The sequence below is a fragment of the Ambystoma mexicanum genome, chromosome 5p, assembly GCF_040938575.1.
Source record: "Ambystoma mexicanum isolate Mex_15411 chromosome 5p, UKY_AmexF1_1, whole genome shotgun sequence".
In the NCBI taxonomy this organism is placed as follows: Eukaryota; Metazoa; Chordata; class Amphibia; order Caudata; family Ambystomatidae; genus Ambystoma; species Ambystoma mexicanum.
Window position 1 is genome coordinate 662037988 of NC_090930.1, and position 576716 is coordinate 662614703.

The 576716-nt window shown below is 47.2% G+C and overlaps 1 protein-coding gene across 2 annotated transcripts; it reads right to left on the minus strand.

The window, feature by feature from the left end:
* Window positions 1-83023: 83023 nt before the first annotated feature.
* Window positions 83024-385364, minus strand: GLA (galactosidase alpha). Of its 2 annotated transcripts, none has more exons than XM_069613036.1 (7): window positions 385112-385364; window positions 241743-241917; window positions 199391-199568; window positions 167846-167937; window positions 122915-123076; window positions 102880-103077; window positions 83024-85615 (listed from the first exon to the last, which is right to left on the minus strand). In XM_069613036.1, the coding sequence occupies exons 1-7, from the start codon at window positions 385282-385284 to the stop codon at window positions 85310-85312; spliced, it is 1284 nt and encodes a 427-aa protein (XP_069469137.1). In that variant the 5' UTR covers window positions 385285-385364; the 3' UTR covers window positions 83024-85309. The 2 variants fall into 2 exon arrangements, with proteins under 2 accessions (XP_069469137.1, XP_069469138.1); XM_069613037.1 differs by lacking the exon at window positions 385112-385364 and adding an exon at window positions 279764-279881 and having other exon boundaries at window positions 85177-85615.
* Between the last annotated feature and the right edge of the window lie 191352 nt (window positions 385365-576716).

Below are 576716 nucleotides of genomic sequence, written 5' to 3' on the forward strand. Positions count from 1 at the left end.
GATTATCGTTTTCCATTATAATCGCACAAGATGGCAGTGGAACACCACTTACAGGGTTTGACAGTTTCCTCCACGTGGAAAACACTGCTACATGCTGTAAGGACAATGTTCCAACAAGGTAAATGGAGTCAAATAGCAATAGTGAGTTGAAGTCTGAAATCAAGAACCTGGGGATATTATTAATGGACGGACGCTGAAATCCCAAATCAATGCAATATTCCAAAAGTGCTTCTAGCAACTGTGCTGCGACAGATCCTTTGAACACATCGGGCTTGCCATCATCTCTCCAATTCTTTCAAGAATCGACTATGCAAACAGTATTTAGCTAGGTATGCCATACTACATCACAAAAAACATGAAAGGATCCAAAACACATCAGCGAGACTCAAAAGCAGGGCAAACCGAACACCTTCTCACAGACCACTCCACTAGATACAAATCCAAACGAGAATACAGTTGAAGGTCCTATGTATAGACTGCTTGAATGTGGAGAAGAATTCCTCTGAAACAAAATCTCATTTTACCAACCAACCAGAGACTTCAAGTTCAAGAAATGACAGACGATTAGAAACCAGAGGATTTTGCACAAAAAGACAGCGAGGCTCTGCTTTTTTTTTAATATGAAGGCCAAACACTGAAAAGCGCTACCAAGGGAAATATGTAATCTACAGGACCACCTGAAATTCAGATAAGTGTAAAACTATGGCTCTTCGATGCTGAACAGAAAGTTTAACCTACACCCATCAAGCAGCAGAAACTATACTCCCCAATAGTTCGACTTTCACGCACAGACAATACCTATGGGAACGCTATACCGGTTCCCGACTGTCTGCCTAGAAAACAACGCATGACACTAGGGAACCAATCACGACTAGAAGACATCACATCCATGCACCGCCAAAACCGTAGATAACGCCCCGCACCTCCCAAATTATCTAAACCTCAACATAGGACATCTTCTAGCATCAAACACTAAAAAAAAACATGCACATCTCACCAGAATGCAACTGACAAGAGTAATAATTTGAAAGCACTACAGAAACCCCAAGAACACGCCCTACCTTTTCACTAATCCTCAATTTCTCTCCACCTTACGCAAAACACACAAACCAGCCACATGCACACAGCTTTTAAGAAAAAGAAAAAAAAACTCAGACTTTGAACATCACAAACACTTACACCTAAAATAAAGTCAAAACTCCTTTGAAATACAAGGAGAATGTGTGTGTGTATATAACTAACAAACGTCTTCAGCCAAAACAGTGCTCTACCTAAAAGCTTATAGCTGGTGCTTCAGGGTAAGAATTGGCTAAATTCTGTGAATATATGAAAAACACATACACCTTCCAGGTTGTAGTACTGCAAAAAAAACTTTACAATGGTAGCAAGGCCTTGAGTGCTTGGGCTTTCTTGTTACATGCATCCTAAAGAACAAGTAGTTTTTATTTCATAATAAACGTGCCACACACAACATATAAGATGAGGATGAATAACATGCTCACCCACATGACCGTCAAGTCAATAAAAAAAACACTCACCCAACAGGGTGGAAGACGACACGTGTTCCGCTCTAACGAGCTTCCTCAGGCCGATGGTATTCATGTTTGCAGATAACACCATTAAGTTTAAAGAAGCCGGCATAAGCGGCATGCTCCTCCTATAGGTCCCATGTATTGTGATCACATGATCACTCAATAGTGAGAAAAACTGCCACCGTATTGGAATGGCTATATCTTACTTGATGCAAGGTTAGATTCCCCACAGTGCTACAATGATGTATAGTTGCACAATTTGCAATATTAACAGGATGATTGGGGATGAGCATGTCTCATCACAACCTCGCAAAACACCAATATTGTTGTAACTTTTTAAAACTTTACAAAAAGCCTTGGATAAACTAGCTGGGATAGAAGCCAAAGGCTGGCCAGAGATTCATAGCATAATTGTGCACCATTGTAGGAGGATCAAAGAAAGAGATAGCACAGAGAAGGTTGGCAGATGAAGCAAAGTTCGTACAGAACAAATTAGTGAAGGTCGCGGTGATGAATGCAACAACATCTACAGACGGTCACGGGGAAGGAGAGGAGGGGATAGGAAGCACATCAGCAAGGATGGCCGCAACTTGGTCGGCAAATGGACAAGAGCAATGGGATGGGGAGGAGCAGTACTGAGGTCCCGAATGGCAGGGCAGACCCGCAAGAGGACGAGATGAGTACCGAGGACACAGAGGGGGGATTTGGAGGAATGGGAAATAGAAGATTTGGAGGGCAAGGGATGAGAGGGGGGACCACAAGGGTCATGTTGGAACTGCGGGAGGTGGGGGCATTTTTTGAGAGAGTGCAGAATGCAACCAGTGGGTGATTACCAAGGGCAACACCCCACAGTAAACGAACAGCAGTATGGCCACCCACATCCAGGCAGTCCCTATGGGTTACCAGTAGGAGGGAGTGGGCAGAACGAACAATGCTTTAATGAACCACAACAGAGAGCCACAAATGCAACAAAGACAGCAACCACAACAGAGAGGTATGCAGCAACAAATGGCAAGGCAGAACACTATGGGAAACGCAAACACTAATATTTTTGCAACTTCTGCAAATGGCGCGCCAGCAGCCTTTCGCGGCATAGATGTAGTGGGGGGACAATGTATTTTCTGTTTCAGGAACGGAGACATATGCAGATTAGGACGCCCACAGAAAGCACTTGCGTGCCCAGTTCTATCCACTGCCCTACGTGCAGAAGAGGAACCACTAGTGGGGCGGAGATAGGCCACAAACAGTTCATCATTATGGTGGAATTGGGAGCTGAAAAATCGTGTCTCATGAAGGCCGGTTTCCGCTCTCGGGTAAAAATTTGGAAACGCAAGGGTTCTCTGGGGCTATTTTAAAAGTTATTACACAAAAGATCTTGACATAACGGTGGGGGGGAAGAAAAACAGTGCAAGCCCTTCTACTATATCATGAAGCCTTGCCAATAAATTTGTTGGGAAGAGATCTCCTGAAATATGACCATCTCGTTTACTGAGCGAGGAATAGTGTGCTCCACTCCAGGGGTGTGCCTAGTAAGAGCAATGATAAGCACCATGACAAACAAAATTGCTGTAAGGGGGGGTGCCCATAGACAGACATGGAAATGGTTGGATTGGCCCCTCGGCCTTTCAGCCCGTTGCCGGGCCGAAATCGTACCTGGTGAGTGGGGGGCTGGTTTCTGGTCACGCCTGGGCTGGTTTAGAAAAAAAAATAAGAAAAAAAATATATTTTCATTTTTCAATTATAATTTTTTTTCAAAAAGACTTTCATCCTTCTTAGGTCAATCAGTACCAACACAGGTTGGGTGATATTGTATGCATAGTTGTTATATAAAAAAGAGCTTAACAGTAAGTGCTATACAATAACATATTATCATTTGGCCTTGGGCGTCTGCTTGGATTCACAGTAATTTGACAATATGGATCTATACATGCAGTTATTGATGATACATATGGTGATCCATTCTTGTATGAAATGTTGATCACATTAGTGAAATCATAACCATATTTTTCGTAGTGTAATTAGGAACAATACTATTTGATGCCACTTCCTGTTTTGTCAAGTGGTGAAAGGTTGCGTCTCATCGCTTTCCAGGATGTCACTTTGGGGTGGGGTCAAACGACATTACTTCCAATGATGTTATCAGAGGTCAAGGGTCATGAGGCGACGGATGGGCCACTTTTTAGTGGCGAAGGGTGGGCCACTTTTTTTTGGGTGAACAGGTCTATTTCTTGTCCCAGTCCGACCCTGGACATGGAGATGTTCATTTATGGGATCAGGGTGCTTGCCAGGGTGGTACCGGAAATAACCAGAAAAGAATGGAAGGTGCCTTCTGATTTTGTCTTTTGCCCAATTGTAAATGCAGATGTTGTGCCCGGCACGATTTTGTCTATTGATCTGGAAGGGGTACAGGTCTCAAGCAAACGTATTGCAGTAACAGGACTGGATATGCATGGTTGCGAATGGAGAACAGTGGTGTGCATAGACCCAAACATAACTTTGCGCGAGTTAACTGATGAAGAATTGTTTACTGACAATGATACTGATGGGGAAATAATACTGGAAATAAGTGTACCTTGTGACATCATGATCCAACACAGAGAAATACACAATCCTCTCATGGCTAGTGTTAATGTGCCACCCACTATATTTGAGGAAGATATGGAAAAGGTACTGCCAGAATTATGGACCACAGGCCCCCATGACGTAGGACTGTTGCAAGAGGTCACGCCCATAAAAATAAAATTGAAACCAGGTGCAATACCGCCTAGAGTAAAACAGTACCAATTATCAAGAGAAGCAGAGTAAGGGCTACGAGAAACAATAAATGCATTATTGCAACAAGGGATAATAGTGCCATCCAATTCACCATGCAACACTGCAATTTTGCTGATCAAAAAAGCAAGGGCGGGGCTTGGAGGATGATCCAGGACCTACGCCCACTTAATGACATCATACAGAAAGAATTTCCACTAGTGCCTAACCCGCATCAATTTTATGCAGCATACCTAAAGATGCTACTTACTTTACAGTAGTGGATTTGAAGAATGCCTCCTTCTCAATACCACTCGACCAGAGTTGCCAGTACCTCGCAGTATTCACATGGGGGGGCAGCAGATATGAGCATTGCAGATTACCACAAGGATACTGTGAGAGCTCCAGTATCATCAACAGAATATTGCATGAATATCTTGGTAACAAATGTAGAGAGCATGATAATTCAGTACGTAGATGACCTGCTGATATGCAGCAAGAGTGACGAACAGTGCCGGGCTGATTCGATATCATTGCTAAATTTATTAGCTACAAAAGGATACTAGGTGGACAAGGGTAAGTTGCAATATTGCCTAGCAGAGGTACTCTACTTAGGACAACTGATTTCAAAGGATGGCAAAAGATTAATACCAGACAGAGCAGCAGCAATACGCCACCTAATGATGCCAAAAACAGTAAAAGACATGCAACAATTCCTTGGAATTTGCAATTACTGTCACACATGGATACTTGACTATGCAGCATACACAAACCCACTACTACAGGCTTTGAAAGAAGCACAGAAAGACAACGTTCCCTTAAAATGGACACAAGAGATAACAGCATTTCAAATTAAAAGGATCTCATTGCGCATGCACCAGTTTTAGCGAACCCCGGCTATGATCGGGTGTGTTTTCACACTGCAATGGCATTTTAATGACAGTTAAACACAAATGGCATCATTAGGCCACAAGCCATTGGCCTACTACAGTGGTACTCTAGATTCAGTAATGCAAGGCCAATTTGCGTGCAAACAAGCTCTCGCCACAGCGGCCTTCGCGATAGAAAAAAGCACCACCATCATGATGGGTTGTTCAGTGAAACTATACGCAGAACACTCACTATTTGCCATTTTAGAAAGGTCCAAAATCACGCTCACCACACAAAGGGCAACAGCATATGAAATAATTTCAAGCCCGAATGTTCACATCGTAAGATGCAAGACTGTGAACCCAGCCATATTCATTGCTGAATCATGCACAGTGGAAGACATACAGGAACAGAATTGCGCGACATATGAGGGAGAAGAAGATGACATTCCAAAAGCGAGTGAAAATACACTACAGGAAGGTGAAATATACTTTGTCTATGGGTCAGCATCAATAGACAGTGAGACAGGAGAAAAGCATGTAGGGGCTGCAGTAGTAAGAATGGAAGATGAAGGGTCTGAAGTTATTGTACAGAGGCGCCTCACCTCACATTATTCAGCACAGGCAGCAGAACTGATAGCACTGATTGAATGACTGCATGCAGCAAAAGGATGTGCTGTGACAATATACTATGACACAGCATACGCAACAACAACCGTGCACTTGGGTTTGTCACGATGGCGACAAAGAGGGTTTCAAAGGGCAGATGGGTCGCCAGTACAACATGTAGCACTATTAAATGATCTAATAGAAGCACTGGCAGAACCGTCGGTGGTAGCATTGGTAAAGTGCCAAGCACATACCAATAACACGGACGCGATCTCATTGGGAAACACGGCAGCGGATACTGCCGCAAAAGAAGCAGCATATTTCAATATCCCGCAAGCAGTAAAGTGCATTGTAAAAACGCCCAGTTCAGATACAGCAGAGGAAGGGATACAGTCCTACACCAATTTCCCAAACAATTGAGCTCCAAAAATGTGCACCTGTGGCGGAACAGGAATTGTGAGGAAAAAGAGGATCTAAACAGTCATCAACAGACTTGATATGGCGACAGGACCTAACAGGCAAGGTAGTGATGCCAGTGGAATTGTTAGAAATAGCATTTCAACAACTGCACTTCCCAACGCATGTGACTGAACAACACATTCCAGCTGAAATACAAGAACACTGGTTTGTTCCGAATTAGCAGGAACATTTGTCAAAATTCACAGTAGAATGCACAACTTGCCAAACGTACAGCTCAGCGATGACTCTTAGAACACTGCGAGGGACACTACTGCATCCTGTGGGTCCGTTCAGAGAGCTCCACATTGACTACGCGGATATGGGGGAGAGATGCAATGGAGCAAGATATCGGATTGTTGTAGTTTGTCCATTCTCAAGGTGGGTGGAAGCTGGACCCCGTCCTCACCCAGATGCGAAGCGCGCTGCAAAATGTTTAGAACGAGAGGTTTTCTTAAGGTGGGGAACATGTGACCTCATACGGTCAGATAATGGCACGCATTTTGTAAATGATCTTTTCAAGGAAGTAACTACATAATTGGGTGTAAAGCACAAATTATGTTCGATTTACCACCTGCAGGGGAACAGGGTGGTAGAAAAAAAATCAACGGCCTGCTCAAAAGTAAACTGTCAAAATTGTGTAACACCTTCAAGAAAAATTGGGTGTATTGCTTGCCCATAGCACTGTTCCAACTACGAACTCAACCAAGTAAGGACCACCATTTGAGCCCGCACGAAATAGTGACGGGATTGCGCATTCACACGCCACTCTTCCCAGTAAGAAGAGCATCAGATGCTCACAGAGCTGCCACGGTGCTGGGGGATGAATTTACGGAATACATTACCCAACTAACACGCGCAGTGCATAGCATAGCAAGACAGATTGCACCACCATTCACGCAGAACACTGAGACAAATACAATTAATGCCAGGTGAAAAAAAAATCTCTCTCTCTCTCTCTCTGTAATTACTTAGGTTTTGAGTGCAGATTGCGAACATGTTTATTTTCTTGCATGAAGAACATTAATAGAATAAAAGAAAGTTTTAAAAATATAAAGAGTGAATAGCTGAAAATATAAAATGATCGAAACAAGTTATGTAAAGAAGTATGAAAAGTATTTTTTGCAACGTACTTAACAAATGTGTATCGCCCCATCAGGTGGAAAAATGGCAGAAAGGAGGGCCCTCACTAACAACAACACAAATGTAGATAGTGGTAGAGTAAATATGTGGTATAGTTTTGAATGTGGACTTAAGTTTGCAGCAATATTGTTTCTGTGATGTTGCTTTTTGCTGCCTGGTACTGGACTTTCACTTTCATAACGGGATATGAAAGAGGGGGGGGGAGTGGGATAAACCTGATACGGGAAGGCTCAACCCTCATATGGGCTGGAGTCACAACCATGTGGAAACATAATGGTTCTGTAAACAACAATCTTACCTAGTTGCATAAAAACAGAACTGCCAAAACTCTTTTTTCACTTGCTGTTATTGAATTACGCAAAGATAACGAGACCAATCAGTATGATGGGGACTACTCCTGGGTTAATGAGCCAGATCTGACTGATACTGATGTGTATACAACCATAGGACCTACCTCACAAGGCACTGTAATGCACTTTAATCCTGATACTGCAATTACAAAAGACACCCCAGAACCACAATCCTGGCAAGCTGCTAGTGAATACAGTGACGCAACATGGGCAGATGCCTTTCCCATAAATTACAGGAGAGTGAAAATTATAAATAACAGGGAAGGGGAGGGGGGGCAGGGGGGAGGAGATGGAAAAGGGGGGCGGGAGGGAAAAGGTATGTTTACCATGGCCTGGGACTAGATGAAATTGAAGACCCCGTCACCCAGATCAAACAAGCGGTACTCGGACAGCAAAACAAGCCACAAATGAGAGCTGCTAGTCTGCTCTCTCATTCCAAATGCTTCAGGTACACCTAAAATACTTATACCTCAAGAAGTGACCTTGTCGGATGCCCAATGTTTGATTCATCTCACATTGTGTAGGATTCGGAGTACCTTTCAGTCACATACAGTTACAATAGAAATGTTGCAGAACGCGAAAACCTGCACGAGCAAACCGCAAGGAGTGATTTCCATCAAAGAACCATTTTTTGTTATTAAAGGGACAAGATTCACAGAAAACAAGTGGCAGGACGAAATAATCGCATGTAAAGCAGATGCATTGCAAGGCTTAACTGAACAGAACTTCCAATGGGTTAATGAAACGTGTACTGCTGTCTGCTCCCAACACATTGCAAAGCTCACGTGGCTTACTGCACTTGAGAAACCCATAAAAACACAGAAGGAAATCCCGCACAAACTTTGTTTCGATGGAAAAGGGAAGGTACAAATGGGCTCCAATAAGAAATGCAACAAAACAATCATCATCCCCGATATGAAAAAAGTCACAGCAGCACTCATGGGCATGTACTGGGTGTGTGGCAAACAAACAAACCTGCATCTACCGGCATCATGGAAGGGGTACCTGCGCCCTGGCCACCCTGCACTCAGCGCTAATGGTAATTCCAGAAAGCCATATTCAAGGGGGAGAGATTCGGCTGGCATATCGGCAGCAGGAGATTCGGCTGGCATGTCGGCAGCACTCCAACCAGCAACCACAGAGCCTGTCCCATACGACATTCTGTCTGAAAATGAGCTACGAGAAAGAGTGTCCTGCAAAAAGAGGTCATCAAACTATATCTCCAGTGAATCATCCAACCTCCTCGCTGAGATTCCTGATAAATATAAATTGTTCAATTCGGCTGACACGTTCTTTGCCTCCCTCTTGGTGCCAGGACGTCAGGTGTGAGCAAACGCCAAATGGCTGCAAATCGCCTGCTGGGAACTGATCCAACTGGCCAACAACACTGAAGAGGGATTCAATGTGATCAAGGTGGAACTCTGCGCCTTGCGCCTAATGACAATGCAGAACCAGTACGTCCTAGACCACCTCACAGCAGTGGACGACAGCGTTTGCAGGAGCGCGTGCTGTACATTCGTACCTTCTGAAGATGCAGATAATGGGACCCTCTCCCACGTCATCTCGGCAGTGCACAGCCTGGGGGAGAGAATGCAGAAGGACGGAGGAATTGAGCTGGAGCTGAGCAACTGGTTCGACAACATGTTCAACTGGATACCCTCATGGTTCAGCATTATGATGAAAATTTCTGTTCCAGTAGTCGTTTTTATTTTGCTATTCTTCTGTGTGTGCCAGTTGTTTTGCAAAGTCTATACCTAATTCAACAATGATGATGGTAACAATGGGCAAGCCGACAATGGGATCAACCATGATAGATGCACAAATACAAACTGGGGAGTCAAACCCACCAAAGTATCACCTGACAGCTGTTCATCACCAGCATGGGGACAGGGTAGACAACCTATACCACACCACGATTAAAGAGCCACGGGAGTTGCAATGGTACAGGGAGGTATGGGTGGATCTAGATGGGGAGGGGGGTATATACATGACATGCACACCTGATGAATACGCCAGGAGAGGGCAAAGCCTAAGAGGTGTCTGTAGGACTTGGATGCCAATAAAAAGGTACATCAGCATGAGATGAGGCAGTGCAAGAAGCTGATTATTATTATCAGAGGGAGAATAATAAAAAGGATTAGTTTGTTACTTTAGATATAACGAAAGAGGGGAAATGTGTGGGAGCGAGGGGTCGTTTAGGCCCCCCTCACTCATTCAGCACAACGTGGACCACTTGCTCACACAATAGTGGGGGGACGCGTCCATTGCCTGCGGGCTAACAGTAGCATAAGCGGGGTTGTTGTGGGGGACACTTGGCTTCCATTTTGTGTGCCCTCAACTCCATCTTTGGACTAGGCCTCACTGCGAGAATATGAAAAGGCTTCTCTCCCCTCTGTAGCGCCGCGCACACTGCACTTGTTGCCCCCACCTTTTCTCACTCTGGCTGAAGGCTTCATAGCTCCATTTCTCACGGATGCGCCGGGGACAATTGAAACAAATATGCAATGTAACATCTCTCTTCCTCTGAGGTCACTGTCCTGTGTGTGAACCGTCTCGAACCATGCCTTGTAGCTCATCCATCTCCACAAACCTGCCTGTGTCCTCATACACGTGCTGTTGGAAAATTACTGCCACTATAACCCTGTGCCCCCCAAGGTATTCCCTTGATGTACAAGAAGTGTGACCCTGCTGTGAAGACCACCCCAGTGTGCCCCCTATTAAAACTACTCTGTCACAGTACATTGCACCATAGAACTAACAAATGTCATTGTGCCCCATAGTTGCTTTGATGCACACAAGCCCACCGTATGATCAATGTTATCACACTGACCAAGACCCCTAAGCCTGGTACTCAAGTCCTAGTGAGTGATGTTCTTATTATATGCATGCAATTTATAGGTTCAAAAGGATTTACTTAAGGATTTACTAATGATCATGGTTTATTACATGTCTAATGGTAGTTTCTCATGCTAGCTTAGTTAGTGTCTGCCCTACCTCACCAAGACCTGGCCCTCACCCCTCCTGGACACTGGCAGCTTGACCACATGCCGCTCACCCTCCTGCCAACAGAGCAACCAATCCGGATGAAGCAGCGCCCACAGTCCATATGTATCATTGTTATTTGTCCAATCCCAAGCAAATGTAGTCCCATATAGAGTGATGTCATTGATGACGCTTTGTCTCTTGATAAGTTCATGACTTTGTAATCTTTGCCAGAGCGCTCTCGAGGCAGCAGAGTTCTCTGGATGCCAACTTTATATAAACAGAACTTAACTCTTGCAACCTGTTCTCTTAGTCTCATTCTCCATTGGGGTGTCTCATATTTTTTGGTTTTGCATGTGTGAGTCGGGGAGTGAGCCTTTACATTCTCCAGTAAGGAAATTATACGATGTATCAGTATTTGTTACTACCATGCTTGGTGACAGCATGTGTTTTAAGGTTGCAGCTTTCTGATAGGTTACACTAGGTGTTTCATCAAGCACTTTATTAAGAGCAGGATCTGTAAGTAGCACTTTCCAATGCTTATTCATTATTGATTTTATTTCTTTTGCTTGGCGATTATAGCTGGTAATCTAATTGTTATTCTTTTTTCATTTTTAGTTATGAATAAGTCTTGTCTAGTGATATTTTCGGCTTTACCAAAGCACTGCCACCGTATCCTTGGTATATCCTCTCCAGGTAAATCTCTGACCAATGTGTCTAGCTTCTATCCGATAATTGGAGCTCTCACTGCACGCCCGTTTGGCTCTTAAAAGTTCTCCTTAAGGAAATTTTACCAAACATAGTTGTATGGTATCGTTTCATAGATGATTTATTCATTATTTGGGACCGATCAGAAATAGAACTAAATGATTGAGACTATTTTGAATAACAATGTATTGAATTTGGAATTAACATCTGTCGACAGCCAGTATGAGCTGGTCTTTCTAGATGTAAAATGTATAGTTGAAAATAACTTACTGACATCTAAACTATACAAGAAAGCGACCAGTTCTAATTCGACTCTCCATGCAAAAAGTCACCATCCCAAAGCTCTGAAAAAATCCATTCCTTATGGAGAATTTTTAAGAGCCAAATGGGCTTGCAGTGAGAACTCCGATTATCAGATAGAAGCTAGACACATTGGTCAGAGATTTATCAGGAGAGGCTATACCAAGGGTACGGTGGCAAAGTGCTTTGGTTAAACCGAAAATAAATACAAAAATAAATCACTAGACACGACATATTCATTACAAAAAATGAAAAAAAGAATGGCAAAATTAGATTCCTTACCGGCTTTAATCACCAAGCGAAAGAAATAAAATCAATAATGAATAAGCATTGGAAAGTGCTACTTACAGATCCTGATCTTAATAAAGTGCTTAATGAAACACTTAGTGTAACCTATCAGAAAGCTGCAACCTTAAAAACCATGCCGTCAGCAAGCATGGTAGTAACAAATACTGATACATTGTATAATTTCCTTACTGGAGAACAACAGGTTGGTTTCCTAAAGTGTGCTAGTTGTAAAATCTGTGATTTTATATCTAAAAAAACATTTGTGAGCTCGAATGGTTTGAAGTGGAGGTATAAACATAAAATCACCTGTTTGACAATATGTGTTGTATATAATTACCTGCTCATGTGGTCTGCATAACATTGGTTCCCCTATAGGACCTCTAAAATTGCGCATATTGCAACATTATAGCGCAATTAAGAATAGGGATGTAACATACCCCCTAACCGGTCATTTCATACAAAAGCACAATGGAAACATTAAAAAGAGACGTAATTTTTGGGCCTAGCCCATGTACCGCAACATAAAAGGCTAGGTAATAGAGAACTTAAATTGCGGCAACTAGAAGATTCTCTAATTTGCAAATTTGACACCTTAAGACCTCAGGGTCTTAATATGCACTCTGAAATGTTTGTGTTCTTACAATGAAAGAAGGTGCAGAGTACTATAGGCTTGATATGAGCATATAACATGGAACATAGAGGTGTTGTGAATCTTAAACATATCTATCTAATCATGCCACTATGTTATATTGGCCGTCTGACTATGTCATCATGGAAATATCTAGAACAATTTAGCTCCTACAATTGGAGTTCATACAGACTATATATGTGCCTATATTGGTAATGCACTTTAAAAATTGAGATTTAAATGCAGTTAATGGAAATGCACTAGCACTTTGGAATTCTGATTGTCTAATGCATTGGCGTTATAGAAACATGACAACAAAATGGTACATAATCTTTTGAAAGTCTAATATTTACATAGATATGGGTGGGCTAATATGTTTGTTGTTAATTCTGGTTGGCATATTAGACACACACTGATGTTACTTTATGCCAAATAGTAGTAATACACTTACACCTTAAGGAAAATGAGCACTTATTGTCTTAAAAAGCAGACATTTTCTGCAGCTGCAATAAGCGGCTAATTGAAAATGAACATGCACTTGCACTTTATAAAGATGCTCATGATATATTTTGCTGTTACAATATGCTAATTGAAAATGACTACATTTGCACTCTTATATGAACTTTAATGCTGTGTTTAGGTTGTATCTGCAATGACTCTATGGCATTGCTATTTAGCTGCGATGACGAATTCAACTGTCGTACACCTGATTGGAAACACTGCTATTGCGATATGGGTGTAACTGAAAGAGTCGATCGAATTTGCATATTACATGCAGATATATCCAGGAACGAGATGCCATTTTGCCACTCGTCATATGCTTTTTAAATGCTCCCCTCAGGGGTGTTTTGACTTCTGTGATATGGATTTAATAGCGCATTGGCGCACCAAAACTCCAATATTTTTTTAACTTTTTAAAAATGTTCAACAGGTTTGCGATGAGAGACATGCTCATCCCCAATCATCCCGTTAATATTGCACATTTTGTAATGATACATCATTGTAGCACTGTGAGGAATTTAACCTTGCATCTAGTAAGATATACACATTCCAATATGGAGCAGCTTTTCTTATTGCATTAGCTCACTATTGAGTGATCATGTGATCACAATACACAGGACCTGTAGCAGGAGCATGCCGCTCATGGCGGCTTCTTTAAACTTGATGGTGTTATCCACAAACATGGACACTATTAGCCTGAGGAAGCTTGTTAGATCGAGCTGAACGCGTGGCGTCTTCCACCCTGTTGGGTGAGTGTTTTTTAGTGACTTGACGGTCATGTGTGCGAGCATATCATCCATGCTCATCTTATTTGTTGTGTATGGCACGTTTATTATGAAATAAAAACAACTTGTTTTTTTTACAATGGTAGCAAGGTATTGAGTGCTTGGTTTTTCTTTTTACGCACATCCTAAAGGTTTTTTGCAGTACTACAACCTGGGAGGTGTGTTTTTCATAATATATATATATATTTCAGTGACATTTGTGATGTCATCTTTGATGTCCTGGGTGTTAGTCTTAGCAGTGCACGGTGGTGGCGCGAGTTATGGTTGCTTAGCTTAGCTTACCATAACTGGCGAATTTCAAGGGTTTTTCGGTTTTACTTGGAACCATAACGTCCCTTTGACAACGTTTTTTCACTGAATTTCATAGGTTTTTAGTAGCGCAACTTAACCATAACGTCCCTTTAACAAAGTTTTTTTCACTGAATTTCATAGGTTTTTAGTAGCGCAACTTAACAATAATGACTTTCACTTTATATACATATCATATGGAACTGACTGAATCTCTTCTACTGTACTTGATCTCCGCGAACTCATTTAATGTTCGCGGACATGTTCGAAGAACAGTACCACTACCTAAAAAACTCTGGGGGGGTATGTTTGATTATTATAACATAGGAACATTTAACACATTTTAAAAAAAGCACACAAACACATTATATGTACTAATACATAAGAAATGTAACCCATAAATACAACACCCAACCATTCATTTAAATGCACTATGTTCTAAAATGGAATATACCACAAGAAAATAAATTGGCTTCCAACATAATTACCTCACAAACAAAACACAACAGAACTGAGAACAGGAGCAGACCCACTGAGTACATAGGACATATCTTACCTGAAATAGTAAGTGTACTTAATTGTATTCATAGATTTATAAACTTTCTGTATTAGATAAAAAAAATATATTATCTTTTTTTTTCTCTCACAGAAATGTCTAGTACTCTGGAATGGCTAGAGGAACATTTCCCACATGAAGAAATATCACAAGATAGTGAAACTAATGGTAAACACTTTATAATATAAACCATTTAATTATTATTATTTTGTATACATTTAACATATATATATATATATATTTGTACAGAGCATAACAAAATAGAAACTACCTCTGAAGAAGCTGTTATGGAAAACACGCTTGACAGCATAAAAGAAAAAAATTGATTTATTGTTGACCAATTTTAATAATTTGAAAACTTTTTTTGAAGATCATTTTAAAACAAAAACGTCATACCATTGCCCCACATGTACTTGTCCCCCTTCACCATTTCCCAGTCAATTATCCCCAAACCCTCTCCATAACCCAAAACGTTTTGATGAGACTTCCATCCCTTCCTCAACTAATAACAATCATGATGAAACCCCTAATTCTCCTGTTTTTGTTTTGTTTCTGCCTCACCTTCTCTGTCATAAATTATTAATATATGTTAAATAAAGTTTAATTTTTTTATTGTGTTGTAAATAGTTTGGTTTTTTAAAAAAAAAAACAATGTAGGTGTCCGCGGACAGTGCAGGTGTTCTAAAATATTCATAAATAAACGAAAATGGAGGTGTCCTGAAGAACACTATACCGGTTCGTACTGTTCGCTAGCAAGATGAAACTATTCTAAAAACACACGCGGTGTCCTGAAATGTTCGTAAAAATAAAAAGTTTAAGTGTCCTAAAGAACACTATATCTGCCAGTAGTGTTCGCTAACAAGTTCAAACTGTTCTAAGAACACACGCGGTGTCCTGAATTGTTCGTAATTAAACGAAAATGGAGGTGTCTTAAAGAACACTATACCTGTCCGTACTGTTCGCTAGCAACTTGAAAATGTTTTAAGAACCCAATTGGTGTCCTGAAATGTTCGTACATAAACGAAATTGAACGTGTCCTGAAGGACAGTATATCTGTCCTTACTGTTCGCTAGCAAATTTAAACTGTTCTAAGAACACACGCAGTGTCCTGAAATGTTTGTTTCACGTGTGACGCAATTTTAATTAGTTCAGGACCCGAACAGTGTCCGTAGAACATCAACGCGCATGCGCTAGCCAATCTCCGTGCATTTGGTGTCCTGCGAACATGTGCTTCCTTCGCGGACTTGTTCGCAAACGGATCATATGACCGCGGCCACGCTGATCGCGTGTTCTGAATGAGGACACTGTTCGGCTCCCCGAACAAATTAAAAGTACATTTTCAATTAATCCATAATATTTTTCAATAAAATCTCACCATGGCACAAGTCTCACATAGTAATCCTGAGTTTCTACATACCTTTTGAAACTTTTCAAACTTTTTTTTGTGCTCGATCTGTCCGCGGACAGCGCGCATGTCCGCGCACAAGCACCCCTATAAAAGACCACGCCCTAGAGCTTATTCGCATTGTGTTTCTGGCTATTCTTCAGAGCACAGCTATTTCTCCAGCAACTTGCTGATTACACCATCGAGATGGTATCCCTGGCTGCAGAACTGCCACCTGGTGCTGCACCTGCTTCAGCACCACCCCCACCCCCTCCACCACCACCACCTCCACCTCCACCTCCCCCTCCCCAAGGGCCTGAAGAGGGGAACAGGAGTGAGGATGCGGAGGAGGAAGAAGAGGATGATGAGAATGAGGTAGAGGAAAACCCTACTACCCGCACTAGGCGTGAGTCTTGGGTGTGGCGGTTATTTACCATTCATGGTAATGTTCCTAAGGCGCGTGCGAACCGTGTTACCTGTATTGAGTGCAAAATGATATCAGTCATAGGAAGCACGGTAAGTACAGCTTTGGGATCACTACTATGAAGCGACACCTGAGGTCATTCCACTCTGGGGCTATTTGCAGGGTTGTACCTTGCGAAGAACGTAGCAGGTTGATTTCCTCTACTTCATCCTCTGTTTCCGATCCTGTCACCACAAGAACCACCACCTCTGTGGGACAGCGTCTTCCTCAAGCTGCCTCACAGGCCATACAGAATGCTGATGACCCTTACCTTTCGAGGGTCACAGTTGTATGTATGTACTGTGACACAGTACTCTGCAGGGGGGAGCGACTTCGTAGTGCTTTTGAGACTATCGTCTCAGAGCACGAGAAGATCTGCTCACTACCCAAATAGAACCCACTCTACATCTTCCTCTCTCAGCTCGTCCTTTCTTATCCCTGCGGTTGGTGTCCCCCCTTTACCTTCCTTTCCCCTCCTCTCCTAGTGTGTCGTGTATACAAAACCAAAAAAAATACAAAATAACAAAAAAAAATGAGGCTCTTTTCAGAGCCGCCTTTCACAGTTAGAAAATAGAAGTGAAAATAAATGAAGCAGGGCCCTTTGTATTTTTTAGAAGTCTGCGGACAGTTCGCGAACATTTAAAAAATTGGGTTGCTACCCCATCACAAACATTGCAATTTTCTCTGGGAAGAAGTTGTGGCTCTGAAAAGAGCCTTTGGGTGGTGTTTGTAAGTCAAAAATTATAAATGCTTAACACCTACTTCAAAATGGTTGTTGTAATTCCAAAAAAGGTTGCAATGCATTTTGTACATTTCTCAGAAAAATCTGATTGCCAGCATAAGATGGACTCCATCTCTGCGTAAAATGTATGTACTACGAAACATAATATTTTCATTGTGAAAAGAGGACATGCCAAAATCTCTTAGAAAGGCACAAACAGCCTTATTAACATTGCACCTTGCTTTTTCCATTTGTGGACCAAATGAAGAAGAACAAAGCCACATTTGTCTCTGCGCAATCCGTGAAAATATCACTTGAGAATTAGGAAACATGTCCATAACCTTCCCAAGTCCTCCTTTCATAGCAAATTGCAAAAACAATTCCAGTCACATGTCCTTAACTGTTCCCTCCACAATGAATTACAATTATGTCTGGATGTTGCTCTGTCTCCAAAGTAGCACAGAGAGGTAGCAAGTCCAACCACTTCATTCCACGTACTCCATGCCAGTGTACTTCCACATGTGGGAATCCAAGATCTACAGCTACTCCACAGCTTTCTGCATGCACCTTCAACCAATGTATCCACGAATCTCCCAAAATCCAAACAATCTGTTTTCTGAAACACACAGCCATAGCCATCTTCTGTTCTCACAGCAAAAAGAGTATCTGAGAAACTCTCTCCTGGCACAACACACCCACTAAACTTTCCTGACCAATCCCTTTCAGTACTCATTCTCATTTGCATGACTTCTGAACCCAAAAATCCCCAGATGTAACTCCCGATGTCCGCGAACTACCGCCATGTCCGCGGACATATCGTAACATGAACAGCCCTTCTACCATTTCCACTTCACTCTCTCTGCCATTCCCTCATTGGATGTAGCTAAAAAAAAATCACATGACCATGCACCAATCACATTCAAGACCTCTAGATCTAACTGCATCATCATAGATCAGCACTGCAAATGTACTGTGAATCTCTCTGAGTACAAGTGTCATATCGTTTGCAAGCACCATCTACCAGAAATACTGTACAAGTCTCCAAGATTTCTACTTGTAGCTCCATGCATATCCATATGCATGAACACAAACTTCAGGTATGCATATTTTCTGTACAGTAGATGAACACATTTTCAAACAGACTTTTAGCTTGTGTAATCTGTAAAATGAATTTACTGTATTTTTTTCAATATCATAACATCAACGATCACTTATAAACCTTTATACTATTTACTTTCTTTATACACACACTCAAATCATGTTAAACTAACATTTTTTAAATGAAATATATAGACTACATATATTCAAACAAAATTGCATGTAAGCACAATCTATGTTTAAATCACTTATACAATTTCATATTTTTTGTTTTTATTTATTTATTTACTTAATTACTTTAATTTAGACATGACATTGAGGTGCTATTACCTAGAACAGCTTACTTACAGAAATAGTGGTATTCACTGGTATATTATAAATTTCACAAGACAAAGATTTTTTTTAGCTACAGTTAGTCATTCAATACAATTTATTCATTAAGAACATATATGTACTGAACTGATGCAATGTATCTTATGTAAATAAATTAGTTTAATGGTTTTAAAGAAGGCACTGAGGATTTCAATTTAAAAAAATCAATATCTAAATTAAAAACAGCGCTATATACAAACAAAGTTACTAATTTAAAGCTTTTACAATTGCAGTGAAGACCAGTCTACTGAAAAGAAGCAGCCGAATTCGAAGAACAAAGAAGAACTAATAAGTTAACTGTTAATTTAAGAAAAAAAGTAAGTAGAATATCACCATAATATTTGTATTATTAATCAAACATACTATAACATTAGTACAAGCTATTTTGGTGCCTAAAAATAGAGATTGTGTACCATTTTGTCCAAAAATCTCCATGTCTTAAACAGCGATTTACAGCCAGAATGGCCCACAAATTCCTATTTTTGGACACACAAATTACCCAACTGAACCGCTACAATTTTCATATTATAGAACAAACAACTGTTTTAATTGTATACATTAGATTTACTATTTGTACTTTTCCAAACCACTAGCTTACTTTTTTTTGTCATCTGAACCCCAGTTTAGCAACACATAAATTCAAGAATACCTATCCCTACTAGTTGTAGTTCCCAATGCACAATCACACACCATTACATACATCTTTATCATCTTACTCAAACACTCATGCACACAGCACACATAGATTCCAGAACACCCCAACCCATATCCTCTTTATTTTTTTCAACAGACCCTAAAGAATGCCTACCAAAAGTCAAGTCCGTAGGAAGCAACGCAAAAGTAGAGCAAATGAAAATAAGTGTCCAACATAAACATCCATCTCTAGCAGAATTTGTAAAAAAAAAGTTTAAACAAAACAGCTAATACAGTCATTTAGTGAAACACAAGAAGTTTCAAGTACAAAAACGTTGCCTCCTCTATCAAAATGTAAAACTAACCAAAAAACAATTAACAGAAAATCAGCTATCACTACAGATAAAACTACTTCTTCAAATTTTAATAAAGTGCAAAGTAAGCATACCAAGAAAAGTATTTTAGCCAAAATGTACCGTCACAAAGTCCTTAAAAATCTTATAAAAACAGGAGAGAAATCAGGTTCAATGCTTAAAACCTATCGTAGGAAATTAATCTTAGAAGCGTTGATGGACAGTGCAATTCTTCTCAAAAGAAAGTTATTTATTTTACTGTTGAACAAAATGAAACCACTAACAAAACTAATAACTAAATTACAAAAAAGACTTCTCAATAAGCGAAATGTCAACAGAAAGAACTTCTTAAGTATCTGCGGAGGTGAATGGAATCACACTACGAGCACAGAACCATATTTTAATGAAGAAGCGTACAAACAAAAGCAAACAAATACAATTGCCATACATAGCAGTGGTCGAGGTTATGAATAAGTGAATAATACCATAATGGAACAAGAAGTACTCCTTACAAAAATATGCCCTGGAAACTTAGAATTACCCCTCCATTCAACTGAATCAGAACGTCTAGTGTACAAATGGCCATGCACGTCAATGTGTAACATTCCCAAACAATGTTTCAAATCTTTACACCAATTCCTCAATAAATATGTAAAAAGCAAAGAAAATCAAAATTAAATTACTGCAAAATATGGATACCTGTCCAGTGCGCAAGTACGCAGGACTACAAGGACATTCATTGGCCTGCATTACAGGACCTACTTGTAAAACCACTTTCCATGATATCAAAAGGATATCAACACATCAACTATAAGAAATCTAGTCTATAAACTGTACTATGCTAAAAGTCCTGCTTTAGCACTAGCAAAGTTAAATAACATCCTTCTACATGGTACAGCAAAAGACCTACTTGAAGAAATTCACTATATCCAGAAAAAATATTTTGGAAGTGAAAGCCATTTACAGAATGAAATAGCTTTAAACCAATTAAGCAACAATTCTACACATGGCAACTTTTTGCTAAACACATACAAAAAAGAAATACTAAAATTTAAAAGTACATCAGCTGAAGTACCAAACCATGTATGTGTATGTTGCCGTAGAACTTCTTATAAAAGTAACACAAAAACTGCAGAACTATCATACAAAATAGAAGACAATGAAGATTCTAAGGGGGTAATTCATAGAATTCATAGAATAGACTGGAGAGGACTGGGCGCGTTTCATGACGCACCCTGTAACATCACAGAGAGAGGCGGGGAATATGAATGCTTTGAATGCTTTGATAATATCAGGCTTAGGGGCGGGAGATATGATTTAGGGGGTAATTCATAGAATTCAGTGCACAAGTGGCGCACGCGGCTGGCGCACAGTGTGCGCGTGCGAATCCCTGCGCCAGCCGCGTGCGCCAAAACCCATTTCCGCGCACAGTGTATTCATGGATTCCAGCTACCAAAACCAGCTGTGTTGCAGCGACCCTGCCGCAGCGCCAGTTACGCCCCCAAGAACGCCTCTTGCGCAGGGAAAAGCCATCAATATACCCAATCCAGCGCAAAGGGCTGCGCTAACCCTGTACCAACACGGCAAGCGGGCTACGTGTATCACTGGAGTGCGCGGGAAGTACCTCACGCGATTGGCCCCGTGCGAGCAGGGTACCCGTATTTCAGGGGTGCGCGGGAAGTTCCACACGCGATTTCCGCAGGGTACGTGTATTTCAGGGGTGTGCGTGAAGTTCCACACGCGATTTCAGCAGGGTACGTGTATTTCAGGGTGCGGGGGAAGTTCCACACGCGATTTCCGCAGGGTACGTGTATTTCAGGGGTGTGCGTGAAGTTCCACACGCGATTTCAGCAGGGTACGTGTATTTCAGGGTGCGGGGCAAGTTTCACACGCGATTTCAGCAGGGTATGTGTATTTCAGGGGTGCGCGGGAATTTCCGCACGCGATTGGGCCCATGCGAGCAGGGTACGCATATCTCAGGGGTGCGCGGGAAGTGCCACACGCGATTTCAGCAGGGTACGTGTATTTCAGGGGTGCGTGGGAAATTCCACACGCGATTGGGCCCGTGCGAGCAGGGTACGCGTATCTCAGGGGTGCGCGGGAAGTGCCACACGCGATTTCAGCAGGGTACGTGTATTTCAGGGGTGCGCGGGAATTTCCACACGCGATTTCATCATGGTACGTGTATTTCAGGGTGCGGGGGAAGTTTCATACGCGAAATCAGCAGGGTACGTGTATTCCAGAGGTGCGCGGGAAGTTCCACACGCGATCAGGGTACGTGTATTTCAGGGGTGCGTGGGAAGTTCCACACGCGATTGGCCCCGTGCGAGCAGGGTACGCGTATTTCAGGGGTGCGCGGGAAGTTCCACATGCGATTCCATCAGGGTACGTGTATTACAGGGGTGCACGGGGAGCACCACATGTGAATTGCACGTGTGGGTCCTCCCAGGTGTTCCCTCTACACCCTCCACGGCCCCTGCAGGTGGCTCACACCACAGGGGCCTACCCTGCACATGTCCTGCAGGCACCCCATCCACCATGGCCATGCCCCCCAGCCAACCCACATGTCAACTTGCACTACTGCCCACCAACGCATGTCCCCCTGCACCCCCAGCCACCAGGGGAACCCTCCACAGGCCCCCACCCATGTCTCCCACCACCCCCCCAGCAGTGCAGGGGCACCCTCCACCAGGCCCCCACCCATGACTCCCAGCACCCCCACCCCCCCAGCCACCTGGGGCAGCCTCCACCAGGCCCCCACCCATGTCTCCCAGCACTCCCACCCCCAGCAGTGCAGGGGCACCCTCCACCTGGCCCCCACCCATGTCTCCCACCACTCCCACCCCCCAGCCACCAGGGGCAGCCTCCACCAGGCCCCCACCCATGTCTCCCACCACCCCCACCACTGTGGGGCACCTGCCAGCAGGCCCCCACCCATGTCCAACTCATGTTCCTCACCCCCCAGCACTGTGGGGCACCTGCCAGCAGGCCCCCACCCATGTCCAACTCATGTCTCCCAGCAGCCCCACCCCCCCAGCCACCAGGGGCAGCCTCCACCAGGCCCCCACCCATGTCTCCCACCACCCCCAGCAGTGTAGGGGCACCCTCCACCAGGCCCCCACCCATGTCTCCCACCCCCCAGCACTGTGGGGCACCTGCCAGCAGGCCCCCACCCATGTCTCCCACCACCCCCACCCCCCAGCAGTGCAGGGGCACCCACCACCAGGCCCCCACCCATGTCTCCCAGCACCCCCACCCCCCAGCCACCAGGGGCAGCCTCCACCAGGCCCCCACCCATGTCTCCCACCACCCCCACCCCCCAGCCACCAGGGGCAGCCTCCACCAGGCCCCCACCCATGTCTCCCAGCACCCCCACCCCCCAGCCACCAGGGGCAGCCTCCACCAGGCCCCCAACCATGTCTCCCAGCACCCCCACCCCCGAGCAGTAGAGTGCACCCTCCACCTGGCCACCACCCATGTCTCCCACCACCCCCACCCCCCAGCCACCAGGGGCACCCTCCACCAGGCCCCCACCCATGTCTCCCACCACCCCCACCCCCAGCACTGTGGGGCACCTGCCAGCAGGCCCCCACCCATGTCCAACTCATGTTCCCCACCCCCTCACCCCTCAGCACTGTGGGGCACCTGCCAGCAGGCCCCCACCCATGTCTCCCACCACCCCCACCCCCCAGCAGTGCAGGGCCACCGACCACCAGGCCCCCACCCATGTCTCCCAGCACCCCCACCCCCCAGCCTCCAGGGGCAGCCTCCACCAGGCCTCCACCCATGTCTCCCACCACCCCCACCCCCAAGCCGTGCAGGGGCACCCACCACCAGGCCCCCACCCATGTCTCCCAGCACCCCCACCCCCCAGCCACCAGGGGCAGCCTCCACTAGGCCCCCACCCCCCAGCAGTGCAGGGGCACCCTCCAGCAGGCCCCCACCCATGTCTCCCAGCACCCCCACCCCCCAGCCACCAGGGGCAGCCTCCACCAGGCCTCCACCCATGTCTCCCACCACCCCCACCCCCCAGCACTGTGGGGCACCTGCCAGCAGGCCCCCACTCATGTCCAACTCATGTACCCCTCCACCCCCCCAGCACTGTGGGGCACCTTCCAGCAGGCCCCCACCCATGTCCAACTCATGTCTCCCACCACCCCCACCCCCCAGCAGTGCGGGTCACCCTCCACCAGGCCCCCACCCATGTCTCCCACCACCCCCAACCCCCAGCAGTGTAGGGGCACCCTCCACCAGGCCCCCACCCATGTCTCCCACCACCCCCACCCCCCAGCAGTGCAGGGGCACCGACCACCAGGCCCCCACCCATGTCTCCCAGCACCCCCACCCCCCAGCCACCAGGGGCAGCCTCCACCAGGCCCCCACCCATGTCTCCCACCACCCCCACCCCCCGGCAGTGCAGGGGCAGCCTCCACCAGGCCCCCACCCATGTCTCCCAGCACCCCCACCCCCCAGCCACCAGGGGCAGCCTCCACCAGGCCCCCACCCATGTCTCTCAGCACCCCCACCCCTCAGCAGTAGAGGGGCACCCTCCACCTGGCCCCCACCCATGTCTCCCACCACCCCCACCCCCCAGCCACCAGGGGCAGCCTCCACCACCCCCACCCCCAAGCACTGTGGGGCACCTGCCAGCAGGCCCCCACCCATGTCCAACTCATGTTCCCCACCCCCCCTCACCCCCAGCACTGTGGGGCACCTGCCACCAGGCCCCCACTCATGTCCAACTCATGTACCCCTACACCCCCACCCCCCAGCACTGTGGGGCACCTGCCAGCAGGCCCCCACCCATGTCCAACTCATGTTCCCCACCCCGCCTCACCCCACAGCACTGTGGGGCACCTGCCAGCAGGTCCCCACCCATGTCTCCCACCACCCCCACCCCCCAGCAGTGCAGGGGCACCCACCACCAGGCCCCCACCCATGTCTCCCAGCACCCCCAGCCACCAGGGGCAGCCTCCACCAGGCCCCCACCCATGTCTCCCACCACCCCCACCCCCCAGCAGTGCAGGGGGACCCTCCACCAGGCCCCCACCCATGTCTCCCACCCCCACCCCCCAGCAGTGCAGGGGCACCCACCACCAGGCCCCCACCCATGTCTCCCAGCACCCCCAGCCACCAGGGACAGCCTCCACCCGGCCCCCACCCATGTCTCCCACCACCCCCACCCCCAGCAGTGCAGGGGCACACTCCACCAGGCCCGCACCCATGTCTCCCACCACCCCCACCCCCCAGCAGTGCAGGGGCACCCTCCACCAGGCCCCCACCCATGTCTCCCACCCCCCCAGCAGTGCAGGGGCACCCACCACCAGGCCCACCCCCAGCAGTGCAGGGGCACCCACCACCAGGCCCCGACCCATGTCTCCCAGCACCCCCACCCCCCAGCAGTGCAGGGGCACCCACCACCAGGCCCCCACCCATGTCTCCCAGCACCCCCACCCCCAGCCACCAGGGGCAGCCTCCACCAGGCCCCCACCCATGTCTCACACCACCCAGCAGTGCAGGGGCACCCTCCACCAGGCCCCCATCCATGTCCAACTCATGTCTCCCACCACCCCCACCCCCCAGGGGCAGCCTCCACCAGGCCCCCACCCATGTCTCCCACCACCCCACCCCCCCAGCACTGTGGGGCACCTGCCAGCAGGCCCCCACTCATGTACAACTCATGTACCCCTGCACCCCCACCCCCCAGCACTATGGGGCACCTGCCAGCAGGCCCCCACCCATGTCCAACTCATGTCTCCCACCACCCCCACCCCCCAGCAGTGCGGGTCACCCTCCACCAGGCCCCCACCCATGTCTCACACCACCCCCACCCCCCAGCAGTGCAGGGGCACCCTCCACCATGCCCCCACCCATGTCTCCCACCACCCCCACCCACCAGCAGTGCAGGGGCACCCACCACCAGGCCCCCACCCATGTCTCCCAGCACCCCCAGCAGTGCAGGGGCACCCACCACCAGGCCCCCACCCATGTCTCCCAGCACCCCCAGCCACCAGGGGCAGCCTCCACCAGGCCCCCACCCATGTCTCCCACCACCCCCACCCCCCAGCAGTGCAGGGGCACCCTCCACCAGGCCCCCACCCATGTCTCCCACCCCCACCACCGCCCAGCACTGTGGGGCACCTGCCAGCAGGCCCCCACCCATGTCCAACTCATGTCTCCCACCACCCCCACCCCCCAGCAGTGCGGGTCACCCTCCACCAGGCCCCCACCCATGTCTCACACCACCCCCACCCCCCAGCAGTGCAGGGGCACCCTCCACCATGCCCCCACCCATGTCTCCCACCACCCCCACCCCCCAGCAGTGCAGGGGCACCCACCACCAGGCCCCCACCCATGTCTCCCAGCACCCCCACCAGTGCAGGGGCACCCACCACCAGGCCCCCACCCATGTCTCCCAGCACCCCCACCCCCCAGCCACCAGGGGCAGCCTCCACCAGGCCCCCACACATGTCTCCCAGCACCCCCACCCCCCAGCAGTGCAGGGGCACCCACCACCAGGCCCCCACCCATGTCTCCCAGCACCCCCACCTCCCCAGCCACCAGGGGCAGCCTCCACCAGGCCCCCACCCATGTCTCACACCACCCCCACCCCCCAGCAGTGCAGGGGCACCCTCCACCAGGCCCCCACCCATGTCTCACACCACCCCCACCCCCCAGCAGTGCAGGGGCACCCTCCACCAGGCCCCCACCCATGTCTCCCACCCCTCCCACCCCTCAGCACTGTGGGGCACCTGCCAGCAGGCCCCCACCCATGTCCAACTCATGTTCCCCACCACCCCCACCCCCCAGCACTGTGGGGCACCTGCCAGCAGGCCCCCACCCATGTCCAACTCAAGTTCCCCAGCCAACATGTCATCACAATCTAGATCCCTGGTCCCTATGGTCAGCCTCCAAATGCGAAACACTCACCCGAGTATTGCATCCACCCACTCATAATTGGCAATTACATGACAGAACACCAATTGCAAGTTCCGAAACAAACACATTTCCCTCACATACACCCAATGGGTGTCAGTGAATCTCAAAATCCATATCATGAAATGCATGAAACCAATGAGATGATACTACACATTGAAGTATGATAAAACAAATGTATTAAAGCAAACATAAATAGAATCAAAAATTAAGAAACATAAATGTGAATGTACAAAAATCAAAAGAAGCATGTCCGTGAAAAAAAGCAAAACCAAAAATCATATCCCAAAGTAATGGTGTCCAAAGTCACTGTCCACAAAACAAAATCCAATGGGAAATAAAAAAGAAAGCCATTGCTCCATGGTTAAAATGTGAAAGAAAAATACAATCCAACAGTGAACTATGTACATGGGAACAAGCCAGGTTCCATTATCCCAACAAAAGAAAGGAAACCTATCTAACTACACTAACTAATAAAATAAACTATATACAAAAATGTGGCCAATGTCCGAAAGGTCCAAATAAAATCCCAAAAAAAATGAAACCTAACACTACCTACATAACTATGTACAAGGCAGCGGGCTAGTTTGACGGCTCACTTGTGGATGTCCTCCTCCATGGCCCGAGGGTCTGCAGGGCTGTCGATGTGTCCACCACCAAACCCCTGCGGATTGCCTCGAGGCACTTGGCCCGCCTCAGGGCCCTCCGCATGGAGTTCTCCGCCCTGACCATTGTGAGCCGTGCCTCTTCCGCCCACTGCCGCTCCACATCTATGGCGTGGCCCAACCGCTGCCACACGGAAGACACTCTCTGTCCTGGGTCCTCCTGCCCTCCGGCCGATGCCTGCCCCTCCGATGTTGAAGGCCCAGAGCCTTCATGGCTCCCACCACGTTGCTGCTGCTGCTGTGCCTCTGCCCGTGCACTGCCTCCTGCTGCCTGCACATCCTCCGCCGGCTGGGGTGCAGTCGTTGATGTGGCCACCCCTGCTGGACGTCCGACTCCCGACTGTGGCAGGGATGCCTCCTCCACCAGCCTGGCCGCACCGTCAGAGGCAGCTCCACAGGGCGCCCAGGTGACTGATGGGTGGGAAGATGGCACAGAGGACGACTGGCGCGTAGGGGGTCCAGTTGAGGAGGGGGGTCGTAGCAAGCCCCATCATATGGAGGAATCCGGCCTGGGTGACCTGTCCCAGCAGGCTGACGTGGTCAACGAGCCATTCGAGATGACGTGCAGTCTCCTCATGAAAAGACTGCAGGTCACCTCGCATAGCCCGTTGACGCAATGCCACACCACTCAGAACAGGCTCGACACGGATAGCCACGTCCGCAGGCAGAGGAAGGCCAGTTGATGTGAGCTCATCCCCTGCCTGAAAACGGGTCTGGACGTAGGCATCCCTGCTGGTGCAAGATGATGCAGGGACAGGATTGCACACAGGCACCTCCGCGGCGGCCTGTGCTGCCTCCTGTCCCTGGTCCTGCACTGCACCACTAGCTCCAGTGGGATCCCCACCTCCAGACCCCGTCTCTGTTGCTTGCACGGCCTCCTCCTCCATCAAACCCCCCACCAACCTGGATGACTCTGTGGCATCTTCCCCTGTTGGGCCCTGTGGGGTCCCAGCTGCCCCTTCTGCTGCCGAGGAGTCCAACTCCAACCTCCGCCTCTTGGACCTCCCCCCGGCAGCTGCGGCCTGGGACGCGGCACCGGACTCCTCACTCCCCGATGAGATCACAATATGGGAGGGGAGCCAGGCCTTGCGTCTCCGGCTGGCGCTGGGATCCCCGCCGCTGTGCTCTACAGCACCTTCTCCGCCCTCTTCATCAGTTGACGCTGCAGACAGGGAGAAATAAAACACAGGCATCAGGGCACTGTACAATGGACACATACACACATGACAGTTGTACATGAGTGGCATTGGCAAACCTCAGACATGTCATCACAATCCCCAACACACATGTCATTTCAACTCGCACACATGAGCCATACCACAACTGCCAGCACCATCCATACACATACAACAGCATGAGCAGGCAAAGGTGAGCCAGACATCACATGCAACACAGGAAGTGCACCACACATGTACACACACCACCACACTTGCATGCATGTGTACACCTCTGCCAAGTGTCGCAGTGTTCAGACGGGCATCCATGTCACATCTGCCGATCAGGCTTCCACATGCCGCTGTCACATGCATCCATGTTGCATCACTGTTGCACCCTTGTCAAATACACACACATGCACATGTACACAGTGCTGATACATGCAGATGAAAACAACATACATGCGTGACATCACGGACATGTCTACTTACATACACATTCATCCAAACATGTGTGCCCACACAACTGCATTTGGCATGCAAGCCTACACACACAAGCACCATCCATGTCTCACACATTCCAGCCCTCGCATGTGTAAGCCCCATGGCCCTGTACACCCCCACCCATACTCGACCCCATACAAACAGATGTGCAACCTGCACACTACTGAAAAATCACCACACGCACTGCTCACCATCAGGATGCATGTACACTTACCGCTCGACTCCAGACGGGTCTGCCTCTCAAGGACCTGGACGTGGAGCGCTGGGGATATGCGTTCCAGGACCCTCATCTGTTCTTCCGACAAGTGGCCCCGGTGCCCCTTGGCATCCGCTGCCTTCAAGAGGCGCCGGGCCTTGTTCAGGGTCCTGGACCTGAAGTCCTCCCAGCGCTTCTTGACATGTTGTAAGTCGTGGACTGCCACCCCCTCCACGTTGATGGCAGTCACGATGTCTGTCCAGATCCGAGTCCGTCCTTCCTTGTCGGCGCGGGAACTTCCGAAGAGGGCATTATACTGCCCCAGGACTTGCTCCACCAGGACACCAAGTTCGGTGGCACTGAAGCTGGTGCCCCTCTACCTCTCTGGCCGGGGGTTGTCAGTGGTCTCAGATGGTGTTTGCCCCGACATGACAACCCCAGAGGCAGGAGTGGGTGGGCAACTGGGTCCTGGGGCTGGGCTGTGGAGCGATGGAATCCCAGTCGGGAGTCTTCGGTTCCAGCAGGGGTGGTCACAGCAACAGCACCCCTGGCTGATGTACAGGCAGCAAATGGCAGGGCACGTGGGCAGCAGGCAGTCAGGCAGCAGCAGATGGCAGGTGGGAGCGTGCTCGGGGCTCTGGGGGGCAGTAGTTCGGCCTTCTGGGCAGGAGCGTAGTCTTCCGTGTGCTTACGCGTGGCCAGCTTGATACGGAGTGATTTGGCACGTGAAAAATCTGCACGTCAGCGTGTAATTCGAGGAAAGGCCCTTAGCGCTATGTGCGTCTGCACGCATACACATTTTCATTGGACAGAAGGCCCCTCAAGCGCAAGCGCCCCTGTGACGTGACGCGTACAGGCGTGCATGGGCATTTCAGCGCGCGTGAAAAACTGCACGTCCGCGTGTAATACGAGGAAAGGGCCCATGCGCGTAAGTGACGTGACGTGCGCGTGCGTTTCCCTCAGCACGGGTTAAAGGTGAGCTGGCCCAGCAGTTCGCTGTACGTGCCTTTCGTGGAGACCGACGTGTGTTGCTGCTTCCTGTTTCGTGCGCCATCACAACTTCACAGCTATCAAGGACGTATCTCTTCTTTTGGCGGGGGTATTGGCTATGCGTGTTTTTCTGCATCGCGCTAGTCAGACGGTGAGTCGCACATGCTCTTTTTCCCACTGCGGGTGCCCCTGTGTATCGCACCCATTTTCGATGTCATAGTAGCCTGCGTGTCCCACGCGTACGCGTTATTCGTGTCACTGGGTGCCAACGCGTACTGCGGGAGGTTGAATCCACGCACGTAGGCTGCAGGGTTGCGTGCATGGTTTTACTGCAGTTTTGGGGTGCCTGAGCATTGCGTGACCCGTCACCACATCACCGGGGTCACATACAGCCTTGCAGGTGCAGGGGGGCTGTTAACATCTTGCTTCCCACCCCCTTCGCCCCAATTGCCCAGGTCAATTGTGGTGTACACCTCCCATTGGCACCACTCCATCTGTGCCAGCACTACTACATCTGTGCCATGGTTGGGAGGGCACCAAAGGTGAGGGGCGCCTCAGCTGGGCGTTCTCCTCGTGGCGGGCGTGGTCGGGGACGTGGCCGTGGTGACCAGGGAGTAGGGGGACTCCAGGGTGTCCAGGGCAGCCACAGAGGGGGAAGAGGCAGGGGTGCGCCACTGGAGCACAATGTTGTGCCATGTGTCTGTGCAGCCATGCCACCACCCCCTGTGGTTCCGGGGGATGCAGCTCCTGCATCTGGCACTGGCACCCGTACGACCCGGCAGTCCATTCCATCGACTGCCACGGGCCCAAGGGTAGTGGTAGCTGCAGGTGCAGCTGTGGACACCGCCACCCAGGCTCAGGGTCTGCCAGCGCAGGCTGCGTTGGCACTTGAAGAGCCCTTGGTAGATCTCCAACAGGCCAGGGGGGAAACCATAGGGGCACGCCGGGCTGCTCAGACCAAGACACGTGTCCCTGGGGCAGTCATGTCATCTGCTGCCCGAACAGCCGGGTGTTGGCAAGTGCAGGGGCAGATGCACCCAACAGCACCCCGGTTGTGAGGCTGCCAACAAGGACCGTTGCGGTCAATGACCCTGCCACAGCTAATGTTGCTGCGCAGGGTCCATTAGTGGGCACCCAGCTGCCACTGACACAAGTCAGGCCTTTGGTCATCCCTCCACCTGCCACTCCCTTGGCTCAATCCACCGAACCCACTGGCCATACTGGTCAGGGCGGCATTAGCCAGCCAGGGTTTGCGCCACAGTCCAAGAGGAGGAAGGTTGCACCTGCAGCACAGGCTGGGACCCCACACACAGCCACAACCTCCTGCACGTCGAGGAAGAAGCCTTTCTGTAAGCAGGAACTGGACTTCCTCGTGGACTACGTGCGGGGCCACAGCCGTGACATGCTAGTGGGTGCCAATAGTCAGACTACGGCTGCCCAACGTGACACCCACTGGAAGCATGTTGCGGAACATGTCAGTTCATTCGGCCATGAGGTGCGCACGGCGCAGGAGTGCAAAAAGCGTTGGAATGACATCAAGCGCAGCACTAAGGCTAAGCGTGCCTCTAATTACAACTTGACTCTGGTGACTGGCGGTGGGCCTGCACCAGAGGAGGAAGAACTCACTCCGCATGAGGCTCTCGCTGCGGAGTTCATACCACCTGAATTGATTGAAGGAGTGGGAGAGATGCTGGACTTTGATGCCCAGTCCAGTGAGTGTTGATGCGTGTTTGTTGAGGACGTGTGTGTTTCACTTGTGGGATGTGTTGTGCATGATTGCTGCTACATGTGACGTGTACATGGTTCTGATGTGTAAGTAATGCAATGCTTCCGTCATGCATGTCTCCTCTGCCTGCATGCGGGACTCCATGTGGGCATGCTCCCTTGCCCCTCCTCCGCCACTCTGCACCCCAGTTCCACCTTTGCACTGGTCTGCTTCAATCTTGCTAATGTGTACTTTCTTGTTCATGTGTCCTGTGTAGATGCTAACTTCTAGCGTAGAATCTGCCAGACATATGCCGTGTGGTACAGCCTTAGTACTCGATGCAGGGTATCTCACTTGTACTGTGCATGGGTCATGAGTGCCCATTCATGCTCCATGTGCATTGCACGCATGCCCCTATGTGTCCTTGACTGGATGATCACTGTAATATGAGTCCTTGGTTACATACATTGCCTGCCATCTCATCAGCCTTCCCATGTCAACTGTGGCTCAGTCCTGCGTTGCACACATGTTTAGGCTCTGACAATCTGTGTGGCTCACAGGCCTCAGCCTGTTCAATGGCCAATGACTCTGTCCAACTCTTGTTGTGTCTTCTTCACACGTGGGCGGCCTCCGGTGTTTTCATCATGTGTCCTGCCTACTGTCCCAGCATCATTTGCAGTGTTGTAATTTGAATCACATTAAGATGTTGATGCCAGTCAACACTGCCTGTCAATACACAGGTGTATGGTCAGCCTTTTGATACCATGCTAGGCATCCCTGCTTTGGTACTGGGGTGGAGGGGTGCTTGGCTTCTAGATATGGTACACATTGAATGCACAATGCACGTGATGTGTGAATTTGACATTGCACTGCCTTCACATTTCCTGGCACACACCATGGAGTGCTTGTACATGTAGGTAGTGAGTGGCGTACACATTTTCTGCACTGCATAGACCCACTTCCATGAAAACTGCCACCTTTCAACAGGTCTGATCACAGAAGCTATTCAAAGTAGACCCAGCATGCATGCCAGGTCATATGTTGTGTGTCACATGTCTGCCGGATGCCTTTGCTGTCGGTGTGTGTGTGTGTGTCGTGTGCTTCTGACATGTGTAGTGACCTTTTTTCTCTCTATTTTTCAGGTGATGACGCAATGGAGGCGGAGGATGGTGTTGTCATGCCAGACACAGGGTTGGTAACACCACATCAACCCGGCACTAGTGGGGGTCGTGGGGTGGTAGGCCACGAAAACCCCCAAGTGCTGCAGTCCATCTTGTCTCTGGCTGCCTATGAGTCCAGCCTTGATGACGACTCTGTTGAGTTGGATGAGCATCAAGTCCATGTGTCAGGGACGAGTGATTCTGATGTGGACACTCCTCTGTCTGCGACACCTGCACTGAGAGATCAGACAGTATTGGTTCCTCTGCCCGTGGTGGATCGGGGCGCAGGGTCACCTGTTACGCAGCTGTTGGTCGTGCATAGTATGGGCCATCCCTCTGTTCCCAAGTATCAGACTGACAATCACGGTAATACCGCCAGAGTGATGCTTAGGGCCAAAGAAGGTAGTCCGTAGAGCCAGGACTCAGGAACAACCGGAAGAACCCCTGGAGCGCTGCAAAGGAAGGTATAAGGTTATGTAACTGTACAGTATGTAGTAATCTTAGTGAAAACAACCAGGGCACTAAATACCTGTGAGTACTGGAGCGTTGTCTCAGAGAATCGAAAGTAGGCGTTAGCCAGTTGTTCAGAAAGGGGCAGCGGGTCCGGGCAGGCGTGGCAGCAGAGATGGGCAGGTAACCACCTAAGACAGGACCGGAGTCCTGTTGTAACACATGAAACGTGGAGAGTACCAGAGCAGTCCGAGGGGCTAAACACAAGGCAGTCCGTAGGGCAAAGCGTAGGTCGGCATCAGTGGATCCAAATTCCAAGGCAGTAAAGGGGCAAGACACAAGCAATCCGTTGGGCAAAAATAGTTCGTCAACCAATAGTCCAAAGTTCCAAAGCAGACAAGAGTTAGGCACTGAGCGATCCGTAGAACAAAGCAGAGGTCAGATGAAGTAAGGAGTCTTGAAACGAAGCGTAAGCAACACGTGATCCAGAGAGAACAGCTGTGAAGCAACGCTTTCCGTAACTGGACTCCTTTTATCCATGGAAAGGAAACACGTGACCACTATCACGTGACACGTATACCCAAGCATTGAGAATTGCTAGGCAACGAGTCACGTGTTCCGAGCCGCGCTAGGTCGCGCAGTCCTCCGTGCGTTTCTGTGATGAAGCCTCCAGTTCGCTTGCCACAAACATGAAGGGCGATAAACCCCAGCCCTGCCGAGCATGCCACGCCGTGCCCCATAGCGTGACACCTGATAAGGTGATAAGGTACCCCTGTCGGGACGTGTGTGTTTGGGTGCTGGTTGAGGAGAGGCTGTGGACGTGGAGGGGCGTGTCTTTGTAGGACGAGTCGTAGCTCATGCGGGGAGCGGTGTGACAGAATCCCCCCGCAACGGCCCACGACCCCGTGGGCTAGCCGGGTTATCCCTATGGAACTGTGACACCAGAAGAGGGGCCTGGACGTCATGGGAGGGAACCCAGGATCGGTCCTCAGGACCATAACCTAGCCAGTCTACTAGGTACTGTAGGTGGCCCCTATGGAAGCGGGACCCGAGGATGGCACTGACCTCAAAAACGTCCTGGGAAGACACAGAGACTGGGGCGGGAGGAACAAGGATGCGAGTGGAAGCAAGGAATGGCTTAAGGAGGGAGACATGGAAAACCGGGTGGATCCGCCAAGCATGCGGAACAGACAGACGCAGGGCCACAGGATTAAGTATTCTGACGATCCGATAGGGGCCCACAAAGCGGGGCAACAGCTTGCGACAACCAGGGATTCGCAAGTGTCTGGTCGACAACCACACCCGATCGCCCACATGATACACCGGTGCCTCGGCCCGCTTACGGTCTGCTTTGACCTTCATCACCGACTGAGCCTCGTGGAGGTGGACCAGAGTTTGTGCATGGACACCCGCTAGATCACGCACGCAGGCGTTAGCGGCAGGAGTGACAGAGGAGAAATCAGGGAGCGGTAGGGCGCGAGGATGTTGTCCATACAGAGAGTAGAAAGGGGAGAACCCAGTGGCCGAATGACGTGAATTATTGTATGCAAACTCAGCCAGATGGAGCAGCTTGAACCAGGAGTCCTGGTACTGAAGGGACAGACAGCGCAGGTACTGCTCTAGGGCTTGGTTAACCCTCTCCGTCTGCCCATCGCTTTCAGGGTGGTATGCCGAAGAGAAGCGAGCATCGATCTTCAGGAGTCCGGTAAGAGCACGCCAGAAGCAGGACGTGAACTGGGATCCCCGGTCTGATATAATGACATGTGGTAAACCGAAAAGACAGAAAACCGTCTTGAAGAACAGGCGAGCCAGTGTTGGGGCCGACGGGATGCCTGTGCAGGGAATGAAACGGGCCATTTTGGTATATGAGTCGACGATAACCCATATGGTATCGTAACCCTGTCTGCGAGGTAGATCAGTGATGAGGTCCATAGAGATGGTGTGCCACGGCCTGGGAGGTATGGGTAATGGCAGGAGTAACCCCAATGGCCGTCCTCTACGTGTTTTGCATTGTGCGCATATAGAACATGTGTTTACATAGTTTTCTATGTCCTTTCTCATGGATGGCCACCAGCACCAGCGTTGTAACAATTCAAGGGTGCGTTGTTGCCCGGGATGGCCATTTATGGCCGCATCATGCGACCATGCCAGCGCCTGGTTGCGTGCATCGCATGTAGGAAGGAATAGTTTGCCCTGAATGAAAGGTAGCCCGTCCTGGAGAGTAATGTCCCATTCCGTGAGTGTATGAGGATGTTGAGAAACCCATTCTCTAATGGCAGTGAGCATGACTGGCGAGGGTGTACACAAGCAAACAACATGGCTTTTCCCTAATAATGTGTCTGGAAATGTAACCAAGGATTCACCACCGGGAGATCGGGACAAAGCGTCAGCCTTGCCATTGATGAGGCCTGGTCTATGTTTTACAACAAAATCGAAGGCAGCAAAAAACAAGTGCCAGCGTACCTGCCGGCTGTTTACGCACTTCAGGGAGGCCAGGTCTTTCAGGTTTTTGTGGTCTGTATAAACCACCGTTTGGTGCTTTGCCCCCATGAGATGATGTCGCCATGTCTGGAGGGCGTCCTTGATGGCCAGCAGCTCTTTCTCAGTTACCGTGTAGTGAGTTTCGGCTGTTGAGAACTTCCGAGAATGATAGGCCACCGGATGTAACTGACCCGTGGCTGGACATGGCTGGGACAACACCGCACCTAGTGCAAACGAAGAGGCGTCTGCTTCCAGGACGTAGGGGAGGTCGGGATCGGGGTGTTGTAGGACCGGGGCAGAAGTAAACCTAGACTTGAGTGCCTTGAATGCCCTTTGCTGCGTAGGGGTCCAAGAGTACGGGACAAGAGGACTGGTCAAAGCGGTCAATGGAGAAACGATGGAAGAGAAGCCGGCGATGAACCGTCGGTAGAAATTAGCGAAACCAAGAAAGGACTGAAGTTGTTTAATGTTAGTCGGAGTCGGCCATTCCATGACAGCACGAACCTTGGACTGGTTCATGGACAGGCCTCCAGGGGAGATGTGGAAACCTAGGAACTCCACTTCCTTTGAATGGAAAGTGCATTTCTCCGGCTTGGCGAACAGGGCGTTCGCCTTAAGGCGAGAGAGGACCTCTCTGACATGACCAATGTGTTCCTCTAACGAGGGTGAAAAAACCAATATATCGTCCAGGTATACTACTACGTACGTATCCAAGATGTCAGAGAATACGTCATTGATAAACCGCTGGAAAGTTGCGGGAGCGTTACAAAGCCCAAAGGGCATTACGGTGTACTCAAATAACCCCTGTCGAGAGCAGAAGGCCGTCTTCCACTCATCCCCAAGTCGCATACGGATCAGGTTGTATGCCCCTCTTAAGTCCAACTTGGTGAAAACGGTAGCCCTTGTTAATCTGTCCAACAGTGTGGAGATGAGGGGGAGAGGGTACCTGTTTTTTATGGTAACGGCATTCAACTTCCTGTAGTCCACACATGGACGCAAATCGCCTTCCTTTTTTGGCACAAAAAATATCGGGCTGGCAGCAGGGGAACATGATGGACGGATGTGACCCAATTGCAACGCCTGATGGATGTATTCATTGAGGGCCTGCTCCTCTGATTGGGACAATGAGTAGATCCTCCCCCTGGGTATAGGTGCATCCGGAACCAAATCAATCGGACAGTCGTATGGTCTATGTGGGGGTAGACCCTCTGCCTTGGCTTTATCAAATACCATGTGGAATTCGTGGTATTCGATGGGGATATTAGCCAGGATGGCCCCCACAGTATGTGAAGGCCCAGTCTCTGAGGTTACGTCAGTAATGCGAGTAGAGGCCATGGCGCCCAGGATAGTGGCAGGAGAGGAGAGCGTATCACCATCCACAAGACAAAACTGCTGACACACCTCTGACTCGAACGTAACATGTCCTGTCCCCCAGTTAATCAACGGGTTGTGTTGCCGTAACCAGGGTATTCCCAAAATGACACCGAATTGTGGTGTGGTGATAAGGTCAAACGACATGATTTCCCTGTGGGTGCTCTGAATCAATACTTCCAAGGGCGCGGTCTGAAACTGAATGGGGCCGGATGACAAGGACTTGCCGTCAACAGAATGTACGGGTTCCGGGTGTTCTTTTCTGACCAGGGGTAGGTTGAGACGATGGGCCAAGGCTATATCAATAAAACAACCTGTGGCCCCAGAGTCAATTACAATTTGGACCACATGTGCGACCTCCCTGGTGGGTTTCATAAGGGCCTGGACTATCACTGGTCTGACAGGGCCAAAGGCGGGTTCAGAGGGGTTTGAAGACAGGCTCGCCGGTGCCCCCTGTATCATGGGCGAGCCCTCTGAAAACCCGGGGTTTTGTTCTTAGGGCGTCGGGGGCATTCCCTTACATAGTGCCCGTTTAACCCGCAATAAAAGCAGGCGTTATCCGCCCTCCGGCGTTCACGCTCGTACGTGTTATCGGGCTTCGGCTACCACCTATTTGCATGGGTTCGGAAGGGGTGGTAGAAGAGGCCTGACCGGACTGGCTAGTGAACATTGTTTCTGTCCTTCTCTCGGATCTCCTTGCATCTATCTGTAAAGCGAGATCCACCAGATCCGAAAACACAGAGGGAAGGGCAGGAACTACTGAAAGCGCATCTTTCATGGTGTTACATAAGCCACGGTAGAACACAATCGCCTTTTTCTCCTCCGGCCAGGAAGTCTCGGCGGCGAGCTGGTTATATCGAGCAATGTATTCTATCAACGATAGTTTACCCTGTGTTAGGTCCAGGAGTTCCTGGTCCCTCGATTGAGCTTTATGGTGTGTATTAAAGACCTTGGCCATTTCCGTTGTGAGAAGGTCAAAATCATACAGAGCGGGATGATCGTTTTCCAACATTGGATTTGCCCAGGTGGCCGCCACCCCAGATAAATGTGACAGAAGAAATGCGGCCTTTGTGACTGAATCGGGGCAAGCCAAGGGTCTGCACAAGAAGTGGAGTTTATATTGATTAATGTAAGGTACTGTATTTCCGAGGGTCCCCCTGGTAGCGTTCTGGGGCAGCAAGAGGAACGGGTGTCGGAAACAACATAGGAGTGGGTGCAGAGGCCGGGATAGGTGCTGGCTGATCCGAGGGATCGGAGTCCCCGAATTCGGTGTCTGGGGGTAATGGGTAACGTGTGCTCTGTAAGGCGTCAAGACGGTCATGTATGGCTGTTGTGGCGGCGGCCATGTCGGTCCTGAGGGCCGCTACTGCTTGCATCAAAGCGGTCACTGGGTCCCCGGTGGAGGGATTCATACTCTGGATGACCAAGAAGGCTTCACAGCCTGTTACGCAGCTGTTGGTCGTGCATAGTATGGGCCATCCCTCTGTTCCCAAGTATCAGACTGACAATCACGGTAATACCGCCAGAGTGATGCTTAGGGCCAAAGAAGGTAGTCCGTAGAGCCAGGACTCAGGAACAACCGGAAGAACCCCTGGAGCCCTGCAAAGGAAGGTATAAGGTTATGTAACTGTACAGTATGTAGTAATCTTAGTGAAAACAACCAGGGCACTAAATACCTGTGAGTACTGGAGCGTTGTCTCAGAGAATCGAAAGTAGGCGTTAGCCAGTTGTTCAGAAAGGGGCAGCGGGTCCGGGCAGGCGTGGCAGCAGAGATGGGCAGGTAACCACCTAAGACAGGACCGGAGTCCTGTTGTAACACATGAAACGTGGAGAGTACCAGAGCAGTCCGAGGGGCTAAACACAAGGCAGTCCGTAGGGCAAAGCGTAGGTCGGCATCAGTGGATCCAAATTCCAAGGCAGTAAAGGGGCAAGACACAAGCAATCCGTTGGGCAAAAATAGTTCGTCAACCAATAGTCCAAAGTTCCAAAGCAGACAAGAGTTAGGCACGGAGCGATCCGTAGAACAAAGCCGAGGTCAGATGAAGTAAGGAGTCTTGAAACGAAGCGTAAGCAACACGTGATCCAGAGAGAACAGCTGTGAAGCAACGCTTTCCGTAACCGGACTCCTTTTATCCATGGAAAGGAAACACGTGACCACTATCACGTGACACGTATACCCAAGCATTGAGAATTGCTAGGCAACGAGTCACGTGTTCCGAGCCGCGCTGGGTCGCGCAGTCCTCCGTGCGTTTCTGTGATGAAGCCTCCAGTTCGCTTGCCACAAACATGAAGGGCGATAAACCCCAGCCCTGCCGAGCATGCCACGCCGTGCCCCATAGCGTGACACCTGATAAGGTGATAAGGTACCCCTGTCGGGACGTGTGTGTTTGGGTGCTGGTTGAGGAGAGGCTGTGGACGTGGAGGGGCGTGTCTTTGTAGGACGAGTCGTAGCTCGTGCGGGGAGCGGTGTGACATCACCCTCCACACCAGTCACTGATGTGCCTGGGACATCACGTCGACGGGGGCATGTAGTCGTGCAGCCGCAGGCGGTGCCAACACAGCGAAGACCCCCGGTCCTTGGGTCCCGCAGGGGTCAAGCCCGAAAAAGCAGTCGCCGCGCGCAACCGCTGTATACTGAGTGGGAGCAAGACATGACTGCCAATTCCGAACGGCAGGGGGGCAGCAATGGAGAACATCGCTGAGAGCATGGATCGTGTGGCCCGATCTGTGCTCCCCCCTGCTAGGCAGGTGCTTCTCCAGCAGCAGGCGGCACGGTCCACGGCCCGCTCGCTCAGGCTGGGCATGGTGGCCTCAGACAGGGCACGCCAGGCTGAAATGTCGTCTCTGCGTCAAGCAATTGCTGCTCACGCAGAGGCGCACATGGATGCCCTGAGGGAGGAGTATGCTTCCCTCAGATCCACTCTGGGTGTCCTTATGATGTCCCAGAGGCAGCAGGCAGAGGAGAGGTTTGCACAGCTTGAGTGTACCATCTCGGCTGAGCTACAGGCTTGCCGGGAGGTGCAGCGGTTGTCCAGCCAGGCCTTGCAGGAGGAACTCCGTGTTATACGTGCTACCTTGCAAGAGGAAGCACGTGTATCACGTGAGGTTCTGCATGCAGACCTATGTCACATTGCCACACAGAACCAGGCGCACCCGTCCGGCAGACTTGCTGCCGACGAGGGGCAAGCTGCGGCTAGGCGTGGCCAGGCTACTGTGCCACGTCCTCCTTTACAGGATGAGCCAGACTCGGACGACCATCTATCTCCCACATAGGTAGGGCTGTGCAGGCGTTGAGCCCATGGAGGTTTTTTTTTTGGCTCAGCATCATCGCATGTGGATGTTGAGCAGCACCCTGTACCTCCCCCCTCCTGGGTGCCTCCCCTCCCCCCGGGTCGTATGTGGCCATTTTTGATTTTTCTTTTAGTTTAGTTAGTTAAGTTTCTGTTTGATATTCTATATCACTATTCTAACTACTAAATGTGTTACAAAATATGCTAAAATGCTATTTCATATGTTATATTTTGTGTTTTGTTTTATTACATGTTACGCTTGCATTCAGCCCGGATTTGAAAAAGGCGCCAATGAAATGCCAAAACACGTGTCATCCATATGGGCAGAACATATATCAAATAAATTAAGAAAATATACTTGAAGAAACTTGACTACGTACTTTTATTCATTTACATCAGAAATTTGGCGCAAAGAGGTGTAGGCACAAACAAACTACTGCTTACTTTACAAACGGAGCTGAGGGACTCTATGTCTCCGTGTTGACCTACATCCTTGCGACACAAGAATAAAATAATAAAATAAGAAAACTATTGCCAACCTTAATAGCACTAACATACGGGTCGCGAGAGTACACCTTATGAGATCCCCACTCGAGAAGTTCCTCACTCAGTAGATTGTTACTAGGGGATACAGTACCATGCAGACCAATTTGGGAAAACGAATTCAAAAAATGGCAGAATACATGGAGAATAGAGAAGAAGAAGCAAACAAACTTTTCTCTGCCAAAGGGAATAACACCCATGCTTTCACTTCAAGTTTTCCGAAAAGAGAGGACCTCAGATATAAATTTGTAAAACTAGAGAGGGCCTCTCGCAAAGAAATTGATAAGTATTGGGAAATAATCTCTCTGAAAAACTATGTATCAAAGGACCAGATCCCAAGAGGACTTTGCATTTTGATCTTTCCAGATTTCAGTAAAGACGATGATAAAGATTTGGCTAACAATTGGGAAACAAACCTCAATCAATGTTCAAAACACATGTTAGAAATGCTAATTGAGCATGCACAGAGAGAACACAGACGAATAACTGATCAAATTGAAAATATAAAAAAGGAAATTAAAGAGGCAAAAGCCTTAGAAGTGACTAAAGAAAAGAACTTTTTGAAAATGCATGAAATTCTCAAAGAATATCAAGACGAGATAAAATTGAGAAAATTGAGAAAATTCTATCGTGATGACAGAGACTACCAAGAGGATAGAGTATACACTTTCCAAGAGAAATATAATAAAATCAAACCAACATCAAGAGAGACTACTCCCAACACTTCACCGTCCAGTTCAGAGGCAGAAGAAGAACCCGAAAATGAGAATGACGTGGAAACAGTATTAGGAACTGCAAAACCGAAGGGACAAGGATTTCTAAATCAAATCAAAAGATACAAACAAGGAAACAAACATTCAGACGAAACAAGTCCGTTTTCAGATCAGCAAAGCACCAGACACCTCACAGAAACGAGTCGGAGAAGAGGTAAGAGGATCAGGAGGACCCAGAAAATCCAGACGGCTCAGACGCCTATCGACGATTAACACGGGCGTCGTCGAAAAGCTGCCAAAAAACAATAGAAATAAATAACTTGGTGATGAACATATCGAACCAAATACTAACTGAAGATGAAATTAATGTATTGAATAAAGGCCTATCATTCGCCCCGACAACTGAGTTTGAACCCATAGAAATACATGTGGATCTTTTCAAATTTGTTCGGAAATTAAAACTTAAAAAATGTTTTGCGACTCAAGTTGAAAAAAGGAAAAAAACATCTGAAACCATAACTAGAAGTGATATAACCATAGAAGAACTAAGCGGTATTCACCTATTACGATCCCTACAAGAACCAGGAGACTATCCAATACATCAAACCATTCATGATTTAGAAATACAGCCAACTCCTTTTTCCATGAAAGAATTGAAACCCAAATCCAGGTTCACACCCCAGCTAACATGGTGGACGCATTTTACAGAGCCGTCACACAAGATTTATACTACTTAAGAAAAAGACCACAAATAAAAAACAAGACTAATCTCAAAAATCTTACAGCAAATTAAATTCTTGCCATAAGAAAATTACAATCAAATCATCAATTGGTTATCAAGGAAGCGGACAAAGGTGGCAACATTATAATAATGAATAGAGTGGATTACATAAAGATGGCTATGAACCACTTGGAAAATCCAGAATGTTATGAGAAATTAATAGGAAATCCAATACCGAAAATAACACAAGATTTGACAAGCCTTATTAATGCCTGGCACCAGCAAGGACTAATAACTGATGAAGAGCAGACACACCTACGGGTAAATAAACCTACAATTCCAACCATATACTTTCTTCCGAAAGTTCACAAGAAATATGACACTATCCCAGAAGGAAGGCCTATTGTAAGTGGCATAGGTTGGGCGACAGAACCTATAGCGGAATATATTGACAATATGATAAGACCTGAAGTACCTAAAATACAGGCATATCTGAAAGACACAACAGATGCCATTAAAATTGTAGAAGAAATTCAGTGGCAAGATACATACTTATTAGCAACATGGGACGTCAAGGCTCTATATACATCTATTAAATACGAATTGGCCCTGGAGGCAATGGACTATACTTTCAAAAATAGATCTGCGTCATTTTTCAACTCTGCATGCATGCTTAAAGAAATGCTCATGACAACTTTAGAGAATAATGTTTTCATTTTCAATAATCAGTTTTTTCGACAAATACGTGGAGTCGCAATGGGCGTTAAATATGCCCCAGCCCTTGCCAACATTGTAATGGGAATGTTTGAAGACCTACACATATACCAAATACCTGAGTTCAAGAACAAAATAATAAAATGGCTAAGGTACATCGATGATGTACTAATTATTTGGAAAGGTACACCGGAAGAACTGGAGTCTTTACTAAACCAAGCAAATAACAATGAATTTGGCCTAGAATTTATTGGGCAAAGCAGCAAAACGGAAATTAACTTTTTGGATCTAACCATCTTTGTATCCACAGGACAATTACACACAAAAACATTCAGAAAAGAGACGGAAGTCAATTCAACATTGTATGCAACTAGCTGCCACCATAAACCGGTTATCTACAACATTCCGAAAGGAGAGTTCATTAGAGCACGACGTAATTGCACAGAATTATCAGATTTTGAGAGTGAATGTCAACTGTTATCAGACAGATTTAAGGCCAGAGGATACTCACAAAAATCAATTAAAACTGCAAAAATGAAAGCCAAAAACATGACCAGACAATCAACATTATCTCAAAGCAGCAAAAGTACACAACCAGATGATACTATTCATTTTATTACGGCATATTGTGCAAACAACAAAGAAATTAAAAAAGTCCTAAAAAAGAACTGGTATCTATTAAAACTAGACCCACATATCGAGAAACACATACAAGATTATCCAACAATAATTTATAGGAAAGCCAGAACTCTGAAAAACATGTTGAGTCCTTCTATGATGTCCGAAGAGGAGGAAGAAGAAACAAGATAACAAACATGGTTACGACTACCACAGTCAGGTTTCAGGAAATGTGGCTTCTGTTCGATGTGCCACTATGCACTACAAGAAACAGTTACTTTTACGAACCAAGAAGGTGTCAAAACAAAGATTAGGGAACAAATTAATTGTAGATCCAAACATGTGGTCTACGCAGTGATATGTGTCTGTAATCTGCTCTACATTGGGAGCACCATTCGGGAGTTAAGAACTAGAATTAGAGAACATATTTCAACCATAGGAAGTCAAGACAAAAACCTCCCGTTATCTGTTCATTGGCAAAACCAACACCAAATGCAAAATAAAAAAGACATTAGATTTATTGGACTGAAAAGAATCAAAATGGGCAAACGAGGAGGAAATCAAGAACTTTGCTTAAGGCAGGAAGAAGCCAGATTAATCTGTCATTTTCAAACATTGGAACATGGATTAAATTCAGACAATGAAATTATTCACTTTTTGTGATGCTGGAGAAGTAGCAGAGAAATAGCAGAAACAAAACCAAAAAAATGATAATATACAGGACTCTTGTTATGAATATTGCAAATATGTTTTTTTTCCTGTTTTCTATTGTGTTCAACTATAATTTGTTGCTTAGAAAAATATTATTGAATACTTTAATGTTAAAACATATGCTTCAGATATACACATGGGGAGATCCTATATATGGGCGAAACCGCTAATCAGATGAAAGTTAAACAGATGAGAGAGGCGAAATTAACATCAAACCACAGGTACCACAATGCACCATTCTGACATTGTGAAAAGAATGCTAATAAAATATAGTGAGAAAATAATGGTCAATGAAGAAAACTAAAGTTACCATAATGCACCATTCCCAACAGGAAACTGTCTTAGGTATACATAATATAAAGAGATTGCGGGGGGGGGGGGGGAGGAAAAAAATACTAATAAACATAGTGAAAAATTAGTTACTCCTCTAACTTTAATTTTTGTAAATTTTGACATAATAATAAGTAACAGATCAGCCGCGCAAGATAAATACGGAAGTTTAAATTCAAATCAATGTTACACTAAACACAAATGCAACAGATCATTTTAAACATCAAAAAGGAAAAAAGGACTTACGTACTAAAACTCAGCCCAAAGTATGGCCGCCGAATTTTGTAAATGAACAAAAGGAAAGAGGGACTAGCAATCTGTAACTCTTTATGAACAAGGATTTGCCAGAACCAAAACAGGACCCCCGATGCTTGAGGCATGAGCAAGAGAATTTTGTAGGTAAGCGCTTTTAAGGGGTGGAAAGACCACCGCTACAAGCATGCTCAATGTAGAATTCAGCACGCTTGATGCCAAGTGGCATAAACAAAATATATTTTGGTTGGGATTTCAAACTCACGCGAAAGGGTGTTTTGGTAAACACAAATGGGGAGCAAATCGGTTACCAGTCATTGTAACTGAAAAAGTAATTCCTAGTGACCGCTAGAGTAACAGAATGCATGAGACCAAGGATATGTAATGCGATTGGAGGATTGCAAATATGAATAGCACTTTTTACATAAATGCAATGAGAAAGATGTTACTAGTCATGCTTACTAGAGTTTAAAATGTGTCTAAATATATGCCAGGGAATCATGCATAAAGAATCAATCCGATAGAAGGTTAAAAGGCTAATGTTAGCATAATAGAACAACCAAATTTGTTCTAGGTGGGATTTAACCCTGGAACTACCGTGATACACTTCAACTAAAAACGAATTCCCGGAAATAAGGAAAGGGAGATTCGCATTACATTCAATAAGGGTAAGAAAACAAATTTACATGCTTTTCTGACAGCCAAAAATTGTTAGGTCCATGCCATCCCATAATTCTTTTTCGGATTGCACAAATTTAATTTTTAAAAACTAACAGTCACTGTAATGGATTTATTTTTAACCATTTGAGGTAACTAAGAGGTGTTGCACTTTTAGGTGTTCATGCAATTTGAGAATGCTAAAAGGATATACTACACAGCCTAAGTCACTATTCTAACTACTAAATGTGTTACAAAATATGCTAAAATGCTATTTCATATGTTATATTTTGTGTTTTGTTTTATTACATGTTACGCTTGCATTCAGCCCGGATTTGAAAAAGGCGCCAATGAAACGCCGAAACACGTGTCATCCATATGGGCAGAACATATATCAAATAAATGAAGAAAATATACTTGAAGAAACTTGACTACGTACTTTTATTCATTTACATCAGAAATTTGGCGCAAAGAGGTGTAGGCACAAACAAACTACTGCTCTGTTTGATAGTTTAAATAGGTAATGTAGGTTTTCCATTGTTAGTGTTCAAGGTGTGCATCACACACAATGGCTGTTCACTGTGCTGTGCGCTGAGCAGTGTGTTGCAGGAGTAGGACACTGCACACATGAGCTGCAGTGTTGATTTTGCAATGCATAATGTACATGTAGACAGGCATTCATTGTTATGTTACGTCTACGACTCTTGTAATGCATTTGGAAATGACTTATTTTGGGTGGGAGATTTTGTTGGTCTGTCATTTCATCTGATTCCGGGTCAGGCATCATTGTCTGATGCCACTGTACATTTAGGACATGGCAATGTGTACCTTATCGTTACTGTGTTGGTGTATGGGTATTGCTTGCCATGTCATGTCATGTCGTGGTTTGTGAGGGTTTGAGTGACATGACAGTGATGGCCATGGCCTGTTTTGCAGGTGTGTGTGATGCACACCTTGCATGTCAGGGTCATCCGCTTCTCAGAGCAACTAGCTGGGGGTAGATTTCTCTCCGCGGCAGGGCCCTCCCCCTGGAACAGACTTCCTGCCTGACTTGAACTTGAGGGGAACCATCTCCAGTTCTGGAAGCACCTCAAGACCTTCCTCTTTGCTTCTGCTTACTCTCTGCCTCTCCCTTGCAGAATTCTTCACTGGAACTGCACTGGAGCTGCAACTGGGCCACTCTCACTGACCTCGGTCCCTGGCTCAGCCACTCTCCACTTGCACTGCCTCCCTGGCAACCCCTGCACTGCAGTACTGTCTCTCTATCCCTACAGACCACCCTTCCCAGCACTTGTCTGCACTTACCTTTGCAGTTGCCACCAGCCGACCTATGTATTACTTTTTGGGCTACTTCCCCTGTACTGGACTCCCCCCACCCTTCCCCTTTTCCCTTCCCCCTACCCCTGCACTTGCACGATCTCAATGACACCTGGCCTAGTAGTACCATTGTCTGTCTTCCCTTGTTACCCCCTCCCTGCCTCATCGCGCCTTGAAATACTTGTGTATGGGCCATATCATGTCATAGGTGTGCCTTTTGGTCACACAGGATAGCTTGTGTTTAAGTAGCTAGGGATTCAGACGATGTGGCACTTCCATGGCAACTATCTCAGGGTGGTAGGGTTGTGACAGTTGGCTGTCTCTGTCATCATCGATTGTCACCTGTTATGTGCCGGGCCTGTGTGCAGTCCGCAGGGGTGGGAGTTTAGGTGAAAAATGTGGCCACAAGCTGGGTCCGGGCTTCCTCGCCACGTGCCCTGTCACCTCCCATGGGCAGCGCCTGTGCCTGTGGTAGGGGATGTGGGGGCACCACCATGTCCACCGGGACGCCCTGTCGTGTTGCAACATTGTGCAGGACACATGCTGCCACAATGATCCTGCACACTACTGGTGGTGCATAGAGTAGTTGCCCACCAGAGCGATCAAGGGAGCAGAAACGTGACTTGAGCACTCCGAATGTGCGCTCCACTATGCCCCTGGTTGCAATATGGGCGGCGTTGTATCTTACCTGGGGTGGTGTGGTGGGTAACATGAGTTGGACATGGGTGGGGGCCTGCTGGCAGGTGCCCCACAGTGCTGGGGGGTGGGGGGGGGTGATGACATGAGTTGGACATGGGTGGGGGCCTGCTGGCAGGTGCCCCACAGTGCTGGGGGGTGGGAGACATGGGTGGGGGCCTGGTGGAGGGTGCCCCTGCACTGCTGGGGGGTGGGGGTGTTGGGAGACATGGGTGGGGGCCTGGTGAAGGGTGCCCCTGCACTGCTGGGGGGTGGGGGTGGTGGGAGACATGGGTGGGGGCCTGGTGGTGGGTGCCCCTGCACTGCTGGGGGGTGGGGGTGGTGGAGACATGGGTGGGGGCCTGCTGGCAGGTGCCCCACAGTGCTGGGGGGCGGGGGGGTGGCAGATATGGGTGGGGGCCTGGTGGAGGGTGCCCCTGCACTGCTGGGGGGTGGGGGTGGTGGGAGACATGGGTGGGGGCCTGGTGGAGGCTGCCCCTGGTGGCTGGGGGGTGGGGGTGCTGGGAGACATGGGTGAGGGCCTGGTGGTGGGTGCCCCTGCACTGCTGGGGGGTGGGGGTGGTGGGAGACATGGGTGGGGGCCTGGTGGAGGCTGCCCCTGGTGGCTGGGGGGTGGGGGGTGCTGGGAGACATGGGTGGGGGCCTGGTGGAGGCTGCCCCTGGTGGCTGGGGGGGTGGGGGTGCTGGGAAACATGGGTGGGGGGCTGGTGGTCGGTGCCCCTGCACTGCTTGGGGGTGGTGGGAGACATGGGTGGGGGCCTGGTGGAGGCTGCCCCTGGTGGCTGGGGGGTGGGGGTGCTGGGAGACATGGGTGGGGGCCTGGTAGTGGGTGCCTCTGCACTGCTGGGGGGTGGGGGTGCTGGGAGACCTGGGTGGGGGCCTGGTGGAGGCTGTCCCTGGTGGCTGGGGGGTGGGGGTGCTGGGAGACATGGGTGGGGGCCTGGTGGTGGGTGCCCCACAGTTCTGGGGGGTGGGGGGGTGGGAGACATGGGTGGGGGCCTGGTGGAGGGTGCCCCTGCACTGCTGGGGGGTGGGGGGTGGTGGGAGACATGGGTGGGGGCCTGGTGGAGGCTGCCCCTGGTGGCTGGGGGGTGGGGGTGCTGGGAAACATGGTTGGGGGCCTGGTGATGGGTGCCCCTGCACTGCTTGGGGGTGGGGGTGGTGGGAGACATGGGTGGGGGCCTGGTGGAGGCTGCCCCTGGTGGCTGGGGGGTGGTGGGAGACATGGGTGGGGGCCTGGTGGAGGCTGCCCCTGGTGGCTGGGGGGTGGGGGTGCTGGGAGACATGGGTGGGGGCATGGTAGTGGGTGCCTCTGCACTGCTGTGGGGTGGGGGTGCTGGGAGACATGGGTGGGGGCCTGGTGGAGGCTGCCCCTGGTGGCTGGGGGGGTGGCGGTGCTGGGAGACATGGGTGGTGGCCTGTTGGTGGGTGCCCCTGCACTGCTGGGGTGTGGGGGTGGTGGGAGATATGGGTGGGGGCCTGCTGGCAGGTGCCCCACGGTGCTGGGGGGTGGGGGTGGTGGGAGACATGGGTGGGGGCCATGGGTGGGGGCCTGGTGGAGGCTGCCCCTGCACTGCTGGGGGGTGGGGGTGCTGGGAGACATGGGTGGGGGCCTGGTGGAGGCTGCCCCTGGGGGCTGGGGGTGGTGGGAGACATGGGTGGGGGCCTGGTGGAGGGTGCCCCTGCACTGCTGGGGGGTGGGGGTGGTGGGAGACATGTGTGGGGGCCAGGTGGAGTGTGACCCGCACTGCTGGGGGGTGGGGGTGGTGGGAGACATGAGTTGCACATGGGTGGGGGCCTGCTGGCAGGTGCCCCACAGTGCTGGGGGGTGGGGGTGGTGGGGAACATGAGTTGGACATGGGTGGGGGCCTGCTGGCAGGTGCCCCACAGTGCTGGGGGGTGGGGGGGTGATGACATGAGTTGGACATGGGTGGGGGCCTGCTGGCAGGTGCCCCACAGTGATGGGTGGTGGGGGGGTGGGGAACATGAGTTGCACATGGGTGGGGGCCTGCTGGCCGGTGCTCCACAGTGCTGGGGGGTGGGAGACATGGGTGGGGGCCTGGTGGAGGGTGCCCCTGTACTGCTGGGGGGTGGGGGTGGTGGGAGACATGGGTGGGGGCCTGGTGGAGGGTGCCCCTGCACTGCTGGGGGGTGGGGGTGGTGGGAGACATGGGTGGGGGCCTGGTGGAGGCTGCCCCTGGTGGCTGGGGGGTGGTGGGAGACATGGGTGGGGGCCAGATGGAGGGTGCCCCTGCACCGCTGGGGGGTGGGGGTGCTGGGAGACATGGGTGAGGGCCTGGTGGAGGCTGCCCCTGGTGGCTGGTGGTGGAGGGTGCCCCTGCACTGCTGGGGGCTGGTGGGAGACATGGGTGGGGGCCTGGTGGAGGGTACCCCTGCACTGCTGGGGGGTGGGGTGGTGTGAGACATGGGTGGGGGCCTGGTGGAGGGTGCCCCTGGACTGCTGGGGGGTGGGGGTGGTGGGAGACATGGGTGGGGGCCTGGTGGAGGCTGCCCCTGGTGGCTGGGGGTGCTGGGAGACATGGGTGGGGGCCTGGTGGTGGGTGCCCCTGCACTGCTGGGGGGGGTGGGGGACATGGGTGGGGGCCTGGTGGAGGGTGCCCCTGGTGGCTGGGGGTGCAGGGGGACATGCGTTGGTGGGCAGTAGTGCAAGTTGACATGTGGGTTGGCTGGGGGGCATGGCCATTGTGGATGGGGTGCCTGCAGGACATGTGCAGGGTAGGCCCCTGTGGTGTGAGCCACCTGCAGGGGCTGTGGAGGGTGTAGAGGGAACACCTAGGAGGACCCACACGTGCAATTCACGTGTGGTGCTCCCCGCGCACCCCTGTAATACACGTACCCTGATGAGATCACGTGTGGAACTTCCCGCGCACCCCTGTAATACACGTACCCTGATGGAATTGCGTGTGGAACTTCCCGTGCACCCCTGGAATACACGTACCCTGCTGATGTTGCGTGTGATACTTCCCCCGCACCCTGAAATACACGTACCCTGATGAGATCGCGTGTTAACTTCCCGCGCACCCCCGAACTACACGTACCCCGCTCAATCGCGCGTGTAACTTCCCGCGCACCCCCGAAATACACGTACCCCGCTCAATCGCATGTGTAACTTCCTGCGCACCCCCGAAATACACGTGCCCCGCTCGCACAGGCCCAATTGCTGTATGTTGCCACTTTTGTAATGCGCAGGGACTGTACCGCCTGCCTTCATGTAGCGGACGTGTTTCGGCTTGTGCGTGTCTTTGGCTGTGCGTACCTTTGCCCTATTCGATTCCATGAATACGTGTGGTTCGAGTGCGTGTGGGCGTTCCATCTGCTTCCCTGCAGTACATCCCCAGCTATGCCCTTATTTTCGCGCGTTGTTCCCCCATTCCGCGCGTTATGCCCCGTGTCCCGCCCACTTTCTGGTGTATGCGCCGAGGTTGTGCGCTTTCACTGTGCGCGTCGCGCACGCCTTTCGGGATGTTGCAGTGACTTGTGCGCTATGCACGGGTTTGGTGCACATCCAGAGGTAAACACGCGCAGGGACTTCCATGAATCGCACGCGCCTGTTTTTTTGCGCCCGCTTGCGCCAAGATTTTCGGCGCACGTTTGTTCCATGAATCGGCCCCTAAATGATTTGAATTAGCTCTCTACCTTGTAGCAGAAAACAAATACGAAATAACTGAGCCCTTAATACTTTGCAGTTACTGCACTACAAAACTTGACAACAACCAAACTCCTTCATGTGCTATCACAAATAATTTGGAATTATACCCAGTACCAAAACCCCTACAACAACTTAATTTATATGAGAGCATCATAATTCAAACAGTACACCCATTTCAAGCAATAGTACGCCTTCAACCAAAAACAGCAAAATTACCTCCCTCTGAATTGGTAAAAGGCATTCGTGGAAAAGTAGTTTATTTACCATTGGATCTAAAAGAAAATGTGCATACTCTAGGAGTGCAACGTCCAATGCAGCAATCTTTAATTATCTTAGTAAATGGAGTACCTACAAAAGAAAAAAATATGGCAACAGCTGATAGATTTATATAAAAAGACAAGCCTTCCAATATCTTAAAGACAATAATGAATATTACAAAGAAATTAATATTAAAGAAAACTTGAAAGATACAACTGAAATAATTCAAGAAACACAAGAAGCTGGTCAATTTGAGCTACTAGATCCTGCTACAATATCAAATACTTTAGACCATTATACAATTCATCCTTTGCACTGTAATGACACCGTAGAAGATGTACTGGAAACTTACCAAATGCGTCAAACAAAAGGATCGCCAATCAGCATATGGGAAAAAAGTATAGAAGCACGTGCTTTTCCTCTACTCTTTCCTACTGGCAAAGGAGGAAGGTATGATGAATAGACCTATTCAAATATCAGCTTCAGAATACCGCTCATTACTGATGTATTCTGAAGATCCCAGATTTAGACAAAATGTGGAATACATATTCCACCTACTCTTTGAAAGTGAACTAGCAACTTTATGTTACGGAGTTGCACACATTAAAATCAGGATCACACTTTCAAAATATGACAGCTACACAATTATTAGAACAAGTGCAACAAAAAGATGAGGTTTTACAATCAAATATTACAAATCTATTAGCAAATATGCGTGGTACTAAAGAGTACTGGTTTCGACGTCATGGAGATGTACGTTGTATGATCAGAAACCTTGGCCCACTCACTTGGTTTGTTACATTAAGTTGTGAAAAATATGTATGGGAAGATTTACCCGATTTCCTACGCATATCAAATAAAAACAAAACAAACATAGATATACTAACACCTGTAGAACTTTGTTCTTTGGATCCTGTTAATGTTTCAAGATATTTTCACCATCGCTTCATTGCTATGCTACATTTTATTTGTAATAAAACTGTTCCTCCCCTTGGAGAAGTGCAACACTTCTTTTGGAGAAAAGAATACCAAGCCAGAGGAGCACCACATATCCACATGCTTTTATGGATTAAAGATGCTCCTAAATTTGGTCAAGACAGTGATGCCACTGTTTTACAGTTTCTTGAAAAATATGTCACTTGTGAAATTCCATCAGAAGCCACAAATAGTGATCTTGATGCACAAATTTTACAATTTCAAAGACACAAATGTGGAAAATATTGTTGTCGCAAATACAAAAACAAAGGGAAATACTACACCAAATGCCGATTTGGTTTCCCTAGACCAGTTACAAATGCAGGTCATGTGAACAACCTCATGTCTTCAGTTAGACATAGTGTTAAAGGTAAGTCACCTAAAAATACATATTACATAAAAAGAAAAGAAGACAAATATATCAATGATTATAATGCAATCACTGCCCACTTATGGAATGCAAACATAGATGTGCAGTACATTGCAGCCAATTCTACTGCAGTTGCACGATATGTCACAGCATACTTAACTAAAGCAGAAAAGACAGAGCTCCAAGACCTCTGGAATGACCCGTCATCAGATAAAACAGTATCTCAGAAATTATACAGCTTGGGCATAAAAATGCTCACCCATAGAGAATGTGGATAATATGAAGCAGCTAATCGTTTAACTGGTACTGCATTGTATGGTAAATCTGAAAATATAGAATGGCGAAGTCTTGGTCCAGCTAAATCTAGAAAAAGAGTTCTAAAATCATATGAAGATATAGAAACAATAGCCAAACATGATCCCAACAGCCAAGACATTTTAAAAAACAATTTACTGGACACATACTACCCAAACAGAAGTAATACTTTGGAAAACATGTGTCTATACCACATAGCCCAAAACTACACATACAAAAATAATATGAAAGCTGATGAAAAAAAAGGTAAATATAGAGTAACAAACTGTGAAGGCAGCTTAGTTAAACTCACTAAACCAAATTTAATTAATCATATCAAATTGTCATTAAAGACTCCTCAACATAAAGTATATTACATGTCCCTGCTACAACTCTTCAAACCATGGAGAAAAGAAGAACAATTACTAGATAACTATGACTCATATGAGGATGCTTTCAAAGCAAATGAAAGCACTATAACTGATTTAAACTTTAGACAGTACAAAACAATGTTGCACAATGAACAGCAACACGAAGAAGAACTCAAAGCCCAACTAGATAAGGACACTCCTGACAGTAGTCAACCTTCTGTAAAAGGAAGCCAAGAACCACTGGGAGAACCACTAATAATAAATGAGGCAGAATTAGCTATGATAGAAGTAGAAAACACCATGTGTCAGTATGAAGATAAGGAAGACTTAACTATACTACAATCAAAACTAAACAATGAGCAAAGTAGCATTTTTCAAGAAGTAACCAAACAAATTGCACATGGTGTAAAACATGAAAATAAAGAATGTTCCTGCCATAATTCTAAACCTATACTACTGTACGTCAGTGGTGAAGCTGGTTCTGGCAAAACATTCCTAATCAAAATCATTAGTAAATTCCTTCAACAATTGACAAACAACAAACTGTCAGCTGTTGTCAGTGCCCCCACAAGTTTAGCTGCTTACAACATAGGTGGTGTTACATTACACCGATTACTACTATTACCAGTAGAACACCAGAACAAATTAGACTATTAAAAACTTTCTGCAGAAGCTGCAATGGAAATACGCAGAGTATTGAAACAAATGAAAATGCTACTAATAGATGAAGTGAGCATGGTCTCCAACCTGATGTTAGCTTTGATTCACCTCAGATTACAAGACGTACTCAAAACAGTCTATGAAGAGCTCTTTGCAGGAAAACACATTATTGTTTTTGGAGATCTGCTTCAATTAACACCAGTAAAAGGTGAGCCTATTTTTAAAACATTAGGACACAAACTCTGCCGTAAAACTGTTGGCAGCATTGGAAATGTCAACCTTTGGCAACATTTCCAATACAGAGAATTAACAGAAAACATGCGGCAATCTGCAGATCTCACTTATGCCAACATTTTAAAAAGTATCAGAGTTGGTATACTTTCTAAAGAAGCAGAAGCAATATTGAAAACCCGGCACATTAATGCACTTCATGGCGATAATGCATCTGCTACAGATGTTATGGAACAATTATCCCACAAAAATGTCAATTGTATGGCCTTAATGCCAACTCTTGCAAGCGGTTTCAAATTCAATGAAATCATGCTAAGTAAAGAAATGCAACCAATCATGGAAATTAGCGCCACAGACAAACTAGGTGTACATGGTATGACACTACCCATGTCTGACAAAGCCACAACAAGACTAAATAGTTTAGAAAAATCAATCTCAAACACAGCAGGCTTAGAAAAGATATTAAAATTATCCTTAAATTGTAGAGTAATGCTTAAACGTAACCTTGACGTGGACCAAGGACTAGTTAATGGAGCACTGGGTACAGTTGTTGGCTTTCAAACATACCCACGCGACAACAAAATTCAGTCTGTCAATATACTCTTTGACAAACTTTCAGAAGTAAAAAAGGATAGGACGCTCAACAGCTAGATTCCTTCTCTTCAAAGATATGTATGTACGCAGAGAACAATTTTCTCTAACTCTTGCATACGCAGTCACAATTCATAAATCACAAGGTCTTACCCTAGACAAAGCAATGATAGATATTGGTAACACAGACTTTAAAGAAGGCATGAGCTATGTAGCACTATCACGCTTACGTACACTTGACGGTCTATTTCTAATCAACTTTGATGCAAGTAAAATAAACGCTGATATTCCTTGCATTTTAGAATACAATAGACTTTGCTCACTATACACCCCCCACCTAAACACATATTCTGTTCCACAAAAAGTAAAACGTTATAAAAGAAAAATAAATCAAACAGAAATGCAACAGGATGTCACTGCAAATCCTCCAAAGAGAGTAAAAGAAACTAATACTTCATCAAGTACCACAAGCAAAAAAGAATCAATTAGGGAAAGTAAACCAAGTACTTCTTTAAAGAAGGCAGACAAACTCCAAAAAAAAACAGTTAGATACAGAACTACCTGGACCATTTAAATTCTCAAATATAGTTGGTGTAAATTGCTACGCAAATGTAGCAATGAATATTCTATTTCAATTACCACCAATTGTTGACATTTACTTACACAGTACAGACCCATTGTGTTTGCAAATGTTAGTACTTCACAGAAATGCAGCAAATAATCCTGACAACACGTATAGTGTTTTTGGAATCAGACAACAATTGGACTACTGTGCTGGAATGGTGAAATTCACTATAAATTCACAGGAAGATCCACAAGAATTTCTAATGTACTTATTACAAGTACTGGAAAACAAAAGAAATCTTTCAGATTTTATACATGTGGAAACATACATGCCCTCTCTGCAACAATGTGACACAAGAAGTAATCCCCAATGAACGCTTCATATATATATCAATACCAAATTGTGAATCCATTCCATTTCAGCGACTTGTACAAAATGCAAACCATGGTAGATTATGCTCTACCTGCAATTCAGATAATCGTTCCACATTAGTAATACAAACACATAGTAAATCCATAATACTAATGCTTCTACGTTACAATGCAGATGGTACCAAAAACAACTGCAAGCTGACTGGATTCACACATGGTCAAATATCACTTGGTAAGAAAACCTTCACAACAATAGGTATAATCACCACGCAGGAGCCACAACCAATTCAGGGCACTACACTGCATATATAAAAAAGAAATGTGGATGGTTTGAATCTAATGATAGTACCATTACTCTAAAGCAGAGATTACCAGGAAATCTTACAAACGCTTATTTGATGTTCTTAAAACCAAAATTTGATAACTAAACTGTATTTAAACCCTAAGTAAACTTGTGTTAAAAAAATATAAACTGTTAGAATACTCCAAAAGCTATCTAACTGCTCAAAGATTCTACAACAACTAATCAGATAAACGAATACCACTAAATTAGACCAAAAAATACAGTTAGAATACGCCAATTGGTATCTAACTGTCCAAAAATTTAACAATATCCAAATAGATTAATCAATACCACTAAAATATATCAATAAAATAGACAGTTAGAATACGCCAAACTGCTCCTAAATGTTATATCAAAACAAATAAAATGTTACTGCTCAAAAAAATACAACACGCCAAAGTATAAAGCATTAGCCAGAAACAACAAGTGAACACTGAAAACAAACAAATATACTGTAGCATAACAGAAAAAGGGTTTTTTTTAATCCAACATGGATTTTCTTTTCTCCCACAGACCCAATGATTTTAGCAACAAATACAGAAACTGAGCAAATTGCACAGTACTCTGATTTGTAATCTACTAAATATGAGGGTCCAAAAAAAAAAAAAAGTATATTGATTATACAATGTAATAAGTCATTACAAAATACTAATACTATCATGCTATTTTCTTTTATCACAGAAATTAACAAGAAAAACATGGACTCCCTTTACTAGACCAAACAGTAAGTATACAATAATAAGGAGAACCATAGCAGCATATCACATCCATAGTATCTAATACCTTTGTTCCTTATACATTCGTTTTTCACCCAAAGTTATAAGCAAATATGAATGTGATATGCTGCGGTGGTTGTTGCCAGGGCATAGAGCCTTGGGTGCATGGCCAAATGGCCATGCACCCAAGGCTCTATGCCCTGGCAACAACCACCGCAGCATATCACCTCCATAGAGTCAAACATTTCAACTATGGTATATGGAAACTTTTAATGTCCGCGGACATTATGAGTGTTCTTAGAACACTTTCAACTTGCCAGCGAACAATACGGACAGCGTTTTCAGGACACCCCCTACGAACATTTCAGAACAACGCGATAGTTCTTAGAACACTTTCAACTTGACAAACAAACAATACGGACAGTGTCCTCAGGACACCCCCATTTTGTTTATTTGCGAACATTTCAGGACACTGCGAGGGTTCTTAGAACACATTCAACTTGCCAGTGAACAATACGGACTACGCCTTCAGGACACCCCCTACGAACATTCCAGGACACTGCGAGTGTTCTTAGAACACATTCAACTTGACAACGAACAATACGGACAGTGTCCTCAGAACACCATTTTGTTTATTTGCAAACATTTCAGGACACCGCGAGTGTTCTTAGAACACATTCAACTTGACAACGAACAATACGGACAGTGTCCTCAGAACACCACCATTTTGTTTATTTGCAAACATTTCAGGACACCGGGAGTGTTCTTAGAACACATTCAACTTGACAACGAACAATACGGACAGTGTCCTCAGAACACCACCATTTTGTTTATTTGCGAACATTTCAGGACACCGCGAGTGTTCTTAGATCACATTCTACTTGACAGAGAACAATACGGACAGTGTCCTCAGAACAACACCATTTTGTTTATTTGCAAACATTTCAGGACACCGCGAGTGTTCTTAGAACACATTCAACTTGTCAGCCACAACCCCATTCTTTTTTTTTTTTTTTTTTTTTTTATTGTATATGGTTTACAAAAAACCTTTACAAATAGAACAAACTTTATAATTAAAAAAAACAAAATAGTAAAAAAAGAAAGAGATAAACATTCATTGCTTTGCATTTGCATTTGAAAAAAGAAGAAAAAGAAAATACCCGCTAAAGAAATACGAAATAACAGATTTACATAAGTTGCAAGAGTTAGCAAATTTTACAGAAAAGGGACAGACAATAGATAATCAACCGGTTTCAGATTTGAAATTTGATTGTCTAAGATTAGTCAAGTCAATATAAAGTACTAGTTACAGAGAATAACAGATAGAATAAATACAAGGTATAAAATATGAAATACATTGCTCATATTAAAAAACACTGTGCTCCTATAGTAAAAAAATTCATAGTTCCAAGAATAGGAGCAAAAATCAGACCAAAGGGGCATATAGGTCAAGGGCTCTGATAAAGCCCGCCACAGCCAGACCAACCTTGATGTTCGAGATTGAGAGACATTGTGACCAAATCCAATTGTCTACCCCAAGTCGCCCCATAACATTAAAAATGCCTAGATATTTGTCCCTTAAAGAGGTCAAAGCCTTGCAATCAAGAATGAGATGCCGAGAAGTTTCAGTGACCCCCAAAAGTTTGCAAAAACGACAGGTGGGATCCAAATCAGAAAACTTCTTCCTTTTACGTAGGACTTCCCGAGTGGGAAGAAGGTTCCATCTGAGTTTTATAAGAAGAGAGCGGTAGTGTCTATTAGGAAATTGGAACAAAATAAAGGACATCACACCTCTCTTCTTATGATCAAATTGAAGATCACTCAGTGAGGAATAACCATGAAGTTTTTCGATAGTGTTACTCCAATCATGGCTGAACAGAGACTCCTTTACCTTGTTAGGGTTTGTAAGTAATGTGTCCCTGTCGGAGGATATATCCATCAGGGTCTTATCGCAGAGAGTGGAGAAAAGATGGAGATATATGTTGTGGCCCGAGTGTGTCTGGGAAAAAATCATGTGGCCCACATCAGCATATAAAGTATCGGGTCTGGGGGAAAGCAAGGCTGAGAACAATGAGAGAACCTTCCAAAGAATCCTAGCTCGTAGAGAAACCAGACCCAACTCATATCTAATGGCAACAGTAGGAATTGAATTGGGCAGTTTTAAAACTTTCCTCCAGTAAATACCTTCAAGAGAGTCCCAGAAGGGCAGAAGTGTAAGGTAATGGAGTTCCATACCATACAATAACTTTGGAGTCACCTTACCCTTGAAAAAGTCTACCACAGGTTTAAGGGAAAACGTACAATATTTATTCTCCAAAGTACGTGATTGGGAGATGAGAGGGAGCAGTTTCTGTCTAAGAAATCGTCTCAGTTCTATCACCGATGGTTGGGCCAAGATCAAAAAGCCCAAATAGACGATTTTGTTAACTCGAGAAATGTTTGTTCCCCCCATTTTCCATACTTTGTTGTTTCGGGTTCTCCCCTTTGAGAATTCCATGATACGTGTTTTACCAGGATTGATCTTCAGCCCATTTAGCAGTGCATACTGTTCAAATTTACACAGGAGCCTCTGCAGGCCCACTTTGGTCTGGTCGAACAAGAGAAAGTCATCGGCATATGCCAACCATGAGAATCTCAGGTCCCCAAGTTTAGCACTCACCATGCCTGCATTTTTCAGGAAGTTATCCACATCCGCCAAATAGAGGATAAATAGACAGGGAGCTAACGAGCAACCCTGTCTCACCCCGATACGCGTCCTAATCCTCCTAGAGAGAGTACCAGCCAAATCGAGCCTGATGTGTACCCCCGAGTTTTCATAGAGGGCCATAATGAGAGAAAGGAGGCCCGCCGGGATGCCCCATTTAGTTAATTTTTCCCATAATCTGGATCTAATGACCAGATCAAATGCATTGGATAAATCAATTGAGGCGACATACAAAGGACCATCAGATTTTCCCCAGGAAGAGGTCTGAAGGGCAGTTATAATAAGACCATTGAGATTGGTAGAGTGGCCGGCCCTGAAGCCAGTTTGGTATTTGGGGAGAATATGATTGTCCCTAATCCATATGTTAAGATGGGAGAGGAGCAGAGAAGCAAAAAGCTTACAGTCCGCGTCTATAAGAGAGATCGGTCTATAATTCTTTACCTCAGAGCGTAAGCCTCTCTTAAAGATTGGGACAATATGGGCCGTATGCCAACTCATAGGGACCTTCCCGGAATTTACTACGTCCTGAAAAAGCAGGAAGAGTAGATTGGCCCAAATCTCGGGCTCGGCTTTGAATGTATTGTTCGTAAGGCCATTTGGGCCTGGCGCCCTAGATTTCTTAGCCTTAGAAATAAGACAGAACACTGTCTCCAGATCAAAAACTGGTTTCCATGCGTCATTCGATGGGTAAATCATCAATGCATCCGAAGCCAAGTCTTCCTCCCCAATATCAAAAAGTTTAGAGTAATAGTCAAACCATTTGGCCTCTGGGATTGCATTAAGCTGATCAGCCATCAATGTGTTATCAAGGCTGGAAACCGAAGCCCAAAAAGCCCTCACATCTCGTTTTATTAGTACTGCAAGCATATACTGTGCGTCATTTTGAATCATAGTAATTTTTCTATGCTTACAGTAGTTTTTGTATTTTTGACGAATGGTTTTAATTTTTGTTGTTTTATCTGCCCAATCCATATCTAGGGCTTGAACATCCCTAATAAGTTTCTTAGTAAGGGCCTTAACATTGGCCAATTGTTGGTCGAAACTATGGTTGTGAGATTTTTTGAAGACCCCTTTCCTTAGCTGGCCATAAATACTACTCTGTAAGACATTGAGAAAACTATCAAAAGAAGAAGTGTTAAAGACTGCTATTTTCCAGCAGAGCGAGGTGTGGTTAAGGGAAGAGATCAGTTTATTATTAAGAACACTGATGTTAAAAGGAGACCACCTTATCCCTGTCCCTTGCCTAACAGTATAAAGCTGAGTGGGTCCACCCTCCGGCAGAAGCTTGGTGAAAAAGGGGCATAGAAATTGAACCCGGAGAATACCATGATCGCTCCATGAATTAAAGGACACCTCGACATTAGAAGAAAATGGAATCAGGGAATGGTCGACAAAGACGTAGTCTAAGGTGGAAAATGAGGACGATCTACGCCAGGTTGGGCAGGAAGGATTAGTAGCATCATAATGGCTGTTAAGACAAGTTAGGCCAATTGAATCCAAAGCCAGATTCCAAGATCGGCCCCATGTAAGTTTTAGTCCTATACGTGGGTCGTCTTCCATAACCAAACCCAGGTCATCATAATTGGATTCCAGACAAAGAGTGCAGTCTGAATTTAGATCGCCCGCCAAAATGAGTTTGCCCATGGGGTGCAGATATCTCCAGGCAAGGATTGTATCAGTTAACTTCTCCAGAAACAATTCGAGAGGAGAGATTCCCGTATGCCAGTAAACATTGACCAAAAGAAAGTAACAATTAGAATCCGGAAAAAACACCTCTAAGGCCATAAAGCCAAAAGGTGTATCCGAAAGCTCCTTAGCAACAGAGCCGAAGGAGGTTCTTACCCCTATAATGAGTCCCCCCGATGCGCGGCCTCCCAGGCTAGGTTTGACACATTGAGAGAAAATATCGAATCCATCAAGAACTGGAGTTGAAAGTAGCCAAGTTTCTTGGAGAAAAAAACAATGCGAAGCCTTAATCACGGCAACCGTTTCTAGGTTCGTGAACAGATGGGAATTACCTCTAGAGTTCCAAGAAAAGAAACTGAAGCTATTTAGATGGCGGGCCTTCGAAGAGGATTCTGATTTAGCGGGAATTAAGTCATTTCCATAAGCCTGCGGTGACATGTGCCCAGCTCGCGGAGTCTCCATTAGATTTGGGCAAAAAATGCCTCCGTTGGGGTGGGGGAGTTCTTTCTGGATGGTAGACCATTGTAAGATTACCTCTATATTCAGCCCCCTCTCCGTTATTTTTGGCAAATTGAGAAGAGTCCACTATTTTTGCTTCAAATCCTAGTTGCTTCAACCCTTCCATATGCCCCATGATCAAGTTTAAAACTACCTTCGATCTAAGAATAATATTACTAACATCTACCCGATCATGGAAAGGGAATAAAATGCAATCTATGTCATAGCTAGAGATAAGCGAAAGCGAAGGAAGTTGGTGAAAGATTTTAAGTATGTTACCACGATTTAAACAGATTGGCATATCTTCGCCCCAAAGACTGGAAAGCTGTATAACATCACCAGAACCTTTTGTTGTAGCAGAGACAGGTAAGGACTCAGTAATTTTTTTGGTAAAGTGAACAAGGGGGTCAGCCGCCAGATCACAACCCCTTGCCCCTCTTAGTATAGTCCTATTGTGGTTGACATTTGGCCCCAGTGGAAATCTTTCCCAAGATTTGGAAACGTTCTTATTATGGGCAAAGTCAAACCCAGAGGGGACCGCTTCTCGAGCCGCAGACATACGCATATTTGAGATGCTAAGAGAAGCAAGGTTAAAAGGGGGGAGAGTCGATAAGACATTGTCTGATCGATCTGTCATATCTCCATCCCTCTTAATGCAGTCCATATTAACATGGGGCTCCTCAGGAGCAGACAAGAATGCCGGGTCAGAAGGAGAGAGCCGAGTAGTAGGAACCTCGTCCTGTGACAAGCTTACGTTGGAATTAGACACTGTCACCTTGCTGATCTTGGGAACAAGTAGTGACTGAAATAAATGTTTAACCATATCAATGTTAACCATATTAACAGTCGGCGTAGTTAGAGAAGTGTCCGGATAATTCAGGCTTTTTCCAGAAGTAGACTCCAGAGAAGTAGAGGGGAGAATTGCTTCTGGGGCAGAGTCCATAGCCTCCGCTGCAACAATATCAGTAGGCAGTGCTACAGGGTTGGTACTAGTGGATGCTGGTACGGTAAGAGGTGTTATCCGAATGCTAGAAACTGCAATTTCACCAGTACCCACAGTCCTTGGCCCCGCATCTATAGAAGCAGAGGTATTAATCAACATACCCACCGCATCCGTTAAAACAGATGCAGGTGGTAAAATAGGTGGAGCATTGGTGGTAACTGGAGTGGTCACATGAATGGAAGGGGGGATTGGTTCAACAGAGTTATCAGTCCCCTGTGGAACTGCAACAGTGGTTGAAGGGACTAAAGAGTTTGCCATAAAGAGGTTTTTGAAAAATTGATTAGTATACGAAGTAATCTTTTTGACATTCTTCTGATTTTTAGTTTTCTTCATTTGTTGGCTCATTTTCCTTTTCTTTCCTAGACAGGGGGGGACTTTTGGACAGGAATTTTCCTCTGGGGGCTCAGAGGAAATTGCTGCGATTTCTGGAGTTAGGCTAATCATGTTTTCTCCTAAGGATGCGATATGGTCACCTTTAGAACGGACGGCCGACTCTGCAGTCCCACCTGCACATGAACGATCTTGTATAGAGGGTTTGAGGGATACCCTTGGCAGATCCTCCTGTACTTTGTCCTCTCCTCTTTCCGTAGAGAATACAGTCGGGACACTGGGAAGTATATCTGTAGGGTCGTCATCCTCTCGCAAACCGTCAGAGGCAGCTCGGGGAGTCATAGAGGAAGGGCCCCGGGAATCAGGATCTAGTGGTTGGAGAACCAGAAGACCCGGGGCCGCATTGGGGTCCACCCCTAAAGTAGTTGCCGTAGTCCCCGTAGGCCCCTGATGTAAATCGTGTATAGGGGCCAAAGGTGGATTGATGGAGGTAGGGTCAAGACCTTGAGTGTTCAAAAATTGATTTTCTTCTTTTATAATTTTTACTAAATCTTCAAATCTATCTAGGCCCTCCAGCCTAGAATATATTTCAGAAAGTATACGTGAATGGGATGTAACCTCTGACCAGATGTTATCATAGAGACTCACAAAGGAACTCAGAACCATATTCAACGCAGAGATAGTTGGATGAGAGAGTTTAATTCTATCATCAACATCTTTAAGGGTATGATGTAGAATAGACTCACTGGGCGGATCAGTTTTGAAGTCCGGAAGAAGACCTCTTTCTTTTAACCAGTTTTGTTTTTCAGTATACTCGTCAATAAAGTTAGTGAGATCTGAAGGGGAACCTGCCCATGATTCATCACAAATTTGTTGTGTTACATTATTTGTTTTGTTAAGATGGGAGTCCAAGTGGCTATCAGCAATAGCCTTATCTGCACATTCTATGATACTGATATCGTCAATATCCTGGACTGAGAGATCTTCAATATCCAGTTTCTTAGCTACGTTAATTAAGTTAGTGTGGGCCGGGGTATGTACTGGAGGAAGAGGGTAAGGAGATTTAGCCAGAGTGCTAGAAACAGATTTCTTACCAAAAAAATGTGTGATGTTTTTCCCCTGGATTGGATTCCCCTGAGTACCTAGATTAATTTTTATTTTTGATATTGAGTTACGGGGTTTGTTGAGAGGGGTTTTGAACGGCAAAGGGATCCCATTAGGGGAGAAGGGAATTCCCACCACACTAGTAGAAAGGTTAACGTGAGAAGAGGATGTGTGCTTAATATCACTAAGTAATACTTTGGATCCTAAAGAGGGTTGAATGTGAGAGATAACAACGCTCCCACTGTCCTTCTTCTCTAATAGTTGTGGTACAGTAACTTCTGATTCATCCACCAAGACTGGGGGTATGGGCATACTAGGATTCAGTGAGGCAGTCATTGGAAGAGGGATATTAGGCAAAGGGTTGTTGTCATATGCCATATTGCTTTTTGTCTTTGAGAAACTGACCCCGACCAAAAGATTGGAGGCAAGAGTAGCAGCTAGACGTTCTTCCTGAGTATCTATAGAAATGTCATGTATTCCATTGAAAATACAGTTATTATGAGCTGTGTTACGTAAAGTGATACCCATAGCATTGCAAACCTCAGGCCTCTCTCTCACATGAATTTGGGCCTGGGCTATGTCCCTTAAAAGGAGAGGGTTATAATGGGCCTGAAGTGGAGCATCATCAGAACTCCCCATAGCAATAGGAATGGGGGTTTCTGGCACAATAACTGTAGATGGCATGGAGGGTATACTGACAATGGGCGGAGGGGACAAAGGAGGTGAGACCTCCATAGCAGTCTGACTTCTAAGTCCCTTACGTGTCATTCAGATAAAACCTCAACCTGACAGTAGGCAGAATGAGAAAGAAAATAAAAGTTATGTCAGAGAAGGTACCCAGAAATACACTAGAAATAAGCCTAGATGTCAGGGGAAGTTAGACATAGAGACACACAGTAAAAAAATACTAGGCAATTTTTAAATTTTAAAAATGCAAGTGTTAGAGTATGGCACAAATAGCGAAAATCAAACTCTGAAAGACCAGTATATTGTCTAAAAACCCTATGAAGTATATATGTACCCTAGCATTAAGAGCGAATTAAAATAAAAAGCAATGTTACACACAATTAAATAAAAGTTTTAGTAAATGAGTTGTGTCAGCGTAATAGTCATTTTCTGGGAAGGGAACGCCCGACGGCTTGTGGAGCTGCCAGAGTCCGACTCTCCACCCCAAACCCTCGTAGTAAGAATACAACTTCAATTGGGTTGGCTTGGGAAGGCCCGGAACAGTGTACTCACAGATCACAGCCAAACAGCAAAACAGTATCTCCAGCCCTTACAGTCTCCAGGGCTTAACGCCGCAAGGGCGGCTGAGCCGGCAACTTGTGCAGGCTGGCAGTCACGTGCTGTGTCACGTGTTCAGGAAGGGGTCCGCCCCCTCCAGGAAGCAGAATGGGCTGCAAGAGCTCTGCTCGCAGTGCAGCTGTGAGGGATGGACCTTGCAAGCACGAGCGTTCGAAGGAGAATGAAACGCTCCTTCCAATCAGCAGGAAATACGCCGCAAGGGCGGCTGAGCCGGCAACTTGTGCAGGCTGGCAGTCACGTGCTGTGTCACGTGTTCAGGAAGGGGTCCGCCCCCTCCAGGAAGCAGAATGGGCTGCAAGAGCTCTGCTCGCAGTGCAGCTGTGAGGGATGGACCTTGCAAGCACGAGCGTTCGAAGGAGAATGAAACGCTCCTTCCAATCAGCAGGAAATACGCCGCAAGGGCGGCTGAGCCGGCAACTTGTGCAGGCTGGCAGTCACGTGCTGTGTCACGTGTTCAGGAAGGGGTCCGCCCCCTCCAGGAAGCAGAATGGGCTGCAAGAGCTCTGCTCGCAGTGCAGCTGTGAGGGATGGACCTTGCAAGCACGAGCGTTCGAAGGAGAATGAAACGCTCCTTCCAATCAGCAGGAAATACGCCGCAAGGGCGGCTGAGCCGGCAACTTGTGCAGGCTGGCAGTCACGTGCTGTGTCACGTGTTCAGGAAGGGGTCCGCCCCCTCCAGGAAGCAGAATGGGCTGCAAGAGCTCTGCTCGCAGTGCAGCTGTGAGGGATGGACCTTGCAAGCACAAGCGTTCGAAGGAGAATGAAACGCTCCTTCCAATCAGCAGGAAATACAACCCCATTCATATTTGCGAACATTTCAGGACACAGCGAGTGTTCGACAACGTCTTCAGAACACCCCCATTTTGTGTATTTGCGAACAATTCAGGACACTGCAAGTGTTCTTAGAACATATTCAACTTGACAACGAACAATACGGACAGTGTCCTCAGAACACCCCCATTTTGTTTATTTCCAAACATTTCAGGACACCGGGAGTGTTCTTAGAACACATTCTACTTGACAGAGAACAATACGGACAGTGTCCTCAGAACACCACCATTTTGTTTATTTGCGAACATTTCAGGACACCACGAGTGTTCTTAGAACACATTCAACTTGTCAGCCACAACCCCATTCATATTTGCGAACATTTCAGGACACTGCGAGTGTTCTTAGAACACATTCAACTTGTCAGCCACAACCCCATTCATATTTGCGAACATTTCAGGACACTGCGAGTGTTCGACAACGTCTTCAGAACACCTCCATTTTGTGTATTTGCGAACATTTCAGGACACTGCGAGTGTTCTTAGAACAGTTTCAGTTTGCTTGCGAACAAAACGGACACATATTGAGTCCTCAGAACACCCCCCCATTCAGTTTATTTGGAACATTTCAGAGCACCCGTGATGTCCGCAGACAAATCGAACACAAAAAACGTCTAACACATAAAAAACATAACTTTCATCCTATCTCATACACTCCCACCCTCCCCAAACACTCCTACACACCAACACACTCTACTAAATACAAATTCTGAACAAAGTTTCACCGCGCTGTCCGCGGACGACCGCGAATCCAAGATGGCGGGCGCTACCGAAAATCTGACGCGCTCCACGCCGTCCAATCAGCGAACACGTTGCATGTCCGCGAATATCACGCAAACCGATTGGCCAATCAGGACACTGTCCGCAGAGCGAACAGGGAAGTGTGTCCGCGGACCGAACACAGATATTACTAATATTTTTTTACCTACTTTTTGGTCATTTTAAAAAAAAACTACTGGACGGATTTTCACCAAATTTGCAAAAGCACGCTTTCGGGATCAAGCCGCTGCTCCTGGTCCAAATTTGGTGAAAATCCGTCCAGCGGTTTGGGCTGTAGACGCGAGCAAAATGTTTTTCCCATTCAGTCCATGGGGAAAAAAAAAAGTTTTGGGACCCTCCCTATAACTTTGCCCCCCCTGGACGAATCCTCACCAAACAAAATTCAGAGTGACCCAAATACTTTTTTTTGCAAAGTTTGGTGAGGATCCGTCCAGGGAGAGCGAAGTTATAAGCCGCCCAAAAAGTGCTCTTCCTATGGAAACAGCAACTTAACCATAACTACATGGCCACTACTGTGGCCATGTAATATATCTGCTTAGATTCACATGCTATGCATATGCCAACATCTAGTGGAAGCTGCAGAGTATTACGGTTGCTGTTTTCGAAACTCAAAAAAGGACCTCGACAGGGCGTGCCAGTAATACTATCCCTAGTGTGAGTCCCATTGTACCAATTGGCATGCACGCGTCAAGGTCCCTCAGATTGTTTTGTTTCTGACATGAGGTTGCATGAAGTCTAGCAGGAGTACAGGTGTATCAAAGCAGGTATGTATCAGATAAGCTCATATAAACATCCATGCACCTCCTCTCCAAGGGGAGGAAGGGTAGGCGCATGTGAATCTAAGAAGATACAAGCATCAGAAATACGATTACGGTGGGTAATGTATCCCTTCTGAGGCTTGTGGAATCTGCTTAGATCACATGTTCTGCATAGATTAGTGAGCAGTGTTAGGAGAAGGTGGTGGGTTGTGAGAAGGTCCAGCAGCAAATAGATGTTTTAGAACCGCTTGTCCCACCTGTGCATCTGCTTTGGAATGAGTGTCAATGCAGTAGTGCTGAGTGAAAGTATGTACTGAGCTTCATGTAGCTGCTTTACAAATGGTGTCTAGCGGGACATTTGCGATAAAGGCCAAAGTAGCTCCAGTACCCCTTGTGGAGCGAGCTCTTGGTGTGAAAGTCAGAGTTTCGCTTGATAATGAGTAACAGAGCTGTAGGCATCCGACTATCCACCTGGAGATGGCATTTTTGGAAATGTGGTCTTCTTCTCTGCCTGGTGCTACAGGGACAAACAGTTGGTCTGTTTTTCTAAGCGGTCTGGTCTTGTTTATATAGTAAAGGACTGCCGTCCTTACATCTAGTGTATGGAGTTTCTTCTCAGCTGGGCTTGTTGGATTCTGGAAGAAGGCCGGTAACTCAATGGATTTGTTCACATGAAATTTGGAAATTAATTTAGGTGAAAACCTAGGGTGTGTATGTAAAACCAATGTGTCCTTGTGTATGAAAAAGAATGGGTCCTGCACTGACAATGCTTGCAGTTCACTAACTCTTCTTATCGAAGTAATAGCCACTAAGAAGGCAGTCTTGTATGTCAGGTGTTTAAGACTTGACTTATGCATAGTCTCAAAGGGGGGGGTCCCATGAGCTTTACGAGCTACATTGAGATCCTAGCCTGGCGGTGGATTTGAAATTGGAGCGGGTTGTCTTTTTACTCCTTCCATGAACATCTTAATGACTGGAACTTTCCACCACAATACTTTACTCTGAGAGGTGTTATAAGCTGATAAAGCTGCCAGTTGAATACTAACCTTGAGTCTAACAAGTGGAGCATATAGTTAAGAATGTGAGATGGAGTACATTGTATGGGGTTTATTGGTTTAGACTGGCACCAAATTACAAATCTCATCCACTTGTTGAAATAACAGTGGCTGGTGTTTGATTAACGTGCCTCTTTGAGGATATCCATACACCGTTGTGGTCGATTTAGATGTCCAAATTCTATGATCTCAGGAGCCATGCTGCCAAGTTCATTGAGTGAGGTTGAGGATGTACTGTTATCCCCCCATGTTGGGGTCAGTAAGTTGGTCTGGCACGGGAGTTTGATGGGAGCGCACATTGACAGTTTGCACAGATGTGGATACCACGGTTGTCTTGCCCACATGGGAGCAACTAGGATGAGCGTCATCTGCTCTGTGTGATTCTTGTTCACCACCCTGCTCAGAGGAGTTGGGGGGAAAAGCGTAAGCCAATTTCCCTGAACAGCTCATCCATAGGACATTCCCCTTGGAATGCAGTTGTGGAAACCTGGACGCGAAGTTTGAGCATTGCTTGTTTTCTTTTGTCTAGGGTGGGGTAACTCCATTGTGAAAAGATTATGGTCTACGACATTTGAGTCTAGTTGCCAGTGGTGTTCTTCTAGTAGGGGATCTCTGCTCAGTGAGTCTGCTAGAGTGTTGAGTAACCCCTGGAACGTGTTAGGAAGATAGGAACATCCCTCAACTGAGTGCCCATGTCCATATTTTCTGTGCTAGTTTGAACTGATTTGGATGTGTGCCTCCCGTTTGTTGATGTAAAACATTGCAGTGGTGCTGTCGGTGAGGATCTGTACCGACTGATTTGTCAGCTGTGCTTCGAATGCTTGAAGCGCTTTGAATACTACCAGAACTTCTAGAAGGTTGATGTGGGTCTGTGCTGTGATGCGAGTCCACAGAACATGCGCTGTGTGATGAAGGCGATGAGCCCCACACCCAGAGCGTGATGAGCCTGTTGTAACTACCGCTTGCACCGCTGGATCGTGGAAGGGTTTCCCCTTCAACAGATTCTCCTTTGTCCACAGGCTAAGGTTTTCTACCAGTGTTGGCGAAACGACCACTAGATCGTCCCACTGAACGCTTGCCCGAGACCATTGTTTCGCCACCACTCCTGCATGGGGCGCATGCTCAAACGTGTGTGTGGGACCAGGTAAATGCAAGATGCCATCATGCCGAGCAAACACATTGTTTTGCGTACGCTTATCCGGTGACTGGCTTGATACGGAGGTATTTGCAGTAGCATATTCTGAACTCTTTCCTTTGATGGAAAGACTAATCCTTCTTCCATGTTCATGACAGCTCCTTGGCACAAGGCTTGATTTTTTTTCTTGTGTATTGAGAAGCATAATTGGAAGAGAAGGTTTATGGTTCTTTGAGTGTTTTGCCTGCAAAGTTGGGGTGACTCCCCTGTAATCAACCAGTCGTCCGGGTAGGGGTACACTGGGATTGCTTCCCTGTGTATGTGCATGGCCACCACTGCCACTACCTTGGTGAATACCCTTGGAGCAGATGCTATTCCGAAGGGTAGCACCTTGAAGTGGTATTGCTGGTTTGCTATCTTGAAACGCAAGAATCTTCTGTGCGCTGGGAATATTGAAATATGAAAATAGGCATCTTTCATATCCAATGTTGCCATGTAGTCCCCCCGCTTTAGCATAGGGATTACTTCTTGTAGCAAAGTCATGCAGAACTTTTGTGGCTTGACATAGGTGTTTCCAGGGCGTAGGTCTAATACTGGGCACATTGTTAGATCTTCCTTTGGCACAAGGAAGTATGTTGAATAGATACCCTTGTTTACCTGTCGCTGGAACTATTTTGATTGCGACCTCCTCGAGATTGATGCATTGTTCTTCCTTCGTGGTTGTCTTTTGACGCAGGGGGATGGTTCGAGGGTCGCTGAAGAAGCTGCATGCAATAACCGCACGCTACGGTCGATAGCACCCACTTGTCCAAGGTGATTCCCTCTCACGCATAGGTGAAGTGTGTAATGCGCCCTCCTACTGGAGAGGCATGGGAGGGTACCTGAATTGGGTGATCATTGTTCTGGAGGTGTGGCTCAACTCTGGAAGTGGAGGACCTCCCCCGGCCACGATAACAATGTTGGCCTCTCTGGAAACCTTGAGAGGCTTGACCCTGATTATTTCCCTCTGAATGAGCCCTGACTTTGGTTATAACCTGAACCCCTTTGTGAGATTTGCCCTCGAAATCGACGAAAATTACTTCTGCCTTTTTTGCCTGGTGGCTTATTAGTTAGCTGGCCTAGAGATTTCAGAGTGCCGTACTTTTCTTTGGCAGATTTTAGTGTGGCTTCCACAACCTTCCCAAACAGGACATTGGGTTCTACCGGCATGTTGAGGAGTGTTGCCTGTGTTTTAAGTTTGAAACCAGACTGGCGAAGCCATGCATGGCATTTAATGATGGTTCCTTCGGCAATGATCCTGCATGCATTATCTGCGGCATCTAAGTTGCTTTTTAAGATGCTTCTGGATACCGCCTTGCCATCTGCTACTGCTAGGGACAGTTGAGATTTGAGTGGTTCTGGAGCTGAAGCAATTAGGGTTGCAACCTCATCCCACTTGTGGCAGTAGTAGCTTGCCAACCAAGTGGTACTATTTGCAATCCTTGTTTGAAATGCCGCCGAGGTGGTGACCTTTCTCCCCAGAGTGGACAGTTTTTATTTTTCCTTATTGGTATGCGTTTCCGATGAGGCTAGCAGTGTTCCTGCCCTTTTTCGAGTTGTGGTGACGACAAGAGAATCTGGTTTTAACTGCCCCCTGATATACAGTGGGTCTGTGGGTGCAGGGCGGAGCAGCTTTTCAATACATGGGTTGACTGCCCACAACTGGTTAAGGGTCTCCGGAGAAGGTTGTATCCTTCTTTGAATGGACTGAAGGATTGGTATAAACTTGGGAGACTGCTTTCCTGTTCACGCCCCCCCCGCCCTCAAAATATCTTCCACAAAATCTTTATCTAGCCGAGTTTCTTGGGTCTGAATTTGAAAGTGCCCATTTGCCTTCATGAGCATATCGTTATATAGGGGTTAATTGTCCAATGGTGAATCTGCCACTGGTGGGTCAAGGTTAACGGGAGAGGGCAAGTTGTACACATCCTTGTCATATTAGTATTGGTCTGCCTCTTGCATTGTATCATTGTCCTCATTGTCTGTATTTGGATCATATAGCTCAATACGGACTGGGTCCTTTCAGGGTGAAATAAGACGGGTGTTAGGATGTGACCTCTTTGGTGGGGGCTGAGAGGATGAGGCAGCAGTAGTTGGTGGAGTGGTTTGTAAACTTGGGAAAGCTTGTTTTTTTTTCCCCCGCAAAGATGTCTGCCATGAATGATTCTTCTCATAACCCTATCAACGTCCTCTGAGGTCCATTGAGAGGAACTTGGAATGGACACAAGGTTCTGAGGTGTAGCTTGACCCTGAGGTGTAAGCTCACCCTTGTTCTTCAAGTCTGCAGTTAAAGAATCCTCCCCTGGGAACCCTTTGAGGTTTGGTAGACTTCTCCTTGTGAGAGTGATGGCTCTTTGAGGAGTGTATTTGATTTGTTGGCCTTAAGTAAGCTTTCAGGGACATGTTTTTGCACCAAATGGGTTACACTTGAGCTTTTGGCCGGTTTCAACGTTTGGGTAGATTATCGAACTTCGGCGGTTGTGAGAGGCAAAGCTGCGTCTTCCTACGTTCGGCTGATGGTTTAGACACAGCGTGTGTATTGTCTCTCGACTTTGGGGGCCTGCCGTATGGCAATCGAAACCTTGAGTGCCCGGAGGACAGGGAACTGGTGGACCTTCCCCTCAATGCTGTGTGCAGGCAGGCGTGCGCAGCCGTCGAGTCTCGGCCCCTGGGTAGGTCTTTAGTGTGGGCTGTAGAGTAAGTGCAGCTGCCGCTAAATGTCGTCTCTGTAGTGGAGCCACGGGCCTGTCTATTGGGATCAGGGGCTTGCACTTGGGAATCAATAGGTTCCCCTACGTCATCTGAAAAGACGGTGATGCTGCTGTCGCTGGAGGAACCCTCCACGTCTATGTCGGCCTCGGCCTGCATGGCGTGATGAGCCCAGCGCTTGATTTTTTGGGCCTTAGTGTTTTCGGCTTGAAGAACTTATAGGCTCGACAAAGGCCCTCGTCATGGTCCTGTGCTAGACAAAGGTGCTTGTCTACCACGGGGAACTTTTTATTACAAACAGGGCAGAATTTAAATGGAGTGTTTATTGTTAGTAGAAATGGCAGCGAGGCGAGAATGGAGAGGGTAAATGGCAAAGAGCATGCTCTTCGATCCCTAAGAAATGTCCAGCCCCCACTCTCCCTACTGTGTGGGCCGAGGCCCGCTGCGGCCTTCCAAGGCAAAAGGGGTCCGTCGAATCAAGGTCTTTGTCCGACATTCGTCCTTTTCACCGCCGTCGAAGATGTTGTCGAAAGATGGTGATCAAAAGGATAGAAAGAGTAACTAACTCTAATTAAATATAATCAAATGGCATTAGCCGAAATAGGAACTCTGCGGTTAAGCCTCCGACTATGATGGCAGAAAAAAACTATGTGAGGGACCTCAACGCGTGAAAGACCATGGCTACAATGGACGTCACACTAGGGATAATATTACTGCCATGCCCGGCCGACGTCCCTTTTTGAGTTTCGAAAACAACAACTGTAATACTCTGCAGCTCCCACTAGATGTCGGCCTATGCACGTCATGTGATCTAAGCAGATTCCACAAGCCTCAGAAATAAATATATATATAATATATATCAAATTAAAAAAAGTGACGCATGCACATCTTGCTAGTGCACTCCTTCGACTCGTAGCAATAAATTGCAGAAAAACAGTTGCAAATGCAAAATTACAAAGTGATTTAACAGCAGATATTCCCCATGTCCAGGTAGATAAAAACAGCAGAAAAATTACACGTTTTGCCACACACTTGTAGCTTGCTCACACACATTCATCTCTGTGGCACCATGTAGAGTTATGGCCATCACCACAGTCCATTCATTCCTCCACACCAACTCAAATCATATTACAAAGTGCAGAGAAATGCGTGGACAATCTTACCATATTAATATGCTGTACTAAAATATAATTTATTTGAATGTTTAAAGTTTGATATTGCATGTGTTTGGTGTATACATGGTATACATTACTTACCGTAATCATATTTCTGATGCGTGCATCCGTTTAGATTCACATGCATTCCATAGGCTGACATCTAGTGGTAGTTGCAGAGTATTGCATTGGAAGTTTTCGAAGTTCAAAAAGAGACTTCGACTGTGCATGTTTAATTTTATCCCTAGTGTGATATCAACTGTACCCAAGATATTACTGTTAAAGAGGCCATTTTAAATTCAAGTTGCAAGTGTTCAAACATACTAGTTTGAATTCCATTTCTATCACTAATTATAACACAAAGAACTTGCTTCTTCAGGACCTGGGTTCATAATTAAATCATTACTAGGGCAAGAATGGAGCAGACAACAGACAAATAAAGGCAGAGAGAAAAGTTAAGAAGAACAAGTTACTTCTTACCTTGTAACGTTCTTTCGATGGGATGTTCCTCCGACGTATTCCTTATCTTTGATAATTCGTCTCCAGCTTGCTGGCCTCGGAAATTTTTTCAGTAGAGGGCGCCGCACGTCGACGTCCGCCGAGTCGATGTCCCTCGACGGCCACCGTATCGGCGCCGATGTCACCATGCCCATAAATAGCCGCACGCGGCGTCCGTTGCTCAGTTCCGTTTTGTAGTATAAGAAAAGTCATGCCTGAATTGGCTATTGACCTTGAAGGAGCGTAAGCTGCAACCGCAAGGGAAGTATTACTGCGGGGATGGATGGGAGGGGCGATAAGGAATACGTCAGAGGAACATCCCATCGAAAGAACGTTACAAGGTAAGAAGTAACTTGTTCTTCGAAGGGATTGTGTCATCCGACGTATTCCTTATTTTTGATAGACTCCCATAGCAGTGGCATGTAATTGGAGGTGGGAGTAAGAATGTCATGCACCCCTTAGGGATGGACCGAATGTAATATGGCTTTGCCAAATCTGGTCTCTTGACTAGTGGAGGAATCCAGGTTGTACAATTTTGTGAATGTATGTGCGGACGACCATGTGGCAGCTGCACATATGTCTCTGACCGGTACCCCTCTTTGGAGGGCCGAAGAGGCTGCGATACCCCTGGTTGAATGAGCCCTAAGATTTTGGGGTGGCTCTTTCCCTGTCAGTTTGTAACATTCCAGAATGGCCAAGATAATCCACCTGGAAATGGTTTGTTTTGTTATGTGTAATCCCAACTTGTAACCTGAGTATCCTACAAACAGTTGGTCTGCTTGCCTGATCCTAGCCATTCTGCTGATATAAAAGCTTGGAGCTCGCCTTGGGTCCAGCCTACGTAGTCTTTCTTCCTCTTTCCCCAGATGGGGAAAGAGGGTAGAACGAAGGCAAGGTAATTTCTGAGTAATATGAAATTCAGAAACCACCTTTGGGAGGAAGTTAGGCTTCACCTGTAGGACAACTTTGTCCTTGTGGAAAATTGTATGTGGGGGTTTACAGGAGAGAGCTTGTAGCTCGCTCACCCTCCTAGCAGATGTTAGTGCTACCAATAGGACAGTTTTAAGCGTGAGAAATCTCAGCGAACAAGAGTGAAGTGGTTCGAATGGAGTGCCCATTAGGATGTTTAAGACTAAATTTAAGTCCCATAAGGGAACCTGGAATGGTTTTGGAGGATAAACATTAGTCAATCCCTTGAGAAATTGTAACACTAGAGGTAGTTTGAAATAGGATGGTTCCTCTGCAGTGCGCTTGAAGATTGAAAGCGCTGCGAGATAGCCTTTTACAGTGCCAACTTGAAGGCCTGAGTTTGCCAAGTAGAAACGATAACACTGTTGGTGTACCACATGAAAAAGGGTCGATATTCCTTTCTCTACACCAGCTGCAAAATGTGTTCCAACGGCAGCGGTATAAAGACTTTGTTGCTGGCCTTCTGGCCGAAAGCAACACCTCCATGACATCAGGGAGGTCCCAATCTTTGTACCTCACCCTTTCAGAAGCCAAGCTTGAAGGTTGAGGGTTCTGATGTCTGAATGGAGAACCTGACCTCCCTTCTGCGAGAGAAGATTCTCTTTGAGTGGAAGACGGATTGGAGGGAAGATGGACATATCTAGAAGGTCCGGGTACCAAGTTCTCCTGGCCCAGTCCGGGGCAATTAGGATCATGGTTTTCCGGAATCTTCTCAACCTCCTGATCATTTGAGGAATAACAGGGACTGGTGGAAACGGGTAGAGGAGTGGAAACTCCCAGTCCACTACGAACGCGTCCCCTAGAGCTCCTCTCGGGGGAAATTCCCTTGAACAGAACAGATCGCACTTCCTGTTGGTGCTGGTGACAAACAGATCCACCAGAGGGGTTGCCCAAAGGGCGAAGATCTCTTGAAGGACTTCCTGAGCTAGCTCCCACTCGTGGGAGACTGTGCTCTGCCTGCTCAGAGCGTCCGCTGTCAAGTTTTTCTCTCCAGCTTGGTGGACTGCCAATAGAGAGATTCCTTCTTGAATTGCCCAAAACCAGAGCTGCATAGCCTCTCTGCACAGTGGCAGTGACCCTACGCCTCCTCTTTTGTTGAGGTAGTGCATGGCCACCGTGTTGTCCGTCATTATCAGGACATTTCTCCCCTGTACTGATGGCAGGAAAGCTTTCAGCGCTAGTCTGATCGCTCTCAGCTCTAATAGGTTGATGTGTAGTCTGGACTCCGATGGAGACCAACGACCGCTGATGGTCAAGTCGTTGGCATGGGCTCCCCACCCCGTGAGTGAGGCGTCTGTGACTACTGTTATCTCCGGCCATGGTTGCCAAACAGTTCTCCTTTCAAGATGTTCTCTGGATAGGCCCACCATTGAAGGTCGTGGGCTACCTTGTCCGGAATCCGGAGGAGATCTGTCATTCTCCCTGAGAACTGCGACCACTGAGTTCTCAGTGCCCACTGAAGAGATCTTATTCTCAGGTGGGCCTCTGGCACAAGGAAGATGCAGGATGCCATGAGGCCTAGCAACCACAAAAAGTCGAAGCTGGGAGACGTTGGGCATCTTGAAACTTGTTGACCATCTGCAGAATATCTTGAGCCCTCACATCTGGTGGCGAGGCTTTTCCCAGGGAAGTGTCCAGGACCGCTCCAATGAACTGGAGTCTTTGTGATGGTATCATCTGTGACTTCTTTAAATTGAGAGAGAAGCCCAGTTTGTGAAGGAAGTGGCAGACATAATCTAGCTGGATCTGAGCTTGTTCCGAAGATACAGCCCTGATCAGCCAATCGTCCAGGTAGGGGTAGACGTGGATCCCTTCCCTCCTTAGACTCGCAGCCACTACCGACATTAGCTTGGTGAAGACCCTCGGGGCGGAGGTCATCCCAAATGGCAGAACTCGAAATTGATAATGAGAGTCGCCAATTGCGAACCTCAGGTATTTCCTGTGTTTGAGATGGATTGACACATGGAAATAAGCATCCTGAATGTCCAGGGATACCAGCCAGTCCTGGAGCTGGAGGGCCTGAAGGATCTGAGAGAGAGTTACCATCTTGAACTTGTCCTTCCTGAGAAACTTGTTCAATTCTCGTAAGTCCAGGATAGGTCTCAATCCTCTGTCCTTCTTTGGTATGAGAAAGTAGGGGGGTGGGGAGTACCAGCCCTTGTTCCTGTCCGCTACAGGTACCAGTTCTATGGCACCTTTCTCTAGCAGGTCTATAATTTCCTGCAAGAGGAGCGGATCTGGAACTTTTAGAGAGGTGTGCACCGGTGGATGACTCTGAGGGACGTGTAGAAAGGGTAGGCAGTAACCCTGGGCAACTGTCTCCAATGCCCAAGCATCTGACGTTATAGCCTGCCATTCCGTCACATGGTGAGTTAACCTGCCCCCTACAGGTGTCCTGTGTGGAAAGACCTCAGAGTGGTTTGGGGGCAGCTGATGCAGATGCCGAGGGTAAAGAGGCACCTGCTGCTGCTGCGGCTTTAGTACTTTTGACCCGTCCACCTCGGGTGGATCTCCTTTGGCCTCTTTGAGCCGGCTGTCCTCTGCCTTTCCCGAATGCGGAATAATAGCGAAAGGACTTTCCTCTTCCAGAGGTTCCTGAGGGGTGAAAAGGAGTTTGGTGGATTGCAGCTCCTAATGATTTTGCCGCTGCTTTAGATGTTTGCAACTTTTCCAGACTGTCATCCGCCTTCTTTCCGAATAATGAAGAGCCGTCAAAGGGCATATTCAAAAGTCTGGCCTGTACATCTGGAGCAAAGCCAGACTTTCGCAACCACGCATGCCTGCGGATTGTTGTACTTGCTGCCATGGCCCTGCTGATACTGTCAGCGGAATCGATGCCAGTTTTAAGTGACTCGCACATGGCATCTTTGCCATCTTTAATAATGTTAAGGAAGGCTTCCTTTTCCTCTCCTTCGGGTATGCAGTCAGCCGCTGATGAAGCACACTCCCAGTGTGTGACTGAACCTGGCGAGCGTACAGGTGGCGTTGGACTTCAACGCCATACTACAAGCAGAGAAGACTTTCTTCGCCATAGAATCGTACCTCTTGTCATATCTATCCTATGGGACAGTAGGGTAAGCGGTCCTACTGCTAGATGAAGTTGCCGCTTGGGCCACCAGGCTCTCTGGAGTCAGGTGTTTTGATAAGTATTCAGGGTCAGCCGCAGCTACCCTATACTTCGCTGACAATCTTTTATTGACCGCAGGGATAACTTCAGGAGTTTCCCAATTAGATGTAATTTTCCTTTGTAAAGCTGCATGGAAGGGGACCACAGGATCCTCCTGTGGACCTTTGTCTAATATGTCTGTCAGGTCATCCTGTTGAAAAACAGGCGAAGGCGCAGACCCACCCATAAATTCAATAATTCTTGCAATAAGGGTTCTATAGGGTGTTTCAGCATGTTCCCCTGGGTCTGGCTTAACAAATTACACTTCTGGGAAAGTGTCCATCCCACTTGCCTCATGTAGTGACTCCTGTGGGTCCTTCAACCTTCTTTCCTCAGAGGTGAAATCTTCTGAAACAGGCAGTGTGGTCCTCTGCAACCCAAAGGTTTCCTGGTCAGAATCTTCCCCCTCTTCATAAATTGAAGATAGTCCAGGGTATTCTGACCTCTGAAATGCTCTGAAAACGTCGATGTTGTTGACGCCGATGTGACAGGCTTCGAAGGCGCCGAGAACGGCGTCGAGAAAACTGGAAGAGGCCTCGAAGAACTCGAGAAGATCGGGATCCTACTCGAGGATGTCGACGACGGTCTCGGCGTCGTGCCGGAGGCTCTTGGAATCACCGTTGGCTGTGGAGTAGCCTTGGTCTTCTCTTTCATCGGCGTGGACGATGGCGTCGAGTCGATCGACCGATGCGTCGAAGAACCTTTCGAAGATGGCACCGATCCATGCATCGAAGGAATCTTCGACAACGGCGTCGACGATGGTGCCTTCTTACCCGATGGCTCGTGGCGCTCTCGGGTGGAATGTTTCGCCGGGTGCAGCGACTCGCTGCGTTTTGGTTTTTTGGGTTTTTCACCCGGGGTATCACCCTCAGCTGTCTTCAAGGGGGTCGAGGCCGCTTTCTCGAAGACGCTTAACATTTTCTTTCTGAATATCTCCCACTCAGCCTGAGAGCTATGTTTTGTGGGACAGGAGACCCTTTCTGGGGAAACAGAAGACGACGAGGAAGGGGATCTTCGACATCTCTTCTTTGAGAGTCTTGATCTCGACGAATGGTGGGAGCTACTTCGAGATCTAGAATGGTAATGTTTGACGGCGAGGAGACGAATGCCTCGACTCAGCCGAAGAAACTTTCGAGGAGGTTTTGACTGACTAACCTCTCTCGAGCTTCCCCTTGCGCTCGTTCAAGGCTTTCGCCGTCATGGACATGCAGTCCTCACAGTCCGAACAATGGTGCTCGGCTCCCAAGCACCACAAGCAGATCCTGTGTGGATCAGTTATCGTCATTTTTTTACCGCAGTCTCGACATTTCTTGAAGCCGGATCGCGGCGTCGTCGGTTCCGATGAAGATGCCATCGAGAACGAGTTGGTATATTTGAGTAGATATAGAAGGTTATTCTGACTGAACTGAGCAACGACGTTCCGAGGCCCCACGAAGCGCGGAAAAACAGAACTGAGCAACGGACGCCGCGTGCAGCTATTTATGGGCATGGTGACGTCGGTGCCGATACGGTGGTCTTCGAGGGACATCGACTCGGCGGACGTCGACACGGGGCGCCCTCTAAAATTTCTGAGGCCAGCAAGCTGGAGACGAATTATCAAAGATAAGGAATACGTCAGAGGACACAATCCCTTCAAAAGTGTTTTTTTTTTTTCAATAGAGCAAATGAGATCTGCAGTAATTTCAATGTTACATGAGTTACTAAAAAATAAAAGAAATTATATATGGTACAAATAAGGATTTGTATAAAACCTTTCCTCATCTTGTCTTCTGCCAGAATGTCATTGTATCATATTACACGTTGTGTTGATTGCTAATGGTCCTTGTTAATTTCTATAAATCCAAAAAATCAAAAGTAAAGAATTGATCTCTGTAGACAATTGTTCTGTATTGAGGACATCTTATAGACTGGTTGTAATTAATGGTTTATCCCCAAATTATCATACCTCATTTGAAAATGATCTATCCAATTTCTTAGTCAATTGTGCGAATTTCAGTTCTATATCTAGAACAATAGAGTAATTACTTCCAATAGTGTTACAAAAGGTAAGTAGTCACTCGCGTCGGCTTCACTGTTCTGAACAGTGAAGCCGACGCGAGTGACTACTTCCCTTGTCAAATAACAATGGGATTCGACCCAATACATTTTTCGTGAATAAGAAGTCCGTGAGCCCCAGTGTTGTTCAACATATTAGCCCTAATTTGAAAAAGGCCGTCAGTGGCCGAAACACGTGTAATATTATAAGGGCAACTTTTTTGAGAAAAGATAATAAAATACATTTACAATCACCTTAAATAAGGTGCAATGTCCTGGATCTTCTTTTATGCTTTTGCATATTCTCTTTACTATTTTTGACAGATTTCTTTGTGGCTTACCGTCGGTCCAGTGATTTGCAACAGATCATTGAATGTCAATAATAGAGGGGTTATTGATCCCTGTTTACACTTTGGATCTTTTTGCACTTAATTAAGGTCGAAGGAGTCGCCCAACAGACCAGCTGTAACCTTAAGCCCAGCTTTTTTTTGTCTTTATCTAAAAATAAATACTATTCATAATGTCAAATTTAATTTGGAAAGTGCCACTTTAACATTATACATTTTCCACACAGTCAATGTGGATCAGAGTACCTTCTTGTGTTGGTAATGAAAAAGATTTCATTCATTATCTTTTATACATACAGTTATCTGTACTACTGGGCATTTTGGATCCATAAACCCTTGTTTTACTACCTTGCTGCAGTTTGGGCATTAACAAGGTTTTAAGGGCCTTTCGGTGGGGGTCTATAAAGATTAATTTGCACACCTTTTAGTACTTTAGGCTAGGCATCACACAACACAAAACCAGAAATTCTCAGCCTCATTAACCTATAGTTGCTGAGAATTTCTACTTCGCGCAACTGTGGGCAGCAAACATTCCTTTCCTGCCCCACCCAAGATCTCATGTGTGCTGCTTTGCCTCTCACCATCCTTGCACCCACTCTCACACCACCTCCTCTGCTGATGTGGGCAAGCACGCCTGCCACTTTTTGTCCAGAAGTCAGTCGTCTGCTTTCCTGTGTCTGACTGCACATGCTGTCACATATGGCCCCTGTTCCTCCGCAGCACCAGTTTGCCTTGCCAACCCTGCGCTGCAGAATCACACCAGGTGAGCCCTTACATTTTCTGTTTGTTTCGGTGCCAGGAACCAAGGATTTCCTCAGCATTTCTTGCTAAAACTGCCCCCCTGCCATGATTGCTACTAGCCTTACCAGTCTTTGAAGGGGGCGGAGGATCATGACCATTTGGTACCCGAACCCCTCTCCTTAACTGCTCTCACTTTGCCTGGCACCCAATGGTGGCGATTCGAGCACACACTGCAGACGCTGATGCTTTATAGTAAAATTTAATATTTTCTTACCAGGTTTTAAGACATCAAATGTAAAAGCCAAACAACAAACCATGAAATAAACTGATTGCAGTAAATCCTGGCATTGTGCAGTGCAAAATTAGCGGACCTGTGAGGTGAGTCACAATATTATTTTGATTTACTTGTACTGTTGAATTAGAAATTTCACCTTTTCATATAAAAACACAATAGAAGGCTATTTTTATGCTCCTTGCCACATCACTCCCTCAACTGTGCATCTTAATCTAAGAGAAAACCAGGAAAGGTGCGTAAGATACACATGTTCACACTCACTAAGCAGTGGCATGGAAGTTCACTGTGTGGTTCACAGGAAGATATAGTTGACTCATCAGCTATGCACTGGAATGCACACTTGAATACGACTTCCAGAACAGAGTCCAATTTACCAGGACTTACATCCAGGCATTTTAGAGTACTTTTCAGACTGCAAAAGAACACTAACAAATTCTTGCCACGGGTTTCTGTAAAAACAAAGACCAGGTACTCGCATATTTGCACTGGCTTGAGTAAAACATCAGTATTGATTAAATCCACCAAACTCAGTTGAATCAATCTTTATTGCATTAGAATTAGTCTCTCAATGATAGGCATGATTGCATCAATAGTACGTTTCCCTGTTCATTGAAGTCTTGAGTGCCATTTATAAGTAACACAATTATGCTTTGCCTAACAAAAGGTAAACATTACAAAAATATCCCGATCACAGTTTTAATCAAAATGCATAGTACATAGAAAAAATAAAGCACATTTCGTTCCTGAGATTTAATCTACAGCAAGTTTCCCTTTAAAGTGCACTTTGAAAAGTAGGTGGGTTAGGACAACTCACCGAGAAACGCAAAGCAAGGAACAATCTCTAGTAAATAGCATTTAAGTTAAAGGTCTTGTTCGCATCAGCCGTTTACTCAAAGTTCTAAAATATAAAATATATAATTTAAGCAGAGGAGTGCTGCTCACATTCCCAGAGGTTACTGCTTTTTCGATGTTCTTCTAAATGCAAAAGGACGGTAGTACATTAGCAAAATTCTTATTTCTGAAACCTTTTTAGTGAATCCATTTCAAATTAATGTCATTCATACACCTTACATTTCAATGGGACAATTTGGAACACATAGAATACACGAAAAAAACGTTCCAGGTATCCACTTGCAGACAAGTTTAAATCTGCACCTTAGGTGTTTTCTGATCTATAGCTTTTAATATTTCATTTAATATTGAAAAGATCAAAATTGAAAACCGCTTCTATGAAGAGCATGAAAACAGAGGCAGTGCGCAAGAAAATTGCAACTCTTTTTGAGAAGTGACTTTATGGGACATTGTTTAAATCTTCCGATTCACACCTCTGTGCCAAGTGCAGTTATCCTCCTCCTTTCCCACATGTTCTCTTTTGGAAAGGCAGTGGTTCACTCTTTCACTGAGTTTTAATTCTTTGTTTAAAGTGGCATTACATTTTGAGGGGACATAATTACACTGTGCCAGATGGAAAACGCTCCATCTTTCTGCTAAGGGAATGTGCTGTGCCTTCCGATCAGCTTTTTAGTGCAGTGGAACCGATGAATAGGCTCACAGAGTGCTGCTCCACAAGTAGAAACTAATTGGAGTAGATGACCCTGCCCAACTTATAATGTTAGGGTTTGGTTGTGCTTTGGGGGCAGAGGTCATGCCCTTTTTTGAGAGAGACCTCTGGAGACATCTCAGTTTAGGATAAAAACAGGTCTTCTGAGGTTGGTGGAAACCACTGAAAGACTGTCACTTTAGCAAAATTAAACCATTACCGAACAGTCAACATTCACATTGGAAACCTCCAACAGACCTGGAAAGCATAATTGGTCCTATGCAACAGACAACGCTATAGTTTGCATCTCAAACGGACTTTGGAGTGACAGCACGTTACACATAGAGCCTGACCGCAGAGTGGTGCACCCAGAGCAGGGGTGGACTAGCCTACAGGGAACTCGGACAGATCACATAGAAAACGGGTTGGGCTTGCTCAAAATGTGTAATGTGGGGCCACTTTGAACATTTCCAGGGCCTCTTTTGGTTACCACACCACCCCTGACCCGAGGCTGCTTTTAGCTCCCGGTTCTGCATTCATGCAAAATCTTCATTTTGATGCCTGCACTTAAAGGGCTTGGTGCGAGCACCGGATACTTCAAAATCGGCCATTCTTTCATATCCGAACTTTAGATGACAAGTACACTATCTCAATCTGAGTATTACCTTTTATTGGGTAATGCTTCATAAATGCAAGGTCCAGTTTTTGAGGAGGCAAAAATGAGAGTGGATTCTACAGATGCCTTTCTTTTCCCCCCAGTCAGCCAAACATGAAGTCATAGTAAAGCAACTTCTACAGTGCACTGGCACCTTGGGAATGGCTTCCTGGCCCTGATCGAGTTGAACAAACGATCACTGCAAAGAAACCATTTCAGAAAAGGCCAGCTTTTGGGGGCTTTTTGGAAAGGGGGTTGGCCTGAGCTTGCAAGGGAGAACACTGCACAGCCTGGATACTGAATAAGTGCCATCTTGCCCAAAAGGAGGGGATCGGAGCGCACACCACATGGATTACAACCCATGCACCCCTGTCTCCCAACACAAACATAAGGCACATCTGAATGTTGTATTCTCTTTTGCCCAGTAACTGTTCAAAATTCAGTCAAAAAAAAAGCACAGCACGAATTCCAGTCACACCGACTAAATCCAATTCTAACTTCTCTGGAAGAGCTGCTCCACTCGGTCAGAACCCAAATAATGGATGCAGAGTTGCAGAGTCATTGCTGCAGGTCCTGGGAACGCAAGCAGGAACATATTGTTCCTGCGTTCTTAATGATTTATAGTATGCTACTGTACTCTAAAACGTTGTGGGAAAGTTTGCTGCTCGGAAGTAACTTCAGCAGCACCGTCCCGGTTGGGTTTACAGAGAGCGGAATGACTGAGTCTGGCTTCTGCCAACCGAGGTGATTTCTGAATGGAAGGATCTGAGTGACGATGCAGCCCTTTTTGCAAGGTGAACCTCCCCCAATGAAAAATAACTGTAGTCGGAAGGCCCTCGGACTACCAATCTCACGTCTGTTGACCACAGCAGCGGCAAAGGATGCATTTGATAAAGGTCGCTCCCAAAGTTCAAATTCGTCCATCTGAAACAAAACAAAGGATCTTTCAGAAAAACAAAGTACAAATCTAAAATGAAGCATTCAACACGTGTGTGTGTGGGGGGGGGGGCGGAGGAGGCGGGGTTGGGGTAAGGGAGAGGGGGGTATTGCAGATCTGTTAGTATTTGCATAGCTGGAAGAGCAAGGAATTTGAGGTACAGCAGATGGCTGTGAACTCAACTAGCATCAAGAAACCAGACACTTATGATCATTTATTCACCCATATATTCCGAATCCGGAAATCACTTTAAAGCAAGTGATGGTAATGCTGAGAAGGCATCGCCCCAAAAGCAGCTTGATATAAAGGACTTCAACGTCAGCTGCATAGTTCAACATTTACTAAGAAATCTTCACGGTTAATATTGACATCTTTCGGGCAGTAAAAACTGCAACACATTTTTAAACGTTTGATTAGTGCTTAAAAGAAAATGCAATACGTTTTAGTTTTGACTCTGAAGTGGCACCCTGGTGTCACTTGCGCTATAGTGCCACTTAAGACCCAAAACTATTGGCAAAGCCTAATATGTAAAGGAGCACAAATAAAAGATGGGATACGGGTAAGGACAGGGCTTCCAATGCGAGGAAGGTTTTGTTAGATGGTCAAAATGGTAAAAAGCCAATGACACATGGCCATTACCACCCACTACCTGCCTGAACACCCTCTCCTCCCTTGGGATAGTTTGGAGCTAGCTATCGGCTGGTACCAAATTATGGGCCTCATTACGTGTTTGGCGGTAAATCGTCGGATTTACTGTCAAACTAGATTACCATTGCCACTCCGTCCCATGGACAGGGCATTACGAGTGGTGGCACAGTGGCATTAGTCCCCATTTTTGCATTGCATGGGACTAAACGGTAAATCTAACAACAATTCCCATGCGCCGCAATTCCGTGCAGTACATCCGGCACTTTTGGGCAATTGGGTGGATGATTTACCTCCAGCGTTTTGCTGGCGCTAAAATCATCCACCGTACCAGCATAACTCGTAGTACTGCAGTGCTGTAATGTGGCAGAAATGGCATTACTGCATCACCGTACTCACAATTAGGCCCAATGTGCTGCTGCCCAGCTGCCATTGTTATTTTTAAGCGCTCCTATGAAAGGTAATGATTAATTGAAGCTGTAAATCAGCACCTTGATGTATTAGAAAATCTCTAAACCAAGTGCGCCTTCCATTACTTATAAGCAATGTCTTTCTATAGTTTAAAACGATATAGCAAATGCTTTGAGCAGCTGTGAAATTTGAGGTTATCATCAAGCAGATACGTGTTATTTTCCATGGGTCAGCAACATTTGTTCATCAAATCTCTGTGCTATCAAAAGTTTAATTGGCATCCACACTCATTAGTATCAGGAGCTAATGGATACATTCGGGTGATTGCTCCATGTGCGTAGATGTGGCTCTACAATGTTTCAAAGTCGTTCTTTTGAGAGTCTGCAGTTTGGTCGACACGAATGCGACTTTGGCATGGCGGTTCCCCCTCCCTCTATCCCACCTCCCCATGTATATATATATGTATATGCTTTCGGTGGAATCAACACATTCCAGACTTTCAAAAGAAAGTCTATTTAACAATGTCGTACTCCTAGATGTCCAATGTAAGGCTTTGTGCTTAGTAGAGCTGTGACACACCTGTACATTTCACTGTTTCTTTGTCCCATTTTTAGAGTTAGAAATGAGTCGGTAAATCTTATTTGGCACAACAGCAACCACCTAATAGGGGCACATGCACAATTGGCCTATATAGAATCCCAATCTGTGGGGCGAAAAAGTAATGTGCTGGTAGCCTGGATTCGCGTACTTTTTGGGTGCTATAATATTGTCTCTTTTGTGATGAATCTGATGATGTCATCACTCCTTTCCCTGAGGTAGCCTCTGCTCATGTGGCTAGGGGACGGGAGCGGCTACCTGACCCTGTGGCGGCTAGTTGAGGGAGTACCACATGAGGTGAAGCAACCCTCAGGGGGATGACATGACATCATTGGAGGAAGTCACATATCCCCCATTCCCTTTTAGGGATGTTCCCTCCCTTCCTCATGCCGTGGTGATGGCATATTGTAACCATGTCCCTCAACCACTTGCCAAGTCTATTGCCAGTATTCCTCAATATCACAAAGAGTAGTTTGAAAACAACTGAGAAGAGGAAGAGACAAGGAGTAGTGATGATTACTCCTAATGAGAACCAACACCAGGAGAATCAACTTGGCCCGACCCGATTTAAAACCATGCCAGGAAGAGAACCATAGTTCTCCTGCTCGGTGCAGAGGAGGTCCTAGCAGCATTGCAGAAACCCTGGTTCACTGTCCCCGACGCGTGTCGGGCGTCCCGGGGAATAAACAGCCGGCGACGGCAGAGCTGCTGGAGCAATCGTGCTAGCAGCCCTAGGAAAGTGAAAGGAGACTCTGTGCCCGTTCCGGGAAATGGAGAGCAGCAGCATGTGGGCGAGACACCCTGGGCAAGGCAGAACCGCAGCAGAGGCATCCGAAAGCTACCAGAGCCTCGGACAAGACACGGCAAGGTGAAACGTGCAGAAAAGGTGCAGATGCCAACCACACAGAACGCAGAAAGCAAAGGAACCCAAGAGCGGCAAGAGCCTCGGAGAGACGCCCCAATGTCCAGAAGACAAACCAGGGAGAGAGGTACACAGGCAGACAGAAGGGAGCTGCAGACCCTGGGAAGCAAGAGTGTGAAAGGGTTGGACGCCCTGGGAAGGTCAAGCGTGTTTGCCGCTCGTACGTCACTAGATACCATTGGGAAGAGGGTATGGGACCCTGAAAATGAACTGTGTATGAAAGTCCTGGCAGGCGAGCATACCAGGCAAAGTCAAACTTGTGTAATGAACTGCATAGTAAAATCCCAAGGAAGACTTGTGCCCTTAGGATTTTGACTATCTTGAATGTGAAGAGAAATCTGGGGAAAGGAGCCATTTCCCCGGGAGTGGATTGCAACACCAAGAGGAGGGAGTTATCCTCTTGCGCTAGAAGAAACCTGGGTACTCTTTGTTGTGAGCTTGTGGAGGAGAGACACCTGGGGAAGGGAGTCATTCACTGGAAGTGTGAATACTGATCACTTGAAATGTATTTGCGATTTACACCTTTGTGTTGGATTTGAACATTTTGGGCACTTTCAAGGGCTAAGACAATATCCTTTCCACCTTACAGTTACTTTAAGAATGTGAGGGCTAGGATAGGATTTCGGACACAGGATCTTTTTGCTTTGGACATCTTGACAAAGGACAGATCTTTAGTTTTGGTTGAGGTAGGGAAATCTCTCCTAGATTACTGACAGTGAGGCATTTTCCAACCCCTTTATTATTTACTAAAAGTCTATAATCAAAAACCGAGTCCTCCGTGTCCGCGTCTCATTACTGGATCCTCACATATGGTGTCAGCGGTTGGATCGGGCTAAGTTGATACAAACCGGTGAACCCTCAGGTTTAAAAAACTTAGCAACCAAACCTCCAATCCATCAGTAGCTACAGAAAAATCTATCGGATTCGACCTATGCAGTAGCAGGGAAGAATTGGTACAACCCAGAGAGATAGAATGCGAATAACCACTGACCTGGTTCACCTCCCCCACCCACTTACATTATGTTAGGTAACTCTGGCGATATGGCCTAGACGTCTTTGCAGGCATCACAGATCCAGACTATATAGGTGATGTAAAAATACAAAATAGTGGTAAAGAAGCATATCAAGTAAAAGGAGGGAAAGAAAATAGCTCTAGAAATCCTAGAAAGAGGTTTGTTCTCCAAAATGGAGGAAATCGGGGAGGCTGATAAAACTAAGAGGTGGGAAAGGCTTTGTGGAGGCCAATTAAGATTCCCCATTGACATCTGGGGCAGTAAAACCGAAAAATATTGGCGAGAAAGTTGAAATCATTCCTGATTTAGCCTTTGCTCAAAGGAATGACTCTTTGCTAGCAGACGCATTTCTACATGTAGTGTCTGAAGGAGGAAGACTAAAAGGGGAACCCTTCTTTCTAAGGTATGGTCTACTTTAGAGAGGTGATTTCAGCCCAGATGGCACTCCTATATCCCAGATTATGGTGCCTAAAAGTCAAAAGGATGGTGCTGGAGGTTGCGCACCTCCATTTAACACGTGGTCATTTAGGAACAGCTAAAATCCAGTCGCATACATATGGACTAGTGGGGGCCCTCGAGTCATCTAGGTTGGAGAATTCATAACATCTTAGTACCTTAGATTATGCTACTCGATACCCTGAGGCTTTTCCTTTATGCAACAATAAGTCCCACACATTTTGAAACACCTAATCCCCATTTCTTTCACGTGTTTTCCCAAAAGAGATTCTAACGGATCAAGGGACTACTGTCATGAGTCGGTTAATGACAGAAGTGAAGGAGATCCTACATATTAAAACTCTTAGGACCTCTGTCTATCCTCCTCAAATCGACAGATTAGTGGAACGTTTCAGCAAAACCCATAAAAATAGAATTTGGAAATTCTATGGTCGAGGCTGATGGCAAAAATTAGAATATGATACTGTGGACCCTTTTTGCCAAGAAGAAAACACCCCAATCTTCCACAGGGGTTTCACCATTTGAGTTGCTGTAAGATAGCAACCCATGGGATGTCTGACATGTTAAGGGATGCTTGGGAGGACTGAGAGGAAGCACTTCTACCACTCTCACTGACTGCCCAATGGCTGAAGGAACACCATTGCCACTGTGAGAGCGACAGTACAAACCCACCTGACTAAAGCTAAAGAAAATCAAAAGACCTCTAGTATTCAAGCTTAGACATAGCAGCATTATATATGCCTTCTTTGATTACCAGTATTGTACTTAGTCTCCTCTATACACCTTGAAGCATTCCTTATTTTCTTTGCCTCACTTGCATGCCAGTGTACTTTGCATATATCCTACCGGATGCGGTATTGGATTAGCTACTGCTGCAGTGCACCAAGCGTCAACGTGCCCTAAATGTGTCAGATATCCTAAATTTGAATTGCCATAGACGCTACTAGCCCTATACTGCTTTTACACCTTGTGTGATACTTGCCCAGCCTCCATTGAATAGCACTTGGTCTCTACATTTGCCTTGTGTTACACCTATGTTATTATGTATGGACATATTCTATACTCTGCTTGATTCCTTACTAGTTCTCTTTATACAATGTATCTCCCAATGTTTTACACTGTCCTACTAAGAACTCTCCTATACATTACTAGCTTACATGACCACACCATGTTCTTTAATCCACCCCTACCTGCGCCAGCGCAGAATGCCTTCAAACAGGTCGCCATGATTACCATACCCTGCACTGTTTCAGAGCAACCTTAAATTACGTGCTAGACTACCTAGGCTCTATGACCCTCTAACCAAACCAGCGCACAGTAACGCCACTCGCAGCCTGCTCGATTCAAGCCATCACCGGCACCCACTCCAACTCAACAGCAGACTCTTCCGAGAACCTATCCTTCTCCCGAAATGCAAACCTAAAACACAACTAGCTATCCCGAAACCAGTTCAGTCTGGGATGAGAGCTGCCTTATAAATGCACGCTCTATGGTAGCTCATGCTACTGACATAGCTGACCTACTACACAATGAAAACTTAGACCTCTTAGCTGTTACCGAATCTTGGCTCCACCCAGCAGCCGGCCCAGCAATTATGCTAGCCGTGCCAGACGACTACCAAGACTCGACCGTACCACCTCTCGAGGTGCTGGCCTTGCTATCATAGCTAAAACCAACCTATCAGTGAATCTCTCACCATCACACAACATAAGCTCTTATGAATCCCTAACGGCTAAGTTAACTCTATCTAACACGGAGACTGTATCCATTCACCCAATATACAGATCTCCTGGTCCATTAGGATCTTTCGAAGATGACCTAACAAATATATTGCATAATCTCAAGAACTCCTCCCAAAGCATTATATTAGGAGATTTTAACCTTGGTCTTAGCGACCCATTACACACTAATGCTACTATAATTAATAATACCCTAGAGGAACTAGGTTTCACTCAGAAAATCACAGCTCCTACCCATACCAAAAGGTAGAACCTTGGACAGGCTAGCTGGGCATAACTGCCCACTTACAGTCTCATCTATAATTCCACAGCCATGGTCTTATCATTACCTGATCACATTCTCCCTAGAGCCCACACCACAGCTACAACCCAACAGCATAGCTCCAGCTGTCCCGACTAGAAATAAGAGAAACATCACTCCTGAAAACTATGGTAGATCTGTACAATAAAGTAACGCTGTGTTCCCTTGATGCCATAGCACCTCTCAAAGCGAGAAAGAGCAAACCTCGCAAACATGTGAACAATTGGTTCTCTCCTCACCTTAAGGCTATCAGACAGGAGAAACGACGCTATGAAAAAATCTGGAGATTAGATCCTTCTGAAACTAATAAGATAAACCCAAGTAATTTAGCTTCCCAGTAGAAAAAATAAATTATCCTTGCAAAACAAACTTCTTATAACCTTCGAATATCTCAAGCGAAATCTAAGATTAAAGAGCTCTTCTCAATTCTGAGAGAAATAGAAACTTCCATCCAGCCACCCGATTCATGCATCAAGGAAAAAAACTGGTGCACAGATATTCAAAATGCTCTTGCCAATAAAATTACTTCTCTGCAAACTAAAATCAGTAACAAAAAAATATTCCCTTCTCTCCATCTCCAAATTGAGCACCACTAGTTCTATTCCACCTCATCCCACCCAGACGTCACCTCCTGTGCCGACCCCCCTCTTCAATTTTAGTAAAGTCTCTATCAAAGAGGTTAAAAAAGTTATACTTGCACTTAAACCCTCAAACTGCCATGGGGACCTATGCCCTGCAAAACTGATAAAAGATGTAGCTCGAGAACCCTCACCTTTTATTACTAAACTAATAAATGCATCCTTCAAAGCCGGCACCATACCCAACAATCTGAAACAATCCTGGGTCCTCCCACTCCTCAAAACCGACTCTAGATCCTGCTATCCCTACCAACTACTTTCCTATCACTACAGTGCTGTTTCTTCTCAAAATCCTTGATAAAATAGCATACCAACAAATTCAACAATACCTTGAACTCAACCACCTCCTAGGAGTCCGACAGTCAGGCTTCAGACCCCAGCACGGGACCGATACTGCGCTTATCGATCTCAAGGCACAGATAGATGAGCTGAGAGATGAGGGCAAGACAGCACTTCTGTTACTTCTCAACCTCTCAGATGCATTTGATCTGGTCAATCATGAGATCCTCTGCACACACTTACAGTCGGCAGCTCATTTCTCCCAGGAGGGAACTGAATGGATCCAGTCCTTCCTCAACAACGCACTATGCACATTTTTTCCCCCTTCAGCAGCCGCTGACCCTATGCCCATCACTTGTGTTGTGCCACAAGGCTCTTGCGTCTCCCCCACTCTGTACAACATTTTTACGAAGCCCCTTTTCGATGATCTAGATGGCCTGGGTATCACCTACATGAACTATGCTGATGATACCCAGATCCTCATCCCGCTGACGGGGGATTATGACAAGGATTTGGCCTTTGTAAATTGAGTGTACCTCATCATCAAGGCATGGATGGCCTCATGGTATATGCCTGAATGATGACAAGACAGAACTCCTCATCCTAGGCACCGCAGCGAACCTCAATAAATTAGGTCAAAATTACTCCTCTTTTGTCATTGACAAGAATATCCCTGTAGCCAAGGAGGTTAAAACCTTACGATTCTATTTAGACTCAACGCTCACCTTCAAAAAACAAGTCAATACCATGGCTTCCACCACATCTTATACATGCAAACTCATTAGGGCATCCAAACCGTTCCTCTCACCAAACAACTGCATCACTCTAGCCAGAGCATTGATCCTATCCAAGTTGGATTATTGCAACGCACTCTACGTAGGCAGCAACAAATACATTACAAATAAAATTCAAACCTTACAAAACAATGCCTTAAGAGCAGCCCTAAGCCTCCCGAGGAAAGCACATATCTCAGAGACTAGAAGATCGTACAATTGGCTTTCGACAAAAGATAAAATCTTCCTTAAAATCGGTCTCTGTCTCAAATGCCTACACCAAGTGGCTCCTCAATATTTGATAGCGAGATTCATTAGACTGACTTCCTGCCGCCCCTCCAGAAAGGCCAACTCAAACCTCCTCCTTGTCCCAAGATTCAAACGCACTATGTCTGGAGGGAATAGTTTTCCTGTCAAAGCAGCACAATTTTGGAATTCCTTACCACCATCTCTTAGGGAAGACCTCCCCTACCTACAATTCAGATCGAATACCATCCGTTGGATCAAGGAACACGACATCTAATGCTTTGACACCTAATCTCTCCCACTGCGGCGCTTACTGTAAATTGTGTATAAATTGTATATCCTCTCACCTCTATGCCTAGATATACCTACAACTTGCAAATTATGTATATTCACCTATAATTTATACTTTGATGTACTGGCCCAAATGTTTTATGCTTCCAACACTGTAACCAAGTTGGACTCATTTTCTGCGTGCTATGTAACTTAAGTTGTACACTCCTCTTGTTGCTTTGCGCCCTGCTACCCACAGGTTAGGTGCGCGTTACAAATAAATAAACAAACATACATCACGATAAAAAGGCTCTACATAGTTTGTATCCCATAGAAAAAGATATCAAAGTATCAGCAGGAAACAAATGACCTTTGACTTGGTAAGTGACCCCAATTTGTAGGTTTGCAATCCCAGACATCTCCCAGTGACCTTATGAACGCAAATTACTTACGTGTAACTTGCATAAATGTCTTCAGAAGATGGAGATCTTCTAAATAGACTTTCTTTATACTATTATTAAGCTTTATCGGCATAAAAACCTTTAGCATAGATTCAATTTAAGTTATACAAAAAAAACACAATAAATTAGATATACATTTGTTAAAAAGAAGTAAGATTAAAAAAAAGCATGTGTTAAACGGTAGGATAAAACAGGAGAAGCCCTGGAGCGCTAGTGGAGGTGTTGCTGCATCTTCATCCAATATCACTTTTAGGAGGAGAGTACGTCCCAGCCTCTTGGTTGATAACAATTCCCATATATCTCTGCCTTAATAGCCAGGCTCGATGAACATATCGTGCAGATCAAAGAACAGCACACTTCTAGTGCAACTAATAATGGTTTCAAATACACCCTTCTTAAATCCAAAGTGGCAGGACAAATTAGCATATAATGTATAAATGTTTCATTGGCAAGAGCTCACAATGGGCATAGACCAGATCTCAAAGATGACCGTGAGTGGGTCTATCATGCTATTTGCAATATGCCCAGCCTCATTCGCACATACAAAGAACGTTCATAAGGGGGATCAATTGCAACCAAGAGGCTCAGCAAGATACCCATTATTTTACTACGCAGAGACTCTGGTGCATTCTTTAATGAGGCCCATTGTGCTTCCAGCTTTTCCATGGCTTTCCTCCATGCCTTTGCTTTAAGCTCAACTTTTACAGAATGTTTGCAGTTCAGTGGGTTATCCCAGAGAGCTCGCTCATCCCACATATATAATAGATGCTCAACATGGGCCACCCAACCACAGCTCTTTGCCCCCTCCAAAAGTAGAAAATTCTGCACAGCCTCCCAGTAGGTTGACAAACCTGGGTAGGACCACAGTCTGACCCAATAGAGCACCGGTTTAAGGGCAATCTGGTCGGCTATAGGAAAAACACTAAAGAGCGATAGTCAAAGCACTTATAGGCAGCAGAAGCAACTTTTTCAAAAACATTCTCAATACATGACAATGGGATGATTTAGAATGTTCCCACACCTCTGCCTGCTTATCATAATTCCAAAGCCGGCAAAATTGTCCCACTACCATGGCTTGAGAAAAATGAATGTATACCACCGCTATATTTCCCCAGGCTAGCCTTGGCCTTATTGAGTTGGTCAGACCATCGTCCTGACTCATGGGACCCAATTCCCAGATAGTCAAAAAATGTGACTTGCTCCAATTTTATGCCATCTGCCATTATTCTCAAGGGGATATTCTTCATAGAGGGCGGTTTAAAGACCAGAACTTTAGTTTTGGTTACATTCAGTTCCAAACCTAGCTCGCTACACTTGCTCTTGAAAATAGCCAGCAATGCCTCTAGTACCCTAGCACAGAAGTGGGTAGACCATTTCTAGTCCATCTATTCAGCCTTGTATGTAGAGTAGGAAAAGGAAGGGGCGCCAAGGCACATCCCTGGCGCACCCCTCTATTCACTGCAAACAGCCTTGAGTGCTTCTCCCCAGCTCCACAGCGAACTGATGCCTCAGTTTCGTGTATAATAATTCCATAGCATCCACCAGTGGCTTAGGAACATTATGTTTTCTTTAGTACCTGCCAAAGAAGAATTCTTGAGACAGTATCAAAGGCCGATTTTAAGTCAAGGAAAATGGCGTAAAGCCTGGTTTTTAACAGAATTATGTATTTTTGATAAAGTAAAAATAAATAAAAAACAATGATGCACAGTGCCTCTACAGGCACAAAAGCCTGCTTGCGCTCCTGTAATACCCTTGCTACATTCACCCAGGTTTGTAGTCTGAATATTTTTCACACGCAGTTTAATAGAGAGATCGTGCGATAGTTCTCTGGGAGTCCCCTGCCCCCTTTCTTGTATATGGGGGCTATAGTTGCATCTCTCCAAGTCTTCGGGAATCCCGAACAGGTAACAGCATTAAAAACCTTACGCAAAATTGGAGCCCAGATAAAAATGTCATCTTTGTTGTAGTCCAGGGGTATCAGACCAGGGCCAGCTGCTTTTCCAGATTTTTGTGAAATCAGGGCATTTTTGACCTCATCAATCGTGACGGGCCAGGTCTCTGGTGATATCGAATCATTTCTTTTTGCCCAAGCTCATTCTCTACTATTGGGTCTGGCCTAGCATACAGTCTAGCGAAATGGGCCCACCACTCATCCGAGGAGATATGCTATTGAGGACCCTGCTCGAGTTACGACTCCCTTGAGGTTACCAGTCTCCAGAAGCCGGCGCCACCTCCCTGCGCCAGTGCAGAATGCAGGACTGCCCACCTTGTTTTGGCATGCTCATTTGTTTTGTTAGTATTAGGGCTTTGTATTTTACCCTGAGTTCCCGGAGCCAGTTGTTGGGTAAGATTTTCATACAAATGGTAAATCTTCCTGACTTGTGTCAACCCCAGAACATTTGCTTTACTGCTGGGATATTTTCCCTTATACCTCTGAGTGGGAACCGTTTTCCACACTCACAGAATCTTTTACTCTTTTTATGGCTGTACTTTTTTAGACTCTCCATAATGTCTTTTTAAAAAGTTATCATCTTTAACAACTTTTTTGCAAGAAGTGCCTGTTGTTGCTCGGTTGCCATAGGGGCTCCCATTTTAAACTTTCTCTGCCTAAACTTGAGAGAACTACAGTTCCCAAGGGTAGAAAGGACCGTTGGACCCCTTTAACATTTTGTTAGGTGAAACCAGCACACCCCACCTTATGTGGGGCGCTGGGGAGAGACAATGTATCCCCTTTCACACTAAAACAGTAACAATTCTGTTACAGGGACAAGCTTACCTTCAATGGCTGGTGGCAGTAATACCTTTTACTAATTCGGTGCACCTTTACCGTGGCCTGTGTTCACAGCTGCAGTAAAGGCACCCAAGGGTGCTCCTTTTACCAAAATGGCCCGTCTTCTTTTTTCACCATTTTAGTGTTTGTCCTTTCTTGTTCCTTCCCCTGACATCCAGGGTGGGAAATTTATCTTCGGCGGGAGGCCCCTGGACTCCCCGTCCAGGCTCAAGTCTGTCTGTGAGGGCAGGAAGCGAGGGAGGAGTCCAAAACTCTGCAGCTCTTTGTCTTCCTCCTTGGCTGAATGGGGACAAATCACAGTGGGGGACTGGACAACCAGACCGCCCCTTCTTGTAAAATGCAGGGAGAGAATGCAGAAGTTGTGTTGTAATTCCTGCTAAATACTAGGAACCTGGAAGCTGAAGACAAGTCGACCACTGGAACTGAAACCGAAGAGGATGATGAGGGAAAAGCGGCGGAGACAATTTCCAGCGACCTGAAAGCTTTGTGTGTAACCCAAGCCTGCTGTAGCCCTTCCTTCCAATCGACCTAGGGACTCTGACAATGACGAACCTGACCCAGAACCTGTGAGGCCCACTAGACTCAGGAAACCTGCATTTTGAGCCATCCCACTTGTTGCTGCGACCTTGCAGGGCTGAAATACCCAATTTGTGGGGCCTCGAGCCATTGTGCGGTGCACTGTCTTCCGAATCTCGTTGAAACTTCGTGGGCATCCTGGTGTATCTCCAGAGACACGAATAGAGTCTAAAAAGTTGCCTCAACAGAGTGCTCGACCTTTGTAACGATGAGAATACAACCATGATTTTCTGTCTTATTCTATGCTCCTGTAAAAGGTGCCAAATCTGCAGAAACGCATTCAGCCACGAGAAAAACCTTGCCTAGAGCCTTCTCCATTGATCCCTGCTGCAAAGTTCCTTCTGATGTCTTGTTTTCAGTCACCACGACAAGGAATCCACTGACCGGGTATTTGGCTGCAGATCCTGAAGTCCTCCTGATGCAAAATCTTCTTAAATTCTGAGGTACTGTGTTGTATTGGGTATGTACATACCTTGAGTCTCTTAGGGTTTCTGTGTAGCTGTGGGGCGTTTTCTGTGATGGAGAGGCCTCTCATCTAGTCTCACTGCTAGAATCCTGCTAGGGCGTCTTCTGCGAAGTCCCTGGTCACTCTTCTAACTCTAGAAGTAAAGTACGCACCTGTTTGCCTAGTCTTCCTAACGAACTCTGACTTTTGCTACTTAACCTATTCTGACACTGTCTGTTGGTCACTAGATCCTAATGAACCCCCCTTCTGCCACTGAGAACACTCATGCTCCAAGAACCAGGGAAAGACTTTGAAGGGAATGGGCCTTTTGCCTAGAAAAGAAAATAGGTGTTGGTAACTAACTCTTAAGAGTGAACAGTTACAAAAGTTCTTACTTAACTTGGATGTGTGATGCACTATTCTCAAAAGTATGGTAAACATTTTCTTTCCTTAGAAACAATTTGGCCATTCTAAAAGAATGTAGATGTGAGGGTACATTACTCAGCTTTGATTTGGTTCTGCCTCTTCACCAGATTATTCCTATAAGGATTATTGTAGGAGGAGTGTCCCCCAGCTTCCACTGACTTGCAGCTAGCCTGTCCAGAATAGGTCTGCCTTAGGTCTTACCTCCCTAGAATAACCTTGAGTCATTCAGTTAAGTTTAACATTGGGTTTTGCTTTCCCTGTGCTGTTTAGACAGACAAGAAGAGTCTGCGGTTCTAACTTTCCCCCATAAGTCATACATATGTTACTCGTATTGCTGGGAAAGATCTAACCTGGACTCCATTGTGAGATTAAAAAGGTAGATGGGTTTTACTTGCCTTGAGTTCGCGATGTGCCATCCCAAAATTGGAGTTACTGCTTATCTCAATTTGTGTTTCACTGATCTCAAAAGCACCTGTAATTGAATATTACACCCTTAGGCTTTACTCACCCAGTATAACAGTTATCACAAAAGTAGTTACATGGTTTTACTGTGCCTGGAATATGTGTTCCACTATTCACAAAAAGTATATTGTCCAGTTGACTGAATAGGTCATTTGTACGTAGAGTCACTGTACAACTGGTAGGGCCACCTGCCCTTGCATTACTGAATGTAATTGAAGTAACCATTGGTTCTCACTCCCCAAGAATAGGTGTGACCTATACTGAATGTGTATAAAAAGGTTGTGACTTCCCTAGAACTACTGTTAGGTGTTCCAAATAAGGTTTATACTTTGGTATGTGTACCTTCAAGTATAGTGCTTTGTTTTTAGAATTGTGATTACATATAATGTGTGATAGTACTCATTTACCCCTAGATTTATCTGAGCCTACATGTATTTAAATACATTCTTCATTTTTACATGTATAGTATTTCAGTGTTTCTTTGGACCATTTGTATTACAATTTCATGTGTACTGATTCTACAGTCCTCTCTCCCTCCTAAAATAAGTCTGGCTGCACTGGCTACACTACCATGAACTTGGGTGGTACAGCCGTATATTAAGAGTGGAGTCTTGTACTACCTCAGTTGAATTGTTTTACTAGGCCTTTATTTGGACTTTAGAAAACGGTCCTAACACCAGTGCTTTTCTGGTACGGCGCCAGCTCATTTACATAAAACAATGACTTTCTTTGCCCTTGTACAGTCCTCATCCTACCAAGCATTTATCACTGTGGTCTACATACGTTAGAAGTTCATATTCCTGTTAGTTAATATTCTGCAATAATCATTTTGTTAGACAAGTCACTACAGTGGATGTTTCCCAAGATCGCTTTAATGGAATTGTACACTTTTGGCTTTACGTCTCTTTTTATCCATGTAGCCCAATTCATAGTTTTCCTTACAATATCGGGACTGGCCGCAGCTTGGCGCTTGGGCGGGTCAGGCTTCAGCGATGGATTTGGTGCCCTTATACTGAATTGCAGCATGAGAGGGTTGTGGTCACTCTTGATCCTTTTTACTATTTCAAAGCCCAGAACCTTGGAAAAACTAGTGCCTGTAATACAAATGTAATCTATACGTGAAGAGCCATTACAGCCATTGAAAGTTGTATTCGCTGGCTGGTCGCCTGGTATTCAGCCATTACAGGCTCTACGGTTCAGGTTAGAAACAATACACGCTGTTGTCATTGCCCATCTATGGACACTTTTTGGTGGAGCAGTCTCGAGTATTGGGGTAGTCCAAGCTCCATCTTGATCTTCCCAAACCTCTAGTGTTTATTTCAGCGGTTCAATCTGGAAATTCATATCTCCTGCGACTATACTAAATCCTCCCTGGAAAGTCAAGGGGATGCTTGATTCAGCCAGCTCCTGGAGTTTCGACACGACTCCCCTGTCAAAGCCCACTTTGGGCCGGTGGTAGAAATGAACTAGTAGGAATCGATTTGCCTCTTTTGTAGTCACCGCAAGCACCTGCAGATCTGTTGCGTGGGTCTCAGGTTTGCATCAATCCAGAACTGCAGGCATCCCTGATGGCCTACCCCTCGTGCCCCCAGTCACTGCGATAGTGTAGTTCACATAGCCTTGGAAATTCGCAGGGCTTAGTGCCCATGGCTCCTGCAATAGTATCACCTTATATTTTCCAGCAAGACTGCACCAATCAGATATGACTCTTAAGGCCTGCTACATTCCAGGAAATAATCTTCATCGATTGTTTGATCTTTTCGGCATTACCTTGCTGGCTGGCTCAGGAGGTCTTGCTCCAGTTTGCTCACGGCATAGCCCCAGCGCTCATCTGCCTCTCCAGTCTTGCTCGCCCTCCCTTTGTCATCGTGACATACCGTTAGTTTAAATCCCAGCTCGCGTAGTGCTGGTGACAGAGCACAGAATAGAGATGTAGTGGGAGATGAGGCCATTTTGATAAGTACTTAGTTTGTGGGGATGTCCCACTTTTAAATGAAGAAAGCCATGGGAAATCCTTCCATATTGCCAGTACGCTGGGTCAATTTAGGAAGGGGCAAGCAGCAGTTGGGGACTGTTCCTCCAAATTGACCAACTGTCTGAGGGATATCAGTGATCTCGAATCGTGCAGGGGGTTTGAGCAGTGACTTGGGCAGTCTTTATAGGGGTCCATTGGTGCGTGCTTCATAGGTAATGGGACAGGCTGCTGTTGGGGATGGATTTGGTAGCTCTTCGAGTGTTGTTCATAGCGTTGGTTTCGGCTTTATTGCCAGGTCGACAATTCCTTGCATCTGATCCTTTTGGGTCTCGCTCACAGCCTCAGCATTGCTCTTATGGTTTTGACAATGGGACCCCCAAGTTCAGCCTGCCTTGTATTCCCATTGGCAACATTTTTTCAAATTATAGTTGGGTTTAATGAGGCAGATCGTCTGGGCTTCACAGTGCCTTTTGTCTTGTTGGTGAACCCCACTCTTAGCCTACTTTCTTTATACGTTCTTATAGTCAAAGTAATACTGCGTAACCCTGTATCTCGTTCACTCCTCTCTCTCCTAATAGTTGACGTTGACTGCTCAAGCACAGCTTGTGCTAGGTGAACCAAGGAAGCTTAAAGATTGCCCGTTTGTCTCTGTTGAGAGGAGAACCCATGCCCTCAATACAGGGTTTGGAGTTGCATTCCTAGGATCACTTCAGGACAATGGCTGTCTGTGGCATGATGGGTTAATCAGCAAAGCAATGCAGAAGAGATCATGTGGCCACGGGCCGCAGGAAACCTGGCTGTTCAAGTGGGAGCAGCAGTTGGACTATCCACTGCTCTAATATTCTATTCGATCTAATAGTCAAATATGGTAAAATGAGAGCAGAGAAGCGATTACACTGGCTGCCTGAAAGCCCTTTCCTCCCAGGGACTTCTGCTGGTCAAGTGGGCTCAAAGCAAGGACACCACAGTCTGACAAGAGGTTGTATACTAATTGACCTTTTCACAATTGACCTAGGGAGAATTGACCTCAGAAGAATTGACCTAATTTAGAAGGCCAATTAGGACATATATGCGAGGGGAAACCCCCCGCTGCCCCCACCCAATCCAAAACCCCCTGCAACCCTCCACCCAATCCCTTTGTTATTTATAATCCAAAACCAACCCAATACATATATAAATTAACTAAAATAATATAAAGGTCAATTGTGCAGAAGGTCAATTAGGACCACTATAATTAGGTCAATTGTGCAAAAGGTCAATTATAAAAGGTCAATTTGGGTAATACCTGACAAGATACTGCTTGGCCAGTTACAAGTGCAGTCCTGAACATACAAGTAGTAGCTATAGCAGTCTTTTTTGTACTATGTGTATTTGAATTCGCCCCTAGGGCAGTTTTTCAAAAGTGATTGCGAAATACCCACGAGTTTGAGGCTCTGCATTTATGCACCGCCAAGTGCACCATGCTGCTTAAACCTACTGAGGGGTGGGGTGATCCTATGACTCAGTCTATAGAGAGCCATGGATGCCCACCTCAATGCAGGCAAAATTGCCATTGAGAGAAGCAGAAACTGAAAGTGTTTCACAGGCTCTTCATAAAAGACTAGTTGAAAACAGAAACACCTCAAAAGATGCAGGATTGGAATTGCCCATGCTCTTGAGGGTTTGCATGCATTGGAAGCCCAGTTACAAAGAGTCTGTAGAAAAAGATGTATTTAATTTCTCACACTTTACGTTCTACACAATTATTTATTACACTATGCTTGATTATGAAAAACTGATGACTTGAAACCCATTTAAAATCGGATCATGCCCTGGGATTAATTACCTTATACAATCGTTGACCCTGAAAGCCCAGTGGATCTTGGTTGATGGCAATCACCTCTCTGTTCTGCAGCAGGGCCTTCGACTGTGCGTCTATCATTCGCAAGTCATTCGACATCAATAGTGGGGCTGCCATGATGGCCCAAAGTGCCATTTGGGTTATCTGCTGATCCCTGCTCAATCCAAAGTCTCCTATCACCAACTGTGACAAGGAAGTAGAAAAGAAACGAGAGCCAAGATGATGTGAAATGTTTACTTCATTTTTTAACAATGGCGTTGATATGAATTTAAACATATTTGAGATAATGAGTTCTCAACCAAAGGACTATCACAATTGTTTTTTAATGACATCATAACATTTGAATTTCATAACCAAATGTCAAAATATTCAAATCACTTGCAAGGAAGACATGAACATAAAAATCTCAATTGTGACTTGTGGTGACTCATGCTCCATGGGAAAGCAGTGCGCCATTTATCACAGCATGAAACGACACACCCAAAAATAGAAAAAACAGGTACAAAATGGTAAAAGAATAATGGCAATGCTTATTCCTCTCAAGCGCAAGAAACCATTACTTCGATTGGAATTTAAGTGTGCTAAAACCAATTCTGCCATAGTACTGCAGTGAAACAAAGAAGAGATTTGAGGCTAGAAGATACTCAGTAGTTATATCCACCACTAAAGCTTCTGCATGTGTTCTCTTGGCCGAAATCTGATCTGTCATGTCCTCTCAGGGCCACGTATGAGCACATAGCTGCAGGATGACTATCACATTTTCCAGCAGATATTGATCTACTGCCCAAATGTTGCAATCCTTGTGACAGACAAAAGGATCAATAGAAGACTCTAAAAATCAACTTCAAGTTTTCTGCAGAGTTTCTTATCCCAAAAGGGATTTGGTATGTGTTGTTGCTCTTGTTTGCACGTGCTCTCCAAAATAAAGCTACTGATGGATTGAAGTAACAGTGATGGGATTAGAAATGGTACAACAAACAATCAATCTGGCACACAACCAGGGTCTTCACTTTAAGGTGTTAAGAGGTTTGAGCGGGGACCGGTGCAGCCAAAACTGAAGAGAAACTAGTTCACAACACTAATGAAAGGGGCCATGCAACATGAACGGACAGGCGATAACTACAGACCAGCATCAGCGGCAGTGAACAGAAAAGAGAAGGGACTACTATAAAGACGAGAAGATCTCCAGAGGTTCCCACATTGTAAGGGGAAATGCTACCCATCTGAGAAGATTGCTATTACAGTGCCTCACTCTGAATGCTCATGCAAAGGAGCAGCAGGAGCGGCCTTCTGTGTCTGGACCCTAAAGCTTGACCAAGGAATCGATGCTCACAAGACCAAAGCATGTACTGGTCGAGCACAAATGGTACAGTGGCTGCCTCCTGAAATAGGAACCAGCACACTGTTAACAGATAGGGTACAATGGACACTACCGAGGAATGACAGATTTCCGGCTGGGAAACCCAGCAGCAAACTCTGGACAAAGGAATTACACAAGCACAGGTGAGGACAAAAATGATAACACAGCATAACAACATACACAGAAATATCAAGGGAAGCACAGGAATTCATAGTAAGCACATTTCTAGGCAGAGAACAGGAACTAAGAGCATTAGCAAGAGGACTGGAAACTATGAACTGGAATCAAGGAACAAGCAAACTCAGACTAGAAACTCTCAACTAAGATAATAAGGACTGAACTGCATGCTGGGATGAGGAACTAGAAACTAACTCCGGACTGGAGGAATTAACTACAGTCTGAAAACAAGGAAACAGACACACTGCACTGAAATCAAGGAAACTACACACAGATATCAAGGACTGCGGGCAGAACGCAATGAACTGCATGCAAGGATAAAGGGAACTTTGGCCAGAGAGCAAGGGATAGAAGGCACAGGAGTATTGTTAGGAGGGTTTTTCGAAGTCTCTCTTTTTTATAGGACTTGGAAAAGCCAACCTAGGGTTAGCAGGGTTTCTTACAACCACAGTTGAGCAAAGCCACTCACAGTAGTAGCATGACCAAGAAGCAACGCTGGACTAAGGAGGAAGGGGGCACTGTTGTGTAGTACAAGTAACACTTAGGAAAGTTATATAAATAACACTTATTACAACACTACACTGTGTGGATCTTTTACTTACCTGTTCTGCTAAGGCACACTAACCATCATAAGGTAGGAAAATCATTTTCAGCACATATATACAATTCACAGTTGGTCACCCATATGGGTTATACATTACTTTTAAAAAACGTTTGCATACAACAGACAGTTCATGCAAACTTTCAAAATAGGGAACCAGTGACGTTATCTCACAGGTAGGACCAATAGCAAAATAATAAACTTTAGAAGGCCAGCTCTAGTCTACCATAAGTCTCTGAAGATCTTTTAGTGGTCCTAAAAGGTTCTGGAGGCTAGAGGGGGAGTAATCAGGAGGACACACTCAGCTAAGGGAGGTACAGTACAAAGTGTAGTCCATGTAGGCCATAGAAATCAATGGAGGATTGGGACTTCAGAAGAGGAGCAACGCCCACCCCGGAGAGTCTTCAGGAGGACCCACAAAAGCACTGACCCAGACAACACTGTCTTGGTTCAGCCCCTAATTGCGCTAAGGTAAGCAGGACTTTGTGCCCAATGCAAACACTATGAGAGGGGCAGGTCAATAGATAAAAGTAGGCAGGATACTTGGACTTGTTTCTACGAGGAGGGGACCCTTGAGGAGATCTCCATGGATGCACTCCTTGCATTGACCCCGGACAGGGGACACTCAGAAGTCGAACTCCTGTCCTCCTGCAGGCACGTCTCCTGGTGGAGGGTAACACAGCAGATCTCTAGAGGTCAGCAGAGCAGAGCCTTGGATATGTCCACGTCGAGTTCCAGCCGTTTGGGCAGCCGGAAGTCCATTCAACGGAAGCTGGCTAGTTCTGGGCCTTGCAGGACAAATGCAGCGGTGCACGCTCCAGCAGCGAAAAACTGGTGAGCAATCTTGAGCAGGACAGGTAACTGGTTGGTGCCACCAGTCTTAGGGAGACAGGCACCTTGCAGAGGTCCCGGTCAGTCAGAAGATCAAGGTGCACCATGTGGAAGTTTCTACTGGTCCAACATGGATCATGGTGCAGTCCTCTGGCATCCCTCATTTTTTTCGGATCTGTTCTGGTGCAGTGGTCGACTTGTGTTCCTGGGTCCAGGTCATCTCCTTATAGGCAAAAAAGGAGCTGGGGCAACCCCAGCCCTCCAATAGGGACACAAACAAACTTGGAGGTGGCTGTCCAATTGGGGACAGCTAGCCTTCCAGAATCTTCCCCAGCAAAAGACAGTCTCCTGAAGGAATGTGTATGCACCCCTCCCCACTTCCAACACACACAAAGAGGAACCTTTGCAGGCTTTCTGCGAGAACCCTGCGAAGGTGCATGAAATGAAAGGCCCTCCCCAACCTGGGATCGAAGAAGGATGATGGCCAACAAAGGACAGGATATATAAATAGGGGTGCCCAATTGGGTCTTGATCTTACAGGCTCTCATAACATTTCTAAACAGAAAAATGATCAAGACCAATTTGTAGAGATCAGTACATTGAGAGTAACAAATTCAATGTATATTATTTGTTCATTTATTAATTTCAATTCGAAAGGTTCACACTTTACACCATATACAAATATTGACAAAACATATCTATATAAAAACGTTCACCTTAATTAATTCGACTAAATCCATACATGCCTCTCATCCATACGAAGTCAACACAAGCAACATAAGGTATGCACCTCTGTGCCATAATTAACTTGTAATTTATATCATACGATTAAATCATTCTCAAACACTGTTGTACAGACAGGAATTTTTAATAGGTTGTAATGTGTTTTTGTTGTAGACACTCTGAACACTGAAGTTTAGAAAGGAGGGCAGTCCATTTAGAGGCCACTCTTTGTGCTGACGATGGCGGGAGCAGGATTTGGCAGGAATGTTTAGCCAACGAGCCCCGCTTGAAACACGTGTCGACAGCCAAAAAGATACACTATTTGTCAAACAGTTACATTTACGTGATTATTGGCATGTAGAGATATGGATCTAGGTGAAATGAATGTATATGCATGTATGGATTTAGTCGAATGAATTCATTTTCATATAGATATGTTTTGTCAATATTTTTATATGGTGTTGTAAAGTGTGAACCTTTCTAATTGAACTGTAATTAATAAATGAACAAATAATATACATTGAATGTTTTACCCTCCATGTTTCAACAAAGCACAGGACACCTTGAACATGACTTAAAATTACAAGGGGAGCCATTTTGAGTACATTGTCCCATAAAGTGCATTATTGTAGCGGCAGCAGCAGCCTTATCAATACATTCCCAAAATAGAGTAAAAAGTAACAACTGCAGCCAGCCTTTTCAGGGGATGCCTGAAAAGTAACAATATTGTCACTTCCAACAAAGCTACGGGGATACAAAGTGTCCCCACAGCACTCCATTGAAGATGTCTTGTGCTGCAAAGGGTACACAAATCCCAGTCACAAAAAGGAGGTACCGACTACTCCTACACTGGGGAGTCTGGGGGCACCGCAGGGAACCCAAAATGACATTGCCATAGGGGCTTTAGGGGTCCCTGGCAGTATACCACCTATGGTCAGGGTGCTGCCACAGGAAAGCATAAGGAAGAAGTTACTTACCTGTAACTGTTGTTCTCCAGCATGGGTCTGGCATGGATTCACATGCTCATGAATATTCCCCGTCGTCAGGCTGGGAATCCTCGGTAAAGAAAAAAACCAGTATCAGTTTCGTTTCTGATCTGTCTTTCGTAGTAATAACCAATCACTGGTCTCAGCGTCATACTGACCACAGCCAATGACTGCCCTCTACCTAAGCCCCGCCTCTGACAGCCATCTTCAGATTTGGAAGCACGTGAAGTGGCAGTATGACCAAGTGAAGAGCCGCAGAGGGGTAGGCGGGAGGGTTCGCATGTGAATCCATGCCAGACCCATGCTGGAGAACAGTAGTTACAGGTAAGTAACTTGTTCCTTCTCCAGCATGGGGTCTGGCATGGATTCACATGCTCATGAATAAAGAATACATAGCAGTACACACATGCACAACCACGGGAGGTGGCAAAGGCTCAACATTAAGCATTACATCAAACTCAACATTAAGCATCTTACCTCCTCACCAGGCTCACCTCAGGCGAACAGGTTGCGCAGCACTGCTTGGCCGACCCTGGACTCCTCCCTGGAATCCCGATTGACGCAGTAGAATTTCGTGAAGGTGTGCGTCGACCTCCACGTAGCAGCCCTGCATATGTCCAGCAGGGGCACACCAGAAAGGAACGCTGTGGTAGCTGCGATCGCTCTGGTGGAATGGGCTCTCGGACGGCCAGGCAGCGGTCGGTTTGCCAACCGATGACAGTACATGATACAGCCGGAGAGCCATCTGGAAATGGAAGCCTTTGAGAGTGCCTTCCCCTGATTGACAGGTCCAAAATTCACAAAGAGTTGTGACGTCTTCGTGCGGTCCACGTAGAACTTCAGCGCTCTAGCCACATCCAGCGAGTGCAAAGTCCTCTCAGCCGGCGACGAAGGCGACGGGAAGAACACAGGCAACACCAAGGGTTCGTTGAGGTGGAAGTCCGACGGCACCTTGGGCATGAAGGAGGGGTGCGTCCTGAGCACTACCCTCGTGTCGTGAAAAGTCAAGTACGGGGCCTTGCAGGAAAGGGCCTGGATCTCTCCCACTCGTCGTGCGGAGGTGATGGCCACAAGAAACGCTGTTTTCCACGACAGAAACTTCAACGGGGCCGAGTGCAGAGGCTCGAACGGAGGTCCCATGAGCTTGGTCAGCACCACGTTGAGCTCCCACGCCGGGGCCGGAGCCTTCACCGGCGGGAACGATCTGAACAGTCCCTTCATGAACTCTTTCACCAGACGATGAGACCACAAGGACGTCCGCCCCATGGTTCTGGTGTATCGGGAGATCGCAGCCAGATGAATCTTGATGGACGCGTGTGCCAGTCCAGCTTTGGCCAGCGTCAGCAGGTACGGCAGTACTTGGGGAGCCGTAATCCGTAGAGGGTTAATCTTCTGTGCGTGGCACCAGACAGAGAACCTCTTCCATTTGTGTCCGTAGCATTTAAGAGTCGAGGACGCCCTGGCCTTTGCAAGAACCTCTATGCAGTCGGCCGGTATGTCGTATCCTCCAAACTCTAGCCTGCAAGTTCAGCGATTTCGGGTCGTGGTGGAGGATGGCGCCTCCTTCCCTGGAGAGTAGATCCGCGTCCACCGGCAGCTTGATTGACGGGGACGCTGACAAGTCCAGAAGGTCCGGGAACCATATCTGCCTCGGCCACGCAGGTGCGACGAGGATCATCCTGCACCGTGACCTCTTGAGCTGGTTGATGAGCCGGATTAGCAGTGGCAAGGGAGGGAACGTGTAAAGGAACAGGCCCTCCCAGAGGAACGAGAAAGCATCGCCCATGCTCCTCGCCTGGGGAAACCTGCTGGCGAACCTCCGGCACTTGGAGTTCGTCGCCGTCGCGAACAGGTCGATCTGGGGTGTGCCCCACTGTCGGAAGAGGCGATCCACTAGATCCTGCCGTAGTTCCCACTCGTGGTACGAGCGCAGCTCCCTGCTGAGTGAGTCGGCGATGGTGTTTTTTATCCCTGCCAGATGAAACGGCACCAGAAATATCCTTTGGGCGACGGCCCAATGCGACAGGTCCTGCGCCTCCTTGGACAGTGCTGGGGACCTGGTTCCACCCTGTTTCCTGATGTAAAACATGGTGGTGGTGTTGTCGGTGAAGATCCTCACCACCTTGCCCTTGAGGGACTGAAGGAAGGACCTGAGGGCCCAAAACACTGCACGGAGCTCCAGGGCGTTGAGTGATTTCTCCGTCAGGAGCCAAAGGCCCCTTGCGTGCAGATTTTCGGTGTGCGCTCCCGACCCTTCCAGGGAGGCATCCGTGGTCACTGTCTCCTGGTGGGCTGGGGTCTGGAAGTCCATGCCCGCCGTCAGATGCGCGCGGGTGCCCCACCACCGGATCGTTCGTCGGAAACTCTCGTCGAGTGTGATCCTTTCCTCGAAGCTGCCCATCGTTTGGATCCAGCGCGCGTCCAGGAACTCCTGCAACGGGCGCATCCGGAGCCTGCACAGGGGAATGAGGTAGATGCAGGAAGACATCATTCCGAGGAGGGACTTGATGGACCTCACCTTGGCCGCGTCGGCCACCAACATCCGTTGTACCTTGCCCAGGATGGCCCTGGTCCTCTCCTCCGACGGGGAGGCCAGAAGGGACACTGTCGAGCCTCGCTCCCAGAAACAGTGCATCTTGCGTGGGTACCAGGTGGGATTTGGCGTAGTTCACAGAGAATCCCAGGTCCGTGAGAAGCTGGACGGTCCTTGCCGTGTGGTCCACGGCGAGCTCCCTCGTCTTGGCTCGGATGAGCCAGTCGTCCAGGTAGGGGTAGACGTGGATCCCCTCTCGGCGCAGCTGCGCCGCCACCGGTGCAAGGCACTTGGTGAAAACCCTGGGTGCCGACCGTAGTCCGAAGGGGAGGGTTTTGAACTGGTAGTGACGCCCTTGGACCACAAACCTGAGAAATTTTCGGTGCCCCCTTAGGATGGGAATATGGAAGTAGGCATCCTCCAAATCCAACGACGACAGGAAGTCTCCTTCCTCCAGCTGACCCAGGACGTGCTGGAGGGTGACCATCCGAAACTTCTGAGCCTTGATGAACTTGTTCAGACGTCGCAGGTCTAGGATGGGGCGCCATCCTCCCGTCTTCTTCACAAGGAAGTATCTCGAGTAAACTCCGGAGCACCAAAGCCTCTTTGGGGCGAGTTCGATGGCGCCCTTCCTGAGCATCGCCTTTACCTCCAGGAGAAGCTGCGGGACGTGAAGCTCTTTCCTGGCCACGGGGGGGGACGCACGGGCACCTTCTTTGAAACTCGAGCGCGTGGCCCCGGGCTAAGGCGTCCAACACCCAACGGTCGGTGGAGATGGACTCCCACACGCTGACGAAGCTTGCCAGCCGGCCTCCCACCGGGGTGCTTCGATGGGGGCCCGACCCCATGGTCGGTTCAATCCTGTTTCGACGAGGTTTTGCCACCTTGACCTCCTTGGCGACGACGGCGGGGTCCGCCCGATTTGCCTCGTCCCCTATAGGCCTCCTGAGACGACGAGCGGGCCGCTTGACGGTAGGTGGAGAAACCGCCGCCGGAACCTTTGGAGGCGCCCTTGCCTCCGCTGCTCCGAAAGGGCGGCCGTCGTTGTTGCAGAACCCCAAGGGCCCGGGCCGTCTCCATGTCCGCTTTAATGGCCTGAAGGGAATCGTCCACTGTTTTCCCAAACAGGTTGTTCCCATCGAACGGCATGACCAGGACTCTGGTCTGTACGTCTTGACGGAAGTCCGTAGCCTTGAGCCATCCACGCCGCCTAAGGCACACGCCGTTGCTCAACTGGCGAAATCCCGTATCGGCGATGTCCGTCGCAATAGTGATGGCGTGGTCCGACGCCACCTCACCTTCCTGTAGGATCTCCAGGGCATCCGCCCTCTTGTCGTCCGGTAGGAAGTCCAGCAGGGGAGCCAGTTTGTACCATAGCTCCCTGTCGTAGCGGGCCACGATAGCCAAGGCGTTGGCCGCCTTAATCGTCGTCGCTGCAGACGAGATGACCCTGCGTCCCATAGAGTCCAATTTCTTTCCCTCGCCGTCCGGCGGGGAAGTCGATGTGGAGGCCGCACCCCCCCCCGCTTTCTTCCTGGCCGCCGCGGAGACGACAGAGTCCGGGGTAGGCTGCGCCCGGAGGCACCGGGGGGCCGCGTCCGGGACCCGGTACTTCTTTTCGTACCGGTCTCTTCTAGCTGGCGTCGTGGAAGGGTTCTTGAGGAGGGCGAGGCCCTCATCCCAAATGTCGTCCAGTAGAGGCACCGCGAGGACCGTCTTCCTCTTGGCCTCGCGCCGTTGATAAAGGAATCCTTCCTTTTTCTTCTCCTCAGGGCAGAGTTGGAAAAGTTCGGATGCCCTGGCGATCATGGAGTGGAACGATCCTATCTCGTCGGGCGGAGAAGCCCTGGTGGGAGGTGACGACGGAAGATCCTCGTCGTAGACCTCGTCGTCCGTACCCGTCGCGGCCATGTCAGTCCCCGTATCATCCCCTCGAGTCGTGGACGGGGAGGAGGGCTGGACGGGGCGCGACGGCTGAAAAGGAGGTGGAGGGTGAATCCTTCTTATCTTGGGAGGAGGAACGCCAGAAGGTCCCGGTTCTGGGTCCCCCGACGGGAGTGGTTCCTCCGCTGGCAACGGTAGTCTCATCCTTATCTCCGAGCATAAGGACTGTATAGCCAACAAAATGGCCGCCGAGTTGTCTTGCGGCGCTGGCAGAGGGGAATCCGACGGGCGATCAGGGGCCCCGTCGGCGCCCTCGACGATGTCGTCGTCACCCGCGTTGGGATCCATCCCGACGGGCCGGTCTTCTTCCACGCCGAGGCCGTGGCTTAAGACCTCGATCAGCTCTTCCTCCGAGGTTGAAGCCGAGTCTACGACGACACCCTGCCCCCCCTTTTTCTTCTCCGCCGGAGATTTCATGGGGGTCCTATCGATGGGCATAAAAGAGGACTCCCTCCGAGGTGGCAGGGAGACTCTGAGCCCCGATGTCGCCACCACTGGCGTAGCCTCCACAGTCTGAGCCAGGGCCGCCGCAACAGTCTCGATACAGGCCTTGGCCGGATGGATTAAGGCCTTCACCACCTTAGGTGCGCTCACCGCCTTATCCTTGAGGGGGGCGGGGACACTGCCTCGCTCCCCCTCCGATGGGGCCTTCGAGCTCGACCGGGGCCTCTCCAGGAGCTTCGCCGGGTGCTCGGCCTTCCTCTTACCCGACCCAGAGCGTTGGCTCGTGGTTGATGGTACCGGGGAGGGTGCGCCCTGCCTGGCGCCCGTAGAGCCCGACCGTTCGGCGCTCCCGGTGCCAGCGGACTCGCGGTGCTTGGCCTTGTGTTGGACCCCCGTCGCCGGGGCGTCCTCAAAGGTCTTAGAAGACCGCTCGGATTTCTTCCTCTTCTTCTCGCCGGACGGGCTCTTCCCTTCCAGCCAGTTGGCGAGACGTTGATGGCGGTCCTTCATGGTCCGCTCCGACATGTTGCCGCAAAACGCACAGTCCTTCTCCACGTGCGTCTTGTCCTCATGTAAGCAGTAAAGACAAAAGGAGTGTTCGTCCTCCTTAAAGACGTTCTGCAGCTGGCATCCAGGGCAGACCCTGAACTGCTTTCCGGGCGTCGAGCTTCCCTTCTCCTGGGCCATGTCCGGGACGGGCCTGAGAAACTTCTGGAGTCCTCCAAAAGCGTAGCTCGACGAAATCTTCACCCTTGAGGGGCGCAGACGAATCCGACACGGGTCCCCGTTGATCGGATGGAGAGTCGGTGGAGCTTGAGGCTCTTTTGACCGAAAAAACGAAGTTTTTGAGAAAAAACGTGAAAAAAATAGCACTAACGCTCGAGAGCAATAGCACGAGGATCCCAACACATGAACGTGCGGTAAAAATCTGAAGATGGCTGCCAGAGGCGGGGCTTAGGTAGAGGGCAGTCATTGGCTGTGGTCAGTATGACGCAGAGACCAGTGATTGGTTATTACTACGAAAGACAGATCAGAAAAGAAACTGATACTGGTTTTTTCTTTACCGAGGATTCCCAGCCTGACGACGGGGAATATTCATGAGCATGTGAATCCATGCCAGACCCCATGCTGGAGAAGGCTCAAAAAGACTAGAGGGAGAGATCTCCCCATCACTCGGGTCCCTTTAAGAGGGGCCTAGTGTACCCAAGACCAAAGTACATGCAGGAAGTCTTGTCTTATTAACAAATCAATTAATAACTAACGAAAAAAAGTTGTTTTTTTTGGCACGTTCCCTCCCAAACCCCAGTTTCCCCTGGCTAATACCCCACCCTAACCGCTTCCCCACAAGATTGAACCCTTCACCCCACCCCTACATATATTTGTTATTTTTCTTGTTATTTATTTTTCGTTATAAATTCCATTCCTTTTTTATTTTTCGTTATGAAGACTTTACCAGTGTAATGTAGTTCAGATAAACAAAGGAAGTAATAAACCAGTTAAAAGAGGCAAGTAATTCAAAGAGAAAACCACAAAACACAGCCTTGTAAAAATAAGCCCTTCTCTTGCTAAAAGAAATCGGGCCTAATGCCCAAACATTCACAGGTCCTAAAAGCGAACCCCTGCAAGTAAGTATTTTAACAAGGCTGAACAAATGGTGGCTAGCCAACATGTAGATGTAAGTGTCTCAAGCAGTGAAATACAGCGCCTTGATGCCCCCGGGCTGTATGAGCGCTTTAAAAATGCAAATAAAGAACAAAGCAAGATGAACTCTTTAGGTCCTCCCCGAATCCCATCACCTTGGGGGAAGCCCAGGCGGGGATACTTGGCGAGAACTCCCCCGATCACAGCCAGGTAAGGGAGAGGTGGGTTAGGACTTTGAGCCCAATAAACTGAATGAAGGTGGACCTAGGGGTAGAAGCAGGTAAGTAAATTCACCTCTGTACTTCTGCCAGAAGCCACTTCTGCGGCTTCTGTGTCTGCTGGGCCCCATTACTTCTCGCCTTGGTTCCGTTGGAGGGTGTTGAGGGGGGGTCACTGTTACATAGGTCAGCTTTGGGATTTAGTTCTAGCTAGTTGGCAGTTCTGTGCTCTGGTGAGACTTACTGGCACTGGACAGCTGGACGTCCCTGGCCCGATGGAGAAAAACAGACCATGATGCAGATAACCAGGGAGGAGCCCCAGGAAACGATGCAGGCATATAAAGCAATGACCACTGAGATCAGACAGGGGAAGACTACGCTCTTGGCAGAATCTAAGCTGGTCCTGCAAAGCCCCTCTTCATGTTGGAGAGCTGCAACTGTACGGGCTAGGGGAGGAGGAGACCTCTCTTTTCACTAGTCGAGGGTCTGCGCAGTCCCAAGTCACAACTTAGAACAGGGACCGATGTAGAGAGGTAGCCCAAGCAGGTGCTGGCCAGTCCACATGGTAGTCCTGGGACACTTCGGCAGGCTTCCAAGAGCTGGATCGTCAAGCAAGGCTCCAGACTGGTTGTTCTACTGATGCCGGGGATGAAGGCCTTCAGGACATTAGATGAAGGACCAGGGCTTAGCCGGAATGTGGCTCCAACAATGACATGAATAGTTGCACAAGTCCTCCTTTTATCCTAAATTCAAGCTCGAGTCGTCCCCAAGCTCACCAAGGATCAGCACCCTTGAAACGGTCAAGTGCTGTTCAATCATGGACAGCCTCCAGCCACCGCCTCTGCCCAGCACCAGACAGTTAAAATGTGCTGTCAATGTGTGTGCAGCACAAACACCTTTATGTTACTAACCTCACCCATTTAGCACAATTTGCTCTTGTATAGCAAATGACAATGTCAATCTTATTTAGATGTCTGCTTTTATTATGATCTTTTAGAATAAACTTTGTTTTAGCAGTGTTACAAATGTGTTAGTGTGATCATATATGGCTAATGGAAATATCCCTAAGCAGACTATAGGCTGTGCCAACATTACCTTGGGCGTTGAAGGGAGAGGTAGCCTTATTTTTGCAGACTGTCTCAGCCACAACATCTAGACAAAAACACATACCAACACTTGGGCTGGGAAATCTAAATATTTGCTGGTAAAGAGCTTTCTATGTTTAGCATATCCAGCCCTGAGAGGGCAGGAAGAAGGCCAAACTACATGATGGTGAAAGGTCAAAGCGAAATCTCGTGAAATATCAATTTTAAAGTCTATGGTATAAGGTAAACTGCAAAAGGGCACACAAATAAAAGTTAAACACGGTAGAAAAATATAACCGCTGCCACCAGCCCATCATGGATACATCATGCAAAACAAAATTACGAAAAACAAAAAGAAAGGGATCCAAAATACCCACTATAAAAGGTGATTTGTGCGGGGTAAACAGGCGAGGAATGTTGTAATGGGGGACAGAACACCCCTGCACTGATAGTCATAGGGACTAACCAGTGCCCCAAAACAGCTTAGCTAAGCAAGGTAAGTGGTAAGTAAAGCATGAACGCTTTACTTACCTTCAAAAGTTGGGACATGATCCAAACAGCAAAAACTTTAGGGGTGGTTGGATTGCATAGGGGGAAATGAGCAAAAAATGAAACTTCCCCAACAGCGGGAGGGACTGGAAACACACTCAAAGCAAGAACAAAGTGCTCATTCAGGCAGCTGCTTACGTACGGACACACCCTGGGCTAAAGTGGGCTTTTTATCAGCACCTAGAGCAACACACCTGAAGGGAATATTCTTCCTCCCATTCTGAAACTGGGAAAGCGGAAGCAATGGTGGCATGCAGGGCTTCTCTGGAATGCAGCTCTCTTGAACTATCAAAAGTTGCATTATGGGGCATATACTTTGTGCAATACAATAGGAAGTTTTAAAAATTAACTGCAAGCCCTAGATAGTACATGGAAGGCTCCTCCTAATGTTCAGGTGGCAGAACCGTGACATTAGGACCGACGGAGGGATGGATATATATATATCCCAGTGGTTTGAAAGCGTCACTTACGTTCTTTGACACCAACCAGTTTTATTGGCTATGTATCCTTCTTGGCTGGCACAGTGGTGGGGGTGGGTTACAGCTCACACTGGTCTTCCTGGAAAGATGCCAGGTGGTGGTGCCTCGTAGCAGAGTACATTATAGGACTGGGGCGGGCATCAGACACATCATACAAAATAGACCTCAGTACAGTCTTTCTCCTCCGGTTTGGTGTCAAAGCATTCCCACAACTTCAGCATACTTTAAGTCACTCCCACCAAGTTCTGGTATCCAGCTGAACTCTGCCCTTTCATCCAGCCCCGCTCCACCAGATTAAGAGCTTAGCGAGGAGGGCGCCCTAAAGAGCTAGCAGTCCTTTGGCCTTCCCATCTTTCAATTCTTCCTCCTCTTGTCCTTCAAGCCTTCACCTTTCTACAACTATTGGCTGCCCTCCTCTGCTGCAACTCCCCACTTGTTTTTTCCTTCACTCCTCAGAGGTTCCGCCTCCTCCAATCAATACAGAGCTTCCTCCTCCCACTTTATTCTCCCTCTCTCAATATCTCTTCAACCTCCTTTTCTACCTCCATCAGCAATTGTCTCTTCCCCATCTCCTCTTCTTCCATTCTCCTTAGGGGTTCCGCCTACTCCTCGATCCCTACTCGTGTCTTGCCCCTCCTCCTTTTTCCAATCCATCAACCTTTTGATGTCTAGCCTTTAGTTCCTCCAGTTTTTCTCTATATTCTTCATAACAAACGCCACCTCCTCCTCCTCCTCTGCTAGGCTGCCCCTCCCTTCTTCCACTCTGACCTCTCTTCTCCTCGCTCCTCCACTTGTCACTTCACCAGTCTCTCTCCATGCTCCCCAACCATCTACCTCCTGCACTTTCCCTCCGGCTAGTCGGAGATGTGCAGCAACTGTGCATGGTCACAAGTAGGCTTTGTGATGGTTTGGTTTTCCTTTTGTACATAGCTGCAGACTACAATTTCCCTTTTGAATATTTCTCTAACCCTGCAGCTATGTAATGGCCACATGACACTTTGTGGTCAAGCAGTGTTCCTCTTCAGGCCACTAGACTGGGCATCATTGGGGTCCAGCTGCTGAGCAATTCCTCCAGCGATGTGGTCACTTTTCTCCCTTTGACCACAATTTCCCACGGTTCAGTGACGTGTCAGCTACTCACAGACCGGTTTGTCGCTGCAAACTGATCTCGCTAATGACCAACGGTTCATTCACCGCAGTTAGCAGCACCCTTTGAATTGCCCATGCTTCCTTTTTTCAATTAAATTATGTTGGCATTAGTACATGGGTAAGTAGGCGTCAAATACACCAAGGAAATGCTCCATGTCCAACACTAAGTTTAATGATAAAATCGCTCTATTCTTCACAGGGAGGGTTTGACATAAAGTCCTCAAAACTTTACAGGCTCTCACACTGGGATTCCTGTCAGATTTAGCTCTAGAGTCCGCTAGAAACGAGCCACAGTCCTAGTGATTTTCTGGGGACGATTTTAGCTCTGACCGAACACACTATGATGAAAAGGAGTGCGATTGTTTACTTTTTGATCACCAATAAACTTCAAACCCTGCATATCAAAGTTAGGACATCAAGCGCCACGTGGGTGAGTGAGGAAGAGCCCTTTTTGCGTGGAGCTCCCTGTACGATATGTAATGGGTCTCCTGGTGGGATGAAGCCCGACGAAGCTCAACAGGGAGCAGACCAACCAAAAATTGCAATTTTGTAGGCATGGAGCAGTGTGTCCCTTTAACCACAGGCCATCCAGCATCTATCGGTGTTTGATGGAACATCAGTTTGGTTTGTTTGGTGTGCATTAACACCTGCACAAATGTTACATTGGGTTGGTTTCCTTGTGCAGGGTCTAGATGAATAACCCAGTTGTCCTACGTATTGAAGTCAATGATCAGCCCAAATCCTGCTGCATTTTTCCTTCATTTCACATCATTCTTCCTCCTTTTATTTTTAGTAGCAGACCAAATCCTTGGAGACTATAGCCCCTTACATTTTTCTCAAAAGTAAGTTTCCAAAAGGCCACTTTTTGTACCGTGACAAGAAACTTAAGGCATATGCATCCTTTAATGTGAATGAAATAGTAGAATATTTTTTTTAAAAAAAAACACATCAGTTTAATACCTGAAATATATTTTACTCACAAAAACCAATGGAAAAGACTTTTACTCCCCAAAATTATTTTACTCTTAAACATTAAAAGGAAAATAGATGATAAAATAATTCCACATCAAACTGTATCTGGTCCCCTGACTAGAGGACAGGTTTTGTGACCTTGAGAACTCTAACCTGGAGGTGGAGTTTGAAGCATTGCTCAAGGCTCACAATTTCATCAGGGAAATGCAAGTTAAGTGGCTATGTTTGATATACATTTGTTTCACATTTTCCAGAGAAAGCGCTTTATTGTAGCTTGTCAAAGCAGTGGCATTTGGCGATCTAGTTACCCAGAGTACGCTGCAAGTGCTCACCTCAGACTCAGAAGGGACAACTGAGCCCCTTATCCTTCCAAGATCTCAATGGAGTGCTGCTATTAACTAAGAAAACGAGCATAAGGCAGTATAAAAACCCATATAATACTATTTTGATATAAAAGGCTCTTGAAAACAAGAGATGGTGGCAAGTGGGTTTGGGTTTAAAATGGGATGCTCACTTAGCAACTGTGTCCAGTAGATTGGAGCATAGTTACAACTTCTGACACAAGCAGGATAAATTACAGCTCTGTCGTTTGGTTTTAAGTTTAATGTATGTATTAGATGGCACTGCCAGTCATCGACAGGGCACTAGACTAGACTACTACTGAAAGTACCACCCTAGTCCTGTCACAAGGCCAGGGTCAAACCTCCTTTTCCCTACAATAGGGTACCAATTTTTTTCCTGATGACCGAGGTCTTCAAGGAGGCCTGGAGACATGAAAACCATATTTGATTCACGGGGACCATAAGCCCATCAGTGGCGAGCCATACCATATAGCCAATTTACCTCACACAGGTGGGTTTCTGGTATCCAGTGGTTGGTTGCAGATTTTGCACCATTCTAGTAGAGCACATCATGCTGTAACACTGGCGAGATGTCTCAGGTAAGCCGCCTGTAAAAACTAGTATTGAATCCAAAAGCTTGACATTAGGTTGAATGTGGCGACACCCACTGAATGGGAGGTTGTAAGAATGTTTGATGGATGCAACCACGTGATGGGGCCTTGGTTCACTCCCCAGCCACAACTCCCCCACCACACCCAAAACAAGTGAAGGGGGCATCTCTTACCTTGCAACCCAAAGACTGATCCTAAAAAGCCTGAACCAGTAAGGACCATTCCTGATGGCAGAGCTTGGTACCGATGCTGGTTGTACTAGACTTCAAGATCCCAGTCTGTTCCTATGACTCGGATGGACCAACAAATGTACAGCCCTGTGGGAGCGCCTGGCCTCAAAGAAGCCTTGATGTCTACACAGTGTGATATATGATATGAAATGGCATTTATAACATGCCTGTAAACTAGTGTTTCTAGGTGTGACAAGACAAGGAGGGGGACTCGGAGGGAGGACAAAACAACGATCTTACTAGGCCTTGTGTCAGTCAGATCGTGCAAATTCTGGGAGAGGAAAGGGTGAAGTACCGAAGGGTGGAGGGGAGCGTGAAGGTAAGTTCAGAGCGAGGAGATTGTAGGGTTGCAGATACAGACCAAAAGTGCGGGGGGGCCAAGATGCAGTGCAAAGGGCAACTGGACAGGCAGGAGCCTGGGCACAGGTTCAGAGGGTAGCCAGGTGACCAGTGTAGGTGTGACACAGAGACGACAGGACCAGACGGGGAGAACTACAACAACTGACAGTATCTGAGATGGGAGGCTGGCAACAACCCACCCCAAGAACAAAACCTACAAAGAGGTCTTCTTTCATGACCGAAGCAGCAGTGCATTTAACAAATCTGCCTAACTCTCAACTAACTAAAAACAAAACCTTGATTGTGCATTAGATCCTGACACCTCAACAACTTCTAGTCCGAGCTGAGTTAGTAATAACTGAACTATGGAGGAACGCTTCATCCCAAGTCAAACCCTGACCTGCCAAAACCATGAAACACAATACTTCCACTCTCATCATCACCATGCTTCCTATGAGGCCTGCAGTTGACCCCACTTTTCTGCCCAACTATTCTGCAATTGTGAATATGCCACTTGTTAAGGTCCTACTCTGGTGAAGGGTTCCGAGAAGCCAACTTAGGGATTTCAACCAGGTAACACCTGTGTCTTTCACCAAACTCTCAAAGGTAAAATGAATGAACAGTCAAGCATAGACTCGGTAGGTAGGCTTGGTATTAAGTACTGTTAACTATGACAAAGTCTGTTAAGGAACAACATTGGCAAGTACAAAATATGTATTTAGTTACAAAGATTAGCATCCAATTCCACACACTACTAGTAAAGTAAAATCACTCTAAATAAACATGTAGATAGTGTTCGGTAACTCCAAAAAGGGTTACCTATATTATTTCGCACATCTTGATATAGGGGGATGGTAAGTTATCTAGAGTGGAGGTGAAATGGTTAAAGATGGAGCCATTTGCCAAGAAATGGCTAATATACTCCAACACATAAGAAAAATGTTTTATCATAACGCCCCTTTCCAGAGTTCAGTCTGTTAAAGGTAGGTGTCCCCATCAACCCATCGAACAATCATGTTCCCAGTCATTTCTCCAGATACAGAGAGTCTAGACTACCAGTCCCCAGGTGACCATAGAGGGCTCTAGACACGGGCCCCACTGCCTATGGCCCAGAAAGGTAGCTGCTATTTATGTTAGGACTTTATGCAAGTCAATGGCGAAAGGAGCGCTTAAGGGGAAAGCTATTGCGACCACTTGATTCTGACATGCAACACCTTAGAACAATGAATCAGTGGGGACAATAGGGCTCAGCGTACACCTAGCAGCTGAAGACTCAGGTCATGGGTCCAAGACTTCCACCAATGGTTACATCAGGCGCAGTAAGAGACCAAAGGACAGTGTGAAGACTTCTCGATTTTGGTATCAGAAGTACAGGAGGACCCCCTCTGGAGCAGCTAACTGGGACCAGATCAGGAATAGCAAGCCCTAAGGACCAAAAAGTTCAGTTCTAGTGAACCCTTTCTTCCCTGGTATGGTCTGCTTTCACCTCTTGGATGTCCTGCATTTAAGCATGCTTTCCGATGCAAACGCAGTCATCTTCTTTCAAGACTGTTTGTGGGCCCCTTATAATAACAAAGAAGACAAAACACAAAGTGAATGTCAGCAGAGAACATCTCATATTTGAAGTGGCTCAGCTAAGGACGGTCTGCACCTTCAACTCCAGTGGTTGGACAGCTGTACTGCACCCCACCCTCTGCAGGTTTTCTTTTTTCTTCAGCAACAATCATCTGCAATTGCGTCAAAATTGCCTCTGTTGATTGGATAATAATGGACAGCCACACAATTGCTGATGCTGAGAAACTGCCACCACTTATCTCGAACCTCTGCAGGACTAAATTGTTGTCAGGATGCAGTCAAATTGCTAAAGATACCTCATCGCAAGGTTACCACCACTCGGCTTATCTTCTGAAAGATTTAGGAGTGAACCCTAAGCATGGCTCTCTTTTTAGAATTTGGCTTTTAAGATTGGGCTTACACTAAACATTGGGGAGATGCACAGAAACAGGACCAGTATTCCGCTTAGCCACTCAATCAGTCTCCACCAACTTTTACTATGCAAGAGTAATTCAGAACAGGCTCTTTCCAGGTCACGTGGCACTCCAGAACACGTGAAAACTATCAACCCCTGAAGCACTGGTTGTACTTGAATTCTTGGTGGAACCTATCTTACACAAGCTAAAAGGTTAAAGCAGGTGTTTTGTTCTCATACAGAGGATGTGCTACCTTCTCCATTTTTGCTTATGAGATGCCTAAAGATATCCTCGACATCTGGTATAATTTGCAGGCTTTCCTGACTGACATCTCTCATGATACACACTTTCCTAGAACCTGGGGGGGGGGGAGAAAGCAAGTTCGCTGTATTCTACCCTTTCACATACATTTGATAACCTTTACAATCTATGCTATGGCCTGGTTCACTACCTTGCCCCGTAATGCCCGTGGACATTATCATTGAAGGCTGAAAAATGGGTTATGCTTTGGAAGATCAATTTTAATCATACAATTCAGGACCCCTTCTATGGACAAATAAATACAAACACAAAACATTCTGCAACTCTACAAAGGGCAAGGACACTGAAGTTAAAAAAATATATAATACCTCAAAAAGTATTGCCACTAGCAAACTCAAAGGCTGAAATAATAGCCACAAGGATAAAAGAGGTCCGTGGTATAACAAAAGCTGATGTATCATGCACCCTTAGCCATATACCCATCACAAGTGTAGAGATGAAGAGCTAAAGTAAAGATGAAACATTAATTGTGAACAAATTAAAAGCCACCCTGATAAAAGCAGGGTCTGGGTATACCATGTCAGGGTCATTCCAGCCACCTGGCCCAGCTGCAGGTACAATCAAGTCTTGGTGGTCCGCTGTCCAGTCTATGATGCTCTTGATGCTGCTCCAGGAGTCATAAACATCACCATAGTTCCTCCAGTGATTGCAGTACTTTCTGATCTCTGTGTAATTGGGCTGGAACGAAATTCAAGAGTTCATGAAAAAAGGTAATGCAACAGGTATTCTTAAATGGTACATCAAATCCAGTCTAGTTATGTACATAATAAGCACATTTTACAAGAGAACTTTGAAGTTCATAAACTGTGTGGCTTAATGCTGGTGAACATGACAAAGGAAAAGAAAACATATGCCTACTACTACTACTGAACAACTTCGGAGCCTTAGGAAACTCCTCAGAAAAGCCTTGTAGTGTTTTAGGGTCCTAGGCTGTACGGGAATATCTGGGGAGCGCACTGATGATTCATACATCAGAAATGTATTCCTTGTAGCTAAAGTAACTTTCATAAACCAGCCTAATGTGCTAATGGTTGTGCCTTTGCTTGGTAGAGCTATTCATCTTTATAGAAGAAACTTGAAAACACTACAAATTGAAAATGATTTTTTCTTAATTATGAGTTTATGGATTTTATTGTCTAAAATAAATGTGCGTTAATACAATGATTGGCAGGGGCATACATCAAGAGATTCAAGCATTCATTCTACTGTTAATTGAACATCGGTTCAACTCTAGCATATATTTGCTATGCATATTTACATAGGACTACATACTCCATTAAAGTGGTGAAATATCATAAAAGTAAAAGTTGAAACACAAGAAACGGTTACGGAGATTTGTGTACATCTCTTTGCAGAGGACTGTAAAGCAATCCAACTAAGAGGTGGGACAGTACATCCAACCTAACAGTTAATAAAACCCTGCTACAGTAGGTAGCTATGGCAGAGCAGTTAGGCTAGACTCCAGGGAGGGAGAAGTAGGCTGAAACAGATACAATTAGTCTACACAGTTAACCAAAGAAACCACACCGGTTGACTTAAGCAATAAACCCCAATGGGCCAGGTAATGCCCGGGCATGTTAGAAGCACAATCCAGTAAGCGGAGGGGTTTATTGCTATTAGTATCCCAGACCTATTAGTATCCCAGCACGGTGTAGTGGGAGGCTAACAGTTTGTTTTTTCAAGTTTCGAAATGGTGTGCTTACCGTTTCTCAACTTGCCAAAAACTACAATGCAAGATAGCCGCCATAGATCAGGGAGAAAGGAACTACGCCTAATCCCTTCGCCCTTTCCATGGCGACCATTGCTGTGACACAGCTGCGTCAGGAACACAGTGTTCCTGGCACCGTTGAGGGACAAAGTAGCGCAAGGTAAATGGGAAGGGGGTGTGGGATTTGGAAATTGGGGGTCGAGAGGGAAGCAGAGAAAAGGGGGCACAGGGGCACTTACAGGATTCCTGGTGGGAAGATGGCGGACTTGCGCTTCCCAGGAGTCTTGCCGCAGGGGTTTTACCAAGTGGTTAAACCCCCATTCTGAGCCTACCGATTGGCTAGGAGGCCACCACTTCCCCGAACCTCCGCCGTGTACTAATGAAAAATATAGACCTTCATCAAGTTACACAAATCGGTCTTATTTCTAAAGGGTTCTTGAGTAAAGATAAAACAATGAAATATAAAGTGCATCTTTAAATTGTCAATGAAGACACTTCCACCCCTTTACCAATTTGCAAGCCCAAGTGATAGGCAGAAAAAATATAACGAAGGTGGTCTGCGTTGGAGACTTGGCGCAGTCTTTTTTTCTGTTTGCAAGGAGGTGTGTCAGTTGCGAGAGCCAGCACAAGCACAGACTTTAAAATCCACACCCCCCGCACAACGGAAAGTGAGCAGAAGGTGGTCTAGGGTGGAGACTTGGCACAGAGAGTCTTTTCCGTGTTTGCAAGGAGGCGCGTCAATTGCGAGAGCCAGTACAAGCACAGACTTTAAAATCCCAACCCCCCCGCGAAACGCAGCGCGGAAGGTGAGCAGAAGGTGGTCTGCGATGGTCCGCAGATGGAACAGATGAAGGGTAACTAATCACCTTGGCGTGCCATCCCACACACCAACCATAAATCCGGCGCTGGGATAACAGACTCGGAGGCTCACCAGCTTACGAGAGGCAAGCCTGTTGGGGGAGTCGACGTTCCCTAAGAAACTCAGACTAAGAGCGGACAGTAAGCCATGGAGGTGAGAGCGGAGAACTGCCATAAAGCTCTGAAAGTTTCAAATTCAATTCAGCCTCTCTCGTTTTTACCTAGTTCCGTGCCGCAAGCCTTGCACGGCCGGCATTTGGAAGGTGAAGGTGGGAGGGGAGGGGGCAGGTGAGCGATCACACAGGGAGCGTTTCCTCCAGGATATTGTTGAACTTTGATTTATCACAGCAGAGACTGGGGCTCAACCAGAAAGAACGATCCACTGATGAAAGTGAGGCTGTGCTTGCAACTCAAACAAAAGCCTCCCTTGAGTCTTGTCTTGGCTGCTGCTCCCGCTTTAAAGGGCCGGGGGGAGGCGGTATTGCCCATTACATCATGGATGGCCATTCCGGCCTACCAGAACGGACTCTCAATAGCTGGCTCAGCCAAGGGTGACCAGGAAAAGGGGTTAAAAGACAAGAGTGGTGGCATGGCTGAAACAAAAAAAGGAAACGGCAGTCAGAACATGCAGCTTGGGGTAGAGCGGTTCTCGCTGCCAAATCGCCCAGCTACAGCGAAAACCTCCAGCACTCTGGGAGGGGGGACAGCGATTGGTTAAGGCAGAAGCATTTCTTCAGGAAACCTTTGGGTGGAAGGGATGAGGCTGCGCCTAGTGAGATAACCAACAGGGTACTTTTGGAGTCAGTGGAAACCGCTGAACAGGACTTGTACCATGCAGCGGAGCCTAGGAACCCAGAGATGTGTAGCATCATGGCAACGCATTCGTTCTCAAACAAGGTATACCCATTGCCACCCAACTGTGACTTAAGTCGTATTTCTATGGTGAGTGATAATCAAAGGCCTGTAAGCCCAAAAAGGCAAGACCTTGCGATGTAAAATCAGTTGCTAGGAAAGCAGACCCTCTGGGTAGAACTGACTCAAGCTAGTGGCAATGATCGAATGGTTCCTGAGGAGTTTAACCGCCTCATGAGGAAGTTATGAGGCCCTGCGTCCACAGCCATTAATGAGAAGGAGGTCGCAAAGCTGCAACCCTTGGGGAAGGTCACCCGGGAGGCTGGGGGGGTTGTACTTCAGTTGGTGGTGGAAAAGAGGATCCACCAACAGGCCGGACTTCTATATTTCTATTCCCAGATACAGAAAATCCTCACAGAGACGTGTTGGCAGAACCGCCACCTGGCAGAGGGGGTGTCGGGAGGTTCAATAAAAGGAGAGAACTCAAAGTCCAAATCCACCTCGATTAATGTCCTCTTCGTTCACTTCCTCAGAAAGTTCAGGACCTGCAGAAGCCTTTATCATATCGGGGTACGTTGATTGTAACCGAAGAAAAAGGAGGCTCATCTTCAACCAAGGCAAAACAAAGAGGAAACGGGGGCAGGTCACTTGAACCCAGTAATGTCAGCACTGAACATCTCATTGTCTCACTTCCTAAACTTTATGAAGCGTTGAATGACAACTTAAAGGACCACGCAACACTGCTGGCTACGATGCATACTAAGTTAATTTTCTTGGAAGGCTTTGTGATGTTGGCCCAAGTTTCGTATAAAAAAAAGGGTCTGAAGGCCAACGCCAATTCCCTTAAAATCGACCTTGGAATCCCTGATAGAAAAACGCAACGGGAGGAAACCAACAAGGCAGGAGATCGGTATCCGCCCTGAAGCCCAGATCGTAAGGGTTAAGGGAACACAGCTGGATGGGAGGGGGGTCTTAATCCCTTGGAGGGGCACAAAATGACCAACACAGCATTCCTCAATGATGAGGTGGTACCCCTGATAGCAAAGGGCTTGGACGAGGAAACTCAAACCGAGGTCCAAAAAGACGACGGTTCAGACTGCCCTGCCCTGCCCCGTTCCTAGTCGAAGGGTCAGCCTTATGTGTAAGCAGAGAGGTGGAGAGCCTAAATGACTCTGGTGAGGAACAGGAGAACTATTGCCACAAAGAATTCCCTATCTTCGGCGACAGAAAACGTCTAAAAAGCGGATTCTGAGACTCCTGCAATCCCACATACCAAAGAATACCATAAATGAGCCGACAGGTTAAAATAAAAATGTTTAAAAAAAGATCAAATGGAGCACAAAAATTCCAGAGGAATGTGTCTCTCCCTAGCTCTCCAGAGCAAAGTTGGAAGAACATACAGTCGGTGAGGGGCACAGACACTCAAGGAGTGATAGGAAGTTCTACAATGGGCGTTCAACAGGGGGGGGACATTTCGGATGGAGAGGGGTCTTCATCGGCCTCAGTTAAACTCCTGAGTATCTCATACTTTGTGGGAAGATCAAGCACAGGAAGGTGAATTGCCGGAGCAAACTGGATCAATGCAATTGGACCAGACTGAACCAGTCCCATTAACAACAAAAGTTACAAAGGAGAGGGGGGTGCAGAGTGGCAAGTATGGACCGCGCTTCAACACAGAAGGGGGTGAGCAGAGCCACCCCACGAATGAAAACAGTTTGCAAGAACGGAGTAAGTGGACAAAAAGGCTCCTCGATCACCCCGCTGAGTTTCATGGAACTGTTTAGGACGATGGAACAAAAGCGCACCACCTCTCGGGTCGAAATAGTTGGGCTACCAAAGCAGTCTCAAACATTCTTAAGACTGGATGTTCAAGAGGTTGCGCCGTACTCATCACTATGAGAAGACCGCTGGTAGGTCAATAGGAGAACATTAGCACTACCTTCGTAAAAAAGCCATCAGTAGATTGACAGATATCTGAAGAACTTACAACCCATTCAAAAAATGAGGGCCGTTTGACCACAGGTCAAGAGAAAGACTTATACCCTCTATCCAGGTGAGGAGGGGGATGTAGTGGTGTGTGTCCAAACGCCTCGAAAGAACTCAAAAACAGTATTCGTCTGGAACGCTTGTTTACCGTGCCCGGCGGCCTCATCCTGAAGAGACAACATCCTAAGTCTCTTTCACTGTATTTCAAGACTGAGGCCTATTGAAAACTGGGACATTGACCAGATGGTCTTCTCATTTGAAAATTGTGCAGATAAAGTGCATGTATATCTGTCATACAGCAATATAAAGTGTTTGTACAGGCCATCTGATCACCGGAGCAGAGTCAACTGACTTGTGCACCAGAGCCTGCAGCCCCTCCTCTCCTGCTTTAAAGGGAGAGGAGGACCGCCTCCAGACGAAGCCGCCACTCGGCGAAGGCCTGAGGAAAAGGCCTCATACTCTCTCTGCAGCTCACCGCTGCTCGACGGTGCGGATGGCGCCCTTATGCTCATGCCGGCTCACACAAGGTAAGGCCTCCAGCCTCAATGCCCGCTTGCCATACCCCTCACCAAAGGCTGTCCAGGCCACGACCATGCGCACCGCGCCGTGCTGTTATAGGAATGCACGACTACGCTCGCGCACCCACCCCTCTATCCCCAACACCTATACTCCCAACTTGGGATATCGCAATATAAGGGTAGGCATGAGATGCCAGCCATCCTTACACATGCGCTACGCGACCAAGGCCATCATTAACCCCAGGGCTGCCCTGTACACTGTAGCCACCCAACGTCAGATCTTCAGTATTCGCATCACCAATCCAGGTTCCACACCCGCTACAAACGCTAAGCCCAATAATAACATTGACTCTGCACTACCACCCATGCCCAACTCCAGTGTTGTTTCTATGCTCAATGTTCATGATGCTGCCCCCATGACCACAGTTGATACTGCTTTGCCCAATGCTGTTGCTATGCTCATGCTGCTGCCCCCATGACCATTTCTGATTCCATACTAGCTACTATATCTGAGCCACCGACCACACCGACTAGCCCATCCTCCTCTACGCCTCCCACTGCCTACACGCTCAGCTGCGCCTTGCTCAACGCCCGCTCCGTACCCGCCCACGCCCTCGACATCAACGACCTTCTCATTAAGGACAACCTCGACCTCCTTATCCTTACTGAAACCTGGCTCAATGAGAGCTCAGGCCCAGCATCATCTCTGGCTATTCCATCTGGGTACTCCATCTTCAGGAAAGATCGCACCTCTCAGAGAGGTGGAGGCGTGGCCCTCATCGCCAGGGAAACTCTGGCCATCAGAGAAGTTGAAGCACTGCTTGACAACAATAGCGACTACCTCCCACTAAAAATTAATGTCTCCCCTAAAAATTAACTGCACCATAACCATACACATTGTTTACAGATCCCCGGTATCGACTTCCACAACACCCTTATCTTCGCACTGTCCAACAACATCAAAGAGACTTCACAGGTCATACTTCTGGGAGATTTCAACCTAGGGCTCAACGACCCCAAGGATTCCCCTGCCAAATCCCTCAATAATGCGCTATCCAACCTGGGCTTCACACAATCTATATCTGACCCCACTCTTCTTAAAGGGCGCACCCTCAACTGGATCAGTCATCACAACGGTTTCCTACTCATCACCGTCAACACCCCCATCCCTTGGTTCGACCACCACTACATCCAATTCAACCTTGGAACCAAGAAAGGAACCTTCTCACCTCCCCCACCGTGCACGGCCACTTACGCAAGGAGCTCACGCCTACTCAGAGTCGAGAACCTAGCACCGTACATTCTCAACCCTGCATTGCAGGCCCCATCCTCCAATAACCCTGAAACCTTAGCCAACACCTTCAAGGATGTCATCACTTCAGCCGTGGACGCTATCGCTCCACTGACCCTTAAAAAAAGCTAAGAAAGCCAAACACGCTAACTCATGGTTCTCCAAAGAACTTCTTGACCAACGCGCGCAAAAGAGGACTGCCCTCTCCACATGGAAAGCCAACCCTTCTGAAGCCACCAAACAGATGTTCAAAGCCATTTCCAAATCCTACAAAACAAACATTACCATAGCCAAAGCTGCCTCCTTCAACACTAGGATTTATGACACCAAGTTGGGGTCTAAAGAGCTATTTACCATCTTTAGGGAACTGGAAAAACCATCTGCCCCCCCCCCCACAATCAGTCATCAAAGACGACAAGTGGTGTAATAGTATTCAATCTCACAAACAAACAGGAGTGGCAGGGGATACCAGGATTATCTCAGTTCTATGATCTGGCTTGGATAGAACCAATATATTTGTTTCAACATCAAAGATCATATTACTAGTGTTTCTGTGTGGGGCGCTCTGACATAGTTCATATATCTAGATAATCGTCTCATCATAACACAGAAAAATAAAGAGAAAAGATTCCTTATGTAACCAGTCAATGAGATGAAAAGCATTCAATTCAAATCAATGGGCACTGTCAAATAATTCAACATTTTTATTCATATATAGAAAAAACATTATAAAAACTGATCTCATTATTCTAAAAATCATCACGTGTTCAATATCAGTGCATTTATAAACTAGTTCGGAGAATCAATACCTAAACTGATATGGCACAACATTCTCATCTTTTCCCACAACAAACCATACGCCAGACATACCTCATTCATACTCAAACAATTCATTATTTCATTCAATTATGACATCTAAATCACCATCTAAATCACCAATCTAAAACAACGTACTAAAATGCAACAATACAACCCCTGTTCATTACAAATATGAACAGTAAGATTTTCACAACTGAGCCACCGTAAATTATACGGTCTAATACAAAAAACGCTCAATACAATCTTTATCAGTGCTGTCACAAACGGCAGCAAATTCCCCAACCCGACAGGTTTCTTTCTGTGCAACTATTATTCAACAGAAATTCTTCAGGGGCATGTAGGTCCAGCGTTGTCAGGGGAAAGCGAGTGGGAGTAAAGACATCTAGACAACATCAGAGACTCACAGCTCATCTCTTATTCCAGTCCTCACTGGCACGTTAATTCTTCAGGAAGGATGGTAAAGCATTAGCACTTTGATGGTAATGACATGCGGTCTTGGGAGCTGACAAACAGTATGGGACCTGTTTATTCACAAAGACGGTCCCTCCAGAACCTTAACCAAGTATGCATGCCCCATCCGCGGCGGTACGACTAAAGAGACTGCATCTGATTTTGTCTCTTCTCAAGGCATGGGCAGCAATCCAAATCACTGCTGTCCGGTCTGGCTCTTGGGAAATCAGGTTTCTGGATGGGGTCTCCGCTGACTCCAAGTCCTGGAATTCCACGACAGCGGGGGCGGGCAGGGGCTGCAGCACACACCGGCTCTGCTCTTAGTATTCAATATGCCATGCTAGAGGAGCTTAACACTCTCCAAACCAAAATTAGCGGCCACTAAAAAGCCCTATCCAACCTTATAGCTAACTTGCGCGCTGAACCACCCACCAAGACCACCTCCTCTCCACTATTTGACTTCAAAGATAACACTGAGCTAGAGGTAATCGCCCTGCTCAACTCCATCAAACCCTCTAACTGCAAGGCTGATGCCTGCCCAGCTAGCCTCAAAGACTTGGCACCTACCCTAGCCCCCTTCCTAACAGCATTTATGAACTCCTCCTTCCAGTCAGGCCATGTTCCGTCTGGACTCAAGGAAGCTTGGGTACGCCCACTCCTCAAACCCTCGCTCGACCCAACAGTCCCAGGGAACTACAGGCCCATCACCACTGTACCATTCCTGCTCAAAATCTTGGACAAAGCAGCATACCTGCAAGTCCAAAAGTTCCTGGAAGAAAACAGTCTCCTCGGCCTGCGGCAATCTGGCTTCTGCCCACGACACGGCACCGAAACAGCCCTCCTACACTTAAAGAACCAAATGGACGATCTTAGAGACGCAGGCAAACCTGCTCTCCTATTGCTCCTGGATCTATCCGCTGCCTTTGACCTGGTTGACCACAACACCCTGTGCCACCATCTATCCACCCGAGCCAACTTCTCCACCAAAGCCTGTCAACGGATCACCTCCTTTCTCCAAGAAAGGGCCATGAAAGTCTTTTCTGACTCAGCCTCTGCCACTCCCAGCCTCATCATCTGCAGTGTTCCTCAGGGCTCTTGTATCACACCCACACTTTACAACCTCTTCATGAGGCCCCTGTTCAACATCCTTGATTCCCTTGGCATCTCATATACTAATTATGCGGATGATACACAGGTACTTATCCCACTCATGGGCGATTACCTAGCAGATACCAAAACCCTCACCACCATCTACTCCACCATCCAATCATGGATGGCAGAGAACTGGCTCTGCCTCAACAGTGAAAAAACTTAACTCCTCCTCATAGGGTCACCCTTCACACTGGGTAACCTTGGAGATCAGTACGCCTCCTTCACCATTGACAACTTTCCCATCAAGGTCTCTAACCACATGAAGACAGTCTACCTGGACTCCGACTTGTCCATGGACAGACAGGTCAATGCTATCGCCGCCTCCTCAGCCTACTACTCTAAAGTCCTCAATGCCAGCAGGCCCTCCCTGTCCCGCCATAACTGCCTAACCATTGCCAGGACAATTATCGGGTCAAGGCTAGACTACTGCAATGCTCTTCTCTTTGGGACCTCCAACAAAAACATTGCCAAGTTGCAACTAGTCCAAAACAACGCATTGAGGGCTTCCACAGGTACCGCAAGAAGAGACCTTATCTCCGAAATCAGAAGACAGGCACACTGACTCCCTGTCAAAGAGAATGGTCTTCAAAACACTTGCCCTCACCCACAAATGCCTTCATGAACTTGCCCATCCCTATCTGACACATAGAATTACCAAGCACACTGCCACAAGACCCTTAAGAACGTGCTATGCCAACACGACTGTCATGCCCACAACACGAAAGGTGCGCGCTGGTGGCTCCAGCTTCCCCACCCAGGCAGCCACGCACTGGAACGCACTGCCACCTCACTTAAGATTGATCGAGTCACACCAAGCCTTTTGCAAAGCTATCAAAACCAGGCTCTTTCTTTAAATTGCCTCTCGCTTTACTATAAATCTGTATAAGTAATTTCTCGCTTCTGGGCTTGTTTCTGTGTAACCATGAGACCCCTGGTCACTTGTTTTTAAATTAGAAGTCCTTCATCTTCTGTAACAGCGCCTTGATGCCTTATGGGCTGCAAGCGCACTTTAAAAATGCAAATATAAATAAATAAGTCATTGGACAAGGCTGCAGGGCTCCTCTCACTGGGTTTCAACCTTACAAACTTGATTACCCGGGGGAGTGCGGTTGAACCACAGGGGAGGGAGAAAGGTGTCAGAGAGACTCGAGGGAGGGGAGGTATCCGCAAACCAGACTTCATATAGCCCCTACCCACAGGGAGGCGGCCTGGGAGGAGGGCACTGAGGTAATAAATCAGGGCCAGGGTTCAATGCAAAATAATTTTCCTACAATTTCCCCCGAAATGGAGACCCAATTTGGGGATAACATCATAACACGTCATAACAATTGAGGGCCCACAGAAGCAACAGAGAAAGGTGGCCGCTGGAGACAAGCTAAATGGAGGCCTCGAGGATCAGACCTCGTGGACATTACTGTCAGAACCCTTGGTGAGCAAAAAGCCATCAAAGTAGCATAAAACCTTAATTAGGGGCTTGGGAATTAACCCCAATGTCATGGAACATGGAGCACCTTTTTGGCTTAGGAATTCCCCATGCAAGTAAAACCTTGATCAAATGTCTATAGGAAACCTGGCTGATTCTCCTATTATGGAAGGTTACCGTGTCATCTTGAATCCAGCCACAAAGGGGCCCAAAGGAAGGCCATCATCGGGCCTATTGATGGCGGTAGAGTTGGGGGCCTGGAGGGGCAGCCTCTCGGTTTTGGGGTTTGAACATCCAGACCCTTACATACAGATCTGTATGGAAATGGCCTATAAGCAGGCTAAGGATGTTTACATGATATGCAACCTCTGTTGTAAACCAAATGATAAGGATGCAGAGTTATTTGTGGATATTTTCTTCGACACCCTAAACAAATATTTGGAAAAGTATCCTAGTTCCGAGATCATCGTATTAACACAGCGGATATAGAGGCAGGGTTTGGTAAAGGGGTGGCGTTGGATTCCAAGCGGGGGCTGTGGGCACATGAAACGCACATGAAACCATGCACAAACTGAATGGTCAGGTGGAGGGCGACATTCCGGGAAAAACTACATGGAAAGGCCAAGGGAGGCAAAGCACTATTGACTAAGTGTTTGTGACCGAGAAGCTCCTGAAATGTGTTAGTTACTTTGAACTGAGATCCAGAGAGAAGTGATCACAACTTTGTGGTTGCACGATGGGTAGCTAATGCCACCCCTCCCGCCACAAAAGATACCTTTGTCTATGACTTGGAGGCCAATCGGGGCCGCAACTGATTATGTATGTCAACAAGAGAAATTGAGACCTTACACACAACATTATGGGGCAATGGGAGGGGTATATTAGATCCGACGTTGGAGGAGGACATTAATTACCCCAGTTGGATTTCTTTTCTGTTGTGGGTAGGACATCCAAGCAGGAATTTGTCCCCAAACATACATATGATGGGGTTGTTAAAGAAAAGAGGTCCCTTACGGCTGATCTTGGGCATATCTGATTAGCAAAGGGTAATTTAATGGGAGTAAGCCTACAAAAATGTCGGCAACAATATCACAAAATAAATGTAGGACCTATATATAAGAAAAAGAAAACGCCACAATATCACAACCAGAGACCGCCAAATGGTAGTCTAAGGGCACTAGTACTTACACGTCTAGTGGAAAAATAGATACAGTGCCACTTAAAAGGTTATACTGTAATTAGGCATTCTGATTAGCAGAAGTGTGATACAAATAAAAAATAAAAAAACATTAAAATCACTGTTGCAAGATAGAATGGAACAGGAGTGGTGTGGGGGTCAGAACAATGACAATGGTAGCTTCCTAAACCAAAGTGGACAACCAAGGCAATGAAATAAGAAATACTGGGGAAACCTGGCCCAGAGATGTTCCCAGCCATGAAGGCCCAGCCCAGGAGGAGGAGGACGACCAGGGGTAGTAAGAAGGCAGCCCAAGAAGGATGTCTGGCAGCCATAAATCGGAGGCAACTACAAAGAAACAAACCAAGACAGTATTGCCAGCTTTGGCACAGAAAATCAGCAGCAGCTTTTCAGCGCCAAGATTCTTCTGCGCAGGTAAGTAAACCTGCAGCCTTCATAGAAACATCCACAGAGCTAAGAGTAGGAACAGGGTCTCCACTAGACACCCCGCACAGACTTTATTTCCATCGGCGTGAGTGAGGATACTTTTCAGATCGTGTGGCTGAATTTGTCTTTAACTTTGTTGGAGATCTTCTAGAGCATTTTTGTGAACGCTGTGCGCTCTGTTGGATTTTCCCTGCTGCTTGTGTGTGGAACCATCCCAGTTATCCTGCCGCCCTCCCCTTCTATTGGCTAACTGCTTTCAGGTCGTATGGGGACCTTGTCCTGCACTCGTCTCCTCGCCGCCACCATTTTATTTCCATCGGAGTGATGGGAGGACACTTTTCAGATTGTGTGGCTGAATTTGTTTTTAACTTTGTAGGGGAATTTTCCTGTGCATTTCTGTGAGCAATGTGCGCCATCTTGGATTTTCCCTGTTGCTCCCTTGTGTGGCTCCCTCCCCGTTGTCCCTCCTGCTCCCCTGATTGGGGATCTTAGCTACTTGTTTCCCTTAGAGCATCCCCACTGCCCGTTGCAGTCTCCTGCAGCTAAAGGCCCCTAGGCAAAGGGCAGCTCCCACAGAAGCAGCTCCAGATGGTGTCTGCTGGGGGAAGCAAGAAACCCGCTGTGACTACTAAAGTAAGTGCGGTGGGTTGTGGGGGCAGCAATCACTGCACCCCACTAAACTGACCCACCCCTCTAATTACACTATTTGTCTTATCGCAACACTCATAAGCTTCTCAGTGAACTATGTTGCTTTGCCACCTCTCTAGGAAAGTCGATATTCCTTTTTTGCATTGTTTGTGTTGAACCTGGGACTTTTTCCCTCTTTTTACAAAGATCGAATCTGGGTGTTCTTGCAGTGCGCGGTCCCCCCACCCCCTGTCCTCCATCCTCACTGCTCCAGCATTCCCGTGTTGTGTTACCCGCTTGTTGCCTCCTGTGTGCCTCCTGTATGAACCCTCCCACTCTGGTGCTTCCTGCGGTGCTCGGCTGTGGGCTGTGCTTCTCCTCCCACTCTCCCTTCTTGCCTCCTCGCACCCCTTATGGTGTTCTCAGTCTCTCCCATCTTCTGAAACTGCTACTCTATCTCCTATCCTATCCTATCCTATCCCTCTCACTAAGTCTGGAAGGAAAACGTTCCTATCGTGGATAGGCCTCCCTATCGTGGATACGCGCAGCAGCACTTCGTCCAGACAGACTAACCGGCATTCTCTTTGTCGTTCCCTCTCCAGACCTATGAACCCCACATATGGTCTTTTCTCTCTCCTTTCTCCTCCTCTCCCATTAATGGTGACTCAGTAGGAGGTCTTCGTGGCCCCCTTCCAATCCTCCAAGACCATCATCAATGTCTATCTAAATGTTACAGTCATGGTCCAGGGCTCTCCGACCAATCTCCTCCTCCTTGATCGGAGTCTCCTGCATCTCATTTTACTCCCTTCTCCTGCTGCTCCGAACACCTCTCTGGCTCCTCCTACTCCCATCATTTTACTCCCTTCTCCTGTCGCTCCCAACACTCCCCCTACCCCATGCCATCTTTGTGGCCTTCTTCCGCCTCCGCTGGGTGCACCTCACTCCTGCACTCCACCCTGGAAGTCTTTCAAATGTGGCAACCTGCTCCACATAGCTACTCTTGCTCAGCTGTCAAACATTCCTTTGACATCTGCCACCTCCTCGCAGACCTTTACCTGGATGTCCTCACTCTCACTGCGATATGGTACACGGCCAGCTGTGTCACAAGTTTTGACACATAGGGCTACAAGATCCTCTCAAAGCCCAGAACCAACCGGCCCGGAGTTGGAGTAGTGCTGATCTTTCCAGAATGGGTCTGTGCTTCAGTCATTCCCATGCAGGCCTACTCCTCCTTTGAATCAATCTCTATCAATCTCTATCAATCTCTATCAATCTCTATCAATCTCTATCAATCTCTCTCTCTCTCTCTCTCTCTCTCTCTCTCTCTCTCTCTCTCTCTCTCTCTCTCTCCAGCACTGACACATTCATTCGACCCATGAAGCGAGTGTCAGTGGACCCCTTTGTCCCTACTTTCTCTGCTCCTCCTACTCCTGCGGCTGACTTGCACTCTGACACAGCCCTCTGTAACCTGCATCTTTCCATCTCCAACACACTGGACATCCTTGCCCGTCATGAGAATCCATCTGAAGCCTACCTCCAAGTGCTACTCTTGGTATGATTCTGGCCTCGCCGCCCTGAAATACAAGTGCAGGGTGGCTGAGAGGAAGCGGAAGGCTTTGGGCACATCCTCTGACAAACTGGCATGCCGTCTGCTCCAAAGGCAATACAGACTCTCTGTCCTTTCCAAGAAGAGGGTCCATATCCAAGCTCACATCTCTGCTTCCTCTAACACGGCTGAACTCTTTAAAATCTGCAATGAAATGGCCAATCCTACTGCAGTCTCCACCTCTTCTGTGCCCTCCCAGGCACTATGTACGGCCCATGCCCCATTTTAACACTAAAACTCAGGACATCCTGTCCTCGCTTTCTACTTCTACTCTCTCAGGCCCCCTTTGGTCACCTCTCCCTCTCCTATTTTCATCCTTTTCTCTGACAACACCTGCCAATGTCTCTAGACGAGCCCAATCTATGAAAGTGTCCTAACACGTGCTCCCCTGGCTCCTCCAGAACCTTCAAGGACCACATTGCCACCCTCGCTCAAGCCTAGACTGATTTCTGCAATCCCTCGGCTACACTGGATCCTTCACACTTTCCGCTCAAACACTCCCTTGTGCACCACCTCCTAAAAAAGCCTTCTGCCGATCCTATATGTGCGGCAAACTATCCCCCGATTTCTAGCACTCCTTTTCTGGACAAACTCCTGGAAAAGCTGCCCATTTCCCAGCTTACCTTCCACACTGAATTTGTTGGCTGCCTCCATGACCATCAGCCAGAAACACAGAAACTGCTCTCCTGAACAACCGTGAAGATCTGCCCTCTAACATTCCACTCCATCTCTCCCTCCGTGCTCATTCCCCATTACCTTTCCTCTGCCTTCGACACAGTCATTCACGCAACCCTGATCAACAGACTTCATGTGTACCCTGGGCATCATGGACCAGGCCAAGACATGGCTGACCTCCTGGACTGTCCCTCCCAGGTGCAATTTGGGTCCTTTGTGTTGTCCCCCAGGACTCCATCCTCTCACCTGGGCTCTTCAATGTCTATCTGGCCCCTTTGGCCCACCTGATCTCAACCTTCTCTTCTAACTTTCAGTGCTATGCGGAGGACACTCTGCTCTCCTTCAGCCTTCCCTCAGCCTCCTCTCCTCCCTCACTCATTCTGGACTGTCTATCCGCGATTGAGGACTGGTGCGCCTCGAAAATCGAAAATCTTTGCCTTAATGCAAGTAAGACAGAGATCCTTCTGATTGGGACCCCCTGCTACCGTTTTCCCTCTCACTCTAACCACCCTGCTTGGGCCCTCTACCCACGCCAACCTGTAAGACAAAAAGATCAAATAAAAAAAAAAAGAATCAAGGCGTCCTCTTTGGCTCCACTTTCTCCTTCTTATCTCACATCACGGACCTTGCCAAAAAGGCCCACTTCCAGCTGCACCACCTCAGAGGTATTTTACATTTCCTCACTTTCCCCCAGAAGCTCACGGTCTCCAGAGCTCTGGATCTCTCTAGACTGGACTACTGCAACAGCCTCAATCTGCCTTTGGAGTAAAGCGCTTTATAAATCAATGAATACAAATACAAACACTTCTAATCTTCACCCTCTGCAACTAATCCAGACCAGGATGGCAAGACTTGTCCTTGAAGTCAAGCTCAGCGACCTTTTCTCTCCAGCCCTGAAATCTCTCCACTGGCTCCCAGGGGCTGCAAGGATCAACTTCAAGACCCCTCTGCATCGTCCACAAGGCTTTCTGGGGACGGGGACCACACTACATTCAACTCTCTCTACCGAAATAACTTCCTTCTAGAGCCTTTCGCTCAGCTACCTCCAACATCAGAGGGCCAGACGCTTCTTCCGGCAGAGAGTGGGGGGTAGATCTATCTCCTCTGCAGGTGCCTCCCTCTGGAAGGGCCTCCCTGCTCCTCAGACTTTAGCCAGACCACCTGAAGTTTCGTAAGCAGCCTAAGGCCCTCCTTTTTGCCTCTGCCTTCTCTCTCTCACTCCCTTGCTAAATTGCCAGTCTGCTGCACCAGATGGTTGCTTGGTTCCCTCAGAGTCTCACTGGGTACCAGGATCCTCCACGACCAGTCTTCCTTGCACTGCCTCCTAGACTACCGCGCTCTTAGGGACTGTAACTGTAACCTCTACAGCCTCCTGCAATTACCTAGAGCCACGCTGCCCTGGCTGCACTTACGCAGAGCAATGCTGCCCTGTTCGCACTCTTCCCCCCCCGCTTCCTCTCCCTTGCATCCTCCCACTCCTTCTGTCGCACTTGCATGATCCAAATGACACATGGCCTAGTAGGATTGATTGTCTTGTCCTCCCTCTGTTTTCACTCCCTTGTCTTGTGGCGCCTAGAAACACTTGTGTACAGGCACGTTATTAATGCCATATCATATGACATGGAGGGGCTGGCCTAAGCCCACCCACTAATTGCACAAAGGGACTCCTAACGAAAGTCGGCAGCCAGCCAGTCAGGTTGGCCCCAAAACTTGCCAAACATACAGGCTTGCACCCACCGGATGCTATATGGCCAGACCAGGAACTGTTCTAGATCAATTCAGTTCAATATAGAGGATACAGGCCTTGGCTCAAAGTAGCTTAAGTGTGCACAGTGGCCATTTTAGACCTGCCTAGTTTCTCTCAAAACAAAATGGCCAGGAGCAGGACTTAAAAAGCACATTAGTACCCCAATGGCTACGGTTATGGTACATTGGGCTACTAATGTGGCAAATCTGCTTGCACCCTGGTGAAGCCAAAACTAAAATTACAGCTGCCACCAGCATATTCCCCAAATCCAATGTAGGGTGATAAACTCGCTCTAGGGACCATATACTCAAAAACTGTTGTAGTGGCCCGGGCAGGGGCCTTTAGTAGAAGTCAGTCTTGTCACAAAAAAATAGCTCCGAGGTGTAATATGAGTGGCGAAAAAACATTTTTTGAAGGCGTCTCAAGAAAGGACCACCACCACCTCCAAAAGGGAATTCTGTTTTAACAGAAAAATAACACATTATACAAAGATTGGCCAGCAGTTTTCAGTTATACATTTCAGTAAAAGGTCTGTTGAAAGATAATCTAGCAATAAGGTTTAAGTTACTTACCTGTAACTATTCTCCAGCACGGGTCTGGCATGGATTCACGTGCTCATGAATATTCCCCGTCGTCAGGCTGGGAATCCTCGGTAAAAGAAAAAACGGTTTCACTTTCACTTAAAAACTGTATTTCTCCTTTAAACCAATCACTGTCCTCTGGGTCATACTGCCCCTATCCAATGACAGTCCTCTCCCCAAGCCCCTGCTCTGACAGCCATCTTCAGATTTGGTAAGCACATAAAGTGGCAGTATGACCAAGAGGAGCCGCAAAGGGGTCGGAGGGAGGGTTTGCATGTGAATCTATGACAGACCCATGCTGGAGAAGACATGCATTACTCACCGTAATAGCATTTCTGATGGTTGTATCTGCTTAGATTCACATGCTGTGCATATAGTCCGACATCTTGTGGTAATCGCAGAGTATTGCATCTTAGCTACAGGTAAGTAACTTAAACCTTCTCCAGCATAGGGTCTGGCATGGATTCACATGCTCATGTATAACAAATACATAGCAGTAGAATATTATACAACTATGGGAGGTGGCAAGGCTCAACAGAAGCAAAAATGATTCTCTCTGGAACACTCACTTCAAGCAAACAGGTTGCATAGCCCTGCCTGGCTGTTCTGGTTTCCTCCCTGGAGTCCCTGTCGATACAGTAGAACTTTGTGAAGGTGTGGCTGGACCTCCACATCACAGCCGTGCAAATGTCCAGCAGGGGCACACCAGACAGGAACACTGTTGTTGCAGGGATCGCTCCGGTGGAGTGGGCTCTTGGACGGCTGGTTTGCCAACCTATGACAGTGCGTGATTCAGCCGGAGAGCCACCTTGAAATGGAAGCCTTGGGCAAGGCCTTTCCATGGTTCACAGGACCAAAAGTTCACAAACAGTTGTGAAGTCTTACGAAAACTCTTTGTGCATGTCATGTAGAACTTCAGGGCACGATGAACGTCCAGCAAGTGCAAGGACCTTTCAGCTGGTGACTAAAGCTCCAGGAAAAAAAAAACAGTTGACACCAAAGGCTTGTTGAGGTGGAATTCCGACGGAACCTCCAGCATCAAAAAGGGGTGTCTTCGCAGCACCACCCTCAATTTGTGGAAAGTCAAGTATGGTTCGGGCCTGCATCTCATCTACCCTCCTGGCAGAGGTGATGGCCACAAGGAAAGCCGTTTTCCACGAGAGGAACGAGAGGGGCCTGATGCATAGGCTCGAAGTGGCCCCTCCACCCTCCACGAGCCTCGTCAGCACCAAATTGATTCCCACGCCATGGTAGGAGCCTTCACCAGCAGAAAAGATTTTTAAAAAGTCCTTCTGGAGACCTGGTGTGGCAGAAGATAGCCCTTAATAGAGTTGTGCGCCAGTCTGACCTTAGCCAAGGACAGTAAGTATGGAAGGATCTGCGGGGCAGTGACCCTAAGAGGGGTAATCTTCTGAGACCGGCACCATGTAGCGAAGCGTTTTTACTTGTGATCATAGCACTTCAATGTAGATGATGCCGTGGCCTTGGCGAGGACGTCCCTGGAGTCCGCAGGCAACTCATATCCTCCAAACTGTAGGGCTGCAGGAGCCAAGCCCTCCGGGTCAGCGATCCTGGGTCGTGATGAAGGATTGCTCCTCCTTCTACAAAAGCACTGGCAGCTTGACCAGAGGTGACGCTGACAGGCTGAGAAGGTCTGGATACCAAATCTGCCTCAGCCACACGGGGGCAATGAGGATCATCTTGCATGGACACAGAGTGTGTTGACTCGTAGCAGGAGAGGGAACGGGCGGGGGTGGACGAGTACAAGCACAGCCCTTCTTCCCACAGGAAGGAGAACGAGTCCCCCAGGCTCCTCGGCTGGTGGAACCTGCTGGCAAATGTCTGGCACTGGAATTCACTGCTGTCGGAAACAGATCTATCTGGAGTATGCCCCACTTGACAAACAGGCGGTCCACCTGATCCTGATGAAGCTCCCACTTGTGGCAGGAGCGCAGTTACCACCTGAGGTAGTCTGCGATGGTGTTCTTGACTCCCGTCAGGAGTAGAGGGACGAATAACATCCCCTGTCCGAAGGGCCCAGAGCCACAAGTTGGAGAGCGCCCGGGATAGAGTGCCCCCCTGCTTCCTGATGTAAAACATGGCGGTGGTGTTGTCCATGACGATCCTCACCACCTTGCCTTTCAGAGACGGGAGGAACGACTTGAGGGCCCAGAACACTGTCTGTATCTCCAGGATGTTGATATGAAGATCCTTCTCCTTCGGCAACTACAGGCTCCTGGCGTGCAGACGTCCGGTGTGCACTCCCCATCCCACTAGGGAGGCGTTTGTGGTGACTGTCTCCTGTTATGGCAGGCTCTGAAATCCCTTGCCTTGGGTGATGTTGGCACAACGCCCCACTGTACTATCGCCCGACGGAACTCAGTGAGGCATCTTGTCCATGAAGCTTCTGGATGCTGGTATCCAGCGGGCATCCAGGAAATCTTGAAGGGGTCACATCTGCAACCTGCATAGCCGGATGAGGTAGATGCCCAATATGGCTGCTATCCTCTCCTCCAAAAGCGACGCCAGGCAAGACACTTTGAGTCTGGTGCCTAGGAACAGCGCGTTCTGGGATGGCATTAAGCAGGACTTTGGATAGTTGATGCAGAATCCCAGATCCGCAAGTAGCTGGATGGTTGACTGTGTCCTTCGGCCAGCTCCCGCAAGCAGGCACGAATCAGCCAGTCGTCCAGGTACGGGTATACATGTATGCCCTGTAGACTTAGATGGGCCGGCACTTGTGCCAGGCATTTTGTGAACACTCAGGGGGCCGATTTCAAGCCGAACGGTAGGGCCTTGAACTGGTAGTGCTGTCGCTGCTCCATGAAACCTAGAAATGTTCAATGTTTCTTGTGAATGGGGCCGTGGATGTAGGCCGTCCTCTTTACATTTGGCTGAGCATGTGTTGCAACGGGACCATCCTGAATTTTTGGGACTTTAGGTATTTGTTCAGACGTCGTAGGTCTAGGATGAGCCTCCAGCCCAGTCTTCTTTGTGACCAGAAAGTATCTGGAAGAGACTGCGGAGCCCCAGAGTCACTGGGGAATTAGCTCCATCGCCCCTTTTCACAGCATGGCCCTTACCTCCTGGGATGTGCTGCTCCTGTCGGGTAACGGGAGGGATCCACGGACACCAGCGTTGAAACTCCACGGTGTGTCCCTGGCAGAGCGCGTCCTGCACCCATCTGTCGGTGGTGATATTTCTCCACTCGCTGAGAAACTTAATCAGCTGGCCTCCCACCAGGGTGCACGCGTCCCGGCTCATTCATGCTTGCTTCGGTGCCGGCGCCCTGCCCTGCGGGTAACAGACTCGGTTCTCCACTACCGTAGGGCTGGGAACGACCTCTGTAGGCTTCCTGAGTTGTGGATCTGGAGGGCCGATGGTACGATGAGAAGCCCTTTGAAGACCTATTTGACTTTCCCCTGGAGGAGTGAAAAGAAGAGCAGTGGGGCTGGAGGGTGCCCAGCGAACGGGCCGTCTCCGTATCCACTTTGATAGCCTGGTGGGACACGTCGACTTTCCCCGAATAGGTTCTCTCTGTCGAAGAGCATGTCTAGCACCTTGCTGGTGGAAATTCGTGGCCTTCATCCAGCCTTGGCGACAAAGGCAGACCCCTTTCCCGATCTGCCGGAACACTGTTGGCGATGTCCAAACCCAATGTGATGGCGTGATCAGATGCTACCTCCCCTTCCTGGAAGAGTGAGATTGCCTCATTTTCTTATCGTCATGGAGGAACTTCAGAAAAGGCCCCAGCTTGTACCACAACAACCTGTCGTACCTGGCTAGGATCGCCAGTGCGCTGGTTGCTTTGATAGTGTACGCTGCAGTGTAAATCACCTTCTTTGCCATGGCGTCCATCCTCTTTTACTCACTGTCCTGAGGGACCGAGGACAGGTCGGTCAGACCGTTTCCTTTAGGCCGCCAATACCACCGAATCAGAGTTCTTCACGAGGGCTAGGTCCTTTTCCCCAGACGTCATCTATAAAGGGAGAATGGCTGAGCCTTTTTCACATAGTTGGCAGCACCATTAATAAGTAGTCAACACGAGTTGTAATAAACATGTGTTTTTATGCCCTTTGAGAGACACGTGTTTCGGCAATTTCTTTGCCTTTTTCAATCAGGGCTACGAAAATGTATTAGTCATACATTAAAACAACATCATAAATGGAAATAATTGTGCAAAATAAAAACCACAAATTGAAACAAGTTGCATCAGAAAATAAAAATTTAATAAAATAACATTGTACAATTTATTAGTAAATATGTGTTGGCACCACAGAGATTCAGGAGGGGGGGGGGGGGAAACAAAGAGGTGGATGTTTTAGGGAACCAGAGGAGAAAAGCAAAAAAATAGAAACCCCAATTATACATATAAGTCATGAGTAGAAAGTTAATATTTGGTTGTCTTAATTTGTAGTGTGCAGTCAATTAAGGTAGCGGTATATTCCTTACCTAATAGATGTATCTCGTCTGTTAAGTTTGCAATTCAGGTGGTTGCCCTATTAACAGGTTAAATCCCACCTACGGAAAGTATATTTATCAAATAAAATCAGTTGGACAAGTGCACGTTGTTACTGCAGTTCGTTTAGTTAATTAGTAATGTTTACAACCAGCAGATTTGAAACATTCCCTTATTTCAGTCTCCTCCTTCCTAGTTATTCCAGTAACTACTCAGCAACTACTCAGGACAGTTAATAAGTTCCAATATTCACCAATAGCCGTCATAATTAGCTTTATCTGCGTATCGGTAAAAACAAACATCAGTTACGCTGTGAGACACTTTCTCCTGAATTGGTGATTAATTGAAATATGGCTGTTCCAAAGTCAAATGATAAGTGCTCGAAAACAAATGCTTGCGCCGTGTTTTATAAATATACTTGATGCGCACGTATCATTGTTAATGCACTGAGGTGTGCAGATGTCGGCCGCTTATGGCCTAGAGCTTAACTGGAAACTATCTGTAGTGTCTCCAAGTGTCGGCAACGATTCAATGTGAACGTGCTGTGATTTGGTGTTTTGCTACGGTTGCCGCGGCAACCGTAGTCCTTTGTTGTTGCCAGCGGCCGCAACTCCAGACAGGCGCCATGTTTTGGGCCCCAAATACCGTAATGTGGGTTTCAAAAAGCCCTATCTTGCTGTAGATAGCCCAATGCAAATAATGGGTAATCTATACAGAGTAAAGTTTTAATAAGAAACAAGTGATTAAATTGATTAAACACCTTGAAAGATGTTACGTCCTCGTAATGTAATACATCGATGATTGTGATTATCTAGTAATGGATAATGACCGTCAATTATGGATATTATTTGATTCTCTAGTTTTTCGTGGTATTTTATATAAAAAATATGAAAACAATTTATAAATTAGTGTCGGTTGAGCACACACAACTTTTACCATGTATAGCAGCTAAATCTGCTGAGCTGGAAAAACATGGAAGTCTGTTTTTTGTTTCTAAACTAATCCTGCTTGGATATTATTAGGTGTTCTAATTTGGTAGCACAGATAATTGATAGGCTTGGGCAATTTGTGTGAAATTCTACTAAGTTATGTATTAAGGTCAAAGACGGCTGTTAGATGATAACCTGACTCTAGTGGTAAAATGCCTTATATTAGCAGTCTACCTATTTGCTTGCATACATCAAAGTTATGCTGTGGGAATAGTAGAAGGAGATAAAAAACAGTTAACGAAATGTCTTGTGTACATGATGTACATTCCAAACAAGATTCATCACATTGTCTGTGCCAATTTGGTCAGAATCCATATCTAAATATATGTTAACGGCGGGGGTTCATTTACAAAAAGACACCCATCTCGTTATCAGAATTCAGTCAGACCAAGGTAGATCTAAATCTACAAATGATTCGTGCTTCTTGTTGCCTCAAACGCAGTTCTCTATTTCCTCCACGTCTGCCAAGGTAAACTTTTTAGTCCAATGAATTTAATGCCACATTTGTCATCAATTTGGTGATATGTTTGCCAGTGGACCGCTAATGGCGGTGTTCCATCTTGGCTGCCCACTAGGGACAAATGTTCACGTATTCTAATCCTCAGATCACGGATAGTGCTTCCAATGTAGATTTTACGACAATACAAATGATAGCATAAACATATTTAGACTTGCAATTAATGTTGTCTCGAATAGTTATTGTCGTTCCATATCGATATGCATAGTGGCTTCTGGTCTAGAAGCAGTTGTCGGACCACACAGTCCATCCATTACAGGTCACGCAACTACAAGTTCCCCATAGCTGACGTTCAATGGTTTCAATAGTTCAAAAGCACTCTTGAGGTATCTCGTTGGAAACTTTACATGTATGCAGATTGTTGGTTTGGGCCCATGCAGCCACTCTTGCCCAAAGTCAATAAAGGATGCACTGGTTTCACATTGCGGCTTAACAGCCTCGTTTATAAGCCCCCAGGCTCTTCATTACATTCAATGTTCAATTATCCCTTTGCTTAATGCAATACAATGGCTCTATTCAGTTCAGTATTCAATACAGGTTCAATTTTGCATTATTACTCACTATGAGCTCGTCTGCAGCTTCCAGACATTGAAGCTTCCCTCCGACACTCACTGAGCTTGCATTGGTTGCTCCGGTGAGTCCTTGTCATGGTCACAATCTACCATATTTCCAAGGGCGACTATATTCCTGATAAAAATCTGCAAAAATCAAATCACAGCCAACTATCATGATTCCTTGGTGCAAGGACATCCAGGAATAGCAAAGACTCAGGCTAAAATAAAGAAGGCAGAGTCGGACGCAGAGTCTTTTGGTCACTGACAAGGAAGGTTGTTGCTTACCTGCTGCGGATCCTACTGAGACACTTTATCCACTTTGTCCTCTTTCTATTGCCACCATCAAAGCACTCAAAATACCCAGCAACCCGCAGAGCGGGCCGCGGAGTCGGGCGCAGTCTCTTTTGGTCTTTGGGCTCCGCTGCCCCGCTTCCTGCCCAAGAGTCTCCCAAAGAAACCTTTTCCATGTGGACACTATTTAGAACCTGACTGCAGTGCTTCTTTGACCAAGCAGCCTTACCAACTTTAACCTCAGAGGTAAGCTTGCTTGCACCTCCCCTGCTCGCCAGCTGGCAACATTACTACCCATCCCCTGCTGCCAGATCCGACGTCACCCCTGCTCTCCCTCATCGCTTCCCCCCTCCCTCGGGACATCTGCAGCGTCAGTGCAAGCTGCCTCCCCCCACTTTCCACGAGTGCCGACACAAGCTTGAAAAGGAATGAAGCAAACTAGTTCAACCGGCAGCTACTAATAACACGGAAGCCCTCATAAACTGACTAACATTGAGCGATCAAAGCTTCCACACGCCCCTAACATCTTACCTACGACATCACCGTCCTTGTTCAGCACTGTCCCTGATCCAGACGTCTGTGCTGCCACATCAGCCTGTCACACAGACGCAAGTTTACATCAACACACCAAACGGGCCACAGCGGTCCCTCCATAACCCCAAGAATCAACAGCCTCAAAACCACAAGCCCGGGCCCACAAGATTCCAGGGATCGCAGGCGGACGAGACACCGAACGTGCTTCCCTGTTGAATCCCGTCTGCTCCACTACAACCTGCGCAGCTTGCCTGAAGGTGGACAGGAGACCGAAAGGGCTTGACCCTTGGATCCAGCCTGCATCATCACAAACCGAACAGTCTATCGACAGGCTGATGGGAGGCCAACCCTTGGATCCCGCTATGTACACCCCAAACACTTGACAACGTCGTAGAGGTCGCCTGTAACCAAAGGAAACTACAGCCACAAGACCAGGCGCCTGAGCCCAGAGAATAGGAGAAATCTGAAGACTTCATTGAGTGCAGGCACACAAGAGTCTAAAAGGGCCTGCCCGATGGATCCCGCCCGCCCCACTACAACTCGCCCAGCCTGACTGCAGGCGCACGGGTGACCGAAAGGGTCACCCCTGAACCGCGATATCCGCCGCCAAACAAGGCAGAATTAGAATATAGCATGCAACCCGCTTGAGTGAAGATCCTAACCCTCTGTATACCTAACGAACAGAGGCCAAAAAACCATTGACTCATTTGTCCTCAAACTATCAACATGTCTGCGAGTCACCAGAATAGACAATCCAATCCTGGTGGGCCCAAGACTAGACTTCGAGGAAAACTAGGCGCGCTTCCCACAACTCAACCTGTCGAACATTCTTCATCTAACATTGGAACAGTCCTTGCTGAGGCCCAAGACCAAACAAAGTGACCCAGAATCGCCCAAGCTCAAGACTGACCTTAACTTGAACAAACCACAACAGTGCACAGGTTCAACACATCCGCCTTTGAGTCATAGCAAACACCAACCTGTCTCGATCCAAGCAGCCTCTCATGCTCGTAGCTGGCTCCCCACCGACGTGAAAGGACGCACACCACCCAAACGGACATCCAGAATCACATTACTGTGGATCCAATTTGGGGCACCATTGTCCCCCCCTCCACTGATCGACATTCAGACCAGGATATATCCTCCCGCCCTCACCCCCCTGCCCTATGCCTCAAGAGCCTAACCAACCGGAGCCCCAGCAGCTGACTCATGCAGCCCTAGAAAATGTAGCACAGCCGCAAGTCTGCACTTCCACTCCAGAGCATCGCTCAGAATAATTGATAGAACCAACCATTCAATCACCGGAAGAACAACCATAACTTCAGAAAGCCCGCAAAAATCAATAACCTCAAAGAGCAGCTGCCCTCATCCGTCAAACCCCCCATTTTCCATAATGACAAAATGAAAAAGCAAGACTTGCAAAACTAGCTTGGCTACAAACCCACATATCCCAAAAAACTGCATACCAATCTACTCCACAACAACCAACCAGAGAGGCAGCCAAAGTCGCTCGACTTTCTATGGACATTACAGAAATAGAATCAATTATGACAACGCAGAAAGAAGGAAGAAAGTATTCGGCGCTTCTACTCATATGGAACAACCAAACTCCACCTCAAACCCCCTTACGAACCCAACCAACCCACACATCTCTTCAAAATCACATGTTAAAATAGAGCAACAGAAATCAAGACATTCTCCACGACCACCAGATAACTTTTTTACCCATGAATCAGATGAATCCTTCCATACACCACACCTTTCAACTGACAAGCACCAACCACCACCGGCTTTACAGCCCCTAGATGACAAAAACATCAGCCCAACACCGGAACACTCACTGCCTTGATGACCATAACAATCCCAGGATACCTACTACCAGGTTGGATCTACAAAACATGTTGATCTCAATAATCTCACAATCCATGATACCATTTCTAAAACTTCAAGAAAACATGAAAGACAACATCCGCAACCAAGCGACCCTGCTCACCATGATTTACTCAAAGCAAATTTACACAGAAAATGTCATCAATGCCATAGAAACTCACCTGAACGCAGAAGCAGAACAATCCAACCTCTGGCAGCAAAGACTGTTCGAAATTGCTAGAAGCGATCAGAAAGAAAAATCTCAACTAACATCTGAGGTATTGTCTCTGCTAAAAGCTCACCACCAACACCAGGCGTTGACCCCCTCTCCTCAAACAACCCAACTCAGTCCCCCTGATCCCACATCTAGCGCAGGAAGGCTCAATTCCAGAATTACCCATCCCACACCGGTCCTCAAAAGAATCCATTGTCAATTTCGCCATTGTGCAGCCGACAAGCACGAATCCATCAAACAAGATCTCCACAGACTCGTATCAGATCTTTTCTCATGCAAAAAAAGCACCACAAGCCAAAACAGGAACAACAAAAAAAATGTACCAAGAAACAGAACGGATCAAGAGCTTTTTTTACGCAACGTCAGGAACCCAGAAGATCACACACCACTGACACAAAAAGAGTTGGAAAAGGCACCTGATACGCAACCCAGGGAAACTTCCCCTCGTGCACCGGGACTGATCCCAGCAAACAAGACTGTCATTGTCTCACCAGAAGATATCACACCCACCATCGAAGCCCTGCTTAACCTAACCACCCACACAAAACAACAGACTTTATGTAGGTCTACATCGTCACATCAAAAAAATGACTCAAGTCTCATAATTGACGAATACTGTATTAGCATTCCATCTTCGGAGTCATACAGCTATGAAGAAATCTTGGAGGATTCCATGCGAGGTGAAAATCCAACGTCAAACTGCTCCATAACATACGAGCAAATTTCAAACAACGCTCTTGATTACTCAACTGGCAGCCTCATTAACGCCAGCCTCACCCGACCTTTGTTCATCAACCACCTAACCCAAAGAGAAACCTATGCATTATGGATAGAAAACACCATCAGCAGATCAGTCCCAATAATTTTAAACAGGACCAATGTCCTATGACTTTTTCACATGATCCTGCAATTATCCTCAATTTGCACCAGAGATATAAATCTTGTGATGTTCGGAGACGATCTCCAGCTGGACAGAATCTGCAAAGAGCTCCAAGATGCAACCAATTTAGAACTAATTCTATCAATGGGAAATTCACTTTCCAGACTTGGCTTCAACTGTTGGCGCACAAAAGAGAACACTATCCCTCACGCACGAAACCATCAACCCTCTAGACATGAAGTACCACAACAAGAAGACTTTCCGACACCAATCCGAATCGAAAAATCATCATCAACCCAGTACATCATCTCCTCGGCTCGCCTGAACCAATCTCCCAACCAGAGCTGTGCACAATCTACAGAAAGTACCATCCGACATCAGCGACCAATCAGAAGAGACTATGACACCCAACTATCATACACAACAATCTCTTCAATCACCAATTCATAGCCATCAACCGAAACAGAGATCTGGTCGCTCTGCTCATAGAACACAAGAGGCAACTCCCACTTATTTTCCAAGCCTTCACCAGAACTAGATACCCATCATATCATCTGCCTACAAGAAACATGGCTCAATGCAACTCCCTGCTACAATGGATTCCTCACCTATCTAAACCCGGCAATTGTTAAAAACCAGGGAAGACCCGCCTCTGGACTCCTCACCCTGATCAAAAACAATCCCGAATGGAGTGTAATAAAAAAAGAACACATTAACCCTGGGACCCAAATTACGATACTAAAAACCAAAACAACTCCGACCACCGAGCAAGACAAGACTCCACTTCCTGAAATCAGAAGATTAATTGCAATCCTCAACCTTTACTGGAATACAGCAGCCATATCCAATGAAACATTCATTGACAGAGTTTTCCTATCAATCGACAAACTAAATCGCTAAACATCAGACAATCTTAATTCATACTTTGAGGAGATCTAAAAATCCATCTCCACACCTCAGAAGGAACACTCATACACCAGAACAAACTGTCCATCCAGGCCCGAAAGTGGATGAAAGAAATAACCATCCGCAACCTCATCTTAATTGATCACGCCACTGATGAGACAAAAAAAACCTATTCCTACCTGGTCTAATCGACTTCATTTTTCTATCACCACACCTACATATATCAATATCAAAAGTACAAACGTTGCTTTCTAACAAAAGTGACCACAATCGATTAGCCATAGATGGTTGTAGCCTGTTCCGAACACCGCGGAACCAACCTCCAGCACAACTAGACTACGAATATCACAGCAAGCGATGTCTGCCCTGCCGAATGCCTTTCAAAACTCAACCTTGAAATACCCGGATAAGCTCAACCACCAATGGATGCTAATCCTCTTCCAAAAAGAGAGCCATCCACCTGTCCTGAAACAACACTGACACACATACAACGAAGAAAGGGCAGCAAAAAAAAAAAAAAGAAACCACCTACAAAAAACACTTCGCCAACTAAGACAAAAAATGCAGAGAATGCTACAAAAGCAACTACTCGAATTGGAAAAAATCTCATCAACGAATACTTCAGCAGCTCGATGCCGAAGACCTCAAGAAACCATACAGATCTCACAACACGAGAGAGCTGTGGAACCTATTAAACAACAATTCCCAAAATCAACACAAACTTACTGCTAATGTAACGCAAGAAAGATGGATCCACTTTTCTGACATCTATAAAGCTCGCCTTTCTGATCCACCCGCCTCAAACTCTGTGAAAACAAAAAAATGGCAAGTAAAAGCAAACTATGAAGATATAATGCTGATGATTCAAAAGCTAAATGCCTCAAGGGCTCCTGGCCCCGGCAGGACCTCCAATACGATCATCAAGCAAGATCCCCCAACCTGGGCAATAATTATGTGTAACCTTCATCTGATTAACACCTTAAATAAGATCCCGAACTCATGGCGGACTGCCACATAGTTCCCATACACAAACAGGGCCCTCGTGATGTCCCAGCAAACTTCCGTCCCATCGCTCTCTTAGATCCCCTTGGAAAACTATTTGCTTCAATTCTTTTGAAACAACTAACTAATTGGGCAACAGACGCGGGCAGATTCTCTGTCGGGCAAAAAGGATTCACACCAAACGTTGGAACCAACATCAATCTTCTTCTGACCAACCTAATCAAACATGAAGCCATCAAAAAGCATACCACTGGTAGCTTTTATTGATTTACACATGGCATTTGACGCCATATCAAGGAATAAATTATGGACAAAACTGGAGGCATGGAAATGTCCAAAACACATCATAGAACCAATCAAACTTCTCTACTCCAAAACATCGATCACAGTCAGACTATCGAAAGCAGGCGCAACCACATCAGCTATGCACACGTCAAACGGGTTAAAACAAGGCTGCCCACTCGCTGCAACCTTATATAACCTATTCACGGCGGACATCGAAGAACATCTACTTAGCACTGCAATAAACCCCCCCCCCACAAGATCAACTCCATCCCGCTTCCTGTGATCCTATACGCAAAGAACATTATCCTCCTTGACAAGACAATAACAGGACTGCAAACCAGCCTGACTTCTTTAAGCGGATACATGAACCTAAACAAACTGTCCATCAACATTAAAAAAAAAACAAAAAGGTAATGTCATTCGCCAAGATTCCATTAAAAAAAGAAAAGCATCTAACCCTCATGCTTGATGGAACACCACTAGAAACCATTAACACCTTAAAATACCTTGGAATTCCAATAAACCAGTCTAAGGCAGAGACCCAATGCCTCAAAAATTCTTTTTTAAAAAAAAACAAAACAAAAAAAAAACCCCGAACATAAATCCCAAACTTTGGCCAGGCAAGGCTGCGTACTCCATCACAAATATGGAACTTTTTATTTCAAGCCTATCATCGCCTACTACAGACACATATTCATACCTACCATTACCTAGGGAACAGAGGCAAGGATCAACGCAACTTCTGTAAAACTGGACTAAGTACGAGGCAATATTTTGGCGCAAAATCTTACATCTTCCTCCATCATACCCCATGCCAAGAATCGGACACGAGATGGCAACACAATCACTGGATTCATTGTACTCTGGAAGCGACTGGACATATTTCGCAAGATTCTAACCGATCACAAAACCCCAGCCATACAAATTCTGAGGCTCCACCCGAACACATTTGACAATGCTGTTCTTCGAGATTGGAAACTCAAACTCCAACAAGAAATGGCTAACAAAGACATGTCTGAGGAACTCCTAACTTTCCGTCCTCAACACGCTAAAATCAAACTCGTACGTAACGATTGGTTAAAGACGATCCAACAAAAAAAAAAACTACCAACAGAACCTCCATTGTACTAGACATCCGAGCAATTCACAAACTACCTAAACACCCTACAATCTTCCCCGACACCAACATCAGAACAACATTCATGAAAGTACGACTAAACACCATACCAACAAAATCCAATCTGGCCATCGAAAGATTGATACCCTTTACTGAACAGCACTGCCGTTTCTGCAAAGACCAAGGCTCACCTGAAACCTTATATCATGGGTGCAAAACATACGGCCCGCGGGCCAGTTGCGGCCTGTCATGCTGTTTTGTCCAGCCCGCGAGGCACAAAGACTTTCCTAATGGAGGGCAGCCCCCAAGCAGCATCGGCCGCCCTCCATTAGGAAAGTCTTTGTTGTCTTCCGGGCCGGAAACACTGGCCCTCATTGGCTCAGCACACACGCACCACGTCGCTCCTACAAGCCACGTAGTGCGTGTGTGCTGCACCAATGGAGGGCCAGCACTACGGCTGGCGTGGTCCATAAGGCTTGATTCCAGAAGGCATTTCAGCCTTGGACAACGCCAGCCGTAGTACGATTCCAGTTACCTCACCAGCGTTCCAGCTTACCTGCCTTCCAGCACGTCTCCGGTAAGTGGTCTGTTTGTGTGTCGGGTCTGTTTTGCTGTATGTTTGTGTTGTGTATGTTGAGATGCGGGGGTGGGGGAGGTGTCGGATGAGCATGAATGTTTGTTTTGGAATCTAAGTGCGGTGTATGTTGAGATGCAGGGTCTGTATGTGTGCATGCTTACAAGTTTGTATGCCGATTTGGGGAGTGGGGGTTCTGGTCTGTATGGGTGCATGCTTGAGAGTCTGCTGATTTGGGGGGTGGGGGTTCGGAGTTGGGGGGTTTGGGTCTGTATGGCTGCTCGTTTGAGAGAGCCGATTTGGGGAGGGAGGTTCTGGTCTGTATTGGTGCATTCTTGAGAGTGTGTGTGCTGAGTTGGGGGGTGGGGGGTTTGGGTCTGTATGGGTGCATGTTTGAGAGTGTGCTGATTTGGGGGTGGGGGTTCGGAGTTGGGGGGTTCGGGTCTGTAAGGGTGCAGGTCAGAGTGTGCTGAGTTGGGGGGTTCGGGGTTCGGGTCTGTATGGGTGCATGCTTGAGAGTTTGTGTGCTGATTTGGGGTGGGGGTTCGGGACGGTATGGGTGCTTGTTTGAGAGTGTGCTGATTTGGGGGGCGAGGGTTCAGAGTTGGGGGTGGGGGGTTTGGGTCTGTATGGGTGCATGCAATGAGAGAGTGTGTGCTGAGTTGGGGGTTCTGGTCTGTATGGGTGCATGTTTGAGAGTGTGCTGAGTTGGGGGTGGGGGGGTTCGGGTCTGTAGGGTGCTTGTTTGAGAGTGCTGATTTGGGGGGTGGGGGTTCGGGGTGGGGGTTCGGGTCTGTATGGTTGCATGCTTGAGAGTGTGAGTGCTGATTTGGGGGGGTGGGGGTTCGGGTCTGTATGGGTGCATGCTTGAGTGTGTGTGCTGATTTGGGGGGTGGGGGGTTTGGGTCTGTCTGGGTGCATGTTTGAGTGTGTGCTGAGTTGGGGGGTGGGGGGTTCGGGTCTGTCTGGGTGCATGTTTGAGAGTGTGTGCTGAGTTGGGGGTGGGGGTTCGGGTCTGTATGGGTGCATGCTTGAGAGTGTGCTGAGTTGGGGGGTGGGGGGTTCGGGTCTGTATGGGTGCATGTTTGAGAGTGTGCTGATTTGGGGGGTGGGGGTTCGGGTCTGTATGGGTGCTTGTTTGAGAGTGTGCTGATTTGGGCAGTGGGAGTTCGAAGTTGGGGGGTTTGGGTCTGTATGGGTGCATGCTTGAGAGTGTGTGCTGAGTTGGGGGTGGGGGTTCGGGTCTGTATGGGTGCATGCTTGAGAGTGTGTGCTGATTTGGGGTGGGTGGGGGGTTCGGGTCTGTATGGGTGCATGCTTGAGAGTGTGTGCTGATTGGGGGTGGGGGTTCGGGTCTGTATGGGTGCATGCTTGAGAGAGTGTGCTGATTTTGGGGGTGGGGGTTCGGGTCTGTATGGGTGCATGCTTGAGAGAGTGTGCTGATTGGGGGTGGGGGTTCGGGTCTGTATGGGTGCATGCTTGAGAGTGTGTGCTGATTTGGGGTGGGTGGGGGGTTCGGGTCTGTATGGGTGCATGCTTGAGAGAGTGTGCTGATTGGGGGTGGGGGTTCGGGTCTGTATGGGTGCATGCTTGAGAGAGTGTGCTGATTTTGGGGGTGGGGGTTCGGGTCTGTATGGGTACATGCTTGAGAGTGTGAGTGCGGATTTGGGGGTGGGGGTTCGGAGTTGGGGGGTTTGGGTCTGTATGGGTGCTTGTTTGAGAGTGTGCTGATTTGGGGGGTGGGGGTTTGGGTCTGTATGGGTGCATGTTTGAGAGTGTGTGCCGAGTTGGGGGTGGGGCGTTCGTGCCTGTATGGGTGCATGCTTGAGAGTTTGTGTGCTGAGTTGGGGGGTGGGGGAGTTTGGGTCTGTATGGGTGCATGCTTGAGTGTGTGTGCTGAGTTGGGGGTGGGGGTTCGGGTCTGTATGGGTGCATGCTTGAGAGAGTGCTGATTTGGGGGGTGGGGGTTTGGGTCTGTCTGGGTGCATGTTTGAGAGTGAGCTGATTTGGGGGTGGGGGGTTCGGGTCTGTATGGGTGCATGTTTGAGAGTGTGCTGATTTGGGGGGTGGGGGTTCGGGCCTGTATGGGTGCATGCTTGAGAGTTTGTGTGCTGAGTTGGGGGGTGGGGGGGATTCGGGTCTGTATGGGTGCATGTTTGAGAGTGTGCTGAGTTCGGGGGACGGGGGTTCGGGTCTGTATGGGTGCTTGTTTGAGAGAGCTGATTTGGGCGGTGGGAGTTCGAAGTTGGGGGTTCGGGTCTGTATGGGTGCATGTTTGAGAGTGTGCTGAGTTGGGGAGTGGGGGTTCAGAGTTGGGGAGTTTGGGTCTGTCTGGGTGCATGTTTGAGAGTGTGCTGAGTTGGGGGGTGGGGGTTTGGGTCTGTATGGGTGCATGCGTGTGTGTGTGCTGAATTGGGGGTGGGGGTTCGGGTCTGTATGGGTACATGCTTGAGAGTGTGCTGAGTTGGGGAGTGGGGGTTCAGAGTTGGGGAGTTTGGGTCTGTCTGGGTGCATGTTTGAGAGTGTGCTGAGTTGGGGGGTGGGGGTTCGGGTCTGTATGGGTGCATGCGTGTGTGTGCTGAGTTGGGCGTGGGGGTTCGGGTCTGTATGGGTACATGCTTGAGAGTGTGTGCTGATTTGGGGTGGGTGGGGGTTCGGGTCTGTATGGGTGCTTGTTTGAGAGTGTGGTGATTTTGGGGGTGGGGGTTCGGGTCTGTATGGGTGCATGCTTGAGAGAGTGTGCTGACTGGGGGTGGGGGGTTCGGGTCTGTATGGGTGCATGCTTGAGAGTGTGAGTGCTGATTTGGGGGTGGGGGTTCGGAGTTGGGGGGTTTGGGTCTGTATGGGTGCTTGTTTGAGTGTGCTGATTTGGGGGTGGGGGTTCGGGGTGGGGGTTCGGGTCTGTATGGTTGCATGCTTGAGAGTGTGAGTGCCGATTTGGGGGGTGGGGGTTCGGGTCTGTATGGGTGCATGCTTGAGTGTGTGTGCTGATTTGGGGGGATGGAGGGTTTGGGTCTGTCTGGGTGCATGTTTGAGAGTGTGCTGAGTTGGGGGGTGGAGGGTTCGGGTCTGTATGGGTGCATGCTTGAGAGAGTGTGCTGAGTTGGGGGTGGGGGTTCGGGTCTGTATGGGTGCATGCTTGAGTGTGCTGAGTTGGGGGTGGGGGGTTCGGGTCTGTATGGGTGCTTGTTTGAGAGAGCTGATTTGGGGGTGGGAGGTTCAGGTCTGTATGGGTGCATGCTTCAGAGTGTGCTGATTTGGGGGGTGGGGGGTTTGGGTCTGTCTGGGTGCATGTTTGAGAGTGTGCTGAGTTGGGGGTGGGGGGTTTGGGTCTGTATGGGTGCATGCTTGAGAGTGTGTGCTGAGTTGGGGGTGGGGGGTTCGGGTCTGTGTGGGTGCATGCTTCAGAGTGTGCTGATTTTGGGGGTGGGGGTTCTGAGTTGGGGTGGGGGGTTTGGGTCTGTATGGGTGCTTGTTTGAGAGAGCTGATTTGGGGGGTGGGGGTTCGGGTCTGTATGGGTACTTGTTTGAGATTGTGCTGAGTTGGGGGGTGGGGGTTCGGGTCTGTATGGGTGCATGCTTGAGAGTGTGTGCTGAGTTGGGGGTGGGGGGTTTGGGTCTGTATGGGTGCATGCTTGAGAGTGTGTGTGCTGAGTTGGGGGTGGGGGGTTTGGGTCTGTATGGGTGCTTGTTTGAGAGTGAGCTGATTTGGGGGGTGGGGGTTCGGGTCTGTATGGGTGCATTTTTGAGAGTGTGCCGATTTGGGAGGTGGGGGGGGTTCGAGTTTGTGCCTGATTGGGAATGGGCTCCAAAAGTCAAATGGAAGCCAAACATGTCTACCCTGCCTCTCCACATTGCCCCGGTTCCATTGGAATGTTAGCTGGGGAGAAATGATTGCTGTGTGTCTGTCTACAGTTCTAACTCAAACACCCTGTAAACGTCTGATAGTGGCGACTCATTTAGCGATGTTCTTTGGCATTAGCTGCAGTCCCCTAAAGAATTGTCCCTGGACCTAGTATGATAGTAACAAATGTTTGCCCCCCCCACCCCCACTTACTATCCCCTCTCCCTCTCCAGCACTATCTGAAATGTCGTCAGGCCTAGTATGATAATAGCCTGTTTTGTTCCTCTCCCTCCTTTCTCCTCCCCTCTCCCTCACCTTGTGTAATTCTCCGGCTCTACCAGAAATGTTGTCAGGCCTAGGACGGTAGTCGCCTGTCTGTTCCCATTTCCTTCCTATCTGTGTCATAGCACTATCTGAAATGTCGCTAGGCCGAGTACGATAGTTAATGTCACATTCTTGTTGTCCATGGCCTGTAAAAATGTTTTGTATTTTCCCTTGTTCCCTCCCTTGTCGAGAAGCACTTTGAAACACTTTGTGTATAGGCACTATATAAATAAACTATCATAGCATATCATTAGAGATGTTGGGCCAGAGTGTCAAGGGTCAGCAGTGGGTACATTCCTAAAGCTTTTAAAACCGGCTGCAGCCTTTTCTAGTATAGTCCTGGATGATGTCTGCTCCTGTAATTTTCCAACTAAGCCTCGATCAAGCGTTTGAGACCCATTGAGTGTGGGTAATTGTTACCTTTCTACAACCCCATCAAGCATTGTTCAGGGGGATAGATGCACAATGAAATTGATTAGAGAAGTAAATGCTCTTTGAGGGCAAGCTTAACTGTAAAAGGACACTTGCTGCACACTACGAATCATACATTCAAGTGGACAGTTTGAGTTACTTGATCCAGATTTTATGGAAGGAAATGGCTTGCAATATTCAAACTGGTAGAACTCCCAGAAGAACCTATTTCTCTCGTGTGATATGGTAGAGCTCCTGTCAGTCTTGCCCTGGCCAGGAAGAAACTGAGATCAGTTTCTTTGTATGTTCACTAAAGTAATTGGTCATCCTGTGATGATTCCTTTCAAAAGCTCATAATTTGGCAACAGCTTGTGCTTTGAAATGTTTTCTTTTTTAAAGAATGTCCTCAATTTCCACCTTAATCTCAAACATAGCAGTTTGATATGCTATGCAGCCCGCTATTCCTGAAAGTATCCATCAATAAGTGCATAAAAAGTTATGCTGGCAAGGCTATGTTCTTTATCTGATCTTGTTCTTTTGTCGCTTCTAGGATTCTCAAAAAAGTATATAATTTGTATATACTCTAGACTTGGACCGTCGTAGTGGGAGCATAACAGTGGAGTTTGTATCGTTATCCAAAGATGTCCCTGCCAATGTTCAGTGCAGTAAAAAAAAAAAAAAAAAAGGATTGACCAGGAGCACCTTTAAGGATGATTGGACTGAAGTTTTTTTCATCGAGTCCAAACCTAATGTGTACTCGTGTCTCATTTGTCTCGAACGCATAGCAGTCCCTAAGGAATATAATATCCGCCGCCATTGTGAAACAAAACATTCACAATATAAGGATTTGCAGGGGGAAGCGAGAATTAAGAAAGTTGGGGAGCTAAAAACACAGCTGACTAAGCAACAGGTTGTGTTTGCCCAGAAAAAAAAAGAATCTGAATGTGCCACCTTTGCGAGTTATAAGGTTGCACAGCTTGTTGCAAGGTCAGCACGTCCTTTCACAGACGGGGATTTCGTTAAAGACTGCCTGATTTGCGAGGCTGTGTAAAGAAAAAAAAAAGATGCTTTTACAAATGTTTCCCTTTCACATATGAGTATCCAGCGGCGTATTGTAGACATGGCTGACAATTGTTACAGCCAACTGAAAATGCTGTGTAAGGATGTCAAGTTCTTTTCAGCTGCCCTTGAGAGGACAGATGCAAGTAACACAGCCCTACTCTCAATTTTCATTCGGGGGGTCGATAATCAATGCAAAGTATTTCAGGAACTGGCTTCCCTGGTATTTTAGCATGGCAGGACTACTGGTGCTGACATTTTTAGTGCCCTTCACAAAGTCATTGATGATTTAAATTTGCCATGGGATGCTTTGGTAGGCGAGACGACTGGCGCCAGCCATGCTTGGGGAGCAAAATGGGTTTATTGGCTGCTTGAAAAGGCACTTGGGCGAGAAGGCTGTCCATTTCAAAAATTATCACTGCATCATCCACCAGGAGGCATGTGCAAAACATCTGAAATTCACTGAAGTGACAGACTTTGTTGTGAAAACAGTTAATTTTGTCCGTGCACGCTCTTTAAATCACCGATTGTTTCAGGCGTTTTTAGAAGAGGTAAAGGTGGTTTATGGTGATGTCCTATATCACACCGATGTTCGATGGCTTAATCGTGGCAATGTGCTGAAGCGATTCTTTACTTTACGGCACGAAATAAAAGCATTCCTTGATGAAAAGGGAATGGACACTTCTGTCATGCAAGATATTGACTGGGTAGCTGACTTTGCTTTTCTGACTGACCCGACAGGCCATTTCAATGATTTAAATTTAAAGTTGCAAGGAAGCCAAAATCTCATATCGGATCCGTTTGAGGCAGTTTGTGCCTTTGAAATAAAGTTAAGGCTTTTGACAGCCCAACTGGAGAAAGGGATGCTGGTACAGTACCTCGCGTGTGCAGAGGTTTTCCCCCATGACAAGTATGTAGGATGGTATCGGCATGTGAAGGTCCTGAAGGAACTGCAAAATGTTTTTGAGAATCGCTTCTCACAATTCAAATCCCAGCCAGCCTCTTTTAAACTTTTTGCAGACCCTTTCTCAGCTGATGTTGACAGTGTGCAACCTGAACTGCAACTGGAACTGATAGAACTTCAGTGCTGTAGTGCCCTCAAAAATAAGCACAGAGAGATGCCTTTATTAGTCTCCTATCTGTCTCTGGACACTGCTCAATTTCCCAATCTGTCACGGGAAGCATTAAAGATGGTATCTATGTTTGGCAGTACTGACATTTGTGAGCAAGTTGTTTCACAAATGAAACTAGATAAATCCAGCCTAAGGACAAGACTAACTGACCAACATCTCCATGCTATCCTGAGAGTAGGAACAACCTCACTGGAGCCCGAGATCCAGAAACTGACAGCTGAGAAACGCTGCAATGTTTCTCACTGATCAACTATGTCTGGTTCACTGTTTCATCCTGTATGATTTGGGGAAATGTATAGTACAAAATGTAAGTTTTAAATACAAATAAAACGGTACACCTCCAAAAAGGTGTTCTTTTTCCAACTGTCATAGTGTTTGGGTGGGGGTGAGGGGGCCATGGGGCATAGTGTTTGGGTGGGGGTGAGGGGGCCATGGGGCATAGTGGTTGGTTGGGGGTGAGGGTGCCATGGGGCATAGTGTTTGGTTGGGGGTGAGGGTGCCATGGGGCATAGTGTTTGGTTTGGGGTTGAGGGAGCCATGGGGCATAGTGTTTGGTTGGGGGTGAGGGGGCCATGGGGCATAGTGTTTGGTTGGGGGTTGAGGGAGCCATGGGGCATAGTGTTTGGTTGGGGGTTGAGGGAGCTATGGGGCATAGTGTTTGGTTTGGGGTTGAGGGAGCCATGGGGCATAGTGTTTGGTTGGGGGTGGGAGCCATGGGGCATAGTGTTGCACTCCAAGAGTGAACCCAATAATAAAGCTAAAACAGGCACAGTTAAGAGATGTACATCCTTTGCTTTTTGAGGAAACCGTACTCAACGAAGGCCATACTCCTCTTGGGCAACCCAAACAGCAAACTATAGCAGTCCAAAATAACGGAATGTCCAATCAAGGGTCAATAAAATATATATAATTTAATTAAACAGACGATATAATTTATTTCTATTTAGTTATTGTATAACAATGGAAAACGTGTAGTCCAAAATTTAAGTTTGAAATGCAAATAAAAATCGTTACCCCTCAAAAATATTCTTTTTCCATGTGTTTAATACAAATTGGGGGTTGAAAAAGCCTCCTGCCACGCCCCGCCCCGCCCACATTTACTTTTCAGCCCACTATAGCCCTCATGTAAGGTACTTTCGGCCCTCTGTCAAAATCAGTTGTGCACCCCTGCCTTATATCATCTTCTGATGGAATGCATGCTCCTCTCAAGTCAAAGAACGCTTCAGCACTTTTTTCAACCTCTCATCACAACAAATGGAATCCGAAGAAAGATGGACTGTGTTACTGAACGGGCAAAATAACAAATACATCCATACAATTGCCCTTTTCCTCCAAAACATTCTTGAACTTGGAAAACAGTTTCATTGAGAAAGCCAAAAAACTTTCCACTTTTCCCAATTGTATTTCATAAATGAAAGTTTATAAATAAACTACTCCATTTAAAAAAAAAATAATGATAATAATAAAGAAAAGCTACTGGTGGCCAACCTGGAGAAAGGACATTGCCCAATCCATCGCGACCTGTGGTGTCTGCGCTCAACACAAATCTCAAAAGCAAAATCCGGCTGGTCTATTACATCCATTGATGGTACCGCCAGCGCCTTGGCACACTCTGTCCATAGACTTTATCACAGATCTTCCTTCCTGTAACGGATACACCACCATCTGGTTATCGTGGATCTGTTCTCCAAAATGGCTCACTTCATCCCTTTGAAAGGACTCCCTACTGCTTCTGCTCTTGCTACAGTGTTTCTGGAACAGATTGTGCGACTTCATGGGTTCCCATCGGGACTAATATCGGATCGTGGAACTCAATTTGTTTCAGCATTCTGGAGGTGGTGTTGTAAAATTGCCAAGATTGACTTTCGGCTGTCCACAAGTCATCACCCTCAAAACGATGGCCAGACCGAACGCACCAACGAGACATTAGAGCAGTATCTAAGATGTATGTTACAACAATCCAAAGACCCCTGGAAAAACTTCCTTTGGTTAGCGGAGTATGTGTCACGTTCACCTGGTCTCCACGGGGGAGTAGCACGTGGCTGCACGAATGATGTCTGCGCTGGCATGGAGCTGCGTGATTGGTGCTGTTGCTGCGACTTCTCCCTTGTTATCACCCTCCCGAGGCTTTGGTTTGCAAGGTCAAAATAAGGTATTAGCGACTGGGGAGGGAGTTGAGTTGGACCCACCTCCGCCACCACCTGATGCCCTTCTCCGCTTGCTCTCACCTTGAAGTTTTGTAAGGTAGGCTCTCCGTCCTGCAATCTAGCAGGGGCGTGAATAACAGTCTTTCCAGGATCGAGTTACTTCACTGATCCGATGAGCGATTGCCGAGTCTTGGAGAGCTTGGTCAAACAGGTAAGTATCTATGCCAATTACTGCTTGGTATAAAGTGTTTGAGTCTTTATTTTGCCCCAACTCCTTTTAAATCGGTGTCTTTGTCTTTACTTTCAGGCACGACTTAGAATGGATTTTGCATGAGGGTTCAAATGGACTTAGAACGCTGAGCAGATGTCCTACAGGTGAGTGGAAGCGCAAGAATGAAGCGCTGTAAGTCTGAAGTACTGTTTTTCCTTCTTTTGCAGAGGCGGCGCTGGAATGAAGAATGGAGGAACCGCTCCGAAGATGCTCCGGAAGGATGCTGAACCCGAGAGGACTCTTACAGCCAGAACAAAGACCGTCCCCTTCAGCCGGTGCGAAGGCCCGGGAGCGGCTGAAGAAGCAATCGATCGAAGGATGGTGCAGGTAAGGCTTAGCCGTTGTACTGACTTGTTTTTCCTCTGTCTTTTTCCCTTCCAGGTACCGATGGATGAAGTCCTGGACAGGCGTGGCTGTAGAAGTTCAGGAACAGAACAGACAGTGAGCGTTACGCTGCAGGAGTGCAGAATAACGTGAAGCGTGTTCTGTATGCAGGGCGTGGCTTGAATAGCCTTGCAAGTAGTCCCAGGTAAAGTAGTCCCTTTACCACACCCGGTTCTTCGAATAAAAAAATCCCTCAGCCAACCCTGAGGAAACAAAGGCTCAGCCTGGCTAGACTAGGCAAGTAGTTCCACATGATTTATCCCATATTATGAGCCTGGCGCCAACACTAAGTCCAAGAGGCTCTGGGGGCTTGAAAAGCTCTTATGGGAGTTGCTGCCGGGGGGGGGGGGTGCATCAGATCCATGGAGCCTTTAGTGCAAACCATGACAGTATGCTCATAACAAGTCTGTTTTACACTGTGTACGGCCAACATCCACGGACATCTGTTTTCGATCCACTCGACACATTTGAAATGCCAGCAATAGCAAACTTGCACAAAACCATCACCCAGGTTTTTAAAGAAGCAGCCGAGCATCTGACCAGAGCCAAAGAGAAACAAAAAAGGTTTGCAGATCAACACTGAAGAGAAGCTCCCAGTTACCAGGTCAAAGACAAGGTCTGGTTAGTATCTAAACACATCCCACTGAAAGGACCAAGGGCTTTCCGCCCCAGATATTTGGGGCCCTACGCTATCAAAGCCATAATCAATCCTGCCGCCATGAAATTGGAGCCGCCATCCAATATGCAAATCCATCTGGTGTTTCATGTTTCCCTCCTCAAACCAATGAAACCAGGTAAACGGATCAATACTCCACCAGATCCTAAAATAGTGGAAGGAGAACCGGAGTATGAGGTCAAAACTATCTTGTATTTCAAGATGATCCGGTCCAAGTTATATTATCTTATAGATTGAAAAGGCTATGGACCTCAAGACCGAACCTGGGAACCTAGTGAACATGTCCACGCGCCACGACTAATCAAACAGTTCCACTGCAGTAACCCCACCAAACCAAGAGAAGGAGAAGGACCACCCTTGAGAGGGGCCTTGCGGGGGAGTGCTGCCATGGTTACTGGTTAAATGGGCCCAAGGACACAGACATCGTGCCATCAGGGGAAGAGGACAAAGGGTCACAATCACAGGGGGTCCGGGTGGACAGTCCTGGCACCTTTTGCGCCAGGCTCATGAAAGTCAGTAAACAGGAACACTTGATTTTGTGTAAAAATGCTTTTACTCTGGAGTTTCATTTTGCTGAAGCAGCTCCACGTGCACATTGTTCGGGTGTGGCCTCCCTGAGTTACTGTGCACGTGCTAACTCAGGGAGTGGCAAGGTGTGGCAGGCAAGCCAGGCCTGATGGGCGTGGCCTCACAAACTCTGCTATATAAGTCACTCCCATCCAAAGGCCAGCGATTCGCGTTAATCTGCATTCGCATGCAGCGTAACGCTCACCACCGCCTGGGATAAAGCAGACTTACCTTGGGAATCCAGTCTCCTACCTACGCGCTTGCATCCTGGAACCGGCATTCACTTGCATTCTTTACTCGCCGAACCTTTCTTCCATCATCTTCATCCTCCGGAACGCAGGAATCCTGCTCTTGACACTGCAGCGTGACGCATTCTGCATCTCCAAAGGCAGACCCTGCAAAAGGACGAAAGACAAGGTTAGACATAACAAACATTCAGTTTAAGGTCGCGCCTGCACAATTCTTCACGCTCATTCTTAACACCCACTTACCTGCTGCCGCCGGACCACCGCGGGAGCATTCCCATCTCATCCGGCACCGCCTCGTGCTCCGTAGCTCTGCTGGGCCGCAATCACACCTATTTGGAGAAAGCAGAGATGGACATTAAGAACGAGCGGACAACAATACAAATACTTCACGACAAACTAAGGTTAACGAGAAAGGGGAGACAGAAAACTGAAATACACTTACCAGAGAGGCGTGGAATAGTCGCAGCTGGACTGGACAACTGCATGCGAAGGGCAAGTGAAGGAACTCGGTCCTCATCATAAAAGCACCCATGCCAGAAGTAGCAGGACTGAGAGCTCACCATTAAGAATCAGCAGGTGAGCCTTAATGGGTCGATGCATGCTCACGGAAACCATGCTATGGGAAGAAGGGTCTGAGAGGGGAATCAGTCACAGGCTGGCAAACTCACGTCCTCTCATATCTACGCAGGAGCAGTGCTACAATTCACTGCAGCCCACAGCCTATTTGCAGAGGAAGAAGGTAGGCAGAGGGGGATCTACTTCCTGCGAGGGCTGCAACCGTGCTCCAAAGCCCCCCGCAGAGACCAGGTGAGCATAACAGTCCTGCGGCTTCCCCTCTCTCTGGAAGCAGGGACACCCACTGGTGCGAGCTCTGCTCACTCGCTGCACAACTCTCTCTATCCGCACAGCTTCCCCTTCACGAGCCTGCACCTCCAGCGGCGGTGCTCACACGCGGACCGCAACTTCAGGGTTCTGTGTCTCCCAGCGGCTCGAGGGAATAACTCTGCCCCTCCACTTCGGGTCCGACGAGCTCTCCGGGTCTCTTGCTGGCATCTTGGCTTCTCCCCCTCGACGCCCACACGGTTGCCTCCATACAAGGGTCCCCTGCTGTGCCACAGCTCTCAGGTCTTCCTGTTGCTAACAACTGTCTTTCCCACTTCACCTTTCTGAATGTCAAGGGGCTGAAGGTGTTTCGACCCGCTCTCCCCCTTTATATTCATCCAGGACAGCTTCTCGGTTTTCTTCTGGTCTCTTGTTTGACACGCTTCATTGTCTGTGTGTGGTATTGGCAAAGGAAGGGGTCTTCACTCACTCTCCTTCCTATCCACCACCTCTCGCGCTCTGTTCCATCCTGGGATTCTCTTCAGGTTGACAGAGCTACACTGCTACGTCCTCGGCATGCTTCACTTAAGGCACGTCAGTGTTTGGGCTCCTTTCCAGTGCCATTCAACCGTCCCTCCAGGGATCAACAGACTCTGGACAACCTCTTTCCAGTTTGTTCTCCAGGTAGTGCTTCTTCTCGCCTGGTATTTGCTGACACGCAAACTAGCGTTCTACCAGAGTTACCAGCTTGCATCTGCCAGCTGGTTTGAAACTCCTGGGTCTCTCTTCCTGGTTTTCTTGGCCCTCCAGCTTTTCATACGCCACGCTGGGGCTTCCCCAGCTTCTCAAGATAATCCTTCCTTTGTGTTGGAACTGTACTCTTCCATAACTCTTTTAGGTTTCTTCATCTCAGTGATTGACAGACACTCATATGTTCATATTCTTCACAATACCAGGCTCATAGTTTTCTTGGATGTATGTTAATATTACGAAAGCCAAAAACTTGAACTACAAAATGCTGGGGTGCCAATAGCTATAACACCCTCGTTGGGGGGCGGGGGGTGGGGTTCAGAGGGGGGCATTCTTGGCAAATAATGGTGCCAAGACCTTGTTAAAGCCTGAGCAAAACATGGGCCCCAGGCCAATACATGACTTAATGCCACCCCCACATCAGGGGTTATTGCTAAAGCATAAAAGCCTATTAACATGCCCTCTCTCACTAAAGTTTATAGTGTGTTGAACTTAAGCTCACTCAGATATCTTGTGCCGTGTGCCTATACTCCTTTCCCAACTTACAGTCCCAGTGGGCACAAAGCTGTATCCTGGTTACTCCCTTTTTGGGTGAGTGAACTTGGATTTTTGTGGCAAATTGCCCCCATGGCATACTAGCACAAATATAAAGAGAGATGTTTTCCCCATAGGTGTCACCTACCTTCTGAAAATCCTTTTCATACAAGGGCCACTCGCAGGAGTACACAATATGTTTGCCAGTGTTGTTCAGGGCACGAGACATGTTCTTGTAGCCTGCAATGGGTGAAAAACACTAGATTAGGACCTCCGCAAAGATCCATTGATGTATTCTGCAAGAAACTAGTGATACAAAGTCAAGTGGGTGGGGAGGGGTTTTATTATCATTGGAAAGATGTTCTTAAGAACTTTTTCTGTGGGGCAAAATAATTAGAGGTGCAAAAAGAAACAGGTGTATCAGTAGACATTCAACATGCCCTGTGCAGATGCAAGTAGCCCTTCCCATATTGCTCTTTTCTTTGCCTTCTTTTGCCTGCAGTTCTGAAAGTATCATTGGTAAATGCAAATCTACAAGTATCACAATACAGAGACCAAAAGGGTAGGATGTCCCAGTCAGTAAAACTGTTTGTGCATCCCATAAAAGCAAACAAAACAAGAACATATGTTAACAATATTGGTTGCATAATATTCTCAAACACACAAACAATATATACATTGCAGCCAATGCCTTTTTGTAATGTTCAGTGCACAAAAAGCAAATGGTGCCTGCCTGTAAGAAGAGCAATGCAAAAGTTAGCGTCCCTTAAAAATGCATTTAACATTTTCCTATGTTATGACTCTGATCTCACCACTGTGAAATGCAAGTGTAGGGTGGCTGAGAGGAAGTGGAGGGCACCGGATGCTTCCTCTGAAACTGGCATGCCGCCTGCTCCAAAGGCAATACAGACTCTCTGTCCTGACCAAGAAGAGAGCCTACATCCAAGCCCATGTCTCTGCAGCCTCTAATAACACGGACAGACTCTTTAAAATCTGCAACGAGCTGTCCAATCCTTCTGCAACAAGCTGGCCAATCCTTCTGCAGCCAGTCTCTCTCTCTCCCACCAAAATCATAATGAAGCCCCTTGAGTCTGGCTTCATAGAGCCACAGAAACTGCTCTCCTGAAAACCAGTGAAAATCTGCTACCTAATCTTGATTCTAGCATTCCATCTTTCCTCATCCTTCTGGATCTTTCCTCTGCTTTCAACATGGTCAATCATGCCATCCTGATCAATCGTCTCAGTGAGAACCTGGGCATCACGGATCAGGCCCTGGCTTGGTTGACCTTCCTCCTGGACCAACCCTCCCAGGTCCAACTTGGGTACTTTCTCTCCACATGTGGTGTTCCCCATGGCTCTAACTTCTCACCGTGGCTCTTCAATGTCTACTTGGCCCCTTTCGCCCACATTATCTATACCTTCTCCTGAAACATTCAGTGTTATACAGATGAACCTGCTCTCCTTCAGGCTCCCCTCAGCCTCCTCTACTCTCTCGCACGTTCCTGACTGTCTATCCGTGATTCAAGAGTGGTGCGCCTCCAACGATCTCCACCTTAATGCCAGTAAGACTCAGATCCTTTTAATTGGGACCCCTGCTCCCACTTTCCATCTCTCGCTCTGGCCAACCCCCATTGGGCCCCCTTCCTTGACCTTCCTGCAAGGCTAAAAACCTTTGTGTCATCTTCTACTCCACTCTCTCATTCTCTCCTCACATCACAGACCTTGCCAAAAAGGCAAAGCACCTCCTCAGGCAAAGCACCTCCTCAGACGTATTCATCCTTTCCTCACTTTCCTCCAGAAACTCACTGTCTCCAGAGCCCTGGTTCTCTTTAGGCTGGACTACTGCAAGAGCCTCTTTATCAATCTGCCTTCCTCTACTCTCCACCCTCTGCAACTAATCCAGAACAGGACTGCAAGACTTGTCCTTGGCCTCAAGCCCAGGGACTGCATCTCTCCATGCCTGAAATCTCTCCACTGGCTCCCGGTGGCTGCATGGATCAAGTTCAAGGTGCGAGAGACTACGCTTAATAAAGTTTTACACTTCTCACAGTAAATGTTAGGATTTTTCTACAGCCCACGTTTAGGGCTCATGACGACCACGCCACACCTCTGCTGCAAGGTTTCTTCGTACATAGACTGATTCTCCTCTGTGTAAGCATGGATGAACAGTGAAGGCTTTACACCAGAGAGGAGCACGGCTGAAAGGAATGTACAGGGTAGCATACAACAGCACAAAATAAGGGATTTTTCACACACTATACTTGTCACAGGCTTACACCTGGACTCAAGAGTAACACCAAGATCCTATGTCAGAGTTCGCTGTCTTTATTGGTGGATTGCTTACAAGTTTGGACAGCTCAAATGAAAAGGGGAATCGTCTCCAAAAAAAGAAAGCAAAGGTCAATTTAGTTCTCCATCAGTGGAGATAGACCTCTTCATTCTCAGAAACCTCCCCTTACCCAAAGGCTCTTCAAGCTTTGGCTTGGTCATCTCAGAAACCTTTTCCTTTCACTTCTTAGTAATCACTGTTAGCATTAAAAAACACTTTGAAGGAGTTGAGGGGAATATACATACATATTTAAGTCACTTCACCTTATACCATCTGTAAGGATGTCCTTTAGAATCTACTGAGTTAACACAGCATTTGAATTCAGCCAAACTGAAATCCATAATGGGACAAGTGCCAATGGAACTACAAATGAGAGTGGAAGCAAGTTGGTTTAAAGAAGACATTGCAGTGAACGAGGCCCTAAGAAGTCTGCTTCAATTTAAATTCTACTTGGTTTGGAGGTTCAAAATAAGTAGGACAATCGACTCCTGAGGCACAACACACTATGCCTATAGTTTTAGCCTCATGCATTAAGGGCAGGTAAATCAGCATTGCCATCACAATTCACAATTGCCTAAATAATTAAAAACAAGAAACCTGTGATACGAAAATACCATTTGCTGTATTTGATATGCCCTTTCCTCCCCTTACATTAGAATATGAGATTTGAGAAGTTTAATAGACATTTTCCTGCTCTTTAGCCGATCTATGAAGAGTTGCAAGGTTTAAGACTGCATCATCTGCGTACATAAGTAACAGTATGGCTCTAGGATGTAGAAATACGCGTTAACAATCATACCCATGGTACGAGAAACTATTGCTGGGGCATAATGCCCCAATAACTCTATATTGCGTGTGTTAAGCAAGAATTGATGTAGTAGCCATGTGGGAGACTAAACAACCCTTGATCTCTTAGTATTAGCTAACCCACCTATTGGTATAGGCCTGTACTACACAAGTTGGTAGTGTGACTGAGCAGCCATACTTATCTCAAGAGGGGTAAATGTGAGTTGTAGCAATGAAATCCACCAATATAAGTAGCCAAGTAACACTTGTACTCAAGGTTTTTGTTATAAATAATTATTTAACAATAGTTTTTAAATAAGCATTTTTTAAAAAGGGCAATATATCTAGCAATCAAATACACTTTAAAACACTTTCTCAGAATCAACACAAAGTAGATACACTTCCTACACCCTGAGGTGACTTCACTAATTAGGACAGTAATGGCATTTATATATCACTTGTATACTTTGTAAATGCGGAGGTTTGCAGAAAGGAAAGGTTAAAGGAAGAGACTCTGAGCTCTTTTGCTGGACTTTAAGACTTTTTAATTTTAACCCTGGAGTGAGCGAGACCTTTTCCTCACTCTCTCATGTATTTTGACCGGATTTGGATTATGTGTTTTCTCTGTTGTTGGAGTCTGAAAAATTCCACAGGCATCTACTTTTTCTACGTTGACACACAGCACCTTCAGCGCAGTGACAGAGAAATCCTTTAGATTTCTCATAAGGTTTAAGTACCTATTCTTGTGTGAACTACCGTTCCCAAAAATAGTAAAGTGAAATTGACATTACTTACCTTTTCTCTATGTAGGTCCAGCACACTCCATCTTATGTGGAGTGCTGTGGGGGGTTATTTAGTAGCCCCTTATCCTACATTCTCATTTAACTTTTTATGTTACCCTCACTACTTTAAATGGCTGGTGGCAGTGGTTTAATTTTGCTACCCCTGTGCTTTTCTACCGCAGGCTGAATCCTCAGCTGCAGTATAGCACCCATGAGTGACTGTTTTTGTCAAAATAGCCCGTCTTCTTTTTTCACCTTTTTCTGTTTGTGAGGTCTTTCTTGGGTTTTACTCTCTGCGTCGAGGTAGAGTTCAGCCCTTTGTTTTGCCTATGGCGGGCTTCAGCCTTGAAGCCCGCCTCTGGCTCCAGTGTGTCTGGAAAGGCAGGATGTGAGGGAGGTTCCCAAAATGCCCCTGTCCTTTGTCTCTAGGAATGCCTGAATGCAACCAATTCTGATTGGCTGGCAAGCTGTCCTTTCAGGAGCTGTGTGATTGACAGCCTAGGCTGTGCATGAATGGGAGAAACCTGCTTAAAAAGGCAAGGGTTTTGGGACTAGAGGCAGAGTCGACCACTGGGAGAAACGCCGGACGAAGAAACCGTGAACGAAGCTTGCGGCATCCTCCTGGACCTTTGAATTGCCCAGTGAAGCCCTGTTGCCGTCCTGAAACTCCTTTTTCCGATCGACAAGCGAAGCTCCGGAAGGGACAACTTCTTCCCTTGGGTTAGTGGGACCAACTAACCCCGAGACGAAATCCACGGGACCATCTTCCCTGATTGGCTGTACTTCTTTGCCGTTGCAAGAACTGAGTGCCAGGAGTCGAGAGATCTGTAGTCAAGTGTAATGTCTGAAATCCGGCCAGAAGCTCCACGAGTCTCCTAACGACCATCCAGAAGCAGGACGACCAGAGCTTGAGTCCCCTCACCAGAGTGCAGGACCCAAGGAGTGAAGGAAGCTTGACCGGTATCCGAGATCCGCAGTGGTGCGGTTTACTGAGCACTGAAACAGGAAGTGCTGCTGATATGAAAAGGGCCTGTAGCTGCCAATGACCTCCAAATTGCTGCAGCAGGAGCCCTCCAGACGTCCTCCCTCTTGTCCCCACGACTGAGGCTCAGGAACCCAGGGTCTGCATCGCTCCAACAGGACAGACTCCAGCTGGACCACTCTTCTTCAAACCAGAGGTACTCCTTAGACTTGGGGTACTTACCTCAGTGTCTTTGAGCTGTGCTTTTCTCAGTTGAGACCTGCAGTGGCTTACCTTTAGAGTTGATTCCAACTCTGCTTTTCACAGGGTTTACAGCTTGTGACCCTACAAGTGATTTCTACAGAACTCTAACTTTGTGCAAGACTTTTATTATCTAAGAAGTGCCTCCGCTCCATAGACTGTGCTCCAATTGACTTTGGCTGTCCTGGCTTCCTGCAGACTCTTCTAGTCCATAAACTTTGATATTTCTGTCCCTCATAGGTGGTAACTTGTTTTAGAGTGTTGTTGCTGGGAAAGGCTTGTCTAGACTTCATTGGAAGATTTAAGTATACTCCCATACCCCAAGAACCTGTTTAACCTTTTCCTCCCGTTAACCTTTCCTTTCTGCAACCTCTGAATCTGAAAAGTATAACTGGTGATATATAAATGTTATTACTGTCCTTGTGAATGAAGTCACCTCCGGGTGTAAGACTGTGTAAGAAGCATTTCCAGAGTATCCACTAACTTGTGCTGATTCTGAAAAGTATTTTAAAGTATATTTGATTGTAACATATCTTGCCCTTAAAAAACGCTTATTTAAAAATTGATGTTAAATAAATAACTATTTATAACTGAAACCTTGAGTGTAAGTGTTACTTGCATACTTACATTTGCGAATTTCATTATTACAGCTCTACAGCTCACATTTACCCCTTTTTGAGATAGGCCTGGCTGCTCAGTCACACTACCAACTTGTGTAGTACAGACCTATACCAAAAGGTGGGTTACCCAATACCAAGTAGATAAGTGTTGTGTAGTCTCACACAGTTTTAGTACACCAATTCTTACCGAACACTCCCTGCTTAGGGTATATGGTTCACCAGCCTGCCTCCCAGTTCTATGAACTGTCCACGTATCTCCTGTGTTGGGATGTTCTTTGAGAATGGCAGAGTCACATCGAAGGCTTTCTGAGCCGCCTCCTCTGTGTGGCTTGGGCTTCGGTGTCCCCCCCCATGTGGCTGACGAGGGTTAAGTCTAAGCTCCTGCCTGCGCCTCTTCTTTGCGACTCCTGTAGTCGCTTGCTGCAAGCAGACTGGTCAGAGATTTTCCATCTGCAGTCTCTTCAGTTGGGAAAGGTGTTCTGCTGGCATCGATTCTCTAGCGCAGTCCCTCCCGAATGTGAGGCGGGGTCCGCTGACTCCTCCTTGTCCCAGGATGGGTCTGTGTTAGGCAAAATTTGTATGCAGTACCCTTTGGGACCACTACACACAACTAGGACCACAGGTGTAAGCGAAACCAACGTTTGATATAAGTCTGTACTACACAGTTTTGTGGTAGCCTTGCTGAGCAGTCAGGCTTATCTCGAGAGGGAATGTGAGCTGTAAGGATGTTACACAGAGGTCTAGGATCACAAGTATTCAAATAGACTCTTATACTCAAGGTTTATTGGTAAAACACTTATTCATTTATTTCACAGTTGGTTATAAAACATTCACTAGAAGGAGGCAATCTATATCATACAAAAATATACTGCAGTACTTCACAATATCAGGTTCTGAGGCATTTAAACTACTTTGAAGGAGGAGCAAAATGGCATTCAGAGCATTTGAAGTAGGAGCAAAAAGGCGTAAGTTAATAAAACGAATATTAGTTACTCTTAAACAGTGCAAATAGTTTGAGTTCCCCAGAGGAGTTGATTCAATGCAAAAGGTTAGGCCAAAGTCAATGGGCTAAAGTCTTGTATAGGATAAAGCAGTTCTGGGATTAAACGGAAAAGTCGTTGTCAGAAGTAGTTTGTAAAAGAAAGATTCATATGTTGGGTCACAAGCTGACTAGGCCTGCAAGTTGCCAAAGTTTCAAGCACTTTCGCAGTCAGAGGTAAGTTATCTCGGTCGGATTATCACAGTACCTTACAATGATGAACAATATGCAGCTGAAGACGTCTGTTCCTGGCAGTTCTTGCAGATCTCGCTGTTCCCGAGTCTCAGTCGTGTGGACAAGAGGGAGGCTATCGGGGCACTACTGCACTGGGACTGGTCAAAATGCTTGCAAAGGGAAATCTTCAATTTCGGTAGCTGTATTCAAGGACACAAACTGGTGTCCTTCTCCCTGGCTATTTGGTTTCCTGAAGCACTCCGAGGAAAATGCAACCAGCTCTGAGAATGGTATCCAGGTGGCTTAAGAGTTGATTGGTCTCACCAACTCAAAGGGAGAAGTCGTCCTTGAAGGGCTTCTCTGTCGAGATGAACTTGCCGATTCGGACCTGCAGCAGGGCTTCAGCGGGCAAACCAATGGTCCAGGAGTTGCATCAGCCGTCCTCTTCCAGCTCGTCTTCGGTTCTTTCGTTCCAGTGGTTGACTTTGTCTCCCAAGCCAAGAGACTCGCCTTTTAGCCAGTTTCCTCCCATTCATTCCAGCCTAGCTGCCACTCACCCAGCAGGGTGGCTGTCCTTGCCGGACAGTCAGCCAGCCAATCGCGCCAGAGTGTACTTGGGTCTCCTATGAGACTAAACGCAGGGAGTTTCGGGCACCTCCCTCACTTCCTGCCCACCCCAGACACTCTGGCGCCATAGGCGGTCTTCAGTCCTGAAGCCCGCCAAAGGCATAGGAACAAAGGGACCAAACCTGGTTTGGGACGCAGAGAAACTCTAGGAGGACCTTTCCAAAAAGAAATAGCGAAAAAAGAAGACCGGGTCCTGTTTAAACAAAGGGGGCTCATATGCCCTCTTGAAAAACATGGTGTCATGATCTCTGCTTCCAAAAGATCAGGACTTGCCCGACTCCCTTGGAAGCAGACCCATAACCCCGGTTCCGAGTGCCAGCCAGTCCCAATTGGGACCTTTTGGACCCTGTCCTGGCGCCAGTGGCACCAGGCTCATAAAGATGCCCAGTCCAAGCGCTGGAAGCGCCGGGCTCATAATGCTTGGGTGGACTTACCTGCAGCAGACCATGCTGCTTACTTACCTGCCAGTTGAACCCTTGATCCTCTTCTGTTTGGGACTACTTTTCCTGTTGGGTGGGGCAGGAGCCACTCCCTAGGTTCAGAACACTGGAACTCTTCTGGAAAGCAGGAACTCTTTTCTTACCTAGGCGTGGCTGTGGAAGGAGACACCTAAGCACTACAGGAGGCTATTTAAACCACACCCGATGGATGAATCTTGCTTTGCGTTATTCTGCATTCTCTGCAGCAGAACGCTCATTGTGCCTTCTGCTTCTGATCCTGGGCCTAAGGGAACAAAGGCTTACCTTCCTGGAATCCAGTCTTCAGCAGCACCTGTAAAGACAAAGAAAGAACAGGTTAGCACTACGGCCTTCAGTGGCAGCGCATCTCTTACCTGGTCCATCGGCTGTCACCAACGCCTCGCGCTGCACTCCGGCATCTGAAAGACAAAGGCTTACCTACTCTTCGCATGCTCCGGAGGTCTTCGCACTGCATTCCGGCATCTGAAAGACAAAAGCTTACCAGCTCTTCGCACGCTCCGGAGGCCTTCGGCGCTGCATCCCGCATCTGAAAGACAAAAGAAGGTGCGTTTAAAGACATTGGGCAACTTTATTACTCACGTGCCATTACTCCTTCCCACGCCGAATCCAGTGGATATTCCAGCACCCTTCAGCTTCTCTAAAGCTCCGAACTTGTACCTGCAAGATAAAAGGGACAGTTAGTGCGCATCGTGAAGCAGGCTACAAGCGCTTACTTACGTGCTTCCAGGCGCTTCTATTCCTCACGCGGGTTCGATCCTCAACTCTCATCAGCCCGCCATCCGCCATCGCCGGAACCCTGCAAAACAAGAGATATCATTACAAAAGACTTTTAAGACATTTGAAGTGCCCAGAACTTACCGTTCGTGCAGTTAACGACGGACAGCAGTCCTCTGAGGTCAAGAGGCCTGCACCCTTATCCAGTGAAGAAACTGGTTACGGCACCCTGCCCCGAGGCAGATGGAGAGCTCGGCGTTCACTTACCTAAGGTGAGGGTGTTAACCTTTGGGTTTCTACAGGAGAAGAGAAAGGGAAGAGGAGAGAGGCACCCAATAACCCCAGTTCATTAATCCCATATTTTCTATCTGCAGACATATTACTCTTCGAGTCAGACATACAGTGCACAGAGGTCCAGCCCAAAGAGCCAACCGTGTGTTACACATCACCTTTGAAGATACGGCATTCACCCAGTCAAGACCGGCGCCTCTGCGGGAATCAGGTGAGCGTTACAGAACGCAAAGCCTATCGCAAAACTCCCACTCAGGCGCTATGGAAACCTCGGATACCGACCAGCTAGCCCAGTTACTTGGGGAACTAAGAGCAGAAGTGCATGCAGCCCGTCAGGAAACGAATGCTCTAAGAAGGGAACTGATTATTTCCAAGGAGCGAACAGACGATCTCGCTAGACAATTGCTACAGTCACAAGCCGGACAAACTCCGTTACCCGCATCAGGGGCAAATCTTCCTTCAACATCCTCTACGAACCCAGTGCAGATCAACCTACCTGGGAATGTACCTCTGGCTCCGCCCGAACGATTTTCTGGTGACCCAAAGAGGTTTGCAGTATTTATTAATCAGTGCCGGTTGCACTTCTTATGCCGGCCAGCAGCCTTTCCAACTGATCAAGCTAAGGTAGCTTTCGTGCTTTCGTACCTTAGTGGCAATGCGGCAGACTGGTCGATCCCTCTAGTTAATCAAGATGATCCAGTTCTCCATGATTTTCAAGCTTTTCAGCTCAGTATGGAAAAACTGTTTGCAAGACATTCACAGGGGCAGGCCTTGGACAATGAGCTCCTTTCATTGCGACAGGGTAATCAAGACCTTTTGGCTTATATTGCGTCTTTCAACAGACTGATAGTGGAAACTCGATGGCCTGAGGACAAAAGGATTACGCTGTTTTATTGAGGTCTACGTGGAGAGCTCAAAGATGTGTTAGCCCAAGTAGTGAATCCCCCGCAAGACTGTTCGGACTACATTGACTTAGTCGTTCAAATTGACCACAGACTGCAGAACAGGAAGGCCGATCGTTCCAAGTTTGATGCTCGAGTATTTTCCAAACCACCAACTCCTACCAAAGGAGTAGACTCCGGGGAACCCATGCAAATAGGGGGCCTGAAAGGACCACTAACACAAAAGGAGCGGGAAAGGAGAAAACAGCTGCAATTATGCCTCTATTGCGGAAACTCGGGGCACTTTCTTCGAGACTGTCCGGTGAAACCAGCCAAGAAGGCAGTAGGAGCTGCAGTTACCAGGGTCACAAACTCTGAGCAGGGAAACGACCTCGCCCGACAAGAATAGAGGTCCTCTTGCCGAGCGTTAAAACCAGTTCCGTGACCTCGCATTTCGTGATACCTATGGTCCTCATTAGCCCTGAACATCCGGATCGATTACATGCGATTGAAGCTTACGTCGACAGCGGTGCCATCGGCAATTATGTGGATCATGAAATGGTTTTGAGGATGAATCTGACCAAAGGCTGTAAAGGACGTCATTACTACGGTGGATGGTACGGAGATAGCCTCCGGACCAGTAACGCATACCACCCAAGAAGTGACGCTAGTAAGTCAAGATGGACACCATGAGAAGATCGTGTTCGATGTGATCAAGGCCCCTCAGTTACAGATTATTCTAGGAATTCCTTGGTTAGAGAAGCACAATCCTCAGATCGATTGGCGAGCAAGAACGGTTCAGTTTCCAGAATGTGTCTCTACTTGTCACCCTCGACCTGGTGTTGCACTGGCAGCAATTTCCTCGGAGGCTCCCCAGTTACCTCCTGAATACCTAGAATTCCAAGATGTTTTCCGGAAGGAGCAGGCTAACTCTCTACTTCCTCATAGGTCTTATGACTGCCAGATAGACCTGATACCTGGATCTACTCCTCCTTGTAGTAGAATTTATGCCCTCACCGAGCCGGAGAATCTTCACCTCCGACAATACCTGGATCAATACCTAGCGAATGGGTTTATTCGTCCTTCCAAGTCCCCTGCTTCCTCAGCTTTGTTCTTCGTTCCAAAAAAAGAAGGGGACCTTAGAACTTGTATAGATTATCGCGCCCTGAACCAGATCACCGTTAAGAATAGATATCCGTTACCTTTGATCCCTGAACTCCTGGACCAAGTCAGAAAAGCATGCATATATACAAAGCTGGATCTTAGAGGAGCCTACCACTTGGTACGAGTAAAAGAGGGCGATGAATGGAAGACGGCCTTCCGCACCAAGTATGGGCTATTTGAATATCAGGTCATGCCCTTCGGACTTTGCAATGCCCCGGCCGCCTTTCAATATTTTATGAACGATGTCCTCAGAGAGCTCATAGATGTGTGTGTTGTTGTTTACATTGACGACATCCTCGTTTATTCTTCATCGGAAACTGAACATCGGAAACACGTGAAAATGGTCCTCGAGAGATTGCGTCAACACAAACTTTTTGCTAAGTTGGAAAAATGTGTTTTCAACGTGACTGAAGTTGAATTCTTGGGATTCATATTATCACCTAGCGGAGTGCGTATGGATTCAAAGAAGGTCGATGCAATTCTCAAATGGCCATCGCCATCCTCCGTAAAAGGTGTTCAAAGCATGTTAGGCTTCGCTAACTTTTACCGCAGGTTTATCCCCGAATTCTCTCGAATAGTCCAGCCCATCACCGCCTTGTTAAAGAAAAACAAACGTTTTGAATGGTCTACCGAGGCGGAACAAGCTTTCCAGAATTTGATGACTAGATTTATCTCTGCACCGATCTTAAAACATCCTCGCCCAGAACTCCCCTACATCGTTGAAACTGATGCTTCGAGCCTTGCCATGGGGGCAGTTCTATCACAAAAGGACCCAGAAACCAATCAGTTGCATCCCGTGGCATTTTGGTCCCGCAAATTCTCGCCTCCTGAAATCAATTACACTATTACTGATAAGGAACTTCTAGCTATCAAGTCCGCCTTTAAGGCTTGGCGGCATTATCTTCTGGGGGTCCGACACACCGTTACTGTGATTACAGATCACCGAAACCTGCAATATTTGAAAACCGCAAAAGCTCAATCCTCTAGGCAACTCCGTTGGGCACTATTCTTTGCCGAGTTTGACTTCATAATTACCTATCGACCTGGTACAAAAAACGGTAAAGCTGATGCCCTTTCTCGGATGGGAGTGGAAGAACATTTGATCAATCCTAAACCTGTACCTATCATTCCCGAACAAAGAATTCTAGGTGTAATCGCCACACAATCCATAGAGGAAGTTAAGGATAAAGCCAGGCTACTGGTAACTCCAGCAGACATACAGAATTGGCATCTGCAGGGAAAGGACTTTACGGTGAAGGACAACCTATTATATTTCCAAGAACGGTTATACCTGCCCAGCACAGATTTACAGAAAAAGGTAATCTCTTGTTATCACGATTCTTTAATGGAAGGACATCCCGGTATGACCAAGACCTCGGAAAAGATCAAGCGCTACTTCTGGTGGCCGTCTTGGAAAAAAGATATCAGAGACTTTATAATGTCCTGTGGAGTATGCGCCCAAAAAAGAGTCAAAAGGAAAAACAAGCCGGCCTCTTACGCACTATTGACATCCCGCCTCGCCCTTGGCATACGCTTCCTATGGACTTCATCACCGATCTACCTCCATGCTCCAGATACAATACGATCCTAGTAATCGTGGACCTATTCTCCAACATGGCGCATTTCATTCCACTCAAAGGCTTACCAACAGCAGCAACTCTGGCCCGAGAATTTCTCGAAAACATCGTCCGACTGCACGGTTTTCCTTCAGTTCTAATTTCGGATCGAGGTAGTCAATTTATTTCTCATTTTTGGCGAAGTTGCTGTCGGTCGGCTCAAATTGATGTGAGACTTTCGACCAGCCACCACCCTCAAACCGACGGACAAACCGAGAGGACCAATCAAACTCTGGAACAGTATTTGCGCTGCATGCTACAACAAACTGAAAAAACTTGGAAAGATATCCTTTGGATAGCTGAATATGCCTACAATAACTCTGTCCACTCGGGAACTGGGAAGACCCCGTTTTTTCTTTTATACGGTAGTCACCCTCGAACCTCGGAGTTGGATCCACTCCAAGATCTTGGAACACCAGCAGTAGACCACCTGCATTCTACAATCACCCAAGCCTTTAAGGAAGCCGTTTCTCACCTTCAAAGGGCTAAAGAACAATACAAGAAAGGGGCAGACCAACATCGGAAGGAAGCCCCCCAATATCAAGTAGGAGATCAAGTCTGGTTATCCACCAAATATCTACCTCTAAAAGGACCACGCACATTCAACCCAAGATACCTTGGTCCCTATTCCATCACTACCATAGTAAATCCAGTAGCGGTCAAGTTGGACTTGCCCCCTCACATGAAGATACATCCGGTCTTCCACGTCTCTCTATTAAAACCTGTGCAACCTGAAACCTGACTAACTACATCTCCAAAACCTATTCTAGTTGATGGAGAACTCGAGTTTGAAGTCAAAAGCATCCTGGATTCCAAGATCTCCAAATCTAAACTATTTTACCTGATTGACTGGAAAGGCTACGGTCCCCAAGAAAGATCCTGGGAACCTGCAGAATATGTACACGCGCCTCGTCTAATCAAAAGATTTCATCGAACATTTCCTAACAAGCCCAAACCCCCAGAGAAGCCCGGTTTGGGAGGGGCCTTGAGGGGGGGTGCTGTCATGATCTCTGCTTCCAATAGATCAGGACTTGCCCGACTCCCTTGGAAGCAGACCCATAACCCCGGTTCCGAGTGCCAGCCAGTCCCAATTGGGACCTTTTGGACCCTGTCCTGGCGCCAGTGGCACCGGGCTCATAAAGATGCCCAGTCCCAGCGCTGGAAGCGCCGGGCTCATAATGCTTGGGTGGACTTACCTGCAGCAGACCATGCTGCTTACTTGCCTGCCAGTTGAGTCTCTGATCCTCTTCTGTTTGGAACTACTTTTCCTGTTGGGTGGGGCAGGAGCCACTCCCTAGGTTCAGAACACTGGAACTCTTCTGGAAAGCAGGAACTCTTTTCTTACCTAGGCGTGGCTGTGGAAGGAGACACCTAAGCACTACAGGAGGCTATTTAAACCACACCCGATGGATGAATCTTGCTTTGCGTTATTCTGCATTCTCTGCAGCAGAACGCTCATCGTGTCTTCTGCTTCTGATCCTGGGCCTAAGGGAACAAAGGCTTACCATCCTGGAATCCAGTCTTCAGCAGCACCTGTAAAGACAAAGAAAGAACAGGTTAGCACTACGGTCTTCAGTGGCAGCGCATCTCTTACCTGGTCCATCGGCTGTCACCAACGCCTCGCGCTGCATTCCGGCATCTGAAAGACAAAGGCTTACCTACTCTTCGCATGCTCCGGAGGTCTTCGCACTGCATTCCGGCATCTGAAAGACAAAAGCTTACCAGCTCTTCGCACGCTCCGGAGGCCTTCGGCGCTGCATCCCGCATCTGAAAGACAAAAGAAGGTGCGTTTAAAGACATTGGGCAACTTTATTACTCACGTGCCATTACTCCTTCCCACGCCGAATCCAGTGGGTATTCCAGCACCCTTCAGCTTCTCTAAAGCTCCGAACTTGTACCTGCAAGATAAAAGGGACAGTTAGTGCGCATCGTGAAGCAGGCTACAAGCGCTTACTTACGTGCTTCCAGGCGCTTCTATTCCTCACGCGGGTTCGATCCTCAACTCTCATCAGCCCGCCATCCGCCATCGCCGGAACCCTGCAAAACAAGAGATATCATTACAAAAGACTTTTAAGACATTTGAAGTGCCCAGAACTTACCGTTCGTGCAGTTAACGACGGACAGCAGTCCTCTGAGGTCAAGAGGCCTGCACCCTTATCCAGTGAAGAAACTGGTTACGGCACCCTCCCCCGAGGCAGATGGAGAGCTCGGCGTTCACTTACCTAAGGTGAGGGTGTTAACCTTTGGGTTTCTACAGGAGAAGAGAAAGGGAAGAGGAGAGAGGCACCCAATAACCCCAGTTCATTAATCCCATATTTTCTATCTGCAGACATCTTACTCTTCGAGTTAGACATACAGTGCACAGAGGTCCAGCCCAAAGAGCCAACCGTGTGTTACACATCACCTTTGAAGATACGGCATTCACCCAGTCAAGACCGGCGCCTCTGCGGGAATCAGGTGAGCGTTACATTAATGCCACTACCCACGGAAGAACTTGGTGACAACGAATCACCTCCCCATGATTGTTTAATGGTTACGGAGGAAGAAACGAAGGGAAGAGTTGATTTAAGTGACACCCCACAGAAAGAGCCAGATGGAGTTATTTTGTGACGGCTCTCGTTTTAAATTACCTGATGGCACATCAAGTGCCGCCTACGCCATCACTAGTCTAGAGAGCATTGTAGAAAGCAAAAGAGTCCCCTAAAACTCGGCGCAAGCTGCAGAAATAATAGCCTTGACCAGAGCCTGTGAGATTTCTGAGAATTTGAACGTGAACATATATACTGATAGCCAGTACGCCTTTGGTGTGGTTGATAACTTTGGCCGACTCTGGGCTGAGAGGGGTTTCTTGACATCACATGGGGCCAGAATTCAACATGGCCCTTTGATTGTACGATTGCTGTCTGGACTCACGTTTCCAAAGCACCTAGAAATAGTGAAATGCGAGGCGCATAAAAAAGTGACATGTAAAGTGGGAGAGGGAAACGCATTTGCAGACAGGATTGCGAAACAAACTGCCACTGATATAAATACCAAAATGATGACAGTACAGTCTGAGGAAGTGCCTTGCATCATAGAAGATGGGATTGCCACTGTCAAAGAAATGCAGGCCGAAGCTACTGCTGATGAGATACAAGGGTGGGCTGAGGGCTCTGCTGAATTAGATTTGGAGGGTTGTTGGGTGGACAAGGGAACTAAAAACTGGATGTTGCCAAATTCCTATGTAATTGCAATGGTCACAACAGCTCACAGCCCTACCCACATTTGTGCCAAAAAAATAATCTAGCACCTAGCTACGGTGAATGTAAACATAAAAAAGAATGCAGAAAGGTTGGTCCAGAACTGCATTACGAGCTTACAACACAATGTAGGAAAGTGAACAGTGACTCCAACCGGAAGTTTTGGCCCTCCCTCTATGCCTTTTGAGGTAATCCATTTTGATTTCATAGAGATGGAGGGATGCCAAAACCTGAAATATGTTCTAGTGGTAATATGTGCATTCAGCAAATGGGTGGAAGAATATCCTTTAAAAGACTGCACTGCAATGAGCACGGCAAAAGTAACGTTAAAGGAATACTTTTCCGGTTTTGGCCTGCCCCGTGTCATATGGTCAGATAACAGTCCACACTTTGTGGGTGCGGTAATATTAAAGATTTGCGCAGGTCTCCAGATCAATAAGCGATTCCATTGTTCCAGACATCCGATGTTGGCCGGTCTTATTGAACGTCACAACGGAATCTTAAAGTCTAAGATCAGTAAGATATGTGCAGGAAGCAAGTTGAGTTCGGTGGAGCAATTACCATTAGCGCTATTGTGCATGCGCACGTCAGTACAGGCAAGAACTGGGCTCTCCCCGTATGAAATTGTTACGGAGAGACCGGCAAATGTTTGGTGCGCACCTCAGCCTAAGCGGCTTTGCAAAGTTGAGCATCCTGTGCTTAGTACTTATTGTGGCCTTTTAATACAAAAACTACGTTTGATGCATCAGCAGGTGCAGGAGGCTTTACCCGTGAGGTATACTGGCCCGGGGCATGCGTTGGAGCCAGGAGACTGGGTGCTACTTAAGAATTTTGAATGAAAATCATCGTTAGCACCCAGATGGTGTGGCCCCTATCAAGTACTGCTGGCAACACAAACGGCGATTCGAGTGGATGGGGGGGGGAGGCGTGGATTCATGACACGCACGCTAAAAAGATCCCACCGCTGCTCAAAGACTTGCTTGACCAAGACGACCAGAAAGAAACAGCAGCTCCAGAATCGAAACTTACTACAGGATCTGCCTAAACCTGAAGTGAAGCTTGAAGCGAAGCCTGGAAAGATTGCTGTAAAGGAGAAAGGGCAAAGAGCGCCCCAACGTTGGCCAGCTGAACCTGCATCACTGCGGGCCGACACAAAGCATGTACCACTTTGGCGCCCACCAGCATCTGTGATTGTGCCAGAGCCTGAAACAAAATTTGCATCACCACTGCGGCGGTCACAGCCACCCGTCACTGCGCCGCAGGACTCAGAGTTTGAATCTGGGAGTGCACCGGCACTATTCATTGACCATACTGTACCAGGAGCTAAACGGTACAATCTACGGCTTCGGAAGAAGGAGTGATCAAAGCTGCATTTCATTGTTTTTTTTTCCATCATTGCCTCTGGTTCCCATCACGGATGGAGAAGGAACTGGAGGTCTAAAGCAGAGAAGTGTGAGAGTTGTGCAAGTCGGCAAACTCAAGACTCGCGGCTCCTCGGTGCGATCATAAAAATCCATGTGTCCGGAACCCAAACGAACAAGCAGGGCGCACATGGTACAAAGGCAATTGATAACTGCTCTGGAGTCCTTTTGAGCAAACATGCGAATGCATAATGATCTTGCCTAACGAGTAAGCAATCCAGGCTTCTAAGAACTGGCAGAAAGAACTGTTGACATTTATCAAATTCATTGACATTCGGACGAGTGCCACAAGGAGAGATATTCACAACGACCACTGCGGAAGAAGGACTGTGAGAGAGAGAATGCCAGAACCAGCTTTAGCCTCCTCCTGCACCGCTGCTGATAACAAATTAGGTATAAAGACTGAAAAGTTAGAAAAAACACATTGTCGAAAAAACTGTATGCTGATCCTAACGATAGTAATATGTGTCATGAGTATGTTAGCGCCAATAATAACAGCATTGATACTATGGTACGTAGAAGGAACACACCCATTAAATATGCTCTTGCCAGTAATTAACATCTCCACTACTGAAAGCCCGGTTCACGTAATTACTTACACCTTGTCCCCAATGGAAGAGAGGCACAGAGAAGGATATGGGAATAATACCTTATTGCTCATAATGAACATGACACATGCAATTTTAAAGAAAAATAATTGCTGGGTATGCGCCCATATACCGCAGCATGCTGGGAAGGGAATAGGTTGGTATGTGCAGCCATTACCATTAAGTTCTCCATGCAGTGCATCACTAAGTGCACTATTTTATGGGAAATGGAATAAGAGTGATACAGGTCAACTAGATAAAACAAACATGAATTTGAGGAAATAATTATGAGACCCGTAGGTTGTTCTATATTCCATAAAGCACGAATGATAATCCAAAACCCTACGCCAAAACCTGCACAACGAGATAGATTGTCTCCACCATCCAAAACATCAGTAATCACGTTCCGTGTAAGAACAGAAGAAAATAAAGATGCAATGCCCCCTTCCTATACAGTGAATTATAGCCCACGAACTGTCCCTTTTTGCCTGAAGAAGGGCTCCTATTCAGTAGGAACGTTCACTAAATGTATGAATACAGCGGTTCTCAAGTAGAACCAGTGTATGTAGATGATCCTGTTTATTTTATATTCGGAGAAAAGGCGTATCCCTGGTTACCCAGAAACTGGGGAGGCAAATGTTATTTGGGTCTACTGTTCCCTGGAGTGTTCCTCTTAGAGACAGCAGATGTAGCCAGGTTATCCAGATCCAGGCCACGAAGAAGCACAGAAGGTGCTTTAAGACAGAAGACTTAGCAAAATCATTTGTACCATTTCTGGCCCAAGCCATAAATTCCTGTAACATAAGGAAACTATCCCGAGTGTCAGAGAGTACAATAAACATAACTGATATACTATACAACATGACGCTGGAAGAGAAAGGAATAAGATTAACGACGCTGCAAAATAGAATGGCTCTTGATGTAATCCTGGTTGATCATGGGGGAGTTTGCAAAATCGTGGGATCAGCGTGCTGCATATTCGTAAATGACACCTCCCCTACGATCTTTGAAGCGATAAAAAAGTTACATGCCCTGAACTCCGATCTCCATACCATAAATGGGAATTGGGAGGCAAGGTTGTGGTTCTGGGGGATATTATGTGCTTGGGAATGGAAGTTAGTTGCAATACTAGTAATAGTGCTCGGAATGTTTATGACTTGCTGGTGTTGCATACACTGTCAGCCCCTAGTTTGCACTGAGATAAGTGAAGAGTGTATGCATATGGTAACCCAAAAACAAACGTATGGCCAAAATGATAAAGATATGTATGAAATGAAAACGATAAAAGAATTCATGGCCATAAATATTGGTGGGAATGAAGATGCATATAGTAGCATGCAAGATTTAGGTTCAAGTTCAAATTCAGATATATCAGACACTTCATCAGAGGAGGGTGCAATGTATGGATGAGGCGTTTGGCAATCAGCCAAAAGGAGGGTTTGTCAGTCTAGGAAAATAGATACCACACGATTAATGGCAATGTATCATATTGGCCGAAGACCAACCGTCTCATGTACTGAATGTCAGAAATACAGACTCATAAGTTTGACCAATGTGCGCCCATTTTGGATGTAACTAGAATCGCCATTTTGTTCTCTAACGTTTGCTCATTGCTTTTTGTTCAAAACTGCTTAGCCGAAAGCTTATTCTGCTTCACTGATTACTTTGTTGTACAAAGCGAAAGAGCAAGGCCGCGAGGCCGGGAGTTATTCGTTGAAACATAACGTAGGCAGCCCCAGAGAGGAATGCCCAATCCCCTCCCGCATGTAGCCTTGGAAGAGCACCACGGCATTTAATCATTTCACTGATGCCAGCTAGTCTCGTTAATATGGTAGAAATGCTAGAAAGAAACAGCTAAAGGTTTGAATTATGCTTTTCTTACGGCCCCCCTTTCCTAAGCCCAGCAGAGCGTAATGACTCCCAGGACAAGAATAGCAAATAGGAGATAGCAAGGCCTGGAATGCGACTCTTCCCCCGTAAGCAGCTTGCTCGCAGGAACAGAAGCGCTGTGTTCTGTTAAAAAAAGAAATATGTCTCCAGACTCACAATGTTGCATATTGTTGATAAAATAGATGTTCGAAGGTGTCATATTAGTCGAAATTGTCAATCATTAGAGCCAGTTCAAAGAAACTGTACAACGGGCGTAATGAACACTTCATGACTGATTTGTTACGCTCACCTGGCTCCCACAGGGGCGTCGATCCGAACTGGACAGCTGCGGTCTCCACCAATGTGACGTGTAGTGCCGAGATGACAGACTGGACTGGCCCACCCAGCTTGGTTTGCTTGGCCCGTAGGAGTATTCTTCTGTAAATGGAGAAAGGGAATTAACCACCTGTGGAGTTGAGAGTTAAGCCCCACCTCCACCTGCTGTTCTCCCCACTGATCGCCTCTAATGTCCCTTCTTAAAGTCTCACCTGATGGTTTGGAAGGATGAGCTCTCCATCCTGCATCGAGCGCAGGGGCTCGTATAGCCAGTTGCTTCACTGGTTAGAAGGAATTGGTGAGTTTCAGAACATTGTAGTTCGTAAGAGTTCAAATGTCTCACTTTCACTCTTGTCCGATTCCTTGCAGTTTGCAGCTTGACCCCAGCGAAGAGTTCCTCGTGGTAGCTGACGAAGTTCAAGTAAGGATTTGTCTTATCCAACAGTTCAATAAAATAAGGCCAGAATGTAACCTGTTGCTTTCTCCCTTATTCAGGTGCGGAGAGAAAATATGAAGTTCGGGGAATAATGCCTCCAGCGGTAAAATTAGGCAAGTCTATTGTGGTGAGAAGGATTCCCCTTGTTTGTCCCTTTGTCTCACCTTGTTGTCCTTTTGTTCCCCTTAGGGGCCGGGGTACGGCAAGGATGCTATGGAGACTGCGCCGACCTGTGAAGAGGAATAGTACCCCCGGCGGTAAATCAGGTAAGTCGATGGGGGTAGTTACAATTGCCTCTGTTTATTCCCTTGGCTCACCTTTGCTGTTCTTGTGTTCCCCTTAGGTGCCGGAGTGCGGCGGGAACGTGCAGAAGGATGCAGTGGATCGTGAGGATGCTGCGAAGGCCGGTGAGTTCAGCGTGGCGCTGCAGCAGGCGAGGCGGCGCATGCAAGATACTTCTTTCTTCCAGCTCGAAGGCGCGGTGGATCTGGAATTCATGCAAGGATCGAAGGTATCGCTCTTGTTCTAACCTTTTCTCCTTCTGTTTCCTCTTTTTCTAGGAGCTGCAGACTCGAGGCGGGCGTGGCAGAAGACTGGATGCAGGCATGCAGACACGGGGAGCGTTACGCTGCTGGATGCAGAATAACGCGAAGCGTGTGCTGCTCTTCGGGCGTGGTTTAAATAGCCTCCAAAGTAGTCCCAAGTAAGTATTCCTCCCCAGCCCCACCAGAGTAAAAAAAAATAGTCCCTAGGTAAAATAATCCCTTCCAAGCCTCATTTGGCTTGGAGCTCTTGCAGCATGGTCTGCATCAGGTAAGTTTGCAGCATGGTCTGCATCAGGTAAGTTCTACTCTATGAGCCTGGCGCCTTTGGCGCCAGGACTGACTCTCCAAATGAACCTGGCGCCATAGCGCCAGGACCGCACCCAAACAGCCCCTAGCAGGGGTTTTTGGGCTTGCTCAAAATAACTTGATGCCTGCTTCCGGGGTTGCTGGACCTGGTCTGGTTCCCCGGGGGTAGGCATCATGACAGATTGCAGGATGTCCATTTTGTATGTATGTAACTGATGTACGTTATTTGCTCTCTTGCGTCCCTCGAGCTCTGGAGACACACGTCGCTGGGCGTGAGACTGAGTTGGCCAACTGAGACTATTTGCTTTGCAATAAACCCTAGCTTTTGGGAATACAACCTCGTGTCTGGCGTATCAGTTCGTGTGTGGTGATTTGTCTTCTTTCCACTACACGAGGGTCCCCTAGGGGCCCCCTTCACAACTGGCTCAAAGGGCATAAAGGGGCCATGCTACAAATGGATGCAGAACAGATGTTGCAAACCATCCACTCCAAGAGCACAGCCGACATGTGGAGCCTACTAAATTGTGCCATTTTGGATCCAAACCCTTCTCAGATAAACGGGGTGTCAGAGGCTTAAAGCCCTATACTCTACCCCAGCATCTGCTCCTGGAGCAATCCAGCGGTTCCAAAATACCTGGCGCCTGGACTTCGATCGAGATGACCCGATCTATCTGATCAAACGTGCAAGCTCTTCCTGAGCTCCTGGGCCTGATGGTCTTTCAAATGTAGCACTGAAACAAAACCAGGCGGAATGAGCCATCATGCGGGCGCCGATCTTGAAGATCGCGGTTATCTTCTCAAACAATTCCAGCATCTTGGACAACAGCCAATGTAATTCCAATCTTTAAGAGCGGCAACAGACATGACCCCAACTCTCCTCCTGAAGAGATTAACACACTGGATGAGTGAGTTTGACCACAGTGACATTTTCCAGGCTGGGTTCGTCAAGGTCTTGGTTACAGCAGCCCCGATCTACATCCTCTCGGTCTTAAAAAGGACAAAGCTTAAAAGGCAAACGGCAAGCTATGCCTGGCTTTTGTTGATTTTCAGAAAGCATTCAATAGCATAGACAAGGGAACGCTTATGGGTCAAACTGATGGGATGTGGCTGCCCTGAAGATCTGGTAGCCCAAATAAGATGTCTACATTGGAACACCTATCAAAATTCGTCTCAACACAGAAGGCTGGCTAAGTGAAGCTATTCCAACAAATCGAGGTGTAAAGTAAGGCTGCCCTCTGGCCCCATCCATCTTCAATCTCTACATTTCCGACCTGAATCAAAACAAATGGACAAGGTCAGATGCTTTCCACCATCTATAGAGGGGGTAAAGATCCCCCGGCTATTATATGCAAATGATCTTGTCATTCTGGATCCAACTGCCGGTGGACTCCAGTGACAACTAAATGCCCTAATGGCTTATGCCTCTGAAAATAACCTACAAATAAACATACCAAAAACAAAGATCTTGCAGGAAATAAACTGCACCCAAACAAAGCGGAAAGGAGACCGCTGGTTCATTGGAAAAGATGAACTAGAGGCACTGAAATCCTTCAAATACCTGGGGGGTATGTATATCAGCCAGCTCGGTGGAAATACATACTTGGTCATCACTAAAAGGGAAAGCCACAGAACTAGCAAATCAGGCTCTGATAATAAAGCGCCGATTTTCCATCGTGCCTATCGTAGAAATGTACAAGCTCAAGGTGGTCCCAATTCTAACATACGGGGCAGAGGCCTTGCTACGATTCCTGACCAAACACTGGGATGTGCTGGAAGGGATCTTTTGGAAAAGAACATTGGGTCTTTCGAAATCTACCCCTATCCAGCTCATAAGGCGGGAGCTGGGCTTATGCTCTCCAAGCAAATGCAAAATGGAAAAACTTGAATTTTCTGGCAAATGCACCAATCCAGAAGGACCACCAATGATGGCAATCCTTAGAGCTGCTCTTTTTAACCCCTTATCTGCCAGGCTATTATGCAAGTCTATGCAAAAAAGGACAAGCATTCTCATCCTTGGCACTTAAAAATTATGGCAATATTATGATTTCCTGGGGAACGAAGAGCAGAACAAAACTAGCTGCCCTTGGAGCCTCACTTGACGATCTATGGCGTACACCAGCAACAGTCAAGAAGCAGCTTTGGACAGCGGACTGGATTTCATACTGGTGATTAACTAACCACATGTAAACTTTTCTACGATTCAGCTACAGAGCCTAGATGCAGAAGAAACTTGCCGGACTATCTAAGACAGTTTCCGGATCCACTATTCAGATCAGATTTTATGAGAATCCGGCTGAACTGCTTCAAAACCAATGAAGTGATTTGGTCCTGGGCTGCAAGGAGGTTGAAGAGCTCAGATTGCAGATTCTGTAAAATTGTAGGTCAAATAGAAAATCTGCGGCATCTTTTTACAGAATGTTAGGCGCTAAGAATGCACAGAACCAATAACTTTGGCTGATATATGACAGATTTTGTTAGCAGGACAAGAGAGGAATGGTGGCCTCTGCTGAGAAGAGGAAAGAAGATCGGTCTATAATTGGCGGCTGTGAAATTCTTTAGAGAAACCCAAATCGCTCTAGTAATCTGGGAAATGAAGGCTTCGGCCAGTCACTGGCCCTTTCAGATGGATGTTTTGATTTTGCAAAAGTTTTAAATGTAAAATTTAAGAAAATTAAATTAAAAAAAGGGAAATATATCACATTTCAGGACTATATCAGAGATTACAAGTATCTATACTTAAATGAACTCAATGCCATATTTTCAGTGGGTTACAGTTGTGCATTTTACGGGGCTAGGTTCTTCCCTTTACTTATACCAGCCTTTACAGTATAAGTACCACTTCTTGGGTAGAGCAGGGTGGCACATTTTACTACTTAGTTCCTGTGCTTGGTTTTGCCTGGCCATGCCCTGGCTCTGTCGCTTTTTAATTAAATGTTTGCGATACCGGAGGATGGTTCCTTTTCTCATCAGTCCCATTTATTAGCTGACATCACATTAAAATTGTTTGGCGCTACAGCCCTGGGTATGAAAGGTAGCACAGTTGCCTTAATGAATTTTGATTTTCCTCAATACCCTGGGTGCTGTGGTGAAAGTTCTCCGTATCTCCTGGAAAATTCCCCATGTCACTCTCACCGTCATTGGATTACTTCAGACATGGCTTGAAGTACTTAAAGTAAACAGGTTTATGTGAGAGGACGCAGGGTTCAGTTCATTGGAGCCGGAATGAGCATAGGGTTTGGGATGGTATAACTGAAAGCAGTCTGTGGGTGCTGCATGAAAATATTTCCGCCGCTCTGTATGCTCTAGCGGCAGGCCACAGTCTTGCACATAAAGTGTCAGGCCGCTGGTCTCCCGACTGCTGGTGTCTTTTGCAGTCACAGGTCGGGTAAGAGAGTGTGAGTATTGGAAGCTATGGTCGCTGGATGACCGCACACCCATCATGGGGAGCCAATGACCGTTCTGCCACAAAGCATGCGTCTTCGTTTTATTTAAAAGAAAGATTCCCCATTAGCACCTATATAGACCCTCCTCCCTGATGCTGTGGTTTCCCTTGGGTTTCTCTCCAAAGCTGTGAGGTGCTTTACTTGCAAGGTATGGGAATTAGTGGGACAGCTTACTCGAGCTGCCGGAACGGTGGTCTGGATCCATGAGGTGTAGATTCCCAGCTACTCCCATTTCACCACACTGTGATCCTGCGCATATGGTTTCAGGTCGCCCTGCCTCATTTCCAATGGGTGCCAAAACCAGAGAGCGCCTTTCTTAGCATGTAAATGTGTGCATATTGCCTTGAAAAGCTCTGGCTTGGAAACTTGGGCCCTCAAACATTGATCAGCACCAACATTAACTCGGCTAGTGATGGGGCTTGCAAGGTTGTACTAATATGAGCACACAGTGGGAGTATTACCTTTTTTGCTTACCATGCTAATTTCATATTTCAGATACAGAAATAAAAGCACTTGCCTAAAGAGAACCAAGCTTGTGGATAAAAGAGCGACCCTTCTACGCAGGTGTGTTGGAACTTGCCACTTCTGTGCGTTGGTCCCACCACTGACCGCACATTCCGCATGCTGGTCCATCCCCGGTGGGGGAGAGGGTGACGGGGCTCCCAGCTTTCCAGCGGGTTTCGCCGGGGTGGAGCAAAAGGCCCCATCCACGGACCCGTGCCAACACCTGGGTTCAAAGTTTGCTTGCCTAATCGTCCCGCTAGAGACCCGGTGCAGGGCAGCATTGTCTCTGTGGTCATAACACGCATTTTCACAGTCGCTGCCTGCGTTTGCGACTATTCGCCCAGATTAGCGACTATGCGTTATTTGCATAACTATATACTTGTGTCTGAAGAGAACTCTGCCCCAGATTTCAGGGGATCAGCAGCCCGCGACAATCAGGGTTTTAATCAAAATCCAAGACTGGATGGAGATGGGACTTTTTACTTCTCCGAAAAATAAAGGTTGCCCAGCCCCCGAATGGGCACCGGCTTCTCCAGGCACCGTTGTGAGCGTGCTCCGTTTGAAGGCGAGCTAGAGATTAGTTTGTAGCAGCGCCCAGCAGGGGACCCAAGAGCATTTATTCAAAGGCGCTTCACGAGCGGTAGGCCTGACAGGCACCCAGTTGTCCCCATAGCAACTGAAGCCTACTGGCTATGGGGGAGTTACCTGCTGTTTTTTGTTCTTGTGCTGAGGAAAACAGCAGGAGCCACCAGCGGTGTGGTGCAGTGAACAGCAGCTGGGAGATACACGGAGCATCAGTAAAACAAGTGTTTTCCAGAACCCCTCTTCCTCCCCCACCCCTTGCCCCCCCCCCCGCCACCCCAAGGAAGACCAGAACAGCCTCTGGGGTCTTTTACCCGTTTTTTCAGATGTTACTGAATTATTAGGGTCGTAGGGGTTGAGGTTGCTGCTGGAAGGTTACAAGGGGGGAGGGGGAATGCACCGAGTTTGGGACTCATTACATTGCAATGTAATAAACAGTAGTTTCTTACTACTTTCAAAATGATATTGTGTTGGCTTGGTTTATTCCACAGGAGTGAACAATACCCAGGCACCTATTCATAGATCCGGGCAGATCTAGTCCTTGCTGCCAGAGATTCTAACCTCTTAATGGCAGTAAAACCGAGATCCTCCTCATCAGGACACCTTCACCCTCCTTTCCTGTCACTCTCTGGCCGGCCTCCCTCGGCCCTCCTCCTACCCCCACGTGCAAGGCTAATACACCGGGGTCATCTTCGATTCCACACTTTCCTTTTCTGCCCACATCTCTGATGTCTCCAAAAAAAAAATCAAACTTCCAGCTGCACCTCCTCAGAGGTATTCTGCCTTTCCTCTCCTCCCTCTAGAAGCTCACTGTCTTCAGTGCTCTGGTTCTCTCTAGGCCGGACTAACAGCCTTTCTAAATCTACCTGCTTCTGCTCTCTGGCCTCTGCAACTCATCCAGAACAGGACTATGAGACTTGTCCTGGGCCTGAAGCCCTGGGATCGTATCTCTCCAGCCCTGAAATCTCTTCATTGGCTCCCAGTGGCTGCAAGAATTAAATTCAAGACACTTTGCATTGTCCACAAGGCTTTCTGGGGCTTGAGTCCAAAATACCTTAAACCCGCCCTCTGCAAATACCTTCCCTCTCAAGGTCTTTGCTCTTCCGCCTCCAACTCCATCAGGTTAAGTAGTGATTCTCAAAAAAACATTAGGGAGCAGATCACGGTCTTCGACTGGGGCCTCCCTCTGGAACTCCCTGCCACTCTGAAATTTGAGGAGAACTTTTAGGGAGAATTCTCAAAATGTGCCAATTCCCTCCACCTTAGAGACCCCCAGCAACTTTGCTGGATTTTGAGGACTTGATTTTTTTAAACCTGGAGAAGAGTGTGACCCTCCCCCTCTCCCACTCTGTGTGTTTTTAATGTGATTTCTGAACTTTGTTTCTTTTGGTTATGAGCCTGAAAAACTCCATAGGCATCAACTTTTACATTGTGTCACACAGCACCTTCAGTGCAGTGGCACAGGGAAGTCTTCCAGATTTCCCAAAGATTTAAATACCTTCTCTGGGATAAACTACTGTTTCCCAGAGCAGTAAAGTGAAATTGACTTTACTTACATTTGTAACTTTCTAGACCCAGCACACACTATCTTATTGGAGGGGTTACTTAGTATCCCCTTTGTCAGCTTCTCAGGTAATATTGAATGGCTGGAGGCAGTGGTTTACTTTAAACTACCGTGGTGTGCATTTACCGCGGGCTGCATTCGCAGCTGCAGTAAAGTACCCAAGGGTGCCATTTTTGTCAAAATGGCCCTGGTCTTCCTTTTTCACCATTTCTTTGTGGGAAGGTCCTTCTTGAGATTTACTCTGCGTGCCAAACCAGGTTTGGTCCCTTTGTTCGCTTTGCCTTTGGTGGGATTCACGAGTGAAGCCCGCCTCTGGCTCCAGGGTGTCTGGCGGGACAGGAAGTGAGGGAAGTGCCCGAAACTCCCTGTGCTTAGTCTCCCAGGAGACCCAAATGCACTCTGTGGTAATTGGCCTGCTGACAGTCCGGCAAGGACAGCCACCCTGCTGGGTGATTGACAGCTAGGCTAGAATGAATGGGAGAAACCTGAATAAAAGGCAAGGCTTTTGGCTTGGAAGGCAGAGTCGACTACTGGACGAAGGAACCAAAGAAGAACTTGAAGAGGACACCTGCTGCAACTCCTGGACCGTCGGTTTGTCCAGTGAAGCCCTGCTTCTGTGCTGAAACTACAAATTCGTATCGACAGAGAAGCCCCTGCAAGGATGAGTTCTCCCCTCAAGTTGGTGGGGCCAATCAACTCCAAAGTAAGCCACCTGGACATCTTCTCGCGCTGGTGAAATTTCCACAGAGTTGCTGCTGGAAATCAAATAGCCAGGGAGATGAACACCAGATTGTGTACGTTGCTTTTAAGTTGGCCAAGAGCTCAAGGAAGATCCTCTGTGTGTGCGTTGCTTTTAGGTTGGTCAAGAGCGCCAGGAAAATCCTCTGGACTCCCAGGAAGCAGGACTGACCAAGCCTGAGACAACAGAAGCAAGGAAAGTCCATCTCGACGCCAGGAACCGCAGTGTTGCTATTTGTGGTAGTCGCGAGGAGCAGAAACACTGAAGTGCCACTTGTTTGAAGATAGTCGGTTGCGAGCGGCGACTGTCCCCATTGCAGTGCAGGAGTCCCCGGACGTCCTCCCTCTTGTCCCCACAACTGAGGCCCAGGAACAGTGAGAGCTGCACAGGAACATGAGTCATCTGTTGCACTTTTTCTTCATTCTAAAAAGGTACTGTAAAGTCTGAGAGAACTTAACTCTTATTGTACAGTTACTTGCATCTTCTACTACTCACAAGTCTAAACATTTACATTTATTCTTCTTTTCTTCATAGACTTTTAAAACAGTGTGCAAAGATCTTTCTACTTACATAGCAGAGGTGCTTCAGCTCATATAGGACTTTTGCCCATTGACTTTGGCTTAACCCGTTACACTGAATGACTCTGCTTAGGGGATCCAAAAGTATTTGCCTGCTTAAGAATATTTGTGCTCTCTAGTTTGTTCTAATAACCTTTTCCCTTGACCACTTCCTAAGAATGTTCTAAATGCTACAGTAAGATATGAATGTCCCCAGCACCCTAGCTATTAAAGTCACCTGATGATGTAGGTTGTAACTGTGGACCATCCCAAAAGGGTCTTTACTGTTTTAGAAACTATGAGTGTGTAGTTTTGAACTGTATTTGTGTGTTGCTTTTATATGGCTCCCTTCTGCAGAAGGCTTATTCTAACTGACTGATAAATACATTAATAATTGTTTATTCAAGAAATCTTGTGTGTAAGTGTTTATTTAAATACTTGTCACTGTGAATCTCTAACTCCCCTACAGCTCACATTGACCCCTCTTGAGACGAGCCTGGCTGCTCAACATACTACCAACCTGTTTGGTACAGACTTATACCAAAGGTTGGGTTCCTATTGCAAGGAGGTCAGGGTTGTTGTAGTGCACCCAAAGGGTACTGCATACAATCATGCCTAACCAGAACCATTTCCGGTTCCGGAAGCACCTCAAGACCTTCATCTTTTTCGTCTGCCTTCTCTCCTTCTCTCCTACTCTCCTCCTCTCCTCCTCCTCTCCCCTGCTGATCTGTTCTGCTTTGGCAAAGTCTACCTTTTTACCCTCTGATTTTGGGCAAGGTACTTGCTCTACCTGCCACACACCTGCACTGCCTCCTGGCAACCCTTGCACTTTTGGTTTGTATCTGTAGCCCCCTACACCACCCCCCACCCCTTCCCTGCACTTATCGGACACCCCCGGTCTGTGCCTTAAACCTAGCACTTGCCACTTGCTGTCTGCACTACCACTTGTTGTTCATCATTCCTATGCTCAGCACTTTTCACTTCCCCCCACCAGTCCGCTCCCATTCCCCTCCCCTCCCCTGCACTCGTGTGTTCTCATGTTGCTGGGCCTATTGTTGTTTGTTCTCCCTCGTTCCCCTCCCTTGCCTCGTCACCCTCTGAAACACATGTGTATGAGCGTGATACAAATAAAATATCAATAACCTCTAGTCTCAGTAAGGCAATGTACATATATAGTATATTTTTAAGGAGTATTCACACAATCACACTAGTTAATAATAATAAAATAATAATAATTTGGCATTTATATAGCGCTACGAACCCTCAGGTATCTGAGTGCTGCTCATTATTACCCACGGTGTGTGGTGCTCATTTATCGACCTCGGAAGGATGAAAGGCTGAGTTTGGCCCTGCCGGGATTCGAACCTCCATTAGCAGGCTCTGCATGGATGTCAAAGCGAGCGCTCTACTCGCTGTGCCACTTGACCAGCATGTTAGTTGTTGAGTTGCAAAATTCTAATTTTGAATAATAAAACAACTTGGAGTAGAAGTTCAAATCATAATTCTCCCGTGGGAGATCCCATTTTAATCACATCCATTTTAGTGTTCCAAAACCGGTTTTATACTATCAAGCTGACGCAAGTGATTGGGACGCTGCACTTTTCAGGTGGGATTGAAACCCAGTGATTCAGGAAAGTGACCACCAACATTTACATCCACATCTTTGGAACACTAAAATGGATCTGATTATGGATATGCCCTGTTTTGAGAAAGGCTCGTCGTGAGCCGAAACACATGTCAATTAAAAAGGGATCTCCCACGAGAGAATTCTAAGTTGTTTTATTATTCAAAATTAGAATCTTGCAACGCAACAACTAACAAATGTGGTGCTGGCATTGTGTGAAAACCCCTTTAAAATTCAATTAAAACCTCGGAGGCGGGCTAGTGGTTCCTTTGCTCCTGCTTTCACACGCGACACCTGAAAATTGCACATCTAAAAGGGCACAAGGCCTAAGAGGTTGACCCTCAAAAACAACCCCACCCTTAATTCCATATATAGTATACTCTTGTTTCCATGCTCACACATTGTGGAGTATCACTAGACTTCTAAACCCAGGTAGCCATTTCAATGGGGACCAGCAAGTATTACAAGTAGAAGCCGCAGCCAATGTGAATTTTAAGAACAGAGCACAGTAACCCACGCTGGGAAACAGACTGCAGGGTACCTTTCATCCTGGCCTGGGAGTAAGGAGGGACACATATTGAGTTGTATCGCCACAAGTCCCTGAAAGAGGGCTCCAAGTGAAAGAAGTTGGTGAACAGTAAGGGGATAAAAAGGGAAAATGACAAGGGACTCTCTGCACATCACGGTTTAGGGCTTGCAGCACAACAGGAAATATTCAATGGTTGCCGGATAGCAGGACAAGTAGATCACTTTGGTTTAAAAGAATTGGCTTGGATTTTGTCCCTTGGACAAGTAAATTTGTTAAATATTCACGCCCCTCTCGTGATGGAACAAGTCACCAACTTAAGGAGACCATGATCATTCAATGGGAGAGAAGGTAGTCGAAGAATAAAGAGACCGGCTTATACAAGGAGCTCTAGACACAATGAAACCTTGTTGCTACGTATAGGTAGCTATATTTTAAGAGTAACGACTAATTTGGTTATGATTTCTAAGAAGATGAGGGTTGTTTCAAGTAGCCTTAGGCACAAGTTATACAAGAAGCTTCAGTAAAAAGAATAAAAACATGTGACAATTACATTTGAATTTGGTGACAACAGAGGCAATTTCCCACAAAATGATCAGCTTGTCCAGCATAAAGCTGCGTTTCTCATAAAAACAGAAATGCTTGTTAGTTTGAAAACATCCGTTTGTTACACTGCTTCTATTTCTTGTACCTTCTGCCAATAGCTCCACAGTTCCAAAGTTGCAGCCATCAAATTTTAACAGATCAATGCCCCAGTCTGCAAACGTTTGGGCATCCTCCTCATAATGACCCAAACTGCCAGGAAAGCCAGCACAAGTTAGATTTCCAACATCCTGGTAAATCCCCAACTTCAGTCCTTTGGAATGAACCTGGAAACACAACAAAACACCATTATAAAAACACATAGGCTATATGACATCTTTAAAGTCAAGCATTGGCAAGGCAAAGCTTATTTATTCCGTTTCATTTGTATTTTGCGAACATGACCAATGAGCGATCTAGCCTGGAAATGTGTTCTGCGTAAAAAGGTTTGAGACTGGATGTAACAAGAAGAGCAGGGTATCACACTAGTTAAGAGGGTCATATTCATTTGGTGAAGAGGAGTGCACTTGCCATAAAGACTAATTTATATTTCTATTCTATTGACTCTTGTAAAGCGCTAACTCGCCCGCAGGCCTCAGAGTGCTTACAAAAAACACAGAACAGACAAGGACAGTAATCATACTATTACAGATAAGTCAAGGTGCCAGTAGATCCAAGGTTCCAGTAGGACGGTCCGAGCAGTACAATCTAAGCTCCTCTGCTGTCAAATAAGCTGGTTTTCATGGCCTTTCTAAATTGGAGGTATGATGGCAATTGCCTAAATGTATTTGGGAGGCAATTCCAAACCTTAGGCCCCCACGTATTAAAACTACAATCCCGTACGATTTTAGTCTGAAATGCTGTTGTTGTAGCAGATCGTTATTGTTGGAATGAAGGGTACGTCTAAAAGGTGTTTCTTAAGGCAATCTTGTAAATACCAGGGAGAAGTATGGGCAAGGCACTTATAAACTAGACAGGAGGCCTTAAAACTGATCCTTTGAGCCACAGGGAGCCAATGCAACCTCCTCTGTGCATTGGTCATGTGATCGCTGTGCCCTAGCTCGCAGAAAGCCCTAACTGCTCCGTTTTTTAGGGTTTGTAGTTTCTTAATATTAGTAGTAGTACCTGCAAGTAGTCCATTGCAGTAATCCAACCTCGAATTGATAGTTGCCGTGGCTATTAAAGCACGATTTTCTTCAGATAAGGTCTGATCTGCCATAGCAGATGGATTGTGTAAGTGCAGCCAGTGCTTATGTATGCAACAGGTTTGTTCAAATTAAGGTTGCAATCAAAGATTACTCCTAAAGTCTTGACTAGAAACTTTCATAATTAACCCCCCCCCCCCAACTTGAAAAGCAATGTAACAAGAGTCAAGACAAGAGACTTAATCTTGGCCACACTACCCACAATCAGGATCTCTGTCTTCCTGTCATTTAGGGCTAGGAAACTATCGGATAGCCAAGCCTTCATGGGAAAAAAAAAGACTTGACACCAATTCTACATCATCTTTATAGGAACCTGTAAGTTCCAGAACTATCTGAGTGTCGTCGGCAAAGTTTGCATAACTGACTCCCATACTGTCCAGAAGATCGAAGAATAGCTTTGAGTAAATATTATATAGTATTGGCGACACACTGGAGCCCTGAGGCACTCCACAGTCGAGGGTGACCTTTTCCGACAAAGTCTCCATAAAGTTACCCTGGCCCTCCTAGGATCCAAAAAGGAACTGAACCAGTCAATGGCAGGCTTAGAGCATCTGCCCACTTCCATGAGCCTGTCCGCCAACCTCACATGATCTACAAGATCGAAGGCAGCGGACAGGTCCAACAGCAGTAACATAGCCACTTTGCCTTTGTCTGCTATCTCAGACAGCACAGATTTGATGTCCATGAGTGCAATCTCAGTGCAGTGGTTTTTCCGGAATCCGGATTGTCTACTCCAGTATACCTTCCTCTCCAATAAATGTATTATATTGGGAGCAGGCAATTTTGTCCATAACCTTAAGGAGAATAGGCATATTGGCTACTGGATGATAATTTGACGGGTCCTGTGGATCTAACCCCTTTTTTTTTCAAAAGAGGGGCGATCCAGACCTCCTTGATGTCTACAGGAACAACCCCTTCATCAAATGAGCAGTTTACAATAGTAGTAATGGGAGTGGCTATGCTTGAGAAGAATCTTTTGAACATTGTTGCAGGAAGTATATCTCCCTTGCAGCTGGTAGGCTTCGATTTGTCCACAGTTGAAAGTACATCCTCAACCGTGACCTGCCTAAAGGAAAGAAATTGAGCTTGTACACCAGACAGTCTCTAGAAATACAAACAATGTTGGTGTGGACTCCAGAAATGGCACAATGCTCCAGATAAGGCAGACAGAGCAAGATATACAAACCCCATACTCAAATCACACATTTAACCTTGACTCTCTACCACTGACTAATCGTTCACCCGCAATGATAACCACACACAACAGTTGAAAACCTCCCGAATGTGACAAACTATGCTCCATTCCCACCCCACTGACATTACCTCACCACTTCAATTAAACTAATCCAGCTGAATCTTGCCAACACCAGCCCTCTAAATTGACCAATTTATTTAGACATTTGTAAAGCACACCTACCGGAGGCACCTGGACGCTAGGTTATATACGAGTGATGGTTACAGGTTGTGCAGTTGTGGCTGCAGTTATATATATATATATAAAAAAAAAAAAGATTGCATGCATGGCATACAATATACAGTTGGTAATAGATAAAAATACAGGTAGGTTGCTGGTACATAGCTGAGCCCTAAAGTTGTTGTTCCTCAATGTGTCTTGTGAAAAGAGCCAGGTCTTAAGGCCTTTGCGGAAGGACCAAAGGGAGGGATCGGATCTAAGCACTAAGGGCAAGGAGTTCCATTGTTTGGCCACAATGACAGGGAAGCTACAACCTCCAGATTTTTTACGCCTGCGTCTGGGGATAGTTAGGAGGCATCTGTAGGCCCAACAAGTAGGTCTATTGGTTTGGGCGTTGGAGATTTGTCTAGCTAAGTAGCACTGGTTGATGGGCATTTTGATGACCGAGATAAGGTCTTGAACGTGATGCGTTCCCGGACAGGGAGCCAGTGGATATTGCGTCTAGCTGATGAGATGGTCTTTTTTAGGCATATTGAGTGCAGCTCTAACAGCATTGTTTTGGATGATTTGTGCTTTGTTGATGTTGCACAAGTTAGATCCTGCAAAGATGGAGTTACAGTAGTCGATCCTAGACAGTATAAGGGCTCTGGAGAGGGTGATACAGTTGTCAGTAATGGTCTACTGGCGTTGATCGGTTTGGCGGTGTAAGCTGCAGCCGAGGCGGTCGAGTTTACCTGCCTTGTTAGGGAGAGTGAGGAGCCGAGATATACTCCTAAGGTTTTTACCTCTGGATACAGTGATGATGTTTCCGTCAGTGGTAAAAGATTTATAGGAGTCAGGTTATTTAGCCGAGATCGAGTGCCAATGAAGAGTAGTTCCGTTTTCTCGTCATTTAGGCAGTGTTCATGTTGTGCGATCCAGGCTTGGATGGTTGAGTAGAATTTGTTCAGTACGTTGGAGTCAGTGTCATAATTGCTGGTGATGGGTAGGTGTATTTGGGTATCATCCGCATAGTTTGTATATGTGACACCCAGTTTGTCTAAGAGGTCGACGAGTGGCTTAGTGAAAATGTTGTAAAGTGTTGGCGAGACACAGGAGCCTTGTGGTACTCCACAAGTGACTGGGGGTGGGGGTGACTGCCGCAGTGGTTGAGAACACTCAAACGGTTGGACAAGAAAGATTCTATCCATTGTATGGCTTTGGTTGAGAAGTGGGCAGTTAGGGTGAGGTGTCGGCAGAGTATATTGTGATTTACCAAATCAAAGGCTGCTTGAGAGGTCGAGTAGGAGGAGGAGGATGGCTAGGTTACCTTTGTCTTTGATCTCATCCATTTCGATTGCGAGGTCTAAAAGTGTGGTTTCAGTTCCGTGACCCAGGCGGAAGCCAGATTACCAGAGGCCAAGGAGGTTGTGAGTTTCCAGGTATTTTAAAATTTGCAGGTTGGCCACTTTAGCAAGTAAATTCAGGAGTAAAGGTACCGTTGTGATAGGGAAGTAATTTGTGGGGACATTGGGGTCCAGTGATTTTTTAAGAAGTGGGAGTACCCAAGCTTCTTTATGATTTTTCTGGTATGTTGCTAGAGGAGCAGGTCTGTGATGAAGGGGGCAAGCTCTTCGGCACAGTCTTTTATGAGAGAGGCTGGGAAAAGGTCTCCTTGACATCTGGAAGCTTTCAGGCACTGCTTCTTGGAGAGTGTGGCTGTAAAGCAAAATTATTGCTGGGGGATCAGAGTTGGTCTGTAGGAAGGTTGTTAGTGGATGAAGCAACAGGAGTATGTTGTCTGGCAGGATGTTTCGTGAGTTTTCCTGAGGACATCTGAGGCTGATTGAGGTGAGCTATTTGGTTGAGCTGTATGGTTGAGATAATATGAGGACATTGTGGTCTGGCCAAGGGCACAGGTTGCTAACTAGTTTATTGGTGTAGCAGTTGTGGTCTGCTATCCGGTCCAGTGTGCGCCCTTTATCATGGGAGGGGTTGGATATTTGGTGGGAGAAGCCTTGCTCTTTAATGGTGCTAGCCAGAGCAGGTGCCTGAGAGTCTGAAGTGTCATTGAGACCTACGTTGAAGTTTCCCAAAATTATTTTGGATGAGTGCTTGGTATTGGTTGAGAGGAGTGGTGCAATGTCTTCCTCAAAGGAGAGCAGGGGGCCCGGAGGTCTGTAGAACAGGTGGATTGTGAGGGTAGATGTAGCAGATACTGAGATTTTGAGTGAGATCAGTTCTCCAGACGGGATAGACTGGTTAGGAAGTTATCTGATGGGAAGGCCATTTGTGCCGATGATGGCTACTTCGCCTCCTTTAGATATCAATCTATCTTTCCTGAGGATGGTATATCCTTCTGGGATAGCTAAGGAGAAGATAGGGTCACTGGCTGAGTGCAGCCATGTTTCTGATATTGCTAGGAAGTCAAGGTTGCTGGTGGTGAAAAGATTGGCAATGTCGAGGGCATTGGCCAGGAGGGATCTGGCATTAATGAGGGCTCCTTTGAGATGTGTGGTTTTAGGGTCATTAGGGGAAGTGACCATTTTATTTGTGGGTTTTAGGGAGGTGTCCTTTTTCATTGTGTATTCAGCGGTAGCAAGGGAGTTGCGCCTTGTTGCCACGAGGGGTTTAGTACAAGAGTCTGTGGCCCCAGAGGTAGTGGAATGAGTTTATAGGCTCAGGGGTGAGCAAGTCCTCTTCGAGGAGTGTTGAGTTGTTGTAGTAGAAGAAGGGGCCTTAGTTCTAGATTTGAGTCATTAGTTTCTCTTATGGACAGACGGGGTGGTTGTTAGATGGTTCTGCTGGCTGGTGACTAGACTGGATGCTAGTCGTGTGTTCCAATTCTCAAGGGAACATGCTGTTTTGAAGGTTATGGCTGTCTTGTGTACGGTGGTCTGTTGGAGTGGGGGTGCAGTACTTAGGCAGGAGGAGTGATAGGCGGGATGCAAGTCGCTTGTTCTTAGTCTAGAGGGAGGATTGTTGTTTTAGTGTTTGAGGGAGTCTTGTGTGCAGTAGTTTATCGGTTTGTCGGTTTGGCTAGGCCATGCCTGAGGAAGGAAGAGTGATGGTGGAATGTCATGCGAGTTAGGCAGCACAGGTGCCATTTTCAAAGAGAGTAGGTGTTTGAATTTGGTGAAGGCGAATGGCAAGTAGTTGCTAGGGCGGTTTGTTGGCTCAAGGGCACCATGGTGCGCCTGATCGGGAATGGGGCCAGCCATTATGGAGAAGTACTTTGGTCTGAGTGGACTATTGTGTACAGGGACGGTCTGGGCTAGGGAGTCTTGACAGGCGGTGTATTAAGGGCAAAAGGGCTTGTGAGCGTTTAGCACACATCTAAACTGTATAGGGCTATGGGCCTGCAATCATAAAAAAGCACACTTGAATTTGATTAAGGCCAAGGGCCTGCAAGCATTTTAAATACACAATTGGATTTGATTAGAGCCATGCACCTGCAAACATGTGAACGAATGAATCTGACGCCATGCAAAGGAGCGATCCAAGTTAAATTGTTCTGGACATTAAAGCTGCAAGTGATAGAGTAGATGTTTAGTGATCAAGTCTCAGAAGGATAGCGCGGTCATGTGTTTTTCAAAGCCGGTGAAGTACATTCCGAGGGGGTTGGGTGAAACACATGACGGCGTTATGCATGGTAAGATCAGTGTGAAGTGTAGGCGGCATACTACAGAGAAACAGTGCAGGCTTGGTGGGTTTGTGTGGGGGATGAGCCGTTACCTGGATTCAGCTAACCGGTCATGACTCACTCTAGACCCTCAATCATCAACCAAAGACAAAACATTCTGGGACAGCTTTAAGGGTATCTGCTTTATACAAGCGGTCAGCATAAATCCACACTAAAGGTAGTCCTCATTTACCACTGTAGGGATTAAAAGACTCTTGCAATTTGGTGCAAGTAACCAAGTTTTGGTTCTCTTTAATGCAATAACTTCTATCATGTTCAAGGTCGCAGAGAAATATAACAATTCACGGCCAAGCTCCCTTGAATACAAATCCTTTTACAGTTTCAGAAGTAGTGAAAACTTGTTCAGGCAAGTTGCTATCCCAACAGAGAAGTACTAAGCTCAAATTGCTAAGCAGGAAGCAATGATCAGTACTAAGCCAAGCTTAGGATTCTAAGACAATGTAATCAGCAGAAACATGGGTTAAAAAGTAATCTAGCGTCCTAAGTGGGCTTTGGAAATGAAGGTCTGTGCCAGAGTTATTCAGGTGGGGGCAATGTATTTTTTGATGCCCCTTAGTTGTGGAGGGTACCGAGGGCATTTGCAGGGCGAAGAGCTGGCACAGGCTTTTCAGCATATAAGAGGTCTGACACCACCCCGATGCCCTCTAAAACGAGACAAAGGACTATTTGTGTGCTTATTATGGGACACCAGATTCTGAGTTTCTCTCCATCCCCAGAGCATTTAGAAGCTTACTATTGAAGTAACCGAGAGTAGTCAAACAGCCCTGTCCCTCTTGCTTCGCTATTGAATGCCATCACCCTGGAGGAACTGCCCTCCTGTGGGAAAGGAAGACTAATGGGGCTGTAATGTATCCGAATACCACTGTTCCCTCATGCGGAGAGAGAATCCATCTTTGACAAGACACAAAAATGTTGACAGAGAACCAGCCTGTCTTTGGAAAACCACTCATAGGTGCTGAACAGGAGAGAAGGAGGCTGCCGGGAGGGAGATTTGGGAAGCATGCTAACCGTGAGATGGAAGCGGCATCTTCACATGCACACTGCAGGTAGGGCAGGCCAGTCAGTTTCATTTCATTGCCAAAAGGAGACACATGGGAGAAAAAAAGGAAACACATTTTTACAAGTGAGGAAAAATATGCTAAAAATCCTTAAAGGCTCCAATACTCCATAATAATTTGGACCCCATAGGACACATGACAATGAATGCAAATGCACAATGACCATAAAGCAACGCCTCATGGTAGGAACATTTCAAACCAAAGCCTTACAAGAATTATTAGAACATTTTAGAAACAGTTACCTCAGTAAAACATTTCAGGGAAAAATATTTTGCAGCATTACAAAGAGACACAATGATAAAAATACAGTCCCATTGGAGAAAAGAATATATGAGCAGGACTTTAACAAAAATTGATGAATATACAAAAAGGTATCAACATTATGATACTTCATTCAGAGAGTAAACTGAACTCCTTGGGGTGAGGGGTCAAATGACGAGCCAGAAGACCCAGATAAAGAAGCAGCAGAAAAGGTGGACCCTCCTCAACAGAAGTCTATGGCAAGGTGGTCTACCGGTGGCTAGAAGATGAAGGAAGCACAGCAGCACACCATCCCAGAACGGGATAAATGGCAGGAGGAACCTTCAAATGTCCGAAGCTGTAGAACTGGGAGGGTGGTGAAGCCTCAACCCCTCTGGACACTAGAACACAGCCAAGCAGAAGATCCTGGTGGGAAATGGTGGTAAACAGCCCAGAGTTGGGGGCTTGACGCAGTATACATTAAGTCAGCACCAGTCTCCAGGAAGCTTGTGCTGGACTTCCAGAGGCACAAAAACGAAACAAAAAACTGGGATATGCCCCATACACTGCACTCAGCAAGTCGCCAAGTGAGGGGGTTTGAAAATCAGCAAACATGGCATGAAGCACTTTCAACAGGTCGACACCACCCAGTTCTATAAGCAAAGCAGCAAGACAAGACAGAAGCTTGGGCAGGGGCGAACCTAAATACCTGTGCACAAAGGGGTAGCCAAAGGGAAGCTAGCCAATCACTAATGGGGGCTGTGGTCAAAGGGTCACTTGATCAACCATTCTAGTTGGTCACTGGAACTGTCACTTAGCCAAATCCACCCCCACAAAGTCAGGTGGAGAGTCCAGGGACATACGGGCCTAAACCAGTTGGAACCAATATGGAGGCTGCTACTGTGAGCTCACAATAAGCCCATGTGATCAGAAAGGCCCTAAAACCATTTTTGTGGTCATACTGAAAGTAAGCCCTGATACACAAAATAGCAGAGAAAAGGATTTTTAAAATAAATATTGGTACCACAATGGCTACTAAAAAGGTACATTGGGCTACCGAAGTGGTCAAATGACTTGCATCTGTGCTGAAGCCAAAACAAAGCCCATCTGCCCCAACCTACTCCCCAAATGCCTTTGTAGGTTGATAAAATACCTCCAAGGAAATAATGGTGTGCCTCTCAGGCAACCCTGGGACTGGAGGCCTCAGAGGTGGCCCAATATCATATATCTTAAGGAATATAACAATGGTGGTAATTGCCAGGGATAATTCAGGAGAAGTCCCTCTGGCCACTAAAATGAAGTAAAATGAAGTCGATGATCCAAACGTTTTCTTTCAAAAAGGAGGTTTCGGGGGGGCGGGAGCAACATGTTGAGGGCCTAAAAAGTAGTCCCAGAAACCCCCAAAATAGGAAATCTGACTCGACAACCTGGGGGAAATGCGAGGGGACTGGGCTGGAGAGTACAGAAGGTGTGGAGAGGAGACCCTATACCACACATCCCGATGGGGCAAGGGGGACAGAACACAGCCAATGAACAGTAGACAAGCAATTGTCCAATCAAATGCCAAGGAGGGATAGAAGAAGAAAAAGCTACATGGCAATAGGGTTACATTTTCCTTTCCGGTGGCTGAGCAAATGGGTAGAGAAAGATAAGGTCTACACTGAACCTATCAGAATCAGCCATACCTTCAAGGCGCTTAAGCCTTGCTCCATAAGCCTTGGGAGGTGCCCTTACCTAGACACAGGCGGGAATTAGGAGGACCAGAAACAGTCAATTCAACAGTCTTCAAGAAAACATTAAAAAAAAAAGGAACTTGAGAATTTAATGCAGCTGTTAAGAGACACTTAATTTCCCCACATCCTACAAATGCAAGAGGAATCGCCTTATAGCACAGATCAAAGATTGTGGGCAAGACTGCATTTTCGGTTATCAACTCATCTGTATGCAGCAGTCCTTATATTGTTCAGACTCTTTTAAAAGAGATCTCATGCATCATCTTCTACATTGAAGTAATCATCAGTGCTACCCTAGAGAAATGAAAGTAACTATATGCAAGTAAGCAAACTATCCCCCAAAACAAGCATACAAATTGACTCCTGTGGTGAGCGTTGGCGGCCATTCTAGAATTAATATTTGACAAGTTAAAAAGAAGCAAGAATTGATTGAGGACTTTAAACCTGACATAATTCAGCACAAGTCCTTAACCTGTCTGAAAGTAAACAAGGCCACATTGTATCCAGGGGTACACATTACAGGTTACAAGCTAATATCCAGCCATTAAATAAGAAAAAAAATTATAAAATAAAATAAATAAATAAAATAAAAGGTCTCTTGCCACCTCCATTTGCCACATACACACCGCACACTATTTCTTACTCTCAATTATCACTAGGCAATGGCTAGTGGGAAGTGCATATTTTGAGCCCTGTTGTATGAATGCAGTACACATTAGACAATAGAATGAAAAATGGAAGATATATGCTGCTGTCTTGGTGTCAAGAAATGCCAGATTGAACCAAATACAGTTATATATAACGCACAGGGCATACATGACCCCTCTGAGGATATCTAAGTTCAAAAACGTTGGGCGCCAGGCGCGTCCTAAGTGCGACGAGGAGAACACCGACATGATACACATGTTTTGGGCATGCCCGGTAATTGAATGCTTCTGAGGTGAAGTAGCACAAAAACTAGAGGAGAAAGGGCTCACGCTCGTCATAGATACAGTCTGGGTCTGCTTGCTGGGTGGTTTCCCCAGATCACCGAATTTTAAACATGTCGGAAAATTGAAAGAGGTGGCATATGTGCTTGCCAAACGAAGGATAGCCATGGGGTGGAAGAAGTGTCACAAACCACGGGTGGAGGTGTGGTGGAAAGAATTACAGAAATGGGCGGAGGCTTAAACGATGGTATGGCAAGAGACGAGCAACTTGAGTGGGGAGGAGGAAATGGGCTCCCTGATGGCATGGAAATCATTGATAGCGGAAATGTTCGGAGTAGTATCGGATCCAACGGAATCCTAGGGCAGCGAAACTCTGCCACACGAAGCAGATACTGAATGCGAAGAACAAACAGGCTCATAAAGGGGGGTGGGATTGGGAGAGCAGCGACTAAAAACTAAATGTGTTTATTGGAATTGTTATAAATTGCACTGCAAGTTTGGTTTGTATTGTTGTTTGGTTTGAATAAAATTAATAAAGACATTTTTTTAAAAAAATCTATATATGCTGCTGTCTGGGGAGCTTGGTATAGTGTGTAGCGCAGTGATAAAATGTGGCCATGTGATTTCCTTGAGACTGGATTTAGGCTCATCTCAACAGTCAACAACCAATGTATTCTTGTTACTTTTTAATAGTTGCTGCAGTGTGGGAAAGATTCATTCTAAAATGGTGGCACACAGCTCCCGAAGAGTGTTAATTTTGGGGACTAATTTGCATATTAACATATAATCAACTGCAATTCTTCAAAGGGTTACGGATGATTGCTTTAATGTTTTCAAAATAAAATGAGGCAGGATAACAGAGACCTTAATGCCACCACACTCATCACCATGGCAGGACCATTTAGTAAGGAAACAAGAGCTAGCAGAAGCCACATTCGGCACTACATTTCACAATGGACGATTTCCATTTCAAACCTGTGGGCAACCCAGCTCAGAGGGGGAGAACGTATTCGGAGTTCGGAGGGACATGCTGCTCCTGTGCAGTGAAACTTAACCAGGTTCAAGGATTTGTATACGTTTGTACATAAGAACCAATGGGACAAAGTCAATAGTTTGATAGCAGTCAGAAGTGACAATGCAGGCGTGTATTACTTACAAGTTCCAGGAGCGAAGTAGGAGGCAACCACCCTGCTGTGGAGTCTTGGGGCTACCGCCAGACTAGATCTAGGTACAGGTTCCATGACCAGAGGGCTTAGAACAGAGGAGAGGAGCACAGATCACAGACTATAAAACCATTGCAGGCCTTGAAGACTGTGGACACACACCAGAGACCCCGAAAAGAAGGAACAGGGAGGATTGGGGCAGCGAGAGGTGTGGGGGGTTGGTCAGTAGAACTGAGGAGTGCCAACTGGGCTGAAGCATGCTGCAAGGAGCACCAATTCATCACAGGTGGAGGTCAGTTTGAGTTGTCAGGATTGGGTTTGGTTAGATGTTGCAGGATCCAAACCACATGATCTACAACAAGGAAGGGCCCCCTTCAGAGTTGACCCACGATGAATGGGGCATAACAGAAGCAGTGATGTCAAGCACAAGGGAGACCTTTTAAGTAAAGTCACTGGCAGTTCAGGTAAAGACGAATGACTCAGTACAGGGAGCAGGAAAGTCCCAGGACAAGGAGCAGCTGCAGGGCGGAGAGTCAAGATGCCCGACAACAGAGGTAATAATTTAGCGGAGAAGTAAACCACCCAGGACCCAGCCAGGAAGAAATGGGGCCCCCAATTCCGATCCAGTGACTAGACAGGGGAGAAGGGTGGGTCAGCAGAGGCTACAGGCACAGAGGAAGGCCAGGAAGAAACTTTAGATTTTACCAGTACGGAGAGGAAGTGTTGCTCAGCTGGTGGATTAGACATATAGCCAAATCGTCTCATTTCTCCAGCTTCTTCCATGGTATGTTTCAGCAAACAAATTTCTAGAATGGCCCCGGAAGAGGGTCGACAATGTGCAACTGCTCATAGAATACAATAGAGGGCGAACATTTGGAGGGGGCAAGGAACAAAGACTGGTCAATAAAAAAAATAAAAGACACACCTGCACACGTGTGGGAGAACCTCATCCAATGTAAACTGGATATCGGTTAAACAAAAAAGCCTTCATGGGCTCTGCAGAGAGCCCCCCAAGTAAGTAAAACGAGACTATGAGACAAGCACCAAAATGTTGAACACAAAATGGCCAGGTGTAGGAATTTGAAAATGTTTTTTGCCACCAAATTGGGGCAGTGTAATGTAAAGTGCATGGCTGCCATCATCATACTACCAAACACTTTTTGGTTGGAGGTGAAAGCCCATAGGGACAAAATGCAGTGCTCATGGAGTACCACTGCCCAGGTAGCCCCAAGGGCCGCCAAGGACAGCACACCACAATCAAGTAAGCGATACAAATGTTCTTAGAAAAATACCTCATTTAACCCAGTAGCTGTACAATGAATTCAGACAGGCTGTTTGGGGGCTTCAGGAACCTTAAATAGACCTCAGACCTGTCCAGGATATAAAAACAGCACATTTGTAGCATAACAACCGTTCAAGATGGTAACTCTCATCCACTCTAATAAGAGTGGTGTTTCCAGGAGACCTTGGCGTCCACAGACCTCAAAGATGCCAGTATACATGCTGCCAAATGTCTCCCTTTGTCATTCGTCTTTGTTCAATTTTAAATTATTTGATGAAGAAACTATGGATGGTTTAGTAGTCCGGGAGTCACCCTCGGACTTACCCATGGTTTCTGTTGAGTTTTGCCATGTGCAGAATTATGTGCCATCTGTTTGTTTAGCTCATCAAGTATTTGTTAATGTTTCTACGACAGTCACCACTTGCATTCTATTGTTGTGTCCCACCTTAAATGTTCACATACTTATTGGAACCTCCAGTAGGTCGTTTGCTTCTGAAAGGAATTTACGAAATCCCACATCTTAAGCTAATGAAGTTGGCCGCTGTGTCTGAGATTTATTTGATACATGATCAGGATGGAGACTCCTGCTCAGTGACACTGTTATTTATTTAACTTTTAATAATGCACCACACACCCCAAAGGTCTCAGAGCTCAACAAACAAGACAAAGGTGCTAAATCAAACAAACAAATTAATGAATCTAACAAACAGCACAAAAATCAGTAAACAGGACAATCGAGAAAAAAAACTGCTAAAAAGCAATACACTCTGAGAAGAACACACAGGGCTGGATATCCCATACTGTACTATAGGTCCTCCTTAAAATCCACTACCAGCTTCAGGTTAGAGCAACCCTGCTGGAAATTGTTACAAATACTCAGAAAAAACGGGAGGTTACTGGCCCAATGAGTATGCAATCCCAGTCATGATGTGTGCACCAATTATCAAGTTCAATCTCGTCCCAACAATCCCAGGCCCAGTTTTCTAATGCAGCCAGAACAACACTGTTTCTGAGGGCCTCCTTGGGGTCCTTCCCTACCAAATAGTAATGACGACATTTCTTTGGTCCATAACAAACATTTTTATCAGCAATCGCAGGCATATGCATTTTGCCAATGTGCAAGCTCTTAATGGTATAAAGTTTAGATTCAGAATTAGCCGGTCTGACAGAAAATGAAAATACTTGTGCTAGTTCTCCAGGTAGAACGGGTGGCGTTGGTGTCAATATTTGTATTGGATCTCCAACTGCAACATGTAAAGATGGGCATCAACACTTGAGGGTCAGGTCCAACTTCCAGTAATGTCATAGATTCATCCTTCAGTGGTTGAACAAAATGTGCCCCATCCAGGTCAGTCTGACAGGATTTGTCAGTACTGTGGGTTTGATCAGTTTAGCAGAAATTGTCCATCTTATCAGGCTGATGTTGTAATGCACACCAGTCCAATAGTTTGACAAATTGGCGAAAATCTGCAAAGTTGTTGCACTGATTTAACTCTTGTGCGATGCCCTCCTTGACATGAATCCATTGTCTGCAGTTAACCTGCATAGTGCGATCGGTCTGTTCATTCACCATAGCCTGAGGAGACAGACTGAAACCAATGTAGCTTTTTCTTCCCTTTCCACAGGGGCTTTGTTAAGGAAAATTCTCAGAAATGTAAAAATTCCCTTCTACCTTAGAGACCCCCAGCACTTTTGCTGGACTTTAGGACTTTTCATTTCTAACCTGGAGAGAGCGAGACCTTTTTCCCCACTCTCTCATGTATTTATTCATTGATTTGAACACTTTTTCTTTTGACTTTGGAGTCTGTAAAAAGATTATGCCTATGGAGTTTGTCATTGTGTCATACAGCACCTTCAGTGCAATGACCCAAGGAAGTCTTTCAGATTTCACAAAGGTTTAAATACCTTCTCTTGGTTAAACTACTGTTTCCAAGAGCAGTGAAGTGACATTGACTTTACTTACATTTTGTAGCTTACAATAAGGTGCTGGAGGGGTTACTTAGTATCCACTTTGTCTAGTTTCTCATGTACATTTTTTATGTCAGCCTTTCTACAATTAATGGCTGGTGGCAGTGGTTTACTTTTTCCTACCATTGTGTGTTTCTACCGCGGGCTGCAATTGCAGCTACAATAAAGCACCCATGGGTGCCCTGGTTTTTTCACCATTTCTTGCTGGAAAGATTTACTCTGCGCGCCAAACCAGGTTTGGTCCCTTTGTTCGTTTTGTCTTTCGCAGGTTTCACTGCTGAAGTCTGCTTCTGGCTCCAGCGTGTCTGGCAGGGCAGGAAGTGAGGGAGGTGCCCGAAACTCCCTGTGCTTAATCCCCTTGGTTACAAGAACGCACCCAAAGTTGACTGGCCGGCTGGCTGTCCTTGGAGGACAGCCATCCTGCTGTGTGAGTGACAGCTAGGCTGCGAATGAATGGGAGAAACCTGAATATAAGGCAAGGCTTTTGGCTTGGAAGGCAGAGTCAACCACTGGACGAAGGAATCCGAAGAAGAACTTGGAAGACATGCTTGCAGCAACTCCTGGACCGTTGTTTTGCCCGGTGAAGCCCTGCTGCATTGCTAAAGCTCTGAATTCACCTCGACTAGAGAAACCCTGCAACAGAAGACTTCTCCCCGTGGGTTGGTGGGACCAAATCAACCCCAAAGAGAACTCGTCTGAACAACCTCTCAGACCTGGCTGTACTTCCATTGCTGCTGCAGAAACCGACTGCCAGGGAGAGCAACACCAGGATCAAGTGCATTGTTTTTTAAGTCGGCCTGAGCTCCAGGAAGATGCTTCGGACTCCCATGAAGCAGGACTGACCAAGCCTGAGCCACATCAACAGAGTGCTGGAGCCCAGATGCAAGGAAAGTCCATAAAGGTATCTATCTAAGGTGGTGCTATCTGCGAGTGTCGCGAGAAGAGGAAACCGCAATGTGCTGCTGATCTGAAGTTTGCCCATTGCTGCCGCCGACCTTCCGTTCGTAGTGCAAGAGTTCCCAGACGTCCTCCCTCTTGTCCCCAAGAGACTGAGGCTCAGAAACAACAGGATCTGCAGACCTACAACAACAGAAGCCAGCTGGAACGAATTTCTTCAAACCAAAAAGGTACCGAAAAACAACAGGGTTGCTTACCTCTTGTTGTGTAGCATTGCTAGCTTCTTGGTTGCTTCTACAGAGTTGCTTGCAGCTTTGCACCTCACAAGCCTCCCAGCGTGTGGCCCTACAGTGAATTCATTTTCTACAAAGATTTCTGAAACATTGTACAAGACTTTTTACCTACCTGCAAGAAGTGCTTCAGCTCACCTAGATCTTTGCTCAATTGACATTGCCTGGCTCCCTGAAAGACTCTTCTTGCTTCTGACTTTGTGCTTTAACTATCCCTCAACAAAAGTCACACATTAGATAACTTGTGTAGCTGGGAAAGGATTAATTTACTTTGCATTGGAGGGTCAAAAAAGTACTTGCTGAAGTATATTTGTTAACCATTGTTTTATTTACTCAGCTTTTCCTTTTGACACCAACCTCAGTATTGCTCTAAATTTGCCAGTGATATATCAATGTCCACAGTGTCCTAGTTATTTAAGTCACCTCAAGGTGTAGCAAGTGTCCGTGTGCCATCCCAAATGGGCATCTACTGATTTATTGAAACAGAGTGTGTATTTTTAAAGTATATTATTGTTACATATTTTGCTCCCTTCTTAAGAAGGCATATTCAACTGACTGTTAAATTAATAAATCATTGTTTAATCAAGAAACATTGAGAGTACATTTTTATTTGGATACTTGTCACTGTGAATCTCTGTAATAACCCTACAGCTCACATTGACCCCTCTTGAGATAAGCCTGGCTGCTCAGTCGCTCTACCAACCTGTGTAGAACATGCTTCTACCAAGAGAACAAGGCTGGTGGTCTCCTCCAGGGTACTGCATACAATCTTGCCTAACAGGCTTGTATGGGCATGGTTTGACCATGGGTACTTCCTGATTGAGTATTCACTCACTTTACTTGCTCCTGCCTCTGTTCAGAATGCTTACATACGCCACCAGTCTTCTGTTCCCTACGCGGCTGTTTGCACTTGGTGCTAATCGCAAGCACCTCGGACAAAGGATTCTCTTTAAGGGAGGAAATAGCTAAGGGGCTACCAGGCTCCAGTGGGACTGCATTAGGCTCTTTGGTGTTAAATGCATCCTGTGAGAGGTCTACAATTGGCAGTCTCAGGTAAGTAATGGATTTAGCAAATAAACTGTTGCATGACATTCCAATACATGCCAGAGGTCACTTTAAATGCTGGGACCTTGTAAAGGACATTGCTGCTAACCTCCTGCCCATTTATAGAGCGGTTCTCTATTAAGAGAGAACCACAAATATGCTAAAAGCAGCTTCTCAGAGCATCAACCAGAAGGTTAAACCAAGATTATGTTGAGTGTAAGATTAGCGTAGCACTAGCCTTACTTAAACACAGGCACAAATACCATATGTAAAAGTAGTGTGCCCCTTACCTCCTCCCCTTATGATCATAAATACTCCAAGGGGAGAAGAAAGTTGTGCGTTAGGCCTTTGAACCCAGTCACAACCAAACACCTCCAAGCGTCGCCTGACGTGCTCCAATACACGGCGAGTCAAAAGCTCACAGTGATGCTCATCCGCAATCTGGGTGCAGCAGAGCCCAGCAGCTCTCCTCACCACGGCACAGACCGCCAAATGTTGTGCCGCGGTACCGCAGCACAGCCGGCCAAGGGGCTCAACGCTGGAAAGCAGCACGGGCAGAAAACCACTGACACTAGAAGGCTGCACTGTGGGGTGCATGCAGCAAGGAACATGCACGCACAATCAACAGCTGCCTGTACAAGCGTATGACATCTCAGCTAATCCTTAGGTAGTGATCCAATAACCAATACTGGAGATGAAGGAGGAAGCTCCCATCAGGGATGGCTTCAGGTTCAGGGCGAGATGGCCACTCCCACGAAAGTTGTTAATTGGGCTTGCATGCCTTTGAAATCATAGGCCAACATAGTCTGTCTTGGCTTGCAACAATTTTGCTCCCTTGTCCGACGGCACACTGGTCAATATGCAATGGTGGTAGATTTGGCTCACCTTCCACCAAATCTGGCGGAGCAGCTTTGGAGGATTTCACACTACAGGACAGGTGGACTAAAGAGCATACAACAACTTCCTGGAATTGGTGTTAGTCAACAGGCCTCTTGGACTTTGACCCTTAAATGGTGACCAACTCAAGTCTCGTCAGGACGAACAAAAGAAGAGAAAAAAAAACAAAAAAAAGAGAAAGAAAAAAACACAGGAGGCACGAGTTATATAAATGGCCCGAGTGGAACAAGATGTCTAACTCTTCCCAATTTAGCAACAACATTGGTCTTAAACTGTTGAGAGATATCTCCTCTGTATACAAATTGACCTCCCCTAAGGGTGGATTCATTTGCAAGCAATGCACTTCTGCTAGCCCATATCGGACATTGTATCTTGCAAGGAATGGAGGGTATATGCCCTCTCCTTCCTCTATGCTTTTCCTCCAATTTTCCCTCATTCCCACAGCACTGAGGAAACTTTAAAGGGGGAAGTAGAGGATTCTGGCATTGTGACAAGGAAGACCAATTAGGAGGTAATGCTCAAATTACTTACCAGTACCCCTTTCCATCTACCTTCTCCAACCAAGTCAAGATAAGAGCTACATCTAGCAGGCAGTTATCCCCGATAGCCTATTATTTTGAGGCAACGTGCCCTATTCACCCACTCAACCACAAGGTTGGACAGACTCCCTTGACCACCTGCTCCTTTGACTCCCGAGAATCAGGTAAACCCTTTCATAATTATATATGGATTCATACTTTGCTTAGGACTGTGGGTGTCTCTACTGCAGGCCAGCAGTTATTGCTGTTCCGACGCATGCTCAGCACAGCAATTGAGTAGGAAGGGAGCACAAGTGGCAGGGACTACACCTCTTAGCTTTAGTGAGGGTCAGCAGTCCTTTGGCCTCCCACCCATTTTAAGTGGACACCCAACCTCCTACTTCTAAACTGTGTATGGGATGGTGGACTACAGCAGGACTGTAATGGCGTTGCCAGTGCCTGCCATTAAGGTGGCGGATGAGGCTCATAAACGTGGAAGAAGGGGCAGGGCAAGGAGTTGAAGAGGCTTGGGAATTAACTTTTTTTGTCATCCCAATAGTCTGTTCCCATTCAGTGTTGGAGCAAGATGAAGTTGGTCGTATGGGAAAGCGTTCTCCTTTGCTGCACTATGGCAGGATCTCCTTCAATTACATCTGTTGAGTCACTTCATTAGATCAAATGGAAAGAAAAATAGAGTCTGCCTTTGAAATTGACTGCAGTGGGAAATTACTCTATACGTTGGGAGGAATCTGAGGACTTCCTCACTTCTCCCTACCCCCGGATATCCTTCACTCAAGTTTCCAGGGAAATGAATTCGCTATCGGATCCGAACCCGGGTGGTGGATAAGCTATGGAGGACTCGGTGGGTGGAGGAGACTTGGGGAGTGGAGGCGAGGCACCCTTGGGTGAGACGCGGTATTCCCCCATATCACTTTCATAAAGAGTCCAACATCCCCCCAGGTCTTTGTAGGCTACTACGAGTGCCTTCACTATATTTCCAGTAAACACCAGTTAGGTACTGGAACAAGGAGGAGGCAACCAAGAGCAATGCTGAACTCCCAAACCAGCAATGAGCGGTCTAGTCCTTTTTTGACCAATCGACCTGGCGAGAGGTTTAAAAGCAGCAAGAACGGTGAAAATGAAGTCTGTTGTGGAAGCAGGTCTACAGACTGCTGGACGAGAGCAGACTGCTCATGGAAGGCGGTGTAGCAGACAGAGTGCTCGACAAACACGGAAAGATGCAGAGTGTATGCAGCGTGAAGCAAGGCTAAAAAGGAAGCTGGAGGCCTGTGGCGGAATACGGAAAAGGAACCAGCGTAACCGGGCAAAGCTGCAGAGGGAGTCCCAAGCTGTGAGAGATGCATCAGTGGTGGGAGCGAAGTCACAGAGAGCCGCTGTGGAGACAGAGCCATGCACTGCACGAGAGGGAGAGCTTGTGGTGCCCGGAAGCCTTGCTGGAACGCCATAAGCGTTCAACCTAGTCAACCTAGGAAAGGGGGTGCGGGGGGGGGACACCGGGATGGCAGGCAAGCATGTCAGACCTGTGAGAACTTTAAATGAATGCTGATCTAAATGAAAGCAGTTTTGTGGAATCATACAATATAAAAAGGCACTGTGTAGCTTGAGAGAATAAGCACTGGCAAGAGTCATCAGAATATACGAAAGCACAACAAGTGAAAAGTGGCAAAACAAGCGATGGTATGCCTAATGAAAATAAACCAAGCACCACTGTAGAGCAGAAACAGTGGCAGCATGCTTATGACGAAGAGGCAAGTAAGGTGTGTCGGTTGCGTGACCAGTAATCGGTGGACTGTGTGGTACGACAAATGCGCCTATGTCATGATCTCTGCTTCCAAAAGGTCAGGGTTTTCCCAACTCCCTTGGAAGCAGATCCATAACCCAGGTTCCGAGTGCCAACCAGTCCCAATTGGGACCTTTTGGACCCAGTCCTGGCGCCAGTGGCACCAGGCTCATAAATATGCCCAGTCCCAGCGCTGGAAGCGCCGGGCTCATAATGCTTGGGTGGACTTACCTTCAGCAGACCATGCTGCTTACTTGCCTGCCAGTTGAGCCTCTGATCCTCTTCTGTTTGGAACTACTTTTCCTGTTGGGTGGGGCTGGAGCCACTCCCTAGATTCAGAACACTGGAACTCTTCTGGAAGGCAGGAACTCTTTTCTTACCAGGAACTCTTTTCTTACTTAGGCGTGGCTGTGGAAGGAGACACCTAAGCACTACAGGAGGCTATTTAAACCACACCCGGTGGATGAATCTTGCTTTGCGTTATTCTGCAACCTCTGCAGCAGAACGCTCATCGTGTCTTCTGCATCCGGTCCTGGGCCTAAGGAAAAAGGCTTACCATCCTGAATCCAGTCTTCAGCAACACCTATAAAGACAAGAAAGAACAGGTTAGCTTTCCGGCATCTGAAAGGCAAAGGCTTACCATCCTGAATCCAGTCTTCAGCAACACCTATAAAGACAAGAAAGAACAGGTTAGCATTCCGGCATCTGAAAGGCAAAGGCTTACCTACTCTTCGTGCGCTCCGGAGGTCTTCACACTGCATTCCGGCATCTGAAAGACAAAAGTTTACCAACTCTTTGCACGCTCCGGAGGCCTTCGGCGCTGCATCCCGCATCTGAAAGACAAAACAAGGTGCGTTTAAAGACATTGGGGAACTTTAATACTCACGTGCCATTACTCCTTTCCACATCTAATCCAGTGGGTATTCCGGCACCCTGCAGCCGCTCCGAACTCGTACCTGCAAAATAAAAAGACAGTTAGAGCGCATAGTGAAGCAGGCAACAAGCGCTTACTTACGTGCTTCCAGGAGCTTCTATTCATCACACGGGTTCCATCTTCAACTCACTTCAGCCCGTCATCCGCCATCGCCGGAACCCTGCAAAACAAGAGACATCATTACTAAAGACTTTAAAGACATTTGAATGACTCGAAACTTACCGTTCGTGCAGTAAACGACGGACAGCAGTCCTCTGAAGTCAAGAGGCCTGCGCTACCTATCCAGTGAAGAAACTGGTTACAGCACCCTGCCCCGAGGCAGATGGAGAGCTCGGCATTCACTTACCTAAGGTGAGAGCGTTAACCTTTGGGGGTCTACAGGAGAGGAGAAGAGGAAAGAGATAGGGACACCCCAATAACCCCAGTTCATTAACCCCATATTTTCTATCTGCAGACATCTTACTCTACACGTCAGGCATACAGTGCACAGAGGTCCAGCCCAAAGAGCCAACCGGGTGCTACACATCACCTTTGAAGATACGGTAGTCGCCCAGTCAAGACCGGCGCCTCTGCGAGAATCAGGTGAGCGTTACAGAACGCAAAGCCTACCGCAAAACTCTCGCCCAGGCGCTATGGAAACCTCGGATACTGACCCCCTAGCCCGGTTACTTGGGGAACTAAGGGCAGAAGTGCATGCAGCTCGTCAGGAAACGAATGCTCTAAGAAGGGAACTAATTATTTCCAAGGAGAGAACAGACAATCTTGCTAGACAAGTGCTACAGTCACAAGCCGGACAGACCCCGTTACCCGCATCAGGGGCAAATCTTCCTTCAACATCCTCTATGAATCCAGTGCAGATCAACCTACCTGGGAATGTACCTCTGGCTCCGCCCGAACGATTTTCTGGTGACTCAAAGAGGTTTGCAGTATTTATCAATCAGTGCCGGTTGCACTTCTTATGCCGGCCAGCAGCCTTTCCAACTGATCAAGCAAAAGTAGCTTTTGTACTTTCGTACCTTAGTGGCAATGCGGCAGACTGGTCGATCCCTCTAGTTAATCAAGATGATCCGGTTCTCCATGATTTTCAAGCCTTTCAGCTTAGTATGGAAAAACTATTCGCAAGACATTCACAGGGGCAGGCCTTGGACAATGAGCTTCTTTCGTTGCGACAGGGTAATCAAGACCTTTTGGCTTATATTGCATCTTTCAATAGACTAATAGTGGAAACTCAATGGCCTGAGGACAAAAGGATTACGCTGTTTTATAGAGGTCTACGTGGAGAGCTCAAAGACGTTTTAGCCCAAGTAGTGAATCCCCCACAAGACTGTTCGGATTATATAGACTTGGTCGTTCAAATAGATCACAGGCTGCAGAACAGGAAGGCCGATCGTTCCAAGTTTGATGCTCGAGTATTTTCCAAACCGCCAACTCCTTCCAAAGGAGTAGACTCTGGGGAACCCATGCAAATAGGGGGTCTGAAAGGTCCTCTAACACAAAGGGAGCGGGAAAGGAGGAAACAGTTGCAATTATGCCTATATTGCGGAAACTCAGGGCACTTTCTTCGAGACTGTCCGGTGAAACCTGCCAAGAAGGCAGTAGGAGCTGCAGTTACCAAAGTTACAAACTCTGAGCAGGGAAACGACCTCGCCCGACAAGAATAGAGGTCCTCTTGCCGAGCGTGAAAACCAGTTCCGTGACCTCGCATTTCGTGATACCTATGGTCCTCATTAGCCCTGATAATCCGGATCGATTACATGCAATTGAAGCTTACGTCGACAGCGGTGCCATCGGCAATTATGTGGATCATGAAATGGTTTTGAGGATGAATCTAACTCTTTGTCCCAAGGCTGTAAAGGACGTCATTACTACGGTGGATGGTACGGAGATAGCCTCCGGGCCAGTAACGCATACCACTCAAGAGGTGACGCTAGTAAGTCAAGATGGACACCATGAGAAGATCGTGTTCGATGTGATCAAGGCCCCTCAGTTTCAGATTATTCTAGGAATACCTTGGTTAGAGAAACACAATCCTCTGATCGATTGGCGAGCAAGAACGGTTCAGTTTCCAGAATGTGTCTCTACTTGTCACCCTCCACCTGGTGTTGCACTGGCCGCAATTTCTTCAGAGACTCCCCAGTTACCTCCCGAATACCTAGAATACCAAGATGTTTTCCGGAAGGATCAGGCTAACTCTCTACCTCCTCATAGGTCTTATGACTGCCAGATAGACCCGATACCTGGATCTACTCCTCCTTGTAGTAGAATTTATGCCCTCACCGAGCCTGAGAACCTTCACCTTCGACAATACCTGGATCAATACCTGGCAAATGGGTTTATTCGTCCTTCCAAGTCCCCTGCTTCTTCAGCTTTGTTCTTCGTTCCAAAAAAGGAAGGAGACCTTAGAACTTGTATCGATTATCGCTCCCTGAACCAGATCACCGTTAAGAATAGATATCCGTTACCTTTGATCCCTGAACTCCTGGACCAAGTCAGAAAAGCATGCATATATACAAAGCTGGATCTTAGAGGAGCTTACCACTTGGTACGAGTAAAAGAGGGCGATGAATGGAAGACGGCCTTCCGCACCAAGTATGGGCTATTTGAATATCAGGTCATGCCCTTCGGCCTTTGCAATGCCCCGGCCGCCTTTCAATATTTTATGAACGATGTCCTCAGAGAGCTCATAGATGTATGTGTTGTTGTTTACATTGACGACATCCTCGTTTATTCTTCATCGGAATCTGAACATCGGAAACACGTGAAAATGGTCCTCGAAAGATTGCGTCAACACAAACTTTTCGCTAAGTTGGAAAAATGTGTTTTCAACGTGACTGAAGTTGAATTCTTGGGATTCATATTATCACCTGGCGGAGTGCATATGGATTCAAAGAAGGTCGATGCAGTTCTCAAATGGCCATCACCATCCTCCGTAAAAGGTGTGCAAAGCATGTTAGGCTTCGCTAACTTTTACCGCAGGTTTATCCCCGAATTCTCTCGAATAGTCCAGCCCATCACTGCCTTGTTAAAGAAAAACAAACGTTTTGAATGGTCTACCGAGGCGGAACAAGCTTTCCAGGATTTGAAGACTAAATTTATCTCTGCACCAATCTTAAAACACCCTCGCCCCAAACTCCCCTACATCGTGGAAACTGATGCTTCAAGCCTTGCCATGGGGGCAGTTCTATCACAAAAGGACCCGGTAACCAATCAGTTGCATCCCGTGGCATTTTGGTCCCGCAAATTCTCGCCTCCTGAAATCAATTACACGATTACTGACAAGGAACTTCTGGCTATCAAGTCTGCCTTTAAGGCTTGGCGGCATTATCTGCTGGGGGCCCGACACACCGTTACTGTGATTACGGATCACCGAAACCTGCAATATTTGAAGACCGCAAAAGCCCAATCCTCTAGACAACTCCGTTGGGCATTATTCTTTGCCGAGTTTGACTTCATAATTACCTATCGACCTGGTACAAAGAACGGTAAAGCCGATGCCCTTTCTCGGATGGGAGTGGAAGAACACTTGGTCAACCCTAAACCTGTACCAATCATTCCCGAACAAAGAATTCTGGGTGTAATCGCCACAGAATCCATAGAGAAAGTTAAGGATAAAGCCAGGCAACTTGTAACTCCAGCAGACATACAGAATTGGCATCTGCAGGGAAAGGACTTTGCAGTAAAGGACAACTTATTGTATTTCCAAGAACGATTATACCTACCCAGCACAGATTTACAGAAAAAAGTAATCTCTTGTTATCACGACTCTTTAATGGAAGGTCATCCCGGTATAGCCAAGACCTCAGAAAAGATCAAGCGCTACTTCTGGTGGCCGTCTTGGAAAAAAGATATCAGAGACTTTATAATGTCCTGTGGAGTATGCACCCAAAACAAGAGTCAAAAAGGAAAGACCAGCAGGCCTCTTACGCCCTATTGACATCCCACCTCGCCCTTGGCATACGCTTTCTATGGACTTCATCACCGATCTACCTCCATGCTCCGGATACAATACGATTCTAGTAATCGTGGACTTATTCTCCAAGATGGCGCATTTCATTCCGCTCAAAGGCTTGCCAACAGCAGCAACTCTGGCCCGAGAATTTCTCGAAAACATCGTCCGACTGCACGGTTTTCCTTCGGTTCTAATTTCGGATCGAGGTAGTCAATTTATTTCTCATTTTTGGCGAAGTTGCTGTCGGTCGGCTCAAATTGATGTGAGACTATCGACCAGTCACCACCCTCAGACCGACGGACAAACCGAGAGGACCAATCAAACTCTGGAACAGTATTTACGCTGCATGCTGCAACAAACTGAAAAAACTTGGAAAGATATCCTTTGCATAGCCGAGTATGCCTACAATAACTCTGTCCATTCGGGAACTGGGAAAACCCTGTTTTTTCTTTTGTACGGCGGTCACCCTCGAACCTCGGAGTTGGATCCCCTCCAAGATCTTGAAACACCAGCAGTAGACTACCTGCATTCTACAATCACCCAAGCCTTTAAGGAAGCTGTTTCTCACCTTCAAAGGGCTAAAGAACAATACAAGAAAGGAGCAGATCAACATCGGAAGGAAGCCCCTCACTATCAAGTAGGGGATCAAGTCTGGTTATCCACCAAATATCTATCTCTAAAAGGGCCACGCACATTCAACCCAAGATACCTTGGTCCCTATTCCATCACTACCATAGTAAACCCAGTAGCGGTCAAGTTGGACTTGCCCCCGCACATGAAGATACATCCGGTCTTCCACGTCTCTCTATTAAAACCCGTGCAACCTCAAACCCGACTAACCAAATCTCCAAAACCTATCCTAGTGGATGGAGAACTCGAGTTTGAAGTCAAAAGCATTCTGGACTCCAAGATCTCCAAATCTAAACTATTCTACCTAATTGACTGGAAAGGCTACGGCCCCCAAGAGAGATCCTGGGAACCTGCTGAATATGTCCACGCTCCTCGCCTAATCAAAAGATTTCACCGAACATTTCCTGACAAGCCAAAACCCCCGGAGAAGCCCGGTTTGGGAGGGGCCTTGAGGGGGGGGTACTGTCATGATCTCTGCTTCCAAAAGGTCAGGGTTTTCCCAACTCCCTTGGAAGCAGATCCATAACCCAGGTTCCGAGTGCCAACCAGTCCCAATTGGGACCTTTTGGACCCAGTCCTGGCGCCAGTGGCACCAGGCTCATAAATATGCCCAGTCCCAGCGCTGGAAGCGCCGGGCTCATAATGCTTGGGTGGACTTACCTTCAGCAGACCATGCTGCTTACTTGCCTGCCAGTTGAGCCTCTGATCCTCTTCTGTTTGGAACTACTTTTCCTGTTGGGTGGGGCTGGAGCCACTCCCTAGATTCAGAACACTGGAACTCTTCTGGAAGGCAGGAACTCTTTTCTTACCAGGAACTCTTTTCTTACTTAGGCGTGGCTGTGGAAGGAGACACCTAAGCACTACAGGAGGCTATTTAAACCACACCCGGTGGATGAATCTTGCTTTGCGTTATTCTGCAACCTCTGCAGCAGAACGCTCATCGTGTCTTCTGCATCCGGTCCTGGGCCTAAGGAAAAAGGCTTACCATCCTGAATCCAGTCTTCAGCAACACCTATAAAGACAAGACAGAACAGGTTAGCTTTCCGGCATCTGAAAGGCAAAGGCTTACCATCCTGAATCCAGTCTTCAGCAACACCTATAAAGACAAGAAAGAACAGGTTAGCATTCCGGCATCTGAAAGGCAAAGGCTTACCTACTCTTCGTGCGCTCCGGAGGTCTTCACACTGCATTCCGGCATCTGAAAGACAAAAGTTTACCAACTCTTTGCACGCTCCGGAGGCCTTCGGCGCTGCATCCCGCATCTGAAAGACAAAACAAGGTGCGTTTAAAGACATTGGGGAACTTTAATACTCACGTGCCATTACTCCTTTCCACATCTAATCCAGTGGGTATTCCGGCACCCTGCAGCCGCTCCGAACTCGTACCTGCAAAATAAAAAGACAGTTAGAGCGCATAGTGAAGCAGGCAACAAGCGCTTACTTACGTGCTTCCAGGCGCTTCTATTCATCACACGGGTTCCATCTTCAACTCACTTCAGCCCGTCATCCGCCATTGCCGGAACCCTGCAAAACAAGAGACATCATTACTAAAGACTTTAAAGACATTTGAATGACTCGAAACTTACCGTTCGTGCAGTAAACGACGGACAGCAGTCCTCTGAAGTCAAGAGGCCTGCGCTACCTATCCAGTGAAGAAACTGGTTACAGCACCCTGCCCCGAGGCAGATGGAGAGCTCGGCATTCACTTACCTAAGGTGAGAGCGTTAACCTTTCGGGGTCTACAGGAGAGGAGAAGAGGAAAGAGATAGGGACACCCCAATAACCCCAGTTCATTAACCCCATATTTTCTATCTGCAGACATCTTACTCTACACGTCAGGCATACAGTGCACAGAGGTCCAGCCCAAAGAGCCAACCGGGTGCTACACATCACCTTTGAAGATACGGTAGTCGCCCAGTCAAGACCGGCGCCTCTGCGAGAATCAGGTGAGCGTTACAGCCTAGACCGAGGACACCTACCTATGGAAAAGCCACTTAAAATACCTGCAAAGAAGGTTGTGATTGAATATAAAGGAAATCCTGTGTGACCTGAAATTAACTTTATAAAATTGTTGAAAGATAACCAAACCAGAAGAGCTGGGATGCAAAGACATGAGAGCTTGGGGAAGGGAACCCCTTTTTGCACTGTGAAACCTTTTACAAATCAAGGGCTGGAAGAAGCTCTGAACGTTTATTTGAGCATTTCTCCTTTTGAGGCTGACATCCCTACACATTGGATACAAATAGAAGTGAGGGCAAGTATAGGTTTCGGACACAGCCACACATTTACTTTGGACTTCCAGACAAGACTATCCTTCATTTCAGTTATGTAGGTAAATCCCCACCTTAGCATAGGACAAGCAAGGTCTTTTTCTAACCTCCTTTTCAGTTTAATAAAAGTTTATAGCCCAAACTTTAATTCAGTTGTCTGCGTCTACTTCATGATGCCTTCACAATCCACAGTATCACTACTCGAGATTAACTATGGGATCTTTTAATGCAGCAATTGATTCTAACGACAAAGGTTCAGATCTCCAGGCAAAAATAGAATTTGAGACCCATTTACTATTCAGCATTCCCTTTAACCACCAACAAGCTTTGACAGCAGTTGATGGTTTGGATACCGGTTACTACTGATAACAGGCAGGGATGATAACAGGCAGCCAGAAAAAAAAATAATCCCTGCTCCATTACTGGAACAAAATTGTTTGGCCCAATGAGCTCAAAAAGAGCTTTGAGAAAAGGAAGCATGCAGTCTTCGCGGCACATTGAGAGTGCCTCCATCTAAATTGCAGCCTTGCCAAAGTCTGGAACAACCAGCAAGAGGAGCATTTCTTGGCAGAACCAGTTGAGTGCTTCCAACAACAGAATCCTAGGTATTCCATCCCAGAGTTTAATGACATGAGAAATATTAAATGCTTTCTTCAAGCATTGGAAGCTTGGGATTCAAATGTCTGTGTCCTCAACATAATACAAGGTTATTCCATACAGTCCATACAGTCTTCCTCCAGTCCCCCAGGTTCAAGTCTGCTGAAGCGTTGCATAGAGGGATCCAACAATGGTACACATTCTTCTCCAGAATTCACACCATGAAAAAGAAGACAGTGATTTGACATCATCCAGGGAATTTACTTCATTCACTTTCTAGTCAGGAACCCATTTGGGGAGTACCACCACATGAATGGATTTGAAAAAGCCCAACACTTATGTTAGCTGTACAGGCCCTTCCGGATTCAGGCATTGCTGGCAGCAAGAAAGGAGGACTTCACAACTTTCAAATCTAGTGTTCTTGCACAACCACATTTTTCCAGTGAATCAAATTTGATTCCAGATCACATTACCAGTCCAGGGTACTAGAGTTCGCATTGACATCAGCTCCTCAAAAATGTACCACAGGCCTGGCTGCTCTGATGACCATTCATGCCCAAGATATTTAAGGCCACCCCTACCTAGACTGAATGTTGTATGCACCGTAGCATCACCAGAAAACACAAAACGCAGCTCAGGTGCGTCAAATCGTGAAGCGCTCCAGTTGATTGATCAAACTAAGGTACCAATTCGAACCAACATGAAAGCTGGTATTCATTGGCACCCTGTAGGTACTAACCTTGGGATTTTCCTAGCTTCATCGCATGCCATGAAATAGAGTTCTGTGTTAAGGTTGTGTGTTAACAAGTGCCGGTCAGGGCATGGCAGCATGCTTTGGAATTTCTCAGCATGTAAATCCACTGTGCAGTTGGGCCAAAGTACAACTCAAACCTTTAGTATGTTACATCCTGGGATTTGGCAGCTCAAGACGTCAACTTGTTAGTTCCAGGGACCACCAATAATACAAATGATCTACCCAGATGGTTGGCCCTGTCCCACCTTTCAAGAGGCATGGAAATTAATTTGGATTCCCAATGATTATCACCGCAGACAACAGACACTAGATTCCGGCAAAAACGGGGAACATGGAACTCATGAATTCTTTCTAGGAAGGAGCGGGCATCAGAGTGAAAGAGTTCACATCTCTCGTCAGATCAGCCCATGTGATCATTTGCACAATCAGGTAGCCAAGTCCTATGTCAACCGTGTGGTAAATCCTGCAGTGTCCTCACAAATACCGTACCTAAAGTCTCCTGCCAGGTGGCCAGGGGAAGGCAGCCGCTACCAGATCCCCTGTCCCTGGGGGTGGTATTAGTCGGGAGGATCGCCTCGGAGGAGAAGTTACCCAAGGGAGCCAGAGGATTCAATTGGGAAGAGTATGTAATGCTGTAATATGTGATGGCCTGCTGTCAGAGGGAGCTATTCTTTCCCAAAACTATTTATCCTGATGATAAAATCTGTTCTCCCCAATCCTGAAGTAAGAATCTTCTTCCTTAGTGAAAACTCCACATGTTCAGCAGGGGAATAAAGTTGAATCTTTAAATGTTAACTTCTTAGATTCTGAGAGTCATAATTCCCCTAGAGAACAAAAATATGCAGTATAGTCTTGCGAGACTCCATTTAAAAGGATAATTAATAATAAAAACATAAAAAGATGTTAACAGTTATCCCCTTAAAAAGGAGTGACTTGAACGTTGGGGATGTCAAGTCCCATAATGCTAAAAGTACTGGGACGAGGAAGAGGCCCTAGATTGCAAGTTGCAGGTTCATAGGGTAATCACCCACACCGGAGGGGAAACTGAGGCATAAAAAGGCCCCCTCAGGTGCAGGCCTTAGAGAAGAAGAGTAGCAATGGAAGGTGGAGTGGTTGCAGTGGCTCCACACTTCAGTTGAAGCTGATGAGTAGAGACACCAGAACCACTGTGGTTTGCACTACAGATGCCGGTTCTGAGAGGGTCTCTTCTTTCCGAGACCCGAGGTGTCGACATCGTGCAGTGGGAAGTGTTATTTGTACAAGCTTTCCCCCTGAAGATCGTGGTTACAGAGGTAGCGGGCAGGAAGCGTGAAGCTACGAAACCCCCCCCCCCCCATTCACCCCCAACAAGGCGCCTGCCTTCTAGTAGCAGGTGAGCATCAGAGAGCCTTTGGAGCACGGAATGCACCAGTTTTGCTCAGCACGGGCCAAGGAAAACAAAGCAAGGCTGTTTTCCATGCCGCCCGAAGCACAAGAAGTTGGGATCCCGAAAGCAACAATGCAAGCCGGTGCGCACATCAAACCTGGCGTGTTCACTCGAGTGTCGTGAACCTGGAGCACTCCGTAACCGCTCGCTGGCCAGAAACGGGTCTTTTGAATAACAAATTAATGGAAAAAAAGCAAAGTGGCAGAAACATAAGTATGAAATACGTCTAACTACTGTTAAGCAGAAAGATAGATATTTTGCATACCAAGAGAACACAAAGTGGAGAAAATGGCAGTATACGAATTTGGCAGACAAGCAGAATTTAAGGGTCAGAATAATTACCATCAGTATAAGGGGGGCAAAACTACTTGAAACAAACAACCATTGCCAGAATCAAGAGGGAACAATTGAGAAACTAATTGTAAAAGTTTGTCAGAGGAAGAAAAAAAAAGTAGGTGGAACGGACCTAAATAAGTATTGTCAAAGAAGAGGAGCAGAAGTGAGAAAAAGCTATTGTCAGCACAGAGTTAATGCAAGGGGGGCAGAGGGGAGAGAACAAGAGTGGCAGGAAGGCTGCCCATATGACAAAAGGTGTTAAGGAGGAGAGGAGAATAACCTGCATTGCATGTGGAAATCAGAAGTGTGGAACCAACAGCACCAATGTGTCTCCCAAAGAAGTAGTCCAAATTACAAGACTAAGTTGTATGAAGCCAACACTAAACCACAACAGTACTAGTATTAGTTTCGCTAGTCCTGGCAGGGGAGTGCACCAGGACAAGAGACCTTGTAGTGTAGGCCTGGTAGATGAGTGGACCCGGCAGAAGCCATTGAAGTACTGTGGTGCAATTAAAAGTGTTGAAGAAGATGAAGTGGCAAATCCACAAAAGTACATTGTGAATTGTTGTGGAAACATCCTGACAAATCAACATTGCTGATGCAAGTATTTTGTGAACTGTTGATCTTGATGAACTGTGGAATGGAACTCTGCTTCAAGAGGAGAGACCACAGAATTGTTGAACATTTTTAATGTCAAATTCAGTAGAGAAACCTATTGGAACTATTTTGGAACTCTGCAAGGTGGGATTTCCTTATTCGTTTGACCTGTCGGCTTAAATCTTGAGTGAATCTGGGTAAGGGAGATTCACCCAAGTTACAAGGAGAAATAGTCACTTGATGTTGAATAGAACTGCTGATTTTGTTGTATCTGAATTGCCATATACGTTACCTTATTGAGTTGTTGTATGTACAAGTGTGAGGGACAAAATCCTTTTGTTAAAAAAGAGTGTTTCCTTTAGTTTCCTGTACTACATCTGCACTCTGTACTTCTAGGTTCCCTATTGTGCTATTTTCTTTCTGATGGTTCTGTACTGCATCCGTGTTGTAGGTCCGTCCTTGCTCTTTGTTGCCCCCCACTGGGCCTCCTTCCTGTCTGCCCCCCCCAAACTCCCTCTGTGACCTCCACTCCCCCCACCCCTGCCTGGGCTCCCCTCTCCCTAGGGCCCCCCCCCTTCCCACCCGCTATGGAGCTCTCTGTTTCACCTATCTTTTCAAGCTGCTTTTCTATTGATTATCCTATCCCTCTCACTAAGTCTGGCAGGAAGAAGCTCAAAAGGGACATCCTGGTGTTGCCTCCCTCCTCTGCCACCCCTCTGGCACTCTCTTCTCCCTCTCCAACTCCAACTCCCCCCCACATTCTCTTCCTTCCTCCTCTGCCCATCCTTGGGCACCTTCAACACTTCCACAGTGTGTACCTCTAGCCTGTACCCCTCCCCGGAAGTTCTCCAAATGTGGCAACCTGCTCCACATCGCTACTCTCAACTCTGTCAAACACTCCTCTGACATCTGCCATCTCCTGAAAGAGCTTGATTTGGATGTACTCGTTCTCACAGATACTTGGTTCACGGCCAGCTCTGTCCTGAGTTTCAACACTCTCCTTCCCGATGGCTACAAGATCCTCTCCGAACCCAGAACCAACCGTCCCGGTGGGGGTGTAGCCTTGATTTTCCCAGAGTGGATCCCTGTTATCATTCCAATGCAGCACTACTCCTTCGAATGCCTGGTCTGCAGGCTCTGTCTCTGCTGGCCTCTCTCACTGTGGCCACTATCAACATGCCGCCTGGCCAGGTCACCCTCTTACTCTCTGAGTAGACTGACCTCTCCTCCTCACCAACTTCTCCTCAGAGACTTGAACATCCACCTGGATGCTACCAGCCCTTCTTCAGGACTCTTTCCCAACCTATGCAATTCTCTCTATTCATCCCTCTGGCCACACTCACTATGCAGGGCACACCCTAGATGTTCTGATGTCCTCAGACCTCCCCTTCTCTAACCCTCTCACCACTCCTTTCCCTTGGAGTGATCACTTTCTCCTTTCTTCCCACCTCTCCCTCGCAGGTCAAGCCGACTCCAGCACTGCCACCTACTTTCTCATTCATCCGACCCATGCAGCGTGTGTCAGTTGTGGCTTTCATCGCTACTTTCTTTCCTCCTTCTGCACCTTTGGCTGACTAACAACCTGACACAGCCCTCTGTAACCTTCATCTCTAACACTCTGGATGTCCTTGCCCCAATCATGAGGATCCGCTTGAAGCCCAAATCCAAGTGCAACTCTTGGTAAGATTCTGACTCGCCACCCTTAAACGCAACTGTAGGGCAGCGGAGAGAAAGTGGAGGGCTTTGGGCGCACGGCACCCCCTGACAAATTGGCCTGCCGCCTGCTCAAAAGGCAGCACAGACTCTCCGTCCTCTCTAAGAAGAGAGCCTACATCCAAGCCTGCTTCTCTGCTGCATCTAACAACTCGGCCAAACTTAAATTCTGCAAGCACCTGGCCAATCCTGCTGCAGTCTCTACCATTGTGTTCCCTCCCAGGTCCTTTGCACGGCCATGGCCTTTAATTTGACTACTAAAACTCAGGACATCCTGTCCACCCTCTCTTCCTCTATATCCTCTACCACTCCTGACCCATCTCTCCTTTCCCCTGTTCATCCCTGACAATGTTTCTAGACAAGTCCGATCTATGAAAGTCTTGTCAAAGCAGGTTCTTCCCTGCTCATCTAGAACCATCAAGGACCACATCGACACCCTTGCTCCCGCCTTGGCTGATTTCTGCAATCACTCCTTTGCCACTGGAGCTTTCCCTTTAAGCACTCTCTTGCGCACCCTGTTCTAAAGAAGCCCTCGGCCGATCCTTCCACTCCGGCTAACTATCGCCCGATCTCTATCACATTTATCCTGTGCAAACTCTTGGAAGAGCTGGCCATCCCCCAGCTTAATCTACATACTGAATCTGTTGATTGCCTCCATGACCACCAGTCTGGCTTCAGTGCTGCCAGAAGCACGGAAACTGCTCTCCTGAACACCCGTGAAGACTTGCTCTCCAATCTGGACTTGATCTATCCTCTGCTTTTCACACAGTCAACCATGCCATCCTGCTCAATCGCCCCCGCAACAACCTTGGTATTACGGACCAGGCCCTGACCCGGTTGACTTCCGTTGTCATCGATCAACTCTCTCAGATCCAACTGGCGTCTTTCCTCTCTTCTATCCCTCTCTCTACTTGTGGTGTTCCCCAGGGGTCTAACCTCTCTCCCTGGCTCGTCAACCACTACCTGGCACCTCTTGCCCACTGCATCGCTACTTTCTGCTCCAATTTTCAATGTTATGCAGATGGCACTCGGCCCTCTTTCAGGCTCCCCTCAGCCACCTCTGCTTCTTCTCTCATACCAGACGGACTGGCCACAATTCAGGAATGGTGTGCCACAAACGAGCTCTGCCTTAATTGCAGTAAGACTGGGATCTTCCTCATTGGGTCCCTCTCTCCCTCCCCACTCTGGGCCCTTTCCTGTTGCTTCCTGTGAGGCTAAGAACCTTGGTGACCTCTTGTACTCCACCCTCTTCTTCTCTCCTCCCATCTCTAATAAGTCAAACTATCAGCTGCACCTCCTCAGAGGTATACTTTCTTTTCTCACTTTCCCCCAGAATCTCACTGTCTCCAGAGCTCTGGTTCTCTCTAGGCTGGACTATTGCAACAGCCTCTTTGTAAATCTTCCTGCCTCTACTCTTCGACCTTTACAACTTATCCAGAACAGGACTGCGAGACTTGTCCTTGGCCTCAAGCCCAAGGATCATCTCTCCAGCTCAGAAACCTCTTTACTGGCTCCCCGTGGATGCAAGGATCATCTTCAAAGACCCTCTGCATCGTCCACAAGACTTTCTGGGGCCTGGGACCGTTCTACCTCCAACTTTCTCTTCCAAAACATATTCCTTCTCGAGCTCTATACTCATCCACCCCCCCAACTCTCTGAGGGTCAGATGTTTCTCCAAGCAGAGTTGAGGGCAGATCCATCTCCTCGGCTGCGGCCTCCCCCTGGAACAGCCTGCCTGCCTCTCTCGAGCAGAACCACCTCCGGAAGCAACTCATGACCTTCCGTTTCGCTTCCGCTTTCTCTCTTCCGCTCCGCGCACTGGTCACCCTCTGAACTCTGGCCCAGGCTCCTGAATGTCCAGTTGCCCTTGCACTGCCTCCTGTCTCCCCAGCACTTAAGGGTCTGTATCTGCAACCCTACAGTCCCTTCTCTCTGCACTTATGAGCCACCCACTGGCTGCACTTGTGAGTTAACTGCACTTCCCCCTCCCCCAGTGTCAGGGCCAAAGCCAAGACCAAACCAAGACAAGGGGTGCAGAGGGGCATGGTGGGGGCTGTGGTGAGGGTACAAGTTGGGTCCAGAAAGCTGTATCCATTTAAAAGGCTGCTGTGCCCCTTTTGCAGAAAAGCAGCCTTCCAAAAGTACAGCTCCCAGCAGAAGCAGTCTCCTGCCTACAACTCCCAGCATGCTCGGGGGCGCCACGGGCCAATCAGGAGTCCAGCAGGGTGTGGCACATCAACGCGCATGCGCAAGCCCCGAGGCACGGGGCTTGCGCTTGAGACTTCGGAAGGAGAGGACGTGCAAAGCCCAGCTCCTCCAGAAACAATCGCGAGGGGCCCCGCCCCGCCGGAGAAGCAGTTCGGCCCCTCGCTCCCGCAAGATAAGTCTTTAAACCCATCTTGGGGATCAGAGGGATCGGGGAAGAAGCGCAGGGGGCTTTAGCCCACCTATTCCTAGCCCCTGCGCCTACAGGAAAGATAAGTGGGCGTGTCCTAGGCGCGTCGCTAATCCGCGCTAGCATTTGTAGTGAGGAAGTGATCCATACGAAACACTAGTACGTGTGTTCCCGCCTCCTGGAACCAGGGAAAACTCGGCGCACGGGAGGCGAAAACACATGGGCAAAAGTTACCGCGGCGGTCTGAAGGAAGACCCCCTGCGGAAGTTAACACTGGCATTTCTTTCCACATCAGGAATAAGTGGAAAGCCCCGAAGAGTGGCGAACTTTGGCACACTCAAAAGCCTGTGGTTTGAGCCCGGGTGGCAGCTAGAATGTTGTGTGTTTGTGTGTGAAGAATGAATGAGAAGGTTATGGGAATGCGGAGGCAACACCCTAACTTGTGTTATTTCTTTTAGCTTCTTGGACCAGCACTGAACATTACGGACCTGCCACAAGACTTGACGGCTTCATCTTGGACTGGACACTGAAACCCAGAGCTAAGTTTGCATGCTGAAAAAATGTTAACTAGTTGTGGACAGAGTTAGGTGCATGGCTTAGACTTGTGCATCAGATTGAACAGTGAGGGGGCCTAAGTCTGACTATGGGGAGGTGGTGTGCAAATAGCTACTTGGTACCAAGTACAATCTAAAGTGTGCAACAATCAACCCTTCAATTCCCCGTCCTATCCACAACCTCTACCCAACCCTCAATCCGGTTTCCCTAAAATTCCCCAACCTATCCAATCAACGAGACCCTAACCCTCCTTCCCTGCTCTGGTCCGGGTAGCCTGCGTAAGCTTCGACTTGCAGGTTCCACGACCATAGTGGGGGTGGTTGGTACTGCGTCGCTCCTGCGCCTAGGACCTGAGTGCTCTGACACCCAGGCACTTCTCCCCTTCCCTCTACCCCGCACGATCGGAATGACACAAGGCCTAGTAAGATCATTATCATGTCCTCCCTTTGCTTCCCCATCCTCATTTTGTCACACCTAGAAACACTTGTGTGCAGGCGCGTTATAAATGCCACATCATATCATTTTAGGCAGGGAAATTCTCTTCTGGGTAGGGATAGCGAGGCGTTTATCAAACCCTTTTTGAGTTTCATAAAATGGCATCTTTTAAAAAACCTTCATAAAGTTGTCTGCCTCATATTTCTGACCCATCACATCGGCAAGGAGGGCCACCATCTATATCACTGAATCTGGTGGCCCAAAAGAGAAAACTCTTGACAGAGCAATATCTCCAGTCATCATCTTCCTTCTACGTTCCTGAATTGGAAAAGTCCCAGATGGGTCAAAACAGCCATTTATTTCCAGCAGGCGTAACTAATATTCACCCATCAATATTTCAGGACATGTCACTTGGATGGGGACGCCATGGCTAGAATTGTTTGCAGCAAAGGAGAACATTTTTTTTTATTTTTTTTGCACTAGGGTCTACTGCAAGGCAGCCTGGAAACTGTGACCCTCTTGTTTAAGTTGCTGGATGGTCTTTTATTCACTTTTATGCCAATTTCTTCGATCCTTAGGAGGGAAAGGAAAATCTGACAAGGCAACAGTGACTCCATCAGGCCCAGAACAGTGTACCAACCTCACCTGCTTGGTTTCCTGACCTCAGGTTATGACACTAAAGTTGTGACGAATCGAGGAAATTCGTCGCTTCTCCCCAAGGGGGAGCTACCCCTCCCTCACAGGTGAGGCTGGAGAGGTGAACCCGCTCTGCAACTCTCGCCCTATCGGTCGAGGCAAGTGGGACCTCAAAGGGAGGGACTCCCCTTTGGGGACAAGGACTCCTGTTCCTGTGAGGAACTACCTAAAGCTGTGCACACCGTGGCCTACATGGAATGCTCTAAAACACCAGAAACTTTTAAACAACAAGACTGGGACAAACAAAAAAAATAATAAAAATAAAAAAACTTAGATGTCATTATCACCCAGAAAGAGAACATGTCCCTTTAATTGGAGTATCCAATCCACTAGGACAAGAATGTTGAATAGCGAATACCCAACGACAACAGGGAGAGAGGGGAATGTATACGCAGGCCAGGTATGGCCCTGAGCTGAGTAACATCTGGAGGAGACGGAGTAGGAATGAGTCGTGAAGCCTGAAAATTTCAAGCTTGCACTGTACTGAACAGGGAGGCACCAGAGTTACAGCAAATCCCCACCGGGAGAAGCCGAATGGGCAGGAGTCCCGTGGGAGGTGAAGACGTGACCACAAAGGATCTGTGGTGGGCACCCGGCCCTCAAACTACCACTGATACTATTGGAAGCGCAAAGCAAAAAGTTGTCCAGTCACTCAGTAGAATACTGGGATGACGCAAGGAGAAGAGAAAACCCAAGGAAGGAAACACTGGTGTAAGTAAGCCGATGGCTATACGGTGCAAGTGGCAAGCTCCCAGAGAAACCAGAATCCCGAAGACGTTCTCCTTCACTGTCAGCCGTAACAGAGAGAACGGGAATAAGGGGAGGCCCAGAGAGAATCATACCATGCAAGAAACGCGTCCCTATACCACTGCAATTCACAAGGAAAAGTTTGACGTGAAACTGATTAACTTAAAGTGTTGTGATATAAGAGAAAGAAGTATTGGAAATCTTAGGAGTGAAATAAAAGAACACTGTATAACAATACCCTGGGAAACGAGGAAAGCACCCCGATATTCTATACAAGAAGAGAATAACGTAAGAGAAAGAATATTATCAGCCAGAGCTCAGGGGAACTGTCCCATTGAACATTACACAAAATCCAGTAGACCAGAAAAAGGTGAACCATAATTGTCCAAGAGAGAAGGCCTACCAGAGAAATAGAATTTTCACAAATACTTCGAATCTAGTAACCAGGAATACAGATTTTATAAAATACCCATTACAGGGAGGAGAGAGAAAAGCCAATAGCCCACTTGATTTGAACATATGATACTTCATTTTGCTTCACGCCAGATTGTTTTGAGAAAGGCTCAGCACGAGCCGAAACACGTATCAATAAAAAGGGCTCTCCCACGGGAGATTTGTGACTTATAACTAGCTTGCACATTCTTTTGTCAAACTTAGCGTGGAGCAGTCACCGTGTGAAATCCCCAACTACACTGGTCTTAAACCTCGGAGGAGGGGTAGTGGTTCCTCCGAATACTTTTTCACACAGACGCGACACGTGAGGTTTGCAATACTATCAAAAGGGCGCAAGGCCTATGAGGCGGACCCCAAACAACTACCCAACTACAGTATGGTACCAGAAGTACCCTCAGGAGAAGGGAGCCATTCTCCTGATCCAAGTTACTAATCATAGTGGCAGGATCAGTAATGTTAGTTTGGACAGCTTATGTATTCTTTGGGCTATTCATGAATGAAGAGCACCGTAGTTAGTAACATAGGTAGGGACCAACCATAGTGATGGGGAAGTTGGGCTATAATTTTTCCATGTTCTCAGAGTGTCCACATCCTTCTTTTGAATCGCCACAGAGCACATACACCCTGGGTGTATCAGTGACTTTCACTCCCAGAAAATAAAAATGGGGAGTAAAAATACTCCCAACAAAAAAAGGAAACAGACACATAGGACCTTGTGCCCATGCTTTCACTCACACAGCTCCATGTATACATTTCGACCAGCAGTGCATATAGCACCACAGGAAGAAATTGTCATTATCGCTGCCTAATCGGAAGAAGTAAACATGTATCTTTTAATGTGTATGAATAACTAGGTACAAAGAAATTATTACAAAATATTTCCGTTTCCCGGTTAAAACCTATTTCTACTCACTTACTAAATACTCCCATTGGGAATTGGGCTTTTACTCCCTAAAACATAATTTTACTCCCAACTTTAAAATATAGGGAGTAAAATACTCCCACTTCAAAATCTTATCTGGAGCACTGCATACACCTCTCCACAGTATTCCCCTCGAAGATAGCACACCTTACAGTATCGAAGATTGGTTGCATGGAAGTTGAGCATTGAGCCTTAGAATAGGATTCATCAGGTGATCCTGCAATAGAAATGAAGCAGTCAAAGAAGGTGTCAGCATGGTATTCATTTGCCATTGGAAAGCTTTTGCAAACTGGTGCTTTCTAATATACCTTCAACCAGAATCATGCAAAATTGTAAAGACTGTGCATTTAAAGGAAGACAGTTTCCAGGCAGGGCTAAATGCATCATGTACAGCTCTCTGAGCACTGAATGTAAAGTGAAGGGAGCTATGGGTGATAACACAGATAAAGGAGCTAGCAGACTATTGAAGGGGTTCTCACTGCAACAAGCTGCATGACAGACACCATGCAATCATCAATCGGTGACTGGTCTTAGACGATCTGTATAGCCCATTTTTTGAGGCTTTGGAGGAAATTCCTTTATCCATTGTCAGCAAAGACACATTTTCTGAGGGCCATCACATCAACATGCAGAGTGAGTGAATTGTAAGTTTGATCTTTTCAGGCTACATACTACAAAATATTTGCATGTAAACTGGTGTTGTGGCCAGATGCAAATGTAATTGTCAATTGGTCTTCATGCATTAAAAGATCAATGAAGAGATTATTCTGCCAATCGTATTTCCAAATATGGTGTTGCCAGAAGAAAACTCATTACATTGTCTGGATGAGTATAGAGTGGTGGTCTAGTTTAGAAAGAAGAAGCAAAATTCGTAGAGGACAGTCTATGACCTATGGACCAGGAAGTAAATGTTGGAATCCTTCCAAGACAGAAACGCTGAGGTGGATTTCGTTACACATCACAGCGTTACGAGACAGTTGGGGCTCTAAGGCAGTTTGAGCACCAATGCCCCTAAATTATCCAGGTTATATTCACAAGTATAGCCACGTCATGGGCAGAAAGCAAAAGAGTCTCGGTCATGGACATTTGCTTTGTCTTCAATACATACTTCCATGGCACATTGAAGGATGCAGCTGGGACATGCCTAGTTCACAGAATTTTCCACAAAAGGTTTTGCTGACAGCAGTACAGTGCTGGCAGCAGTACACTGTACATATTCAGGATGCATCCAGCCGAGCAGCCGTTTGTTGTCTTTCTCAAGTAATGGGGTTATTATGGCTAATCTGTCAGCGCGTTATTACTCACTACATCCTACTTTAAACGGTTGTAGGTGAAAGGATCGAATACAAAAGGATCAAATGACAATACTTTCGAATCAAAAGGACTGAAAAAAAGTCGCATTTTTTTTCTGGGGGTCCCCCCCCCCACCCAAACCCCTGTTTTTGGTGTAGAAAGCACTTTTTTTCCTATACGGAAGCCAAAAAAAAGACATTTTAAAAAAAGGCATTCAACTTTTTTTTTTCGTCCTTTTGACTCGAAACTATTGTATTCAGTCCTTTTGTTTTCGATCCTTTGACTGGACACCACTCTAAACTAGTATACAGATACTAGTAGATAGAAACTGAATACTAAAGATACTAAATATAGAACTGAAAAGCTAATCCTCATTACACCTGGTCTAAACCTTGTCCCAGCCCTCAGACCCTCCCTCCCGTTTGGCAGACTTGACTGATCATCTTCTGCTAGCAAGAATACACAGGCAGCAAATTATGTTAGGCCATGCTTTTTGTGTTGGTGGGGGTGTGGGGAGTTTGAGAAAATAATACCAGGTTACTGTGATGCTAGTCTCCCTCGTGAGACCCCTTCATCTAATTAAGAAAGGAAAGTTAAGATTAGGTGAAAAGATTAATTATATTTAGTAATCCGGCCACTGCCCTGAATCCAGGACTTTGTCAGTCACTCCACCCATTTCCTGCATAGCTTATATGTGTTTTAGAACGATTGCCACTAAACAGGAGCTGCGAGGGGGAGAGGCTACAGATCACAGGCCCTGCCGTGGGTGGAAAGAGATCTTGGTATTTGATGAGCAGAGACTAGGATATGCCCTCTATAGTATTTCTTCAAGAGTTTAAAAGGGTAGTAATTATAGCATGTCTTAAAAAGCTTATGTCTCACCAGTAAGGATAGGGAGGAAGACGACCTGGACTCACGAGTAAAGAAGAGCACCAGCAAGAAAGCAGACATTGGGCCTCATTACGAGTCAGGCGTTAAGGGTCGGCGCTGCTTTTTGCAGGCGTTAAACTCCATGGCGCTAAGGGACCATGGTGCTAATTACGCCACCGTAATTTACGGTGGCGTAATTAGCGCCTTCTCCACTCCCATTATGCCCTATGGGTCAAAAATGGGAATGGGGAAGGGTAAAATGGGAAATGGGGATTTACCGCCCCACTCACCTTGGAATGGGGCGGTAAATCCACCATCCACCATGGCGTAAACGTAGTTTACACCATGGTGGTAAGGGTACGACCCAGGCGGTAACTTACCGCCTGGGTCGTAATGAGGCCCATTGTTTAAAAATAAATACACACTGCTCTTTTAAAACGTTCAATCTTCTGAAGACCCTGCTAGTCAAGGGCTCTCTGATCGTAAACTTGTCCGCCTCAAATGATGATAATCAAAACTGAATCACATGTGCCCCAAGAGGCTGAAATGAACAGCCCCAGGCACTATTTTTCACAGCATTTGACATAACCAACCTACCTGTTTGGGCACCTACTGTTCCTCAGCCCCTCACGCTTACCTTTTCCCATCCGCCTTTCAAACTCAGCACTCTGAAGCATCTTGTTTGCATGTCACACAGTACAAAACACCAAATAAAATAATACATTATGCATAGGGAGGAGGGAAAGAAAATGTTTTGTCATTAACTCACATAATCAGCTAGTTTACGGATTCCTCTCGGAAAGCGGAGTGGATGAGGCCGGAGACGGCCATCTTTGCCGCGGGTACTATCAAGCCAGCAGTCATCAATACAGACAAATTCATAGCCTGCCTCCTTCCATCCTTCTGCCACCATCACGTCTGCCATCTGCATGAACAGCTGCTCACTGGTAGGACACATACAAAAATCAAAGTCAGACCAATACTAATGTTGCAATCAACAGCCACTCGATAGAAATGACGTTGCCAGTTAACAGTGGACATGACAAACCTTTTGCTCATTGAATTTATCTATTAGTCTGACCACTCGGCTAACTGGAGAACTGTCCGAAGAGTCATGAAGTACAGCCGCAGCTCCCTCACCACCATATCGAACTAAACATCACAAAGCACACACAAATATATGACTCAAGGTCATCGCTTTAACTAAAGGGTGGCGGTCCCCACCCTACAATATATCATAGGGCGGCAGTTGTCGCCCTATAGTTAAGGTGAGGGACTTGATCCATAGGAAAAGCGAAAATTCTCGGTTCCAATAACTTTTGACTTGCAGGATGGATTTGGCTGATGTTTTCCAAACAAATAGTCACGGGACGTTCACCCCCCCCCTTCTCCCCAGTTATTAAGAAAGCAAATACAACTCTGATTTTGGCCTACTCCCATTAATTTTCCCCTTAGAGAAAAAGTATAAAATGTTGTCAAGCCGAAGAGTAAAACTTCTGGATGGAATTAGAACAAATTAGAAACTTGGGCACAAAGCTTTGACTTATTTCCGGGACCGGTTTGGGGTAAATCCGTCCAAGAGTTTAAACATTCGACGGGGAAGTGGGTGCCCCCTGCTCCCAAAAATAATATCTCCAATGGTGCTATGCAGCAGAAGCTTTTCAGAAATGAAAAAGCAGCAATTTTATTAACATAATTCTATTGCTAATAACGTTCGACTTCCGGATGGATTTGGATGACATTTTCAGAATAAAACGTTTGTCAAGAGCACCCCATCTGTGAAATTATCATGGGAGTTAGACCAAAAAAAAAGAAGGTTTAATATCTTCAGTGCCTACATCTACTGGGCATGAGGCAATGGGTGTTTGGTAACAAATGAATGGTGACATGGCTAGTGGGCCCAAAAGAAAAATATTGGTGCAACACGTACTGTGGCCACGGCTGAAGGTCATGGCTAGCGAGACCTCAAGGGACTATGCAACATGCTCGGCCGTGACCACTGGCCATGGCTAGATGGTCCAAAAGAGAACTATTGGTACAACATGTACAGTGGCCACGACAGAAAATAAATTAGTTAAGAGAGTTAAGGTTATCAGATTTGAAAGAAAGAAACCCCTGAAATTCAGCATCCGCATTTCAATCAAGTCCACCTCGGAGAATAAAATGCATCACACGAACCAAACAGTGATATGGGGTAATTGCCAAGAGAGGGCCAGGGAGGGGAAAAAAGCAATTGAGGGGAGCGAGAGGAGGGGCGAGGACCATGGAAAGAGGAGGGGGCACTTGGCGAGTACCTGTGAGGACAGGGAAGAGTTTGGGATTTTCAAGCGTTAATCGGGACAATACCGGGGGAATAGGGAGATGGTGAGAAAAAAAAACAAATCTACACCTGCAGTGATCACATCTCCTAGGCAGGGGGCAATGGGTCTCTGTAACAAACAGAATTGCATGTACAGAGGCCAGAGCCAAAGATCATGTCTAGTTGGCTCCAAAGAAACCCAATGGTGCAACATGTACAATGGCCATGGCTGAAAGATGTGGCCACTGGCCATGGGCGAAGACCATGGCTGGTTGGACCCGAAGAATCTATAGTATAACAAAATCCGTGAAATTCAGTGAAAGAAAAAAAATACATTTTTCAGGCAAGAGTTAAGGTGATCAGATTCAACACAACAAAACCCCTTAAATTCAGCAACTGCATTTCGAGCAAGCCCACCTTAATTATGCGCCCCCTGCTGCTCATCATATGACCACAATGAAGTCATCACCGGTGACATCACTAATTAAATTGAACATGACATCACTGATGAGATCAATTACATGAAATGTGACATTACTGTTTAAATAAGTTTGAATATTTTGGTACACATTTTATTACACTTAATAACTTTCAGTCCTACAGATAAGGGGGTCGATCTACCACTTGAAGAAACTACTATTATTACTGCCTGATCGGAAGTAAACATTAATCTTTTAATGTGCAAGAATAACTAGGTGCAAATAAATAATTATTACAAACATTTTCATTTTCCAGTTAAAACATTTTTACACACTTATAAAATACTCCCATTGGGTAGTGTACTTACATTTTTACTCATGAAAATGACTCCCAAAAAAATAATTTTACGCCCACTTTAAAGAGTAAAATACTCCCACTTCAAGGTATTATCTAGAGAGCTGATGACATGGAACAATACACCGATACATATATGCGATTGCTTAATTTCAGGGGCTTTGCAGTCTTAACTCCCTTTTAACCAAGGTTTTTTTCACCGATTATATATAATCGACGCACTATGGTCAAGTTGAGTATCACGTTCCATAGGAAACCTGAAAATGAACTGCTAATAACATTCGATTCGGACAACGGATTTAGCGAACAGAATTGGACTTCCACCGCCCTCCTCCCCCAGACGTTAGTAAGGAAAAATACAAATCTGTCTGACTCATCCCCATTCATTTTCCCATAAAGGAAAGTCACATTTTTGCTCAAGCGCACAGCCCAAACCACTGTATGGAATTGTACCGGGCATGAACAACTTGGGAACGAAGTGTTGACTCGATTTCAGGGTGGAGGGAATGGGGGGTAAGGCTGGTGTTATTTAAAAAAATATTTGATGGAGAAGGGGGTGCCCTCATCTCCCAAAATGATAAGGATATCTCCCATGGGGCTTTGAAGCAGAGCGACTTTTCAGAAATATTTGTTCGATGTGAGTGATATTCGCAAATATTAGGGGTTGTCCGAAAACAAACAGTTGAAAAAAAATACCTTTTGAAGGAGGAAGTAGTGAAAAAATAAAGTGGAATTTTATGGCTACAGTGAGGTGAGGGTAACATATTGGGGCAACATGTCAAGGGGTGCAATATGGTCCCAGCCGGTGAGCATGATGGCCGTGCTCACTGGCAGGGCCAAAGGCCCTGGCTAGTGGGCCTGAAAGACATGTACACATGTCACGGCCAAAGGGCTTCACAATGATGTTCAAAATAGCATTATGGGGGTACATCAAAGGGAACACACTGAGTTAAGCAGGTGATGAAAAGAAAATTATATATTAGTTGTAGGAAGAAAACCCCAGAAATTCAGATAAAGGCACCTTAACTTTGCGTCCCCTGTTGCACAGCCTATGACCACAATGGCGACATCATATATGACATGCACACAAGTCAACGTATTAAAAAAAATTGGATACCATTTAAAGATTACTTTTACTTTGTACAGTAGGTTTTTAATTTTAACATGTTAATCACTTACAGACACACTGAACGAAATATATCTATGTACATGATTTCAAGCAAATCTTGAATTTTAAAACTATTTCTTTTCCATACATACACATGTAGGGTAACAATCCTTGCACTGGTTGTAACATTTAGAAAATTATGTGTAGACATTTTTCTTACAATAAAACATTTGAGTTTTTACATATGTTTATTTTAAAACGTAAATAATTAGAGTTCAACATGTGTTGCTTTCCATTTATTTCTACTAATTAAAAAAAAATGTATACACATTATATTAGTGAATATGTCTTAGATATATTTTGCACAAACCGGAACATTCCAACAAACCGGAACATTTCAAGCGGTGTACTATTTATAATTCAGATATCTTTTACCAACGTACTACAAAAGGAAAGTTTCACAAGTAGTGATATGATGCATGTCCAGCTGTTTACCGTCTTAAAGAAAGTACTCATTGTTATGAACGAGTCTAAAATGCTAATATCACATTTGTAGAAATGCAAGGGTGGTCTAAATATAGGCAAATACATAGTGATTTTATGTCTGATGCCATTAGTTAAATAATTAATGATGTCATATGATGCCATTAGCGATGTCATCAGTGATGTCACCAGTCATTGTGGCCATACACTGTGCAACAGTGGGCAGAAAGGTTAAGGTGGATTTAGCTGAAAATCAGGGGTTTTGTTGTGTTAGGTTCCCACCTTGATATCCCTGCAACTAAGGTTTTTTCCTTGAATTTCAAGGGTTTTGTTATTCCATAGATTTTTAGAACACTACCAGATCACTAGGCATGGCTTTGAGTCATGTTCAGTGGGCACAGCCTTCAGCCATGACCACTGTCCATTTAAAAACACTACCAAACCACTAGCCATGGCCTTTGACCATGGCCGCTGGGCAAACACTTGCAACCCATCGCTCAAAGACGTTCATCAATCAAAAACTGATTTTTGACCCGTTTTGATAGTGGTATTTTTATGTATAAAAGATTGCAGGCTTTGAGAACTCCCAATGTGTTTAGGCAATGCGCAGGGAGTTTACATGATTTGCCAAGGATCACACATTTTGGCTAACCAGCATACTACAAGCCCCTTATTTTATGGCCGGTCTCTTGGTGAAGGTTACGATACATCGCACAATCCCAACTAACCGCATTTAAGCAGCACGGGAAAGGGGAAAAGAAAATGATTGGCTGCTTGAATGCCATGTGTGCAGGTACTTTTGCCCCCATAGTGAAAATCAAAAGCTGGCACCCGTGAACATACGCTCCGTAAATGAACATATAACAATATACAAATGTAGTTCATTTGACCTACCTCAGAAAATGCGCAAGACAAAATAGCATTGGACTTTAAAAAAAAGTTATGAACACCACAAACATAACCAGATAGAGGAAATGTTCCAATAAATATGCTGGCAAAGTATTAAAAGGTGCTCACCATTTAAACCCAGGGTAACAGGAGGGACTGCCCTCTTTGTGGGAGGATAAAGGGTTCAAGGTATATGCAACAAGGAGGTATCCTACCACATATCATTTGTGACATTACATTATTCCTGGAATGTCAAACATTACTTGAGGGGAGTCTAGAAGCATTCAATACTTTGCGGTTGGTACCCAAACTCTAAAGGGTTTTGGATTGGCAGGGTCAGTCTGCAAAAATGCTAAGAAGCAATTGGTTTCTTTCTGAACAGCTTTATTGTATGGGCTATTAGTCATTTTTGTACTTTTTTCATCTTTTGTTCTTTAAGTTTCAACATCATTTTTTATATATATATATATATATATATATATATATATATATATATATATATATATATATATATATATACACACACACAGTACAAAACAATACAAAGGCTGACAATTCTTGAATACATATAAACAAACAAGTGTTCAGCGTACAACAAAAAGTAACTACACAAGTGCTTGGACCTTCAAAACAAATTAACAATGTTGTTGGCACTTGCGAACACAAGGTCTCCGGAGCTACCTAGTTTTGCTCTGGTTTTCTAATTCGGTGACACATGGCTTACAGATGCGTCCTAGTATCAAAAGGAAAGCAAGCAATGAACGATCCATAGGTCTACGCCTAGGGGATAAGCCCTCGGTGTAAGCTGGACTTCGTGGTGGGTACGCCTTCTTCCGGGCACGCCTTCTTCCGGGCCTCGGATAGTGTCTTTCTAAGGGTGGGGGGAAGGGGAAAAGGTGCTGCAGTGTTATCTGGCTGTGATCTCGGTGCTTGTGGTTAGCACATAGCCAGGGTTTGACGTTCTGCTCTGGAAGTAAATAAGGGCAGGTTCAGTGGTAGTGTTGGCCTCTGGTGCATAGTGCCAAAACCCAGCGAATATGGCTGGGCACCAGCCCTACAGACATAAAAAGGCTGTGTAGTTTAAGCAGATGTGTTACCTTGAGCACTGCATCTTAGCTGTTTGAGATACGCAGGTGCTCGGATGCTGCTGTTAGATTCTTCTTGGGGAAAGGCAGGGATCCTTTCTTCCTTTACCGTGTGCTTAAGCGTTAGAGTGTGTGCTGTAAGAAAAGAAGGAAAGCGGCGTGTCAAGCTGATGCTCGTGTTGTCATAATGGTGTTAAGATACATCACGAACTTGCAGGTGTAGCTGTTTGTCGGGCCGTATAGTTGTCGCTAATCTGTCTGCCAGTTTCCAAGAGAAGGCTTTACCTTTTAGTTTATGAACGCTTTCATAGAGTCACGGTGTCTCACGGATTGCTCTCATCTCGGGCTCCCATCACAGTGGAGCGGTATGGTGGCGTGAGAGGCGCATGCGCTGGAGATTAGTACCTGTTCTGCAGCGCATGCGTGGGCACATCTTTAATGTTTGAGTTATTCATTGTTATGGTAACGTGGTATGCTGCTTGTGAAAATATATGCGGGGTGAGCAATGCGGAATGCCGGAAAGTGGTTTCTGTCGTTGTGTATGGGCGCACATTTACCAAACACAGCCTACTGACTCACACGGAACGCTGTATGTAAGTGGACCCGGTATTTGTGCAATACCGCGGAGCTCTAATACGCGCATGACTGAAATTAGGTTGTAATGCACATGGAGGGGTCATTGCGTGTGCATACTGATGGTGTTAAGGCCTTAGCGGGTATATAGAATAATGTGGCTCGTAGCTGATGGGTCAAGGAATCCTGTATGAGGAAGCAGGGTTGCGCTTGCCAGTGGTGGCACTGTATAGATGGAAGATCTAGATTGGAGTAGGACGCACATGTGGGGAGCCGCTGAAAAATAAATAAATAAAAATGGCATGTGGGCTCATGCACTGTCAAAATGGCAATTCCCAATATCGGCATTGTCCTTATGATGTGGCTTGTCAAAATACAGTGGCCTGGGTGCCAAAAAAGTCTTAAGGTGGGTTAAGGATATGGTTCCACTTGCACCTGTGCTCGTTGGCAAACTCAATTCTGTTGGTACACTGGAGTAGCCTCATTCAGTCCTTTGGTGAGCGCTTTTAGCTTGAAAATCCACCACGCTTCCTTATGATTTATGGCGTTGCTGATGTTGGTGTCATTGGTTACTTTATCGATCACCCACCATTTTATGTCATCTGGACCATGTTGGTATTCAAGAAAGTGGGAGACCAATAGGGCATTCAGCGTCTTGCATCTGACTCGAGAGCAGTGTTCACAGATTCTTTTGTTCACCTGTCTCTGTGTTTGCCCCACATATCTTAGCCCAAAAGGGCATTCCACAATATAGATCACATTACTGGTTTTTCAGTTCGTAAAATGTCTCAGGTGCCAGTCTTTTCCTTCAATACTAAATGTCTTTGTCTTGCTGGTGAACTTGCAGACCGTGCAGGTCCCATACAGGTATTGTCCCGTGATTTCCCTTAGATTCCATAGACCTGTTCTTGGTGGTTTCCTTAGTCTGGCATGAGTAAGGTGCTCCTTCAGGTTCTTAGAGCACTTGAGCACCATCCTGGGGTTGGATTCATCCAACAGGCTAATCTGCACCAAGGCCCAGAATTGTTTGATTAAATGCTTGATCCTGGCCGTGTCCGGACTGAATGTAGTAACACATCCTGCTCAGCCGTCCTGGTTTTTGGTGTCAGAAGGGGTTTCCTAGGGGTGCATAATGATCTTTCCCTGGTGTTCTTAACCAATTTGTTGGGGTAGCCTTGTGTTTTAATCTTGTCTCGAATTCAGCTGCATGATGCCTATATTGTTGGACTTCTGTGCAGTTCCTAGTCAGTCTCAGGATTTGCCCCCAAGGATTTTGGGATGCATACTTCTGTAGTGCAGTAAAGTATTCCGGTCTGTCTCTTTTTTGTATAGAGTGCATACCAGTCTGTATATTGTGTAAAGTGCAGACCAGTTTTCCTTCTTGTGCCTCAATGCCCAGGTCTAAGAAGATTAAGGAATCTGGTCTGTCATGTTTCCTGCCAAATACAGAATGTCAACGATATATCTGCGCCAACTGGCGATCTGGTTGGCAAGGGATTTCTGATGAAGAGAACGTAGGGGTTTTCATATTCCGACATGTAAATGACGGCGAGGCTGGGTGCAAAGGTGGCCCCCATCACTGTTCTGCAGGTCTAGAGATAGAAGGTTTTGTCAAAAGGTAAAGAAGTTTTTTGTCAGGGCCAGTTCCAGGAATTCTATTATGAAGTTGACCGGGACTCTCTTTCCGTCATGGTATGCGTGAGGTGGCCCGACACTCTAAAGCCGACTCCTGCAGAATGCTGGTATACAATGCTTTTATGTCCATTCTCACTAAGATTTCATTGGTTTTGTTGAAGGGAGTGTTTTGGTGGTAATGGTTGTCATGGTGTCTCAAAGGTAAGGGAGTGGTTGTTGGCTAAGTGGTTTTAAGAAAAAGTCAATACATTTGCAGAGGGGCTCAATGATTGAGCCGTACCCTGACACTGTTGGCCTCCCAGGTGGATTGGTTGCATCTTTGTGGATCTTCAGAAGGGCATAAAAAGGCTGGTATCCTGCCCCTCGATGTGTTTAGAAAGCCCTTGTTAGGGTAAATTCTGGGGTCGGCAAAGCCGTACCAATTGTCTGCGGACCTCAAGCTCACGGAAGGCCCTAACTCCTTCCAAGTCCCAAAGAAGTCGAGGCTGATACAAAGCGCAAGGAGTACTGCTGTTTATTAGACCAAACAGGCAGGGATAACATGCATGAAACACAATCAGGTCCAGACGCATCGCCTCGATTTTGGGCTTGCAGGCCCTTTTTGAGTTGTCGTGACATCACAACCTTAGTCCCTTGCCAAAACCCGTCCCCAAACCCTAATGCCACTCTGGGTTGGTTCTCGGGATGGTAGGTCCAATATAGAGACGTATAGAGAGCCTGGTTATGGGCGGCTGCTGGGTCAGGTGGTGTGCTTGGCTCGTCCTTAAAAATTGTTGTTACTTTGGAAATGTTACATTAGGAATTGTGATGATTGGCTGAGGAGTGCAGCCAGCTGCCCCTATCCCGCAGTGTCCTGATTTGTCAGGCCGTGGGCCCCCCACACCCCCCGCCCCAAGCATGGGATCGCCGTTGTTCCCAGTCCACGAGACACCGGCCGTCATACAATGTGTACCTGTAAGGTGTGACTATGTGACAGTATGTAACAATGGGGAGTCTTACTACTGCCATGAGAGCAGTTTAGTCCAAGCGCATGCTGTAGATGGATTGTTGCAAGTCTTGGTCTCAACCGTGAGACGTCTGCATATTCCCAGCTTCCAGATCTTGGCGTCATATCAGGTCGGCTGGATCACGTGTGCGGAGACCGCTGGAGAGACCAAATTACTTCGATTTAATTAGTATTTTGCTTTGGGGGTTTTGTCTTCTATGGCTGGGCCCACCGGGGCGTGGTTAATAGAATGTCGCTTGCAACATTGCGACCTTGGCGTTGGCAGCCTCGCCAGGGCGATTCTGCTCACTCAGCAGCTTGAAGCTTCAGGATGTCTACGAGACGAGTTATAGTGTGCTGGAGTGGTCTAGGGCTTACTTGGGTTCAGCTTCATTTCCAATATAAGTGTCCATAGGTTAGAGCAAGCCACGGATGGTCGGGTCCCTCGTGTGCGCCGGTCCATCCATAGGGTTAGTAGTATGTAGCATCTGCAAGCACTTACACAAGCTCTTCTGGCGTTTTACGGTTCTGCGTGCGGTAGTAAGTCTATATGAAAAACAATAAAAGTGCAGATAGTTTGTGTCACTGTCTTCCAACTCATAGAACTGTACGCATATATTCTTTGTGTAGGTTGATGTATGAATGTTCCGAATGTGCAGGCTGCACGTGTGCTTCCCGTCTAATGCAGCTATGTCGTCATGGTGTCTCTAATGACTTACAGCATGGCATGTGAAACGCTTAATCGAGTTGATCCATTTAGTCGCTTCCAGCTCAATCTCGATTATTGGTGCTTAGGTCGACTAAGACCCATGCCATCGTGGGGTTGAGTGGTCAATTATCAGAGTGCCGTGCGTGATGTGACACGACGTTGGGAGTGGTGGGGCCAGTTTCACATGATCGGCCGTTATGTCAGGAGTGCTTCTTCCTGTTAGGGGCTCCTTCTAGAGGGAAGTGACATTCCGGTTTTCCTTCTTCAGTCCCCCCTCTGGTAGACTTGTTGACTACAAAATTATTGCTTCTCTTGTCGACTCACAGGTGCCATACCATTGTTATTCCCGCAAGGTGTCCGTAGTGGTTCACATGATCTACGAATGACCAATACATATATACACATCCCCGGCCAGGCTTGCAATAGACCCATTTCCCAACATAAATCCTGGGGTTCCGTGGATTTTCATCGATGGAGGGTACATGTCTGATTCCATTAGTTGTTGTCTCAGTCTCTCTTTCCATACGTATCATGTCTATGTGTTTGTCATCCTCCGCAGGTAGTATCAATTTCATCCCAATCATCTCTTCTGCCGTCGTCTTAGATTTTGCCATGCATGCTTTTATCCCCAGTAGTGAGGCCAATCCCGATATTAGGCCTCCTGCTAGTTTTTTTGATATCTGCCAGCCAGAACGCCATCCATGACCATAGGTATGAGAACCAACTTCCGCCCTTCTTAGTGCCTTTTGATTCTTCTTCCATCTTGGCGTGCATCTTTGCCAGCTGCAGTACTGATTTTGATAATGTCCCGTTATCTTCATTGTTTGCTGGTATGAACGTGCAGCAAGAACTTCTTCTTTGCACATACTCCTCCTTCCATAGCTGTGAGCAGGTCCAAGACATACCTGTTCTGTAGAGCCACTAAACGTATAGCTCAGAGTTCTTTTATTGCATTGAATCTGTTCACTGTTGAGTTTGTCATCATAAGCTCCCACTGTGTGATCGAGCTATTTTGCGTTAGCGTATGTCTGGAACCCTGGGTGTATTATCGCCGAGAAGAACATGGCAGTCCTGAACAGCCGATGTGCTGGCGGTACCTCGTCTAGCGCCGTTTCTGATTAGCCCCATAGATAATTCCCTTGCCGCTTTACTCTCTGCAATGTAGTGGCTTCGGTGACGACAGTACTCAGTGTTGGTGTACTAAGCGGTATCAACCTTTTCCTTTGTCTGTTGCCCTCATCTATCTTCAGGAAGTCATCTAACTTGACATGTTTCTGGGGTACTACTAGCGAGGGTACGCTGATGAGAGCCAAGGAGCAAATCCCCCCCAGTTAGGTGGTAGCTTATCGTATGCTTTCGACCCACAAGTCCAGTAATGGTCCATCAGTACCGCTGTGCCTGTTCCCATGTTTTCTATCTTCTCTATTCTCTGGCATCCCTCATTTACCCCTACGTCAAAATCCCCATTGTGCTGGTAACAGAGTTGGTGCCGTCAGGGGGATGATAGTCAGTGGTCCATCTTCTTTGTCCAGCCAGGTCAGCAGGTTTGCCCCACTCTTTCAGACATTTGTCATTTTCTTGCTGTACCTTGTTCACTGCAGTCTTCATTAATGTGAGTGGCTTGCTCCCCACTACTCTGTCCACCCATCCTTCCTTAGTGTACACCTTTCCAAACACCAACATCTGAGGGCGCTCCCAGCATCAGTGCTCTCTGCCTATCTCACTGGCGCTCCATTTGCACGGCAGGTAGTTCAACGTCACTTCCTTTGTTTCTCCTTTGTCTGGTCCGTCAGTTATGTACCGTAGTGCTCGAGTATGTTGCCAGTAGTTGTCAAACATAGGTAATGTCTTAATGAAGCCATCCTCGTATGGATATGTTGCCTTTGATCTCCACTGAAGCGTTGCTGTCTTTCCTTGGAATCTCCCTCGCGTCTGAAACAGAGCAATGTACAGGAGGCATTGCGCCGGTGGTGCTGGTACTTCTGTAGCCACAAAGGTTCTGGACGCGCTCATGGCATATGGTATCAAGGAACAGACATAGCAGCTGTACCGTGTCATGTCCTTTCCAATGTTCAACATGTGTTTATACCGCATGTTTGTGATGTGTGCTGTACCGGTGAGTTATGTGTCCACCCCATTAATGTCATACCACCACTACACCTACCTCTCCTTATCTTTTCGCCAGTGCCATCTACACCACCTGACAGTGCTCCTTGCGGCTTGGGTGGGAAGGATGTTAGTATAGGGCGTTGCAGAAACGTACAAAGCTGCATATGCCTGCCACACAATGGCAGCTACCAAGCCAGCAAATAGCATAATCCACATTGTTTGTAATACAGTCTTTATTACAGTAGGCATTACTTTTACTTACACCCCGGTCCAGGATGAGACGATACAGTTGCCTGCCTGAAAAATCACAGTAAAACAACGTTAATAGGTTAATATTTGTAAGTACATTACGCCCAATTCACTAGGTAGTCGTTCAATGCCCAGGCGAATAACTCCTCCCAGATCCTGCGTTCTGATTTGTTTCTAACGACAGATATGGTGTGGCGGAGTTGAGGGTCTGATTGGGCTATATATTCAATAAACGCGTTGTAATATACACATGGTGGCCTTGGTCTAAACTGAGTGGGTCTTCGTAGAGCATGGATATATTGGTGTGAAAGAGCTTCGAAGTGTTCAATGGGAGGTAGCATCTGAATCAATTATTTCAACCTACTTTGAACATTCATTCATGCACATTTTTGCTGAGGCGCAGAACCCCGCATGTGCTCTGATTTAGATAGGACTGCCCTATCTAAATCAGAGCATCATACGTTTTCCAGTAGGTGGTTCTTATGTACTTCTGTATCATTTAATAATTCAGTTTATTAGTTCAATTGGAGTGATCCGGTGTTTGTAACCGTTGTGAGAGCATTGTCATTGAATGCGGGTTATGCCCTTGTTCACTAATGTTCATATTATTATCTAGAGTTGATGTTGTTGCCAGCGGGGCATTGTTACTATCTGGTGAGTTTGTAGCTGCTGTAGCGTTGACCCCGTTAGTGAGCTGATGAGAGGTCGCCGCTTTGTAGGGCTTGATGTCGTGGGTGTGATGCCAAACTGTTTTGTCCTTAAGTTTCACCGCCCTATTCTCAACCGCCTGAACTGTAAGCGGCCCTGTGAATCTAGAATTCAATTTCCTGCAATAGCTACGCAAGAAGACTGTGCTTTTGCCGAGTCCTGAGGGTCACTTGCTTCTTGTAGATCGTTCTCTGACCTCCCATGTATCCGTCGGTTCTGTTGAGATAAAAGAGGCACTAGTAACCAGTGAAGTAACAGTCATGCATCTCACTTCCAAACATTTCGGCGGTTCCTTCACAGTCAGAAGTGGCCCTTGTAGGTGGGGCTAGTGGAAGGTGCACTTGCCGACCGGTCACCACCTCATGGGGCGTTAGGTGGTGGTCCAACCATGGTTTATTTCGCAGCTCAAATAAAATCAGAGGCAGGCAGTAGAGCCAGTTCTTTTTAGTTGCCTGTTGTGTTTTCTCTATCGTCTCCTTTAAGAGGCTGTTGAGGCGCTCACAAACGCTGTTGGCCTGTGGGTAATATGCACAAGCAAACTTATGCTTGATCCCTAGCCATGTGGTTATATGCTGGAACAGTTCATTGGCAAAGTGGGGTCCATTGTCTGATCGTAGGACTTCAGACACCCCACCGTGGGAACACCTCTCTAACCAGGAACTTGGTGGCCCGTAATGCATCGGCATGGGAGCACATGCCTGCTTCTATCCACCTGGAAAAGGGACATACTACCACGATCATGTAGCGGTAGCCTTGGCATACATTTATCATATCGACATAATCGATGTGAAGGTGTAGGAATGGGCCTTTGGGTCGGGGTATCACTCCTTTGATCACTTTAAGCGTGCGCCCTGCAGTAAACTGCTGACATGTGAGGCAATTACTGATTAAAATTTGAGACATGGGTATTTAGTTCGGGGTAGAACCAGGATTCCTTGATGCGTGCCATAATTGCCTCTTTCCCTGTGTGTGCAGGATAGTGTCGTTGAGTTAATGCTATTTCTAATAGCGCAAGAGGCATGACTCATTTCCCTGTATTGTTTTGTCTCCACAGGGTGTCTGTGGGGGGGCATTGAGCACCCTCTGTTTACCCACAGTTCCTTTTCACTCATTGGGGCTGCTGCCTGTAGCTCCATTATCTGTGTCTGTGGTAAGTGGCTGTAACCTTTCATTAGCATCTGTCTTGCCCCTCCCCTATCTTTGTTTTTCTTGGAGGTACCATAACTCCCAAAATAGGAGGCATGTTTCGCATTGAAGTCTGCTGCTTCATTTCCTTTTGATATTGGGTCCTCCCCATTAGTATGTGCTTGGCACTTCACCAATGAGAGTTCTTTTGGATATGTTACAACCTCAATTAGTTCCCCTCTAGGAGGAGGGTGTGCTGTACTGGTGTTTCATCTGCCCTTCTAAACCCTCTTCTCAACCATCTCACTAGACCTGAATGCACTGTTGACGTCACATAGGCACTATCTGAATAGAGAAAGTGAAGGAAAGCGGGTCACTAAGGGCTAGTATCAGGGCCACTAGTTCTGCTGCTTGGGCCGAATATTGGGGAGGCAGTTTGACACATTTTACTGCCTCACTTATGCAGTCCTCTCAATCTTACCGCTGCTGCCCCGGTTCTTCTCACCCAATCACCTTGGTCAATTGTTGATGATCTGTCAATATACAGTACATCTCCCCCCTCAAGTGCATCTTCCTCTACTTTACGTGTCTCTGAGTAGTATTTGATAGCTTTTGTACAATCATGGACATATTCCCCTTCTCTCTCTTCTGCCAAGAATTGCGCTGGGTTACCATTCCTGCAACTTACTATTTATAGTTCGGGGTGTGAGAGGATGATTTCATACCCTGTTGCTCTCTGTGTTGTCAGTGTAATCTTTGGCTTGTGCAGGAGCGCGAAGAGGGCATGCTCCACATAAAGCGTTGTGGAACATCCCATCATTATTGATGATGCTTTCTCTACAGCGAAGGTTGCAGCAGCCAAATGTAGTTCACACGGAAAATGCCCTGTCATTACTGGGTCTAATTGCCCACTGTAGTACACAATTGGTTTGTGGCCCAAACCTGTTTTTTGTGTCAGTACTGCTGTCATTAGTCAGAGTGTGAACATTTGAAAAACTCTCTTATAGTCAGGGTACCCAGGACTGGCGCTGTCGATATTGCTTCCTTCAATTCGTTAAATGCATCTGTCATTTCCCGTGTCCACCTCAACTTCCTTTCTCCGCTCTGTGCTTCCCTAAGGGCTATAAGGAAGGGACCTGTGTATGTGCTATAGTCAAACACCCATACTCTGCAATAGTTGCATAGCCCAAGGAACAGTTGTAGTTCTCTTATCGTCGGTGGTGGTGTGTTTAATATCGTTTGTGCCCTCTGTGGTGCTGTGTGCCTGCCCTTTTGAGATATTAATTGACCTATATACTGAACCTCCTCCTGGTAGTATTGCAATTTTGCTTTGTCTACCTTGTATCCTTTCTCTGCTAATACAGTGAGCATTTTAACTGAGTCTTTCCTGCACTCTGCTTCTGTTGTGCTACAAATTAGGATATTGTCTACATATTGTAGTATCGTACTCTCCGTTTCAATATTGCTTAAGTCCATCTGTATTACTCTGTTAAAGACAGTAACTCGGGGGGGAGGGGGGAACGTGGCTACAGAGCCATGCACTAGTACATGTATCTGGGAAGCTCCTGCGGTTCCGACATGATCCAGAGTGGAAATCGCAGCTGGAAGGTGCGTTTGTGCACATGATCTAAAGCCTGGGCAGATGAAGGGGTCGTGCATCAGCTGTCAAAGAAGCAGAAAAAAGATAGAAGGTAAAAGGACTTCTGAGCTGCGGAAAGTCGGAGGCTGTAACGAAAGCAAACAAAATGGCGGACTCAGCCTAACAAAGGACGAGGCAGACGATACAGGCGCAACAGAGAAGCGACAGCGAGGCACCGGAGGTCACAGCATCCCGTGTGGAAAAGTTGGAAACCACTATAGCTTTGACCTGGCTGAGGCAGAACGAAAGCCCCCAAGGCAGACGGCCCGCTCGGTAATGGAGTGGCTGGTGATAGCATCAGCGAAGGAGGCAGCCGCGCGGGTGCCCACCCCGGCGGGAGCACCAGTGTAATGATAACGGCGGCCACGACGAAGGGCCAAGAGGCACAGACCACCCGCTCAATAATGTACGAGCGAACAGTACCGCCGGCCAATATTAATAACCCACCCTGGCAATCTACAGAACGAGAGAAGGCAGTAGCACGCAAGGGCCACTTTCCAGCGTGGCCTGCCCTACAACCGTACGCAGAGCCCAGGGGGGGAAGCAAGCCTTTCGACACGTTGTCCACTGCGGTCCGCCCTGCATATCTACAGAGTAGTTAAAAGCAGCAAAGCGCAAGAGGCAGCGCACAACGAAGATGGCCCAACGGGCTCCACTGCGGTCCGCCCTGCACAATCTACGAATAATCAAGAGGCAGTAACGTACAAGACAACACAGAATGAGGACGGCTCGACAGGCTCCACCATAGTCCGCCCTGACAATCTGCAGATCGCGCGGAGGTGCGCATGAGGAGGCTGCAGAGACACGACAGGCATCAATGGAGGCCAGTAAGCAGAACTGAGCCGATTAAACGCTCTGTAGAGGACACAAAGCAGCAGCCACAAGGTTGCGACGTGAGAACGGGGGGATAGCAGACGTGCACACAATAAGACATAACGTGTGTTGCCAAGGAGACACCAAAGCCTGGAATAAATACGAGGATGCACGGCAATGCCCTACAGATAGGGACCACCCATGCGTATGTGCAATAAGGCGAAGACGGCACCGCTGGCAGCCCCTGACTCTACAACACACAAAGATTGGGCTTGAGATACCCCCCCGCCAATAGCAAGAGGGGGTGTACAACAGAGATTGAAGACAATAACCTCATCTGACCAAGGGCACGTACACCAACCAGACGAGTAGAACAGAGTTGGACAGACACGTGACACTATAGGTACTCCCGAAGAATATGTACCCCTGTGTTAAGGGAAGCCAGGGACACCCCAGCGTCATAAGAGACAAGTGCAAGGATACGGCTCTGGAGCGGAGAAGTGGGGCCCTAAACAACGGAGCACGCCAAGGTCATAGGTATTTTCCTGCTTGTAGACTGCTCATAAAAGGGAGATGCCGTCCAAAGTGCCCAAAGTCAGGGTGAACCAATCTACCATCGAGGAGTATGCCAAATCACTGCAGGCCACAGGAGCCAGTGGGAAAGAACAAAGCAGCAAAGATAGTGAGAAGATGGCGCTCAACAACCAGAAGATACTGGACGCCATAGAGGAACTGAAAGTATCGATGGGGAGTAGGATGGACACAGCCATTTCGGACCCAAGGTCGGCGCTGGAAATCTAAAATTGACACTGCGAGTATTGATGTGAATTTACTGCGGCAAGATGTACGTGCACTGGCCGAGCGCACAGGGACCCTGGAAAGGGAAGTGAAAGATAACACAAGCTCATGTAAGGCCAACGCAATGGATGTCGATGTGCTGCAACAACAGGCGCGAAACCTCGAAGAAAATAGAGCCAAAGAAGCAGAAGGGAGGGCACGCAGAAAAAAAGTATGCATTGTGGGGCTTCCGGAGGGGGAAGAGGGATCGGATCCGACGAACTACATCGACAACATGTTGCTGCAAGAAATACCGGACGGGGCATTAAGCCAAGGGTTCGCAGTAGAAAGAGCGCACAGAGCCCTGTCAAGAAAACCGCCACCGGGAGCCCCACCGCGGCCAATAATTGCAAAGGTCCTGAACTTTAAAGACAGGGAGAAGGTCCTGGAACACTTCCATGAGGGGGTGGGGGGAACAATAAGCAGAGCATCAGCGACTGTCAACGCGTACCCGGACTACACACTCATGGTACAGAGACAACGCCTGAACTATGTGGCTGTGAGGAAGAGGATGCGCGAGGCAGGATAGAGATACATGCAGCTATACCCGGAAAAAATGAAGGTGCTCCTAAAGAACAAAGCTCTATTCTTTGACACGCCTGAGGATGTGACAACATGGTTGGACTCGAGGAATTGCCCAACAGGCAAGGCAGATCGGAAGGGGAGTGAGAGAGAGATGTGAGCCGGAGCCTATAAACGCTGCATGGAGACATCAGAGGCCTATACAAAGCGATAAGTACGTTGGATATGCTGACACTGGGACTAGATTATAGCGGATTGCACATGGTATTGTTGGTTCAGAGTATGGAGCCTACACCACGACAAGCTGTCAGCGCATAGCAGGAGGTAACACCAGGAGATACTACCACTCCCCCCAGAGGTAGTTTAATTGGGATACTTTTAGGTAGAAATCCCCCTGCTGAGTACCGAGTATCGGGTATACCAAGATAAGGGCTAGATGCGGGGTAGCCCGAGATCCAGGGATGGAGCTGGGCAACAGTTTGGGGAAGATGGAAGGGGGTTGGAGGGGAGCAACCGTTGGGGTTAGGGACGGGGTTTGGGGCTGTTTGTGGGTGTGGGGGGGGCGGGAGGGGAAGTTGGGACAGGTAACGAGCTTACACTCACGCGCTACTGCGCATGGCGTGGAAGAAAAGGGAGGACAGGGGCTGGACTGGGTATGGATGAGAGATGGGAGACCCTAAAATAGCGACCTGGAATGTCAGGGGACACAATAGTTACTTAAAGAGGAATAAGATCATGATGTATAGTTATAGCCCTATTACAAGAAACGCACCTCAGAAGAGAAAAACAGGATGTGATAAGTAAGAAATGGAAGAGGACCACTATAGGGGCAATGTATTCTGTATACACCCGAGGGGTGATTACTTGGATAGCACTGCATGTCCCCTTTCAGTTATTACAGTCCACCGTGGAATCAGATGGGAGGATGGTAGCGATACAGGGATTGATAGAAAATAGAGAGGTGTGTGTCATTAATACATATGCCCCGAACCAAGATACTGTGCCCTATTTTAAGACCTTATATAGCAAAGTTAGTCCGTGCCTTTGGGGCGCGGTTATATGTTGAGGCGACTTCAATTGCACCCTGGACCCCAGGGTGGACAGATTAGATAGGAAGTTGGATAAACCTACCCTGGCAGCCAAGACCTTGAGGACCCTGTTGAGAGACTTTCATCTGGAGGATGTATGGAGGCTACACCATCCACATGAGAGACAATACTCTCAATTACTCGGCCCCACAAAACTTGCACACAAGGCTAGATTTGCTACTCCGGAGCTGACGGGGGGGGGGGGGAACTAGTGCGGTCGGAATACAAAAGCGAGGGTCCTCTCAGACCACTCACCACTAATAATAACATGGCAATACTCACCTCCTAGAGCTAGGATCCCAACGTGGCGGCTTAGAGCCTAAGCATTGAAAGACACGGTGTTCAGTGAGGACCTGAGAGAGTAAATTGTAGAATACTTCGAACACAACACTCTAAGCATAGAATCAGCCGGCACTCTATGAGAGGCATTTAAGGTGGCAGTGAGAGGAGCAGCCATATCCAAATCTAAAGGGCTACAAGGTGGCAGAACGCAGGAGTTACAAAAAGCAGAGGCGAAACTAGAGGCAATCATGCGGGGAGGAGACAACTCCCTAGAGGACGCTGAATCCATAAGCCAAATGCAACAAGAGTGTGGAGGGTACCGGGACAGATTATGTAACCTAAATTACAAGAAATACATACAGAGGCAGCACACTGGCGGGGACAAACCGGGGAGGTTGCTGGCATGGTTATATAAAAATGAGAAACCCTGACCAACGATCAGAGCGATAAAGGGGGAGAATGGACAAATGCTCGATACCCAAGAGGGTGTGAACAGGCAGGGTGTTCCTTGAGTTCTATCAACAACTGTATGGAAACGTGGGAGGGAGTGAACCGGGGGAGATGATGGAAACATTAGAAGATATTGGCTTACCTAAACTGAATACTGAAGAGAGAGAAAACCTAGAGGCCCCAATCGCACTGGAGGAATAAGAAGCAGTAATTAAGCTATTACCCACTAGTAAGGCTCTGGGAACGGACGACTCCGTAGTGAGTTCTACAAGATGGAAGTTCTCCCCCCGCTGCTGGCAACGTTGAATGAAGTGTTAGAATAGGGTTACTGCCGGAATCCCTGAAAGAGGCAACTATTATCCCACTTCTCAAACCTAACAAGCCGAGCATGGACTGCGGATCGTATAGACCGCTATCCATGCTGAACCAGGACAGCAAGATACCCAAAGCTGTCGGCAAATAAACTGAGACAGGTTATCAACAAACTCATACACCCTGACCAGACAGGATATGTTCTGCATAGGAACATATCTGACAATTTTGGAAGGCTCCACCGGATCATAGAGCAAACCCAAGGAGACACGCAAGAAGTTGTGATTGTCTCATTAGATGCGGTGAAAGCCTTCAACTCTGTCAAATGGCCTTAGCTGATGGCAGCCCTTAAAGAATACGGAATAGGGCCCGGCTACCTGAAGTGGGTGGAATTATTGCCACAAGCTAAAGTCAAGACGGGAGCAATCATTTCAGAGAGGTGGCAACTCAGTAGGGGCACCAGATAGGGCTGCCCTTGGTCCCCAATGTTGTTTATCCTCGCACTAGAACACTTAGCGATATATCTAAGGCAACAATGCGAGGAGGTGGGAATCAACACGAAAGGAAGGCCACATCTATTATCAATGTATGCCGACGATATGCTGTTATACTTCAGGTATCCGTAAGAAAACCTGCAATATATCTTAGAAGTAATGGTGCGATTTGCAATGCTTTCAGACATTACGGTCAACCCTACGAAGTCATGCATATTCCCCTTGGGGTGATATAAAGGGATCACGCAGGAAAATCTACCAGTTTTACAAATACCTTGGGCGACTTGAACCTTCAGATACCTGGGGATTGATAGCTATCACACGGTGGAGGCTGAATATAAACACAACACAGAGTTGGCAGTGGCAAACATTGAGAATAGCATGAGATTCTGGGCTAAGCTCCCTCTGGCCATGGTAGGGAGGGTGACACTGTTGAAGATGGTAGTATTGTCGAGGTTGTTCCATTTTTTTGGGAATATACCATACATGATACCCAAGCGATTCTTTGTTAAACTTCAGAGCATATGTAGAGGGGTTCATATGGCACAATATTAGGAATAGAATAGCCCTCTGGAAATTGCAGAACACATATGACCAAGGGGGCATAAAATATTGCCCAACATCGAGGTGGATTAACTGGCTTGCCAATTACAATATGTGGCTAAGTGGCTAACGGAAGACTCAACGTCGGAGTCCAGACTGTTGAGGTCCGAATGTGTCCCGTTCTTTTTGAAAGAATGGCTATGACTGCCAAAACCAGAGGGTGCACGAGGATGCTAGAATTGGGATGGAAGATGTGGTGCAAGGCTTGCCAGGCCATGGAGAACCCGACTCTGTGCTTTCTGCAAATGCCGTTAGTGGCATTGACCGGAAAGGACGAGCAACTGAGGAAAAAGATATGTACGCATTGGGAACCGGTGGGTATTGCAACGCTGGGAGATGTATGGCAAGATGGGAAGGTAAGAGACGGGCCTACACTCAGGGCAGTATATTACCTACACCGAATTGGTACAGTGGGTGAAAGAGACATGGTCCGAAACCGTGCTGAAAGACCAACCAGACACGGCCATAGAAACAATCTATGAAATGTCAGAGGGGGGGGGGGGGTACGACTTCTCTCGAATATATGAACTGCTGATGTCCAGGGTGGGAAAGGAAGAGACCCGGCGGTTACTCTTCCTCATCGTGGGGTGAGGGCAGGAGCCCCCCCAGCCCAGCAGAGGAACCACGCGACAAGCGGGGAACAGGACAGGGCCTGCCTGACCCTGTCCCCACACGGCGCCTGACTCGCCCATGCCGGGCGCAGCGCGGCCTGAAACCGAGGCTGAGCCTCATTTACATCAGCGGTAACCGCCGGCAGGCGGATCACGCCGGCGGCCAGCTCCAAGGCCACTCTAAGGCCTGTTGGGTGCCTGCTAACCCCCTCACTCCACTCTTCCTCATCGTGGGGCGAGGGCAGGAGCCCCCCCCAGCACCCCCAGCCCAGCAGAGGAACCACGCGACAAGCGGGGAACAGGACAGGGCCTGCCTGACCCTGTCCCCACACGGCGCCTGACTCGCCCATGCCGGGCGCAGCGCGGCCTGAAACCGAGGCTGAGCCTCATTTACATCAGCGGTAACCGCCGGCAGGCGGATCACGCCGGCGGCCAGCTCCAAGGCCACTCTAAGGCCTGTTGGGTGCCTGTTCGGAGCCGTAGGAGCCAGGGGCCAGGATCTCTGCCCTTTCAACTCCAGGATCTCTCACTATCAGAAGTTGGAGACGCCCTCAGCCGCATTATACTGATTCTAAACATGTATGGTACATTGGCCATGTACAGCACCATGATACCTATCAGCTTAACTGAACTGTTTTGGTGAGTAATGCTTAACTACATAAGACGGCTAAGTTCTTTTAAGAAATAACTGAAGCGATACACCTACATTTGTAATTGTTGATTTTCTAACAACAAAAGCGGTAACAATCACCAGCTGCGCGAATTCTGAGATTTTCTAACGTTAAACAAATTGTACGCATTTCTTAATGTGTGATTGGAGCTCTCTCACTTACTGAACAGCTATCATTCTATAGTACTCAAGAAGCAAGTACAGTAGACACGAATACATGTTTACTCATACACAGCAATGCCCTCAACACCACAGATCCTTCTTGGTATCATGCGCCCCCCCGACCATGTGGTAGTCTTTTTCTACTAACTGGTCCAACTTGCAGAGTTATCTATATGTCTGTAGCCATTTCTAGCCCAAATGTGATTACCGAATTTAGGTGAACCCCTTGCCTACTTGCATCTACTTGCACATGCCATTTTTAGCCTAAATGTGATTACTGTTCTTAGGTGAACCCCTTGCCTACTTGCACATGCCATTTTTAGCCTAAATGTGATTACTGTTCTTAGGTGAACCCCTTGCCTACTTGCATCTACTTGCACATGTCATTCTTAGCCTAAATGTGATTACTGTTCCTAGGTGAACTACTTGCATCTACTTGCACATGCCACCTTTAGCCTAAATGTGATTACTGATCTTAGGTGAACCCCTTGCCTACTTGCATCTACTTGCACATGCCATTTTTAGCCTAAATGTGATTACTGTTCTTAGGTGAACCCCTTGCCTACTTGCATCTACTTGCACATGCCATTTTTAGCCTAAATGTGATTACTGTTCTTAGGTGAACCCCTTGCCTACTTGCATCTACTTGCACATGCCACCTTTAGCCCGAATGTGATTACTGTTCTTAGGTGAACCCCTTGCCTACTTGCATCTATTTGCACATGCCTTTCTTAGCCTGAGTTGCGAACTCAGGTAAACCCCCTGTCTATTTACACATGCCAAACCATACAATGTACCTCAGCAAGAGCCAAACAGCCACCCTACTGTATCTCCTCATACATATATTACACCTTACCATCTTCATTGCCACCATAACCATGTACCCTGCAGAAAATGCACCCTGTCCAACCCTAGAAAGAAACACTAGACTACGAGCCAGACTACCCCGTCTCTACGAGCCCATCTACCACAACAAGAGACCCACCCTGCAACACACCAAAATCCACCCGAGCCACATCACACCCTGCTACAACTCCACCCAACCCAAACTCATCCCTATAACAATCCAGGATACACCCAACACTACCACTATATCCGGAGCTTTGATCAACGCCAGATCGATAATGGCCCACGCCACAGAAATAGCAGACACCTTATCCTCAAACAACCTCGACCTTCTAGCTATCACTGAATCATGGCTGCACGAAGCAGCAGGCCCAGCACTCTCAATAGCCATTCCAGAAAATTACCAAATAATCAGAATGGACAGGCCCAACAACAGAGGAGGTGGCCTAGCCATCATAGCTAAAACAAACATCGAGCTAAGACCACTGCCTCAAGCACCTCTCAAATCCTGCGAACTCCTAGTAGCCAAACTACCCATCTCCAACTGTTGCACCTTAACCATCCTTCTAATATATAGGCCACCCGGCCCCATTGGCTCATTCGAAGCAGACCTATCCAGCCTCCTAGCCAACAACATAAAAGACACCACCCAAATATTATTGCTAGGCGACTTGAATCTAGGACTAAACGACCCTGACGACAAATCAGCACAAGCTATAGCCAACATGCTAGATGAACACGGCCTAATCCAAAGAGTGCTCACCCCCACCCATAATAAAGGTAGGACCTTGGACTGGATCGCCACTCTAAACTGCGACACCGTCATTACCAAAACCACTCCCCAGCACTGGACAGACCATCACCTCATTGACTTCACCTTATCTCTCAATAAAGAAGTCAACAAAAGAAAAATCATGGCACCACCACTACCCACTAGAGCAAAAAAAAACATAACCCCTGACAACCTCCTACCACTACTACTGCCAACCCTCAATGCTCTCCCCGATAATCTAAAACCAGAACGCCTAGTAGAAAACTATAACAATACCATAAAAAAAGGACTAGACATCATTGCCCCTCTAAAACTGCAAAAAAGCAAACAGCAAGCCCACCTGAACACCTGGTTCACCCCACATCTGAAAGAACTTAGACTGCACAAAAGAAAACTTGAAAGCCAATGGCGCAACTCCCCTACAGAAGAGAACAAATCACAACTCAAACTTTATGCAAACAACTACAAAAAAGAAATTCTACTCACCAAAAAGAAACTATTCAATGAAAGAATCGAAAAATCGAGCTCCAACACCAGAGAACTATTTGCTATACTAAGGGAACTAGAATCCCCTATACCCCCACCAGACAATATAATTAAAGATAAAGTATGGTGCACCAGCGTCCAAAACGCCCTAACTAATAAAATCAAAACTCTCCAAACCAAAATCGCTCTGAAAAAAGACTCTCTCACCACCAATGAAGCATCTCCCAGCAACCACGACAAAACAGCCAACCGTCCAGGCCAGAATCTCTTCAGATTTACCAAAATATCTATCCCAGAAACAGAAAAAGTTATAGCCTCACTTAAACCATCTAACTGCAAAGGCGACAACTGCCCTCCCCAGATAATCAAGGATGCTGCTAGGGATCTAGCCCCCTTTATAACCAAGCTGATCAACGCATCCTTCTCCTCCAACACCATACCAAGTAACCTCAAAGAATCTTGGGTCCTGCCTCTCCTCAAGAAGCAAACCCTAGACCCCGCTATTCCCACCAATTACAGGCCCATCACCACGGTGCCATTCCTGTTAAAGATAATAGATAGAGTAGCATACCTGCAGATTCAGCAATATCTTGAAACTCACAAACTACTGGGCACCCACCAATCAGGCTTCAGACCGAAGCACGGCACCGAAACAGCCTTAATCGATCTTAAAACCCAGATCAATGAGATTAACGACAAAGGGAACACTGCCATGTTACTACTCCTCGATCTGTCGGCAGCATTTGACCTGGTAGATCACGCAGTCCTGTGCGAACACCTGGCCTCAGCAGCCCACTTCTCGAAAGAGGCCATAGCCTGGATCCAATCATTCTTGGACAACCGAACTATGAGGGTCTTCTCCACCCTAGCCTCAGCAGACCCCATTAAAATAACCTGTGGGGTGCCCCAAGGCTCCTGCGTCTCTCCCACCCTCTACAATATCTTTACCAAGCCCCTATTTGACAAGTTGGACAGACTGGGTGTCTCATATACCAATTATGCAGATGACACCCAGATCCTCATACCCCTTTCAGGCAACTACGCTTCAGATACGGCCTTGGTAAACAAAATATATCTCATCATTCAGGCATGGATGGCCACACACGGTCTATGTCTAAATGATGAGAAAACCGAAATCCTGCTCCTCGGATCCAATACCAATCTCAAAAAACTCAGTTCCAACTATAAGGCCTTCAACATTGATGGCAACACCATCACAGTGGCCAAAACAGTGAAAACACTAGGCTTTCACCTTGATGCAACCATGTCACTAAAAAAACAAGTTAACTCACTAGCATCCTCCACCGCCTACACATGCAAGCTAATTAGGGCAAGTAGAGCCTTCCTCACCCAAGCTAGCTGCATCATCATAGCCAACGCCCTAATACTATCCAAACTGGACTATTGCAACGCCATGTACCTAGGAGCCAACAAATGCATAACCAACAAACTACAGACACTACAAAACAACGCTCTCAGAACAGCCCTCAACCTACCCTCCAAGGAACACATCTCCAACAAAAGGAGAGAACACAAATGGCTTAAAATCCACGACCGCATCTCCCTCAAAACGGCATCACTCACCTACAAATGTTTAAACAACGCAGCCCCCCCCTATCTCGCATCCAGAATAAAGAAAAAAACGTCCACCCGCCCCACCAGATCGATTAATTCCTACTGCCTGCAGGTACCCAATTTCAGACAAAAGAAAACCGGCGGCAGCAGCTTCCCTGTCTTGGCAGCCCAACACTGGAACGCCCTCCCACTCTACATTAGGACAGACCAATCCTACTATAGCTTCAGGCGAAACACCCTCACTTGGCTGCGGGCCAATGATCCTCACGACTAACCCTGCCATCTAATCTGATCATGCCAGTGCTATAACCTGACTACCATGCACAGCCTTAAATATGTAAATATGTAAATGCAACCGAACTGCCCCTATGCACAGCACTAATTATGTAAATTTGTAAGCTTTCGCTCAATTATATGTATATATGCATATCCCACACAATGTAACTGTAAATGTAATGCTCTTTTTCTCATGCCTATCTTATTCTGTAACCAAGTTTTTATGTAATCCTATCTTCCTGACCTCTGTTGCGCCCTGTTACCTCTGGGTTTTGCGCGCTATACTAAATAAATAAACAAACAAACAAACAAATAAACAAACAAACCCAGCTGAGACAGGACTGGGAAGAGGAAGCCGGGGAACCCATGAATGATGGGTTGTGGGAGATGGCCCAGTGATACCATAAAAATGTGTCTAGGAATGCGAGGCTGCAACAGATTCAGCTATATGTTACCATAGAGCATACATGACCCCCCCAAAGGATTGCTCGATTCAAGAGCGCAGGAATACAAACATGTCCCAAATGCGGGGAAGTGAACACAGGGATTATACATATATTCTGGGCATGCCCAGAAATTGGAAAATTCTGGGGAGAAGTGGCCCACCGCCTTATCAAGAAAGGGACCACGCTAGATATGGAATCTGTGTGGGTATGCATGGTGGGGGGGGGAGGGTTCTAGACCATGCACACTTAGACATGGGAGTAAATTCAAGGACTTGGCCTACATACTTGCCAAGCGCAGAATTGGCATGGGGTGAAAAGCAAGCAATAGGCCAAAAGTAGATGTCTGGTGGCACGATCTCCAGAAATGGGCAGAGGCGGAAACGGCGGTATGGAATGAAGCGCCCAATAAGGGGGGGCGGGGGGGAACGGGGAAGCGGAAATTCTGATGGCTTGGAGACACCTGGGGGCCACACTGTCTGGGTTCACCCAGGCCTGCCTAAGTAAACATGATTCTTCCGGGACTACAGAGGAGGTACCCCTAGAGGAAACAACGGCGAAGGGCGAAGTGGAGTAGGCTCGAGTTAAGGGGGAGGTTAATGAAGAGGCAGTGGACGTTTTACAATACTGTATATGCTGCTTGAAATTACACATGCACTGTTGGGTTTGTTTTTTGTTGATTGGTTGTTATAAAAACGAATAAAAATGTTTTTTAAAAAAAGTAGACAGTGACTCGCAATACCCTTGGGGCAATCTGGTATGTTCCCACTTTGTGTTACGGTACATAAAGCTTGTCAGGTCTTGTGAATCCGGGTGTAGCAGTATGGAGAAAAAAGGCATTTTTGAGGTTGATCACGGTGAACCGTGTTGCCTCCGCTGGGATGCTGCATAGTATTGTAGCTGGGTTAGCCGCTACTGGATACTCTGCCTCTACAATGTTATTAAGGGGTCTCAAATCTTGTATAAAACACCATGATCCCCCCGTTTGCCTTGCAGAAGGAGTACACCACGGTATTGCAAGGGGATTCTGATGATACTAGGATGCCTCGTTCAATAAAGGCGCTTATCGTTTCATAAATGCCCTCATCTGCTTCTTTTGACAATGGGTACTGCTTAACTCTAGGTAGTATGGCTCCTTTCTTTAGCTTTATTTTCACCCCCCCTATGCTTTTAATGCACCCCACGTCATAGGGGCTCATCGTCCATAGCAACGTCAGTACCTTGGCTAAGTCCTCCTCACAGAATGGGGGTGGTGCTGGCAGGGGTGCTTCTAATGCCATCGTCATTTTTTGGGGACACCTCTCTGTATGTTAATCGTAACCAGAAGTACACACTCATTCCCATCATCATCTTGCTTGTACCCGGATCTTGTGAGAATAGTTCCTCATCTGACACTTGCATCCATCTGCACCCTTCTGCTATTACTGCCCTCCATGCCTTCGCTTCATCATCTAGGGTGTGTACTGCGATCCAATCCTCTCATGCTACTATTCCTTCTATGTCTATAGACACAAAGGACCCTTCTTTCTCGTCTGTTGGAGTCTCTGGTCTAATGAGGTACTCACCTGGTCTTCTCTATACCTTCTCTGCAATCCCTGGTAGCCACGCCAACGCCATGTCTGTTCCGTATTGAAATACCTCGGGGACTGCAGGTTCCCCTCTGTACACTCCTGCCACAGTATGCCTGAGTATTTGCCTTGCCATGAGCATGTGTATGCCTGGTGTTGAGCACATTATGCATTTATCTGTGAACGAGATAGTCATGTTCAACCTACTCATTATGTCGCGCCCATAGATGTTTACAGGCGCATGTTTGGAGTATACTAGGGATAGTGAGAGGTCATGGTCCCCGATACATAAGGGGATGTGATCAGTGAATGGAACCACTTCCCGAGCCCCAGAAAAACCTTGAGTGTTCATGGCATCACCTGACAAATTGCATTTCCCCTCCTGTATACACAACCTAGTAGCCCCCCGTATTAACCAGAAAGGAAAAAGTCTTGTCACCTATCACCACCTTTATGCGAGGTTCCCCCACAGGGTTAGGTAATAGGATGGGACACAGCAAGGTAGTCTGTGGGCTGTCCTATTGCAGGTATAGGGATTGTCCGTTGCCAGTGTAAGGGTTGTATCCCATTATTGTCACCCCTTCAATCCTTGTTATTGGCACTGACACTGCTGTGTCCATTTGTTGCTGTGCACCATCTTGCAATTGTGTCAACTGTTGTGCAGTCTGTGTGTGTGTTGTTGCTGTTGTGGTTGTGACATTCCCTTTGTTTGGTGCGGTGCTGGTGGCTGCTGTATGCCTTGCTTTTGTCCCATGGGCGGTTGTCCGGCTTGTTGATAATACCCACTTTGGCTCCCTTGGTAGTTTTGTTGCCCCTGCTTGCCTCACCCTTGCTGTGCTGCTCTGTATCTACATGTGCCTGAGATGTGGCCTACCAGTCTGCACGTCCAGCATTGGGGTGGTTTGCGTGCCTGCCATGGAAATCCTCCCCCTCGTTCCCCCTTGGCCTTGCAATCCCTGCTGTTGGTAGCCCCTGAACCCACCTCCGGGATGGTGTGCTTGTGGCCTGAAGCCCCGCCCCCTTATAAATCCTCCCCTGCCCCTGACATTTTGTTGGTACCCGCCCATGTAACTCCACCCCATTTGTTGTTGGTACTGTTGTGTTGGCGATTGCTGGGGCGGTTGTTTTTGGATCAGTTGGGACGCTGCTACCCGAGTTGGTGGAGCAGGGCTGGCGATTACTGCTCCCTCTAAGGCGTATTTTGACAATTTCTTCTGTACCAGTTTAGCTTAGTCTGCTTTCCTATCCTCTGCCTTCTGTTTCATCCTCTCCTGCCATAACCTACAGTGGTGCACCATCGTTAGTTGCATTTCTGGCCAAGCCTTAGCCTCCATTCCCACTAACTTCTTCAGTTGCCTCTGCACCGGTTCCAGCAGCCCTTGTATTAAGATATGGTAGAAGATAGCTATTGTTTTGTCCCACGGCTCTCGAGTTTCAAGGCGCCAGAGCTCATGAATCTCTTGAATGTAGTTAAAAGGGTTCTTATCACCACGCATTTTGCATGAGGTGATTGCCCCTATATCTGAAGTGTTGGGGTACTGTATTCGTAGTGCTTACCGCACCACATGCCTGCAGTTCTCAAATGGGGACCCATCATGTGCTGTGTTTCGTGTTGTCACTCCTATAAACACCCCCCTCTTCCAGATGTCATCTGCAGTGCCACTGAATATTGATACCAATAGCCCCTTCACGTCCCCCACTGCCAGCCTATGCCCCGCTGTCTGTTTCTCCATTTCATATATCCACTTCCCCGCACCTCCACTGAAGGATGGCAACCTATTCTTAATGTTTTCCATATCCACTTGTTTCCCGGGTATATACTGTGGCCTCGTTCCCCCTCTCTCTAGTACGGGGCATTTGTGAATATTCAGCCCTTTCTTCCAGTGTCCGTATATGCTGCTGTACCTCGATGGTGTCTCCCTCATCCTCCATGTCTGCTCTTAACTCTGATGTCTACATTATGTGACCCGTGTGGGATTGTCCGTGTTCCTGTGTGCCCGCCTCGCTGACAGGAGTGCCGCCTGTTCTGTGTTGCCGCTGTCCCATCTCTTCTGCGCCCAGGGAAGTTGCAGAGCCTATTCGTGTGGGGCGTATGCGGGGCCTCTGCTGCCTCTGAGTTCTCAGTCGATTTGCTAGTCTGCTGCCCTCCACTCTTTTCATCTTGTGTCCTGCACTCCCATGACGTCCCCGTGCCTATGCGTGTGCGTGTAATGTAAAGTTTGCTTAGCTCTCCCTTGCCTACATCATTGCTATCCTCGTCTTCATCACTACAGAACCCATCAGAGAATGTCAGTTTACGCGGCACTGGGTAGCGAACCGTTACGCTTTCCAGATCAAGATTTGTAAACTTTGCCACATTCGTGTCTGCCCGCTGTATAGCATTCTGTTGTGCAGACTCCGTCTGCTGTCTACCGGCGTTCCCATGCTGCTCTGGGGTTGCTGCTCCTCACGTTCTGCCTCCTCTGCCCTTTTCCTATCTATCTTTGCCATTACCTCTTTGCTTACCTTCCGCAGCACTTAGTCTTCACCCCGCTGATCCCACGCTTCCCCTGTCAATGCTAACCTCAGCCCCTTTAGCCTACTTTCCTACAATATCCTCTGTCTCCAATATGCAATTTCCCTCTCGGCTTTGGCCCGTTCGTTTTCTTGCGCTCGACGCCCTTTTGTTTCCGTACTCACCATGCTCCTTCCTCCCGCTGTCACCCCTCTCCGCTCCCTCTCCTCTGCCTCCTCACGTTCCCTTTTCTCCTGCTTCGCCTTCTCCTGTCGTTCTAGTTCCAGCTGCGATTCCCCGTCCCTTTTGTTCTAGTTGTTTCACTAATGCATTCCTTTTCTCTTTCAACTCCACTATTCGTGCCTGTAACCTTACCTCTTCCTCTTCCCTTAGCTGGCCCTCAGTCGTGTCTTTTGTTGACTTGCCCCTGCATCCTTTCCCCCAACTCCAATTCCTCTATTCCTTTTGTTGCCCCTTCTGCCTCTTCTGTTGTTGTCCCTTGTAATTTCAATAGTACTTGCGCGGCTATCCATTCATCTGGATCTATTCCTGATATTTCGTTCTTTGCCTCCTTGAGCCCTCTCTCATCAGCATCTGGGCTACTTACTTCTGCCCGTGGATCGTGCGCGGTTGGGGCATATGGGGGTGGTTTATACGTAGGGTTCAAGTAACCTTCAGCTGCAGTTAATTCTCAGGGCTCTGCAGCTTCCTTTAGCTCTCTAAGCGGGTACAATCCCTGTTCCTCCTCTTCATCTGTCCCGTCCAAGACAAGGCTGGGCTGTGAGGGAGGCGGGGCACGAGTGCCCCGCCTCTTCCTTTACCTCTTGTATGCTCAACATCCCAGGGTAGTACCCTTGGAACATTCTCCACAACTCGAATATTTCCAGATGGTTTGCCAACTTCTTTCCCTTATATGTGTTGTGTAATTATGTGAGTAGTGACTAACACATCCTTCGAGAAACTGCCGTTAGGCGGCCATGGTACAGTTATTTTCCCCCATCTGTACCCTTGGTCCATTCAACACTGTATTTGACTATTTCATCCCTGTAAGTGGGCAACATCTTGCATATATGTTGGATTGGGGTCATTACCTTCCCGTTTGCCCCGTAGGGTATTCCTCCCCCAACCCCGTAATACATTGCTGTGTCATATTCATACCGCTTACCTGAAATCAAATTGAGGGTTTCGATTTTCCGCTGTCAAACAGGGGTAGAAAGTTTATTAGTTATGCAGTTCAATCTTCAAATTAGCCATGCGTGCGGCCTCTAACAACCACACCACTTGTGTGACGCACCCTCACGCTACAGAGCTGTCGCTACTACTCAGCACACTCCCTCAAAGTCTAAGGTTCCCTGCGGCTTTATGCCTTACGCGACATAGCCCACCTCTGTTTGTGTTGCCGCCTCCCGGAACACCCTTTCACTGCGACTGTACACTTGATGCGGCGTATTCTAGTACCGACCCGCCTTTACTGTGCGGCGGCCGCTCTGCATGCCCTTAGATCACGTGCTGGGGCTGTCCGCGCACAGCTCCCAATTCACCTGTGTTGTGAGTTTCAACACTGAGTTGCGAGTCTCACATGGTATCCTATGTGATGACCTATGGGTGACATCACCAACCTAACACTCCATAATCACTGCATCGCACGCAGTACACATGAATCCTTCGCCACCCCATTTTCCCATATATACAACCCCGCAATCACCACAACTGTCTCCCACCTCACCGTAGTGGAGTATACGTCATCAACAAATTCTTTCTCTTATTCCATAATTGAACTGCACTCGTCGCATCGCCTGACGTGTGATACGCTTCTCACCAGGGAAACTTAACCAGTCAATTACCTTCCGCAATCTTAAGATAGCCACAGCTAACTTCTACGGGAATCCGACATCTACTCATCGAACTAAAACGCTCAATAAATAGGAGAACACCACATAATCGCCGAACTACAACGCCGACTCATAGGAAATCCACATCCCTGCACATATGTTCACTGTCCAGCTCTCTAGGCACAACAATCCTCCCATCCCATGGGGCCCACCGTTCTGCTCCCCGAACCGCTCCTTAGGACAAGATGGCCTACCTCTGCTTCGTTCCCTATATTCCTACACCGCCTTGATACAGAACATTGCGACAATGTTATACCACCCGCCACCCTACTTTCACATCCTCCCCCCTCCCGCACAAGTGGTTGTTGCTCGTTGGGAGGACCACACCTACATTTAGGCGCACGTCTGTTGGCGCCGCTTGGCTGCTAGCTCCCCTCCCACTTGGCTCGTCTCGCCTCCTCTGGACCACATGTGGACATTCGCCAACCGTGGACGGGATACATTTCTCAAGTCGGCTCCCAACGGCCAATTCTCCGGTTGCGCTGTCCAGTAGTGTCGCAATTCCGTGAGGGTCCTGCAGTCCGCCGAAGTCTGACGGCGGAGGGGGCCGCACCTTTCCGAGCTGACGTCACCAGCGGTCTTGCTGGGGTCTCAGGAGCATATCTCAGCGGTGCCTCCAATTCTGGGGTCAGCAGAGCTGTACCAAGGGTCCGCGGACCTCCAGCTCATGGAAGGCCCCAACTCCTTCAAAGTCCCAAAGAAGTCGAGGTCCACACAAAGAGCAAGGAGTACTGCCGTTTATTAGACCAAACAGGCAGGGATAACATGCATGAAACACAATCGGGTCCAGACACGTCTCCTTGATTTTGGGCTTGCAGGCCCTTTTTGAGTTGTCGTGACATCACAACCTTAGTCCCTTGCCAAAACCCGTCCCCAAAACCTAATGCCACTCTGCGTTGGTTCTCGGGGCAGTAGGTCCAATATAGAGACGTATAGAGCACCTGGTTATTCGTGGCTGCTGGGTCAGGTGGTGTGCTTGGGTCGTCACTAAAAATTGTTGTTACTTCGGAAATGTTACATTAGGAATTGTGATGATTGGCTGAGGAGTCCAGCCAGCTGCCCCTGTCCCCCAGTGTCCTGATTGGTCAGGCCGCGGACCCTCCCACCCCCCGAGCATGGGATCGCCGTTGTTCCCAGCCCGCAAGACACCTGCTGTCATACCCGTAAGGTATGACTATGTGACAGTATGTAACAATAGGGAGTCTTACTACTGACATGAGAGCGGTCCAGTCCCAGTGCATGCTGTAGATGGATTGTTGCAATATTGTTGCAAGTCTTGGTCTCAACCGTGAGATGGCTGCATCTTCCCAGCTTCCAGATCTTGGTGTCGTATCAGGTCGGCTGGATCACGTGTGCGGAGACCGCTGGAGAAACCAAATTGCTTCGATTTAATTTGTATTTTGCCTTGGGGGTATTGTCTTCTATGGCTGGGCCCAACGGTGCTTGGTTAATAGAGAGAGAATGTTGCTTGCAACATTGCGACCTTGGCGTTGGCAGCCTCGCCAGGGAGATTCTGCTCACTCAGCAGCTTGCAGCTTCAGGATGTCTACGAGACGAGTTATAGTGTGCTGGAGTGGTCTGGGGCCTACTTGGGTTCAGCTACGTTTCCAACATAAGTGTCCATAGGTTAGAGCAAGCCACGGATGGTCGGGTCCCTCGTGTGCTCTGGTCCATCCATAGGGTTAGTAGTATGTAGCGTCTGCAAGCACTAGACAGGCTCCTCTGGCATCTTGCGATTCTGCAGTGCGGTAGCAAGTCTATATGAAAAACAATAAAAGTGCAGACAGTTTGTGCGTTACTGTCCTCTAACTCATACAACTGTACGCATATATTCTTTGTGTAAATTGATGTATGACTGTCCCGAATGTACAGGCTGCACATGTGCTTCCTGTCCAATGCAGGTATGTCATAATGGTGTCTCTAACAAATTGCAGCATGGCGTGTGGAATGCTTAATAGAGTTGACTCATATAGTCGCTTCCAGCTCGATCCAGATTATTGGTGCTTAGGTCGGCTAAGACCCGTGCCATTGTGGGGTTGAGTGGTCGGATATCTGAGTGCCGTGCGTGATGTGACCCAACGTTGGGAGTGGCGTGGCCAGGTGCAGTTTCACATGATAGGCCGTTATGTCGGGAGTGCTTCTTCCGGTTAGGGGCTCCTTCTGGAGGGAAGGGACATTCCGATTTTCCTTCTTCAGCCTCCTCCCTTTCAGAGATCCAACCATGTTCGTATGCATATCTGGTTGTTTGTTGGATTTTGGTCTTGATCTCGGTGGTTGGGTCCTTTTTGAGTTTCCTGTAGTTTGTTCTGTCCTCCAGGAGATAGGTTACCATCTTTCTGTACTGGATCGTGTTCCGGACTGCAATCCCCACGCCCTCCCACCCTTGTCTGCAGTTTTGATAACCAAGTTTTTGCTTTCTGCTAGGTGTTTCAGAGCTTGATGCTCCTTATTGGACATTGTGACGGAGGATATGGGGCCCATTCTGCAATTGCTGATTGCTTGTCTTATTCACTTCTTGAAGGTTATGATTGCAGGTGGCGTTTCATTCTCACTTGGGCAAAATGATGACTTGGTGCATAGTTCTGTGTCTGCATCCATTGAATTGTATTGTGAATCGCTGAAGTGCGCTTTGAGGAGTATGGTCCTGAAAATGCTGAAGTTCCTTGTCCAGATTGAACCAATTAGTTGGATTTGTTGGCACATAAGTAAGTGTGGTGGATTTTAAAGCTAAGCGCGCTTACCAAAAAGGACTCAATGAGGCTACTCCAGTATACCAACAGAATGGAGTATGTCCTCTTTTTGCCAACCAGCCCAGGTACAAGTGGAACCATATCCTTGACCCACATTCAGACCTTTTTTGCAACCATGCCAATGTATTTTGACAATCCACACCATAAGGACAATGCCAAGATTGGGAATTGCCATTTCGACAGTGCATGAGCTCACATGCCATTTCTTTCAGCGGTTCCCCACAAGCGCGGCCTATTCCACTCTAGAGCTTCCATCTATACATTGCCGCCACTGGCAAGTGAAACCCTCCTTCCTTATACAGGATTCTATGGCCCATCATCTATGAGCCACATTATCCTATACACCTGCTAAGTCCTTAACACCATCAGTATGCACGCACAATGACCCCTCCATGTGCATTGCAACCTAATTTCAGTCATGCGCACATTAGAGCTTTGCTGGATCACACAAATACCGGGTCCACTTACATCCGGCGTTCCGCGTGAGTCAGTAGGCTGCATTTGGTAAATGTGTGCCCATACACAACGATAGAAACCACTTTTCGGCATTCCGCACAGCTCACCCCACATATATTTTCACAAGCGGCATACCACGTTACCAGAACAACAAATAACTCAAACATTAAGATGCACCCATGCATGCAATGCAGAACAGGTACTAATCTCCAGCGCATGCGCCTCTCACGCCACCATACCGGTCCACTGTGATGGGAGCCCGAGATAGGAGCAATCCGTGAGACACTGCGACTCTACAAAAGCATCCATAAACCAAAACGTAAAGCCTTTTCTTGGAAGCTGGCAGACAGATTAGCGATACGGCCCGAGACACAACTGCACCTGCAGGTTTGGGCTGTATCTTAACACCGAACACGAGCATCAGTACGACATGCTGCTTTCCTTCTTTTCTTACAGCACGCACTAACACTTAAGCAGACGGAAAAGAAGAAAGCTTATTTTTGGGGAAAGGCAGGGATCCTAACAGCAGCATCAGAGCACCCGCACGTCTCAAACCGCTAAGACGCAGCGCTCAAGGTAACACATTTTTTCTTCAACTAAACAGCCTTTTTATGTCCATAGAGCTGGTGCCCAGCCATGCTGAACGGGTTGTGGCACTATGTGCCAGAGGCCAACTCTACCACTGAACCTGCCCTTATTTACTTCCAGAGCAGAACGCCAAACCCTGGCTATGTGCTAATCACAAGCACAGAGACCACAGCCGGAAAACACTGCAGCACCATTAGCAGCCACCAAGAAGGAGGACACAGGCATAAGTCCCCGTCCCGCTTGCATCCACCAAGTTCCCAGGACACACCCAAAGTTTGCGCACTCCCTCCATTGAGGACGACTGAGACTCCTTTCCCCGTCATTTTAACTTTACACCCATCCCCCTAGAGATCCCTCTCTCTAGGTTCCAGTTTTGTTCTTCTAAATCATTTTACAAATACCACATATATGCGTTTCCTTTTCCCCTTCCCCCCACCCTTGGAGAGACACGATCCGAGGCCTGGAAGAAGGTGTACCCAGCCAGAGCCGAAACGCTATTGGACCTAGCACTTTGGCTGCTAAGAAGTCCAGCTTACACCGAGGGAGCATCCCCCAGGCATAGACCTATGGATCGGTCATCGCTTGCTTCCCTTTGATACTAGGACACATGCATAGGCCCAGTGTCACAGATTTAGAAAACCAGAGCAAAACTAGGTAGCTTGTGTTCAGAAGTGACAAGAAATGTTCCTTTTTGATCATCGTTAATTTGTTTTGTAGGTCCAAGCACTTGTGCAATTACTGTTTGTTGTACACTGAACACTTGTTTGTTCATATGTATTCAAGAATTGTGTCAGCCTTTATATTGTTTTGTAGTGCTTTTATATATACAAAAAACTACGCTGAAACAAAGAACAAAACATGAAATAGTTACGAAGAAAAAAATAACTAACAGCCCATACAATAAAGCTGTTCAGAAAGAAACCAATTGCATTTTAGTATTTTTGAAGACTGACCCTGCCAATCCAAAACACTTTAGAGTTTGGGTGCCAACAGCAAAGTATTCAATGCTAGTAGACCCCTCAAATAATGTTTGACATTCTAGGAATAATGTAAGATCACGAATGATATGTGGTAGGATACCTCCTTGTTGCATACACCTTTTATACCCAACCATCTGTCATTAAATGTTCCCTGGAAAACAAAATCCCAATATGAAACAAGTGCTTGTGGTCTTGTGGGTAAGTGTCTGCACTGGGAACAGGACAACCTGTGTAAGATCCTGATAGCCAAATACTTGAGCAAACCTTGACAACCTCATAAAAATAAAAGGGTTTGCGTCTGCCCTCTGAAAAAAAGGTTACGATGTCCACACACACACACGTGTCCTTTACTTGTGCCCTGAAAAATAGACCAATCAGGGGCAAATAACTGCACCAGTGTCCAGGATTGCAAACTCGCTTACCATATCGTGGGCAAATACTCATGACTTACCAGGTTTGAAACTGAGGTGAGCTGCAAGCTATTCAATTCCTGCTTGTAGCCCATTAGAGCCTGGTTAGCTTGAAACCAACAGCTACCTTTGGCTTCCCATGCCAACTTGTGACTTCCCAACATGTTAAGGTGACATCAACGTTGTGTATTTGACAATGATAATAAAAAAATAATTAGCACGTATCTAATACACATTTAAACACAATGGTTCAAACAAAATGCAGTGCATTTTCTTATTGTGTTATGAGATATTTAAAACTAAGAAAACACACAGCATCCGGGACTGTGTACTGTCTCCTATCCATGCAGTAACCGGGACCGACCCTTCTTAGCTTCAAAGAAAAAAAAAGGTGCCTACCCCCTCAGGCAACGTTTCTGTAAGTGGTCTTATAACTTGTGCTAATTTATTAGGTAATATGGCCTGAGGGTGCTAGCCGCTACCTTCCTTTGAAGCCAGGCAGGGTCAGTCCTGGTTACTGCATTGATTGGAGTCCTTGATGCCCAGTGTGTCATGGGCAGTGATTTTTCACCTGCAACGTCACTATAGCTTTCACATTTTTTTTTAATGAAAAAAAACACATTTAAATAAAAATATAACATTCTTTAGCCGTGGGTACAGATGTACAGATAACCTCGGCTATCTTTTATATATGAACTACATATAGCCGTGGTTATCTGTAGTTTATTATAGCCACAAATATAGGCAAAGCGGCCAGAACAAAAATGTTTCTTGCCCCCCCCAGGCCCTCACCAAGTGCCTCCATCAACTGTGCCAGTTCTCCCCCACCCCCAATCCCCAGATGACCTTCTCACCTTCCCTGCCCTCTACCTTCCCCCCCAACAACACACACTGTTTCTGTGACGCAGTTTGCTTTGAGATGTCGGCTATTCGCGGATAGAGCTGAGGTTATAGAAAAGCTTTGTGTTGCAAATTCAGTCCCTAGACCCCCTCCAACTCCTAAATTTCACTTGGTGTCCCCCCAGTCACCCCCCACCCCCCCATCTCTTCCCTAAATGACATTTGGTGTTATTTTGACCTGCAAATGGCTTTTCATTTTCGATATCCTTGGCTATAGCTGCACTCATCACTTGCATCTAGAAGACAAAAACAACAAAAAAAAGATGGTGGACGTTCATTTCGGGCAATTTACCCAAGATATAGCTATCCATTTTTGAGAAGGGGTATCCCATTCTCGATTAAATATTTTAAAAACGACTATTAAATGTGTACAATACGTGTTCTAATTCTTCTTTATTAATATTCTGATCACGTATTTATGTTTGAGAGGCACCAGTTGGCAAGGGGAGCCAAAAGTAGCTGCTGGTAGCAGTTTGTTCCAAGCTATCCAGGCTTTCCTAGGCTAGATGCAGGAGCTAAATTGCTGCCAGTGATGTTGAACCCTGTGCTCGCGATGTGTGTTAAGTTGTTTCAGAAGGAGAGTGTTCACTCTTCTTTCACGAAACTAGTAGCATTCCAGCCTTTATTTTCACTGATATTAGAGGAGCCGAATCCTAAAGTCCTAATTGTAAAACATACAAAAAATGGGGGAGGGGGCGACGCTGGGGTGGGTTTCAATTTGCACGAAGAATGCAAGCAGTATAAACCTTTTCCTAGGTTGAGTCAGGTCAGAGATGACCTAGGTAGGTGGTTCTTCAAAAGGCAAAGGGGATCCGGTGGAGGGGGGGGGGGGTCAAGGGCAGGCTGGGTTTTTCACTGCACATCTGTCCCACAGTTCTAACAAAATGTAAAACTACCAAAAAAAACACAAAAAGCCGAATGAGTTGTAAGAAAAAGCTAGCTCTCAACGAGATCACTGTCCTAAAAAATATATATGCGTGGACAAAAAAAAAAGAATTGTTGGTGGAAAAAAAATTCATAACCATGCTTCAGAAAACCTCGCACCACCAAGAAAGCAAAATATTTTTTTTGCTCATCACAGGCGATCCATGCACAGGTGTGCAAACGTGATCGGTTTAACAGATCACGGCTATCCATCAAACAGACTAAACTCGCGTTCCCTTTTATTCCTTTGAACAGCAATGACACAGATTTTTCTAACCAAAACCATTTTTTCAAATTAAATACGATGGACATAGGACATCAAAGTCTGAACCCTAAAAGGTTTGATCATGATGGCAGATCACACAGAAAGACTGCTACAGTGGCGTTATTTCAGTGAGATATGTGCGATGGTTTGCCTAATTCAAGGCCTTTTGGGAGTTATTGCAATTGTTTTAGAAGAATTTTGAATAGTTTAAAAAGGTTAGTGAGAAATTAGTGAGTATTGATGATAAACTTTTGATAACACTACCATGGCAGGGTTGTACATGTATCACTTGCACGTTTTCCTCTTCTGGATCCCATCCTTTATATGTTTCTATTTTCAATACTTCCTCTACCCATGGTAGAGTTCCTGGGTTAATTCGACTTCATCACTTGGCTGTCTCAAGATGAATATTTTTATTCAGATTTATTAAAATGATTTACCATTGTAGCCCATAAAAGGCTAATGCAAATCTAGTCACAGAAGGAGCCGAGCGAGCCAGAAACAGACATCCATTTTAGGGGTATTGCCCAATTGGACTAGTTCAGAATTGACCAAATTTGTTTGGGTCGAATTCGATAGGTCAATGGCACATTTTAATTAAAAAATAGATGTGAGGTGCGGTAAGGGAATAGGTTAAAGCAGGGGGAGGAAGTCAGAGGTGGCGGGGGTCGCCCCCCCCCTCCCCCACAGGTCAAAAAAATAATTTCAAATCCATATCCATTTTAGGTTCATCAGCACACTCCACATCATGAATCCCAAGTAAGGCTGGGTGAAATTGTTAAATTCCATTCCACCAGCCGCAGAAGCTAAATCGGCCCCACATTGAGCTACTCTACAATCTGCCGTTCCGTCAACCCCACTTATCAAAACGAATGGCGCAAAGTTTCTCTTGTACATGCGTGAACCGAAAAGTGCCGGTGAAGTTTCTCGTGCCAATGCGCAAAACTAGCACTGATGGAACACCTGCGTGAAGTTTCTTGTGTAAATCGCAAAACTAGTACGGGTAGAAAAAAAAAATAAAAGTCTGGTGTAAAGATTTTCCTTGCGCTACGCAAAACTAGCACAGATCGTAAATCTAGTCTCGCTACGTGAAACAAGCATGGAAACGAAACACCACGTTCTGTGCGAAACCTCAAAACCGGGTGTAATTTCAGTGGCGGCGGGACTGTAATGCGGAATTTAGTGCTGCAATCCACACTTCGTTGGCGAGAATTTCGCCCACCCCCACTTTTTAGGTAGCACATCTGTACAGACGATAATGGCCTCGTTAGAACTACACAACATGAAAAAAACATGGTATTTTACATTTCTCCTGCTTTTTAAGTATCACCTAATAACGATTTGAGTGCACATCACCAAACATACTTTGTATGTTCCTCGTGCTGTAAATGCCCGATGCAATCAAAATTCAAAATTAGGTGGCATTTAAAATACCACGTTTGTTCCATTAACACCATAGTCTTAATGGCCTAAAGGGGTACAAGGCACAACTTAGTGAAACCACAACATGGTTCTCAACTGGCAGAGCAAAGGAGCCCAATCTGCGGTGCAATACTAAAGTTCAGTGAATCAGCCACCTACTCCACAAGTCTCTCTCAAGTCTCTCCAATTAAAACTATTGCTTACTAGCACCATCACGTGGGAGAGCCGTGCACTGCTTTGGACATAAAACATCCGAAGCCGAGGTCACAACGCCCACTCCATCTTGCTCTGCTGCCAACGACTGAATAGGACAAGCAAGAGAACAATTAATGGTGTAGAATACGATACTGTACAGCAGTTTCTCGCCATTTCTCCTCTACTGCACCTCTGCATTCTACATTTGCTCCCCCACACCCTTCTCATTGTTGGGAGGAATTTTCCTTATGTACGGTTTGCAGGACCAGTGCAGTAACTGCTGAAAATGTTGGGGTGACAGGGGTGGGGTGCAGGGAGGGCGGGTGGTGGATCTTAGGGATCGTTTCGGCCAAATTGTCCGATAAAATTTGGTGGAATGGTATATTTGACTGAATTTGGTCACCACCATTAGTTTGAAGCCGAAGATACCGAACATGAAGAGCTGGGGTTGCAGGGGTGTCCCCCACTCCACATGTTGGGTATTTTTGACTTTGGTGGTTGCAGGAGTGTCCCCAGCTTCCTCAACATTGGTGGCACAGGACCCAACACAAAAAAAGAAGAAAAAGGGACCCTGCAGTGTCAGATCCGACCCACATTAGATGGATGGATCCGACGCTGAAAGATACAGGAGAGGCGGCGGATGGAGAAAAGGAAAGCTGGGGGGGTTTATGGGTGTACTTGCGGTTTTGGGGGGGGGGCATGGGTTTGGTTTTTTGTACCGAGGTAAAAACGTATTTTCAGCGAAAATGACTGTCAATTTCGCCGTGATTTTGTACCGAGGTCAAACAAACTAAATCCCTGATGGAGAACACTAGACTACATCCCAAGAGTCCATTGCTGACGCTCTGTTATAACTCTCATAAGACTGGTGGCCCATCTTTAAAATTCAATTGGGACCCCACACATCTCTAGCCGGTCTGCCATGCACCCAGTGACACAACATAACATTCACAAACTTAATTCCAATAGAACATACAAACAATGCATTATTTATCATTCATTCAGACACAAAAGTCAACCCACATATGCTTGCATACACTCTCACTCACACACAAATGCACCCAGCACCTCCAATGACATACACTGTGTGCACACAATATTTAAACGTACATATACAATAACAAATGGAAACAGTGGCGCAACGTTCATTGAGCAGACCATACTTTATCACCCCCCTGATCCCTGACATTTTGGTCTAAGTTGACTTGACCTAGCTGAACTATAAAGCCAGGGCCCAAAGGAACAGATTCACTGGAATGTCAGCAATTCCCTTGATTTTTCCTTTCATTCAAAGGCAGAAGCCGTCGGTTAATGCAGTGCAGTGCGTGACCAAGTATACTTGGTACAATTTTTAAATGCCATATATCTCCAAACCTGGGTTGTGCACAGCACCTTATATGTGTACGTGCTGATAGATTCTTTCTATAAAATTCTGACTGATTAAAATTAAGGTATGTTTTCCTGCGTTCAAATGGCTCCAAGCAGTGGAGTACCAAGCAGGATAGGCGGGGGGGGGGGCAAGCTGCCCCCTGTGGCTCTTAAAAGCCAGACCGGGACATTTGTCATTGGGACACCTCTCCCGTTCGGCACATCAAAGATGCCGCCCAACGGCAAAGGTGTCCCACTGGCAGGACCATGTGTGCTGAGCAATTCCTGTTTACTATGAAAGCCTAGTTTATTATGTAATGTGGTTTGCTTCCAAGGCATTGCTATAAACGATTATTTAAGCAGATTAAATGTAAAGCTACACCGTAATAAATATCTATATCAACTAAACCTGGAAAGATGTGCACGGTCGCTTAAATTGTCCACATCCCAGTTTCATCATTTAACCAAGTGTGAGATCCTGAGCAAATCATTTAATCACATTCTGCCTTATATGCAGCTCTGCAAGTGACTCTGATTCACTTCAAAGCGTATGGTAATGTATCATGGTATTATAATGAAAAAAGCCTAATGACTATAGAGTTGCTCCACATATAACAAAAGTGCAATTTAGGCATTTTGCACCACAAAGTTATTTATCCATGGTGCCTCCAAGTATCAAGGACTGATGACGCCCCTTGCTATGTCCCTTTCTGTGAAGTCACTTCTGTTGGTGCAATCCATAAAATAATTAGGAAGTTTGAATGTATTTTGCCTCAGAGGGCTTGGACAGAGCTCTAATAGATGAGTTTCCTGCATCTGGAATGATCCTGCAGAAACCTGAACCATGACACCCATTTACTAATTTGCACCAAACCGTCCTGAAAAAGTGTCTGCAAAACTCGAAATACTTTTTGCCAGTTTGGTTAAGATTTTTTAGGCGGCGGGGGGAAAAGTTAAACAGGGCTCCTAAAAGTGTGCTTTTTACACAAAATCCCATACGGTTCCTTCTGCGCACCTACAGCAAAAACTGCTTAACAAAGGTTCACCATGTTTGGAAGGCGTATAGCACTCGAATTCATTTCACAGAATACAACTGTTTTGGGTCACAAGTTCTCAGCTGGACACTTTCCACTCTACTTGGTCAGGGCGCACCTTCCGCCAACTTCATTTTGAAATTAGGATGGAGGTGCTTTAGTAGCATTTGAAAATTGGCAAGACTAATTTTAGAGGCGTGGCAGAGCTTTGGCTTGCCACAGAGAATGCATCATTTGTTATTGTTAGTGTGTCTTCATACCTGGGGCCTTAATGGGTAGTGTGAACTCTGCTCACATTGTCCAAATGTGACAAACGCCCTCACTACGGTCAGCCCGCATCCCAGCCCCCCAACAAACACACAATTTAAATTAATACATATATATATGCGGAGTGAAGATGCTTGCATAAGATTTGATGATTGACCAAATTGAAGGCCGCAGAGACAGAGTTGTCGAGTAGAAGAAATAAGGCAAGTTTGCGGTTGTCCTTTAGAACTTCAATTTGAGTTTTTAAGTCAGGTAAAGCTGTCTCTGTTCCGTGTTTGGGGCGCAAACCGGATTGTCTAAGACCTAGAAGATTATTGGCTTCCAAGTACTCTTGGATTTGCAGGTATGCTGCACGGTCTAACATTTTTAGCAGGAACGGGACAGTCGTAATGGGTCGAAATTGGTAGGTGTGCTAGGTACAAGGGAAGGTTTTATTTAGCAGGGGGATCACCCATGCATCTTTAAGGTTGTCAGGGACAATTCCTGTTTTAAATGAGGCGTTGATAAAGGATGTGATGAATGGGGCCAGGTCGTGGGCAGATTCCTTGATAATTGGGGAAGGGCAGGGATCACCCTGGCAGTTGGATGGTTTGATCCTCAGGATGATGTTTTCCACCTCCGTAGTAGTGTGCGGTGAGAAGGCAAATCGTTTGAGGTCTGGCAAGTCAGGGGAGAGGGCCTCAGCTGGGGTAGGAGGGTGATTGTCTATTTTTAGGCTGTCTTGTTTAGCAGCGATTTTAGATTGAAGCATGGTGATTTTATTCAGTAACGCTGCCTGAATGTTAGCACACCATTTGCTGTCTTTAATGCAGGTGTTGGGGGGGGAGGGGGGGTAACGGGAGTTTCAAGCTCTTTTAGGATCTTAAAGAGTTCCTTAGAGTTGGAGTCAGCTTGCACGATACGATTATTAAGGGACTCTTTTTTCGCCTCTATAATGGCTGCTTTTTAGGTGAGCAAAGCCAGGAAGAAGTCATCTTTGTGTGCGTCGGAAGGGTGGCTTTTCCAACGGTTCTCCGCACAACGTTTAGTTTTGCGGAGTACTCTTAACTGTGGAGTAAACCAAGAATTCAGATGTGCCCGTGGTTTGGCCTTCCTCAGTTTGATGGGGGCCATAGAGTCTATGGCTGGGAGCATGCTGCGGTTATAGATGTCAGCTAAGGTGGTAGGGTCATTGCAAGAGTCAGTGGCCATTTTTAGCGTAGGGAGTAGCAAAGGAAGAAGTTTCTCCTTGGTTATGTCCTTTTTGTTTCTGGACAGGAGAGCGGGCGCTATCAAGGTCAGGATGCGGGGAGAAGCTTCAATGTTAAAGGTGATAATGTGGTGGTCTGACCATAGGCAAGGGGTAATGGCCAGGACATTAATATTGCAGTTAGTGCTGGCTAGCCAGTCGAGGGACCTGCCTTTAGAGTGCGTAGGCTCTTGGATGTGCAAGGTGAAGCCAGAGTTAGCGAGGGTTTTTCCCAAATCTAGTGCCATAGGATCTTTGGGGTTGCCAAGTCCCAGGTTAAGGTCGCCAAGGATGATAATTTGTGAGTTTGTTTTTGCATTGTCAAGGAGGAGGGTGGATATTTCGCCGACAATGGAAGCTGCGGGGCCTGGAGGCCTGTAGATTAGGTGGAGGGTGGCTGTTTGATTAGGTGTTAGTGAGAATTTGACTGATAGTTCAGCAGACTCAAGTTTAGTGTTGGGCAGTTCTCTTAAGTCCAGAGTGATTTTGTGGATAATGGCTAGCCCACCACCTCTAGAGAGGGAGGCCGAGGTGCGGTCACATCTCATTATGCTGAAGCCGGGTGGAAGGGCAAGGGACAATGAAGGGCCGGATGCGGCATGTAGCCAGGTTTCAGCTATGGCGATGAAGTCAAGATCAGACGAAGTTATAAGGGCTGCTATATCTAAAGCATGCGCTGGGAGAGATCTGGCGTTGATGAGGGCGCCCTTGATAACTGGCAATTACGCCTCGGTAGAGATGGGTTTGCTGTTGGTGAGTGCATTGGGTGAGCATGGTAGTGTATGTCGTATTTGATCGGGGAGGTTACTACGGGTTGGACGTATGCGGAATCTGGTGCCTAATCTTTTGTTTCTAAGAGATAAGGAGCACGGTTGGTTCGGGGTAGGTTTGTTAGCGAAATGTGCCAGCCAGAGGGCTGGGTCATTGAGGTATGGGTTAATGTCGGTGTTGAGGTGGAGGAGGCCTATGGTGGGTGTCGTGGGGTCCATTGTGGGGGTTGCCATGTGCAGGGTCAGGGAGACAAGACTAGGGGGAGACAAGGTGTCTGATGGCTGAGGGAGCGTCAGCCGTGGCTGGGTGATAATTGTTGCTTCAGAGGGCAGAATGTAGTACAGTATAAGAAGGAGCGCCCTAAGGAGCATGGTGGATGGGTACCTAGGGGGGAGACTTCGCAACAGTTGGCAGATTCAACTTCGCTAGAACAGTGCAAAATCGATGGTAAGCAGATTCAGCTTAGATAGGGCAATGGAAGATCAATGGTAGGCAGATTCAGCTTAGCTAGGGCAATGCAAAGTCAATGGTAGGCAGATGCGACTTAGCTAGGGCAATGCAAGATCAGAATCAATGGTAGGCAGAATCAACTTAGCTAGAACAGTGCAAAATCAAGTGCAAAATTTACGCTAGAATGCTAGCATATGCTAGTGAGGCAGCAGCTAGGTTCAAAGTAGTGCACTTAGGCTAGGAGTGCACTAGGGCAATATCGTAAGGAGACAGTATTATTTGCTAACTTTTGTGGCATGTGTGGTGATACAGCAGGGACACTTCTCGCCATCTGCTACGGCCAGGACCAAATCATTCTTGAGTAATAGATCTATGCGGGTCTTTTCTCAATCTGCAGCTGCAGACCCCTCTCCCATTCTCTGCAGCATTCCCCAGGGCTCTTGTGTGTCGCCACTTTATAATGTTTTTACAAAACCGCTCTTTGATGTACTTGACTATCTGGGTGTCTCCTATACGAATTACGCTGACGACACCCAGATACTCGTTCCTATCACTGGAGACTACTTGGCTGACACTAAGGACCTGAACAAGGTATACCTGGTCATCCAAACCTGGATGGCACAACACCAGTTATGCCTCAACGATGACAAGACTGAGCTCCTCATCTTGGGCACTACGCAACGTCTTAGTAAGCTTGAGCCGTCCTACCAAATCATTTATCATTGATGGCAACACCATCCAAGTTTCGAAAGACACCAAAACTCTAGGCGTCTACCTTGACGCCACCCTATCCCTATCCCGACAAACTAATGCAGTCAGATCGGCCTCAGCATACACCTGCAAACTCATTGCAGCTTGCAGGCCATTTCTGACAACCCCAAATACAGTCCCATTGGCCAGAATTCTCATCATGGCCAAAATGTACTACGGGAGCACCCTCTACCTAGGAACTAGCCAAGAGAACAAGAACAAACTGCAAATCGCCCAGAATAACGCCGTCAGAGCGGCCTTAAACATCCCGCTAAACCACCACATCTCTGAACCTACACTGGCTACCGGTCAAACAGAGAATTTCATTGAAAGCCTTAGGTCTTACCCACAAATGCCTAGCCAACCAAGCCCCTCCCCCCCCGTACTTCTGCAGCCGGCTATCCCGCCACACGCCTACCCGCCCTCAAAGAACTGCCCAGACCCACTGTCTAACCATCCCCAGGTTCAAACTACAAAAAGCGGGTGGATCTAGCTTCCCCGTCCTAGCTTCCAAACTCTGGAATGCTCTCCTCCTTACCATCAGATCTGAAGAATGTTTTAGTGCCTTTAAATCCAAAACCCGGACCTCTTTTCTCCTGGGAATCTGTCCCAGGAATACACCTGCCCTAACCTCCACGTTGTAAATATGTATATTACTGTATGTCTTGTATACTTGCACTGTCTTAAAAGTTGAATATATGTATGCATATGCAACCATGTCTAAAGTTGCGCCCGGATGCCTCTGGGCCTAAAGGTGCGCGTAACAAATAAAACAAATACAAATATATTTAAAAAAAGAATAAATAAGTACCTGCGCTCCGCTTTCAAATGCCGGTCTCATGTTACACCAACCTAACCCCTTTGCACTCACGCACCTCCAGAAAGAAACCAGCAAGCTGAATGAGCTTCCTAGTTCCTATTTATTTATTTATTTTTTATTTATTCGCATGAACACAAAGCCAGAAAGCGATTCTCTGCGCCGCAGCAAGTGTTGCTGCTAGCGTGGAAGCACAAGCGCCAGGCCCTGCAACACCCAGTTCAGCACCCTGGCTGCTGACTTTGAGTCAGGCCAGCCAGGGTGAGGGACTGAGCCATGCAGGGCATCCCAGCCCCGAATGTGTTGCAGCGCGGCTGCCAGGCATCTCAGCATTATGTAATGAGACAGCGCCAGCCTTGCTGGGCACCCCAGTCGGGCTTGCACTGTCCAATTCCATAATTGATGATTGTGGCCCCCCTGCCCTCCCTCCAAAAGTTGGGGGAAGGGACAAAACCCTCTGTCCCCCCCATAGCATTACACCCATGTGCAGGACCCAGAAACATCAACCTCACTTTGGTCTTGCATTTCATTCAAGTAGATCGGGCTCTTTAAGGGGTTGGGTGGCGGAGCAGCCCAGGCCTAACTATTGGAAGGGGAGCAGGGTGTCAAGAAAGACTAAAACACTGCGCATAAAATATATTTTTTTCTTTTTCGATAAACAATCTCAAATGCACGAGTTACAGGTGAGTAAAACTCTAAGATAAATGTGTAAATTAAGCAAACGTATTTTGTCTCTACGGGTTCTAGGCAGTTATGACAGGGTTGGGTAAGAAACTTTGGCGTGCTTGGTTAGTGAAGAGTTTTTAATGGATATTTTTGTCCAAATCTGTAAGAATTTCAGAAGAGTCTTTTCGTTTTGTTGAGATTTTATTACACAGTTCAGCGGACATGTGTTTTTCGACCCTTGTTGGGTCTTTTTCAAGGCGTGTATAGGAGTTAGTCAACATCAATGTCGTGCGCTCTGGATTAGTGGCTCATGTTGGTTAAGGAACCTGGCGGGCCTGGGCTGACCGCTGCAACAAGATGAGCAGTCTCAAACAGGTTTTCCAGGGTGTCCTGTGGGGGCCACTATGGGAACATTGACACAGATGCTGAGAACTTCGATTAGCTAGACCCCGCCCACCCCCGGTGGTGCACCATTTCCTTAAGTGGTGGATGGACAATCTGTACATTGAAATACCCTATAGGTTCCCTGTGTCCAAGTGTCAAAAAGGGGCTACCTGCATGGGGTTGCAGGGGTCAGTTAACAGAAGAACAAGGGATGTCCTCAAACTTGCCAGAGCTTTCGGCCATTATGCTGGCTCTTTAACAGTTCCTGCCCCAACTTACAGCATCAAGCCACACTGGTGAGAACAGGCAGCCAGGTCTCAGGCGTGTGGTGGGTGGGGAAATGAAGGTTTCACTCCATTGCAACTCATGCCAGGAAAAAGAGGACATTGGATTCACTGCTGGCCACTTTGAGCGGTAACCAAAAGTCGAAATCAACTGAGCACAGAATCCTCAGCACACCAGCCGCTCTGTCCCAAAGGAGACCTTCAGTGAGATGCTACAGGTTTGGCTAACCTTACCTGGATCAATCTGCCCAAAAAAACAAAAAAAAACACAAATACAAAACACTCCCCATGAAAACTACCCAATTTCTGCTACTGAAACCTGGAACATGGTGGATGAGGCACAGATGCTCGGTCAGTGCCTTGGCCCAACCACCTCCTGTATGCCTTCTCCCAATACTTAATGACCGTTCACGGGTGAGGGAGGAGTATGGCTGCACGATTATCAAATATTGGCCCAGGAGGACATGGGTTTCTTTGTGGTTAGCTGGTAGCAGAGCCAGCTCCCTGCTCCCACCTCCGGTTCCAAGCCATGTAGACCCATCAAGGTCTCCGGGTGGGGTAGGCACATGCTGCTGCAGCTGTGGGAGTGGAAACAAAACATTAAACACCTAGGTCGTCGACCCTTTTGAAACGCTAGAGTCTGTTGACTTGATGTGCGTTTCTCTCAAGGCTCTTTTGGTGGTCATCACCTCAGCTGGAGGAATTGGGAGCACTTCTGTTAAGGGAGCCCTTTCTGAGCATCAGGCCAGGGGGCTCTGGTGCTTAGATCTGATCCAGGCTTCAAGCTAAATGTTTCTCCTTCCACTACTTTGAGTAAGTAATTTTACTCTCATATCCCTCCTTTGGGAACGTGCAGGAGTGGATGCTCCAACTCCTAGATTTCAGGAGAGCAGGGCAGGCTATTGGCCACAGAGAGAAACTCTCTGGACCTCTGCCAGGCTGTTTTTTTTTATCTCTGGAGTTTCAGGGCAGGAACGTGACCCATCACCCCCTCAGATGATGAGTTAGCGGGACAATAGCCATTGCCAAAGCAGAAGCAGGCATTTGACATCTTTCTTCAGTTCAGGGGATGTCCACAAGAGGCATGGTGGTGGCATGAGCAATTCAGGGGAGGTTCTAGAGTGCTGAAATTTGTCAAGCCACAAAATGTGTGGTTACACACACACACTACCATCCACAATCGAGGCATTATTCTCAGTTGTCACTAAATGAGGAGTTCTCAAGAAAGGTCAGTGGCTCATAACACACAATCATATGTGGGTGTAGGACTGGTTTTTATTACAAAACTACAACTGATGGGTCAGATACCCACCAAACCGAGCACCTCCGTCTTGAGTCTTTGGCCCTCGCAATAAGGGTTGGCCACTTGTGGCTCTCCAGATATTTTGGACTACAACTCCCATCAGCCCTATTACACATAATCACATGCACCCCGGAAGTGCTGTTTGTGCTGGGCATATCGCTGCTCTCACCCTCGAGACTGCTAGAGACAGTCGTCCTCAAGAGGAAATAATCGCTCTTCTGCACCGCAACACAGGAGGACTTCAACACCATCACTCAAGTAAATACTCTGAGACTTTGTCTGCACTGCATGCGTTGGGACTTGCGCTGGGTCTTCAGTGGACTTGCGCTGATCCAGCAGATGTTACGTGAACTTTCTCTTTCTCTTTTCCCTATCTCATCAGTGACACATTGCTCCGCCCACCCACTGCTCCTCCAGACAGCCTTCATAACGGCACAGGTACACGCACCCCGGAAGTGCCTGTAAGTGCCATTTGGCTGTTCGGGTGGGAGGGGGTTGAGGACAAATAATCCTCCATTTATATAACCCATTGGCGCATGAAGTGAATTTGTTTATTTCATCTAACTTGTCCTCTTTAAGCAAGTTTTGAATGCGATTGGGTGGGCAGTGTGCTCACAGGCATTTTGTATTGTGGGTACGGCATTTTGCTGTGAGCCTGTAAGTTGATTCATTCATAGGTTTGTGTAGCCTGGATAGTACCGATTTGCGATGTCCTCCAGACTACACAGTGGGCGAACTGTTATTGCACCTTTGCAGAAAACTGGTAAACCGGCCAGCAGCAAAGAGGTCAAGTTTAATGAGCAACCATGTAAACTTCCTGAAATTATGACTTCCAAACTTACGGAGTGCATTATTACAAAGAACTGTTTGGCTTTGCCCATAAACACAGATACTATATGCCACGAAGTAGCATTTGCTTATGCGCAAGCTGGTTATACTAAACAAGGTAACGTACCAGCGATTGATGGAGGATACAATAATCCAAGTGAGTCTAACCTTGGGTTGAAGCCAAGAAAAAGCTTGAGCATGCAGGAATATGGGGTGCCGGCACTGATGGACAACTAGAGGGGGACTCAATAGGCTCCCCCTTTGACACCTTGATTCTTGCACCCGCAGTACTTCTAGAACTTGAAAAGCGGGTACGATTGTCGGCAGAGCCGTCCACTCCATTGACTGCTTCGATAGGCAAAATTGCTAATGTTCACTTACATTGTAGTGAGGGGGGATTCCCCAATAAAACCTCTGACGTTGAATAACTTTGAGGTGCAGACGTCCATAATGTCTTGGCCCGTCGCTGGGCCTGTGTCTGATTTGGGAAAACCAAAGATCTTGAATAATGAAACCATCTCCCGATATGGTAAATCATGATAACTTTGATAACTTAAGGCAGACAAAAGCAGATGCAAACCCTCCTCTAGGATTTGATCTGTTGAATCCAACTGAGGATATGAATACGCTTGAGGCTTCTTATCCTGTTTTATCGAGAGTCCTTAATCTGTTGGACAGAGGACACGATTATACGCATTACGAGGTGAGAGATTTGAAGACTGCACACCTGCAGATGCTCTCCAAATTAGACAAATTGGAGGGTTATATATTTTCTGAAAACTATAAACGTGTGGGGTGTTGTAAATCCTCCCCTGAAGAGCGATAACTGTACTACACGAGATGGCTCTACCCAAACTCTGAATCAGTGGTACCGAAACAGGAGGGAACGGCTCCCACATTTTCCTTTTCCGCAATCCTTCGCACAAACCCTAGCAGATCCTGGTCCATCTGCAGCGGTGCAAGTCTTCACATATACTCATCTTTGTCAAAAGGTTACACTTAATGCAGAGAAAATGCAGAGAAAATTGATCAACTATTGTTCTTTAGTCAGACTAATGATACCGATCATGATTCGGTTTCCATTGAGGAAAACTCAAGCTCTAATGTAGAGGAAGTGGGATATCCTGACAGTCCCTCTGCTTTTACTGCTTTGATTGAGGTTGAGGCCTCAAACGATATAAATCACTCGGAAGGCGAAGTTGTAGTTGAAGCCTGCAGTGAGACAACTAAAGTAAAGGGTAATGAAAAATATTTTGCTTCAAGAAAAGAAAAACGGCTTTATCTCCGTGGACTAAAATGAAAAGCTGATCAGTAATCTGCTGCTATAGCAGGGGGCACTAAAAATCAAAAGACTATATTAAGAAAATAAATAAATAAAATAAAAAATAAAACACACAAACACCACAACAGCTTTACCTTGAACCCAATCTGTAGTTTGAAGTGTCAAGAGAAAGTAAGTTCTAAAATGCCCACGAACACGGCATCGATTTGGGGGAACTTTCAGAGGAAAGCAGGAAGGCCTTACAAATCGAGGTTGGTTTGGTCCAAACCATGCCACCTTTAGACAACAAGAGAAAGGGGAATGCTAAGGCCACTGAAAGGGGCCCAACTCCTGGCACATACTGTGCGGGTCCTGGGGGGAAGAGGGTTAACTGCTTTTGGATAAGCAAAGAGAGTTCACCTCCACTCTCACACTACCGCAACAAACACAGCTCTCTGTTTTATAAACCCGTTGCAAATAAGAAAACTGATTTGGGTAAGTTGTTTTGAGGAGAAGGGGTTACCTTTATTGAAGGCCACTGAATGTGGTGTTAAAAATTCCACTTTGGAATTATCATGTAATCATTGTGGGAGTTGGAGTACGGACAAGGGGACTAGCATCCCAGGGGTCACTGGTTGTCCCCAGGAAAAAACATGACATCATGCTACCACCAAATTTAGTAGGTAGTGCCAACAAAGCACCTAACCAGGTGCACTATGTACCTACACAAAGGGAGCAAATCATTGATCCAACCTCCACGGTTCTACTTCCCAAACTTCCGCTGCTGGGGGACACAGATGAAGCCTTACCCTTAGGTGTTGCTCCCCACACCCAAACTACTTCCACGATTATGGGGTGGGTGAGCAACACTTATGTAAATGGCGACAAAAGATTAAATCTCTTATGTTGCATGCATTTAAAAAAATCCCAGCTCTGCGAACAACGAGATATCTTGATTGGATTACTCTTCCTTCATTTAATAGTCATCGAATGGTATTCCAATTACAGTCCGCCATAATTGCAGATTTGGTCTGAAAGTATAGAAGGGAACTTAAATTAAATCGGTTTAACTTTATACCCTTTTGATACTATGGAGGAAGCTATCGCATTTAATTAAACTCCCATAGAAACCTCAAGGGAATCTCCTAAAAACGTGCCTGAGGAATCTGTGAATCCGCTAGCAGAAACAGCTGCGATTGCTCAACTAATCTCTCTGTCCTTGACTAGTAAAGATTGGTCGTGTTTAACTGTATTGGCGAGTAAGACTCTCCACAGGGAAACATGGTACTCTATAGTAGCAAAACATCATTAAGGATTATGTCACGGAATTCACGTGGGTATAAAAATCTTTTAACATGGGCCGCTTGCTCTAGCCCGCATGAAACAATTGACATACTTTAATGTCAAGAAACTATGTGGTATCACCTTGGTCAAGTGAAGGGCTTTACAGCATTCTTCTCAGAGGCTGAGCGGGGTCCATCTGGGAGGCCTTATGGTGGCCTTCCGATATTTATCAACACTGATCTTGTGTTCGTTATTCACAAAGTGTACAAGTTTCAAGCCTTATTGGCGGTTGTGGTTTCTTTCACAAACATGGGTACAGATTGTTTTCTGAACAGATCTACCATGATCCAAATCAAACTAGGATCGAAGCGATGTTTGCATTAATTGCAAAAATCTTTGATGTGACATATCAATGGCCCAATTGTAGGATCCTTCTTGGAGGCGATTTTAATGCCGACTGTACAAATGCAGAGAACAGAGAGTTGTGTTTTGATGGTAATTATCCTTTGTCTGCTGCAAGGCGAAGTCAGCAATGGATACATTTCTTGGGGTAGTGGGAAATTTCATTGATACATTTTATGACAAGTGCGCCGTTGGTGACCTGGAAAATAGATAGAAGAAGCTCATGTTTTGCAAAGCGACTACAATTCTAGATCCAGGTTGCAGTGATCACTTAATTGGATTGCTTGTTGAGGTTGGGCTTACACGTTTGAGGAATGATCTAACACAATGCCTCCTGGAAGACGATCGACTGGAGATGTCTTGCGGTGGAGTGATCACTTATGTGACAAACTTGATCTATTAATTGCAACTGAAATTGATCCTCAATCAATAGTTGCACCGAGGTTCCTGCAACAGGTGCCATGGAAACTTTTTTATATTATTTGAATGGCAAGGCTGGTAAAATTGCAAAACAAAAAAGAAAATCATCCCCATCCCTTTAGCAGGACGATTAAATTGGCTGAAGTGATAACAAATGCTGAACTAAGAAAATTGAAATCAGCCTCTTTGCGACTCAGAATTTTTTTAAATGGAGAAAAAAAAATGTAATGTGTACAGAAACAAATTTAAAAACTAGACTCTTACACAACTTGACAAATCCGACACAAATTAGCCAACATCGTCTGAATGACAGACGTTCCAGATGGGCCCTGTTGCGGTCTGATGTCTCAAATCAAGTTCCTGAGCATACCTCTAACATCACTGCTGAGGTTTGGTCACAATTTTTTAGGATCAAATTTTAACTCCCTCATAGATTTTCTACGCAAGACTCCAAGTTTCCTTCTATGACACTTGTTAACTTTCATGGGTGGTCTATTGAGGATATTGCATTAGCCATTAGGTCTTTAAATAAATTGAGGGCTCCTGGGCCCAATGGTAGTCCTCCTTGTGTAATTAAGCGGAATCCTTCCTTGTGGTCAATGATTCTTAAAGCTCAAATTTGACAATATTGTAGAAACGGCTATCATACCAGCCTCTTGGGTAAAATCCACAGTAGTCCCGATTCACAAGAAGGGAAAACTGAAGGATCCATCTAACTTTAGACTTATCGCCCTAAATTATGCGGTGGCCAAAGTCTTTGCAATACTTTTATTATAAGAGCTTCAGGAGCAGATCAAACATAACAAAATATTGTCTCGCTTCCAAATTGGATTTTGAGCTGAAATGGGCACAAGCTTGAGTACATCCATTTAGGATCATCTTCTTGCAAGATCTAAAGTTATTGAGTCTGGTCCCCTATATATGGCATCAGTGTACCTCAATGCAGGTTTTGACTGTGTTGTACGTGCTAAACTATGGGACAAGTTGGAACGAGTGGGTATTGCTGAACATCTTATTACCCTCATTGCTAAATTGCATCACAATACGGCATATTTGATTAGGATTAATTCCTCAGGTGCAACGACGCATCCTATACCAACGGAGGTGGGGATTAAACAGGGCTGCAACCTGGCAGCGACCCGGTTTAACCTCTACCTCTGACATTGATGAAATTTGGTCACAGGAAAATCACCTCTCCCACAAGGCTGGGACACCTCAAGCTTCAATGGCTTGCGTTTGCGGACGACATTCTCATTTTTGATCGTACTCCTTATGGTTTGCAACTCAAGCTTGATTTATTTGCATTTTACAATGTAATGCCACAAAATTGAGGGTATTTATATTACATAACAACAAGAGGACAACTCCAGAGAAAGTGGACCATTGAGCACATGCTCATTCCTAGTGCCAACTCGATTTAGGGGCCGATTCATGGAACAAACATGCGCCGAAAATCTACGCGCAAGCAGGCGCAAGCGGAAAAAAAACAGGCGCACGCGCACATGTGCGATTCATGGAAGTCCCTGCGCGTGTACACCCCGGGATGTGCGCCAAACCCGTGCATGGCGCACAAGTCACTGCAACATCCCGAAAGGCGTGCGCGACGCGCACAGTGAAAGCGCACAACCTCGGCGCATACACCAGAAAGTGGGCGGGACACGGGGCGTAACGCGCGGAATGGGGAACAACGCGCGAAAATAAGGGCGTAACTGGGGATGTACTGCAGGGAAGCAGACGGAACGCCCACACGCACTCGAGCCACACGTATTCATGGAATCGAATAGGGCAAAGCCACGCACAGCCAAAGACACGCACAAGCCGAAACACGTCCGCCACACGAAGGCAGGCGGTAGCGTCCCTGCGCATTACAAAAGTGGCAACATACAGCAATTGGGCCTGTGCGAGCGGGCTAAGTGTATTTCAGGGGTTCGCGTGAACTTTTTCACACGATCGGGCCTGGGGGAGCGGGCTACGTGTATTTCAGTGGTTCGCGTGAAGTTTCTCACGCGATCGTGCCTGGGGGAGCGGGCTATGTGTATTTCAGGGGTTCGCGTGAAGTTTCTCACGCGATCGGGCCTGTGCGAGCGGGGCACGTGTATTGCGGGGGTGCGCGGGAAGTGACACACGCGATCGAGCGGGGTACGTGTATTTCGGGGGCGCGCGGGAAGTGACACACGCGATTGAGCGGGGTACGTGTATTTTGGGGGTGCGCAGGAAGTTACACACGCGATTGAGCGGGGTACGTGCATATCGGGGGTGCGCGGGTAGTTACACACGCGATTGAGCGGGGTACGTGTATTTCGGGGGTGCGCGGGAAGTCACACACGCAATCTCATCAGGGTACGTGTATTTCAGGGTGCGGGGGAAGTATCCCACGCAACATCAGCAGGGTACGTGTATTCCAGGGGTGCGCGGGAAGTTCCACACGCAATTCCATCAGGGTACGTGTATTACAGGGGTGCGCGGGAAGTTCCACACGCGATATCATCAGGGTACGTGTATTTCGGGGTGCGGGGGAAGTATCCCACGCAACATCAGCAGGGTACGTGTATTCCAGGGGTGCGGGGGAAGTTCCACACGCAATTCCATCAGGGTACGTGTATTACAGGGGTGCGCGGGAAGTTCCACATGCGATATCATCAGGGTACGTGTATTACAGGGGTGCGCGGGGAGCAGCACACGTGAATTGCACGTGGGTCCTCCCAGGTGTTCCCTCTACACCCTCCACGGCCCCTGCAGGTGGCTCACACCACAGGGGCCTACCCAGCTAATGTCATGCAGGCACCCCATCCACCATGGCCATGCCCACCAGCCAACCCACATGTCAACTTGCACTACTGCCCACCAACGCATGTCCCCCTGCACCCCCAGCCACCAGGGGCACCCTCCACCAGGCCCCCACCCATGTCTCCCACCACCCCCCAGCAGTGCAGGGGCACCCTCCACCAGGCCCCTACCCATGTCCCCCATCACCGCCACCCCCCAGCAATGTGGGGCACCTGCCAGCAGGCCCCACCCATGTCTCCCACCACCCCCACCCCCCAGCCACCAGGGGCAGCCTCCACCAGGTCCCCACCCATATCTCCCACCACTCCCACCCCCCCAGCAGTGCAGGGGCACCCACCACCAGGCACCCACCCATGTCTCCCACCACCCCCACCCCCCAGCAGTGCAGGGGCAGCCTCCACCAGGCCCCCACCCATGTCTCCCACCACCCCCACCCCCCAGCCACCAGGGGCAGCCTCCACCAGGCCCCCACTCATGTCTCCCATCACCCCCGCCCCCCAGCACTGTGGGGCACCTGCCAGCAGGCCCCACCCATGTCCCCACCACCCCCACCCCCCAGCCACCAGGGGCAGCCTCCACCAGGCCCCCACTCATGTCTCCCATCACCCCCACCCCCCAGCACTGTGGGCACCTGCCAGCAGGCCCCACCCATGTCTCCCACCACCCCCACCCCCCAGCCACCAGGGGCAGCCTCCACCAGGCCCCCACCCATGTCTCCCACCACCCCCACCCCCCAGCAGTGCAGGGGTACCCACCACCAGACACCCACCCATGTCTCCCACCACCCCCCACCCCCCCAGCCACCAGGGGCAGCCTCCACCAGGCCCCCACCCATGTCTCACACCACCCCCACCCCCCAGCCACCAGGGGCATCCTCCACCAGGCTCCCACTCATTTCCCCTATCACCCCCACCCCCCAGCAGTGCAGGGGCAGCCTCCACCAGGCCCCCACCCATGTCTCCAACCACCCCCACCCCCCAGCAGTGCAGGGGCAGCCTCCACCAGGCCCCCACTCATGTCTCCCACCACCCCACCCCCCAGCAGTGCAGGGGCAGCCTCCACCAGGCCCCGACTCATGTCTCCCACCACCCCCACCCCCCAGCAGTGCAGGGGCAGCCTCCAACAGGCCCCCACTCATGTCCAACTCATGTCTCCCATCACCCCCACCCCCAGCAGTGCAGGGGCAGCCTCCAACATGCCCCTACTCATGTCTCCCATCACCCCCACTCCCCAGCAGTGCAGGGGCAGCCTCCACCAGGCCCCCACCCATGTCTCCCACCACCCCCACCCCCCAGCCACCAGGGGCAGCCTCCACCAGGTCCCCACCCATGTCTCCCACCTCCCCCACCCCCCAGCAGTGCAGGGGCACCCACCAGCAGGCACCCACCCATGTCTCCCACCACCCCCACGCCCCAGCAGTGCAGGGGCAGCCTCCACCAGGCCCCCACCCAATTCTCCCACCACCCCCACCCCCAGCAGTGCAGGGGCAGCCTCCAACATGCCCCTACCCATGTCTCCCACCACCCCACCCCCCCAGTCACCAGGGGCAGCCTCCACCAGGCCCCCACCCATGTCTCCCACCACCCCCACCCCCCAGCAGTGCAGGGGCAGCCTCCACCAGGCCCCCACTCATGTCTCCCACCACCCCACCCCTCAGCAGTGCAGGGGCAGCCTCCACCAGGCCCCCACCCATGTCTCCCATCACCCCCACCCCCCAGCAGTGCAGGGGCAGCCTCCACCAGGCCCCCACCCATGTCTCACACCACCCCCACCCCCCAGCATTGTGGGGCACCTGCCAGCAGGCCCCCACCCATGTCCAACCATGTTCCCCACCACCCCCACCCCCCAGCACTGGGGCACCTGCCAGCAGGCCCCCACCCATGTGCAACTCATGTTCCCCAGCCAACATGTCATCACAATCTAGATCCCTGGTCCCTATGGTCAGCCTCCAAATGCAAAACACCCACCCGAGTATTGCATCCACCCACTCATAATTTGCAATTACATCACAGAACACCAATTGCAAGTTCCGAAACAAACACATTTCCCTCACATACACCCAATGGGTGTCAGTGAATCTCAAAACACATATCATGAAATGCATGAAACCAATGACATACCACACATTGAAGTTCACCAAAAATAATATGTATTAAAGGAAACATCAATAGAATAAAATATGAAGAAACAGAAACGTGAATGTACAAAAATGAAAAGAAGCATGTCCGTCAAAAAAAGCAAAACCAAAAATAAAAATCCAAAGTAATGTCCAAAGTCAATGTCCACAAAACAAAATCCAATGGGAAATAAAAAAGAAAGCCATTGCTCCATGGTCAAAAATAGAAAAAAAAAAATACAATCCAACTGTCAACTATATACATGGGAACAATCCAGGGTCCATTATCCCAACAAAATAAAGGAAACCTATCTAACTACACTAACTAATAAAATAAACTATAGACAAAAATGTGGCCAATGTCCGAAAGGTCCAAATTAAATAAAAACAAAAATGAAACCTAACACTACCTAGAAACTATGTACAAGGGCAGCGGGCTAGTTTCACGGCTCACTTGTGGATGTTCCGGGCCAGGGCATCATCGAACTCCTCCTCAATGTCCCGGAGGCGGACCTCCTCCATGGCCCCGAGGGTCCGCAGGGCCGCTGACGTCTCCACCTCCAAACCCCTGCGGATTGCCTCGAGGCACTCGGCCAGCCTCAGGGCCCTCCGCATGGAGTTCTCCGTCCTGACCATTGTGAGCCGTGCCTCTTCCGCCCGCTGCCGCTCCGCATCTATGGCGTGGCCCAACCGCTGCCACACGGAAGACACTCTCTGTCCTGGGTCCTCCTGCCCTCCGGCCGATGCCTGCCCCTACGATGTCGAAGGCCCCGAACCTTCATGGCTCCCACCACGTTGCTGCTGCTGCTGTGCCTCTGCCCGTGCACTGCCTCCTGCTGCCTGCACATCCTCCGCCGGCTGGGGTGCAGTCGTTGATGTGCCCACCCCTGCTGGACGTCCGACTCCCGACTGTGGCAGGGATGCCTCCTCCACCAGCCTGGCCGCACCGTCAGAGGCAGCTCCACAGGGCACCCAGGTGACTGATGGGTGGGAAGATGGCACAGAGGACGACTGGCGCGTAGGGGGTCCAGTTGAGGAGGGGGGTCGGAGCAAGCCCCATCAGACGGAGGAATCCGGCCTGGGTGACCTGTCCCAGCAGGCTGACGTGGTCAACGAGCCATTCGAGATGACTCGCAGTCTCTTCATGAAAAGACTGCAGGTCACCTCGCATGGCCCGTTGACGCAACGCCACACCAGCCAGGACAGGCTCAACCCGGACCTGGATAGCCACGTCCGCAGGCAGAGGAAGGCCAGTTGACGTGAGCTTATCCCCTGCCTAAAAACGGGTCTGGACGTAGGCATCCCTGCTGGTGCAAGATGATGCAGGGACAGGATCGGGGACAGGATTGCACACAGGCACCTCCGCAGCGGCTTGTACTGCCTCCTGTCCCTGGTCCTTCACTGCACCACTAGCACCAGTGGGATCCCCACCTCCAGATCCCGTCTCTGGTGCTTGCACGGCCTCCTCCTCCACCAAACCCCCCACCAACCTGGATGACTCCGTGCCATCTTCCCCTGTTGGGCCCTGTTGGGTCCCAGCTGCCCCTTCTGCTGCCGAGGAGTCCAACTCCAACCTCCACCTCTTGGACCTCCCCCCGGCAGCTGCGGCCTGGGACGCGGCACCGGACTCCTCACTCCCCGACGAGATGACAACCTGGGAGGGGAGCCGGGCCTTGCGTCTCCGGCTGGCGGTCGGATCCCCGCCGCTGTGCTCCACAGCACCTTCTCCGCCCTCTTCATCAGTTGACGCTGCAGACAGGGAGAAACAAAACACAGGCATCAGGGCACTGTACAATGGACACATACACACATGACAGTTGTACATGAGTGGCATTGGCAAACCTCAGACATGTCATCACAATCCCCAACACACGTCATTACAACTCGCACACATGAGCCATAGCACAGCCATATCGCAACTCCCACCACCATCCATACACATACAACAGCATGAGCAGCCAAAGGTGAGCCAGACATCACATGCAACACAGGAAGTGCACCACACATGTACACACACCACCACACTTGCATGCATGTGTACACCTCTGCCAAGTGTCGCACTGTTCAGACGGGCATCCATGTCACATCTGCCAATCAGGCTTCCACATACCGCTGTCACATGCATCCATGTTGCATCACTGTAGCACCCTTGTCAAATACACACACATGCACATGTACACAGTGCTGATACATGCAGCCGAAAACAACATACATGCGTGACATCACGGACATGTCTACTTACATACACATTCATCCAAACATGTGTGCCCACACAACTGCATTTGGCATGCAAGCCTATACACACACAAGCACCATCCATGTCTCACACATTACAGCCCTCGCATGTGTCAGCCCCACGGCCCTGTACACCCCCACCCATACTCGACCACATACGAACAGATGTGCAACCTGCACACTACTGAATAATCACCACACGCACTGCTCACAATCAGGATGCATGTACACTCACCGCTCGACTCCAGACGGGTCTGCTTCTCAAGGACCTGGACGTGGAGCGCTGGGGATATGCGTTCCAGGACCCTCATCTGTTCTTCCGACAAGTGGCCCCGGCGCCCCTTGGCATCCGCTGCCTTCTAGAGGCGCCGGGCCTTGTTCAGGGTCCTGGACCTGAAGTCCTCCCACCGCTTCCTGACATGTTGTAAGTCGCGGACTGCCACCCCCTCCGCGTTGATGGCAGTCACAATGTCAGTCCAGATTCGAGTCCGTCCTTCCTTGTCGGCGCGGGAACTTCCGAAGAGGGCATCATACTGCCCCAGGACTTGCTCCACCAGGACACCAACTTCGGTGGCACTGAAGCTGGTGCCCCTCTGCCCGGGGGTTGTCAGTGGTCACAGATGGTGTTTGCCCCGACATGACAACCCCAGAGGCAGGAGTGGGTGGGATACTGGGTCCTGGGGCTGGGCTGTGGAGCGATGGAATCCCAGTCGGGAGTCTTCAGTTCCAGCAGGGGTGGTCACAGCAACACCACCCCTGCCTGATGTGCAGGCAGCAAATGGCAGGGCACGTGGGCAGCAGGCAGTCAGGCAGCAGCAGATGGCAGGTGGTAGCGTGCTCGGGGCTCTGGGGGGCAGTAGTTTGGCCTTCTGGGCAGGAGCGTGGTCTTCCGTGTGCTTATGCGTGGCCAGCTTGATACGGGGTGATTTGGCACGTGAAAAATCTGCACGTCAGCGTGTAATTCGAGAAAGGCCCTTAGCGCGTAAGCGCGTCTGCACGCATACGCATTTTCATTGGACAGAAGGCCCCTCAAGCGCAATCACCCCTGTGACGTGACGCGTACAGACGTGCCTGGGCATTTCAGCGCGCGTGAAAAACTGCACGTCCGCGTGTAATACGAGGAAAGGGCCCATGCGCGTAAGCGCGCATGGAAAACTGCACGTCCGCGTGTAATACTAGGAAAGGCCCTTAGCGCGTGTGCACGGCAGCACGCATATGCGATTTCATTGGACCAAAGGGCCTTAGCGCGTGAGCGCGTCTGTGACGTGACGCGCGCAGGTGTTTCCCTCATTGCACGTGATGACAGAACACACGTGGATTTCCACCAATCGCGTGTGAAAGTTCCCGGCACCCCGGAACACACGTACCCAGGCCAGTTGCGTGTACGCTCACTCCCCTCCGATCACACGCGATGACACTCGGACCGTATCCGAATACCGGAAACCCGCGCACGCCAAAAGACGTGCACAGGCGTCAACGCGTCTGCCACACGAAGGCAGGCGGAAGCGTCCCCGCGCACAGCATAAAAGTGCGCGCAAACAACAAACGCGTATATACAGCTACGATGAATGCCCCATTTGTCGCTGCACTGATCGTGGGACACCGCAGGAGGTGGAGAATAGCCAGGGCACGCATTTTCGCACCACGGACAAGCCTTTTTGGGATGCCTGACGACCAGGTCTATGGCAGGTATAGGTTTCCACCCCATATCATCCTAGACCTGGTCAGGGAGTGGGAAGATGACCTCACATCCCCCACCCTTTGCTCCCAAGCATTGAGCCCCTTGGAGAAGCTGCTCAATGTCCTGCATTTTTTGGCCACTGAGTCATTTCAGCGGACCACTGCCATAGTGGGGGGGGGGTCTCACAGGCCACGCAGTCACGCTGCCTACACCAGGTACTGGCAATCATGATAGCGCGCCCCTCAGTCCGCAGGCACATACATGCCCAGAACACCCGCAGAAAGGCAGGCCGTTGTCCTGGATTTTTTCAGGGTGGCACACTTCCCCAAAGTGCTCGGTGCCATAGATTGCACCCATGTGGCCCTACGTCCACCTAGGGCCATTGAGCACATCTACCGAAACCGCAAGCACTGGCATTCCATCAATGTACAGGTGGTATGTGATGCAAAGGGAATCATCACCTCTGTCTATGCAAACTACCCTGGCTCCACCCATGACAGTTTCATATACAGAATGTCCGCCCTGAGCCGGGCCCAGGAAGCTGGGCAGCATGGCGACACATGGCTCCTAGGTCAGTACAAATGCCCTTGCACATGCATGCAAGTCACACACAGACAAATATCCAAACCCTAATAATCTCAACTATTATCACCTCCCCAGGGGACAGTGCCTACCCTCTGAGCAACCACATGATGACGCCAAACCGGAACCCCACCACACCACCCTAGGTAAGATACAACGCCGCCCATATTGCAACCAGGGGCATAGTGGAGCGCACATTCGGAGTGCTGAAGTCACGTTTCCGCTCCCTTGACCGCTCTGGTGGGCAACTACTCTATGCACCACCAGTAGTGTGCAGGATCATTGTGGCAGCATGTGTCCTGCACAATGTTGCAACACGGCAGGGCGTCCCGGTGGACATGGTGGTGCCCCCACATCCCCAACCACAGGCACAGGCGCTGCCCATGGGAGGGGACAGGGCACGTGGCGAGGAAGCCCGGACCCAGCTTGTGGCCACATTTTTCACCTAAACTCCCACCCCTGCGGAGTGCACACAGGCCTGGCACATACCAGGTGACAATCGATGATGACAAAGAGACAGTCAACTGTCACAACCTTACCACCCTGAGAATGTGCCACGGAAGTGCTACATTGTGTGCATCCCTAGCTACTTCAACACAAGCTATCCTGTGTGACCAAAAGGCACACATATGACATATGACATGATATGGGCCATACACAAGTGTTCCAAGGCGCAATGAGGCAGGGAGGGGGGGAACAAGGGAACACAGAGAACGGTACTCCTAGGCCAGGTGTCATTGGGATCGTGCAAGTGCAGGGGTAGGGGGAATGGGAAAAGTGCAAGGGGAAGGGTGGGGGGGGAGGGAGTCCAGTACAGGGGAAGTAGCCCAAAAAAATAATACATAGGTCGCCTGGTGGCAACTACAAAGGTAAGTGCAGAAAAGTGCTGGGAAGGGAGGGCTGTAGGGATAGAGAGACAGTACTGCAGTGCAGGGGTTGCCAGGGAGGCAGTGCAAGTGCAGAGTGGCTGGGCCAGGGACCGAGGTCGGTGAGAGTGGCCGAGTTGCAGCTCCTGTGCAGTTCCAGTGGTGAATTCTGCAAGGGAGAGGCAGACAGTAAGCAGAAGCAAAGAGGAAGGTCTTGAGGTGCTTCCAGAACTGGAGATGATTCCCCTCAAGTTCAAGTCAGGCCGGAAGCCTGTTCCAGGGGGAGGGCCCTGCTGCGGAGAGAAATCTACCCCCAGGTAGTTGCTCTGAGAAGCGGATGACCCGGACATGCAAGGTGTGCATCACACACACCTGCAAAACAGGCCATGGCCATCACTGTCATGTCACTCAAACCCTCCCAAACATCAACATGACATGGCACGCAATACCCATACACCAACCCAGTAACGATAAGGTACACATTGCCATGTCCTAAATGCACAGTGGCATCGGACACTGCTGCCTGACCCGGAATCAGATGAAATGACAGACCAACAACCTCCCACCCAAAATAAGTCATTTCCAAATGCATTAGAACAGTCGTAGACGTAACATCACAATGAATGCCTGTCTACATGCACATTATGCATTGCAAAATCAACACTGCAGCTCATGTGTGCAGTGTCCTTCTCCTGCATCACACTGCTCAGCGCACAGCACAGTGAACAGCCATTGTGTGTGATGCACACCCTGAGCATCACATCTAAGTGACAGACCACGTCAAACATCAAATTAGGCATGTACTGGATCCATGCTCGGTCACAGAACATGTGCTGCCGGGACACAGTGGGCATCAGAAGGCAAACAGTGTACACGTGGATATGCAAGGGTGGGAGTACATCTAGTGTATCAGAGTGCAAGTGTGTGGTTCTGCAAGGACATGCACTCCACATATGCATGTGCACTCAAGTGACCATCAGTGTTCCCTACACATCACATGTGAACATCCACCATGTGTACACCCCAGCATGTCAAACCACAACTATCCCCTCGCACCTGAAAGGAAAACACAACACATGAACAGGCATTGATCAGCAGAACACAACATGTACATAGGATACCACCATTACTATGTCAGAGTTCCCATCACACTGCAGGGCAAGGCAACTATCAACAACAACCCCCCCCCCTCCCTCACAAATGACCATGACCCACTGAACAACTGCACCTGGGTCATGGAGCCTCCAAACCTCAATTCCACCTGGCCACAGGATCACCTTTACCCTTCGTCACCGTCTCCCACCTTGTGTGTAAAAAGATGCCTGAACCCTCGGAATCCACACTCCTTTCCAAAATCACAAAATCCAAGGCATAAAAACGAACCCGAACACCCTCCAGTAGATGACTTGACGTAGCAGTACCTCACAAAGGCCAAGTACTACCACAATGATGCAACAACCAAGGTAGCACAGCAAAACAATGTCACGACAGGATGTGAGACATGTGTGGTACATGACATAGGATGATGCACCATGAATGGATGTGTACTGTCACAGGTCCCCTGTACAGGCGTGGGAGTGTCACGAAACAACCACCCCCACCATGTCCCGGGTGCCTGCAAGGTCAAACTCACACAGGCCCCTGAGACCCTGGTGGGGAATGAGGTTCAGGGATATGCAGTCGGGACAGGTGTTGACACACTGGATGACTGGAATGAGCGGCAGGAGAGGGGAGGAGGAATGACACATGAAACTAGGGAATGCACGAAAATGTACAACCTGCATGAACACATACACAATCCAAACAAACTTGGACATCATTGTCATGGCCTTCTGTAGTCCAGGCTCAGGAGTGGTACGAACCAACCACCCCCTCTAGGGTTTTGGGCCTGCAAGTTCGGGGCTTACACAGGCATCCGCAACCCCAGTGGGGAAAGAGGGTCAGGGAACGTTGCTTGGATAGGCACGGGAAGCAGGAATACCGGGTAGAGGGTACATGTTTCAAAATTGCATAGGATCACGGGTGATTAGGGAGAAAAAAACATACCAAATTGAACCAAACATACATCCATGCATCAGTACACTCCCCAGCAAGCCTATACAGAGCAGTTCGTAAGAAAAACAACAAGACACTTAGCTCTGGTTTTGAGTGCTGGCCTCCTGCCTGCGCACTCTCAGGTCCGGTTACAGGAGCACTGCAATACTGCAAAAAGAGACACAGTGAACAACCTGTACGTGCCAATTGCACAAAAACACAACACCAAACATGCCCCATAGCAACAGACTACTCTACAAACAGACAATCTGTGGTTGATGCTTCGTACCCATATATAACATCACCCCTGTGACGGGTCATACACAGTCAATGCAATAAGGCAGCCGCTGCTGGGTGCGTGGCAAATGGAACACCAATGTGTCACAATTCACACAACATGCAATGTTCCCTGGGTAAGCAGACAGACCCATATAGCAAGCCATGACTACAGAGCAAATTGCGTACCACCATGACCAAAACAAAGTTGGCAGTGCATTTATCAAGAAATACGTGGAAAAGACATGCACTGCACCTGAGTATGTCCCTTGCTGTATGTCCCTGTGAGCTGCCCCTTTCCATGTCTCGGAAGGCTACATGGTTGATACAAGTGGCTCAATGGACCTTGGTGTACCGGAGGGTATGTGCCACTGCCCCTGCATGTGTCCCAGACAACCCTACTATCAGCAGCCATCAGTCCACAAACACATCTGAGCTGCATTGTGTGCTTCAACACCAATATTCGTCTAAGCTCACCCTCAGTGCTGTGACTAAGCCTGCATGTGCAACTCGCCTGGTGCAGGCTTTGCTGTGTCGTGGCCCCCCTGTGATGCTCACCTTGCCTGGAGTTCCTTGAAACATGTCAGCAGTTCTAGGATGTGGGTCTGCAATCACTGTGCCTCTGCACACATGTGCATGTGGGCACCAACAAACGGGTCCAGAATTCCATCGTCCAATGGGCCATGTCTGCTGGCAAAGGTGCTCTGGAGGCTCATCCCCTTGCAGAAAGGGCATGAAACACATGATTAATGCTTCAAAGTCATCTGTGTGTGTCTCATCAGGCATCTCATTACTTGACCATGTCAGAGAGTCACATCACAAATCACACCATCAGTCCGTCTTTCACATCCAAAGTGTGGAACACTATCTACAGCATGAATTGCAACAAGCACGTGTACAGGAAAGATATGAAACATACTACACAATGCATAGCAATCAATGTCCACATTAATCATGACACACCCCATCTAGCAAAAGCTGAACAGTGGACAATGACACCTAAATCATCCCCACTAGGGGTGTCAACACAAGTCACACAGCACCAGACATGCCACAGATATGACAGTCCAAAGCCCTTGTGTAAAATGCTGTAACACCGAACCATCCTTGCGAGCCCATGGATAAGGGAGGCAGGAGTGGCATATGTGAGTCAAGGAACCCAAGCAGCAAACACATACACAAGACAACCATGAAGGGCCCAGCTGGAACAGACAGTGGATGCCTTCAAAAGCCACAAAGCACCGCACCGTCACATGAAAGCACAATAGACTAGCAATTTTAAACTAAATCAACTATTAACTAATTACACTAACAATGGAAAACCTACATTACCTATTTAAACTAGCAAACAGAAACTTAACTAACTAAACTAAAAGAAAAATCAAAAATGGCCACATACGACCCGGGGGGGAGGGGAGGCACCCAAGAGGGGGGAGGTACAGGGTGCTGCTCAACATCCACATGCGATGATGCTGAGCCAAAAACAAATCCTCCATGGGCTCAACGCCTGCACAGCACGACCTATGTGGGAGATAGATGGTCGTCCGAGTCTGGCTCATCCTGGAAAGGAGGACGTGGCACAGTAGCCTGGCCACGCCTAGCCGCAGCTTGCCCCTCGTCGGCAGCAAGTCTGCCGGAAGGGTGAGCCTGGTTCTGTGTGGCGATGTGACGTAGGTCTGCATGCAGAACCTCCCGTGATACACGTGCTTCCTCTTGCAAGGTAGCACGTGTAACACGGAGTTCCTCCTGCAAGGCCTGGCTGGACAACCGCTGCACCTCCCGGCAAGCCTGTAGCTCAGCCGAGATGGTACGCTCAAGCTGTGCAAACCTCTCCTCTGCCTGCTGCCTCTGGGACATCATAAGGACACCCAGAGTGGATCTGAGGGAAGCATACTCCTCCCTCAGGGCATCCATGTGCGCCTCTGCGTGAGCAGCAATTGCTTGACGCAGAGACGACATTTCAGCCTGGCGTGCCCTGTCTGAGGCCGCCATGCCCAGCCTGAGCGAGCGGGCCATGGACCGTGCCGCCTGCTGCTGGAGAAGCACCTGCCTAGCAGTGGGAAGCACAGATCGGGCCACACGCTCCATGCTCTCAGCGATGTTCGCCATTGCTGCCCCCTGCCGTTCGGAATTGGCAGTCATGTCTTGCTCCCACTCAGTATACAGCGGTTGCGCGCAGCGACCGCGTTGCCGGGCTTGACCCCTGCGGGACCCAAGGACCGGGGGTCCTCGCTGTGTTGGCACCGCCTGAAGCTGCACAACTACATGCCCCAATCGACGTGATGTCCCAGGCACATCAGTGACTGGTGTGGAGGGTGACCCTGCGTCCCGATCCACCACGGGCGGAGGAACCAAGACTGTCTGGTCCCTCAGTGCAGGTGTCGCCGACAGAGGAGTGTCCACATCAGAATCACTCACCCCTGACACATGGACTTGATGCTCATCCAACTCAACATGGACGTCAGAGTCGTCATCAAGGCTGGACTCATAGGCAGCCAGAGACAAGATGGACTGCAGCACTTGGGGGTTTTCGTGGCCTACCACCGCACGACCCCCACTAGTGCCGGGTTGATGTGGCGTTACCAACCCTGTGTCTGTCATGACAACACCATCCTCTGCCTCCATTGCGTCATCACCTGAAAAATAGAGAGAAAAAGGTCAATACACATGTCAGAAGCACACGACACACACACACACCAACAGCAAAGGCATCCGGCAGACATGTGACACACAACATATGACCTGGCATGCATGCTGGGTATACTTTGAATAGCTTCTGTGATCAGACCTGTTGAAAGGTGGCAGTTTCCATGGAAGTGGGTCTATGCAGTGCAGAAAATGTGTACGCCACTCACTACCTACATGTACAAGCACTACATGGTGTGTGCCAGGAAATGTGAAGGCAGTGCAATGTCAAATTCAGACATCACGTGCATTGTGCATTCAATGTGTACCATGTCTAGAAGCCAAGCACCCCTCCACCCCAGTACCAAAGCAGGGATGCCTAGCATGGTATCAAAAGGCTGACCATACACCTGTGTATTGACAGGCAGAGTTGACTGGCATCAACAGCTTAATGTGATTCAAATTACAACACTGCAAATGATGCTGGGTCAGTGGGCAGGACACATGATGGAAACTCCGGAGGCCGCCCACAAGTGAAGAAGACACAACAAGAGTTGGACAGAGTCATTGGCCATTGAACAGGCTGAGGCCTGTGAGCCACACAGATTGTCAGAGCCTAAACATGTGTGCAACGCAGGACTGAGCCACAGTTGACATGGGAAGGCTGATGAGATGGCAGGCAATGTATGTAACCAAGGACTTATATTACAGTGATCATCCAGTCAAGGACACATAGGGGCATGCGTGCAATACACATGGAGCATGAATGGGCACTCATGTCCCTGCGGGACATCTGACCCATGCACAGTACAAGTGAGATACCCTGCATCGAGTACTAAGGCTGTACCACACGGCATATGTCTGGCAGATTCTACGCTAGAAGTTAGCATCTACACAGGACACATGAACAAGAAAGTACACATTAGCAAGATTGAAGCAGACCAGTGCAAAGGTGGAACTGGGGTGCAGAGTGGCGGAGGAGGGGCAAGGGAGCATGCCTACATGGAGTCCCGCATGCAGGCAGAGGAGACATGCATGACGGTAGCATTGCATTACTTACACATCAGAACCATGTACACGTCACATGTAGCAGCAATCATGCACAACACATCCCACAAGTGAAACACACACGTCCTCAACAAACACGCATCAACACTCACTGGACTGGGCATAAAAGTCCAACTTCTCTCCCACTCCTTCGACCAATTCAGGTGGTATGAACTCCGCAACGAGAGCCTCATGCGGAGTGAGTTCTTCCTCCTCTGGTGCAGGCCCACCGCCAGTCACCAAGTTGTAATTTGAGGCACGCTTGGCCTTAGTGCTGCGCTTGATGTCATTCCAACGCTTTTTGCACTCCTGCGCCGTGCGCACCTCATGGCCGAATGAACTGACATGTTCCGCAACATGCTTCCAGTGGGTGTCACGTTGGGCAGCCGTGGTCTGACTATTGGCACCCACTAGCATGTCACGGCTGTGGCCCCGCACGTAGTCCACGAGGAAGTCCAGTTCCTGCTTACAGAAAGGCTTCTTCCTCGACGTGCAGGAGGTCGTGGCTGTGTGTGGGGTCCCAGCCTGTGCTGCAGGTGCAACCTTCCTCCTCTTGGAATGTGGCGCAGACCATGGCTGGCTAATGCTGCCCTGACCAGTATGGCCAGTGGGTTCGGTGGACTGAGCCAAGGGAGTGGCAGGTGGAGGGATGACCAAAGGCCTGACTTGTGTCAGTGGCAGCTGGGTGCCCACTAATGGACCCTGCGCAGCAACATCAGCTGTGGCAGGGTCGTTGGCCGCAACGGTCCTGGTTGGCAGACTCACAACCGGGGTGCTGTTGGGTGCATCTGCCCCTGCACTTGCCAACACCCAGCTGTTCGGGGCAGCAGATGACATGACTGCCCCAGGGACACGTGTCTTGGTCTGAGCAGCCCGGCCTGCCCCTATGGTTTCCCCCCCTGGCCTGTTGGAGATCTACCAAGGGCTCTTCAAGTGCCAACGCAGCCTGCGCTGGCAGACCCTGAGCCTGGGTGGCGGTGTCCACAGCTGCACCTGCAGCTACCACTACCCTTGGGCCCGTGGCAGTCGATGGAACGGACTGCCGGGTCATATGGGTGCCAGTGCCAGATGCAGGAGCTGCATCCCCCGGAACCACAGGGGGTGGTGGCATGGCTGCACCGACACATGGCACAACATTGTGCTCAAGTGGCGCACCCCTGCCTCTTCCCCCTCTGTGGCTGCCCTGGACACCCTGGAGTCCCCCTACTCCCTGGTCACCACGGCCACGTCCCTGACCACGCCCGCCATGAGGAGTACGCCCAGCTGAGGCGCCCCTCACCTTTGGTGGCCTCCCAACCATGGCACAGATGTAGTAGTGCTGGCACAGATGGAGTGGTGCCAATGGGAGGTGTACACCACAATTGACCTGGGCAATTGGGGGTCAAGGGGGTGGGAAGCAAGATGTTAACAGCCCCCCTGCACCTGCAAGGCTGTATGTGACCCCGGTGATGTGGTGACGGGTCACGCAACGCTCAGGCACCCCAAAACTGCAGTAAAACCGTGCACGTAACCCTGCAGCCTACGTGCGTGGATTCAACCTCCCGCAGTACGCGGTGGCACCCAGTAACACGAATAACGCGTACGCGTGGGACACGCAGGCTACTATGACATCGAAAATGAGTGCGATACACAGGGACACCCACAGTGGGAAAAAGAGCGTGTGCGACTCACCGTCTGACTAGCGCGATGCAGAAAAACACACGTAGCCAATACCCCCGCCAAAAGAAGTGATACGTCCTTGATAGCTGTGAAGTTGTGATGGCGCGCGAAACAACAGGAAGCAGCAACACACGTCGGTCTCCACGAAAGGCACGTACAGCGAATTGCTGGGCCCGCTCACCTTTAACCCGTGCTGAGGGAAACGCACGCGCGCGTCACGTCACTTACGCGCATGGGCCCTTTCCTCGTATTACACGCGGACGTGCAGTTTCCACGCGCGCTTACGCGCATGGCCCTTTCCTCGTATTACAGGCGGACGTGCAGTTTTTCACGCACGCTGAAATGCCAAGGCACGTCTGTATGCGTCACGTCACAGGGGCGCTTGCGCTTGAGGGGCCTTCTGTCCAATGAAAATGCGTATGCGTGCAGACGCGCTTACGCGCTAAGGACCTTTCCTCGAATTACACGCTGACGTGCAGATTTTTTATGTGCCAAATCACTCCGTATCAAGCTGGCCACGCGTAAGCACACGGAAGACCACGCTCCTGCCCAGAAGGCCGAACTACTGCCCCCCAGAGCCCTGAGCACGCTCCCACCTGCCATCTGCTGCTGCCTGACTGCCTGCTGCCCACGTGCACTGCCATTTGCTGCCTGCACATCAGCCAGGGGTGCTGTTGCTGTGACCACCCCTGCTGGAACCGAAGACTCCCGACTGGGATTCCATCGCTCCACAGCCCAGCCCCAGGACCCAGTTGCGCACCCACTCCTGCCTCTGGGGTTGTCATGTCGGGGCAAACACCATCTGTGACCACTGACAGCCCCCGGCCAGAGAGGCAGAGGGGCACCAGCTTCAGTGCCACCGAAGTTGGTGTCCTGGTGGAGCAAGTCCTGGGGCAGTATGATGCCCTCTTCGGAAGTTCCCGGCCGACAAGGAAGGACGGACTCGGATCTGGACTGACATCGTGACTGCCATCAACGCGGGGGGGGTGGCAGTCCGCGACTTACAACATGTCAGGAAGCGCTGGGAGGACTTCAGGTCCAAGACCCTGAACAAGGCCCGGCACCTCTTGAAGGCAGCGGATGCCAAGGGGCGCCGGGGCCACTTGTCGGAAGAACAGATGAGGGTCCTGGAACGCATATCCCCAGTGCTCCACGTCCAGGTCCTTGAGAAGCAGACCCGTCTGGAGTCGAGCGGTGAGTGTACATGCATCTTGATTGTGAGCAGTGCATGTGGTGATTATTCAGTAGTGTGCAGGTTGCACATCTGTTTGTATGGGGTCGAGTATGGGTGGGGGTGTACAGGGCCGTGGGGCTGACACATGCGAGGGCTGTAATGTGTGGATGGTGCTTGTGTGTGTAGGCTTGCATGCCAAATGCAGATGTGTGGCCACACGTTTGGATGAATGTGTATGTAAGTAGACATGTCCGTGATGTCACGCATGTATGTTGTTTTCGGCTGCATGTACCAGCACTGTGTACATGTGTGTGTATTTGACAAGGGTGCAACAGTGATGCAACATGGATGCATGTGACAGCGGTATGTGGAAGCCTGATTGGCAGATGTGACATGGATGCCCGTCTGAACAGTGCGACACTTGGCAGAGGTGTACACATGCATGCAAGTGTGGTGGTGTGTGTACATGTGTGGTGCACTTCCTGTGTTGCATGTGATGTCTGGCTCCCCTTTGGCTGCTGATGCTGTTGTATGTGTAGGGATGGTGGTGGCAGTTGCGATATGGCTGTGGTATGGCTCATGTGTGCGAGTTGCAATGACGTGTGTTGGGGATTGTGATGACATGTCTGAGGTTTGCCAATGCCACTCATGTGCAACTGTCATGTGTGTATGTGTCCATTGTACAGTGCCCTGATGCCTGTGTTTTGTTTCTCCCTGTCTGCAGCGTCAACTGATGAAGAGGGCGGAGAAGGTGCTGTGGAGCACAGCGGCGGGGATCCGACCGCCAGCCGGAGACGCAAGGCCCGGCTCCCCTCCCAGGTTGTCATCTCGTCGGGGAGTGAGGAGTCCGGTCCCGCGTCCCAGGCCGCAGCTGCCGGGGGGAGGTCCAAGAGGCGGAGGTTGGAGTTGGACTCCTCGGCAGCAGAAGGGGCAGCTGGGACCCCACAGGGCCCAACAGGGGAAGATGGCACCGAGTCATCCAGGTTGGTGGGGGGTTTGGTGGAGGAGGAGGCCGTGCAAGCACCAGAGACGGGGTCTGGAGGTGGGGATCCCACTGGTGCTAGTGGTGCAGTGCAGGACCAGGGACAGGAGGCAGCACAGGCCGCCGCGGAGGTGCCTGTGTGCAATCCTGTCCCCGATCCTGTCCCTGCATCATCTTGCACCAGCAGGGATGCCTACGTCCAGACCAGTTTTCAGGCAGGGGATGAGCTCACGTCAACTGGCCTTCCTCCGCCTGCGGACGTGGCTATCCAGGTCCGGGTTGAGCCTGTCCTGGCTGGTGTGGCGTTGCGTCAACGGGCCATGCGAGGTGACCTGCAGTCTTTTCATGAAGAGACTGCGAGTCATCTCGAATGGCTCGTTGACCACGTCAGCCTGCTGGGACAGGTCACCCAGGCCGGATTCCTCCGTCTGATGGGGCTTGCTCTGACCCCCTCCTCAACTGGACCCCCTACGCGACAGTCGTCCTCTGTGCCATCTTCCCACCCATCAGTCACCTGGGTGCCCTGTGGAGCTGCCTCTGACGGTGCGGCCAGGCTGGTGGAGGAGGCATCCCTGCCACAGTCGGCAGTCGGACGTCCAGCAGGGGTGGCCACATCAACAACTGTACCCCAGCCGGCGGAGGATGTGCAGGCAGCAGGAGGCAGTGCACGGGCAGAGGCACAGCAGCAGCAGCAGCAACGTGGTGGGAGCCATGAAGGCTCGGGGCCTTCGACATCGGAGGGGCAGGCATCGGCCGGAGGGCAGGTGGACCCAGGACGAGGTGTGTCTTCTGTGTGGCAGCGGTTGGGCCAGCAGATAGGTGCGGAGCGGCGGCGGGCGGAAGAGGCGCGGCTCACAATGGTCAGGGCGGAGAACTCCATGCGGAGGTCCCTGAGGCGGGCCGAGTGCCTCGAGGCAATCCGCAGGGGGTTGGAGGAGGAGACAGCGTCGTCCCTGCGGACCCTCGGGGCCATGGAACAGGACCGCCTCTGGGACATCGAACATGAGTTCGATGATGCCCTGGCCCAGAACACCACGGAGTGAGCCGCTGGACTTGCCCGCCGCCTTTGTATATAGTTATATAGTTAGTGTTAGGTTTCCTTTATTTTTTTTTTTTTTTATTTGGTTGCGATTGGACAATGCGCCACGTTTTTGTATGTAGTTCAGTTTTTAGTTAGTTGTCATAGTTAGGTTTCATTTGGTTGGGCTCATGGACCCGGGATTATCTTGTAAATAGTCCTTCAATGGATTTTTCTTTTTTATGGAGTTTTTTCATCGCCATGGAGCAATGGTTTTTGTTTATCATTTACCCTTGGATTTCTTTTCTGACTGTGACTTTGGACACCATTTATTTTGATTGTGCTGTGTGTTTTTGATTTTTTTCATGGACATTCATCTTCTTTGGGTGGTTTTGCTTTGTGGTTTTTCTCATTTCATTTCCATTCAAGTTGATTTTAAATACATTTATATTTTCATCCTTCAATGTGTCGTATCATCTCATTGCTTTCATGCATGTCATGTTGGGTGTTTTAACATTCACTTGCAGCCATTGTGTGTGAAAGACATGTGTTCATTTGCATTATTTACATTGGGTGTGTAACATGTAATTGCCTTTGATATGTGGGTGGATGTGATAGTTGGTTGGGCCTTTTGGCAGGGGAGGATGGCCATTACGGACATGATTGGGGATTGGTGGGACCCAGGTGCAGGGGGGCATGGATGGGACATGGGCGAGGGCCTGGTGGAGGGTGCCCCTGCACTGCTGGGGGGTCGGGGGGGTGGGAGACATGGGTGGGGGCCTGGTGGAGGCTGCCCCTGGGGGATGGGGGTGGTGGGGAACATGAGTTGGACATGGGTGGGGGCCTGCTGGCAGGTGCCCCACAGTGCTGGGGGGTGGGGGTGGTGGGGTACATGAGTTGGACATGGGTGGGGGCCTGCTGGCAGGTGCCCCACAGTGCTGGGGGGGGTGGTGGGGAACATGAGTTGGACATGGGTTGGGGCCTGCTGGCAGGTGCCCCACAGTGCTGGGGGTGGTGGGAGACATGGGTGGAGGCCTGGTGGAGCCTGCTCCTGGTGGCTGGGGGGTGGGGGTGGTGGGAGACATGGGTGGGGGCCTGGTGGTGGGTGCCCCTGCACTGCTGGGGGGTGGGGGTGGTGGGAGACATGGGTGGGGGCCTGGTGGAGGCTGCCCCTGCACTGCTGGGGGGTGGGGGTGGTGGGAGACATGGGTGGGGGCCTGGTGGTGGGTGCCCCTGCACTGCTGGGGGGTGGGGGTGGTGGGAGACATGGGTGGGGGCCTGGTGGAGCCTGCCCCTGCACTGCTGGGGGGTGGGGGTGGTGGGAGACATGGGTGGGGGCCTGGTGGTGGGTGCCCCTGCACTGCTGGGGGATGGGGGTGGTGGTCGACATGGGTGGGGGCCTGGTGGTGGGTGCCCCTGGTGGCTGGGGGGTGGGGGTGGTGGGAGACATGCGTGGGGGCCTGGTGGTGGGTGCCCCTGCACTGCTGGGGGTGGGGGTGGTGGTGGTGGGAGACATGGGTGGGGGCCTGGTGGAGGCTGCCCCTGCACTGGTGGGGGGTGGGGGTGGTGGGAGACATGGGTGGGGGCCTGGTGGTGGTTGCCCCTGCACTGCTGGGGGGTGGGGGTGGTGGGAGACATGGGTGGGGGCCTGGTGGAGCCTGCCCCTGCACTGCTGCGGGGTGGGGGTGGTGGGAGACATGGGTGGGGGCCTGGTGGTGGGTGCCCCTGCACTGCTGGGGGGTGGGGGTGGTGGGAGACATGGGTGGGGGCCTGGTGGAGGCTGCCCCTGGTGGCTGGGGGGTGGGGGTGGTGGGAGACATGGGTGGGGGCCTGGTGGTGGGTGCCCCTGCACTGCTGGGGGGTGGGGGTGGTGGGAGACATGGGTGGGGGCCTGGTGGAGGCTGCCCCTGGTGGCTGGGGGGGTGGGGGTGGTGGGAGACATGGGTGGGGGCCTGGTGGTGGGTGCCCCTGCACTGCTGGGGGGTGGGAGACATGGGTGGGGGCCTGGTGGAGGCTGCCCCTGGTGGCTGGGGGGTGGGGGTGGTGGGAGACATGGGTGGGGGCCTGGTGGAGGCTGCCCCTGGTGGCTGGAGGGTGGGGGTGGTGGGAGACATGGGTGGGGGCCTGCTGGAGGGTGCCCCTGCACTGCTGGGGGGTGGTGGGAGACAAGGGTGGGGGCCTGTGGAGGCTGCCCGTGGGGGTGCAGGGGGACATGCGTTGGTGGGCAGTAGTGCACGTTGACATGTGGGTTGGCTGGGGGGCATGGCCATGGTGGATGGGGTGCCTGCAGGACATGTGCAGGGTAGGCCCCTGTGGTGTGAGCCACCTGCAGGGGCCATGGAGGGTGTAGAGGGAACACCTGGGAGGGCCCACACGTGCAATTCACGTGTGGTGCTCCCCCCGCACCCCGAAATACACGTACCCTGATGGAATCGCATGTGGAACTTCCCGCGCACCCCTGGAATACACGTACCCTGCTGATTTCGCGTGTGTAACTTCCCCTGCACCCTGAAATACACGTACCCTGCTGATATCGCGTGTGGAACTTCCCGCGCACCCCTGAGATACGCGTACCCTGCTCGCATGGGCCCAATCGCGTGTGGAAATTCCCGCGCACCCCTGAAATGCACGTACCATGATGAAATCACGTGTGCAACTTCCCGCGCACCCCTGAAATACGCGTACGCTGCTCGCACGGGGCCAATCGCGTGTGTAACTTCCCGCGCACCCCTGAAATACGCGTACCCTGCTCGCACGGGGCCAATCGCGTGAGGTACTTCCCGCGCACCCCAGTGATACACGTAGCCCGCTTGCTGTGCTGGTACAGGGTTAGCGCAGCCCTTTGCGCTGGATTGGGTATGTTGATGGCTTTTCCCTGCGCGAGAGGCGTTCTTGGGGGCGTAACTGGCGCTGCTGCAGGGTCGCTGTGCCACTGTGCGCCACGGCTGGCTTTGGTGGCTGGAATCCATGAATACGCTGTGCGCGGAAATGGATTTTGGCGCACGCGGCTGGCGCAGGGATTCGCACGCGCACACTATGCGCCAGCCGCGTGCGCCACTTGTGCGCCGAATTCTATGAATTACCCCCTAAATATCTAGGGTATGTTGTAGTCGACTCCAACTCGATGAAAATGTGGAAGGATGGGCTTAGTAGCAAGGTTGTGTCGTTCTTATCTCAAATGTGCATTGTATATGCAAAATTTTGCAAATTTTCAATGGTCCCTCTATTGGAATTCTATACTCTAAAAGTCGAGGCGATTATCCTTTATGGGTTGGATATGTGTTTAGCAAAGATTGATAACATACTCGACCAGTCACAGGGGAACCTTTGGAAAGGTACACTGCGATTACTAAGTCTCTTCCGAACTCTGTATTGCGACAGGAGTTGGGTTTGACCTCTTTCCACAAGATATCACTGGCGGTTACTGACCAACTTGGTGAAAATGCTACATCCTCCATCAAATTCCTTATATGAGGATTTCATAAGAATGATCCTAGAGAGAAATCCCAGCTCAGTAGTAAAACATTATGAGACCATGGTAGAACTCTTAAAGGAACTTGGGCTTACCCCACCCGATCTCCAGTATCGTATACTATGTTAAAAAACGTTTATTTGAGGTCGACGGAGTAAAACCCTTGAAGTAATCTCCACAAAGAGGCTTTACAGTGAAGCTGCTAAGTTTGTGGCAAAACAGATGCTCCAGAGGATGTATCTCCTAAAGTTTCCCTGCTTTAAGTTGTGGGATATATATCTTCGCTTCAAGTTAAATTTGATGCATAATTACGAAAGGATCAGGAAATGGGGAAATAGACGTGCAAGTGAGGCACACATAGGATGCCGTTTTTGTAACAAATTAGATCTACAGGAAACACTTAAAAATCTTGTAATTTACTTCAAATATTTTGACAAGATGCGTCTAACAACTCTGGGAGCGGATATCATCGTTACGACTGTTAACCAGGGAATGGTTGTGGATGTTATGCAGTATTCTACAAACATTATATTGGCTTTATCACAATTTCTTGTGATGTTAAACATAGAACTGGTAAAAATGATATCCTCAGGATGAAGCATGCAAGTTTTATTGTTTTACACTCAGACCACCTAATGTTGTATTTTGTTTCATACATACTTATGGTGTACTGCTTATGAGAAACCTTGATGTGATTGGACTTTGATAGGCCTTTGCTGGTCATCCTCCTATAATAAGATGGTTTTAAAAGTATTTTGATTTTGGAATCCACGAAAGATGAAATGTACAAAGGTTATAATCATTGTTGCTCCATAGGGAATGCTTAAACCAAAGTTAGTCAGTTATGAGATATACTAATCGAGAGTGGTTTGTCACTACGTAGAATGAAGGCTGGGATCTATAAAAATAGACAGCTCATGCTTTGTACCAAACATATAAACTAACATGTTGTAACCTATGAATGGTTATTATGTGAATGCGATTCTAAGGAGAAGTTTTTATTTTTATTTTTATTGTTCACATAAATCAGCGGTCAGTGGTCATGGACAGTTTCAGTCCAAAACATCCATAGAGATCACTTCTCTAGAAGGTTAACGGGTAATTTCCATTACCACCTGTAAGCAGGCATTTGCTTCCTCACTGCAAGCAGAAGGCTGTCACTCGCCATCACTGAACATTACAAAGGAACACTACCAGCACTCAGTCATTTAATATTTAGCAAGGACGGGCAGCGCCCTCTAACTCTGGAGAATCTAGGTTTGGTGTTTACAGGTTTTCTTACTTCGAAAGCTTTTCGCACCGTCGCTCTCATCATTACACATATGAAGATACCACTTTGCTGCCGTGCCGTTTTGTTCTTGAAAGAAGTGCTCTTTAATCTTTAAAAATGCTTTAAGTATAGAAAGATAACTTCGTAGATATGAAAAGTAAAGTCGTGCTTATTCTATCTTTTTAATGTAATTTGGAGAGGACAACAAACATCATATTCTTTTTGTAAAGTCAGGTCATGTCACATCCTGTAAAGGCATAAACAAAGTCGTGGGACATAAAACCGCCGATCAGATGTACTTTTCATCTGCACACCCCAAATCACCATGTTCGGATTACAAATCTTGCACTCTATTCAAATTATCTTTAGCATAGCTGAAGAACAGCAAGCTGCAAAACCAGCCCTTGCAATCAGAAGAGACTGGTCCTTTTAATTTTTGTTAAAAAAACACATCCTTTTCTGGTGGTCATTGGTTGTACTTCAAGCAATTTCTGAAGATCACACAATTATGGCGGGGGGAGGACAGTGGGGGTGGGGGTGGGGTTAGTGACTTTGCACCCTGATCGCAGATTCCAAATGCTACATCCCCCACCCACAACAATAGACACACACAAAATTGGCAGAGCAAGAAAATGCAATTCCATCCAAATGTATTTGTTGTGTATTGGTGATTAGTGGATAACATTACTTTCCGAGTTTAGCCTGGTGACACAGTACAACATATCTTACAGCTATTTGTTATCTCGGACAACAGGGCCCAGAAAAGTTCCACCACAGCAAACTTTACCTACCAGTTGACTATTTTGTGAAAGAAGTCAGCTCGCAAGTGATACTGTCCTGAGTGAGCGAAGAGACAATTCAACCTGAGGCGTGTCTCGTTTAATTATCAATGCCACCATCATAAGAGACTAGAGAGTAACACTGTATGCATGTGTGAAGAGGTTTGTAAATTACAAACATAAAGGGGCAGTTTTCTCACTAATTGTATTGGTCCAATCGATAGGGCATGTATTCTTTATCATATACGGAATGATCAGAAATTTTGCTCTAATGCATCTTACCTTTGGTTTTCTCACATTTACACATGTGAAACTCACAGGTCACAAACCGCCAGCTTGTCATAATTTTATCTGTTGATCCATTGCCCTAAGTGCAAGTGCTCTTGCGGCTGCAAATCAGATCACCCGCCCCAAAAGCGCACATTGTTAGATGCTTACGCCCCTAGTCAAAATACCAGTACACGTCTCAATCGAACAACGTCCTCTGTGTGCAATCTATTGACGTGTCTCCATGGAAATATCAAGAAAGCCCTTTCTTCAATAAGTATCAGCACAATCTTTATGATCAGACAACATTAGAGTTTTCTTTCCTTAGTATCCGTCGATGTAATTTTCAGCTTCCACAACTTTTTTGCTTGATTCAGCTACGCAACAAGTACGACGTACTAGAAAAGGAATTTACACTAGCTCACATGAATTCACTCTGTAAGCTCTGTGAGAAATTAGAAGGGGTCTCACCCACTAGTCCCCAGGGATCGGTCATCGAGGTTGCCAGGACAAGGCCATTGCTTTTTCATCCAGTTCCTGGGGGTGGACCAGTGTGAGCGGATCACCTGGGTGAGGGGTTTTCGGGGAGTGGGAGTGGTACACTGGATGGCGAGATGTGGCATCTTCCCCTCCATATAACAACCTAACCCCATCCTACCAGGTAGGATATTTAGGAACTCTACCCACCTCCTACCCCCTTTTTATAACACAAACACTTTCACACGGGCAGCCGGCTCTGGGAGAAAACAGACTAACACCTGAGCAGTATGTCTGACGTGTCCCAATTCAATGATCAGGTGAGGTCAGGCAATTACTGACCATAATTTACACCAGACTTCCAATTAGCTTCCCCGCACGGATAAAAGGCGGAACACGAAAGCACACTCTGAGCGAGGCAAAGCAAAACAAGGAAACAGCAGTTTCGAGGCGGCAGCTGAATGAGAGAAGAAAGGTGGCAAAACCGAAGGGGATCGTAAGGAGGAAAGTTACCTTGACCTTTTCAACAAGGAACCTTGAAAATGGAGTGCAAAACCAGGAAACCAGGCTGAAGAACCCTGCATTGTGTGTCTGATTTATCTGGGGCCCTCCCGCGTCAGTAATGAAGGTGGGGAGAAGCACCAGCCGCCGTGGTGCCGTCCTCAGCTCCAAGAATAAGGCATCGCCAGTGAAATCAACACAGCCGGTGAGTTAAAAGACCCGTCTGTGTTGAAGCCAAGGTTGCAAGCAGCAACATTGTATGGCGAGCGCTGGAACGAACATTGATAAAACACATGTGATAAGAGACAAGTAAAGTTGAACTGCTGATGAGTGATTGAACTTTAAAAGCAAGAACCAATACTTTCGACAGAGTTGTCCGGCACCGCGGGTGCTCAAACGAAGGTCTCTAAGGTATCCAGCTGAGAAGTGGCAAAAGTGAAAATGAGAGAACCGTTAGATCAAGAAGAAATTGTGAATCGCAGTGGTCCTGAAACGAGTCAAGCAAAATCCTGCGCCCAGTCGAAAGTCTTCGAAGTAGAGAAAGTTAGAAAAAGTAGATTGTCAGAACCCGGCGGAGGGAGACCAATTAAAGGTTTTGTGTTTAAGTGGGTCTGAGCCTGGCAGACGTTTTAATGTGCTGTTGCCTCATTTATACATATCAATTGTGCACAATTTAGTTTTTAAATTGCGTTTAGCTCTGCTAGCCTGCCACTCTGGCCTTTCAGATAGACATTTTTACTGGATACTTTTTATGTTATGAAATATCAGCTTCAGTTCCTTCGTTCTCTTGTGCTGCTGCACTTAGACCTGTATTCACTGCCCTGTCCCTTCCAGCCTTGAAGCTACATATCCCAGGCATCTGTAGTTTCCGGGGCCATTTCTTCAGATTCAGGCGTGTCAGAGGCAAGCCGGTCTGTGCAGTTCTGTGTATCCGTGTCCCGGTCTGCGCTCCCAACGGTAAGCAGCCCTTACATATGCATCCCTTAGAAACAATTTGTCTGGACACCAGCGAATCACATACATTGAAAATTATGTTATTAAACACTAGGTCTTTGGTAAAACACGCCATAGAAGTTGCAGACTATATTACAGATAAGTACCTTGACCTGTGTGCCATTACAGAAAGCTGGTTGCATGAAGCAGCAAGCTGTTAGGCAGAATCCTGTGCAATTCCCTTGGGGAACACTGCAAAAAGATTAAGACTACAGGAGTAAGCAGTAAACCCAATTGGTAGCCGTCTGCACCTCCCAGATTTACCTGGTAGTTGTGGCTGAGCAGTCAGACTTCTCTCAAGAAGAGTAGGGCAGTATACAGGATACACAGTAGGGCTAAAAACACAGTAGAGCAAGCAAATATTGACCAGAGCTTGTTATCAAAAGTATATATTTACTTAACACACACTTTAGAAAATACACTAGCACTATAAATCAAAAGCAAGTTCAAACACAATCAGAAAAGTATACACATCTCCCTTTGCAATTATTAGACAAGTCCAAGTCAAAACACCAGTTTTTGTCAAAACAGATGTGAGCGCGTAACTTAGATGGCACTCCAATAATTAGGTTAAAGGGAGAGAAAAAGGCAGGTCATAAAAATAAAACAGTTCCCAACACTTTTATAAGACCAAAACAAGTTAGTGAAAGCAGAGTCTACTGTAGAGCCAAAGTTCATAGGCCAGGCCCACTTTAAATGGAGCAAGGTGAAATGTGCCCAAGATCACACAGTTGAGAAATGCATTCAAGTCTTTGTAGAAATGTTCAAAAGAGGTTGAGTTGGTTCAAAAGGTAAAGTTAGAAGGTCTGGGGGCCAACCCAGTTGGAAAGCCAAGGATTTAAGGGTCACCTTTAGCAAAGCGTAGAAAGGGAGGCCAGGTGCAACACAGTACCTTTAAAGTTGAGGAAGCTCCAGCGGTGGCAGTTGTTCCTGGCAGCGGGTGCAGTTCGTGGTTTAGACCAGGGAAAGAGGATCTCGTCGAGGAGGAAACTTGGAGTCGTTTCACTGCCCAGGGAAGAAACCAGCCGCGGAGTTCATCGGTTAAAAGGTGCGTTCCTGGTATTCGCGGTCACAGTGGTGAAGCTTGGCTATCCGGCCACCGGGGTGCTTGGCACGGGCGATTCGACCAAGAGACGTCCTAGAAGGCGAAATGGCGAACTGGTTGATCCCACCAGCTCAGAGGAAGAAGACTTTCAGCAGAAGATCTTCTCTTGTCGGGAAAGTGGTGAGGTCGTTGCAGCAGGGCTCCACCGGTGGTGTCGTCGTTGCAGATGGCTCAGCTTCTCCCCTCTTTGGATTTCTTAGGTCCTGTGGCGACTTCTGAAGTTCCAGTCCCAAAAGCCCTGCTTTTATGCAGAAAACCCCCCATTCAACAGCCTAGCTGTCACTCATACATGCTAAGTGGTGAGCCGGGCGGCTCACCACTGGGCCAATCAGAACAGAGTGTGACTTGAGTTGCTAGGGCAACGCAGAACAGGGTGCCAATTACCCCACCCACACATCCTGTGGAACCCAGACAGAGTGGCACCAGTTGGAGGGCTTCTGTGGAGAAGCCCGCCACAAAGTGGAACAAAGGGCCCAACCTTGGTTGGAGTTACAGAGACGGACACGAACGCCATTTTGGAAAAAGAGTTCTGGCAAAAGACCCAATCAGTGATTTTATATTAAATAAATAAACCAGCGGTATCTTTAACATTGCACCAAAAAGTGGTGCGTTTAAAATCAATGGGAAAATCCCATAGGAAATATTCTGGTGGAATATTTTGCGTGGTAACTACTGCCACCAGCCAGAAACTCGACAAGGGGGGACTGCACAGTGCCCCCTTGGAAACAGACCCAGGGGCAATCTAATTAACCCCTTCCAGTACTTCCACAATATGATGGTTTGTACTGGTTCTGTTCACAATTTTGGACTAGTAATGCCAATGGTGACTTTACATGCCCTGGGAGACAGTAGTCAGTCCCAGGGTATGGAGTCTATGTTTGGGGGTCACTATGACACCCCTGTGTTACTGCACTGAGGGTGCTGTGTAACACATACACTATAACAGATGACACCCTATGGAGTAAAAAGACCCCATAGCCCATAAGCACACAATAAGTCAAAGACATACCTCAAATCATGCCTAAGAGTGGGAGGAAAAGAGTCTCCCTCTTAGCAGGAGAAAAAAAAACCCCAAAAATCCAGCAAAGCTGCTGGGGGACTCACTAGGTTTGGGAAATTAGCCTTTTAATATAATTCTCCCTAACACAGGCCCAACCCGCTCTTTAGCCGTACCTGCAGGCTATTACCTATTCAGAGGTAACAGACAGGGAAAGGTGGAGGGGTTGCCATCAGTTGTAGATCGACATTGACGGTCTGGGAGATGGATATAACAGGCACAGTGGGATGTGAAACACTACACATTAAACTGAGTCTGAATGCAAACACCACTTTTAATATAATTCTCATTTATAGACCTCCCAATACCATGCCAAACTTCATTACTCAATTGACAACCACACTCTTACCTCTAACCAGACTAAACATCAGGAGCATCCTTATGGGTGATTTTAATCTTTGGCAGGGAAATGAAACAGACCAAAATGCAACAGCCTTAGAAACGGCTCTTAAGGATCTGGGATTTTGTCAGGCAGTGCAAAAGGCAACACAGAACAAAAAGGCATGTCCTTGATTATATTGCAGTCAGTAACATAACTTGTAGCAATGCTGTCATTTCGCCCTGTCCTTGGTCAGACCACTCGTTTGTGCATCTGGAACAATGCACACCGAAATTAAGGCCAAACAGAAGACCAATATATGGATAAGTTCCAGAAGTATACGAAAATTGACGTCAGAAGACCTGGAAGTCTTTCTATCCCCACTGGTGGTGCACACCTCTGGCTGTACATCCGCCACGGAGATAGTCAACTCGTACACTGAGACTATGACGAAAGTTGCAAATTAACTGCACTTCTGAAAACACACAGAGTGATTTGCAATAAAAAAAAAAAACAATATTCACCGGAACTGCTTAAACACAAATCTATGAAATGTAAATATTTCGAGGCATGGAAGCATGGTAATAGTAAAGATCTGGATGATTACTAAAAAATTGTGAAATCATATAAATGTGCTGTCACTGATGCAAAAAAGGCAATGTATGAAAGAAGAATTATTAATACGGAACAAGACACGCAAGAGCTTTTCAAGATTCTTAAGGAATTGGAGAATCCTTCCACTAAAGAGTCGATCGGACTGAACAGAGATAGTGCATGGTGTGCTACCATACAAAAAGCTATTTTTGACAAACTCAGGAAAATTAAAGAAAACAAAAAACACAAAAGTGATGCTCAAAATTTGGTAACAATTGACACCAATATAGGCAAAGTCAGTTCCTCGGATTGCTTAGCAGAGGAGATCGAAATCTTTCATTTCAGATCTATGTTGAAGTAGAGATAGCAAACTTTGTGAGAAAACTGCAACCCGTCAGCGGCAAAGGAGATGTATGCCCAGCCATAACGTTGAAGGCCTGGCCATCAGCACCATCACTAAATGTGTTAATTGCTTCTTCCAAGAGAATCATGTACCAACTAAGGTCAAGAAAGCGTGGATTACGCCTCTCCTCAAAAAACCTAAACTTGATCCTTTCATTGCCACCAACTATAGACCAATCACAAACATGCCAGTTCTCTTGAAAATCCTGGACAGCGTGGCATATGAACAGATTGCAGCACATCTGGCAAAAAACAAAATCTTAAGCAAATGGCAATCAGGGATCAGGCCCGGCCATAGGACAGAAACCGCTCTGCTGGCCCTGAAGTCATCCACGCTTCAATTTATAGATAAAGGTCAAATGGTCATGTCTATGTTACTAGACTTGTCAGCAGTGTTTGATTTGGTCGATCACTCTGTTGACCGAGAGAGTGCAGAAGGTGGCAAACTTCTCTGATAGCGTGGCTACTCGGATCAAGTCCTTTCTGGAGGACAGATTCGAGACTGTGCAGTGTAGATGCAGAGGCTATCCCTGAAGGCTTGTTGTATGGCATTCCCCAAGGGGCATGCCTCTCCCAGTCTTTATAGAACATCTTCTCTGTACCTCTCTTCCATCAGCTTGATGAGAGAGGAGTCAGTTTTGCCAACTATGCCGACGACACCCAATGCGCGATTCCTCTCTCGGGCGTCTATACAGAGGATGTGAAGAAAAAAAAAAAAATAATAATCAATGAAGTCTATAAATTCATCCAGATATGGATCATACAAAATGGTCCGGCTCTGAATGATGACAAGCCCGAGTTTATGGTTGTGGGATCTCCTACTAAAATTCGTAATTTAGATCCTGGTTACCATAGTATAAAGTTAGCTGACTGCAATATTGTTACTCTCCAAAAAGTATAAACCCTGGGAGTCTATTTGGAACAAACATTAAACATGCGGACGCAGGTCAATAACCTAGTGTCCATCTCCACCTATTTCAAACAACTTCTTTTCCAGATGCGCCCGTCGGAGAAGAGCTGTGCCACATTAGCCAGAGCTATAATTAGCTCCAAAATGGACTATTGTGGCAGCCTTTTAGTCGGGATTACCAAAGGAGACTGTATGAGGCTCGAAGTTATTCAGAACAGTGCCATCAGCGCAGTAGCTGGCCTCGATAGGAGAGCGCATGTGTCTGAGGCCAGACGAAAATTGCACTGGCTCCCCATCCAGGCCAGTCTTACTTTCCATTGGTTGGCCATTACACACAATTGTATGGCCGGGAAAAGACCAACCTAGCCCTTAGAAACCCTTCACAAAAAAAAAACACAGCCACTAGACTACTGATGTCCAATGACAGCAATCTGCTGCTGGTTCCAAGAACTAATTTAGCTATGGTTCGCAAAGGTGCTTTCCTTACGGCCGCACCCATTGCATGGAACTCTCTCCCTCCCGACCTCATGGTCATCGATTCTAAAGACCTATTTAAATAGAAAATCAAGACCCATATGTTTCATCAAACAATTATCGTTGCTATTAATGAACCGAGAAAGTATTCTTCATGCAAAGAGGGTAATTCGGACTCGTACTCAAGGAAGAGAAAACTTTCCATTTTCTTTGTTTAATTACGGGAGTGTTGAAAGTTTCTGTTATTAAGTTGGAGTTACAAAGAACTGTGTTGGACCTTTGTTACAAACCAGGATTTCCTGGTTTCTTTTGGAACTGTAAAACAGAATCCTGCTTGGGGAATTCACCCAGATTATAAGGAGAGATGGTCGTCATAGTTCAGATTCAATTGTTATTTTTTTGTTGCCTTTGATCTGCCATGCATTACCTTACTGAATTACTGTATATACAAGTGTGAGGGAGAGATCTCCTTTGTTAGAGTGTTTCCTTACGTTTATTTTAGGCAGCAAAACGTTTATCCAACCGTTTCTTTAAAAGAAATGGCATCTTTTGAAAAATCTTTACAAAGTTGTCCACCTCACATTTCTGACCTCTCACACCATCCAGGAAGCGGTCTTGGCAGGAGTGAGTTTTTATTTCACCTCCTGTCGGGGTGGATTCCGGGACTGACAGGCCCTACCGCTATCATCCATCCCGAAGTAAGAAGCAAGAGGTAAGGCCTGTTGGTGACAGATTGTGACGCCAACGGTCTACGTCCAAAATGGCCCAGTTCCCGGACTTGGTGAATGCGTTCAGGGCTTGACAGCTGAAGTACAGGCTTTAAAGGTTGAAAGCGCTGTCTTGCAACAGGGCATTGCTCATAGAACTCCCCATGGTCCTGTAACTCCACCATTGGGCATCAGAGTCTTTGATGGCAACCCTAAGGGGTTGCAGCAGTTCTTGGACGCATGTTCCATCCAGTTTACCTTTCGTCTCAGTGCCTTTACTACAGATCGGAATAAGGTTGGTTATTTAGTTACCAACAGGTCTAAGGCAGCCTTGGCATGGGTTACACCCCTAGTAAATACTAGAAGTCCCTTATTGGATAACTATGGGGATTTGATCACAGCCTTAAAGGATATGTTTGGACGTCCCGACCTTACTTATACAGCCGAAGAAACACTTTTGCAATGCTCAAGGATCCCAGAATGTTTTGGCCTGGGTCAACAGATTTAAGCTCCTTGCCACCGAGCAACCTGGCCTGAAGAAATCCAGTGTTCACTGTTTTGTTGAGAACTTTCAGAAAAACTTGAGTTGGCCAGGGTTCCTCGATCTTCTTTGCTACAGGAACTACTACCATCTCTGGTTATGCAACTGGAATACAGATTGAATTAAAGAAAAAAGTACAGACACAGGCTTCTGTCTTTGGCACGTTCTTCTAACACTACTATGTTATCATCTGAGCCCAAGCCTATGCAGGTCAGTATGGCTATGGGTCCCTTGTAGGACATTGAAAGACGAAGAATTAAACAGCCTTTGTATGTATTGTGCTTCCTCCAAGCATTTGCTTTGTGACGGTCCTATTGCACAGGCTCAGGAAACGCCAGTACCCGCTCCTAGGGGGAACCAAGGAGCGGTTATCAATAACGGTTCCGGTCTATCCAACCTTGGCTCAAGCAAACTCAGAAGACAGTCTTTTGGTTCTTGTTGTGGAACGGTCCCTTCTTTCCAGGTCTGATCGCTGATATGTTCCAGAAACGACAAGAGCTGGAGCAGCTTGTTACGCTCACCTGGTCTCTGCAGAGGCGTTGGGGCACGGTCGCAGCCCTCCCAGGGATGAAACTCCTCTTGTCTGTTCCTCCCTCTGCGTGTGTGTAGAACTACGGTGATGAGCAGTGCGGTTCCTGTGTGAATATAGGGGGGTGGGGGGGTCGTATGAGTGTGCAGCCTGTGGTCCCTGGCCCCTTCTCCAAACCTCTTCTCCCTGGATGTGGCTTCCCTGGGGTTGCACTACTCTTGAGGCTCACCTGCTGAATGATGATGATGAGCTCTCCGTCCAGCTGCTTCTGGGAGGGGCGCTTGTTGAAGGGAACCAAGTTCCTTCACTGGTTCCTTGTCGTGGAAGTCCAGGCCAGCTACGACTAGTCCACTTCTCTTGGGGGTAATTGTTTCCCTTGTTTCCACTTGCCCGCTTGTCTTCCGACTGTTCTAATTGTACTTGTAAAGTTCGTTCTCTGTCCTTTGTATGTAATGTGTCTTCTCTGCTCTCTCCCCTTGCAGGTGGTGTAGTGGAGCCGGCGGTACAGAAGAGCGGGGCTGAGATGGTCTGACAGCTGGTAAGTAGCCTTTAATGGTGCCTTAGGGTGCACATTGGGTTTTAAATGCGGCGCTACCCTGGGTTGGGTGTTTTCTGGAGGTCTAACCTTGTCTTGTCTTTTATTGTTTCAGGACTAGCTTCGTGGGACAGAGCGCAGGTGCTGCGGCGTTGATTTGGGATCTGCCAAGAAGATGGGAGAGTTGCCTTGAGATGCGAGCCAGGGTCCAGGTAAGGATGCTGTTGTTGCAGGATCACAAGGTAAGTAGCTGGTCCAGGTAGCGGTGAGCGTCACATTGCACGGAGGTGCAAAGTAACGCAAAGCCTTTGCTTGAGGGATCAGTGGGTTTATATAGTCTTGTTCCCGGCCATGCCCAGTATCTCTGGCCTGCCTGCTGCCACACCCTGCCACACCCGATGAGTCAGCACCTGAAGAACAGGCCTAGGGAGCCACACCCGATGAGTCATCACATGGGGATGTTGTCTGGAATAAAGGCTTCCAGCACCTGGAAATTTCTTGTATAATAATGCACTCCAGCAGTGAAAATAAAGTGTCCTGCTCACATCTCTATGAGCCTGGTGCCAAAGTCCCAAAAGCGAGTCAAGTGATCCATTGCCCCCGTCACTAGACAGTGTGGTTCTTGTGTTCTGGGGCCCGTGGCCGTGACACAGCTGCAGGTTTTGGACTTGCTCATCACTTAACTATGTTTCAAAAGTTGTCTACTACCCCCTTGGAAGCAGTTTATGGGTGTGCCTTGTCCTCGGGACCCGTTATTCACCACACTGAACCTTTACTTATCTCTATCCTTTGATATAATCACCACGGTTCACGGTCCTGTGATATTAGGGCTCCCTTGGCTCAAACACCATAACCCTTATGTTAATTGGGCAGCCGAAACACTGGATCAGAAGGTCGTTTGTCAGTTTGTTCTTGTGGAGCCTTCTTCCATTCCTCAGAATCAGCCTGCCCTGGTTACTATTCCAGCCGTTTCCTCCATTCTGTTATTCCATACAAACATGCTTGCTTTCAGAAATTATTGGAGGACAGTCCTGTTAAAAGGCTTCCACCACATAGGAATGAAGACTATGCCATTGACCTTATATCAGGATCTACTGAGACACTGAAAGCCTATTTGGCTAAGAACCTGGAGGAGGGTCTCATCACAGAGTCTAAATCCCCTGGTGGAACTTCTTAGTCTTTTGTACCCAAGGAGGACACTCACAAATTGCGCCCTTGCCTGGACTACAGGGGTTTGAACCAAATAACAATCAAGTTAAGTATCCACTTCCCCCTCATTCAGGATATCCTCACAGCAGTAGAAGGAGCTTGGTCTTTACCTACTAGATCTGAGAAGGGCATACCATCTTATCCAGATACGTACAGGGGATGCATGGAAGACCACCTTTAGGACACCATATGGGCATTATAAATACTGCGTGATGCAGTTTGGCCTGTTCCAATGCTTTATAAATCATCCGTTTACTAACCTATGGGGATACACCACTATCGTATGCCTAGATCAAATACTAGTTTTCTCCAAGAACCCCACTCTTCACACCAACCATGTCATCGAGGTATTAGAGACTTCATGATAATCATATCCTAGTGAAACCCCAGGATTGCGAGTTTGATGTTCCCGCTGTGCTATATAATTTATCCTGATGGCATTGCAATGGATTCAAGAAAGGTTGAAGCTGTTCTTACTTGGCCTACTCCTACCCGTCTAAATGGAACTCCAGAGGTTCATCAGCTTGGCCAACTTTTATAGGAAGTTTATCGCCAATGTCTCTCGTCTGCTCCCCCCCCCCCCTGACTGAATTGTTGAAACCTGCTAAGTTTCTTTGAGGTTCACTACGGCACCTGTCCTTTGCCAGCCTGACCCAGGCAAACCTTACCTTGTTGAGGCAGATGCTTACGAGTCAGCCCTTAAAGCAGTTCTTAAACAATTTCAACAAGACAGTTTGAAGCATCCCCTTGCATGTTTCTGCAGGAAATTGTCAGAATCCAAGCGGCACTATTCCGTCATTATAAAAGAGCTTTTGGTCATCAATGCGCCTAAAAGGAATGGCAGCAGTTTCTTTTGGGAGCAAGACATGTTGAATTAAGTCCCGATTACAGGAGTTTGCAAGTCCTTCAACAAGCTGAATATCAAATTATAATATAATGCTCTTAATACCAAGGAGGTTTCTAAGCCCGAACCGGGGATTCGAACCTGTGTAGCTCTGCGTCGTCTTGCTTCCAAGACGAGTTCGTTGCCACTGAGCTATACTACCTGTATAGAGCAGACATAGCAGATGGGCTTACTTTTTTTGCTCAATAGGATTTTCTCATCTCATACATTCCTGGAACTGCCAATACCGTGGCCAACGCTCTGTCCAGGCGCAATTACTTTACCAGATCGAATCTTGGAACGTAAATGTTTGTCATACAGGTTTCTCATTTCTTGGATCAAGTGAAAACCAACCAGTCTTCTTCGCCTCTCTGAACTGATGGACATTCCATGCGTGTTTCTCAGGGTCCCCAATTGTCAGCAGTGCCTCTACCTTCCTACCTTTCGGCTCCAGCAAGGAACCTTGCAGCCTTTTCAGAACACCCCAGTTTCTGGACATAAGAGCATTCACTGAACCTGGAAACTTCTCAGTCACTTTTTTGGTGGCCTTCCTGGCGGTCGGATGTCCAGCAATACGTTTCTACTTGTCCAGTTTGTTCCCAGCAAGAGATGCCTCATTGTCTTCCCGTGGGCAAATTGTGCACTCCCGTCCCTTTCTACAGCTCCCTGGAGTCAGTTGTCCACCAATTTTGTTGCGGATCTCCCCATGTCCGAAGGGCATACCGCCATAATGGTTTCACTGGATCGTTATAGCAAGCTGGTGCATTTCACACTTTTCCGGTATTCCGACTGCTATAGCTATAGGTATGGCTCTTGCCTTTCTCAGGGATATCTATCAGTTACACTGAATTATTCTCCAACCGTGGTTCTCAATACACCTCTCGTTTCTGGTTGTCTCTTTGTAAATTCTGGGATATTCGGGGGTCTCTTATCCTCTGCTTAACATCCTATGACTAATGGATTCACGGAGCGCCTTCATCAAAAAATATCTTTGTTGCTTGCGTCTGTTACTCAGGACAATTGGTATGGTTTCCTTCCCCTTGGCAGAACTTGCCTATAAACAATGGGTATCATTCAGCTATTCAGAATACCTCTTTTCATTGTACCTATGGCAATCATCCTTTAATATTTCCTACAATCAGTGTACCAATTAAGGTTCTAACTGTTGATCAACACGTTCAAGACATCCAAGAAGGCCACCTACTCACTGTTACCTGTCTGGAACATGCCAGATTAGCTTCGAAGACTGCTGCTGATTCCCTGTTGGGGTGGCTTCCAGGACCTCGATCAAGGTCGGTTGGCAACACCTGTTGTCTGCAAACTCCCATTTGAAGACTAAGTCTGTGCAGTCAACATCTCTGTGTCGTTTAACAAGGTGCCGAGCCTATTGCATTAGCTACATCCACATCCATCCCCCCCCTCCGGGATCAATAGGATTTCTCACTTGGGCCATGCACTCGCAATGGGGCTGGGTATATGGGAGAGTACAAGGTGCCAAATACAACTTACAACTCAAAGGGGTCTTTGGCATCGGGACCATTGGCCACCCCAGATCCAGTGTCTCCATACTCTCCTTTGAAGACCCTGTCCCTGCAATCAACATATGTATGTGACCATTCACAAGGCCCTGGGTTCTTCACCCGCTTCATCCTTATACATATACGCCCTTATCAAAAGATAAGAACTATCTGAAAGCATGCGCTCGCATTAGTTGTTTGTAGGTGCCAACAATCTTCTTTGAAATTTGATGTTATCAAACCCTCGCCGCCAGCAATCATTAATCACACCCGTAAAAACAAACAAAAAAAACGACCAACTAAATTCCAGGGCAGTGCGTTCACACGACAAATTCATATACATCCACTTTTCTAAGTGTTTATAAACTCCTTCAAACTTACCAAGAAAACATATGAGCTCTCTACTACGGATATCATCATCATCACACTGCTTGTTATCTTCTTTGCTGAATCGCCTTGTCAATTCTTCCTATTACAGGTAATTGAACTCTTGGTTATTACAGTGTCCTTGTTTTAAGCTTGGTACTTTTATAGTGCTTTTTACTGGATTTCCATCAGATTTTTATTTTCATGCATCTCAATGACTTGGGGGGGCGTGACCAGCAAGCAACGGATGAAGCTGTGAAGCTCCGTAGCTCCTGCTCCAGGCCAAACTGCATCCAATATAAATCCTGTTCCAAGAGCACCTCGGAGGCAGAGGTATACAGTAACGGGTGTCGGAAGGTCCCGGTCATTGGACTTACACAACAGCGGGCAGTGAAAGCCCCACGAATCGCTGTGAGCCGGTGAAATCGGCAAGGAGGCAAGGCACAGAAGGGGACCACAAGATGGCCGCCGGCAAAGGAGGAGACCAGTGAGGCCGGAACACTCATGGAAGGCACCTTCACTGAACACTACCGGCCCGAACATCAGGCGGGAGCACTGAGATTGCAGTGGAGCGACACTGTGGGACAGAGTGAAGCGAAGCGGCGAAGGAGGAGCAGCAATGAGTGGCTGGAGGGCGTAACAGAGAAGTGTTAACAACCGCGAAAGGGAGAACCAGAGAACTGCATTGACCCCCTTGGCCGTGGCAAAGAGCCGCAGTGAAGGAGAACATTGGAAGTGCACATTGGGGAGAGCAAATGCCTCTGCCGGGTGCCCTGAAGCTGACCGGCATCCCGGGGAAAGCAGCAGCATTAACAACACTGCCGGGAAAAGCAGTGAAGGGAGGCAGCGCAGAAAGGGAAAAGACAGTAAAAGGTGAGGCGGAGTGGGCCCCTTCACAGCATATTATGACCCAGACCCCCATGGATATTGACATTGCGGCCACCAATACATGCCCGACTGTAGTGGGGTAGGTCCTGCAAGAGGGAGTTCACCACGAGGCAGAAGTAAGGAGATACAACCACCTGGGTGGCGGGAAGGCCCGGAGGACGGAGGAGGAGAGTAGCACTTGGGACTGTCTGGAGAGCTAAAACAAATAAAAGGAATAGCAGCGTGGTGGCCTGACAGCAGGAGGCACAGAGAACCGCCTGGGGGAGTGGGCCTGGCCTACTAGTGGTTTTGAACAGGCAGCAGCAGGAGGGTGACGCTGGAGAACAAAAGGTGGAAGAGAGACCAAGGTGCATAAAATCACCATATCATTGAAACTTGCACGGAGAGATGGGGGAAATCACCCGAGGACACTGGGTGGACATCAAGAAAAGGAGAGCGTAGACCTCCCCAAGGAGGAGTGGGCAGGAGAGACACCAGCACGAAAAGGAACGCACTGTGGCCACCTTGCAACACGGTGGGCTCTGCTGTCAGCCCAAATTCACACAGTACGGGACACAGGTCGAAAGGCAAAACCATGGCAAAAGGCCAAAACACTATGATGCCCCTAAACATAAGGCAACTAAGTGTCAGAGAGGGGGGGGGTGAGACACTGCGGGAGCAGGCATGGAGAGGGGTGAAGGCGTCACGCTGGAAGAACTGATGGAAGCAATACAGGGGTCCAGGACATCTTTGGAAGGAAAATTACAGGAAGTAGGAGTGGATGTATCCCTGCTGCGAGCCGACCTATGGAAAGTCAGTGAAAGAGTGACGGAGGTGGAACAGCGGGTGAGCACGGTGGAGGACGATTTAGCCACACTCGAATCAGGTGCGCAGCCTTATCGGGTGACAAGGGGGCTGGAGGTGAAAGCAGAAGACTCTGAAGGCCGTTCTCGCCGGGGTGGTTCAAGGGTCAGGAAGGGCTGTGCACGGAGAAGCTGATTTTAGAGACCCTGCGCCCGGAAAGCTTATTGAAGCTGTTCACAGTGGAGCGGGCACATAGAGTACCTGGCAGACCCCCACCTCCAGGAGGACAGCCCAGGGCAATTGTAGCCAAGCTGTTAAATTGCAGGGACAGGGACAATACTGCAAGTGGCACGCAAAGCTGGGTACATTGTGGTGGAAAACCCCACAATTTCGATCTTCCCGGACTTCATACAGGAGGTCCAAACACAGAGGAGGTCTTAAGTCGTCGGCTCACCGTAGCCTCTGCCAGCTGAACTTACACTACATGACAATCTTTCCAACAGAACAGAGTGCTAGATGGAGGCCGGTCTTTCCTATTCACATTCCCGAAGGACACATGGGACTGGCTGGACAGGAGAATACCGAAAGGGATGCCTCAGGTGGCTTGTGACCGTCAGTCGAAGGAGAAGGGTGACAGCAACCTGGCGAAGAACTAAGTTGGGGGTGACGAGGCTGGGCAGAGCTAATTGCATGGCTGCCAGGGAAAAAGGGGCGACACTCGCTGGAGAACTTGCGCAGGGTTGCATAGGGATATGCGGCTGGAGCGGGAAGAGAATCTAGCCAACACCAGAAACCCTCTACCGCGCTGGAAGGCAGGCGCGGGATGGAAGATTGTCTCGGTTGGAGCAGGTTGAGGGAGGGCGAGAGGGAGGGATAGGGGTGGACAGGGACATAAGGGGTGGGGGGGATAAGGGGAGGGAAGAGAAGGTTGGGACTGGGGAGTTGTTTATTTATGGGAACGGTGAATATTGTTACGGGGCAAGGGGTGGAGGACAGCCTCAAAGCCGCAGCGGACCCAAGCAGACACAATATAAGGGATGACACATGCATGAACGGACTTAAGATAGGCACATGGAATGTGCGAGGGTTGGGAAATAAGGGGTAAAGAGTCAGGTTAGGGCAACATTTGAAGCGGCGTGCAATACAGCTGGTGCTGCTGCAGGAGACATTTACAGGGGGCGGATTAGAGGACGTTGGAGTCCAGGTGGGGGGGGCAAGGTGTACGGGTCCTCGTATTCCACTTATGCGGGGGGGGTTTTGATCCCTCTACAGGTGCAACGTACATTGGGGGAAACAGAGGGGAGGACAACAGCCATACCAGGACAATGAGATGGATAGAACATTTGTGTGGTTAATTCATATGCCCCGAAGGTGGATGACGAGGACTACTTCACCTCAGTGATGGAATTGACAGGAGGCCATCATACTGGGCTATACATATGGGTGGTGGGGGGGCGGGGGGGGGAAGAGATTTTAACTGTGCCTGGACCCAGAGCTAGACCGAACGGGGAGAGGGGGACCCACAAAGCCACAGATGCTGGCAACACTGCGAAAGGCAACCAAGAGGCTTGATCTAGTGGAAATATGGCGAGAGACACACAGGTCTGAGAGGGGGTACTCCCATCACTCAGGGGTTCATGGTTCATATTCCACACTGGACCACCTATTTGCGGGTAGGGAACACTTTGATTGGTTCACTGACCCGCAATATTTGGATAGGACCGTGTACGATCACTCCCCATTGGTTGTCATGGTGGAGACCATGCAGCACCAACCCGGATTGAGATTATTGAGGATGAGACAGGGGCAGAGGTTACTGGAGGATGTGGCTAACACACAAGCACTGAGGGAGGCCATTACTTCCATTTTCAAATTGAATTGGGGGGGGGGGTCGGTGGGAGATGTGGGGATACAATGAGAAGCATTCAAGGTAACTCTGAGGGGAGAATGTATGTCCCAGGCAATGGGAGTCAGGTGATCACTGGATACCTCTAAGAAAGCTGGAGGAGGGAGCTTCAACAGTTGGATGCAGATCTAGCGGGAGGGCAGTAGGTGGGAGAGCTGTTGGCAGGGAAATTCAGTGCCCATTGGGAGGCCCTGGACACACTGGCGCGGTTTGATCTAGGCCGATATACTGAGCGAGTACATGGGGAAGGGGACAAGGCGGGCCAGCTCCTGGCATGGTTAATCAATCGGAGGGCTCAGGGTGAACGATTACCCAGATACAGGATCCGGCGGGCAGATTGGTATTGTTGCAGCAGAAGTTAAATGAAGTATTCCAGGGCTATTATAGGCAAATGTACTCAATGGAAGGGACCTACTCGGAACAGGAGGCCTCAGATGTGCTCGACCTGGTAAGGATGCCCAGAAGAGAAGGGGAAGCCAGGGAAGTATTGAAATCGCCCATAGAGGAAGGGGAGATATTAGGAGCAATAAAAGCGATGCAGGCTAACAAGGCCCCAGGGAGCAATGGACTCACGCTAGAACTTTACATGACATTCGCAAAAAAGTTTGTCCCCCAGTTGAAGAGAGTTTATGACCACGTGCTGCAAGCAGGTTTTCTAACGGAGTCAATGGGAGAGGCAGTGATTACAGTGCTGCTAAAAAAAGAAGGAGCAGACACAGTGTGCCTCATATAGGCCCGTTTCCCTACTTAACGTGGACGCGAAGATCCTGGGGTAAGTGTTGGATGGAGGTAAGCTGGAGAAGCTCCCACTTGGTACACCCAGATCAATGCGAATGAATGGCCATGGTCGTATAAAGTACTGGAGGCCTGTGAATTCATGGACGGGATTTTTAAATGGCTGCATCTGCTGTACAACAACCCCACTGGTAGGGTAAAGGCAGGTATCGCAAGGATGGTCACTGGAGCGGGGAATACGGTAGGGCTGCCCGGTCTCTGGTTTTATTCACCCTGGCACTAGAACCATTGGCAAGGTACTTTAGAACATACATCTCGGAGACAGGAATCTTGGCAGGGGGGGTGGGGAGGTGGCTCACAACATCTCGCTCTACGTGGATGATCCACTGGAAAATATGCCAATGATCTTGGAAGTCTTGGATAATTTCCGTATGTTGTCAGGATTTCAAGTCAAATCGAGAAAAGTCATGCATTCCCACTGGTGGGGCTCAAGGAACAGAGGCGGAGGGGGTGGGGGGAGTGGGGACAAACTTCCGGATTGGGGTCTTCGATGGGAACGGGAATCTTTTATATACCTGGGGATCCAGATTTTCCACGACATGGATGAAACATTTGTAAATATTACAGTGAGCGAACCCTCACGCATAAGAGATGCGGTACCGTTTTAGAAGAGGTTACCCCTCTCGTTAATGGGGAGAGTTGCGCTTTGCAAAATGGTGGTTCTCCCCCGGCTTTTGTACTATTTTGCAAACATCCCTTATGTAATCAATTTAAAAAAAAATAAATAAATAAATAAATAAAAAAAACCAAAAACAACGCTGGGGGAGCTGCTGTGGAACACAGGGCGAACCCGGGTGGCCATGCAAACGTCGCAGGCAGGAGGAAGGAGGACTCAACATGCCAGACTTTAAACTGTACTCAATGGTGGCACAGCTACAGGTAATGTATCCCAATGACTTGAGCATTATCAAACTTTCCATGTAATATAATATCCTGAATTACCACATCACATGACAGTGTATTTTTGGAATATGTAATGTTTTGCCATCCTTCTTTTCTTTCAGTTGCTCAAAGGATGATCAACGTATCATTAATATGTTTTTTTGTGCGGCAGACCATTGACTTAAAGTACTTTGCCCTGGGGGCGTGGCTTGGAGCGCCATCGATGTGGCTGCTCCCCTGAGGCCCGCCGTACGAGGCCCGCCGCTTCTGGGCCCCTGATGCGGCTTCGCGCCCGTATACCGGAGCCCAGCTGATCCCAAGGACGTCGGAGGACCTGGGGCCCATCCGGGCTGAAGCGGGGACCATGACGATCGAAGGAGACGAAGTTAGCCGCTCCGGTTCCCCGAGCCGGCCCCAGCGACGATCTCCCAAGATGGCGGCCGTGCTCGTCTCTCGGCCCTGGAGGGCGGTGAGAGCTTTCTGAGGCCGCATTCGGACGCGGCTCAGTTTCTCGAGCACCCGGGTCGCGGCGGAGCAACATCAGCCCCCCGGATCTCTCCTCCGGTGCTCTCCCTGGGGCGACCCTTGCCTCCCACGCTACCAGCCCGAGCCTGCACTGCCCGACGAGGGACGGCACGGACGGTGCCCTTCAGGTAGGAGCTGCTGGGGGTGAGGATCCGGGTGGAGGGCTGGCCCCCCGCCCCGCCGAGGCCACACAGGGAAAACCCTCCACAGCGCCTGAGGTGGGGGCCGCGCCATCACCGCCCCCCCCTCCCCCGCCCCCCAGCGGGCTCCTACCTCTCACTACCCAAGACCCAGAGATCCGGTCTCCATACGCCACACTCCTGGGGCGCCCCGGCCCACACCATCATCTGGAGCCCCCGCTCAGACCCGGGACTTGGAGGTCCCCTCCCACTATCACCCCCACCAGGTGATCCAAGCCTGGGTCCTCGGAGGAGGAGCGGTCCTAGCCGGGCCACATCGAGGGACCCACAGCTGCAAGCCCCGAGAAGGGCCTGACCAACGCTGCCCACCTGGAGCCTCGACCTGGCCACACTCTCATCCCGGGCTGCCCCTGACGGGTAGGCCCCTTCGGCCTCGGAGGTGACCTGACTGCCCACTTCCTGGGGCGACCCGCTCTGCTCTCTCTGGCCTAGTCCCAAGGGGGCGCACGTTACTCAATCCCCCCACCGGAACTTACGCCCCACATACTTGCCCACCATCAAGATTTGGAGAGTTCACCCCCTCACTAGAAGCCACTATACACCGGCCAAGCTTGGAACCAGCTTTCCCTCTTCTCAATCAAGAGCCTCGACGCTCATCTACAGGGTGGGCCGTATAAACCATCTCCCCACCCACGATTCACCAACATGTCGAGACAGTCGAAAGCTATTAAAAATGTGGACATTGCCACCATGCTCACCGCTCCTGATAAGGGAAAGAAACCGAACTCAGTTACTCCCACCCCAGGGCTCTCCCAGGAGGGGGGTGACTCCCCAGTCACCAGAGGTGATCTACTGGCGTTTATGGCAGACATCAAAGCCGAGTTTCGGTCCTGCATGTCGGAACTCACCTCCAAATTGGAACAAACAGACCATAGGGTGACCGAAGTGGAGCAGAGACTGAGTGAGATCGAGGATCGCTCCCAAGACCAAACAGCCGCCATGGGAGATATCCAGCAAACAGTAAGAGCCCTCCAGGACAAGTGCGAAATCCTCGAATACAAACAAGAGGACCTGGAAAACAGAGCTCGTCGGAATAACCTCCGTATCAGGGGAGTTCCGTCCTCAGTCCCCGACCAAAATCTTGCAGGATACATAGGAGACCTCTTTCAAATTCTCCTCCCGCATCTAGATAAATCCCAACTGCTGCTGGATCGGACTCACAGACTCCGTCCGCGACGAGGAGTAGACTCCGACCAGCCCCCAGATGTCATAACGAGAGTACACTATTTCTCCACTAAAGAAGCTATCTCCGCCATCAGTCGGTCCGGAGATGAACTCTCCTTTCAAGGTCACCCTCTCCAAATTTATCAGGATCTCTCCCTCTCAACCCTACAGAAAAGAAGGGCTCTTTGACCTTTAACCCTCTTCCTCCAAGAGCGTAAAGTCAAATACAGATGGCTTTTTCCCACGGCCCTGCAATTTTCGTATAATGGCTCCCTCCGGAGAATATCCCACTTAGAAGATGCCGCTAAAATCATGCAGATATCCCCCCCCCCCCTGAAGGAACCACCTCCCCAGACTTGGAAGCCTCAGGAAGCCCTACGTCAGCCCTCCCTCCCCAACCCAGACGTCCTCCATGGTCCAAGGCCTCCCGAAACAGGAGAAGATAACCCGAGTCCGAGCGGCCCTGGATGCCCCCCGCACCTCCGGCGTCCCGGACGCCCAACGTCCTTTCAGCTAAATTCAGAAATAGTAACTCCGGCCCAACACAATCCCACGCTCGCCCAGCGCGGCGGGCTTCCTCCACGGCCTATGCCCCCCCTCCAGGATCTGCTCCATCTTAGAGCCCTTGGATGCAAACGTTATTTTGCCGGACACAATTGGCCCTGTTGGCCTGGGGTGGGGTTACACCCACAATGTTTCCCACCCCGCTAGTTAAAAAGTTGACCTCCCGTTGGGGGCCCTCGGTTAAAACTGCAAGTGCGGTACAGTTCACCTCCCCACCCTCTTCACGATGGCAGCTAATGAACAACCTGGAGTCCCCCCTCCATCCCCTACGCAAGGAACCCCTGGCTCCCCGATCCCGGAACACCAGACGCTGAGATGCCTTTCCTGGAACGTTAACGGTCTCAACTCCCCCCCCAAGCGCAAATCGATTCTCCAGAAGCTACAAGATGAGGAGGCCGATGTGGTGTTCCTCCAAGAGACTCATCTCCTCCCGGCAGACTTTGGCCGGCTTCGATCCAGCATATATCCACACCAATTCTTCGCCTCGGGGAACTCCAAAAAGGGGGGCACAGCGATTATGTTCCGGAAAGACCTGCGCCCCCAGATCTTGGACTCCATGATGTGCCCGGAGGGCCGCTTCGTGGCCATCAAGTGCCTCCTGTTGGGGGACCTCTACACCTTGGTATCGGCATACGCACCCAACTCGGGACAGGCAACCTTCTATGACTCCTTGGGCTCCTCCCTCTCAAGCTTTGTGGAAGGCCAGACAATAATCGGTGGGGACTTCAATGGGGTCCCAGACCCCACTAAGGACAAATCTAACCCCCCTGCCCTTGGCGAGTTCGGTCAGGCCCTCAGTCTGCTGCGGCTCTTCAGAACCTTGGAGGTGGTGGATACATGGCGGGTGCTTCACCCCACCGAGAAAGACTACTCCTTCTTTTCGGGCGTACACCGAACTTTCTCCAGAATCGACCTCCTTCTGGCTTCCCCTCAAACTCTCGCCCTCGCTAATGAGGTGTCGATAGGCCAACGAATTCTATCGGACCATGCCCCAATAATAATGGAACTGAGCATTCAGAACACCCACGCCAAGGCAACACGCAGATGGGCGCTCTACGACCCGATCCTCAATGATATGTCAATCAGAGACAACATAACCACCACCATCAAGAACTTCTTTGAGGAGAACCTAGCCGCGGACACCTCCCTGGCCAATAACTGGGATGCAATGAAAGCTGTAATTCGGGGAACCTTGATAGCCCAAGGCGTGGCATACCATCGAAACCGGAAACAAATCCGTCTATCCCTGGAGGAGGACCTGCGAGCAGCTGAGGAAGCCCAGAAGAAGAGTGGCTGGTCCCCCAGAACACAGAGAGCGCTCCGCTCGGCCAGGAAGAAACTAGAGGCCCACTATGCAGAACACACTGCGCAACTCCTGGCGAAGACCAGACAATTCTACTATGCCAAAAGCAACAAGGCCAACAAGCTGCTGGTGGCCAAGCTAGCTAAAACAAGACGGACCAACACTATTATAGGGCTCAAGGACCCACAGGGGGTGATACACCACTCTGAACAGACGAAACTACAACTAGCCTCAGACCACCTAATCCAGGTCATGACAGCGCTTACCCGGGATCGGTCAAAGCAGGAGGCATACCTACGGAACGCAGCCTTGACGCGTCTCCCAGACTCCACACGGGAGCAGTTGGAAGCCCCAATAACAGCTGAAGAAGTTGACGAAGCCATCAAGGCCCTCAAATCACGGGCCCCGGGCCCAGACGGATTCCCCCCGAGGTTCTATAAGATTTTTAAGCTCCAGCTCATCCCTCACATAGTGGCCCTGTTTAATTCTTTCAAGGTCTCGGGATCCGTGACCGCCACAATGCAGGAGTCGGTGACGGTTCTCCTTCCTAAACCGGGGAGGGACCCGAGAGATCCGGCGTCATACAGACCCATCGCCCTACTGAATATCGACGCCAACCTGTACTCGAAGATCTTAGCTAACCGCCTGGCACTTATCCTCCCGGATATAATCCACCCCGACCAAACAGGCTTCATTCTTCACCGAGCGGCAGGGGACAACATCCGGCGGACTCTGAACCTAGTGAACATCGCCCACCGCAACTCCCAAGGCCTTGCCCTAATGGCCCTGGACGCAACCAAAGCCTTCGACAGAGTCGATTGGTCCTATCTGGAATGCACTCTGGAAGCATTTGGGTTCGGCCCCACAGCCCGAGCCATGATCCTGGCGAACTATAAGCACCCTCGAACCATCCTCAGGATCAATGGCATCCACTCAGCCCCGATACCTCTGTCTTGTGGGACGAGACAGGGCTGCCCGCTGTCTCCCCTACTCTTCGCCCTCACAATGGAACCCTTCGCCCAGAAGATCAGGCGCAATGAGTCCATTAAGGGTCTTCAGGTGGGCTCTTCCCACCACAAGATCGCTCTCTACGCGGACGATGTTCTATTGACACTCACTGAAGCCAACACCTCAGCGAAACACGCTCTGGCCGAAATAAAGGAATTGGGGGAGGTCACCGGCTTCACTGTCAACTTCACCAAATCAGTGGCTTTAGGAGTCGGCCTCCGCCCAGAGGACAAGGAGGCGTTAACGGCTCTGTGCCCGATCGAATGGCGGGACCACTCGATCCCCTACCTAGGAGTTCTCATCCCAGCGAACCCAAAGGAGACCTATCAGGCGAACTTTCCCAAACTAATCAAGGAGCTGGAGGGGGACTTGAAACGCTGGACCACGCAGGAGATCTCATTAATGGGCCGGATCACGGCCGTCAAGATGAACCTGCTTCCTAGGTTCCTCTATGCCTGCTCATCTCTATCGGTGCCCTTCCCAGCCCAGGCCCTCCACGACTTACAGAGGAAGATATCCAAATTCATATGGAAAGGCAAGAAGGCCAGGATCCCCCACAAAACCCTGATTGGCAACGCCAGGCTAGGAGGCCTAGGGGTCCCGGACCTGCAGGCCTATAGGACAGCGGCGCAACTGTCACATCTACACGCCTGGCAGACGAGCACAGCCCGCCCCAGATGGGTGGAACTGGAGCAGGCCCAGCTTCCGCTTCCCCTCCGGTTCCTCCCTCACATCCAACCCTCCCTCAGGGCACGCTGGAAGGACATCCTACTAACAACGAAGCAGACCCTAAGCTCCTGGGATTGGGCTCTAAAGCAGAAGGGAATCCCGAGGGGCCGAAGCCCCCTTTCACCGATCTTTCACAACCCCGACTTCTCCCCGGGATCTCTCCCTCGCAACTTCCAGAATTGGATAGACGGAGGCCTGGAAACCCTGGGGCAGATGTACTCCGAAAACAGACCCCGGACCTTCGAGCGGTGCAAGGAGACTTTTCGGCTTCAAGAAAGGGACAGATTCACATACTGCCAGCTCCGCCACTGGTGTTCGCACCCTCAGACCCTCCAGGCAGCAACTCGCCCCCCGACTCCATTGGAGCTAACTCTTGCGGACCTGCCGGCTAGAGGAAGAATCTCAGCTATATATAGACGCTTCCTGGGGGACTTCTTGGCGACAAAAACTCGATCCATGGCTCAGTGGGAGGCGGACCTAGGCCATCCGATCGATGACCAAGCTTGGGTAGACATATGGTCCCGCACCCACTCTTCCTCCACCTGTGTCACCAACAAGGAATGTGCATATAAACTCACCCTACGCTGGTACTACCCCCCTCTCAGACTCCACCACATGAACCCACAAGTGGACCCCACCTGCTGGAGAGGCTGCAGTCAACCAGGCTCCTACTTTCACATGTGGTGGACATGCCCCAAGATCCAGCAATTTTGGGCCAGGTGTCTCTCCACCATCGAACAAATCACCGGCTCCGCCCTCCCACTGGACCCTGAGACAATTCTGCTGGGGATCCCGGTCCCTGGAATCTACCCCCGCTCCGGCAACAGGGCTAAGCTCCTCACACAGTGCCTCCTGGCGGGCAAGACGGTTCTGGCCCGCTTCTGGAAGTCGCGGGACGGCCCCTGCCTGGCCCACTGGTGGGGAAAATTGTGGGACATCTTAATAGCGGAAAAGGTTACCGCTGCGAGAGCGGGGTCTCTGCACCGCTTCCAGAATGTGTGGGCCCCAGTACTGGACTATGATCAGCGATATCCCGCAATGACGTTCAAGCCAATCAACGCCCGTTGGGCCCTGAGAGACAAGGAGAATACGCATCAAGCGGGGGAGCTAAACTGAATCTCTGGCCCGGGAAAACCGGAATGAGGGGGGGGAAAGGGACTCAAAACTAGAACCTTTTCTTTGCAATATTATACTGCCACCCGATACTGTTTGTAACCTTTACTGCCTTGCTATAAATAAACATATTTTAAAAAAAAGTACTTTGCCCTGTAAGCTAGACTAACCAGCCGGGCGAACAGTCACCAAACTGTACAGCACTTGGTCTTTGCAAGCTTTTTGTTGATTCAATTAATCACCATGAAATCTTTATTAATTATATATTTTTTTATTTTTTAGATCTTCCAGACTATCAAACAATGCCTTCTTGTATTGTGCTGGGGTGCCATGATATCAGCCCTGTCAAAACCCTGGGTACAGTTATGCATATTTTCCCCACAGGATATGTCATTGATACGAAAATGGTTGTTCAATTGCGGAGTTCCAGTAACCGAGATCAACAGCAGAGCCAAGAATGTCTCGGAGGACATGAGGGGCAATGAATTCAAAGTCTGCCGCATTCTCATCTCAGAAGATATGTATGAAACATCAATGTTTACTAAAAAAAAAAAAAGAGTTGCCACAGAAGCCGTTGCAAATAACTGGTCCAACTATATTACAACACACACAAGTGTTGTTGTAGACATAAAAGATTATAAAACAGTGATCACACATTTTCTTGACTTTTTGAGCCAAAAGGAAATGGCATGAAAACTAGTTTTTTTTTTATTGGTATAGATAGGTTATAGTTAAATGTTCTATTTTGCAAGGCATAAAATAAGCAGTGTCGCATAGCAATTTGCAAATCTGTATGTTTGCCAATTAAATTGACACTTGTGTAGCAAAACTAGCTATTTAAGTTAACCTGTTCAATGAAAACGCAGCTCACCCTGTATTCCTCTCTTGCCCGCTGGGCTCCCTCGACCCTCTGTTCCCTGTTCAGTGCAAGTACAAAGGGGCTAATGGAGAGAGTGCAGCAGTACTCAACTCCTCCACTCTTAGGTGCCAAAGGCCTCCGTGAGAGTGCTTGGCAGGAGTTGCTTTGTCGTTTAAATAAATTGCAAACCAGAAGTAATCATTATGTTACTTTAATTAAGCTAACTATATGCTACCTGGAAGACCAGTATGTGTTAACTATTTTTTTATTTTATTTTAAAGGCAGTCCTGAAATTCCATTCCCAAAAATGTAAGTTATGTAATGCATAATTACATTATTACTACTGTAAATAAATGCATTGTCTCCATGCTTTAGAGTGATATGTAGGTTAGTGTATCTAAATCTCATAGTGTCAACTATATTTCATTTTGTTGTGGAAGATGCATCACATTGACGAGTGAATACTTTTGAAAATATACATGATCACACTGCCAAATGCATTTGATGGCAAAACCAATTCTGTTACTTGCTGGTTGAAAACATCCATGTAATTGGTTCTCAACCCATGAGCTGATCCCATACTCCTTGACATTCTATCTTATCACCTTGTTGCTTCATTCCAGCTACCCTCAGATTAAGATGGCCACAAACTACAATATTCCTCTGCCTACTACAGCATCCACTCTGCTTAATCTCTTAACTTATTTCCCCTTGCATAATCAATACACAACGCTAACTAAACCTTTACACAAAGTAGTGATCAATAGTTCCATCCAGTCGTAGATCTACTACAGTACCATACACTGTAGGTAGCTTCCAAAGCTTGCTTTTCTCCGATTATGATAGCATTATATATTAGAACCTGTGGGAGAGAGCTGGCCAAACTGTTTCTGGAGCTTTTTTTAAATATTACCTATTTATTTGTGTCCATTCATGCAGGTAACATTTCACATTTTAGAGCTTCTCGATCAGGGTTCACAAAGTCTACTCGCATAGTCGAGTGGATTTTATGAAGGGCTAGTACCATCTGCAGGGGATGTTTGATTCTTTTATTTTACATTCACTTAAGCAATATGACCCTCGCGGCAGGGGCATTACTGACTCAGGTAATACCCCGCCGCGAGGGTCATATTGCTATTAGTACCCCAGCCCGCAATATCTGCGTGACCGGAGCACTAAAAGCATTTTTTTGTGTCCCAAACCCTGCAGCGTTTCGGGACAGAGATAAAAAAAAAATAAAAAAAAAAAAAAAGGACCGACCAAGAAAATGGCCACCCGGAAAGGGAAAGCAGAGTCCATTTTCCCTTTCCATGGCAGCCATCGGGAGCGGACGCGCTGGGAACAGAAGTGTTCCCAGTGCGTCTGCTCCTGAAAAAAAAGGAGCAGAAGGTAAGTGGGGTTGGGAGGGTGGGAGGGAAGGGGAAAAAAAGAAAATAAATAAACCTGCGTCCCCGGCGAGGGGCGATGGAAGCCTCCAGCCGTGTGGAGGCACGGAGCAGGGATGGCCCCGCTCTGAGTCTCTACACTGTTGGAGGCTGCCATTGTCCCCCATTGGGGACGAAGGGCCAAGAAGGTAAGTGGGGGTGGGGAGGGCAGGGAGGAGGGAGGAAAAGGAATTTAAAAAAAAATTAAAAAATAAAATAAAAAGCCTTACCTGAGTCCCTGATTCTCGGCCGGGTAACGACCCGGCGAGAGCCAATCAGAGTACGTGTTGCATTCTGCTTGACTCTCGCCAGGTACTAATTTCTAATACATGTCAAAAACAAGTGTCACTATGAATGGGTGGCAGCAGTGTGCCAAACAAAGTCAATTTGTGGTGACATGTGCCATTTTACAGAAAGGGCATTTACGTGGTCATCCGTTGCCATGGCTCAAGTGCATTTCTCTTAGGTCGAGAATGTACTTTAGTGAATCTGCAGGTCTAGCAGAATTTAAAAGAATTTGCAAGGCTTGGCTCATCTCACTAATGTATTACTTCAGTGGTAAACACAATGCTATATTGATGCTCATTTTATGTCTTGGGCAATAATACCTTCTGGCGACATCAAAAATATTAGTACACCACTGCCAATGAAATGTGTTTGTTAGATAATCAAGAACATTTTAATTAGCAAACTTTGCTAATGAATTTTTGAAAACCAATGAATGCCTTGTACAATATATATACACATTTATGAATTTGTTCCTCAAATACCTTTTATGATACACAGAAAGTTGTGTGTAATGAGAGCATTTATAAAAAACAGTATCTGTAAAATGTTTAATATTCAAATTTAATGTTTACAATGTCTGTCATTCCGTAGACCACACTGATGGAAGTGTAGACTGTTACCTCTGAGGAAACAAACACCTTTTCAATCGTAACTTAGTGGATTACATTTTATATTTCTTATGGAATAATCTATGTTTTATTGACCATTGCTATGAATATCTGAATTGAATAAAAGGAGCTTCATCATCTGCAACTATTCTGGAATCAACATCTAGCTCACTTCCATTTTTAAATCATAATTTTATCTGTAAATATAATAGAGGTATAACTGCCAATTATTCCCGCCCTCTGTCCCCCCCCCCCAGTGCCAAGGCCTTTTCTGGTAATTTTGGTATGTCGCCATTCAATCAATCCCTTGTAACATTTTTGTTACAAGAGATATCTCGGCCAACTGTGGCTCCTTTTCTTCCCACATGTAGGCAGTCATAACGCCACCAAGGAATCCTAGTATGTACAAAGAAGACTGTTTTTTCCCCTTGTAAGAGCTAGGAAAAAATGGTTTGCTGTGCTGAATTCACCATTTTCCAGGCTTTTAAGAACAGGTTGAGTGGAAACAGAAATAAATAAATAAATATTTTGATATGGTTACCAGCCGTTTTGAGAGAGGTGGGTGATTTTGGCCTTTTTTTCCTCAATAGGACATACGTGGACGGAATGGAAAATGAGTAGGAAAGCTGAACAGGAAGACAGAAAGGCATACATTTCTGAAAAGTAGACACTTACAAGTTTAGGAAGGGGTGATTTGCACAGGTCAGGCAACAACTATGTAGCGGAAAAAGAAGATAAAAAAAAAAGAAGGTATGTGGTGGACATGGTGGGCCCAGTAAGGCAATGGCTTCTGTGAATTTTGAGAATAGCAATGCTCCACTACATTCCCTGTGACTCTTCCAGTTAGGAAATCACAAATTTTTCGTAATGTTTCACAAAACATAATACAACAAGCCAAAAACAGAGCCCTGTTACACAGGATCTTTATGCTTACAGCCTAAATAGATGTACTTAGCATGTGTAAATAAGGAAAACAAGTGTGGCGAAGAAGGGCAAGCATACATTTTTTGAAAGAGCACATGCAGACCTTTTGAAGGGTAGGTGACTTGTGCACGTTACAAAAGTGTACAGTGCCTAAAACACAGACTAAAAGTAAGTCACATTTGGGAAATGAAAGGGTTGTGTGACAAAGTGCAGCAGCAAATGTATGAAAACGTTATGAAAACCAAGTGAACTACCTTCCCGCGTTCCCACAGGTGTCCCGACGATAACGGTACCTCATATGTTATGTTAATGAATTTTGAAAAGCGCAAATACGCAGAAGCATCTTTTTTTATTATTGTGCAGTAGCCAAAAATAAACGTACACATAGCGATAAAACTCCATATTTCCATTACATAAAAACAAATCATTAAAAGAACCAATTTTCAAATTACAATCAATAGAAGAATTTTTTTTTCCACATAAACCAAGCTAGGAAAAAAAAGAAAAAAGAAAGAAACCAGGTGAATATTAACCAAAGTTACAGGCACTTTTCAGGTAACACAGGCGACCATCTCCCTTTTTTCGATTAAGTTCAAATCTTTGAGGAAACGTACCACCACTATTGTGAGGAAAGTTTCATATCCAGAGGATAGTCTTTGCCCAAACATGAATGAGTCCAATAGTCTAGCGTCGTATGTAAATCCCGAAAATCTTTGAGCACTCAGATTTAATGATTCTGTGCATTCAATTGACTGTATTTCCTGTTCATCGCACCTGTCGCATATATTCGATGGATACTTTTCATTACCTCTAGTGTGCTGGATTTCTAGAGTAGGTAAGGTGTTTAATCTGAATCTCAAGAAATGTATTTGCGTAAAGGGGTCAGGGATTTTCTTCAAGTATGCTGGTAATGAGGACCTAGGTTTATCTATTAAAGTAAGAGATGAGGATAGTTTACCCATTCTCATATTCCCTATGGTCCTGATCCAGTCCATGCGTTCATTCCTTCCTTTACTTTTAGTGTGTTTTGTAGCACGATCTCAATAGAACTGTCTGAGTCAAATAATATGTCCTCACATTTTGATCTTAACTTGTTCAGGAACAAATTATTTGAGTTGAACATGGACATTTTCAACTCCTCATATAAAGATGATTTTGAAGGGTCTAGAATTGACCTGTACACAGTGACCCATTTCCACTCCATCCATGCTAGCAGTGAAGTGAGACCCATCTCATACCTTATGCATGCGATAGGTAGGAAGTGCAAGAGTTCTACGACAGATCTTGCCTTTGACTTTCCCCCACTCGATCTGGACCCACTGAAGAACCGAGCGCCAATGTAGAGAACGGAGGACAGGAGAAATAGGAGCACCATAAGGAGTGCCAGTGCAAATACGAGCAGCAAAGTTCTGAAGAAGTTGTAAGCGATGGAGGAGGTACAGGGGTTGAGCCAAGAAAAAAGTTGCAATAATCCAGCCAACTTAAAACTAAGGAAGCTGTGACTAACGACCTCAGTTGGACAGGGAGAAATGTCAAAACCTTCCGAAGAACCCAAAAAGAAAAACCTGCCTTGCAAACGGCCCGACTGTCTCTCCATTGGGAAGGAGGCAGAAAAAAAATTACTCAGATTTTTAACCTCCGAAAACGGGGAGGGGCATGGGCCAAGTTCCATAGGCCAAAAGATCGGAGACCACACAGCAGCAGGTACAGAAATAGCTGCCTGAGGGCCGGACTCCACCAGGATCTCGGTCTTGTGCCCATTCAATTTCAGCCAGTTGCTGCCCATCCACTCACTCACAGCCAACAGGCAACTCCTAAGCTGAGATGCGAGGCCCGGCTGGGAAGAATCCAGCCGGACGATGATTTGCCTATCAGCATAGGAGCAAAACCTGAAGCCGAAGGAGTGAATGAGCAGAATAAGCGGCCGAATATAGATGTTAACAGAGCCGGGGACAAGGACGATCCCTGGGGCACTCCGCACAACAGGACTGACCCGGCAGAGGGAGGGAGGGGGTGGGGGGTAAGGAGGCCTGTGTCAATGTTTGGCCAGATGGTCAACAGTATCAAATGCTGCTAAGAGTCTAACAAAATGAGGGCTCCTATACCCCCTTTATCGGCCAGCAGACAGATATCATCATGCACCGCGACCCTCCATGCCTCGAACCGGACGGAACCTCGACTGAAAAGGACTCGAGAAAGAAAATTGCTCCAGAAAAGTAGGCAAAGGAGAAACCAGAGATTCCAACAATTTCATGAAGCAAGAATACAAAGAAATAGGTCGGAAATTAGCCTGAATTGCTGGGTCCAAGGAAGGCTTCTTGTTTAGGGTCAACTGGAATAGTGCCAGTTTGGCAAGAGTCGTTTACCGCCTCTGTAAGCCACGTAGAAATCTCTGGGTGATCACCTTCAAAATTCTTAAAGGAATGGCTTCAGAGGGTGATGCCGATTTTAATTTGCCAATCGCTGACTCCACCTCCCGAGTTGAAAAAAAGTTGAAACACAGACCAACACTGCTCAGATGAGCCGTGAGAAGGCTGTGATTACGCAATAGGAAACTCAGTGTGACGAATCTCTTCCCGGATCTGATTGACTTCATTATAGAAAAAAAGCTGCCAAATCATCACAAAAAGCTTGTGAGTGGGCGATCTGAGGGGTGGAATTCAGGGGAGTAGAGAGAGCTCAAACAGAAAAATGTTATCAAGGTTGATTTAGGGCATTTTCGATCTTGCCAGTAAAAACAGCACTTTTGCCATCTGAATAATAAGATGGTAAGTAGTAGAGGCCAGAGAAAAAGCAGACTTGGCGCAGGCCGAATAGGTTCTCTGCCACTGCTGCTCAGCATGTCGCTTTTGTGCTGGCAAAGCCTTGAGTTCATCCGTGAACCAGAGCTGAGAGGGATGCCCTCTAAGCTTACGACAGGAAAGCGGGGAGAGATCATCAGCCACCTTAACAAAAATGTTTGTTAGTGTGGAAAGGTTTATCGCACCTGCTGAGAGGCAGTGTGCCTGAATGTTGGAAAAAATATCCTTATTGGTAGTTTTTAACCAATTACAGCAAAGTTGGTAATTGCCAACCACCGCGATGTGAGGAGCCTGCGCCTGAATCACAAACAACACAACTAAATGGTCAGACCACAGACTAGGAAAAGGAGACAACACAGTCGCTAAAGTAGCTCTGGCAAAGATAAGATCCAGAGTATAACCGGCTACATGGGTTGGGCAGACACCAACTGGCTCAAACCCACATCCCTCATTATCTTTGTAGGAGGACAAATAAAATGCAGATTTAAATCACCAGTGATGACTAAATGTGGATAGCGTAATTCTAAATCGGTGACAAACTCAAAGAATTGGTCACAAAAGGAACCATCTGCTCCAGGAGGACAGTAGATCACCAGGATATGACGGCTGGCGTGAATCGAAGTAGCAATTTTGACTAAAACAACTTCCATTCTTATGGAATGTATCAAGTGGATATGACTGGCATTCAACCCAGATTTAACAATCACAGCCGTCCAACCCCCAGCTTGTGTTGTTGGACGGTCCACCATAAAGATTTTGTAAGAGTCAGAAAGAAGTTGGACCAGAAGCGTCATTCTACCAAGATTCAGTGACACACAACACATCGGGGGCCAGATCGGTTAGTAAGTCAGAGCAAGCCGCTGCATGTTTAACCAAGGAGCAATGACAAGTAGCCCTGTCAATACACTCATTGATATAGCTAGAGCAGGAGAGTTTTGGTCACCTGGGGGAGGTAGCACTGTGTCCGGCATAGCCAAGGCCGGCAGCTTGTCCCTTGACCAGGTGGTAATGCCCCCATTGACCCCGTTATCCCACGAAGGCCCGGACAAGCAGACATGCTTGGCGCACTTAGTTCTCGCCCACTGCGCACATCCACTGTACTTCCTTGCCCCACCATTTATACCCAAAGACATAGCCCCGCCCCCTCACAAATGAGATAGAAAGCAGACCAAACATGTCTCTGAAATATACAAACATGGAAGCTAGGCACCTTCCACACTGCCGAAAGCGGTGGATACAAGGAAATGAATAGATGTTCCAACGGGTGGCCAGTCAATGAACCTGCACTCTAAAGTGCACAACAAAACATAAAATTCAGTAGCTAAAAACGCAGGACGTACCTGCCAGTGAGCTGCGGGAAGGAAGGGCTCTGAGGTAAGACATGTGTGGGTGCACCTACCTGGGCGAAAAGGGTAAATGATAAACCATTTGTAACCCCAAATCTTCAGCAGAGCAGATTTGCTGTTGTGGACAACCTTCAGATTTGGGCCTTGTGTGTCGCAACCACCAGGGAAAAACAGGTAACCCCATGCATTTCCAAAAAGAGACCCGTGGGAATCCACAGAGGTCTGACTTGCGCAAATTGCCCCAGAATTAATTACCCACAATCCCTGGCAAAGTCCGAAATTTGGCGAAAGAAACCACCATTTTCAGACATTTCCCTCTGCCAACCGACTGAAACACGCCGCCAACACCACATGTCCTACCTTTCCTCGTTCACACAGGTGTCCCGACGAAAACAGTACCTCACATGTGTGGGTGCACCTACCTGGGCGGAAAGGGAAAAGGCTAAACCCATGGTAACCCGAAGTCTTTTGGCAGAGCAGATTTTGCTCTTTTGGACAACCTAGATTTGGACTAGGGTGTCGCAGCTACCAAGGAAAACAGGGAATCACATGCATTTCCGAAAAGAAGACACCTGTGGGACTCCACAGAGGTCTGACTTGCACGAATCGCCCCAGAATCTATTACCCACAATCCTGGTAAAGTCAAATTTGGCAGAACCCACCCCCCCCCCCACCACAATTTTCATACTTTTCCCACCTGGAAAGTACGGAAACACGCCGCCAACACCACATGTCCTACCTTCCCACAGGTGTTCGGATGAAAAGAGTACCTCGCATGTGTGGGTGCACCTACCTGGGCGGAAAAGAAAACGTGTTGACGGTCCAAAAGTCCAGCGGCAGTCCGAGGGAGCTGCGGGAGGGTCCCCATCCGTTCCCAGAGGGAAATTCTGTAATGCTGCCTAGCCAGAGCTCCAGGATGGTGGGGGGGTGATGTCACTGGTCTTGGGTGGTTGTCCCTCATGTGGGTTGACCGTCCACAAGTCCAGCAGCGGTTTAAGGGAGCCTCAGAGGGCTCGCCGTCCTTTCCCAGAGCAAGAAGGTGTAATGTAACCCATCCAGAGCTCAAGGATGATCGGGGTGATGTCCCAGGCCTTGGACACGCGTCATCCATGTGGGTCGAACACCCCAGCAAAAACAGAGAAGGAAAAAAAAAAAAAAAAAAAGCGCACAGGAAAGTGCTGTGCTTTATTGAACAATATATTGCAATACCAAAACATGGATCGGCAAAAAAGTCTGCACAACCACGGCAGATCAAGCAAGAATACACACTCACCCACATGGGTGAAACGAGCCACACGTTTTGTCCATTTTACTAACTTACTCAGGCAAATGACCATAGAAAACACTTACCAAACGCTTCGTCAGTCACAAGTCATATGACATCCACAGAACAATCTTGTACATTAAACTGCACCATATTGGTGCAGTCTTCATGATACTATCCACAATGGGGCGAATTCAGTTTGATGTACAATATCAATCACTGAAAATACAGCATTTCTCAGCAAAAAAAATAAAAAATGATAAGTGACTGATTATTCATGCTTGTTTAATTACAAGCTTATACGGAAGCTTAATCACAAATGTGATATAAATGCATGATAACACACTGGGTGGGAGTGCAAAATGCAATCACAACCACGCCATTCTTCTCAGGTAGGGAGTGTGTGCAAAGTGTGAAGCAGAAAAGTCACTGGTAAATCTCAGTGAATGCACTGTATCAACAAGAATGCTTTCCTTTAATCATACATTTGAATCGAGCTGCAGTCTGAAAGTCCAAGTGCAAACCATACAGACAATACACGAATATCAAATTAACTCAAAAAGATGCCAATGTATCATAGTAAAGTGCAAATGCAAAGAATATACAGTACATCGATTTTATACATTAACTAGTCCACTTCTGATACAAACGTTTAAAACCTCTGAAAGTAGATTTAAAGCTAAATCCATACTTTGCCCTAATAATAGCAAATAAAAGTATTTGAGGGTCTGGTTCACGAAGATTTAGAAAAGTAATCTTCTAGGATCAAACCCAAACAGAATAATCGTACTTTTCTGATAAGATTGTAATTCGTCCATTTTTAGCAAACTGTTTGTCGATCGAAGATTATCCCCCTAAACATGTAACCCAAACCCTCTGTAGGATTGTGTCTTTCACCATATTGAATGTATAGCTAGCTAAAATACGCCATTGGTGAAAAGGTGACATGAGGTAGTCAGAGATGTGAGAGGTGAAGGGAGTACTTCTAAAATGCGTTTGTACATTTGTAGTCAGCGAGCCAGCACAGAAGGTGGGTAGGGAGTGGCTAGATAGCTAGCAGACCCCACAGTTCTCAGGTGAGAGAATGTGTGCCGTGACTGATTGTCAAAGTGGAGGGAGAGTCTGAAGGGTTCGAAAATCTGAACTGTTGGTCCGATTTCTGCATTTGTTTCAGCTGTCTTGTATCGTTGGCGGTGATGCATGTTCTGGATCGAGTAGTGTAAAGGTTGCTAGGCTGTGCCCAGGCGAGATACGGTTATGTTTTGTTGTGCATCATGGGGTTGTGCTTGAATTTCCAATGAAGAAAGACTTTGAAAAGCGATTGCCACATTAACGCCACTATATGGTCGATAGAGTCACAGTACGTAATGTGAAGCTCCAAAAGTATAAACTCCAATAACCTAACCTGGCATGACACGGAGCATAAACCCTCTAGCTCAAATTCTGCCTCCTGACCACTGGGAGCACAAGCCCTATACCTTGCTTCCTTCAAACCTATCAGCAGGACTGCAAAACCCACACCTGGAACCCTGTCCCCCCTCCACCAAAGAGCCACAGTAGAAACACAGTACAGGGCAATTATTGGTGCAAACTTTCCTTCCACTCTGTCGATGCGTGCCTTTCTCCATAGAGTTGGTGCAAGCACGGGCTGACTATGTGTGCCAAATTTCATTCACGGATGCATTCTCCTTTTTTGCAGTTGCATTAAGAAATTGGTAATTTCCAGATTACTACTATTTATTGCCAAGTAAGCAGATTTCTTCTTTTTGCGAAAACAGTAAACATTTACTGTGTCTACATGAGTTTTGCATTAAGTAGGCCTGCACAGGCCAATGGCGCGGTGTTGTGCGACGCCGGTCCGCGGAGCACGCTGCCCGATCTTCATTCTACACTACTTTCTATATGATATGATGTGGCATTTAGAACGTGCCTGTACACAAGTGTTTCTAGGCGCGACAAGACAAGGAGGGGGAAACAAGATGAAGACAAAAGAACGATCTTACTAGGCCTGGTGTCATTCAGATCGTGCAAGTGCACGGAAGAAAGATGGGGAGAAGTGCCAGGGTGAAGTGCAGTGAACTCACAAGTGCAGCCGGCGGGTGGCTCATAGGTGCAGAGAGAAGGGACTGTAGTGTTGCAGATACAGACCATTAAGTGCTGGGGAGCCCGGAGGCAGTGCAATGGCAACTGGACACGCAGGAGCCTGGGCCAGAGTTCAGAGGGTGACCGGTGCGCAGGAGTGGTCTGGTGCATCAGCAGGGGAGAGGAAGAGAGAAAGCGGAAGCAAAAAGGAAGGTCTTGAGTTGCTTCCGAAGTGCTCCTGCTCAACGATGCCATGTTCAGCGCCCATTTCTGCCTACGATGAAACCCACGCACCCGACCATCTGCAGCAAAACCTGCGCAGGCCAAAGGTCTGCAGAGCTTGGTGCCTGATCTTCATTCTCCAGTATGTTTGACGCCACGTTCGCTGTTCATTTCTGCCTTCAATAAAACCTGTGCACCAGAACCTCTGCAGCAAAGTCCGCACAGGCCAAGGGCGCAGTGTTGTGCTCTGCACGCAGACTGGAGCAACAGATCTCGACCACTCTGCAATCTCAGCTGAACCACTTCACCATGGATCAGTAACAACCCCAACCGGACCCAAGGCCAGAGCCAGTAAGCCAAGAACCGCTATGGCGCCCTCACCGCAAATCTAGTCCCCGCCGGCGCGCCATGGAAGATACCAAAGTAAGAAAGGCCTTGCCACATCGGATGCAGACTTACAACAGGCCAAGATGGTCGCCCCATATCTGCATGCCGGATTCGTACGATGCGTGTCGCCGCTTGATCGCCCGCTCCCCTCAATTCATATGCAACACCAGGCAAGGATATCTCGCCCATTTCAGTATCTATCACACGAAGGCTCAATACGTGCCTGAACCCGACACACACTCCGGCCCACCGACCCTAGGTACACCCCAATCATGAACACAATCATGAACCATCTGCTTGGACTCCGCACTAAGCCCACAGTGCCCTCCTAGCTATAGACACTGAGTGTCCCTTTCCCACCTGTAAGCCCACCTACCAGCCCCTAACTCACCCAGCCGCGAAGTCCAGAGCTGCTCCCTCACCCTGACATTGGTCCCACTCACAGTCCAGCTGCCCACCTAACCAGTCACTCTCTTACCCACAGGGTGACTCTACACCCACACACCCAGCCAAGAGGCCCCATCCGACAGCCACAACCAAGACCCCAACAAGGCATGCCCGATCCACACAGCCACGAAACCAGAAAGCCACCTCAGCCATGCCTGCCGACACCAGCAACACGAGAGCCGTCTCCTTGGCCAGGCTAAGAAAGTAACACCTACCAATGATCTCTAAAGGGAAGGGCACCCCACTTCTTCTTTGCAAACAACTCTACTGACCTACCCAACCCCTCAGATGCCATCAAGACTTCTACGAGCCCACATGCTCCCGTCCCCCATTCCAGCACTGGTCATGCTCAAATACTGGCCGGCCTCGCTCATAAATCAGAAACTACCAACATTCTTGCTGCAGAACAATGTATTGCATAATATTGTTGAAATGCATACTAATGTTAATGTCAATGTCTTGCATGCCAAAGCAGAAATGGACACCAATGTAAATTCTATTACTCTGCATACTGCAGCTGAAACGTCCAAGCCCACCCCACCGACAGCCATGCCACTACTCCTGGACACACAGTGAACAGCACCACCGCACCCACTGCTAAACTGCCCCCAAAACCCCGCAAAACCCCTAGCACACCTTAACTATGCTCTTGTTAACACTCGCTCCCTGCCAGCGCTTGCCCTCGATATCCATGACCTGCTTACAGCCCACAACCTAGATGCCTTAGCCATCTCAGAGACAAGGCTCCACAAAGCCTACAGACATGCCTTATCCCTAGCCCTCTGATCGGGCTCCACCATCTATCAACAGGACCGCCTGAATACTAGAGGGGAGGGGAGTGAAGTGGCCATCGTAGCCAAAGAGCCCCTGCCCTTCAGGCAACACAATACCTCGCTCGAAAACAGCGACATCCTTTCCCTCAAGCTCTCCACCGCCCATTCACATGGTCTTCCATCCACCAGGTCCCACAACAAGTTTCCATGATAACCTCCTCCACCCCCTTGAGGACAACATTAAGATATCCTCAAAAAACATCCTGCTAGGGGACTTCAACGTAGGCCTCAATGATCCAGCAGACATACAAGCCGATAAACTTACCAGGGCCTTAGAAACGCTGGACTCTTACAATGCATCACCAACCCCACCCATATCAAAGGCTGCACTCTGACTGGATTGCCGACCTCAACTGCTCACCTTCCATTAGTTCCAAAGATCCCTGCCCATAGACAGACCATCACATCATACTCTTCTCCATCCCCAACCCCAGAAACAAACAAGTGACCACCCCTCTACCTCCTGGTCTAGCACGTAGCACACGCTAACTGACTAAAGACAACCTTCCACCATTCCTAGAAGTACCCCTACTCAGACCACCATTCTCCAAGGACCACAACGTCCTCACTGACAAACACAACTCCACACTAACCCAAGCAGTCGACGCCATAGCCCCTCTAGTAGTACGTAGAGCGAAACCCATCAGACACTCAAACTCATGGTACACCCGAGAGCTACTTGCATTGCAAAACAGTACACGCATCAACCTCACTGACCTGGCCAAAAAACACACAACTGAATCCCTGAAACTAGAAATCAACACGCTTTCAGATAAATACAAAAAAGCTATCTCCTTAGCAAAAGCCGCCTCCAACACCAGGATTGCCAACGCAAAATCAGACACCAGGGATATCGTCTCTATCTTTAGGGAACTCAAAGCTCCAATTCCCTCTGCGCAATCCTTCAAAGATGAAGCCTGGTGCTCCGACATCCAATCAGCCATGCTAAACAAAAATAGACCACCTACACAGCAAAATCCAGACCAATCAGAACACCCTGAATACCCCACCCACATCACACAGTTACCACTACCACCCTGAACACACCCTCCCAGAACTTGCCCCTTTCACTTGCAGAGAAGTCTATGAACTGGAAGTCCTTAGCCTATTGAAAAACCCTAAACTTTCAAAATGCAAAGGGGATCCCTGCTCACCCACTATTATGAAGGAATGCGCAGTCACCCTTGCCCCTTTCTTCATTGCCTTTATAAACCTGTAATTTGCCTCAGAACTCGTTCCCTCACAACTTAAGGAGGCATGGGTAAAGCCACTCCTAAAAAAAAAAGAAAAAAAAAAAAAAAAAACCCTCGACCCCACTGCACCCAACAACTACAGGCCTATTACAACTGTCCCCTTTTTATTAACAATTCTAGGTCAGGCAGCTTATCTACAGGTCTAACACTTCCTCGAAACGAATATCATAGAATTACGAAAATCCGTCTTCGACCCGGAATCAGCACTACTTGATTTAATAAACCAGATGGACGAAATCAGGGACTTAGGTAAGCCAGCCCTTCTCCTCCTCCTAGATTTGTTAGCTGCCTTCGACTTAGTGGACCATAACACACTGCCACCACCTCACTACCTCTGCCCACTTCACACCGAAAGCCACAGCCTGGATCGCCTTATTCCTAGAAAGAAGAGCAATGAGAGTTTTTTTTCGCAGAACAGGCCTGTGCCACGCCCGCCACCATCCACTGCATAGTCCCAAAGGGCTCATGCATCTCGCACACACTGTACAATATGTTCACAAGACCAATATTCAACATCCTTAACTTATTTGCATAGCCTACACATACTATGCCGATGACACAGGTCCTACTCCCCCCTCACTGGTAACTACGACTCCGACACCAATACCCTCAATACAGCCTACTCCACCATTCAGGCCTGGATGGCTGACAACTGGCTGTGCCTCAATGGAGACAACAGAAATCCTTCTGGTTGGGCCACAAGAAACCCTAAAAAAAAACTCCATTGCATGGAGAACATACATATCACTGTATCCTCATCAGTCCAAACCTTGAGTCCACCTAGACGCCACCCTCCCGATGTCCCGGCAGGTTAGCGCCATCACATCCTCTGCGGTCTACTCAATGCAGCGCAACCCTACCTGTCCACCAAGAACTATCTCACTATTTCCAGAGCCATCATTGGGTCAAAACTGGACTACTGCAATGTCCTCTTCGCTGACACCTCCTAAAAAAGAAGAAGAAGAACAAAACCACAAATCATCCAGAATAAATGCGGTCAGCTGCCCTCAGCATTCCCAAAAGGGACCGTATAAAACGCAAGGCGCAATGCCCACTGGATCCCCATCAGAGAACAGATCCTTTTTAAAATGCTAGCCATCACTCATAAATGCATTGCCAACACAGCCCCCCCCTTACCTCGCCAACCAGGTAAGTAAGGCAAGCTCACCCAGACCCACCAGAACACCCTACTCCCATCGTCTAATGCTGCCCAAAGTCAAACGCGCCAAAGCAGGTGGAGCCAGCTACCCTTTTATTGCAGCCAGACACTGGAACTCCCTGCCAACTTCTCTTAGAGCAGAACCCCCCACTATACAGTCCAGAAAGCCCTCAAAACTTGGCTGTTCAACTAAAACCATGTATATGCTTTGTCCTATCACACCCCTCTCCCCCTCTATTGTTCCCATGTAACTAGATATAACCTGTACCCGAGATTTTGCAAGCATTCTACTGTACTCTGTAGCAGCGCCTCGATGCCCACGGGCTCTGGTGTAGTTTATAAATGAATAAAATAAAGTAACATGATAACATTGTTGATGACCATGTACATGCAGCTATGTTGTCCATCAACGACATTACAACAGGTGGAGCATATCGGTTTGACATGTCGATGTCAATTTGAGGGGCAGGTGATGCAATTTACTGCCACAAGGTCACCTGAATAGGGCAATAGATCAACGGATAAGATTATGACAAGATGGAGGTTTTCGGACCCCTGAGTTTCGCATGTGTAAATGTGAGAAAATCAAAAGGTAAGATGCATTGGGGCAACATTTCTGATCAATCAATATATGCTCAAAAATACATGCCCTATCCACTGGGCCAATACAATTGGCTAGAGAACTTCCCCTTTAACATGGTCACTTCTAGGATATCCCAATATTTTCAGATGATGAAAATAAGGCACAATGAGGTAAAGTGATTAGCACCGGATCCCATATTTTGGTAAAATGGGAAGCAAAGATTTAAAGGGGAAGTTCACTCAAAAATATGATTGTATTAAAAATATTTTTAAAGAAAGTTCCTATGTAAAACTTTGAGCAAATGAGGCTCAAAGAAAAAAACGTCAAGCATTAAGAGGCATCCATTTTGTGAAATTAATGGGCCTCCTGTGCTTGTGTTAAGCTCTGCCCTCGTGGCAATAATGAAGCAAAAGCCCCCTACTGGGAGCTTTTGCTTATTACAGCCAGTGAGTAGAGACAGCAGTCATGATCTTTCCTGCCTTGTGATGCTTTGCTGGCAAGTGCTTTATTTTTATTGGGTTATGCGTTCCCAAAGTCCAGGCAATTATAAATAAAATGTTGTATTTATTATGATTGGTGTGGTTTTCTTTTTAAGTCTCCCGAGCTCCCCCGAGCTGGGGGGACTCAAGTATAAAATACAACCTTGTTGCATTTATGATTGCCATGTTTTTTTTTTAAGTCTCCTAAGCTCCCCCAAGCTGGGGGGAGCAAAAAGAAAACCACAGCAATTATAAATACAACTTTGTTGTATTTATGATTGCAGTGGCTTTCGTTTTAAGAAAGTCGCAGCAATTATGAATACTTTGCCGGCATCCGGCTATTGCTCGATTATTGCAGCCAGAGCAGAGATGAACAGAGGAGGCTGCTTCAAATCCCAAAATGGATGCCCCCCATGTAAAAACTTTGAGCCTCATTTGCTCAATATTTTACATTGAAACTTTCTTAAAAAATATGCGATATATATTTTTGATTATGGCCCATTTTTGGGACAATAACATTTTTGAGTGAACTTCCCCTTTAAGCCCTGTTTTCCTGATTCAACAGTTTGCAATTAGGCTATCCACCTCTCCCCCACCCCCCCACATCACCATTAGTTGTACACCAACATATGATACTTTAGGCACAGTTGCCTTTAAAGCACTGAACTACTAATCTGCTAAATAAAGCTGGTTTACAAAAAGTACCAAACCTCACAGTTAACCTACGTGACAAAGGGGCTGATTCATGGAATTATTTGCGCCAAAAAACGGGGATTTGTGCGCCATTCTGCCTGCAAATGCCCTTTTGTTAAACAGGGATTTGCGGGCAAAATGGCGCGGAAATCCCCGTTTTTCGGTGCAAATAATTCCATGAATCAGCCCCAAAATCTTTACAGAAATAAGTTAGGCACAACAAGTAAAGTTAGTTCCGACAGAACGAATAGGCACAACATATCTGCAAAAGGCAAATCAGCCAAATAGGTGAATTAATGCTTGCACGTTTTTCCTAGTTCACCCAATATCCCAGTTTACCTGCAATAGCAGCAACCGAGCAGATTAGCAGACTCCTGGGTGCCCCTATGGCTGGTGTGATGAATCCAGCAAGGTCATCACTTCCTCTCTGGGGAAACTCTTCCCATGTGGCCAGGGAAGGGCAGCCGCTACCCAAACTGGCCCTGGGGGTGGCTGTCCGAGGGAGGACCACATGGGAGGGAAGGCGACTCACTGGTAGAAACATGATAGCCCCTTTCCACTCAGGGTATGAAATTCCCCCAAGTTCATCAACCTTTATGGCTTATTGGAATACAGGTCCAGTCCAACCCCTCTGTACTGAGGACAGGGCTCCTTTTGACAACTTCTGTGAAAACACTGAGACAAGGAAGAGCTTGAGAGTAATGTAGAGCGCAAAAGACTTGGAACTTGAGATATACTTTAGTGGTTGAAAGCATCCAATAGGTGCTGGAAAATCCCAGCACTGCAAGGAAGATGGAGATCCACGGTACCCAACACAGGTCGGGAAGCAGACCTGCTACAGCAGGGAGCAGAAGGGCTACTATTGGCACCGTCACGAGAGGATCAAAGGGGAAGAGTTTGCTGCATGTAGATCTGCAGCAGGTGAGGCTGCTGAGAGGAGTTGCTGGCATGGCAAACAAAGGAGGACACGCGGGACGCCAGCAGAAGGAGGAGGTGCCCCGCTGGAGAAGCCGAGAGCTGCAGAAGAATGCTGAAGCTGCCAGAGAACACTGGTGAGCCTAGAGAGGGTAAGTGGGACCCCGGGGCGCTTCGAGGAGTATGCCTGCACGCCGAGGGAAGGCAGGAGACACTCTGAGGGCTAACCCGGGCTAGGGAGCTGGGACGTCAAGTACATTTAGAAGGGAGACAAATGAAAGGGGGTCAAAGACCCAGTACTTGAAAGTACTGAATTGTAACATATGGAAGAAGTACTGGAAGGAGAGTAAACCAGGCAACGTGCCTGCGGGTCAGTAGATCGGCACCCAAAGCAAAAGAGAACATTAAGAAAGCCCTGGCAGGAGAGTGTACCAGGCAATGTGACTGAGTCTGGGACCTGCAACCAATTACAAATAAGAGGTGTATAGGTTAGAGGAAATGCAGCCTCTTGAAAGTATATAAAACCCAGGGGAAGGGTTTAAAACCCCGGGGAAGGAATCATAACCCTTTGAGATGAAAAGGTGATTAACTGTGAAAAAGCCAAGCCAGTCAACAGGAGGAAAAGAACCCTTGAGTGTGTGAAGTCTAGGGGAAGGAAGTCATACCCCCCTGGAATGAGTAATTGCATATGATTAGGAAAGAGTTGTGTAAACCCAGGAGAAGGGAATCATACCCTTGACGGAACTGTAGAGATCCAAGAGAAGAGAAGAAACCTTGAGTGTGTGTAGTCCAGGGAGTCACAACCCCTGGAGTAAAATACATTTGTATGGTTCTGAAGTTGAAGAAAAGCAAGAAAAGGACAGCTTCCTCCACTGTGTGGAATCATAGCCTTGGACTGGAAACTAAGGTGAATGGTGACATTAAAAAGGTATCACTCCCCTCCCTGATACCTTCCCCTCTTTCCATTCCCTCCCTTTATTACCTCTCCCTGTCCTCCTTATCTTTATCTTTCCCGTCTCTTATGATCTCCTCTCTTTTATCACTCACTTCACTCATTTTATCTCTCCTTTCTCCTTACCTCCCCCTCCCCTCTCCTTTCTTCTTGCAAATTGTTCTAAATGCCGATTTTAAGACTTGATTCATGTATACTGTTTTTGCTTCTACTGTTCCACGTTTGATGTGTTTCTTGTTAACTGTAAAGCGCCTTGGATTAAGGCTCTATATAAAATAAATAAAGAAGAAGGCCTGGCAAGAGAATACCCCAGGAGAATTGATCCCAAGTCTGAAACCTGTAGTCAAAATCAACTGAGTGATAAAGTCAACTTCTGTGGATGTGTAAAATCCAAGGGAAAGGGAAAAACCATAGCCCTTTAACTACAGTGTTTAAATCGATCACTAAAAGATCCCAGTAGGGGAGGAGAGGCTCGTCCAGACTAAATTATAATCCTGAACTGAGAGGAAGCTGAGATATTCAGGAGAAGGGAACCCCCTCCATCTGAGGGTTGTGGAACCTTGATTGTTCATTCATTTGTGCACAACTTTGTGTTGGAAAATTGGAAAGCCTATAGATGGCCAAGTGAAAGACTTTGCCCCTTTGCACATTTCTTTAAGTTTAGCTTGTAAGGGTCAGTCAGGAAAGGATTTTTGGACACAGCACAGAGAAGTCTTTATTTCTTGACTTTCTGACACTGACATCCTTTAGTGTAATTGATGCAGGGAAACCCCTCAGTGATAGGGCCAGATAGGTCAACAACCCTTCTTTTACGTTAATAGCAGTCTATAGCACCACATGAATAACCCCTGTGTCTGAGTCTTACGCCAGGTTCTTTACACTGTGGTGTGCAACCTTTGGTTCTCCAGAGATTTTGGACAACTACCATCATGGGGGCCACAGTCCAAAACATGTAGTCAGCCGCAAGTTGCAGACGACTGCCCTAAGGATATACCAACACCAGAAATGTCCCCACCAGCAAAAGCTTAAAAGAGACAACAGCTCAGAGGAAACAGTTACTTCAGCCTGTGACAATCAGCAATTCGGGATTCACAAATGTTTTGCCTTCTCCTCTCACTGCTCTTTCAGAACCATGCACGAAGACGGGGGGCGTGGCTTGGCGGCCATGCGAGAGTGAGCAGACTCCGAGGAGCTCCCGCCAGATCCGACCAGAGATCCTGAGAAAGGCGTATATCAGTAAATAAAAAGACAAACAAACGCGAGGAAAAGGCGTCGGAAGACCCAAGGCACACACGGGAGAAGACCCGAGGAAAAACGGAGACCAGAAGAGTGAAAACGAGAAGGGAAAGAAGCGCGCGGCACCACCGACAAAATGGCGGACGCGCAGCGCTGAAAAAAGGACCCGCGTCCCAAAGCACGAAGAAGGCCGAAGAGCAGGAGCAGAACCGGGCGAGACAGCTGATCGACGTCCAGCGCAGGCAAGACCGAAACACCACCGGAGTGGCAGAAACCCGAGACGCCGACTGCAGGGATAGCCGCGTACCACCGACCCGGAGAAGGTGAAGACGGCACGGCTCGAGAACGGGGAGAGGCCCGCGGACCGGAACTGGAGAACAGCTTTTCCCAGCCGAAGCGGGACGAGCAGCGGCAGCAGGATCCCGGCGGTACAACGGAAGAACCTGAGCGGTGAGGCAGCGGAGGCGAGGGGCGACCCACAGACTGAGCCCCGGAAGAGCGAAGGTGAGAGTTAACGGCGGAGAGCCAACAGAGCGACGTGGGACCCCGAGAGACGAGGCGGCGGAGACCGGGAGCCGACCCGAGGACCGGACCGAGAGAGCCCCCCCTTGACGCAGAAGCGGCGGAGGCCCAGCTGAACAATCGGAGAACCGGAAAACAAGGCAGAACGGATTGAAAGCGGCCCACAGACCGAACCGAGGCAGATTCCCTCACGTTGAAACGGAGGTGAGCAACAGCGGAGCAACGAGGGTCCCCACAACGAGAGGGAACGGAGAGCGAGGGCCGGACCATAGAAGAGCTTCCCCCGACCGACGCAGAAGAGAGCAACAACGACAAATTGGATTGCTGAAGAGGAGTCCTCACCTGCCAGTCCGGAGCGGAACCGAGGGAGACAGCAGATCAACACCCAGCTTAAGCAGGATCGGAACATCACCCGACCGGCAGCGGGAGGAGGCACCGACGGCAGCAACGGGGAAGAAAGCCCGAGACAGCACCACGGAAACGGCGCGACATCAAACGAGGAAGGGGGAAGGCTTCGAGACCCACGGTCAGGAAGCAGCCCACAAATCGGACCGAAGAAGAGCCCTTCCCTGCCGCAGAGGTGACTAGCAGATCCGGAGAGGAGAGGCAGCGACGAGACACAGGAACCGGGCCCAGGAACAAGAAACATACCGCAGGGCGGGTCAGGGAAGCCGAGACCCAGCTCTAAACACCTAAAGAGAGAGGGAAGAGAACACCGAAGAAAGACACGGCAAACGGACAGAAAGGGTAAAGCCTCAGAGAGATATCGCTTAATAACAAGGTAACACACACAGGAAGAGTGGAAGCGAGTGGGGGAACTGAAAAGGGACCCACTGCAGCGCAAACGGAGCCAAACTGAACAGGGCCCAACTACAGGCCAAGAGCAGTGGGCATTAATATGCCAGACAAGTCTAAAAGCGGCAGAGGGAGACAAACAGTCATGGAGACATTCACCCGGAAGAACGACGACCAGCAGCCAGGGGCCGAGGAGAAAGACATGCCGGAGTCATATGCCACGCAGGGAGAGATCAGGCAAGTGGAAAGCAGTATACTGGAAGCCATAGGGGCGTTAAAGACGTCGATAGAAGGAAAGCTAGATGCAGTGATGGTAGATGTGGGACTTCTTAGACAAGACACGAGAAATCTGGCGGAAAGGATGACAACAGTGGAACAACAAGCACAGAGTAACTCAGTGGAAGTGTCCGCCTCGCGAACACAAATGTCGGAAGCACTGGAAAGAATTAATATACTAGAACGCAGAGTGGAAGACGCAGAAGGTAGGGCCCGACGCAATAACGTACGAATAGTGGGGCTGCCAGAAGGAGAGGAAGGAAGGGACCCCACGGACTACATAGAGAACCTCCTGATCCAAGAAGTAGGGGCAGGGACCCTATCCCAGGGCTTCGTAGTAGAAAGGGCACACCGAGCGCTGACTAGAAGACCGCGCCCAGGAGCACCACCAAGACCAATGATAGCAAAAATTATGAACTTTAAGGATAGGGAGAAAATCCTGACTTTCTCGAGAGAAGGAGGGAACATCACAAGGAACGGGGCCAGGATAACAATATATCCAGACTATACGGTACTGGTGCAAAAGCAGAGGGCCCAGTTCTGGCAGACTAAAGAGCGCCTCCGAGCAGCAGGGGTGAAATTCATGCTGCTGTATCCAGCCAAACTAAAAATACTCCATGACGGAAAAACACAGATCTTCGAGACAACGACCGATGCCCAGGAGTGGATGGACCAGCGTGGGATTCCGCAGTCGACAGAGAGGAACGAGCGAAACAGAAACCACCCCCAGCAAAACAGAGATTAGAACCGAGCACGACAAGCATACTCAACGCTACAGGAGCAAGAACAAGACGGTAGAAATGCCCTACCGGGAAGTAACAAAAAAGAGCAACCGACAACCATCAAGTTGAAAAGCCCATAGTAAAGAGACTTACAATGGGAGCACGAGACTTGGAGAAGGGGAACCGCCAAGACCCACAGAGAAGCCCCAGCAAAAACAATGTTTATAGTGTCAGTTTCAAGACACTACGCCGCGACAGGGAAGGCCGAGGAGGAGAAAGCGGCACCTGGAAAGCGACGGAGCCCGAGCAGAGGAGGGGAGGCTGGGCGTTTGTTGACGTTATTTAGGTTAACAGTTATAACAGTTGGGAAGTTAAGGCAAAGCCCACAAAGAGAGGAGGAGAGCAGAATAAGAAATAACAGTTGTCACACACAAAGAATCAGCAAGGAAAACAAATCCAGGGGACAGCACCCACAAACAAAAAGCTGGCGGGAGGCACGAGGCAAAAAACTCAACTGCCAGAAGAAGGGACACAGATCCCCAGCAGGAACGCATCGTGAGAATGAGACACCGAGCGAGCCCATGGGAATGAGCAGGCCGCAAGCGCTAGTCCCCACAAAGACCAAGATGTCCTAAGAATTGTCACGTGGAATGTCAGGGGGATGAACGCATACGTCAAGAGGCTAAGGATCTATACCTGGCTAAACAAAACAAGGACTCACATTGCACTGTTGCAGGAAACGCACCTGACGGCGGAAAAACAGGCCAAAATAAAGGAAAAATGGGGAGGCCAGATGTATAGTGCGACGTATTCCAACTACGCCAGAGGAGTCATAACCTGGGTCGCCCCGGGCGTCCCATTCCAGCTCATCAACCAGGAGAAAGACACGGAAGGGAGAATCCTGGTAGTCCATGGGATGCTAGAAAACCGGGAGATATGCCTCGTGAACACCTATGCCCCTAATCACGACGCTACAGCCTTCTTCAGAATGCTCCCGCCCCGGCTGGCCCCGTACAGGAATGCAACGATGATTTGGGCAGGTGACCATAATTGCACTCTGGATCCCCGGCTGGACAGGTCGGACGATAAGCACAAGAGAGCGGCGCCGCCAGCGAGAGCACTACAACAGATACTAGACCAGCTCGGACTCGAAGACGTCTGGAGGAAGGTACATGGGGAAGAGAGAGGATACACGCATTACAGTGCCCCACATAGAACATTCACACGGATTGACTACCTGTTCACGGGCAGGGAAACACTGGGAGAATTCACTGAGGCATACATACACGCGCGAACCCTATCTGACCACGCCCCCCAGACGATCACATGGGCGCACACACACAGGAGAGCCCCTATACCAACATGGAGATTGAGGGCAGAGGCATTACTGGACACGGGCTTCCAGGAATACATCCAAAGCGTGATAGAAGACTATTTTGAACATAATGAGGGTAGTGTGGAGAGCACAGGAACGGTCTGGGAAGCCTTTAAAGTGGTAGTCAGAGGAGAGGCGATGGGGAAAATGGGAGGTCTCCGACGAGAAACCCTAGCACAACTAGATAAGATAGAAAGGAAAATCGAGAAGGCAGAGAGACAAGCGGGGGAAGAGGGGGCGGAACAAGGAAACCTCACCACCCTGCGACAACAGTGCGTGGAGACCTGGGAAAGATTGGGACGACTAGATTACGGGAAATACATACAGAAACTACATGCTGAAGGGGATAAGCCTAGCAGACTCCTAGCCTGGCTAACCAAGCAGGAGACTAAGCGGGAGCCAATTAACGAAATTCAGAACAGGGAAGGAGAGGTGATAAGGTCCCAAGAGGGAATAAACGAGGTGTTCTCGCAGTTCTACGAGGACTTATACTCCAGGGTCCAGGAGGCAGAGGAGGGGGACCTGAGGGAAGCCCTCGCGGAAATCAAACTCCCACAATTGACGGAGGAGCAGGCCCAAATATTAGATGCCCCCCTCACCGTAGAGGAACTAACGGAGGTTATTGCCCAGCTCCCGACAGGGAAATCTCCGGGGCCAGATGGGCTCCCGGGGGAATTTTACAAGCAATACAAAAATGATATAGCCCCGAGACTACTAGAAACATTAGAAGAAGCATACGAGAGGGGAAGACTCCCGAGCAGTATGTCGGAATCCATAATAGTCCCGATCCTTAAACCGGGCAAGCCCCCCCTCGAGTGCGGTTCCTATAGACCGATTTCCCTAATAAACCAGGACTCCAAGATCCTGACGGCGGCACTAGCCAACCGCCTGAAAAGAGTGCTACCCACCCTGATCCATACGGATCAGACAGGGTACGTGCCAGAAAGGAACACGTCCTGGAACCTGCGTAGACTCCACTACGTTATAGAAAAGACAAACCAAGAAGGTGGGGAGTGTGCTGTAGCCTCACTGGATGCAATTAAAGCATTCGATTCGGTGGGATGGGACTGGCTCCTGAGAACGCTCACCCACTATGGGATAGGCCAAGGGTTCACAAGATGGATAGAACTACTTTACAAAGACCCGAGAGCGAGAGTCAAGACGGGTAGACAAATCTCTAGGGAATGGGGCATAGAGCGAGGCACAAAGCAGGGATGCCCCCTGTCCCCAATGTTATATATCCTGGCCCTGGAGCCGTTCGCAGTATTCCTAAGAACGGATTATAAAGACACAGGCATAGAGATAGACGGGGAAACACACCAGATATCCATATACGCAGACGATATACTCCTTTACATACAGAACCCACGCACCCACCTGCAAGACCTACTGGAGGCGCTGCGCGCATTCGGTAGGTTATCTGGAATAGTGGTCAACAGGGAAAAATCCGTGCTGTTTCCCCTGGCAGACCTACGAGCAGTGCCGTCAGATCAATTACCACCTCTGGGCATCACGTGGGCCCCGAACACCTTCAAATACCTGGGAGTGGAGATCTATCACGACACCATGGAAACACACGCAGGTAACACACAAATAGCTTTAGACAAAATTGAAAAGGCTATGAAATTTTGGCAGACGCTGCCGTTGGGCATGATAGGCCGGGCGGCACTACTAAAAATGACAGTCCTACCCCGACTCCTATATTACTTCACGAACATCCCATACAACATACCAAAGCCCTTTTTCAAGCGCCTACACACCATAGCGAGAACCTTCCTATGGGGAGGGGGACGAAACAGGGTGGCACTAAGCACACTACAAAGAAGCTATGAGTGGGGAGGCATCAAACTCCCAGATTTTGAGCATTACTATTTGGCAGCACAACTCCAATTTGTGGTGCGATGGCTGGGCGAGGAGACCTCAATAGACGCAATAATTATGGGGCCAGCACTCCGGAAGTATCACCTGAGAGAATTACTATGGGTCAATGCCGCCCAAGCAAAAGAACTGCCCAAAATAGCCCAACTAGGCCGAATACTATGGAAAAGAGCCTGGAAGACACAGGGCATACGAGACCCCTGCTCAAGACACATCCCACTGGCGGGGCTGGTGGACACCCGAGTGGCCAGCCTGACCACGTACAGGGCACAATGGGAAGACAAGGGTGTGGCCCAAATTGGGGACCTGTGGCGTGACGGACAGTGGGTTGAATTCCAGACCCTGATGGATGAACAAGATGTACACAGGGGCCAATTCATCCTACACAATAGCCTAGTCCAGACAATAAAGAAGAGGTGGAGCACTATGCCAGAACCCGAGGACACCGAAGGAGAACTAGAGGCATGATACGATATATCCGAAGGGGGCCATACGGTGTCCAGACTCTATGAGCGAATACTGGGACACACCAACAAAAAGACACTAACGGCACGGACGAAATGGGAAGAGGAACTGCAACAACCCTTCGAAGACGAGGAATGGAACAAAGTCCTCATGTACACAAAAAAGGTGTCCAGAAACGCCAGGTTCAGACAACTGCAGATATACATAGTACATAGAGCATATCTAACCCCCAAGAGAATGTCAAAGATAGGAGAAGGACAATCCCGGAGCTGTCCGCGGTGCGGAGACGAACAGGCCGACATGGTGCACATGTTCTGGTCGTGCCCGCAAATAGCAGACTTCTGGAACACGGTGAGAGAAAAAGCGTCGACAGCAGACATACAGATGCCAGCAAGAACACCAGCAGCATACCTATTGGGCCTGTTCCCAAGAGGGCACCGGCAGATGACGCACGTGGCAAAAATGAAAGATTTAATGACGATACTAGCGAAACGCCGCATAGCGATGGCATGGAACAAGAGTGAAGGCCCTTCGAAGGAAGGATGGTGGGCCGACCTACAAAAATGGGCAATAGCGGAGACGGCAGTCTGGACGAGAGCCACACAAAGGGGAGAGAGCAACAGCGGAGCCAGATTACAAGCATGGAACTCCCTGGTGCAAGACCTGCTTGGCAGCAGAAGCGATGACGATACGACTGACATTAGCGATCCAGGGGACACAGGAAACGACGAAATTGAACCGCCCACGTCAGGAGGCACTACATAACTCACAACGGAGAGAACTAAGGAGAAGGAAGAGAAGAGGTCGTGACCTGCGCAGACTCTGAACAGTGCAACTCCAACTGGGAAAGACCAACAACTACACGTAAAGACAAGACCAAGGGAAATTTCCAAGGAAAGGAGAAAAGCCACTGGGAGACTGGCCCCTCCGCCACGAACTTGACAACGACCGGCGCCGGCCCGAAGCGGCAAAGGACCATGAACATACTGCGGCTGCCTTTGGGGAGAGGGAGGGGGGGAGGGAGGGGGAAAAGACAATGGGAGGGGGACTTTTGTTTTTGGTTCTGTTTGTTCTCTCCCATCCCTTTTATGTTGTAAAACCAATAAAAAGAAGTTAAAAAAAAACCATGCACGAAGACCGCACAGAGGTTGTGCTATATAACATGTTTTTCTATACAGTGCAAAGCCAAAGGAAGCCAGCACTCTGAATAGCAATCTGGGAAATTTACTTAAAGTAGAATGGGCCCTTTTCAGCTACGAAATTACAGATGCACAGTGTCACCCAATAATCATCCCTGGAAGTTAACCTCTAGACCAGAGCCCCACTGCAATGCACTGTGGCAATGTAAATTAGCTGAAAGTTTGTATTTGTTGAGGAAATTAATGATGGCAAGTGATATACTTGATGAAATAAACTGTACTTACCCATATCAACAGCTGAAAAAGGACTACATTATATAAAATTAAACTATACAAACGAAGGAAGGGCCCTGTATGACAGGGATCGAAAGTGCTGGGAGCCATTTAGCTTCTGGATAGAAGGGCCTGGTTGGTTTGACACCAACAGCTACATTTGGCTCCCCAAGCCAAATGGTGCCATACAAGTATATCCATGTGACATTAACTATGTGTTGGAGAATATGCATAAAAGGGGTCAATAATGAATCCCTAGAAAACATGTACAGCATGAATGGTCACATATACTGGACACAGTTATAGAGCATCTCATTTGGAAGTTATATTTGTTGCATACTGTGTATTAGCAATTCATTTTGCAGGAATAGCAGCTTGCAAGCAGGATTTCATCACATAAAAAAGTGCAGCAGATATAAAAATGCTGTGGCAGTAAAGAGACAACAGATTAATTCAGCGACGGATGAAGTTGCAGAGTTATGCTGTAGCGATAAACATAGGCAATGACTAAATAGTTAGTAGCAGCAAGATGGAAGAACGGACAGAAAAGAAATGTAAAAAAATATAAAAGTGAAAACAATTTAAAGAGAACATACAAAGTGACATGTAAAGCAACATGGCAAGAGGCAGGATTAAAAGAAACAGCGATAGATTACAAGACATAGCAACACATCAATAGAGAGGGGGTCAAGGAAGGGTGCATGCCACAGTTTGACATAAAAAAACAAGCTCCGCCATCTTTTAAGCACACCATTCATGAGGCTGGACTTTTGTAGCTCCTGGGTCACCATGAGCGACTACTGGTCAGAGGAAAATCCTGACACACGAGATATTACACAAGATATTTCCAGCTCCTGTTCCATTAATTCCAATTTCAACCCCTGTATGGGGTCCCATCAGCTGAAAAACACAAATACAGCAATACCGCTGGTCGGAAATCGGGGGCACATAACAAAATTAAGAGGAGTTGGGTCGGCTGAAGGTTCTTGGTTGCCACCAATATCGTCCAAGACCGAACTCCTACTGCTGACCAACAGCACTGGACACCCCGACGTCCAAATCTGGCTCTCTGCTAGGGAGAATTCTCATTCTATTGCTAATTTCCCTTTCCTATAGAGTCCCCCAGCAGCTTTGCTGGATATGAAGGTTTTATTTTTCTCCTGCCAAGAGTGAGACTCTTTTTTCCACTCTTAGGCATTTTTGCTGTGTCTGTTCTCGGCCATTTTGTGTTTAATGTCTATGGGGTTTTTCTCACCTCCATAGCAACCATCTTTATTCACTTGTGTGACACAGCACCCTCCGTGCAGTGACACAGGGGTGTCGTAGCGACCCCCAAACATAGACTCCATACCCTGGGAGTGACTACTGTCTCCCAGGGCACGTAAAGTCCCCATTGACTTTACTAGTCCATTTTTATTAACTAAATCAGTACAACCCATCTTACTATGGAGGTACTGAGAAGGGTTAATAGTGTTTCCCTTACGTTCATTTTTCGAGAAGGTACCGTACAGTCCCTCTCTCAAAAGTTTCTGTCTGGTGGCAGTGGTTACTACCATAAATATTGGACCGCAAATATTTTCCTATGGGATTTTCCCATTGTTCGAGGCTACCACATTTTCTGACAGCCTCTAACATACCGCCGGTTTATAACTTTACTCCGGTAGGTTTTATTTGCCAGAACTTTAATATAACTTCTTTCTCGTGTCTTTCTCTAAACTCCTAACCCAGATCGGGGATGCTTTGTTCGTCCTTTTGGCGGGCTTCTGCCGTTGTCAAAAATCACACCTGTCATTCCTCCTCCAGCTGAGTCTGAGAGTGAGGTACAACCCTGTGTGGTTAAACTAGAGCCTGAAGATTCAGATCTAGTAGGAGGCCAGGAACTCATTGGAGATCTTGACCCTGTGGACCATCCTGAGCTGCAGTCTTTACTGGCAGAAGGTGGCCCCAACAGGGCAGACTTCAGTAAGGGACAAAGAGAAAGTCCAACTCTGGAAGGTCTTCGCCACCAGGTAGCTTCTCAGCTTGAAGGGCAATAGCCTGGGAAGTATATGTTACACTGGGAAGATGGCCTCTTCTATAGTGAACCGACAGAGGCAATCCCTGGAGACTACAAAAGACTTGTAGTGCCCCATGAGAACATACTCCAATTCTTGTAACTCGCCCATGAGATACCTTTGGCTGGTCACTTGAGTTACAAGAAGACCAAGGAAAGGCTCTCTCTCTCTACTTTTATTGGCCTAAAACGGGGGCTGAGGTGATAAGTATTGCAAGAGTTGCCACATTTGCCAAACTTCTGGTAAAAGTGGCTCCAAGAACGTGACACCTTTAATGCCTCTCCCTCTGGTGGGAGTACCATTTGAGAGGGTAGGAATCGACATTGTTGGTCCCCTTGATCCTCCAACATCTTCAGGCAACAGGTTTATACTTGTTGTAGTAGACCATGCTACTAGGTACCCTGAAGCAATTCCTACGAGGACTGTTACAGCTCAGGCTGTAGCTAAGGCCCTCCTTGGTATTTTTACCAGGGTTGGGTGTCCTAAGGAGGTAATATCCGACAGGGGGGGGTGTCACATTTTATGTCCCACTTCATGAAGGCTCTGTGGAAAAACTGCAGAGTTACCTACAAGTTCTCAACAGCATACCACCCTCAGACAAATGTATTGGTAGAAAGGTTCAACAGAACCATGAAGAGCATGATAGGAGCTTTAGAGGACCCCCTTAAGAAAAAGTGGGATCTCCTACTGCCATGCCTTCTCTTTACATATAGAGAAGTCCCTCAGGAGGGAGTGGGTTACAGTCCCTTTGAACTTCTCTATGGCCATCCGGTCAGAGGTCCTTTGGCCCTGAACAAGGAGGGTTTGGAGAGTGCTGCTTCCCCCACACCAGTCAGAGTCACTATGTGATAGGACTCTGAAGGAGAATGTCAGACATGATGGCTGAGACAAGTGATAACTTGAAAGCAGGTCAGGCTCTGGTTAAGCATTGGCATGACGAGAAGGCCAACATGGTTGAGTTCGCTTAAGAACAGCTAGTTCTTGTTATGGTCCCAACAAGGCCGAGGGCCTTGCAGGACAAATGGATGGGACCCTTCAAGGTTGTGGCAAAACTTGGAGAGGTGAACTATCTGGTGGACTTAGGCAATCCTAAGGAGGCTCCTAGAGTCTTTCACACCAACCGTCTAAAAGCTTATGTCTCGAGACCAGAACTGGGAGCTTTGCTTCTAGCTTCAGCTCAAGAGGAGGAGGGTGAACCTCTACCTGACCTCCTCAGAGGCAAACCTTTAGAAGAGAGATTAACTCCTTTCTCATCTAATCTGACACCTGAGCAACAGGAGGAATGCAAAGTTTTGTTAAATCAATGTGCCCCTCTGTTTTCTCTAGCACCAGGCTTGACCCCTTGGGGCCAGCATGATATCGATACTGGTGACTATTTACCGGTCAAAAGCAGGGGTTACAGGATGTCCGAAAATGTAAGAACCCACATCAAAGGAGAGGTCAACAAGATGCTTGATCTTGGGGAAATAGAACCCCTACTAGTCCATGGTCTAGCCAAGTTGTGTTAGTACCAAAGGCAGGATCCAAGGAGTTGAGATTCTGTGTGGACTATAGAGCTCTAAATGCAGTCACTAAGACTGATGCCCATCCTTTGCCAAGGACAGATGAGCTGGTGGATAGACTTGGATCAGCCAAGTTCCTCAGCACATCTGATCTCACGTCAGGCTATTGGCAAATAGACCTGACTGACCCCATGCCAAGGAGAAAACTGCATTCTCAACCCCAGTTGGCTTATACCAGTTTCAGGTTATGCCTTTTGGATTAAAGAATGCACCTGCTACATTACAAAGGATGGTTAATCAGGTTCTGAATGGGATGGCATTGCAGTGTTCAGCCCTACTTGGAAAGAACATGTTGACCACCTAGGATATGTTTTGCAGGCTCTTGAACAGGCCCATCTGACCATCAAGGCAAGTAAATGCCAAATTGGTCAGAGTAAAGTGGTCTACCTTGGGCACGAGGTAGAAGGTGGTGAAATAAGGCCTTTGCTCAGCAGGATTGAAGCTGTGCAAAATTGGACAACCCCTACTCAAACCCATGTTAGAGCCTTCCTAGGCCTCACAGGGTATTACAGGAATTTCATTGAGAACTATGGTTCCATAGCTTCTCCACTGAATGTACTCCCTTTTCCTAAATTCCCTAAAAAGATCAAATGGAATGAGGAGTGCAATCAGGCCTTTGAAAGTCTGAAGAAAGCCCTTTGTCAAGCTCTAGTTCTCAGAGCTCCTGACTACCACCAACCCTTCATTGTACAAACAGATGCTTCCAATATAGGTATAGGTGCAGTACTCAGTCAACTGGATGAAAAAGGTAGGGAGCACCCCATTTGCTTCATCAGTAGGAAACTGAAGGAACCTGAAACAAAGTGGGCAACTATTGAGAGAGAATGCTTTGCCATTGGGTGGGCTTTGAAGAAGTTTAGACCATACTTGTATGGATCTACTTTCATCAAACAGACCACCAACCCTTGAGATGGTTGATGCAAATGAAAGGGGAAAACCCAAAACTGTTAAAATTGTCAATCTGCCTCCAAGGGTTTAATTTGACCATTGAGCACAGGTCAGGTTGTAACCACCAAAATGCTGATGGTCTCTCTTGGATGTGTATATACCGATTAGAGGTAAGAGACTCATCCAGGAGTGGATTAGATCCTCCTGTCCCTTAGTCTGGGGGGGGGGGGTTGAGTGTTAGGGAGAATTCTCATTCTATGGTTTATTTCCCTTACCTATAGAGTCCCCCAGCAGCTTTGCTGGATTTGAAGGTTTTTTTTTTCTCCTGCTACGAGTGAGACTCTTTTTCCCACTCTTAGGCATTTTTGATATGTATGTTCTAGGCTATTTTTGTGTTTAAGGTCTATGTGGTTTTTCTCACCTCCACAGGAACCATCTTTATTCACTTGTGTGACACAGCACCCTCCGTGCAGTGACACAGGGGGTGTCGTAGCGACCTCCAAACATAGACTCCATACCCTGGGACTGACTACTGTCACCCAGGGCATGTAAAGTCTCCATTGACTTTACTAGTCAATTTTTATGAACTAAACCAGTACAACCCATCTTACCTTGGAGGTACTGGGAAGGGTTAATAGTTTTTCCCTAACGTTCATTTTCGAGAGGGTACCGTACAGTCCCTCTCTCAAAAGTTTCTGGCTGGTGGCAGTGGTTACTACTGTAAATATTCGACCGCAAATATTTTCCTATGGGATTTTCCCATTGTTCAAGGCTACCACATTTTCTGACAGCCTCTAACATACCGCCAGTTTATTTTAATATTAACTTTACTCCGGTTTTATTTGCCAGACTTTAATATAACTTCTTTCTCGTGTCTTTCTCTAAACTCCTAACCCAGGGGGGGGATCCTTTGTTCGTCCTTTTGGCGGCTTCTGCCAAGAAGCCCTCCTTTCGGCGCCACTGAGTCTGGGGTGGACCCTGGACAGGGTTGCCTCGGCAACCCATGTCGCACTCTATCCTGATAGGCTGGAGGATCTCCCGCCAAGATGACCACTCCACTGTGTGACAGCTAGGCTGTTTGAATGGGGATCTTTTTGCATAAAAGCAGGGTCCTGAGGACTGGAAGAGCAAGACGTCGCCACTGGAACTAAGAAGCTGAAGAGGAAAGAAGCCAAAAGACATCTGCAACAACTGAACCACCGGTGAAGCCCTGCTGCAGCTCTCACCACTTTTCTCCACACGACGAGAGAAGATCTTCATCTGCAAGAGCCTTCTTCCCTTGATCTGGTGGGGCCAACCAGTTTGCCAATCGCCTTCCCGGACCTGCCTTGGTCGAATCACCAGTACCCTGTACTCAGAGGCCGGATAGCCAGGCGCCAGTCCACCCGGACCGCGATTTAAAGGAGCATACCTTTTATTCGTCGGGAAGCACCACAGCTGGTTTCATCCCTGGGTAGTGCAGTAACTCGAACCTTCCTCCACGACGAGAGCCTCTTCCTCTGCTGGATCCCCCAAACTGCAGGAACTACCAGGAACAACTGCCACCGCAGGAGCCACTTCATTTTAAAGGTACATTGTTCCGCCAGGCTGCCCTTTCTGCGTGGTAGTGCTAAAGGTGTTTTAAATCCTTTACCTACCTGTTGGGTTGGCTGCCCCTCTCTCTCTTAACATTGTCTTTCACCTTCTGCATCCACCTTTTCAAAATCGTTAATCAAAGACTTGACTGCAGCTACAAGAACATTTTGCTCCTGGGCCCTTGGCCTGTACCACTGACTCTGGCACAGGCCTACTGACTCTGGCTAAATTTGTTAGAACTGCCTTCTTTAGATTGCTTTTCAACTAGAACTGTGTTGGTGCACCTACTTCTTATAACCAGCTCTTTCTTCCCACTTTTAAACCTTGTGAAGTGCCGTTTTGCTCAGTTTTCATTTAAGTATTGCCTATACTGATGTACTGCCTTGCCTAGAATGGTTCACAAACTTATGGGAAGTGTTGCTAGGGTTAGTAAGAAGATATTTCTGTATAACTTGTGCTTTCCCTCCCTTGTGAGAAATTGCTAGAGTGCCATTCGCGTTTGGTTTTCACTGTGCCGTTTTGCTCAGTTTTCACTCTTGCTCAAACTGGTCTACAATTTAACTAGAGAGTGGTGTATACTTTCTTTGACCGAAACTTGCTTAATAACTGTGATGAATGTGTTTACCTAGCAGTGTATATATATTCTTTTTACTACAAAGCTTTAGTCAGTGTTTCCTTGTGCCATAGTACTGTAGGCCTATTGTGTAAACCCTGAATACTGCTCATCTCCCTCTTGAGATAAGTCTGACTGCTCAGCCACAGCTACCAACTAAATCATTGTGGTACAGACTGATACCAAAGGGGATTTATTGCTCCCACCAGTAGTCCTAATCTTCTGTAGTGCTCCCTAAGGGAACTGCACAGGATTCTGCCTAACACTCTCCGTTATAACTCTCACTCAATGACTTCACACCCCAGGTAACCACATGCCCCAACTCGTTCGAGTTTGACATTTGTCCCTCAAGGAGCACATAGCCAGCAAGACACAAATAGATTGTAACCAACTTTCCTCTCCTGTGAAACAAATCAATCCCTTTATCCGAGAAAACAAATGTTCTCTATCACTTGGATGGTGGCAATGCCCTTCTGGAAGGCAGTTTAGTTACCACCCTGAGATGTGCCCAACATTTTGCAGCACGACTCATCAAAGGACTCTAGCACATATAACCTTCAAATGCTACTGCATCATTTACAAGTCATCACCTTTAAGTGCCCAAGCTACCTTGCTGAGAAGCTCAGCATCACCGGAGATCGATGTTTCACCAGAAGTAAGGACATGTGCATTCTTGTACTAGACAGGTGCAAAAATGAAAGATCAGATGGCAGGCCTTCTCTGTCTATGCCCCCAAACTCTGGAACCTTCACCCAGTCAACACCAGACTCAACCCTTAATTTCTTTATTTCAGGAACGAACTCAAGACCCTGCTCTTTAAGGAATGGCTTCTCCGTAACACCTAGTGCCACACACCCTCCACCTAACCTGAGACCAGGCAATCCACTCCCCCCTCCTTCCTCTATGGGATGCTTGTAGATCCCTTGCTGTCGAATGGAACACCCTCACCCACCCCATTGCATTTCTGCTTCCCTCACCACATACATCCCACTATGAATTGGAAAACGCTCAATTGCTTCCTGAAGCCAGGTCAGCACTCAATAAAATAACCGTAATAATAATGGTCTTGTCTGAGACCCAATACATGTAAAGCAAAGTGCCTCGTCGCATACCTCCAATCCATCGAGTTTCTCATAAACGGATCGCTCCACTGTACCATGTACCAATATATCCGAACATCTTTGCCCATGTTTCACTTCTTTCCCATGCTGCAGCAACTCACCTGCTCCTCTCTACCCAACTTTCCCTTTTGCCTCATTGCTCTTAAATGCCCATTGCTGTCGTTTTCATATACCACTGCAAATGGTGCTGCTTTTAAATCCTAAAAAGCTCCCAAGATCCTATGTCTTTCATGCAAAGTTCCTGCTTGATGAGCTTATCGATGCCACTCAGAGCACAGAAGAATTAAGGTTTGAAAGCTGTCACCTGATACAGTTGAACGGATCTTTGCTGCAGTCTGTGTTGCATGTAAACCTCTCCCAGTGCAACCAGCCCATGGTAGGAGTCAGCGCCAAGCCATTGTCCAGCGCGCGGCTACCGCTCATGAACAGGAAGCTAAGCCAAAGCAGCGATGCTCCCTTATCCACACCCATGACCATCCGCCACTTGACTGATGTTAAATGCTGCACGATTCCGGTAGCACTACAGACTAGCAGTTCAAGTCAGCCACAAGAAGTCTGCCACTCCACGGGCGAAGCACCAATGAAACGACGAGCCAGGATCACTGTCCAATCGGATTTAAGAAGTAGGCGGGCTTTTAAGCTCAGCAGGCCGGAACCTGTATGCCCAAGGCTCTCGAAAAAACATTGCAGTCTTATGATCTGAGTGTGATGAGACATGTGAGGTCACATGCCACAATGAGATTATGGGCGTAGACACAATAGGAGGACTAACCCGGCTCAGACGCCTTCAAATGTCTTATACGTAATTCCGCCATATTGGACTTGTTTCCCATTTCGTTATTTCGCAAGGACACTCACTACACACCTGAGGCATTGCATGGTTTACTAAGTTTATTCTGGGATCAAATATACATAGTGCCTGCTTACTTTCATTATTTAGGGCATTAATTGGGTTTTACAACAAATACATGCCACCATATTCCATTACAGTTGTGAGATGGTAGTCCAGTTCTGGGTTGAATTTTGCATTCTGGGGCTTTTAGTTGCATGACAAAGGGCATCTTTGCAGCTATGACTCTACGAGGAATGCCCAAACATAAAGATGAATGGGCCAATTATTACTTGAACCACTATAAATGCTGCCCACCACACCTTCAATGCATAGCTCTCAACATTTGTGTTGCAAAGGCGGGTGAAAACAACCGATTTTGGTTTTGGCGGGTGAGAGCCCATTGAAATGATTGGGCGTGTAGGAGGCTTGGCGGGTGAGTCAGCTGTTTACAAGGCGGGTGACACCCGCCAAAAGCATGTGAGTTGAGAGCTATGTTCAATGCCCAGTAGTAGACCTCAATGCTCCATTATCCATTACTGCACCCAACACCCCTGAACCACGTGTTGTCGCACTCCCTTGTGAGCATATGGTGTGCAAAGGACGTCAGGTTTTCAGGGGCAAGCTGCCCAGGTAGGCTGCACTGCTCGACATAGGGTGGCGAACCTGCCAGGGTTGTTCTTTATTGTTCATAAGAATTACAATTACATTTGATGAAACAGAATTTGACCATTTAACATATTTCTACATTTATGTGGATGGGTACCGCCTGTTAATTTTATCTATGGGGTGATATTTTTTATTGTAGTCTGTTGGCGGTCTTCCACCAGCGTATTCCGTGAACCTCCCACCCCCGTGTGACAGAAGACACGGACACAGGATGTCACTCGTGTGGGCTCCCCGGTGGCTCTGAGCGCCGCCGGGAACGTCCTGCTTATTTATATGGGCACGCAACGGAGTGGACGTCACTCCGTCGCATGCAAGCCCTTAAAGGGCCAACGCCACACTCCTCCTTTTCCATTACAACAGAACATGAAAAAGGAAGACCTAACTACCAAACATTACACAGCACACATTAACACCCAAATAGTCCCCTGTTTAATAACAGCCACCCTGGATCCCCCCCATGACCGCTGTTGCCAACAGGCGGGCCTGTCGGTACACCAACCTTGCATCTCAGTCCATCACATAGTCTGTAAGACGGGCAGGTTTCCCACGCCCTGTTCTCAGGGGGTACCTCCTGCCTACGTCTCTGGCCGGTGTTCCTTTGCCTGCCCCCCCCCACGGGAGGGAGAGTTCACGGTGGGGTCTTGACCCCCACCTTCATCCAGTGCATCCTCAGGACCCCGGTCTTCAATGGCTTCCGGCCTCGGCTCCCCCGGTCTCTTGAAGAAGCTTGCGTTCCTGGTCACCGATGCAGTTCCATCAGACGCTGTCACCATCGAGCCCTTGACCACCACAACGTCACAGGGAACGGGTTCATACGTGAGGGACAGTTTGCCTTGAGGGTGCCGATTTCTCACCAGTACCTCGTCCCCGGGGGCATTTCCTGGGGTCTCAGGCCTCTCCTGTTTTTTTCCATTAGAGTCCTTGCCCTTCTCTCCTCCTCCACTCGATCATTGTCAATAACAGCGGGCTCTCGCTCCCCCACTTCTGGTATAATGTCCCTTGGGCATCGTTGGAAAAGGGCATCCGATCCGCTGGTGGTACACCCGTGGATGAGTGGGGTGTTGTGCGGTAACCCCTCAAGAATACATACAGCGCCCTTTGTAGGCATTCGCCCTTTCCTTGCGCAATTCTGAACACCTTGTTCAGTGTCCGCATCATGCGCTCTGCCTCTCCATTCGCCCGAGGCCAGAGCGGCGTGACTTTTCTGTGCTGGATGCCATAGTCCTTCATGAGGTCTGCAAAGCTCTCTCCCTGAAATGGCGTGCCGTTGTCGGAGCACAGCACAGTGGGTAGGCCATGAGTGGCAAAGACCCTCTCCAGAGCTATTACCACCTTGTCAAAAGCGACCGATTCTACAAATTCGACCTCTGGGTATCGAGACCACTCGTCCACCACCACCAGGAAATGAGTGCCCCTGGTTGTAGACCCAAAATCGGCATGCACCACTTCCCATGGTCTGGTCCCTCTCGGCATCGTTTCGATGGACGGTTCATGCTGGGCAGGTGACGCTGCCTGGCACCACACACACGATGCTACGAACTCCTCTACTTTTCATTCTAGCTCCGGGAACCACACCTTCTGGAGGAGACAAGCTTTCATCTTGGGGGTGCCCTGGTGACCTTGGTGTGCCAGGGAGATCACTTGCTGAACCTTGGCCTGCGGGACTACGATTCTGTCTCCTCTCAGCAGGAGTCCCGATTCCGAGAACATTAGTTCTTCACGGACCCACCAGAGTTGCTCCAGCGCCACCTTGGCCTCATTTGTCCTTCGGCCCAGAGCCTCCAGCACGGTCTTCCAGGCACCCAGCTCCATGGCTGACTTCAGTATAGCAAAACACTCGTCCTCTCTTGACGCAAGCTCTAACTCCTCCACCTGCATCGAATTGGGGGTCGCCGGTTCAATGACCAGCCGGACATGTTCGTCTGCTTCCTTGGCTGACGTGGATAGTTGGGAACCCCCTCTTGGATGTCTGGAGAGGTAGTCCGCAGCATTGTTAGCCCCGGGACGATATATCAGGGACACTCCGTATTCGAGGAGTGAGAGCATCCAGCGCTCTATTCTCACTGGTGGCCTGGATGAGGACCCCGCCATGATGGGTAGTAGAGGCTTATGATCCGTAACCACCGTCACCGGACGTCCCAAGATGTACAAGCGGAAATGTCTGCAGCACCATAGTACCGCCAAGGCTTCTCGTTCAATTTGTGAATACCGTTGCTCGGTATCAGAGAGTGCCTTGCTTGCATACGCAATGGGGCGGACCTCTTGATTACCTCCAATTTGGGTGAGGACTGCCCCCAAACCATAAGGGCTTGCATCCACGACGATCTCCGTCTGTAGGCTCGGATCAAAAAACGCCATCGTATCATCAGCAGCAAGGGCACCCTTGATATCATCAAACGCCGCTTGTTCTAGGGGCCCCCACTGCCACGGGGTGTCCTTCTTGGTCGAAGTCCTCAGCGGCTCCGAGCGGGATGGCAAGTTTCGGATGAATCGGCCACAATAAGTGACCATGCCCAGGAAACTTCTGATCTCCGTGACATTTTCCGGTGGTCTTGCCTCCTTTATGTACCTCACTTTGCGGGGATCAGGTGACACCCCATCCGCCTTGAAAACAAAACTGAAAAACTCGATGGTGGTTTTGAGGAATTCACATTTGTCCTTATGTAAGGTGAGACCCAGTGAGCGAAGGCACTCGAATGTCCTTGACAGGCGTGCTAGGTGTTCTGCTTCCGACTTGGCGTATACCAGGATGTCATCACTGATATTAAGAACTCCATCGAGATCCGCTAATGCCCCCCCTTATGATGTTCTGGAACACCTCTGCTGCCGAGGACACTCCAAAGCTTAGTCTCTTGTATCAATACAACCCCAGATGGGTGGTGAAGGTTGTTATGTATCGAGACTCAGGGTGCAGGACCACCTGATGATAACCCGCTCTCAGATCGAGTTTGGAGAAGAATTTCACCGCTTGCAGCTCCGCTATAATGTTGTCAATGGTGGGGGTCAAATGCCTCTCCCTTTTGATGGCCTTGTTGGGGAGGCGCATGTCCATGCAGATTCTGACAGCGTCCGGTTGTTTGGGCTTGCGGGCAATGACAATAGGGGAGACCCACAGGGTGGGGCCTTCCACTTTCTCGATGATGTCCAGACCTACAAGGTTGTCCAGCTCCTTGTCCACCAGATCTCTGAGGTCGAAGGGCACTCGCCGATGTTTGAGTGCCACTGGCTGGATTGACTCATCGATGTGTAGCCGTACAGGTTCACCCACCATCTGTCCAATTCCTTCAAAAAGGGCAATGTCATCCAGGTACACCGAGTAAGCAAATGTCACAATGCGTAGGGCCTCAGCCGCCGCACAGCACAGCAATGTATTGTCGCTCACAGGCGTGACGTAGAATCTGGCACGGACAGATGAGTCGCCATATTGAACCCCCGCCACAAACACACCATCCAGGGGAATTGTCTGGTCGGCTCCAAAGGTGAAGATGCGTGCCCTTGGGGCAGCCAGCGCTGGTGGTGCCTGCATAGAGTCATAGTGTTGCCTGGCCATCACATTGACAGATGCACCAGTATCCACCAGCATAAGTATAGAATCACCATTGACCAAGACGTTGCACCTGGGCTGTCTCTTGGAGTGATTTTTCAGGACGCCAACACTGGATACAAAGAACACGTTCTCTTCGTCCTCTTCCTCTTCCTCATCATCCTGAGGGGCTCCGTCTTCACCCTGTTCTACCTGTGCGACATTGGAAGCCCTCTGGGGCCGAAAGAAATCAGCACAAACCGGTCCTCTGGGGACCACCTTCGGGGCTGTAGTCCTACACATCCTGGCGTAGTGGTCCGCACCTCCTCATCGGCCACACTTCACGCCCGCGGCCGGGTACTCTGCTGGGTGAGGGAGATCATATCTGCACTTGAGGCACAAATTGTTCCCTGCTTGAGGTCTGGAACCCTGCCCACTCGCAGGGTGTCTGAATCCCCGGCCTCTGCCGACTGCACAGACCTCCTCCATCTTGCTGGGGCGTGCTCCGGCTTCCATCCGGGTTGCTCGCAGCTCTGACACCTCATGGCACCTGCCCAGTTCTAGAATGCGGGGAAGAGTGATACCAGGCTCTCGAAGGATTTGGCGCCTCAGCTTACCAGATGCACACCCTTTTATGAGCTGATTCCGAATCATGGTGTCTGGATCATTCCAAGCACATGGCACCACCAACCTGCGCAGCCTCCCATAGAAGATGTCAAGAGTCTCATCATCCTTTTGTCGAGCAGCCCCCATGAGGAAACGTTCATAGTCAGCATTTGCAATTGGCAGAAAATGATTGTGGAGCGCATCCTTCGCTGCCGCAAATGACCCATCAGATGGTTGTAGGGACAGAAATATTTCGTGGACTGCAGGGCCTGCAGAATACAGGAGAGTGGACAGCTTACTGTTATCACTAGTCTCCATCGTGGCCCTGAAATACATTTCAAGTCTGTCGATCCACATTTTCCACCTTGGGCCTAGACTCGATGGCGTGCCCGAGACATCAAACTCAGGCATTGGTTGCAGAGCACCAGGTGGCTTATGCAAAGGTCTTGGCGGCAGGTTAGGTGGAGGCTGAGGCACAGGAGCAGCCGGTTGTTGTGCAGCAGCCGCAGCAGCTTGGCTCATGGTGGTGAGCGCACAGGCACCCCAGAGATATACAAATAACGGGGCCGCAACTCACCACCAGATGCAGGAAAGTCTCTCTGCCCTGGATGTTTAACAGGCCTGTCCCCAGATAGTCCACAGCTGGTAGTACGCCTGCACTGCAGTCAGGCACAGGCAGATCCCCAGGAGTAGATTTGGCATAGGGTGAAGGGTCAAAAAATTGAGCAGGGTGGGCCTCCCACGTGCATCCAGTAGGCCTCCTTGGGTGTGCCTTCCAGTGACTATTCGCCACTGGTTTTTCCAAAAACTGTCCTTGGATGGCTCACTGGCGCTTCGTTATGAAGCCGCGAACCTCCCGGGCCTATTTATCAAAATGGCTGCCGATCGCGTGTCTCACCCCCTCTCCGCGGTCCGATTTCGCACCATGCGCTCACATACGATCATCTGCGCATCCGCGATCATCACCGCCTGGCCCGGGGATGGATCCGATCCTCCGTCGCCACTGTTGGCGGTCTTCCGCCAGCGTATTCCGTGAGTCCCCCACCCCCGTGTGACAGAAGACACGGACACAAGATGTCACTCGTGTGGGCTCCCCGGTGGCTCTGAGCGCCGCCGGAAATGCCCTGTTTATTTATATGGGCACGCGACGGAGTGGACGTCACTCCGTCGCGTGCAAGCCCTTAAAGGGCCAACGCCACAGTGCACATACTGAACCTTAAAAAAAGTTAGCTAAAATATTGGATTCTTTTTTCATATTTCTAAAGGAGACTGCAGCGCAATAGGTGTTACTATCAAAAATGTTCAGAATTCTGCCATATGCTTGTAAGTTGCACATAGTTCTCTGGGTATCACATATATGTGTAGATAGTGTTCTGCTTAATTTATGCTTGGTTCAAAATGGCGCGGGTGCGCGATGCATTCTGGGAGCGCTCGGAGCCATGTTGGATATTTACTGCTGAAGTGTTAGATTCACAGTGCTGAGACAAACATGCTTTTTCAAACTTGGTATGCAGTCAAGGCCATTTCTGCTGGGAAAAGCTAATGTTGTTATGACTTGCTACTGTTCTCCGTGGAGCATGTTTTTAGAGCAGGGAGGCCCTGCGGTCCTTGGGGGGAGCTCTCGATTGACCCAGCTGGCAACCGACGGCTGTTCCTCAACTGCGAAGGTGCAATTCCAGAAGGTTCGAGAATTAACTCCTTCTTTTTGGAGTTCCTATATATGCGGAGGGGTCAGGTGAGACTTCAGCCAGAGAAGGACGCTCCGTCTGGCCTTCCTGTGAGCTGTAGCACTCTCTTCCTGGCTGCCCCCCGGAGTCTTCCAGCTGCTTCTGGACGAGATGAGGACAAGAATTACGCTCACAGTGATGTATTTCTTTTGACTTCTTTACTTCTTCTGCAATCTATGTCCATGTTCGTTTTATGAGTTATTTCTATGTACTTGTAATCTTTGAATAAATAGCCGTAAAGAGCTGAGTATCTTCTAAAGAGTGCGTGGCTGTGAGTTATTGTGTCTGTCTGTTTATGGGTTGAAGTATTTGCTCTATAATTGCATTGGTGATTTATGGTAGTTCCGTGCACTTTTCAGAGGTGAGCAATACAGATATCCCCGTGGGATGAAACAGTTTGAATGAACGGGGTAATCTTTCCCCTTCTGTCGCACGACAGTTATCTACATGCAAAGTAATCCGAGCAATATCAAATTCTAAAGCTCGGTGTTATACATGAGTAAAAGGGATACAGCCCCTTTAAGAACACAGACTCCGAGGGAAGCGGGAAGAGGGCGGAAAGTGAGGGGCCATGGAGGGAAACGGCAGTTACATTGTAGGAGTGAATAAAGGAGGTTCACTGCAGGCCAGGCTCCGACTCATGATTGTGTGTGAATGCATGAGAGTCGGTGAGAGCCTAACACTGGCGACGAGGCCAACGAACACCCTAGTGTGTCGGCTGCAGCGGAGGGCTGGTAGCCCAGCAGGTTTGAAGAGCTGTGCGCTCTGTAGCTGAGCAGCGGCCCGTGTGCCCTGCTGGAGGGCCTGTGCTCCCGGCAGTTTGAGAGGGCCTGTGTGCCCTGTAACGGTGCAGTGGCCCGTGCGCCCTGCTGGAGGGCCCGTGTGCCCAGAAGTCTGAGAGGGCCCGTGTGCCCAGCAATCGTGATGGGCCTGCACGCCCTGTGAATGCAGAGGCCCGTGTGCACTGCGAAGAGGTAGCGGCCCGTGTGCCTGCGACTGAAGTTCCAGCAACCAGCAGAGAGAGGAGAGACGCCAGCGACCGCAGTGCAGGCCCAGCTGATCCATCATGCCCGCCAGCAGAGTGAGGGGAAGACGCCCGTGGCTGCGCTACAGGCCCAGTTGATCCGTCCCACCCGCACGGAGCGAACAAGAAGAACCACCCGATGTGGCCACAACAACCCAAGTAAGGAGCTCAAACAGGGGCTGGTAAAACAAGAAGCCACGGCCGAGGGAAGCTCCGTGTCTCCCAGAGTGACAACTGGCAATAAACTGACAGAACCCAGTGAGGTTAACCCCGCGTCTCCCACTCAGTGACACAACAAAAAATAAAATATATTTTTTGTAATAAATTAAAGTGGGAAACCCGCGTCTCCCACACTGTGACACTACAGAGGGTGGAAATCGGACCCACCAATAAAAGCGAACGAACCACAGGCCTAGCAGGTCCTAGCCAGTGCCTCCCACCCAGTGACAGTAAAACAGAGAAAATCAGCGGGAAGCCCCGTGTCTCCCACAATGTGACAAGCCTAAGTGAACGTATTACGAGCCCAACAGGACTAAACCCCACATCTCCCACCTAGTGACGCATACCCACAGAAAAGGCAAAGACAAACGCCACAACCGACCCACCCCACCAGACCAGCCAACTCAAGTACCCAGAAGAAAAGGCCACACCCTAACACCTGACAAGCGACCACAGCGTCGCAGGAGATAACAACAGCCAGTATCCACGTGCCACCTGTGCTACTAAAGCGCACCCAGTAGCGCCACCATGTGGAATCAGGATGCAGCGAACCCCAATGCCCAACCACCAGGACCACCAGGGACACCCTCCTCCCATGCTAGTTTAATGAGGAGACCCACCCCATTCACACTGAACCCGCACCACGGTCAGGGTCAGCGATGGGAAGAGTGGGTGGAAGAATTCGAGGACTTTGTAGGTGCCATCGGCACCCAAGAACCACCCAACATTCTCAGCATCTTCACCAATGTTCCAGGGAGAGAAATAAAAAACATCATACGCACGATCCCCCTGCAGGACCGCACCACATACGCAAAGCTCCTACAAGCCATAAATGAGAAAATTGTCATCTCAACCAATCGCGACTACGAACGATACACTTTTAATCAATGTGGTCAACTCCCCCATGAATCAATAGGGGAATTCGTCATTCGCCTTCAAAGAAAAATAACGAAGTGCGACTTCGCCAACAATGACGACGAAGCCATCAGGCTGCGCATAATTGAAGGATGCATATCCTCTATGTTCCGGAAACACCTCCTAAAGAAGCCCCTATCTCTGAAAGAAGTGCTGCACTTGGCCAGAGTCTATGAAAGAGTGGACATTCGAGCCGCAGCAATTGAAAACCTCAAGAAGGGCAACATCATCGCAGTTGTAAACCCCTATGTCTGATACTCCGCCTCACAAAACAGAGCAAACTCAAGATACACAGCTCAACGGACACAAAACGACCGCCAATGTTACCGCTGCGGATTCGAGTACCCACACAGAGGCCCGTGTCCCGCCATCGGGCACCGCTGCCTAAGATGTGGAATGGAAAACCACTTCCAAGTGATGTGCAAGGAACACTTACCCGAAGGAAACTTGACCCGCCAGCGGCCTGCCAACCGCACGATAGAGACACACACGGAACAACATCGGCCTGCAGATAGAAACGCTCCATCTGCCACAAGCGCCTACCAACGCCCGAACACTGTAAGGGCCCTTGAAGGACTTCAGATCGAACCAGACAGGAAAGACCATGAGCTATACGACATCCGTCAGCGAGACTTCATGCAAACGCCAGAGCAAGGGGCGACATACATGGGGGAAGCTCTGTTCCCCCACGAACAGGACGTAGACTCGTACCTCAACTCCCCACCAAGATATCAATCAAGGGAACACGAACATACTGAATACCTACAAGATGGCTACGACAGGGAGTATGTCCGCCTCCTCAGTGTTGACGTGGAAGACACTTCAGCTCCCAGAGTAACAATTCAAATGGGGGACACCAGAAACAAATTCATCATCGACACTGGAGCAATGGTAAACGTCATGAACGAAAACCTATACCGAGATATCGCCCTTTCATACCCCCTACGAGAATCCAGGACACACATCTTTCAATGGGGGGCGGCCCTGCCCATGACCTCCAGAGGACAATTCCAATGTGACCTACGACATCGTGACCTCACGGTGACTTCCACAATTCATGTCATAAAGAGCCCATCCATCGGCCGCTGCCTCCTCAGTTACCGGACAGCCAGTGCCCTGGCCCTGATTGACCTACGCTACGACCAGTCAGAAATCATAGAAGGACACCCATCGACATGTGAGTCCATCATGGCGATAATAGACCAACCCCTAGGGAAAGAACACCTCAAAAGCCAATTCCCCAAACTATTTGAAGGGGTGGGGATGCTCAAAAATTCGCCTATCAAGCTGCACATCAACAATACCATCACGCCAGTACCACAACACCCCCGCAAGGTGGGTTTCCACCTACAAGAACAGGTGTCGAAGGAGATCCAACTCCTCCTTCTCAATGACATCATAGAAAAAGCAGAAGGACCAACGCCATGGGTATTCCCAATAGTAATCGTGCCCAAGGACAACGGACGCCTCCGCATATGTGTCGATATGCGCATCCCAAACACTGCCATCCAGAGGGAAAGGCACCCAGGCCCGAGCCTTGAAGACATGCTAATACGGCTAAATCAAGCAAGGTTCTTCTCAAAGCTAGACCTCAACCAGGGCTAACACCAGCTTGTCCTGGACCCGGAATCGAGACCCATTACCACCTTCGCAACCCACGAGGGACTATTTAGATACAAAAGACTAAACTTTGGCATATCATCTGCTGCAGAGATTTTCCAGGAGACTATTAGACACCTGATAGCATCTGAAATAAATGCACTAAACTATAGTGACGACATCCTGATATTTGGGAAAGACCAAGAGCAACAGGACAAAGCCCTAAGAGCCGTTTGCATCATACTCCAAGAAGCAGGGTTGACGCTCAATGAATACAAATGTAACATTAACAAGACCAGTCTCAAATTTTTCAGGCACAGATTCTCCAACAAAGGAATCACAGCTGACCCAGACAAAATAAAGGCCATCACTGACCTCCAAGCCCCCACGAATGCCGCAGAACTGTGCTCCTTCCTAGGAATGGCAGGGTACTGCGCACGCTACCTCCCGAACTATGCCACAATGACTGACCCACTTTGCACCCTCCTGAAGAACGACCAACCTTTCATCTGGGATGCACCCTGCCACTGAGCATTCGCGACCATAAAAGAAAGCCTCACCAACAACCGCCAGCTGGCATACTTTCATCCAGAATAGCACACCATTATTACAGTTGATGCTAGCCCAGTGGGACTGGGAGCAATCCTTGCCCAGACTGATGCCACGGACAACATCCACCATGCGGTGGTAGCATACGCCAGCCGCACCCTATCACACACAGAAAGGGCCTACTCGCATGCGGAGAGGGAAAGCCTAGCTGCAGTATGGGCCTGCGAGAAATATCATCACTTCATCATCGGCCGGAAGTTCACTCTAGTGACAGATCATTAGGCGCTCCTATCAATATTTGGAAACCCCAAAACCAAGATGCCACCCTGCATAGAACGATGGGGAATAAGACTACAAGAGTACGATTACGTAATAGTCCACAAACCTGGAGGCGACGCCAACCCAGCGGACTACCTGTCCAGACACCCCCTGGTGAACAATGATGACACCCTGGCCCACGAGGCCACTGACTACGTCTCCTACCTGACCTCAAACGCTATGCCACCAACGATTTCAACTGCAACATTCGAGGAAAGGAACAAAGCTGACCCAACGATCAGAGCCGCAGTCTCTCTCACCTGCTATAACAAATGGAGAGAGCGCCAGAAAAGAAGTCACGAGGGGGAGGATGTAGACCGGAAGGAACTTGATCGGCTAGCCAAGGTACACGATGCACTCATAGCCACGGTCCAGGGAATATTGCTGCGCGGGAGGCGACTAGTAGCCCCAAGAGACCTAAGGAAGACCCTGGTAACACTGGCACATGAAGGCCACAGGGGAATAGACAACACAAAACGAATGCTCAGGAACTACATCTGGTTTCCATACATGGACACAATAGTAGAAGATATGCTCATGCACTGCAGACCCTGCCAACTGGCAGCAAAAGGGCCAAACCCGAACCCCCTCCAACTAACCACAATGCCAACAAGGCCCTGGCAGAAAGTAGCAATGGACTTCTACGGCCCACTAGAAGAAGGGGGATACCTGCTAGTGATAATAGACAAATACTCAAGGTTTCCGTTCATCAAACAAATATCCTCAAAATCATTCACAGAAACAGCACCCATTGTAGACGAACTATTCAGCGAGTGGGGCATCCCCAACGTCGTCAAAACAGACAACGGATCCCCATTCCAAGGACAAGAATTTGCAAGGCTTGCGAGCCACCTAGGATTCCACCACCAGAGGATTACACCACTCTGGCCCCAGGCCAATGGGATAGTGGAACGATTCATGGCCACCATCAAACATCACACCAGACAGAAAGCCGTAGCAGAGCAGACACCTCACCCGCAAGCCATCTACAGTATGCTCAGATGTTACCGAAACACTCAACATGACGCAACGGGAAAGACACCAGCCGAACTCATGGTGAGATACCAACCCCGAACGGGCATTCCCCGATGGGAAGACTACATGCCAGAAGAGGACACAGCCATCAGAGAACGGAACGCCGAAAATAAGAGGAAAGCCAAACAGTGGGCCGACAAAAGAGGAGAGCGAGAGAACACCAATTAGAAGTAGGGCAAACCGTCTTAGTGCGGCAAACCCAGCGCAAGAAGACAGACATACGATACAGCCCCGAGCCTCGGGTCATCACAGCCATCAAAGGACCCATGATCATGGTGACTGGAGAACCAGGAGACATCACCCGAACTCCTCATTCTTCAAGAGACTGTGGGCCTCATTACACGTTGTGCGGTAAGGGAACACCGGTACCGGTAATGAATTACCGGTACCGGTAATTTCCCAAGCCAATCACGACCTGGACCCACTGCTATTAGCACACCCGTTAATTACGGTGCCACTAATAGCTGCAAGTCCGCAGGCGTGCGACCCCCATGCCGGAATTAGCGCCATGGCGCTAATATCAGGGCATCACAAGCCATGCGGGCATGGCATTAGCGGCATGGAAAACACCTAAAAGCCCCTTACCGGCATGGCGCAAATAACGGCATCGAAAAGCACCCGTTAAGAGACCTGAGCAGTGTACCCATCTGCCACAGGTGGACACAACCAGCACAGGTGTATGCAATGGAGACAGGCAGCACAAAAGAGCACACCACACCCCTTCCCACACCAAGATGGTCCCAATAGCAGCAGCATGACATGATGGGCTGGAGTACATGATAGCAGTGCAGCACCAACAACAACAGCCAGCACCAGAGGTGAGCCGTAACAGGTACCCATTCCTCACACCATACAGGCGATGCCAGCTATCCACTGAGGAGGTGGCTCCTAACCCCTGTACGGAACCCACAGAACCATCAGGAAGAGGACAACAATATTGCACATCCTTCCAATGAGAGTGCTCCGCTGCCTAAGCGGCCTGGGTGTGGCCGTGTCAAAGTGGCAAAGACAACCATGGCATGTGTAGAGCATCACAAAATGTGCATATGATGGAATGTGCCTATGCCACTTGAAATTGACATGCAACCACCAGAAGAGTATGATGTGGCTGGGGATGAGTGTGGGTGGAATGCCCCGGCAGGACATGAAAGAGGCAGTGCCAAGGAGGCACTCGATGTGCATCAGCATCTGATTCTGGAATCTCATCAGGCACCAAGGTGAAATAGCATGGACGTAGATGGGAATTGTTGCCCTGGTGCATGTTTCGAGGCCCACAAAGGACCCTGTCCACAATGAATGACACATACACAATAATGGAGACCACGCTTGGGTTTCAAACTCAGAACAGTGTATATTGAACATAATGTGATACAAAGTGCATAACCCCAACTCCACAAATACACCCTTGCCCCCCCTCCCCCCTCAACACACCCAAATACACCCTTACCCCCCTCCCCCCTCAACACACCCAAATACACCCTTACCCCTTTCCCCCCTCAACACTCCCATGTGAGTCTCATGGCGTGAATGTGTCCATCGCCACATGTGGCACCGAATCTTGGAGGCCCTATTTGCCAGTGCCTGCATCGTCATCTGGTGGTTGTGAAGCGGAGCGCCGCAGGTTCCGCATAGACTGGCGTAGGGGACTAGTATGACGTGAACTCCCAGATGAGGAGGGGCCTGGTTCTTCCTGGGCCGTGAGTGGGCACCGACGCTCAATAGCGTCTGCTATGCGGTTCATGGCCTGCCACAGTTGGGCCATTTCACTGCAGATTCGGTTGGTGCATGCCTCCATGCCCTCCCTCGTCTGCTGTGCAAGTGTAGCAATGTCCTCCCTCAGGCGGGCTGTCTCAGCGACATGTTGCCCTACTAGGCCACTCATCTCGGTCTGCCTCTGAAAGATGGATGAGAGGTCATGTCGCATGGTGGGTGCTGGTGGGATGGCTGATGCACCTGGATCCATTGCACTTGCATCAGGAGAGAATACCTGGGGGCTCCATGGCCCTTCAGGGGTGGGTGATTCTCCATGACTACCCGGACCTGAAGAGAACCTCGGGCTTGCCAGTAAAGGGCTTGTTGGTCTGGGGCTCTGGCTTTCATCATCAATGGCAGGTGTTTCCTCCTCATCTGAAGGTGGGGCAGTGGCTGCTGCCTCACCCGTTGAGCTGGTGGCAGCAGAGTGCATTCCCTCGATGCTGCCTTCACCTACTGGGAGACACACTTCCGTGGGTGCCACGACGGGAGCATGCATGGCCTGTGGATGCGTGCAACTGGTGTTCCGGCTGCCTTTGTCCCTGTGGTCATGGTCACTCGTCCTGGCTGCCCTTGCGGATGTGGCGGTGTCCCCTGTGGCATCCCTCCTGGGTTTTTTGCTGGATGTGGGAGCAGGTGTGGAAGTGCGTGCCTCCTCAGTGTCAGTGTGTGATCCTGTACGGGTGAGAAATGTGGAAAACCATCAGTCATGGGTCGACCTGCCTTGAGCTAAATGAATACGTCATGCCGTTCTATGCATTTAGGGCTCTTTAGTGTGGATGCAGGTAATGGGGATGTTGGGTGGGTCATGCATGAATGGCTCTGTGTTGTACGGGTATGTGTGATGCATGCATGTTTGTTTGTGGCTGGATCCACGGCATTCATATGGACACATGATTGGGGGGAACATCACACTTCACTGTGCATTGTTTGATGCATACACTCACCTCCATCGGACGAAATGGCCACGCCATGCTCCATTTGTCCAACTCCCTCGATGGATTCCACCCCGATAGTTGATGCACACGTCTTCTCCCACTCAGTGAGCTTGATTGGCGATTCACTGCCTCCTCCTGTGCCCGAAGCCAGGTTGCGGTAAATGGATAGAATGTTCTGCACACGGAGCCGGAGGTCATCCCACCTCTTTCGGCAGTCTTTAACTGTGCGGGTTGTGGTGCCTACCGCGCTAACCTTGTGGGCTACCTCTTCCCAGATGGCCTTCTTCTTCACAATGGTCTCCCGACGCATGTCGTTATTGAAGACCACCTGTGCATTTTCTGCTAGTGTCTGCGTGAGCATAAGGAGCTCCTCCTTGCTAAATTTCTCCTTGCGTTGCCGCTCAGACGATTTTTTAACAGCCTTGGGCATCTTAACGGTGTCCTTGGTGTATTTTCCATTGTGGTTCCTGGTAAGGTGTCCTGGATAAGGAGGATGGCAATGGATTGTGTTTTTAAAGATGGCCGCCGTGCTCTTTCCCGTTCCTGGCATGGCCATTGCCTGTTTTTAGCAGCACTTCAGTAAAGACATGCATACTAATTATAAATCAAGAGACGGAAGGCACCCTTGGGTAAGGCATTTTATTATACCACTATTATACTGCTCCAATTAAACCATTAACTATCAGAAGACTGCTTTGAAATAACACTAGCAGGCACTTCAAGAACAACGTTTGATGTTACTGCTTGATACAAAATAGCTCAAAGGGATCCAAGGAGGATGTGTTTTGCGTGTCAAGGGGCAGTAAGTCGGTGGGAATGCCCATAGGGATTAGCATTGCCATGGACAGCAATGGGCGGGTAAATTATCCAACAACATCTACAAGATTTGTGTCTCTCCTCATATGCAGGCCAACCTTCTAGCTGTACTCCATTGCAACAGTGCCTTCTTATAGGTGTATAGCCACATAAAAGCCCAAACTAAAAAGCCCCATGCAAAGCTCTAAAATGGCTAATGTTTCCTCACTGGGCGCTGATACCGAATTTCTCCTTCAAAACTTCAAGATCTGCGTGAGGGCAAAGTGATGTTCCTATCCCTATTGCTTTAGGACAATAGAGCAGTTGCCAACTCTGCCCTACATATCCTCTGCGCCAGTGCTTGTGTGGATTGAAAGTTTCATTGATGGTAACAACAAAAGTTGTCATAACCCAACAGGTTAGGCAATAAAGTAAAAAACAAACTTAAACAACTGTGCTGAGCTCTCACGTTTCTCCTGGCCATGCGTGAGAAGGCATCCAGTACTGTTTTTTCATGGAATTCTGGGACTTGCAGTTTCCTAAAATCAAAATGGGAAAGAAAAAACGACACATCCCAGGAACTTAAGGGAAAAAACAGGAATAGATGGCCTTCTCACAAGGGCCACAGGAAACATGCGTGTTGTGAGTTGTACTGTAGTGCAGACTGTATGGAAATAAATTACAGTGGTGAACTCTGACCACAGTGCTCAGAGGTCACTCATTTACTAATATATTTTTTCATGATGATCTGGGTTAGATCATGCCAGACCGTGCTTTCCTGTGATCTGTTTAGTGCCATATGTCAGGTGATGTTATTTCCTGTTATGTCATCAGGCCAGAAATGTCATTTCCTACGACTTCATCATTATGCTAATTACTATTTTAAACCTTAAGAATCCTACATCTTTTTGGTCACAGAATGTTGGCAAGTATGCAAATGCGGTAGACACATGTCTATAGATGCTCAAGCGGCAGTGTTACACTAAAGCATACATGCTGACGCTCCAGATTTAGATGGGAGATTCCTGATTTTTCAGTTAAAAATAGTGCTATTTTTTACTGTCTCCCGCCTAAAATAATTACAACCCCAATGCAATCCTATGGTTAAAATGCTTTCTCCCGATTTCTGTGGTGAAATCTCCCTCTCAGGGGCTCCAGAATATTGGCAGTCTGCAAAGGTATTCAGGTGTGCCCAATTGGAAAGACCCCCTTAAGACTCAGCCCACGAAGCTGTTATTCCCTGGTGGATCTTCCCTGAACACCTCCAGTTTGGGGCAAACCCCTAACGCCTGTGCGGTTCCCCCCAATCCATCTACTGATAGGGGCCACCAAGGCTTTCTTGCCTGGGGAGGATCGACCAAACGCTACAAACTGAGTGTCTGAATGCCAAGAGTCCTGTGACGTTTGTAAACAGATCAGAACAGCTCTTATAACATAGTGTGACAAGTTGAGGGAATTCGTCCCTTCTCCCCATGGGCGAGGCCCCCCGGTGAGGCTAGGGCGGTGAGCCCACTCCGCAAAAACCGCTTTAGGGGTCAAGGCAAGTGGGACCTCACCGGGAGAGACTCCCCCTTTGGGGACAAGGACTCCCGTTCCTCTGAAGAACTCCCAAATTCATTTGTGGCCTACTTGGGAATATCAGAAAACATGAAGTATGTACAAGGTAAAGACTGGGAAGAAGAAGATGGTACCATTCGTTATTTCCGACTAGAATATGCATATGTCTGTTTAAATCGTAAAACCCATTTAAATGGGATGAGGAAGCTGAAGTCGTTAGAGACGCCACAGTCAGCTGAGACAGAGAAACTTGCCTCAGCTCGGGAACCCCAGGCAGGTGCAACACCTGAGAGAGGAGGAGACTTGAAAGTTGCTGGTAAACTGCAAGAGGAAGAAGGGATGCAGAGCGTCCAGAGAGAGCCGAGACGAGAGGAGGTAATTGTGGGGGCATAATCACAGAGACCCTGTGGTGGACTGAGGGTCTCTCAAACTGTGCTGAAACCACTATGCGGATACGACCACCTACCAGAAGGTCACTAGAGAAGCTGAGAAACCGTATCGAGAAAGGATACTGTTATCGAGGCACCAAAGGGCATCCTACCCTGAGTGGACAAAGTCATAGGGAAAACGGGACACCCGGGAGGCCTGAGAACAATCGTTATGGGACCATTCATACTAGTTGCAGTAATATAAATGAGAAACTAAGAAACCAGAATGATGATGACAAGGGAAATCTGCGTAGTCGTTATGGGACAATTCATACTCGTCCCAGTAATATAACAGGAAGAGTAAGGAATTGGAATGACGAGGAGAAGAGAAACCTGCATACTATAAGTATTGTAAAGGTACTTCATTAAAAACACAAACCCCTGAGGAAAGAACTACAGCATTTAATGAGAGAAATAAGATGCAATAGAGACTGCAAGATACAATGCAATAGAGATTGTGACATACTTAAGGATTGAGAGAAACACACCTGGTGAAAAGGGCACCCACAAATATCTATCCAAGGCCAGAGAAGCTGAATAGATAGGGTATGAACTCCCTGGGAAGCGGGGAGCATCACCCTGAATGAGACAAGTAATTATTTAAGACCCAAAAAAACAAATTCCAGGAAAAGAAGAAATTGTAATACAGCTTTAAAGGTACTGTGCGAAATGATAAAATGATCCACAAGGGATTACTTAAAAATATCATACTAAAAGAGAAGAAAGAAGAAGAAAATTGTTAGAAACAAAGTCCAGGAGAAGGGAGCCATTCTCCTGTCATTAGTTGTTAGAATAGTGATAGGGTCAGTTTGGTTTAGTTTGGACAGTGGGAACCTTTCTTTGCGACATTCACTGACGACTGACAAGCACTTTAGTAAGTTAGGCAGGTAGGGAATAACCCCTAGGAATAGAGACAGTAAGGCATTTTGTTTAACACTGAAATGGCCACAAAGAGTCTGTGTCATCCTTCTGACCCAGCACAATGGTCGATGCCACCTTTCTTACTCCTGAGATGAGGGATATGGAAAGAAAGTGGCCAACACAACCTCTTCAGACCTTGGAATTTAGAGAGTACTTTTGGAAAAGATTTAGGGTCACATTGTGGAAGGGAAGGAAGGAAGGGAGCCTTATATAACAAGGTCCAAAATTCACCCAATCTCACATCCGAGGTTATGGCCACAAAGAACACTTTAATTATTAGCTATTTTAATTCCACACAATCCAAAGGTTCCAACAGAGCAGAGCTACGGTTTGGAGTGTTAAAAGCTTTTCAACATTTTATTCATAGGCCCTCTCCTTCTGACCCCAGTCCCCAGGGTTCTCTAATCACCCTGATAACCACCAGTGAGACGTTTTGGAGGATAATGACAACTGTGAAAAAGCAGAGGGTGTTTCACAGCTTAGTCCACAGGGATCCCATACTCAGGTGACCAGGGAAGGGCCATCGCTTTTGGATCCTGACCCTGGGGGTGGACAAGCAAGGGAGGATCACCTGGGTAGGTGGTCCTAGGAGAGTGGGGTTAAGCACCTGATGGTGAGACATGGTATCCCCCTTTTCCCTAACCATCTAACCCCTATCTTTGCTTATTGTATGGGAAACTACAACTCCCATAATTCCTCCCCATTTCACATTGACAACTTCAATCTATGGAAGTTGGAAGGCCAAGGGGCTGATCGGCTACTGTGGAGAACAAAAGAGAGTCAGGCAAGAATTCCATCCTTTTGGGAAGCCGTAAAAGTTCCATGACCGAAAATGAGCGAGCGGAGAAGTGAAACCTTCAACGTGCTTCCAGGCAACCCGTTACCCTACTGGGTGAACGACTGAGTTGGGGAGCAGCAGAGGAGGCTTGGTAATGGCCTTGACTGTTACAAGAAAAGCATTGAAGATAGAAGCCCAATTAACATGACTGGTGAGTTATCGAAGGCCAACAAAAGCCTGCTCTTGTCAACATTAGATTTAAATAAGGGATACTGGCAGGTTTCCTCACATGACCCAGACAAAGAAAACACTTCCTTTTCAACACTGATAGGACTCTTCCAATTGATGGTCCTACCATTTGGTTTACATCGTCCTAAATGCACCAACACATAAGACCAATTGACACATTAGAGCATATCTGGGTCTGACTAGGTATTACAGCAGGTTTGCCCCTAATTTCACAGACAAAACATCTCGACTGACTGACCAGCTAAAAAATGCAGAACCTCAAAATATTTGTTGGACTGATGAGGATGAAGTCTGAAACACCAGTTTAAAACTTAGCCAGTGCTGCCCAATTCTCATCGAAAGCGATCTCATGGATACAATCCTTCCTTTCAGAGCGTACAATAGAGTGTTCTCTAACATAGCAAACGCAGCCCCAACCCCAGTTCTCTGCGGCGTGGCCAAATGATCTTGCATGTCACGAAGGATGTATAACATCTTTACCAAACCTTTGTTTGACCGCCTTGATGAACGCGCAGTGTCCTACACTAATTACGCGGATGATACGCAGATCCTTCCGCACCTCTCAGGAGACTACGACAAAGACTCCACTATTCTCAATGATCTCTATAAAATGATTAAATCGTGGATGGCCCAGCATGAACTCTGTCTAAATGATGACAAAACCAAGTTACTACTGGCTGGCTCTCAAACAAGCCTAAAAAACTCAATTCCAGATACAAGTTTTTCATAATTTATGGAAACACTTTTGCTGTTTCAAAAGAAGTGAAAACCCTGAGCGTGTACCTTGACTCATCACTAACCCTAACTAGACAAGTCAACACAACTGTCTCATCAGCACCCTACATGGTGAAGCTCATCAACGCATAGAGACCATACCTATCACCTTACAGCTGCCTGACCTTAGCTAGAGCCCTCATCCTTTCGAAAGTCGACTATTGTAATGTTCTCCTGGCTGGCACCTCGAGCAGTAGCATTAAAAACTCCAGGTCACCCAAAACAATGCCCTTCGAGCTGCCCTAAATATCCCTAGAAGAGAGCATATCTCCAAAATAAGACGTAAAGCACAATGGCTGCCAGTTCATGACAGAGTCAGATTCAAAACGATGGCGATTACCCATTAATGGCTAACTAACACAGCACCAAAATACCTCACCAACCTGCTCATCCCAACCCAAACCACTAAATCCACATGCGCTACCTAAGCTCACCTTCTCGTTGTGCCTAAATTCAAAAGACCCAAAGCCAGGGTTGCAGCTTCCCTGTAGTAGCAGCAAAAGGTTGGAACTTTCTCCCTCTAGCCATTAGATCAGACCCATCCCACTCTTCATTCCGCAAAAAACTAAAACTTGCCTCCTTTCACAGAATCGGTAGCATCCCGACCTTTGCTACTACCAACACACTGTAACTGCATAACTATCCTACTTAACTGCACTGAGAATCAGCACTGAGAACGTTCTTCCTGTAAATTGTATTATGCAACCTGTATATATTGTAAGCTTGTAATTTGTAATTCTGTACCTGTAAATGTAATGCCTATATTGTATGTTGCCTGTGGTAAACTTGTAAATGTACTTACCTTGTATCTCCAGTGCCCAGATACTCCCAGGTTAGGCGCGCTTTACAAATGTTAAATAAAATTAAACAATTAAAAATCACAAAAGTAATGCTAAAATCCCATATTGAAAGTGGCAGACTTCTCAAAAGAGTGTATACTCCAAACTGATGCCTCTCTGAGTGGACAGGGGGCTGTATTCGGCTTAGAACATCCTATATTATTTGCCAGTTGCAAATTATTTCCAAGGGAGAACTATTCAGTGTTAGATTTGGAAGCATTAGCCATCAAATGGGCAATCCTTTATCTCAAATATTACCTCTTGGGAAGAAAATGTGTCCTAATCACTGACCATTCTCCCCTTGTCTGGATAGATCAGTGAAATGAATCCAACCCACGTGTTATGCAATGGTTTCTGGACTTCAACCATACTGTTTCACTGTAGAACATCGGAAAGGTAAAGATCAGTGCAATGTAGATTTCCTTTCACGGTTCCCCTGTGAAACAGATTCGTCCACATCTCATAGGGAAGGGGTATGTGAAAAACCAGAGGGTGTTTCACAGCATAGTCCCCGGGATCCTGTACTCAGGTGTCCAGGGTAGGGCCATGGCTTTTGGATCCCAACCCTGGGGCTGCACAAGCGAGGGAGGATCACTTGGGTAGGGCATGCTCAGGGAGTGGTCGTGAAGCACCTGATGGTGAGACACGGAATCCCCTCTTTTCTCTAACCCCTCTAACCCCTATCCCTGCTTATTTTATGGGAAACTACAACTCCCATAATTCCTCCCAATTTCACATTGACAACAGTACTGAGCCGAGGAAGATGAGGAATGAGGCCAGGAGGATTACCTCTACTGACTTGCAATGGCTCTGTCTCTCTAATGAGATCAGGCAAAGTCAGGCACGTACGCCGAATTACATACACCTGACACTTGTTAACACTCCCTGTCAGTATAAAAGATGGCACGCAAAGGCACACTCTGAGCGAGGCTGGATAAGAAAAGGAACAGCTCTTTCGGGGCTGATGCAAACCAGGATATGGAAGTTGGAAGGTCAAGGGACTGATCGGCTGCTGCAGAGAATGAGAGAGAGCCAGGCAAGAAGGCGTAGGTGTTCCACAACCTGAAACGAGTGAGCGGAGAAAAGAAACCATCAAAGTGCTTAAAGGCAGCCCGCTTCCCTCCTGGGTGAACAACGGAGTTGGGGAGGAGCAGACAAGGCATTGATAACAGCCTTGACTGTTACAAGAAAACCATTGAAGATAGGGGCCCATTTAATACGACCAGTGAGTTATCAAAGGCAAACAAAAGCCCGGTTTGTGTTAAGAGCAAAAGAGGCATGTAACGAAGTTGAAGGTTGCGTGTGTGCCGATAAAACACGTAATGAAGAGAACAATGATTGAATGCTGAGAAAAGTATACAAAGTAAAAGAGCGGTCCTGCGAAGTGGAATTGCACATTTGAAAGTCTCTGTGAAATGTGAGTTATGAAAAGCGTGAAACAAAGGCAAGAAAGTAACTGCGGTCCCGAACGAAAGTAAATTGAATGAAAAACAGGCCATATGAACTTTGAAAAACGCAAGGAGAGCCAACAGTAAAAAGAATACATGAACTTTGAAAGATGCAGAGAGGGCAAAAGTAAAACTACAAGTAGCAAGAGGCATTGGTGTTGCGTGTGAATTTTGAAAAAAGCTGAAAGGGCAAAAGTAAAACTAAAAGTACCAAGGAGCATTGATGTTGGGAAGATTGTTGATTGTCAAATTGTCTAAAAGGAGGTCAAAGTGGTCATGCAGAGGTCTACATAAAATCTTTGCAGTTTCGAAGGTCTTCGACAGTGAGAGTAAAGTGCGAAGGACAGAACGTGGGGAAGGGAACCCCCACAAAGAAAAAGACAGGCTTGAGCCCAGTGGAGGAAATTGTGATTAAGTAAAGAGTTGAACATGAAAAGAGAGGCATGCTCAAGCCCGGCAGAGCGAAGCCTGTGTTGAATAGTGTCAAAGTGAAAGCCCAAAGCAGAACTGTGTATTTGTGATAAGGGGAGGATGCCTAAAGAATTGAGGAGACTGTCAAAAGCTTGAAGCCCAAGCCTGAACTATTGAATTTTACCAGAAGACCAGAGTGAGTGTGCAAGACTGATAGAACTGTGCCATCCACCTACCCTTTTTTTTTTTCAACAAGGCTTTTTATTAAGATTTTGTAACAAACAGAAAGCTGTATACATTATACCGGTCATAATGCAGTGCTGAGCAAATAAACAAAAGCCAAAACATAACATCAAAAAGAACAGGGGGAAGGCTATCAGGGGATTTTACAGGGGCTGGGCAGCTTCAGTCTGTGGCTAAAAATGTTAGGAGCTGCTCTTGGGGTCAGCCGTGGGCTGGACAGTAGTGGCAGTCCTCCAGTTAAGTGATGAAGCAGCAGGCATTCAATAGTTTCTGCCAAGGACCCTCGAGTGGGGAGCTTCGGGGGGACCTCCGGCGGGATCCCCATCACCATTTAGTCATACTTCGACATCCTGCGGAGGGGCGGAGGTTGCCTCACTACGCCAGGGAACTGGTGTGCATAGTCTAAAAAGGAGGCCTAAATGCTGTAAAACTTGCTTCTGTTCCCAAAGCGGATGGCCGTGATCTTTTCAGCCACCGCAATGTCCCAACACTTTGTCCACCACATGGGGACTGATGGGCCCTTGGGGTGCTTCCACAGTCTCGCTTTTTGCGGCTGTGAGCAGGTGGGAGCAGAGATCCGCTAAATGCCCCGACATTGGGAATTGCCCCTCGCCCAGTAAAACTATGCCTGGGTGCCATGGGATCGAGAGTCCAGTAATTAGTTTGATCTGTTCCAGGACCTCTTTCCAAAACCGGGTCATTTTCGGGCATGACCACAGTAGGTGGAATAGTGTGCCAGTGACAGAGCAGCCTCTCCAGCAGTGCGGTGGGATGGCAGGGTTATTTTTATGTAGGATCTCTGGGGTTAAATACCATCTATAGTAGACCTTGATCACCCCCTCCTTATTTGTGACACATTTGGAGCTCCTCTGGGTCCTTGTCCAGATGCGGTTCAAACTCTCTGCGTCTAGCTCTCTGCCTAAGTCTCGCTCCCATCGCTCCATATAAGGCTCCTTTAGATTGAGGTCCCCTCTGTCCAAAAGACTATATAAGATTGATATTTTCCCGGTAGGAGGGAGCACCGTCAAGGTTCGTTCCAGCACCGTCAGCTCTCTGCTTCATTGCGATTTTATTGAGTCATGGGACAGCCAGTGTCTAATCTGGGCGTAGCGGAATCATTCGCTCTCCTGGACCTGACATTTCTTTTTGCATCCTTCGAGAGTGAGCAAGGTGCCGTTCGTGAAGAAGTCCGCTATGTGTCGCAGCCCACCTGTCCTCCATCTGACAAAGTCATTCGGAGCCAACCCAGGAGTGAAGTCAGGGTTCTCCCAGACTGGGGTCAGCAGGCCCATCGTGTTCCTGCAGGTCCATCTCCTGGCCGCCTTCTTCCAGCTCTCCACCCTATTTCTGGTCGATGTGAGGGGCCCGGCATTCAGCAGGTTTCTAGGCCAAGTAATATGCAGAAGAGTCCAGTGGGTAGCGTCTCCAATCTTTCTTTAGATTCAGCCAGCAAGGGCGGTTGGTACCTAATTGCCATGTGAATGCCACCGAGAGCTGAGTCGCAAGGCAGTACCTGTCCACTTCCGGGACCCCCCCAGGCCTCCGGTTCTTGGGCTTCGGAGCATCACCCTTCTGGCGATTTGTGCCTCCCCCTGCACCCGCCAACAAATTTCAAAATGTTCGCTTGTTTCTGTTGGTCTTTTTTGGGGATGGGGACCTCAAGGGCCTGGCAGTGGTATAGTAGTCTAGGAACCAGGTTCATTTATACTGCCGTGATGCTGACAGTCCAAGATATCTCCTGTTTCTGCCAGCGGGTCATATCCGTCTGTAGTTCTTTGAACAGGGCCGGGAAGTTCATCTTATAAGCTTGCTCACTGTTTCTCGGGATCCGAATGCTGAGATAACCGAGGTGAGTCTTAGCCCATGTGATGGGGAACCTTGCGGCCGGGGAGTCCACCATGGCTTTAGGGATGTTGGTGCCCAGGGCTGTTGATTTAGTGAAGTTGACGGTGAACCTTGATACTGCTCTAAAACTGTCCAGTTCCTGCCACAGGGCCCTCATGGAGGCTTCTTCATGGGTTAAAGTCAGCAACACGTAGTCCGCATATCGGCGGCTTTGTAGGTTTCAACTTTGACCTTGAGTCCACGAATGAGCAGATTCTGGCGAATCCTAGAAGCACATGGCTCCATGGACAGGGCGAAGATGAGTGGGGACAAGGGACAGCCCTTTTGAGTTCTTCTGGTTATCTCGATCCTGGGGGATTTGCTGCCATTTATTCTGAGTGCTGTGGTGGGGTGTTGGTAGTTTACCAGCATCCACTTCAGGAACCTCGGCCCGAAGCCAAAGTGCTTCAGTGTTTCTTCCATGTATCCCCAGTCGAGCATGTCGAAAGCTTTGTGAGCGTCGAGAGATGGAAATGTACGATCGGACCGAAAAAAAGGTCCGACCGTACAAAAAGTCCAAAAAATGCTACCACCAAAGGTTCGAACACCAAAACTTCAAACCTTTGGTGGTAGCATTGTAGGTAAGTATAAACAAAAAAAAAGACTGCAATGGCTGCAGGGGTGTCCCCCACAACACCCCGCTCACTATACTGTGTGGTATAGTGGGCAGGGTGCTGCAGGGGACATCCCCGCAGCACGCCTGAAAAAAAAATGAAAAGATAAAACGGGGGTTGTCCCCCGCAACACCCCGCTCACTATACTGTGTGGTATAGTGAGTGAGGGTTGCGGGGGACACCCCTGCAGCTCCCGAAAAAATAAAAAAAAGTAAAGGACCCTGCGGCACCGGTTCCCGATCACGGAAATGAAAGGGAACTGGCGCTGCAGGGACTCAGCGTGTAAAAAAGGTAAGTAGGTTTTGTTTATGTTGGGGGTGTGGGTGGGGGAGTGTTGTGGGTATGTAGGGGGTTTGAATGCGTGTTTGCATGGTAAACGCAGATCCTCGAGTGACAGGACCGCCATGCCTTCCCCGTTCTGTTAGCTGATTCAATAACGTTTAGGGTGCGTCTGGTGTTATCCAACATATTGCGGCCTGGGATGAATCCCGTCTGGTCCGAGTGGATCAGGTACGGGAGAAGTCTTGGGAGCCAGTCATTTTGAAAAGATTTTCGCGTTGACGTTCATCAGTGTGATGGGTCTCTATGGCGAGCATAGTGTTGGGTTCTTCCCATGTTCCAGCATCAATACTGTGAGGGATTCCTCCATTGAAGGGGTGGTGCTGCCTGTTGACAAGAAGGTGTTGTAGAGGGATGCTAGGTGGGGGGCGAGGATATGGATGTATTTTTTGTAAAATGGGGCAGACAATCCGTCGGGGCCCGGGGCCGTGTTTTTCAGGGACCGGATGATTTCGGTCACCTCCTCTGTGGAGATGGGGAGTTCCAGGGTGTCCAGTTGCGGGTGTGGAGGGGGCCTTTGAATGGTTTGCAAGTCGAATATTTGCGACTCCTTACCTGTGGGGTCCCCGGACATTACGTTCCTGTGATTTGTGGTCATGATGGCCAACTTTTCCACTTCTGTGCAGCAGGGCTTGCTGCCCTGGTCTTGTAGGACCAGGATGTTGTTCCTGGAGTGCAGGAGTTTATGCACTAGTTTTGAGTTTATGCACTAGTAGCCGATTGGCCTTGCTGCTATTGAGATAATAGTACTGCTTTGTGTACGCCAGGGCCCGGGCTGTTCGGTCTGCCAGGTGCATTTCCAGGGCTACTTTTGCTTTTTTGCGTTCTCTCCTTGCTTTCAACATCTGGCGTTCTTTGAAATTTGCCTCCGTTTCCGCCACCTCTGCCTCCAGTTTGGAGAGTTGGAGTGGTGTTGGCGTTTATGCGCTGCAGTGCAGTCGATGGCTATACCCTGGATCACTGGTTTCATGGCATCCCATACCATGGCTTCTGAGGAGCCCTTTGCTGCGTTTTCCTCAAAATAGTTTGGCAGGGAGTCTGATAGTTCACGGCTGGATGCCACGTCTGACAGGATGTAGTCCTGTAGTTTCCATGACCTCTGCAGGGGCACTGGTAGGCCTTCAGTTCATAGTCGGGGTATTACTGGTGCATGGTCCGAGATCACCCTCAGACCGATGTGTATGTCCTCTATGCATGGGAACAGCACGCTAGACACCAACAGAAGATTGATTCTTGAGAACCCCCTGTGGACGTGCGAGAAGAAAGTGTGTGATCTCGGTCGCTGTTGTGAGCTAATATCCATGCATCAACCGTTCTGGTTTCCCTTAGGAACTCTGCCAACCCCAAGGCTCGGGCAAAGTCTGATCTGGTAGGCGGCAAGGTTTTGTCCACTCTCGGATCCGGAGTGAGGTTGAAGTCGCCTCCGATCAGCAGACGGTCTTCGGCAAAGGCGGTTATTGTTGGGAGTCGTGTTTGACTTTCACATTCGTCAGGGATGCTGTGTGGCTGAGTAATATGATAACACCGGTTTTCCTTTAGCCCGAGGAGGCGAGGAACCGCTTGGGGTAGTGTTGGAAGTGGACCCGTTTCTCATCGGTGGCCAGCAGATGAGTTTCTTGCAGGCACACGATGTCCGCTGCAAGTTGGGCTAGATGGTGATCGACCTATTTACGTTTTCTTGGCGAGTTCAGTCCTTGGACGTTCCATGTGATCATGGTAAGTTTCTTTACGTTGTCCATCATCTGGGTAGGCTGTTTTTATAGATTCCTTTGGTTGTACTTCCCAGCGTGACGCTATAGATCCAGAGTGGGTGTTGGTTGATTTGCTCCAGGGCATCTGGCTCTGCCAATGCAACCAACTTGTGTGGAGGTAGTTAAGCCTCTTCTAATCGGTGAAACATGCGCATCCGGAGTACTGGAGACCCCTTGCTATGAGCTCACTTTCCAAATCTGAGGGCTGTGTTGTTGGTCTCGGGTAGAAGGGCCTCGTGGCTTGCTGGCTGGGTGTAGAAGTTTGGCTCCGGTCTGTCGGTCTTTGCCGAGACGCTTGCCTTGGATGAGGGGCCTCTGATCCTGAGGCGTCTCTCCACTCGGGTCCAGGAATGTTTAGGATCTTGTGACACTGCTAGCCTGGAAGGCAAGGCTTTGTCGGGTCCCCCTCCCCCTCCTCTGGGTCCAGCATTTTCTTGGCTTCTTTTAGGTTGTGTATGTGGTGGGAGCAGCCTTCCCAGCTGAAGGTCAGGTATGTATGGTATCCCCAGCGATAGGGAATCTCCTTTTCCCTCAGCCATTCCGTGAACAGCCTCAGGGCTTTGCTTTTCATGAGCGTGGTGGCTGCAATGTCCTGATATAGGGCGATGGAGGTGTCTCGGAAGAGTATACGGGGGGAGCTCCTAGCTTCTCGCATTATTTCTTCTTTTACTTTATAATAATGTATCCTAGCTAGGACGTCGGGCGGGGTAGATGTGTTTGCTCTTGTTGTCGTTCTATGGGCTCTGTCGAGCACCAGAGGGGAGTCATCCGGTAGAATCAAGATGAAGTGGAACAGGTCGCTGACATACTGCTCCAGGTCAGCATCTAGTACAGTTGTCGGAATCCCTCTCAGGCGGATGTTGTTGCGCGGGGAGTGATTTTAGGCATCCTCCTGCTTGAGCTCAAGGGCTTCACATCTAGCTTCTAGTGCTGCAAGTCTGCCCGAGCCCATGCCGATCTCGTAGCTGTGTTCACAGAGGGTTGTCTCCACTTCCGCCATTCTCACCTCCTCTCCCCCACTTGCGTGTCTAGGACTGTGATTTTACTCTTGACCTCCTCCATACCTCTTTGATACTCCTTAGTGATAGCCGACAGTATTTCCTGGAGATTGGATTTCGTGACCTCCTGCATCAAGGATCCTGGGTCCGTTTCAGAATGGGGCTCTGTTGTTATGGCTTCCGTGGCTTTGGTGCGGTCCCCTCTTTTGGACCTCTCTGTGGCTGGGGTCAATAGTAGCACTGCAATGTCTGTCTGTTTGGTTGCTTTTAAGTGCTTGGCCATTTTGAGCGAGATGCTTGTGACCTGGACCGGCAGATCGGGGGCCCTCTGTGTAACTGGGGACAGGTACTCTGTGAGACGGGCCTCGGAGATGGGCGGTCTCTCTGTTGGGCTCCAGGAGTGGGGTTGCGGAATCTGTGCTTGTGCGTTCCCTTGCCTCAGTGTTCAGAGACTATCCCCTGAGCCTCTGTGTGGTGGGTGCTGCCACTGGGAGAGCTGTGTGGAGAGTTGTGTCCCCCTTTGAGGAGGGTAGTTCCAGTCTTGTGTGGTCAGCGCCTTTGTGGTGCAGCGGGCCGGCTGATCAGGTTTTGCGTGCTGGCTGTCTGCGGCCACCTGGCTCTTAGGTGTGCTATAGGATCCCTTATCAGGCGGGGGTTCAATTGCAGTTCAAGTGCTGAGTGGGCAGGGGCAGAACAGGTAAGGCAGATCGGCGGGTCGCTCCCCGGATGCTGGAAGTCTCCCAATCCCAGACCCAGTCTGGCATGGTTGCTGGGTCACAGGCCTGGCTGCCGTTGCACTGCTGCCAGATGGCAGGGGGTGAAGGGAGCAGAGGGCTGCGGTTGTAGGTGGTAAGTTTCCTCTGGCTGCAGAGCGTTTTTTGTGGAGCAGGGGTCCCACTGTGGCTTAGACCTCCAGGCTCTGGGCACCAGACAGGGGTGCGGGGAGGGAGTGCCGGCCCGCACGGCAAGTGCCGCCTTACCTCCAACAGTTTGATCCAAGAAGGGACGTGTGCAGTGTAGAGGGAGGAAGAAGGGTGACTCCAACAGACACCCCATCCAGCGGGAGAGCTTGTGGCCTCGCCCGGAGGTTCATCAGGACCAGGGGCTCTGGGAGCACAGGTGGACCTCCAAGCTGTGCAGGGGGGCAAGGATTTCCGGAGTTGAGGCCATGGTAGTCTCCACCAGTGCAGGCGGTGGAGATCCTGCTGTTCTTGACAGGCCTGCAGCAGCCTTCCGGGGCCCGGGATCAGGGTGCAGCGGGTTCAAGCTGCAGTATAGTCTCTGCCTTTGGGTCGCTTCGGTACCAAGCTGCGATGGGGGTGGACAATATGGGAGAAGGTCCCCCCTCTGCAAGTCCAGCGGGATCCCAGCCGGGAGACAAGGGGTTGCCAAGCTGCAAGTCAGGATCCTTGGGGAGCTGGTGATGCTGGACTATGTGGCCTCACTTTGTGCTGATTGCGCTGGTTGGGGGGCTCCGTTTACGTGGCTCCCCAGCCAGGAGATCTTCTGTTGCCCCCGGGCGCCTCTGAGGAGACTGTTCCCCCGAAGTGTGGAGGGTGATAGGGGCCAGTCGTTGAGTGTTTCAGCAGCGGGCTGCCTGCCTGGCCCAGATTGACTCGGCAAGGAGCTGTGATGCCGGACGCGCTCCACTTTTGTGAAAGGCTCAGCCTTCCGATGATGAGGGGTTGGAGCGTGGAGTCGGCCGCTTGTCGGGGGCCTCCCTGTGTCATGGCGGTGTCTCGAGGGGCCAAGGCCACCCTTGGGATATCTTACGGTGCACCCAGCCACTCAGGTGTTGTGTCGGACGGGCGCTGCAGTGCCCCGGGCAGCACAGGTGGCCCGCTGCGTTGTTAGGCTGCTTGCCTGCGGCTCAGCGATGGTGTCTGGGGCCAGCGCTGTTGTTCATATGTGTCCCACAGTGGGGGAACCAGGGGGAGGGAGAGCCTTTCAGAGGGAGCTCTGGTGCTAGCCGCCATGTCCCGACTCTCTCAGCGGGTCTCCCAGGGCGCCTGATGTCTCAGGGGGATTCAGCTCCGTGTCGCGGTCGCCATATTGGAGGTTGCAGTGGCTGTGCGTGGCACCAACTCTCCACTCTGGAGTGCACCCAGCTCTGTTGTCAGAGGAGGCTATAAGTCCTTCAGCATCCGCCACAGGTCACAGGCGACCGCCTACATCGGGTTTGGGCTTCAGATGGGTCACCTCACCGTTATATTTTTAATGGATGCGTGGCCATAGTCGGGAGCTCTTACGGAGCAAGACCAACCATCATGGCTCCAAGCCACTCCCCCATCCACCTATCCTTTTTACGAAACTCTTGAGACCCTGTGCTACTGAATGTGGGGAAGGAAGTAGTTACATAAGCCATTTTGACATTTCTTTTCGGACACTATTTTTCCTTTTTGTATTACCTTTATCCATTTGTCATTTGAGAAACAGGGCAAGGTTAGGTTTTCTTAGTATATGGTTTTATTTTTACTAGACTGACTTGGACTTGTTCGTTGTTTATGTTTATGCTCAATACTACTCCCATTTTAGAGTTAGGGCCAGTTAGGAATTTCACCAACCCCAGTCAACAACAAAATAAAGGTTTTAAAATGTGCATCTACTGTGTCTGTGTCCACTGTTGATACCATGCCTTCCTTACCTAACCCTAACTCACATCCTTCCTTCAAGAGCAAGAACTGCAAAATCATTGGTCTTGACAATCTGTTTGAGAAGAACCATGTCTAGTGCACCAAATGGCAAAGGTCCTCCAATGCCTACCATAGGCTTTCTGAGTTGCAGGTCTCCTATCGTTTTTGCAGAATAGAGGCCAGCCCAGGAGACAAACCCTGTGCCTGACATCATTCCCTTTAATTTTCCAGGCTTTCCATTGGATCACTCTGCCCGTCCTAAAACTACCCTCAACATTATCGGGCCCAGGTCCCCCTGCAATGGGAACATGGATTTGGTGGCTAGCTCAAGATAGATGGGGAACCAGAAATGCTTTGCCCATTCCAGGGCTACCAGAATGATATGCAAAACAGAATGCCTGATCTTTATCATCACATTGTGAAGGAGGTGAAAAGGAGGGGAAAGCATAGAAGAGCCCCTCTGACCAGTGTGTAATCATGGCATCTCTGCCGCAGGCCCCCTGAATGCAGGTTCCTGTCCAGGTTCCTGGACAGGAACAAGGGGAGCTTGGTGTCACGACCCACATCCAGAAAACCCCCTGGCAAGCCCATGGGCCAGGAAGGGTCTTGACTCGGGTCTCCACTAAAACCAGGCATCCTTGGCCTAGGCCTTCATGTGGCCAGTCCTGGCGCCTTTGGCGCCAGGCTCATACTTGATAAAGGACTTGTGTTGGGAACTACTTTATTTCAGTGCCAGTCAACATGGAGGCATCCACATAGCTTAGCTCCTTGGAACCAAGCTATGCGGTATAGTATTTTTGGATGTCGTACCATAGGAACTATTTAACCGGGACTACTTTCTTGAAACTATTTAAACCACATGCGACTGGGATAACACGCTTCACGTTACTTTGCAATTCTGCAACGTGACGCTCACCATGTTCAGCTGCACCCGCGAACCTCGGAAGAACAGCATCTGTTAAGAAGGAAAAGGACATCGTTAGCAGCAGCAGCTTACCTGTAATTTCATCGTTAGCTGTCTACAGCTCTTGCGATCAGCATCCCGGAACCAGCGCTCCTCCCGGACCGTCGGATCTGCAAAAAGGGAAGAAACAAGGCATTAGACATTTTACAATTTAATGAACGTTGCCGAAAGGCTTACCTCGCAAGCCGCTCCTCGACCAGCATCGCCTCAGGAATACCATGCACTGGGTGAGCACTGCGACCTGTGGGGAACAAAAGACAACAGTTTAGCAAAAGGCAAGGCATCATAGCGCTACGCATAGCACCAACTCACTGCATCAAGGCGCTCTAAATACGCCATTACTTACCGGCGAGACCCAATTCAGTCTATGCCACATATTGGACTTCTGCACACCCAAGGAAGAGAAAAAGACATTAGTTAGACCAACAAAGGCATACAAGGACAACAATATACCACAGCTATAAGACCTAACTGAAAGACTGAAAGCAGGCCGGCATCGGTAAAGTAACTTGATCGCAATCGCCCACCAAGCACAACGCGCCCCTGCTAAGAAGGCAGGACAGAGAGCACACCTGAATTAAAAACAAGGTGAGGAGAAGTCCAGAGAGGCCGCGGGTATACGGGGTGGTGGGGGGCTGTTTACCCCAGTTGCCCAGTCTTGAACATTGCCCACCTATATTCCAGACAGAACCCTCCCGCTGGTCAACCTGGGAATCGCAGAGAAGGATACCTGAGTCCCAACTGCTGGGTGGCGTCCCCGTGGAACCAGGTGAGCGTAACAGAATGTGAAGCCTGCCAAACCAATCCACCTGGGCGCCATGGAGACCTCAGAATTAGACCAATTGGCCCAATTAATAGGAGAACTGCGCGCCGAGGTTCATTGTGCCCGACAGGAGACTAACGCTCTCCGAAGAGATTTAATAGTGACTAAGGAGCGCACTGAAGACATTAGCAGACAATACTTGTAATCACAAGCAGGACAGACACCTCTACCTGGAAGCAACCCAACGATGCAGAATCCTACCCTGCCATCCACTTCCTCTACTCCGGTACAAATTATGCTACCAGGAACAGTTCCTTTGGCACCACCGGAGAGGTTTACAGGTGATCCACGGAAATACGCAGCTTTCATGAATCAGTGTCGCCTTCACTTTCTTTGCAGGCCAGGAGCATTTCCAAACGACCAAGCTCGGGTAGCCTTTGTTCTATCATACCTGAGCGATAGCGCAGCAGATTGGTCTGTACCATTGGTGACCCATGATGATCCTTTATTACATGACTTTGGGGGATTTCAAAGGGAAATGGAGAAACTTTTTGCTCGCCATACCCAAGAGCAAGCAGTGGACAATGAACTCCTTGTCCCTCCGACAGGGGAATCAGGACTTGTTAACGTACATTGCTACTTTCAACAGATTGGTTGCTGAAGCTAGGTGGCCTGAAAACAAAAGAACCATGTTGTTTCATCGGGCCTTATGAGGCGAATTAAAAGATATTCTAGCTCAAGTAGTTGATCCTCCTCGAGACTGTTCTAAGTTCATAAATCTGGTCGTACAACTAGACCACCGGTTGCAAGACCGAAAAGCAGATTGTTCCAAAATGGATCCTCGGGCTGTGTATGTTCGGTCTAGGGACAATGTAACTCAAGCACAAGAAAGCACTGTGGAGCCCATGCAAATTGGGGGGGGTGCGACCTCCATTAACAAAACAAGAGCGAGATAAAAGAAGGCAACAACAACTATGTCTGTATTGCGGAAAACCTGGGCATTTCCTGAAGGACTGCCCGGTGAAACCCCCAAGGAAGATCGTCGGGGCCACGGAAAAAGATGAAGAGAAGGAATCTAAATCGGAGAACTACCCAGCTCGGCAAACGTAGAGGTCAGTTTGTCGAATGAGAGGAAAGAGCCGCCGACCTCACACTTTGCAATACCAGTGATCTTAATCAATAACCAACGGTCGTCAAGAATGCATGCCGTTGAGGCATACATCGACAGCGGGGCAGTCGGGAATTATATAGATCAAGACCTGGCTGCAGAGATGGGGCTTCCCTTATGTTTTAAGCCGACTACAGACAAGGTGACTACGGTGGATGGGACAGAAATCGCTTCCGGACCCGTAACCCAATGCACAGCCGAGATAACCTTGCTGTGCCAGGACGGGCATCGGGAACTCATTTCGTTCGATCTCATCAAGGCACCTGAATTCCGGCTTATACTAGGGATGCCATGGTTAGTCGCTCACAACCCTTTGATTGACTGGCGGGCCAGGAAATTAACCTTCCCCAGTGACTGCTCTCCACCCTGTTATTATCAAGAACAGAAACCAGCTTTCAGTATTTCTACAACTCCTGAAATGACAACATCAACCCTGGGTGTAACTAATACCTTGCCAGAGGAATACCGTGATTTCCAGGATGTATTCCAGAAGGACCAACACGAACACTCTGCCTCCGCACAGGCCCTATGACTGTCAAATCGACCTTGTTCCTGGTGCTCAAGTCCCTTGTGGTAGAATCTATGCTCTTACGGAACCTGAAAATCTTCATCTGAAGTCTTATTTAGACCAATACCATGCAAACTGATTCATCCGTCCATCGAAGTCCCCTGCAGCCAGTCCTTTGTTCTTCGTGCCGAAAAAAGAAGGGGGCTTAAGGACCTGTATTGACTACCGCTGGTGTCCAGTCATAATATCGAATCAAAAATGTTGAATGTCAAAAAAGTAGAATCAAAAATGTCGAAAATAAAAATGTCGAATTATTTTTTTTTTCGATATTTTTTTTTGGCTCTAGTTTATATAAAAAAAATAGGTAAAAAAAAAAGAAAAAGGGGGAGTTGGGGGGGGAACATTATTTTTCTCGACATTATTTTTTTCGACTTTTTGACTTTTGAAATTTTTGATTTCGAAATTATGTTAAACCACTACCGCTCATTGAACCAGATCACTGTAAAGAACCGTTACCCCTTGCCACTTATTCTGGGAATGCTGGACCAGGTCAAAGATGCTCAGATTTACACCAAATTGGATCTTCGAGGAGCGTACCACCTGGTCCGGGTCAGAAGCAGAGACAGATGGAAAACTGCTTTCTGTACCAAATATGGTTTATTCGAATATCAAGTCATGCCCTTTGGGTTATGCAACGTGCCGGCAGCATTCCAATATTTCATGAATGACGTCTTGAGAGAGTTAATTGATGTCTGCGCCCTAGTGTACATAGATGATATCCTAGTGTACTATGCCTCAAAACAGGGTCATATCAAGCACGTCCGTTCAGTCCTCGCCAAGCTCCGTGAACATCGTTTATATGCAAATCTTGAAAAGTGTTTTTTTCACATAACCGAAGTAGAGTTTCTAGGCTTTATCCTTACTCCTGGAGGCATCAGGATGGACATGCACAAAGTTGACGCCGTTCTGAAGTGGCCATCACCAACGTCAGTAAAAGGAGTACAGAGTATGTTGGGCTTTGCGAACTTCTATCACCGGTTCATACCAGACTTCTCCCAAGTTGTACACCCGATCACCGTATTGCTACGAAAAAATAACAAAAAATTTGCCTGGACCGAAGAAGCAGAAAAAGCTTTTCAGGAACTCAAGAAAAGGTTCACCTCAGCGCCAATCCCGCGACATCCACGTCCAGATCTTCCTTATATCATGGAAACAGACGCTTCCAGTATAGCAATGGGAGCTGTCCTCTCACAAAGAGATCATAAAACCGGCCAGCTACATCCAGTGGCCTTCTGGTCGAAGAGGTTCTCACCTCCAGATATAAATTAAGCCTTCACGGACAAAGAATCTTGGCAATCAAATCCGCCTTTAAAGCCTGGTGACACTACCTTCTGGGGGCCAGACACACCATTACAGTTATCACGGACCACCGAAACCTGCAATATCTTAAAACAGCTAAAGCCCAGTCTTCATGCCAGGTGCGATGGGCTCTTTTCTTCGCCGAATATGATTATGTCATTACATTTCGACCAGGGGTCAAGAATGGAAAAGCTGACGCACTCTCTCATACTGGCACTGATGACATAGTTTATACGGCCCCAGACCCAGTCCCCATCATCCCCGAAGACAAACTCTTAGGCCTCACTACGGCCTTAACCCAAATGGATCTGAGAAAAGAAATTCAACAAACCATGAATCCGGATACCCTCCTTGCATGGCAAGATTGCTTACCCTTTTTTAAGGGTCGTCTGTACATACCCACCAAGGACTTACAACAACAAGTCATTTCAGGTTATCACGATTCTCTGATCGAAGGGCACCCTGGAATTACCAAGACCCTAGCCAAGGTGAAGCAGAACTTCTGGTGGCCTACCTGGCGTAGAGATGTCATCCAATCCATTCAGTCTTGTGGAGTCTGCGCACAAAATAAGTCGCAAAAACAAAAACCATCTGGCCTTCTGAAACCTTTGGACACACCTCCTGCACCATGGCACACTCTTTCCCTCGACTTCATCACTGACCTACCTTCCAGTGAAGGGTTTAACCCCATTCTTGTAGTTGTAGACCTATTCTCAAAGATGGCACTCTTTATTCCTCTCAAAGGCCTCCCTGACGCATCCACTATAGCCAAGGTATTTCTGGACGGTATTGTTAAACTACATGGCTTCCCATCAGTCCTGATCTCTGATCGAGGTAGCCAGTTCGTCTCCAACTTTTGGAGAAAGTGTTGTGCAATGGCGCAAATTGACGTCCGACTATCCACTAGCCATCACCCCCAAACGGACGGTCAGACCGAGAGGACCAACCAGACCCTTGAGCAATGCCTACGATGCATGTTGCACCATGAACTAAGAGACTGGAAGGGCTGAGTATGCATATAACAACTCCTTGCATTCCAGTACCTGACAAACACCCTTTTACACCCTATATGGTAGACACCCACGTACCTCAGAACTGGATCTCCCAACCAGCTTGGAAATGCCAGCAGTAAAAACCCTTCACACCAACTCAGGCTTTCAAAAAGGCCAAAGAACATCTAATTTGCGCCAAAGACAAGCAAAAACCATTTGCCGACCAACACAGGAAAAAGGCCCCAGACTATCAAGTAGGGGACAAGGTTTGGCTGGCCGACAGGTTTATACCCATCAAAGGAACCCGGACCTTTCAACTCAGGTACTTAGGGCCCTACACCATCAAGGCGATTATTAATCCAGCAGCCGTCAAATTAGATTTACCATCCAATCTACACATCTACCCGGTATTTCATGTGTCCCTTTTAAAACCAATGAAGCCTGGTACACGAATTGGAACACCACCGAAACCCATACTTGTTGACGGAGAACCAGAATTCGAAGTTAAAGGCATACTGGATTCTAAGTACTCACGGGGGAAGCTATACTATCTAATTGATTGGAAAGGATTTGGACCCCCAAGATAGATCCTGAGAACCCTGTAAAAACGTTCATGCGCCACGTCTGATCAAAAACTATCATCGAAACTTCCCAACTAAACCTGGGCTGGACAGAAGGAACACCTTGAGAGGGGCCTTGGGGGGGGGAGTGCTGTCACGACCCACATCCAGAAGACCCCCTGGCAAGCCCATAGACCAGGAAGGGTCTTGATTCGGGTCTCCACTAAACCCAGGAATCCCTGGCCTTCTTGGGGCCAGTCCTGGTGCCTTTGGCGCCAGGCTCATACTTGATAAAGGACTTGTGTTGGGAACTAATTTATTTCAGTGCCAGTCAACATGGAGGCATCCACATAGCTTGGATCCTTGGAACCAAGCTATGCGGTATAGTATTTTTGGGTGTGGTACCATAGGAACTATTTAACTGGGACTACTTTCTTTAAACTATTTAAACCACACCCGACTGGGATAACACGCTTCGCGTTACTTTGCAATTCTGCAACGTGACGCTCACTGTGTTCAGCTGCACCCGCGAATCTCGGAAGAACAGCATCTGTTAAGAAGGAAAAGGACATTGTTAGCAGCAGCAGCTTACCTGTAATTTCATCGTTAGCTGTCTACAGCTCTTGCGATCAGCATCCCGGAACCAGCGCTCCTCCCGGACCGTCGGATCTGCAAAAAAGGAAGAAACAAGGCATTAGACATTTTACAATTTAACAAATGGTGCCGAAAGGCTTACCTCGCAAGCCGCTCCTCGACCAGCATCGCCTCAGGAATTCCATGCACTGGGTGAACACTGTGACCTGTGGGGAAGAAAAGACAACAGGTTAGCAAAAGGCAGGGCATCATAGCGCTGCGCATAGCGCCAACTCACCGCATAAAGGCGCTCTAAATACGCCATTACTTACCGGCGAGACCCAATTCAATCTATGCCACATATTGGATTTCTGCGCACCTAAGGAAGATAAAAAGACATTAGTTAGACCAAAAAAGGCATGCAAGGACAACAATATACCACAGCAATAAGACCTACCTGAAAGACTCAAAGCGGGCCGGCATCAGTGAAGTAACTTGATCGCAATCGCCCACCAAGCACAACACGCCCCTGCTAAGAAGGCAGGACGGAGAGCACACCTGCATTAAAAACAAGGTGAGAAGAGGTCCAGAGAGGCCGCGGGTATACGGGGTGGTGGGGGGCTGTTTACTCCAGTTGCTCAGTCTTGAGCATTGCCCTCCTGTATTCCAGGCAGAACCCTCCCACTGGTCAACCTGGGAATCGCACAGAAGGATACCTGAGTCCCAACTGCTGGGTGGCGTCCCCGTGGAACCAGGTGAGCGTAACACTTGGTATTCAGGGGAGTGGCAAATAGGCCCACTACTTTCTCCCAAACCATCCCAAGATTATCACAAAATGTCTCAGATTTCTTTCTCAAGAGGACATAAAGAACCCTGCTCAACTGATCCATCCTGGTGTTGTCCTTCTCCCTGATGTGGGAAGCTAGAAGAGACAATAGGCTGTTCCCTGTCTAGATCCCTATTTCCTTTGCCACCTGATTCAATTAGGTTTAACAAGCCCACCTTGTTTATATATATATATATGCCTTAGCTGTGCTTTTGTCTGTCTTTACCAACACCTACCTTCGCTAGACATCCTGTCACTGAACACTTCAGGAACTGCTGGTAGAGTCATGAATCAGGATATGATACTATGTATCCTGCAAATCTATGATTGCCAGAAAGTCCTTCTCCTTGATCAGAGGGGGGTCATCTTGTTTAGTGTCTTCATTTTGAACATCCTTGAAGCCACAAACACATTCAATCTCTTTAGCTTCAACACCAATCAAACGATTCCTTTTGGTTTGGAAACCCTCTTGATGATGTGAAACACCTATTTTGCCTCTTGCTATCATTGGAGCAGATCTGTTCTATTGGCCTTCATGCAGTGTTGAAGTGGTTTCACTATTTCAGTAAAGCTAGTAAATCCTAACTCCCACTACCTACCTACAATAACCCACTATGCTTAAAAATGCTTCAATCTGTGTGACGGGCTGAGGCTTGGAAATTTTGTACACTGCTTCTTTCCTGGAGGGAGCTGTAAATCCACCTCCTAACATAGTATTGTGTCCCAGATAGTGTATTTGTTTTCTACATAACTGCAACTTCTGTTTGGATGCTTTGTGCCCTTTATTTGATATTGATGTCAACAACACCTAGACATCTAGTTTTCATGTTTCATTTGATAGGGTACCTAGCAATAAATCGTCTACATACTACACCAACACTGTTGTGAGACGTGTAGATGATTCTGCATTCTCTTGTGAAAGACGTGTCTATGTATACTGAATTCCACGATTGGAAAATGAGATTAAAAACTGGATTTGTGGGTGAATTGGGATAGAAAAGAAAGCAGGGGACAGGCCCACCGTAGCAAAGTGTGAATTAGTTGGTGGAATCCATGATATGATGGTGACTTGGTTCGGTACCACTAGAAATGTGGGGATGACTACTGTGTTTACAGCTCTTAGATCTTGGATAAATGTCCCTTCTTGGCCGGCAGAATCAAGTTGTGTTACAGTTGTGTTACAGGGACAAGATGTAGGCGCTATAATCCCTTGCTTTGACAGGGATTCTATTACGGTGCAATGCCATTTTTAGCTTCTGGTCGCAAAAGGTCCAGAGGAATATGCTGCAGTTTTTTTTATACTGGTCTACTTTGATAAAGAAAAGAAAAACAAATCTTTTTTTTTTAAGAGCTCGCAAGGGAGACCACAGAGGTCGCAGTTGCGACCTCTGGTGACCCTCTTAATTATTGCGTAATAACCATAGGGATTTAGGGACTGTAGTAATCAAATCCTCTAGGTCTGGGAACCAGTTATTATCTGAAACCAGTCAGATTTCTATTGTAGCTCATGTAAGGTAGCCATGGCTTCCTCTACATTCTTTCAGAAACACTTCATTTGGAGTGCAATAGATGGTGCAAATTAACTTACAGAGGTCTTCCCTTCCCCTCCCAACTTCTTCCAAAGCTGGCTCTGAGTTCTCTACTACCCACAGGGGACCCTTGCAGATTCTGTAACTGTAGCAAAATGAGTTTGTTTTTTTGTTTTCGATGGTATCTTTTTTCTGTTCTTAACACGTTATGCAGTGATTCACTACCCTCAGTAATTTTGATAAGGGCTAATTCTGCCAGCCTACACACATTGTTTTTAACTGAGCTTGGATCTTGGGTTGGAGACTGGAAATTAAAGAATGAGCTTTCTCCTATTAGGCAGTTTCATCTAGTTTTGTGATGCCTGTATGCTGTGTGAACACTACTGTCAGTTGGTATAAGTAGTCGGCTGCGGATTCTCCCTTATTTTGCCTACAATTACTTCTCTTGTCCCAATCTGTCTTTCTGTGGTATACCTCAGCGACCGTAAACATGATTCTATTCCAAGCCTGTTTCTAACTGGTCTCCTATTCCAGGTTCCATTGCCCACAATTGGGCCTGCAGGGTGAATCTTTGCCTAACCTCTGGAGGTATAACTATCCTCATGAGCTGGTTCATGTCATCCCAGGCAGGATTGTAGCATTCAATGACCGTTTGGAGCTACTTGATGAAAATCTGATGCTCCAACCAGGTGGCAGGGAAATCTTTGGGAACGTTGAGTCAATGGAACATTGGCTGTCATAAATCAGTTGTCTCTGCTGCACTTGCAGTTGTCCCTGGAGCATGCCAAAGTGTTGCCTGGAAGGTCAAACTGTCTCGTTCAGAATTTGTACCATCCGTCTCTGGTCAGGGATGCAGAGGAAGGGGAAGCAACAGGTACCTGTTCAAACTAGAGCCTATTGCCCCTACCTAAACAGGGGATAGTGATTCATGACTGATTGCTTTGGATTGACAAAATACTGGTACAGGAAATGGTGGGGCCTGTGAAACAACAGTTGGAGCAACAGCCAGGCCTGTAGCCGAGTGCCTACATTGATGAAAAAGTCTATTAGATTATCTGCGGCCCGCTGTCCTGCTTTTCATCTATAATAGTGGACAGATCAGTGGGGAAGCCTAGTTATTTTCGATCACCCTCCCAATTCCTTAAGTGTTTAATTTAACCCATTGTTCAAATCCTTTAATCCCCTTATTTTAGAGAGGTTTTGCCAATCTGATGCTTCCTCAAACCAGGTAGCATAAGTCCCTCACTGTCTTGAACCTATTTATGTCTTTTTTGACTCTACTGTGCGCCTTAATGTGGATAACTGTTACAAATGGAAGGTTCCTTCAAGTGGGAATTGCATGTGTTTGTCATCCCATGTCAAAAGGTGACAGGCCTCGATATGCTTGCACATGGCACTACCGTACTTAGTAAACACAAAGCAGGTGTGCCGTAAGGTGGTATGGGCACCTGTTTTGACTGACCCATATCCATCACTTTCCTTCATTTTAGAGCCACTTATTCAAATCTTCATGCACCCTTGTTTCACCCATACTGTACAACTTTGTGCGCATTCTACGATGGAAGGGGATCAGCATCAGTGAGAGGTCCTGAAAGGGACCGGGCACCCACTCTCTGCACACCCCATGTGACCCTATTTGGAAAGAGGCTACTCCTGTTTTCTGTTCCCGTTACATAAACGTTTTACCTCTACCCCAGAATGATTGACCAGAAGATTGCTGGACCCATACCAGACCAGGACAACTATACCATCGGAGAACAATTTACCATAAGATCGCTAGACCATTACCAGCCCAGAATACATATACCAAAATAAGTACCATATCAAATAAACAGATTGCCGTAATCAACAGCTGAAAATAACCAAGCCAGAGTTTTTAATCAGTATTAGCATAACCCTGAAAGAAGTCTGCATCATGCTTTGAAAACCCTTGGCCTCCCTGAGTGGATATGCATGCGCACTACTTGCAGTCAGCCTCCTTCGCACTACCCATGTGGAGTTTTTAAATAGGACTCCTTACCTCTGTCTGTGCACACTGTAAGCGTTTGGGAGGAAGCGGCCTGCAAGACATCAGTGCTCCCGCATTGCATGATTGCATGACAGGCATACATGCCAACCCTCCCGATATAGGCCGTAGACTCCTGATTTTTCAATTAAAAGTAAAGTTATTTTTAACTGTCTCCCGTCTAAAATAATTATAACCCCAATGCAGTCTTATCGGAAAACTGCATTCTCCCGATTTCTGCTGTGAATTCTCCCTCTCAGGTGCTCCACAATGTTGGCATGTCTGGATAGGTCTGAGTCACAGTGCCCGAATTGTCAGAGTCACCAAGCTCATACATCAACTTCGGGAGATGACAAACAGAGACAGCTTATTGTAGTTTTTCAAGAGCCTCATTACAACCTTGATGCTAAGTGCACCAACTTTACCACCATGGTGTAAACTCCGTTTACACCATGGTGGATGGCGGATTTACCGCCCCATTCCAAGGTGAGTGGGGCGGTAAATCCCCATTTCCCATTTTCCCTTCCCCATTCCCATTTTTGCCCCATAGGGCATAATGGGAGTGGGGAAGGCGCTAATTACGCCGCCGTAAATTACGGCGGCGTAATTAGCACCATGGCAGGTTAGCGCCATGGATTTTAACGCCTGCTAAAAGCAGGCGTTAAAATCAGAATCAGGCGTTAAGGGTTAACGGTGGCGTTAACCCTTAACGCCTGAGTTGTAATGAGCATCCTCCATCTATCAGGAACTGACGCTCTAATCTTTTCCGTCCTCCAGACCCCTCACCTTCATTGATCGCCAGTCCTGGCAGATTCAAAACATAAGAACATTATAGAAATCATCACTAGGGCTTCCCGCCAGAGTGTCCTGCATCCTAATACAATACATACCTTCATTCACATTCAGTACTTTCTCGATTATTGATTTCAGATTACCCTTTCACATGACATGTAATCCTCAAAGATGTCCCATCTATTGGCGTATGCACCCTTCGTTGTCATCATTTTGCTGAAAACAGCCGATTTTCTTTTTGGTGGGTGAGAGCCCATAGAAGTGAATGGGCGTATGAGGGACTTGGCAGTGATTCAGCTGCTTGTAAGTCGGGTGCCACCCGCCAAAAGAGGGTGAGTTCAGTACTATGAGTTTATGCAGTAACATAGGCCGAAAAATACTTGACTGTAGTTTCTGCAAGACAGCTCTTTTCCAGCCCTACTTTATACACATGCTCGAGAGCCTGCTAGGGAAACAAGCAGTGGCTAAGCCAACTTTAATAAAAACACTGAACCATCACAATGTTCACTAGAAGGAAAGGAAAATCATAAAGGCTTCACTAATATGATATAATTAGGGGTGTCGGGCAAAATGTGGTTTTCTTTCTTTATTTATCCATTTATGCATTCCTCCCCTACGCTCTCATGACACCACGTGCAGTGCACTCCCTCATGAAGGAGTGCGCTTGTGCACTCAGTGGTCATAGAAAAGTTACTTATGAATTTAGCGTAATATTCAGTCATTCACATAAATGGCTTTAATTGGTCACAGTCGATCAGACTGGGGCTTCTGATATACCTCTTTTGGATGAACTCCATAATTTCAGATCAAGTAACCAAGTTATTCCAGTTGCTCTTGTGTGAACCTCTGTTTGTCTCTGCAAAGTTACAAATTACATTTTTGCAATCTGGTTAGAACTTTGACACCAGGGGCATTGAAGTCTTCCTTGGTTTGGAATTGCGCAAGAATATCATGTTGGAAATATATGACTCATGTGATGTTTGTGAAGTTCCTCCCTGCCGGTGCTGCCGGCGGAGAGAGAAACCAACAGGGCCTGCATCGGATGGTCCAGCTGAGGTGATGCGGGAGCTCACAAAAGGACAAGACACACCTGGATGGGCTTGTGCCTGGAACTGCCTGTCTGCTGGCAGGGCAGGCCTTTATTTCACGTGCGCCTCACGTCACTGTGCATGCGGGACGTGAGGCGGATCCAAGATTCCTCTTTTTTTCCAACAGAACATAATCAAACACACACACATAACCACATCAAACAACATACTAACTTCCCTGTGCAAATGCAGTCCGGCACAGTTTCACGCTCTCTACCTTGACATTTCACCACTCATAGGGCCTCATTACGACCCAGGCGGTAAGTTACCGCCTGGGCCGTGACTTTACCACCATGGCGTAAACTACGTTTACGCCATGGTGGTTGGCGGACTTACCGCCCCATTCCGACCTTGGCGGGGCGGTAAGTCCCCAATCCCCATTTACCCTTCCCCATTCCCATTTTTGCCCCATAGGGCATAATGGGAGTGGGGAAGGCGTTAATTACGCCACCGTAAATTACGGTGGCGTAATTAACTCCATGGTCCCTTAGCGCCATGGATTTTAACACCTGCTAAAAGCAGGTGTTAAATCCGCCATGGCGCTAAGGGACCTCGTACTCAGGCGGTAAGGGTCGGCGCTGTTTACGCTGCCGTAAACCCCTTACCGCCTGGGTCGTAATGAGGCCCATAGTCTCTTAGCCTCTCTGGAGCCTTCGGAGCTGCCCTTAGGTTATACCTGCTAGGCCTCTGTCTGGATGCTGTCTCAGGGCTATGTCCCCCCTCTGGCACACTTCCATCTTCTGTATACGCCCCCTCAGATCCTTCTGATTGCTCCATCTGCCTCTGCCTGGGACTGTCTGTCTCTGTCAGTCCACATTCGATGGGGCACCCTCTTGAACCAAGAAGCATTCCTGGCAATTGTCTGTTGTCCTCATTCCACTGTCACCATCATTGCTTCCGTTCGGGTCGCTGCCCAGGGTGCGCAGTCATAACGTGTTTCCAGCTTGGACTTTGTAGGGTTTCCCAGCACCAATACGTAATCGCCAACTTTGTGTCTCCACCTTCTTGCGGATCCATGTGTTAAAAACGTGGCAAAAATGGCAGTGGACACAAAATATTGCGGCAAAAGGCTGTGGTTTTGCCGCTGCAATCCATGTAAAGGATGCGGGGGACACCAGTGCAACCCCCGGACCCATTATACCATTTAAGGCGAGCAGGGGACACCCGTGCAACTCCGGCTCCCTCTTAATGTTGTAATGGGGTACACCTTTAACGTGGCAAACCACAGCATTTTTGTCACAATTGTTTTGTAAAGGCGACATTTTTGCCGCAATTTTATCACTGCATACCCTTCTTGCATGTCTCCTGTCACTCATGTACTCGTTTGCTGCAACACTCCTTCGTTGGGTGCAGTCGCTGTTGAAAAGTTCTACTCCCCTGCTCAGGTGGTGTGGTATGGTTGAGTTTACCACATTCCCGTACATGAGGTTCACTGGGGTATGTTGGTGGAGCTGTGGGGCATCACCCAGTAATTCCACAGGAATCTGTATAGATCCACTCTCCAGGGGGTGTTTTGAGCCCTGGACATGCGTAACACTTTGTTGATTGTTTGCATACATCGCTCCACATTGCCATTGGCCTGTGGCTACTGGGGTGTGATGTGGTGATGTTTGATGTGCAAATCGTCCAGGTATTTCCTGAGCTCCGTCCGATGGAATGGTGGTCAATTGTTGCTCTTGATGCGTCTTGGCAGTCCATGTGTTGCAAACATCTTCACGAGTGCAGGTATTACGGTCTCTGCTGCTGTCGAGGATATGATCTCCACTTCTGGGTAGATTGAGTGGTCATCAATGGCCACCAGAAGATATGTTCCTTCCTGAACTGTGCAGAAGTCAAAGCTGATGGCGTCCCACCTTGATGATACCCGTTCTGTATTGGCTCAGGGTTTGGAGGAGCCCTTGTGATTTGGCAAGGGATGCAGGATGTAATGACGTGCTCTACTTTGGTGTCAATGTGAGGAATATATTCTGTCCTTTGTCCTGACCATTCCCTGGTGGCCTTTGTATACCAGCGCCACAATCCTGTCCTGCAGGTTGCTGGGGATCACGATGCGGGATCCACTCAGGATCATCCCTTCGCTGGTGACGGATAGTTCCTGTCGTACTGGGAAAATGCCATTAAGGAAGTCTCTGGCCGCTGGCATGCGGCTATGTACGTGGCGGAGGAAAGAATTCCAATCACCAGATATGATGGTGTTCTTCACTATGTTGCATCAAGGGTCATTGTGCATGGCCTCCACAATGTCATCGATGCCGACTGCCTTTGGCTTCATGGTGTGTATGATTTGACATATGTGCTCCTCCATTTCCTTGGCTTCACTCACTTCCCCCAGGGTCACGGCCCTCGGGTGCCTGGATAGGAAATCCGCCGGATTGTCTGTGCCCGCTTGGTAGGGCAACCCAAACTCGTACTGCTGAAGATGGAGCAGCCACTTCACAATTTTAGTTGGAGGGTGTGCTGATGACCCTGTGAAGATCGGGATGAGTGGCTTGTGATCTGTGTAGGCCCTGAATTTCCAGCCATAGAGGTAGATGTGGAAATGATGGCAGCCTCAGAGCACCGCTATGGCTTCCTTTTCAATGTGCGAGTATCGCTGTCCGGTGGGCGTGAGGGCTCGGGAGGAATATGCAATGGGCTTTGTTTCGCCTGTCCATGATTGTTGGACCAGGATGGCACCAAGGCCAACGGTGCTAGCATATACATATAGTTCAGTCATCAACATTGGGTTGTAATATGCCATTGTTGTTTCCGATGACAGAGACATCTTGATTTGCTCAAACGCCTCCTGGCATTCAAAGCTCCAGTTCCATTTGTTGTTCGACCTGTTGAGCTCCCTGAGCAGCTCGGACATGGTTGCCAGGTTGGGGATGAACATACCACAATAAATTGTTATCCGCAGGAAACTGCGTACCTCCATGGGGGTCGTTGGGGGGAAGCCTAATTATGTCTGCCACCTTTTGTGGGTTGGCTGAAACCCCCTCACTGTTGAAAATGTACCCAAAGAATGTTATCTCTTCTTTTAAAAACTCACATTTGTCCCGGTGGATGGTTAGGCCTGCGGTCGACAGCTTGCTAATCACCATCACGACACGAAGCATGTGCTCCTGCCTGTAGCTGGCATGGATGAGGATGTCGTCACTGACATTCAGCACTCCTGGGATCCCCTGGATCACTTCCTGGATGGCTTGCTGGAACACCTCTGCCGCTGAGGAGATGCCAAAGCTCACCCTCTTGTATCGCCGCAAACCCAGGTGGGTGGAGAAGGTTGTGATATACCTTGAGTCACTTGTAGCTTCAACTGGTGGTATCCAGCGTTGAGGTCGATTTTTGAGAAAACATTCGACCCTGTGAGGTCCGTAATTATCTAATCTAATGAGGGGATGATGTGCCGCTCCCTCTTGATTGCTGCATTTGGTAGGCGCATGTCAATGCAAATCCTTACTTTCCCCGGTTGCTTCGGTTTCTTCGTCACCACCATAGGCGAAACCCAGGGCATTGGCCCTGTAACTTGTTCAATAATGCCAGCCTTTTGAAATTCGTGTAACTCATTTGCGACCAGGTCTCTCATATAAAATGGAGTTCTCCTGTGGTGTACCACCCGAGGCTATACCGTCTGGTCGATGTGAAGTTTTATGAGCTTGCCTTTCAAACATCCAATGCCGTTTAGGATTCCCTGGTGCCTCTATTGAAGGTTGGCAACGTCCGATGAGTCTGTGATGTCGGAGATGAACCGGATCAGTCCTAGGTCTTCTGCTGCATCCCCACTAAGCAAGCATTCAATTCCAGCATTAACAAAGTATATCTCTGATTTGATGACAGTTTCAACTCTGCTTAGTTCCATTCTGAAACATCCTTCCACTGGTAGTGGCGTCTTGCTTCCGTAGGCAAACAGGACTGTTTTGGTTGACTTAAGGCCAGGTCGAGGATGTAGTGTCTGGAACATTGTCGATGGCATGACATTTACTGACGCTCTGGTATCTATTGTCATGAGTGTCTGTTGGCTCTGTATGGACACAAGGCATTTGTGTCTTCTCTGTTTCTTTCTCGGCTCTGTGCTTCTGTAATTAAGTGCTGAGATCAGATGGACCTTGCTCCTCCTCTTCATTCTCCCAGTCCCCACATCCATCACTTTGTCGCCATTGTCATCTCCAGACTCGTCCATCGACGAGTTGTTGTCGGCCGCTATGCGACGCCTATCTGCCTGCTTCTTTTTCTTGGAAAAGGGTTTAGCTTGTTGTGGGCGTTGAGGCTGCCCTGAGGATATGCAGACACGTGCGTAGTGGTCCTTCTGCCACATGCCTCACACGTGGTTCCCTGCGTTGGCCAGTTTCTCCTTCTGTGGCTTGCTCCACTGCACCCTCCACACTCGGTAGGCCCCGGGATTCTCGGTGGCCACTGCAGTGAATTGTTTGCCTCACTGAAGTCTTCCCTTGGTGCCTGGCGGTTGGAGATCTGTGCTATCACCTTTGTCGTTGGTGCCAGTTGGAGCCTCTGTAGTGTGGAGCCCATGTGTGCTGCCCTCGCGTGCAACAGCTCTCTTTGGCGTCCATATTCAAGGATCATGGCTAAGGTGATGCCTTTTTCACCAAACACCATTCTGCGCAGTTTCTCTGAGTGCATGCCATTGATGATCTGGCGCCTTATTTCCTTTTTGATGTTGTCAAATGCACACAAGAGTGCTAATTTCCTCCTCAGCCTTGTGTGGTAAGCATCGAGTGCCTCATCCTCCTTCTATACTGTGGTGCAGAAGTTGAAGGTTTCGTAGTCCGGATTCAACTGTGGCATGAAATGTGCTGTAAGGGCATCTTTGGCCATTTGGTATATGTCTGCACCATCATCAATGACCAGCTTGTTGAAAATGCGCAGGATGTCGTCAACCACGTTGAGCAGAAGGTGTGACCTCATCTTCCTGGGTGTTATGACGTCCTTGCAGTCCATCGTCATCTCGAACTTTTGCATCCACAGCATCCATCGGGGCCCCACTGATGATGGATCGGTATAGGGGTCTAAAGGCCCTAATGCAGCTGTGGCACCTCCATGAGATCGAGGGGACGGCGCTGGCGGCATCAGTGAAGCAGCTATCTATGACGGTGTGCTGGGTCTGGGTGTGGAAAGGCCAGTTCACATGTTGCCTTGGCGCCATGTTCACCCCGTGTGTGTGGGAAATGGATTCCTCCTCACCTTCGTTTGTCAGTCCGTTTGCGTGGCACTGTAAACTTGACAGCTCCTGGGTGCCCTTGGGTGATGCACTGGCTCCCTCTGCACTGCTTGCTGTTTCAAAGAGGGAGAAAAAAAATCTCAACAGTGGTTTCCACCGTGCTCTGTTTTGTGGATGCTTGAATTTGGAATTTTTTAAAAGAGAGAAACACAAATAATTTATTTTGGGTGGGGGATGACACCCCCACCGTGTGTTCCAAAAATGTGCCTGTGTTGTGGGCTGATTTAAGGCCTGAATGCCTTTGAGCGTAATTCACTCCCTCTTCTCGTTGCCAGTGTGAAGTTCCTTCCTGCCGGTGCTGCCGACGGAGAGAGAAACATCGGATGGCCCAGCTGAGGTGATGCAGGACCTCACAAACGTACACAATACGCCTGGATGGGCTTGTGCTCGGTACTGCCTGCCTTCTGGCAGGGTGGGCTCTTTATTTAACGTGGGGCTCACGTCCCTGTGCATCCGACAATGTCTTTCAGCGTAATTGTCATCAGTCTCTCAATTACTGATGCAGCAGAACAAAACCCAAATCGCATACAGGTGTTCTAGTGACCCTACATGTGGTAACAAAAACTGTGATGTGTTTTGAGTTGGCGCATAGCTTGATCGGGTTGATAAGCACTTTGCATGTGTAGCTTTCAAAAGACGGTTGCAACATTAGGTTGAAATATTAGGTAACGGAAAGTTGTCACAGGTGACCACACTGTTGCAGGTGCAAAGGTTAACACAAAATCTGAGTTTCACATGTACTCATGCCAACAATGTGGCTAAGCCGTTCCGTAGCTCCAACTGGTTGTATGGCTTCTTCTTTTAGTAAGTCTTCCAGGACAACTTCAAACTTCTTTCTTGCAGTAACTTTGGGGCCACATTTTGAGTTTGGAGGTATTCCTCCAAGCAGAATTACAGTTCCCTTCAGTGCTAGCTGAATATAACACCTGATTATGAGTTATGGTTAGTCCCCATTCTGACAACCCTTTTGACCATATTGGTGAATGAGGAAATTATCTCTGCAGGGAATTCCACTGTAGGGTATTCCTCTGTTTTTCGGAGGCAACACCTCCATACATATACTGGATGTGTTACTTCCTTATGGGTTAGCAACTCGGGCCTCATAATGATTTTGGCAGTAATTCTAGAGGAATCAATGCAAACTTGGATACTCTTACGGCCACCAGGTTTTGTGGATTTACTGCTAGATTACAAGCAGCGGTAGAGCAGAGTTCGCCCCCATTTGTGGAGTCCATAGGGCTCCATAGAGATTTTTTGCGGATTTGCCACGGGGTGATTCTGCCCATGGCAAATCCTGCAGTTTTTCAAAGTAAAGTTGGGGAGTTAAATCCTACACTTTACACACTATCTAGTAATTTGGCAGTGCAGTAAAAGTGGCAGCAAATCTATTACTGTAAAAAAAGGGCATTAACGAACGTAGTGCTCTTTTGTTACTAAAGAACCAAACCTATTATGAGACCCACAATCAGGAGGACTGAAAAAAACTGTAGGTAACTCCCTTACCGCCAGTTGTTTCAGTTACGTCCAAACTCTTAATGAAGCCATGTTTTACTGGCGCAGCATTCCTTTTCAAGTGTATTCCATGTGAATATATCTTTATTGTTCAGATGGCTGGACTGAGCACACATTCATGTTCAGCCAGCATATTGTCTATCTTGAATGTTTTTATGAAGATTAACTTGTCTGCTGTTTTGAGTGTCAAATTCAATGTCTAATTCTGCTTGGTGCGGTCAGTCCAGTACTGGGCTGCCCCATTTAGCAATGTAGACTCTGCCCACTGTCGAGCTTTCTTTAAATACTTCACATACCCTAGTATCATGATTACTTGTTCATTATAGTTGATTGGATGCTTCCTTTTTGGTGTGTAGTTTTTGAGAGCTCTTGATCACATTACCTCATACGTGTCTTTAGAAATGATGGTATAAACCTGAATTGACTAGCATCTTGCACTCGTCTTCCAAATAGGTATACATTGCACATTGTTTTGAAGCTCTTCTTCTTTGCCTTTGCTACTTTGATACAGAGGACTATCCCTTTGACTTGATTTCCTGGTAAGGTGGGGATGCTGGAGGTATAGGCTCCCACCTTAATGCTTTCGGGTTTTGCAGACGCTGGAAAAATGTCACACCTGGAACATTTGGTGCATTTTGCCTCCTTTATAGAAAACTTTAGTTATTGGTGATATGATTCTTGCTTTTTAGTGGAAGCATTGTCTGTCTTGCCTAGTGGTGGTTCTTCCGGTTCCTCGCCACATGCTTCCATGTTCCCCTTTGGCGCACCACATTAATTTCCTGTTTAATTGGATTCCTGTTTTGGTGTCTTTCTGGCCCAGTCTGTTTCATTGTCTCCTGCACGCTGTTCGAAACTGCCATAGTTTTTTCCAAACTGGATTCTTTATTTTGTATTATTTTCTCTAGGGCATGAGTGTTCCTGCAAACTAATAGTATTATGTTTCTTAGTGCTTCTTCTGCATTTGTGCCAAAATGGCAGGAGATAGATAACTCTCTCCAGATATTGGTCCTTTATAGTTTTGGCTAGGTGGTGGCGCTGAAAGTGCTACCTATAAGGCCAAAACTATTCTAATTAAAATAAGAGCTTTAACATGAGAACTTGAAGCAAAGGCTTTGGATGCAGGTTTGTTGTCATGCATTTCAATGCAGGTTGGCATATCAGGATGTATACATGGTAGTTTGACTGTGTGTCCCACCCATTTAACGCCCACCGCTAAGTGAAATCAATGGCCTTTCCCCCCATTCCCACCCATCTCCGCCCACAACACACCTCTTTTTTCACTCTTGGCTGAATTTATACTGTGTGGTGGATTTATCAGCCATTTACCTTCCAAAAATGCTGCAGCCATGTTTTAATGTTATAATACAGTTATTTGACTTTATTCCTGCCTTTAAAAATATTTACAGCATTTTTGAAATATGTTACATATTTTACAGTGTTTGTTAATATAATTTAGCCAGGTATTGTAAGAGTTAGGTTTTGGTTTAAAATGGCTTTGAAAATGTACATCTAGTGACTTGTGGGGGATTGGTGCAGTGTTTTTGGTGTAAGGAACACCTGATTGCCTATGTAGTGAGTGATGTCAGTGGTTCTTCAGTCTATGGGGATCATAACGACCCTGGCAGTAGGGGGTTAACGGGGCCGGTAGAGCTGCTGGCCCCATTAAACCCCTACTGCCTCATTACGAGGTATCCTCGCGGGACCCGCTAAGGATGCATGGTTCTCTCCAAGGTCAGAACGGCCCGGTATTTCCTCATTCCAGGAACCCAGACCCGGTACCCGGAATGGGGGTAGCCATGCCGCAAGTAGCGCCACGGCTACCTCCAGGGTCGTAAAGACCCCCTATGTTTCTATATGCACAGCAGATATTTTCTTGAGCATGCACGTTAGGTAAGGATGCCAGGTCTGAATTATTTTTAGTAACATTCTAACGCTACTAAAACAAACTCAGACCCGGTGGCAGCATTGGGTAGTCCCAATGTCATCACCCGCTCTGGGTTTGTTTTTAGTAATGTTAGACTGCTAAAAAAACGAATTCAGAGCCCTTGGGCGGCACTGGATTTTCCAATAGTGCCGCCGGCTCTGAATTCATTTTTATTAATGTGTTAATGTTACTAAAACAAAGTCAGAGCGGATGGCTGAATTGGGAGTCCCAATGCCGTCACCCGCTCTGAGTTTGTAACGTTCCAACGTTACTTAAACAAACTCAGAGCAGATGGTGGCATTGGGAGTCCCGATGCCGTCACCCGCTCTGAGTTTGTTTTCAGTAACGTTAGACTGCTAATAAAACGAATTCAGAGCCGCCGGCTCCGAATTCGTTTTATTACTGTTCTAACATTACTAAAATAAACATGGTCCTGGGAGCATTTTTTGGATGATCATGCACTGCCCGTTTCCCTGAGTCACAGCCCCCCTGAGACACACAGGCTGCGTCCCTCTGCAGCCAGTGCCGTAATGAACTTTACAACATGTTTCTTTTGTCATCAGAAAGACCACCAGTCATCTTGCAAATCTGTGACAGTTAAAGCGTGCAACAAAATAAAGCACCCTTTGAAATATGTGTTCGTACCCATAATGTCTAAAAGCTTCATATGCTAAAATGTCAAGTTTGCTTTGATGTCCTTAGTTGCATGTTCTTAAAACAATACACAACAACACGCTGGAGATTTGTGATTAATTGCCAAACCTGAGTGAGTTAATTACACAACTTCTTTTATTGTGTGTCTTGAAGCACTGAAAATAAAGTGGGTAAATAGATATTTTGTATCTTATAGTTTTCCATTGAGGATATGGAAAATAAAGGTACACTGATATTATTTCGGCTCAACATGCTGCTATAAGGATTTACATGTTGTCATGATACTTTACTATGCAATTTGTGTATTTTGCAAGTAAACTCTATATGACAGTATTATTGTACGCCTTGACACCCACAACTTAAATATTTGTTCCAAGTAAAGCGTGCAAAAAGGTGGTGATGCCTAAATTGCAGAGTGTGTTAAAATCCCTGCTTCGCTGTTTAGTGTACGTGTGTGATCCTGGGCAAATAATGTAATCTCACCCTGACATCAACTGCACGAATTGGAGTGCTAATAAGTGATTACGTTTACACCCTTACAATAGGACAGTTTTAATAAGTGTAGGGACAAATTGGTGTACCTTGGTGCTCCTCTGCTAGTGGCTCTAATACTGTCACATAGAATTGCATTATTGCTGCACTGGCTCTCCCCCAGTCTCGTATCACTTGATTTGACAGACAGACATAGTCTCACCAGCCAGTCAGTGCACCAGAGATTCTAGTATAGTGGAATAACTATGGTTACTTGCAAACTGTTTTTATTCGAAGAAGGTGTGGTTTTGTAATCTAATGTAAGCTTTGTATTGAATGTAAAGGCATTGTGATGTGCATCAGGAGTGACGGTGTTGACAGGTGGGTGCAGGTCACAAGCACCCGAGTCTTCAGTGATGATCTTCTTTAATCGGTTTGGGGATATGTGATGAAGAAATGAGAACCCGAGTTCTGATCCCTTGAAGTGCTTTGTGGAAACTTTGGTTACGTAAAGCATTTAATTGTTAGCACCTGCATTCATATGCATAAATATTTAGGAAATTGAAATCGTGAAATGGGGTTAGTACTTGCATGCCAGGAGAGTGATTGGAAGGGTAGGGAGGACAGGAGACACCTCATTCTCACAGCAGTCCTTAAGTGGGTGTTTTCAGACTTAAAGGAGAGAGTTAACTGTTGGTAACATTGATGGTGCACTAGAATAGTCTCATTACAAGAAGCAAAAGAGCCTTTGTACCCCATTTGAGTGGCTGATGTTCCAGCTATTTTATTCTCACATCCAAAAACTTAAGTTGTTTGAATAAGTATGTATGGTTCATGGTTACACACATTTTAATATTAGGATGAGTGTTGTGAACTGTGATGTGAGGACCAAGCTATGCGTTTATTATGAATTTAAAGATTCACACATACAATCCTTTTATCACAGACTTGTTTATAAAATATAGAGATCCCGGATCAATGTTATATTCCTGAAATGCTCTGTGATTTAATGCAAAGCATACAGGAACCCTCAATGGTGCTATTTGTCCCCTTTCCCACTCTCACAGAGGTATTTTGAAAGAGTGCAATAAGAGTGTACCAGACTGTCCATCTTGGAGTGATAACCTTCTATCAGAAAATAATTAAAATGGTTAGTCTAGTATTGCCCCTTGCGAAATACAGTGAGGTGGTACGAACAGAACACCTGCAACAAAGGGCCAGTGGTCAGTGAACCCTCAGACCGCGGCAGGCTAGTCACGCCACAGTGTGCCAGTCGGAACAGTTTGAAACTGCATTCAGGCAAGGCCTTCCCTAAGAGCAGATGACAGAAAAACCATTTACTTGGGCAGCAACAGCTGTGTTTTCACATTAGATTTCTTCTGTAAAGTACTTGAATCACAATGTAATTAAACCAGCTTCATGTATATAGCAATTATTTATTGATGATGATGGGTTTTGTCGCACGACACAGAGATGTAGTTTGAGAGTGATCTGTGCCAGTCGCGGCCTTGGTGGTCACATTTGAGTGTTTCGCCCCCGGGCACCAAGTTGGCTAGAAACTGTCCTGCATGGATGTGTGTTACTCACGTGATGATGTGGCTAGATGGAAGACAATAAATACAACAAGCACTGGTGCAGTTTGGGCTTTCGAGTAGGCATTGGAAAGGAACTGCTGTAGTGGTATCAACTGGCCATTGAGGGTAGTTGTTGCAAAATGGTGCAAGCACATGGACATCTAATAGCGGTGCCTGGCAAATGCCTAATAATTGTACAGAAGCCAAAACTATTGGCTTTGCCACTGCTTGTTTTATTTGTTATCAATATTATTCATTGCCATTTACTTTTTGACACCAATGCCAAATGACAGTTCACGGTCAAATGACATCCATTGTCAAGCCCACATGGTTTCGTTTGCAGCTTGCCTCATGTTGTCAAAGTTGAGTCTATGCTTTATGCTATTCTTTTGTAACACAGACATTTTTGTTACTTTTCTAGAGGCTCCTTGATATCTATCCACCATTAGTGTTCCGCCAAAGCCCATTCACGAACAGTGTTCCAGACGTTCCTGATTTAAATAAAATGCATTTAGAGTTTTTTTCTTTTCTGTTCAGCTCATACCCGTCGAGGTCTATGAAACAGACCCATCAGGTGTTAGGATGCTTCCTCCATAGGTAGGATTCCTCCACAAGCCAGTGAAGTAAGCGAGCAATCGGACATCTCAGTGTTTCTAATCCAAGACTTGGAGCTGAAGCAACTATAAATCACAGGTGACTATTATCTTTCAATTCCAAGAAGGGGGTGGTCCTTCCCATACCAGTTTTCTCAGTTCATCTTGTTGTCCCTCCTCCCCTCTGTGTATCCAAACATATTCCATCCAGAAGTTGATGAAATTTTGCACCGGTGCAAGTGCAAAGTTTGCATGGTATTAGCACTAGGGCAAACTTTGTCCTATTTTTAAAAACAGTGGGACACATTAGAAAACTATTGCACCATGACAAGTGCAGTTTGGCAGGGTATAAGCACCAGTCCAAAAATTGCCCTCGGGCAAAAAAGATACATTTTCACTGCATTATTGCCACAGGGCAAAGTTTGCCATAGTGCTAATACGGAATGGAATTAGCACTAGGGCAAACTTTGCCCTGGTAACAAAATGCATTGAAAATATATCTTTTTTTTGCACTTGTCCAATTTTTGCCCTGGTACTTGTACCATGCCAAACTGCACTTCTCATGGTGCAATAGTCTTCTAATGTGTCCCATTGTTTTTAAAAATAGGGCACACTTTGCCCTAATGCTAATACCGTGCAAACTTTGCACTTGCACCGGTGCAAAGTTTCTGTCATCTTGCCCTGCAGAACGGTCAATTATTGCGCTATTGTCCATTTTAAATAACTTTCAAGGCAGAGAAGGGACAGGATGCAGAGTTAACATCTACTCCGTGCTTCCTCCTCAGTCTTAAAAGTACAATTCGTTTTACACCTGCATGTGATTTTCATACGGGCGCAAGATGAATGGATTCCTATACAATCTGCTTTCATTTTGCACCTACCAGAAGTAATTTGCAGGATACATTTACATTATTTACAAGTCGAAGCTTAAAAAAAAGAGCAAAGGCGAATTCGCCTGGTTCAATTCTTTCCTTTGGCAGCCAGCCATGCAAAGTTTTAACATTTCATGGAGGGGAGTCAACAGCACGTACGTGCTAACGTTGGCAATCCCCTGAAGGCAATTACCCTTAATGTAAAATGGGCCACACTAAGTTTGATCAGTGAGATAAGATGCAACAGCTATTTGTTGAGTTCTTTGTAGTAATCGTAATATTGCTGTGTAAAGTAAGATCATTGTTAAGTTCAACAGGAGGCGTCCTATCATATTTTCATATGTGCAACTTTTTCATGGCTTTGGTGCACATGTAACGGCTAACTCCAATGCGTGACTGCAGGCTAAACAGTCAAAAACTGTCTGCTTTCGAGTGCAAGTAAACTGGAGGGAAAGCCCTATGTATTGGGAAGGTCAGGTTAAGGGCATCGAAAATGCTGTTATACAAACAAGGAACTGACCTTATCCCATCAAAAATATTTATCTTATTACACACACTGTTTTTTCCGTGTGGTGCTCTACGAACAAAAGGCTTAAGACTAGTACGCCTATGAAACAATAAATGTTGAACCCAAATACTCTGGATATCTAATTAATTTGATATCTCAGGCTACCCCAGAGCATCGAGTGTTGCTGCCTTGGAGCAAAAGACAATATATAGAGAAAATTACTGTGATAGCTTAGTGGCTATTTATTAATTGTACAGTTATTGTTTAACAAATAGACATGATCTCCCAAAAGGAGCATTTACAAAAAATGGTACTTTCAAAAACAGAAACCATGATCATTAAAGTGCACAGTGAATTACATCGAATAGTGTGGAACATACATTCTGGTATTTCACAAGAAATAGACATTTTCAAACAAGAAAACACCCACACAATGTGTAACTGAATCCACAGTCTATATAATGAGTTAAAAAGACAAAGTGAAGAAAAGAAAAAACAACAAAAAGCAAAATCCCAACACGTCCTGGTTGTGTGTGATAGGGCAAAGCAACCAAATGCGACCCCCACCAGAGTCTGATGTATTAGTGGCCACGGCCAAAGGACCAAATGTCAAGTCCTAGGGTTTGGAGCCCAGGACATGTGTGGTTCCAAACCAATGCCAGAGGTCAGGTCCTCCTGGTGACTTGGAGGATCAACGTCGGTGGTTACATTCCTGCTGATTTTGAAAAGTGGGCCGTATAGCAATTACGTGTCCAATAAGACGTTTCGGCGGGCAGTGAAGGCTACCTTCATCTGGACCTGCGGATGTCGCTCTGAACAGAGAAGAGGGGGGATGTAGAAAAGAAGCTCCAATGATCAAGGTGACCAAGGAGAGGGCCCGTGCAAAATTAGCACAGGTACTGTGTGGAACCGTGATTGCAAGAAGCAGGTTCCTCCGTGGGGGGCCCGGAGCCAGTCGAGCAGAGGGTGAATTAGAGACCCGATGTGTCAAAACTGGAAGGCTGCAGACACGCTGTAAGTCATGTCAGGAGCCGGCGTGCGCGTCAATCAGTCAAACCCAGGGATGGGTGTGCAGTTGATGTGGAGCTTGCAGGTAAGTGGATCATTCCAGAGAAGAAATCAGAGTGTGGCTGGAGATCCTTGAAGGCCTTCTGCAGTATCTGGATGTCACTGATGCCAGTGATTTCCCTCAGCTGATTCAGAAAGGTCTGCTGGTGCTTCTGCGAGGTCTGCTGCAGCACATTCTGCTCCACGGTCATGGCCCGGCCCTGCGGCGGCCGCGTCGGGCAGGGGGTACAGAGGAGTCAGCAGGCCCGAGCACTGCGGCGGTGTGGGGAGGCAGGAGTCAGCGGGCTGAAGAGCGCGGCGCTGGCTGCACTGTGGGGCCGCCAATGCGCCACACGCATCTAAGAGGAAGCCGCCTGCTCCTCCAGCGTTGCCGGGAGGTACTTGTTTCTTGTTTGAAAATGTCTATTTCTTGTCAAATACCAGAATGTATGTTCCATACTATTCGATGTAATTCACTGTGCACTTTAATGATCATGGTTTCTGTTTTTGAAAGTACCATTTTTTGTAAATTCTCCTTTGGGAGATCATGTCTATTTGTTAAACAATAACTGTACAATTAATAAATAGCCACTAAGCTATCACAGTAATTTTCTCTATATATTGGCCCTCATTACGACCCTGGCGGAAATTGACTGACCGGACCGCAACAGCGTAAATAGCGTTTCCGCCATAGCACGAAGGAGCAAAGTGCGGCCAATCACGACCCATCGGGCACGAGCATTACGCCATGGCGGAATCCGAAAGGCTGCGATGGCGGAAATGACCCCAAAACGGCCCTTACCGCCGCCGTACGCTGCACCAGGTGCAATACCGCCACCCATCTTAGCGGTCACCGTAATGAGCGGTCACCGTAACGAGCGTGCACCGCAAATTACGGCCACCGTAAATATACGGAAACGGAAGTAAAAGCATGTGGCCGGAACGGGAAACAGCACGCCGCACAACTATAAAATCCGAATCCCAACACAACCATAAAAAATCCGACCCTGACACACATCCCAACCCGTTAGCAACCCCAGTTAAAAAAATAAATATGGGAAAGGTAGCCAAGAAAGCGTGTGACCGCAAGCGGCAGGTACACTTCTCCCGAGAGGAACTGACCGTGCTCACCGAGACCCTACAGGAAAATTCCGCCGTCGTCTTCTCCAGTCAAATGACCAGGACGGCCCTTGCCAACAAGAAGGCCATATGGGTCCTGGTGGCACAGCGCGTAAGTGCGGTGGGGACAACACCCCGCACGCCACAGCAATGTCGCAAGCGGTGGGACGACCTGCGGATCCGCGTACGCAGCATACTTTCTGCGAACAGGAACATCGCCACAGCTACCGGGGGGGGGTTCAGAGTCGCCCATCAAGTTGACCCCCTGGGAGGAAATCTGCGCCTCCACCATAGGAATGGAGAGCATAGAGGGAGTCGGAGGGATGGAGAAAGGAGTGCCGACATCCGGAGAATCAGGTAGGTTGGCCAAGAGAAACAATGCGAAATCCACAAACCACGAACATGTGCAGTACCATGTGACCCCATAGTGCAATACATACTTAGCCCTGACAGCGCCCTCTAAAAGTCAGAATGAACAAACAAATCAATCAAGAAGCCATAAACAACCCCTACATGTGCAGCATGCACCCCCTAACTGCAGGCAGCCAAATGAATGCATCCTCAATCCACACGAAAATGAGACCACCTCCAAGGCCCAGTCCCAAATCAGCCTCATGTACCACCCCAATGCATTTGATACGTTGCCATTCCGAATCCGACAGACCCATAACTAACGCTCGCCCCTCTTTACTCCACCACAGGGTCCGATACCAACGACGAGCTGCAGGACACCCCTACCAGCACGCCTGCAAAGAGGGCCAGGACCAACGTCCCAAGAGCCTCCACCTCAGGTGCAAGGATCAAGACACGGCAGCAGCAGGAATCAAGTGGCAGCACACTGGAGGGGACTGCAACAGGCACCCCAGCAGCCAGCAAGTCCACAACCCCAGCACCACAGGTCCCCCCAAAGAACGTATCTGATGGCACTGCCTCTGGTGGTAGCAGCACCATAGGTGACACAGCTGTCATGCCAGCATGCTCCGACACGGAAAACAGTGCTGGCGACGTAGGTACCATCCATGACCTTTCCCAATCCCCCTGCATGTTCCATCCCCTACACCATGACGAAACCACGCAGGGGCACCCTGAAGACGACGACTGGCCAACCCCCACAAGTCCTGTGCCAAGGCAACATGTGTTGAGCAGCCCCCCTGTCACACCACCGCAAATGTCCATGGCCCAGCAGAGGCAACAGTCCCTCGACCTGCTGATCGAGCAACAGCAGGAAGCGTCCACGCTACTCAAGGACCATGCAAATGAATGCGGGGGTTCCAGGGCAGCCATGGAAACATCCACCGAGACACTCAGGGCACAAATAGAGAAAAGTAGTGAGAGCCTCAGGGGAGAAATGGAGAGAAGCACCGAGAGCCTGAGAGCACAAATGGAGAAAAGCACCGAGAGCCTGAGGGGGGAACTGCATGCGACGTCCAAAGACGTCTGTGCTGAACTTGCTGCTGTGCGCCGTGTGCTCTCGGAGCTCTCACAAACCCTCAGAGACATGCATGGACGCGAGCAGGCAGAGACCTCATCCGTGGCAAGTTCCGTCCAGGGCAGCCCCCAACGCAGATCTGGCAGGAACCTGCGCTCCACGGGCAGGGGTGCCCCTGATACCCGTAGAGGGGGCTTGCAATAGCGTCTACCCACGGACAGCATGCATATTTGGACACTGGTGTTGGGGGGGGAGGTAGTAGGGTGGAGGGGGTGTGTTGGGCTTCACTGGGTGGCGGGTCCATAGGGTGTATAAATCAAATCACATCAACAATACAGCACCTCATTATCATCCAATGACATGTGTGGACATTGATATTTGCGTACGAGGCCTTCATAGGCGTACAGTCCACAATGTGCCTGTACTACACACACACAGTGCCACAGGTCCCCTTTCCGTGTAATAGGCACCATGCGTGGTTGCTAGAAGCATGCATCTATGATGCTCTGTCGGATTGCACGTGCATCCTGTGCCTCATGGACTCCTTGAGGTGCCTCCACATCCCCACCCTCATCATCATCATCATCTTCAGGTGCATGCAGTACAGCGTCAGGGGGCATGGGCACATTCCTACGTATGCACATGTTGTGCAGCATGACACATGCCATGACCATCTTAGAAACCTTCTCATGGCTGTATATGAGTGCCCCGCCAGACCTGCTGAGGCTGCGGAAACGAGCCTTCAGTAGGCCGAATGCCTGTTCAATGACCACACGGGTACGTGAGTGGGCATGGTTGTAGTCCTCCTCATGCTCGTTCTGTGGGTTCCGGATTGGTGTAAGGAGCCATCTCTTCAGTGGATACCCGGCATCACCTGTATGAGACGAATAAAGGGTGTCAGTGGAATGATAGTGCTAAGTAGCCCCCCCCCCCCCTGCAAGGTCATTGACGCATCAAATGGGCCACGATGTCATGCATGGAATGAGACTCACCGAGTAGCCAGGATCTGTGCCCTGCGTGTCGCTCCATGTAGCGTGGTATTCTTGTGTTCCTCAGGACCATAGAATCATGGGTAGATCCTGGAAATCTGGCACAACAATGCGTAAATATCTTGTTGGAGTCACACACCATTTGCACATTGATTGAATGAAATTGTTTCCGGTTGCGGTACTGGACCTCCATGGCATGTGGGACAACCAATTCAACATGGGTGCAGTCGATGGCACCAATGCAACCCGGGATGCCGCCAAGTGCATGGAATCCCACTTTAGCGTTGGTAATCTCCTGGTACGTGCGTGGTAGTGTGATGTGGTCGTCGGCGTGCTTCAGGAGGGCATCGTGCACTTGGAAGAGTGTCCGTGAGAACAGTGGCTGTGAAATGCCATGCAACTGTCCCACTGTGTGCTGGTAGGTGCCTGTGGCCAGGAAGTGGAGTGCAGACACCACCTTCAGTAGGGGTGGGATGGCGGTTGGGCTATCTATCATGCTCACGAGGTCAGCATGTGTCATGTCCACAATGGCGATTATGGTGTCCCGGTCCAAACGGTAGAGGGTGTGGATCTGCTCAGCAGTGAGGTTGAACGGATCGGCTCGGAGGCGTGGGATTGCGGGCCGCCTGCGTGGTGGTAGTGGCAGTGCTTGTGGGCCTTGCTGACCCTGCCTTGCCCTCCTCCTCCTCCTCCTCCTCCGTCTCCCCTGTGCGCCCGGTTGTTGTACCTGTTGTTGTTCGTCGTCTTCTTGTAGTTGTAGCACTTGCAGTGCTATCTGGTACCCCAGGCCCAACATCGCTAGTCCTGCCGGTAGCATTTTGGAGTGGGAGTGGTTGTGGGAGGGGTTTGGGTCTGCAATATATGTGCTGTCGGCCTGTATGGCCTCCACCTGTGCTGATTGAATGAATCTGTGGCAGATGCAATCCCTTCTGGTCGAGCACGGCCCGCACGTAAGGCTGCATTTGGCCGCATGGCATCTTGGGATTGGAATCATGTATCAAATCCCGATGGCAGTGTGATGTACTTTGACTGATTTTCATGCTATGCTCCCATTGTTACACATGCTATGATTGCAGCCGCTTACATACCTGTGAAGAGTCAGTGGTATGTAGGGCTCGATCGATGGCCGACCCTCATGCAGCACAGTAACGTACTTCACCGACGGGCGTGGCGTCCCATTTGTGATTGCAGCCAGTTAGCATCATGACACACAGCCGCACTACATTGATGTAATTGTGAATGCAAGCGTTCACAGAAGCCTTTTCGACGTAATGTTGCAAGTGAGGAATTCGAAGGCCAGCATTTTGGGTTTTGAAGTAGCGGCGAGGATACGCCCACAGGTCTGGCTGGAAATGTAACGTTCTATTGTAGAATGTCCTTGGGACATGGCCCATAACGAGCAGGCAATGAATGATATGAATTGAAGGGGATGCGCAATAGCGTAGTGGACGATGAGGCAGGACGTTCCCAAATCCATCTTGCTTCACAACACTACAGATCCGGCCAGGGGCACAGTGGTTTTTGCGGACTGCATTACGCACAGACGCGATGGAAGTTTCACATATTATGTGAGTGAATATTCATGCGTTTTCATTGCGGGATGAGGGAATGATGTGTGGATGCATGGACTGATGAATCCGTTTAGGGTCTGCCATGTACATGGGTTTTTTGGTTCACTCCCCTTGCCCTGCGTTATGTGATGCAAGGCTGCCATAGTGGGACATACGTCTCTCTGCCCTTGTCGGATCCTCCCTGTCTCGACGCGCCTTCATACACTTGTGTCTAGGCACGTTACTAATCCCATGTCATGGGTTCTATCTTGACGGACGCATGCACAGTAACCGACGTTGCCAATGGTGTATTTAGCTCGATTGGTTTCGTTGTGATTCGATACTGGATTAGGGGTGTGTATATTCCTTTGGAGTGGGCTAGCATGCATATGGGTGTGGATTTGGTGTGTTGAATGAAGATTGTAATGCATCATGAGTCCCGTAATGCAATCGGTTGATTTGTGTTTCTTTTGGGTGACAGGTATCTCCTGCCCTATTGCAGATGCCATCTCTACGCCACTCCTCCAGATGGTTTTTACTCTCGACTCCTGCAGCTTCGGGTGAATCAGTGGAGCACCATTTCGATCATATGGGACGATCGCCAATGGGCCACATGCCCTTACGCTGTACTGGTGGCTAGGTGCAACATTTCGGCCTTTCAGCTCGACTAGTGCCTGCCTCATGGGACGGACCTGCGGTTCTTGCCGCTTCCATGTTGCCTTTTGGAACGTTGATGTAAGCCCTGTGTGCCATGATGGTACAGGGCGTCACACAAGTGGAAGCCGGTCAATTATTGCAGATGCAGCCCTCGGTGATGATGGTTGTTTTGGTGGGATTTTGCAAATTGATGTGGGGCCTTTGTCATTTGGATGTGCATTTAAATTGTATTCCGATATTTGTCGTGTTGCGTTGTTCTTTGCAGGTGATGTGGCGATTTTCGCTTTGTGGCGGTATGTATTGCGTGTTGATCTGCTTTGTGTTCCGCCTTCTGAGTTGAGTTGTGTGGTACAGTACTGGCCGCGTTTGCCTACGTAGCACAGTATGGTCACGGATAGAGGCTGCCATTGTGTCTGTTTACATGATGTGCTGTTCAGGGGCGGGGGATTGGCTTTTGGCCGACTGGTGCCTGTCAGCCAGGTCGATTGGTGGAATGATGGGTTGTTCAGAATGTGGCTGGTCACAGGTGACTGTGTTTGCGTGCGTTTGTTGGAGGGGGACTGGGGTCATGTCCATTGGAATAGCTTCTGTATTGATGCCATCTGTGCCCTGCAGCTCCCATCGGCCCCTCTTGGGATGAGCCTGGCTGCTCAGTCACTCTGCCGACTTGTGTGGTACATGCTTCTGCTGATGGTTGGTTTGTTTACTGGCATGAGTACAGGGCTGGTGCAATCCCCCTCAGGATGCTGTTGTGGATGTTGCCTTGCGCTGGTGGCAAGCGATGGGGGACTACTGTTGTTTTGTGTCATGTGTTCTTGATTTTCATTTTGATGTGTTGTACCTTCACATGCCTGTGCTGCGTCAGTACGGCTATGGTGACATGCCGTACATGGATGCCCACTCACGGGGCGCTTTGAGCCCCTGCATGCTTTTCTACGTTGGCATGCATGGGTGAATCGTGGATTTCACTGGTTGCATAGTGTGAGTACATTGCGCCTGCCAGGAGTTGTGCAATGAGGCCAGGGAGTGGAGTACAGGCACTCAGTGGGCCATTTACGGTTGGTTCGCGTTGCCGTATTTCTCGCCATGGCGGAATGGTACTTTACGACGTGCTTGATGGCGTTCAGTACATGTCCGCTAGGGTCAGAATTCGCGTACCGTTGCGCCATGGCGGTGATTCCGGTTTTGCAAGGCGCGCGTGCGCGTACTTGGTGCAGTTAGCGTTGCCATTCACTGCGGTGTCGCTAATGGCATCGTACTTTACGGTGACGGGTCATGATCGCAACGAGCGGTGTTCGATGGCGGTATTGCATTTCCGCCATCATTTTTCCATTTCCGCAAGGGTCGTAATGAGGCCCATTGTCTTTTGCTCCAAGGCAGCAACACTCGATGCTCCGGGGTAGCCTGAGATATCAAATTAATTAGATATCCAGAGTATTTGGGTTCAACATTTATTGTTTCATAGGCGTACTAGTCTTAAGCCTTTTGTTCGTAGAGCACCACTCGGAAAAAACAGTGTGTGTAATAAGATAACTGCTTTCGAGTGCACGCAGTGCTCTGCTTCCAGTAGAAGATGGTAAGGGTGAGACACTGTCATACACGGGACCCCTGAAAAGGAGCAAGGAGCGAGAACGGCAGTTAGTAATAAAGTGAAGCCAAGGCCTGTCTCTGTGTTGTGCTTCGCATGAAATGAATGAGAGGCTGACGGCCCTTGAAGGGGGCGCTAGAGGGACAGCCTACATAGTGAGCTGCCCTCTGGCCGTCCCATGCCGGGGTTGATCTACTCTACTCTTCCTCCCCATGAAGGCGGAAGGGGCATCCCCCAGGGCCTGACACACCTGGTCTCGGGCACTTGGGGGGTGCTTATAAGGCAGGGGCTGCAGCAGCACTGTCTCTTTTCCGGCAGCCCCCCGCATTGTAATTCCGACCCTCCCCCTCCCTTTTTATTATGTTAGAATTGGTTGTAAATTGTACGGTTAAAGACGTTTCCATGTAGATGAGTGGTGTTAATGCTTGTATTTCAGCTTGTTTCATTGGGTTGGGGATGTGTTCGCATGACCAAGCGAGTTGTAACACTCTTTTCATTTTGATGGTTAATTGTTGTTAATTTGTACAGCAGGATTGATCATTATGTGTTATTGTGGTTGTTTTTCTTCAACAGTTTCTAATTGTTTTTTTCTGTCGCAGGCGGAGTGTCTGGCCAGAGAGGAGTTTTGACACTGCGGCTTCAGCCGTTGGCAGTTCAGGAATGGCCGGGCTCGAGCCAAATCCATGTGATCGGCACTGACTCCCCCTCGAGGGCAGTTGAGGCTACAGCATCTGAAGTCAGTGGTCCTGAGAATGTTTACTGACTGGCAGTACAGAACCAGAAGCGTATGTCTGCTTATGGCCAAGTGCAAACAGGGAATGACACGGGTCATCCTGGAAATGTATATTACTTTATGATGTGGCTGGGACCGCCCCATTTTGTGATGCTCCAAATAAACTGTGACCTTGTTTTTCCAAATCTTTACAATGGTTTCTGTGGTTTATAATAAGTAAAATAACATGTAGTTATGCTGTGTCCACAAAGGGGGGAGGGGGCGGTCAATAGGGGATCTGAGGGGACAATAACTGGCAAAGAAGGGAGATGGCCCATGCCATACCGTGTTCCCGCTGTCATCTACAGCGTCCTCCACTCCTTCATTTCACTACACTCCGTAGCATCCTGCCGTTGCAGTCGGCAATGCACTCTGCCACCCTCCTTGGCATCCTGCTGCTGTGGTGATCCGCAGTGTCCACATACCCAATGGGCCCGCCACCCTACGTAGCATCCTGCTGCTGCAATTTACAGTGTCCGGTGAAAACCAGCTTCCCACCAGTTGTGCTCCACCGTGAGCTCCTGTCACGTCGCACTGAGCAATGACTGCTGTCCCCTGCAGTCCCAGGCGGCTGCCCCCACCTCTTGAGGGTTGGTGTTGCCTGCAGTCCGCAGGCAGCTGTCCCACAGTGAATGTTTTGGTGAGCATGCCTCATGGCCAGTGCCAGCTGCAGCCCGCAGCACTTCAGAGCCCTGACGTCGATGGACATCTGCTGCACAAGGCCATTTGGTGGCTGCATCACAGGCCTAGGTGGCCGCAGCCTCTGTCTAGGGCAGAAACCATCCGTAGCCATCCACAGCCCTCCACAGGCCGCATAAAGCCATCCAGTGGTTGCAACACAGGCCTAGGTGGCCTAAGCCTCTGTATTGGGCATAGACCATCCGTAGCCATCAACTGCCGTCCACAGCCCTCCACCGGCTGCATAAAGCCATTCGCTGCTATCCACCATATACTGCCCTCCACCAGCCACATAAAGCCCCTCATAGGCCTGGGGGCCGGAGACATTTGTGGCAGACCTCTGCAGAACCAGAATATTTGTTGGACCATGCATTGGCTTCACCAGTCACGTGTTGCGCCTGCATCCCTCATAGACCCACGATCATGGCATGACAGGAGAGGCGTAGACCTAGGGTGATCTATGTGTCATCATGGAAGATCAGGTAGAGGACCAATATGCACTACAGAATACAAATACAAGGACCCCGTTCCTCAGGAAACCAGCCAGTTCACATCACAGCACCAACATGACAAAGAGACCCGATGGGTCGAATGGATAGAAGAGTTTAATGACTTCATAAGGGCTGTTGGAGAAGGCAAATCAACCATCATTAATGACATCTTCACCAACCTGTCAGGTAAGGAAATAAAAGGGATTATCAAAAGAATCACGGATACAGAGAAAGCATTGCATGAAGATCTTGTGGCAACGCCAACTAAGAACGGGTGATACAGCCTAATAGAGACTATGAAAGATATGTAATTAATCAGTGCTCATAACTGCCCCATGAGACCGTTGACGAGTTTATTACCATACTAAGACAAAAATTGATGCACTGCCAATTTGCGCAGTTCTCGTGCGACAAAGCCATCCAGCTATGAGTGATTGAGGGCTGCACATCATTGGCTTCTGGATGCAGCTACTGAAGAGACCACTGCAAATAGATGAAGTAATTGAACTGGCAAGGGTTCACGAAAGGGTAGAGATACAAGCCACATTGATGGAAACACTGAAGATTAAAACGGAAAAGGACGAGTCTGAAGCAGTCATTACATCGGCCCGGGGTAAGATCAGAGGACTTCCAATCACCCCTATTATGGCAAGAGGACCTACAAGAGAAGGATACCAACAACTGAGACCGGGCCTCAGGCCCCAAAGAATGTGCTTCAGGTGTGGGTTAGCGTTTTTGCACTTGGGGACGTGCCCTGCAATTAGCCAACGGTGCTCCAAGTGCAGAAGAGAAGGTTATTTCCACACTGTGCGCAGGGAAGGGAGAATATTCCCGGCAATGAGAAACACTGCACCTGCAACCTGGAGACCTCTAGCTAGACAACCACCTCAGGTGACGTCGGAGGCCCCCTCAGACTTACCCTCAGATGCCACAAAGGATGGTAAGAACAATGGACCAAGGCCCACACTATGGGAGGTGCAGTATGACGAGCAAATGCCACAATACACATACTAACCAGAAGAAAATGAGTACCTGCCAGACTTGTATCAAGATTACAAGGAGAATATGCAGGACTTATAGCTGGAGAACTGTGAGGGTCAGTAATGCGAGGTAGGCAATTGTTTGAAGACCTTTCAAAATATGCCATTTTATTTTAAAAGAAAATATATAAAATGCCTCACTGTCCCTACTCTGCTGAGGAATTCCAAGCCTAATCTAAAAGCTAAGGGAATACACTATAGCACAGGATAACTGGCCCTCACACTAAACAACAAGCCCATAAAGAAGAGATATGGCAATTCAACATGACATGAACAGTATCCACATTTTTTAAATGACCTTCTAATGTTCTGGGAGATTTCCCTTCCCCAGGATTCAAAGTCACTTTGGCAAATGTTCATTCAAAGAAAGAATATGTCTTACCTCAGTTCTTGAAGTTTTAAAGTCAAAATGAAAGTTCATCAACAAAAGTTCCACTTTTCACTTCTAGCAAAATATCCCCAATGGTAATACTGTCAACAAAGCTTTATCACTACCACAGGAAGATTTCCCCCCAGCTACAAAGAAAATGCAATATCCACACTGTCAATGATACACAGTTCTCGGTTAACAGTTAGGGTTTCATGAATTATAGTTTCAACATTCAAAATGGTATATTTGTCAGTATGACTTCTTAGTACTAGTGCTTCTGCTTCAACAACTGTATTTCTACTTGTTTTACAATGAGAACAGTCACTTTTGTCCCACATAATTTCACCTTGGTTTAGACAACTGCAATGTAGCATCTGCTGACAACCAGATATACCTCTTGAGTTTCAATACTTTGAACTACTGCCACAGCTTCAGTGTCAATGACTTTTAGACAAACTTCAACCAGATAGATTTTTAAAGTACTTCAAAATTCTCAGGTAGGCTAGGCACTCTTCCTTTGGATTGCTTTCTTCAAAGGGACAGCCTCTTAGCCTCTCTTGTCTAACTGCCACAATGACAACATGGGTTTACGTTCAAGACTCTCTCTTCTCTGACCTCCACATTCCTGGGTATTACAGGTTGAGTCTGCTTCAAAATAGTCTTTACAAGCAGTCAGTTTCCCTTCCTCAACTTTACCTTCACCTTTCTCTCAGCTATTAGCCCAAATAATTACCCAGAAGCCTTGGTGCCACTCTCTTAGCTTCAGGTAATCTTGTACACTTGTATTTTAGGACTTTTGATTGTCAATGACTTCACAATGTAGCTGGATAGCTCTAAACTCTGAGAAAGGGTCAGCTTCACAATTAATATGGGGTACCTCTTGGCTTTGGCAATGCTCGTTTTCCTCTCCTATCATTTAATGCAAGGAATATCACTTTTATACAAGTATAAGGTTGTCTTTCGATAAAAACAATTAGGCCCACGCAACAACTTTTGATATATTTTGCAGGTTTTAAAGGTGGACATGTAATTGTATTCCTGTAGAAGAAAAGGATAGAGTTCAGGCCCCCTTGGGGAACCACAATAAGGCACACAGAACCCTTCTTTAATGTAGTTTTCCCATGGTAAAGATTGTAACTCTTGGATCAGTAAAGTTAAATGTTTGGAAATAGTCGTATCATCATTCCCTCTACTTAATTAGGGACATGCAACCACTCTTGGAACAGTAATAGTCTTTGAATAGTGGAACAATGGATGTTAGTAGTGTTAGCATATTACGTGAGCAAGAAGCTTTCAATTTATATGCGTGTGTTACAATTCCATTGTTCAAAGGATTGTCAATACAGCGATCAACTTCTATTCTCTTCAGGTCTTATGCAATGGCTAAGGAGCTGGTTACTTTTAACGGCAAGGCTTGCAATATGTTTTAGAATGCTGTGCTTCATTCAAAGGATTCTGGAACACTTGCTCTGCAGGTCGCACTGATTTTCCTACTTCTACTACGAATTCTACTGTTTCTGGCTCGCTGGGGACCTACACCCTTCTCCTGAACAGGTGACTCCGGTCCGGCCACTTGTTAAGGGAGTTTCCTCTACTTCTGAGATCCTCGGATTTCCAATTGTTTCTTGCCTCAGACTCTGGCACACCAGCAGCTCAGCAACCATTACCAATGAGGCTCACATGGGGAATTTGGGAGTGAAAGACTCTCTCAGAAAACACAGGTGAAATCTGCTGTCTCCATGTTCCGGCGTCCCTCTTGTTCTCCCACCTCTGCTTGGTTTGCCAGCCTCGTGCCTTCCTTCCTTCTGCTTCCACTGCTGCAACCTGCACTCCAGCTCCTTTCACTCTTCCGTTTTGCCTGGACCTGAGGGGGCCTTTAATGCCTCCCAGGTTCCTTCCGGTGTGGGCTGTTAGGCCCAATTGCCTGACTACTACAATGGCTGTTAGGCTTAATTGCCTGACTGTTACAGCTGTATGCCTCTTCAGCCCTCTTTCTTGTCTCAGTCCTTCTGGAATTCAGGGACTTGTAGTTTCCTTCAACAAAGTTAATTTTTCCAACATTTAAGTTACTTTTAAGGGTAGACTTAATTTTCTTAAAGTTATTAAGAGATGGGCTATGAGAACTAGTTGTTATAGAGGAAGGCGGTTTATTGAAGACAACCTTTTCATATTCCTTTACATTATACCCTTGGGATTGAGGACAGTGTTTAGTTTGGGATACCCAAAAGATCTTTCTTTTGGTAAAGTTTGCTAAGATCTTACAGCTTTAGGGTCCAAAAGTCTAGATCTAATATGAGGTTTAGGGACATTAAAATGACAATAAGCCATTACCTCTTTAGGTATCAAGGGAAGATTCTTCCTTCCAGAGGAAAAATACTGTGTCTCAACCCCCAGAATCTCCTCACCACCCTAGGTCCTATCTCCTTCCAGGTGATCCTTCCACAGTTCACCAACTCCAGGGTTGGGATCAGGAAGCATCTGCATTTCCATGGGCACCTGGAGGGAGACTTTAGGCAAGGTTTCAGTGACAGATGCATAGGATTCTTCAGAGTACACAGTTGAACTTGTCAACGTGATGCCCGGAGATCAGGAGATGATAGATGCCCCAAAGGTCATTTTCAAGAATGGGGAAGCAACACATTGTTTCCTGATTGACACCAGCGCCACTGTCAACATCATGGGAGAACATGAATTTCTACAGATGGGAGACAGAGACGACCTATCACAGTCAATGGTGCGCCTATTCAAATGGGTCACCAACACACCGCTGGGCAGATTCAGCACACAGTTTCAGCACACATTGTCTCACAAAGGGAAGATGACAACCACCACCATACACACCCTCAGAAGCCTTGTCAGCGGGAAATGTCTAATAAGCCATTGAACAGCAAGGGAACTGGGAATGATTGATGTCCACTATCAGGACAATGAGTCGAAGCTGTAGTGACAGTCTCACCAACACATCCACCATGTCGTGGATGACAGGAATGACAATGTCAAAGGATGTCACACGACACACATTTTCGGAACTTTTCTGGAGTTTAGGGAAACTACAAGGAATGGTGGTACGACTACACATTGATGAGAGTGTACGCCTCATACAGCAACACCCCAATAGGGTGGGGTTTCACCTGCAGCAAGCTGTATCCCAAGAACTGCAACAGCCTTTGGACAATGACATTATTGAGAAAGTCAAAGCCATGGATCTCATCATTGGTGGTTGTACCGAAAGATGGGGGTAAAATCAGACTTTGCATCGACATGCGGGTGGCAAACACAATGACTCACTGTCTGCTGATCTGGTGTGTTTCTGCTATCACCACTTTAGGTCTGTACACATCTTTGTAAGATTCTGCTTGCAGCTTTTAAAAGCACTCTGTTATCAAGACTGAGTGCAAAGAGAAGAAACTAAGCAATATTGCTAATCGCCTTGAAACACTTGTGTATAGGCACATAATAAATAACCAATGAATCAATCAATCTATAAAAAAAAAATGCAGAATTAACCATAGAAATCATAATAGCAATAAAAACAATAATGGTAATAATCACAATAATAATGATAACAGCAATGATAATAATAAAAAGAATAATGCTCCCATAGTGGTGCCTAACAAGTAAATTCAGCCAGGAATGCTTTGCCATATGACGATCTAGGCTGCAATCGCTTCCGGGGTGACTTATGATATCCCTAACATGTTCTCACCTAATGGACGTATATTATTTTATCTGTTACGTAAATGATAACTGATGCTCACTTTTCACGTTATTGTTAGGGTTCTCGAATTTAGGAAAATGTCCAGGCCGATTTTTGTTTACGAACTGTACAGCTGCGAGGTAATGTGGACACTTTCCTCAGGCTAAAATGGGCCTCCGAGAGCTTAATTTATCACCCAGGAACTTTGCTTCAATCAGTAAATATTAATTTACATCACAACCAAAGGATTATCATATGATAACGGAATTACGAAATTGCAAATAGAGGATTATAATAGGACAGTTGAGGTGTGGCAAAAATAATTTTGCGACACAATCTGGCAGTTGTAATGGTGGCTATGCTCTATTAGCTATAGGTATTCTATGCACACCTCATATAGGAATATAAATAACAACAATATTTTTGTTTTTATCCTGCATTTATTGCCAGAGGATATTTGATGTGCTTAGTTGTACAACCAAAATTCCATGTTTCAAGTGACATGGTTCTTGAGAGGTGGCACCGTATAGTAGGGTAAGAAAGACAACAAAATAGTAGAGACTTGCTACTTACATCTGGTTCCAAAAGCAACTGATGATACATTTAAGAATACACACACCTGTGATGTACTAAGCTTTGAAACCGCAGGCAATAACAACTATCACAATGGCTTTTTTACTAACTCTCTCTAGAGTATAAGGCATCACAGCACATGCAGTGGCTGCTAAAAATTGCTTCCAAAGTATGGGTTCAGCACACAAGCATAGACATACGCCACTGCCACACAAACACAACGATGCAAGCAGAATTGTGAATGGGGAAAGGATTGCCTTTCTTCGATATCTATAACCACCCGACAGGCTTCTTGGTGAAATGGGTAGTTCAAGAGATTCGGAGTTCTACAAAGCTGGGAATACTGAGCGGAAGCTGAGAATTCAGAAGTAGAGCAGTAGACCTATTGAACTACAGCTGAGAAAAGGGCACTATTAAAGCTGATCCAGAGAACCTCAAGTGTAATGAAGTGGCAGGGGGGAGGAGAAACAGAAATGAAGAGCAAGCTGGAAAACAGCTATGCCAGAGTTGGGGCCTCATTAAACAAAAATGAAGCCTCTTTGAGCCAATTTTGGAGTGAACCATGAGTTTCTAACTCGCTGAGTGAGAGGGGATGCCATAGAGAATCCTGATGAGAAAGATATGCTGCCAATTTGTAAGCTGTGGAGTGAGGCACTGCTGACAAAGACGCTAGAGCAAAGGATAGAGGAAATTAAAAGGAAAGTGGTACAGTCAAGCCTGAGAGGTTCTGGCAAACACCAGTGTGAGCAGAACGTGCATAGTAACCAAGCTAAAAGGACCTGCAGATTTAATCTTTAGGTTACATCAGACACTGTACCGGTACATAAGAGGCACGATGGATGAGGAAAAGGAGGAACCACGGATGAAGGTGGTGAGCAGCAGAATTGAGGAGGTGAGCGTGAGCCCAAACGGGTTTAGGTGGTCAGGGTTTAGGTGGTCAAAGGCAAGAAAGGGAGATTCATTCATTCAAAGAAGGGTACCATAGGCGTCAAGATTACAGGAGGAGGGAATGGAGGAGATATTCATATTGAATCCTATTAGATGTGATCCTAAATGCTAGCTTGACTATTAAGAGAACTGAAACAGAGACAAACCTGTTACATGCAGTTATATATGTTTTAAATTAAAAGCCAAAGTCTGGGAAGCCACCAGGGGGTGCGCTGATGGTAGCTGCCTAGGCGCTCGGCTCCTAGACCATCGGGTTCTAAAGTGGACAGACACCCCACTTTATCCCCCCCGGATGGCTGGCTTTCAGATGGTGCAGCGCCCAAACACCTTGAGCACCAAGTGGTGAAGATTCAGTGGGATTGGCCGTTAGGTTTCCATGATATTGGAGTTATAAGGTGCCCTGGGAAACCGAAAGTGATCCTTCCCGACAGAGTCCTCCATGGCTGTGGTGGGGCACTGGAGCATAGGGCGGACGGGTGCCTGCAGTCGTTGGCCCGTGCTTCCTATCTGCCCAGGAGCTGAGTGGTGGGAGTGGAGCATGCAGGGTGCCCATAACTTTGGCATGGTTGTGAAAGGCCTCCCTCGACGGAAGGAAAGAGCCGAGGAGTGGAGCAGAGATGGATCGGGCAGTGTGCCCTCGTGCCCCCCACCAGCTGTACCCGGCATCGGTTACAGCCATCTTTGGGACTTGGAGGTGTAGTGATTAGGCCCAGGAGGCAGAGTGAGTAGGCCCTGGGAGCCAGAGCGAGCTGACGGGCCGTCGGCTCTTGGGTCTGCTTGAGGGCGAGTTGCGCCATACCCTCCACACCCATGTGTGTGCCTGTGGCAACTGGAGACCCCCTGGGGAGAACTCTGATGGTGTGTGCTTTCAGGCACCAAGGTAGCGGAGAGGCCTGAGACCTGGTTTGGACCTGGGGTGTGGGTTCCGGGTTCCGGCTCGCGGCGTGTGATGGCTCCACGTTGAGAAACGGTTAGGGAGGTCGGGAGGATCCGCCCACGGGTGGGAGGATCCATGCCCCTCCTAAGTGGAGTTCCTTTGAACTGCTTGGGCACGCAGAGTCCCCCCCTCCATTGGAACCAAAGTGAGAGGCCCAGCAGAGAGGGAGAGCAGCCTGTGCTTTGCGTGGTAGAACTGGGCTGGAGTAGAGTGCTATGCCAACGGAGATAGAGCAGCAAGCCCCCTCTGCTGAACTGTGACAGGATGTGCACTCAAAACTTGGGCTGAGTGGAAAGGTGTGGCCCCCCCAGGACGTGGCCAGGAGTGTGTGCCCGCCTTTTGAGGTAAGTGCTTATGAGGGACCAGAGGTTGGGGGCTGAGACCTGGCAATAGGGGTTGATGTGCCAGACCCTGATAGATGTTATATAGGAAGACTGGGGTGTGCAGACTCCAGGAGACAGCGGACCACATGGAAGTGCTGGAAGTGGGGAGAAAGCAACCCGCCAGGAGACTTGAGAAGGAGAAGACTGACTGCCCAGATACCTGCATTGGATGGTTTCCTAGTTACTAGGGTCCCGAGAAACTATTGTAGGCAGCTGAACCATGGAGGTCCTGTTAAGCAGGAATGCATATCCAGTCGTCTGCCCTTACACATGGACTGGAAGTCGAAATTGGAGCAGTTTGAATATCCAGGAACGTAGGGTTTGGGGAGTCCCACCACAGCTTTGAAAATGCAAGAGGGAGGCGCTGACCCTGTGTCTACAAAGAGGGACATTGCCTCCTTGCTGAAGAGATTAGGTGCATGGGGGCAGCCATTGGAAGGAAAGTGGATACAATCAATGTAAAGATTGACAAAATGGATGAGAGGCTGCAGGCAGTGGAAAACAAACAGACATCCCTCGAAACTCTGGAGATCCAGATGGATATGAGGAGGACTGAATTGGAAAGGAGGGAGGGGGAAATGACCCTTAAGATGGATGACTTTGAAAATCGAGAAAGGAGGAAAAATCAAAGATTTTTCGAAGGTGCCAGAGAAACAAGGAGAAATGTAAAAAGACCTGCAGAAGATTGTACATCAGGTGGCAAAAGTCTTGTTTCGGGATGACACTATCGACAAACCTAGGATTGGTAAGGTGCACAGAGCTGGAGGGGCAGGCAGAGTCCTAGCCTGCTTCCACAATTACCCAGACAAGCAAAAGATCCTGGAGAAGGTGCAGGGGATGGGGGTGGGTATGGTGCCACTGGGCACTGCGAAAGTCATGGTTTTGCAGGATCTGTCCTCACTTACGCTGGCAGAGAGATGCCTATGCATGCCCCTGACAAAATGGCTGAATGAGAAGGGAATGCGTTACAAATGGGGCTTCCCCTTCTCTATCCAGTTTGAAGTTAATGGATACGACTACAAACTGGTCACAAGGACGTCATATGCAGGGTCACGAGAGAACTGATCGGAGATGGCAAAACTATGCCAGAAGGTGGTACGAAGAGCCCCCAAGATAGACAGTGGTGCATAAAAGGACCGAATAGGCGCAAGATCCGGGCTCGACGAAGTTTAGGAGTTTGAACACTCCTCAAGCTGGGACCAGCTGAATATTTTGGATTGACGTCTGTGTGGGGGTCCATAGTTGAGTGTTTTCTTGGTTTCCTGATTAGTGTTAGGGGCTGTGTTTGCAGTCTTGATGGAGGGACAGGAAAGCAGATTTGAGGCATTGGGAGGGGGACCTAAGTGAACCTTGGTGGTTCAAAGTCACTGACCTAAAGGATGCCCACCGACTGAGAGTGGGGGTCTTTTGGGGTGACATGGGGGTTGATGGGGACTATTGGGGATGCGGAAGGTGAGTGGGTGGGGGCTCTTTTTTGGTGGAGGATGAGGCTTGGTGGACCGGGCCCTATTGGTGGTTCAGTGCTCGTCCAGTGATGGTAACTGGAGGGGACTGGATGCCTCTGAGGGAGAGGGAAGGGCACAGAGGGTGGGTGGGCGGTTGTAGTTTGGGATGGGGAGAATAGTTTGAGTTGTTATAACCCAGGCGAATACTGCTGCGTACATGACGTGGTCTGCCAGGTGGAAATGTGTGATGCAAAGCAATGGTTGATGTGAACAGGGGGAAGAGGGTGATTGTCTGCGGATCTGCACACTAAATGTGAAAGGGGTCAACTCACTGACTACAAGGTCCCTGGCTGCAAGAGAGTTTCAGAGATTGAGGATGGATGTTCTCTTCCTCCAGGAAACAAGGTTCTTGAGGGGAGGGGAAAAGAAGATTCCATGTGGTCTCCTAGGGCAGGTGTACTGGGGATCAAGGGAGGTGAAACCAGGGGGTGCTGGCGTCCTGGTCCATAAGAGGCTGAAAATAGAGGTTGAGAGGGTGTGGTGATGTGCAGATGGGAGAGCACTAATACTGGCAGGCTCCATAAGAGGAGTCACATTCACTTTTGTGGCATTATACGCCCCCAACCAAGGACAGTTGCACTTCCTTAAATTCATGTTGGTGAAAATTGTGAACGAGGGGAGGAGGTACATGGTCGTGGGTGGGGATTTCAACATGTGGGCGAACATACAGTTGGATAGAAGAGCCATGGTTCTAAATGGAACAGCAACCACTTTGGTGAGGAGGGGAGTCTGCAGACCTGCCAGGACTCAAACAGCTTGCGGGATGTATGCCGCTTCTTTCATCCCCAAATGGGGGATGTACCTTTTACTCTGTGGCTCATGGGACCTATACTCGTATAAACTATTTTTTTGTCTCAGGGGATCTCTTGGAGGGGGCGCTGGGCTCATATATACATTCGATTACCTGGTCCGACCATGACATGGTGAGGAACTTGAGGGAGCAATACAGGAATACTTTCTGATGAATGACACAGGGAGGTGGATCAGGGTACGGTGTGGGATGTGCGAAAGGCGACATGGCGGACCTGTTGATTAGAGAGGGGGCACGTAGGAAGAGGACTTTGTTGGAGAGTAGGCTCTGTGGCAAGATAGGGGCACTGGAGGAACAGATACAGGCACTGGAGGTGGGAGCGGAGTAATGGATAGAGGAAGTGAGGGGTAAGAGAGAGGAACTTCGGTTGCTGGAGGAAGGCAAGATAATTCAGGAGCTCCAGTTCCTGAAGCAGAAATACTATGAAAAAGGCTGATGCCCTGCTAGCAGCAAGATTACGCGGTCAGCACACTGACAGATGGATATCAGGGGGGAGGGTCCCTGAGGCACGCTGGAAACATCAATGGGGGCATGGTCAAGACTTTTGCAGACTTTTACAAAGACCTATACAAGGGTGAAGACCAGCCTAATCCGGGGGTTTAGTGATTCCTCAGAGTGACCTGAACATTGGAGAATTTCCAAAAGTAGATGCCCACTTGAGAAAAAGAGGATCGGTTGAATTTATTAATCGGACCAGAACAGATAATTATTTCTCAGCCAAGTCAATAGAAGCATATGACTCCATTCCTTATTAACACAGGTTGTTCAGCTAGAGTGCCTCATTATTTATGACTATATTCATGCCTGGGATCCAGACGATGGCTAACACCAACTGGCTGCAGATTACGAGATTGGAGCTTCTGCAGACAATCTATACCACCATAAAGTGATTCAACGCTATCAAAGAACAGCGGAGGGCCATACGACTGATGACCCTGCAGAACAGATATGTCCTTGACATGATCACAGTGATGGAAGGAGGAGTTTGTGCCAAAATTGGGCCTTCATGTTGCATGTTCCTACCTTCTCATGGTGACGAGAATGGGACCTTGACAGAGGCCATAACATTGTTAACAAACCTGCATAATAAAATGGAAGACGAGACAGAGGACATTTGGTTTGCCTCCATATTCTCATGGATTCTGCAGTGGTTGGCAAACATATTCAAGATTCTTGGGGAAATATTGGTGATGGTGTTGTTCGGATTCTGTTTGATCAGGATAGTGATCGCCCAATGCAAGAAAACAGCAAAGAAGGCAGTAGGAATGAAGATCATGATCGATGTCAAATCTGGATTTGGACCCAAGGAATTGACGGATAAAGATGTCAGACAATATATAGAGGCCAGCATCGTAGCACCTGAAGGAACAAAGTTTCTGTATCCAAAGAATCATAAGAAGTACGTGGTACGATGGGTCTTTTGTAATCCGAATGGACAGTGCAACTACATGACCTGGAGTGTAGATGAGCATGTTAAATCAGCCGGCGCCCTGAGGGAATGATGAAGATCTGGACTCCGAAGAAGCAGTTCTTCAAGAGAAAATATCAAGATGTGGAGACAATTGAGGAGGTGGTCGAGGACTCGACCAGAGGGGGGAATGTAGAGGAGCAGCTGCATGCCCCTGCAGGAAATACTGCCCCCTACCTCCTATATGTTAGAAGCCTGAGATTGTGCCATGTTTGACACCAGCAGTTGTACCAATACGCAGCGGATATTCAAAAGAAGGTACCCACTGACAAAACCCTACCAAATGTATCCCCGAAGAGACAACAATCTGAGGGAGGAACTCCCTGAAGGAATATGAAAAGGAGCAAAAGAGAGAAGCTAGTGGCGTCACAAGAGACAAGCGTGATACCCCGAGAATACTGGCTGAAGAAGAATGCATGGATCTAGCATGGAAGGAAGGTTGCACGTGTGCAAAGTGCGGCAGAAAATCAACCGTTCAATAAAAGTCATCATAGAAGCTGGCCATACGTAGTGAATAGAATGCAGGAGAAGCCGCTATTGTATAGGAGCTGGACATCAGTGTCATGAATTTAGTAAGCCCGGACCCATGGAGAGGGAAAGCCGAGAATTGTGTTGCAGCAAGAATAAGCTGAGATCGTGGAAGCGCCTGGCAAGGGCGGTTATCTAGTCTTGAAAGCAGTGAATGTGCAAAGGAAGAATCATCCCTTGTTAAGGTGCAAAGAAAGGCTATTACCCAAATTGATCGTTTACAAATGATCGTATGGTAAATCTGGCTGAATTCGGCCAGTACCATTCAATGGTTTGTAAACGATCAGTTTGGGTAATCACTACCAAACATGGGGAGCAAGGGTTGCGGGGAACAGGGGAAAAAAAAACAAAAGCGGACCCTTCAGCGTCGGATCCGACCCGCGTCAGAGGGATGGATCCAACACAGCAGGGTCATAAACAAAGCGGATGCCAAAAAGTTAAGTAGAGGGTGGGGGAGTTTTTTAGTGGCAGTGGGGGGTTTAAATCTGACCCTATTTGGCCACGGCAGAATTTTCTTCACGGTCGAATTGACCACGGTCAGTTTGGCTGTGAACAATTGTGCCACGGCCAAATCATATACATTCGAAGAAAGAATACCAAGAATGCCAATTTTTATTCATTTAAGACATTTAAATGCTGCAAAATGGACTGAAAAGTGGTCTCCTGTCGCGTGAGCATAGGATGGAAATAGAGTTGAGCTTGGAGTCCAAGAACAGCGATAGTGAAAGCCTGCACCCCGATATATTCCCACAGATAAGGATACTTTGCAAGGGCAAGCTCAAAGAAAATCTTCATGGCAGAAGGCATGGGTGATGAGATGTTGGGCTAATTGGGTGGGGAGGTAAAGTCAAGTCCACCTCCTGGCACCTGGGTTTGAGCTTACGTGCTACAAAGTGAACCGAATATTCCATATATAGCACAAGCGTGCCAACCAATTGTAGAAGGGCATATACTGAAGTGCCTTATAGTGTGAAGACCAATGATAAACCGTGTACTTAATAGTGTTAAAGATGACATGTTTTTAGCGGTAGGCATAAGTTGTCCACACAGTGGGCAGCCAATCACAATCCTAGTCCCTGTGCCATGAATACCTAGATGTCTCCCTTAACCAATCCCACCCCATGATAGGTTTTCTGTTATTTGCCACGTAGTATGACATCATTACTGACACATTTTTTGCATATAAGGATGTTTTCATGAGAAAATTGTCAAGAGTTGAGCGAACGTCCATTGATGTCCATTGTAAACTCCCTGTTTTAGATAATTGTTAATAAAACAGACTCTTTGCCATCTTCCTGAGTTGGTTTGATTATTTGGACTCAGAGTTATTCTGCAACCCCATCCATTGCATGCACGTTACTAAAGGGCCATAAGTCAATTTCCCTACGTGAATCCAGAATCTTCTCCACAGGGGTTAATTCTCTCTGTATCAGGTCCTTCCATGGTTCAGCTGTGATTATACCTTTCAATTGCAAGTATGAGAAAACTGACAACTGTTCTATTCCCAACTGCCCCTAGTGTGTCATGGTCATGAAGTCAGGGGCACGGGCATGTAGTGGTCGCATGCACAGGAGACCTTGGTGGACACTGTCCTGGCGCCTTTGGCACCAGGCTCATGAACAAAAGTAAACAAGAATATCCATTTAACACTAAAAAGCTTTTATTATGAACATAGCACCTCAGATGCATTAACCTTGAACATTCCATCCATTAAGCAGGATGCATTAACCTTGAACATTCCATCCATTAAGCAGGATGCCTTAACCTTGAACATTCCATCCATTAAGCAGCCCAAGTGTATTCTTGGGTGGGGCTGCTAATGGATTGCCTTTGCACGTGCTCACTCTCTAGAAGTGGCAGGGTGTGGCTGGTAAGCCGGCCCTCATGGGCGTGCCCATGATCTCAGCTATATAAGCTGGTCCGATCCTCAAGACAGACGCTTCGCGTTATTCTGCACTTGCAAGCAGCGTAACGCTCACCATCGCCTGAGGTCAGACTTACCTTTGAATATCCTGCTTCCTGGCCATCCTGATTCCTGCCAGCATACTTACCAACTGGGGGAAGCTGCTCTTACCTGTACATCTCTTCAGCGAAGCAAGTATTTCTATTTACACTTTCCAGAACGCCAAAATCTTCATCTTGGCCCCGCAGCACGACATACTCCATAGTCGACAGCAGCGCGGGCAAGAAAAAACAGAAGACAAGGTTAGACATCGAAAAAAACAGTCAGTTTAAGGTTGCGCTTCACCATACTCGGCCCTTTTCCTTAAACCATCACTTACCTGCTGTCGAACATTGCGGTAGCATCCATCTTCCATCCGTCCGCGTCTCGCGTCTCACAGCTGCATTGAGGCCGCATTTCCATCTAGAATGAACAGCATCACAAGAGCTCAAGAAAGACGTACCAATCATAAGGAGAAGCAGAGTCGCAGCTGGACTGGACTAATCCTTATCAGGGATCAGTGAAGGAACTAGATCCCATTCGACTCGCCCCTGCCAGAAGTAGCAGGACGTAGAGTTTATCATCCATAATTCACAGGAGCAGTATCACCGCATACCACCCCTCACAGCTCTTCTACTGAGGGAGAGGCCTGAAGGGGGTGATTCAAGTTCAGGGAGGGCTGCAACCGTGCCCCAACACCTCTGCAGAGACCAGGTGAGCGTAACACAGTGAGATGAACTGGCCGTCCCTCCACAACTGACCAACATTTGCGAGGCCCACCTCGAACCAAGTCTGAAACCTATCCAGGTTCAGGATCGGAAGTCGTAACACCCCTTATCTCAGGGCCCCTGTGCCATATATCCCAGATTTCACCTTGAATGGGGTGATCCCTAATCTTTCTAGGAAATTGATCCCTTGGCACCCACAGCCATTCCCCTACAGGCTCCACCCATTGACAGTCCCCACTTTCCCCTCTTTCCCTCAGATGTGGAATCAGGATCCTGAGTTGTACCTCCTTGTAGTATGGGTAAATATCCAGAAAGCCCAAGTCTCCTCTCTAAGCAACAGAACCTTGTATGCCACCCTCGCTTTTTTTCCCTGCCACAAAAACATCAGGAGGTGGTCCTTAGCCTCTTGGACAATAGCATCAGGGACCTGAATTGGGAGCATCTGGATCAAGTAGAGGATTCTGGGGAGGAAGTTCATCTCTATGGTGTTCAGCCGACATAACCATTAGATCATCATTGTACCCCAATTCTCCAAGTCACCATACAATTGCATTAGAAGTGGTGAGAAATTCACTTTGTTCAAACCACCTATTTCCCTCGTAACATTCACCCCTAGATAACTCAACCGATCCTCTGCTATCCTCATCCCCAATTCTGACAATCTTTGTCTATCGTCATCCCCCACCAGGACTAAAGGAAACAGAATATACTTCCCCTTATTAATATTGAAGCCCGCAAGTGCCCCATATTGTTCCACTATTTCCACCACTGCTGGGACTGAAGAAACTGGATTTCTAAGATGCAATAGGATATCATCGGCGTATAAGCCCAGCTTGTATTCCACCCCAACCCCTTAAAGATACCTTCCACTCGGGGGTCACCACATATCCAACCTGCCAAAGGATAGAGAAAAGAGTAATGGTGAAAGGGGAAACTCTGTCTCGTGCCCGTCCCAGCCCGATCCATCAGGAAAAATCCCTGTTAGCGGCCACACAGGCTTTCGGCTCTGAATGCACTGGGCCTCATTCCGAGTATGGCGGTAAGGGATAGCGGCCACCGGTAACGAGACCGGTGGCGGTGATCCCTTACCGCCATACTCCGAGTTCCCTTTGCGCCCTCGCCCTTAACGCCTGCTTTGAGCAGGTGTTAAAGTCGAGGGCGCAAAGGGGCCTCCAAGCCAATAACGGTGACCGTAATTAACGGTCACCGTTATTTGCATCTTCCCCATTCCCATTGAGCCCTATGGGGGCTCATTTGGGAATGGGGAAGAGCCTTGGTGAATGGGGAATTACCACCCCGCCAACCTTGGAATGGGGCGGTAATTCCGCCATCCACCAAGGCGCTGCCGGTCCGGGTACGGCGTCAACCAAAGCGTTAATAGCGCCATTGGTTAGCGCCGTACTCGGAATGAGGCCCACTGCCAACAAACCTTGCATGAATTAAGCCCCGAAACCGAACTGAACGAGAGTCACCTTCAAAAAGCTGCAGCCCACACAGTCAAATGCTTTTTCTGCATCCACAGACAAGAGCGTAGGGCCACCCACTCCACCTTCGGCCCAATCAATCATGCGTGCTGTCCGCTGACTAATTAAGAGTGCGCCACATGGCAAAGGACATGTCCGGACATCCTGCCTGTCCAAGGGCACCTCCATTTTGTGTGCGGACACCCCGGACAGTCACGTAGTCCGTGAACTCATAATGGCAGTTTTAAAAATAGTAGAAAACATTACACAACAGTAAACAAAACCTTTATAGTACAAAAAATATATTTATTCAAGAACGGAATGCAGTATCGGAATGAATTCAATGGATTCACACTGTGTTAATTAGCAATGCACAAGTAGACGGCTCCTCGCCGCAAGCAAACTCGAGATAGGGACATAGTTAGAAGAAAGGACCTTGAGTGTAAAGAGTATATCTCCTTGACAATGGGGGATTACCATCTTACCGTACGCAACCGGACCCGGAAGGACGCACATAGCGAGTTGGACTCGGTAAGTAAATGGAAGATAGCAGTGCGCACTGAGAACGCCATACCGCTCTGACGTTCTATTGTCTTTATTCAATTAAACAGCATGCAGTGAAACTTAACAGTCTAGGAATGCTGTGAAACGCCTAAAGATTAACAGAGGAGCATAACACAGGATCGGCCTCAGTAAGTAAAGAGTGCGTGGAGTGTGCTCACCGCGCTGCCTAACATTTATGGATTGGAAAAACGTATGTTCAAGCCGATAGGGCGACAAGCACAAGAACACAGGGAGTGTTGTTACAATGGGAAGTGTGGTCCTGTGGAGTCCAATTGCACAAGTGGCATTGGCTTTCCAGATCATTGGGGCTATGTTGAGAAACTGTCAGGTGTGCCGTGCGCATGAGGCATTTGGGCTTAGTACATCGCGGAAAGCATTATGGTTAATGTAGTTTTTTCCAGCTGAAATGTAGATGCAGAGGGCTCGCTCCGTTGGGGTTGGGCCTGTTATGAAAGTATAAAACAGAGACCAACTGAGATAGTTTAGTACAGCTAGACAGATTGGACATGGGATTTGACACGTGACCATTGTGTTTCAATCCAGGCATAAGGAGTAGTGTTGTCATTTGCGGAGTGTCCTGGAGAATAGTCGCTACAGTGACCTTAGAAGACAGTGCTATGGAATTAAAGAATTAAATTTGAATTATTTCTTCAAGTGCATTTACGGCACAGTGAAAGAGGACCCAGATGGGTGAGCATGCACTGCAAAACCGTCGGAAATGGAGTAACCCTGTGAATGGGGCTACTGAGACACATTTAAGGTGTCATTTATTTGATGCCATTAAGTTAATCACCTTTAAAGTGTAAATGGAATACTAAATGGAGGTACTAAGACCCTCTTGAAATGTCATTCTGTAGGTCACTCTCACAGAAGAACCAACAATGGTTGTCAGTCCAGGAAAACTGGACACCCCTTGAGTGGAAGGAGATGTAGGATAATTGGTTGGCCGAAGACCAATCGCCTCATTTAAAGTGTAAAGAATACATGCTCATTAGTTATTACGTAGCTATTGGCCCAGCTAGAGTGCGGCCATTTTAAGATGACTAGAATCGCCATTTTGTTTTCTCTCTGTTCTCTTTAACGTTGCATCTTTGCCTCATGTAAAATTGCTTTGCTGAGCCAGACAGAAATGCCTGATTCCCTCCCTCATATATCCTTGAAGACAGGGAGCAAGGCATTTAATCAGTACATAAATGCCAGCGAGTCTCTTGAAAGAATAGCAATGTACGAAACTAGCATTTAAAGATTTGAATTATCTTCTCCTTTACGGCCCCCCTTTCTGAGCCCAGTGAGGGCCCGGAGAGCTGGCCGACCTCCAGAGGGAGAATCGAAAATTATAGATTGGGAGGCCTGGTATGCGCCAGTCTCCTACGCACAGCTTGCCTATGAGAAACAGAAATGCTGTGTTCTCGCAAACAAAGAATGATGTCTGTAAAACTGGAGATTGCAACCTGTTACTAAATATGGTGATCTAACGTGTCATATTTGTCACACTGGTCAATCATCACCTCTAATTCAAAGGGAAATTAATTGGGGGCGGTATCAAATGTGTCATACTGTGTCATTGCTGATTGTAAGGTGCTCCTTTTGTATATATATGTAACTGATGTACATCGTTCGTTGCCTGCGTCCCCTGAGGTCTGTTTAGGCACACGTCACGGGGCGTGAGAGCACTTGGCCAATTGGGACTATTTTGTATTGCAATAAACCCTAGATTTTGGGAACGGAACCTCGTGTTTGGCGTATCTATTCGTGTGTGGTGACTTTGCCTTGTTTCCACATTCGAGGGTCCCTCAGGGGCCCTTCATGGTGGCACTAAGAAGAATCAGAAAGTTGTGTAGAAGTGAAAAAATAAGTGTTTGTAGAAATTGATGTGCACAAACTTTGTAGAGTATGTGGCATAGTAGTGTTAACATATCTGTCATATAGGATAGTGTGGTGTTTACACAGTGCCCCCCCCTTGAAAAATGTCCTAAAAATGTAGTTTCAAATGGAATAAAACATGTTGGGTGTTTGATGAGTATGGGTACAAATGAACTGAGAATGATTGCGTTCATTCACTATGATTGCTAAACATACACATGAATTTTTAATATTGTTACATGTTTTGTTGGCCCTGTGGTCTACACCACTTTATTGAGTTTCTATAGTTTTATGGAATTGAATTATGAAAATTGTGTATAAAAATAAATAAAATATGTATGTATTTTTTTACACATTACATCTTTGTATTTGCTTGAGAAAGACGAGAAGCCTCCTGTGTAGGTTGGTCAGAATGTCCTAGCTAGTAAAAGATACTAGTCAGGGAATGACATTTAATCATTGGAACTCTTTTTGTCTAGAGGTATCGGAATGAGAAACACAAATGGAAGAATCAGGAACTTTTGTACAATAATTATGAGGGAAGTAAGGGAGTGGGGTTTCATCAAAGCGTCTTTCATTAAAATGTTCAGAATTTGCTGGGAATGATTGCTGGGGACAAGGGGGACAGGCGCATGAAGGACAGTGATAGGGAACATTTTTATTCACATGCTTTTTCGCATACTGTACAAGTTCTTTCAAATCATTACTAAGTTCATCTAATTTGTTGGAAAAGTTCATGATTTGATTATTTACAATTGTGGATAGGGCTTCTGTTTGTGATTCTGGGGATTGGTTATAATACAACTGGGGCATGGTATATTCATGAAAACTATGTACTGCAAGAGAAATCGACATTATTAGTTTAATAAGGTGTGTACAAAATACATTATTTGTTTACAATAAAATATTTATTGTATACCATTGGAGATGTTATCGTCACTCATTTCTTCTTTTGGGAAGTTCTCCTCTAACCATTCAAGGTGCTTGTCATTTCTGTGAGAAAAAAAGTGCTTATGTTTCATAACCCATGTTCATGTATTGAAAGCTAATAAAAGAGAAATAAATACAATGCACTTACTATTTAATGAGAATGTGTTGTCCAATAAGCATCTGGTATTTCATAATCTGTATACAGAGTTGTAGTGAGGAGATTATATGAAGTGTACAGTTATGGTTTGTGATTGGTGCATTCCATTGTAATGTGTGTTATATAAAAAATAATTTGTATTTTTTAACTTGAGTGTTTGTACAAAAAGGTATATTTGCAAGTTGTAAACATTAATTCGGATTTTAGGTATATCTGTTTGTCAGTTGCTGGGTACATCATTTTTGGTTCTCCCCTATGATTCTGAGCATTGTAAATGGTGCCCGACGCCCGAGGACCACCTGGCGGATCGCAGACTCCATATCTGTTATATTGTGGGCGAGTATTGTATAAGGGACATGTAATAGATTAAAGGGGCACTAGTAAAAACCTATGAAATTCACTGAAAAAACTTTGTTAAAGGGACGTTATGGTTACAAGGAAAACCGAAAAACTATTGAAATTCGTCAGTTATGGTACGCTAAGCAACCATAACTAGCGCCACCTCTGTGCACTTCTAAGACTAACACCCAGGACATCAAAGATGACATCATAAATGTAGATGTAAGGTTTATTTACTCACCGGTGAATTGGTTGTGCCTCTTCCCAAAAGTAATGCTGTTGGTTTTACTTTACTATTCTTGTTAGGATAAATGTAAGAGCATCCCCAATTGGGTCTTGCTTCCCCTGACTTGCTGTTTGCCTGTCCAGAATAAGTCTGCGTTAGACTATACTTACCTCTTAAGTTGCTGATAGCTCCTTTAAAAAGTATATAGGTTTTATTTACCTTGCGTTAGCTGTGTGCCATCCTAAAACAAGTTAAAGAGTTGTTGCTTACCTCAACCTGTGTTGCACTGATCTAGAAAGCACCTGTCATTGTATATTACACAAAACGTGTTTTACTCCCCTAGTATAACTCTGTGTGTTATCCTGAATATTGGTTAAAGGTTGTTATTGTCCCTTGAATATGTGTCCCACTATTCAGAAAAGTATCTTTGCAAGTTGGTTTACTATGTGATTTCTTTGCTGAGTATCAGGATACAACCGCTAAGGTTTACTACAGTTTATTACAGAAAGTAATCTAAAAGTAACTAAAGCTTTTTACTCCCCAAGAATAGGTGTGACCTATTTTTCTTTTGACATGGTTGAATAAAACATCAACCTTTCAATTTTATGACGTTAAACAAAGAATTTTAACACAGTATAAAAGAAAAAAAATAACATTCCACAGCACAATAAACAAATATAAAAGGATCACAAGCTATATAAAGATATAACATTGGTGTGAAAATAAGTACATATAAAATAGGAAGTAACAAACAAAACTCAGAATTACATATCAAAACACAACATGCTCATTGCTTTTCTCGTTGCTAATGGCTACAGACATAATTAATAAAAGCTCAGAGAGTTAAACACAGCCTGCATTGAAGAAGTATATCAACATTCTTGTATTCAACTTAATTGATATCCAATGAAAACAGAAACTTAATAACAGCAATTCTGACTACTGTTCTTTTTGTGCAAAATGTTTCACACCAAAATAAGTTTGAGTTTAAAATTTTGTAAGGAATAAAATGCTTTTTCAAATAAAGATTTCGATTATGAATAAGTTTAGGACATTCTGTTATCAAATGCTTCAAGGTCTCAGGCTGATAAGTTACATTACAGAAGCAACATACATTATCAGCCTTAGCAATGACTTGGCGTCTTGCCAATATCTCTTTCGTGGGCCATAAATTAAACCTAAGGTCGAAGAAACGCATTTCTGTATGACGAGGCAGGGAACTTTGCTAAATAAGACTCTGGAACACGGTATTTCTGTTGGGTGAATGGATTGTTCTTGAATTCTATATAGCTTGAGCATGTCTGACGTGTTTTAATCCAGTCGTCTTGCCAGAGTTTCTTTTTTGCACAAACTGGACTGTTCAACAGATTTTCAATGGATATGTCTGCATCTCGCAGTATCTTTATCGTTTGCTTCTTCCACTTTGCTATAATTTTGTGACTTGAACAGGTCGATAGAATGTACAGAAGAGAATCCGATTTAGTGGCTAGTAAAGATTTTCTGCACAATGTACACAATTTCCAAGCATAGGAGCTATCCAAGGACAACAAACCTAGTTTGTGTCTAATTATCGCCATATGTTGGCTTGGAGGGAGTGCAAGGACACGCTTTCAAAATGTTCCTTCTATTTTAAGCCAGAATGATTCTGCTCTCCAGCATTTGGTCTCTGCACGGTATAAGATAATTGGAAATATTTTTTGGGTATAGAATGTAAGCACCGGGATCATGGAAAATGTGCCATATTTTGCTCAGTTTATCCGGGCTAGAGAAATGGCAGTTGCCAATTTGGAGTTAACTTCCATATATTCATTCATGTTTACTCCAAGATAGCTATACTCATGAATCACTTCCAACCTCGTCTCGTGAAGAGATCATTTAAAGGAGTCCCGATCATTCTGCCTCTTTCCACAATGTAAAACGTTGGTCTTATCCAAGTTGATCATCAATTGGTTTTCCTTAGCATAATCACTCGATGCATTCAGCAATCTGCAGACCTATCAGGGTTTTACATAAGAGAACAAAATCATCTGCGTAGAACAGCCAAGATATAATGTTTTGACCTAGTTTCAGGGAATCTGTCTTGACATCAGTGAATTTTTCTTTTAAGTCAGAAATAAAAAAAGTTGAACAGGGCTGAGGAGGAGAGAACAGAGAGTAAGCAGTCAACAAGAGTGGAGAAGCAAGAGGGGACAATTGTTTCAATGGAACGACCAAGGCCACTGCATCAGTTGTTGAGGAGTCCCAACCGTCCCTAGTGGTATCAGTGCCCGTCTCATTGCATCCTGGCGGATGCAGCCAGCGCTTATAGCTTGCGGCAAGACTGCAGCGTGCCTCATTCTCTAGGAGCGCCCTTGTGACTCTGCCACGCTTTTGGGGTGGCCCCCGCGTCACCCGAATCCCGCACTATGTAGCAACCTGTCGCCCTACTCCCTTAGGAATCATGAGCCTTCTTACCTTTCCAGTGCTCTGAACCATAGCCCTCAGAAACCCCTAATTGTCCTTGTCAGCCAGGTGAAACCCCATCCATAGCAAGATCTTATGGGTCTTCATCGCCCAATATCCCGTTCCTGAAGTTAACCAGTGCTCAAAGTGCAACAACCTCTACATACCACCACCGGGGACACCTGTTACTCCTGGTCTTACCACTTACTGGGTGGCCCATTGATATTTTTTGGAAGTAACTCTCACACCCTGTATTGAGCATATACCTGGACCTCTTACCCTTCGTTGAGCGGTCCACCTGCACTTAAATACTCTCCCGTATTCGCTTCTGGATGACCCACAGCCTACCCCAGGCATCCCGGGTGGCCTTTTGCCCTAACCGCTCATCCATGCAAGTGACCCTTTGCCAGTTGCTTCCAGCCATTTACCTTTAGGCACCACTTCATAGAAAGTCATGCATATCCGCTGCTACCTGGACCTGCTCCTGGCACTAGCATCTGCTCGCAGCGGTCCCAGAGCTTCGGGTCCAAGTACCACTCCTCCTTTGGGAACTGCTTGCCTCTTTTAATGACCCTACAGATCGTCCTTCTGGGAGGTCTCCTCTCAATCAGTGTGTCTTACATTGCATGCACAAGCCCACCTTACCAGTGCTGCTCTTACCAAACCGTCTGAGCTGTTGCCACACATAATCCCTTTCCCGGCGAACATCTCCCTGGTCCCTTGATCCTGCGACACAAATGACAAAATTAGTAGTTTAGACAGTACATGCCCAACATGAATTGCAATGACGGAATTATGCCTCCAGGCATTAACTTCACAATGTATATCCCAATACCCAGGTCATTCTGCTACGGGGAAAACCTGCCCCCGGGAGTCGTACTCACAGCCCTGTGGGTACCTGGACCTGGCTCCTGGGTAAAGTGCACGCACCCAGAGGTCCCCGTGCATCAAGTCTGCATCCCAGCTGCTGCCATTCCATCCTGCACTGCTCCCTTGTCTCCGGGCCCTACAGATCGACCTTCTGGCAGTTCCCCTTGCAATCTGCATGATGATAAAATAGGAAGTATCCTTTCCTGACCATCAAGGCGATGGGATTCATGCAGTCTATCTACAAGGGAGTCCTGAAAAATGCAAAAACCCAAAGTAAAGACTTCAGCTCTGGCCTGCCATATTGTGTTGAGCACAACTCCAGACTGAATCCATAGTCTAGCGACAAGAGGTCAAGATCCTTGAGAAACTCTACTTGATTAATGTCAGAGGATGGATGTTATATCTTCTAAACTAGAAACCTCATTGAAGATATTGAGTACACTTGACCTATTAAGGTCACATTGCACATAGGGGCTAGATCTGCACTGAATAATGAGATGATGGTAGTATTGGGCCTGTTGAGTTTTTTGTTGCTCGTGGGATTCATTTTACTTACAGGCAACGAGGTGGGCAGCAATGTAGCTGTTGCCAAAGAGGGCCTATTCAGATAGGAGCTAGAGTGTGCAAATGAAGCAAAGGTGCTCGCTTTGAAGAATGTGCCATCCTCCAGTGTCGCCGGATGACGCGTATCTGTGTTCCTGCTACGATTGTTACCTATCTTCTGAGATGAGCAGAAATAAAGGGCAACAGATATTTCCACTTCGGCTCTTCTCTGCTCAAGTGTTAAGAATTCCTCACCTAAATCACAAGATGATGTGGTGGCTGATGTTTTTTGAGGAAATGATCGATGTTGACTCAACATTCTGCTGTTCTGCGACTGCCAGAACCAGCTCATCTAAGGGTTTGTAGCGGAATTTGCATGCTGCAAATTTGGCATTGTTAACTTTTTTATTTTGCCTGGTAGTCGCATATTTTTTTTTTTATTAAAGCCGACCTTGCTGTTTCAATCTGTTTATTCAGCAACATTATGGGTTTCATGTTTTTGGTCTTTTTTGCGCTAGGAGCTGTTTTAGCAGACTTTTTTTTACATTCGATGTGGATATTTGAAACGTCTGTTTAGTTTAGTGGCACCCAAATTAGGCACGACAAATTCAGTGGCTGTCTGGGCTAGCACCTGATTTGTCTGAATGTGCAAAGGCATCAACGCAATGTCATTGTCAGCGCCGGTAAAATAGCTCAGCGGGTTGAGTGCTCGCTGCTGCGATGTGTGTGTGATCTGCAGGTCGCAGGTTAGAATCCCGGCAAGGCCAAATCAGCCTTTCAACTTTCCGCTGTCGATAAATGAGTACCATTTTCGATTGGGTGATATTGTATGTAAATATGTGCTTTGGATTAAGGCGCTATATAAATAACACATCAGTATCATTGTCATCGCAAATCAATTGCTCAGTCAACGGTGGTTAATATTAAAGGTGACCTGCGCATTTCCACGGGGCAGAGCTGTAGCGCAAATGATGTGCTGGCCAGCCACCTTGAGTACGTTTGTGTTAGAAACGCTCTCCCAACAATGGTCTACAGGCTCCCCGTGCATTTCACCGTGACTGGCCCTTAAGGGTCCTGCCACTGTAAAATGTAACCCAAAAAAGCACATTTCCATCCCATTTGGGGAACAGAAATGCAAGTGAGACAGCAGCTGTCACACTTAAAAATGTTTTTTTTTTAAAGTATTGCATGAGTCAGCAGGGTCAGTAAAGACCCTGTAAAGCAGTGGTAACCCTCATGCACATATTTAAAGTGGCCGCATAGAGTGGCCTACAATTTCTGCACATTTAAAAGCGCATCTTCCTTGTCAATTTGGGATGCGCTTTTAAATGCGCAGAAACGCCCCCTTATTTGCGCAAGGGGGTGAAAAAGGACATCTGAATGGGTGCATAGAAGAAGCGTCCATTCAGATGTCCTTTGTAGATCGGACGGCTCTTTTGTTTTGCTCAAGTGATGAAATGTGCTTGCGCATTTCATTTCTGGAGTCCAAAAAATAAGAGTTGAGCCCCTTGGCCCCTTGAGTTTAAATTTTTTTTTTTTTTTAAAACGGACATTTTTTGGGTTTTTTTGGAAAAACTGCTGTTTTTGCGCTTTTTTGCAAAAACGGCCGTTTTTCACGGCTTTTTGCGGGATCGCAAACTCACTATAAACTGGAGGGTCTGTATAAGCCATTAGACATGGTTTAAGGCAGACAAGGTTTTCACACAAATACAAACACTAGATGAAAATGTAAAAGTGCTTAAACTTAGACTCGCCTTCAAGACAAAAAAGGGATCGGGAGGCCAGAGGCTGCTAGGCAGCAGCGTGCGCACGGATGCACTAGCGCAATGATTAAATGGAATTCTGGGTAAGAAGTCGGGGCGTGATTAGCAGTTCAGCTAACACAGTGTATATTCTAAGAAAACAAGAGAATATACAATTAGTATGCATATGGGCAGTCCTTCAGATAACAGTGTTCTTTAGATCAGTATAGGGAGGCAGAATAAAGTTCAACCATACCACATCGTAAAAAATTGAAGGAACTCCACAGTAGGTAGTCGAAGTGGCAAAGTAGCACTTCCTTAAGCACTTCCAGAATGCGCGGACGCGCATCCGCGCATGCACTATGATTAAAGGGAATTTTGGGTAAGAAGGCGGGGCTTGATTAGCAGTTCAGCAAACACAGTGTATATTCATGTAGTAAAAAATGGAAGGAACTCCACAGCAGGTAGTCTAAGTAGCGAAGTAGCACTTCCTCAAGCCCTTCCTGAATGCGCGCCTATGTATATATATAATGAAAAAACATTGTTAAAGGGACATTATGGTTAAGTTGCACTAATAAAAACCTTGGAAATTCACTGAAAAAACTTTGTTAAAAGGACGTTATGGTTAAGTTGGACTAATAAAAACCTATGAAATTCAAAGAAAAAACTTTGTTAAACGGATGTTATGGTTCCAAGTAAAACCGAAAAACCCCTGAAATTTGCCAGTTATGGTAAGCTAAGCAACCATAACTCGCGCCATCACTGTGCACTGCTAAAACTAACACCCAGGACATCGCAACGTTTTTTCATTCAATTTCATAGGTTTTTATTAGTGCAACTTAACCATAACGTCCATTTAACAAAGTTTTTTCTTTGAATTTCATAGGTTTTTATTAGTCCAACTTAACCATAACGTCCCTTTAACAAAGTTTTTTCAGTGAATTTCAAAGGCTTATATTAGTGCAACTTAACCATAACGTCCCTTTAACAAAGTTTTTTCATTGAATTTCATAGGTTTTTACCAGTGCATGCTATTTTCCTACAACCTACTAATATCATACTTACCCAATATAGCAATATTTGTGTCCAATTTCCAAATGTTCACCTTAAAACTCTGCCATTTCACACCGTCTGGACTAATTTTTAACATTTATATACACTTCTTGCAACTATTTCAACTAGTTCTGCATCTGTAGACGTCTACGAACATCTGACTTCATAGCGGACCTTCTGGACAGTGCCACATGACCCTACGCTGGCGCGCGGCATGATGACGTGTCTGACAACCCGTCCGCACTTTACAATAAGATCTCTGCTTGGCGGACAATTCGGAACTGCATTTTCTACTAATCTAGGAACTTCCAACTTCATAATTTCCCTTGCACAGCTCCAACACCTATTCCTACTCATTATCCATTACCAATCTAGTTCACAGTACATACTGTTAGCAAAACTGCTATTTATCTTAAAATGGCATCAGCTAATGCCATGCCTCCTCCCCAAGAGCCCCCACCACTCCTGTAATCAAGGAGCATGAGAAACAGTGCCCTCTAACTTAGAAATAACACACACACAACATTTTCCCTTGTCCACCTACCCTTCCATGTTAGTGTTTGGTTGCTCTTCCCTCATTTCCCTCCCCACCTTTCGTTCTCAGCTCTCCTGCCAAAAAAAATACATCCAAAAACAACAAACGACAAATTCCTTTAGGAACCACCTTTCACAGTTAAAAAATAGAACTAAAAAAAAGAAATGTATAGAATCCATCTACTTTATATTTCTCAGTAAAGTACATAGGGCCTCATTCCGACTCAGGCGTTAAGGGGTTTACGGCACCGTAAACGGCGCCGACCCTTAACGCCTGATTACAAGGTTCCCTTTGCGGGATGGCTGTTGAACGCCTGCTTTTTGCAGGCGTTAAAAGCCATGCCGCAAAGGGACCTTGGCGATAATTACGGCACCGTAATTTACGGTGCCGTAATTATCGCCTTTCCCCATTCCCATTATGCCCTATGGGGCAAAAATGGGAATGGGGAAGGGGCCATTGGTGAATGGGGAATTACCGCCCTATCACCTTTATCACCTTGGAATGGGGCGGTAATTCCGCCATCCACCATGGCGGAATTGCAACCTTAGCGGCATGGACCATGGTGCTAATAGCACCATGGTCCTCCGCCAAGGTTGTAATGAGGGTGTTAGACTAAATAACATTTTCCAACATTTCCATTTGCATTTTGTGTTATGCTAATGGGAATATTGTGGCGTTCATCCTCTGTTCCAGGGACTGTGGATACCGGCCCAGCAGCCCAAGTTATCAGCCCAAGCGAAGCGAGGGTGGATAACGAGGTCTCTGGACCATTATCCTCCCATTCCAGCCTCTGAAAATGGGGGATGAAGGCCATTAGCACCCTAGGTTCCCAAAGCGGGAACCCGGGGTGCTAAAAAATAGGAGTTTTCTTCCAACACCAGAACACCTGCGACGTCCCGGAAGGACGTAGGAAGGAAAATCCTTTTCCAGGATGGCCACCATGTAAAGGGAAGGTGAGGGTTCCATACAGGGCCCCTCTTCGCTTTCCATAGCAGCCTTGAGAAGGCAAAAAGAGAACCCTATGATCATATTACCACAAGCACATTTTTCTTCCCTTTCAAATCTATCCTAATTTCGAATAACTTTACCACAAAGCCAGACCCAGGTGGACATGGCCACTTTAATCCTATGTTTTGTCCCTTGTGATCATGGGCAGTAGCCAGATTGTTCGGATCATGACCTTATTCCATGACCCGGACAATCTGGCCACTGCCCATGGCCACAGGCTACCCCTCAGTCACTAAAGGTATACCGCTATTTTCTGTAGCTACATTATGACACTTGTCAAATAATAAAACACTGGCACATTTGCAAAACCATGCTTGTAGGTCCTTGTCAATGCTCCTTACACAAGTTTGCTGGATATCCACCCATGTTTTATTTTTTCAAAAGTGTCAAATGTATGCACATACAATCATCATATAACCTAGCCCCCACTTGACAAAATCCATTCATACTTTACGAAAACATCTAAATCTAGATCTATAATCTTTTTGCAAACCTTTGTGTAGATTTGTCAAATGGCACCATATTTATAAGCCTTTACAATATTTTGGGACCCCCACTCTAATTTTGCTCCCTCTCACCAGAATCCCACCAAATTTTGCAAAAACGTGTATATCTTGATCTATTATCAGTTTGCCAAATGAAGTGTAGATTCGTCAAATGGCACCTCATTTATAAGCCTTTACATTATTTTGGAACCCCCCCCTCTAATTTTGCCCCCTCTTCACAAAATCCTACCAAACTTCGGAAAAACATTCATATCAAAATGTATTATCAGTTTCCCAAATTGAGTGAGGATTCGTCAAATGGCACCTCATTTATAAGCCTTTACATTATTTTGGGATCCCCCCTCTAATTTTCCCCTTCATGACAGAATCCAACCAAACTTTGCATACCCAATCAGAATCAGCCTAGGAATATACATGCAAAATTTCATGCAGTTCTATTAAGTGGTGCCAAAGTTATAAGCCATCCAAGAACTGCATTTCACCAACCCTGTAATGCTAAGGTGTTCGTGAACTTTCACAGGACTGTTCACGAATATCCGAACTGTTCGCGGACTTCGCGGCAAAAACCACCCGTTTTTTTTGCTTCTTGCAGCCATATCCCATTTCATCCTCATCACCCCTCACCTCCCCAGAGATTATTTGATAAGTTTGACAAGTGGAATGCTGTGTTGTTTCATATGTTTTTACCGCAATGTCCGTGGACATCGGCCGCTGTCCGTGAATCCAAGATGGCGGGTGTTTCCAAAAATCTGACGCACTTCACGCTCCTCACCATCCAATCAGTGAACACGTTGCATGTCCGCAGACATGACACAACCCGATTAGCCAATCAGGACACTGTCCGCGGACCTTACAGGGAAGTGTGTCCGTGGACCGGACATAGATATCACTAATTTTTTGTGACCTAGTTTTTGGTCATTAAAAAAAAACTACTGGACAGATTTTCACCAAATTTACAAAAGCATGCATTCGGGACCAGGCCGCTGCTCCTTCCACAAATTTGGTGAAAATCCATCCAGCGGTTTGGGCTGTAGGCGTGAGCAAAGTTTTTTCCCCCATTCAGTCTATGGGAAAAAAAGAAATTTTGGGACCCCCTTATGACTTTGCCCACCCCGGACCAAACCTCACCAATCTTTGCAAAAGAATTCAGAGTCAGACATATACTTCTTTTGCAAAGTTTGGTGAGGATTCATCCAGGGAGAGCGAAGTTATAAGCTGTCCAAAAAGTGCTCCTCATATAAAAACAGCAACTTAACCATAACTACACGGCCACTAAAGTGGCCGTGTAATATATGTTTAGATGTGACCTATACTGAATGTGTACGAAGAGGTTTGACTTACCTAGACTACTGTTCGTTTTCTAAATAAGTTTTATGCTTTGGTCTGTGTATTTCAAAGCATAGTGCTGTGTTTTTCTATAATGTGTTTATTTGATCTGTGATAGTACTTATTTCCCAGTACTTTTTAATCTGGATCCACCTCTAGATACTCCGGTTACTCTAATCATGCAGTTGGCAGAAATAGCGCTTACTAAGAACTATTTTTTGTATGAACAGACATATTTTGAACAAATATCGGGCCAGCTATGGGCGCAACCTTTGCGCCAAGCCTTGCCAATCTGTATGTAGCAGCCTTCGAAGAGGATACCATCTACCCTGACAAAAATCCCTGGAAAGCCCATATAGAACTCTGGTCACGCTATATCGACGACGAATTTATGATTTTCAAAGGCACTGAATCTGAACTAACAAGGTTCATGATCTGGCTGAAGGAACAAAATAGACATCTGACATTCACTGAGACACATAGCAAATCCGAGATACACTTTTTAGATCTTCAACTTGAAATCAAAAACAACATCATAAATACCTCGGTATTCAACAAACCTACCGATAGGAATTCTTTGTTGACATTCTCAAGTTTCCACCCAGCTAGCCTCAAGAATAACCTGCCATTTGGCCAATTTTTAAGATACAGAAGGAACTGTTCGAACATCACAGATTTTGAAAATCAATGGGAACAGTTGGCCAATAAACTAAAAAAGAGAGGATACCCTAGAAAAACCATCCAGCAGGCACGAAAGAGGGCACGTAACATCCCACGTGACATCACGTTAGACCAACACGCTAAACAAAAAAGCTCTGATGATATAATTACAGCGGTCTTCACCTTTTCACCACTTACTAATAAACTCATACAGGAAGTCCTGAGACTATGGCCAATCTTGAATGTCGGAGAATCGAATCTGGCTACCCCACGTTTTGCCATGAAAAGAAGTAAGAACTTGAGGGATTCCCTTGTAAAAACCTATAAAGAAAAGAACCTGTTTCATGAGACACTCTGGAATACTGAAAAGCCGACTGGACATACCTCTTTTGGTTCATGCAGTGCCTGCCCTGGAACCACGAGAACCAAAACCATAGATATTGGATGGCATCATCCATGGATACAAAAAGAAATGACTAATTGCAATACTAAAAACGTTATCTCCTGTCCATGTACACTCAGATATGTAGGGATGACTACTCAACCAATCAGAACGAGGCTGGCGGAGCATCGCTCCTGTATACGAACTAAAAAGATCACAGCCCCCATGGTGGAACATTACTTAGAAAAAAAGCACAGCCCTAAAGACATGCAATGGACAATCCTTGAGAAAGTGAAGATACCAACGAGAGGAGGGAATATTCATAATCTACTGTTCAGACGTGAACAATTGTGGATATTTAGACTAAGAACCGATGTGGAAGGCCTAAATGAATCGATGTGTTGGCAATCCCTTGCTACCCTTTAACTCTTATCTACATGCTTTTTGAATGTAATATGTGTAACACTGGCTATCTGTTGTATGTTTTTGCCTTTGCCTTAATAGCTACATATAGAGCTTGCAATTTCCCGTGATACTCCATTTCTTTGGAGATACCTTTTTCACTTCCAATCATTCTACTCACTGCATCGATGGATATCAATCCTTATTTGAATCTTTGTAATGTTAAAAGATACCATTTAGACTCACACACTATGGGACTCTACCATCATTCGACATTTAGGCACCCAATCACAGTAAGCCAATTTCCCCATTTGTTTGAGTCCGTACTGTAAGCATTCCTTCGAATGTGTCATCTTAAAAATGAACTGATCTGGCCACTACCACCATGTTTGGTTCCTCCAGAGCCTAGCCCGTAGACTGACTAAACTAGCTCAGCGATTCGATATGAGTGTTGGGCCGTTTTCACATACAAATCTGCGTCTTTTTGCCCACTAACACACCCTACTAAGTTGGCCGCCATCTTTGCGGTCGACTTCTAGTCCTTTTTTAGTGTTCACCATAGCCTGCACGTAATTTGTCACGTGACTGGTAACGCGGTGTAAACACGCCAGCTGAGGCGCCGTTCCATGTATCGAGACCGGACTCTGTTTGGAACCTTGTGGGGTACCTTTAATCATCTGCGAGGTAAGCAACACCTTATATGCACATCCTCACGCTGTACATTCACGGCTTTACAGACGGCTTTGCAGCCGCTTTTTCCTTTTACTTGACTCGAACCAAACACACAGGGTTTTCTGTATAACAGACACACGTTATACGCGGAGAGATCTTAGCACTCACAATAAGGCGAACCGTGCCCTGGGACGCCTTCCCTTGAATGCCATACCTTTAAATTGTTGAATATTTTTCAGAATATTTTTCAAAATATCCTTATCTCCATTGCCCTAGAGGCACCTTCGAATCCACAGTTTGTCTTAACTACCAGTACTACATGGACAATATCGAGTGATTAGATGGGTTGCCACATGATGGGGTTATGTGGGGATGTTCTGCCGGGCCTGTGAGCCCTACGGATCAAACTCCTCAGGAGTCGACCCATAAATTGAAAAAAGCTAGTTTTTAATAATATTGAAAAAAGCTAGTTTTTAATAATTTTGTGTTTTAAATGCTCTCAGATGTATACACAGTTATCCTTCAAGTTTCCCTTCCATTTCACCCAAACTTATAAGAATACATTTCTTCTATAGGTGAATAAGGAAAATACGATCATCTCGGATTCGGGAATTTGTAAACAATTTATCTGCCCGCATCCAAGGACCCTTACATTGGGGAGTTGCTTCGCTTGTTAAGGGTAAGATGTGTACATTATGACCTCCTATGTCTATGAGTTTATTCACGGGATATGTATCTAATGGCACTCTCCTGCCCTTTCTCTCTACCCCCCCCCTTTTGCTCTCTCAACTCTAGGGCAATCTCCTATTCTGAACTTAGAGATTCACCATCACCAGCAGAAGAAATCTGACCGCACACTAAGGGGTGTTGGTCCCTAGCCCTGAAGAAAGTGGTTCTAACAACCTTAATACCACTGAAACCGGTCGGCTTCTATGTGACCTGATTGGAATAATTATGGATCAGAGATATCCCCAAATCAAGTCACACCCCTGATCCCAATACGAAAAGGGATTGTGTAAATTAAATTTTATAAAAACTTGAGGTTCGGAGTTCACATCAAGAAATACACCTCCGGATCACAAGGGATAGGAGTTGTTTTTCGACTAGCCTTGGTCCATACACTCTAAAGAATGTTTTTTAACAACTATGACTTATGATACAGTTTCATGAGTTCCATCTCTCGACTTATATAATTTCCTCTAGAGCCGATAAAATATTAGATCAATACCTCTAAATTTTTTTAATAAAGGTTGCATTCCAAAGAAACAAAATAAACATGTAATGTTTTATTTGGGAAACAACAGACCATGTGAAAAAACCTTGAAGGACAAAGTAATAACAGGAATCCAACAGTTTGGAGCAAACAAACCTCATAAGAAAAATCAATATTTGAATTAAATTGACTCAAATCAAATTGTGATATAAAGTAATTATTTCCCACAAGATTTATCTAAATAAACCATTTTTGTTTATAATACATAGTGTTTCAGTGTTTCTTTGGACCATATTTGTATTATAATTCCTTTGTACTGATTCTATAGCCCTCTCTCCCTCTTAAGATAAGCCTGACTGCTCTGCCTACGCTACCATATACTCCGGTGGTACAGCCTTACACTAAGAGTGGAGTCTTGTACTGTCTCAGTTGAATGGTTTTACTAAGCCCTTAGTTGGACTTCAGAAATCTCTCCTAACACCGTAGCACACACAAAACAACTCCAGCATGCTTCTGATCCCTGCCCAGTCCCATTCGAGCAGTTGCGAGTGGCTGCTCCACCAGGATCCCTGCCAAAAGTCAGGTGCAATGCAGAGCTCCTGGATCAAGTGGCCGCTGTCCCATTTCCAAGTTCTCAAATATTCTGCCTTGCAAAAGGGATACATTATTACGCAAAAAGACAATCATACATTTCTTATAACACAACCTATATATGTTGATTTATATGTATGCTATTTGCTGCATCAGCAACAATACAATGGCAGTTATTTGAAAACACAATAAGATTTAAGAGGTTTTTCAGTACAAAAGTACCATTCAGACTAGGAAAGACTTGATATGTACACAAGGAATCTGTGAAGCAAAACATATTGGGTTTCAGGCCCTCTACAGTTGCAATTTGGAACAGCACAAAGAAGACATTTTTTGGACTGGCAACGCTACTGGTTGCATTGAAAAGGTAACGGGTTCCAATTGTGTGTTGTCCGCCATCATGCCAGCTTTCTACTGACTGTTTTTTTCCCCATTTGCAATGAGGAATGGTAGCTTTGCGTAGGATGTTGGCTTTCTCTTCTGAGAAGTAAAGGTGTCGTGCATGATATTTGCTGCAGGCCGTATTCAGGGAACTGCTGGCCTGCACACAGCAGCACACTAGCAAAGCTATCTTGCATTTTCCCTCTCCTTGCAAACCTAATCCACCCTCAATCTTTCTGGTGTACCAGGATGCCTGGCATTGCGGTGCTACATGTATCCCAATAAGATAACATCCGTGCCTTTAATGAAACTAGCATTATCTCTCACTTTGACATGAAACATCTACACTTCACTAATGGGTACATTAAGGTCCCTGAAATTGTCTCACATCATAAAGCTTAGCAATTAATAACTATTTATAGTTGTTTTTCACTTGTTTTTTCCATCTCTATTAGTTTGAAACAAATTCTGTCAAGCACAGCAAAATACATCTCTAAATATGCTGCAAGCATCACATAAAACTCAGCAGTGTCGGTTACGTAAAACGTACAGCCGTGTGTTACCCAATGATTCCACAAGAGTGCAGCAGAGCACAACTAGAGTTGGAAATAACTATCACGCCTAAAATCACAAGTGCAAACATCACCAGCAATGTTTTCCCGTATTTCTTCCAACATGCAGTCCAATCCTCCATACGAATCGTGTCATCATCGTCATCCTCATAATAATAATGATAATAATAACAATAATAATAATAATAATAATAACAATAACATAATAACAATGTAAGCGCATTCTTAAGACATTTTCAGATAGCAATAACAGAGATTAGCACGCTGGAGGGCCCCCAAGGCTTTCGATCCACATTCACTGGTGTAGTCATGGATCTTGTGGGTCCTGCCCACTTGGTCGCAGTCATTTCACAACATTTGGTTAAACGGCTGTTTTGCTGCATTCATTGTGGCGTTTTGTAGGTGTGCTGAGTTAGGGTACATGTAATTATATGTTTTAGGGTAGTGGGCGGTGGGGAAGGGGTGTCCGGCATCAGGGGGACTGCCCAATAAAAAAAGTGCTCCGAAAAATGCACAAAAACGTCAAGGCGATCAGATTCCCCTGAGATCATGAGTCAAAGGTCACACATCCCGCTCAGATGTCTTACTCTCACCCGGTGTTCCGGCTCACCTCCATCAGACTTTATAGTTTGGGCTATTATAAGCCATCACTGTTGCATCAAAGTACAGATGGGGTGAAATGGCATGAGGAGGGACACACAGCTTGAAGGTGTTCTTTGATTATGTGCTCACCCACTGATTGCCTGCCCATGGATATGCTAATCCCTATGGCCATTCCCATCCAGTTCCTGCCTCTCCCCACCCAAAACACTTCCTCATGGGAACTCTTTGAGCTCGCTTTAATCAAGCATTACCATCACACTTAGCACTCAAAGTGTCTGAGAATGTTGTTTCAAAGCAGTCTTCTGACAGTTAAAGTCTTGATTGGACCTGTAAACGCACTACTGTGCGTAAATAAAAATGTCTTCAATAGGTCTGCCTTCAGCCACTCGATTTATAAGCACCATGCATGTCCTTCACTGAAGTCCTGTCTAAAACAAGCAATGCCAAAGCCAACAGTTTTGGCTTGTGTACAAGCATTAGGTATTTGCCAGGCAAGGTGGCTCAGTGGGTGAAGCACTTGTTGATGTGATCTGTATTTGATCTTCAGGTCGCAGGTTCAAATCCCGGCAAAGTTGGCCCTGCCTTTCATCCTTCCGAGGTTAATAAAGTGAGTACCAATTTCGATTGGGTAGTAATACAAATAGTAATATATGTAAATATGTCCTATGTAAAGTGCTTTGGATACAAGCGCTATATAAAAAACGAATTATTATTAGGTGCCCAGATACTCTCACCATTTTACACCTGCTACCATTGATGGCCAGTTAATACCACTACGACTGTGCCTGGTACGTGCCTTTACCATACCTACACAAAAGCCCAAACTATTGTCATTGCTTGTTTCTCTTCCACCGCCGGTCCAGCATGCCTCCCTCCTCATCCCCCCACGATGCTCCCACCCTTTGCTTCCTCCTGAGCGTCCCTATATCGGTGGACTTGTCTGCGTTAAATGTTTTGTGTAGTTCGAAATCTACGTCTCAGTCTGAGATGGGTGGTTGCTAATAGACTTACTGCCCTGAGCCATGGGCCAGCATTGGATTGTACATTCCCGCAGCCTTCACATGGGCAATACAAAGAAAAGTGACTCATTTTACTCCCAGCTGTGAGACCGATAGAATGAGCCAGAGCAGAGGGATCATTTAGCTGTTTGTACCACATAATGCTGCGTTAGGCACAGTCCGGTTTCTCGTACCCAACACTGCATTGTGGAGTCAATTTGCTTTGATCTTTACAGTGCGATCATACACACATGCTGGAGATCAGTAACAGCAGTCACCATTGAGTAACCAGTTGGTCGCAAATACAGCAGATCTCCACAGGCTCTGCCAGGGCTGTTTTCACCAAAATACCAGATGTAGCGGAAGTGACATCACATAACTGTTGAACCCATATGCAGCAAGACTTACATTTGTTGTTGTGGGGCGTGTGCGTCATGGCTTACAGCTTTTGCCCCGTACCCCCCCCCCCGACATAGGCAGTAGGTTTTTATTGATACAGATATGGTTATGGAAAACATAAACAATAATCACATATCGTAATATAGTACTTTTGGGTACCGGGTCCTGAGGTTACCCCCTCTGGCCCGTGCCGCCACACGCAGGTAGGTTTTCGGCTGCCTGTGTTCCCCCCAAAAGTTAGGTTATTTGCAGCCTCTGCTTGCTAGGGTATCAGTGATTTCTCTATACAATTGCTCCATGCCGCGCCCGGATAGGTGGGTGCCATCCTTATGAACAGCTCTGGGTCCCCTAGTGTTATGGCCGGGTGTTTTATGAAACCCAAACCCCTGGCTATACAGAATTTTTCAAGCCCCCTGTTCAATTTTCTCCTGGCGTTGTCTATAGATTTATAACAGGTGGCCCCTTGCCATGTTTTTCTAGGAAGTATTGCTGAAAAATACATTTCTGTTTCTCTCCAGCTGTGTGAAAAGCACGCCAATGAGGCGCATATTTCTTCATATAAAACCTTTCTACCCACGCTTACTAGGTCATTACCCCCCAAGTGAATTATTAAAAATTCGGGCGGGTCTCTGTAAGCGAGAAGGTCGGCTAGTTTGTCATGTATGTCTGCCCATTGGAGGACTCTGTACCCCCACCATGACGCAATCGTGTTCCTGAAGGCTGGGCCGTCCTTTGTTTCTTCGGCCCATCGCCCTGTCCTGAACACATATGAGTGCCCAACTATCCATGCTGATTTTAAAGGTGCCGCCTGCTCCACAGCTTTTCCTGTAAGGAAAGATTGAGGGTTGGTATAGAGGGTGGGAGGGATGGTTGGAAACAGAGGGAAAAAGAGGAAAATACATTAGATCTGGTCTGATGTATCTCTTGTAACAATCAGACTTCCAACCCCCTATTTTCTTTACATGTTGAGTGCCCAACCCCCCTGCCATGCTGCGGTTGCTGCCCCAATCCTAAAAGAGTGGGTGCCAAACTCCTTCGGATTCCAGCCCGCTTTGCTGATTGCCCTCATCAGCACCCCTTTAAATTGGTAGTGGCTCAGAACTGAGGCGTCTCTGTCGATTAGGAATCTCCCTCCACTTTGGGCTGTTGTGCGTAGTAGAGGTTGTTGATGCACACCGGGCAGTTAGGGGCGTCATCAATGCAGCAAATCTTAATGACCCTTTTGGCCCCTGTTTTTGACTGTTGAATATCTATGCTGATGCAGTCCTTTCTTACCCTGGTTTCCATGATGCCCAAACCATTGTTGGCTTTGGTGCTGGCCGCTACGAGCTCGCTCACCCTAAAAGCCCCAAAATACGCTAGTGAGAATGCTGCTTTGAATAATAACACTTCATAGGGGTGTGAACATATGTTGTCTAATAGTTTTGTTATTTTCACCATCCATCCCGCTGAGTGCCAAGACTCGGGCCATTGTCCTGCCACCCATTCCGTGTCTAGTATGTCCCAAAGCCCTTGCTCCCTGCCGCATCAGTAAAGAGGACCCTCTTCGCTCTTGTGTTCAAAGGTGTGCACCAAAATGTGGTCCCGTTGTAGTTTGCGAGAAAATTCGCCCATGCTTTCAGATCCTCCCTTACTTCTTTGCCCAGTCTGATGCGTAAGTGGGGTTTGGTGCATGTTTTGTTTTTCAACTCTAGGCTCCTGGCGAAAACTTTCCCTTGCGGTATGATTCTAGCGGCGTAGTTGAGACTCCCCGCCAGTGACTGTAATTCTCTTACTGTGCCCTTGTCTTTCATACTCAGCTCCTGTATTTTTGCCAAAAGCTCTGCTACTTTTGTTATTGGGATTCTACACATGCCGACTGCTGAATCTATCTCTATTCCCAAAAAGATAATGTTAGTAGCTGGCTTGGTCGTCTTCCCCGCTGCCAGCGGGATGCCCCATTGCACTGCCAAACTAACCAACTCTGTCAGTGCCCTATTGCATTCATCTGATTCAGATGGGCCCATCACCATAAAATCGTCCAGGTAGTGGACTACCCTGACCCCAGGTACCTGCTTCTGAAATGCCCATTGAAAGAAAGAGCTGAATTGTTCGAATAGGGCGCAGGATACCGCGCACCCCATTGGAAGGCATCTGTCCACATAATATTTTTTGTCAAAGGTGAAACCGAGTCATTTTTGTGAACTCGGGTGTACAGGAAGTAACCTAAAAGCGTACTCAATGTCTACCTTTGCCATGAGGGCTTTCCTGCCGCAGTCTTGTATTAGTCTGAAAGCCTCCTGAAAATGCGTGTAGGTAACTGCTGTTTCAGTGTGTGGAATGCCATCATTGAGAGAGTGGCCCTTGGGATATGACAAATGGTGTATTAACCACATTTTACCAGGTTCCTTCTTTGGCACCAGGCCTAGCGGTGACCCTAAGTAGTATGAAAATGGCATTCTATCCCATGGCCCTGCAATCCTGCCCAGCTGCAATTATTTCTCAATTTTACTTCTTACTATTTTTGGGTTGTCCCTGGCGGAGACCAAATTCCTCGGGATTTTTTGCGACCCTGTTCCGTTAAATGGAATAATGAAACCTTTTCTAAACCCTGTTTGATCGCTGCGCTGATTACTCTGTCGGGGTAACTAATTAATTCTTTGTTAAAATATACTGGGTTGAATGGGGTTTTGCCTGGTTCCAACCTTGGCGGTGGCGTACACTTATTTCTCCTCCTTTTTGGTGTTTTTGGAGGGTAATCTAGTGCAGTTGCTCGCTGGGTGCTGGCCGCTGCAGTTGGTGCAGCTGTGCTTATACCAGCACTCCCTGCCCCACGTGCATTGATTTTTCCCATAATACCTGCATGGAATATTGCCCTTTGTGGTGTGATGCATTTTGCTCTGGCCGCGGGTATTTGCCCTAGCCACCCATGGCTGCTGTTTCCGAAAGGGCTGTTCCCCCTTTCTCTGTCTATCGATCTCTGAACTCTTGTTACCCTCTTGTGAATGTTTATTTACATACCCAGATGCCTGGGCGACCTCCTCAGATAGAGGCTCAGCGTTCAATATGTACAGATCATTCTGCACTTCATCCCATTCTATCGCTGGTCTTTCTGACATAATCCTCCTGAACCTTATGTCGTATGCCAGCCAACCTTTCCCTTTATGCGCCAGTTTCACCTCCCTGATTTTGTCCATGTATGCCAATATTTTTATCCCGTCCCCTGGGAATTTTTCCAGGTAAATTGTTCCCAAAATCGCGAATGATTTTAGCCAGTTGTCCCAGTTCTGATCTACATGGGCGTTCCTGGCTATGGCCTTGTCCTCAATTTTGTTAGGATCTCTGAAAGCATCCTTGCCCTTCCGTTGCGCCTCGATGAGGGAAAATATTTCAATTAATTGCTTACCCCCAATAGCCTCTTTGATTGTTATGTCAATGTTCCATGCTAGGGATTTTTTGTATCTATTAAGGATTTCTGTTTCAAAGGATTTCAGCTTCAACTCCAACTGGGTGCTACTGAGCATTATGCTATCTGTGGGGCTGCCCCCGCCCGTGTCTGTGGACCCTGCGGCGCTTGGTGCGTGCATCGCCCATGCTTGCAGTAACCCCGCTAATTGGGGCCCTGTTGGTGTCACCACTGGCTTCGGCGGTACTTTGGGTACGGACACAGGCGTGGACGATATTGTGAGTGCAGCCCCTACTGCGGCTGTACCGAGGCTTGTCGATACCACTGGCTCAACAGGTATGATTATGCCTGCCCCCATCCCGACTCGATGGTGGGCTGTTCTGTGTCCCTGCCGTCCAGTATCATTTTTTGTACTACTTCCATATTTTTGCATAATATTGCCAGTGGACTGTTTCTGTTACCTTTGTTATGTCTTCCTTGGGCCTTGTTTTTCTTTGCTGGTGTGGCGCCGTCCTCATCACCTGGCGGTGGTGATAGGCCCCCCTTTGGCATGCCGTATAAATGCTCTCTAACCCAGGCCCATCCGTAATGCTCCGCTGCCTCCATTGCGGCTTGCAGATGTGGTGATTTGGGTTTTAGTGGCAACTTCTTTTGTTCTTGTGACTTCCTTTTGGGTGCCATAGTTTTGCCTGTTTTGATGCAATGTGTTTGTTACCTATGTTGGTTAAATTACGGTGCCTACTAACATGTTGTTACCCGTATGAGGTAACTGCTGTGTTGTGCCCTGTGGCATTACGCTGTTAAATCCCGGTATCAAAACAGCCCCAAAACGGTTGGTTACGCCCTCCAACTGTGTTGCGCCCTGTTACCCACGATTCTTGGCAAAACCCTGCATAGACACCTAATTCACAAACTTCGCCCCCACACTGGCCTGCTATCCAGTAGAGAAAGAAAATAATTTTAGCCCATCTCTACCTTACACAATGCCCCCTTCCATGATGTCACAGTGGTTTTAATGCCAAATTGAATAAGGGGGAAGGGGTGTCCACGTTGCCTTCTACCCTTGTTTTAAATCTGCATTGTGTTTCATAACTTAAACCAATCTTTGAGCAGGAAGACGCTGAGTGCACAGCGAACTTCCCTTAAGTGCTTTTGTCCCCGTGCAGGGTCCACAAACAGCTTATGGTTTTTGGCGCTGAAAACAGCTCCTTATATAAGACCCAGGGCAGCCCCAGGGTCTTTGTAGTATGTGTGGAGGCTGTGCACCAGCCTTCCCAGGCCAGATTGCGCCCCCAGCCCCACCAGGGGGGGGGCACTCCTTTGTACTCTCCCTGCCTGGGTGTCCTAGCTCTCCTGGGTGCATGCATCCATATATTCCCGCTGAAGGGTGAGGTATTTTTCTTACCTCACCCTTCCTAGCCCTTTGAAGCACCAGATCGCGCTGGCATCCTTATCTGCGGAGCGGAGAGGGGAGCTGACCCTGGGGGAGGGCTGCTGACCCTCTCCTGACCCTGCTGCCATGGGCCAGCAGTTACCTGCCCCCGCCTGGGACGGCCCTGCAGCGTTGGCCACAACCCTTGACATCTGATGACATCACAGGAAGTGATGTCATTTGACCCCAACTCGAAGTGACATCGTTGGAAGTGATGGAACACGACCATTTAACCCATGACAAAACAGTAAGTGACATCACACAGCATTGTTCCTAAGTACACTATGAAAAATATGGTTACGATATCACTGTAATGTGATATACATTTTATACAAGTATAATTCACAATATTTATTGTTAATATCAGTGTGTATACCGTAGTACCAAATTATTCTGTGATTGCCAACAGACGTCCGAGGCCATATGATAATGATGTGTAACTGCAACTTGCGAAAAGCAAAATACATATTCCAAAATGGATGCTTATTCTACTCTGAATGGTTTTTGGAAGTTTTTGTCTGTATTGTGAATATGAGGTGTCTAAGAACAGATTACATCAGTGACTCACCCCCTGAAATGTGCCTGAAATAAACCTTTAATGAGTCTAGCAATTATTGTATAGAATTCCAGAGAGACAAATGTTTTGTTATTCCTATACTTTCTTTTGGAACCCTCTGTTTTTTTTAAAAAGGGGCCTGAACAATAAAGCCTTCCACTCCAGAAACAAAGAGCCACCTGCTACTGGCCACAGCCAAGGAGCTTCAATTAAAAAAAAATAATAATAATTATACTTTTTTTTAAATTTGTTTGAGCGGTAGTAAGGGAGACCACAGGGGGTGATCCGCAAATGACGTCCCTGGGCTCTGCCTGCTCTTTGTACACAGAGAACAGTGTGCAGAGTCTGCAGATATCTGTACCTCTTCAGCTGCATCAAGACTGTGATTGAGAGTGGGATGAGCGGGGACACACACAGAGTAGGCTTCCGACTTCATGCACCTGTGTCTTTTATTGACTTGAGGTTATTGAGTCCCAAAGTAGTGAGATCGTTTCATTTGATCAAAAACCAATAAAAAAATAATGTAACACACTCTTTCCAAACAAACATTCACCAATTCAATATTTGTGCTTTTGCTCTGTGAAAAGGTTTTCTTTCCACGAAGACTCTGTGTACATTCAGGGCTCCGTCACTATGGAATATGCTCAGTTAGCATCCTCGACGGGGGAGCCAGCCAATCAGGAGGTACGGAACGTGGGCTAACACTCGTAGTGTTAGCCCGCATTCCAAGCCACCTGATGACCGGTTTCCATGCCTACCATCTCCCCCCGCCCACTCTTCTTTTTTTTCACCCTCCCCCATCCCACTTACCTGATTGCTGTGGCAGCGGGACCAGCCACAGCTTCTGCTGCTCCTGTAGCTCCTTTCCCGCTCTGTTTGGCTGCCATGGAAATGGATAAGATACAGAGCCTCACCTTCCTATTCCATGACGGCCATGTTGGTATAGTATTTTCTCTTGTAAAAAAACAAAGACATTAGCACCCGTGTAGCAAACTACATACGTGCTAATATGACCCCCAGTAGGGGGTCGACCCTGTAAGCAATGGCCCACCACATTCATTAAGGGACCCTCGCTGCACCCGGGCCCTTAACTTGGGCAGCGGGTCGTTACCTACAGGGTCGGCCTGCCACCTTGGGGCATATCGCCTCATCACATAGGGCTTCCGAATGTCCAGGTTGTTGGCTGAATGTTGGCCTGCGTTGCTGCCCATCAAAGAATGTTAATAACATTTTGATGCAAGTATGTGACTGACAGCTCAGGAGAATGTTGATGAGTGCTTTGTATCTGAATGTTCTGAATGTGTCATTTGGGGGGACTACGCTGGAGTGCATGAGGATAGCTGTTGGACAGTCTTACCTGTAATGTAGTGAAGATTAACTAACTATATTGTCTGAGTGTGTCATGAGCAGTTGGGTAGTTGTAATTGGTTATTTATAACGTGCTTAATACCCAAAGGTTTCTAAGCACGGACCCAGGGATCAAACCTGTGTTGCGCCTCGTCGTCTTGCTTCCAAGGCGAGCGCGTTGCCCCTGAGCTATCGTCCAGAGTCTGCAAGGTGTACATGCCTTACTCTCTGGCAGGGGTAGTTGGGTTAGCTGATTGCACTTGTTTGGTTTCCCTTGATGAGTAGTGGAAGGCTCTTAAAATGACACAACCTGTGTCCCACTGGAGGCTAGGTGCAACACTACTCTGAATGGTAGAATAGTTTTGAAGAGGGCTATCTAGGCTGGCATCCATGGGCTCTGAAACTCACAGGTGGAGCCTCCTATCCCTGTTGTATTTGTGACGCTGGTCCCCTGCCTTCTATAACCCTGGAGCGTATTTCTGCAATGCTTGATTTCCTTGTGGGTTGCGATCTGTGTCCACCCGTTTGCGGGTTTTGGGAACTGAGTTGAATGTTGAGTATTGTGTAGCAGTGCGTGGCTGTGGTTGTGCTGTTGTCTGTAAGGAGGAGAGCTGTAGCGACAAGCTGAATGTTTTTATCGCTTGCTGACCATCTATGAATGCTGATGGTTCCACGGCTGTTGGGTCCTCTCTCTTATAACATAGTAACTATATATATGTATAAAAAAAAGATAGCTGCACTTTCTAACAAAGTGGCTCATAGCTGGTCTGTGTTAACAGTATTTCAATCCTATTTTCAATTACGGCACTAGGGCTTTTGAATGTCTTGAAAAACAGTGGGCCTCAGCACCACCGATTTGATAAAGACAGTGGCCCTCATTCCGAGTTTGGAGGTAAGTACCGTCCCTTACCGGCACGGCGCAAATAGCATGTCCGTGCTGGCACCAGCCCGCTAATAAAGGACTAATACGACTTCGCGAGCATGAGCTTTGCGCCATGCCGGTAAGGGATGTAGCGCCATGTCGCAAAAGGCCCCCAAAAAGCCCTTACCGGCATGAAGCTAGGCGCAGATTACACATCCGACATAAACCAATGCGACATCAGCGGTGACTGTAAATAGCCGTGACCGTAATTAGCAGTCACCGCTATTTACGGTCACCGATAAATAGCAGAACTGGAAATAGCATCATCGCACAGGAATGGGAAGGAGCACGGTGGCCATCTTTAAAAACACAATCCATTGCCATCTCAGCACACAGGACCCCTGGGACACTGGAAATCGACCTAAAAGTACATCCTACCACCCAAAAATGACTAAAGCACTCAAGAAGGGATCTGCCCGCCTCCGAAAGGAGAGATTCAGCCAAGATGAATTGCAGATGCTCGTTGACACCCTGCATGAGCATGCAGGGGCAGTGTTCAGCAGCAACCTGAGGAGGGAGGCCGTGTTGCGCAAAAAGGAGATTTGGGCACAAGTTGGCTAGTAGGTCAGTGCAGTGGGCAACACCCCCCGCACGGTGGAGGATTGCCGTAAGCGGTGGGATGACCTGCGGATGAGTGTGCAGAACATTCTATCGGTAAACCGTACCAGGCCTTGGAAACCGGAGGAGGACCAAGTTCTCCCATTAAGCTCACCCTGTGGGAGGAAACATGTGCGAGCATGATTGGCCCAGAATCAATAGAAGGCGTAGGAGAGATGGAGTGTGGCGCAACGACATCTGCTGATGGAGGTGAGTGTCCAAAGTAAAAACTGCTAAGCCAAATCCGATGAAAGTCAATGCCAATGTCTATCCAAAGAGTGACGCCATGGTCGGCCACACACACACTCCCTGTAAAGTATGCCGAAGCAAGTGAGACACATGCCAGTGCCTGGTGCAAGGGCGCAATGTACATGACACATACCACACAAAGTAGGAAATTCCATGAGGCACACAGTGTGCATGACATTAATTGTGAGCATGTCAGACAGCACAGTATCTGGCCAACATGAGTGACACAGACATATGGCTGTATTTACCACCCATGTATGAAATGACGTGCCCTTCCCAACACAAATGCCTATTACCCACAATTGTGTGGATGTGCAATCGTACCAATGTATGTATGATGCCTATCCAAACATCACTCATGCCGTCCCTCTCTTTCTCCCCCACAGGCAGTGAGCATGACAGTGAAGAGCAGAGCACCACCCCTGCACAGGACAGCAACCATCCGTCTACATCCAGGGGACAAGCCAGGGGGCGCCGTGTCCCAGCAAGGAAGCCACCACAGGGACACATACCACCTGCAACACCAAGGCCCGTGGAGGGCGTGCCACGCCCACCCGCACCCCCAGCCCCACCCCCACTATTCTGCCTGCAAACACCTGTCAGACACCCCATTCAGAGGGGTCCAGTGTGGCTGGGGAGGTGGCAGCCACAGCACCCCTCACAGTTGAAAACAGCCCAGAAGACATCTGGGGCACCATTGAGGAGGACTGAGTGGATGTTGTCCACACCCCAACACAATTAGCATCCCCCAGGTATCCATGAGTGACACCGTTGATGCCAACACCCCGGAGCAGTCTGGGTAAGACCACATCCAGGGAAATATCAGTCTGGTATTCAGTCTCGGGGAGGATGAGCAGGCTGGGCATGCCAGCCAGATCCCCAGAACGGCCAAAGGTGCAGCCGCAGCAGCACAGCGGGCTGACCTGCTCACTGCACTAATCCAGGAATTTGTGCAGGACAACCGTCAGGCCAGGGAGGAGTGGCGCACAGAGTTGACAGCACTTGGCCGGTCCATCACGGATACCACCAACCGCCTCTGCGAGGTGCTAGGGCGCATCGCTGATGCTTTGGAGGCAGGTCTTCCCGCCCAATAGCCTCAGCATGAGGCCACACCATCCACCAGCAGCTCAACACAAACTAGCCCGCTCCGCCAGTCGGTCCGTGCGCTGCGTCAACGGGACATGCCATCCCCTGGCTCTGGGAGCGCTGAGTGACTGTTCTGGCAGCCTCATATAGGCTCTGTGGACTCTATGGGACTTGTGTGGGGGAGTTGTGGGGAGAGGGGGAGGGGGTGACGGTGTGTGGGAGAGTTGTGGGGGAGAGGGGTGAGGGTGTGTGGGGGAGTTGTGTGGGGAGGCCGATGGGGATGAGGGTGGTGGAGGGTTTTGTCATTCACGTCAATATTGTTACTTTCAATACACTGGTTGTGTTAAAAAAAAGACCAGAGTGGACATTCATCATTGCGCATGTGTCATTTAATCTTGCACAGTGTATAGTGTACATGTACCCCCACACCCAGTGTCCTATGTCCAACCATTATGTCACCCTCTGCTGACATGTTTGTCAGAAATATTGTGCGATCACTGACTGGCGCACAGCACGTCCCTCCTGTGCATTGCCACCGTGATGATGTCCTGCCACATCTTCATCATCATCAAGTGGTAGCAGTTCCATGTCAGGGGGCAGGGGCATGTTCCAGCGGATGCACATATTGTGCAGCATTACACATGCCATGGTGATCTTGGCCACCTTCTCATGTCTGCAGAGGAGTGCCCCACCCGACCGGGTGAGGCAGCGAAATCGTGCCTTCAACAGGCCAAAGGTCTGCTCGATTACCACATGTGTACGGGTATGGGAATGATTGTAGTCCTCCTCATGCCTGTTCTGTGGGTTTCAGACAGGGGTCAAGAGCTTCAAGGGATAGCCACCATCACCTGCATGAGAGGGGAATGAAGGTAATTGTTCGCAAATTCATGTTGGACAACTGTACTAGTCTCACATGCCTGCAGGTAATCGGTGCACACATGCACATGCCCCTGGATGCATTGACCCCATTTCAGGTCCCTCTATGTGTCCTGTGCCATGGACTAATGGTGTGGGTTGCATCTTCAAGGTGATTTATGCTGTGCACTGACATCTTGTTGAACGTGCATCGTATATGCATACAGCAGTGTTAGAGTAATATTAGTGATGTGTTGTGTTCTGTGAGATTTACTAGTAGGGAGCGTTGGCAGTAGTCTGTACAATATTGGGCATTATGCGCTGATCATTCCCATGGTGACATGCAGCACTCCTATGGGTGTGCCAACACGGTGACACACTGTGGAATCCCTAGTTGGCTCAGTTCAATGCACTCCCAGGGATGATTGTCCTGTGTGGTGATATGCTGGGGACAGCAACATAGTGCATATGAGTGGTGCATGTTTTGTGGGATGTGGGCTGGTTACCTGTTTGTCATGTAGTGATAGGTGTCAACCTTACTTCATCACTATGGGATTTGGGTGTCATGTACTGTTTCTGATGCTTTGGGGCACAGTGTTCGGTGATGTGCACATCGTGCAGTCAGTCACATCAACATTCACACCCAGATGGAGTATGCATCCCCCTCCCCCATTCCCACCCAGGTGGATTATGCATCCCACACCCCATTCCCACCCAGGTGGAGTATGCATCCTCCCTCCCCCATTCCCACCCAGGTGGAGTATGCATCCCCCCCATTCCCACCCAGCTGGAGTATGCATCCCACACCCCATTTCCACCCAGGTGGAGTATGCATCCTCCCTCCCCCATTCCCACCCAGGTGGAGTATGCATCCCCCCCATTCTCACCCAGGTGGATTATGCATCCTCCACCCCATTCCCACCCAGGTGGAGTATGCATCCCCCCCATTCCCACCCAGGTGGAGTATGCATTCCCCCCATTCCCACCCAGGCGGAGAATGCATCCACCCACCTCACAACCCCGATGCACTGCCATGGCCGAGTCAGGCAACTCACCAAGCAGCCAGGCACGTCGTCCAGCATTTCGCTCCATGAAGCGTGGTAGCGTGGAGTTCCGCAGGGCCATAGAGTCATGATCCGGGATATCAGGCACAGCAATGTGTGATGATCTTGCTGGCTTCGCATACCATCTGCACATTGATGGAGTGGCATTGCTTGCGGTTGCGATACACCACCTCCATGGCAGGCGGGACCACCAACTCCACGTGGGTGCAGTCGAGGGCACCTACACAATTTGGCATGCCTGCCAGTGCATGGAAGGCACATTTTGTATCGAATATCTTCTGGGGAGTCTGTGGCAGGGATATGTAGTCCCTTGTGTGCTTGAGGAGGGCTTTGCATGTCCGCCTCACTTGTGATCTACTCCGGTTTACAGCATGCCGCTAATGCCGGCATGGTGGGTCGCGTGCACGCGACCAGACCGCTATTAACTACATCGTACTTTACGATGCCATTAATAGCGGTCTGGTCGGAATATGCCGTAGCGGTAATCGATGCCGGTATTCCTTTACCGGCATCATTTTTCCCTTTGCATCAACCTCGGAATGAAGGCCAGTAGCTGTAAACTCACAGCTTTGTAGGACTGGTAGTAATACTGGAGTTTAGGTGTTTACTATTTTATTTATTGAGTAGTTACTACATTCTCTGACATCTAAAGATGTTTATTTTTCTTGTCTGCCTTTACTTGATCTCTGTATAGAAAAATAGAAGCCATTACGTACATGCGTAAGCAATTTAGGGTGACATTTTGGTGGCAAATTACTCCTAATTAAGAAAGAAAATCGATTTTTATGCTCCACATCTGCAATGGGATTCCAGAAGATATCTACAGGGGTACCAACAAAGTGATCATATTTGATCTAAAATTCCATTCTCCAGCTAAAGTGTGGCATACATGACATAAAACCAAACAATGGGATGTGTCCAACTACCAATGTTTGTTACAGACACTGCCTACTGATCCACTCTCTATAACACTGCCCCGAATTAGGCCGATCCAAGCTTGTGACACCTCCTCACCCTGGAACAAAAACTGAAACACACTTGCCGTGCTCCAGATCAACCTGCTTCTGCTTACCTGCTCTGGATCATCCTGCTTCTGCTTACCTGCTCCAGATCAACCCCGTGCTTGCACTACGCCACAGCTTTCTCTGGACACAAGGTGAAACCAACACCAGCACCTGTAAGCACAAAAAAAGAACTTTCATTAGCGTGCTCGCTCCAGTTACGCTGCGCATACTCACCGAATCTTCCCGCTATGCTGGAATCCAGGTTCGTAGTCTGAGCGGCCAAAGTCCTGCAAAAGAAAGGAGAGACATTACCTACTGCGCTTGCTCCAATAACGCAGTGAGTACTTACCGAAGCCTCTGCGCATACTTACCGGACCACTGAGGCTCTCCAGTAGCACCGAACTCAGACTCGCGGCGTAAGCACTCCATAAAGCACTCCTGCAAGGGAAAGGAGAGACATTACTAGGTGCGCTTGGACCTGTAATGCTGCGCATACCTACAGCTCTGAGTTCTACATGCAGCACTACCCATCCAAGATACCTTTGGCAAAATAAATACAATTCGGAAAATACCAAGCTCTCAACATCCACCGCGCAACGTTTGCCTTGGGAAAAAGACTTTATTGCTAGTGAGGAAACTAGCACATTAACTCTGCCTCGCTGTGAAGGCATATAACACCGTGTGGCATCCGTACTCGGCAAACGGACATTGGTATCACCCCTACGAGTGCAGGGCTGAGAAACCCCCATAGAATCACGCCCCTGCGGATGCAGGATGGAGAGCACACACCACTAAAATCCAAGGCAAGCCCTTAGGGGACATCACAGCCCACAGTACATAGAAGGGAAAGGGCTCAGGGGAATCAGGTGCATCCAAGTCTGAGTGTACATCTTATCTTTGACAGGTGTTCCTCCGGGTAAAACAAGGGCAGTGAGAACTAGGGGTCAAGGGAGGCTCTTCCATCGCACCTGCAGAGACACAGGTGAGTGTGACACACCCACCCCTATGTCCGGTGGTTTAAGGTGCGTCAAATATTTTCCCCCGCGTTATGAGTTGATACCTGGAGACCGTCCCACCACCTCTGGGAAATACATCCCTCTTCCTGTGGACCCGAAGTCAACGTGGACGGCGTCCCATGGTTGGTCACTCTGAGGCATGGTCTCGATCCTCGGCTCTTTATTTGCCGGGGGTGGTTGCTTGGCACTAGACGCAGTTGGCAACGTGTCCATCCACTTTCACTTCCAGAGCTGGGAACTAGACCTTTGGTCGTAGTCACGCATTTGTATTTTTGCAGTTCCCTGGTGGCTGCAGTATGCTTACTCCAGTACTCTTTCCACCAGTGCATGTGGAATCACTATCTGGTGTCCCCTTAGTAACAATCCATCTTCCGTTGCCGACAGTTCGTGCCTGACTCGCCACAGCTGCTCCAGATCTTGTTGCGTCTCTTGGATCTTGTTAGCGGTGTTCGATAGAACCGTCCTCCACTCACCATTGATCATGGCTACTAAGATTACCTGGAAACACTCATCCTCTCTCGAGGCATCTGCCACTTCCTGAATGGTGAGAGCTGGTATCCGGTCATTATGTCGAAAACATTTTTTCGACATACAAATATGTCTAATCAAAAGTGCCAAATTTTTTTTTCTTCGAATTTCTTGTTTTTTTATTTTTAAGGGTTTAGTTTTGTTTAGCTGGCCAAAAAATATATATATATATTTTTCTTAAACGGGTGGTTTGGGGGATCCCCCAAAAAAACGAAAAATTAAAAAAAGGCCTTTGAAAACTAAATTTCGGCAATTTTGGTTCGACATATTTGCATTTCGAAATAGTGACTGTCGAAAAAGTCACTATAAACCGTGAGAGCCACAGGTTTTGCTGCTTCTACCACCAGACGAACATGATCTTTGACGTCTACAGGTACTATTTCCTATTGTTCTCCTCCATTTCTCGGGTGTCGCGATAAGTAATCAGCGGGATTGTGGGCTCCGGGTTTGTAGGTCAGCACCACTCCATACTCAATATGGGCCAGCATCCAACGTTCGATCCTGGGGGGCGGCTTGGACGATGACCCTGCCATGATAGGTAGTAGCGGTTTATATTCAGTCACCACAGTGACTGAAAGTGGCAGCATCACCATAGGACAGCCATGGCTTCTCTCTCTATCTAGGAGTATTGTTGTTCAGTGCTGGTGGGTGCCTTGCTGGCATAAGCAATTGGCTTCATCTGTCTTTGGGCATCCGGCGGTGACAGAAATGCTCCATCTCCGACCGGACTGGCGTCTATGATGATTTTAGACTCCTTCCTCGAGTTGAAGAATGCCATTGATTCTTACCCCGTGGGCACCTTCTTAATGGTCTTGAAGGCTTCATTTTCTTTGTTGGACCACTTACAGGCTTTTTCTTTCCTTGTCAGCATTCTGAAGGGCTTGGAGAGGTTCGCCAGGTTGGGTATGAACCTATCACAGTACGTCACCATCCCTCCTGGATGTCTTTGATCTTCTGCGGGTCTCGGGAGATTCCTTTCTCATGGAAGACGAAACAAAAGAACTCAATGCTGTCCTTCAGGAATTTTATTTGCGGTGTGGGGTGAGTCCAAGGTTTTGAATCCTTTCTAGAGCTTTTTCGAGGCAAACCATGTGTTCGGCTTCTGATGTGATGTAGACCAGGATGTCGTTGCTTAGGTTTATGACCCCTTCGAGAACAGCTAAAGCCCCCCAAATGACCTTTTTGAAAAACTTCGGCTGCGGAGGAGACACTGAAACTTAAGCATTTGTACTGATACTGGTACAACCCTTGGTGGGTTGTGAAGGTAGTAATCAAGCACACATCTGGGTGTAGCTCCAGCTGATGGTACCCAGACCGAAGGTCTACTTTTGAGAACAACTTTGCCCCTTGTAGCTCTCCCACTACATCAGAAAGAGTCGGTTTGTTGTGTCTCTCGCTCTTGATGGCAAGATTGGGAAGCCTCATGTCGACACAGATGCGGACAGATCCTGGTTTCTTCGGTTTGGTTGCCACAACGATGGGGGACACCCATGGGGTGGGACCTTCCACCCTTTCTATGATGTCCATGTTCAGCAGGTTTTGCAATTCACTCTCCACCAGAGGTGAAACGGTATGCACCGATGTTTTAATGCAGTTGGCCGTACGGTTTCATCTATGTGCAGTTTGATAGATTCGCTCTTATTTTGCTGACACCATGAAAAACTGTTGTGAACCTACCTCTCAAGAACCTCATTTATATCCTCAGCATATACAATGAGGGTGAAGTGCACAATGCCAAAGGCCTCTGCTGTTACGTAGCTCAATAGGGAATGCGTGCTGATGTCTGTGGTGAAGAATTTTGCTCAAATTTATTGTCCATGATGGGCAGCTTTGGTCACAAACAGGCCTCTGAGAGGTAACGGTTGAGTCCCCCCAAATGAAAATATTTTGGCCCGTGCTTTCACTAGTGTTGGGGGCCCTGGTAGTGCCTCATAGTGAGGGCTGCCAGCTCGCATACTGATGCTCCGGTGTCCACAAGTACAGGTGTCATTGTTCCACCTACGGCCACTGTGCACATGGCTGCCTTCTCTTCTTCTTGAGAGAGTCTATACTTGAGATAAAGAATATCTCTTCCTCCTCTTCCTCCTCTTCTGCAAGTTCAGACTAAGCAAGTTATGCTCAACAATCGCCACCTGTTTTTGCCATCGTGGTGTGTCACTGGGTGTTCTGCTGGGCCCTCTGGGAATGTTGACTGGCATGGGGGCTCTGCACATCCTCACAAAAGTGTCCCGCTGCTCTGCAGTGTCTGCATACTCTCCGCTTTGCCGGGCATTCCCCTGCATGTGGAAGGTCGTAGCCACATTTGGGGCACAGCACTGGCGTCTCCAATCTCCTTGTGGGCCATCTCAGCCTCGACAGACCAGGATTTTGCGGTCCCCCTATTACGCATGCATCTTCCACTTTTAGTGATCGAGTCGCAGCGCCCATTTTGGTGGCGTGGCTGTCTGCCAGTTCGTATAACCTCCCCATTTCTAGGATGCAGACCAGTGACAACAAGGCCCACATTGGACCTGTCTGTGTAGTTTTCCTGAGCAGTGCCCTTGTATTAACTGGTTTCTTACCATACCGTCCTCATTCTCCCAATCTTTGACTTCGTCATCCATTTCACCAGTTGCCATAACATACATGTCTAGCTTCTTGATCAAGAGCAGCCATTTCGGCCTCATCTTCAAGGGATTTCCTGAGGTGTCGAACTACGGCATCAAGGCCAGTGTACCTTGTTGGTGTGGGGCCTTTCTTGCTTACGGGGCCCTTGTCGCATTTTGGCCGGCTACCTGGGGGTCTTCTGCATCACTCATGGTGGCAAACTGCACAGCCAAATTTTACGTGACCGAAGGCCACAGTCCGCTTCCCTTGGCACACTTTCGAGATCGCAAAACTGCACAGGCACCCACTTTGTGGTAGAATGCCATGGTTTGGAACCGTAGGTGCACTTCTTCGACTCCCTGTGTGTGTGCGCCACTTGAAACGTCGCCCGTCCACAGACCCCCTGGATGTTTGATGAAGTGTCAGTTATGGGCACAGTACACTGCGCAATGGAGAAAGGGAGAAAACAAAGTCAGTGAACATTTGTTTTTTAAAGGGCCCCCATAGCCCTGTGGTGGCCCCTGTGGCCCTGTGGCTTGATGTCAGCTCTTGTGGGCTCCAGAAACTGCCCTCATGGTGCAGGAACACACTGCACGTGGAGCCGCAACTGATGGGACCTAAAATGACGGTGGTTGTAATCCCCATGAGGGTTAATTCCTCTGGCAGGTGTCGGATCGGCCTACTGAAGCTATATGCAGCATCAGAGCACCTTCCCCCTGCCCAGCTGCATCCTCGTCGCCAATGTGATGGTTGGATTAGCCACGGGACTCCCGTGAGAAGGCCTTGCCCCCAGTACCTGAAATGAGGGACACGGACACAGGACTCTTTGTCTCGGGCTCCCGGCACGCACTGCTTGTGTCACAGCCCCACCCCCTTTATTTCAATGCATGCGCGAGGGCAGAACATTGCCGTTGTGCCACTTGACATTATCACATTTCCCTCTTTCGGCCCATGAGCAACAGAGAAAGAGTGCAGCCTTTTACTTCTCTGTGCTGCTATTGCCGTCATTAAGAACAAAGAGTTCCTGCCTCTTGTCTCTCCCCAGGGCCATCCACAGCTCCTAATGTGACAACGGAAAAGGGAACAGCCTCCCCTCCATTGAGGTAGGTGCCTGTGCCAACCTTTCCACCGTGCCCACCTCTGCCACCCCAGCCAGCAAAGTGTTTGTGAATGGGGTAATGTGATTGATAATGTCTACTATCTGTCTGCCACTAACTTAATCGACCTGGCCCCTCTCTTTTAACTTCATTACAGTTATATTCCATATTTACAAGGCCTGCCATACTTTCTCCAGATCTTAAAGTCCCTACAGAGGGAAATATAATAGTCATATGCTATCCCTGCAGAAGATTCAAAGTAGGAGCGACTGATCCATTGGATGCTGGAGGGTCACGTCCGTGGTGTTGTAGTTTGCAACATGCAGTGTCACATTTCAATTTAAAACATTTCGGATAATTAACTGCTTTGAGTATTGCAGGCAGTGAGTCAGAGCATGACACCAACAAGACGACAGCTGCTAGTACTACACAAGGGTCTGTACAGTTGTATGGTGCCTTGACACCAGACATACATGACAACTTTGCAGAACAGGAGAAGGAACTTCAAAAGAGAGCTGGTTTGGTGCCAGCTGGAGTGCACCTCATACATGAGATATGGTGGAGAGGGTTAGATCAAATGCAACTTAATCCAACCAATAGGCCTTTAAGAGTTGGCAGAAGGATTCAAGTGATGGAGCAAGCGTGACAGCGGTTGGACATTTAGCACCATCAGCTCTAGGTCCCTATTCTGTAGATCTTCTATCACCTCACCTGACAAATCTAGAGGGTAAGATTTTCAGATAGATCTAAGTTGAATGTGGGGGCGCCAAATAAGTAATTAAGGTATGTCAGTGAAGCATTTGAACACAAGATGGATATGTTTGCATTCCTTGTTTTTGATGAACTGGTAGTCAATGGAAGATCTTCCTTGCCCCTGACACCATCACCTCGGCTGGTTGCTAAAAGAGTGGCTTAATTGTGTGCCATTTTTAGTTTTGGCCTTTAGATGGCACTGAAAGTGCTACCTATAAAGTCAAAACTATTGTCATTAAAATAAGAGCTTTAGCCTGAGAGCTTGAAACAGGGCCTTTGGATGCAGGTTTGTTGTAATGCTTTTCAATGCAGGTTGGCATATGACGATGGATACATGGTAGTTTGACCCACCCATTTAACGGCCATTGCTAAGTGAAGTGTATAGGAATTTCCTCCCATTCCCACCCATTTTACTTCCAGCCTCACCTTCTTTGCACTCTTTGGCTCAATTTCTACTGTGTGGGGGATTTGTCAGGCATTTTGACTTCCAAAAAGGACAGCCGTCATCTGTTAATGTTATTTTAAAATTGTTTGACTTGATTGATACTTTAAAAAATATTTACTGCATCTTTCAGGTTATGTTCCATATTTGGATTTCCAAATAAAGAAGTTTTGTTAAAGATACATGTTATATAAAATGGCTGTCAAATTGTCCATATACTGATTTGTGGGTGGTGTTGTAGTGTCTCCTGATGTAAACTCCACCTGATTGGCTGTGCAGATAACGATGTCAGGAGGATGCCATTGGTTCTGCAGTCTATGTTTCTGTACGGTGGGCAGCCATTTTCTTTCAGCATTCGCTCACTCTTGCCGTGCTGTGATCGAGGATGGAATTCTGAAGGGGTTGCAGAAAGCCCATTGGTGGGAGAAAAGCCTGTTGTTTTGTGAAAACAAAAACAAAATATCGATGCTGAGTACCCCAAAAGGAAATACACCAAACACAGGTTACAAAGGAACATACAAAGTACTTTATTCTCTATTGAATTCAATTACAAAACAGTGCAAAGTCAGATAGCTATCGGCCCTCACTACAACACAACGAACTCCAGCGTGGTTCAGTGTGTTCAGTGAGAGCCTGTGCATTAGGATGCATTCGCTTTTTATACATTTTGTGAGCACTATGTCCAACCCCTCTTCGGGTTAATGTTCTACTTTATACATCACCAATTCTATGGTTTGTTGCCGAATCTCAAATAACCGCATCTAACTGGTTTGTTCTTTATTACATGTAACAATAAGCGTATGCATTAACTGTGTATTCTAAGTTTCGTGTTGCAAGTCTTCTTAAACATGAATACAATATAGTAAAACAGATGTTCTTTGTTCAATGTGTAAAATACATTATCATAATATATACTCGTGGATTGGTTTCATTGCGCGAGTAGTCCTTTTACACATAGGCCAACGTAGGACGAGGTCTCAGTTCATGACCTCAACAAGTAGCCTGCAGGCAGATTACACATTAGCGATGTACAGAGGTCAAGACGGCCATATTGTATTTTGCAATGACATCGTCCACCATTTTAGCTCACAGGGTGACTTTTCCACATAAATCCTAAAATAGCGGTTTGACCTAAAATGGCGGTCTACATAGATTAAAGGTCAGGACCTTGTAACACAGATCTCGCAAGTGACTTTCCAGCAGCTTGGCGTAGGCCAATATTAATATATTTATTACAATAGGAGGCATGATATACTTTTTATTCCGACAAGCCCTCCTTTTGGCCTATGCCAAGTGCTAAAAACTACTTTGGGTCTCCTTACGAATAACTCCATGCATCAGTATCCATGTACCCTGAATCACTATCTGAAATATCTATTGCCATTAGGTCCTTTACTAATATATCTTTTAACACATATTCTTTAGAAGTCGTATCTAAGGCATACATTTTATGTCCTATCGAATCTATTGCTTGTGCGCAACATCCCCCTAGCATCGAACACATACCAGGCAGACAATAAATACAGCAACAAAGGAACAACAGTACTCCTAAAATAGTTAATAAGACCGAAAGTACCTTCCAACCCCAAGATCGCAAGAAGTCCCAGAACCAAGCGCTTAGATCCCAGTTTCCCTCGGGAGCATGCACTTCAGAACCAAGGACATACAGATTTTGTATTGCCTTGAAGATAGTTGGGGAGGAATCTGGTACGAAAACACAGCAAGCGGACCCCACTAATTTGCATACTCCACCACGCTCAGCTAGAATGACATCTAATGCCATTCGATTTTGGAGTGCTACTAATCTTATTGCTTTCTGCTCTAATGTCATATTGTAGAGTATATCTGTGGTCCGGTTGATGGTTCTCTCCAGTACTCTCGCTAGTCTCCTAATATCTTCTGAATTCGCTATCTGCCCCCAAAATGGCACAACTGATTTCGCTATATCTCCCAAAACTTGTGCTGGGGGTGTCACCATTCTCGTCCCGTCGTGGACGAGCTTTTGAAATTTCTATAGTACTCGCTATGAACACCCCTGGTAACAGGATCCCTGCCAATCCCTGGGCAACCATGGAAACGCTATATTACCGCAAACAAAATAGACAGGTTCGCCTACATACAAAGGTCTGTCTTCCCCAGTCAAATTTGCAACGTGCCACATCCTTTAAAAATCTCCCATTGACCGAGTGCCATTCCTCTGTATGCAGAATGAAACTGAATCGGGGCTATGGTTAACAGTGTAAGAAGGAGGCATGGCATCCTTATTGCCTATCGGAGCCATTTTAAAGGAAATCAGAGATTGAAAAGGACGAGACAGTCTATCAGAAGGCCTAATAGAAGCAACATTCGGTCTACTCCTATTTGCAAAAAGAGAGCATCCCAGGCGAGTTAAAACACGTTTCCCAAAACTATTCAAATTGGTGCCATCAAAGTTCCCTGAGACGCTATCATTCCATCGGCCAAAGAACAGTGCTCTAAGAGAAGCATAGCAAGCAGTTGTCAACGGTAAAGGATGAATATACCAACCTAGCCCCTTATCCCCGTGTTGCGGTAAATGTGAACAGACCCAGCAATTGGATCTATTAAAAATGGCATGCGTAGCGTTCATAATAAGTAACAGAGTATTATTATGATACTTTTGTCTGTGCTGGGAATCTCTAGGGGACAAAGTATGCGAATGCACAAAAGGTGTATGGACAGTGGGTACATTTTCAGTCGGTAGCGAAAACTCTAAAGGATAAGCTTCTCCTAAATACCAAAGGCCTACAACAGTGCCTATTATAAAACCAAATATTATTACAAAAATACAGCAGTACGATTTTGGGGCCCAGGCATTTTGTCCATTCTCCTGGTTGGTCACCCCCCTATTTACAAGTCCAATATGAGAGGCGGCAGTAGCAGGCATTGCAGTCTTCAAACGGAAAACCCAATGTTCGTTGCTGGCGACCCCCCGGTCGTGCGATCTCTGTGTCCTTCCAAAACCCTAGCCAACAGAATCCCCTTTCTCAGATTTGGGCAAAGGTAAGCCCTTGATGATTATTTTCCTTCCCTGAATGCACAGTCGAACTGTGCCGTATGTCTATTTCCTTGGACACAAGTGATATCTGGCTGTTCCTGGTACTGATCGATCCGGAAGCAATGTGTTGTCACTTCCCGTTGGAAGCAACGTATCCGAGACAAACGAAGGGGCTGAGTTTGAAACAGCCGTTCCCGGGTGCAAAATCGGTGGAGAGTGTGGAAACAAAATGGCAGCTTCCCCAAGCCTCTTGGGCTTAGAGATATTCTCCGACACACTCTCGGTGCTGTTTACTGCTTTAGGATTGTTGGTTGCAGTATCAGCAAGGGGTTCTGCTTCTTCTGTAACGCGTGGCACAGGGTGAGGAAGTTTCTTGATGCGTGACGCGTGGATCCAATTCTTTTGGCCAGCTACCCGCACCACTGTTTGGGTGACCAACAAGACCTTGAACGGCCCACGCCAGCGAGGTGCGAGGCAGGAGGTGCGCTCAAATGATTTAGTGAGCACCCAGCTCCCAGGTCGTATGCCATGGCCCGGGCCTTTGTACCGCACAGGTAAGGCCTCTCGTACCTGGTGGTAAATCAAATACAGGTTTTTAGTCAATTGGCTACAATAATCTCAACTTCGACATTTTGGCAAATTCCAGATATTGGCAGGTCTCCCCATTACCACCTCAAATGGAGAGAGCCCAGTCTTAGTTTGAGGGGTTGTACGAATCACTAATAACACAATCGGTAAGGCGTCCGGCCATTTTAGTTTGGTGCCGGCACACGTCTTAGCGAGTTTGTTCTTGATAATACCATTGTGTCTTTCTACTAGTCCGGCGCTCTGAGAATGTCTGGCCGAATGGAACCGTTTGTCAATTTGTAACGCTGTACATACTTGTCGGATTACAGCGGCGACAAAGTGTGGACCATTGTCCGACAAGATAACTCTTGGCAAACCAAACCAGGGAAAGTACTCCTTTAACATAGTTTTCACAGTGGTCATAGCTGTGGCATCTTTAACAGGGAAAGCCTCAACCCACTTAGTAAAGGCACAAATGACTACCAATACATATTTTAAATTATTGCATCGCTCCATTTCAATCAAAGTGAATTACTTCAAATGGGACAGAGGGTGGCCCAAAACTTCCCCTCGGGGTTGCTGTCCCCTTTCCCACATTATGTTGTAGGCAAATCATACAATTCTGGACGTAGTGCTGAGCAATTTTTGAAATTTTGTCGTTTACCCACACTCTTTCTAACATTTTCGTCATCTGTTGAGCACACACATGCGTAGGACCGTGTGCCATTACAACCATCATTATCACGTACGCATCGGGAAGTAACCATTTCCCATCCACCGTGTCCACCCAACACCTATCGTCATCAAGTTTTCCCAAGCCCTCAGCCCACCTCTTAGCTTCTTCCACTGTGGCATCGGCTTGGATATCCCGTACAGACCCCACGTCCTCATCCATCACATTAGTATTTTCAGATCGAACCCGGACAGCTGCGGCCTCCACCAGCATGAAGCGTAGGGCAAAGATGACCGTCTGGACGGACCCCCTCAGTCTTGTAAGCTTGACTCATAGAAATATTCTCCTGCAGATGGAGAAAGGTATTTAGCCCCGTGGGTGTGAATGCAGACCCCCCTCCCTGCTCCCGTTCTCCCCACTTGCCACCTCCGATATTCCCAGTCAGTGTCCTCACCTTATGTTTTTGATTGGTGAGCTCTCCATCCTGCGTGGCATGCAGGGGCGCGTAGATACCAGTTACTTCACTGGTTTTAGGTGTTGGGGTTCTGGATGATTATTGAGTCCGGAGTTTGCCAAGTTTTTAAAGAGTTCAAAATGTCCAAAGTTCACTCTTGCACTCCCCTGTTGATTTGCGGTGGCAAATTCTGTCTGGAGGTTGCTGGCGGCGTTCAGGTAAGAGTCTGTATTGCCCAAACTATCCTGTAAAGGTGCATGAGATTAGCTCACTGTCTTTTCCTTTTTTCCTAGATGCGACATATTGAAGAATTAAGCCTCCGGTGATAATCAGGTAAGTCTTGTAATATAAGTGATTGTCTTTTTAGTCTCTTTAGGCTCACCTTGCTTTTTCTTGTCTTTTCCCCAGGTGTTGAAAATCACAGAAAAAGTGACTGAGGCAGCGTTGAGTCGGAGATGCTGTGGGCTGGTGAAAATGGAGCGGCGCTGCAGCTGGGATGCGACGCGTGCCGGAAGAATGTCCCTTCAGGCTCAGAGTGATGCAGGATCCGAAATCAGGTGAGGAATCAGATTAAAGTCTGTAATCTAACCTCTTCTTCTATTTTCCTTTCTCTTCTAGGGGCTCCGTGTTCGAGGTGGGCGTGGCAGAAGGCTGGATGCAGGTTTGCAGACACGGTGAGCGTTACGCTGCTAAATGAAGAATAACGCAAAGCGTGTGTTGAAGATCGGGCGTGGTTTAAATAGCTTTGAAAGTAGTCCCAGGTAAGAAGTCCCTAGAACCACACCGAGTGAAAAGTAGTCCTTGTGGAAAAATAGTCCCTCCAGGTCACACGTTGGCCTGGATGCATGTGCAGCATGGTCTGCCTGAGGTAAGTGATGACTATGAGCCTGGCGCCTTAGGAGCCAGGACTGATTTCTACTATGAGCCTGGCGCCTAAGGCGCCAGGACTGAAGCCAGATAGCCCCTAGCCGGGGCTTCTGAGGTTTAAACAGATGTCCGGATGCCTGCTTCCGGGGCGGATGGGCTTGGTCCAGCTGCCCGGGGGTAGGCATCATGACAGCTATTTGATCAGCGAAAGCATTCCCTTTTCCAATGTTATATACAATCTTGCGATGTGCTGTACATTTTACAACTGCTAACTGAGTAGGGAGCGCAAGTGCTGAGAGTAGTTGCACTATTAGGGTGCCATGTTGGATCTTGGTGCAATGCGAGGTTAGGAATCCTTTTTCCGACCAAAGTCTCCCAAAGTTGTGAACCACCCCAAAGGCATACTGACTATCAGTATATATATTCACTGCAAGCCCTTCGAAAAGTTCACAAGCTCGGGGTAAGGCTATAATCTCTGCGGCCTGTGCAGAATTATGCGTAATTCTCTTAGTTTCCACAACCGTGCTCAAGGTAGTGATTGCATAAGCGGCTGTGGATGTACCATCCGGAAGTTTAAAGCAGGAGCCATCACAAAACAGCTCTCCTTGTGGATTATCCAAAGGGGTATCTTTCAAATCAATCCAGCCCTTTGTTTCTTGCTCGGTCGTATACAAACAATCATGTGAGTCTTCATCGCCGCAGGTAATATCTCGCAGGAAAGGTAGGAGTTCAGCCGGATTAAGAACACAACACCTCTTAATTTGAATGTGAGGGGCAAACAAGATCAATTCGTACCTCGTCAACCGTGCGGAAGTGAGGTGTTGTGTTTGAGTTCGGTCCAATAGAACATCTAAAGAGTGAGGCACCATCAGGGTCAAATCATGGCCTAGGACCATTCCCTCACTCTGATTTACAGACGCAGCAGCAGCAGCGACAGCGCGCAAACATCTTGGCAAAGCGCATGCTACAGGATCAAGGGCGCAGGAATAGTAACCGCACGGTCTATTCTTCCCTCCATGCTCCTGCGTTAATACACCCAAAGCACATCCATCACATTCATGCACAAACAATACAAAGGCCTTTTCATAGTTTGGTGTGCCCAAAACTGGTGCAGAGCATAATGCAGTCTTAAGCAAGTCAAACGATTGCTGGTGTTCCGAAGTCCATGGCAACGGCGAAGAAATGCCCTTCTTCATCAAGGCCAACATCGGTTTTATCACTAGTGAAAAATTTGGGATCCACAACCTACAGTAAGAAGCCATACCTATCAAGGCCCTAACTTCCTTCTGCGTATTTGGGACAGACGTGCCAGAAATGTGTTTTATTCTTTCAGGTGTCAATCTTCTTCCCTCCTTTGACAGGAGATAGCCTAAATAGGCGACCTCCTGACAACAATATTGAAATTTCTTAAGCGAAGCTTTGTGACCATGCTTGGCTAGATGAATAAATAGTAACACTGTACCTTCCTTACAGGCACTCTCAGAGTCTGCAGCCAGTAGCAAATCATCAACATACTGAAGCAAAGTACAAGTAGAGGGCAATTCAAGGGTATCAAGTTGCTCTTTCAAAGCCCTACTATAAATACTAGGACTCTCTGTGTACCCTTGAGGTGCACGAGTAAATGTAAACGAGCGTCCCCCTAAGGTGAACGCAAACAAATATCTACTATCCTTGTGTATAGGAATACTAAAGAACGCATTCTTTAGGTCCACAACACTAAAGTAAGTAGCTGAGGCTGGAATCATGGTTAGGATCGTCGTCACATCAAGCCCAATTGGAAATTGTGGTGCCACAACTTTATTAATGGCATGTAAATCAATTATAAAACAAAATGGAATTACATTATCGCCCTTATTGTACACGGGTAAAATCGGACTATTACACAAACTTCCTGAGATTTCTTCAATCACACCACGGTGCACAAAATCGAAAACAATACATTTCAAAGCTCGCTCGCCCTCAACCGAAATGTTATACTGGGGAATGCGTGGCAGCTCAATTAGGGACCTTTCTGATTGACGGGAATAGGTGTAGGTTCCAAACCCTGCTTCGGGCAATCCTAACGAAACAGAATATTATCAAAAGGAAGCCTTTCAGATAAATAGGCAGCGGAAGGCTGATCGAATATGTTCCTAGTGTCCACACTCAGAGTCTGATTGTCCTGCGAAAAAGGCTGTTGAGGGTCCTGTGTAAACTGACCTCTACCAGGGACCCCTACACCCGGGCGACCTCTAGATCGCCTACCCATGTTATTATTCGACCTCTGTTGAAGGACAGGGCATTGTGCTCGCCAATGACCCTCTCGACGACAATAAGCACATTGATTAATATTCACAGGACCCAAGGGCACATTCCCCTGTGGGACATACTGACCTCTAAGCTTAGAGTTACCCCCTCTGGGGCTTCTAACAATTTGCTGCAATAGCACCTTTGTTTTTAAATCACCTTTCCGTTTTTCAATCCTATCTTTTTCATTGTTGACACGATTATCATAGTACTGAGCCATATGCAGCACTTCTGATTGCGATTTCGACTGCCAAGCGCTCAGAGAGGACATAATCTGTGACTGGATGTCAGGCAGCAATCCACATACAAATTTGTCCACAAATAGCCTTTTCCCAGACTCTGTGCCTAAGTCTTGTCCACTGAAATCTGAAAATACCTGTTCGAACCGATTGAAGAACTCGGTAGCACCCTCAGACTTTCCTTGGACACGGCCGTAAGCTTGTCCCAAATAATTCTTTTTCCGGGAATTATGGTTTTTAATTTAGCAATAATTCTATCAGGCAAGGTTAATATCACCTGTTGTGGTCTTTCGCCAGCTGGCCTTTCCCCATCGAGTCTAGTTAAATTTGCCCATGTATCTCCCAACCCGGGTACATCGTCAATAGTTCTAACTTGTTTCCATAAATCTACGGGCAGGAGTACTGGAAACAACAAATCAATGTCACCTAAGGTGAACACTGAGGATTGCAAAACAGATTCCATCTCTTTATAGAACCCTGTCGGATTTTTCCTAATGTCAGGAATGGACTGTCTAATGGTGTTCACTTCCTGTCGTGAAAACGGCACGTGAACAAACTGTGATACATAATGTACGGGAATGTCCACAGCGACTATACCTCGTGCAGCATCGGCCGCAACCTCAATCTTCGGGACAAATGTCGGAGGAACCTCTCTCATAGGCAACTGAGATGTAGGCAACTCCGAACGCTTACTAAGCAACAGAGCCAAATCGAGCGCTAAAGCAGTCGAAGAAGTGTCAAACGAAAAAGCTCTCTTATAAATAATCAATAACTCTGTGGGACAACTAATCTTCCTCTTTACACATTCATCTTGTAGGTACTCTACCATCACATGTATCACTTTCGTCTGCATTTCCAATGTATATTGACTATATGTATCATATACCTCAACTGGAGTTATCGATATGTCTGAAATCCATCTAATCGCATCTTTCTTACAAATTCGCATTTCCTCCGATATTGGTTTACGACACGGAAGGTACCGTTTCTGTACATACATACTTTCCTCATCATCATCCTCATTCCGTATCCTTTCTAACTCCTTTCTATACTCAAATAACCTCTCGACATGCTCATTTACCTTCTCCACAGTATCTCTGGAAAGTGCTAAAGTATTTAGATCCCTTAACCCTTGCGGAACATCCGCATTATTTAATCTTCCCCACATTATACATAACTGAATCCCCAAACCTTCAATAAAAACATTTTTCTCAGGAAATTTAAAAAGTGTGGAAAAAACACTAGCCTGATCATCCTTCTCCATACAATGTTTAGCCCATGCAGTTAACTCACGTTTCTTCTCCGGTGGTACAGTACTGCGAGTGACAACCTTCGAACCTGCACCATGATCGATTACAAGCGGCCCAAGACCACTTGGAAGAGAGGGGATAGGCAAATTCGATGGAGGAGCTATAAGTGGTGCGACAGGAAGAGGCGGAGGAGCAGGTGGAGGGACAACAGTCGGAGGAATAGGAACAACAGGTTGAGCAGGAAGAGGGAGAATAACAGCAGGAAAAGGTACAGCAGCGTGAAGAGGAACATAGGGAGGTGGCGCAGAGGCACCAGGCCTGCGTTCATTTAACATTTTCTCAAAAAATTCATCAGACTCATGAAGATCTTTGGAAAGATAGATTTTCTGTATACCAAGTGAGAAAGCCCTTTCCATATTTTTAGCCGATTCAGACTGTTTATCCTGGTCATATAATAACGCTTTTTCGGCAACCGTCTTATGATGGCGCGCATGTTTCTCTCTACTCTTAAGCTGTTGTAACGCTTCTTTTTTCCAATTCTGTAAAACATCAAATGCTGCAGGTCTAGCCTTTTTCTGTAACAACACTGACTCCAAATATTCAATGCGAGGGATCTCGAAACTGCCATTGATTGGCCACTGAAGTTCGGAGGCATGTCTGGTTTGTCTGTGCCAAATATCATTAAATACTAAACTTCCAATGCCATGCTTACAGTACATAGTACATGCTGGCGACCCCTCCTGTGGTGCGGGACGGCTAAATTCCAAAGATTGTCTATCACTGCGGAATAATGCCCTAAAGCAGGCAGACAATTTCCCAGGCATATCTCAAATTCTTGGTGTTACCTGGTCAATAATTGTGTCTGCAGATACAATGCGCCTAAGTTCAAATTGCCATGGTTGAATTAAGAATCGGGTCATGAATCACCTGGCCAAACCTAAGGAGGACCGATCGGTACTTCTAAGAATCTTACCTAACTAATCCAACCTCGTGTATGGTGATTTCGGCAAATCTGCCTGCCTCGATAAGTGAACCCTCGTCAAGATGCCGTCTCAGACCACAGGCAAGTCGTCCAGGGATCGGATCGTGCAGTGCTGCTGAGGTATCGCGTCTCATCCAGGGGCCCCTTATTTTTTGTCACACCGTCCGATCTCGGTCCGATAGCAAGTGTCAACCTTCAACAATCCGGCATCAATCTTGAAGGTCCCTATTCGGGCGCCAACTGTGAAAACAAAAACAAAATATCAAGGCTGAGTACCCCAAAAGGAAATACACCAAACACAGGTTACAAAGGAAAATACAAAGTACTTTATTCTCTATCCAATTCAATTACAAAACAGTGCAAAGTCAGGTAGCTATCGGCCCTCAGTACAACACAACGAACTCCAGCGTGGTTCAGTGAGAGCCTGTGCATTAGGATGCATTCGCTTTTTATACATTTTGTGAGCATTATGTCCAACCCCTCTTCGGGTTAATATTCTACTTTATACATCACCAATTCTAGGGTTCGTTGCCGATTCTCAAATAACCGCATCTAACTGGTTTGTTCTTTATTACATGTAATAATAAGCGTATGCATTAACTGTGTATTCTAAGTTTCGTATTGCAAGTCTTCTTAAACATGAATACAATATAGTAAACCACATGTTCTTTGTTCAATGTGTAAAATACATTATCATAATATATACTCGTGGATTGGTTTCATTGCGCGAGTAGTCCTTTTACACATAGGTCAACATAGGACGAGGTCTCAGTTCATGACCTCAACAAGTAGCCTGCAGGCAGATTACACATTAGCGATGTACAGAGGTCAAGACGGCCATATTGTATTTTACAATGACGTTGTCCACCATTTTAGCTCACAGGGTGACTTTTCCACATAAATCCTAAAATGGCGGTTTGACCTAAAATGGCGGCCTACATAGATTAAAGGTCAGGACCTTGTAATACAGATCTCGCAAATGACTTTCGAGCAGCTTGGCGTAGGCCAATATTAATATATTTATTACAATAGGAGGCACAATATACTTTTTATTCCAACAGTTTATATGTTAATTATTCGATGCAATGTTATTACATCCAATTCTTGTTGAGCGCTGTTATCATATACTTGGTCTCTGGGCACTATCCGTAGGCATTGCTCTCTGTCGCAAAATGCTGTTCAATGTTCCAACCCCTCTCGACTTTCCACAAATGAGACACACGCACGCACTTGACACAATGCAACGTCCATAATTTTCATTTCCAGCTTCTCATTTTTAATGTGTTTTATTTAATTAATCATTCAGGATCCAGCATTTGACAAACGGGGTGTGAAATACAAAAACAAAAATAAACTGGTACATGTATCCCACCCACACGCGTCAGTGGCTCTATGCATCCAGTGTTAAGACCAGTTCACTCAGACATTTCCCTCCACTTCAAAGGGGCACTGGTAGGACAATAAATATGCAGTCACCCCTGGCAAGGAGCTTAAAGGCAATTAAACTTAATGGTACAATTAAACAGTACAATTTAGGGCCAGCTTCAACAAATATCAGACTATACATCTACAAAGAGCGGCAATTAGTACCATTCTTACACTGAAATTTGTCTTGTAACTCGTACGTTTTGATGGTTCCTTCATTGAAACTTGTTAGGAATTTTCGAAAAGACCTCTATGAACGACTTTTGGTATGGCAGTCTATATTGAATGCCTGTACTTGCTCTGCAGGGACATCTAGTAGCAGCCTTTGTTATTACACCATTCTACAAGAAGTACTGCTTCAATATTTTTACAGAGACCACTGTGATATTATTTCATATTGGCACGTATGATGTTGCTGCCTGTCTCTACAGGTACCTATGATAAAAGGCTGTGCCAATAATATAGCAAACACACTCACATTAACATGCTCCATGGCCCCTTCCACCTCCCTACCCCACTACACACATCCTCTCTCCTCCCCAACACAGACACACACATTCTTACCTGGAACATCCACAACTTCCCTTCACTCATGTGCATCCCGTAGTGTGACAGTTAATTTAGAAAGACACCGCAAAGTCTTCTCTCCACCAATGTCTTTAGATCTTCGCTTGCGTGGCAGTATGCCCTACTACTCTTGGGTGTGGTCTTCTCATTCAGCAAAAATCTGTCCTATTCACACCCAGGACATCCGGGGCAAAAAAAGGGGTTGGCCACTTTGTACTCTATGCAATGAGAAGCCTGAAGCATATTATGCCAAGCACTGCCGGAGTGGTTGTAAATGTTCATTGATGGTAACAGGTGCAAAATGGTGCAAGTACCTGGACATCTTATATCAATGCCTGGTGCCAAAACTGTTGGCTTTGCCAATGCTTGTTAGTTTATGAATTGATAGGTGCTTTGATGCCACCATACTGGATGTTACAGTAGTCTAACCGGGCAGTCATTATTGACCTGATTACCAGAGCACAGTTTTCTCCCATGGTATACTGGAGAATCCTCCTAAGTAAAACTAAAAAATACAAAAAACAGGAGTTTGCACCTGACCAACCTGAAGGTCAAAAGAAAGTCTTTGGTCCAGAGCAAACCTGTGTCTTTATATTTGCTTGTAGTGTTATTAATTCTCCAAACATGGTAAGAAGGGAAACTGATGAGGCGAGCACAGAGGGATAAATGCCTCAATAGATTATAGTGCCTCTGTCCTGGATTAACAGGGAGTTGGATTATATTTTTACTTTCCATTTTCAAGCCTCTTTCTACTGCATTAATATTGTGCGCAGGTGGTGCTTAAGTAATCCTGCTTTGTAGACTTTGCTGTCACTTTTATGCCCAGTGCACATATTCCTATAAGTGTGACTTCATGCCACAAGTGAAAATAGCACACACATATGAATTGCACAAAATGCTATGGAGTTTACTGTCTTTGAGCCCCAAGGTTTTTGCAAAAGACCCATAATTCACAGTTTATCAATAGACTAGTAATCCAGTTGAATGTCACACATATGAATAAAAGTCCAAGAAGGCACCTCAGAAAAGCCTGGAATTCAAATTAGCCAGACACCTTCTAGGCATGAATAATACGTGTCCTACTTCCAGAGTGTGTGGGCAGTTACCGAAACTCTTCCTCAGAATGAGAGATAGTTCACATTGAGACCTATGGCCTCATTCCGAGTTGGGCGGTAAGGGATACCGGGCACCGGTACGGAGACTGGTGCCAGTAATCCCTTACCGCCCAATTCCGAGGTCCCTTAGAGGGAACCGCAAGGGACGTGTGGTCGGACCACACATCCCTTACGGGTCCCGTTAGGGGACCAGGCCGCTAATTACGGGCCTGCTATTAGCGCCTTCCCCATTCCCATTGAGCCCTATGGGGGTTCAAATGGGAATGGGGAATGGCATTTGGAATGGGGGCTTACCGGGTCCGCCAAGGGCCGAATGTCCGGGTAAGTCCCCACTCCACCAGATCGGACCCGGACACGGTTTTGGAGGCAGCCATGGCGCTAATAACACCATGGCTACCTCCAAAGTCATAATGAGGCCCCTAGATTCGTTAACCTTCTCTGTTTTTTTTTTTACCACTGCTGCAGGATGAGTTTTAAAGTGACTGAAACTGGACTACATTCTGTCGAAGAATGTCTCAGGCTCCGTTTTCAAATGTTGGGATGAAAATGTGCAGCACCCAGCTTGGACCAACCTCAACATGGTTTGAAATTTCCAAATGGTAGAATATGACTTTAACTATCTATTATTTCTGAATTTACTATCTAGCTGAGTTCTGCTCTTGGTCATTGAAGTTAGGGCATCAGACCTTCTTATCTTTGGCTCTCAGGTGGCAAATCTGCCAAGACTGATGATATGAAGTAAGGAGAGTGAGAGGTGTAGGTGGCATTTGATCCTCCATTTCCACTTACATGGCATTCATTTTATTTATTTATAAAAATCACAGGGAAAGCACACAAATTGATAACAGAGTGGCCGACACTGGTCCTTTACATTGGGGTGTGAGAATGTGACTAGAAGACCAGATGTTGCAGGGGAAGGTGGAAACATAAACTAGGGACAAGGACAGGACCGAATGATATAGGAACAGGATGGTGGAGGACGTGCTGAATTAAGGATGGAGGGGTGATGGAAAAGGGCTGTAGGGTTGTCCATGAAGATTAGGGAGAGAGGAAAACAGGGAGATACAGTAGCGTAGATTGCTAGGTAACAGGTTCTTCAGAAAGAAGTTGAGCTTTGAGGTTGGATTTAAATAGTGGTAGAGGTGGAGTAGTACAGAGAGGGAGAGGAAGAGCATTCCCGATTAGGGTGGAAAGGAGAGAGAGGGAGCGGAAAAGGGAGGGAGCACAGGGAGCTCAACTGGTGACAAGAAGGTGAGCCCAGGAGGATCCAAACGAGTGAGGATGAGAGTAGGGAGTGAGATGAGCAGATAGGTAGGATGAATAGTTTTGAAGATGATGAGAAGAAGTTTATACTTAGCCTTTTTTTATAGATAGCCTGCCAATCTGGTGATGGGCAGAAGAGGTAGAGGTAACTCTCTGTGCCATTCCCTCATTGGATGTAGCTAAGAAGTCACATAACCATCCACCAATCACATTCAAGACCTCTACATCTAACTGCATCATCATAGATCAGCACTAAAGATATTTTGTTTGCTACAGTTAGTCATTGCAATACAATTTGTTCATTAAGAACATATCATATGTATTGAACTGGTGCAACGTATCTTGGCGCTGAGGATTTCAATTAAAAACATCAATGTCTAAATTAAAAACAATGCTATATACAAAGAAAATTACTAATTTGTTTCTTTTACAAATGCAGTGAAGACGATTCTCCTGAAAAGAAGCAGCCGAATTTGAAGAACAAAGAAGAATTAAGAAGTAACCTGTTCATTTTAGAAAAAAATAAGTAGAATATCACCATAATATTTGTATTATTACTGAAACACACTGCAAAGTTAATTCATGCTATTTCTGTGCCTAAAAATAGAGATTGTGCACCATTCTGTCCAAAAATCCACATGTCTTAAACAGCAATTTACAGCCAGAATGGCCCACAAATTCCTATTTTTGGACACACAAATTACCCAACTCAACCGCTAGAATTTTGATATTATAGAACAAACAACTGTTTTAATTGTATACATTCGATTTACTATTTGTACTTCTCTACAACACTAGCTTACTTTTTTCTGTCATCTAAACCCCAGTTCAGTAGCACATAATTCAAGAATACCCATCCCTACTAGTTGTAGTTCCCAATGGACAATCACACACTGTTAAGACGGATTTCTGAACTCTGTCCTGGTGGCGCAGAAGTTCAGAAGGCCAACCTAATTACTTGGAACAGGGTAACCTCTGGACAAGCCAGACCAATCAAGGTAGCGATCGCGGCGGTCAAGACTAGGTCTCAAGAGGGGTGAGGGTGACTGAAAGCCCGCAATGAGCACACAAAGCAAGAGCGCTTACAAACTACTCCAAACAGTTGTTATATCAAAAATATAAACACATTTATTTTAAGGCCTTTAAAACAACGACCGTAGCGAGAAAATCACGATAACACAGTATTAAGCCAACACATACCAAATCAACACAATATATATACAAATACACAGTCGCAAGCGTTTAAAGCACGAAATATGTAGTCCACCTGCCAGGGAAGGAAAACAGGCAGTGCGAGAACGCTTTAGACTCAGTTCGCCTTTAGAGGCACCTAACTAGATGGAAGTCCGAGCCCTGCGAAGAGTGGAGCCTTGTGCTCAAAGTACCTGCCACGCCGGTGCCAACGGGCAAAAGGGGAAGCTCTTCGTAGGAAGTCAGGCAGTTCGGGTTAGTGCACAGCAGAAGGAGAACAGGTTCCGCAACTCAAGCGCAGCCTCCACAGTGGGCAGAAGCAGAGCGCGAGTACGGCCAAAAGGGGGCTGTTTTTACACAGCAGGGAAAAGCAATGGGATACTGCAGGAGGGCGACCAGATCCTAGCTAAACTACTCACCGGTCCCCGAAGCAAGCAGACCCAGGCTTCTCCACGTTAGTTTCAGCAGCTGGCAGGTTCAGAAGAGCAGGGAACGCCTCGTAGTCGTGTAGAGCAAAAAGACGTCCCAATCGACGAAACCAGCACAGTTTTGTTGCCGCAGCAGGACAACGGAGCGGCCGTGTGTATTCAAGCCAAATGAACACTCCTCCCTTCAGACTTGGGAACGCCAAGTGTACGAAGCGTGGGAGAGTGACAAGGACTCGAAATACAACACAACCTGGCGGCAGTTACAGAGCAGGACTCCCTTGTAAGCTGGTCAGTCAACTGGATGGCCCAGAGACACTTCCGAAGGCTTACTTGGCAGGAGATGATGAAGTCGCCGGGAATAGCTGTTCCTGCTATTCCAAAGGTCGAAGCACCAGTACAGGCCTTCTGGTTCGATCCAAGGAGGAAAGGGTTTCACAGGACGACAGCAGTGCAAAGGAGGATTCCTTCAGCGGGTCACCAGCGATTCCTCGGTCCAGCCTCTGGGTTGCAGGATACTTGGCTCCTGTATTCCTTCGTTCGTGAGAACTCAGGAGATCGACATGGCAGTGGTGTTTCCAGCTCCCTCTTATCCACGGTTCCCTTCGCGCCAAAACGGAGGGGAGCCAATGGGAGATCCGCTCATCAAAACACATACCATACGTGGACCAATCACGGACCACGGTGGTCCCAGGCATTCACACCACCCCAGACTCTCTGGCACCCAGGATGTGTATTGGGACCAGACATCCCAGCCCACACCCTGGAGGCACACAAACGACATGTAGAAGCCCGCGAAAGCAACCACGTTTCGCGGGAAAGTACATGCCCAAATAAGGAAGGCCCCGGGTCGTCTGACCTGGGGAAGGTGAAGGGAGCAAGACGGTCAGTGGACAAGACAAAGGAGCCTCATGGTCTGGCCATTTTGGAGAGCCAGGCCACCATTTTGGGTTCAGGGCAAAAACGTGCTCAGAACGCCAAAAGGAGCTCAAAATAAACAAAACGATCGCTGCCACCATTCGAGTCCCTGAATGACTTGCACCGATCAAATACCATCCTAAAAGAGTATCTAGGGCCTGTAGAAGGCTAGAGACCCAAGAGAGCTGTAACTTAGCTTACAGTGCCCTCTTGTGTCGTGTTGCACTAAAATGGCGACACGATTAAAGAAACTACGGGAAACCACGTTCCCCGGTACTGACTGTCTTAAGGGCATATCAGTTTCCCCGTAAGAAAAGGAGCGAAAGCCCAGAGAAGTGCGGCAGAAGGCTGTACTTCTCTGGCAAAGTCAAGAACAAGGTTAAAAACAATAGCAAAAAGTTTAGGGGTTGCCACATGGAAGGAAAATTCCCTACAATTACGAAATCTTTCCTAACACTCGCCCCTCCCAGACTATGGACAGGGGGAACTAATCCACCCCTGGATGAGTCTCTTGTTCAGGTCGGTTAAACATTCTGGACAACCCATCAGCATTGCTATGTTGGACACCTGGTCTATGCTCAATAGTGAAGTCGAAGCCTTGAAGACTTATGGACCACCTAAGCAACTTTGGATTCTCCCCCTTCATGTTCATTAGCCACTTTAACGGCTTATGGTCAGTCTGCACAGTGAAGTGGGTCCCATAGAGGTAGGGCCTCAGCTTCCTTAGGGCCCACACAACAGAGAAACATTCTTTCTCTACCGTGGACCATCTGAGCTCTCTGTCCTTAAGCTGGCGACTAATAAAACCGATAGGGTGTTCCTTACCCTTCTCATCTACTTGTGATAGTACAGCTCCTATCCCAGTGTCAGAGGCATCCGTCTGCACGATAAAAGGTCTTTGATAATCAGGGGCCCTGAGCACAGGGGCCTGGCACAAGGAGTCTTTTAAGCCATTGAAGGCCTTCTCACACTCGTCGGTCCAAGTTACCTTCTTGGGTTTCTTCGGAGTTGTGAGGGCAGTCAGAGGAGCAGCTATGGTGCCATAGTCTGCCACAAAATTGCGATAATACCCCGTGAGTCCTAAGAAGGCTCTCACTTGGGTTTGCGTAGTGGGGGTAGGCCAGTCTTGTACTGCTTGTACTTTACTGGGTAGAGGCTGTATCCTCCCTCCACCTACTTCATGTCCAAGGTAAACCACTGAGCCTTGTCCAATCTGGCATTTACTAGCCTTTATGGTCAAGTGGGCTTTCTGAAGAGCCTGGAGCACAATCCTGAGGTGTTTCACATGGTCTTCCCAGGTGGCACTGAAAACTGCTATATCGTCCAGATATGCAAGACAGAATTCGTCCAACCCATTCAACACATGATTCACAAGCCTCTGGAAAGTGGCAGGTGCATTCTTCAACCCGAACGGCATTACCCGGAATTGGTAAAGGCCGTCTGGAGTAGAAAATGCTGTCTTCTCCTTGGCATGTTCTGCTAAAGCTATTTGCCAATAGCCAGCAGTGAGGTCAAACGTGCTGAGGTACTTGGAGGCACCCAAAGTATCCACCAGCTCATCTGTTCGAGGCAAGGGGTGTGCATCTGTCTTGGTGACAGCATTCAGAGCCCTGTAATCCACGCAGAACCTCAATTCAGAAGTGCCTGCCTTCGGAACCAAAACCACAGGACTGGACCAAGGACTACTAGAGGGTTCAATCACCCCAAGGTCTAACATCTTGTTGACCTCGGTCTTAATATAAGACCGTACTTTATCCGACATCCTGTATCCCCTACTTTTGGTAGGTACACTGTCTCCTGTGTCAATGTTATGTTTGCACCAAGGTGTCAAACCAGGGGACTGTGAAAACAGGGGGGAAAACTGCCTAAGCAAACTTTTCACCTCCGCCTGCTGATCAGAAGTCAGGTGAGGGGCCACTCGGACACCCTCAACGGAGCTATCTGAAGGACCGCTCTGGAACAGGTCGGGGAGAGGTTCAGACTCCTCTTCCTCAACGTCTGACGCCAGTAGCAGTGCTGCGATTTCGACTCTTGGGACGAAAGCCTTCAGCCTATTCACGTGAAACACTTTTGGAGCCTGTCCAGGCCTTCCAAGGTCCACTAAATAGTTCACCTCACCCAGGGGCTCCACCACTGTGTAAGGGCCTGACCATTTGTCCTGTAAAGCTCGAGGCCTTATTGGATTCATGATCAGGACTTGCTGACCAGGTGTAAAGTTGATGAGGGAAGCTTTCTGGTCGTACCAATGTTTCACCAGCGCTTGCCCTGCCTTCAATTTATCACTAGCCAAGCCCATCAGAAGTACCATCCGTTTTCTGAGCCCTAGCACATAGTCAACTACATTGGTAGTAACAGGGGGAGTGGGCATCTCCCATCCCTCCTTGACAATGGCTAAGGGTCCCCGTACGGGATGACCGAACAGAAGTTCGAAGGGGCTGAAGCCAACACCCTCCTGTGGTACCTCTCGGTAGGCAAACAGCAAGCATGGTAACAGAAGATCCCATTTTCTTCTCTGAGGCTCCTCCAGAGCCCCAATCATGCTCTTTAACGTTCTGTTGAAACGTTCCACCAGACCATTGGTCTGGGGGTGGTATGCAGAAGAGAACTTGTAGGTGACCCCACATTCTTTCCACATAGCCTGCATATACTTCGACATAAAGTTGCTGCCACGATCTGACACAACTTCTTTAGGGAAGCCAACCCTAGTAAATATGCCGAGTAAAGCTTTTGCAACCGACTTGGCAGTTACAGTTTTCAATGGGATGGCCTCAGGATACCTGGTTGCATGGTCGACCAGCACCAGGATAAACCTATTGCCCGAGGATGTTTGCGGGTCAAGGGGACCAACGATGTCGATCCCTACCCTTTCAAATGGTACCCCCACAACTGGGAGCGGTACCAACGGAGCTTGGATTGTTGCGCCAACCTTACCAGACAACTGGCAGGAGGCGCAACTCCTGCAGTGACTTTCTACTTGCACCCCCATCTTGGGCCAGTAGAAGTGCATGGATAACCTTTGCTTGGTCCTCTTCATACCAAGGTGACCAGCAAGGGGAACTTCATGCGCCAACTGCAGGAGGAAGGGTCTAACAGCAAGGGGAACCACCAACCTCCTATGGTCTCCTTCTGTAGACTCTGTGGGCTCACTATACAGGAGTCCACCTTCCCAATAAATCCTATGCTTCCCAGGAGGTTCACCCTCAAGCTGGGAGCAGGCCTGTCTCCTTAGGCCTTCCAGAGATGGGCACTCACGTTGGCCTTTACTGAATTCGTCCCTATCAGGACCTCCTTCAACTAACAAGTCTTTTAGTTCAGGATGATCGTTGGGGTCGAATACTTCAGGCATCGCCACCTCCTCGTCAGGCCCGGGCGATTGACCAACTTCCTCCACCGCAGTGGTAGGCGAGCTCGGGGGAATATTCTCTTTCCCTCGTCTTGACTTGTAGACTCCTTTCGCCTTGGGTTTCCCCTTCGGCTGGGGCGGCGTATTGGACTTGGCCAATGCTGCCCGTGCTTGAGACCGCGTGTAGGGTCTTTCGGCAGTGTCTCCTACGAGCCCTAAAGCTCTGAGATCATTGCCCAACAAGACCTTTCCCGGGACGTTTCTCTGAATGCTCACTGGAATCCTGACTGCTGTACCATTTAAAGTAAGATTTACAGGGATCACGGGAAACATACGGAGGGGGCCGTCAGCCAACTTAGTGGGCATCAGAGTAGCTCTGGCAACTTCCTCTGAGTCTACCAAGGTAGAATCCACTACAGTTCGACTGCACCCACTATCCCTAAGAGCTGGAGTATCCACTCCATTGATCAGCACACTGTCTTTAAAGTAGTGCTTGGTATTATCCGGAATCCTAGCATACGCCTCTGCGACTTTAGGCTCCCAGGAACCCAGGGACACTAAAACTACCTCGGCCTCTATTCCGCTGGGAAATGAGTCCGAGGAGAAGGATGCTCCTGTAATCTCTTCTTCCTCGTAGGAGGAGAAGGCCAGATTAGCGGAGTGGACCCCCAAAGGTCTAACCTTACAACGGGGATCCCCCTTCACATGGTCAGTTGCTCCACAAGAAAAACAAGCCCCAGTGGGTCTGTTTACGTAGGGAGGCTTATTGTAACCAGAGTTCTGTTTCGGAGGCGAACCTCCACTACCCTGTGAGTTCTCTTGTGTCTTACCCTTGTTTTTCTTTTTGTGGCCCTTATGGGAAGAAGATTTAGCAGATTCCCCACCCTCCATATCTTTGGACTTTTTCCCTTCCTCCTGCTTACCAGGATGAGTTTTGTCCTTATGGGACACTCGATGTGACACCCATAAGTCTGCTGCAATGGCCAGCTTCTTAGGATCTATCTCCTTCGAATCGGCCAAATGCTGCTTAAGCTCCGGGGAAGAAGAAGCAAAAATATGTTCCAGCATGACAAGATTTATCATGCCTTCGAAGGTAGAAACCTTATAACCTTCAACCCAGCCAGTTAAGTTTTTCAAAGATTCAGCGACATAAGATACCCAAGTACCACCTTCCTTTTTCTTATACTCTCGAAAACGCTTTAAATATTGGGCCGGAGTCTTCCCAAACTTTAAAATGAGAGTTTGCTTTAACATTGCGAAATCAGCCCGCTCAGCCTTTGACATTTCCATAATGGCACTACAGCCAGAATGGGGCAGTCTACTGAGCAACCACGCAATCTTATCAGCACTGTCAACTTTTTGAACCTCGCATGCATACTCAAACGCATTCAGCCGGTCCATAATGTCATTCCTTTCTTCATACACACTGAGCAGATCTTTCGGAAACCGTGGATGAGAGGAAGCCCCAGACCCATGTCCAGGACCCTTGGATCCATTTGCAACCTGAAGCTTGGCCAGTTCCAACTGGTGATCCCTGTCTTTCTGTTTTTCTGCCTGTTCGATTTTTAGTTTGGCTATGCTGAATTCAAGCTCCTGCTGCCTAAACCGCAGCTCTTGCTTCTTGAATTCAAGCATAGCCTCCCCATCAACACTGGCAGAGGAAACATTAGACATTACATCCTCCCTGTCCTCGTGGTCGCGATGGATCAGTGCAGCGGCAGAACCGTCGGTTCTGCCAGTGAGAGCAGCCCCACCACCTTCTGCACTGTCCTCGGAAGTTATAGCGTCAAGCTGCGCTTCTTGCCACGCCACGATTCTCTGGATCATTTCCAATTTTGTGCCTTGAGAGGAAACACCTCTCTCCGCACACATCTTTTTCAGCGTTTCTGATTTGGAAGCATTTAAAGTTAACAACGTATTTGTTTCCATACTGTTTGATAGGACTATGGCCTTTTTAAAGTTATATTACAACAATTCACTACGTGTACTGTTTGGAATAACCTGAAATGCCTTAGTTCGAGCGCAACACTGGATACCTTCAGTCGTATCCCACCGCTGTACACCAATTTGTTAAGACGGATTTCTGAACTCTGTCCTGGTGGCGCAGAAGTTCAGAAGGCCAACCTAATTACTTGGAACAGGGTAACCTCTGGACAAGCCAGACCAATCAAGGTAGCGATCGCGGCGGTCAAGACTAGGTCTCAAGAGGGGTGAGGGTGACTGAAAGCCCGCAATGAGCACACAAAGCAAGAGCGCTTACAAACTACTCCAAACAGTTGTTATATCAAAAATATAAACACATTTATTTTAAGGCCTTTAAAACAACGACCGTAGCGAGAAAATCACGATAACACAGTATTAAGCCAACACATACCAAATCAACACAATATATATACAAATACACAGTCGCAAGCGTTTAAAGCACGAAATATGTAGTCCACCTGCCAGGGAAGGAAAACAGGCAGTGCGAGAACGCTTTAGACTCAGTTCGCCTTTAGAGGCACCTAACTAGATGGAAGTCCGAGCCCTGCGAAGAGTGGAGCCTTGTGCTCAAAGTACCTGCCACGCCGGTGCCAACGGGCAAAAGGGGAAGCTCTTCGTAGGAAGTCAGGCAGTTCGGGTTAGTGCACAGCAGAAGGAGAACAGGTTCCGCAACTCAAGCGCAGCCTCCACAGTGGGCAGAAGCAGAGCGCGAGTACGGCCAAAAGGGGGCTGTTTTTACACAGCAGGGAAAAGCAATGGGATACTGCAGGAGGGCGACCAGATCCTAGCTAAACTACTCACCGGTCCCCGAAGCAAGCAGACCCAGGCTTCTCCACGTTAGTTTCAGCAGCTGGCAGGTTCAGAAGAGCAGGGAACGCCTCGTAGTCGTGTAGAGCAAAAAGACGTCCCAATCGACGAAACCAGCACAGTTTTGTTGCCGCAGCAGGACAACGGAGCGGCCGTGTGTATTCAAGCCAAATGAACACTCCTCCCTTCAGACTTGGGAACGCCAAGTGTACGAAGCGTGGGAGAGTGACAAGGACTCGAAATACAACACAACCTGGCGGCAGTTACAGAGCAGGACTCCCTTGTAAGCTGGTCAGTCAACTGGATGGCCCAGAGACACTTCCGAAGGCTTACTTGGCAGGAGATGATGAAGTCGCCGGGAATAGCTGTTCCTGCTATTCCAAAGGTCGAAGCACCAGTACAGGCCTTCTGGCTCGATCCAAGGAGGAAAGGGTTTCACAGGACGACAGCAGTGCAAAGGAGGATTCCTTCAGCGGGTCACCAGCGATTCCTCGGTCCAGCCTCTGGGTTGCAGGATACTTGGCTCCTGTATTCCTTCGTTCGTGAGAACTCAGGAGATCGACATGGCAGTGGTGTTTCCAGCTCCCTCTTATCCACGGTTCCCTTCGCGCCAAAACGGAGGGGAGCCAATGGGAGATCCGCTCATCAAAACACATACCATACGTGGACCAATCACGGACCACGGTGGTCCCAGGCATTCACACCACCCCAGACTCTCTGGCACCCAGGATGTGTATTGGGACCAGACATCCCAGCCCACACCCTGGAGGCACACAAACGACATGTAGAAGCCCGCGAAAGCAACCACGTTTCGCGGGAAAGTACATGCCCAAATAAGGAAGGCCCCGGGTCGTCTGACCTGGGGAAGGTGAAGGGAGCAAGACGGTCAGTGGACAAGACAAAGGAGCCTCGTGGTCTGGCCATTTTGGAGAGCCAGGCCACCATTTTGGGTTCAGGGCAAAAACGTGCTCAGAACGCCAAAAGGAGCTCAAAATAAACAAAACGATCGCTGCCACCATTCGAGTCCCTGAATGACTTGCACCGATCAAATACCATCCTAAAAGAGTATCTAGGGCCTGTAGAAGGCTAGAGACCCAAGAGAGCTGTAACTTAGCTTACAGTGCCCTCTTGTGTCGTGTTGCACTAAAATGGCGACACGATTAAAGAAACTACGGGAAACCACGTTCCCCGGTACTGACTGTCTTAAGGGCATATCAGTTTCCCCGTAAGAAAAGGAGCGAAAGCCCAGAGAAGTGCGGCAGAAGGCTGTACTTCTCTGGCAAAGTCAAGAACAAGGTTAAAAACAATAGCAAAAAGTTTAGGGGTTGCCACATGGAAGGAAAATTCCCTACAATTACGAAATCTTTCCTAACACACACCACTACATACACCACTACATACATCTTTATCATATTACTCAAACACTCAAACACTCATGCACACAGCACACATACATAACAGAACACCCCAACCCATACCTTCTTTATTTTTTTCAACAGACCCTAAAGAATGCCTACCAAAAGTCAAGTCCGTAGAAAGAAACGCAAAAGTAGAGCAAATGAAAATAAAAGTGTCCAACATAAGCATTCATCTCTAGCAGAATTTGTAAAAAAAGTTGAAACAAAACAGCTAATACAGTCATTTAGTGAAGCACAAGAAGTTTCAAGTACAAAAACTTTGCCTCCTCTATCAAAATGTAAAACAAACCAAAAAACAATTAACAGAAAATCAGCTATTACTACAGATAAAACTGCTTCTTTAAATTTTGATATAGTGCAAAGTAAGCATACCAAGAAAAGTATTTTAGCCAAAATGTACCGTCACAAAGTCCTTCAAAATCTTATAAAAACAGGAGAGAAATCAGGTTCCATGCTTAAAACCTATCGTAGGAAATTAATCTTAGAAGCGTTGATAGTGCAATTCTTCTCAAAAGAAAGTTTTTATTTTAGTGTTAAACAAAATGAAACCACTAACAAAACTAATAACTAAATTACAAAAAAGACTTCTCAATAAACGAAATGTCAACAGAAATAACTTCTCAAGTATCTGCGGAGGTGAATGGAATCACACTACGAACACAGAACCATACTTTAATGAAGAAGCGTACAAACAAAAGCAAACAAATACAATTGCCATACATAGCAGTGGTCGAGGTTATGAAAAAGTGAATACCATAATGGAACAAGAAGTACTCCTTACAAAAATATTCCTTGAAACTTAGACCTACCCCTCCATTCAACTGAATCAGAACATCTAGTGTACAAATGGCCATGCACGTCAATGTGTAACATTCCCAAACAGTTTTTCAAGTCTTTACGCCAATTCCTCAATCAATATGTAAAAAGCAAAGACAAAATCAAAATTAAACTACTGCAAAATATGGATACCTGTCCAGTGCGCAAGTACACAGGACTACAAGGACATTCATTGGCCTGCATTACAGGACCTAGTTGTAAAACCACCTTCCATGATATCAAAAGGATATCAACACATCATTCAACTATAAGAAATCTAGTCTATAAATTGTACTATGCTAAAAGTCCTGCTTTAGCACTAGCAAATTTAAATAACATTCTTCTACATGGTACAGCAAAAGACCTACTTGAAGAAATTGACTATATCCAGAAAAATATTTTGGAAGTGAAAGCCACTTACAGAATGAAATAGCTTTAAACCAAATTAGCAACAATTCTACACATGGCAACCTTTTACTAAAGACATACCAAAAAGAAATACTAAAATTTAAAAGTACATCAGCTGAAGTACCAAACCATGTGTGGTTATGTTGCCGCAGAACTTTTTATAAAAGTAACACAAAAACTGTAGACCTATCATACAAAATAGAAGACAATGAAGATTCTAAATGGTTTGAATTAGCTCTCTACCTTGTAGCAGAAAACAAATATGAAATAACTGACACCTTAATACTTTGCAGTTACTGCACTACAAAACTTGACAACAACCAAACTCCTTCACGTGCTATCACAAATAATTTGGAATTATACCCACTACCAAAACCCCTACAACAACTTAATTTATATGAGAGCATCATAATTCAAACAGTGCACCCATTTCAAGCAATAATACACCTTCACCCAAAAACAGCAAAATTACCTCCCTCTGAATTGGTAAAAAGGCATTTGTGAAAAAGTAGTTTATTTACCATTAGATTTAAAAGAAAATGTGCATACTCTAGGAGTGCAATGTCCAATGGAGCAATCTTTAATTATCTTAGTAAATGGAGTACCTACAAAAGACAAAAAAATATGGCAACAGCTGGTAGATTTACATAAAGTTAGACATGCCTTGCAATATCTTAAAGAGAATAATGAATATTACAAAGAAATTAATATTGAAGAAAACTTGAAGGATACACTGAAATAATTTAAGAAACACAAGAAGCTGGTCAATTTGAGCTCCTAGATCCTGCTACAATATCAAATACTTTAGACCATTATACAATTTATCCTTTGCACTCTAATGACACCATAGAAGATGCACTGGAAACGTACCAAATGCGTCAAACCAAAGGATCACCAATCAGCATATGGGAAAAAAGTATAGAAGCACGTGCTTTTCCTCTACTCTTTCCTACTGGCAAAGGAGGAAGGTACGATGATAGACCTATTCAAATATCAGCATCAGAATACCGCTCATTACGGATGTATTCTGAAGATCCCAGATTTAGACAAAATGTGGAATACATATTCCACCTACTCTTTGAAAGTGAACTAGCAACTTTATGTTACGGAGTTGCACACATTTTAAAATCAGGATCACACTTTCAAAATATGACAGCTACACACTTATTACAAAAAGTGCAACAAAAGGATGAGGATTTACAATCAAATATTACAAATCTATTAGCAAATATGCGTGGTACTAAATAGTACTGGTTTCGACGTCATGGAGATGTACGTTGTATGATCAGAAACCTTGGCCCACCCACTTGGTTTGTTATATTAAGTTGTGCAGAATATGCATGGGAAGATGTACGTGATTTCCTACGCATATCAAACAAAAACAAAACAAACATAGATATACTAACACCTGGAGAACTTTGTTCTTTGGATCCTGTTAATGTTTCAAGATATTTTTACCATCGCTTCATTGCTATGCTACATTTTATTTGTAATAAAACTGTTCCTCCCCTTGGAGAAGTGCAACACTTCTTTTGGAGAAAAGAATACGAAGCCAGAAGAGCACCACATATCCACATGTTTTTATGGATTAAAGATGCTCCTAAATTTGGTCAAGACAGTGATGCCACTGTTTTACAGTTTATTGACAAATATGTCACTTGTGAAATTCCATTAGAAGCAACAAATAGTGATCTTCATGCACAAATTTTACAATTTCAAAGACACAAATGTGGAAAATATTGTCGTCGCAAATACAAAAACAAAGGGAAATACTACACCAAATGCCGATTTGGTTTTCCTAGACCAGTTACAAATACAAGTCAAGTGAACAACCTCATGTCTTCAGTTAGACATAGTGTTAAAGGTGTCACCTAAAAATACATATTACAGAAGAAGAAAAATATATCAATGATTATAATGCAATCATTGCCCACTTATGGAAGGCAAACATAGATGTGTAGTACATTGCAGACAATTCTACTGCAGTTGCACGATACGTCACAGCATACTTAACCAAAGCAGAAAAGACAGAGCTCCAAGACCTCTGCAATGACCTGCCATCAGATAAAACAGTGTCTCAGAAATGATACAGCTTGGGCATAAAAATGCTCTCCCATAGAGAATGTGGATCATATGAAGCAGCTGATCGCTTAACTGGTACTGCATTGTATGGTAAATCTGAAAATATAGTATGGCCAAGTCTTGGTCCAGCTAAATCTAGAAAAAGAGTTCTACAATCCTACGAAGATATAGAAACAATAGCCAAACATGATCCCAACAGCCAAGACATTTTAAAAAACAATTTATTGGACACATACTACCCAAACAGAAGTAATACTTTGGAAACCATGTATCTATACCACACAGCCCAAAACTACACATACAAAAATAATATAAAACCTGATGAAAAAAAAGGTAAATACAGAGTGACAAACTGTGAAGGCAGCTTAGTTAAACTCACCAAACCAAATTTAATTAATCATATCAAATTGTCATTAAAGACTCCTCAACATAAAGAAGTATATTACATGTCCCTGCTACAACTCTTTAAACCCTGGAGAAAAGAAGAAGAAATACTAGATAACTATGACTCACATGAAGATGCTTTCAAAGCAAATGAAAGCACTATAACTGATGTAAACTTTACATAGTACAAAACAATTTTGCACAATGAACAGCAACACGAAGAAGAACTCCAGGCCCAACTAGATAAAGAAACTCCTGACAGTAGTCAACCTTCTGTAACAGGAAGCCAAGAACCACTGGGAGAACCACTAATAATAAATTAGGCAGAATTAGCTGTGACAGAAGTAGAAAACACCATGTGTCAGTATGAAGATAAAGAAGACTTAATTATACTACAATCAAAACTAAACAATGAGCAACGTAGCATTTTTCAAGAAGTAACAAAACAAATTGCACATGGTGTACAACATGAAAATAAAGAATGTTCCTGCCATAATTATAAACCTATACTACTGTACGTCAGTGGTGAAGCTGGTTCTGGCAAAACATTCCTAATCAAAATCATCAGTAAGTTCCTTCAACAATTGACAAACAACAAACTGTCAGATGTTGTCACTGCCCCCACAGGTTTAGCTGCCTACAACATAGGTGGTGTCACATTACACCGATTACTACTAATGCCAGTAGAACACCAGAACAAATTAGACTATTACAAACTTTCTGCAGAAAATGCTACTAATAGATGAAGTGAGCATGGCCTCCAACCTAATGTTGGCTTTGATTCACCTCAGATTACAAGAAGTACTCAAAATAAGCCATGAAGAGCTCTTTGCAGGAAAACACATTATTGTTTTCAGAGATCTTCTTCAATTGACACCAGAAAAAGGTGAGCCTATTTTTAAAACATTAGGACACAAACTCTGCTGTAAAACTGTTGGCAGCATTGGAAATGTCAACCTTTGGCAACATTTCCAATACAGAGAATTAACAGAAAACATGCGGCAATCTGCAGATCTCACTTATGCCAACATCTTAAAAAGTATCAGAGTTGGTATACTTTCTAAAGAAGCAGAAGCAATATTGAAAACCGGGCACATTAATGCACTTTATTGCGATAATGCATGTACTACAGATGTTATGGAGCAATTAGCCCACAAAAATGTCAATTGTATGGCCTTAATGCCAACTATTGCAAGTTGTTTCAAATTCAATGAAATAATCTTAAGTAAAGAAATGCAACCAATAATGGAAATTAGCGCCACAGACAAACTAGATGTACATGGTATGACACTACCTATTTGTGACCAAGCCACAACAAGACTAAATAGTTTAGAAAAATCAATCTCAAACACAGCAGGCTTAGAAAAGATATTACAATTATCCTTAAATTGCAGAGTAACGCTTAAACGTAACCTTGACGTGGACCAAGGACTAGTTAATGGAGCACTGGGTACAGTTGTTGGCTTTCAAACATACCCACGTGACAACAAAATTCAGTTTGTCAATATTCTCTTTGACAAACTTTCAGAAGTAAAAAGGATAGGAAGCTCAACAGCTCGATTCCTTCTCTTCAAAGACATGTATTTACGCAGGGAACAATTTTCTCTGACTCTTGCATACGCAGTCACAATTCATAAATCACAAGGTCTTACCCTAGACAAAGCAATGATTGATATTGGTAACACAATCTTTAAAGAAGGCATGAGCTACGTAGCACTATCACGCTTACGTACACTTGATGGTCTATTTCTAATCAACTTTGATGCAAGTAAAGTAAACGCTGATATTCCTTGCATTTTAAAATACAATAGAATTCGCTCACTATACAACCCCCATCTAAACACATATTCTGTTCCACAAAAAGTAAAACGTTATAAAAGAAAAATAAATCAAACAGAAATGCAACAGGATGCCACTGCAAATCCTCCAAAGAGAGTAAAAGAAACTAATACTTCATCAAGTACAACAAGCAAAAAAGAATCAATTAGGGAAAGTAAACGAGGTACTTCTTCAAAGAAGGAAGACAAACTCTAAAAAGAGCAGTCAGATACAGAACTACCTGGTCCAGTTAAACTCTCAAATATAGTTGGTGTAAGTTGCTATGCAAATGTAGCAATGAATATTCTATTTCAATTACCACCAATTGTTGACAAGATTTACTTACACAGTACAGACCCATTGTGTTTGCAAATGTTAGTACTTCACAGAAATGCAGCAAACAATCCTGACAACACATATAGGTTTTATGGGATAAGACAACAATTGGACTACTGTGCTCGAATGGTGAAATTCACAATAAACTCACAGGAAGATCCACAAGAATTTGTAACGTACTTACTACAAGTACTAGAAAACAAAAACATACCTATAAATGAAATCTTCTAGATTTCATACATGTGGAAACATACATGCACTCTCTGCAACAATGTGACACAAGAACAAATCCCCAATGAACCCTTTGTATATATATCAATACCTAATTGTGAATCCATTCCATTTCAGCAACTTGTACAAAATGCAAACCATGGTAGATTATGTTCTACCTGCAATTCGGATAATCGCTCCATGTTACTAATACAAACACATAGTAAATACGTAATACTAATGCTTCTACGTTACAATGCAGATGGTACCAAAAACAACTGCAAGCTGACTGGATTCACACATGGTCAAATATCACTTGGTAAGAAAACTTTCACAACAATAGGTATAATCTACCATGCAGGAGCCACAACCAATTCAGGGCACTACACTGCATATATAAAAAAGAAATGTGAATGGTTTCAATGTAATGATAGTACCATTACTCTAAAGCAGAGATTACCAGCAAATCTTACAAACGCTTATAAACCCTAAGTAAACTTGTAGTAAAAAAATGTAAACTGTTAGAATATTCCAAAAGCTATCTAACTGCCCAAAGATTCTACAACAACTAATCAGATAAATGAATACCACTAGATTAGAGCAAAAAATAGACAATTAGAATACGCCAATTGGTATCTAACTGTCCCAAAATTTAACAATATCCAAACAGATAAATCAATACCACTAAAATATATAAAAAAATAGACAGTTAGAATACGCCTACTGGTATCTAACTGCTCCAAAATTTTATAATATCCAAACAAATAAATAATATGTTACTGCTCCAAAAAAATGCAACAAGCCAATGTATAAAACATTAGCCAGAAACAACAAGTGAACACTGAAAACAAACAAACAAATAAACTGTAGCAGAACAGAAAAAGGTTTTTTTTTAAATCCAACATGGATTTTATTTTCTCCCACAGACCCAACGAGTTTAGCAACAAACACAGAAACTGAGCAAATTGCACAATACTCTGGTTTGTAATATACTAAATATGAGGGTCCAAAAAAAAATGTTGATTATACAATGAGATAAGTCATTACAAAATACTAATACTTGTTAAGGAAAGCGTCTCGTGGGCGCTGGGTACCTGAATTTCCAGTGGATGGTCGTGGTGAAGTAGCCAGGCTGTCCGACTGATGGTTGCAGAATGTGTGACGCGAGGAACCAGCGCAACACCCACCCTGAATTCAAAACAGGGTCAGTGGTGAACCAGCTCCCAACGCCACGGATGCGCACTTCCCTGATTTGTGTGACGTCGGGACAGTGCAAGCACTGACAGGGAAGGCGAGTCTTGACTGGATGGAAAGTCCACAGCTGATTCCACTGCTAGGCTCCAGAAGTAGCGGGTGTCCGATGATGGTGCAGTGAAGGTTTCGTAGACTCAGAACTCCAAAGAAGGCTAGGCACTGAACCAATAGGCAAGAAGCAGGAGGCAAGGCACTGAACCAACAGGCAAGAAGCAGGAGGCAAGGCACTGAATCAACTGACAAGAAGCAGGAGGGGCTAGGAACCCTGGGGCAGAACAAGGGAAAACGCTGGCAGGTAGGAAGGGAGCAGGAAGGATATGAGGCCCAGGGAACCTACTGGCTAGAAGGGAATTGAGGCAAGAACACCCAGAGGCTGACAAGGAAAGGAAACTACAGCAGGGAAGGACAAGAACAAAGAACTGGGAATACTGACAAGGTGCCACTCAAGAGTAACACAAGCGAGAACGCGATCAGGAAACAAACCGCGTTGAGACGCGGTTTGTTCAAGCAAACTGGCCCTTTATATAGGGCAGGCAGCATCCGGGAGGCTTGGAACGCAATCCGTGATGTCCCCGGGTGCTGACGCGCCCAAAACGAGGCTTGGGAAGCAAGCTTGCAACTTCCCGAGCGCTCTGTGGACGGCGCATGCGCGGAGAGCGAAACACGGCCCTCCGCGTCTGCACGAACCACGCGTATGGGAAATTCCGGAGGAGGCTTGAGCCGCAGATGACCAAGGTTCCCCCAACCTGTATCGGGGATAGATGCGCCAGGACGGGAATCGCCGGGACCTGTAGATGCGCCCTGCACCCCGGGTAGGTGGCATAACACTATGTCCCCTCCCAGAAAGGCCAGGGGCCCCAGGTTTCCAAGGAAATCGGAGGTAGAAGTCGCGAACCAGACGGGGACATAACTGCAAGGTTCCCAAGTGCGATCACAGGCCGGGTAACCCTTCCAGTCCACCAAATTCTGAAGCACTCCCCGTCGTATGCGCGAATCACAAATCTCCTGCACTTCGAATTCGGGTACACCATGGACAGTAACAGAGGCAGGTCGGGAGAAAGATCGCTGGAAGGTGTCAACCACATAAGGTTTCAAAAGGGAGACATGGAAGACAGGATGGACCCGCCAGGACTGTGGCAACCGTAGGCGATATGCTACAGAGGACAAACGCTTAGTAACCTTGAATGGGCCAAAATAGCGGGGAGCCAGTTTGGTAGGTAGATTACGCACTGGCAGATTCTTAGAGGACAACCAGACTAAATCTCCCACATGGAAAAGTGGTTCGGGAGTGCGTTCTTTATCAGCCCGCTGCTTCATGCGCCTCTGTGCCTCAACAAGAGTTCTGTGTGCCAACGAATGTTGCTTTTGGATGGTGACGACCAGACGATCAGCAGATGGAACTGTACTGGGTGGTACTGGATGAAAAGGCACCAATTTAGGATGTTGACCAAAAGAACAGTAAAAAGTACTGAGTCCGGTAGCAGAATGTTTTGCATTGTTATAAGAGGCTTCAGCAAGAACCAGATGTGTCTTCCAATTGGTCTGAGTGGCGTTAGCAAAACATCGAAGGTAGTGCTCCAAAGTTTGATTGGTTCTCTCCGTCTGACCGTTAGTGTGTGGATGATAACCCAAGCTCAGGGCTCTGTGGATGCCTAGATGACTACACAACTGACGCCAAAAAGAGGACAGAAACTGGGATCCACGATCAGATATGATCTTTTCTGGTAATCCATGTAATCTGTATATTTCCTGGAAGAACGCTAAAGCCATCTGGGATGCCGTGGGTATTCCGGGAAATGGAATAAAATGGGCTGTTTTAGCGAAACAGTCTACAACCACCATGATGCAGGTATATCCGTCAGATGGAGGAAGGTCAACGATGAAATCTGTGGCAATGGTATGCCATGGGTAAGGAGGTATCTCTGTGGGATGAAGTAACCCCAATGGTCTTTTCCTTGGGGTCTTGGTCTGGGCGCACACAGGACAGCTCTTGACATACTGCTCGATTTCTTCGGCCCAACCTGGCCACCAGAATTGCCTGGATATTAGTTCTTGGGTGGTCTTTATGCCACGATGTCCGCCGATTCGGGAATCATGGAACCCGCGAAGTACAAGAGTTCGAAGAAAGACTGTGGGTATGTATAACCTGTTCCGGTAAAATAGCAACCCATTGCTTTCAGTGATCTGTGGTCGTTTCAAGAGGCTTGCCCGAACTGGATCTGTTATGGTATCCTGTGCAATCTTCTGGAGATGGGGCGAGAGCGTAAGTAGAAAATGCTTCGGGGAGATCAGTGGTTTGTCACTACAGTCGCCCTTAACGTCTCCTTCCAAAGAACGAGATAAGGCATCAGCCTTCAAGTTCTGAGCACAGGGAATGTAAGTAATATGGAAGTCGTAGTGAGAGAAAAAGAAGGCCCATCGGGCTTGGCGAGAGGTACGGCACTGAAGAGAACGTAAATACTGTAAATTGCAATGGTCAGTACGGACTTCCACCGAATGCCGTCCCCCGAGGAGATGATGCCTCCATTCTTCAAATGCTGCTTTTATGGCCAATAACTCCTTCTCAATCACGGCATAGTTCCTTTCACTAGGAGTGAGTTTACGGGAGAAATACGCCACAGGATGTTCCATGTCGGTTTCGGGTTGCCTTTGCAGGAGAACAGCACCAACAGCGAAGTCGGAAGCATCTGCTTATACAATGTATGGTATTTCGTCATTGGGGTGACACAGAATGGGTGCTGTGCTGAAGGCCTTTTTCAAGGTGTCAAAGGCCAAGGTGGCCTGCGAATCCCAAAGGAAAGGTACTTTGCTGCTGGTTAGTCCAGTTAAAGGAGCCGTTAGCTGTGAAAAATGGGGTGTGAAGTGCCGATAGAAATTGGCGAATCCTAAAAACCGTTGCAGGGACTTCAGATCACGAGGTTGATTCCAGTCCTGAATGACTTGTACCTTTGCGGGATCCATGAAAATGCCTGATCCACTGATCACATAGCCCAAAAACTCCATGCTTTCCTTGTGAAAAGAGCACTTCTCAGCTTTTGCGTACAGTTGATTCTGGGATAGCCGTCGAAGTACCTCTCGGACATGTTCCACATGTTGTTCCTGGGTAACAGAAAAAATGAGGATATCATCCAGATACACCCAAACGGAGAGGCCAATCAAGTCGCTAAAAATGTAGTCCATAAAGCGCTGAAAGACGGCCGGGGCATTACACAACCCGAATGGCATTACCCGATATTCATAATGTCCGAATGGGGTTTTGAAGGCCGTCTTCCATTCATCGCCTTCCTTTATCCGGATCAGATGATAAGCACCACGGAGATCTAGCTTGGTGAAGACTTGAGCTGTTCGAAGGGATTCCATGATATTCCGGATCAAGGGCAGTGGATATCTGTCCTTTTGCGTGATGTCGTTCAATTGTCGATAGTCTATACAAGGACGTAATGTACCTTCCTTTTTCTTCACAAAGAATAAAGGAAAACCAGCAGGGGATTTTGAGGTTGTTATGTATCCCTTCTTGGTGCAGTCATCCAAGTATTCCTGTAAGGCCTTTTTCTCGGTTAAGGACAAGGCGTACACCTTCCCGTGAGGTACCACCGAACCTGGTATCAAATCAATGGAACAATCGAACGATCTGTGAGGAGGTAGAGGTATATCCCCTGGTTCGGAGAAGACCATCCGAAATTCGTCGTACACTTGAGGGATTGGGAACAATGAGCAAAGACCAGATGAATTATTGCTTCTTGTAAGAGGCGTAGAGATGACGATGTTCTGAGGCCTGCCAGGCAAGCAACAATTCCGAAGGCAATGAGCGGAAGCAAAAACCAAAGTACGTGCTTCCCAATCGATAGTGGGATTGTGGCATTGCAGCCACGGTAAACCCAGAACTATTGCATACGAAGGTGATTTGATAACGTCCAGAGCGATTCTTTCACCATGTTCATTTATCTGGATGAATAGACCCATGGTGTGTTGACGTATTGGCCCCGAGGATAAAGGAGTCCCATCAATCACCTCCACAGACAGAGCATTCTTCCGGGAAAACAAAGGTATACCATGCCTTGCTGCAAAACTTTCGTCGATGTAATTGCCAGATGCTCCACAGTCCAATAAGCCAAGAGCCTTCACCTCTTTGTCTAACCATCTCAATTTGATCTCCAAAACTAACAAAACAGCAGGTTGCATGGGCTGGAACAGAGAGCAAGGACCGGAAAGGACTGAAAGTGAAGGGAGACCTGTCGTTGCCTTTCTTATAGGCGACAGGTCACCTAGTTTTCCGACTTCCTTTGAGGACGTAAAGGACAGGTACCCAAGTAATGTCCGGCGGCTCCGCAGTACAAACATAACCTTTGACTTCTTTGGCGTTTCTTTTCTGCTTCTGATAATGGACCCCTCACAGCACCCAACTGCATGGGTTCTGGACCGGAGTCCGAAGACCCAGGAATTCCAGTAGACGTGTTTGTGGGTCTGGAAAACAGCCTCTCAGCTCGACGTCTTTCTCCTCTTCGTTCTGCCAGTCTGTGATCAATCCGCAAAACTTGTTCCACTAGTTGCTGAAGGGTGTCGGGCTCTGGAATGTGTAATAATTCATCCTTATATTCTTCTCTCAATCCCCGACGAAACAGAGTCTTCTGGGTTACTTCAGGCCACTGGGAATCGGTGGCCAATTGTCGGAAGCGACCAATATAGGCTATTATGTCCATGGCTCCTTGCTTGAGGTCCATCAATTGATTCTGTGCTGCAGAAGCCAGATTGGGTGATTGAAAAACCTCTAGGAATGCCTTTTCGAACGCTGCAAAGTCATTGAGAATGGGGCTATTGGCAGCCACCAAAGGCGCTGCCCAAGCAAGCGCGTTCCCAGTCAAATTACCCAGAATATATCCAATCTTGGCCTTGTCTGAGTTAAAATAGGAGGACCTGAAGAGGAAATGTATTCTACAATGATTACAAAACTCGACCACACGTCTTGAATCTCCATCGAATTTGATAGGTGCGGTATGAGCCATAGCACCTTCACCCTGAGATGTAGCCCCGGTACCTTGTGCCACCAACTATCTTAGACCAATGTTCTCCTGATGAAGTGCAGACATCTCGGCTCGAAGGGCCCGCATCTCATCCCGAAGTTCCTGGACTTCATCCATCTCGGAATCAGAAGGTAGGCGTCTCAATCTGTTAAGGAAAGCGTCTCGTGGGCGCTGGGTACCTGAATTTCCAGTGGATGGTCGTGGTGAAGTAGCCAGGCTGTCCGACTGATGGTTGCAGAATGTGTGACGCGAGGAACCAGCGCAACACCCACCCTGAATTCAAAACAGGGTCAGTGGTGAACCAGCTCCCAACGCCACGGATGCGCACTTCCCTGATTTGTGTGACGTCGGGACAGTGCAAGCACTGACAGGGAAGGCGGGTCTTGACTGGATGGAAAGTCCACAGCTGATTCCACTGCTAGGCTCCAGAAGTAGCGGGTGTCCGATGATGGTGCAGTGAAGGTTTCGTAGACTCAGAACTCCAAAGAAGGCTAGGCACTGAACCAATAGGCAAGAAGCAGGAGGCAAGGCACTGAACCAACAGGCAAGAAGCAGGAGGCAAGGCACTGAACCAACTGACAAGAAGCAGGAGGGGCTAGGAACCCTGGGGCAGAACAAGGGAAAACGCTGGCAGGTAGGAAGGGAGCAGGAAGGATATGAGGCCCAGGGAACCTACTGGCTAGAAGGGAATTGAGGCAAGAACACCCAGAGGCTGACAAGGAAAGGAAACTACAGCAGGGAAGGACAAGAACAAAGAACTGGGAATACTGACAAGGTGCCACTCAAGAGTAACACAAGCGAGAACGCGATCAGGAAACAAACCGCGTTGAGACGCGGTTTGTTCAAGCAAACTGGCCCTTTATATAGGGCAGGCAGCATCCGGGAGGCTTGGAACGCAATCCGTGATGTCCCCGGGTGCTGACGCGCCCAAAACGAGGCTTGGGAAGCAAGCTTGCAACTTCCCGAGCGCTCTGTGGACGGCGCATGCGCGGAGAGCGAAACACGGCCCTCCGCGTCTGCGCGAACCACGCGTATGGGAAATTCCGGAGGCGGCTTGAGCCGCAGATGACCAAGGTTCCCCCAACCTGTATCGGGGATAGATGCGCCAGGACGGGAATCGCCGGGACCTGTAGATGCGCCCTGCACCCCGGGTAGGTGGCATAACAATACTAACATGCTATTTTCCTTTATCACAGAAATTAACAAGAAATACATGTACTCCAGTTACTAAACCAAACATTAAGTATATTATACACTCTATGCCCTGGCCAAAACCACCGCAGCATATCACACCCATAGAGTCAACCATTTCAAATATGGCCTATGGAAACCTTTAATGTCCGCGGACATTATGAGTGTTCTTAGAACACTTTCAACTTGACAACAAATTCAGGACACTGCAAGAGTTCTTAGAACACTTTCAACTTGACAGCGAACAATATGGACAGCGTCTTTAGGACACCCCCTACGAACATTTCAGGACAACGCGAGAGTTCTTAGAACACTTCCAACTTGACAAACAACAATACGGACAGCGTCCTCAGAACACCTCCATTTTATTTATTTACGAACATTTCAGGACACCGCGAGAGTTCTTAGAACACTTTCAACTTGACAACAAATTCAGGATACCGCGAGAGTTCTTAGAACACTTTCAACTTGACAATGAACAATACGGACAGTGTCTTCAGGACACCCCCTACGAACATGGCAGGACTCCAGGAGTGTTATTAGAACACATTCAACTTACCATCGAACAATACGGACAGCGTCCTCAGAACACCCCCATTTTGTTTATTTGCGAACATTTCAGGACACCACGAGTGTTCTTAGAACACAATCAACTTGACAAAGAACACTACGGACAGTGTCCTCAGAACACCCCCATTTTGTTTATTTGCAAACATTTCAGGACACCGTGAGTGTTCTTAGAACACATCCAACTTGCCAGAGAACAATACGGACAGCGTCCTCAGGACGGACAGCATCATCAGAACACCCCCTACGAACATTTCAGGACACCACGAGTGTTCTTAGAACACATTCAACTTGCTATCGAACAATACGGACAGCATCTTCAGAACACCCCCTACGAACATTTCAGGACACTGCGAGTGTTCTTAGAACACATTCAACTTGCCATCGAACAATACGGACAGCGTCTTCAGGACACCCCCTATGAACATTTCAGGACAATGCGAGAGTTCTTAGAACACTTTCAACTTCACAACGAACAATACGGACAACGTCCTCAGGACACCCCCATGTTGTTTATTTGCAAACATTTCAGGACACCGTGAGAGTTCTTAGAACACATTCAACTTGCCAGAGAACAATACGGACAGTGTCCTCAGGACGGACACCGTCATCAGAACACCCCCTACGAACATTTCAGAACACCACGAGTGTTCTTAGAACACATTCAACTTGCTATCGAACAATACAGACAGCGTCTTCAGAACACCCACTACGAACATTTCAGGACACCGCGAGTGTTCTTAGAACGCATTCAACTTGCTATTGAACAATACGGACAGCGTCTTCAGGACACCCCCTACGAACATTTCAGGACAACGCGAAAGTTCTTAGAACACGTTCAACTTCACAACGAACAATATGGACAGCGTCCTCAGGACACCCCCATTTTGTTTATTTGCGAACATTTCAGGACACCGCGAGTGTTCTTAGAACACATTCAACTTGCCATCGAACAATACGGACAGCATCTTCAGGACATCCCCTATGAACATTTCAGGACAACGCGAGAGTTCTTAGAACATTTCCAACTTGACAACGAACAATACGGACATCGTCCTCAGAACATCCCCATTTTGTTTATTTACGAACATTTGAGGACACAGCGAGAGTTCTTAGAACATTTGCAACTTGACAACGAACAATACGGACAGCGTCCTCAGGACACCCCCATTTTGTTTATTTGCGAACATTTCAGGACACCGCGAGTGTTCTTAGAACAGTTTCAGCTTGCTTCCGAACAAAACTGACACATATTGAGTCCTCAGAACACCCCCCATTCAGTTTATTTAGAACATTTCAGAACACCTGTGATTTCCGCAGACAAATCGAACACAACAAGAACATCTACCACATGAAATACCACAACTTTCAACCTATCTCATACTCTCACACCCTCCCCAAACACTCCTACACACCAACACACTCTACTAAATACAAATTTTGAACCAAGTTTCACCGCGCTGTCCATGGACATCCGCGAATCCAAGATGGCGGGCGCCACCGAAAATCTGGCGCGCTTCACGCTCCACACCGTCCAATCAGCGAACACGTTGCATGTCCGCGGACATGACGTAAGCCGATCGGCCAATCAGGACACTGTCCGCGGAGTGAACAGGGAAGTGTGTCCGCGGACTGAACACAGATATCACTCATTTTTTATGACCCACTTTTTGGTCATTTTAAACAAAACTACTGGATGGATTTTCACCTAATCTGCAAAAGCATGCTTCGTGACCAAGCTGCTGCTCCTGGTCCAAATTTGGTGAACATCCGTCCAGCGGTTTGGGCTGGAGGCGCGAGCAAAGTTTTTTCCTCATTCAGTCTGGGAAAAAAAGGACCCCCCCCCTATAACTTTTGGACGAATCTTCACCAAACTTTGCAAAAAATTCAGAGTGGGCCATATACTTTTTTTGCACATTTTGTGGAGGATTCATCCAAGGGGAGCAAAGTTATAAGCCGCCCAAAAAGTGCTCTTCCTATGGAAACACCAATTTAACCGTAACTACATGGCCACTAATGTGGCCATGTAATGAGTGACCATAGTAACACTAACCCAAAATAGAGAGAGCAACACAAGACAAGGTAATGGAAGGAGGGAGTACTTTCCACTTCCATGTAATTCAGTACATATTAAAAAGTGTAATAGATATACAAAAAGACGGGTTAAAATTAAATCAAGTCTTTATTCTACTTGCTTTTTTAGACAGACACCTACACCGACTCTTAAGTAAAAGGAAGGGGAGAGAGAAACAGGATCATCTACCCATGCGTTGCTTAGGCAAAAGGAAAGAGCCTAACAGAACCACTGCAACTAACTGTGTACACTGTAAACTCCTGATGAATTTCCAAGTTAGAATGTTGATTAGTATGGATGAGGAATGAAACATGTTGGTCATGAGAGTTATGATGCAAAGTTGGATGAAGGAGCGAGTTTCACAAGTAGTTTAGGCTAATAGGGACAGGCCTGTGTTGTCCTGATTAAGAGGCTGACCAGTTTTACAAGATCTGAAGAATTCAGCTCAAATAAAAAGTTGAATGAAGAAACTTTGTACAGTGGATTCAGATTGTTTGTAGTGTTTTCTACAAGTCAATGATACATGTTTCGTGTTTTTAGAATTTGCGCTAAATAAAATGATATATTTTTTGTATAAAGAGACTAAAGATCCATTAAATGGGTGGTAGCAATGTCCCTTTGTAGACAGGACTATCTAGAAAACTAGTAGGAGTGCTAATAAGAGTGGTCTGAGGTGAAAGCATAAAAAAGCAAGGGACCCCTCACACATTAATGTGGTACAAGCTTGTGTTGACTAAAGAGGGTTGTTTGAGGTGGTCGTGATGAATATTTCCTCTTATCTTCCTTGTGTTTAAAAGTGGCTGCAAAGAAGAGAACTTCAGTCTTAGACAACAGATTGTCGGATAAGGAGTGAAAGGAGAAAAAGATCTGAGTGTTGTCAGCGAAGAGTTGATAGGAGTAGCCATAAGAGGAGATCAGGGTGCCAAGAGCTGAATTACAGAGAGTGAAGAGAAGTGGACCAAGGACAGGCCCTTGGGAATCTCCAACAGTCACGGGGAAGAGTGTGGAGGTAAGGCTGTTGCAGTAAACCTGAATATGTCTGGACGCAAGTTATAAAGCAATCCGAGCAAGGGCCTTATTTCTGATGCCAAGCAGATATAATAAAAAGAAAAAGTCTGCAGTATTGAAGGCAGCAGAGAGGTTGAGAAGAATAAGAATAGTTTTAAGGTTTGCATGACAAGTGGAAGAGATGAAGTTGCTGACATTGAGAAGAGCAGTCTCTGTAGAATGCAGAGGTTGTACGCCAGATTGAAGAGGCTCCCGGATGTTATGTGTATCAATGGACTCATTGAGTCGGTTGACTACTATTTGGTCTAGGATTTTGGAATAGTGTGGTAGATCAGAGACAGGGTGAACGTTGGCAGGACGGTTTGGATCTAGACTAGGTTTCTTGAGAGGTATGACAATTGCTGTCTTGTAGGATGAGGGAAAAGTGGCATTGTTAAGAGGGAAGCAATATGTGGAGCAACACTGGGAGGTATGTGGTTCAAAACGTACAGGGACAGTGGATACGTGGGGGCACAGGAAGGGTTAGCCTTGAGCAGTAGGGCAAGAATCTCATCAGGGTTGTGGGGGCAAAGGAAGACATAGTTGTGGGAGAGGAGGGTGGGAGTGGTGGAGAAAAGTGACCAGGAGGAGGGGATAGAAGATAGGTAGGGAATGTATTGTGAATGGCAGACATTTTGGAAGCAAAGTAGAGAGCAGGAGCATTTGCAGAGAGAGTAGAGGAGATGATGGTGGGTTTAGGAGCTGAGAGAATTGAGTTGAGAGACGTTTGGAGGTGCCTAGATTGGGAGGATTGAGACAAAATAAGATAGAGATATAAGTCCTGTTTGGCAGAGTCAAGACTAGTTGAATAGTTTTGATGAGCAGTGATAAAGAGTTTTAGGTCAGAGGAGTGTCTTGACTTTTGCAAAGTGTGAAGCTTTTTCTGTATTGTTGTTTTCAGGGGTGTGGGAAAGAGGTGCAGTCCAGGGACCTGTAGGGGGGCATTTGGGTGTGAGTATAGTAAGAGGGTAGTGAGAGGAGGAGGGAACATAAAGAGCAGTGTTAAAGTTAGTGAAGACTTCTTCAGAGGATGGAAAGTTGAGTTCAACATAGTAGGTGAGAGAGTGGTATAGTTTAGAGAGGAAGTGAGGGAGTTTGAAGGAAGGGCACTTGTACTTAGTAATAGTTGTAGTAGATGAAGAGAGTGATGAATAGGCAGGAGTGAAGATTGAGGCAAATAGGCTAGAGTGATCGGAGGGCGAAGGAACGGTGAACATATTAGAGGCAGAGGATTGAGAGGAGATGAGAATACATTCAAGGGAGTTTCCATTTGAATGGTTGGGCTGACAGTGGGCAGAAGAGAATTAGCACCGTCAACACACAAGTAACATACTTAAGTCTCTTCCTCCAAGCCAGATATACATAATTCCACATACAATGGGTCGCTAATTCATTCCCCTGCGAAACATAGGTAGAAAGCCTCACTTACACTTCTTATACATAATTGTTTAAAAAACTGTATCAAATATTTCCTTCTGATGTAATAATACTCTAGGCAAAAAAAGATAAAGAGCACTGTGCTTTCGACTACATTTTGGCAGAATGAACAATCTGCTGTGTTGCTTGGGTTCCAGTTGTGCATCAAACTTGCAAGAGGCGGAATGCTGATACGCAACTTTGTATAGAGGGCTTTCATCAATTTCAGCTGCATCATATCTAAATACTGTTGAAAGCATGAGTTATCCTTTCTTGACACACACAAGGCTAAACTAGTTGAATTTACTAATTTCACACAGGTTTCTCTCACCCACCTTCTTTCATAGGCCTTTTTCAGTTGAATCTTAACATTTCTTGGAATTGATTCGGATCGAGCCAATAGCTTTCCCACCCCATGGTAATCAGTTCATTTCTTATAGCCACCACCCAAGGTAAATTTCAGCCTCCAGGCTGGGATAAAACGGCTTTTAATGCTTTTCTATAATTGCCCAGATTATCATTGGACAAAAGGTGGGCCCAAAGAAACACAAGCCTCCCTCCAAAGATCAAGCCAATGCTCTGTAGGTCCGTGTCCCAAAAAAACGGGACATTGGGAGCATTTACGGGCAGGCCCATAGTCGTTTTTAGAAATTTCTGTTCCACTACCTGGAGCGGGTTTGTGTTGCACATGCCCCACAGTTCCACCCCATACAGGGCCGCTTGTCTGGCTTGACTCATATAGATCTGCAAAATGACACTCACTGAGGCCTGCCCTATGGTCCTGAGGAAATCTAGACACAGCCCCACAGTACCTAGTCAACATGAGTGCCGCCTGGTTCACTATATCATATTACCGACTTCTCACATCTGTCCTTCATCTACCAACGTACCTATGTCCTTTATCTTTTTTTTGACCATTTTTTTAATGTTTACATGCATCTCCCTCTGCTTCTCCTTATGCTCAATAACAGACTCCACTCCCTTCACTTTCCAGAGTTGACATTACATTTCTATGGGCCTCATTATAACATAGGCGCTCCCGAAATGAAGGGTGCCAGTACGGGACTGGCACTCTTCTTTACGGGATGCCCTATTATGAGGTTCCCTTGCAGGGCCCAGAACAGACATCTGGTAAAACCAGACGTCCTTTCTGGGTCTTGCGAGGGGGCCATGTAGGTAATAACGGGCCCGTTATTAACGGCCCGTTATTAGCCCCCTCCCCATTCCCATTGAGCCCTATTGGGGCTCAAATGGGAATAGGGATGGGTTTTTCCAATGAGGATTTACCGGGTCATCCATGGTTGGAATTGTAAGTCCTTATTGGAGAAACCCGGTACTGGAGCCCTATATCTCTTTTTGACCTCACTTGGCCTTCCCAAATATTTCTCGTTATATTGCCCCTTTTACTCTTGCTGTTGTTTCAATCACCATCTCCACATCCTTCTTTCCCTTGCCCTCTTCCCTGATGGACCATCCCTATAGCCTTTGTCACTGGCCGGACATCTGGGACAAGAAATATGCCAAGAACACGTACTAGTTTTCTAGGTTTTTATTAGGGCTATGTGTATAGGGATGGGCCAACTTAAAAGAGTAAAACTGTGGCCTTGCTGCACAAACAATAATCTGGATGGTCTTCTCTAAAAATGAGAATGACATGGCCTGCCCCCATTCCCCTCATTTCGAGGTACCAGGAGCGTACTCGCCAAGGTATGTGAGGTATGAAGAGCAAATGAACTTACAAAGAGCTGCAGTGGGACTCTGCCCAGTATAGATCAGAAGATCCTTACCGGTTGAAGCACCCATAACCAGACAACTCTGGGCAGCACGGTACCCTATCAGACAGCCATACCAGCCGCTGATACGAAATGAGGAGTACCTACACACGGTCCACGAAGAGACCCCAAAAGCCTTAATGGAAGGCCAGTGGAAATGACACAAGGGCCTGAACAGATCCGAGAATGAACAAGAGCAGCTATCGGAGATAACACGCTAGTGTGAGTAACTATGAAATTGAATGGAATGGGCACAGAGAGGAAACAATGTTACAATGTGAGGAAACAGTGCTACGAGACAAGATGGAAGCAACCATCCTGTTAAACGTGTGTAAATAGGCTTGAAACGCAAGATGCTAAGAAATCGATATTGCTTGCAATGCTCCGTAGAAGATAGAGCGGCAAGTGCCAATCATATATCTACCTCAATAAGGCACATTATACAAGTGCGACTCCATTTTGTAAAAGCAGAAAGGTACCCAGGCGGCCAGAGGCCTGACAGGCCAAGTTTCGAAACCCAGCCAAAGGCAAGAAAAGGAGTGGAATCAAAACTCAACAAAGAGCGGCTCATGCCTAGGAAATCGAGGTCAACCAGAGAAGGGGAGGAGAGCGTCAGCACACAAGACTCCAACTTCAGAGCATACCAGCCTGCCTCATGAAGGTCAAGATAAGGGGGGCCCATGCATGTGGCTAGGCTGACACAGAATTAAATGCCCTAAAAGCTGAAAACTGAAGCAGATTCATGGTGAACTAACACGTGACCAGCCAGGCGCGAAGAAGTTACCATCGCCTGATGTCATCCCGGACCCGAGGATGCCATAACTTTTCCCGATAAGAGACTACAGTTTCGAGGCCATCCTTAGCCAACTAATTGACACGTCGCCCTAAAACACTGATTGATGGAAGGGAGGCAGGGTGAAACTTGGGACACCAGACACAGGGGTGTCCATTCTGCATGCTGCTAATTAAAAGTGGAAATGTATGTCTAGGGGTGTAACCTGCCCAATCACAATGGACCAGGTTATCTGGAGTCCTATGGATATTGTAACCAATAGAAAGTCGTAGTTGTAGTGACGTCTATCACGCGTGATGTAGAGGGAGGGGTGTAGACGCCCACCCGATAAGAGTTATCCAATCCGCATGCCCTACTATCATATACAGATATAACACCTATACTTAAGTTATCTTTCCTAACCAATTATATTGCATTCTGATTTTTGTAAAGTTAGATGTCAGTAATGACGATTTTTGCCTATAAGAAGTGCTCTCCGACTGAAGTTCGAGTAAGTCGGAGCGAGACAGGTGATTGCACTACAGCTGATTCCCGTTTGTTTCCCTGTTTGATGTACTTGTCATTAAATGGACTTCCCTTTGCCAACATATTGAGTCCTCGTTATTGAGTCGTGTCGGAGTAAGTGAATCCTGCACCCCCTGTCCTCACATGGTGCAGCTATCTTGTCTTACAGGTTCTAGAGGGTGAGTGCTGACCAATGGGCCTGTCAGCGAATTCCTCTCCTCCAGAACACTTGGTAGCAGAGGATGGTTTCGGCCATTGATTATTGATTATCAATTGATAGTTATAAGACACCTTTAAGCCGACGGCACAAAGTAAGTCCAGGCCTTCGGTAAAATCACGAGTCCTTTCGCCATTCCGGCTGAGTAGACTGAGAAGCTCCCCGTGGACAATGATAGAGTTATAATTAAAAAATCTGCAGTGGGTCTGAAGGAACCCGCCTTTCCAAGCATAACCCTTCTCATTCCCACGGGCAGCGGATCGGACGAAAATATTAAAAGCAGGAAGAGGAAGGGGCGTAGATCCCGAAGCTCCGGAGAGGAAAAGATCGGTGAGTAAAACAACAGACTTGTTACTTTGGCAAATGTCGTGTAGGCATTAGAGTAAGTAAGAGAAAGGCAACGGAGGGTGGTGGAGAAACAATAAAATAGTTAGAAGTAGAGAAGACTGTATATATATAGGGGGTGATGACTCGAGCATAAGAAATAAAACGTAAAGAATATCAGGGGGTCACCTGAAATAAAACGTAAGGAATATCAGGGGGGCACCTGAAATAAAACGTAAGGAATATCAGGGGGGCACCTGAAGTAAAATGTAAGGAATACCTGGGGGGCACCCGAGAAGAATAAAACGTAAGGAATACCAGGGGGGCACCTGAGCAAAAACGTAAAGATTTGCGTTGTTCCTGCGCTTTAAAGAGTGGTCAGAAGGAACATGAACCCAGAGCCCACAGTGGGGGGACAATTTAAGCTACGGTGATGATTAAAGACGTCACAAAGGGGTTCGTTCACATCCCATGGTGGGGTATTGATTAGAAGGCAGGTATATGTGTGACCAGCTGGCGTCCGTCTAGTCTGTCAAGCATCTGTCATATATGTCCTGTGTATGTTAAATGTGAAATTACTGTATTGATGATTGATTGAAATGTATTTTGGCTTTACGCGATTTCGTACCTAAGAGGGAATCGCCACTGAATTGATGAGTTTTGAGTAAATTATTGGTATAAAATTTGGCAGGAAAAGATTGGATTGGATTAAATAGATAAATATGAGAAAAATGTCACTCCAATGCGCCAACTCCTTAAATAATTTGATGAAAAAACGTTCTGTTTCGTGAGTCAGATCAAATTTATTTTCTTTTCACACTTTTTTCATAATATTTCATGTATTTCTTCAAAAAAATAAATCAACTTTGTGTTGTTTTCACCCTTTTTTCAAAATCTTTCATTAATTTCTCAACACGTGTTTCCCCATTGACAATTACAATGGTTCATCAGGAGAAAGATTGGATTGGAGCTTGCGTATTTGGTGCTCGCTCATACTATTGAAGGGTCATAGAATTGTGTAATCACTGTGGTGACGAAAGAAGGAATGGATGAAGTTACCCCACTTGCGCATTTATGCAAGCAACTGCCCAAGCATGCAATAAAACTGAAGAAGTATAGCCAGGAGTGGGTTAAAGGTACCGCTAATAAGATGTTTATGCCGTGGCCCCAGAACGGGTCACTTTCTAAGGCTGTTTTACAGCACATGACCACCTTCCTACACGCCGCATATACTGGCAAGAAGCTAGAGAAACGTCTTGCTGTTCTTGAGTTGTGGAAAATGTTTGAAGAAACGAAGGTGGAAGAATCACCCGCAGATTGGATATTAAATGTATGTACAGAGGGGGGTGAGACGCCTACCACGCCACCTGCCCCGCCTGAGCCAGTAATTGAAGGGAGTAAGTCAGAGGGTATTTACCCGCTAAGAGAACTTAAGGCAGCCACAGGGTACAGCAACCCGGCATATGAGTCGCCTACATACAGTAGTGATGACATCAAAGAAAAGGAGCAGGAAAGTAATCTTGCCTCCGTAGTCCTAAGGGGCAAGGAGAGACACAGCGATGAAGGAAAGGATCAGACACCGAATAGAACATCTCTCGAGAAAAGAGAGAGAGGGAAAAAATCAGAAAGGGGCGATGAGTTAACATTCGCAAAGGACGAATGGATGGGAGGACAGATACTATTGAAATTAGATGGAAAAGGAAGTGATGCCATAAGGCTGAGTGAATGGTCCAATGAGGTGCAGAGAAAGGAAAAAGAGAAAGAAAAGGACATGAGAGACGAGAGGGTAAGAAAAAAGGATAGGTTGAGGTGAGAACAACTATATCACGAAGAGCAAGGAATACCGCTCAGTCGCACACAATACGCAGCATACGAAAGGTACAGGCAGAAAATGCTAAAGTTAGAGGAAGAAAGGAGAGTGCAAGAAAGGAAAGTAAAGAAACGGGAAGAAGAGGAAAGTAGAAGGACAAAAGAACGTAGAAATGAACAGATGAGGGAAGTAGATAAGGCTATAGAAGAAGCGAAGAAGCGAAAAGAAATAGATGACGAAGCAGAACGTAAGTACAGACAGAGGGCACGAGATCTAGAATATTTGCAACGGGAAGTTAAAAAACCCAACCCGGTTGTAGAATGGGAAGACATAGAAGAATTCTTTCCTGCAAGCGATGCGGCACCAGGTACAAGCGGGACAAATCTTGAAGATGACTTCGACACCAGAAACATCGAGGAAACGATTGATAAAATCTATGACGAGATGGGGCTGGAACTAATTTCCCAAGGGGGAAGGGAGGATGAGCGCTTTGAGAGCACTCAGCTATATGACACTGAGGATGTCACTCGAAGTAGTGGGAGCAGGGGACTGTGCCTAGACAGGCTAGAGATTGGGCAGAATAAAGAAGATGCAAGAAGTTTCGTAAACTGGGAGTATTCAGAGTCTGACTCCGGTGGGGAAACGGAGGAAGTAGCATATGATGAAGGGAGACGGTGCGAAAAACGGCTCCCAAGGGACCGAGAGGTACGATGGTCAGATGCTAGCGGGTCCACAAGTAGGACACCGAAGTCTGCTGGACAGTCCAGCCGACATAAATAAACACCCCACGGTCAGAGGGGGGCATCAGCACCTGCCTATGCGGACAGGTTAAGGGCATTGCCAGGTAGACAACAAGGCGGGAACGCCACCCCGGCGAAAGACCGGAGAGGTATGGGGAAGGAGAAGGATGACTGTGCATTCCAATTCCCATTGCTAGAAAAGGGGGGAACAAGACTGCAATATATTCCATGGCCACACATGGGCCGAGAGAACCTTAAAAATAAACTTCCAATGCTGACCTCGGGAGCCGGGAAGTGTATACATGAATTAGAGAAAATGACGGGGGGGGGTCACCTTAGCCATAGGGGACATTAAGGGGCTCCTAATTTCTATACTTGGTGAAAGAGCAGACGACGTGTGGAAAAGGGCGGGCTACCCTAGGGCAACCATAACTGACACCTCCCATGACAGAGCGCCATTTAATAACTGTAGAGCAGCAATGTGGAAAGCGCTGCTTACGCTATATTCAGACACATCTGATATGGGAACTATAATGACTCGAAAAATTAAAGAGTCAAAGGATCCGTTGCTTTATATCCAGAATTTTCAAGACGCATGGGTGCTCGAAACTCATGAATCTTGGACGAAATCCATCCCTGTATTCTACCATATATTGTGCCAAGGGTTACCAGAACCGGTGCAAAAAGAGCTCAAGAAATTGGTAGGAATCGAAGCTAAACCATGGGCCCAAATACAGTTGAGAATTGAACACTATTGCAGATTGTTGCAAGAAAAGAATCGTAAAAAGGAGGCAACTCGTAAGGGAGAGGAGGCGAAGCTAGTGCAAAGGAAACTCTCGAAGTATGCTCTTGAGGGAGCCATGCTCACCAGCCCAGCCGAGCCAAGTGCATAACACGTGACTAACTCATCACAGAATAATCAGGGTAACACAGGATTTTACCCAAGAAGAAGAGGTTTTGGAGGAAGAGGTTTGCAAAATAATCAGGGAGGGTTTCGAGGTAACCAAGGTGGCTTCCAGAACACACAGATGGGCAATCCAAATATGCCAGATGGACAGATGGCCCGACCACCACCAGTATGTTGGCTGTGTGGAATGACTGGACACGTGGCGCATGTGCAGAAGTTATGGCATGTGGCAAAATAACCAAGGGATGGGGGCAGGCATGGCAAATCAACCTGCCATCCCCCAACAGGGCAGTGCACAAAATTACACAGTGCAGCAGCAGGTGGCAGGCATGCAGCAAGGTGCACAGCAAGTGGTTCAACCACCGAACATGGGGAATATGCCACAAGGACAACCCCAGCAGGCACCGCCGCAGATGGCTCAGGGCAATAATCCCAGAGGGGGAATTAACCCTGGAAATGGGAGAAACCCACAAGTGTACAGTGGACCGAACCTATATATAAAATAGGACAGCTCACGGGAGACTCTGATGTGTTCTATTCTATCAGTGACACCAGACCCTAATAGGGAACCTAGGGTGAATGTCACCATAGGGGGGAAAAGAATATTCCGTCTTAGTTGACACGGGTGCAACGCGTTCGTGCATACGAGAAGGCACATTTTCCTTGTCCGGCGAAGCCATAGATACCCAGAGTTTCACTGGAGCTCATAGTAGAGTTCCCTTTACAGAGGCACTCCCAGTCTCAGTGGGAGAGCGCGAAATGAATGTACCTCTATTATATTCACGCCAGACCCCAGTAAATATTCTGGGTCGGGACCTGATGACTAAATTAAACATGAGCATCTTGTTTACCGAGGATCGTATAGTATGCTCCACCCCAGGAATGCATTATTCAAACGTGTGTGAAATGATCAGAGCACACTCAGGACCTATAGCTATGAGAGCTATACTGTTAGAACCAAAAGTCTTTGCATATGGCGTGCGGTTGCTTATGGCGGGATTGCCAAGCCTTGCAGACAAAACTATGAGAAAGCCTGATTAGTTTCTATTCAGACCAAGAATACCCATGCACGAAGAGGAGGGACAAGTATTTCCCTTGGTGATACAATCTGCCGCAGTGCAAGGAAAAGTGGTACTGGTTGAAGGATATGACGATGAAGGCAGACAATGGTGTGCGATTATTGCCATTGAAGAAGGGTATCGAGTAACTGACGTCACCGATGACGATCTGTTCGAAGACCACCTTGACCTAGAAGAGACAAGGGTGGAGGTGAGTCTCATATTTTGGGTCAAAATGATCAAACGAGAGGTGCTACAGAGAATGATGTTGGCACTGGTACGCCCAGAATACTTTGAGGACGACATGACCCAAGTGCCTGCCGCAGTATGGACTACAGGGCCCTATGATGTAGGTCTCCTGAAAGGGGCGGGTGAAGTGAAAATCAAACTGAAACCAGGAGCAATTTTACCACGAGCGCGACAATATCCCATGTCCAGAGAGGCAGATGAAGGAATTGCGAAGACAATCTCCGCCATGATGGAGCAGGGCATCCTAGTGACATCAGAATCACCTTGCAACACAGTGATTTACCCTGTCAAAAAATCAAAATGAGGGTCTTGGCATTTAATCCAAGATTTGCGAGCATTAATTGATATAGTTGAAGCCGAATTCCTTCTAGTCCCTAATCCATCCACAATTCTGTGCAACATACCCACTGAGGCAAAATATTTCACGGTGATCGATTTGAAAAATGCGTTCTTCTCAATCCCGTTGCACCGTGACTCTCAAAACCTGACGTCATTTACTTTCAGACAAATGCGCCTGAAAAGTACGAGGTTGCCACAGGGGTACTGTGAGTCTCCATCCATTTTCAACAGAGTCCTGCAGATGGACCTAAGCAATATTGCGGTGGACAGTGTTGTTTTGCAGTATGTAGATGACATTCTGATCTGCAGCACCACTGAAGAGCAATGCAGGCATGACTCTGTCCAGCTATTGACTATACTGGCTGAGAAGGTATACAAAGTAGACAAGGATAAATTGCAGTGCTGCCAACAGGAGGTGTTGTACATAGGGCAACTGATCTCACATGAGGGGAAGAAGGTAACCCCAGAAAGGGCTGAAGCTATCATGAACACGGCCAAGCCACGCACGATAAGACAAATGCAAAGCTTCTTAGGCCTGTGCAATTATGTCAGAGCATGGGTCTTTGACTACAGCTCGTATACCAAGCCCTTGCTACAGGCCCTTAAAAAGGACCAGGCAGCAAAAGAAGAAATTGAATGGAATGAAGCAATGGAGAAAGGGTTTACAGAACTCAAGGGAGTAATTTGTAAGTCCCCAGTTCTCGGGATTCCTAATTACGCAGAGGAATTCTACTTGTTCTCACATACCAATGGCAATTTTATGACGGCAGTGCTCGCACAGCGAACCTCACTGGACCCGTCTTGAAGGGCCACTTCCCATGCGAACAAAATCTTGCTGCTGCCGCATTCGCCATCGAGAAGGCGTCATCTATTGTGATGGGGTGCTCCATAACATTGTATGTTGAGGAATCGCTGCTCGCCATATTAGAGAAGCCAAGGGGCACACTGACATCTCAAAGAGCATCCGCCTATGAGGTGATTATCTCTAATCCATCGATCAAAATAGTGCAATGTAAAACTGTGAACCCTGCTACGTTCATAGCTGAGCCAGTCACAGAGGGAGAACCGATAGACGACTGTGCGAACTATGAGGAATTCTATGATGAAATCCCCAGGGTAAAAGACAATGCCCTGGCAGGTGGAGAGATCATCTTTATCGACGGGTCTTCGAGAATTGACCAAGAAGACGGACAAAGGTATACAGGTGTGGCTGTGGTAAAGCACCTAGCGAATGGAGAGTTTTGAGTACTCGTCAGTGCGTGAATACCCTCTCACTATTCTGCACAAGCTGCAGAACTGCTGGTACTGATACTCGCCATTGAGAATCATGCAGACCAGGAAGTAACTGTGTACAGTGACTCAGCCTTTGTGACGTCCACAGTACATGCAGGTCTAGCGCACTGGAAAAGTAGGGGCTACCTCCGAGCAGACGGCACGCCAGTGCAACATGCAGCCTTATTGGACAGGCTGATAAAAGCACTACAGCTCCCAGTGGGCATAGCGGTCGTGAAATGCGCCGCTCATTCCAAGGGGACAGATTTTGTGTTTTGTGGAAATCATGAAGCAGACATGGAATCCAAGTGCATGGCATCCAAGAATGAAACAATCATGGACGTGGAGGTGGCACGTACCCATGAGCAAATGATGGTAGCACATGCCACACCGGAAGCCTATAGCAATATGGGGCAGACTCAGCTAATGGAGCTCCAGGGGGAGGCACCACAGGAGGAGAAGAATTTATGGAAGCGTCGAGGGTGTTCCTTAAACCCCTCTGACGGGTTGTGGAGGCACGACAGCACTGGTAAACCTGTAATGCCTGTCGCCCTCCTAAAGGTAGCATTAGAACAACTGCACTACCCCATCCATATGACAAAAGAAAATCTTGCTGCAACGCTCGCAGAAGACTGGTTCACACCGAATTTGGCAGAGCATGTTGCATTTTTCATGGTAAACTGCATTATCTGCCAGCAATTCACCGCTGGGCACACATTAAAAGTAGTGAGAAGAATCATTCCCAGACCAAACGGACCATTCCAGCACTTACGTATCGACTACGTCGACATGATTCAAGTGTGCAATGGGTACAGCTATTTAATTGTGGTGGTGTGTCCATTCTCTAGATGGATAGAAGCAGGTCCCTGTACACACCCCGACGCTGCCTGTGCTGCTAAATTCCTGGTGAGAGAAGTGTTCCCTAGATGGGGGGTGTGCGAAGTAATGAGATCAGATAATGAGGCCCACTTTGTAAACTCAGTGTGCCAACAGATTAGTTCATTGGTTGGTATAAAGCACACGTTCTCGTTGGCGTATCATCCAGAGGGGAATGGGATATGTGAATGGATCAACGGCTTGCTTAAGGGGAGGATAGCCAAGTTGAAGCTCACATAATAGAAGGGATGGCTGCACTGTCTACCATTGGCATTGTATGCACTTCGGAACAAACCAGGCTCCGACCATCACCTCACGCCGCACGAGATAGTTACAGGCAGAAGGATGAGGGCCTCTCTTACTCCCAGAGATAGAGCTAGTTGTGATGCCCAGCCTACTAGGGAGGTTCTGGGAACAGAGATGTAAAAGTACCTAAACTGTTTGACATCCAGTGCCTCTGTCATTTCAGACCAGCTGCAGCGACGGCGAAGAGGGGGTGGCGCAGCACAAAACACAGCAGGAAGTGCTGAAGCAGACACCGAGCAAGGTGTACATGCGCCCTTCGTCTTCCCTGGTGACAGCGTTTTGGTGAAGAACTTTACCAGGAAAAGGTGGGACAAGCCAAGATTTAATGGCCCGTTCATTGTAGAGGACTGCACCCCCTCCGCCGTCAAGCTCCAGGGCAGAAGGGCATGGATCTTCATAAAGGACATTAAGCCTTACATAGGGGAGAGCCCTCCTGCTGCATCCGACTGCATAGAGACCACGAACAATGGGGAAGAACATCATCACGTGCAAACAAGATCCATGGTGAAGAAGAAGGACGCATGAGCAGAAAACCAAGACAAAGAACCCGGATGCAAGGTGTGGCATAGAACCGGACAGGTTCCCCAACCAAGGGGAAATACAGACTTAACAAACACTCTGCACATTCCAGTTGCAGGGTAAAGAGAAGCACATCCTAAGCCACAACAACATTGATAAAATGAGCGTTCAAAAGCACGACATACTCAATTAAGTACAAAGAATCAAGACTCTGATAGACTGCAAATAAGACATTGCCTGAGAGTGTAACAAAGTATCCTGAAGCAATCAGTGTGGAGACTTTGTTCACAGAACCTACGGTACTTTCCGGCAGAAGTCTCAAGTGGGATGTGCTAACCTATTTCCAATTTGTGGTGCTAGCATACCCATCACTCATAGGGAGAGGAGCCAGTGTCACAGATTTTACCCAAGATCCGGCCAACAAGAAAATTATCTGGCAATTACTGACTGTCATCACGGAAGCCTTCTTTGTACTATCAGAGTAGGGTGATAAGGGTACAGATGCTTCCACCACAAGTGATCATTGATGAACTTACATATACCCTATTTTTCCCCATCATAGAGGAATGCCTAGGACTCATCGGAAGAACCACAGATACCCTAACCTTCATCAGAGATCCAAGAAACAACAAATTCCTAAACCAAGTGTGGTACAAATTAAATTACATGGTTTCAATCCATGCAGCAGGAAAGTGTAAAAACTGTTCACGTCAAAAGAAAGGATTGTGATCAGGACCCAGCAAACAAGGGAGATGTCCCTGACTCCCGCAGATACCCAGCTAGCCCACAATGTCATTCTCAGACTAGTCACAGACTATCCTGAAATGGTAGGAAGGCCTGCAGATGTTGAAGCCATCACCTTCCTCAGAGATCCGGCCAACGCCCCACACATGGGCACACTTCTCCATAGTATAATACTCCAAGTGGAACTGTCCAACTTCCAGCGAGAATTCCTAAGGAGATTCCAGTGAGACCTTTAGCCGAGGGACAGATCGAAGAGACAAAGACTGTTCACACTGCAAGAAAGGCCTGTGATCTAGAGGCTAGAAAATAAGAGCAAATGTCATTAACACCAGAAGACAGCCAATATGCATACCATGTTTTCTTCCACCTCATTGAAAACTTTCCAGAACTAGTGGGTAGACCCAGCAATGTTGACATACCCGCATTCCTCAGAGATCCAGCAAAAAACGCGCAATTAAACACGCTCCTGAGGGCTATCATAGCGCAAATAAGAAGCAATTATGGACATCCACTGCTGAAGAAAGCCTTAGAAGGAGAAAATCCAAAATTGAACTTTGTCCTCATTGTTTCACTGTGGAGCAGATAGAGAAAAGAGACACTGTTCCTCAACTTGTCGTCGAGAGACCAAACAAAAGGAGCAGACACAAGAACATCGCCATTGTATTTATCCTTTTCTGCATCCTTCTCATTTTTTCTATATTTTCATAAATTGACTTCTGCTTTTATTTTTGTTCCTGTTGAACAACATCTTATTTTTGCAATTTTGACTCGGTTTCTATTTTTTCCACATCTTCATTTTTATTTTATTTTTGTTCCTATTTTTACAACTTTATTTTTGTACAATTAGCTCATTTTTTCCTATTTTTGCCACACGTTCACTTTTTTTATTTTTTTTATTTTTTTTATTTTTTCAGCATTCCATTTTCGTGCAATTTGTAGCAGTCCTTTCAGTTCTTCTTTCACATTGAACTGTCACCAGCATGTCTTCAGGTCCAAGGCAAATTCGAGGCATCCATTGGGACCTCACCTACTTTAGATACGCATGAATAAATGTGATGTATCAGAACTGCTAGCCTAACCCTTTTCCTTAGTCTAGCACAGGAACTGTACTGAGGACCCAGAGAATACCGTCGTCACTCACGTGAGGGGGGACATTAGAGAAGCACTCGTCCCTCTAATAGTAACGAGCTCTCGAAATACGAGGCCAGAGCAAAGGAACGAATAAATAACTGACTATGAACTCATTCGAAATGGGGGCCCAGAACAGTAACTTGGTATTACCCCCAACAGAAGGGTGCCCCCACTTTCCTGGGAGAAAATGTTGCCAGATGTCTTACCAATCTATCATGTGTTTATGCTTGGTGATCATCATTGTCTTTCTGTCATTGACTATCAGAACTGCTCTCTCCATTGGTGCACGAAGCGCCCCAATTTCAGTGCACCTACCAGATAACGAACATACGAATCCCACAAAAGCACCAAGACCCTACATAGTGATTCCAGTCCCAAGAAGAGCTAATGATGACGCAAATGATTTAAAATTGAATGTAATTAGCAGTGATAAGTATACACTTGAGGTACTGAATGGGGAAAAAAGCTGGAGACAGGGTCAGCACGGAATGAACAAAAACGTTGCAATGACCACTGCACGCACCCACACACAGGATACACACAGAAAAGCGCAAGTGTCAATGGCTACAAGGCCTCCCACGAAGACAGCAGAGAAGGAGAGACTGCCTGCCAAAGATTTAACTCCAGAGAATAGTGGAGATAACCAAGAAAAGCCAAGTGAATTACCAAAGATGGAGGAAATAGCAAAATCCCTCAAAAGAACAGAAGTGGCCACGAAAGAACTCACAGAGAAGACACACATGCTAATAGAGTATTTCTTCCCATTCATAGTCCAAGCAAAGAAGCTGCACGAGGAGCTGAAAAACAGAATTATAGAAACTATAACTGCAAGCACACCTGCTCCAACGCAAGGAACAAGCCGCAGGCCTACAACACAGCCACAGTTGGGAGGTTGATGAACCAGCGGTGGTTACGGGAAGTTTATGGCAGACTGCAAAAGGGAAGGAAAGGAAGCACAAATCCTCCTCTTACCACAGCGATGCAGTCGAGGCAGCCTGCTCCATCGAGATACCCGAAGTGGAAAAGCAGCACAGATGAATTCAGAGACGTAGTCATAGCAAACTACAGAAGAACACTGAGAATCAATAGAAGCCCTCATGAAGATAACAATGAGCTTAATGATTACCTGGACAGCATAGCTGATCTCGGAAACAACATATGGTACCAACACATGAAGGAAGTAGGACAAAGGCAGTCAGAAGGAGAATGCTTCGTCTGTGCACTCATACCATTCAGCATGGGAAAGTCCAAGATCTTCGTGGCTGTAGTAATTGATGTCCCTACAGCACACTGTATGTCACATGTAGCAATGTGCAACGCCAGAGGACAATTTATGGGAAGAGATGCCTCGTTGATATGGGCCAACAAAAAGGATTAGCGGGAGAAAAGGGCTACGTCCAGGACATTAAAACAAGAAACTGAGCGCACACCAGACATCATGTGATCAGGTACGACAACCCTGGCGTCAAAGGATCAGGGATAAGATGGGAAATAAACCCAAGACTGAACGTTCAAGGAAAAACTGCAGAAGAGGCTCAAACATGGAAGAACAGAGGCCAAATGCAGATCTGGGGGTCAGTGGTCTCCCCAGATGGATGGGAAGACGGAGTAGTAATCTGCCGAGCGTGGATGGTTCTTGGAGCCTGCAAGGAAGCAATAGAGAATTTGCAGAGGTTATGCAAACCTCTGTGGCCAAAGCTAGTAAAGTTGCTAACATGGGTCTGAGATAGAGGGGGACCCCTACAGATAGTGCAACTGGAGAGCCCGAAACTATGTTTCAGAAACAATGGCACAAGGAAGATGGGAGAGAACCAAAACTGCAGACGAATCTTTGAAGCTCTGGGAATGACACAAGGAACCACAGTTATTATGGACCGTTACTGGGCGTGTGGATCCAAGGCATACATAAGGCTTCCGAAAAACTGGGGAGGCATATGCACACTAGTGAACATCCACGTTCCCGCACTAGTGATCCCTAAGAATGACCTAAAGTTGGACAGTTTCCCGAAAGCAGATGCTCATCTAAGAAGAAGAAGATCTGTGGAACTGGTATCCAGGATGAAGAGGGAAAATTACTTTTCTCCCAAATCAGAAGAGGCATTCCATGCAATCCCATACGAACATAGGCTGTTCAGCCTCGCCTCAACAGTATTCACAACACTATTCCTGCCCCACATCCAAGTTGGAGTAAATGCTAAATGGTGGCAGATAACCAGATGGGAGTTATTGCAGACCATCAATACCACTATAAAAAGATTTAACACGATCAAAGAAGAGCTGAGAGCAATCAGACTGATGACCCTCCAAAACAGATATGTGCTTGACATGATCACTGCGATGGGTGGAGGTGTTTGTGGAAAAATCGGAGAATTATGTTGCACATTTGTACCATCACACGATGAAGAAAACTGAACCCTAACAGAGGCCATAAGCATGCTGACAAGCCTGAAAAACCAGATGATCGATGAAAGTGACGAAGTAGACGATGACAGCTGGTTTGGAGACCTATTCTTGTGGGTCCCACAATGGATGGCATATATATTCAAGCTTCTGTAGCTCTACTGGCAGTAGTATTGCTAGGATTCTGTGTGACCAAGATAATCATTAAACAGTGCCAGAAAACTGGAAAGAAAGCAATAGGGATGAAAATAATGATTGATGTCGACCCAGGCTGGAAGCCCAGAGATCTGACTGATGAAGAAATAAGAGACTTTGTGAAAGCCAGCAAATTTGCGCCAGAGGGAACAAAGTTCACATACCATAAGAAACGAAGAAGGTATGAAGGAAAATGGATCTACTGCAGCCCAAATGGACAATGTCAGCTAATGACATGGAACAAAGACAAACTTTGAAAACAACAGGGAGTTAGAAGGGAGTGATAAAAATATGGACTCCAAAGGCTCACGCATTCACACCATCATGTACCAACGCAGAGGACGATGAGCATGACACCGAAGAATCAAGAGAAATGAATGCAAAGGAGATTGCAGAAGTGGTCGATGAACCGACCAGAGGGGGAGTGTAGAGGAGGTCCCAGACATGGCCTGAACCCCTTCCCCTCATTTCGAGGTACCAGGAGCATACTCGCCAAGGTATGTGAAGTATGAAGAGCAAATGAACTTACAAAGAGCTGCAGTGGGACTCTGCCCAGTATACATCAGAAGATCCCTACCGCTTGAAGCACCCATAACCAGACAACTCTGGGCAGCACGGTACCCTATCAGACAGCCATACCAGCCGCTGATACGAAATGAGGAGTACCTACAAACGGTCCACGAAGAGACCCCAAAAGCCTTAATGGAAGGCCAGTGGAAATGACAAAAGGGCCTGAACAGACCCGAGAATGAACAAGAGCAGCTATCGGAGATAACACGCCAGTGCCAGTAACTATGACATTGAATGGAATGGGCAAAGAGAGGAGACAATGTTACAACGTGAGGAAACAGTGCTACGAGACAAGATGGAATCAACCGTCCTTTAAACGTGTGTAAATAGGCTTGAAACGCAATATGCTAAGAAATCGATATTGCTTGCAATGCTCAGTAGAAGATAGAGCGGCAAGCGCCAACCATATATCTACCTCAATAAGGCACATTATACAAGTGCGACTCCATTTTGTAAAAGCACAAAGGTACTCAGACGGCCAGAGGCCTGACAGGCCAAGTTTCGAAACCCAGCTAAAGGCAAGAAAAGGAGCGGAATCGAAACTCAACAAAGAGCGGCTCATGCCTAGGAAACCGAGGTCAACCAGATAAGGGGAGCAGAGCGTCAGCTCACAAGACTCCAACTTCAGAGCATACCAGCCTGCCTCATGAAGGTCAAGATAAGGGGGGCCCATGGAGGTAGCTAGGCCGACACATAATAAAATGCACTAAATGCTGGAAACTGAAGGAGATTCATGGTGAACTAACACGTGACCAGCCAGGCGCAAAGAAGTACCATCGCCTGATGTCATCCAGGACCCGAGGATGCCATAACTTTTCCCGATAAGAGACTACAGTTTCGAGGCCATCCTTAGCCAACTAATTGACACGTCACCCTAAAACACTGATTGATGGAAACTTGGGACATCAGGCACAGGGGTGTCCATTCTGCATGCTGCTAATTAAAAGTGGACATTTATGTCTAGGGGTGTAACCTGCCCAATCACAATGGACCAAGTTATCTGGAGTCCTATAGATATCGTAACCAATAGGAAGTCGTAGTTGTAGTGATGTCTATCACGCTTGATGTAGAGGGAGGACGGTAGACGCCCACCCGATAAGAGTTATCCAATCCGCATGCCCTACTTTCATATACAGATATAACACCTATACTTAAGTTACCTTTCCTAACCAATTATATTGCATTGTGATTTTTGTAAAGTTAGACGTCAGTAATGACGATTTTTGCCTATAAGAAGTGCTGTCCGACTGAAGTTCGAGGAAGTCGGAGTGAGACAGGTGATCACACTACAGCTGATTCCCGTTTGTTTCCCTGTTTGAGGTACTTGTCATTAAACGGACTTCCCTTTGCCAACCTATTGAGTCCTCGTTATTGAGTCGTGTCGGAGTAAGTGAATCCTGCAACCCCTGTCCTCACATGGTGCAGCTATCTTGTCTTACAAGTTCTAGAGAGTGAGTGCTGACCAATGGACCTGTCAGCGAATTCCTCTTCTCCAGAACAGAGCAAAGGGGCTACTCACGAGGCACTGATCAAGACAATGGGGGTCATTTCAAGTATGCTGGACCGGTAACAATGGTGTTGGTAAGCTACCTGCACCGTTGCTACTGGACCAGCATACTCTGAGTCCTGCGGCTGGGTGCCATTCCTCCCGCCAGGTCTGACCTGGCAGGAGGAATGGCACCCGGGCCGTAGAGTTTGACGGAAGCACCGGCACTGTTGCACACAGTGCCGGTGCTTTCGTCCTCCCCATTGAGTCCAACGAGACTCTAATGGGGATGGGGAGTAATATTTTCCAGCGCCCAGCAATGGGGAATTACTGGGACCACTGGGGCTGTAATGTCCTGGGAAGTCCCCATTGCCGTGCGCCAGAAAAAAAAGGACTCTGGCGGCAGCCGTGCCGTATTTTCCAGCACGGCTATCGCCAGAGTCATAATGAGGCCAAATGTCACTACTTTGTGGGTGCCATTGCAGGTGTCAGAAGGAGAAATCCCAAACCTTTTGAAGGGCCCATTTCAGCCTGTATTGCAGAAACAATGTATGCTCTTTTAGAGAAAATTGGGGTCTGCCTGGGAACCTTTTTTTTAGAACAAGTCATTACTCCTGATCAAATATTCTTATAATAGGAGCAAATGTACATATAATACAACATACAAAGAATATAATGTCCATATGCTCTGGTCCTGCCCATTCCTCACCCGATTCTGGGGGTAGATCTGTTCCCCAATGTCCGATATTCTTGACCACGACATACCCCATCCCCGCTGGGCTGTCTTTTGCACGACTTTCCCGATCTCGGCCGGGACTCAAGGAGGTTGGCGGGCCTATGCATGCTTCTTGCAACTCGTTGTATCCTATTATGCTGGCTCAGGCCCCATGTTCCCACACACTCACAGTGGCTGGCTGCCGTGACCTGGGCCTCTGATACTGAGGAGACTTGGGCTACCCTGCAACCTCCTCTGTCCAAACCCAGGAATGTCTGGTCCCAGTTCCGCGCCTGTATCTCCTCCCTTTATGTCAACGAGATGGATGGGTCGCCGTTATCCTCTCCTTTCAACAACTTCACCTGATCTACTCATAAATTACTCGCCATTGCTACGTTTCCTGTACCATCAGTCGCATTGCCTATTTTACATGATTATCGTTGATGTGCACCATTTGTTTGTACTCATGCTGTTGTTGTCTAATGGGGTTCCATGCTCGCTCACCTGTTGTATTGTCAAGTACTACAAATAAAGTTAAAAAAAAAAGAATATAATGTTAAAGCATTTTAATATTGTATTTCACCCTTCAAAATGTAAAGCATTATTGATTGACGAGCACATAACAATATTAACAATACATTCAGAAATGTATACACATAATACATTACACAATTGTTATGCAAAAAGTGTTCCAATTCCAACTTCATTCATGTCACATTCATACTACCTAATCCTGTTAATATATATATATATATATATATATATATATATATATATATATATATATATATATATACACACACTTTAACCAATATCACTTATTCAATGATTGTACCACATGTTAGATATAGGTATGTTTGTCCAGTTTTTTTCCAAAGAAATTCCAAAAATGAAACGATCTACATGTTTCGACCTCAATAGTGCCCGATTTCTTTGTCTGGCAACCAAGTCTTCGCCAGGATCAAATGAACTACTTTTAACTGATCTTTGTGAATTGTTTAACAGTTTTCAGAATGTTATATTATATTTTTTCGCTTTGTTAGTTACTTCGCAATTGACATTTGGTAATACTGTTCACACTGATATGTTGGATCCTTATTTAGCCATGTTCCTTGGTATACAGGTGACTAGTCAGTCAAATCCCCATAGAGAATTATCCGGAAATAAAGGAAGGACACAGAAAGACATAATCATACACATTTTTCAAAATGCTTAGAGGAGATGAGGAATCAGCATTTAAGGTTCCCACGGTCTGCACCATTCACTTGCATGGGATCATAAACCAAGCAAAAGCAATCTATGCCTCTTGCAAAACGTTTGCCACTTTCAAGGGCTCCATTTGTAACACATTGGGCCTCATTACGAGGTTGGAGGTAGCTTTGGCGGTAAAACTGGCAAGGCTACCTCCAAACTCGCATCCGGGTCCGGTAAACCCCCATTCCCATTTGAGCCCCATACAACAGTGCCAATGCATCCGACATGCTGTGCTCGCGGGTGCCGCACTGCCCCCCAGGTGAGACCGGGCGAGCTGACAGGCACCCGCGAGCACAGCTCGTAGTATGGCGGTACGGTAGCAACGGTGCCGGTAGCGCTACCAGGACCGTTGGGACCTTACCACCATACTTATAATGAGGCCCATTATAATAGATGATGTTACGTCTGCTATTGGTGATCAGTACACTCGGCCCTTCTGGGAGACAAAGTATTAGCATACATTCAGATGGCTTGGTTTCCTCACTTGGGGAGTCGACAGCCTAAAAAATATATAAACATCTCACAAGCTTTTTGACTTCGGAAGGATTAATCATTGAACTGTTACCTTGATGGCTGGTTCTACAATAATGAAATTTAGGCACCAGCTAGCATGCTATTAGCATGATAGCCTAAAATGAAAAACCTGCTTTGATTGGAAGCGGGTATGCAGAAAGGTCACTTCATGTAAAGCAGCATACACCCTTGACAGGGCCCTGGTTACCATTCACCTCTACCAAGCTTGATGGCCTCTGTGCTTTTGTATCTGAGCTGTTTGTGTGTTGGTGATGATCGCAGTATTCACTCACTCCCTCAGTCATTCACTAACTCAACCTGAAGATTGCTCCGATAATGACTGGCATTTTTTTGCCATCATGCAATCTGTTTTGCACTCTATGGAAGTTGTTCATTTATTGTAAGATGCTAACTGGTGAAGTAAAATAATGATGAATAATGAAGATATATTCATTAAAGCGAGAGCTGGCAAGGTGGGAAGGCACAATGTGCATGTGACCTTTTCTCATAGTGATGACAGACATTGTGCAAAGAGAGTTGTCTCCCTCTCTTGAATTAAATCCAGAGCACGATGCAGGAATGTACATCTATGTACAGGTGTCGAATTCTGAAAAAAGTCTGCCAATGAGCAGGATGCAGTTTTTCCGGCATTAAGTTGTGCACGGAGAGGTTGGCATAGAAACTGCATCTGTGAGATAAGGGAAACATTAAAATCATAAACTCTGGAGGAATATAAAATTTTATTCTGGAGGCATGCCTCCGCCACAGCTGCTGTACCTTGAGACTAAGGACACTGATGCACGTCTGCTTGTGTTTGTGGGTGCGTGTGTGTGTTAGATTGCAAAGGCAACATAATAGGCACACGAAGAAGAAGAGCTATATTACAGTGTTATCAGTGAGGCAATCATCTACAGTGTCTGGGGAACTAAAGCATACATCAGTAATGTCATGGGAATACTGGCAGGCTTTTATTGAGGCTATATGCCCCGAGGCAATGGCCCACCCCTGTCGGTAATGGCCCACCGCCCAAGTTAAGGGCCCAGTGAAGCGAGGGTCCCTTAACGAGGGTGGCAGTGCCATTACCGACAGGGTTGGCCCGCTGCCTTGGGGCATATCTCCATTAGCACTGGTGTAGTTGCTTACACAGGTTCTAATTGTGCCTTTTTTTTTATATAAAGAAACATACCTTTACTGCACAGACCGGCGCTTAAGTGCTGTATTTGAAGTCTGTTTTCAATGTTGATGACGGTGACGTCATCAATATTGAAAACAGACTTCGGGGACAGCACTGCACGGCTCAGCACAGCAAAGGTACGTTTTTAAAAGGAAGACCCCCATTATCCCTGTGTAGGGACCTACATGAGTGCTAAGAGGTGAGGGTGGACGAGGAGCGGGGAAGGGAATGGTAAGGGGCAGTGGCTACCCAGGCTACTTGAAATGCGGGCTTGTACCATACAATACAGCTCGTGTTCCGAGCATCCTGATTGGTCAGCACCCCCTTCCAGGGTGCTAATAAGTGAAAACAACCACTATGAGAGACTGTACCAGACCTCTCATATTGCCCCATTCCATGCATGAGTCTAGTCCTGTTTCTTCTTTGAATTATCGCACACATCGACATGAACGTCATTTGAGGGTCATCAGAGGTATCGGCTGTTACCCCTGGGGCCCATTTTGCGACCTATGGTGTTAGCCTTGGGACCCCTGAGGCAAAGGACTCCAGCAGCACAAGGTCGGCAAAACCAGGTGGCACTAATAAAGGAGGGCGCAGCTGAGCAGCATTAACAGATTAGAAGTTGTAAGGTTTTGTACACTTTGAGTATCATTTGGGTGGTGCCAGTGATGCAATATAGAATGCTCGGAAACATGACCGACTCGACTATTGTTACATTTGAATAACTATTGCAGGTACAGGTATGTGACGATATATACACAAGAAACTGCCTTTTGAAACACAAAAAGTTCAATAATTATGAATGTGTATCTATTTAATTCTAACAGGTGCCTGGCTGCTTAGGGGTCGGTGTGTTTTGAATGCCATGGCTGCCCTTGAAATACATGCTCATGCTTAAGGTCAGTTAGGTGACTGCCAAGTTATCTGCTTGAAGAGTGGAGCATTTTGAAAAGACGTGACATGGAGCAGTCTTTTGGAATGAGTGGCGTTTACAACAAAGCAAGTGGAGCAGGGTGAGGACTTGGGAGAGACGTGTGAGATAAGGAGCGGGACAGAGGTTAGGCTAACAATGGGGCTCAGGTAAGGTGTGTGTCCCACCCAGCTCTTCCTCTTCCTCGAAGGTTTACGCTGCCTGCAAGTGACGCTTCTTTTTTTTTGCTGTGTAGTTTGTCAACAAACCTTTAGCAATTTTTGGGGTAAT

Coding starts and splice junctions, on each gene's coding strand:
- GLA (XM_069613036.1), bottom strand. CDS start 385,284: ATGGTCATGGGTGTGGATAAGGGAGCATCGCTGCTTTGGCTTAGCTTC. Junction 241,918..385,111: donor GATCCGTTCAACTGTATCAG/GTGACAGCTTTC, acceptor GTGTCCTACCAG/TGAGCAGCTGTTCATGCAGA. Junction 85,616..102,879: donor AGGGTCAACGATTGTATAAG/GTAATTAATCCC, acceptor GTTTTGTTTCAG/ATGGACGAATTTGAACTTTG.